This window comes from Haliotis asinina, chromosome 1 (genome assembly GCF_037392515.1).
Source record: "Haliotis asinina isolate JCU_RB_2024 chromosome 1, JCU_Hal_asi_v2, whole genome shotgun sequence".
In the NCBI taxonomy this organism is placed as follows: domain Eukaryota; kingdom Metazoa; phylum Mollusca; class Gastropoda; order Lepetellida; family Haliotidae; genus Haliotis; species Haliotis asinina.
Genome location: NC_090280.1, coordinates 48,744,321 through 49,321,036, shown reverse-complemented (window position 1 = coordinate 49,321,036; position 576,716 = coordinate 48,744,321). Strand labels below are relative to the sequence as shown.

Here is a 576,716-nt window from a genome sequence, read left to right as displayed (position 1 = left end):
GCTAACTGGGCTTTATATGAAACACTGTGTGCTGAAAAACTAAAACCAGAACGTTTTATTGACGTTCCCGATGCTATTAAATCTTTTTCTGATGAACTGAATTCCATAGCTGATGAGTGTATACCAAATTCCTCTGTAGTTCCACACATAAGAAAACCATGGTTCAACGATGACTGCAAACAAGCTAGGAAGGCAAGGAAGAAAGCAGAACATTATTTCCGTCGCCATCCTATGGTGCATAATTTAAATAAATTTAAAATTTTAAATGCTAAAGCACGGCGTACTTTTAAACAAAACAAACGCCAATCTTGGCAAAATTATGTGTCCAAAATAAATTCTCGGACACCCATGTCCAAGGTATGGAACATGGTCCAGAAAATCAAAGGTAAAGGTACTAAATCTACTGTCCATCATCTTAAACATGGAGATCAATTTCTTACTGATAAATCAGATATTGCTAATAAACTAGGTGAAACCCTTGCTAAACACTCTTCCTCTTCTAATTATGTACCAAAATTCCAGCAATATCAAAAACAAGAAGAAAAGAAAACTATTAATTTCAATTCTGATAATGGGGAAGATTATAATGAAACGTTTTCTATTCATGAACTCCATACTGCTCTTGATCAAGCTCATGACACTGCTACTGGAGCTGATAACATACATTATCAACTCCTGAAACACTTACCGGAATCCTGCCTAGAAACTCTTCACAATATTTTTGATGATATTTGGACATCGGGTAACTTTCCTCCGTCATGGCGTGACGCCATAGTAGTACCAAAACCTAAACCTGGACGTGATCATACGGATCCGTCCAATTATCGACCTATTTCACTAACTAGCTGTGTTTGCAAGACCATGGAACGCATGATAAATAATCGACTTGTTTGGTACTTGGAAACAAATAATCTTATCATAGATATACAGTGTGGTTTCCGTAAAAACAGAAGTACTGTCGATCACTTAGTGCGTTTAGAATCATTTGTTAAAAACGCACTAATTAATAAACAACATACTGTGTCTATCTTTTTTGATCTTGAAAAAGCATATGACACAACCTGGAAACATGGTATTTTGAGGGATTTACATGACTTTGGGTTGCGAGGTCGTTTGCCTCAATTTATTGCCAACTTTTTAAATGACAGACAATTCCAGGTCCGTGTGGGTTCTACCCTGTCTGATCATTACAATCAGGATCAGGGTGTTCCACAAGGCAGTATTTTATCTGTCACTCTTTTTAGTATCAAGATCAACAGTTTATCAAAAGTTTTAAACGATTCAATTGATGGATCGCTTTTCGTGGATGATTTTAATATTTCTTGTCGAGGTAAAAACATGCATACTATTGAACGGCAACTGCAGTTGTGTTTAAACAAAATAAATAAATGGTGTCTTGAAAACGGCTTCAAATTTTCGAAGTCCAAAACTAATTGTATACATTTTTGCAGAACATATAAGCCACATAAGGACCCAGAACTATCTCTAGATGGCACTCCCATCAAAGTTGTAAAGGAGGCCAAGTTCTTGGGATTAATTTTTGACTCACATTTAACGTTTCTACCACATATCAAATCCCTCAAAACTAAATGCCTGAAGGCACTTGACTTGTTGAAAGTCGTTTCAAATTCTAAATGGGGAGGGGACCAAGCTACCCTCCTGCAACTTTATCGATCACTGATCCGGTCAAAACTTGATTATGGCTCCATTGTCTATGGTGGAGCCTGTAAAAGCAACCTGAAACTTTTAGATTCTGTTCACCATCAAGGTCTAAGACTTTGTCTTGGCTCCTTTCGAACTTCACCTGTTGACAGCCTGTACGTTGAGGCTGATGAGCCATCTCTTGAGCAGCGACGTATCAAATTAGCTTTACAGTATGTAACAAAATTATATTCCAGTGAGTCAAACCCTGCATATAACTGTGTTTTCAGTCCTCTGTGTGAGGACTTATACAATATTTGGTACTTGGAAACAAATAACCTTATAACTGATATACAGTGTGGTTTCCGTAAAAACAGAAGTACTGTCGATCATTTAGTGCGTTTAGAATCATTTGTTAAAAATGCGCTAATTAATAAACAACATGCTGTGTCTATCTTTTTTGATCTCGAAAAAGCATATGACACAACCTGGAAATATGGCATTTTAAGAGACCTACATGACTTCGGCTTGCGAGGTCGTTTACCTCAATTTATAGCCAACTTTTTAAATGACAGACAGTTTCAAGTTCGAGTGGGTTCTACCCTGTCTGATCATTACAATCAGGATCAGGGTGTTCCACAAGGCAGTATTTTGTCTGTCACACTTTTTAGCATAAAGATTAATAGTTTATCAAAAGTTTTAAACGATTCAATAGATGGATCGCTTTTCGTGGATGATTTTAATATTTATTGCCGAGGTTAAAATATGCATAATATTGAACGGCAACTGCAGTTGTGTTTAAACAAAATAAATAAATGGTGTCTTGAAAACGGCTTCAAATTTTCGAAGTCCAAAACTAATTGTGTACATTTTTGCAGAACATATAAGCCACATAAGGACCCAGAACTATCTCTAGATGGCACTCCCATCAAAGTTGTAAAGGAGGCCATGTTCCTGGGAGTAATTTTTGACTCACATTTAACCTTTCTACCACATATCAAATCCCTCAAAACTAAATGCCTGAAGGCACTTGACTTGTTGAAAGTCGTTTCAAATTCTAAATGGGGAGGGGACCAAGCTACCCTCCTGCAACTTTATCGATCACTGATCCGGTCAAAACTTGATTATGGCTCCATTGTCTATGGTGGAGCCTGTAAAAGCAACCTGAAACTTTTAGATTCTGTTCACCATCAAGGTCTAAGACTTTGTCTTGGCTCCTTTCGAACTTCATCTGTTGACAGCCTGTACGTTGAGGCCGACGAGCCATCTCTTGAGCAGCGACGTATCAAATTAGCTTTACAGTATGTAACAAAATTATATTCCAGTGAGTCAAACCCTGCATATAACTGTGTTTTCAGTCCTCTGTATGAGGATTTATACAATATGAAATCTTCACTTGTACCGCCTCTTGGTTTAAGAATTAAACCATTCCTTGCTGCTGCGGGCATTGAGCTGGAAAATATAGCTCCTTCCCGTCTTCTTTCTTCTCCTCCTTGGCAGTTGGTTAGGCCCCAAGTGGACCTAACATTGACCACATTTAAAAAATCAGAAACTAATGAATTACAGTATAAACAAGAATATAATGAATTGAAACATAGATATGGCAGTTATAAATCCTTGTTTACAGATGGGTCCAAGGACGGTGGTGCAGTAGCTTGTGCCACTGTCATTGGATCCAGAACAATGTCTTCTAGATTACCAGATAACAGTTCTATTTCTACAGCAGAAGCTAACGCCATATTAACAGCTCTTAAATATATTCAAAGACGCTATAAACATAAACAATATATTATCTATTCCGACTCTCTTTCTTGCCTTCAGGCTATTAAAAATCTTTCTTGTAAACATCCACTTTTAATTGAAATATTTGAATTATATAATGATCTTGCTACTGGCCAGTACGACATCGTCTTCTGTTGGTTACCCAGCCACGTAGGCATTTCCGGTAACGCAATGGCCGATCTTGCTGCTAAGGCAGCACTCAACAAATCTGTGACACCACTTCTTATTCCTTATTCTGACTACAAAGCTAGCATTAGAGCTTACACTCGTAATCTGATGCAGAAGAAGTGGGACACTCAAGCAGGTATAAATAAACTACATGAAGTAAAACCCTACATTGGTTATACATACTTGGGTTGTCAGTCCAGATTTGAGGAAGTCATTTTGCGACGATGTCGTATTGGCCATACACGATACACTCATGCATACCTTTTAAAAGGTGAGGATCCTCCATTTTGCATCCCTTGTGATGAGAGAGTCACGGTCAAACATATTCTGCTTGACTGTGTTGAATTCTCCATCACAAGGGATAAGTATTTTACAGTAAAAACAATGAAGGATCTTTTTACAAACACTAATTCTCATTTAATTATAGGTTTTTTAAAAGAACTTGATTTTTTGGTTGAATTTTGAATGGCGTGTTCTGTAAATAGATGTATTTTAATTATTGGTTGTTTAGATTTGTAACTAGAATTGTTAGTGGCTGTACCCTCAAAGGGGGTTGAAGTATTGTAAAATTATTGTCCTCCTGAGAGGGTACGTAAGTCCACAAACAGTGAAAGTAAATTCTAAATTTCCAGGTTTTTAATCGTAGAATAAATGTATTTTTATTGTATGGCTAGATTTCACAAATTGCTGATGGCTGAGGGAATGATGTAAATCCAGCTAGGGTCCATGCAGGTAGCAAAAGTACTGTAAGTCCCCATGGTCCCTAGTATGGTGATCTACCTTCAGCTGTTAGCAATATATAGCCCATTTTTACATTGTATTGTCCTGTATAGATAAATTGTTTTAGGTATAGTTACTAGTTTTATATTCTAATCTGTGATATCCTAGTTGTTTTACTGTCCTTCGCTGACAGATTTTATAATAGATATATATTTCATTTTAGTATTAAATGTTCTCGTCACGATATGGCTGAGATATTGCCGATGTGACGTTAAATATTAACTCACTCACTCACTCACGATACGAATGTGGAACGATATTCCCATAGAAATAAGACATATAGATTCTTTAACATTACTTTAAATTACAACGTCAAAGTAAAATAACTGTAGCCCCATCTTTCTTTTGATCTGGTGCAAGGAAACTTAACATTCTCCACACAAAACCAAGGTACAATACAAGTCAGCTAAATTACGATATATTCAGAATTAATTAAGATCAGATGCTTCTTGTACTTGTGGTTGTTCTTGTGAAAACTCATGGCATTACATTTTAGAATGTTCTTTATGCACACCGCAGCGTAAAGAATTGACTGTAAATGTAAATACTATCGTTAAACATCGCATACCCATTAATTTAGATCTATTGTTGTTTGGTCATGCCACTCTGTCACTTGCTGAAAACAAAGTATTATTTGAACATGTACATAGATATATTAAGCTAACTGAAAGATTTTTGTAGTTTATTCTTGCATATATTATTGCCACAAATCCCTGTTGTCAAATGTTTGTATATTGTACATATGACACATGCAACTACTTGGAGGGGGCGTTCCTAAGTTCGATAAAATATGTTTAAAACAAACAGTTTATCCAAGGTTTTAAATGATTCAATCGATGGATCATTATTTGTGGATGGTTTTAATATTTCTTGTCGTGGTAGAAATATGCATGCTATTGAACGACACTTGCAGTTGTGTTTAAACAAAATAAATAAATGGTGTCTTGAAAACGGCTTTACATTCTCTAAATCCAAAACTAATTGCATACATTTTTTGTAGAAATTATAAGCCTCATAAGGACCCAGAACTATCTTTAAATGGCACTCCCATCAAAGTTGTAAAGGAGGCCGAGTTCGTGGGCCTAATCTTTCACTCCCATTTAACTTTTGTGCCTCATATTAAATCTCTTAAAGTGAAATGCCTGAAGGCACTCTGCCCTCTTACACCTATATCAATCATTAGTCCGTTCTAAACTCGATTATGGCTCCATCATATATGCAAAAGCAACCTTAAACTTCTTGATTCTGTCCACCACCAAGGTCTAAGACTTTGTCTTGGGTCCTTTAAAACTTCACCTGTTGACAGTCTCTATGTCGAGGCTGATGAACCATCTCTTTACCAACGCAGTATACAATTAATTTTACAGTACATCACAAAACTGTATTCCAATCAGTAAAACCCCGCCTATCACCGTCTTTTCAATCCCCTCTTTGAGGATGTTTACAAAAAAGAAATCTTCACTTGTTCCACCTCTTGGACTCAGAATTAACCGTTCATTACTGCTGCTGGCATTGCGCTGGAAATTATTGCACCTTTCCGTGTTTTTTTCTTCACCTCCTTGGGAAATGGTTAGACCACAGGTCGATCTAACATTAACTACATTTAAAAGATCAGAAACTAATGACTCACAATATAAGCAAGAATAGCACCAATTAAAAAGTAAATATAGCAATTACAAATCCTTATTCATATTTACAGATGGTCCAAGGACCGTGGTGCAGTAGCTTGTGCCACGGTCCTTGGATCTCCTCTAGATTACCTGATTACCTGATAGCAGTTCTATTTTTACAGCGGAAGCAAATGCTACATTACCAGCTCTCAAATATATTCCAATACATTCCAAACATAAACAACATATCATCTTTTCTGACTCTCTTTCTTGTCTTCAAGCTCTTAAAAACGTATCATGTCAACATCCACTTTTAATAGAAATTATTGAATTATATAATGATCTGGCTACTGGCCAATTCGACATCTTCTATTGTTGGTTACCCAGCCGCGTAGGCATTTCTGGGAACACAATGGCCGATCTTGCTGCCAAGGCAGCACTCAACAAATCTGTGACACCACTTCTTATTCCCTACGCTATTTATAAAGCTAGCATAAGAGCTTACATCCGTTATCTGATGCAGAAGAAGTGGGACACCTAAGTAGGTATCAATATATTACATGAAATAAAACCCTATATCGGTTACACCTGCTTGAGTTGTCAGTCCAGATTTGAAGAGGTCATCAGGCGACGATGTCGTATTGGCCACATTGGATAGTCCATCACAATGGATACCTATCTTAAATCACTATGAAGGATATATTTAACAATATAAGTTCTCATTTAATTATTAGATTTTAAAAGAATTGGATTTGTTGAGTGATTTGTTAATAGATCAACATTTTATGTTTGGAACTTTGAATTAATAACTCAGATTGTTAGTGGCTGTACCCTCAAGGGAGGTTGTAGTACGGTAAAATTATTGTCTTCCTGAGAGGGTACGTAAGTTCCAATACATTTGAAGTAACATTTAATCTTCGAATCTTCCAATTTTTACGTGGTACTGTCTAACACGGTTTTCTGCTTTTCAAAATACAGGCACCCGTGGCGAGCCACCTCCTCGTGGTGGGTGCTGGGTAAGGCTAAGTGCTCGCCTACCCCCTGTGTGGATCCGGGGGCATATTTGGTCCGCCAACCCGTTTGCCGTGGGTTGCGGCCCTGTGTCGGTGGAGGACGGGAGTCTGGTGCTTGAGGGCACTGGGGGCCTGTGACCGCATTCCTTTGCTCAACACACCCCTTTGACCCTTACTTCACCTAGACGGGAGGTTGAATGGGCCCGGTTCTACCAATCGGCTGGTCATGCCAAGCCCTGTGCATAGATTATAAATTTATTTATCATTGCACAAGTATGATTTGGAATTGATTCTTATTGCTTTTGGTCTTGGCTTTAATGTCTAAAACATGTTTGATGTTGAATTATGTTGTTTTGAACTTTGCCTAGAGTCTTATGCCCAGAAAGCGGTGGCTCATGGGCCAATCTGGTGGAGTAATTATTTATAATTCTTCTACTGGAGTATATCATCCGGGTATGCTTGGTGCTGCAAGCTGGAGTCCCGCTTGCTTTAGCATCGTCCTTGTGATACTCGGTGGTGGGTGGGGAGCTCGGATGATGAAATCTACATAACTAACCATGGCTTACGAAACCCCCACTAAGAAGAGCAAACGTCCTCTCGAAAATGATCCCCTTGACGACCTCATACCGTCCAAACAAATTGATTACTGGCCACGTTTCCATGTCATCGAGACCAAAGATAACACACCTTTGAAGCTGAACCCGTTTGCTGTGTCTAAAGGTATCCAAGGCATTGCTGGCGAAGTAAAGAACATTCGAAGATTACGTTCTGGTGCGCTCTTGATTGAGTGTGCCAGAAAGCAACAGTCAACCAACCTTTTGAACATCGACACTTTTGTTGGTACTCCGGTTACTGTCACGGCCCACAAAACACTCAACACCAGTAAGGGAATAGTGCGAGATCGTGATCGATTGCTGGCAGACATGTCTGACCTAGATATCGTTTCCGAGATGAGAGATCAGGGTGTACTATATGTCAAACGCTTCTCAACCCGTAAAAACAACACAACCGTAAAAACCAACACATATCTGTTTTCCTTCTCATCGCCTATAGCTCCAAAGTCGCTTAAGGCAGGGTACTGTAATCTCAATGTTGATACATACATTCCGAATCCGCTGAGGTGCTTCAAGTGCCAAAAATTCGGTCATGGCGTAAATACGTGCACATTATCTGTTGTGTGTGCTCATTGTAGTGAAAAAACACACACAACGGAAGATTGTGACAGCCATGTCAAAAAGTGCACAAACTGCGCAGGGGATCACCCATCTTTCTCTAAAGAATGTCCTGTGTGGAAACAACAAATGGCCATTAATAGAATAAAGTTTACACAAAACATCAGTTTTGCAGATGCAAAGAAAATGGTCCAGAGCTCAGTACAAACGGAAAGCTATGCTTCTGTTGCCAGACCAAACCCAGAAGCAGCATCCACAATAATGAAAGTATCTGCAAGCTGTCAGACAAACTTGACTTGGGTGAACACGGATTCCCTTCAACCTTTGTCACCTGCCATATCTACTCAAACTGCAGAATCACTTCCTGGTACATCTCAGATTCAATCAGCAACATTCCCTGATCATAACATATCTTCTCAGTCATCAACAAGGTCTCAACCCAGTAAAACAAAAACTAAGAAGCTAGATTCTTTGAAAAAGCTAAGTGGCAGAGCCCCAAATGGTTCAGAGAATAAAATCGAAATGTTCAACAAATATGGATCACTCGAAGACATGGACGTTTCTGAAAACGTCCATTCTAGGGCACACAGCTTGTCGCCCACCAAAAAAGTGCGGGGTAGATCCCCAATAAATCCCCCCAAAAGATAGGTTATCAGAATAATATTCTTCAGTGGAATTGCAGAGGACTAAGGACTAATTTTAATGAATTGCAGCTTTTAATCCAGGATTTTACACCGTCAGCAATCTGTCTACAGGAAACATATTTAAAACACACTGATACTCTTGACCTCCGTCATTTCAATGCGTACCATTATTTTTCACCTTAAGGTGATAGGGCAAGTGGAGGATGATCAATCTTGGTACGGCAAAGTGTTATACATAGTTCAATAGCACTTAAAACAAATCTCCAAGCTGTAGCTGTGCGACTTACATTACAAGTTGCATTTACGCTTTGTTCATTGTATATTCCACCTTCATCCACTGTCCAGTTAACTGATCTACAAGCTCTTTACAATGAACTTCCTAAGCCCTGTATAATCATGGGCGATTTCAATGGCCATAACCCACTCTGATGTGGTACTACTACGAACACCAAAGGTAAATTACTTGAGGATTTTCTTTCAAATAATGATCTCTGTATTTACAATGACGGGTCACATACATATTTACATCCTGGCACAGGAACATATTCAGCTCTTGATTTATCAGTTACTGACTCTAATCTCTTAAATGAATTTGAATGGTTGGTTCCCGATGACCTGTGTGGTAGCGACCATTTCCCTACAATACTAAAACCTGTAAGCCCATCTGATGTACCTCCATCATCACGAGGGGATTTTAAAAAGACCAACTGGGCTCTATATGAATCTCTCTGTACTGGCAAACTTACTCCCGAACGTTTTATTACTACTCCTGATGCTATTAAATGTTTTTCAGATGTACTCATTGACATTGCTGATGAGTGTATCCCAAAGTCCTCTGCAGTTCCACACATAATCGAAAACCATGGTTCAACGATGAATGCAAACAGGCTAGGAAGGCAAGGAAAAAACAGAACATTATTTCCGTCGCCATCCTATGGTGCATAATTTAAATAGATTTAAAGTTTTAAATGCAAAAGCACGGCGTACCTTTAAACAGAATAAATGCCAATCTTGGAATCTGTGGAAGTGACCATTTTCCTACTGTACTAAAATCTGTAATTCCAACTGATGTTCCTCCATCATCAAGGCGGAATTTTAAAAAGGCTAACTGGGCTTTATATGAAACACTGTGTGCTGAAAAACTTAAACCCGAACGTTGTATTGACGTTCCTGATGCTATTAAATGCTTTTCTGATGAACTGAACTCTATAGCTGATGAGTGTATACCAAATCCTCCGCAGTTCCCCATATTCATAAACCATGGTTCAACGATGAGTGCAAACAAGCTAGGAAGGCAAGGAAAAAAGCAGAACATTATTTCCGTCGCCATCCTATGGTGCATAATTTAAATAGATTTAAAGTTTTAAATGCAAAAGCACGGCGTACCTTTAAGCAGAATAAATGCCAATCTTGGAACAATTATGTATCTAAATAAATTCTCGGACACCAGTGTCCAAGGTATGGAACATGGTCCAGACAATTAAAGGTAAAGGTACTAAATCTACTGTCCATCATCTTAAACATGGAGGTCAATTACTTACCGAGGAGTCAGATATTGCAAATAAACTGGGTGAAACTCTGGCTAAACATTCTTCCTCTTCGAATTACGTGCCTAAATTCCAACAATATAAAAAAAAAAAAAAACAAGAAAAGAAAACTATTAATTTAAATTCAGATAATGGGGAAGACTATAATGAACTATTTTCTATTCATGAACTCCATATTGCTCTTGATCAAGCTCATGACAATGCTACAGGAGCTGATCACATACATTACCAACTCCTGAAACACTTACCAGAATCCTGTCTGGAAACTCTCCTAAATATTTTTGATGATATTTGGACATCGGGCAACTTTCCTCCTTCATGGCGTGACGCCATAGTAGTACCAATACCTAAACCTGAACGTGATCATACGGATCCATCCAATTATCGTCCGATTTCATTAACTAGCTGTGTTTGTAAGACCATGGAACGCATGATAAATAATCGACTTGTTTGGTACTTGGAAACAAAGAATCTCATAACAGATATACAGTGTGGTTTCCGTAAAAACAGAAGTACTGTCGACCACTCAGTGTGACTACAATCATTTGTTAAAAACGCACTAATTAATAAACAACATGATGTGTCTATCTTTTTTGATCTTGAGAAAGCATATGACACAACCTGGAAATATGGCATTCTGAGAGATTTACATGACTTCGGTTTGCGAGGTCGTTTGCCTCAATTTATTGCCAACTTTTTAAATGACAGACAATTCCAGGTCCGTGTGGGTTCTACCCTGTCTGATCATTACAATCAGCATCAGGGTGTTCCACAAGGCAGTATTTTGTCAGTCACACTTTTTAGCATCAAGATCAACAGTGTATCTAAAGTTTTAAACGATTCAATAGATGGATCGTTATTTGTAGATGATTTGAATATTTCTTGTCGTGGCAAATATATGCATACCATTGAACGGCAATTGCAGTTGTCTCCAAACAAGATTAATAAATGGTGTCTAGAAAACGGCTTTAAATTTTCCAAATCGAAAACTAACTGCATACATTTTTGTCGTAAATACAAACCACATAAAGACCCTGAACTGTCTCTAGATGGGACGCCCATTAAAGTTGTGACGGAAGCCAAGTTCTTGGGTCTAATCTTTGATTCACATTTAACGTTTTTACCACATATTAAATCACTTAAAACTAAATGCCTGAAAGAACTTGAATTGTTGAAAGTGGTTTCAAATTCAAAATGGGGAGGGGATGAAGCTACCCTTCTCCTTTATCGATCACTCGTTCGTTCCAAACTTGATTATGGCTCCATCGTCTATGCTGGAGCCTGCAAAAGCAACCTTAAACTTCTTGATCCTCTCCATCACCAAGGTCTAAGACTTTGTCTTGGCTCCTTTAGAACTTCAGCTGTTGACAGCCTGTATGTCGAGGCTGATGAACTATCTCTTGAGCAGCGACGTATAAAATTAGCTTTACAGTATGTAACAAAACTATATTCAAATGAGTCCAACCCTGCATATAACTGTGTTTTCATGCTCTGTATGACGATTTATACAATAAGAAATCTTCTCTTGTTCCGCCTCTTGGTTTAAGAATACAACCACTTATTTCTGCTGCCAGCATTGAACTGGAAAACATAGCTCCTTCCCGTCTTCTTTCTTCTCCTCCTTGGCAGTTGGTTAGGCCACAAGTTGACCTAACATTGACCACATTTAAAAGATAAGAAACGAATGAATTACAGTATAAACAAGAATACAACCAATTGAATCATAAATATAGCAATAGTAAATCCTTATTTACAGATGGGTCCAAGGACGGTGGCGCTGTGGCTTGTGCCACTGTCATTGGATCCAAAACAATATCTTCTAGATTACCAGATAATAGTTCTATTTTTACAGGAGAAACTAACGCCATACTAACGGCTCTTAAACATATTCAAAGACACCCGAAACGTAAACAATATATAATCTATTCAGACTCTCTTTCTTGCCTTCAGGCTATTAAAAATATCTCTTGTAAACATCCACTTTTAATTGAAATTATTGAATTGTATAATAATCTTGCCACTGGTCAATACGACATCGTCTTTTGTTGGTTACCCAGCCACGTAGGCATTTCCGGTAACGTGAGGGCCGATCTTGCTGCCAAGGCAGCACTCAACAAATCTGTGACACCACTTCTTATTCCATACTCTGATTATAAAGTTAGCATTAGAACTTACATCCGTGATCTGATGCAGAAGAAGTGGGACATCCAAGTAGGTATAAATAAATTACATGAAATAAAATCGTATATTGGTTACACCTACTTGGAATGTCAGTCCAGATTTGAAGAGGTTATTTTACGACGATGTCGTATTGGCCATACTAGATATACTCATGTGCACCTTTTGAAAGGTGAGGGTCCTCCGTTTTGTATCCCTTGTGATGAGAGAGTTACAGTCAAGCATATTCTGCTTGACTGTGTTGAATTCTCCATCACAAGGGATAAGTATTTTACAGTTAAAACAATGAAAGATCTTTTTACTAGTGTTAATTCATATTTAATTATTGTTTTTCTAAAAGATATTGATTTTTTGGTGGAATTTTTAATGTTATGTTGTGTAAATAGATGTGTTTCAATGATTGGTAGTTTGAATAAGTAACTTGAATTGTTGGTGGCTGTGCCCTCAAAGGGGGTTGAAGTATTGTAAAATTATTGTCCTCCTCAGAGGGTACGTAAGTCCACAAACATTCACAGTAAATTTATGTCTACCAGGATTTTAATCGTAGTATTCATGTGCTTTTAATTTCGGCTACCTTTTCGTACAATCTCCAGCAGCTGAAGGGATGGTGTAAATCCAACTAGGGTCCATGTAGGTAGCAAAGGTACTGTAAGTCCCCATGGTTCCTAGTGTGGTGACCAACCTTCTGTTGTTGGCGATCTATAGTCTGTTTTTATATTGTATTGTCTAAATAGTGCTATTAGTTTTAACTTTCCATGCTAGTTTTAATTAAAATTGTGATATTCTAGATGTTTTACTGGCACCCGTGGCGAGCCACCTCCTCGTGGTGGGTGCTGGGTAAGGCTAAGTGCTCGCCTACCCCCTGTGTGGATCCGGGGGCATATTTGGTCCGCCAACCCGTTTGCCGTGGGTTGCGGCCCTGTGTCGGTGGAGGACGGGAGGACGGGAGTCTGGTGCTTGAGGGCACTGGGGGCCTGTGACCGCATTCCTTTGCTCAACACACCCCTTTGACCCTTACTTCACCTAGACGGGTGGTATAACTGGCCCGGTTCTATCAATCGGCTGGTCACGCCAAGCCCTGTGCATAGAATTTATTTTTGCACTTTTAACTTATTGGGCATTGGTCCTTTTGATCTGAAATGTACACATATATCTTGACTTATTGGGTATTGGTCCTTTTGATTTGAAATGTACAAACATATATTGATGTATTACATTGCCTAGAGTCCTATGCCAGAAGGCGGTGGCTCATGGGCCAATCTGGTAATATGGGCCTCTGCAATCTGTGGTTCTTGGGAATGATGTCATGGACCGAACCAGCCTGACATTTATTCTTTTTGTTTTCATAGCTTTTCATGTCCCGATTGCTGGAGTATAACATCCCTGTAACCCTGGTGTTGGAGTTTGGTTTCCACTGCTATGTCGTCCTTGTTGACACTCGATGGCGGGTGGGGAGCAGGGATGTCGTATTTACTTCTTTACAACATGGCACACCTACAATATGCTGGTTCTCTTTCTACAAATAAACGAAGACACGTAGAAACAGACGCAATTTCATCGTCAGATGATGAATGTCCTGCAGTTAACCCTAATTCCTGGCCACGATTTCTGGTTGTGGAGGGAACTAACGGTACACCACTGAAGATCAATCCGTTTGTTATTTCAAAATCTATAGAGGGTATTTGTGGTACTGTGAAAAATGTCACTCGTCTTCGTAGTGGTTGTCTGCTGGTCGAATGTGCCACGAAACAGCAGTCTGTGAACTTGCTTACTGCTCACTACTTTGCTGATTCTGAGGTCACTCTCTCTGCACACAAGTCACTAAACACGTGTAAAGACATTGTCCGGGATCGTCCGACTGCAATATCCTGGGTGTTGAACAAACAAATAAAATTGTATACCATTTCTGGTGAATCTACATCGGAGACTCAGACTGAGACATCTCCGAAGCCTGTGACGGAGACATCTGCTGTGTCCCAATCTGCTGAGTCCCAACCAGCAACAAACACAGAACGGTTAACGAAAAGAGAAAGGAAGTCGTTGAAAAAGAAAGAATCAGGAACTCTGAAACATGCTGAGGTCCCAGTGCCCTTGACGGTCCCTGTGGAGGTTCATAGTCCATTTGAACCTTTACACATGGATATCACTCCGCAGATTAGTGAGCGGAGTAGAAACTGTCCCAGATCTCCTGTAGAACCTCCATGAGTTCTCAAAATATAACACAGTGGAACTGTAGAGGCATACGGAATAATTTTAATGATTTACAGCTTTTAATTCAAGACTTTAAACCATCAGCAATATGTTTACAGGAAACATACCTCAAATCTACAGATAATTTTGATTTAAGGCACTATAATGCCTACAACTGTTTCTCCCCTCCAGGTGCTAAGGCTACTGGGGGTCCTCTATTTTGGTGAATCATGGAACTATCCACAGCACTGTTCCTCTCAATACCCCTCTTCAGGCAGTTGCAGTGCGTGTTACCCTGCGTATTGTTTTCACATTGTGTTCATTGTATATTCCGCCATCATCGTCTCTGCAGCAATCTGATCTTCAGATGCTTTATGATCAACTCCCAAAACCTTGCATTATTATGGGAGATTTAAATGGTCATAATCCGCTTTGGGGTAGCAATAACACCAACACAAAAGGAAAGATTCTTGAGGATTTCTTCACCAATTCTGATTTATGTATTTTCAATGATAATTCTAACACATATCTTCACCCTGCAACTGGCTCATACTCCTCTCTAGATTTAACAGTTGCGGATACCAGCTTATACAATGAATTTGAATGGTCAGTCCACGATAATCTTTGTGGAAGTGATCATTTTCCCACTATACTCACAGCCATAAACCCAAGTGATGCTGCACCGTCGTCAAGGTGGAACTTTAACAAGGCAGATTGGTCTTTATTTGAGACCTTATGCACAAACAGATTAAAACCCGAAATCTTTTTAAATGCGTCTGATCTTATTCAGCTGTTTTCTGGTGAATTAAATATGATTGCTGATGATCGTATTCCCAAATCCTCTATGGTTCCACAGATTCGTAAACCATGGTTTACCATTGGCTGCAAACAAGCTCGAAAGGTTAGGAAAAAGGCAGAAAAATATTTTCGCCGGCATCCAACAGTCCATAATTTAAACCAGTTTAAAATTTCAAACGCCAAGGCTCGTCGTACATTTAAACAGCATAAACGAGAGTCATGGCAAAACTATGTTTCCAAAATAACCTCACGAACACCTATTTCTAAGGTATGGAATATGGTGAAGAAGATTAAAGGTAAAGGTTCCAAATGTAGTGTACACCATCTTAAAGAGGGAGACAATTTTTTAACAGAAAAATCTGATATTGCTAACAAGTTAGGTGAAACATTAGCTAAACATTCCTCCTCATCCAATTATCCACCAACCTTTCAGAAGTTTAAAAATCAGCAAGAAAAAAAGTCAATTAGCTTTAGTTCAGATAATGGAGAGGATTTTAATGAAATCTTTTCAGTTCAAGAGCTCCATACTGCACTTGGGCATGCCCATGACACTGCTTCAGGAGCCGATAATATTCATTATCGGCTCCTTAAACATCTACCGGACTCGTGTTTAGAAACATTACTAAATATCTTTGACAGTACCTGGACTTCTGGTAATTTCCCACCATCATGGCGAAATGCCATAATCATTCCTATTCCTAAACCTGGCCGGAATTACACAGATCCATCTAATTACAGACCAATTTCTTTAACTAGCCATTTTTGCAAGACAATGGAACGAAGGGTTAATAATCGTCTAGTTTGGTACCTGGAAACCAACAACCTTATCACTGACATTCAATGTGGTTTCCGGAAAAATCGTAGTACCATCGATCATTTGGTACGCTTAGAGTCTTTCATCAAACATTCCATGCTAAATAAACAACATGCTGTATCGATTTTTTTCGATCTTGAAAAGGCATACGATACGACATGGAAGTATGGCATTTTGAAAGATCTCCATGATTTTGCTTTGAGGGGTCGTTTACCCCTTTTCATATCACAGTTTTTAGAAGACAGACAATTTCAAGTCCGAGTGGGGTCTACCCTGTCTGATCATTACAGTCAGGATCAGGGTGTCCCACAAGGCAGTATTTTGTCAGTAACATTATTTAGTGTTAAGATAAACAGTTTATCAAAAGTTTTAAACTATTAAATTGATGGATCGTTATTTGTGGATGATTTTAATATTTCTTGTCGTGGTAAACATATGCATACCATTGAGCGGCACCTGCAGTTGTGTTTAAACACGATTAATAAATGGTGTCTTGAAAACGGCTTCAAATTTTCTAAAACCAAGACTAATTGTATACATTTTTGTAGAAAGTATAAGCCGCATAAAGACCCTGAACTGTTTCTCAATGAAACTCCCATTACAGTTGTAAAGGAGGCCAAGTTCTTGGGTTTAATTTTTGACTCACATTTAACGTTTCTACCACATATCAAATACCTCAAAACTAAATGCCTGAAGGCACTTGACTTGTTGAAAGTTGTTTCACATTCTAAGTGGGGAGGGGATCATGCTACCCTCTTACAACTTTATCGATCATTGATTCGTTCGAAACTTGATTATGGTTCCATTATATATGGTGGAGCCTGCAAAAGCAACCTAAAACTTTTAGATTCTGTTCACCATCAAGGTCTCAGACCTTGTCTTGGCTCTTTTCGAACATCACCTGTTGACAGCCTCTATGTCGAGGCTGATGAACCATGTCTTAATCAACGCCGTATAAAATTAGCTTTACAGTATGTAACAAAATTGTGTTCCAACAAATCAAACCCTGCCTATAACTGTGTCTTTAATCCTTTGTATGAGGATTTGTATAACAAGCAGTCTTCTCTTGTTCCACCTCCTGGAATAAGTGTGAAACCTTTCCTTTCTGCTGCTGGCATTCAGCTAGAAAAAATAGCTCCTTCCCGTATACTTTATTCTCCTCCTTGGCAATTGGTGAGACCACAAGTTGACCTTACACTGACAACATTTAGAAAATCAGAGACTAATGAATTACAATATAAATAAGAATTTAATCAATTAAAAAGTAAATACAATACATATAAATCCTTATTCACAGATGGATCCAAGGGTGATGGTGCAGTGGCTTCTACCACAGTCATTGGGTCCAAAACAATCTCTTCAAGATTACCGGATCACAGCTCTATTTTCACAGCGGAAGCAAACGCTATATTAACAGCTCTTAAATATATTGAAAGACACCCCAAACATAAACAGTATGTAATCTATTCAGACTCTCTTTCTTGCCTTCAGGCTATTAAAAATCTTTCTTCCAAACATCCACTTTTAATAGAAATTATTGAACTGTTTAATAATCTTGCTACCGGCCAATACGACATCGTCTTTTGTTGGTTACCTAGCCATGTTGGCATTTCTGGCAACACAATGGCTGATCTTGCAGCCAAGGAAGCACTCAACAAATCTGTGACACCACTTCTTATTCCATATTCTGATTATAAAGCTACAATTAGATCTTTTATCCGTGATCTGATGCAAAAGAAGTGGGACACCCAAGTGGGTATAAATAAACTACATGAAATAAAACCCTACATTGGTTATACCTACTTGGGTTGTCAGTCCAGATTTGAGGAAGTCATCATGCGACGATGTCGTATTGGCCATACAAGATATACACAGGTTGACAGGTGAGGATCCTCAGTTTTGTATCCCTTGTGATGAGAGAGTCACAGTCAAGCACATCGTGCTTGACTGTGTTGAATTCTCCATCACAAGGGGTAAATACTTCAATGTCAAAACCGTTAAGGATCTTTTTACCACTGTTAGTGTTTAATTTAATTATTTAATTATTGGCTTTTTAAAAGAAATTGATTTCATGACTGAATTTTGATTACTGTGTTGTAGATAGGTGCATTTTAATTATCGGTGGTATAAATTAGCAACTGGTATTGTTAGTGGCTGTATCCTCAAAGGGGGTTAAAGTATCGTAAAATCATTGTCCTCCTGAGAGGGTACGTAAGTCCCAAAACTTTTCTCAGTTTAATTTTTGCTTACCCGATTTTAAACGTAGTATATTTGTTCTTTTAAATATTTGGCTAAACGTTCGCACAATCGCCAACGGCTGAAAGGATGGTGTAAATCCAGCTAGGGTCCATGCAGGTAGCAAAGGTACTGTAAGTCCCCATGGACCCTGGTATGGTGATCTTCCTTCAGTTGTTGGCGGTCTATAGCCTGTTTTTATATTGTGTCGTCCTCTAGAGTTATTTTTTTAGATTAATTACTAGTTTTACATGTCTGTCTGTGATAGTCTAGTTGTTTTACTGTCCTTCGTTGACAGGTTTTTACCATTCTCCATTAGGTATATTATTATTGGTTCTCGTCACGATATGGCTGCAATATTGCCGATGTGACGTTAAACATTAACTCACTCACTCACTCACTCACTAGTTGTTTTACTGTCCTTCGTTGACGGGTTTTTATGATGTATATATGCTCTTTTTCATTGTTAAATGTTCTCGTCACGATATGACTAAGATATTGCCGATGTGAGGTTAAATATTAACTCACTCACTCACTGAGGCTAGAGAATATCAACCATTCTTCAGTTTGTAATGGTAGGTATGTGGGTATTTGTGTATACAAACCCTCGGCCTAATACATCTGAGGAAATATGTGTACACTAGCTCTCGTCCTGATATCGCTGTGACAATGTGCATATAGTAGCTCTCGCCCTAATTTGGCTGGGACAATGTGTGTACACCAGCGGCTGAGACGATGTCGATGTAGTATTACATTCACTAACGTACATTGACATGAATTATGCAAAACATACTTTGTCATAAGAGCTCTTTTTGTGTTTGAAGGCTCTGAATGAACCATTAACATCCAATGCCTGTAATATGATTTCCCCGTGTTTGGAGGCTGGATGTAGAAAGATCTGCAATGCTGGTTCGCCGTGTTTGAAGGCTGGATGTGGAAAGGTTTGTGTGGGAGGTAAGTGATAACTGTACGAGAACAATTTTTTTTGGCAATGATCAAGAAACTGTTGAAAGATAACCCATATGTTTGCGTATTCGATTTTTCAGTATTTTTTGACGTTTAAGTTACGGTACGAAATTCTGAAAATGTGACTAGCATGATCGTTTAAACAAATGCAGCATCTTTTGTTATTGATGAATTCCATCTAAATCAATAACGATCTGGTCGGCAGGTGGAAGTTGTTGTTTGCCTTCTTATAGGTGGTTCTCAAGTTATAAATTTCACTAGGAGTGTGTGTATAGCCTGAAAACGGGGAATGGGTATAGGCTGAGTATAGGCTGAGTATGTGCTGCGTATAGGCTGAGTATATGCTGAGTATAGGCTGAGAAAAGGCTGAAAAGGGGCTGAGACTGGTGGTTGCGTATTGACAGAGACCAGGGTATGAGTATAGTTCGAGACAGGAAAGGAAAACCGGAAAAAGTAAAAGGAAACTTGACTGAAAACCAAATTCTACGGATAGTCAAATTCTTTAGTTTATACTTTGTAGGGATGTCAAAAATGGGTCAAAAAAGGATTTTAGGTCAGATCTCCAGAAATCGATGTTACAAATCCACCAACTGATGTAAATGAACTAGTTAACCTCGAAGGACCTTCTTGACAAACAATTGCCTGCTACACGAAAACAGAAGCATGTAAAAATAGGTACGCCGAGATACAATAAGAAGATCCAACAGGCCAACGCACACAGACGAGCTGTGGAGGAAATCAATACATCGTCAAATGTATAAATCGAATGTAAACACACTTATCAAGGATTGTGAGTTTAAAGGAGCAAGATGGTGTCGAGACTGAACAATGTAAGGATGCTGTTCTCTCAGATATTCAGTTTGGGTAAAGTAAATGACAAACCTTTTCCGGAGCCTAGCACTTAAGAAGAATTTGCGAGTATTTTTTTTAGTTTTATAGCAGCAAGATTGACAAGATTCGTCAGGAGTTTTCAAGAGTCTCTGAAGGGGTAGGGGAAACTGATGCTCGGAGACTTGAAGTCACGGGTTTTCAATAATAGAAGAAGCAGAGGTCATGAAACTATTCTCTTGCTCTAAACCAACACGTTGTGAAGAAGATTCCATTCCCACCAAGCTGAGTTTGGAGCATATAGAGAGAATCATACTACCTACAATAACAAGAATAATCAATGAAAGTCTAGAAGAAGGAGTATTTCCAGAATGTTTCAAATCCGCAGTTGTAAAACCTTTAATCAAGAAATCTAGCCTGGACAAAAACAAAATTTCAAACTGTCGGCCTGTCTCAAACCTTCCCAGCATGTCAAAACTTTTGGACAAAGCTGTTTAGTACCGCATTGTTGAACATATGAAATCCAATCACCTGGAGCCCACGTTTCAGACTGCTTATCGTGTCGGTCATAGCACGGAGACAGGCATACTAAGAGTTGTAGGTGAACGACAACGAACAGTTGATCAGTGTAAACTGGGTTTTCTTGTTCTTGTAGATTTAACATCACCTCTTAACTATCAGGAAGACAGCAAGCTGTTGCCATTGATGATATCAAATCACACACAGTGTGGCTGAAGTGCGGTGTACCACAAGGATCTGTGATTGGGCCGGTTATATTCAGCATGTACACAAAGCCACTTGGTCACTTCATAAATAGCCACGGCAAGGGTCATCACCTATATGCAGGAGACATACAGGTCATGGACATTTACTTCCTATTCAGAATCCTACCTCACCATTATCATTGTTAAAGCGGATTAAAGCTGAACAACAGCAAAACAGAAGCCATGTTTTTTTGGAACAAACTGCATGCTGAAGAAGAACAAAATAGACAAGCTCTCTGTTGGTACAGAAGTAATAAAGCTCTCCTTTTGCGTTATGGATCATAAATCAGAAATGGACTGTGAACAGCATGTAACTGACTTATGTAGAAAGTGTCAGTATCACTACTATTTACACACCATCGGGAACATTCGTGCACTTTTCCATCTAAGATGATGCGGCAGCCCTCGTCAGGACACTATTAGGTTCTATCTAGGCTTGAGTATTGCAACAGTCTTCTTCTGAGTGCAAACCAAGAAGATATTCACAGATTACAGAAGATACAGAACAAGGCAGCCAGGATAGTAACACTCAGATCCAAGTACGATCGGTCCACGCCAATGCTACCTGTACAGGCACAGGTCTTGTACAAAGTTCTCTTTTTTATATATCAATGTGTAAATGCACCTGAGTACGTGTGTGCACTACTTAATGTGTACAAACCATTTCTTTCTCTTACATCAGATACACAGCATTTGCTCCAGATACCAAGATGGAAGCTCAAAAGATTTGGACAGTGTTCGTTCAAAACCTCTGCCGCTACTGTATAGAATGTCATGACACAGAACATGCCCATCATTGGAGAATTTTACCTGACGCTTTTGCTCTGCATAAAAAAATACTGTACCGTTTTTTCCTTTCCATATAAATGAGGAGCATTTGTCTTATACGTTATTTATCAGTTCTACGTTCAGATTGGGAATCTTGTGTACTAGCTTATATCTTCTGACCGCCGTGTACATTTCCCCCATTTATCTACCTTTCATAAAGCCTTTTTGTTTTTGCTCGAAATTCTAGGTAAAAGTTTTCAATATATGCATCTAATGTTGAGGTTGTCCTGTACGATTTTCTCATATTCGGCGCTGTGTTTTATATATTCTTTTGAGTATCCTTTTTAAGGTTTAATGTGATGAACCCATGTTTATAACTTTCTTATAGTTCACCTTTTTCAATGCGTAATTCAGTGAATTTAACAAATACAAATGTAAATCTTTCCAAGAAAGCGTCTTGTAAAAATCATCGGTGAATTCGAAGGGTCCAGGACGTTTTTCATTTTTCATGTTCTCGAGAGCATTAAGAACCTCATTGGTGACTATTTGAATCTTCTTTCATTATTTCTGGAATATTTTTTTAAGCAAATAGTAAGTCAAGGTTTTCATCCTTCACATCTTTAGCTGTTTGGAAAGACTTCTCATGCTTAGTGATTTCATTAGTACCAGTTATGATCCTTCCTTCTTTATCTATTCTAGTTATAGCCTTATTCAGATGTTTTGTGTGTTTTTTCTAACGACAGAAAATATTAAGTTGGTTTTCAACTTTGGACATTTGCACTGAATCAACAAAACATGGACACATGTTTTTGCGTTCTATTTCCTAGTCTTTCAAACCCTCGCTAAACGTTCTTTTCAGTTAGTTGTTAATAAATGCTTGGACAATAGTAACATCATTGTATTGTTCTTACTGAACCCTACTCACTCTCCTGTTCAGTATAAATTCTGAAGTGTACTTTAGAAAATTTGAAGCAGCATTTGTGGTTTGCTTATGATTTTATGCCAACCAGTCAATATATTTGTAATCTAAATTAAAGTAAGGATTTCAAAATTGATAAATAAGAACCAATCCATGTACTCCCAATATGAGGTCCTTCAATTTCAGCCCTGTTAATCCCATAATGTTGCCTAAGCAATATATTGAGTTAACACTTGTCTCACAGCATCATCGTCCTGCGAACTACACAGCGCCTCGAAGACTGGGAACCTGTCAAACGTGAAATTCATCTTGTCCCAAGGACGAATGGACATTAACTGTAAAGATTGTATTGGTAGAACACCAATGATGTGGGCAGCTGCTGAAAGACATAGAGACGTGGTTCAGTTACTTGTTACTAAAGGGGCTAACATGTCACTTGTTGATAGATTCGGCATCAACATCCTTCACTCAGCCTGCCTTGGGGGAGATGTAGAGGTGGTGAAATATGTTCTTTCACAGAACACGTTGGACATTGATAGTAGAGAACAGTGTGGGAGGACAGCTGTGATGCTGGCAGCAGAGAACGGACACAAAGACGTGGTGGAATTGCTTGTTGACAAGGGAGCTGACCTGTCACTCGTGGATGAAACAGCTGACAACGTCCTTCACTGCGCCTGTCGTGGGGGAGATGCCGGGGTGGTGAAGTACATCCTCTCAAAGAATCGTGTTGATATCGACAGAAGAGGATTACATGAACTGACACCGATCACGATGGCAAGAAGATGCAAACATAAAGAAGTGGTGGAGTTACTCCTGAGTAAAAGAGCTGATGGGTCACTCAGATATTACAACCATATAAATATGCTTTTGTCTGCCTGTAGGAAAGGAGATATGGAGGTGGTTAAGTTTATCCTCTCACAGAATATTGTGGACGTCGACAGTAGAGGGCCGTGGAAGAAAACACCTGTGATGCTCGCAGCCCTATATGGATATAAAGAAGTGGTAGAGCTACTGGTGGAGAAAGGGGCTAACCTGTCACTTGTAAATGACAGGGGTAGAAACATCCTTCACGTGGCCTGTTTGAAAGGACGTCTGGAGGTCTTGAAGTATACCCTTTCACTGAGCACTGTTGACATCAACAGTAGAGATGTGAGACAAAAAACACCTGTAATGACCGCAGCAGAATCTGGACAAAAAGAAGTGGTAGAGCTGCTGGTGGAGAGAGGGGCTAACTTGTCACTTGTATGTGACAGGGGTAGAAACATCCTTCACTTGGCCTGTTCGAGAGGACATATGGAGGTGGTGAAATATATCCTTTCACAGAACATTGTTGACATCAACAGTAGAGTGGGGTGCAAGAAAACATGTGCGATGATCGCAGGAGAATCTGGCTATAAGGACGTGGTAGAGCTGCTGATGGAGAATGGAGCTGACTTGTCACTAGTATGTGACAGGGGTAGCAACATCCTTCACTTGGCCTGTTCGAAAGGACATCTGGAAGTGGTAAAGTATGTCATTTCACAGAATATTTTGGACATCAATGGAAAAGGAATACAGAACATGACACCGGTAATGATGGCAGCAAAATCCGGACATAAAGAAGTGGTACAGTTTCTCGTGAGTAGAGGAGCTGATGTGTCTTAGTTCTCAGGTTATTAGGGTTCTATACCTAAAAAGTCAGAGACGGATTGTAACTGTTTGATTCATTATTAATGTACGATTATAGATTAAAATATTGTGTGCAGCTGAGTGCCGTCAGAGAGACATTATTTTTATTATTTTTATTTTAATTCCGTGGTTTTTTTATTTTTAAATTTATACACAACCTCAACTAGTCCTTAGAAGTAGACCTCACCATTGTGCTCTTGGCCCTCAAGCAGTTTCCACAAATATGTTAAAGTTCTAGGCGCAAGGACGAACATCAGATAATTCAAAATGAATTAAAATAAATTAGTGAATGAGTGAGTGAGTTAATATTTAACGTCACATTGGCAATATCTCAGCCACATCGTGAGGAGAACATTTAACATTTAAATGAAATATATACATGTGGTAAAATAAAATCTGTCAACGATGGACAGTAAAACAACTAGAATATCACAATTTGAATTAAAATTAGCATGGATAAACCTAATATCACTATTTAGACGATACAATATACACCATCCCGTCAGCTGCTGGCGATTGTAGGAAACGTTAGCCAAAATCAAAACAACAAGAATGCAACATTTAAAAAGCCTGGAAAGTTCACAAAGACCTGAAACTTTTTGGACTTTAATACCCTCTCAGGAGAACAATTATTTTACAATACTTCAACCCTCTTTGAGGGTACAGCAACCAAAAATTCAAGTTACTAATCCAAACTACCAATCATTAAAGTACATCTGTTTACAATCTTCATTCAATCAAAAAAAAATTTCTTTTAAAAAACAATAATTGCATGAGAAGTAACGCTGATAAAAAAGATCCTTAATTCTTTTAACTGTAAAGTACTTATCCCTTGTGATGGAGAATTCAAAACAGTCAAGCAAAATATCCTTGACCGTGACTCTCATCACAAGGGATACAAAACAGAGGACCCTTACCTTTTAACCTTTTTTATGAGTATACCTTGTATGGCCAATACGACATCGTCTTAAAATAACCTCGTCAAATCTGGACTGCCAACCTAAGTAGGCGTAACCAATATACGGTTTTATTTCATGTAATTTATATATACCTACTTGGATGTCCCACTTCTTCTGCATCAGATCACCGATGTAAGTTCTAATGCTAGCTTTGTAATCAGAGTATGGAATAAGAAGTGGTGTCACAGATTTGTTGAGTGCTGCCTTGGCAGCGAGATCGGCCATCACGTTGCCAAAAATGTTTACGTGGCTGGGTAACCAACAGAAGACGATGTCGTATTGGCCAGACCAAGATTAGTATACAGTTAAATAATTTCAATTAAAAGTGGATGTTTACAAGAAAACATTTTTAATAGCTTGAAGGCAAGAAAGATAGTTGGAATGGATTATATATTGTTTATGTTTAGGGTGTCTTTCAATATATTTAAGTGGTGTTAGTATATCGTTAGCTTCAGCTGTTAAAAAAGAACTGCTGTCTGGTAATCTAGAAGATATTGTTCTGGATCCAATGACAGTGGCAAAAGCCACTGCGCCACCGCCCTTGGGCCCATCTGTAAATAAGGATTTATAATTGCTATATTTATATTTTAATTGATTATATTCTTGTTTGTACTGTAATGCAGTAGTTTCTGATTTTTAGTGAGTGAGTGAGTGAGTTAATATTTAACGTCACATCGGCAATATCCCAGCCATATCGTGACGAGAACGTTAAATACTGAAATGAAATATATGGATACTATAAAAAACCTGTCAACGACGGACAGTAAAACAACTAGAATATCACTCACAACTGGGATTAAAACTAGTGTGGAATGGTAAAACTAATATCACTATTCGGACAATACAACATAAAATCAGGCTATAGATTGCCAACAACTGAAGGTAGATCACCATACTAGGGGCCATGGGGACTTACAGTACCTTTGCTGCCTGCATGGACCCTAGTTGGATTTACACCATCCCCTCAACTGTCAGCAATTTAGTCACATCTAGCCAAAAATTAAAAATACAGATATACTACGATCAAGAACAGTGGAAAGTTTAAATTTACTGTGAATGTTTGTGGACTTACGTACCCTCTCAGGAGGACAATAATTTTACAATACTTCAACCCCCTTTGAGGGTACAGCCACCAACGATTCAAGTTACTAATTCAAACTACCAATCATTAAAATGCATCTATTTACACAACATAATTTCAAAATTCCACCAAAAAATCAATTTCTTTTAAAAAACCAATAATTAAATGACAACTAACAGTGCTAAAAAGGTCCTTGATAGTTTTGACATTGAAAAATTTATCCCTTGTGATGGAGAATTCAACACAGTCAAGCAGAATATGTTTGACCGTGACTCTCTCATCACAAGGGATACAAAACGGAGGATCCTCACCTTTTAAAAGGTATGCATGAGTGTATCTTGTATGGCCAATGCGACATCGTCGCAAAATGACTTCTTCAAATCTGGACTGACAACCCAAGTATGTATAACCAATGTAAGGTTTTATTTCATGTAGTTTATTTATACCTACTTGGATGTCCCACTTCTTCTGCATCAGATCACGAGTGTAAGCTCTAATGCTAGCTTTGTAGTCAGAATAAGGAATACGAAGTGGTGTCACAGATTTGTTAAGTGCTGCCTTAGCAGCAAGATCGGCCATTGCGTTACCGGAAATGCCAACGTGGCTGGGTAACCAACAGAAGACGATGTCGCATTGGCCAGTAGCAAGATCATTATATAATTCAATTATTTCTATTAAAAGTGGATGTTTACAAGAAATATTTTTAATAGCCTGAAGGCAAGAAAGAGAGTCGGAATAGATTATATATTGTTTATGTTTATGGCGTCTTTGAATATATTTAAGAGCTGTTAATATGGCGTTAGCCTCAGCGGTAAAAATAGAACTGTTGTCTGGTAATCTAGAAGATATTGTTCTGGATCCAATGACAGTGGCACAAGCCACCGCGCCACCGTCCTTGGACCCATCTGTAAATAAGGATTTATAACTGCTATATTTATGTTTCAATTCATGATATTCTTGTTTATACTGTAATTCATTAGTTTCTGATTTTTTAAATGTGGTCAGTGTTAGGTCCACTTGGGGCCTAACCAACTGCCAAGGAGGAGAAGAGAGAAGACGGGAAGGAGCTATATTTTCCAGCTCAATGCCGGCAGCAGCAAGAAATGGTTTAATTCTTAAACCAAGAGGCGGTGCAAGCGAAGATTTCATATTGTATAAGTCCTCACACAGAGGACTGAAAACACAGTTATATGCAGGGTTTGACTCACTGGAATATAATTTTGTTACATACTGTAAAGCTAATTTGATACGTCGCTGCTCAAGAGATGGCTCATCAGCCTCAACGTACAGGCTGTCAACAGGTGAAGTTCGAAAGGAGCCAAGACAAAGTCTTAGACCTTGATGGTGAACAGAATCTAAAAGTTTCAGGTTGCTTTTACAGGCTCCACCATATACAATGGAGCCATAATAAAGTTTTGACCGGATCAGTGATCGATAAAGTTGCAGGAGGGTAGCTTGGTCCCCTCCCCATTTAGAATTTGAAACGACTTTCAACAAGTCAAGTGCCTTCAGGCATTTAGTTTTGAGGGATTTGATATGTGGTAGAAACGTTAAATGTGAGTCAAAAATTAATCCCAAGAACTTGGCCTCCTTTACAACTTTGATGGGAGTGCCATCTAGAGATAGTTCTGGGTCCTTATGTGGCTTATATGTTCTGCAAAAATGTATACAATTAGTTTTGGACTTCGAAAATTTGAAGCCGTTTTCAAGACACCATTTATTTATTTTGTTTAAACACAACTGCAGTTGCCGTTCAATAGTATGCATGTTTTTACCTCGACAAGAAATATTAAAATCATCCACGAAAAGCGATCCATCAATTGAATCGTTTAAAACTTTTGATAAACTGTTGATCTTGATACTAAAAAGAGTGACAGATAAAATACTGCCTTGTGGAACACCCTGATCCTGATTGTAATGATCAGACAGGGTAGAACCCACACGGACCTGGAATTGTCTGTCATTTAAAAAGTTGGCAATAAATTGAGGCAAACGACCTCGCAACCCAAAGTCATGTAAATCCCTCAAAATACCATGTTTCCAGGTTGTGTCATATGCTTTTTCAAGATCAAAAAAGATAGACACAGTATGTTGTTTATTAATTAGTGCGTTTTTAACAAATGATTCTAAACGCACTAAGTGATCGACAGTACTTCTGTTTTTACGGAAACCACACTGTATATCTGTGATAAGATTATTTGTTTCCAAGTACCAAACAAGTCGATTATTTATCATGCGTTCCATGGTCTTGCAAACACAGCTAGTTAGTGAAATAGGTCGATAATTGGACGGATCCGTATGATCACGTCCAGGTTTAGGTATTGGTACTACTATGGCGTCACGCCATGACGGAGGAAAGTTACCCGATGTCCAAATATCATCAAAAATATTGAGAAGAGTTTCTAGGCAGGATTCCGGTAAGTGCTTCAGGAGTTGATAATGTATGTTATCAGCTCCAGTAGCAGTGTCATGAGCTTGATCAAGAGCAGTATGGAGTTCATGAATAGAAAACGTTTCATTATAATCTTCCCCATTATCAGAATTGAAATTAATAGTTTTCTTTTCTTCTTGTTTTTGATATTGCTGGAATTTTGGTACATAATTAGAAGAGGAAGAGTGTTTAGCAAGGGTTTCACCTAGTTTATTAGCAATATCTGATTTATCAGTAAGCAATTGATCTCCATGTTTAAGATGATGGACAGTAGATTTAGTACCTTTACCTTTGATTTTCTGGACCATGTTCCATACCTTGGACATGGGTGTCCGAGAATTTATTTTGGACACATAATTTTGCCAAGATTGGCGTTTGTTTTGTTTAAAAGTACGCCGTGCTTTAGCATTTAAAATTTTAAATTTATTTAAATTATGCACCATAGGATGGCGACGGAAATAATGTTCTGCTTTCTTCCTTGCCTTCCTAGCTTGTTTGCAGTCATCGTTGAACCATGGTTTTCTTATGTGTGGAACTACAGAGGAATTTGGTATACACTCATCAGCTATGGAATTCAGTTCATCAGAAAAAGATTTAATAGCATCGGGAACGTCAATAAAACGTTCTGGTTTTAGTTTTTCAGCACACAGTGTTTCATATAAAGCCCAGTTAGCCTTTTTAAAATTCCGCCTTGATGATGGAGGAACATCCGATGGAGTTACAGCTTTTAATATAGTAGGAAAATGGTCACTTCCACACAGGTCATTGTGGACTGACCATTCGAATTCATTTAATAGTTCGGAATTTGTCAATGACAAGTCGAGAGCAGAATAAGTCCCAGTACCAGGGTGTAAATATGTGTTGGAACCATCATTATAAATACATAAATCATTGTCGGAACAAAAGTCCTCCAACAATTTCCCTTTAGTGTTTGTAGTTACACTACCCCAGAGTGGGTTGTGCCCATTTAAATCTCCCATTATAATACAGGGCTTCGGGAGCTGGTCATATAGAGCTTGAAGATCAGTTTTGGCAAACGTTGAAGACGGCGAAATATAGAGAGAGCATAGCGTAAATGCTACATGTAAAGTAATTCTCACTGCAACAGCCTGCATGTTAGTAATAAGTGATACAGGGCTTTGAATAACGTTTTGTCTGACTAGAATTGATGATCCACCAGTGGCTCTATCACCCGGAGGTGAAAAACAATGATATGTATTAAAATGACGAAGGTCAAATGTATCTGTTTGTTTTAAATATGTCTCTTGGAGACATAACGCTGAAGGTGTAAAATCTTGGACTATTAGCTGTAATTCATGTAAATTAGTCCTCAGTCCTCTGCAGTTCCACTGTACAATATTATTGGAATAAACTATCTTTTGGGGGGATTTATTGGGGATCTACCCCGCACTCTTTTGGAGGGCGACAAGCTATGTGCCCTTGTTTGGATGTTTTCGGAAACATCCATATCTTCCAAGGATCCGAACTTATTAAAAAGTTGGATTTTGTTACTAGACCCCTTTGAGGCTCTTCCACTTTTACCCTTTTGTGAAGATTCACATCTAGATTTAAGCTTGTTTTTCTCAGTTTCTTTCACTTTGGATTGAGACGTCCGTTTTGCATTTGTCTGAGATAATTTCTCCTGTGTACAAGGTACATCCTGAACACCCATGGGCTCCGGAAGTACGTCAGCAGTTTGAGTGGATGATTCAGGTAGCAAAGTCTGAGGAGTGTCAGTATTAATCCATGTTAAGTTGGTTTGACAGCAAACAGAAGACTTGATTACATTCACGGTTGGCGAAGGCGATGGTCGGGTAACAGAAGCATAAGTTTCTGTTAAGTCTGATCTTTGGACAAGTTTTTTTGCATCTGCAAAGCTAATGTTTTGAGTATATTTGATTTTGTTGATTTCCATGTTCCGTTTCCAAACTGGACAGTCTTTTGAGAAAGACGAGTGACTTCCGGCGCAGTTAACGCATTTCTTAAAGTTGTTGGTACAATCTTCTGTTGTATGTGTCTGCTCACCACAGTGAGCACACGTGACAGACAATGTACAACTATTCACTCCATGTCCAAATTTTTGGCACTTAAAACACCTTAATGGGTTAGGAACATAGGTATCAACAGCGATGTTACAATATCCATCTTTCACAGATTTTGGAGCAGTTGGCGAGGAAAAAGAAAACAAGTATGTGTTTGTTGGAACAGTTTCTTTATTTTTCCGGGTTGTAAACCTTTTGACATGCATGACACCTTGATCTTTCATCTCTGTCCCAATATCTAATTCCGTCATGTCCGCAAACAACTGATCACGATCTCGAATTATGCCTTTGCTAGTGTTGAGCGTCCTGTGAGCTGAGACTGATACAGGAATTCCTACCAACATTTCAGTTGTCATCAGGTTTGTAGCTTGCTGTCGTTTACTACATTCAATGAGAAGAGCTCCTGAACGCAAGCGTCTAACATTTTTGACATCACCCGCAATGCCTTGAATAGCCTTCGATACTGCAAACGGGTTCAACTTTAGTGGTGTCTTATCATGAGTCTCGATCACTATAAAGCGTGGCCAGTAGTCAATTGATTGGGTCGGTCTGTGTTCATTATCATCTTCATCAGGGTCCAGTGGACGTTTTGCTTTTTTAATGGGGGTTTCGTAAGCCATAGTTGGTTTTAAATGGTTCATCATCCAAGCTCCCCACCCACCACGGAGTATCACAAGGACAATGCCAAAGCAAGCGGGCCTCCAGCTTGCAGCACCAAGGATACCCGGATGATATACTCCAGTAGAAAAATCAAAAGATTAATATTTCTACCAGATTGGCCCATGAGCCACCGCCTTCTGGGCATACGACTCTAGGCAAAAACATATATAAAATGATGAATTTCAAATTACAATCTCCAAAGAGCCAAGCATGAAAAATCAAATTACCAGTTTCACAAATTTTGAGCATGAAATAGTTGTAGCTCAGGGCTTGGCGTGACCAGCCGATTGATAGAACTGGGCCAGTTCTACCACCCGTCTAGGTGAAGTAAGGGCCAAAGTGGTGTGTTGAGCAATAGGAACATTGGTCCTGCTCCCATTGCCCTCAACCACCAGGATCCCCTCCTCCACCGACACAGGGCCGCAACCCACGGCAAACGGGTTGGTGGACCAAATATCCCCCCGGGTCCACTACGGGGGTGTCGGCGAGCTCTTGGCGTTACCCAGCACCCACCACGAGGAGGTGGCTCGCCACGGGTGCCGGCTCGCCACGGGTGCCAAACAAATGTGAAAGACATTGCAAAATACCCGGTGAAATCAAGCAATGTATCTTTATCACAAAAATGTCAAAGTGGCAGAGCCTCGAAAAGTTCAAGAAACAATATCCAGCTGTTTAACGAATTTGGATCGGTGGGGGACATGGATGTGTCCGAAAACATCTCCCACAAGGCACACAGCATCTCGCATAGCAAGGGGTAGATCCCCAAGATCCTCCGAAAACAAAAACGTTTCTTCAACCATTCTATAGTGGAACTGCTGGGGCCTCAAAAATAACATTCATGAACATTCACTGGAGCAGGATCTGTTGACAAGAACGCATCGGAAGCGAACATATTCTATACAATTACGTCAGTTCAACACATATCATTGTTATTCTCTCTTCCCTCCCCCATCCCCCCATCCCCCACGAGGTGATAACGACACTACAGGATCCTCCATTCTTGTAAGACATGGCGTTATCCACAGTCCTGTGACGCTCAAAACAAATCTCCAAGCAGTGCAGTGCGACTTACTTTTAACATTGCACTTACTCTGTGTTCATTGTACATTCCGCCATCATCGACTCTCCTTCTGGCTGATCTTCAATCTCTCTATGATGAACTACCAAAACCATGTGCACGCGTGGGTGATTTGAATGGCCACAACCCACTCTGGGGGAGTGCGCCCACAAACACAAAAGGTAAAATTCTAGAGGATTTCATTTTAAATAATGATTTATGTATATTCAAAGATGACACAGACACGTATTTACATCCTGGTACAGGAACATATTCAGCTCTTGATTTGTCAATAACTGATTCCAGCGTACTAAATTAACTTGAATGATCAGTCCACGATAATATGACACAACCTGGAAACGTAAGCCCCCAAACTTTCAGGTCTATGTGAACTTTCAAGGCTTTTTAAACACTGCATTCTTGCTGTTTTAATTTTGGCTAACTTTTCCTACAATGGCCAGCAGCTGAAGGGATGGTGTAAATCCAAATGGGGGTCCATGCAGGTAGCAAGGTACTGTAAGTCCCCATGGTCCCTAGTGTGGCGATCTACCTTCTGTTGTTGGTGATCTATAGCCTGGCTTTATATTGTATTGTCTAAATAGTGATATTAGTTTTAACTTTCCATACTAGTTTTAATTCAAATTGAGATATTCTAGTTGTTTTACTGTCCTTCGTTGGCAGATTTTCCCACATGCATATATTTCATTTAAATGTTGAATGTTCTTGTCACGATATTGCTGAGATATTGCCGATGTGACGTTAAATATTAACTCACTCACTCACTTTGCCAGAACCGTCGGCTGCCCTTTAGCCCTCTAGCCCTCGAGCACACACGTTGCGAGCTCTGCTTGACCACGTGTCACAACACGAAAGCCGAAAGTATTATGAAAATTCTTCAGGAAAATTGTTTTGGCAACGAAATTTGTGATTGCACATAGCAGCCTGAATGCTCGAAGATACAGGGACGACGTGTTGCGTCTAGTTGTATTGTGTTGTTTATCAACAACCACGCAACACCTAACAATGTCTACCAACACGACAACAAAAGGCTTTATGGAGCAACACTTACAGTACTACTTGGATCGACAACTACCTGTCACAACAACTGGAACAATGATTCTGACAGAAATGACGGTTTGACATTATTTGTCGTTTTATGCCATCTATGCGTCGTCGTGTTTTGGCATGCATTGAAGCCAATGGCGGTCACACTCACTATTGATTTGATACCTCATCACATTGTTTCAATTAATAGTTGATTTGTGTAAAAGTTCAGGGTATGATATCTCGTGTCTTTCGGTGTCAGTCTGACTGTATTTTCAACTTAAGATAGAATCAGATTGTGCCCATTTGCTGAGGAATTGAATACTCTATTGAAATTGAACAGTTTGTTTTGTTTTCAAGTTTGGTCAAACATACTGTATTCTTTTTCTGGGCAGTAGTTCAAGAAACTAGTTCAGTTCACAAAAAACAATGGCGTTTGGGATTTGAAAAGATTTTCATTATTTCGGATCTTCAAGACGTTTGCTTCAGTCTGAATCAATGTTTTAAAATGATGGAAAACTACGTTCTATGGATAGTGAACATCTTCATTGCAATGAATGCGACGCTTAGGTGTATATACTAACATTACCGTCTGTCAAAGCATCGCGAGTTAATACAGAGTTGATGTATCTTTACTGTATAGTGAGGATCCTCCAAATATGTGTTCCATGTGATGAAAGACGAAGTGAAGCATATCAAAACTTCAATGTAGAAACAATGTTAATTATAATCTTATTGTTCAGGTTTTAAAACACATTTTACAATTGGTTAAACAACGAATGATTAATATACTTTATATATATGATATTTTATCATTGGCAATTTAAGTTAGCAACTGAGTGATTGTATCCTCAAGGCTTGTTCAAGTGTTGTCAAAAAACATTGTCTGCCTGAAGTGAAGACACTTTCATAATAACTTTTGACGAGCTTCTTCATCTAATGCAAGTTAATATATGTTATTTTCATTCATGGCTATTTGACATGACATCTGAAGGGTTAATGTAAATCCAGCGGTTGTCCATGCAGTAATCAAAAACAGTGTTGGTCTCCATTGTTTGGAGTGATGATGTACCATACAGTTGCTGGCGGTCACCTGAACGGCAATTTGCCATGTCTGTATGCCTCAAATATTTAGAATTTGATTCTACATGTCAACTCACAGACTACATTCATCTACATGAAGTAAACATATCTTACAGTCTGGTAATGCCGGGCACGGGATCCTCCCATCGTCACAGTTTTGTCGGCTTCATCATGCAAACGATGACAGCATGAAAACATAGTTACTCTAAGTGTCTCAAGAAGTTAGTGTTTAGTTCCACTGGTCGGTGACGGATTCGTTGGTAGATGACCAGATAGTAGTCACTTGAATGCGTACTCATACCTAGTTGCTAGTAGAACAACGTGCAGCAAAATTTGAACAAAGTGTGACTACGTGTTCCAGTCCACCCAGTTGTGAATGGGACGTTTGTATGGGAAAACTATACTCGGTACGCCTAGTGACTGCAAGGTTGGATGATACCCATGGAGGTGAGATTTGATGATATTGTGCTTCCTTGAGACTGACTTCCAATGATCGAGGGAAAAAAACAAAGAAGCGCTTGGAGCATGCATGCGGAATGCACTATAGCGCTATGCATGTATATATACCCATGCGATATGAGGATGATAACATTAAACGTATGCTCATTAAATATGTATTTAATCTTTTCAATATCATGTTGCCAAGCTTCAACCAGACGTGTGATGCCACGTGTTGGCTAGAAAATCGATAAACAATATAATTTGTGATCACAAAACAAGTCAAGAACAACAGATGTGCGATGTCCTGAAAATAACTGCATACACTCAGTAGTGTGTCTCTAGTTGTTGAGCCTGTGGTCCACTGTAAACCCTTCATGATGTTGCTGCTGTGTTCAAGTAACGGCATGCAGCCTGTTTTAACATCAACTGTGTACCTCCTGACTGTACTGTCCACATACAGCACAAAGGAATGTGGACTTCAGTTGACAGGGAAGATGGGGAAGAGATCTGTCATACTTGGAAACGTTGACATGAAGTTTTGCCAAACTGAGTGTAAAGAAGATTCCTTCATATTTTCATGCTGTCATCGTTTGCATGATGAAGCCGACAAAACTGTGACGATGGGAGGATCCCGTGCCCGGCATTACCAGACTGTAAGATATGTTTACTTCATGTAGATGAATGTAGTCTGTGAGTTGACATGTAGAATCAAATTCTAAATATTTGAGGCATACAGACATGGCATATTGCCGTTCAGGTGACCGCCAGCAACTGTATGGTACATCATCACTCCAAACAATGGAGACCAACACTGTTTTTGATTACTGCATGGACAACCGCTGGATTTACATTAACCCTTCAGATGTCATGTCAAATAGCCATGAATGAAAATAACATATATTAACTTGCATTAGATGAAGAAGCTCGTCAAAAGTTATTATGAAAGTGTCTTCACTTCAGGCAGACAATGTTTTTTGACAACACTTGAACAAGCCTTGAGGATACAATCACTCAGTTGCTAACTTAAATTGCCAATGATAAAATATCATATATATAAAGTATATTAATCATTCGTTGTTTAACCAATTGTAAAATGTGTTTTAAAACCTGAACAATAAGATTATAATTAACATTGTTTCTACATTGAAGTTTTGATATGCTTCACTTCGTCTTTCATCACATGGAACACATATTTGGAGGATCCTCACTATACAGTAAAGATACATCAACTCTGTATTAACTCCCGATGCTTTGACAGACGGTAATGTTAGTATATACACCTAAGCGTCGCATTCATTGCAATGAAGATGTTCACTATCCATAGAACGTAGTTTTCCATCATTTTAAAACTTTGATTCAGACTGAAGCAAACGTCTTGAAGATCCGAAATAATGAAAATCTTTTCAAATCCCAAACGCCATTGTTTTTTGTGAACTGAACTAGTTTCTTGAACTACTGCCCAGAAAAAGAATACAGTATGTTTGACCAAACTTGAAAACAAAACAAACTGTTCAATTTCAATAGAGTATTCAATTCCTCAGCAAATGGGCACAATCTGATTCTATCTTAAGTTGAAAATACAGTCAGACTGACACCGAAAGACACGAGATATCATACCCTGAACTTTTACACAAATCAACTATTAATTGAAACAATGTGATGAGGTATCAAATCAATAGTGAGTGTGACCGCCATTGGCTTCAATACATGCCAAAACACGACGACGCATAGATGGCATAAAACGACAAATAATGTCAAACCGTCATTTCTGTCAGAATCATTGTTCCAGTTGTTGTGACAGGTAGTTGTCGATCCAAGTAGTACTGTAAGTGTTGCTCCATAAAGCCTTTTGTTGTCGTGTTGGTAGACATTGTTAGGTGTTGCGTGGTTGTTGATAAACAACACAATACAACTAGACGCAACACGTCGTCCCTGTATCTTCGAGCATTCAGGCTGCTATGTGCAATCACAAATTTCGTTGCCAAAACAATTTTCCTGAAGAATTTTCATAATACTTTCGGCTTTCGTGTTGTGACACGTGGTCAAGCAGAGCTCGCAACGTGTGTGCTCGAGGGCTAGAGGGCTAAAGGGCAGCCGACGGTTCTGGCAAAGTGAGTGAGTGAGTTAATATTTAACGTCACATCGGCAATATCTCAGCAATATCGTGACAAGAACATTCAACATTTAAATGAAATATATGCATGTGGGAAAATCTGCCAACGAAGGACAGTAAAACAACTAGAATATCTCAATTTGAATTAAAACTAGTATGGAAAGTTAAAACTAATATCACTATTTAGACAATACAATATAAAGCCAGGCTATAGATCACCAACAACAGAAGGTAGATCGCCACACTAGGGACCATGGGGACTTACAGTACCTTGCTACCTGCATGGACCCCCATTTGGATTTACACCATCCCTTCAGCTGCTGGCCATTGTAGGAAAAGTTAGCCAAAATTAAAACAGCAAGAATGCAGTGTTTAAAAAGCCTTGAAAGTTCACATAGACCTGAAAGTTTGGGGGCTTACGTTTCCAGGTTGTGTCATATTATCGTGGACTGATCATTCAAGTTAATTTAGTACGCTGGAATCAGTTATTGACAAATCAAGAGCTGAATATGTTCCTGTACCAGGATGTAAATACGTGTCTGTGTCATCTTTGAATATACATAAATCATTATTTAAAATAAAATCCTCTAGAATTTTACCTTTTGTGTTTGTGGGCGCACTCCCCCAGAGTGGGTTGTGGCCATTCAAATCACCCACGCGTGCACATGGTTTTGGTAGTTCATCATAGAGAGATTGAAGATCAGCCAGAAGGAGAGTCGATGATGGCGGAATGTACAATGAACACAGAGTAAGTGCAATGTTAAAAGTAAGTCGCACTGCACTGCTTGGAGATTTGTTTTGAGCGTCACAGGACTGTGGATAACGCCATGTCTTACAAGAATGGAGGATCCTGTAGTGTCGTTATCACCTCGTGGGGGATGGGGGGATGGGGGAGGGAAGAGAGAATAACAATGATATGTGTTGAACTGACGTAATTGTATAGAATATGTTCGCTTCCGATGCGTTCTTGTCAACAGATCCTGCTCCAGTGAATGTTCATGAATGTTATTTTTGAGGCCCCAGCAGTTCCACTATAGAATGGTTGAAGAAACGTTTTTGTTTTCGGAGGATCTTGGGGATCTACCCCTTGCTATGCGAGATGCTGTGTGCCTTGTGGGAGATGTTTTCGGACACATCCATGTCCCCCACCGATCCAAATTCGTTAAACAGCTGGATATTGTTTCTTGAACTTTTCGAGGCTCTGCCACTTTGACATTTTTGTGATAAAGATACATTGCTTGATTTCACCGGGTATTTTGCAATGTCTTTCACATTTGTTTGGCACCCGTGGCGAGCCGGCACCCGTGGCGAGCCACCTCCTCGTGGTGGGTGCTGGGTAACGCCAAGAGCTCGCCGACACCCCCGTAGTGGACCCGGGGGGATATTTGGTCCACCAACCCGTTTGCCGTGGGTTGCGGCCCTGTGTCGGTGGAGGAGGGGATCCTGGTGGTTGAGGGCAATGGGAGCAGGACCAATGTTCCTATTGCTCAACACACCACTTTGGCCCTTACTTCACCTAGACGGGTGGTAGAACTGGCCCAGTTCTATCAATCGGCTGGTCACGCCAAGCCCTGAGCTACAACTATTTCATGCTCAAAATTTGTGAAACTGGTAATTTGATTTTTCATGCTTGGCTCTTTGGAGATTGTAATTTGAAATTCATCATTTTATATATGTTTTTGCCTAGAGTCGTATGCCCAGAAGGCGGTGGCTCATGGGCCAATCTGGTAGAAATATTAATCTTTTGATTTTTCTACTGGAGTATATCATCCGGGTATCCTTGGTGCTGCAAGCTGGAGGCCCGCTTGCTTTGGCATTGTCCTTGTGATACTCCGTGGTGGGTGGGGAGCTCGGATGATGAACCATTTAAAACCAACTATGGCTTACGAAACCCCCATTAAAAAAGCAAAACGTCCACTGGACCCTGATGAAGATGATAATGAACACAGACCGACCCAATCAATTGACTACTGGCCACGCTTTATAGTGATCGAGACTCATGATAAGACACCACAAAAGTTGAACCCGTTTGCAGTATCGAAGGCTATTCAAGGCATTGCGGGTGATGTCAAAAATGTTAGACGCTTGCGTTCAGGAGCTCTTCTCATTGAATGTAGTAAACGACAGCAAGCTACAAACCTGATGACAACTGAAATGTTGGTAGGAATTCCTGTATCAGTCTCAGCTCACAGGACGCTCAACACTAGCAAAGGCATAATTCGAGATCGTGATCAGTTGTTTGCGGACATGACGGAATTAGATATTGGGACAGAGATGAAAGATCAAGGTGTCATGCATGTCAAAAGGTTTACAACCCGGAAAAATAAAGAAACTGTTCCAACAAACACATACTTGTTTTCTTTTTCCTCGCCAACTGCTCCAAAATCTGTGAAAGCTGGATACTGTAACATCGCTGTTGATACCTATGTTCCTAACCCATTAAGGTGTTTTAAGTGCCAAAAATTTGGACATGGAGTGAATAGTTGTACATTGTCTGTCACGTGTGCTCACTGTGGTGAGCAGACACATACAACAGAAGATTGTACCAACAACTTTAAGAAATGCGTTAACTGCGCCGGAAGTCACTCGTCTTTCTCAAAAGACTGTCCAGTTTGGAAACGGAACATGGAAATCAACAAAATCAAATATACTCAAAACATTAGCTTTGCAGATGCAAAAAAACTTGTCCAAAGATCAGACTTAACAGAAACTTATGCTTCTGTTACCCGACCATCGCCTTCGCCAACCGTGAATGTAATCAAGTCTTCTGTTTGCTGTCAAACCAACTTAACATGGATTAATACTGACACTCCTCAGACTTTGCTACCTGAATCATCCACTCAAACTGCTGACGTACTTCCGGAGCCCATGGGTGTTCAGGATGTACCTTGTACACAGGAGAAATTATCTCAGACAAATGCAAAACGGACGTCTCAATCCAAAGTGAAAGAAACTGAGAAAAACAAGCTTAAATCTAGATGTGAATCTTCACAAAAGGGTAAAAGTGGAAGAGCCTCAAAGGGGTCTAGCAACAAAATCCAACTTTTTAATAAGTTCGGATCCTTGGAAGATATGGATGTTTCCGAAAACATCCAAACAAGGGCACATAGCTTGTCGCCCTCCAAAAGAGTGCGGGGTAGATCCCCAATAAATCCCCCCAAAAGATAGTTTATTCCAATAATATTGTACAGTGGAACTGCAGAGGACTGAGGACTAATTTACATGAATTACAGCTAATAGTCCAAGATTTTACACCTTCAGCGTTATGTCTCCAAGAGACATATTTAAAACAAACAGATACATTTGACCTTCGTCATTTTAATACATATCATTGTTTTTCACCTCCGGGTGATAGAGCCACTGGTGGATCATCAATTCTAGTCAGACAAAACGTTATTCAAAGCCCTGTATCACTTATTACTAACATGCAGGCTGTTGCAGTGAGAATTACTTTACATGTAGCATTTACGCTATGCTCTCTCTATATTTCGCCGTCTTCAACGTTTGCCAAAACTGATCTTCAAGCTCTATATGACCAGCTCCCGAAGCCCTGTATTATAATGGGAGATTTAAATGGGCACAACCCACTCTGGGGTAGTGTAACTACAAACACTAAAGGGAAATTGTTGGAGGACTTTTGTTCCGACAATGATTTATGTATTTATAATGATGGTTCCAACACATATTTACACCCTGGTACTGGGACTTATTCTGCTCTCGACTTGTCATTGACAAATTCCGAACTATTAAATGAATTCGAATGGTCAGTCCACAATGACCTGTGTGGAAGTGACCATTTTCCTACTATATTAAAAGCTGTAACTCCATCGGATGTTCCTCCATCATCAAGGCGGAATTTTAAAAAGGCTAACTGGGCTTTATATGAAACACTGTGTGCTGAAAAACTAAAACCAGAACGTTTTATTGACGTTCCCGATGCTATTAAATCTTTTTCTGATGAACTGAATTCCATAGCTGATGAGTGTATACCAAATTCCTCTGTAGTTCCACACATAAGAAAACCATGGTTCAACGATGAGTGCAAACAAGCTAGGAAGGCAAGGAAGAAAGCAGAACATTATTTCCGTCGCCATCCTATGGTGCATAATTTAAATAAATTTAAAATTTTAAATGCTAAAGCACGGCGTACTTTTAAACAAAACAAACGCCAATCTTGGCAAAATTATGTGTCCAAAATAAATTCTCGGACACCCATGTCCAAGGTATGGAACATGGTCCAGAAAATCAAAGGTAAAGGTACTAAATCTACTGTCCATCATCTTAAACATGGAGATCAATTTCTTACTGATAAATCAGATATTGCTAATAAACTAGGTGAAACCCTTGCTAAACACTCTTCCTCTTCTAATTATGTACCAAAATTCCAGCAATATCAAAAACAAGAAGAAAAGAAAACTATTAATTTCAATTCTGATAATGGGGAAGATTATAATGAAACGTTTTCTATTCATGAACTCCATACTGCTCTTGATCAAGCTCATGACACTGCTACTGGAGCTGATAACATACATTATCAACTCCTGAAACACTTACCGGAATCCTGCCTAGAAACTCTTCACAATATTTTTGATGATATTTGGACATCGGGTAACTTTCCTCCGTCATGGCGTGACGCCATAGTAGTACCAATACCTAAACCTGGACGTGATCATACGGATCCGTCCAATTATCGACCTATTTCACTAACTAGCTGTGTTTGCAAGACCATGGAACGCATGATAAATAATCGACTTGTTTGGTACTTGGAAACAAATAATCTTATCACAGATATACAGTGTGGTTTCCGTAAAAACAGAAGTACTGTCGATCACTTAGTGCGTTTAGAATCATTTGTTAAAAACGCACTAATTAATAAACAACATACTGTGTCTATCTTTTTTGATCTTGAAAAAGCATATGACACAACCTGGAAACATGGTATTTTGAGGGATTTACATGACTTTGGGTTGCGAGGTCGTTTGCCTCAATTTATTGCCAACTTTTTAAATGACAGACAATTCCAGGTCCGTGTGGGTTCTACCCTGTCTGATCATTACAATCAGGATCAGGGTGTTCCACAAGGCAGTATTTTATCTGTCACTCTTTTTAGTATCAAGATCAACAGTTTATCAAAAGTTTTAAACGATTCAATTGATGGATCGCTTTTCGTGGATGATTTTAATATTTCTTGTCGAGGTAAAAACATGCATACTATTGAACGGCAACTGCAGTTGTGTTTAAACAAAATAAATAAATGGTGTCTTGAAAACGGCTTCAAATTTTCGAAGTCCAAAACTAATTGTATACATTTTTGCAGAACATATAAGCCACATAAGGACCCAGAACTATCTCTAGATGGCACTCCCATCAAAGTTGTAAAGGAGGCCAAGTTCTTGGGATTAATTTTTGACTCACATTTAACGTTTCTACCACATATCAAATCCCTCAAAACTAAATGCCTGAAGGCACTTGACTTGTTGAAAGTCGTTTCAAATTCTAAATGGGGAGGGGACCAAGCTACCCTCCTGCAACTTTATCGATCACTGATCCGGTCAAAACTTTATTATGGCTCCATTGTATATGGTGGAGCCTGTAAAAGCAACCTGAAACTTTTAGATTCTGTTCACCATCAAGGTCTAAGACTTTGTCTTGGCTCCTTTCGAACTTCACCTGTTGACAGCCTGTACGTTGAGGCTGATGAGCCATCTCTTGAGCAGCGACGTATCAAATTAGCTTTACAGTATGTAACAAAATTATATTCCAGTGAGTCAAACCCTGCATATAACTGTGTTTTCAGTCCTCTGTGTGAGGACTTATACAATATGAAATCTTCGCTTGCACCGCCTCTTGGTTTAAGAATTAAACCATTTCTTGCTGCTGCCGGCATTGAGCTGGAAAATATAGCTCCTTCCCGTCTTCTCTCTTCTCCTCCTTGGCAGTTGGTTAGGCCCCAAGTGGACCTAACACTGACCACATTTAAAAAATCAGAAACTAATGAATTACAGTATAAACAAGAATATCATGAATTGAAACATAAATATAGCAGTTATAAATCCTTATTTACAGATCGGTCCAAGGACGGTGGCGCGGTGGCTTGTGCCACTGTCAATGGATCCAGAACAATATCTTCTAGATTACCAGACAACAGTTCTAGTTTTACCGCTGAGGCTAACGCCATATAATCTATTCCGACTCTCTTTCTTGCCTTCAGGCTATTAAAAATATTTCTTGTAAACATCCACTTTTAATAGAAATAATTGAATTATATAATGATCTTGCTACTGGCCAATGCGACATCGTCTTCTGTTGGTTACCCAGCCACGTTGGCATTTCCGGTAACGCAATGGCCGATCTTGCTGCTAAGGCAGCACTTAACAAATCTGTGACACCACTTCGTATTCCTTATTCTGACTACAAAGCTAGCATTAGAGCTTACACTCGTGATCTGATGCAGAAGAAGTGGGACATCCAAGTAGGTATAAATAAACTACATGAAATAAAACCTTACATTGGTTATACATACTTGAGTTGTCAGTCCAGATTTGAAGAAGTCATTTTGCGACGATGTCGCATTGGCCATACAAGATACACTCATGCATACCTTTTAAAAGGTGAGGATCCTCCGTTTTGTATCCCTTGTGATGAGAGAGTCACGGTCAAGCATATTCTGCTTGACTGTGTTGAATTCTCCATCACAAGGGATAAATTTTTCAATGTCAAAACTATCAAGGACCTTTTTAGCACTGTTAGTTGTCATTTAATTATTGGTTTTTTAAAAGAAATTGATTTTTTGGTGGAATTTTTAAATTATGTTGTGTAAATAGATGCATTTTAATGATTGGTAGTTTGAATTAGTAACTTGAATCGTTGGTGGCTGTACCCTCAAAGGGGGTTGAAGTATTGTAAAATTATTGTCCTCCTGAGAGGGTACGTAAGTCCACAAACATTTACAGTAAATTTAAGTCTACCAGGATTTTAATCGTAGCATTCATGTTCTTTTAATTTCGGCTAACTTTTCATACAATCGCCAGGAGCTGAAGGGATGGTGTAAATCCAACTAGGGACCATGCAGGTAGCAAAGGTACTGTAAGTCCCCATGGTTCCTAGTGTGGTGATCTACCTTCTGTTGTTGGCGATCTATAGTCTGTTTTTATATTGTATTGTCTAAATAGTGGTATTAGTTTTAACTTTCCATGCTAGTTTTAATTGAAATTGTGATATTCTAGTTGTTTTACTGTCCTTCGTTGACGGGTTTTTATGGTTTATATATGCTCTTTTTCATTGTTGAATGTTCTCGTCACGATATGGCTGAGATATTGCCGATGTGACGTTAAGTTTTAACTCACTCACTCACTCATTGTGCTCTCTTTACATTCCCCCAACATCGTTGCTTCAATTAACTGAACTTCAAGCACTTTACGACCAACTTCCAAAGCCCTGCATTATTATGGGTGATCTCAATGGTCATAACCCACTATGGGGTAGTGTGCATACAAGCAATAAAGGAAGGTTACTTGAAGAGTTCATTTCAAATAATGATTTATGCATCTATAACGATGGCTCTCACACTTATCTACATCCTGGGAATGGTACTTATTCTAGTCTTGATTTATCTGTCACTGACTCAATCCTCCTGAATGAATTTGAATGGTCCGTCCATGACGACCTTTGTGGAAGTGATCACTTTCCTACAGTTCTAACATCTGTAACCCCTTCTGATGTTCCTCCGTCATCCAGATGGAATTTTAAGAATTCTAACTGACCTTTATATGACGCTCTCTGTGCTGACAAACTTAAACCTGAAGTTTTCACTGATGTTGCTGACGCTATAAAGTGTTTTACTGATGAGGTGAACAACATAGCCAATGAGTGTATCCCTAAGTCCTCCGCAACTCCACATATTAGAAAACCGTGGTTCAACGATGATTGCAAACAGGCTCGGAAGGCACGGAAAAAAGCTGAATATTATTTCCGCCGCCATCCTATGGTCCACAATTTGAACAAATATAAAGTTCTTAATGCTAAAGCTCGACGTACTTTTAAGCAAAGTAAAAGCCATTCTTGGCGAACGTATGTATCAAAGATCAATGCACGTACGCCGATATCAAAAGTATGGAACATGATTCAGAAAATCAAGGGTAAGGGCACTAAATCCAGCATTCAACACCTTCAAGATGGTGATCAGCTACTGACAAACAAATCCGATATCGCAAATAAACTAGGTGAAACCCTCGCCAAACACTCCTCTTCTTCAAATTATGTGCCTGAATTTCAGAAATATAAAAGTCAGCAAGAAAAGAAAGCTATAAATTTCAGTTCAAATAATGGTGAAGATTATAATGAAATATTCTCTATTCATGAGCTTCATACTGCTCTTGAACAAGCTCATGATACTGCTACAGGAGCTGATCATATACATGATCAACTCCTGAAACACTTACCGGAATCTTGCTTAGAAACCCTTTTAAATATATTTGATGACATTTGGACTTCGGGAAAATTTCCGTCTTCGTGGCGAGATGCTATTGTAGTCCCAATCCCTAAACCTGGACGTGATCATACTGATCCTTCAAATTATCGACCAATTTCTCTCACAAGCTGTGTTTGCAAAACCATGGAACGAATGATAAACAATAGACTAGTTTGGTACTTAGAGACCAATAACCTCATAACAGATATTCAGTGTGGTTTTCGTAAAAACAGAAGTACCATTGATCACTTAGTGCGTTTAGAATCATTTGTCAAAAACGCTATAATTAATAAACAACATGCAGTCTCTATATTTTTTGATTTAGAAAAAGCCTATGACACTACATGGAAATATGGCATTTTGAAAGATTTGCATGACTTTGGACTGCGAGGCCGATTGCCTCAATTTATTTCCAACTTTTTAAATGACAGACAATTTCAAGTCCGAGTGGGTTCTACCCTGTCTGATCATTATAATCAGGATCAGGGTGTCCCACAAGGCAGTATTTTATCTGTCACTTTATTTAGCATTAAAATCAACAGTTTATCTAAGGTTTTAAATGATTCGATTGATGGATCACTTTTTGTTGATGATTTTAATATTTCTTGTCGCGGTAAAAATATGCGTACTATTGAAAGACAACTGCAGTTGTGTTTAAACAAAATTAACAAGTGGTGTCTTGAAAACGGTTTTAAATTTTCTAAATCGAAAACTAATTGTATACATTTTTGTAGAAGATATAAACTGCATAAGGACCCTGAACTATTTCTCAATGGCACTCCCATCAAAGTGGTAAAGGAAGCTAAGTTCTTAGGTATAGTTTTTGACTCGCATTTAACCTTTTCACCGCATATTAAGTCCCTTAAAACTAAATGCCTGAAGGCCCTTGACTTGTTGAAAGTCATTTCTAATTCTAAGTGGGGAGGGGATCAAGCTACTCTCCTGCAACTTTATCGATCATTGATACGTTCAAAACTTGATTACGGCTGCATCGTCTATGGCGGAGCCTGCAAAAGCAACCTAAAACTTTTAGATTCTGTTCACAATCAAGGTCTAAGACTTTGTCTTGGCTCATTTCGAACTTCACCCGTCGACAGTCTGTACGTTGAGGCTGATGAACCATCTCTTAAACAACGCCGTATAAAATTATCTTTACAGTATATAACCAAATTATGTTCCAACGAGTCAAACCCTGCATTTAACTGTGTCTTTAAATCTCTGTATGAGGATTTGTATAACAAGAAGTCTTCCCTTGTTCCGCCTCTTGGACTAAGAGTGAAACCTTTCCTTTCTGCATAGCGCTAGACAACATAGATCCCTCCCGTCTGATTTCCTCTCCTCCTTGGCAGTTGGTTAGGCCACAAGTAGACCTTACACTGACTACATTTAAAAAATCAGAAACTAATGAATTACAATATAAACAAGAATATAATCAACTAAAAAATAAATATTGCAATTACAAATCCTTATTTACAGACGGATCCAAGGACGGTGGCGCAGTGGCTTGTGCTACTGTCATTGGATCTAAAACAATATCTTCTAGATTACCCGATAGCAGTTCAATTTTCACGGCTGAAGCAAACGCCATATTGACGACTCTTAAATATATTCAAAGATACCCTAAACATCAACAATGTATAATCTATTCAGACTCTCTTTCTTGCCTTGATGCGATTAAAAACGTATCATGTAAACATCCACTTTTAATAGAAATTATTGAATTGCATAATGAACTTGCTACTGGCCAATGCGACATCGTCTTTTGTTGGTTACCCAGCCACGTTGGTATTAATGGGAACACAATGGCCGATCGTGCTGCGAAGGTAGCACTCAACAAATCTGTGACACCACTTCTTATCCCCTACTCTGATTATAAAGCTGTTATCAGATCTTATATCCGGGATATCATGCAGAAGAGGTGGGACACTCAAGTAGGTATCAATAAATTACATGTGGTAAAACCCTATGTTGGTTACACCTACTTGGGTTGTCAGTCCAGATTTGAGGAGGTCATCATCCGACGATGCCGTATTGGCCACACCAGGTATACACATCAATACCTATTGAAAGGTGAAGATCCTCCGTTTTGTATCCCTTGTGATGAACGAATCACAGTCAAGCATCTCTTGCTTGACTGTGTTGAGTATTCCATCACAAGGGATAAATATTTTACATCACGAACTTTGCAGGATTTTTTTATTAATCATAGTTCTCATTTAATTATTGCTTTTTTAAAAGAGTTAGATTTGTTGTCTGAGCTGTAAACAGATAAATATTTTACGACTGGAAGTTTCAATTAGTAACTGACATTGTTAGTGGCAGTATCCTCAAGTGGGGTTAAAGTACAGTAAAATTATTGTCCTCCCGAGAGGGTACGTAAGCCCCATAACATTCGAAGTAAATTAAAGCTCTCCACTGTTTTACTCGTAGCATACGTGTAGTTTTAATATATGGCTAGATATGACGAAATTGCTAACAGCTGAGGGGATGATGTAAATCCAGCTAGGGTCCATGCAGGTAGCAAAAGTACTGTAAGTCCCCATGGTCCCTAGTATGGTGATCTACCTTCGGTTGTTGGCAATCTATAGCCCGTTTTTATATTGTAGTGTTCTCAGTAATTAAACTGTTTTAGATATCATTACTAGATTTAAATGAATGTCTGTGATATACTAGTGATTTTGCTGTTCTTTGTCAACAGATTTTAGATTGTTTCAAGTATTATTGATATATATCATGTTTTTTTGTATTGCTCTCGTCACGATATGGCTGAGATACTGCCGATGTGACGATAAATATTAACTCACTCACTCACTCACATTTGTTTGAGAATCATATTTAGATTGTGAGTGGGATTTCGATGCCTTAGGATTTAGGATGCGTCTGGGAGTACTTCCGAAGTCTGAGTGGATATTTCAGGTGACAGAATCTGAGGGGAATCGGTATTTATCCATGACCGGTTGGTTTGAGTGAGTGAGTGAGTGAGTTAATATTTAACGTCACATCGGCAATATCTCAGCCATATCGTGACGAGAACATTTAATACTAAGATGAAATATATGTCTATTATAAAACCGTTCAGCGAAGGACAGTAAAACAACTAGGATATCACAGAGTAGAATATAAAACTAGTACCTATACCTAAAACAATTTATTTATACAGGACAATACAATATAAAATGGGATACAGACTTCTAACAACTGACGGTAGATCACCTACCTGCATGGACCCTACCTGGATTTGCATCATCCCTTCAGCTGTCAGCAATTTCGGAAATCTAGCCATACAATAAAAAGACATTTTTTTCTACTATTAAAAACCTGGAAATTTAGAATTTAGTTTGAATATTTGTGGACTTACGTACCCGCTCATGAGGACAATAATTTTACAATACTTCAACCCCATTTGAGGGTACAGCCACTAACAATTCTAGTTACTAATTCAAACTAACAATCATTAAAATACATCTATTTATCCAACATAACATTCAAAATTCAATAACTCCAAAAAATCAATTTCTTTTAAAAAAACAATAATTAAACATGAATTAACGCTGGTAAAAAGATCCTTCATTGTTTTAACTGTAAATTACCAATTTAAATTACCGATCATTAACATACATCTATTTACAGAACATGTTATTCAAAATTCAACCATAAAATCAATTGTTTTTAAAATTATCAATAATTAAAAGCGACCTAACGCTGGTAAAAAGATCCTTAATCGCTTTAAGTGTAAAATACCCGCTCAGGAGGACAATACTCTTACAATACTTCAACCCCATTTGAGGGTACAGCCACTAACAATTCTAGTTACAAATCTAAATTACCAATCATTAAAATACATCTAAGAAAGAAAGAAAGGGTTTAGTTCTATGTCCTAGACGCGGGGGAAGAGAACACTTTTTATTTTATAAATCCTCATAATGGGGATTGAAAACACAGTTATATGCAGGGTTACAATGATTAGAGTATAATTTAGTAATGTACTGTAAAGCTAACTTTATACGGCGCTGCTCAAGAGATGGTTCATCAGTCTCAACATAGAGACTGTCAATAGGTGAAGTTCTTAAAGATCCGAGGCAAAGTCTTAGACCTTGATGATGGACAGAATCAAGAAGTTTAAGATTGCTTTTGCAGGCACCACCATAGACGATTGAGCCATAATCAAGTTTAGAACGAATGAGTGATCGATAGAGATGGAGAAGGGTAGCTTGATCCCCTCCCCATTTTTAATTTGAAACCACTTTCAACAAGTCAAGTGCTTTCAGGCATTTAGTTTTAAGTGATTTAATATGTGGTAAAAACGTTAAATGTGAATCGAAGATAAGACCCAAGAACTTGGCTTCCGTCACAACTTTAATGGGCGTCCCATCTAGAGACAGGACAGGGTCTTTATGTGGTTTGTATGTTCGACAAAAATGTATGCAGTTAGTTTTCGATTTAGAAAATTTAAAGCCGTTTTCAAGACACCATTTATTAATCTTGTTTAAACACAACTGCAGTTCTCTTTCACTAGTATGCATATTTTTACCTCGACAAGATATATCAAAATCATCCTCAAATAACGACCCATCAATTGAATCGTTTAAAACTTTTGATAAACTGTTGATCTTATTGCTAAAAAGAGTGACAGACAGAATACTGCCTTGTGGAACACCCTGATCCTGATTGTAATGATATGATCAGACAGGGTAGAACCCACACGGACCTGGAATTGTCTGTTTTTTTAAAAAGTTGGCAATAAATTCAGGCAACCGACATCGCAAGCCAAAGTCATGTAAATCTCTTAAAGTGCCATATTTCCAGGTTGTGTCATATTCTTTTTCAAGATCAAAAACGACAGACACAACGTGTTGTTTATTAATCAGTGCGTTTTTAACAAATGATTGCAGTCGCACTAGCACAAGAAAAAAATGATGATTTACAAAAATTTACAAAATTTAAATGTCATATTTACAAACATTTACAACGATTGTAAAGGTGATGTTTACAAGGCTTGTAAACTTTTGTAAATTTAGGAAGGATTTTACCACTACTTCTTTCAATTTTGCCATTTCTCAAGAATCCCCATGACTCTGTATGCTTACTAATTTATTATTATTTTTTTTTGGTTCTGTTAGAGTTCTTACTGTTGATATGCATAATAGATCTTGCATGTGACATATTTATTCATGAAAACTGAATGGAATAATGGAAAGGAATAAGCCATAATTTGTATAGTCCATTTGTGCTTTATATCAATGCAACTGCGGCTGGTGCATGAAAACATGAAAGTTGATGTGTACGGTCAGCATTGATCTATATACCAAGTACTTGTGACTGTTAAAACAGATGTCTTGCCTTTGTTCGAGATCATCATCCCAAGCTCATTCCGGTGATTTTACCACTCTACTCCGTGGGAACTATATGCATTCTCTAAATAACACCTGTCACTAGACCTTTTATGTTGGTGCTCATTAACGGTGTTATGCAATTGGCGTATTCAAGAAATCTCATAAACATGTCAATGGATAATTGATTGCGATGTCAGTACGTGTGGATTGGAGCAAATGCTCAAATGAATTAATACAAATCATTGTGTAACAAGATTTATATAATCATTTACAAGAAGTATGTTACAGAATATTTAAATGGTGCGTGCCGGTCTATCATTTGTTTGTTTATGTTCGGCGTACATAATTATTTAATTTATCATTCATACATAAAACATAACTTACATAACTGTACACTCTGTTTTGCATTTGGTAACTTTCGCAAATATAAGAAATTCTTAAAGTGCTACACAATCATACATCATCAGCGGCAACAGTGATAGTTCACTTTAGACACAACTGACTCAACAAGATGGGAAAAAACTTTTCCATAATCTGTCATGGTCTTCCTTTCTGCTTGAAGATGTTTTTTGTCTTTAGTCTATGGTTACTTCGGTTATCCATAATTTTACTATCAAGACACCAAAAATAATTATCTTACCAATAACATTCTCATAAATGCTCTATATTAATACAATTAGTTTGTATGTGTGGAATGCACTATACAAAGGTAAATAAACCAAAGTTCTAATACAAGATTATCATATGACGAACCACGAGGTTAATTCTTCAATCATATTTAGTATCAAATCTAAAAGAAGAAGTGACGAAGACGTAGGCAGATCTTAAGATGGACAGATTATTAAGATCAGATAATTCACTATTTCCATATAAGATTGTCTTCAAGCTGTACCCATGTTTGTAATTCAAATTTGTATACATATGTGACAACACATGCTGCATTTAAATTTTGTATTGTATTAAGGATTGACTGTGACTTTTGTAAGAATCCGCTACGCGGATTCATACAGTTTGCACATTGGTTTTTAGTTTTATACTTCAATGCAACGAAAGAAATACAAAGTCAATCCTTGTAATTAAATTCAGCAACAAATACTATACCCTGTCAACAATATTTTCTTTAAACATAATCAAATTCATCGAAACAGATATCTTTGTTACCACCGATTAACATTTTTCGGTGTAAGAATTCGGTAATGGCGTGACATGACTCAGGTGACTCATTTACATAAAATGACACGCCTGCCAAACCAATAGCCAATCAGCATAGAGTACCCCCAAACAGCTGTCAATCAACCAGGCTAACGGCAAATCAGAGTGGAACAACTCAACGTGACGCGTCCCGGTATCGGCAAAGTTTCAAGTTCAAACGTTTGAATTACTACCTGCGAACTGAAAGAGACAGTTTGAAAAGTGAGAAATGGAAATGAAACCCGATGATATAAAGTTATTGGAACTGAGATTGTAGTATTTGCGCAAGTAGAAAGAGGCTGTGATGTGACTGGGATTGCGATGCCATGAACTGATGTTCCAACGTGCGCATGCTCTTGTCGAGGCGTTGCAACGTTATTAACGTTCACGGATAATTTTCAGTTGTTTGTTTATGTTAACCACAATGTATCACTTCAGTGTTTACCCAAAGTTCATTAAGGTACCCGGGTGCAAGGAAATTTCGTCGCTGTGTAAAGGTATTCCCCGACATTCCTCAGGTCCGAAAGTAACCCGGTTCGGTGGGCGTGGCTTATTTTTTTCAGATTCATTGGGAAATGAAATCAAAAGAAATGTTCCCAGTTAACCAATCAGATTGCCAGAATTTTAATGAACACAATAAAAATTTAATTATTGTTGTATGGCACCGGTGTCGATATAAACTGTAAAACTGTTCACAATCCCATTTCATTTTTTTTCAATAAAAAACAAACACAATAATTAAGCACAAAAAATGAGATGTGTAAATCATTCCCTCTGCTGGTGATGGCTGTGTGGGATTAGTTAAACTACCAAACCCAGTTGAGCATGCCTTATAATCCTCTTACTCTTCAAATAAACAACTTCAGTCCAAAGAGGATATCACTAGTGGGATTATTTGGCTGATTTGAGTTAGTGTTTTGATAACGCTTAGTCTTCATGAACAATAGTCTATTTCAACAACATGGTCAATTGGTAAAATTCATATTAAAGTGACATACCTTTATTTACATGTTTCACAAACCGTTGTGTACACGTGCACTGTCCATGATATTTCTTGGTTGGAGAAGTTACAGAGAGGAAGAGTAACTCAAAGTAATTTGATGACCTTTTGAGATCTAATTAAATGTATGAACACCCGTTTGGAAAATGCAGTTGATCATTGAACACCAACATACGGATATTTTTGCTGTCGTGAATTTGAGACTTTACATCTACAAAGCCGTTCAGAATGTCTGTCAGCGATATTTCTTCAGAGGGCACATTCAGCTCAGGTGAGTATATTGCAGATGACGCAAGTATATTATTTGTAAAATCAGTAAGGCAATCCTGATGACGCCATGTGTTCCTTCAGCAGCATGGTTGTTGAGAAATCTTACACTCAAGACTACCATATCATTTAGCAGGGAGCTGCACAGAGTATCCCTGCCATTCAGTAAGTCTTTAGTATATTGAATCATGATATGAGAACAACAGCCCGACTAATTGGCTGATCAAAGGTTTACTACATGTCATAAATATCCTTCCTGGGACTTAATCAGGCTATGGGGGTGGAATATATTCCCCAGGTAACACCAGCTGTTTTTTTGTGGTTGTGCTGAAGGATTACCTGTTGCATGTAATTTCAATTATAATGTATAATTAGTATAAGACTGATTTTGGACGTATTCTTACAGACGTAAGACGTTCTGTTTTATGTTCTAAGACATAGGTTTCATCAAAAACAACAATGACGAAGCAATACAGACTAATCCCAGTATTCATGCATATACGTATTTTGGGTTCCAATATCACACGTCATTACATGGATGGAATAGTGACCTTAATAGATATATCCTTTTCAAAATCGCTTCATTGTGCTGGCAATAAATTTTGAATTGTATTTTTTTCAGGTTTGAAACAGGACAGATTAAGGACGCTAAGGCAGCTCTCCCTGTTATTCCGCAAGCTGAGTTTCAAGGTATTGCAGTTCTGCTTAATGCTCTGTCCTATATGCATCAGTGCACAACAAAAAATGAGCACAACCTACTGTCATATAGATGAGAATGCTCATTTCTTGAGCTCCAAACGTGACTTTTGTTGCACAATAAAATTATGCAACAAAATGTAATGTTCATGGGCGATTTTGTTCAACCGTTTGAATCGGTTGCATGTGTTTGGTGACGACTTCTAGTTATAATTCTGTAATCAGTCTAATCACTTCTGTCAGGGTATTGTATCTTGTTTGTTGCAGTGGCTATGACAAGATGTTTGCAGACAAAAAAGGAAACCGTCTCAAGAAAGAAAAACAACCAAAACAAACACAGTGATGTCATGAGAAAATGTGCCAGAAAAACTACAGTAAGTAAACATGAAAACCAATTTAACTAGCTTTCAGGAATCAAGAATTAGATGAAACTGTTTTAAGAGGATGCACTACGTAACTTAGCTTACCATCATTTAACAAGGAAGAAGGCATGTTAATTGATGAATCTCAACTGAGATGATATCAAGGCATTAGGCCTTGTTAATTAATGAACCCTTACTGGCATGACTTGCTCATCAACGAACAAGGGATTAGGCCTTGTTATGTGTTGAGTCTTTGTTCAAGGCTGGGAGATACATTAACAATCACCCCACAGTATTAATCCTAGTCTGTCGTACAGGCCCTGAAGTATATATATCCAAGAAAGCCCACGCAAGTCTAGAAAATGTGGCAAGTCTAGATTTCCTTAGCTTCAGAAAATGAAGAACGTCTCAGGGCTCCATTTCATTATTTTTTTCACTATGAACGTTTTTTCAGTAAAATATGTTCATTTCAGAGACTAGCTGTGAGTCAAGGAGAAAAAAGGTTGTACCATACAACACCTGTGTTCTAATGCACTAAATACACAAGTGTCAATAATACTTGCTATGAGATTATGAGAATAACCATTGATTCTATTTTCACATTGGTTTACCATTCACTTAATGCAAGTATAATCATATTGACTGTTTTCTTCAGAAATCGAGTCGAAGGGATGCGACAGGCAGACCTCCCCAGCCATAAGAAAGCAAAATATGAACCAGTATTAAAGAATGCACAACTACAATGCTACCCCATTGTTTTTTTATTGTATATTTGATAATAATGTGTACATATCTTCCGTAACTTTGTAAATGGAATGTTTTTGTATGAAATTTAATCTTCCTCTTTCTTGTTGTAATCTGTAAATAAACATCTAGTGTAAGCTTGACACTGTCTATTTGCTTTGGGGTAATTCAATTCGCATGAAAGACATGAGTATTATAAAAGTGAAACAAATTCCGCATTATAGAATACCATTTCCATCAACACTGCAGTATTGACCACGGAGCACTATCAAGCGAACACCAAATGTATTTCAATGTTATGATATGCTAAAAACCTTGTTCACGCGTCATGAAACAAATTCAGCACATTGCAACTTTCACCACCTAAACAACCCACTCCTCGGTGCATCATCGCGATGATGACACTACAAGATGTCAAACCAGCCTACAACTCAGCAGAAACAATTTCAAAATTTCTTTTTATCCAATTTTTTATCCAAGAAAGATGCAGTAGAGTTGCGGGGGAAATGGAAGCAGTGTGACTCGCCCCACCTCAAACATGGTTCCTATGCCATATGAATAAAATGACAATGCAGAAAGCCGAACGAAGGCCATTCTGTGTATTTTACACGCACAAAGTGGATAAGAACTTACTAGTACTGATCACGAGATAAAAAACCCAAAACATATGAAATATCAACATGTCAAATATTCCACCACTATAAGTACTAGTAACATATATTCCATTATGTCAGTTCTGCTGTTTGTAAGAAAATAAATAAAATTACAAGCGTACAATCGCGATTCAGAACTGCAATATGCTGTACCAGGGAGCCTATATAGAGTATTGTAGAGTATCCCTGGTTGTACTTGGACTTTCGTCCCTCGTAAGGAAGCCCACGGGAGACCAAACACAGTCATAGCTGGTAGATGTGCACTCAAGTGTAACGACGGCAACCGATTGTCTGCTTCATTTGCAGATACGCCGAGCGCTCATAAGGTGGGGTCCATAGTGTGTTCAGAAAGATGTATTTGATGGGCATTTTAGAAGTATGGCGAGTCACAAGAAAGTGAGATTCTTTGTAGATATCAACTTTTTATATTGTATATGATGCATCGTTTCAGTATGGACTGATATACCGTTGTCAAACAAAATCATATACACTATGTTGTTATCCATAGAGAATGTATGTAGAGATGTTGGGTTTTGTAAATCTCTGAATTTGCGTTCGATCAAATCAAAAATCATCTCAGTAGAGATGGTGAACTACTGGAAACTGTCGTTCGTCCAAGTACAAAGCAGGACTTGAAACTGACAAGCGTTTGCACCAGTTTCCGTGAGATCCAGTCATCCATGAAAAACGGATGTAGTTTGTTTGCAACCCAGAGACATAAAAAAACATGTAATATGTACAAGTATCACACCTGCTTTATTCCATAATGTGGCTGAGACAGGACTCGGGTGCATGAGTCATCAATCAATTTATTTTGTTTATGGCGTATAGCCTGATAGGTGTTAAGTTTAAATGGCATGTGGTCAATGATTGAAGCTGTGTATTGCATATTGTCTTTAGCAGACAGGCAGCCATACATATAGGTGTCAATAAACCAGACATTAAGCTTTCTCTGTGATAGAGGCTGCTTCTTATCAACATGTGTTTTTATGTAACGAGTAGATTATTTACTTGTTTGTGTACACAACCAAGATTAGACTACTGCTCACGACCTCATACTCCGGGCATGCATACTGTTTCAAGCTCCGCGAACCTATTCACTGCGCATGCGTTATGTTGAAACAAATTCTTCCCCCAGCGCTGGGTGAAATTTAGTGAATCGCTTGAACTCCGAATTCGCGGATTTTTTTTCCATCGCGGTTTTTTTCTTTACAGGTTGAATTGGCATTTTCTATAATTTCTTTCGGTAACTGCATACCGAAAGGTATCAGAATCTGCAAAATTGTGTTTTCCTTTTTTATGTGACCTTTTAGAAAGTTTCGTTCCATGAGATAATCTGTCAAAATAATACAACATATCAATAATGCCCTATGCTCCACGGTGGGCAGTTCTCTCTGGAGGTCTTGATGTTTCTTTTTCTTTGGGACAGTGTCTGGCCAGCACTATGTTGCACCACGTTCAATTTATTAATTTGCGTCCCCAGTCCAACATGAAATTTATCGCCTCGAAAACGTTGGGATGGGTTTTTCGAACAAGTTACTTTAACCTCCCATGCCAACCTCTTACCTGTTATTTGTCCAGGGCACATTTCTGTCATGGAGTTCCATTCCTGAAGGTTGTTGTTTAGTTATGTTAAATATAGCAGTATGTGTTAACTGCAACTAGCCCGTGTACAACAGGTGTAGTCCCACGAAGCCTAAAATTATTCAGTTAGGTACAGTTCACTCGGCTTATTGGACTTCATGCCTCAATGATTTTATGGGATTATGGTGGATTGTTGCTTGGCTGACCACAGAAAGGAAGAATCAACAGAAATCAAATATGATTGTAAAGTATTTCAAAAGGTGACCTATCCCATCTGTATCACTGGTACTATTGGTAAAGGTTGGATCGACCACATGATTCATAGCAACATATACTGTCATGTGTTATGTTATCACAACACAATCTCTATCATTTACGCATATTATCACAGGTGACAAGGTGATATTGATTATGGTATTGTTATTCACTGTTCCCAAACACAAAATAAGTGGGATACTGAATCAGAATTCCTTTCTAAACAGCTTGCGCATAGTGAAAGAAACACCCATGCATCTTCACTCCACCGAACACTGTGGTAAGAGCATCAGTATCCTACCCCTAACAGAGTGACCACTCTCCACTGAACAGTGGTCTGTCCCACTCTCATTTCACGCCCCAATTACCTCATTAATTATGTCCAGGGGTCAAACTGTAATTAGCCTTTGGCATTTATTAGGTGTGAATTTGAGGCCTTGCGGACCGTTTTACCATCACCCACCAGTTATCTCCCCTAGTGGATCTTTACAAGTTGTAAATGTCTTGTAAACATCATCTTTCCAAGCTTGTAAATGTCTTCTTAACATCATCTTTACAAGAAATTTACAAGCTTGTAAAGGTGCACTTTTTTCCAGTGATAGGTGGTCGACAGTACTTCTGTTTTTCCGGAAACCACACTGTATATCTGTTATGAGATTATTTGTTCCAAGTACCAAACAAGTCGATTATTTATCATGCGTTCCATGGTCTTGCAAACACAGCTAGTGGGCATCCGTGGCGAGCCACCTCCTCGTGGTGGGTGCTGGGTAACGCTAAGAGCTCGCCTACACCCCCGTAGTGGATATTTGGTCCACCAACCCGTTTGCCGTGGGTTGCGGCCCTGTGTCGGTGGAGGAGGGGATCCTGGTGGTTGAGGGCAATGGGAGCAGGACCAGTGTTCCTATTGCTCAACACACCACTTTGGCCCTTACTTCACCTAGACGGGTGGTAGAACTGGCCCAGTTCTATCAATCGGCTGGTCACGCCAAGCCCTGAGCTACAACTATTTCATGCTCAAAATTTATGAAACTGGTAATTTGATTTTTCATGCTTGGCTCTTTGGAGATTGTAATTTGAAATTCATCATTTTATATATGATTTTGCCTAGAGTCGTATGCCAAGAAGGCGGTGGCTCATGGGCCAATCTGGTGGAAATATTAATCTTTTGATTTTTCTACTGGAATATATCATCCGGGTATCCTTGGTGCTGCAAGCTGGAGGCCCGCTTGCTTTAGCATTGTCCTTGTGATACTCCGTGGTGGGTGGTGAGCTCGGATGATAAATCGTTTAAAACCAACTATGGCTTACGAAACCCCCATTAAAAAAGCAAAACGTCCACTAGACCCTGATGAAGATGATAATGAACACAGACCGACCCAATCAATTGACTACTGGCCACGCTTTATAGTGATCGAGACTCATGATAAGACACCACTAAAGTTGAACCCGTTTGCAGTATCGAAGGCTATTCAAGGCATTGCGGGTGATGTCAAAAATGTTACACGCTTGCGTTCAGGAGCTCTTCTCATTGAATGTAGTAAACGACAGCAAGCTACAAACCTGATGACAACTGAAATGTTGGTAGGAATTCCCGTATCAGTCTCAGCTCACAGGACGCTCACCACTAGCAAAGGCATAATTCGAGATCGTGATCAGTTGTTTGCGGACATGACGGAACTAGATATTGGGACAGAGATGAAAGATCAAGGTGTCATGCATGTCAAAAGGTTTACAACCCGGAAAAATAAAGAAACACATATTTGTTTTCTTTTTCCTCGCCAACTGCTCGAAAATCTGTGAAAGCTGGATACTGTAGTGAGTGAGTGAGTTAATATTTAACGTCACATCGGCAATATTGCAGCCATATCGTGACGATAACATACGTGACAAAAAGAATATATATGCATATTATGAAGAACCTGTCGACGAAGGACAGTAAAACCACTAAACTATCACAGCTATTATTAAAACTAGTGTGGAAACTTAAAAAATAGTCAGTATCAGTATGTGGACAGTACAATATAAAAACAGGCCATAGATCGCCAACAACAAAGGGTAGATCACCATACTAGAGGCCATGGGGACTTACAGTACCTCTGCTACCTGCATGGTCCCTAGCTGGATTTACACCATCCCTCAGCTGCTGGCGACTGTATGCAAGAGTAGCCACAAATTACAATGACACATATACTACAGCTAAAAAATGTGGAAGATTAAATCTGATTCCAAATGTTTTGGGACTTACGTACCGTCTCAGGAGGACAATAATTTTACAGTACTTCAACCCCCTTCGAGGATACAGCCACAAACAATGTTATCTGCTAATTCAACTTCCAATCATAAAATGTTTATCTATTTACAAGTCCTGAAACAGATCTAATTCTTTTCAAAACGCAATGATTAAATGACAACTAACATTACTAAAAAGATCCTTCATACTTCGTGATGTAAAATAGTTATCCCTTGTGATGGAATATTCAACACAGTCAAGCAAAACATGCTTGACTGTGATTCTTTCATCACAAGGGATACAAAACGGAGGATCCTCACCTTTTAACAAGTACTCATGTGTATACCAATGCGACATCGTTGCATAATGACCTCTTCAAATCTGGACTGACAACCCAAGTAGGTGTAACCAATATACGGTTTTATTTCATGTAATTTATTGATACCTACTTGAGTGTCCCACTTCTTCTGCATTAGATCACGGATATAAGATCTAATTGTAGCTTTGTAATCTGAATATGGAATAAGAAGTGGAGTCACAGATTTGTTGAGTGCCGCCTTGGCAGCAAGATCAGCCAGTGTATTCCCTGAAATGCCTACGTGGCTGGGTAACCAGCAAAAGACGATGTCGTATTGGCCAGCAGCAAGATGATTATACAATTCAATAATTTCTATTAAAAGTGGATCTTTGCAAGAAATATTTTTAATATCCTGAAGGCAAGAAAGAGAATCGGAATAGATTATATATTGTTTACGTTTCGGGTGTCTTTGAATATATTTTAAAGCTGTTAATATGGCGTTAGCATCAGCGGTGAAAATAGAACTATTATCGGGTAATCTAGAAGATATTGTTCTGGATCCAATGACAGTGGCACAAGCCACTGCGCCTCCGTGCTTGGATCCATCTGTAAATAAGGGTTTGTAATTGCTATATTGATGTTTTAATTGATGACATTCTTGTTTATATTGTAAGTCATTTGTTTCTGATTTTTTAAATGATGTTAATGTTAGGTCAACTTGTGGCCTAACCAATTCCCAAGGAGGAGAAGAAAGAAGACGGGAAGGCGATATACTTTCTAGCTCAATGCCGGCAGAAGAAATAAGTGGTTTAATTCTGTGCCCAAGAGGTGGAACAAGAGAAGATTTTTTGTTATACAAGTGAGTGAGTGAGTGAGTGAGTTAGTATTTAACGTCACATCGGCAATGTCTCAGCCATATCGTGACGAGAACATTTAATACTGAAATGAAATACATGTATTGTATAAAAACCTGTCAGCGAAGGACAGTAAAACAACTAGAATATCACAAATGAGATTAAAACTAGTGTGGAAAGTTTAAAACTAATATTACTATTCGGACAATACAGTATACAATCAGGCTATAGGTTGCCAGCAACTGAAGGTAGATCACCATACTAGGGACCATGGGGACTTACAGTGCCTTTGCTACCTGCATGGAGCCTAGTCGGATTTACATCACCCCCTCAGCTGTTAGCAATTTAGACATATCTAGCCAAAAATTAAAAATACAGATATACTACGACTAAGAACAGTGGAAAGTTTAAATTTACTGTGAATGTTTTTGGACTTACGTACCCTCTCAGGAGGACAATAATTTTACAATACTTCAACCCCCTTTGAGGGTACAGCCACCAACAATTCAAGTTACAAATCCAAACTTCCAATAATTAAAATACATCTATTTACACAACATAATTTCAAAATTCAACCAAAAAATCAATTTCTTTTAAAAAATCAATAATTAAATGAGACCTAACGCTGGTAAAAAGATCCCTTATTGTTTTAACTGTAAAATACTTATCCCTTGTGATGGAGAATTCAACACAGTCAAGCAGGATATGCTTGACTGTAACTCTCTCATCACAAGGGATACAGAAAGGAGGATCCTCACCTTTTAACAGGTACGCATGAGTATATCTAGTATGGCCAATACGACATCGTCTTAAAATAACCTCTTCAAATCTGGACTGACAACCCAAGTAGGTGTAACCAATATACGGTTTTATTTCATGTAATTTATTGATACCTACTTGGGTGTCCCACTTACTTCTGCATCAGACCACGGATATAAGATCTAATGGTGGCTTTGTAATCACTGTAAGGAATAAGAAGTGGTGTCACAGATTTGTTGAGTGCTGCCTTGGCAGCAAGATCAGCCATTGCGTTACCAGAAATGCCTACGTGACTTGGTAACCAACAGAAGACGATGTCGTACTGGCCAGTAGCAAGGTTATTATACAATTCAATTATTTCAATTAAAAGTGGATGTTTACATGATACATTTCTAATAGCTTGAAGGCAAGAAAGAGAATCAGAATAGATTATATATTGTTTACGTTTAGGGTGTCTTTGAATATATTTTAGAGCTGTTAATATGGCGTTAGCTTCAGCTGTAAAAATAGAACTATTATCTGGTAACCTAGAAGATATTGTTCTGGATCCAGTGACAGTGGCACAAGCGACTGCGCCACCGTCCTTGGACCCATCTGTAAATAAGGATTTATAATTGCTATATTTATGTTTCAGTTGATTATATTCTTGTTTATACTGTAATTCATTCGTTTCTGATTTTTAAGTGATGTTAATGTTAGGTCAACATGTGGCCTAACCAACTGCCAAGGAGGAGAAAAAAGAAGACGGGAAGGAGCTATATGGTTCAGCTCAATGCTGGAAGCAGCAAGAAATGGCTTAATCCTGAGCCCAAGAGGCGAAACAAGGGAAGACTTTTTGTTGTACAAATCCTCATAGAGAGGATTAAAAACACAATTAAATGCGGGGTTAGACTCATTAGAAGCTAATTTTGTAATGTATTGTAAAGGTAGTTTAATACGACGTAAGTTGAGAGAAGGCTCATCAGCTTCGACGTATAGACTGTCGATAGGAGAGGTTCTAAAAGAACCAATACAAAGTCTTAGGCCTTGGTGGTGAACAGGATCAAGTAGTTTTAGGTTGCTTTGACAAGCGCCACCATATACGATGGAGCCGTAATCAAGTTTAGATCGGATCAGTGATCTATATAAGTGAAGAAGGGTAGATTGATCCCCTCCCCATTTTGAATTTGAAACAACCTTTAATAAATCGAGTGCCTTCAGGCATTTGGCTTTAAGGGATTTAATATGTGGCAAAAAGGTCAAATGTGAGTCGAAAATAAGTCCCAAGAACTTGGCCTCCTTGACCACTTTGATGGGGGTGCCACTGAGAAATAACTCTGGTTCTTTATGGGGTTTGTATCTACGACAGAAGTGTATACAATTGGTTTTTGATTTAGAAAATTTAAAACCGTTTTCAAGACACCATTTATCAATTTTGTTTAAACACAGCTGCAGTTGCCGTTCAATAGTATGCATATTCTTACCGCGGCAAGAAATATTAAAATCATCCACAAATAAATATCCATCGATTAAATCGTTTAAAACTTTAGATAAACTGTTGATCTTGACGCTAAAAAGAGTGACAGACAAAATACTGCCTTGTGGAACACCCTGATCCTGATTATAATGATCAGACAGGGTAGAACCCACACGGACTTGAAATTGCCTGTTATTTAAAAATTTAGCAATGAATTCAGGCAAACGACCTCGCAAACCGAAATCATGTAAATCTCTCAGTATGCCATATTTCCAGGTTGTGTCATATGCCTTCTCAAGATCAAAAAAGATAGACACAGCATGTTGTTTGTTAATCAGTGCGTTTTTCACAAATGATTCCAGTCGCACTAAGTGATCGACAGTACTTCTGTTTTTACGGAAACCACATTGTATATCTGTGATAAGATTATTAGTTTCCAAGTACCAAACAAGTCGATTATTTATCATGCGTTCCATGGTCTTGCAAACACAGCTAGTTAGTGAAATAGGTCGATAATTGGACGGATCCGTATGATCACGTCCAGGTTTAGGTATTGGTACTACTATGGCATCACGCCATGAAGAAGGAAATTTCCCGGAAGTCCAAATATCATCAAATATTGATAAGAGCGTCTCTAAACAGGATTCTGGTAAGTGCTTCAGGAGTTGATAATGTATGTTATCAGCTCCAGTAGCAGTGTCATGAGCTTGATCAAGTGCAGTATGGAGTTCATGAATAGAAAACGTTTCATTATAATCTTCCCCATTATCAGAATTGAAATTAATAGTTTTCTTTTCTTGTTGTTTTTGATATTGCTGAAATTTAGGTATATAATTAGAAGAGGAAGAATGTTTAGCAAGAGTTTCGCCCAGTTTATTCGCAATATCTGATTTATCAGTAAGTAATTGATCTCCGTGTTTAAGATGATGGACCGTAGATTTAGTAACTTTACCTTTGATTTTCTGGACCATGTTCCACACCTTGGACATGGGTGTCCGAGAATTTATTTTGGATACATAATGTTGCCAAGATTGGCGTTTGTTCTGTTTAAAAGTACGCCGCGCTTTAGCATTTAAAATCTTAAATTTATTGAAATTATGGACCATAGGATGACGACGGAAATAATGTTCTGCTTTTTTCCTCGCCTTCCTAGCTTGTTTGCAGTCATCGTTGAACCATGGTTTTCTTATATGTGGAGCTACAGAGGACTTTGGTATACACTCATCAGCTATGGAGTTCAGTTCATCAGAAAAGCATTTAATAGCATCAGGAACGTCAATAAAACTTTCAGCTGTAAGTTTTTCAGCACACAGTGTTTCATATAAAGCCCAGTTAGCCTTTTTAAAATTTCGTCTTGATGATGGAGGAACATCGGATGGAGTTACAGCTTTTAATATAGTAGGAAAATGGTCACTTCCACACAGGTCATTGTGGACTGACCATTCAAATTCATTTAGTAGTTCTGAATTTGTCAATGACAAGTCGAGAACAGAATAAGTCCCTGTCCCAGGGTGTAAGTATGTGTTGGAACCATCATTATAAATACATAAGTCATTGTCAGAACAAAAGTCCTCCAACAATTTACCTCTAGTGTTTGTATTTACACTACCCCAGAGTGGGTTGTGCCCATTTAAATCTCCCATTATAATACAGGGCTTCGGGAGCTGATCATATAGAGCTTGCAGATCAGTTTTGGCAAAAGCTGAAGATGGTGAAATATAGAGAGAGCATAGCGTAAACGCTACATGTAAAGTAATTCTCACTGCAACAGCCTGCATATTAGTATTAAGTGAAACAGGGCTTTGAATAACGTTGTGCTTGACTAGAATGGATGATCCGCCAGTGGCCCTATCACCCGGAGGTGAAAAACAATGATATGCATTAAAATGACGAAGGTTAAATGTATCTGTTTGTTTTAAATATGTCTCTTGGAGACATATCGCTGAAGGTGTAAAATCCTGGACTAATAGCTGTAATTCATGTAAATTAGTCCTCAGTCCTCTGCAGTTCCACTGTACAACATTATTGGAATAAACTATCTTTTGGGGGGATTTATTGGGGATCTACCCCGCACTCTTTTGGAGGGCGACAAGCTATGTGCCCTAGAATGGACGTTTTCAGAAACGTCCATGTCTTCAAGAGACCCATATCTATTAAACAACTGAATTTTATTTTGTGACCCTTTAGGAGCTCTGCCACTTTGTTGTTTTGAAGCATCAGGCTTAGACTTCGGTTTACCTTTCACAGTTTGTTGATTATCAGCTGTCGATTGAGATTTCGAGTGTGACTGAGATGATGATGATTTGTGATCAGATGACGACTTTGATGTACTAGGAAGTGATTCCTCAGTCTGAGATGACATAGCAGGGTATAAAAGCTGTGGAGAATCGCAATTTATCCAAGTCAAGGTAGTTTGGCATCCTGTGGATGATTTTGTTATTTTTGAGGTAGACTCCGATGATGTTTTTGCTACTGTAGCGTAACTTTCTGAAAGATCAGACCTTTTAACCAGTTTTTTTGCCTCAGAAAAGGAGATATTTTGAGTAAACTTTATTCTGTTTATCTCCATTTGCTCTTTCCAAATAGGACACTGTTTCGAAGAAGATGAATGGTTGCCTGAACAGTTGGTGCATTTTTTGAAATCACTGTCACAATCTTCTGTTGTGTGTGTTTTCTCACCACAGTGAGCACACACAACAGACAATGTGCAAGTATTCACGCCATGTCCATACTTCTGGCATTTAAAACACCTGAGCGGGTTGGGGATGTAGGTATCAACTTCTATGTTACAATAGCCTGCCTTCACTGATTTTGGAGCATTTGGACATGAAAAAGTAAACAGATAGGTATTAGTTTGAAATGTTTCATTGTTTTTTCGGGTTGAAAAGCGCTTCACATATAGCACACCTTGATCTTTCATTTCACATGCTATATCAAGTTCGGACATGTCAGCAAACAATCGATCACGATCTCTGATGATACCTTTACTAGTGTTCAAGGTCTTGTGAGCAGAGACTGTGACCGGAATGCCCACAAAAGATTCAATACTCATCAGATTGGATGCTTGCTGTTTCTTGCTGCACTCAACTAGTAGCGCACCCGAACGTAAGCGCCGAATGTTCTTAACATCCCCAGCAATACCTTGAATGCCTTTAGATACTGCAAAAGGGTTCAGCTTTAATGGGGTCTTGTCCGGAGTCTCAATAACAAGGAAACGTGGCCAATACTCAATCGATAAAGACGGTCTATGGTCAGTATCAACAGGATCAATTTCAAGTGGACGCTTTGTTTTTTTGTGGGGTACTTCATAAGCCATGGTTGGTGTTATATTGTTCATCATCCGAGCTCCCCACCCACCACGGAGTATCACAAGGACAATGCTAAAGCAAGCGGGCCTCCAGCTTGCAGCACCAAGGATACCCGGATGATATACTCCAGTAGAAGAATTATAAATAATTAAACTACCAGATTGGCCCATGAGCCATCGCCTTCTGGCATAAGACTCTAGGCAAAGTTCATATTAGAATTCACAATCAAAACTTACAGATCACCAGTAGTGCCAAAGCCGAAATTCAAAACAATTTCAAATCAAATCTGTGCCAAAGACACATACACAGTTCATGCACAGGGCTTGGCATGACCAGCCGATTGGTTGAATCGGGCCAATTTAACCACCCGTCCAGGTGAAGTAAGGGCCAAAGTGGTGTGTTGGGCAAATGGAAAGCAGTTAAAAAGCCCAACTGCCCTCAACCACCAGGTTCCCGTCCTCCACCGACACGGGACGCAACCCACGGCAAACAGGTTGCCCAATTTAGTCGCCTCTTACGACAAGCAATGGGGTGCTGTGGACACATTCTGTCCCGGGTCCACACGGGAGAAGAGCACTTAGCGTTATCCAGCACCCACCACGAGGAGGTGGCTCTTCATGGGTGCCTTTTTGTTATACAAATCCTCATAAAGGGGATTGAAGACACAGTTAAAGGCAGGGTTAGATTCATTAGAATATAATTTAGTAATGTATTGTAAAGACAATTTTATACGACGTTGAGTAAGAGATGGTTCATCGGCCTCAACGTAGAGACTATCAATAGGTGACGTTCTGAAAGACCCAAGACAAAGTCTTAAGCCTTGATGGTGGACAGAATCAAGAAGTTGAAGGTTGCTTTTGCAAGTTCCACCATATACGATGGAGCCATAATCGAGTTTCGAACGTACGAGTGATCGATACAGGTGTAAGAGGGTTGCTTGATCCCCTCCCCACTTTGAGTTGGAAACAACTTTCAACAAGTCAAGAGCTTTCAGGCATTTAGTTTTAAGGGACTTGATATGAGGCAGAAATGTTAAATGGGAGTCAAATATTAGGCCCAAGAACTTGGCCTCCTTTACAACTTTGATGGGAGTGCCATCTAGAGATAGTTCAGGGTCTTTATGTGGTTTATATTTTCTGCAAAAATGTATACAGTTAGTTTTGGATTTAGAAAATTTAAAGCCGTTTTCAAGACACCATTTATTTATTTTGTTTAAACACAACTGCAGTTGCCGTTCAATAGTATGCATATTTTTACTACGACAAGAAATATTAAAATCATCCACAAATAACGATCCATCAATTGAATCGTTTAAAACCTTGGATAAACTGTTGATCTTAATACTAAATAATGTGACAGACAAAATGCTGCCTTGTGGAACGCCCTGATCCTGATTATAATGATCAGACAGGGTAGAACCTACTCGGACTTGAAATTGCCTGTCTTTTAAAAACTCTGATATAAAAAGAGGCAGACGGCCTCTCAAGCCAAAGTCATGTAAATCCTTCAAAATACCATGCTTCCAGGTCGTAGCATAAGCTTTTTCGAGATCAAAGAAAATACTGCATGTTGTTTATTGACCATAGCATTTTTCACGAAGGATTCCAAACGTACCAAATGATCAATGGTACTGCGATTTTTTCTGAAACCACATTGAATATTTGTGATCAGGTTATTGGTTTCAAGATACCAAGTTAGTCTATTATTCACCATACGTTCCATGGTTTTACAGACACAGCTAGTTAGAGATATCGGTCTATAATTCGATGGATCTGTATGATCCCTGCCAGGTTTTGGGATTGGGACTACAATGGCGTTACGCCAAGAAGGAGGAAATTTTTCCTGTCTTTTCCTGTTGTTTCTGATATCTCTGAAACTGAGGAACATAATTTGTCGATGATGAATTCTTGGCAAGCGTTTCGCCGATTTTATTTGCAATGTTAGACTTATCAGTAATTAAATTATCACCATCTTTGAGATGGTGCACGGCAGTTTTGGAACCTTTGCCTTTAATTCTTTGAACCATATTCCATACCTTGGATACTGGTGTGCGTGAAGTAAGTTTGGAGACATAATTTCTCCAAGATTGTCGTTTGGTTTGCTTGAAGGTCCGACGCGTCTTTGCATTAAGTATCTTAAATTTATTTAAATTGTGGACAGTTGGATGACCGCGAAAATAATGTTCTGCCTTTTTCCTTGCTTTTCTGACCTGTCTACAGTCTGCATTGAACCATGGTTTTCGTACATGTGAAGTCGTAGAGGACTTTGGTATACACTCATCAGCTATTCTATTTAAAATGTCAGCAAACGTCTGAATGGGATCAGTTATATCACTGAAATATTCGGGGCGCAGCTTTGATTCACACACAGTTTGATATAAAGACCAGTTAGCCTTCGAAAAGTTCCATCTTGTAAACGATGGAGAATCAGATGGAGTAATTTCTGAGAGGATAGTTGGGAAGTGGTCACTTCCACAAAGGTCATTATGAACAGTCCAATCAAATGCATTGAGGAGGTTAGAATCTGCAAGAGACAGATCTAGAGAAGAATAAGTGCCAGTTGCAGGATGCAGATATGTGTTTGAATCATCATTAAATATGCACAGATCATTATTTGAAATGAAGTCTTCCAGTATTTTGCCTTTAGTATTAGTGTTAATACTGCCCCAGAGTGGGTTGTGACCGTTTAGGTCACCCATAATAACACATGGCTTCGGGAGTGGGTCATACAGTGATTGGAGATCAGTCTGCTGAAGTGTTAAAGAAGGTGGAATATACAGAGAGCATAATGTAAATGCTACTCCCAGAGTCAGTCGCACTGCAACACCTTGGAGATTAGTTTTAAGTGTAATAGGGCTGTGAATAACATCCCGTCGTATAAGGATAGTAGAACCTCCAGTAGCCCTATCACCTGGAGGGGCAAAATAGTGATACGCTTCAAACTGACGTAAATTGAAATTATCTGTCTGTTTAAGATATGTTTCTTGCAGACAGAATGCCGATGGTGTTAAATCCTGGACCAATAGCTGTAATTCATTATAATTGGTTCTGAGACCTCTACAATTCCACTGCACGATATTACTAGAATGACCTATCTTTTAGGTGGTTTAATAGGGGATCTGCCCCTCACTTTCTTCGAGGGCGACAAGCTATGTGCCCTGAGATTGATGTTTTCAGACACATCCATATCCTCCAGTGAACCTTTTTTATTAAATATCTGTATTTGATTTTCTGAACCCTTAGAGGTTCTGCCACCTTTTTTCACGTTCTCCGTCCTTGGTTTGGCTGTATTTTTTGCTACTGACTTTGAAACTGTTCCTGAACGAGTCTTCTGAGTGGACTGTGACAACAATTGCACTTCATCCTGAACTTTGGCTAACATCTGACTGTTTACACATGACTCTGAAGTCTGAGTAGACTGTTCTTCTGGTATAAGAAGTTGAGGGGTATCGTTTGTAACCCATGTTAAATCTGTTTGACATTCAGTGGAACAACGGGATACTGTTAAATTTACTTTTGGCAAGCTTTCGGAGGGTGTCCTGACGACTGATGCATAGAAATCATTTCGTACTGTAGATTCAACAAGTTTTTTAGCATCAGCAAAGCTAATGTTTTAAGTAAATTTGATTTTGTTTATTTCCATTTGTTTTTTCCAAATTGTACAGTCTTTAGAAAAGGATGAGTGATTACCGGAACAGTTTGTGCATTTTTTAACGGTACTTTCACAATCCTCAGTTACGTGTGAAGTCTCGCTACAGTGAGCACACGTTATTGGCTATGTGCATGTGTTGACACGGTGACCATATTTTTGGCATCTGAAACACCGCAAGGGATTTGGGATGTAAACATTGACTGAAATATTACAATAACCAACCTTGAGAGATTTAGGAAGAACTGGCGAAGAGAATGAAAAGAGGTAAGTGTTTGTTGGAATGATGTCCTTATTTCTGCGGGTGGTAAATCTCTTTACATATGTGACACCCTGATCTTTCATTTCGGAAGCGATGTCCAATTGTGACATTTCCGCCAACAAACGATCTCTATCCCTTATAATACCTTTGCTGGTGTTCAGTGTTCTGTGCGCTTTAACTGAAACGTTGATACCAGCTAAACTTTCGGTATTCAACAGGTTGGTGACTTGTTGCTTCCTACTGCATTCGATCAACAAAGATCCTGAACGCAAGCGTTTTATGTTCTTCACTTCACCTGCGATGCCATATATACCCTTCGATATTACAAAAGGGTTGAGCTTCAGTGGTGTCTCATCTACGGAGTCGAGAACTAGGAAACGTGGCCAGTTGTCTGTTACTTTGGACTGTGTTTGTTCATTATCGTTGTCGAGCTGACGTTTGGATTTTTTGGTGGGAGTTTGGTAGTCCATATTGAGTTTGTTTTGATTCATCATCCAGGCTCCCCGCCCACCACGGAGTATCACAAGGACAATGCTAATTGCAAGTGGGTTTCCAACTTGCAGCACCAAGGATACCTGAATGATATACTCAAGCAGAATAATCGAAAAGTAATTATTCCACAAGATTGGCCCATGAGCCACCGCCTTCTGGGCGTACAATTCTAGGCAAATTATGAAAGTTTATCCGTTCATTCAAAATTCAAAGGTAACATTTAACCAAGACTTTTGACAAATTTTTTTTTTACCTGCCATCAAATATGTGCAAAACAATGTATACACACAGGGCTTGGCGTGACCAGCCGATTGGTCGAATCGGGCCCATTCGACTACCCGTCTAGGTGAAGTCAGGGCCGAAGTGGTGTGTTAGGCAATAGGAACACGGTTCCAGGCCCCTATTGCCCTCAACCACCAGGATCCCTTCCTCCACCGACACAGGGCCGCAACCCACGGCAAACGGGTTGGTGGACCAAATATACCCCCGGGTCCACAACGGGGGTGTTGGCGAGCTCTTGGCGTTACCCAGCACCCACCACGAGGAGGTGGCTCGCCACGGGTGCCGCTGGATACTGTAACATCGCTGTTGATACCTATGTTCCTAACCCATTAAGGTGTTTTAAGTGCCAAAAATTTGGATATGGAGTGAATAGTTGTACATTGTCTGTCACGTGTGCTCACTGTGGTGAGCAGACACATACAACAGAAGATTGTACCAACAACTTTAAGAAATGCGTTAACTGCGCCGGAAGTCACTCGTCTTTCTCAAAAGACTGTCCAGTTTGGAAACGGAACATGGAAATCAACAAAATCAAATATACTCAAAACATTAGCTTTCCAGATGCAAAAAAAAAAAATTGTCCAAAGATCAGACTTAACAGAAACTTATGCTTCTGTTACCCGACCATCGCCTTCGCCAACCGTGAATGTAATCAAGTCTTCTGTTTGCTGTCAAACCAACTTAACATGGATTAATACTGACACTCCTCAGACTTTGCTACCTGAATCATCCACTCAAACTGCTGACGTACTTCCGGAGCCCATGGGTGTTCAGGATGTACCTTGTACACAGGAGAAATTATCTCAGACAAATGCAAAACGGACGTCTCAATCCAATGTGAAAGAAACTGAAAAAAAAGCTTAAATCTAGATGTGAATCTTCACAAAAGGGTAAAAGTGGAAGAGTGAGTGAGTGAGTGAGTGAGTTAACATTTAACGTCACATCGGCAATATTGCAGCCATATCGTGACGAGAACAATATAAGTTATAGTAATGTTAGGATGAAAAAAGAGAAAAAGTAAAACCTGTCAGCGAAGGACAGTAAAAACACTAGAGTATCACAGAACATAAAACTAGCATTGAAAGTTAAAACAATGGAATTAAAGAAGACAATACAACATAAAACCGGGGCTATAGATCGCCAACAACTGAAGGTAGATCACCATACTAAGGTCCATGGGGACTTACATTACTTCTGCTACCTGCATGGACCCTAGCTGGATTTACACCATCCCCTCAGCTATTGGCGATAATCCTGAAATTTAGCCATTACTTAAAAGAACAAATATTCTACGATTAAAAACTTGTAGTAGATTTAAATTGACTATGAGTGTATTGGACTTACGTGCCCTCTCAGGAGGACAATAATTGTACAATACTTCAACCCCCTTTGAGGGTACAGCCACTAACAATCTAAGTTACTAATTTAAACTACCAATCATTAAAATACAACTATCTACAGAACATATCAATTACAATTCAATAAGAAAATCAATTTCTTTTAAAAATCCAAGAATTAAATGAGTACTAACTGTGCTAAAAAGATCATTCATTGTTTTGACATTGAAATAGTTATCCCTTATGATGGAGAATTCAACACAGTCAAGCAGGATATGCTTGACCGTGGTTCTCTCATCACAAGGGATGCAAAACGGAGGATCATCGCCTTTCAGTAAATAACTGTGGGTGTAGCGCGTATGGCCAATGCGACATCGTCGCATAATGACCTCTTCAAATCTGGACTGACAACCCAAGTGGGTGGAACCAATATAAGGTTTTATGGCATGTAATTTATTTATTCCCACTTGGGTGTCCCACTTCTTTTGCATCAGATCACGAATGTACGTTCTAATGCTAGCTTTATAGTCACTGTATGGAATAAGAAGTGGTGTCACAGATTTGTTGAGTGCAGCCTTAGCAGCAAGATCGGCCATTGCATTCCCAGAAATACCTACATGGCTGGGTAACCAACAAAAGACGATGTCATTATAATCATTATACAATTCAATTATGTCAAGTAAAAGTGGATGTTTACAAGACAATTTTTTAATAGCCTGAAGGCAAGAAAGAGAGTCAGAAAAAATTATATACTGTACATGATTAGGATGTGTTTGAATATATTGAAGAGCCGTTAATATTGCGTTTGCTTCTGCAGTGAAAATGGAGCTGTTATCAGGTAATCGAGAAGATATTGTCCTGGATCCAATGACAGTGGCACAAGCAACTGTGCCACCATCCTTGGACCCATCTGTAAATAAGGATTTGTGTGTACTATAATTATTTTTTAATTGCATAAACTCTTGTTTATATTGTAATTCGTTTGTGTCTGATTTTTTTAACTTTGTTAATGTGAGGTCAACTTGTGGCCTCACTAATTGCCAAGGAGGAGAAGAAAGAAGACGAGAAGGCGCTATACTTTTCAGCTCAATGCCGGCAGCAGAAATGAATGGTTTAATTCTGTGCCCAAGAGGCGGAACAAGAGAAGGCTTTTTGTTGTATAAATGCTCATAAAGAGGATCGAAAACACAGTTAAAAGCAGGGTTGGATTCGTTAGAGTATAGTTTTGTAATATATTGTAAAGCTAATTTGATACGGCGCTGTGTAAGAGATGGTTCATCGGCTTCGACATAGAGACTGTCAATAGGAGAAGTTCGGAACGACCCAAGACAAAGTCTCAGACCTTGGTGATGGATAGAATCAAGGAGTTTTAGATTGCTTTTACAGGCTCCACCATAAATGATGGAGCCATAATCAAGCTTCGAACGGACAAGTGAACGGTATAGGTGCAGGAGCGTAGCTTGATCCCCTCCCCATTTTGAGTTTGACACAACTTTCAATAGATCAAGTGCCTTCAGGCATTTAGTTTTCAAGGATTTGATATGCGGAAGAAAAGTTAAATGAGAGTCGAAAATCAAACCTAAGAACTTGGCCTCCTTAACGACTTTGATAGGAGTGCCATTTAAAAATAATTCTGGGTGCTTATGTGGTTTATATTTACGGCAGAAATGGATGCAATTAGTTTTTGTCTTAGAAAATTTAAAACCATTCTCAAGACACCATTTATTTATTTTGTTTAAACACAATTGCATTTGCCGTTCAATAGGATGCATATTCTTACCGCGACAGGAAATATTAAAATCATCCACGAAAAGTGATCCATCTATTGAATCGTTTAAAACCTTGGATAAACTGTTGATCTTGATACTAAATAAGGTCACAGACACAATGCTGCCTTGCGGAATACCCTGATCCTGATTATAATGATCAGACAGGGTAGAACCTACTCGGACTTGAAATTGCCTGCCTTGTAAAAACTGCGATATAAAAAGAGGTAAACGACCCCTTAAACCGAAACCATGTAAATCCTTTAAAATGCCATGCTTCCAGGTGGTATCGTATGCTTTCTCGAGATCAAAAAAGATCGATACAGCATGTTGCTTATTGACAAAATGCATTTTTTACAAAGGATTCTAAACGTACCATATGATCAATGGTACTGCGATTCTTCCTGAAACCACACTGAATATTTGTGATAAGGTTGTTATTTTCAAGAAACCATGTTAATCGATTGTTTACCATACGCTCCATGGTTTTACAGACACAACTCGTTAAAGAAATTGGTCTGTAATTCGACGGATCAGTATGATCCCGGCCAGGTTTTGGAATAGGAACTACAATAGCATTACGCCAAGAAGACGGGAAATTTCCTGAAGTCCATATTGAATCAAAAATATTTAGCATTGTTTCCAAACATGATTTGGGCAAATGTTTCAGGAGCTGATAGTGAATACCATCAGCACCTGACGCTGTATCATGAGCTTGCTCAAGGGCAGTGTGTAGCTCATGTAATGAAAATAATTCATTATAGTCTTCGCAATTGTCTGAAGTAAAATTTATTCTCTTCTTCTCCTGCTGTTTCTGGTAGTGTTGAAATTCAGGTACGTAATTGGACGAAGAAGAATGTTTGGCGAGAGTTTCACCAAGCTTGTTGGCAATATCAGATTTATCAGTTAATAACCGGTCGCCATCCTTCAGATGATGAACGGTAGATCTGGAACCTTTGCCCTTAATTCTTTGTATCATATTCCACACCTTAGACATAGGTGTACGGGAATTAATTTTGGAAACGTAGTTCCTCCAAGACAGACGCTTACTCTGTTTAAAAGTGCGTCGAGTCTTGGCATTTAAAATTTCTACTCTATCTAAATTATGTACTGTAGGGTGGCGGCGAAAATATTTTTCCGCTTTCCTCCTACTCTTTCTGGCCTGTTTACAGTCATTAGTAAACCATGGTTTGCGAACATGTGGAATTGCAGAGGACTTGGGGATAGTTTGGTCAGCAATGTTATTGATTATATCTGAAAACAGCTGTATAGGATCTTCGCTGTTTACAAAAAACATCAGGTTTTAAATGATCAATACAAAGTGTTTTATATAAGGATGTTTTATATAAGGACCAGTCAGCCTTCTTGAAGTTCCGTCTGGATAAGGGTGGATCATCTCCAGGGATAATGCCTTTAAGAATAGTTGGGAAATGATCACTCCCACACAGGTCATCATGCACCTCCCATTCGAATTCATTACACACATTTGAGTCGGCAAATGATATATCCAGGGAAGAATACGTTCCCGTAGCTGGATGTAGGTAAGTAGCTGAATCGTCATTGAAAATACATAAGTTATTATCGGATATGAAATCCTCGATGATTTTACCCTTAGTATTTGTGTTGACACTTCCCCAAAGTGAGTTGTGTCCGTTAAGATCGCCCATGATTAAACATGGCTTCGGGAGTTGATCATATAGATTTTGAAGATCCGATTTATGAATATTTGAAGAGGGCGGTATGTACAAACTGCACAATGTCAGCGCCATGTGCAAAGTAAGACGAACAGCTACAGCTTGCAATTGTGTATTTAGAGCGACAGGGCTATGGATGACGTTGTGATGTACTAAAATAGAAGCACCTCCAGTTGCACGATTCCCCTGAGGAGAAAAAGAATGGTAAGCATCATACTGTCTCAATTTAAAATTATCTGTATCTTTAAGATATGTCTCTTGGATACAGAATGCCGACGGTTGATGATCTTGTACGAGTAACTGTAACTCGTTAAAGTTATTTTTAATCCCTCTGCAGTTCCATTGAATTATACTGGCCAGCTGAGTCATGGTGGCTCAATTGGCGATCTTTCGCGAGAACGTGACGGGGGTAAGCACCTCCGCTCGTCCTGTGAGTACGGGGTCACCTCCATGTCTAGAGGCCCAAAAGTATTTTGTAGAGGAACAAAATGTGTTTCTTTCCTATTTAATTTTTTACCTTTCTGCTTTTTCACTGGAATAGTGGGTGGTTGTGATGTGGCTAGTGGCGAAGCAGTCAATTGTGATGACTCAGACTGAATTTCTGTCTGAGACTCAGACGTTGTTTGAGTGACTGGGGCAGTAGATTCTTTCGGTTCAGAAGCAGGTTTGTTAGATGAAAACACAGGTTTTTCTGATTTGACCCAGGTCAAGTCAGTTTGACATGCAGCTGAGGACATTGCTACAGAACGGGTAACTGCAGCAGAATATGTTATATTTGATGGGGTTGAGGACTGAGTGGTGAAAAGTTTTTTGGCTTCAAAATAAGAGAGATTTTTTTCACATTTTATTTTCATTATCTTCGATTCCCTTTGATATATAGGGCATGACCTTGAAGAAGCAGCATGAGTCTCTTTGCAGTTAACACACTTGAGATCATTTTCGCAACCTGTGCCATCATGAGGACCGCCACAGCGATAACATACTGCAGGATTACGACATGAGTAAGTCCCATGACCAAACTGTTGACATATATAACACCGGAGTGGATTGGGGACATTCACATCCACCCCGATGTTAAGATATCATGCCTTAATGGACTGTGGTAAAGAAGGTCTGGCAAATGTTAGGAGATATGTATTTGTTTTAGTTACAATTCCATCCTTTTTAATGGTGAAACGTTTCACTGCTGTAACCCCCTGATCTTCAAGCTCAGCTGCAATATCCTCTTCACTCATATCATACAGACAGCGTGCCCTGTCACGTATGATACCACGGCAAGAATTAAGAGTTTTGTGCACGGACACAGCAACCTCTATATTGGCAAATGTTTTAACAGACATAAGATTTAGAGATTGCTGTCTCCGTGCGCACTCAACTAGCAGTGAACCATTACGGAGACGGGTGACATTTTTCACCACCCCACAGATCCCATAGATAGCTTTTGACACGGCAAATGGGTTGAGTTTGATAGGCATAAAATCAGTTGCTTCGATCACTAGATATCTTGCCCAGGAATCAGTAGTTGAATTAGTGTCGGATGGACGATCTAGTTCGTCCAGACGTCGCTTTTTGTCATGTCGAGTTGAACCAGCTTGTTGGAAAGTCATGGCGAAAGGAAAATCATTCACCATCCCTGCTCCCCACCCACCGTGGAGTGTCAACAAGGACGGTGTCTATTAGCAACGGGTATCCAAGATGCTGACACCAGGGATACAGGGATGGTATACTCCAGCGAATATGACACGAATAGCTGTATTTGTCTACCAATTCAATGCCAGACTGGTTCGGCCCTAGACAAGAAATTAGAGACATACATCATTCGGAGGTCAACATCACTAGATTGGCCCATGAGCCACCGCCTTCTGGCATAGGACTCTAGGCAAATTATTATAGTATAGAGTATGATAATAACAAACGCTCATTGTCACCAATGTACAAACATGCACAATAATTGTTGAGGAAGTTTGTCCATGCACAGGGCATGGCGTGACCAGCCGATTGATAGAACCGGACCAGTTCTACCACCCGTCTAGGTGAAGTCAGGGCCAAAGTGGTGTGTTGAGTAACAGGAACGTGGTTCGAGGCCCCCATTACCCTCAACCACCAGGATCCCTTCCTCCACCGACACAGGGACGCAACCCACGGCCAACGGATTGGTGGACCAAATATGCCCCCGGATCCACACGGGGGGTTGGCGAGCACTTAGCGTTACCCAGCACCCACCACGAGGAGGTGGCTCGCCATGGGTGCCAAAAGTGGAAGAGCCTCAAAAGGGTCTAGTAACAAAATCCAACTTTTTAATAAGTTCGGATCCTTAGAAGATATGGATGTTTCCAAAAACATCCAAACAAGGGCACATGGCTTGTCGCCCTCCAAAAGAGTGCGGGGTAGATCCCCAATGAATCCCCTCAAAAGATACTTTATTCCAATAATATTGTACAGTGGACCTGCAGAGGACTGAGGACTAACTTACATGAATTACAGCTATAAGTCCAAGATTTTACACCTTCAGCGATATGTCTCCAGGAGACATATTTAAAACAAACAGATACATTTGACCTTCGTCATTATAATGCATCTCATTCTTTTTCGCCTCCGGGTGATCGGGCCACTGGAGGATCATCCATTGTAGTCAGACAAAACGTTACTCAAAGCCCTGTTTCACTTATTACTAACATGCAGGCTGTTGCAGTGAGAATTACTTTACATGTAGCGTTTACGCTATGCTCTCTTTATATTTCACCGTCTTCGACGTTTAACAAAACTGATCTTCAAGCTCTATATGATCAGCTCCCAAAGCCCTGTATTATAATGGGAGATTTAAATGGGCACAACCCACTCTGGGGTAGTGTAACTAGAAACACTAAAGGTCAATTGTTGGAGGACTTTTGTTCTGACAATGATTTATGTATTTATAATGATGGTTCCAACACATATTTACACCCCGGTACAGGGACTTATTCTGCTCTTGACTTGTCACTCACAAATTCCGAACTACTAAATGAATTTGAATGGTCAGTCCACGATGATCTCTGTGGAAGTGATCATTTTCCTACTGTACTAAAATCTGTAATTCCAACTGATGTTCCTCCATCATCAAGGCGGAATTTTAAAAAGGCTAACTGGGCTTTATATAAAACACCGTGTGCTGAAAAACTTAAACCCGAACGTTTTATTGACGTTCCTGATGCTATTAAATGCTTTTCTGATGAATTGAACTCTATAGCTGATGAGTGTATACCAAATTCCTCTGCAGAAAACCATGGTTCAAGGCACCCGTGGCGAGCCACCTCCTCGTGGTTGGTGCTGGGTAATGCCAAGAGCTCGCCGACAACCCCGTAGTGGACCCGGGGGGATATTTGGTCCACCAACCCGTTTGCCGTGGGTTGCGGCCCTGTGTCGGCGGAGGAAGGGATCCTGGTGGTTGAGAGCAATAGGAGCTTGCGACCGTGTTCCTGTTGCTCAATACACCACTTTGGCCCTGACTTCGCCTAGACGGGTGGTCGAATGGGCCCGGTTCGACCAATCGGCTGGTCATGCCAAGCCCTGTGCATGGCTTTTCTATATATGTCATTGCACAAATTTGATTTGAACTTGTTTTTCTATCGGTCTTGGCTTAATTGCTCATCTAAAATGTTTATTGATTTTGAAATCTGATGTTGTGAACTTTGCCTAGAGTCTTATGCCCAGAAGGCGGTGGCTCATGGGCCAATCTGGTGGGATATATCTTTTCAAGATATTTTCTGCTTGAGTATACCCTCCTAGTATCCTTGGTGCCGTCTGCAGGAGATCCACAGGCATGAGGCATCGTCCTTGTTGACACTCCATGGTGGGTGGGGAGCTAGGAGGGTGAATCATATATTTTTCTACCATGGCACCCCCACTTAAAAAACGATCACACGAATCTGATGATTCGTTATCTTCAGATGATGAGTCGCGTACAACGTCCAGTAACCCTGATAATTGGCCTCGTTTCATTGTGATGTGTGCCCCTGAAGGGGGCCCTCTCAAGTTAAATCCCTTTGCTGTGTCAAAAGGCATTGAAGGTTTGGTTGGGGAGGTGAAAGACATTAAAAAGTTGAGATCTGGTTCCCTGCTAATCGAATGCAGGAAAGAAATACAGTCAAAAATTCTGCTCAAAACAAAGTCTCTAGCAAATGTTCCTGTAGAGGTGTCCCCTCACAGGACATTAAATACCAGCAAAGGCATCGTTCGTGATACTGGACGTTGCCTTTCAGACATGAGTGAACTTGACATAGTTACTGAACTACAATCACATGGTGTTACTCATGTTAAACGCTTTACTGTCAAAAAGAATAATGATGTCTTCAAGACAAATACTTACTTGTTTACATTTTGTCTCTCGATGCCTCCAAAATCTCTGAAAGCAGGATACTGCAACTTAAGGGTTGATACTTTTATCCCCAACCCCTTGAGGTGCTATAATTGCCAAAAGTATGGGCACGGATCCAAGTCATGCCACAATCCAGCTGCATGCCAACGATGCGCTGGAGCGTGCAAAGATAGTACCCTTTGTGATAACACACCTGTATGTGTAAACTGCTCTGGTTGCCATCCCTCTTCATCCAAGGAATGTCCTTCATGGAAGTTACAATCTAAGATTTCACGGGTGAAGCATGAGAAAAACGTTTCGTTCTTTGAAGCAAAACAGATCGTTCTGGCACAAGAACAGTCGGGTCCGAGTTATGCTGCTGTTGTTTCTGCTTCTGTGCAGGCCTCTAAACCAAAACACGTTTCATGCAGTTCAGTCGGTTGTCAAACGGATTACACGTGGGCTAGTACATCAGCTCCAACATTGCTGTCTGCTGAAATACAGGCGAATTCTTCAAAAGAAACTTCCAGCGTACAAACTATTGTTCAGTCTAAGGTTTCCTCTGGGAAGGATTCGTCTGCTTCTCAGAAACAGGCATCTAAATCAGACTCTAATGTGAAGTCAAATGTGAACATTACATCGAGATCGAGCAATGAAATCACGAAGAAAAATCAACGTAACAGGCCTCCTAAGGGGTCTAATGATTAGGTCCAACTATATAATAAGTTTGGATCACTTGAGGCCATGGATGTGTCCGATCACATCCAAGGTCGGACTCATAGCTTGTCACCCACAAGGAAAGTGAGGGGTAGATCTCCTGTACATCCACCAAGGAAATAATGTCTTCTGCTATAATTCAGTGGAATTGTAGAGGACTCCGGAATAATTTAAATGATCTACACTTATTAAACCAAGATTTTAAACCGTCGGCGTTCTGCATCCAAGAAACCTATCTGAAACAGACAGATAATTTTGAGCTCCGTCCCTTCAATGCATACCACTCCTTTTCTCCTCCGGGTGATAGAGCTTCTGGTGGTTCATCAATCCTGGTGCGGAACAATATTATCCATAGCTCAGTACCACTAAAAACAAATCTTCAAGTTGTTGCAGTCCGACTTACATTACAAGTTGTTTTTACTTTATGCTCTTTATATATTCCGCCTTCATCGGCTGTCCTACTAACTGATCTGCAAGATCTTTATGAGCAACTACCTAAACCCTGTATAATCATGGGTGATTTAAATGGCCACAGTCCACTATGGGGTGGCATTAATACAAACACCAAAGGTAAATTACTAGAGGAATTTATTTCAAATAATGATTTATGCATATATAATGACGGCTCAAATACGTATTTACATCCTGGCACAGGTACTTATTCAGCTCTTGATTTGTCTATTACTGATTCCAACCTATTAAGTGAATTTGAATGGTCAGTCCACGACGATCTCTGTGGAAGTGACCATTTCCCAACAATATTAAACCCTGTGATTCCATCTGACGTCACACCATCATTAAGATGGAATTTTAAAAAAGCTAACTGGCCTTTATATGAAACACTCTGTGCAGACAAACTTAAACCTGAACTTTTTAATGATATTCCTGATGCCATACAATGTTTTTCAGATGAATTGAATAATATTGCTGACGAGTGTATACCAAAGTCCTCTGCAGTTCCTCACATAAGAAAACCATGGTTTAATGATGAATGCAAACAGGCTAGGAAAGCACGGAAGAGAGCGGAGCATTATTACCGTCGCCATCCTATGGTCCACAATTTAGACAAATTCAAAATTTTAAATGCTAAAGCAAGGCGTACTTTCAAGCAAAGTAAACGCCACTCTTGGCGAACCTATATATCTAAAATAAATTCACGCACACCGATATCAAAGGTGTGGAATATGATCCAGAAAATCAAGGGTAAGGGTTCTAAATCTAGCATTCACCATCTTCAAGATGGGAAACATTTATTGACTAATAAATCAGACATTGCGAATAAACTTGGTGAGACATTGGCAAAACATTCTTCCTCATCAAATTATGTACCCCAATTTCAAAAATACCAAAATCAGCAAGAAAAGAAGGTTATTAATTTCAGTTCAGATAATGGGGAAGATTACAACGAAACTTTTTCGATACATGAGCTTCATACTGCTCTTGACCAGGCTCACGATACTGCTACAGGAGCTGATAACATACATTATCAACTTCTGAAGCACTTACCGGAATCCTGTTTAGAGACCCTTTTAAATATTTTTGATAGTATTTGGACATCTGGTGAATTTCCTTCTTCATGGCGTGATGCTATAATTGTTCCAATTCCTAAACCTGGACGTGACCATACCGATCCTTCCAATTATCGACCAATTTCACTCACTAGCTGTGTTTGCAAAACCATGGAACGCATGATCAATAACCGATTAGTTTGGTACTTGGAAACAAATAATCTAATCAGTGATATACAATGTGGTTTCCGTAAAAACAGAAGTACCATTGATCATTTAGTACGTTTAGAATCTTTTGTTAAAAATGCCATCATTAGTAAACAACATGCAGTGTCGATCTTTTTCGATCTGGAAAAAGCATACGATACGACGTGGAAATATGGTATTTTAAGAGACTTACATGATTTTGGATTAAGGGGCCGTTTGCCTCAATTTATATCAAATTTCTTAAACGATAGACAATTTCAAGTCCGGGTGGGTTCAACCTTATCTGACCATTATAATCAGGATCAGGGTGTCCCACAAGGCAGTATTTTGTCTGTCACACTGTTTAGTATTAAGATTAACAGTTTGTCCAAGGTTTTAAATGATTCAATAGATGGATCACTTTTCGTGGATGATTTTAATATTTCTTGTCGTGGTAAAAATATACACACTATTGAACGACAACTACAGTTATGTTTAAACAAAATAAATAAATGGTGTCTCGAAAATGGATTCAAATTTTCTCAGTCGAAAACTAATTGTCTACACTTTGGTAGAAAATATAAGCCACATAAGGACCCGGAACTGTTTCTAGATGGCACTCCCATCAATGTGGTCAAGGAGGCCAAGTTCTTGGGTATAATTTTCGACTCCCGTTTAACTTTTCTTCCGCATATTAAATATATAAAAAATAAATGCTTGAAGGCGCTGGATTTAATAAAAGTTGTTTCCAACTCAAAATGGGGAGGGGACCAAGCTACCCTCCTTCACCTCTACAGATCATTTGTCCGTTCAAAGCTTGATTATGGCTCCATTGTATATGGCGGAGCCTGTAAAAGCAACCTTAAACTTCTTGATCCTGTCCACCACCAAGGTTTAAGACTTTGTCTTGGGTCTTTCAGAACCTCACCTATTGATAGTCTCTACGTTGAGAACGATGAACCATCTCTTACACAACGTCGTATAAAATTGTCTTTACAATACATTACTAAATTATACTCTAATAAATCTAACCCTGCCTATAATTGTGTGTTCAATCCCCTTCATGAGGACTTATACAACAAAACATCTTCTCTTGTTCCGCCTCTTGGACTGAGAATTAAGCCATTTATTGCTGTTTCCGGCATTGAGCTGGAAAACATAGCTCCTTCCTGTCTTCTTTCTTCTCCTCCTTGGCAATTGGTTAGGCCACAAGTTGACCTAACATTAACTGGATTTAAAAAATCAGAAACTAATGAATTACAATATAAACAAGAATATCATCAATTAAAAAGTAAATACAACAACTATAAATGTATATACACAGATGGGTCCAAGGACGGTGCCACAGTGGCTTGTGCCACTGTCATTGGATCCAGAACAATATCGTCTAGATTACCGGATAATAGTTCTATTTTCACTGCTGAAGCTAACGCCATATTAACGGCTCTTCAATATATTCAGAAACATCCTAAACACAAACAATACATAATCTATTCAGACTCCCTTTCTTGCCTTCAGGCTATTAAAAATATTTCTTGCAGGCATCCACTTTTAGTAGAAATTATTGAACTGTGTAATGATCTTGCCACTGGCCAATACGACATCGTCTTCTGTTGGTTACCCAGCCATGTAGGAATCTCAGGTAACACATTGGCTGACCTTGCTGCTAAGGCAGCACTCAAGAAATCTGTGACACCACTTCTTATTCCTTACAGTGACTATAAAGCCACCATTAGATCTTATATCCGTGATCTGATGCAGAAGAAGTGGGACACCCAAGTGGGTATAAACAAATTACATGCGATAAAACCCTCTATTGGTTATACCTACTTAGGTTGTCAGTCCAGATTTGAAGAGGTCATTATGCGACGATGTCGCATTGGCCACACAAGATACACCCACGAATATATACTAAAAGGTGAGGATCCTCCGTTTTGTATCCCTTGTGATGAAAGAATCACAGTCAAGCATATCTTGCTTGACTGTGTTGAGTATTCCATCACAAGGGACACTTATTTCAAATCAAGAACAATGAAGGATCTTTTTAACAATACTAGTTCTCATTTAATCATAGGATTTTTAAAAGCATTAGATCTGTTAGCTGATCTGTAAATAGATATATATTTTATAGTTGGAAGTTGAGATTAGTAACTCAAATTGTTAGTGGCTGTACCCTCAAAGGGGGTTAAAGTACTGTAAAATTATTGTCCTCCTAAGAGGGTACGTAAGTCCCGAAACATTTGATCTAAATTTAAAGTTTCCAGGATTTTAATCGCAGTATTTTTGTTATTTTATTGTATGGCTAATTCTCCGCATAAAAGCCAATGACTGAAGGGATGATGTGAATCCAGCTAGGGTCCATGTAGGTAGCAAAAGTAATGTAAGTCCCCGTGGTCCCTAGTATGGTGATCTACCTTCAGTTGTTGGCGATCCATAGCCCATTTTTATATTGTATTGTCCTCTTATAGTTGAACTGTTCTAGATCTAATTACTAGTTTTACATTCTCTGTGATATTCTAGTTGTTTTACTGTCCTTTGTTGACAGGTTTTTAGGATATAAATATATTCCATTTCATGTTAAATTGTTCTCGTCACGATATGGCTGAAATATTGCCGATGTGACGTTAAATATTAACTCACTCACTCACCATGGTTCAACGATGAGTGCAAACAAGCTAGGAAGGGAAGGAAAAAAGCAGAACATTATTTCTGTCGCCATCCTATGGTGCATAATTTAAATAAATTGAAAATTTTAAATGTTAAAGCACGGTGTAATCTTAAACAGAACAAACGCCAATCTTGGCAAAATTATGTATCCAAAATAAATTCTCGGACACCCATGTCCAAGGTGTGGAACATTGTCCAGAAAATTAAAGGTAAAGGTACTAAATCTACAGTCCATCATCTTAAACATATAATAATATGGGTGAAACCCTCGCTAAACATTCTTCCTCTTCAAATTATGTACCAAAATTCCAGCAATATCAAAAACAACAAGAAAAGAAAGCTATTAATTTCAATTCCGGTAATGGGGAAGATTATAATGAAACGTTTTCTATTCATGAACTCCATACTGCACTTGATCAAGCTCATGATACATTTTTGCAGAAAATGTAAACCATATAAAGACCCTGAACTATCTCTAGATGGCCAAGTTCTTCGGCCTAATCTTTGACTCCCACTTAACATTTCTGCCTCATATTAAGTTCCTTAAAACTAAATGCATGAAGGCTCTTGACTTGTTGAAAGTTGTTTCCAACTCAAAGTGGGGAGGGGATCAAGCAACCCTCTTGCACCTATATCGATCACTCGTACGTTCGAAACTCGATTATGGCTCCATCGTATATGGTGGGGCCTGCAAAAGCAGCCTTAAACTTCCTGACTCTGTTCACCATCAAGGCTTAAGACTTTGTCTTGGGTCTTTCAGAACGTCACCTATTGATAGTCTCTACGTTGAGGCCGATGAACCATCTCTTACTCAACGTCGTATAAAACTGTCTTTACAATATATTACTAAATTATATTCTAATGAATCTAACCCTGCTTTTAACTGTGTGTTCAATCCGCTTTATGAGGATTTGTATAGCAAAATGTCTTCTCTCGTACCACCTCTTGGGCACAGAATTAAACCATTTATTTCTTCAGACGGTATAGAGCTGGAAAGTATATCGCCTTCCCGTCTTCTTTTTTCTCCTCCTTGGGAACTGGTTAGGCCACAAGTTGACCTAACATTAACATCATTTAAAAAATCAGAAACAAATGACGTACAATATAAACAAGAATATCATCAATTAAAACATAAATATACCAATTACAAACCCTTGTTTACAGATGGATCCAAGGACGGTGGTGCAGTAGCTAGTGCCACTGTCATTGCAACCAGAACAGTATCTTCTAGAAATCCAGATAACAGCTCTATTTTTACTGCAGAAGCTAACGCGATACTAACGGCTCTTACATATATTGAAAGACACCCTAAACACAAACAGTATATAATCTATTCAGACTGTCTTTCTTGTCTTCAGGCCATTAAAAATATTTCTTGTAAACATCCACTTCTAATTGAAATTATTGAATTGTATAATAATCTTGCCACTGGCCCATACGACATCGTCCTTTCTTGGTTACCCAGCCATGTAGGCATTTCTGGCAACACAATGGCCGATCTTGCTGCCAAGGCAGCACTCAACAAATCTGTGACACCACTTCTTATTCCATACTCTGATTATAAAGCCACAATAAGATCTTTTATCCGTGATCTGATGCAGAAGAAGTCTGATACCCAGGTAGGTATAAATAAATTACATGCAATAAAACCTTATATCGGTTACAGTTACTTGGGTTGTCACTCCAGATTTGAGGAGGTCATTATGCGACGATGTCGTATTGGCCATACGAGGTATACTCACGAATATTTATTAAAAGGTGAAGATCCTCCGTTTTGTATCCCTTGTGATGAAAGAATCACAGTCAAGCATGTCCTGCTTGACTGTATTGAATATTCCATCACAAGGGATACATTTTTTAACTCGCGAACTTTGAAAGATCTTTTTAATAATGTTAGCTCTCATTTAATTATTGCATTTTTAAAAGACTTAGATTTGCTAAATGAATTGTAAATAGATAAATATTTTATTGTTGGAAGTTTGAATTAGTAACTTAGAGTGTTAGTGGCTGTATGCTCGAGGGGGGTTAAAGCACTGTAAAATTATTGTTCTCCTGAGAGGGTACGTAAGTCCAAAAACATTTAAAGTACATCAAAACATTCCACTGTTTCTAATCGTAGAATACGTGTCCTTTTAATTTATGGCTAGATTTTCTGAATTGCTAACGGCTGAAGGGATGATGTAAATCCAGCTAGGGTCCATGCATGAAGCAAATGTAATGTAAGTCCCTATGGTCCCTAGCATGGTGATATACCTTCTGTCGTTGGTGATATATACCCCGTGTTTTATATTGTGTTGTCCTAATAGTGATCTTAGTTTTAACTTTCCAGACTAGTTTTAAATTGTAACTGTGATATTCTAGTTGTTTTACTGTCCTTTGCTGACAGGTTTATTTATGAAATATATATCATCCATTTCGGTGTTCAATCTTCTCGTCACGATATGGCTGAAATATTGCCGATGTGACGTTAAATATTCACTCACTCACTCACTCACAGTTAGTTAATGAAATCGGACGATAATTGGATGGATCCGTATGATCACGTCCAGGTTTAGGTATTGGTACTACTATGGCGTCACGCCATGAAGGAGGAAACTTACCCAAATATCATCAAAAATATTGAGGAGAGTTTCCCGACAGGATTCTGGTAAATGTTTCAGGAGTTGATAATGTATGTGATCAGCTCCTGTAGCAATGTCATGGGCTTGATCAAAGCAGTATGGAGTTCATGGATAGAAAACGTTTCATTATAATCTTCACCATTATCAGAATTGAAATTAATAGTTTTCTTTTCTTCTTGTTTTTGATACTGCTGGAAGAATGTTTAGCGAGGGTTTCGCCCAGTTTATTTCCGATATCTGATTTATCCGTAAGTAACTGATCTTCATGTTTAAGATGATGGACAGTAGATTTAATACCTTTAGCTTTAATTTTCTGGACCATGTTCCATACATTGGACATGGGTGTCCGAGAATTTATTTTGGAGACACAATTTTGCCAAGATTGGCGTTTATTCTGTTTAAAAATACGCCGTGCTTTAGCATTTAAAATTTTCAATTTATTTAAATTATGCACCATAGGATGGCGACAGAAATTATGTTCTGCTTTTTTCCTTCCCTTCCTAGCTTGTTTGCATTCATCGCTGAACCATGGTTTTCCAATATGTGGAACTGCAGAGGTCTTTGGTATACACTCATCAGCTATGGAATTCTGTTCATCAGAAAAACATTTAATTGTATCAGGAATGTCAATAAAACCTTCAGGTTTAAGTTTCTCCGCACACAGTGTTTTATATAAAGCCCAGTTAGCCCTTTCAAAATTCCGGCTAGATGATGGAGGAACGTCAGTTGGAATTACAGATTTTAGTACATTAGGAAAATGGTCACTTCCACACAGGTCATCGTGGACTGACCATTCGAATTCATTAAGTAGTTTTCAATTTGTGAGTGACAAGTCAAGAGCAGAATGAGTCCCTGTACTAGGGTGTAAATATGTGTTGGAATCATCATAATAAATACCTAAATCATTGTCAGAACAAAAGTCCTCCAACAATTTACCTTTAGTATTTGTAGTTACACTACCCCAGAGTGGGTTGAGTCCATTTAAATCTCCCATTATAATGCAGAGCTTCGGGAGTTCCATATAGAGCTTGAAGATCAGTTTTGGCAAACGTCGAAGACGGCGAAATATAAAGAGAGCATAGCGTAAACGCTACATGTAAAGTAATTCTCACAGCAACAACCTGCATATTAGTATTAAGTGAAACAGGGCTTTGAGTAACGTTTTGGATGGATGATCCGCCAGTGGCCCGATCACCCGGAGGTGAAAAACAATGATGTGCATTAAAATGACGAAGGTCAAATGTATCTGTTTGTTTTAAATATGTCTCCTGGAGACATATCGCTGAAGGTGTAAAATCTTGGACTTATAGCTGTAATTCATGTAAACTAGTCCTCAATCCTCTGCAGTTCCACTGTACAATATTATTGGAATAAACAAAATCTTTATTGGGGAGCTATTGGGGATCTACCCCGCACTCTTTTGGAGGGCGACAAGCTATGTGCCCTAGAATGGACGTTTTCAGAAACGTCCATGTCTTCAAGAGACCCGTATTTATTGAACAATTGAATTTTGTCTGTGACCATTTAGGAGCTCTGCCACTTTGTTGTTTTGAAGCATCAGGCTTTGGCTTCGGTTTACTTTTCACCGTTTGTTGACTATCAGCTGTCGATTGAGACTTTGAGTGTGACTGAATTGATGATTTGTGATCAGAAGAAGACTTTGAGGTACTAGGAAGTGATTCCTCAGTCTGAGATGATATAGCAGGGTACAAAAGCTGTGGAGAATAGCAATTTACCCATGTCAAGGTAGTCTGGCATCCTGTGGATGATTTTGTTATTTTAGAGGTAGACTCTGATGATGTTTTTGCTATTGTAGCATAACTTTCTGGAAAATCAGACCTCTTTACCAGTTTTTTGGCCTCAGAAAATCAGATATTTTGAGTAAATTTTATTCTTTTTATCTCCATTTGTTGTTTCCAAATAGGACACTGTTTCGAAGAAGATGAATGGTCGCCTGAAGAGTTGGTGCACTTTTTGAAATCACTGTCACAATCTTCTGTTGTGTGTGTTTTCTCACCACAGTGAGCACACTCAACAGACAATGTGCAAGTATTCACGCCATGTCCATATTTCTGGCATTTAAAGATTGGGGATGTAGGTGTCAACTTGTATGTTACAATAGCCTGCCTTCACTGATTTAGGAGCATGTGGACATGAGAAAGTAAACAGATATGTATTTGTTTGGAATGTTTCACTGTTCTTTCGAGTCGAAAGGGGCTTGACGCACAGCACACCTTAATCTTTCATTTCTGATCCTATGTCAAGTTCAGACATATCAGCAAACTATCGATCACGATCTCTGATGATACATTTTCTAGTGTTTAAGGTTTTGTGAGCAGAGACCGTGACCGGAATGCCCACGAAAGATTTCATGTTCATCAGGTTCGTTGCTTGTTGCTTTTTCCCGCATTCGACCAGCAGGGCACCCGAACGCAAGCGTCTAATGTTTTTCACCTCCCCAACAATACCTTGAATACCCTTGGATACAGCAAAGGGGTTCAACTTTAACGGTGTCTTGTCAGGAGTCTCAATAAACGCGGCCAATCCTCAATCGATGCAGACGGTCTATGGTCAGTATCAACAGGGTCAATATCAAGTGGACGTTTTGTTTTTTTGGATTTCATACGCCATAGTTAGTGTAATATGGTTCATCATCCGAGCTCCCACCCACCATGGAGTATCGCAGGGACAATGCTAAAGCAAGCGGGACTCCAGCTTGCAGCATCAAAGATACTCGGATGATATACTCCAGTAGAAGATTGACAAAGAATTAATCCACCAGATTGGCCTATGAGCCATCGCCTTCTGGGCATAAGACTCTAGAGAAAATTCAGAACAACATATTTCAAAATAAGACATGTTTTAGATACTAAAGCCAAGTCCAAAGTTACAACAATTCTAAATGATATATGTGCATTAATAAATGTAATAATACTACATGCACAGGGCTTGGCGTGACCAGCCGATTGGTCGAACCAGGCCCATTCGACCACCCGTCTAGGCCAAGTCAGGGCCAATGTGGTGTATTGAGCAACAGGAACACGGTTACAGGTCCCTATTGCCCTCAACCACCAGGATCCCCTCCTCCGCCGACACAGGACCGCAACCCACGGCAAACGGGTTGGTGGACCAAATATCCTCCCGGGTCCACAACTGGGGTGTCGGCGACCTCTTGGCATTACCCAGCACCCACCTGGAGGTGGCTCGCCATGGGTGCCATTTTAACACAAAGCAGTGCATCCTAACAAAGATGGTCACCATCAGACCTAATGATAAACCTGGTATGATTCAAACTTAAGAAGGGAAAGCGGGAAAATAGATAGATAAGGGAAAAAAGCTTTAAGAACATGGAAGGATGTTCACTTTACAAAATATAGGAAGCAACGTAACAAAGATAATAACCTATGCCAAAGAAATGTTTTACTCAAACTTGGATGAACTTTTATTTAAAATGTATGCAGAAAGTAAATCTTAGATAGATCTTTATTATGCATGAAGGCCACCGGCCCATATACATTTAACACATATACAATCAGAATATATTGGAACATGACGTAGAACAATTAGGCGTTTAACAAAGTCTGCCTCTTTTTGTAAGCAGTATATATATATTTGCATACATTTAGCAATGATACCCTGGACGCTGAAGATAACAAGCTTTTGAATATAAATATATTTGGAATTCGGTTATAGACATGTGGAAAATAACGCAGTCTTTCTTCAGAATAATACTTGCATACTAAAAGGAAATGGAATTCATCCTCTATACCGAATTTACAAAGAGGACATGTGCGTAAAGATACATCAATATTTAGCCATCTTCCTTCATTTTGTTTCAATCGTAGTAAGCCTGCTCGGAATTTGATAAGAACATTAGGATATTTAAATTCATGTATAACGCTTAGATATTTCTCAGTAACCAGCAGACTTTTACACTCTCTGTACAAATCGTAGCGTGCACTGCTGTGAAGAGTACAATGCCAGGATTGGTAAAACATATTTATACATACATCTTTAAAACATCTAAGGAAATCGACTTTATTACCTACACCTTGTGCCAACCATACAAAGCCAAATCCATGTGAAAAAAGTATATTACGAATATGAGAAGCATAATTATTTTGCCCAATGTTATCTAAATACAATAACATATCATATGACTTTTTGGGTATTCTACCAGGGTGCATTTCTGTAAGTTTTAACCAATATTTAATAACTCGACATAAGGCATTTATGTATAAAGGATATCGTCCGCATTCGCCATATATTATAACGTTAGGCGTTTGTAATCCTACATATAAATATCTCTTACATGCGAGGACATGAATTTTTTCTATGTTTTCAATGCAGCTAACCCCCCATAACTCCGCTCCATAAAGTAATATTGGTTGAATTTGTGAGTCAAATATTTTAAAGAATACCTTCGGATCAACCACATCAATCTTTCTTAAGTTGTATAAAATTTGCAATAATGCCCTTTTTCCTCTCAGTGCTAGATCGTTTGTACATTTATTCATTTTAAATGTGGATGAAAATATAATACCAAGATATCTATATGAATTCACAACATCAATAACGGAGTCCTTATAATACCATTTTTCTTTAGCTGACAAGCGCCCACCTCTTCTAAAAACAACTATATTGGTTTTATCCAGGTTAACTTCAAGTCCCCATTTACCAGAATATGATTCTAAAATATTCAATTGTTTCTGTAAATCTTCTTATTGGAAAGCTTTACGCTACATTGTGAAATCATCCGGTTCCTGTTTAACTTTTCCATTCTTAAAAGAGAACAGTAACGATGAGCGCCCATCTATTTTTCCTGATTTGGGTAAAGCTAACAAGCTCAGTCATTATTTTCAACCAATTTCGAACCTTAGTGATGAATGCATAGAACTTCCTAATTTTTTTCAAAGAACTAATGCGTCAATTGATATGATAACTATAACAGTGAGAGAAATCTCTGATATCATTAATTCAATTCCTTCCAAGAAAGCAACCAGGCCAGATAAAATTAGCCATCAATTGTTGAAGAAGACCGTCAACTCAATGTGCAGAGTTATTTGTTTATTATTCAGTCTTTCTCTTCGATTGAGTACTTTCCCAAACGTTTGGGAAAAGGTCCATGTTATGTCGCTATTTAAGAAACGTGATAATTCCGTTGCATCTAATTATAGGCCAATATCACTCATTTGTTGTGTCGGTAAAATATGTGAAAGAGTTGTTTTTTAAACATCTGAATAACTACTTTCTTGACAGCAAAATTATTGTACAAACATCAGTCTGGATTTCAGCATGGCCACTCTACTGTACACCAACTTATAGAAATTTACCACAATGTATGTACATCACTTGATAACAAAAACAAAAACCTACTGTATGGTATTTTGTGATCTTTCTAAAGCTTTTGATCGAGTCTGGCACAGAGGGCTATTATTGAAACTGGATATGTATGGTGTTAAAGGTGACTTATTAGCCTGGCTTGCCAGTTACATAAGCAAACGTACCCAATCTGTTTTATGTAACTGGCACATTATCTCATTCGAGAAAACTACAAGCTGGAGTCCCACAGGGTTCAGTCTTGGGTCCCTTTCTTTCCATTGTGTATGTAAACGAAACAGCCGATGTATTAAATTGTTCAACAAGAATGTTTGCTGATGATGCATCACTCGGTGCACCTTCCAATAACATGCAGTCATTACAAACAACTATGAACGAAACCTTAAGCACGTTAAGTGATTGGACTAAAAAGTGGTTACTCAAATATAATCCTGATAAGACTGAAGCTGTATTGTTCTCGACAATAGCAAGTGACAAGCTAGACAATTTACATTTTGACGTCTGCAATATTAAAACTGTACCTTTCCATAAACATCTTGGTGTAACATTACCTTCAAATGGAGGCTGGTCTCATCACATTAATGATATTTTAAAGAAAACCTCCAAAATGATAAATTCCATGAGAAAGTTAAAGTTTTTGTTAAAAAGGACAACGCTTAATAAGATTTACGCTGTTTTCATTCGTCCTCATTTTGAATATGCTTGTGAATTGTGGGATGGTTGTACAACAGAACAAACTAACTCTCTGGAACAGTTACAGTTAGAAGCTGCTCGTATAGTGACAGGACCTCCCAAATATACATCTCGTGATCATAATTTGATTTTGAAACTGGTTGGGAAACAATTTGTGAACGTAAGCGATTTAGAAAAATTTGCTTGTTTCATAAAATTCTTCACAAAATTAGACCACCTTACCTCCAAGAACTATTAATAACATATGTAGGCCAAAAATCATCTTACAATCTTCGCAACTCTTTAAACTTCTCCCTTCCATTTACGAGATTGAAACTTTCCTCATCAACTTTTTTCCATCCACGATACGAATGTCGAACGATATTCCCATAGCAATAAGACATATAGAGTCTTTAACAGGCTTTAAATTACAACGTCAAAGTAAAATAACTGTAGCCCCATCTTTCTTTTGATCTGGTGCAAGGAAACTTAACATTCTCCACACAAAACCAAGGTACAATACAAGTCAGCTAAATTACGATATATTCAGAATTAATTAAGATCAGATGCTTCTTGTACTTGTGGTTGTTCTTGTCAAAACTCATGGCATTACATTTTAGAATGTTCTTTATGCACACCGCAGCGTAAAGAATTGACTGTAAATGTAAATACTATCGTTAAACATCGCATACCCATTAATTTAGATCTATTGTTGTTTGGTCATGCCACTCTGTCACTTGCTGAAAACAAAGTATTATTTGAACATGTACATAGATATATTAAGCTAACTGAAAGATTTTTGTAGTTTATTCTTGCATATATTATTGCCACAAATCCCTGTTGTCAAATGTTTGTAGGCACCCGTGGCGAGCCACCTCCTCGTGGTGGGTGCTGGGTAACGCCAAGAGCTCGCCAACACCCCTGTTGTGGACCCGGGGGCATATTTGGTCCACCAACCCGTTTGCCGTGGGTTGCGGTCCTGTGTCGGTGGAGGACGGGAGTCTGGGGGTTGAGGGCGCTGGGGGCCTGTAATCGTGCTCCCTTTGCCCAACACACCCCTTCGACCCTTACTTCACCTGGACGGGTGGTTGAATGGGCCCGGTTCAACCAATCGGCTGCTCATGCCGAGCCCTGAGCACTATATTTCGTTGCTCAATAACTATTTGGCTTGGACACAATGTTGACATAATTGGTTTTAAGTATATATTGTATGATATATGAATTTTCAAATTTGATAAAATTTGCCTAGATGCTGGTGCCAGAAGGCGATGGCTCATGGGCCAATCTGGTAGACCGATTACTTGTTTAATCCTTCTGCTGGAGTATATCATCCCAGTATCCTTGGTGCTGCAGGTCGGAGATCCACTTGTAGATAGCATTGTCTTTATGATACTCGGTGGTGGGTGGGGAGCTGGGATGATGAATCTTATATACATTAACATGGAACCTGAAACCCCCCTGAGAAAAAAACGTCAGCTTGATAATGACCAAAGCACAAATGACAGTTATCGACCATTGAAACAGGTAGACTATTGGCCGAGATTTCTAGTGATAGAATCTGTGGATAAAAAACCAATTAAACTCAATCCGTTTGCTGTTTCCAAAGCAGTGTATGGTATTGCAGGAGACGTGAAAAATATCAGGAGACAGAGATCTGGGTCGTTACTCATAGAATGTAGTAAACGACAACAAGCAACCAACCTGCTGTCAGTTGATACGTTGGCCGGATGCCCTGTTTTAGTGTCAATCCATCGTACACTGAATTCAAGTAAAGGCATTGTCAGGGATCGAGATCATCTTTTAGAGGACATGACGGAGCTTGACATCATGGTTGAACTGAAAGATCAAGGTGTCACGCACGTGAAACGTTTTACGAGGCGTCACAATTCTGAAGTAGTTCTCACAAACACATATTTATTGTCATTTGTCTCTCCAACGGCACCAAAGTCAATCAAAGCTGGGTATTGCAATCTTCCAGTTGAAGTGTATATACCAAATCCACTGAGGTGCTTTAAATGCCAGAAATTTGGTCATGGGATAAATTCTTGCTCCAACCGTATTACTTGTGCTCATTGTGGGAAGCAATCTCATGTTACAGAAGACTGTACAAATAACTTTACAAAATGTGTCAACTGTTCAGGAAAGCATTCCTCCTCATCAAAAGATTGTCCGATATGGAAGAGGGAAATGGAAGTCAATAAAATAAAACATTCTCAAAATATCAGCTATGCTGAAGCTAAGAAGCTTGTTCCCTCTGTTTACCCAAATGACTCTTACGCTTCTGTTAGTAAAAGACCACCCACGACTACACTCTCAGTTGAATGTCAGACAGAGCTGACATGGATAAAATCTAATTCTCCTGAACCCATCACAAATCAAGAATTATTACCACGAGGAGACTCTGCTACTCAGACTGCAGCCATGACGCCATCTCAGCCTCAGCCTATGCCTTTGTCACAGGACTCCGCAAGTCCAAAGACTCAGCTAGATGATAGAAAGTCCTCTGGTCGAAATGTTCATTCCAAATCCAAATCAGATTCGTGTCAGTCAAAAGCTGTACCTGGACATCAAGTCGCACAAACTGTGAAAGGAAACCAAAATCTTACCAGAATCAACCAAAGCGATAGAGTCGCTAAGGGTTCAAAAGATGAGATTCAGCTTTTTAATAAGTTTGGGTCCCTCGAAGATATGGATACGTCTGAACTTATCCATCACCGGACAGGGAGTTTATCGCCTTCTAGATCAAGGCGTGGTAGATCACCAATAAATGCACCAAAGTGATGAATCATTCACCAAATATAGCGTAGTGGAATTGTAGAGGGGTAAGAACCAATTTTAATGAATTGCAGCTATTGGTCCAAGATTTTGCACCACGAGCAATATGTCTGCAGGAAACGCATCTGAAACAAACAGATCTTTTTAAGTTACGTCAATGTGATGCGTATCATTATTTTTCACCTCCGGGTGACAGAGCCTCTGGGGAATCGTCAATACTTGTCAAACAAGACGTTAATCATAGCCCTGTAACTCTTACCACTAATCTCCAAGCCGTTGCAGTGCGACTTACTCTTCACGTTGCACTTACATTATGCTCTTTGTATATTCCGCCTTCTTCAGCACTCCAACTATCTGATCTACAATCTCTCTATGATCAACTTCCGAAACCGTGCCTTATAATGGGTGATTTGAATGGCCACAACCCACTCTGGGGTGGTACAAATACAAACAGTAAAGGTAACATACTGGAAGATTTTATATCCAATAATGAACTCTGTATATACAATGATGACTCAAATACATATCTGCATCCTGCAACAGGCACCTACTCTTCTCTAGATTTGTCTCTTGCAGACTCTAATCTACTTCATGAATTTGATTGGACAGTCCACAATGACCTCTGTGGAAGTGACCACTTTCCAACTATTTTATCAGAAATTTCCCCATCTGAAGCTCCATCTTACACAAGATGGAATTTTTCTAAGGCAGATTGGTCCTTATTTAAAACATTGTGCTCATCTAAACTCCAACCTTCATGTTTCAGTCAAATACGTGATAAAATTCAGCGTTTTTCTGACGTTTTAAATGAGATAGCTGCAGTATGCATACCACAATCCTCTACAAATCCACATGTACGGAAGCCGTGGTTTAACACAGACTGTAAACAGGCTAGAAAGGTGAGGAAAAGAGCAGAGAATTATTTTCGAAATCATCCAACTGTCCATAACTTAAATAAGTTTAAAGTACTAAATGCGAAGGCACGTCGTACGTTCAAACAAAACAAACGGCAGTCCTGGAGGAACTATGTCTCCAGGATTAATTCACGCACACCAGTGTCCAAGGTATGGAACATGGTTCAGAGAATAAAAGGCAAAGGTTCGAAATCTGCTGTTCACCATCTTAAAGATGGTTGATTACTGACACATCTCAAATTGCCAATAAACTTGGCGAAACGCTTGCCAAAAATTCTTCATCAGAAAATTATGTTCCTGAATTTCAGAGATACCAGAAGTTACAGGAAAAGAAAAACCTTAATTTTGAATCAAATAATGGTGAAGATTACAATGAAGTGTTTTCCTAAAATGAGCTACATACAGCTCTTGAGCAAGCTCATGACACAGCAGCGGTTGATGATAATATCCATTAGCAGCTACTGAAACACTTACCGGAACCATGCCTATTGACACTTTTAGATATATTTGACAAAATATGGACGTCTGGAGAATTTCCTCCTTCATGGCGTAATGCCATTGTAGTTCCAATACCAAAACCTGGTAAGGATCATACAGATCCATCAAATTACAGACCGATATCGCTTACGAGCTGTGTCTGCAAAACCATGGAGCGTATGGTGAATAACTGATTGGTTTGGTATCTTGAAACCAATAACCTAATAACAAATATTCAATGTGGTTTCAGGAAAAATCGTAGTACCATTGATCATTTGGTCCATTTGGAATCCTTCGTTAAAAATGCTATGGTCAATAAACAACATGCTGTATCAATTTTCTTTGATCTTGAGAAAGCTTATGATACAACCTGGAAGCATGGCATTTTGAAGGATTTACATGAGTTTGGTTTGAGAGGCCGTTTGCCTCTTTTTATATCAGAGTTTTTAAAAGACAGGCAATTTCAAGTCCGAGTGGGTTCAACCCTGTCTGATCATTACAATCAGGATCAGGGTGTCCCACAAGGCAGTATTTTGTCCGTCACTTTATTCAGTATTAAAATCAACAGTTTATCCAAGGTTTTAAATGATTCGATTGATGGATCACTTTTTGTGGATGATTTTAATATTTCCTGTCGTGGTAAAAATATGCATACCATTGAACGGCAATTGCAGTTGTCTTTAAACAAGATTAATAAATGGTGTCTCGAAAACGGCTTTAAATTTTCCAAATCGAAAACTAACTGCATACATTTTTGTCGTAAATACAAACCACATAAAGACCCTGAACTGTCTCTAGATGGGACGCCCATTAAAGTTGTGACGGAGGCCAAGTTCTTTGGTCTAATCTTTGATTCACATTTAACGTTTTTACCACATATTAACTCACTTAAAACTAAATGCCTGAAAGAACTTGAGTTGTTGAAAGTGGTTTCAAATTCAAAATGGGGAGGGGATCAAGCTACCCTTCTCCATCTTTATCGATCACTCGTTCGTTCCAAACTTGATTATGGCTCCATCGTCTATGCTGGAGCCTGCAAAAGCAACCTTAAACTTCTTGATCCTCTCCATCACCAAGGTCTAAGACTTTGTCTTGGCTCCTTTAGAACTTCACCTGTTGACAGCCTGTATGTCGAGGCTGATGAACTATCTCTTGAGCAGCGATGTATAAAATTAGCGTTACAGTATGTAACAAAACTATATTCAAATGAGTCAAACCCTGCCTATAACTGTGTTTTCATCCTTTGTATGACGATTTATACAATAGGAAATCTTCTCTTGTTCCGCCTCTTGGTTTAAGAATAAAACCACTTATTTCTGCTGCCAGCATTGAGCTGGAAAACATAGCTCCTTCCCGTCCTCTTTCTTCTCCTCCTTGGCAACTGGTTAGGCCACACGTTGACCTAACATTGACCACATTTAAATGATAAGAAACGAATGAATTACAGTATAAACAAGAATACAACCAATTTAAACATAAATATAGCAATTATAAAGCCTTATTTACAGATGGGTCCAAGGACGGTGGCGCTGTGGCTTCTGCCACTGTCATTGGATCCAAAACAATATCTTCTAGATTACCAGATAACAGTTCTATTTTTACAGCAGAAGCTAACGCCATACTAACGGCTCTTAAATATATTCAAAGACACCCGAAACGTAAACAATATATAATCTATTCAGACTCTCTTTCTTGCCTTCAGGCTGTTAAAAATATATCTTGTAAACATCCACTTTTAATTGAAATTATTGAATTGTATAATAATCTTGCCACTGGTCAATACGACATCGTCTTTTGTTGGTTACCCAGCGACGTAGGCATTTCCGGTAACGTGATGGCCGATCTTGCTGCCAAGGCAGCACTCAACAAATCTGTGACACCACTTCTTATTCCATACTCTGATAAAGTTAGCATTAGAACTTACATCCGTGATCTGATGCAGAAGACGTGGGGCATCCAAGTAGGTATAAATAAATTACATGAAATAAAACCGTATATTGGTTACACCTACTTGGGTTGTCAGTCGAGATTTGAAGAGTTTTTTTTACGACGATGTCGTATTGGCCATACTAGATATACTCATGTGCACCTTTTGAAAGGTGAGGGTACTCCGTTTTGTATCCCTTGTGATGAGAGAGTTACAGTCAAGCATATTCTGCTTGACTGTGATGAATTCTCCATCACAAGGGATAAGTATTTTACAGTTAAAACAATGAAAGATCTTTTTACTAGTGTTAATTCATATTTAATTATTGTTTTTTTAAAAAAGAGATTGATTTTTTGGTGGAATTTTTAATGTTATGTTGTGTAAATAGATGTGTTTCAATGATTGGTAGTTTGAATTAGTAACTTGAATTGTTGGTGGCTGTGCCCTCAAAGGGGGTTGAAGTATTGTAAAATTATTGTCCTCCTCAGAGGGTACGTAAGTCCACAAACATTCACAGTAAATTTAAGTCTACCAGGATTTTAATCGTAGTATTCACGTGCTTTCAATTTCGGCTACCTTTTCGTACAATCTCCGGCAGCTGAAGGGATGGTGTAAATCCAACTAGGGTCCATGTAGGTAGCAAAGGTACTGTAAGTCCCCATGGTTCCTAGTGTGGTGACCTACCTTCTGTTGTTGGCGATCTATAGTCTGTTTTTATATTGTATTGTCTAAATAGTGCTATTAGTTTTAACTTTCCATGCTAGTTTTAATTAAAATTGTGATATTCTAGTTGTTTTACTGGCAGCCGTGGCGAGCCACCTCCTCGTGGTGGGTGCTGGGTAGCGCTAAGAGCTCGACGACACCCCCGTTGTGGACCCGGGGGGATATTTGGTCCACCAACCCGTTAGCCGTGAGTTGCGGCCCTGTGTCGGTGGAGAAAGGGATCCTGGTGGTTGAGGGCAATAGGAGCCTGGAACTGTGTTCCTATTGTCTAACACACCACTTTGGCCCTGACTTCACCTAGACGGGTGGTAGAACTGGCCCGGTTCTATCAATCGGCTGGTCACGCCAAGCCCTGTGCATAGAATTTATTTTTGCGCTTTTAACTTATTGGGTATTGGTCCTTTTGATCTGAAATATACAAACATATATTGATGTATTACATTGCCTAGAGTCCTATGCCAGAAGGCGGTGGCTCATGGGCCAATCTGGTAATATGGGCCTCTGAAATCTGTGGTTCTTGGGAATGATGTCATGGACCGAACCAGCCTGACATTTATTCTTTTTGTTTTCATAGCTTTTCATGTCCCAATTGCTGGAGTATAACATCCTTGTAACTCTGGTGTTGCAGTTTGGTTTCCACTGCTATGTCGTCCTTGTTGACACTCGATGGCGGGTGGGGAGCAGGGATGTCGAATTTACTTCTTTACAACATGGCACACCTACAATATGCTGGTTCTCGTTCTACAAATAAACGAAGACACGTAGAAACAGACACAATTTCATCGTCAGATGATGAATGTCCTGCAGTTAACCCTAATTCCTGGCCACGATTTCTGGTTGTGGAGGAAACTAACGGTACACCACTGAAGATCAATCCGTTTGTTATTTCAAAATCTATAGAGGGTATTTATGGTACTGTGAAAAGTGTCACTCGTCTTCGTAGTGGTTGTCTGCTGGTCGAATGTGCCACGAAACAGCAGTCTGTGAACTTGCTTATTGCTCACTACTTTGCTGATTCTGAGGTCACTCTCTCTGCACACAAGTCACTAAACACGTGTAAAGGCATTGTCCGGGATCGCTCAAAATGCCTGTGTGACATGTCAGAGGATGACATTGTTGCAGAACTCAAATCTCAAGGTGTTATTTCTGTTAAACGTTTTACAAGGAAAGATCATGATAAAGTTGTTTCTACAAATACTTACCTTTTGACATTTGCTCTCTCTAAACTTCCAGATTCTATCAAAGCAGGATATTTCAACCTTGGAGTGAATATATTTATCCCTAATCCACTTCGTTGCTTCAAATGTCAGCAATTTGGACATGGTGCCAGGTTCTGTAAGAATGATTCAGTGTGCTTCCGTTGTAGTGAACAGCATGACGCCTTTGATTGTACAAATGATGTCAAGTGTGCAAATTGCCATGGCAAGCACATGTCATCTTCAAAGATGTGTCCAAACTTTGAGAGAGAAGTCAAAATCAGTAAAATCAAGTACTCAAATAACATCTCTTTTTCAGAAGCAAAAAAACTTGTAGCAGATCTTTCAACTGTAACTCCTTCCCCAAATTCTTACTCTGCAGCCGTGTCTTCCAGTGTTCAAAAAGTGGATAATGGCTGCCAGACTGCAATATCCTGGGTGTTGAACAAGCAAATAAAATTGTATACCATTTCTGGTGAATCTACATCGGAGACTCAGACTGAGACATCTCCGAAGCCTGTGACGGAGACATCTGCTGTGTCCCAATCTGCTGAGTCCCAACCAGAAACAAACACGGAACGGTTAACGAAAAGAGAAAGGAAATCGTTAAAAAAGAAAGAATCAAGAACTCTGAAACATGTTGAGGTCCCAGTGCCCTTGACGGTCCCTGTGGAGGTTCATAATCCATTTGAACCTTTACACATGGATATCACTCCGCAGATTAGGGAGCGGAGTAGAAACTGTCCCAGATCTCCTGTAGAACCTCCATGAGTTCTCAAAATATAATACAGTGGAACTGTAGAGGCATACGGAATAAGTTTAATGATTTACAGCTTTTAATTCAAGACTTTAAACCATCAGCAATATGTTTACAGGAAACATACCTCAAATCCACACATAATTTTGATTTAAGGCACTATAATGCCTACAACTGTTTCTCCCCTCCAGGTGCTAAGGCTACTGGGGGTCCTCTATTTTGGTGATTCATGGAACTATCCACAGCACTGTTCCTCTCAATACCCCTCTTCAGGCAGTTGCAGTGCGTGTTACTCTGCGTATTGTTTTCACATTGTGTTCATTGTATATTCCGCCATCATCGTCTCTGCAGCAATCTGATCTTCAGATGCTTTATGATCAACTCCCAAAACCTTGCATTATCATGGGAGATTTAAATGGTCATAATCCGCTTTGGGGTAGCAATAACACCAACACAAAAGGAAAGATTCTTGAGGATTTCTTCACCAATTCTGATTTATGTATTTTCAATGATAATTCTAACACATATCTTCACCCTGCACCTGGCTCATACTCCTCTCTAGATTTAACAGTTGCGGATACCAGCTTATACAATGAATTTGAATGGTCAGTCCACGATGATCTTTGTGGAAGTGATCATTTTCCCACTATACTCACAGCCATAAACCCAAGTGATGCTGCACCGTCGTCAAGGTGGAACTTTAACAAGGCAGATCGGTCTTTATTTGAGACCTTATGCACAAACAGATTAAAACCCGAAATCTTTTTAAATGCGTCTGATCCTATTCAGCTGTTTTCTGGTGAATTAAATATGATTGCTGATGATTGTATTCCCAATTCCTCTATGGTTCCACACATTCGTAAACCATGGTTTACCATTGACTGCAAACAAGCTCGAAAGGTTAGGAAAAAGGCAGAAAAATATTTTCGCCGGCATCCAACAGTCCATAATTTAAACCAGTTTAAAATTTCAAACGCCAAGGCTCGTCGTACATTTAAACAGCATAAACGAGAGTCATGGCAAAACTATGTTTCCAAAATAACCTCACGAACACCTATTTCTGAGGTATGGAATATAGTGAAGAAGATTAAAGGTAAAGGTTCCAAATGTAGTGTACACCATCTTAAAGAGGGAGACAATTTTTCAACAGAAAGATCTGATATTGCTAACAACTTAGGTGAAACATTAGCTAAACATTCCTCATCATCCAATTATCCACCAACCTTTCAGAAGTTTAAAAATCAGCAAGAAAAAAAGTCAACTAATTTTAGTTCAGATAATGGAGAGGATTATAATGAAATCTTTTCAGTTCAAGAGCTCCATACTGCATTTGGGCAAGCCCATGACACTGCTTCAGGAGCCGATAATATTCATTATCAGCTCCTTAAACATCTACCTGACTCGTGTTTAGAAACATTACTAAATATCTTTGACAGTACCTGGACTTCTGGTAATTTCCCATGGCGAAATGCCATAATCATTCCTATTCCTAAACCTGGCCGGGATTACACAGATCCATCTAATTACAGACCAATTTCTTTAACTAGCTGTGTTTGCAAGACAATGGAACGAAGGGTTAATAATCGTCTAGTTTGGCACCTGGAAACCAACAACCTTATCACTGACATTCAATGTGGTTTCCGGAAAAATCGTAGTACCATCGATCATTTGGTACGCTTAGAGTCTTTCATCAAACATTCCATGCTAAATAAACAACATGCTGTATCGATTTTTTTTCGATCTTGAAAAGGCATACGATACGACATGGAAGTATGGCATTTTGAAAGATCTCCATGACTTTGGTTTGCGAGGTCGTTTACCCCTTTTCATATCACAGTTTTTAGAAGACAGACAATTTCATGTCCGAGGGGGGTCGACCCTGTCTGATCATTACAGTCAGGATCAGGGTGTCCCACAAGGCAGTATTTTGTCAGTAACATTATTTAGTGTTAAGATAAACAGTTTATCAAAAGTTTTAAACGATTCAATTGATGGATTGTTATTTGTGGATGATTTTAATATTTCTTGTCGTGGTAAAAATATGCATACCATTGAGCGGCAACTGCAGTTGTGTTTAAACAAGATTAATAAATGGTGTCTTGAAAACGGTTTCAAATTTTCTAAAACCAAGACTAACTGTATACATTTTTGTAGAAAGTATAAGCCGCATAAAGACCCTGAACTGTTTCTCAATGAAACTCCCATTACAGTTGTAAAGGAGGCCAAGTTCTTGGGTTTAATTTTTCACTCACATTTAACGTTTCTACCACATATCAAATACCTCAAAACTAAATGTCTGAAGGCACTTGACTTGTTGGAAGTTGTTTCACATTCTAAGTGGGGAGGGGATCATGTTACCCTCTTACAACTTTATCGATCATTGATTCGTTCGAAACTTGATTATGGTTCCATTATATATGGTGGAGCCTGCAAAAGCAACCTAAAACTTTTAGATTCTGTTCACCATCAAGGTATCAGACTTTGTCTTGGCTCTTTTCGAACATCACCTGTTGACAGCCTCTATGTCGAGGCTGATGAACCATGTCTTAATCAACGCCGTATAAAATTAACTTTACAGTATGTAACAAAATTGTGTTCCAACAAATCAAACCCTGCCTATAACTGTGTCTTTAATCCTTTGTATGAGGATTTGTATAACAAGCAGTCTTCTCTTGTTCCACCTCTTGGAATAAGAGTGAAACCTTTCCTTTCTGCTGCTGGCATTCAGCTAGAAAAAATAGCTCCTTCCCGTTTACTTTCTTCTCCTCCATGGCAATTGGTGAGACCACAAGTTGACCTTACACTGACAACATTTAGAAAGTCAGAGACTAATGAATTACAATATAAACAAGAATTTAATCAATTAAAAAGTAAATACAATACATATAAATCCTTATTCACAGATGGATCCAAGGGTGATGGTGCAGTGGCTTGTGCCACAGTCCTTGGGTCCAAAACAATCTCTTCAAGATTACCGGATCACAGCTCTATTTTCACAGCGGAAGCAACCGCTATATTAACAGCTCTTAAATATATTGAAAGACACCCCAAACATAAACAGCATGTAATCTATTCAGACTCTCTTTCTTGCCTTCAGGCTATTAAAAATCTTTCTTCCAAACATCCACTTTTAATAGAAATTATTGAACTGTTTAATAATCCTGCTACCGGCCAATACGACATCGTCTTTTGTTGGTTACCTAGCCATGCTGGCATTTCTGGGAACACAGTGGCTGATTTTGGTGCCAAGGAAGCACTCAACAAATCTGTGACACCACTTCTTATTCCACATTCTGATTATAAAGCTACAATTAGATCTTTTATTCGTGACCTGATGCAAAAGAAGTGGGACACCCAAGTGGGTATAAATAAACTACATGAAATATAACCCTACATTGGTTATACCTACTTGGGTTGTCAGTCCAGATTTGAGGAAGTAATCATGCGACGATGTCGTACTGGCCATACAAGATATACACAGGTTGACAGGTGAGGATCCTCCGTTTTGTATCCCTTGTGATGAGAGAGTCACAGTCAAGCACATCTTGCTTGACTGTGTTGAATTCTCCATCACAAGGGGTAAATACTTCAATGTCAAAACCGTTAAGGATCTTTTTACCACTGTTAGTGTCCATTTAATTATTGGCTTTTTAAAAGAAATTGATTTCATGACTGAATTTTGATTACTGTGTTGTAGATAGGTGTATTTTAATTATCGGTAGTATAAATTAGCAACTGGTATTGTTAGTGGCTGTATCCTCAAAGGGGTTAAAGTATCGTAAAATTATTGTCCTCCTGAGAGGGTACGTAAGTCCCAAAACTTTTCTCAGTTTAATTTTTGCTCACCCGATTTTAAACGTAGTATATTTGTTCTTTTAAATATTTGGCTAAACGTTCGCACAATCGCCAACGGCTGAAAGGATGGTGTAAATCCAGCTAGGGTCCATGCAGGTAGCAAAGGTACTGTAAGTCCCCATGGACCCTGGTATGGTGATCTTCCTTCAGTTGTTGGCGGTCTATAGCCTGTTTTTATATTGTGTCGTCCTCTAGAGTTATTTTTTTAGATTAATTACTAGTTTTACATGTCTGTCTGTGATAGTCTAGTTGTTTTACTGTCCTTCGTTGACAGGTTTTTACCATTCATATTATTATTGGTTCTCGTCACGATATGGCTGCAATATTGCCGATGTGACGTTAAACATTAACTCACTCACTCACTCACTAGTTGTTTTACTGTCCTTCGTTGACGGGTTTTTATGATGTATATATGCTCTTTTCATTGTTAAATGTTCTCGTCACGATATGACTAAGATATTGCCGATGTGAGGTTAAATATTAACTCACTCACTCACTGAGGCTAGAGAATATCAACCATTCTTCAGTTTGTAACGGTAGGTATGTGGGTATTTGTGTATACAATCCCTCGGCCTAATACATCTGAGGAAATATGTGTACACTAGCTCTCGTCCTGATATCGCTGTGACAATGTGCATATAGTAGCTCTCGCCTCAATTTGGCTGGGACAATGTGTGTACACCAGCGGCTGAGACGATGTCGATGTAGTATTACATTCACTAACGTACATTGACATGAATTATGCAAAACATACTTTGTCATAAGAGCTCTTTTTGTGTTTGAAGGCTCTGAATGAACCATTAACATCAAGTGCCTGCAATATGATTTCCCCTTGTTTGGAGGCCGGATGTAGAAAGATCTGCAATGCTGGTTCGCCGTGTTTGAAGGCTGGATGTGGAAAGGTTTGTGTGGGAGGTAAGTAATAACTGTACGAGAACAACATTTAATAACTGTACGAGAACAACATTTTTTGGCAATGATCAAGAAACTGTTGAAAGATAACCCATATGTTTGCGTATTCGATTTTTCAGTATTTTTTTACGTTTAAGTTACGGTACGAAATTCTGAAAATGTGACTAGCATGATCGTTTAAACAAATGCAGCATGTTTTGTTATTGATAAATTCCATCTAAATCAATAACGATCTTGTCGGCAGGTGGAAGTTGTTGTTTGCCTTCTTATAGGTGGTTCTCAAGTTATAAATTTCACTAGGAGTGTGTGTATAGCCTGAAAACGGGGAATGAGTATAGGCTGAGTATAGGCTGAGTATGTGCTGAGTATAGGCTGAGAAAAGGCTGAAAAGGGGCTGAGACTGGTGGTTGCGTATTGACAGAGACCAGGGTATGAGTATAGTTCGAGACAGGAAGGGAAAACCGGATAAAGGAAAAGGAAACTTGATTGAAAACCAAATTCTACGGATAGTCAAATTCTTTAGTTTATACTTTGTAGAGATGTCAAAAATGGGTCAGAAAAGGATTTTAGGTCAGATCTCCAGAAATCGATGTTACAAGTCCCCCAACTGATGTAAATGAACTAGTTAAGCTCGAAGGACTTTCTTGACAAACAATTGCCTGCTACACGAAAACAGAAGCATGTAAAAATAGGTACGCCGAGATACAATAAGAAGATCCAACAGGCCAACGCACACAGACGAGCTGTGGAGGAAATCAATACATCGTCAAATTGAAACCGAAACTGTCTCAATATATGAACAGACACGGTGGTGTTCGCAATATGGCCTTTATTTATACTCATGTAGAAAAAACCCTGAAACAAATAAAACATCCTTTAAGTACAACGTAAGTATATGCTGATAGATAATATCAGTCATTAATACAATCTGTGTATATATATAACCATTTACAGAATATCATCATTGCTGAGCCATTTCATACACATTGCCTCAATACTTAATTGATAGCAGATTCCATATACTAGTATACTTTAATTCATACATAGAACACAAATATCTATGTACACATCACATCACATGGAGAAACAAACTAATATCGTACATTGAATATATCAAGTAATCATTACATAATGCGTTAAATACACTGAACCCACCAAGTATGTGGACCTGGGTCTGTTGACTGAAAGACACTACAGCTGCACGAGCAATACAGCTACATCTGCACAAATAAATGAAACATATATACACACTGTGCAGACTAATCGAATGGCAGCAACAACAATGCAAACAAGTACGTTTAGGAATTGTTGATCAATGGGAAACACTTAAAATATATTTATTGGTAAAACCCTGCTTCATTCTTACATGCATTCGTTCATTTACACATTATACATTCGTACATTTACACATAACGTACACATTCACTCATCACGCATTTACACATCGTACATGTATATCACTTACCGAATTATTTACCATTTGTAAATAATTAAACTCATGGTTTATTGCAATCTGCAAAACAACTAATTATCACAAACTACTCAATACCTACAATATGACAAAGCAGCCAAATTATCAAAGCATATATACACTGTACGCATGACATGAATATGTACAACCATAAAATGTATTGAAAGAGACTAACCTCTGGAAGTGATCCCGACAGCTTTGTGACCAGTAGAAATGTTAAAACTCAACTGCTAATAGACAACAAACTTTAAACAGGGGACAGCTAGTAAGCTGACAAAGTTTATGACAAAGGGACGCTAAGTGGCGCGCTTGGGCTGGCTATTGTGTGGCAGTGCTCAGTGTAATTGTAAGCTGAGAGAAAGGGGTTAGAGAAACTGGAGCGTGAAGTATATAGTGTTTAAAAATATGCTAAACTGAATATCTAATTCAGTTAAAACTAAAGAATAAAAACGCAGAATATTTACAAATATTTCATCCTGTCACATACTTCCCTCCCTTGAATAATGACGTCCTCGTCATTCCGGTTCTTCATCAACAAGGGAAAGCAATGCCTTGGAGATACTGGTGCTGATGTGCCCCAGAATGCCTGTCGCTGCCAGCTGTTCCAATCGTCGACTCTTCTGTTGCCAATCCGGGTCAGAAGTCTGGCACATTACGTAATCTCCCGAGGTCTGCCAAGCAGGCTTCCTGGTTAGTCTGCCAGTTCTTCTCGGTGCAGGTATCGGTTGAGGATGAGTATCGGGAGGTGCAGGATGGGGTAGATCATCTCTGACTGAGTCTTCTGGCTCCACTTCCGTGTTCTGTGATGGTTGCTCCTTTGCAGGATCTACTTCTGAGCTGTTTTCGTCATCAGATACGTGGTCGTCACCACCAGAAGCATCACCTGCTACTTCAAGAGACTGTAGATCGTCACCTGTTGTCTCTGAAGTAGCCACACTCTCTTCCACAGTGTCCTCACTGATGATAGTAACATCCTCAGCAACTGTGGGAAAAAAGAATGGAGCATCATACTCAGACTCTTTATCCTCATGATTGTCATCTTCTACAGTCTTGTTCAGTGTCTTTCTTGGTCTAGGAGTTGGCTTCGTGGCTCTTGGTATGCTGTTGTTCTCCGTGATCGCTGGTACTGATCCAATGGGCAGGAGGTGGTTTCTATGCAGCGTCCTCTTCCTCCCCTCACCAGATTCTCTTTGTACAACAAACACAGGGATATCCTGGTTTGGCTGCAAGAGAACAACATAAGGATCTTCCTCCCATCGATCAGCCAACTTGTGTTTACCATCAAAGGCTAATGTCTTTACCAGAACTCGATCACCTGTTTGGACTGTGGCTCCTCTCGTCTTCAAGTCATAGCTGGCCTTCTGCTTGTCTTGGGCTCTCCTTGATGCCTTGGATGCCAGAGTGTATGCTTCCTGAAGCTTCTTCTTAAGAGACTCTGAATAAGCTGTAAGAGACTGGTGACTCTTGTTGGTCTCTATCCCAAACGCAAGGTCTATAGGAAGACGAGGTTCACGACCAAACATAAGGAAGAATGGAGACTGATTTGTTGACTCATGCCGGATGCTGTTATAGGCGTGGACAAGCGGAGCTACATAGGTCTTCCAGTCTGCTTTCTTGTCTGGTTGGAGAGTTCCCAACATGTTAAGCAGAGTCCGGTTGAAGCGTTCAACCATACCGTTACCCATGGGATGATAAGATGTAGTTCGGCTTTTCTCCATTCCCAAGAGATTGCACAATTCCTTCATAAGTTGGCTCTCAAAGTTTGCTCCTTGATCACTATGGATACGCTTTGGGATCCCATAATGCATTATGTAGTTCTTAAACAAGGCTTCTGCTGTAGTTTTGGCAGTTTGATTCCTAGTTGGGATAGCTTGTGCATATCTCGTAAAGTGGTCTGTGATAACGAGAATATTCTGGTGGCCTCCCTTTGACGGTTCCAAAGTTAAAAAGTCAAGACAGACAAGCTCTAAAGGTTGGGTGGTGGTGATGTTGACTAGAGGAGCACGTGCATTGGTGGGAGACTTCCTTCTTAAACATCTGTCACATCTCCGGATCCAGTCTTCTACGTCTTTGGCCATGCCTGGCCAGAAGAAACGATCTCTGACAAGCGACAGGGTTCTCTCTCTTCCAGGGTGTCCTACATCATTATGAAGTCCTCTGAGCACATTTTCAACCATGGCTGATGGTAAAACACGCTGTTGTCGTTCTTGGCCGTTGACGTTAGTTTTCCTGCAAAGGATTCCATTTTGGAGAACTAGACTGTCAAAGTTCCTGTAGATAACAGTATTGGCTTGACAAGGGGGATAATCTTGTCGCTTTGGCTTTCTGTTAATCCTTATCAAGTTAATCCATGGCCTAAGAACGTCGTCTGCAGCCTGGGCCTTTCTCCAGTCTCTGTCTGTCATCACTTCAAGGTCCTTTCCGGGATGATCTTCTAGGCTTGATAGATCTGGCGTTGCTAAAAAGCAAAGACTGTGCACCAAAGGATGGTCCTGTGAAACGTTACACACAGCCTGTATTGATTCCGATGTTATCTGTTGTCTTTCAGCTTCTATTCCTGGTAGCCTGGAAAGACCATCAGCATCTGCATTATTGAGTCCTGGTCTGTAGACGATATCAAAGTTGTATGCTGATAAGGCTGCCAGCCAGCGATGACCTGTAGCATCCAACTTTGCAGAAGTAAGCACATAGGTCAGAGGGTTATTATCAGTATAAACACGGAAGGTGTTACCATACAGATAATCCTTGAACTTTTCCGTCACTGCCCATTTCAAAGCTAGAAACTCTAAACGGTGTGCTGAATAGTTGCTCTCTGCCTTGTTCAACCCACGGCTTGCATAACCGATGACTTTCTTCAATCCATTCTGTTCTTGGTACAAGACAGCCCCCAGTCCATGGCTACTGGCATCAGTGTGAACCTCAAAGGGCTTAGTATAATCTGCATATCCAAGGACTGGTGGTGTTAACAGGCATGTCTTGAGTGTCTTGAAAGCACTATCCTGTTGTGGTCCCCATTGCCATGGCTTGTCTGGTTTGTGGGCTTGACTGGTTTTCCTTCGTGCCTTGGTCTTTGTAGCTGGTATCAAAGCAGATAAAGGTTTGGAAATCTTAGCAAAATCTTTGACAAATTTCCTGTAGTAACCGGCAAACCCAAGAAACTTGCGCACTTCATCAGGGTTCACGGGTGTAGGCCAGTCCTTAATCCTCTGTATCTTGTCAGGATCTGCCTCAATTCCATCTTCAGACACAATGTGACCAAGAAACTTAATCTTCTTCTTAAAGAAAGAACACTTGTCAGCGCTTAGCTTCATTCCCGTCTCTCTGGATCGTTTGAGGACTTGTTCAAGCCGTTCTAGGTGTTCTTCGTATGAGCTGGAGAAGATGATAATATCGTCCATATAGATAAGACATATTCTAAGGTGTAGTCCTTCAAAGCATTCATTCATGACTCGTTGATATGTTGCAGGGCTGTTGCAGAGACCAAATGGCATGCGATTATACTCAAAGAATCCCAAAGGACCTACAGTAAAAGCTGTTCTCTCCTTATGGGTTTCCTCAATTTCTACCTGATGATATCCCGATTTCATGTCCAGTGTGCTGAAATATCTTGATCCTGCTAGTGCATCGAACATCTCCTCTATTCGTGGTAGAGAGTATGAGTCCTTGATGGTCCGACGGTTCAACTGTCTGAAGTCCACACATAGGCGTAGTTTTCCATTCTTTCTCCTGACTAGAACCACATTAGATGACCATGGAGAGTACGAATGTCGGATAACTCCACATGCCAGCAATTGTTGTAGGTGTTCTTTGACTTCTTGATACATTGATGGTGCAATTCTTCTGTGTCTCTCCTTGAAAGGTCGCTCGTCCTCAAGGTCAATCCGGTGCTTAACATTCGGGACATGTCCTAAGTCTGTCTCACCATTGGAAAATACATCCAAATATTGTGAGATAACCTGCTTGCCAATTTCCAACTCTTTGGGTGTCACTGCTGCTTCCCTGAAGTCCATGAGATTCATTACATCTTGGCCTTCACCTTGGCTTTCACTATGGGGAAGATCTTCAACCTTGACGACTTGGAGTTCACACAAAACTGCACGGGGTGGAATGGCCACAGTCCTTGTTGTTACATTAGCAACGTGTACTTGTACCATAATCTTGTCGTCATAATGGTAGTTGATGACAGTTGGTGCTATATCGAGATCAGATGGTATCGTGGATCCAATAGTCGGATGTATCATTGCGCACGTATCCTTATAAACAAGAGGCTTGGTTATATATCCTGAAATAACTCTTTCAGTGTTGGGTAGTATTATCAGTTGTTCAGTCTCAGCGCTTCTAACCTTTCCGAGTGAGTAATCGTTTCTTGCCAGTTCCTTCTCCTGAAGCATCATGTTCCGGAAAGCCATGTACCAGGCTGTATGAATATCTGCCTGTTGGAGAAAACGAGTTCCATACTGTTGTTTGCATGTGTCCATGCAAGAGGACAAGATGTTAGTACCAAGTAACACAGGGACTGTTGAGTTATAGGATGTGTCTGGAACAATTAGTAGGATACATGGAAGTGGGGGTATGGCTCCTGTATCTCTCAATTCAACTTCAATGTGGCCATAATATGGGAGACGTTGTCCATCTGCACAATCAATCTGCAAGAATACATCCAAAGGTTTAATGGGAATATCCAATAGATGTTTTGTATAAAAGCTGTGGGAGACAGTTGACACAGTGGAGCCTGTATCAAAAAGAGCTGTGGCTTTAACTCCATTAATGAAAACTGTCCCCTCATTTGGTTGACCCACCAGCTTGGCAGCTTGCTGATTAGTGATGGGGCGCGTCTTCCTATAACCTATGGCCTGCCCCGTCCCATAGGTTTCTTCCTGTTTAAAGTGCGTCTGTGGTCAAGTATTACACGGCAACCATACTGTAGATGTCCCGGCTGGTTGCATCGGAAACAAATTGGCTCTCCAGTTACGGAATCCTTAGATGGTCGTTGATTCCTGGAGTCCTGGTACCGTGGTGGCAATCCTGGAGATGGTGACCAATACTGTTGAGACTGAGGCTGCTGATGTGCTGATGGTCCTATGGGTCCTGGGTTTCGGTTCATCCAAGGATCAGGGGAAACATACGATGGGTGACTCTGTTGCTTCTTCAGTTCCGCAACTTCACCAGACAACTGTCTGAGCATCCCTTTGATCTCCTTCATTTCAGTGTCCTGTGGGTTTACAGCGGCCATACTAGGAACTGAAATCTTCTTCTTAGCTCCAGCTCCTCTCTGTTGCAAGTCCACTTCAGCTCTCCGCAGTGCTCTGAGGAGGTCATCAAAAGTGCTTCCTTGATCATAGATGTGAGCTGTCTGATCTCTGAGTTCTGGCTTGGACCCTGACCACAACTGTGTACGGAGCATCTCATTCCTGGTTGACTGGGGAAGAGGGCCTTGTGTCTCTGCTTGAATGAGTAAATGCTCTAACCTGCATGCCCATGCCGTAACTTCCTCTGTGGTCTCTTGACGTGAGCTATAAAAATTAGCCAGAAGTGACTGACCCGTATCTACGCTACCAAAAGTAGAATCTAGCTTGGAAATAAGTTGTTTGATGTCAGCCTCAGGACCAAGACACATGGCAACCGTGGCTGCCCTACCACGCAGGGATTGCTGGACTATGTTTGCAACAGTTTGTGATGAAAAAGACTTGTTTTGAATCAAACACTCGACTTGGTACTTCCAAACATCAAAAGATGTTTCGCCCTTCTTGTCACCAGAAAAAGATGGGACTTTTGCCGCCTGAGCTAATGTAACAGGTGCTTGAGCGCCTGAACTATTTGAATTAGACGGAGTACCAGAGTTAGAAGGCAGGGTGGATTCACCATCCTCAACCTTCACCTTGGTCTGAGTGTATGCTCGCATCCACTTCACCAAGTCCTCTGCACTATCAACAGTAGGCCAGGTACCAAGAGCCTGAAAGGATGATATTAGTTTCTCAAACTCTTCGGGTAGAGGTTTACTCATGATGGCGAAAGAAAAAAAATGAAGACAAGTGATGTGGGAAAACAACGTTAATGTTGTGTAAATAACCGGAATCGGGATATGCCGATAAAAGCAGGTGGAAATATGAAAATGTACGTGTACACTCAGGATGTACTGAACAACAAGCGCATGATACAAATGAGAGCGTACACCTGGGGTAATGACATCGAAAGATGGGCGAGACACCTGGAATATAATGGCCGAATAACTAAACCATTAACAAGCTGTTAATATTTCACACAAATCAATGAGACCAAATATAAAGAACAGAGTTGACGGTTGTGCTTGAGTCTATATGCAATGTATATTTACGCGCGCAGGGCATGGAAACAGAAAGGAGGGAACACTATGGCAATGCCTTAAGAATAGACCCAGCAAACAAGGCAAATCCCTACTGACACAAGAAGGTACACGTAATGCAAGTAAATGAACGATATGGTATAATTTCACTTGCAAAAGACAATAATAATGCCACTACTGACCTTGGAACACAACACCAACCCTACATGATGAAACTTATCTGGTTAAATATTTAGTTGTTTATTTTTGCAAGGTTTTCGATGTGAAGTTTTGTATCTCACATCAATCATACACGCAAACCAACATCATATTCTCAGTCATTGTTCATTCACTCACAGGGCACCACACAGAAAAGGAATATGTAAATTTCTTTCTAGCAAAATACCATAAATGTGAGCGCTCACTGAAAGACACTACAATGTATATGAACCAGTTTATGCTCTGAGGCACGGCAAAATTATCAGCATATTATACCCAAGAAAGTTCAACTAGGGCCCGAATCTACAGTATTTGTACGTACAACATGTAGTGATATCAATTGACAAGGTTTACAACAAGGTAAACAGTATAGTTAAACCCGGGTGGTGTACCTTAAGGCTACATTACTATCAATAGTATGCATAAAGCAAAGTTAGGAAATACGATTGTACAGTCAAAGAACTGAGCACCGGCACGTTCTTTGGTTATGTGACGACTGGCAGTTCACATGAAGCACAGTATAAAGTGTCTTTCTGAATAACACACAAAGATGTCTCTCACGCCTTTAACAGCATCTTAGGTCTCCGAGAGTGACGTCATAACACTTGTAGTGAACGAGGGATGAATACGCAGATGATGGTGTCTTAGTAGGCCATGTTCCTCACTGGGGGCTCCATTGAAACCGAAACTGTCTCAATATATGAACAGACACGGTGGTGTTCGCAATATGGCCTTTATTTATACTCATGTAGAAAAAACCCTGAAACAAATAAAACATCCTTTAAGTACAACGTAAGTATATGCTGATAGATAATATCAGTCATTAATACAATCTGTGTATATATATAACCATTTACAGAATATCATCATTGCTGAGCCATTTCATACACATTGCCTCAATACTTAATTGATAGCAGATTCCATATACTAGTATACTTTAATTCATACATAGAACACAAATATCTATGTACACATCACATCACATGGAGAAACAAACTAATATCGTACATTGAATATATCAAGTAATCATTACATAATGCGTTAAATACACTGAACCCACCAAGTATGTGGACCTGGGTCTGTTGACTGAAAGACACTACAGCTGCACGAGCAATACAGCTACATCTGCACAAATAAATGAAACATATATACACACTGTGCAGACTAATCGAATGGCAGCAACAACAATGCAAACAAGTACGTTTAGGAATTGTTGATCAATGGGAAACACTTAAAATATATTTATTGGTAAAACCCTGCTTCATTCTTACATGCATTCGTTCATTTACACATTATACATTCGTACATTTACACATAACGTACACATTCACTCATCACGCATTTACACATCGTACATGTATATCACTTACCGAATTATTTACCATTTGTAAATAATTAAACTCATGGTTTATTGCAATCTGCAAAACAACTAATTATCACAAACTACTCAATACCTACAATATGACAAAGCAGCCAAATTATCAAAGCATATATACACTGTACGCATGACATGAATATGTACAACCATAAAATGTATTGAAAGAGACTAACCTCTGGAAGTGATCCCGACAGCTTTGTGACCAGTAGAAATGTTAAAACTCAACTGCTAATAGACAACAAACTTTAAACAGGGGACAGCTAGTAAGCTGACAAAGTTTATGACAAAGGGACGCTAAGTGGCGCGCTTGGGCTGGCTATTGTGTGGCAGTGCTCAGTGTAATTGTAAGCTGAGAGAAAGGGGTTAGAGAAACTGGAGCGTGAAGTATATAGTGTTTAAAAATATGCTAAACTGAATATCTAATTCAGTTAAAACTAAAGAATAAAAACGCAGAATATTTACAAATATTTCATCCTGTCACAAAATGTATAAATCGAATGTAAACACACATATCAAGGATTGTGAGTTCGAAGTTTAGAGGAGGAAGATGGTGTCGAGTCTGAACAATGTAAGGATGCTGTTCTCTCAGATATTCAGTTTGGGTAAAGTAAATGACAAACCTTTTCCGGAGCCTAGCACTTAAGAAGAATTTGCGAGTATTGTTTTTAGTTTTATAGCAGCAAGATTGACAAGATTCGTCAGGAGTTTTCAAGAGTCTCTGAAGGGGTAGGGGAAACTGATGATCGGAGACTTGAAGTCACGGGTTTTCAATATTAGAAGAAGCAGAGGTCATGAAACTATTCTCTTGCTCTAAACCAACACGTTGTGAAGAAGATCCCATTCCCACCAAGCTGATTTTGGAGCATATAGATATACTACCTACAATAACAAGAATAATCAATGAAAGTCTAGAAGAAGGAGTATTTCCAGAATGTTTCAAATCCGCAGTTGTAAAACCTTTAATCAAGAAATCTAGCCTGGACAAAAACAAAATTTCAAACTGTCGGCCTGTCTCAAACCTTCCCAGCATGTCAAAACTTTTGGACAAAGCTGTTTAGTACCGCATTGTTGAACATATGAAATCCAATCACCTGGAGCCCACGTTTCAGACTGCTTATCGTGTCGGTCATAGCACGGAGACAGGCATACTAAGAGTTGTAGGTGAACGACAACGAACAGTTGATCAGTGTAAACTGGGTTTTTTTGTTCTTGTAGATTTAACATCACCTCTTAACTATCAGGAAGACAGCAAGCTGTTGCCATTGATGATATCAAATCACACACAGTGTGGCTGAAGTGCGGTGTACCACAAGGATCTGTGATTGGGCCGGTTATATTCAGCATGTACACAAAGCCACTTGGTCACTTCATAGATAGCCACGGCAAGGGTCATCACCTATATGCAGGAGACATACAGGTCATGGACATTTACTTCCTATTCAGAATCCTACCTCACCATTATCATTGTTAAAGCGGATTAAAGCTGAACAACAGCAAAACAGAAGCCGTGTTTTTTGGAACAAACTGCATACTGAAGAAGAACAAAATAGACAAGCTCTCTGTTGGTACAGAAGTAATAAAGCTCTCCTTTTGCGTTATGGATCATAAATCAGAACTGGACTGTGAAAAGCATGTAACTGACTTATGTAGAAAGTGTCAGTATCACTACTATTTACACAACATCGGGAACATTCGTGCACTTTTCCATCTAAGATGATGCGGCAGCCCTCGTCAGGACACTATTAGGTTCTATCTAGGCTTGAGTATTGCAACAGTCTTCTTCTGAGTGCAAACCAAGAAGATATTCACAGATTACAGAAGATACAGAACAAGGCAGCCAGGATAGTGACACTCAGATCCAAGTACGATCGGTCCACGCCAATGCTACCTGTACAGGCACAGGTCTTGTACAAAGTTCTCTTTTTTATATATCAATGTGTAAATGCACCTGAATACGTGTGTGCACTACTTAATGTGGACAAACCATTTCTTTCTCTTACATCAGATACACAGCATTTGCTCCAGATACCAAGATGGAAGCTCAAAAGATTTGGACAGTGTTCGTTCAAAACCTCTGCCACTACTGTATAGAATGTCATGACACAGAACATGCCCATCATTGGAGAATTTTACCTGACGCTTTTGCTCTGCATAAAAAAAATACTGTACCGTTTTTTCCTTTCCATATAAATGAGGATCATTTGTGTTATACGTTATTTATCAGTTCTACGTTCAGATTGGGAATCTTGTGTACTAGCTTATATCTTCTGACCGCCGTGTACATTTCCCCCATTTATCTACCTTTCATAAAGCCTTTTTTGTTTTTGCTCGAAATTCTAGGTAAAAGTTTTCAATATATGCATCTATTGTTGAGGTTGTCCTGTACGATTTTATCATATTCGCCGCTGCGTTTTATATATTCTTTTGAGTATCCTTTTTAAGGTTTAATATGATGAACCCATGTTTATAACTTTCTTATAGTTCACCTTTTTCAATGCGTAATTCAGTGAATTTAACAAATACAAATGTAAATCTTTCCAAGAAAGCGTCTTGTAAAAATCATCGGTGAATTCGAAGGGTCCAGGGCCCATGTTTATAACTTTCTTATAGTTCACCTTTTTCAATGCGTAATTCAGTGAATTTAACAAATACAAATGTAAATCTTTCCAAGAAAGCGTCTTGTAAAAATCATCGGTGAATTCGAAGGGTCCAGGGCCCATGTTTATAACTTTCTTATAGTTCACCTTTTTCAATGGGTAATTCAGTGGATTTAACAAATACAAATGTAAATCTTTCCAAGAAAGCGTCTAGTAAAAATCATCGGAGGGTCCAGGACGTTTTTCATTTTTCATGTTCTCGAGAGCATTAAGAACCTCATTGTGACTATTTGAATCTTCTTTCATTATTTCTGGAATATTTATTAAGCAAATAGTAAATCAAGGTTTTCATCCTTCACATCTTTAGCTGTTTGGAAAGACTTCACATGCTTAGTGATTTCATTAGTACCAGTTATGATCCTTCCTTCTTTACCTATTCTAGTTATAGCCTTATTCAGATGTTTTGTGTGTTTTTTCTAACGACAGAAAATATTAAGTTGGTTTTCAACTTTGGACATTTGCACTGAATCAACAAAACATGGACACATGTTTTTGAGTTCTATTTCCTAGTCTTTCAAACCCTCGCTAAACGTTCTTTTCAGTTAGTTGTTAATAAATGCTTGGACAATAGTAACATCATTGTATTGTTCTTACTGAACCCTACTCACTCTCCTGTTCAGTATAAATTCGGAAGTGTACTTTAGAAAATATGAAGCAGCATTTGTGGTTTGCTTATGCTCTCTATGCCAACCAGTCAATATATTTGTAATCTAAATTAAAGTAAGGATTTCAAAATTGATAAATAAGAACCAATCCATGTACTCCCAATATGAGGTCCTTCAATTTCAGCCCTGTTAATCCCATAATGTTGCCTAAGCAATATATTGAGTTAACACTTGTCTCACAGCATCATCGTCCTGCGAACTACACAGCGCCTCGAAGACTGGGAACCTATCAAACGTGAAATTCATCTTGTCCCAAGGACGAATGGACATTAACTGTAAAGATTGTATTGGTAGAACACCAATGATGTGGGCAGCTGCTGAAAGACATAGAGACGTAGTTCAGTTGCTTGTTACTAAAGGGGCTAACATGTCACTTGTTGATAGATTCGGCATCAACATCCTTCACTCAGCCTGCCTTGGGGGAGATGTAGAGGTGGTGAAATATGTTCTTTCACAGAACACGTTGGACATTGATAGTAGAGAACAGTGTGGGAGGACAGCTGTGATGCTGGCAGCAGAGAACGGACACAAAGACGTGGTGGAATTGCTTGTTGACAAAGGAGCTGACCTGTCACTCGTGGATGAAACAGCTGACAACGTCCTTCACTGCGCCTGTCGTGGGGGAGATGCCGGGGTGGTGAAGTACATCCTCTCAAAGAATCGTGTTGATATCGACAGAAGAGGATTACATGAACTGACACCGATCATGATGGCAAGAAGATGCAAACATAAAGAAGTAGTGGAGTTACTCCTGAGTAAAAGAGCTGATGGGTCACTCAGATATTACAATCATATAAATATGCTTTTGTCTGCCTGTAAGAAAAGAGATATGGAGGTGGTTAAGTTTATCCTCTCACAGAATATTGTGGACGTCGACAGTAGAGGGCCGAGGAAGAAAACACCTGTGATGCTCGCAGCCCTATATGGATATAAAGAAGTGGTAGAGCTACTGGTGGAGAAAGGGGCTAACCTGTCACTTGTAAATGACAGGGGTAGAAACATCCTTCATGTGGCCTGTTTGAAAGGACGTCTGGAGGTCCTGATGTATATCCTTTCACTGAGCACTGTTGACATCAACAGTAGGGATGTGAGACAAAAAACACCTGTAATGACCGCAGCAGAATCTGGACAAAAAGAAGTGGTAGAGCTGCTGGTGGAGAGAGGGGCTAACTTGTCACTTGTATGTGACAGGGGTAGAAACATCCTTCACTTGGCCTGTTCGAGAGGACATATGGAGGTGGTGAAATATATCCTTTCACAGAACATTGTTGACATCAACAGTAGAGTGGGGAGCAAGAAAACATCTGCGATGATCGCAGGAGAATATGGATATAAGGACGTGGTAGAGCTACTGGTGGACAATGGGGCTGACTTGTCACTTGTATGTGACAATGGTATCAACATCCTTCATTTGGCCTGTTCGAAAGGATGTCTGGAGGTGGTAAGGTATGTCATTTCACAGGATATTGTGGACATCAATGGAGGAGGAATAGAGAACATGACACCAGTAATGATGGCAGCAAAATCCGGACATAAAGAAGTGGTACAGTTTCTCGTGAGTAGAGGAGCTGATGTGTCTTAGTTCTCAGGTTATTAGGGTTCCATACCTAAAAAGTCAGAGACGGATTGTAACTGTTTGATTCATTATTATTGTACGATTATAGATTAAAATATTGTGTGCAGCTGAGAGCCGTCAGAGAGACATTATTTTTATTATTTTTATTTTAATTCCGTGTTTTTTCATTTTTAAATTTATACACAACCTCAACTAGTCCTTAGAAGTAGACCTCACCATTGTGCTCTTGGCCCTCAAGCAGTTTCCACAAATATGTTAAAGTTCTAGGCGCAAGGACGAACATCAGATAATTCAAAATGAATTAAAATAAATTAGTGAGTGAGTGAGTGAGTTAATATTTAACGTCACATTGGCAATATCTCAGCCACATCGTGAGGAGAACATTTAACATTTAAATGAAATATATATATGTGGTAAAATAAAATCTGTCAACGATGGACAGTAAAACAACTAGAATATCACAATTTGAATTAAAACTAGCATGGATAAACCTAATATCACTATTTAGACGATACAATATACACCATCCCGTCAGCTGCTGGCGATTGTAGGAAACGTTAGCCAAAATCAAAACAACAAGAATGCAACGTTTAAAAGGCCTGGAAAGTTCACAAAGACCTGAAACTTTTTGGACTTTAATACCCTCTCAGGAGAACAATTATTTTACAATACTTCAAACCTCTTTGAGGGTACAGCAACCAAAAATTCAAGTTACTAATCCAAACTACCAATCATTAAAGTACACCTGTTTACAATCTTAATTCAATAAAAAAAAAACAATTTCTTTTAAAAAACAATAATTACATGAGACCTAACGCTGATAAAAAAGATCCTGGATTCTTTTAACTGTAATGTACTTACCCCTTGTGATGGAGAATTCAAAACAGTCAACCAAAATATCCTTGACCGTGACTCTATCATCACAAGGGATACAAAACGGAGGACCATCACCTTTTAACCTTTTTCATGAGTATATCTTGTATGGCCAATACGACATCGTCTTAAAATAACCTCTTCAAATCTCGACTGCCAACCTAAGTAGGCGTAACCAATATACGGTTTTATTTCATGTAATTTATATATACCTACTTGGGTGTCCCACTTCTTCTGCATCAGATCACCGATTTAAGTTCTAATGCTAGCTTTGTAATCAGAGTATGGAATAAGAACTGGTGTCACAGATTTGTTGAGTGCTGCCTTGGCAGCAAGATCGGCCATCACGTTACAAAAAATGTTTAAGTGGCTGCGTAACCAACAGAAGACGATGTCGTATTGGCCAGTAGCAAGAGTATTATACAATTCAATAACTTCAATTAAAACTGGATGTTTACAAAAAATATTTTTAATAGCTTGAATACAAGAAAGATAGTTGGAATGTTGTTTATGTTCAGGGTGTCTTTCAATATATTTAAGTGGTGTTAGTATATCGTTAGCTTCAGCTGTTAAAAAAGAACTGTTGTCTGGTAATCTAGAAGATATTGTTCTGGATCCAATGACAGTGGCAAAAGCCACTGCGCCACCGCCCTTGGGCCCATCTGTAAATAAGGATTTATAATTGCTATATTTATATTTGAATTGATTATATTCTTGTTTGTACTGTAATGCAGTAGTTTCTGATTTTTAAATGTGGTCAATGTTAGGTCCACTTGAGGTCTGACCAACTGCCAAAGAGGAAAAGAAAGAAGACGAGAGGGAGCTATATGTTTTCCAGCTTAATGCCGACCGAAGAAAGAAAGGGTTTAATTTTGTGTCCGAAAGGTGGAACAAGAGAACAATTTTTGTTGTACAAGTCCTCGTAGAGAGGATTGAAAACACAGTTATATGCAGGGTTAGATTCATTAGAGTACAGCGTTGTTATATATTGTAAAGTTAATTTTATACGACGTTGTGTAAGAGATGGTTCATCGGCTTCAACATATAGACTGTCAACAGGAGAGGTTCTAAATGACTCAAGACAAAGTCTTAGACCTAAAAGTTTTAAGTTGCTCTTGCAGGCACCACCATAGATGATGGATCCATAATCAAGTTTATTATACCACGACAAGAAATATAAACATCATCCACTAATGACGACCCATTAATTGAATCGCTTAAAACTTTTTGATAAACTATTTATCTTTATACTAAAAAGTGTAACTGACAAAGTACTGCCTTGTGGAATACCCTGATCCTGATTGTAATGATCAGACAGGGTAGAACCCACGCGGACTTGAAATTGTCTGTTATTTAAAAATTTGCCTATGAATTCAGGCAAACGACCTTGCAACCCGCAGTCATGTAAATCTCTCAAAATGCCATATTTCCAAGTAGTGTCATATGCCTTCTCAAGATCAAAAAGACAGACACAGCATGTTGTTTATTTATCAGCGCATTTTTCACAAATGATTCTAAACGCACTAAGTGATCGACAGTACTTCTGTTTCTGCGGAAACCACATTGCGTATCTACACAGTGATGACTTCAAAACTACTTCTCAACAACTGTCACATGTTGGACACCTTTTGTTTTGACAGAAGACCCAGAGATAGCAGAGCAACAGGCTGTTTAAGGGCGAAGGAGCATTTCTTTTTGGGGACATAATACTAAGTAAAAGGTACATCACCCAGCAACCTCGCCTGCATTGCTTGCAGTTCATGCTTGTGAGAAACACTTGGAGAAACAAAGTTTGCCTCTGCATGTATGTTACCAGTGCCCATTATACAAATAAAAGACAAGGGAGGGTTTGGGTATAAAGGGTTAAGGGGTTAGGTTGTGGGGTTTAGGGTTTAAGGTTAGTGTTAAAGTTTAGATTCAAACAAAAGCATAAACATAATTAAAATACAGTTAACATTTATTCATTCAACATCTTTTATGTAACGAGTAGATTAGTTACTTGCTTGTGTACACAACCATGATTAGACTACCACTGATCACGGCTTTATACTCTGCATAAACCTATTCACTGCTACAAACTGCGTGAACCATTTAACTGTGCATGCGCTATCTGCAGTGGTGACGTTAGTGAATCATTTGTAATCCAATTTGGAGGGTTTCTTTTACATGTTAGTTTTCAAATATTACATGTTGAACTTGCACATAATTCATTATTGGAAGTCAGTACGAAACGGTATCAAAATCTGCTTTCAGGTTTAGGGGTTAGAATAAGTATAGGGTCAGGGTTAAAAGTTAGACTTAAGGCTAAATAAAGGATTTGGTAAAGGGTTAGGTTTAGGTACAAGACTAGGATTAAGAGAAGACTAGGATACGGTATGACCTAGTAAGTGAAGCTGAACAAATGGTCACGTCAAGCGTAGATAACTCTGTGGTTGCTTGTGGTTGCAATACATCCCCATGCCTTATCCAAATGTGCAGGTACAGGTAGGGGTATGAAAGGTATAAGAGTGAGTGAGTGAGTTAATATTAACGTCACATCGGCAATATTTCAGCCATATCGTGACGCGAACATTTTGATACTGAAAAGAAATATGTATACATTATAAAAACCCGTCGTCACAGGACAGTAAAACAATTAGAATATCACAGTTACAATTAAAACTGGAGAGTTAAAACAAATACCACTGTTTCTACAATGCAATATAAAATACGTTCTGTAGGCAGATCATCATACTAGGGACCATGGGAACTTACAGTACCTTTGCTACCTGCAGGGACCCCAGATATACTAGTTATACTGAAATTTAGCCATTATTAAAAACAACAAATATAGTACGATTAAAAGTTTGGTCGTACTAAACTTACACAGAATGTTTTGGACTTACGTTCCCTCCTTGCATAATGCAATAATTAAATGAGAGCTGGTATTAGTGAAAAGATCCTTCATAGTTTGTGATCCCTTGTAATGGAATACTTAACACAGTCAAGCAGGATATGATTGACTACGAAAGCCTAATGCTGCCACTTTTGTAGCATAAGATATATTTTTTCAAAGACAATTCTCGTTACTTCAATTATTTGCTCGTTGCTTCGAGTATTTTCTTTTAAAAACTTGAAATTTCGAGTATTTTCTCGTTGCTTCAAGTTTCAGTCAAAAACTTGAAATTTCGAGTATTTTCTCGTTGCTTCAAGTTTCTTTCAAAAACTTGAAATTTCGAATATTTTTTCGTTGCTTCAGGTTTCTTTCAAAAAGTTGAAATTTCGAGTATTTTCTCGTTGTTTCAAGTTTCTCTCAAAAACTTGAAATTTCGAGTATTTTCTCGTTGCTTCAAGTTTCAGTCAAAAACTTGAAATTTCGAGTATTTACTCGTTGCTTCAAGTTTCTTTCAAAAACTTGAAATTTCGAGTATTTTCTCGTTACTTCAAGTTTCTTTCAAAAACTTGAAATTTCGAGTATTTTCTCGTTGCTTCAAGTTTCAGTCAAAAACTTGAAATTTCGAGTATTTTTTCAAAAACTTGAAATTTCGAGTATTTTCTCGTTACTTCAAGTTTCTTTCAAAAACTTGAAATTTCGAGTATTTTCTCGTTGCTTCAAGTTTCTTTCAAAAACTTGAAATTTCGAGTATTTTCTCGTTGCTTCAAGTTTCAGTCAAAAACTTGAAATTTCGAGTATTTTTTCAAAAACTTGAAATTTCGTGTATTTACTCGTTGCTTCAAGTTTCTTTCAAAAACTTGAAATTTCGAGTATTTTCTCGTTGCTTCAAGTTTCTTTCAAAAACTTGAAATTTCGAATATTTTCTAGTTGCTTCGATTCCTTTTTCTTAATTTCTAAGTCTGATGGAGGTAGCAACGAGTAAATAGTCGAAATTTCAAGTTTTTGACTGAAACTTGAAGCAACGAGAAAATACTCGAAATTTCAAGTTTTTGACTGAAACTTGAACCGACGAGAAAATACTCGAAATTTTACGTTTTTAAAAGAAACTTGAAGTAACGAGAAAAATATTCGAAACTTCAAGTTTTTGACTGAAAATTCTCGAAGTAACGAGAAATTAATCGAAGCAATGAAAAAATATTTGAAATAACGAGAAAATACTCGAAGTTACGAGAAAATTATTGAAATAACGAAAAAATACTCGAAGCAACGAGTAAATATTTGAAGTAACGAGAACTGTCTTTGAAAAAGTATTTTGTGCTACAAAAGTGGCAGCACTAGGCTTTCGAACTTGACTGTTATTCTTTCATCACAAGGGATGCAGAAGGAGGATCCTCACCTTTCAAAAGGTATTCATGAGTTTATCTAGTATGGCCAATGCGACATCGCCGCATAATGACCTCTTCAAATCTGGACTGACAACCCAATTGGGTATACCCAATATAAGGTTTCATTGCATGTAATTTATTTACACTCACTTGGGTGTCCCACTTCTTCTGCATCACATCACGGATATACGATGTAATGGTAGTTCTATAATCAGAGTAGGGAATAAGAAGTGGTATCAAAGATTTGTTAGGAACATGAAGTTAGAAACGGATTCGGGATTTGGGATTCGGGATTCGGGAATCTGAATATTTTTTTCAGATTCGAGATTCGAATCCCGAATCTTAATGTTTTGTTCACATTCGGGATTTAAATCCTGAATTTGAATTTCTGTATGTCTGTCTGTCTGTATGTATGTATCTATATATTTATCTATCTCTGTATCTATGTATGTACCTATGTATCTATGTATCCATGTACCTATGTATGTATCTATGTATCACGTATCTATGTATGTATCTACGTATGTATGAATCTATGTATCTATTTATCTATGTATCATGTATGTATCTATGTATGTATCATGTATCTATCCATGTATCTATGTATTTATTTATTTATGTATCTATCTGTGTATCTATATATGTATCTATGCATGCATCTATGTATCTATCTATGTATCTATGTATGTATCTCTGTATCTATGTATCTAACTGTGTATCTATGTATTTATCTATGTATCATGTATCCATTTATCTATGTATCTATATGTATCTAGTTATCTATGTATGTATCTATGTATCTATGTAGGTATCTATGCTTGCATCTATGTGTGTACCTATGTGTGTATCTGTATCATATATCATGTATTTATCTATGTATCTGTCTATGCATCTATGTATCAATGTATCTAAATCTCTATGTATCTATCCATGTATCTATGTATCTATGTATCTATGAATATTTCATTTTCAGATTCGGGATTAAAATCTGGAACATGAACACCCAAACCTATATTTTCCATATGTCAGCCTCAACATAGACTTTTCTTCATATTCGGGTTTCGGCATTTGAATCCCGAATCTGAATATTTTTTTCAGATTCGGGTTTCGAATCCAGAATCGGAATATTTTGTTCAGATACGGAGTTATGAACAACAGAGTCAATATACATTATCTCACCCTTTCTAAGGTGCTAGGGGCCGCTACTAAACCTGGGTATCGTAAAAACATTAACACCCAAACCTATATTTTTCCATTTTTCAGCCAGATTCGGGATTCGAATAATCCTGTACGCTATCCGGAGAGTGATTTGATACTACGAAAATGGATACTGTGGCACCATTCATACCGAGGAACAATGCATCAATTGTGTCAACCCACGTTATATATATCTTGTAGGTATTGGTAACAACAAGAAATATTACAGATTTTAGATAGACGTTCACAATATTTACGCCCGTTAAACATGGTTGACCTTCCCCAAATCAGTGGCTTTCATTAATGTATTTGCGCATTTCAGTGATACATCGTTGTTCGCAACTTGGCATTCCCATAATTAGAATAAATTTCGTCATTAGCTCAGTGAAAGATAATTTTAAAACAGAAACGACGCGGTTAAAGGGAGACATTTTCAAGTCGTAGTAACATCAAACTCGTGAAATCGTGGTTGTAATTACTAACAACAGTAACTACAATCCATACGAACATATATACACATAATATTAGGAACAGTTACACAATGACAGCACGTGCGCCATGTTTAAAGTGAATAACTGTAAAGAGTCCATTCAGAACCTCAAATCTACAGTGACTGAATGTGAACGGGAAATCAAACTGATTTCTGAAACTGAACTACCAAGACGTGATGCGGCAGCAACCGAGGCAATGAAGTCGACTGGTAAACCTGAATCTCGCCACTTGGATCTTCAGAACATGGTCAAAGATCTCCCGTATCACCGATGACCGTCACCTGAAAATTGGCTCTATTAAATCAAAGGTTACGTTGATAAACCAGAGAGTCACCTCGATTGAAGATGACATGAAGTCCGTGGATGACCTGCGCAAATTATGCCCCACCTCTCTAGGAGACCTAAGGAAGAAGGTGACCATATTGGAAAAAAAGGACTCAAAGAAAAACAAACTCCTATGCCGAGGCAGTAAAACAGAGCAAACCGGACAAGGATTACAGTACCAGCCAACAACCAAAACAAACATCCAAAAGAGGCTCAAAGTGTATCTGGTAACTGAACAGATTGTGCAGGAGATTCACGCACAAAACCAAACAGCCTCTAATGACGTCACTCCAACTCCCCAAAGCGACAAGTCATCCACAGAAGGTATCACCCAGGGTCCAAGTACCACAACAGCTACCCCTATTGAGACAATTACATCATCGGACAATAACAATGACTCAAACAATAAGATTCAAGTACACATCAGCAACAGACAAAGATCTTCATTCAACCATGATGCCGATGAGTTTTGTGCAGCTCCTATTCGCCCACGAGTGAGTGAGAGAGTTAATATTTATCGTCACATCGGCAATATCGCAGCCATATCGTTACGAGAACAATACAAGAAAACATGATATACATAATAATACTTGAAACAAGATCAAAACTGTTGACAAAAAGCAGCAAAACCACTAGTGTATCACAGACATTCATTTCAAAATAGTAATGATATTTAAAGCAGTTTAATTACTGAGGACAATACAATATGAAAACGGACTATAGAATGCCAAGAGTTGAGGGTAGATCACCATACTAGGGGTGAGTGAGTGAGTTAATTTTTAACGTCACATCGGCAATATTGCAGCCATATCGTGACGAGTACCCATAATAATATACCTAATTGAGAATGGTAAAAAAAACTGTCAACGAAGGACAGTAAAACAACTAGACTATCACAGACAGACATGTAAAACTAGTAATTAAATCTAAAAAAGTTAACTCTAGAGGACGATACAATATAAAAACAGGCTATAGACCGCCAACAACTGAGGGAAGATCACCATACCAGGGTCCATGGGGACTTACAGTACCTTTGCTACCTGCATGGATCCTAGCTGGATTTACACCATCCTTTCAGCCGTTGGCGATTGTGCGAAAGTTTAGCCAAATTTTTAAAAGAACAAATATACTACGTTTAAAATCGGAGAAGCAAAAATTGAACTGAGAAACGTTTTGGGACTTACGTACCCTCTCAGGAGGACAATAATTTTACGATACTTTAACCCCCTTTGAGGATACAGCCACTAACAATACCAGTTGCTAATTTATACTACCGATAATTAAAATACATCTATTTACAACACAGTAATCAAAATTCAATCATGAAATCAGTTTCTTTTAAAAAGCCAATAATTAAATGGACACTAACAGTGGTAAAAAGATCCTTAACGGTTTTGACATTGAAGTATTTACCCCTTGTGATGGAGAATTCAACACAGTCAAGCAAGATGTGCTTGACTGTGACTCTCTCATCACAAGGGATACAAAACGGAGGATCCTCACCTGTCAACAGGTATGCATGTGTATATCGTGTATGTCCAATACGACATCGTCGCATGATTACCACCTCAAATCTGGACTGACAACCCAAGTAGGTATAACCAATGTAAGGTTTTATCTCATGTAATTTATTGATACGCACTTGGGTGTCCCACTTCTTTTACATCAGATCACGGATATAAGATCTAATGGTGGCTTTGTAATCACTATAAGGAATAAGAAGTGGTGTCACAGATTTGTTGAGCGCTGCCTTAGCAGCAAGGTCAGACAATGTGTTACCAGAAATGCCTACATGGCTGGGTAACCAACAAAAGACGATGTCGTATTGGCCAGTAGCAAGATCATTATGCAATTCAATAATTTCTATTAAAAGTGGATGTTTGCAAGAAATATTTTTCATAGCCTGAAGGCAAGAAAGAGAATCGCAATAGATTATATACTGTTTACGTTTAGGGTGTCTTTGAATATATTTGAGAGCTGTTAATGCGGCGTTAGCTTCTGCTGTAAAAATAAAACTATTATCTGGTAATCTAGAAGATATTGTTCTGGATCCAATGACAGTGGCACAAGCCACTGCGCCACAGTCCTTGGACCCATCTGTAAATAAGGGTTTGTAATTGCTATATTTATGTTTTAATTGATGATATTCTTGTTTATATTGTAAGGCATTTGTTTCTGATGTTTTAAATGATGTTAATGTTGGGTCAGCTTGTGGCCTAACCAACTGCCAAGGAGGAGAAAAAAGAAGACGGGAAGGCGATATACTTTCCAGCTCAATACCGGCAGAAGAAATAAATGGTTTAATTCTGTGCCCAAGAGGTGGAACAAGAGAAGACTTTTTGTTATACAAATCCTCATAAAGGGGATTGAACACGCAGTTATATGCAGGGTTAGATTCATTAGAATATAATTTAGTAATGTATTGTAAAGACAATTTTATACGACGTTGAGTAAGAGATGGTTTATCAGCCTCAACGTAGAGACTATCAATAGGTGACGTTCTGAAAGACCCAAGACAAAGTCTTAGGCCTTGATGGTGGACAGAATCAAGAAGTTTAAGGCTGCTTTTGCAGGCTCCACCGTATACAATGGAGTCATAATCGAGTTTCGAACGTACGAGTGATCGATACAGGTGTAAGAGGGTTGCTTGATCCCCTCCCCACTTTGAGTTGGAAACAACTTTCAACAAGTCAAGAGCCTTCAGGCATTTAGTTTTATGGGACTTAATATGAGGCAGAAATGTTAAGTGGGAGTCAAAGATTAGGCCCAAGAACTTGGCCTCCTTTACAACTTTGATGGGAGTGCCATCTAGAGATAGTTCAGGGTCTTTATGTGTTTTATATTTTCTGCAAAAATGTATACAGTTAGTTTTGGATTTAGAAAATTTAAAGCCGTTTTGAAGACACCATTAATTTATTTTGTTTAAACACAACTGCAGTTGCCGTTCAATAGTATGCATATTTTTACCACGACAAGAAATATTAAAATCATCCACAAATAACGATCCATCAGTTGAATCGTTTAAAACCTTGGATAAACTGTTGATCTTAATACTAAATAATGTGACGGACAAGATGCTGCCTTGTGGAACACCCTGATCCTGATTATAATGATCAGACAGGGTTGAACCTACTCGGACTTGAAATTGCCTGTGTTTTAAAAACTCTGAAATAAAAAGAGGCAGACGGCCTCTCAAGCCAATGTCATGTAAATCCTTCAAAATACCATGCTTCCAGGTCGTATCATAAGCTTTTTCGAGATCAAAGAAAATCGATACTGCATGTTGTTTATTGACCATAGCATTTTTCACAAAGGATTCTAAACGTACCAAATGATCAATGGTACTTCGATTTTTTTCTCAAACCACATTGAATATTTGTGATCAGGTTATTGGTTTCAAGATACCAAGTTAGTCTATTATTTACCATACGTTCCATGGTTTTAGAGACACAGCTAGTTAGAGATATCGGTCTATAATTCGATGGATTTGTATGATCCCTACCAGGTTTTGGGATTGGGACTACAATGGCATTACGCCAAGAAGGAGGAAATTCCCCCGACGTCCATATTTGATCAAATATATCTAAAAGAGTCATCAAGCGTGGTTCAGGTAAGTGTTTCAGAAGCTGGTAATGGATATTATCATCACCAGTTGCAGTGTCATGAGCTTGCTCAAGAGCAGTATGTAGCTCATGTAATGAAAACACTTCATTGTAAATTGTGTTTTGTCTTTTCCTGTTGTTTCTGATATCTCTGAAACTGAGGAACATAATTTGTCGATGATAAATTCTTGGCACGCGTTTCGCAATGTTTTATTTGCAATGTTAGACTTATCAGTAATTAAATTATCACCATCTTTGAGATGGTGCACGGCAGATTTGGAACCTTTGCCTTTACTTCTTTGAACCATATTCCATACCTTGGATATTGGTGTGCGTGAAGTAAGTTTGGAGACATAATTTCACCAAGATTAATTGTCGTTTGGTTTGTCTAAAGGTACGACGCGTCTTTGCATTAAGTATCTTAAATTTATTTAAATTGTGGACAGTTGGATGACGGCGAAAATAATGTTCTGTCTTTTTCCTCGCTTTTCTGGCCTGTCTACAGTCTGCATTGAACCATGGGTTTCGTATATGTGGAGTCGTAGAGGACTTTGGTATACACTCATCAGCTATTCTGTTTAAAATGTCAGCAAAAGTCTGAATGAGATCAGTTATATCACTGAAATATTCAGGTCGCAGTTTTGATTCACACACAGTTTGACATAAAGACCAGTTAGCCTTCGAAAAGTTCCATCTTGTAAACGATGAAGAATCAGATGGAGTAATTTCTGAGAGGATAGTTTATGAAGTGGTCACTTCCACAAAGGTCATTATGAACAGTCCAATCAAATGCATTGAGGAGGTTAGAATCTGCAAGAGACAGATCTAGAGAGGAATAAGTGCCAGTTGCAGGATGCAGATATGTGTTTGAATCATCATTAAATATGTACAGATCATTATTTGAAATGAAATCTTCCAGTATTTTGTCTTTAGTATTAGTGTTAGTACTGCCCCAGAGTGGGTTGTGACCGTTTAGGTCACCCATAATAACACATGGCTTCGGGAGTTGGTCATAGAGTGATTGGAGATCAGTCTGCTGAAGTGTTAAAGAAGGTGGAATATACAGAGAGCATAATGTAAATGCTACTCCCAGAGTCAGTCGCACTGCAACAGCTTGGAGATTAGTTTTAAGTGTAATAGGGCTGTGAATAACATCCCGTCGTATAAGGATAGTAGAACCTCCAGTAGCCCTATCACCTGGAGGGGCAAAATAGTGATACGCTTCAAACTGACGTAAATTGAAATTATCTGTCTGTTTAAGATATGTTTCTTGCAGACAGAATGCCGATGGTGTTAAATTCTGGACCAATAGCTGTAATTCATTATAATTGGTTCTGAGACTTCTACAATTCCACTGCACGATATTACTAAAATGACCTATCTTTTAGGTGGTTTAATAGGGGATCTGCCCCTCACTTTCTTCGAGGGCGACAAGCTATGTGCCCTGAGATTGATGTTTTCAGACACATCCATATCCTCCAGCGAACCATATTTATTAAATATCTGTATTTGATTTTCTGAACCCTTAGAGGTTCTGCCACCTTTTTTCACGTTCTCCGTCCTTGGTTTGGCTGTATTTTTTGCTACTGACTTTGAAACTGTTTCTGAACGAGTCTTCTGAGTGGACTGTGACAACAATTGCACTTCATCCTGAACTTTGGCTAAAATCTGACTGTTTACACATGACTCTGAAGTCTGAGTAGACTGTTCTTCTGGTATAAGAAGTTGAGGGGTGTCGTTTGTAACCCATGTCAAATCTGTTTGACATTCAGTGGAACAACGGGATACTGGTAAATTTACTTTTGGCAAGCTTTCGGAGGGTGTCCTGACGACTGATGCATAGGAATCATTTCGTACTGTAGATTCAACAAGTTTTTTAGCATCAGCGAAGCTAATGTTTTGAGAAAATTTGATTTTGTTTATTTCCATTTGTTTTTTCCAAATTGTACAGTCTTTAGAAAAGGATGAGTGATTACCTGAACAGTTTGTGCATTTTTTAACGGTACTTTCACAATCCTCAGTTACGTGTGAAGTCTCGCTACAGTGAGCACACGTTATTGGCTGTGTGCATGTGTTGACACCGTGACCATATTTTTGGCATGTGAAACACCGCAAGGGATTTGGGATGTAAACATTGACTGAAATATTACAATAACCAACCTTGAGAGATTTAGGAAGAACTGGCGAAGAGAATGAAAAGAGGTAAGTGTTTGTTGGAATGATGTCCTTATTTCTGCGGGTGGTAAATCTCTCTACATATGTGACACCCTGATCTGTCATTTCGAAAGCGATGTCCAGTTCTGACATTTCCGCCAACAAACGAACTCTATCCCTTATAATACCTTTGCTGGCGTTCAGTGTTCTGTGCTCTTTAGCTGAGTGAGTGAGTGAGTTAACATTTAACGTCACATCGGCAGTATCTCAGCCATATCGTGACGAGAACATTTAATTCTGAAATGAACTATATGCCTATTATAAAACCTGTCAACGAAGGACAGTAAAACAACTAGAATATCACAGAGTAGAGTATAAAACTAGTAACTATACCTAAAACAATTTATCTATAGAGGACAATACAAGATAAAAATGGGCTATAGATTGCTAACAACTGAAGGTAGATCACCATACTAGGGACCATGGGGACTTACAGTACCTTGGCTACCTGCATGGACCCTAGCTGGATTTACATCATCCCCTCAGGAGTCAGCAATTCGGGGAATCTAGCCATTCAGTAAAAAGACATTTATTCTACGATTAAAAACATGGAAAGTTTGAATTTACTTTAAATGTTTGTGGACTTACGTACCCTCTCAGGAGGACAATAGTTTTACAATACTTCAACCCCCTTTGAGGATACAGCCACCAACAAGCACAGTTACCAATTTAAACTTCCGATAATAAAAATTATCTATTTACAATTCATTTAATAAATCTAATTCTTTTAAAAATCCAATAATTAAATGAGAACTGATATTAGTAAAAAGGTCCTTCATACTACGTGATTTAAAATAGGTATCCCTTGTGATGGAATACTCCACGCAGTCAAGCAAGACATGCTTGACCGTGATTCTTTCATCACAAGGGATACAAAACGGAGGATCCTCACCTTTCAAAAGGTATTTATGCGTATATCTGGTGTGACCAATACGACATCGTCGCATAACGACCTCTTCAAATCTGGACTGACAGCTCAAGTAGGTGTAACCAATATACGGTTTTATTTCATATAATTTATTTATACCTACTTGGGTGTCCCACTTCTTTTGCATCAGATCACATATATAAGTTCTAATATTCGCTTTGTAATCTGAGTATGGAAGAAGAAGTGGTGTCACAGATTTGTTGAGTGCTGCCTTGGCAACAAAATCGGCCATTGTGTTCCCTGAAATGCCTACATGGCTGGGTAACCAACAGAAGACGATGTCGTATTGGCCAGTAGCAAGATCATTATATAATTCAATAATTTCAATTAAAAGTGGATGTTTACAAGAAAGATTTTTAATCGCCTGAAGGCAAGAAAGAGAGTCGGAATAGATTATATATTGTTTATGTTTATGGCGTCTTTGAATATATTTAAGAGCTGTTAATATGGCGTTAGCCTCAGCGGTAAAAATAGAACTGTTGTCTGGTAATCTAGAAGATATTGTTCTGGATCCAATGACAGTGGCACAAGCTACTGCGCCACCGTCCTTGGACCCATCTGTAAATAAGGATTTATAACTGCTATATTTATGTTTCAATTTATGTATTCTTGTTTATACTGTAATTCATTAGTTTCTGATTTTTTAAATGCGGTCAATGTTAGGTCCACTTGGGGCCTAACCAACTGCCAAGGAGGAGAAGAAAGAAGACGGGAAGGAGCTATATTTTCCAGCTCAATGCCGGCAGCAGCAAGAAATGGTTTAATTCTTAAACCAAGAGGCGGTACAAGCGAAGATTTTTTATTGTATAAGTCCTCACACAGAAGACTGAAAACACAGTTATATGCAGGGTTTGACTCACTGGAATATAATTTTGTTACATACTGTAAAGCTAATTTGATACGTCGCTGCTCAAGAGATGGCTCATCGGCCTCAACGTACATGCTGTCAACAGGTGAAGTTCGAAAGCAGCCAAGACAAAGTCTTAGACCTTGATGGTGAACAGAATCTAAAAGTTTCAGGTTGCTTTTACAGGCTCCACCATATACAATGGAGCCATAATAAAGTTTTGACCGGATCAGTGATCGATAAAGTTGCAGGAGGGTAGTTTGGTCCCCTCCCCATTTAGAATTTGAAACGACTTTCAACAAGTCAAGTGCCTTCCGGCATTTAGTTTTGAGGGATTTGATATGTGGTAGGAACGTTGAATGCGAGTCAAAAATTAATCCCAAGAACTTGGCCTCCTTTACAACTTTGATGGGAGTGCCATCTAGAGATAGTTCAGGGTCCTTATGTGGCTTATATGTTCTGCAAAAATGTATACAATTAGTTTTGGACTTCGAAAATTTGAAGCCGTTTTCAAGACACCATTTATTTATTTTGTTTAAACACAACTGCAGTTGCCGTTCAATAGTATGCATATTTTTACCTCGGCAAGAAATATTAAAATCATCCACGAAAAGCGATCCATCAATTGAATCGTTTAAAATTTTTGAGAAACTGTTGATCTTGATGCTAAAAAGAGTGACAGATAAAATACTGCCTTGTGGAACACCCTGATCCTGATTGTAATGATCAGACAGGGTAGAACCCACACGGACCTGGAATTGTCTGTCATTTAAAAAGTTGGCAATAAATTGAGGCAAACGACCTCGCAAACCAAAGTCATGTAAATCCCTCAAAATATCATGTTTCCAGGTTGTGTCATATGCTTTTTCAAGATCAAAAAAGATAGACACAGCATGTTGTTTATTAATTAGTGCGTTTTTAACAAATGACTCCAGTCGCACTAAGTGATCGACAGTACTTCTGTTTTTACGGAAACCACACTGTATATCTGTGATAAGATTATTTGTTTCCAAGTACCAAACAAGTCGATTATTTATCATGCGTTCCATGGTCTTGCAAACACAGCTAGTTAGTGAAATAGGTCGATAATTGGACGGATCCGTATGATCACGTCCAGGTTTAGGTATTGGTATTATTATGGCGTCACGCCATGACGGAGGAAAGTTACCCGATGTCCAAATATCATCAAAAATATTGAGAAGCGTTTCTAGGCAGGATTCTGGTAAGTGCTTCAGGAGTTGATAATGTATGTTATCAGCTCCTGTAGCAGTGTCATGAGCTTGATCAAGAGCAGTATGGAGTTCATGAATAGAAAACGTTTCATTATAATCTTCCCCATTATCAGAATTGAAATTATTAGTTTTCTTTTCTTGTTGTTTTTGATATTGCTGAAATTTAGGTACATAATTTGAAGAGGAAGAGTGTTTAGCAAGGGTTTCACCCAGTTTATTAGCAATATCTGATTTATCAGTAAGCAACTGATCTCCATGTTTAAGATGATGGACAGTAGATTTAGTACCTTTACCTTTGATTTTCTGGACCATGTTCCATACCTTGGACATGGGTGTCCGAGAATCTATTTTGGATACATAATTTTGCCAAGATTGGCGTTTGTTCTGTTTAAAAGTACGCCGTGCTTTAGCATTTAAAATCTTAAATTTATTTAAATTATGCACCATAGGATGGCGACGGAAATAATGTTCTGCTTTTTTCCTTGCCTTCCTAGCTTGTTTGCACTCATCGTTGAACCATGGTTTTCTTATGTGTGGAACTGCAGAGGACTTTTGTATACACTCATCAGCTATGGAATTCAGTTCATCAGAAAAAGATTTGATAGTATCAGAAACGTCAATAAAACGTTCAGGTTTAAATTTTTCAGCACACAGTGTTTCATATAAAGCCCAGTTAGCCTTTTTAAAATTCCGCCTTGATGATGGAGGAACATCAGATGGAGTTACAGCTTTTAATATAGTAGGGAAATGGTCACTTCCACACAGGTCATCGTGGACTGACCATTCGAATTCATTTAATAGTTCGGAATTTGTCAATGACAAGTCGAGAGCAGAATACGTCCCTGTGCCAGGGTGTAAATATGTGTTGGAACCATCATTATAAATACATAAGTCATTGTCAGAACAAAAGTCCTCCAACAATTTACCTCTAGTGTTTGTATTTACACTACCCCAGAGTGGGTTGTGCCCATTTAAATCTCCCATTATAATACAGGGCTTCGGGAGTTGGTCATATAGAGCTTGAAGATCAGTTTTAGTGAACGTCGAAGACGGCGAAATACAAAGAGAGCATAGCGTAAACGCTACGTGTAAGGTAATTCTCACTGCAACAGCCTGCATATTAGTATTAAGTGAAACAGGGCTTTGAATAACGTTTTGTCTGACTAAAACGGATGACCCGCCAGTAGCTCTATCACCCGGAGGTGAAAAAGAATGATATGCATTAAAATGACGAAGGTCAAATGTATCTGTTTGCTTTAAATATGTCTCTTGGAGACATATCGCTGAAGGTGTGAAATCTTGGACTAATAGCTGTAATTCATGTAAATTAGTCCTCAATCCTCTGCAGTTCCACTGTACAATATTAGTGGAATAAACTATCTTTAGGGGGGATTTATTGGGGATCTACCCCGCACTCTTTTGGAGGGCGACAAGCTATGTGCCCTAGAATGGACGTTTTCAGAAACGTCCATGTCTTCAAGAGACCCGTATTTATTAAACAATTGAACTTTATTTTGTGACCCCTTAGGAGCTCTGCCACTTTGTTGTTTTGAAGCATCAGGCTTAGGCTTAGATTTACCTTTAGCCGTTTGTTGTCTATCAGTTGTAGATTGAGACTCAGTGCGTGACTGCGAAGATGATTTATGATCAGAAGAAGACTTTGATGTTCCGGGAAGTGATTCTTCAGTCTGTGATGACATAGCTGGGTATAGAAGTTGTGGAGAGTGACTGTTGACCCAAGTCAAGGTAGTTTGGCAGCTTGTAGATGACTTTGTTATTTTAGAGCTGCGCACAGATGATGCGTTTGCTACTGTAGCATAACTTTCTGGAAGATCAGATCTCTTCACCAGTTTTTTTGCTTCAGAAAAAGAGATGTTTTGGGTATACTTTATTCTGTTTATTTCCATTTGCTCTCTCCAGATTGGACACTGTTTCGATGAAGATGAATGGTCACCTGAGCAGTTGGTACATTTTTTAAAATCACTGTCACAATCTTCTGTTGTGTGTGTTTTCTCACCACAGTGAGCGCACACAACAGACAATGTGCAGGTATTTACGCCATGCCCGTACTTTTGGCACTTGAAGCATCTCAATGGATTTGGAATGTACGTTTCCACTTTGAGTTGACAGTAACCAGCCTTTATTGATGTGGGAGCAGTCGGAGTAGAAAAAGAGAACAAATAGGTGTTTGTTTGTTGGATCTCATTGTGTTTACGGGTAGTGAAACGTTTCACATACAACACACCTTGTTCCTTCATCTCTGAGGCAATATCAATTTCCAGCATATCAGCAAAAAGGCGGTCTCGGTCTCTCACTATGCCTTTGCTGGTGTTAAGCGTTCGGTGGGCAGAGACTGATACGGGAATGCCAACAAAAGATTTAGTTGACAGGAGGTTATTTGCCTGTTGTCTCTTACTACATTCAATAAGACGTGAACCTGTACGCAAACGTCTAACATTTTTAACATCTCCTGCTATGCCTTGTACGCCTTTTGAAACAGCAAAAGGGTTCAGCTTCAAGGGAGTCTTGTCAACAGTCTCAAGTACTATAAAACGTGGCCAATAGTCAATAGATGTGGACGGTCTTTGATCATTAACATCAGGATCCATGTCAAGAGGACGTTTTTTCTTGGTCATAGGGGTTTCGGAAGCCATAGTTAGTGTTTTAAGGTTCATCATCCGAGCTCCCCACCCACCACGGAGTATCACAAGGACAATGCTAAAACAAGTGGGTCTCCAACTTGCAGCACCAAGGATACTCGGATGATATACTCCAGCAGAAAAGTTATAAATAGCTAATCCACCAGATTGGCCCATGAGCCACCGCCTTCTGGCATAAGACTCTAGGCAAAGAGCAAAACATCACATTGCAAATCATTGACATCTGATATGTATAAATGTACCGAGTCCAAATGTAAAACATTTTCAAATTAAACGTACATGTTTAACGTACATGAGTGACGTACAAGTCCATACACAGGGCTTGGCGTGACCAGCCGATTGATAGAATCGGGCCGATTCTACCACCCGTCTAGGTGAAGTAAGGGTCGAAGTGGTGTGTTGAGCAACAGGAACACGGTTCAGGCTCCTACTGCCCTCAACCACCAGACTACCGTCCTCCACCGACACGGGACGCAACCCACGGCAAACAGGTTGCCCAATTCGGTTGCTCCTTGCAACCAGCAATGGGGTGCTATGGACCTAGTTGACCCGGGTCCACACGGGGGTTTGAACGGCTCTTTGCGTTACCCAGCACCCACCACGAGGAGGTGGCCGTTCACGGGTGCCCTCTTTAGCTGAAGCGTTGATACCAGCTAAACTGTCGGTATTCAACAGGTTGGTGACTTGTTGCTTCCTACTGCATTCGATCAACAAAGATCCAGAACGCAAGCGTTTTATGTTCTTCACTTCACCTGCGATGCCATATATACCCTTCGATATTACAAGAGGGTTGAGCTTCAGTGGTGTCTCATCTACGGTGTCGAGAACTAGGAAACGTGGCCAGTTGTCTGTTACTTTGGACGGTGTTTGTTCATTATCGTTGTTGAGCTGACGTTTGGTTTTTTTGGTGGGTGTTTGGTAGTCCATATTGAGTTTGTTTTGATTCATCATCCAGGCTCCCCACCCACCACGGTGTATCATAAGGACAATGCTAATTGCAAGTGGGTTTCCAACTTGCAGCACCAAGGACACCTGAATGATATACTCAAGCAGAATAATCGAAAAGTAATTATTCCACAAGATTGGCCCATGAGCCACCGCCTTCTGGGCGTACAACTCTAGGCAAATTATGAAAGTTTATCCTTTCATTCAAAATTCAAAGGTAACATTTAACCAAGACTTTCGACAATTTTTTTTACGTGTCATCAAATATGTGCAAAACAATGTATACACACAAGGCTTGGCGTGACTAGCCGATTGTTTGAACCGGGTCCATTCGACCATCCGTCTAGGTGAAGTCAGGGCCAAATTGGTGTGTTAGGCAATAGGAACACGGTTCCAGGCCCCTATTGCCCTCAACCACCAGGATCCCTTCCTCCACCGACACAGGGCCGCAACCCACGGTTAACGGGTTGGTGGACCAAATATACCCCTGGGTCCACAACGGGGGTGTTGGCGAGCTCTTGGCGTTTCCCAGCACCCACCACGAGGAGGTGGCTCGCCACGGGTGCCTCATACTAGGGACCATGGGGACTTACAGTACTTTTGCTACCTGCATGGACCCCAGCTGGATTCATATTTCAGCCTCAACTTTGATTTTTCTACATAACATGAACACCCAAACCTACATTTTTCCATATGTCAGCCTCAACTTTGACTTTTCTTCATATTCGGGTTTCGGCATTTGAATCCCGAATCTGAATATTTTTTTTCAGATTCGGGTTTCGAATCCAGAATCGGAATATTTTGTTCAGATGCGGAGTTATGAACAACAGAGTCAATGTACATTATCTCACCCCTTCTAAGGTTCTAGGGGCCGCTACTAAACCTGGGTATCGTAAAAACACGAACACCGAAATCAACAATTTTCCATATTTCAGCCTCAACTTTGATTTTCCTTCCTAATCGGGTTTACAGTTCAGACAACAAATCGAACCCTTTTAAAAAATCAATAATTAAATGAGAACTATGATTAATAAAAAGATCCTTCAAAGTTCGTGATGTTAAATATTTATCCCTTGTGATGGAATATTCTACACAGTCAAGCAAGACATGCTTGACTGTGATTCTTTCATCACAAGGGATACAAAATGGAGGATCTTCACCTTTAAGCAAATATTCCTGTGTATATCTTGTGTGGCCAGGCACCCGTGAACGGCCACCTCCTCGTGGTGGGTGCTGGGTAGCGCCAAGAACCGTTCCAATCCCCGTGTGGACCCGGGTCAATTAGGTCCATAGCACCCCATTGCTGGTCGCAAGGAGCGACCGAATTGGGCAACCTGTTTGCCGTGGGTTGCGTCCCGTGTCGTTGGAGGACGGTAGTCTGGTGGTTGAGGGCAATAAGAGCCTGAACCGTGTTCCTGTTGCCCAACACACCACTTCGGCCCTGACTTCGCCTAGACGGGTGGTAGAATCGGCTCGATTCTATCAATCGGCTGGTCAAGCCAAGCCCTGTGTATGGACTTGTAAGTCATTACACGAATGTAATTTGAAAAAAAGTTCACTTTTGGACTTGGCACATTTGTATATAAGAAATGTCAACGAGCTTTCAATATGACGTTTTGAACTTTGCCTAGAGTCTTATGCCCAGAAGGCGGTGGCTCATGGGCCAATCTGGTAGATTTGTTAATCTTTTAATGTTTCTGCTGGAGGATATCATCCGGGTATCCTTGGTGCTGCAAGTTGGAGACCCACTTGTATTTAGCATTGTCCTTGTGATACTCCGTGGTGGGTGGGGAGCTCGGATGATGAACCATATAACCAACAAACATGGAATACCAAACCCCTTCCATAAAAACAGAACGTCCACTGGATGAGCAAAGACCATTAAAATCTGTAGAACATTGGCCACGATTTTTAGTGCTTGAGACAGTTGACAAAACACCTCTGAAACATTACCCGTTTGCCATATCTAAGGGTACTCAAGGCATAGCCGGTGAAGTTAAAAACGTCCGAAGATTACGATCAGGTTCTTTGCTGATAGAATGCAACAGGAAACAGCAATCTACCAACCTTATGTCAACAGTTTCATTTGTCGGCGTTCCTGTTTTAGTTACAGCACATACAACGCTCAATACTAGTAAAGGAATTGTACGAGACAGGGATCAGTTGTTTGCTGATATGACGGAAGCTGACATAGTGTTTAAGATGAGAAATCAAGACGTTATGTTTGTTAAACGGTTCTCAATACGAAAGAACTCACAAACACAACCAAACAACACGTACCTTTTTTTCATTTTCAACGCCGACTGCTCCGACATCAATCAAAGCAGGTTACAGCAATATCAAAGTTGACACCTTTATTCCAAACCCATTAAGGTGTTTCAAGTGTCAAAGATTTGGCCATGGCGTCAATACATGCACAAGATCTGTCACATGTGCTCATTGCGGTGGACAAACTCATACAACGGAAGACTGTGACAATGATGCTAAAAAATGTACCAACTGTTCAGGGAGTCACCCATCATACTCTAAAGACTGTCCTGTCTGGAAACACCACATGAAAATAAATAGAATTAAATTTTCCAGAAACATCAGTTTTTCTGCAGCAAAGAAACTTGTTCAGTCTGAGGAAGGCACGGAAACTTATGCGTCTGTCCTCCAGACAACCCCTGAAATAACAACCAAAGTCACAACATTATCTGTTGACTGCCAGACAGATTTGAAGTGGTTGAACTCTGAAGCGCCTCAAATATATTCAAATGAACAGTCATCTCAAACATCTGATTCACGCTCTGACATACAGACTCTTTCTCAAAGTCAATCATCATCTCTCAGTCAGAAGAAGTCTCAAGCACAGAAACCACAAATATCTCAAAGAAATGTGAAACAAAGCAAATCAAGAACTGAATCTTCGAAAGGACCAAGTGATAGGATTTCAAAGAGGTCAGATAATTCGATCCAAGTATTTAATAGGTTTGGATCTCTTGAAAGAATGGATGTGGCTGAAACCATCCAGCCACGGGCGCAAAGCGTATCGCCCACTAAAAAGGTACGGGGTAGATCCCCAGTCATACCTCCCAAAAGATAGATTCTCCAAACAATATTATACAGTGGAATTGCCGAGGACTGAAGGCCAACTTTAACGACTTACTCCTATTGGTCCAGGACATTAGTCCATTAGCATTCTGTCTTCAAGAAACATATTTAAAGCAGACAGATAATTTCAGTCTGCGTCACTTCAATGCATACCATTCTTTTTCTCCTCCGGGTGATAGGGCCACGGGAGGATCATCCATCCTTGTGAGACATAATGTAATCCAAAGCCCTGTTATCCTTAAAACTAATCTTCAAGCTGTTGCAGTACGACTTACTTTGCAGGTTACTTTTACTCTCTGCTCGCTATATATTCCACCATCTTCAGCTCTTCAGCAGGCTGATATTCAAACCCTTTACAATCAACTCCCGAAACCCTGTATTATTATGGGTGATTGTAATGGCCACAACCCACTCTGGGGTGGTACAACTGTTAATACTAAAGGGAAAGTACTGGAGGAGTTTATTACAAACAATGATTTATGCATATATAATGATTGTTCAAATACATATTTACACCCTGGCACAGGAACCTATTCAGTTCTTGATTTGTCACTTACTGATTCTGGTCTATTGAGTGAGTTTGAATGGTCAGTCCACGACGACCTTTGTGGAAGTGACCATTTCCCAATAATCTTAAAACCCCTGAACCCCTCTAATGTCCCTCCATCATCTAGATGGAATTTTAAAAAGGCCAACTGGAGTTTATATGAAACTCTCTGCATTGACTAACTTAAACCTAAACTTTTCATTGATGTTCCTGATGCTATTAACTGTTTTTTTCTGATAATCTGAACGACATAGCTGATCAGTGTATCCCAAAGTCCTCAGTAATTCCGCACATACGAAAACCATGGTTTAATGTTGAATGCAAACAGGCTCGAAAGGCACGGAAAAAAGATGAACATTATTTCCGTCGTCATCCTATGGTCCATAACTTGAGCAAATGTAAAATCTTAAACGATAAAGCACGGCGTACTTGTACACAAAATAAACGTCAGTCCTGGCAAAACTATGTATCTAAAATAAATTCAGGCACGCCGATTTCTAAAGTATGGAATATGATCCAGAAAATCAAAGGTAAGGGCTCTAGATGTAGCATTCACCATCTCAAAGATGGAGACCAGTTATTAACTAATACATCTGATATTGCTAATAAACTTGGTGAAACACTGGCACAACATTCTTCTTCCACAAATTATGTACCTGAGTTCCAAAGGTATCAACCACATCAAGAAAAGAAACCTATAAATTTCACTTCAGATAATAGGGAAGATTATAACGAGGTATGTTCAATTCATGAACTCCATACTGCTCTTGACCAGGCCCACCATACTGCTACAGGAGCTGATAACATACATTATCAACTTTTGAAGCACTTACCAGAATCGTTTAGAAACTCTTCTAAATATTTTTGATGATATTTGGACGTCGGGGAAATTTCCGTCATCATGGCGAGATCCTATAGTAGTCCCAATACCTAAACCTGGACGTGACCATACCGATCCTTCAAATTATTTCTCTCACAAGCTGCGTTTGCAAAAAAATGGAACGCATGATAAATAATCGACTTGTTTGGTACTTGGAAACAAATAACCTCATTACAGATATACAGTGTGGTTTCCGTAACAACAGAAGTACAGTCGATCACTTGGTGCGTTTAGAATCATTTGTTAAATACGCACTGATCAATAAACAACACGCTGTATCTGTCTTTTTTGATCTTGAGAAGGCATATGATACAACATGGAAATATGGCATTCTGAGAGATTTACATGACTTCGGCTTGCGAGGTCGTTTGCCTGAATTCATTGCCAACTTCTTAAATAACAGACAATTCCAGGTCCGTGTGGGTTCTACCCTGTCTGATCATTACAATCAGGATCAGGGTGTTCCACAAGGCAGTATTTTGTCCGTCACTCTTTTTAGCATCAAGATCAACAGTTTAACAAAAGTTTTAAACGATTCAATTGATGGATCGTTATTTGTGGATGATTTTAATATTTCTTGTCGTGGTAAAAATATGTATACCATTGAACGGCAATTGCAGTTGTGTTTAAACAAGATTAATAAATGGTGTCTTGAGTGAGTGAGTGAGTGAGTTAATATTTAACGTCACACCGGCAATATTTCAGCCATATCGTGACGGGAACAAACCACTGAAAAGGAATATATGTGTTATAAAACCTGTCGACAAAGGACAGTAAAACAACTGCAGTATCACAATTTGAATTAAAACTAGCTTGGAAAGTTAAAACTAATATCAATATTCAGACAATACAATATAAAAACAGGCTATAGATCGCCAGCAACAGAAGGTAGATCACCATACTAGGGACCATGGGGACTTACAGTACCTTTGCTACCTGCATGGACCCTAGTTGGATTTACACCATCCCTTCAGCCGCTGGCGAGTGTACAATATGCTAGCCAAAATTAAAACAACAGGAATATTACGATTAAAAGTAGACTTAAATTTACTATGAATGTTTGTGGACTTACGTACCCTCTCAGGAGGACAATATTTTTACAGTACTTCAACCCCCTTTGAGGGTACAGCCACTAACAATTGTAGTTACGAATCGAAACTACCAATTATTAAAATACATCTTTTTACAGAAACATATTGCTCACAATTCAATCAAAAAATCAATTTCTTTTAAAAAACCAATAATTAAATGAAAACTAACGCTGGTAAAAAGATCCTTCATCGTTTTAACTGTAAAATACATATCCCTTGTGATGGAGAATTCGACACAGTCAAGCAGAATATGCTTGACCGTGACTCTCTCATCACAAGGGATACAAAATGGAGGATCCTCACCTTTTAACAGGTATGCATGGGTATATCTAGTGTGGCCAATACGACATCGTCGTAGTATGACCTCTTCAAATCTGGACTGACAACCCAAGTGGGTATAACCAATGTAAGGTTTTATCTCATGTAATTTATTTATACCAACTTGGGTGTCCCACGTCTTCTGCATCAGATCACGGATATAAGATCTAATGGTAGCTTTATAATCAGTGTAGGGAATAAGAAGTGGTGTCACAGATTTGTTGAGTGCTGCCTTGGCAGCAAGATCGGCCATTGCGTTACCAGAAATGCCTACATGGCTGGGTAACCAACAGACGACGATGTTGTATTGGCCAGTGGCAAGATTATTATACAGTTCAATAATTTCTATTAAAAGTGGATGTTTACAAGAAAGATTTTTAATAGCCTGAAGGCAAGAAAGAGAGTCTGAATAGATTATATACTGTTTACGTTTCGGGTGTCTTTGAATATATTTAAGAGCTGTTAATATGGCGTTAGCCTCTGCTGTAAAAATAGAACTATTATCTGGTAATCTGAAAGATATTGTTTTGGATCCAATGACAGTGGCACAAGCCACTGCGCCACCGTCCTTGGATCCATTTGTAAATAAGGGTTTGTAATTGCTATATTGATGTTTTAATTGATGATATTCTTGTTTATATTGTAAGTCATTTGTTTCTGATTTTTTAAATGATGTTAAGGTTAGGTCAACTTGTGGCCTAACCAAATGCCAAGGAGGAGAAGAAAGAAGACGGGAAGGCGATATACTTTCCAGCTCAATGCCGGCAGAAGAAATAAATGGTTTAATTCCGTGCCCAAGAGGGGGGACAAAAGACGACTTTTTGTTATACAAATCCTCATAAAGGGGATTAAACACACAGTTATAGGCAGGGTTGGATTCGTTAGAATATAATTTAGTAATGTATTGTAAAGACAATTTTATACGACGTTGAGTAAGAGATGGTTCATCAGCCTCAACGTAAAGACTATCAATAGGTGAAGTTCTGAAAGACCCAAGACAAAGTCTTAGACCTTGATGGTGGACAGAATCAAGAAGTTTAAGGTTGCTTTTGCAGGCTCCACCATATACGATGGAGCCATAATCGAGTTTCGAACGGACCAGTGATCGATATAGGTGTAAGAGGGTAGCCTGATCCCCTCCCCACTTTTTGAGTTGGAAACAACTTTCAACAAGTCAAGAGCCTTCATGCATTTAGTTTTAAGAGACTTAATATGAGGCAGAAATGTTAAGTGGGAGTCAAAGATTAGGCCCAAGAACTTGGCCTCCTTTACAACTTTGATGGGAGTGCCATCTACAGATAGTTCAGGGTCCTTATGTGTTTTATATTTTCTGCAAAAATGTATACAATTAGTTTTGGATTTAGAAAATTTAAAGCTGTTTCCAAGACACCATTTATTTATTTTGTTTAACATATTTTTACCACGACAAGAAATATTAAAATCATCCACAAATAACGATCCATCAATTGAATCGTTTAAAACTTTTGGTAAACTATTTATCTTGATACAAAAAAGTGTGACAGACAGAATACTGCCTTGTGGAACACCCTGATCCTGATTATAATTGTAAATGCAAGATTGCATGTTTCAATATTCCAATAATTTTATGTGTTAACATTGTTTAAAGTTTAAACTTCAACTTAAACTCAAATTTACTAAAACTTCGAATTCAAACATCTTAACTCGTTGGTCTAATGGTTATGGCTGTGGATTTGTAATCCTAAACTTACAGGTTCAAATCCCACTTGCATCAGCCAAAACTTTTGTAACTAATTTAACTAATATTTATAATGTATTTAAATTAGCCTCGTTTCCAGCACTTGTTTATCACATGACATCCCTAAAGTAGCACATAATCTAAAAAAGCATGCTCTTCAGTCTGTGCCTGACCACCATGCGGGAAGGCTGCTCACCTCACTGTCTGCTAATTACAGCATGTTAAGGAACAAATGTAAGTTACTTTAAATTCATATCACTTCTACTTTTATTCCTATATTAGCTATAGTAGTAATGAGTTATATATAATTATTGGTAAACAATTTTTTATAAGTTTAGTGAAATGCTGTTCAACTGTATGTTCAACCGGGTGTTTTTGTGCAGTTTTAGTGCAGTGTAAAGTTTGTTCATGCCTAAAGTAAATAAGTTTGAAGTGCATTGAGCAAAGATTATGAAATTACTTTTCTTACATTGTAGTTTTTTAACCTCATCAGAGCTGTACAGATCTCTTCATGCTCCTGATTCGTTCATTCATCTGTCAGTCAACAACAGTCAGTCAACGTCACAGTTTTCATGAATAAATTACAGCTGGATTCTTGTAACTAAAGGTGAAAATAATAAACTCTGATGCGAGTGTCGAAGATTTTGTTCTTGCATCTACAATAATGATCAGACAGGGTAGAACCCACTCGAACTTGAAACTGTCTGTCATTTAAAAAGTTGGCTATAAATTGAGGTAAACGACCTCGCAAGCCGAAGTCATGTAAGTCTCGTAAAATACCATATTTCCAGGTTGTGTCATATGCTTTTTCGAGATCAAAAAAGATAGACACAGCATGTTGTTTATTAATTAGTGCGTTTTTAACAAATGATTCTAAACGCACTAAGTGATCGACAGTACTTCTTTTTTGGGGGGGAAACCACACTGTATATCAGTTATAAGGTTATTTGTTTCCAAGTACCAAACAAGTCGATTATTTATCATGCGTTCCATGGTCTTGCAAACACAGCTAGTTAGTGAAATAGGTCGATAATTGGATGGATCCGTATGATCACGTCCAGGTTTAGGTATTGGTACTAATATGGCGTCACGCCATGACGGAGGAAAGTTACCCGATGTCCAAATATCATCAAAAATATTTAGAAGAGTTTCTAGGCAGGATTCCGGTAAGTGCTTCAGGAGTTGATAATGTATGTTATCAGCTCCTGTAGCAGTATCATGAGCTTGATCAAGAGCAGTTTGGAGCTCATGAATAGAAAAAGTTTCATTATAATCTTCCCCATTATCTGAGTTGAAATTAATAGTTTTCTTTTCTCGTTGTTTTTGATATTGCTGGAATTTTGGTACATAATTAGAAGAGGAAGAATGTTTAGCGAGGGTTTCACCCAGTTTATTTGCAATATCTGATTTATCAGTATGTAATTGTTCTCCATGTTTAAGATGATGGACAGTAGATTTAGTACCTTTACCTTTAATTTTCTGGACCATGTTCTATACCTTGGACATGGGTGTCCGAGAATTTATTTTAGATACATAATTTTGCCAAGATTGGCGTTTGTTCTGTTTAAAAGTACGCCGTGCTTTAGCATTTAAAATTTTAAATTTATTTAAATTATGCACCATGGGATGGCGACGGAAATAATGTTCTGCTTTTTTCCTTGCCTTCCTAGCTTGTTTGCACTCATCGTTGAACCATGGTTTTCTTATGTGTGGAACTGCAGAGGACTTTGGTATACACTCATCAGCTATGGAATTCAGCTCATCAGATAAGCATCTAATAGAATCGGGAACGTCAATAAAACGTTCAGGTTTAAGTTTTCAGCACACAGTGTTTCATATAAAGCCCAGTTAGCCTTTTTAAAATTTCGTCTTGATGATGGAGGAACATCAGATGGAGTTACAGCTTTTAATACAGTAGGAAAATGGTCACTTCCACAGAGGTCATCGTGGACTGACCATTCAAATTCAATTAGTAGTTCTGAATTTGTAAGTGACAAATCGAGAGCAGAATAGGTCCCTGACCCAGGGTGTAAATATGTATTGGAACCATCATTATAAATACACTGGCCCAAAAAAGAAACGCATAGGTGAAAATCCAATGTTATGAGAGATGATTTATTAACTTACATTGCACAAAAAGTAATGGAACTTGAGCAATGATAATTCACACGGGTATTAACAAATGTGTGTCAAGACATATACAATCATTCACAGTGGTATTAAGCGTCTCTATTTTCCATGGCATAGTGAGAAAGTCAGTATCTGGTGTGACCACCACGGGCATCAATCACTGCTCTGCATCGCCTGGGCATTGACTGTATCTGACGTCGTATCCGCCTTTGTGGGATTCTTCTCCACTCATCTCGCAACGCATTCACCAACTGTAGACGTGTCTGTGGCTGCGGCTGTCGACGTCGTAACCGTTTACCCAATTGGTCCCATAAATGTTCAATTGGGTTCAAATCCGGCGATTTTGAAGGCCATGGAAGAACTGTAATGTTGTTGTTGGCAAGGAAATCCGTGGTAATGCGTGCTGTGTGCGGTCTTGCATTGTCGTGCTGGAAAATTTCCCTTCTAGCGTCAATTGTAGGAACAACATGACGGTTCAGAATTTCATCCCGGTAGCGTACAGCATTGAGATTCCCTTGCACATGCACCAACTGTGTCCTGCCGTTCATAGATATGCCTCCCCACATCATTACACCTCCACCACCGTGTCTGTTGACCTCACGAACGCACTGTCGAGCATATCTCTCATTTCGACGTCTGTAAACACGCATCCTTCCATCATGTCTGTACAGCAGAAAACGTGACTCATCGCTGAACCAGATCCTCCTCCAATTCAAGAGGTTCCATGCCCGAACGTTCCTGCACCACTGAAGACGTGCACGACGGTGATGGGAATGCAGCACAGGTCCTGCATGAGGTCGCATAGGTCGAATTCCATGCTCTCTTAGGCGATTCCTGATGGTTTGTGGAGAGACTCTACGCAGCCCAGGAACGTGATCAGCGGTATACGTAGCAGTGACGGCCCGATTACGCAGATGAAGCACCCGGATGTAGCGGTCTTGTGCTGGAGTTGTCACCCTTGGTCTCCCACTCCTTGGACGGTCTCTGGTCGAGTTGTGTTGCGTGTATCGTTGCCAGAGACGGGAAATCGTGATCTGCCTCACATCCAGACGTCTGGCAACTGATGACTGACTTTCCCCAGCTTCCAGACGTCCAATGGCTCTATTTCTGTTTTCTTCATTTAACCTTGGCATTTTTCGCGTCGCATAGAAAGAAATTCGAAGAATGAATCGCAACAGGACCTGTCCCCTTTTATAGCCATCATAATCAAGATTGAGATCCTGCATTTGCACGTGCATAATGCTTTCAGATTTTCCCACGTGCAGATTATACAAAGCGTTTACAAGGTGCTGTGGTGTGGCGAATAATCACCAGAGGTTGTGTTTGTTTGTCTGTTTTGGTTGTATTGACTATAAAAACACTTAATATTTACATTAATTGTCATTCCATTCCATATTTTCCGAAAAAATCTACTTTAAAAATGAGATTTAAGCTATGCGTTTCTTTTTTGGGTCAGTGTACATAAATCATTGTCAGAACAAAAGTCCTCCAACAATTTACCTTTAGTGTTTGTAGTTACACTACCCCAGAGTGGGTTGTGCCCATTTAAATCTCCCATTATAATACAGGGCTTCGGGAGCTGGTCATATAGAGCTTGAAGATCAGTTTTGGCAAACGTTGAAGACGGCGAAATATAGAGAGAGCATAGCGTAAACGCTACATGTAAAGTAATTCTCACTGCAACAGCCTGCATGTTGGTAATAACTGGAACAAGGCTTTGAATAACGTTTTGTCTGACTAGAATGGATGATCCAGCAGTGGCTCTATCACCCGGAGGTGAAAAACAATGATATGTATTAAAATGACGAAGGTCAAATGTATCTGTTTGTTTTAAATATGTCTCTTGGAGACATAACGCTGAAGGTGTGAAATCTTGGACTAATAGCTGTAATTCATGTACATTAGTCCTCAGTCCTCTGCAGTTCCACTGTACAATATTATTGGAATAAACTATCTTTTGGGGGGATTTATTGGGGATCTACCCCGCACTCTTTTGGAGGGCGACAAGCTATGTGCCCTAGAATGGACGTTTTCAGAAACGTCCATGTCTTCAAGAGACCCATATTTATTAAACAATTGAACTTTATTTTGTGACCCTTAAGGAGGTCTGCCACTTTGTTGTTTTGAAGCATCGGGTTTCGGCTTCGGTTTACTTTTCACAGTTTGTTGATTATCAGCGGTTGATTGAGACTTTGAATGTGACTGAGATGATGATTTGTGATCAGACTTTGAGGTACTAGAAAGTAATTCCTCAGTCTGTGATGATATAGCAGGGTACAAAGGCTGTGGAGAATCACAATTTACCCAAGTCAAGGTAGTTTGGCAGCCTGTGGTTGATGTTCTTTTAGAGCTAGAACCCGATGATGTTTTTGCTATTGTAGCATACCTTTCTGGAAGATCAGATCTTTTTACCAGTTTTTTGGCCTCAGAAAAAGAGATATTTTGTGTGAATTTTGTTTTATTGATCTCCATTTGTTCTTTCCAAATTGGATACTGTTTAGAAAATGAAGAATGATCGCCTGAGCAATTGGTGCATTTTTATAATCACTGTCACAATCTTCTGTTGTGTGTGTCTTCTCACCACAGTGAGCACACACAACAGACAATGTGCAAGTATTCACACCGTGTCCATATTTCTGACATTTAAAACATCTTAGCGGGTTGGGGATGTAGGTTTCAACTGGAATATTACAATAGCCTGCCTTCACTGATTTGGGAGCATTAGGACATGAAAAAGTAAACAGATACGTGTTCGTTTTGATGATTTCGTTGTTTCTGCGAGTTGAAAAGCGCTTGACGTAGAGTACACCTTGATCCTTCATTTCAGAACCTATATCAAGTTCCGACATATCATCAAACAATCGGTCGCGATCTCTAACGATACCTTTGCTGGAGTTCGAGGTTTTGTGTGCAGAGACCGTGACCGAAATGCCCACGAAAGATTTGATGTTCAGCAAATTAGTTGCTTGTTGCTTTTTTCCCGCACTCTACTAGTAGGCCACCTGAACGTAAGCGTCTAATGTTCTTCACGTCCCCTGCAATACCCTGAATACCCTTGGATACAGCAAAGGGGTTCAACTTCAACGGTGTCTTGTCAGGAGTTTCAATCACGATGAAACGCGGCCAATACTCAATCGATGCAGACGGTCTGTGGTCACTATCAACAGGGTCAATATCAAGTGGACGTTTTGTTTTTTTGGTTGGATTTCCATAAGCCATGGTTAGTGTAAATGGTTCACCATCCGAGCTCCCCACCCATCACGGAGTATCACAAGGACAATGCTAAAAACAAGCGGGCCTCCAGCTTGCAGCACCAAGGATACCCGGATGATATACTCCAGCAGAAGAATTAAAAGATTAATAAATCCACCAGATTGGCCCATGAAGCATCGCCTTCTGGCATAGGACTCTAGGCAAATTACAGAACAACATATTTCAAAATCAAAAATGTTTTAGATAATAAAACCAAGTCCAAATTTTCAAAATTCCACATGACACGTGTGCATTGATAAATGTCAAAAAATACTCCATGCACAGGGCTTGAAATGACATTCGACCGCCCGTCTAGGCGAAGTCAGGGCCAAAGTGGTGTATTGAGCAACAGGAACACGGTTACAGGTCCCTATTGCCCTCAACCACCAGGATCCCCTCCTCCGCCGACACAGGGACTCAACCCACCAAATATTCCCCCGGGTCCACTACGGGGGTGTCGGCGAGCTCTTAGCATTACCCAGCACCCACCACGAGGAGGTGGCTCGCCACGGGTGCCAATGGTGTCTTGAAAACGGCTTTAAATTTTCCAAATCAAAACCTAACGGGATACATTTTTGTCGTAAATATAAACCACATAAAGACCCTGAACTGTCTCTAAATGGCACGCCGATTAAAATTGTGAAGGAAGCCAAGTTCTTGCGTCTAATCTTTGATTCACACTTTTTACCGTATATTAAATCACTTAAAACTAAATGGCTGAAGGCACTTGACCTATTGAAAGTGGTGTCAAATTCTAAATGAGGAGGTGATCAAGCTACTCTTCTCCATCTATATCGATCACTCGTACGTTCTAAACTTGATTATGGCTCCATCGTATATGGTGGAGCCTGCAAAAGCAACCTTAAACTTCTTGAATCTGTCCATCACCAAGGTCTAAGACTTTGTCTTGGCTCCTTTAGAACTTCACCTGTTGACAGTCTTTACGTTGATGCCGATGAACCATCTCTTGCACAACGCCGTATCAAATTATCTTTACAATATGTCACAAAACTATACTCTGACGAATCTAAACCTGCATATAACTGTGTGTTCAATCCTCTTTATGATGATTTGTATAGCAACAAGTCTTCTCTTGTTCCACCTCTTGGGCTCAGAATAAAGCCGTTTATTGCTGCTAGTGGTATTAAGCTGGACAATATAGCTCCTTTCCGTCTTCTTTCCTCTCCCCCTTGGCAATTGGTTAGGTCACAGGTTGACCTAACATTAACTTTTAAAAAATCAGAAACGAATCAGTTACAGTATAAACAAGAAAATAATCAATTGAAGCATACATATAACAATTACAAATCCTTATTTACAGATGGTTCCAAGGACGGTGGCGCAGTAGCTTCTGCAACTGTCATTGGATCCAGAACAATATTTTCTAGATTACCAGACAATAGTTCTATTTTTACCGCAGAAGCTAACGCCATATTAACAGCTCTTAAATATATTCAAAGACACCCTAAACGTAAATAGTATATAATATATTCTTGCCTTCAGGCGATTAAAAATTTATCATGTAAACATCCACTTTTAATTCAAATTATTGAACTGTATAATACTCTTGCTACTGGTCAATACGACATCGTCTTTTGTTGGTTACCCAGTCACGTAGGTATTTCAGGTAGCACGATGGCCGATCCTCTGTTTTGTATCCCTTGTGATGGAAGAATCACAGTCAAGCATATCCTGCTTGACTGTGTTGAGTATTTCATTACAAGGGATCAGTATTTTAATTCACGAACTCTGAAGGATCTTTTTAATAACACATGCTCTGATTTAATCATTGCATTTTTAAAAGAATTAGACTTACTGACTGAATTGTAAATAGATAAATATTTTATTACTGGAAGTTTAAATTCATAACTGTGCTTCTTAGTGGCTGTATCCTCAAAGGGGATTGAAGTACTGTAAAACTATTGTCCTCCTGAGAGGGTACGTAAGTCCACAAATACTCAAAGTAAATTCTAAGTTTTCACCTTTTTAATCGCAGTATAAGTGTTTTTTATTGTATGGCTAGATTTCCGAAATTGCTGACGGCTGAGGGAAAGGTGTAAATCCAGCTAGGGTCCATGCAGGTAGCAGAGGTACTGTAAGTGCTCATGGTCCCTAGTATGGTGATCTACCTTCAGTTGTTAGCAATCTATAGCCCATTTTTATATTGTATTGTCCTCTATAGATAAATTGTTTTAGGTATTATAGTTACTAGTTTTATATTCTACTCTGTGATATTCTAGTTGTTTTACTGTTCTTCGTTGACACGTTTTTAAATTTTAAGTTTCAGAATTAAATGTCGTGACGATATGGCTGAGATACTGCCGATGTGACGGTAAATATTAACTCACTCACTCAATGTAAGTCCCCATGGTCCCTAGTATGGTGATCTGCCTTCAGTTGTTAGCAATCTATATAACATTTTCATCTTGTATTGCCCTCTGTAGATAAATTGTTTTAGGTATAGTTACTAGTTTTATATTCTCATCTGTGATATTCTAGTTGTTTTACTGTCCTTCCTTGACAGGTTATGTAATACACATATATTTCATTTCAGTATTAAATGTTCTCGTCACGATATGGCTGAGATATTGCCGATGTGACGTAAAATATTAACTCACTCACTCACTTTGTCCATAACAATAACTTAGAAACGTATAGAACACAGTGGTCAACATCACCAGATTGGCCCACCACCTTCTGACATAGGACTCTATGCAGTATAATATCAGGAATAATTGTAATTTCAAAAAGCCAAGACCAAATACTATATATTAAATTTGTGCAATACTACTCACTATGCACAGGGCCTGGCATGACCAACCGATTGATACAACCGGACCCATTCGACCACCCGTCTAGGTGAAGTTAGGGCCAAAGTGGTGTGTTGATCAACAGGAACACGGTTCCAGGAACCTATTGCCCTCAACCACCAGGATCCCTTCTTCCACCGACACAGGGCCGCAACCCAAGGCAAACGGGTTGGTGGACCAATATGCCCCCGGGTCCACAACGGGGGTGTTGGCGAGCTCTTGGCGTTACCCTGCACCCGTCACGAGGAGGTGGCTCGCCGAGGGTGCCCAACACCAAAGAAATGTGGCCAATACTCAATCGATAGAGACGGTCTATGGTAACTATCAATGGGATTTCAATTTCAAGTGGACGTTTTCTTTTGTTTTTTATTGTTTTTAGGGGGGGGGGGGGGGTATTTCATAAGTCATGATTGGTGTCATATGGTGCATCGTCTGAGCTCCGCACCTACCACGGAGTATCACAAGGACAATGCTGAAGCAAGCGGGCCTCCAACTTGAAGCAAGCGGGCACCAAGGATACCCAGATGATACACTCCAGTAGAAGAATTATAAAGAATTAGTCTACCATGTTGGAACATGCGCCATCTCCGTCTGGCATAAGGCTCTAGGCAAGGTTCATATTATCATATTTCACAATAAAAAAAGTTACAGATCACCAGTAGTGCCAAGGCCGAAATTGACAACAATTCCAAATCAAATTTGTGCAATGACACATATGTAGTCCATGCACAGAGCGTGGCATAACCAGCCGATTGGTTGAATCGGGCCAATTCAACCACCAACCTAGGTGGAGTAAGGGCAGAAGTGGTGTGCTGGGAAAATGGAACACAGTTAAAAGCCCAACTGCCCTCAACCACCAGGATCCCATCCTCCACCGACACGGGACGCAACCCATGGCAAACAGGTTGCCCAATTTAGTCGCCTCTTACGACAAGCAATGTGGTGCTGTGGACACATTCTGCCCCGGGTCCACACGGGATCCATTCACAACTTTAATAATCGAAGTCCATACTTGTAACTTTCTGGCCTCTGAAAAACCGCCAGTGATAAACAGTTCTCCGAAATCACTTAATTGGTTATCACTATGGTCTTCAATAATTAAGTCATCCTAGGATGCAGTTCGAGCATTGATGTCCCCGAAAAAGTACAATCAGTACGCAGATATTGTCAACGTTTCCACCCACGATGACGACTGTGGCCTCTGACTTTAGTTTCATGAACACACAGTTACTCTAAGTGTCTCAAACACTTAGTGTTTAGTTCTACTGGAGAGTGACGGATTCGTTGGTAGATGACTAGATAGTGGTCACGTGAATGCGTACACATACCTAGTTGCTAGTAGAACAACGTGCAGCAAAACTTGAACAAAGTGTGACTACGTGTTCCAGTCCACCCAGTTGTGAATGGGACGTTTGTACAGGAAAAGTATACTCGGTACGCCTAGTGACTGCAAGAGTTGGATGACCACCATAAAGGTGATATTCGCTAATATTGTGCGTCCTTGAGACTGACTTCCAATAATCGAGGGAAAAAAAACAAAGAAGTGCTCTGAGGATGCATGGGGAATCCACTATAGCGCTATACATGTATACATACCCATGTGATATGAGGATGATAACATGAAACATATGCTGATTAAATATGCATTTAATCTTTTCAGTATCATGTTGCCAAGCTCGAACCAGACGTATGATATGACATTTCGGCTAGAAAATCGATAGACAATATAATTTGTGATTACAAAACAAGTCAAGAACAACAGAGTTGAATTAAGACTAGATCTAAACTGATGAGCGATGTCCTGAAAATAACTGCCTACAATCAGTAGTGTGTCTCTAGTTGTTGAGCCTGTGGTCTACTGTACAACCTTCATGATGTTACTGCTGTGTTCAAGTAACGGCATGCAGGCTGTTTTAACATCAACTGTGTACCTCCTGACTGTACTGTCCACATACAGGACAAAAGGATGTGGACTTCAGTTGACAGGAAAGATGGGGAAGAGATCTGTCATACTTCGAAACGTTGACATGGCAGATATGTGTTTGAATCATCATTAAATATGTACAGATCATTATTTGAAATGAAATCTTCCAGTATTTTGTCTTTAGTATTAGTGTTAGTACTGCCCCAGAGTGGGTTGTGACCGTTTAGGTCACCCATAATAACACATGGCTTCGGGAGTTGGTCATAGAGTGATTGGAGATCAGTCTGCTGAAGTGTTAAAGAAGGTGGAATATACAGAGAGCATAATGTAAATGCTACTCCCAGAGTCAGTCGCACTGCAACAGCTTGGAGATTAGTTTTAAGTGTAATAGGGCTGTGAATAACATCCCGTCGTATAAGGATAGTAGAACCTCCAGTAGCCCTATCACCTGGAGGGGCAAAATAGTGATACGCTTCAAACTGACGTAAATTGAAATTATCTGTCTGTTTAAGATATGTTTCTTGCAGACAGAATGCCGATGGTGTTAAATTCTGGACCAATAGCTGTAATTCATTATAATTGGTTCTGAGACCTCTACAATTCCACTGCACGATATTACTAAAATGACCTATCTTTTAGGTGGTTTAATAGGGGATCTGCCCCTCACTTTCTTCGAGGGCGACAAGCTATGTGCCCTGAGATTGATGTTTTCAGACACATCCATATCCTCCAGCGAACCATATTTATTAAGTATCTGTATTTGATTTTCTGAACCCTTAGAGGTTCTGCCACCTTTTTTTCACGTTCTCCGTCCTTGGTTTGGCTGTATTTTTTGCTACTGACTTTAAAACTGTTTCTGAACGAGTCTTCTGAGTGGACTGTGACAACAATTGCACTTCATCCTGAACTTTGGCTAAAATCTGACTGTTTACACATGACTCTGAAGTCTGAGTAGACTGTTCTTCTGGTATAAGGAGTTGAGGGGTTTGTAACCCATGTCAAATCTGTTTGACATTCAGTGGAACAACGGGATACTGGTAAATTTACTTTTGGCAAGCTTTCGGAGGGTGTCCTGACGACTGATGCATAGGAATCATTTCGTACTGTAGATTCAACAAGTTTTTTAGCATCAGCGAAGCTAATGTTTTGAGTAAATTTGATTTTGTTTATTTCCATTTGTTTTTTTTCAAATTGTACAGTCTTTAGAAAAGGATGAGTGATTACCTGAACAGTTTGTGCATTTTTTAACGGTACTTTCACAATCCTCAGTTACGTGTGAAGTCTCGCTACAGTGAGCACACGTTATTGGCTGTGTGCATGTGTTGATACCGTGACCATATTTTTGGCATCTGAAACACCGCAAGGGATTTGGGATGTAAACATTGACTGACGGGTGGTAAATCTCTTTACATATGTGACACCCTGGTCTTTCATTTCGAAAGCGATGTCCAGTTCTGACATTTCCGCCAACAAACGAACTCTATCCCTTATAATACCTTTGCTGGTGTTCAGTGTTCTGTGCGCTTTAACTGAAACGTTGATACCAGCTAAACTTTCGGTATTCAACAGGTTGGTGACTTGTTGCTTCCTACTGCATTCGATCAACAAAGATCCTGAACGCAAGTGTTTTATGTTCTTCACTTCACCTGCGATGTCATATATACCCTTCGATATTACAAAAGGGTTGAGCTTCAGTGGTGTCTCATCTACGGTTTCGAGAACTAGGCCAGGTGTCTGTTCCTTTGGACGGTGTTTGTTCATTATCGTTGTTGAGCTGACGTTTGTTTTTTTTGGTGGGTGTTTGGTAGTTCATATTGAGTTTGTTTTGATTCATCATCCAGGCTCCCCACCCACCACGGAGTATCACAAGGACAATGCTAATTGCAAGTGGGTTTCCAACTTGCAGCACCAAGGACACCTGAATGATATACTCAAGCAGAATAATCGAAAAGTAATCATTCCACAAGATTGGCCCATGAGCCACCGCCTTCTGGGCGTACAACTCTAGGCAAATTATGAAAGTTTATCCTTTCATTCAAAATTCAAAGGTAACATTTAACCAAGACTTTTGACAATTTTTTTTACGTGTCATCAAATATGTGCAAAAACAATGTATACACACAGGGCTTGGCGTGACCAGCCGATTGGTCGAACCGGGCCCATTCGACCACCCGTCTAGGTGAAGTCAGGGCCAAAGTGGTGTGTTAGGCAATAGGAACACGGTTCCAGGCCCTCATTGCCCTCAACCTCCAGGATCCCTTCCTCCACCGACACAGGGCCGCAACCCACGGCTAACGGGCTGGTTGACCAAATATACCCCTGGGTCCACTACGGGGGCGTTGGCGAGCTCTTGGCGTTACCCAGCACCCACCACGAGGAGGTGGCTCGCCACGGGTGCCATCTACGTACTGATTGTACTAACTTTCCACCCATAATGACGACTGTGGCCTCTGACTTTAGTTTCATGAACACACAGTTACTCTAGGTGTCTCAAACACTTAGTGTTTAGTTCTACTGGTCGGTGACGGATTCGTTGGTAGATGACTAGATAGTGGTCACGTGAATGCGTACACATACCTAGTTGCTAGTAGGACAACGTGCAGCAAAACCTGAACAAAGTGTGACTACGTGTTCCAGTCCACCCAGCTGTGAATGAGACGTTTGTATGGGAAAACTATACTCGATACGCCTAGTGACTGCAAGAGTTGGATGATACGCATGGAAGTGAGATTTGCTAATATTGTGCGTCCTTGAGACGGACTTCCAATGATCGAGGGAAAAAAACAAAGAAGTGCTTTGAGCATGCATGCGGGATTCACTATAGCGCTATACATGCATATATACCCACGTGATATGAGGATGATAACATGACGTATGCTCGTTAAATATGTATTTAATCCTTTCAATATCATGTTGCCAAGCTTCAACCAGACGTGTGATACCACGTTTTGGCTAGACAATCGATAGACAATATAATTTGTGATTACAAAACAAGTCAAGAACAACAGATGAGCGGTGGCCTGAAAATAACTGCCTACAATCAGTAGTGTGTCTCTAGTTGTTGAACCTATTGTGGTCTACTGCAAACCCTTCATGATGTTACTGCTGTGTTCAAGTAACGGCATGCAGCCTGTTTTAACATCAACTGTGTACCTCCTGACTGTACTGTCCACATACAGCACAAAGGAATGTGGACTTCAGTTGACAGGAAAGATGGGGAAGAGATTTGTCATACTTCGAAACGTTGACATGAAGTTTTGCCAAACTGAGTGTATAGAAGATTCCTTCATATTTTCATGCTGTCATCGTTTGCATGATGAAGCCGACAAGACTGTGACGATGGGAGGATCCCGTGCCCGGCATCACCAGTCTGTAAGATATGTTAGCTTCATGTAGATGAATGTAGGGTCTGTGAGTTGACATGTAGAATCAAATTCTAAATATTTGAGGCATACCGACATGGCATTTTGCCGTTCAGGTGACCGCCAGGAACTGTATGGTACATCATCACTCCAAACAATGGAGACCAACACTGCTTTTGATTACTGCATGGACAACAACTGGATTTACATTAACCCTTCAGATGTCATGAATGAAAATAACATATATTAACTTGCATTAAATGAAGTAGCTCGTCCAAATTTATTATGAAAGAGTCTTGACTTCAGGCTGACAATGTGTTTTGACAACACTTGAACTCGCCTTGAGGATACAATCACTCAGTCGCTAATTTACTTTGCCAGTGATAAAATAGCATATATGAAGTATATTAATCATTCGTTGTTTAACCAATTGCAAAATGCGTTTGAAAACCTCAACAATAAGATTATAATTAACATTGTTTCTACATTGAAGTTTTGATATGCTTGACTGTGCGCCTTTCATCACAAGGGACACATATTTCGAGGATCCTCACTATCAGCAAAGTTAACTCTGTATTAACTCCCGATGCTTTAACAAAAGGTAATGTTAGTATATACACTTAAGCATCGCATTTATTGCAATGAAGATGTTCAATATCCATAGAACGTAGTTTTCCTTCATTTTAAAACTTTTATTCAGACTGAAGCAAACGTCTGGAGGATCCGAAATAATGAAAATCTTTTCAAATCCCAAACGCCATTGTTTTTCTTAACTGAACTACTTTCTTGAACTACTGCCCAGAAAAAGAATACAGTGTGTTTGACCAAACTTGAAAACAAAACAAACTGTTCAATTTCAATAGAGTATTCAATTCCTCCGCAACTGGGCACAATCTGATTCTATCTTAAGTTGAAAATACAGTCAGACTGACACCGAAAGACACGAGATATCATACCCTGAACTTTTACACAAATCAACTATTAATTGAAACAATGTGATGAGGTATCAAATCAGTAGTGAGTGTGACCGCCATTGGCTTCAATACATGCCAAAACACGACGACGCATAGATGGCATAAGACGACAAATAACGTCAAACCGTCATTTCTGTCAGAATCATTGTTCCAGTTGTTGTGACAGGTAGTTGTCGATCCAAGTAGTACCATAAGTGTTGCTCCATAAAGCCTTGTGTTATCGTCTTGGTAGACATTGTTAGGTGTTGCGTGGTTGTTGATGAACAACACAACACACCTAGACGCAACACGTCATCCCCGTATCTTCGAGCATTCAGGCTGCTATGAGCAATCACAAATTTCGTTGCAAAACAATTTTTTCTGAAGAATTTTCATGATACTTTCGGCTTTCGTGTTGTGACAGGCCGTCAAGCAGAGCTCGCAACGTGTCTGCTCGAGCTAGAGTGCTAGAGGGTAGCCGAAGGTTCTGGCAAAGTGAGTGAGTGAGTTAATATTTAACGTCACATCGGCAATATCTCAGCCATATCGTGACGAGAACATTCAACATTTAAATGAAATATATGCATGTGGGAATATCTGTCAACGAAAGACAATAAAACAACTAGAATATCACAATTTGAATTAAAACTAGCATGGAGAGTTAAAACTAATATCACTATCTAGACAATACAATATAAAACCAGGCAAAAGATCACCAACAACAGAAGGTAGATCGCCACACTAGTGACCATGGGGACTTACAGTACCTTGCTACCTGCATGGACTCCCATTTGGATTTACACCATCCCTTCAGCTGCTGGCCATTGTAGGAAAAGTTAGCCAAAATTAAAACAACAAGGATGCAACGTTTAAAAAGCCTGGAAAGTTAACATAGACCTGAAAGTTTTGGGGCTTACGTTTCCAGGTTGTGTCATATGCTTTTTCGAGATGAAAAAAGACAGACACAGCATGTTGTTTATTAATTAGCTCGTTTTTGACAAATGATTCCAAAACGTACTAAGTGAACAACAGTACTTTTGTTTTTTTTTACGGAAACGACATTGTATATCTGTCATAAGGTTATTTGTTTCCAAGTACCAAACAAGTCGATTATTTATCATGCGTTCCATGGTCTTGCAAACACAGCTAGTTAATGAAATCGGACTATAATTGGATGGATCCCTATGATCACGTCCAGGTTTGGGTCTTGGTACCACTATGGCGTCACGCCATGATGAAGGAAATTTTCCTGAAGTCCTGAAAATTGTCACTGCCACACAGATCATCGTGGACTGACCAGTAAAGTTCATTTAGTACCCTGGAGTCAGTTATTGACAAATCAAGAGCTAAATATGTTCCTGTACCAGGATGTAAATACGTGTCTGTGCCATCTGTGAGTATGCATAAGTCATTCATTGAAATAGTGAGTGAGTGAGTTAATATTTAACATCACATCGGCAATATCTCAGCCATATCGTGACGAGAACCTTTAATACTTCAATGAAATGTATGTATGGTAAAAACCTCTCAACGGCGGACAGTAAAACCCTAGAATATCACAAATGGGATTAAAACTAGCATGGAAAGTTAAAACTTATATCACTATTCGGACAATACAATATACAATCAGGCTATAGATTGCCAACTAGGGACCATGGGGACTTACACTGCCTTTGCGATCTACATGGAACCTAGTTGGATTTACATCGTCCCTTCAGTTGTTAGCAATTTAGACACATCTAGCCACAAATTAAAAATACACATATGTTACGACTAAAAACAGTGGAAAGTCTAAATTTACTGTAATGTTTATGGACTTATGTACCCTCTCAGGAGGACAATAATTTTACGGTACTTCAACCCCCTTCGAGGATACAGCCACTAACATACAGTTACGAAATTAAACTTCCAATAATTAAAATACATTTATCTACAGAACACATCATTCAAAACTCAGCAAAAAAATCAATTTCTTTGAATAAAACTATAATTAAATGAGAAATGACGTTTGTAAAAAGATCCTCAATGGTTTTGACATTGAAATATTGATCCCTTGCGATGGGGAATTCAACACAGTCTAGTAGAATATGCTTGGCCGTGACTGTCTCATCACAAGGATACAAAATGGAGGAGGCACCCGTGGCGAGCCACCTCCTCGTGGTGGGTGCTGGGTAACGCTAAGTGCTCGCCAACCCCCCGTGTGGATCCGGGGGCATATTTGGTCCACCAACCCGTTTGCCGTGGGTTGCGGCCCTGTGTCGGTGGAGGACGGGAGTCTGGTGGTTGAGGGCACTGGGGGCCTGTGACCGCGTTCCCTTTGCTCAACACACCCCTTCGACCCTTACTTCACCTAGACGGGAGGTTGAATGGGCCCGGTTCAACCAATCGGCTGGTCATGCCAAGCCCTGTGCATAGATTATAAATTTATTTATCATTGCACAAGTATGATTTGGAACTGATTTTGATTGATTTTGGTCTTGGCTCTAATATCTAAAACATGTTTGATGTTGAATTATGTTGCTTTGAACTTTGCCTAGAGTCTTATGCCAGAAGGCGATGGCTCATGGGCCAATCTGGTAGACTAATTATTTCTAATTCTTCTACTGGAGTATATCATCCGGGTATCCTTGGTGCTGCAAACTGGAGGCCCGCTTGCTTTAGCATCGTCCTTGTGATACTCCGTGGTGGGTGGGGAGCTCGGATGATGAAATCTACATAACTAACCATGGCTTACGAAACCCCCACTAAGAAGAGCAAACGTCCTCTCGAAAATGATCCCGTTGACGACCTCAGACCGTCCAAACAAATTGATTATTGGCCACGTTTCCTTGTCATTGAGACCAAAGATAACACACCTTTGAAGCTGAACCCGTTTGCTGTGTCTAAAGGTATCCAAGGCATTGCTGGCGAAGTAAAGAACATTCGACGATTACGTTCTGGTGCGCTGTTGATTGAGTGTGCCAGAAAACAACAATCAACCAACCTTTTGAATATTGACACGTTTGTTGGTACTCCGGTTACTGTCACGGCCCACAAAACACTCAACACCAGTAAGGGAATAGTGCGAGATCGTGATCGATTGCTTGCAGACATGTCTGACCTAGATATCGTTTCCGAGATGAGAGATCAGGGTGTACTATATGTCAAACGTTTCTCAACCCGTAAAAACAACACAACCATAAAAACCAACACATATCTGTTTTCCTTCTCATCGCCTACTGCTCCAAAGTCACTTAAGGCAGGGTACTGTAATCTCAATGTTGATACATACATTCCGAATCCGCTGAGGTGCTTCAAGTGCCAAAAATTCGGCCATGGTGTAAATACGTGCACATTGTCTGTTGTATGTGCTCATTGTAGTGAAAAAACACACACAACAGAAGATTGTGACAGCCATGTTAAAAAGTGCACAAACTGCGCAGGGGATCACCCATCTTTCTCTAAAGAATGTCCTGTGTGGAAACAACAAATGGCCATTAACAGAATAAAGTTTACACAGAACATCAGTTTTGCAGATGCAAAGAAATTGGTCCAGAGCTCAGTACAAACGGAAAGCTATGCTTCCGTTGCCAGACCAAACCCAGACGCAGCATCCACAATTATGAAATTATCTGCAAGCTGTCAGACAAACTTGACTTGGGTGAACACGGATTCCCCTCAACCTTTGTCACCTGCCATATCTACTCAAACTGCAGAATCACTTCCTGGTACATCTCAGATTCAATCAGCAACATCCCCTGATCATAACATATCTTCTCAGTCATCAACAAGGTCTCAACCCAGTAAAACAAAAACTAAGAAGCCTGATTCTTTGAAAAAGCTAAGTGGCAGAGCCCCAAAAGGTTCAGAGAATAAAATCCAAATTTACAACAAATATGGATCACTCGAAGACATGGACGTGTCTGAAAACGTCCGCTCTAGGGCACACAGCCTGTCGCCGACCAAAAAGGTGCGGGGTAGATCCCCAATAAATCCCCCCAAAAGATAGGTTATCAGAATAATATTATTCAGTGGAATTGCAGAGGACTAAGGACTAATTTTAATGAATTGCAGCTTTTAATCCAGGATTTTACACCGTCAGCAATGTGTCTACAGGAAACATATTTAAAACACACTGATACTCTCGACCTCCGTCATTTCAATGCATACCATTATTTTTCACCTCCCGGTGATAGGGCAAGTGGAGGATCATCAATCTTGGTACGGCAAAATGTTATACATAGTTCAATAGCGCTTAAAACAAATCTCCAAGCTGTAGCTGTGCGACTTACATTACAAGTTGCATTTACGCTTTGTTCATTGTATATTCCACCTTCATACACTGTCCAGTTAACTGATCTACAAGCTCTTTACAATGAACTTCCTAAACCCTGTATAATCATGGGCGATTTCAATGGCCATAACCCACTCTGGGGTGGTCCTACTACGAACACCAAAGGTAAATTACTTGAGGATTTTCTTTCAAATAATGATCTCTGCATTTACAATGACGGATCACATACATATTTACATCCTGGCACAGGGATATATTCAGCTCTTGATTTATCAGTTACTGACTCTAATCTCTTAAATGAATTTGAATGGTCGGTTCACGATGACTTGTGTGGGAGCGACCATTTCCCTACAATACTAAAACCTGTGAGCCCCTCTGATGTACCTCCATCATCACGATGGAATTTTAAAACGGCCAACTGGGCTCTATATGAATCTCTCTGTACTGGCAAACTTAATCCCGAACGTTTTATTACTGCTCCTGATGCTGTTAAATGTTTTTCAGATGTACTCATTGACATTGCTGATGAGTGTATCCCAAAGTCTTCTGCAGTTCCACATATTCGAAAACCATGGTTCAACGATGAATGCAAACAAGCTAGAAAGGCAAGAAAAAAAGCAGAACATTATTTCCGTCGGCACCCTATGGTGCATAATTTAAATAGATTTAAAATTTTAAATGCTAAAGCACGGCGTACCTTTAAACAGAATAAACGCCAATCTTGGCAAAATTATATATCTAAAATAAATTCTCGGACACCAATGTCCAAGGTATGGAACATGGTCCAGAAAATTAAAGGTAAAGGTACTAAATCTACTGTCCATCATCTTAGGCATGGAGATCAATTGCTTACTGATAAATCAGATATTGCTAATAAACTAGGTGAAACCCTTGCTAAACACTCTTCCTCTTCCAATTATGTACCAAAATTCCAGCAATATCAAAAACAAGAAGAAAAGAAAATTATTAATTTCAATTCTGATAATGGGGAAGATTATAATGAAACTTTTTCTATTCATGAACTCCATACTGCTCTTGATCAAGCTCATGACACTGCTACTGGAGCTGATAACATACATTATCAACTCCTGAAGCACTTACCAGAATCCTGCCTAGAAACTCTTCTCAATATTTTTGATGATATTTGGACATCGGGTAACTTTCCTCCGTCATGGCGTGACGCCATAGTAGTACCAATACCTAAACCTGGACGTGATCATACGGATCCATCCAATTATCGACCTATTTCACTAACTAGCTGTGTTTGCAAGACCATGGAACGCATGATAAATAATCGACTTGTTTGGTACTTGGAAACAAATAACCTTATAACTGATATACAGTGTGGTTTCCGCAAAAACAGAAGTACTGTCGATCACTTAGTGCGTTTAGAATCATTTGTTAAAAACGCACTAATTAATAAACAACATGCTGTGTCTATCTTTTTTGATCTTGAAAAAGCATATGACACAACCTGGAAGTATGGTATTTTACGAGACTTACATGACTTCGGGTTGCGAGGTCGTTTACCTCAATTTATAGCCAACTTTTTAAATGACAGACAGTTTCAAGTTCGAGTGGGTTATACCCTGTCTGATCATTACAATCAGGATCAGGGTGTTCCACAAGGCAGTATTCTGTCTGTCACACTTTTTAGCATCAAGATAAATAGTTTATCAAAAGTTTTAAACGATTCAATTGATGGATCGTTGTTTGTGGATGATTTTAATATTTCTTGTCGTGGTAAAAATATGCATACCATTGAACGGCAACTGCAGCTTTGTTTAAACAAAATAAATAAATGGTGTCTTGAAAACGGCTTTAAATTTTCTAAATCCAAAACTAATTGTATACATTTTTGCAGAAAATATAAGCCACATAAGGACCCTGAACTATCTCTAGATGGCACTCCCATCAAAGTTGTAAAGGAGGCCAAGTTCTTGGGCCTAATCTTTGACTCCCACTTAACATTTCTGCCTCATATTAAATCTCTTAAAACTAAATGCCTGAAGGCTCTTGACTTGTTGAAAGTTGTTTCCAACTCAAAGTGGGGAGGGGATCAGGCTACCCTCTTACACCTATATCGATCACTGGTCCGTTCGAAACTCGATTATGGCTCCATCGTATATGGTGGAGCCTGCAAAAGCAACCTTAAACTTCTTGATTCTGTCCACCATCAAGGTCTAAGACTTTGTCTTGGGTCTTTCAGAACGTCACCTATTGATAGTCTTTACGTTGAGGCCGATGAACCATCTCTTACTCAACGTCGTATAAAATTGTCTTTACAATACATTACTAAATTATATTCTAACGAATCTAACCCTGCCTATAACTGTGTGTACAATCCGCTTTATGAGGATTTGTATAACAAAAAGTCGTCTCTTGTCCCCCCTCTTGGGCACAGAATTAAACCATTTATTTCTTCTGCTGGCATTGAGCTGGAAAGTATATCGCCTTCCCGTCTTCTTTCTTCTCCTCCTTGGCAATTGGTTAGGCCACAAGTTGACCTAACCTTAACATCATTTAAAAAATCAGAAACAAATGACTTCCAATATAAACAAGAATATCATCAATTAAAACATCAATATAGCAATTACAAACCCTTATTTACAGATGGATCCAAGGACGGTGGCGCAGTGGCTTGTGCCACTGTCATTGGATCCAGAACAATATCTTTCAGATTACCAGATGATAGTTCTATTTTTACAGCTGAAGCTAACGCCATATTAACAGCTCTTAAATATATTCAAAGACACCCGAAACGTAAACAGTATATAATCTATTCAGACTCTCTCTCTTGCCTTCAGGCTATTAAAAATCTTTCTTGTAAACATCCACTTTTAATTGAAATTATTGAACTGTATAATAATCTTGCTACTGGCCAATACGACATCGTCTTCTGTTGGATACCCAGCCATGTAGGCATTTCTGGTAACGCAATGGCCGATCTTGCTGCCAAGGCAGCACTCAACAAATCTGTGACACCACTTCTTATTCCCTACACTGATTATAAAACTACCATTAGATCTTATATCCGTGATCTGATGCAGAAGAAGTGGGACACCCAAGTTGGTATGAATAAATTACATGAGATAAAACCTTACATTGGTTATACCCACTTGGGTTGTCAGTCCAGATTTGAAGAGGTCATACTACGACGATGTCGTATTGGCCACACTAGATATACCCATGCATACCTGTTAAAAGGTGAGGATCCTCCTTTTTGTATCCCTTGTGATGAGAGAGTCACGGTCAAGCATATTCTGCTTGACTGTGTCGAATTCTCCATCACAAGGGATATGTATTTTACAGTTAAAACTATGAAGGATCTTTTTACCAGCGTTAGTTTTCATTTAATTATTGGTTTTTTAAAAGAAATTGATTTTTTGATTGAATTGTGAGCAATATGTTTCTGTAAAAAGATGTATTTTAATAATTGGTAGTTTGGATTCGTAACTAGAATTGTTAGTGGCTGTACCCTCAAAGGGGGTTGAAGTATTGTAAAATTATTGTCCTCCTGAGAGGGTACGTAAGTCCAAAAACATTCATAGTAAATTTAAATCTACCAGGCTTTTAATCGTAGTATTCGTGTTGTTTTAATTTTGGCTAGCATATTGTACACTCGCCAGCGGCTGAAGGGATGGTGTAAATCCAACTAGGGTCCATGCAGGTAGCAAAGGTACTGTAAGTCCCCATGGTCCCTAGTATGGTGATCTACCTTCTGTTGCTGGCGATCTATAGCCTGTTTTTATATTGTATTGTCTGAATATTGATATTAGTTTTAACTTTCCAAGCTAGTTTTAATTCAAATTGTGATACTGTAGTTGTTTTACTGTCCTTTGTCGACAGGTTTTATAACACACATATATTCCTTTTCAGTGGTTTGTTCCCGTCACGATATGGCTGAAATATTGCCGATGTGACGTTAAATATTAACTCACTCACTCACACTCACTCAAAATGGAGGATCCTCACCTTTCAAATTTTATGTATGAGTATATCGTGTATGGCCAATACGACATCGTCTTAACATAACCTCTTCAAATCTGGACTGACAGCCCAAGTAGGTGTAACCAATATACGGTATTATCTCATGTAATCTATTTATACCTACTTGGGTGTCCCACTTCTTTTGCATCAGATCACGGATATAAGATCTAATGGTGGCTTTGTAATCACTGTAAGGTATAAGAAGTGGTGACACAGATTTGTTGAGTGCTGCTTTAGCAGCAAGGTCAGACACTGTGTTACCAGAGATCCCTACATGGCTGGGTAACCAACAAAAGACGATGTCGTATTCGCCAGTTGCAAGATCATTATACAATTCAATAATTTCTATTAAAAGTGGATGTTCGCAAGAAATATTTTTAATAGCCTGAAGGCAAGAAAGAGAGTCTGAATAGATTATTTACTGTTTATGTTTAGGATGTCTTTGAATATATTTAAGAGTGAGTGAGTGAGTTAATGTTTTACGTCACATCGGCAATATCTCAGCCATATCGTGACGAGAACCTTTAATACTTCAATGAAATGTATGTATGGTAAAAACCTCTCAACGGCGGACAGTAAAACCCTAGAATATCACAAATGGGATTAAAACTAGCATGGAAAGTTAAAACTTATATCACTATTCGGACAATACAATATACAATCAGGCTATAGATTGCCAACTAGGGACCATGGGGACTTACACTGCCTTTGCGATCTACATGGAACCTAGTTGGATTTACATCGTCCCTTCAGTTGTTAGCAATTTAGACACATCTAGCCACAAATTAAAAATACACATATGTTACGACTAAAAACAGTGGAAAGTCTAAATTTACTGTAATGTTTATGGACTTATGTACCCTCTCAGGAGGACAATAATTTTACGGTACTTCAACCCCCTTCGAGGATACAGCCACTAACATACAGTTACGAAATTAAACTTCCAATAATTAAAATACATTTATCTACAGAACACATCATTCAAAACTCAGCAAAAAAATCAATTTCTTTGAATAAAACTATAATTAAATGAGAAATGACGTTTGTAAAAAGATCCTCAATGGTTTTGACATTGAAATATTGATCCCTTGCGATGGGGAATTCAACACAGTCTAGTAGAATATGCTTGGCCGTGACTGTCTCATCACAAGGATACAAAATGGAGGATCCTCACCTTTCAAATTTTATGTATGAGTATATCGTGTATGGCCAATACGACATCGTCTTAACATAACCTCTTCAAATCTGGACTGACAGCCCAAGTAGGTGTAACCAATATACGGTATTATCTCATGTAATCTATTTATACCTACTTGGGTGTCCCACTTCTTTTGCATCAGATCACGGATATAAGATCTAATGGTGGCTTTGTAATCACTGTAAGGTATAAGAAGTGGTGACACAGATTTGTTGAGTGCTGCTTTAGCAGCAAGGTCAGACACTGTGTTACCAGAGATCCCTACATGGCTGGGTAACCAACAAAAGACGATGTCGTATTCGCCAGTTGCAAGATCATTATACAATTCAATAATTTCTATTAAAAGTGGATGTTCGCAAGAAATATTTTTAATAGCCTGAAGGCAAGAAAGAGAGTCTGAATAGATTATTTACTGTTTATGTTTAGGATGTCTTTGAATATATTTAAGAGTGAGTGAGTGAGTTAATGTTTTACGTCACATCGGCAATATCTCAGCCATATCGTGACGAGAACATTTAATACTAAAATGAAATATATGTCTTTATTATAAAATCTGTCAGCGAAGGACAGTAAAACAACTAGGATATCACAGATTAGAATATAAATCTAGTAACTATACCTAAAACAATTTATCTATGCAGGACAATAAAATGTTAAAATGAGCTATAGATTGCTAACAACTGAAGGCAGATCACCATACCATGGGGACCATGGGGACTTACAGTACTTTTGCTACCTGCATGGACTCTAGCTGGATTTAAATCATTCCCTCAGCCGTCAGCAATTTGTGAAATCTAGCCATACAATAAAAAGACATTTATTCTACGATTAAAAACCTGGAAATTTAGAATTTACTTTCACGGTTTGTGGACTTACGTACCCTCTCAGGAGGACAATAATTTTACAATACTTCAACCCCCTTTGAGGGTACAGCCACTAACAATTCTAGTTACAAATCTAAACAACCAAGAATTAAAATGCATCTATTTACAGAACATGTTATTCAAAATTCAATCAAAAAATCATTTTCTTTTAAAAAACCTATAATTAAATGAGAATTAACGTTGGTAAAAAGAGCCTTCATTGTTTTCACTGTAAAATACTTATCCCTTGTGATGGAGAATTCAACACAGTCAAGCAGAATATGCTTGACCGTGACTCTCTCATCACAAGGGATGCAAAATGGAGGATCCTCACCTTGCAACAGGTATGCATGAGTATATCTTGTGTGGCCAATACGACATCGTCGTAGTATGACCTCTTCAAATCTGGACTGACAACCCAAGTGGGTATAACCAATGTAAGGTTTTATCTCATGTAATTTATTTATACCAACTTGGGTGTCCCACTTCTTTTGCATCAGATCACGGATATAAGATCCAATGGTGGCTTTGTAATCACTCTAGAGAATAAGAAGCGGTGTCACAGAGTGCTGCCTTGACAGCAAGATCGGCCATTGTGTTACCAGAAATGCCTATCTGGCTGGGTAACCAACAGAAGACGATGTCGTATTGGCCAGTAACAAGATTATTATACATTTCAATAATATCAATTAAAAGTGGATGTTTACATGACAAATTTTTAATAGCCTGAAGACATGAAAGAGAATCTGAATAGATTATATATTGTTTACGTTTAGGGTGTCTTTGAATATATTTAAGAGCTGTTAATATGGCGTTAGCTTCAGCTGTAAAAATAGAACTATTATCTGGTAATCGAGAAGATATTGTTCTGGATCCAATGACAGTGACACAAGCCACTGCGCCACAAGCCTTGGACCCATATGTAAATAAGGATATATAATTGTTATATTTATGTTTTAATTGGTTATATTCTTGTATACCGTAATTCATTCGTTTCTGATTTTTTAAAAGTCGTTAATGTTAGGTCAACTTGTGGCCTAACCAACTGCCAAGGAGGAGAAGAAAGAAGACGGAAAGGAGCTATGTTTTCCAGCTCAATGCTGGCAGCAGAAATAAGTGGTTTTATTCTTAAACCAAGAGGCGGAACAAGAGAAGATTTCTTATTGTATAATTCCTCATACAGGGGATTGAAAACACAGTTATATGCAGAGTTGGACTCATTTGAATATGGTTTTGTTACATACTGTAAAGCTAATTTTATACCTCGCTGCTCAAGAGATGGTTCGTCAGCCTCGACATACAGGCTGTCAACAGGTGAAGTTCGAAAGGAGCCAAGACAAAGTCTTAGACCTTGATGGTGGACTAAATCTAATAGTTATAAGTTGCTTTTGCAGGCTCCACCATAGACAATGGAGCCATAATCGAGTTTCGAACGGACCAGTGATCGATATAGGTGTAAGAGGGTAGCCTGATCCCCTCCCCATTTAGAATTTGAAACCACTTTCAACAAGTCAAGTGCTTTCAGGCATTTAGTTTTAAGTGATTTAATATGAAGTAAAAACGTTAAGTGTGAGTCAGAAATGAGACCCAAGAACTTAGCTTCCTTCACAACTTTAATTGGTGTGCCATCTAGACACAGATCAGGGTCTTTATGTGGTTTGTATTTACGACAAAAATGTATTCAGTTAGTTTTGGATTTCGAAAATTTAAAGCCGTTTTCAAGACACCATTTATTAATCTTGTTTAAACACAACTGCAATTGTCGTTCAATGGTATGCATATTTTTATCACGACAAGAAATATTAAAATCATCCACAAATAACGATCCATCAATTGAATCGTTTAAAACTTTTGATAAACTGTTGATCTTGATGCTAAAAAGAGTGACAGATAAAATACTGCCTTGTGGAACACCCTGATCCTGATTGTAATGATCAGTCAGGGTAGAACCCACACGGTCCTGAAATTGTCTATTACTTAAAAAGTTGGCAATAAATTTAGGCAAACGACCTCGCAAACCGAAGTCATGTAAATCTCTTAAAATGCCATATTTCCAAGTAGTGTCATATGCCTTCTCAAGATCAAAAAAGATAGACACAGCATGTTGTTTATTAATTAGAGCGTTTTTAACAAATGATTCCAGTCGCACGAGGTGATCAACAGTACTTCTGTTTTTACGGAAACCCACATTGTATATCTGTTATGAGATTATTTGTTTCCAAGTACCAAACAAGTCGATTATTTATCATGCGTTCCATGGTCTTGCAAACACAGCTAGTTAATGAAATCGGACGATAATTGGATGGATCCGTATGATCACGTCCAGGTTTGAGTATTGGTACTACTATGGCATCACGCCATGAGGGAGGAAAGTCACCCGATGTCCAAATATCATCAAACATATTCAGGAGAGTTTCTAGGCAGGATTCTGGTAAGTACTTCAGGAGTTGACAATGTATGTTATCAGCTCCAGTAGCAGTGTCATGAGCTTGATCAAGAGCAGTATGGAGTTCATGAATAGAAAACGTTTCATTATAATCTTCCCCATTATCAGAATTGAAATTAATAGTTTTCTTTTCTTCTTGTTTTTGATATTGCTGAAGGATTGAGGAAGAATGTTTAGCGAGAGTTTCGCCCAGTTTATTAGCAATATCTGATTTATCAGTAAGCAATTGATCTCCCTGTTTAAGATGATGGACAGTAGATTTAGTACCTTTACCTTTGATTTTCTGGACCATGATCCATACCTTGGACATGGGTGTCCGAGAATCTATTTTGGATACATAATTTTGCCAAGATTGGCGTTGGTTGTGTTTAAAAGTACGCCGTGCTTTAGCATTTAAATTTTAAAATTTATTTAAATTATGCACCATAGGATGGCGACGGAAATAATGTTCTGCTTTTTTCCTTGCCTTCCTAGCTTGTTTGCACTCATCGTTGAACCATTGTTTTCTTATGTGTGGAACTGCAGAGGACTTTGGTATACACTCATCAGCTATGGAATTTAGTTCATCAGAAAAGCATTTAATAGCATCGGGAACATCAATAAGATGTTCAGGTTTAAGTTTTTCAGCACACAGTGTTTCATATAAAGCCCAGTTAGCCTTTTAAAAATTTCGTCTTGATGATGGAGGAACATCGGATGGAGTTACAGCTTTTAATACAGTAGGAAAATGGTCACTTCCACAGAGGTCATCGTGGACTGACCATTCAAATTCATTTAGTAGTTCTGAATTTGTCAATGACAAGTCAAGAGCAGAATAGGTCCCTGTCCCTGGGTGTAAATATGTGTTGGAACCATCATTATAAATACCTACATCATTGTCAGAACAAAAGTCCTCCAACAATTTACCTTTAGCGTTTGTAGTTACACTTCCCCAAAGTGGGTTGTGGCCATTTAAATCTCCCATTATAATACAGGGCTTCGGGAGTTGGTCGTACAGAGCTTGAAGATCGGTTTTGGCAAACACTGAAGACAGTGAAATATAAAGAGAGCATAGTGTAAACGCTACATGTAAGGTAATTCTCACAGCAACAGCCTGCACATTAGTATTAAGTGGAACAGGGCTTTGAATAACGTTTTGTTTGACTAGAATGGATGATCCGCCAGTGGCCCTATAACCTGGAGGTGAAAAGCAGTGATATGCATTAAAATGACGAAGGTCAAATGTATCTGTTTGTTTTAAATATGTCTCTTGGAGACATAACGCTGAAGGTGTGAAATCTTGGACTAATAGCTGTAATTCATGTAAATTAGTCCTCAGTCCTCTGCAGTTCCACTGTACAATATTATTGGAATAAACTATCTTTTGGGGGGATTTATTGGGGATCTACCCCGCACTCTTTTGGAGGGCGACAAGCTATGTGCCCTAGAATGGACGTTTTCAGAAACGTCCATGTCTTCAAGAGACCCATATTTATTAAACAATTGAACTTTATTTTGTGACCCTTTAGGAGGTCTGCCACTTTGGTGTTTCCAAGCATCAGACTTTGGCTTCGGTTTACTTTTCACCTTTTTATTGATTATCAGCTGTTGATTGAGACTTTGAATGTGACTGAGATGATGATGATTTGTGATCAGAAGGCGACTTTGAGGTACCAGGAAGTGATTCCTCAGTCTGTGATGATATAGCAGGGTACAAAGGCTGTGGAGAATCACAATTTACCCTAGTCAAGGTAGTTTGGCAGCCTGTGGTTGATGTTGTTTTAGAGCTAGAACCCGATGATGTTTTAGCTATTGTAGCATAACTTTCTGGAAGATCAGATCTCTTTACCAGTTTTTTGGCCTCAGAAAAAGGGATATTGTGTGTGAACTTTATTTTATTGATCTCCATTTGTTCTTTCCAAATTGGACACTGTTTAGAAAATGACGAATGATCGCCTGAGCAATTGGTGCATTTTTTATAATCACTGTCACAATCTTCTGTTGTGTGTGTCTTCTCACCACAGTGAGCACACACAACAGACAATGTGCAAGTATTCACACCGTGTCCATATTTCTGACATTTAAAACATCTTAGCGGGTTGGGGATGTAGGTATCAACTGGAATATTACAGTAGCCTGCCTTCACTGATTTGGGAGCATTAGGACATGAAAAAGTAAACAGATACGTGTTCGTTTTGATGGTTTCGTTGTTTCTGCGAGTTGAAAAGCGCTTGACGTAGAGTACACCTTGATCCTTCATTTCAGAACCTATATCAAGTTCCGACATATCATCAAACAATCGGTCGCGATCTCTAACGATACCTTTGCTGGAGTTCGAGGTTTTGTGTGCAGAGACCGTGTCCGGAATGCCCACGAAAGATTTGATGTTCAGCAAATTAGTTGCTTGTTGCTTTTTTCCCGCACTCTACTAGTAGGCCACCTGAACGTAAGCGTCTAATGTTCTTCACGTCCCCTGCAATACCCTGAATACCCTTGGATACAGCAAAGGGGTTCAACTTCAACGGTGTCTTGTCAGGAGTCTCAATCACGATGAAACGCGGCCAATAATCAATCGATGCAGACGGTCTGTGGTCACTATCAACAGGGTCAATATCAAGTGGACGTTTTCTTTTTTTTGGTTGGATTTCCATAAGCCATGGTTAGTGTAAATGGTTCATCATCCGAGCTCCCCACCCACCACGGAGTATCACAAGGACAATGCTAAAAACAAGCGGGCCTCCAGCTTGCAGCACCAAGGATACCCGGATGATATACTCCAGCAGAAGAATTAAAAGATTAATAATTCCACCAGATTGGCCCATGAAGCATCGCCTTCTGGCATAGGACTCTAGGCAAATTACAGGACAACATATTTCAAAATCAAAAATGTTTTAGATAATAAAACCAAGTCCAAATTTTCAAAAATTCCAAATGACATGTGTGCATTGATAAATATAAAAATACTCCATGCACAGGGCTTGGCATGACCAGCCGATTGGTCGAACCGGGCCCATTCGACCGCCCGTTTAGGTGAAGTCAGGGTGTATTGAGCAACAGGAACACGGTTACAGGTCCCTAATGCCCTCAACCTCCAGGATCCCCTCCTCCGCCGACACAGGGACGCAACCCACGGCAAACGGGTTGGTGGACCAAATATCCCCCCGGGTCCACTACGGGGGTGTCGGCGAGCTCTTAGCATTACCCAGCACCCACCACGAGGAGGTGGCTCGCCACGGATGCCGAATATATTTAAGAGCCGTTAGTATGGCGTTAGCTTCAGCTGTAAAAATAGAGCTGTTGTCTGGTAATCTAGAAGATATTGTTCTGGATCCAATGACAGTGGCACAAGTCACTGCACCACCGTCCTTGGACCCATCTGTAAATAAGGATTTATATTTGCTATATTTATGTTTTAATTGATTATATTCTTGTTTGTATTGTAATTCATTAGTTTCTGATTTTTTAAATGATGTTAATGTTAGGTCCACTTGGGGCCTAACCAACTGCCAAGGAGGAGAAGAAAGAAGACGGGAAGGAGCTATATATTCCAGTGCAATGCTGGCTGAAGAAAGAAATGGTTTAATTCTTAAACCAAGAGGCTGGATAAGAGAAGATTTCTTTTTGTATGAATCCTCAACTGAAAACACAGTTATATGCAGGGTTTTGTTACATACTGTAAAGCTGGTTTTATACGTCTCTGCGAGATGACTCATCAGCCTCAACGTACAGGCTGGCAACACTTGAAGTTCGAAAGGAGCCAAGACAAAGTCTTAGACCATGATGGTGAACAGAATCTAAAAGTTTTAAGTTGATTTTACAGGTTCCACCATAAACAATGGAGCCATAATCAAGTTTTGACCGGATCAGTGATCGATAAAGCTGCAGGAGGGTTGCTTGATCCCCTCCCCACTTAAAATTTGAAACCACTTTCAACAAGTCAAGTGCTTTCAGGCATTTAGTTGGGGATTGGATATGTGATACAAACGTTAAATACGAGTCAAAAATTATTCCCAAGAACTTTGCCTCCTTTACAACCTTTATGGGAGATCCATATATAACAGTTCAATTCTTTATGTGGTTTATATTTTCTGCAGAAATGTATACAAACAGTTTTGGATTTAGAAAATTTAAAGCCGTTTTCAAAACACCATTTATATATTTTATTTAAACACAACTGCAATTGCCGTTCAATAGTATGCATATTTTTCCCACGACATGAAATATTAAAATCATCCACAAAAAGTGATCCGTCTATTGAATCATTTAAAACCTTGGATAAACTGTTGATTTTAATACTAAACAATGTGACCGACAAAATACTTCCTTGAGGTACACCCTGATCCTGATGAATAATGGTCAGACAGGGTAGAACCCACTCGGACTTGAAATTGTCTGTCACTCAAAAAATGTGAAATAAAACGATGCAAACGACCCCTCAAACCAAAATCATGTAAATCCTTTAAAATACCATGCTTCCAGGTGGTATCGTATGCTTTGTCAAGATAAAAGAATATTGATACTGCATGTTATTTGTTAACTACTGCATTTTTAACGAAGGATTCTAGTCGTACCTAATTATCAGTGGTACTACGGTTTTTCCTAAAACCACATTGAATATTTGTTATAAGGTTATTGGTTTCAAGATACCATGTTAACCTATTGTTTACCATTCGTTCAATGGTTTTACAAACACAACTTGTTAAAGAGATTGGTCTGTAATTAGACGGATCAGTATGATCCCGACCATGCTTTGGAATAGGGACAACACTGGCAGTACGCCACGAAGGTGGAAACTCTCCTGAAGTCGATATGTGATCAAACATTTCTAAAAGAATTTCTAAACATGAGTCGGGCAAATGCTTTAGAAGCTGGTAGTGAATATTGTCAGCTCCTGCCTCAGTATTATGAGCTTGCTCAAGGGCAGTATGGAGCTCATACATTGAAAATAATTCGTTATAATCTTCACCATTGTCTCAATTAAAATTATTTTTTGTCTTCCCCTGTTGTTTCTGATATTGTTGAAACTCAGGGACATAATTTGATGAAGATGAATGCTTGGCTAAGGTTGCACCAAGTTTATTTGCAATGTCAGTTTTACTAGTTAATATAGTCTTACCGTCCTTCAGATGATGAACAGTAGATTTGGAGCCTTTGCCCTTTATTCTTTGGATCATGTTCCACACCTTTGACATAGGTGTACGTGAATTTATTTTGGAAACATAATCTCGCCAAGACTGACGTTTGTTTTGTTTAAATGCACGTCTAGCCTTGGCGTTAGTAATTCTGACTTTGTCTGGATTATGGACAGTAGGATGTTTGCGAACATATTTTTCAGCTTTCTACCTACACTTTCTAGCCTGTTTACATTCATTAGTAAACCATGGTTTACGAATGTGCGGAATTGGAGAGGACTGTGGATTTATTTTGTCAGCAATGTCGTTTAGGATGATCGAAAACGACTGTATAGCATCTTCACTGTTCTTAAAAAGATCACGCTTCAAGTGTTCAACACACAGAGTCTGATATAAAGACCAATCAGCCCTGGCAAAGTTCCTTCTTAATACGGGTGGATCATCACCAGGGTTTATTTTTTTTGAATGGTGGGGAAGTGATCACTGCCACATAGGTCATCATGGACCATCCATTCAAATTCATTATATAGGGTGGAATCAGCAAGTGAAAAATCCAGGGAAGAATAGGTTCCCGTAGCTGGATGTAAATAAGTGGCTGAGTCGTCATTTACAATACATAAATTATTATGGATTGTGTCCGTTAAGGTCCCCCATAATAATGCATGGTTTTGGAAGCTGATCATATAGATTTTGAAAATCTGATTGGCGAATATCTGAAGATGGAGAAATATACAAACTGCACAATGTCAAAGCAATGTGTAAAGTCAGGGATAACTGCAACTGTTTGAAGATTCCTATTTAGGGTAACAGGGCTATGTGTCACACTCTGATGAATCAAAATAGAAGCACCTCCAGTTGCTCGATCTCCCGGAGGAGAAAAAGAATGATAATTGTTGAACTGTCTTAAAGTAAAGGTATCAGTAGTTTTTAAATACGTCTCTTGGAGACATAGCGCTGATGGCTGAAAGTCCTGTACAGGCAATTGCACTTCGCTGACATTGTTTTTCAGTCCTCTACAATTCCACTGCAGTATATGTGACAACTGTGTCATGGTGCCTCAATGGGCGATCTTTCACGTGAATGTGAAGAAGAACTATTCTTCCGCCTGTCCTGTTGGGACAGAGTTACCTCCATGTCTAGAGGTCGAAATGAATTTTGGAGAGAATTTCTATTTAATTTTTTCCATTTCTTCCGTTTTGATTGATCTGTGATTGTGAACTGGCACTTTGCAAGGTAGGCGTTTGTGATTACTCAGAGTGAACATCAGTCTGAGACCCAGACGTCGACATGATTACTTGGGTAGTAGCTGTGGGTGAAAAGATGGGATTTTCAGACTTGACCCATGTCAAGTCAGTCTGACACAATACAGACGATGTTACCACAGATCGGGAGACTGCAGCGGAATAAGTTTTAGTCAATGGAGGTGTTGTCTGAGTTTGAAACAGTTTCTTTGCCTCCAGCTAAGAAATATTATTTTGACACTTGAGTTTTATGATATGTGATTCTGTTTGCCACACTGGGCAAGACTTGGACTGAGTGAGTGAGTGAGTTAATATTTAACGTCACATCGGCAATATTGCAGCCATATCGTGACGAGAACGAGTAATTATGATAATACAAATGAATTAATAGCACATACATTGTAAAACCCTGTTGACGAAGGACAGTAAAACTAACTAGAATATCACACAGTAGAATGTAAAACTAGTGAATAGACCTAAAACAATCCATCTATAGAGGACAGTACAATATAAAAATGAGCTATAGGTTGCCAACAACTGAAGGTCACCATACTAAGGACCATGGGGACTTACAGTACATTTGCTTCCTGCATGGACCCTAGTTGGATTTACATCATCCCCTCAGCTGTTAGCAATTTAGACAAATCTAGCCATAAAGTAAAAACACACTTATTCTACGATTAAAACGATGGAAAACTTAAATTTACTACAAATGTTTTTGCACTTATGTACCCTCTCAGGAGGACAATTATTGTACGGTACTTCAACCCCCTTAGAGCGTACAGCCACTAACGATTTGAGTTACTAATTTCATCTTCCAATTTTAAAATATTTATCTATTTACAGTTCAATTAACAAATCTTATTCCTTTAAAAATGCAATAATTAAATGAGGGCTAATATTGCTAAAAAGATCCTTCATAGTTTGTGAATTAAAATACTGATCCCTTGTGATGGAATACTCAACACAGTCAAGCAAGATATGCTTGACTGTGATTCTTTCATCACTAGGGATGCAGAATGGAGGATCCTCACCTTTCAAAAGGTATTCATGAGTATATCTCGTATGGCCAAAACGACATCGCCTCAAAATGACTTCCTCAAATCTGGACTGACAACCCAAGTGGGTATAACCAATATAAGGTTTTATTGCATGTAATTTATTTACACCCATTTGGGTGTCTCACCTCTTTTGCATCAGATCTCGGATATACGATCTAATTGTAGCTTTATAATCAGAGTATGGGATAAGAAGTGGTGTCACGGATTTGTTGAGTGCTGCCTTGGCAGCAAGATCGGCCATGGTATTGCCAGAAACGCCCACATGGCTGGGTAACCAACAAAAGACGATGTCGTATTGGCCAGTAGCAAGATTATTAAATAATTCAATTATTTCTATTAAAAGTGGATGTTTACATGACAGGTGTTTAATTGCCTGGAGGCAAGAAAGAGAATCGGAATAGATAATATACTGTTTATGTCTATGATGTCTTTCAATATATTTAAGAGCCGTTAATATAGCGTTTGCTTCTGCTGTGATAATAGAACTATTATCTGGTAATCTGAAAGATATTATTCTGGATCCAATGACAGTGGCACAAGTCACTGCGCCACCATCCTTGGACCCATCTGTAAATAAAGATTTGTATGTATTATAGTTACTTTTTAATTGATTATATTCTTGTTTATATTGTAATTCATTTGTTTCTGATTTTTTAAACCTCGTCAGTGTTAGGTCTAACTAACTGCCAAGGTGGAGACGAAAGTACACGGGAAGGAGATATATTGGCTAGCTCAATGCCGCAAGCAGACAGAAAAGGTTTCACTCTAAGTCCAAGAGGTGGAACAAGAGAAGACTTTTTATTGTATAAATCCACATAAAGAGAATTAAAAACACAGTTAAATACAGTTTTGTTATATACTGTAAGGAGAGTTTATACGTCGTTGAGTAAGAGATGGCTCATCGGCCTCGACGTAAAGACTGTCAATAGGAGAAGTTCTAAATGACCCAAGACATAGTCTTAGACCTTGATGGTGGATAGAATCAAGTAGTTTGAGGTTGCTTTTACAGGCTCCACCATACACGATGGAGCCGTAATCAAGTTTTGAACGGATGAGAGATCTGTATAAATGGAGTAGGGTAATTTGGTCTCCTCCCCACTTTGAATTGGAAACAACTTTTAACAGATCAAGTGCCTTCAGGCATTTAGTTTTAAGAGATTTAATGTGAGGTAGAAAAGTTAGATGTGAGTCGAAAATAAGACCCAAGAACCTGGCCTCCTTTACTACTTTGATAGAGGTGCCATTTAAAAATAGTTCTGGATCTTTATGCGGTTGATACTTTCTGCAGAAATGCAAGCAATTTGTTTTTGTTATCGAAAATCTAAACCAATTTTCAAGTGACCATTTTTCAATTTTATTGAGACAAATTTGTAATTGCCTCTCTATTGTATGCATATTTCTACCTCTGCAAGAAACATTAAAATGATCCACAAATAGTGATCCATCTACTGAATCACTTAAAACCTTAGAAAGACTATTGGTTTTAATACTAAATAAAGTCACAGACAAAATACTGCCTTGTGGAACACCTTGATATTGATGAAAGTAGTCTGAGAGGGCTGTTCCCTCTTTCCCTCGATGTAAATCGTTCAAAATACCATGCTTCCAAGTAGTATCATATGCTTTTTCAAGACCAAAAAAGACTCATACTGCACGTAGTTTTTTAATGAAAGAATTTTTAACAAATGATTCCAAACGAACCAAGTGGTCAATTGTGCTTCGGTTTTTACGAAAACCACATTGTATATCAGTAATCAGATTGTTGGTTTCCAAAAACCAGACTAAGCGATTATTTACCATTCGCTCCATGGTTTTGGAAACGCAGCTAGTTAAGGAAATAGGTCGGTAATTTGATGGATCGTATGATCCCTCCCAGGCTTTGGAATAGGAACAACTGTGGCTTTTCGCCATGAAGAGAGAAAATGTTGTGTTGTCCAAATATGGTCAAAAATGCCAAGTAACGTTTCGAGACATGATTCAGGCAAGTGTTTTAAGAGTTGGTAATGGATATCATCAGGTCCTGTTGCAGTGTCGTGAGTCTGTGATAGCGCAGTATGAAGTTCATGTAAAGAAAATACCTCATTATAATCTTCACGATTATCAGATTTAAAATTCACTGGTTTCTTCTCTTGGTGTGTTTGATAAGTGTGGAATTTTGGATGATAATTTGAGGAGGACGAATGTTTAGCCAAAGTTTCACCCAACTTGTTTGCAATATCAGATTTTTCAGTTAGTATGTTATTATCATTTTTGAGATGCTGAATACTACTGGATTTGGAACCCTTGCCTTTAATTTTTTGGATCATATTTCATACCCCTGACATAGGAGTACGGGAATTTATTTCGGAAACGTAATTTTTCCAAGTATGACGTTTAATGTGTTTAAACGTTCGTCGAGCTTTAGCGTAAGTGATTTTTACATTATTTAAGTTATGAACAGTGGGATGAAGACGAAAATATTTCTCTGCTTTCTTCCTCTTTTTCCTAGCCTATTTGCATTCATCATCAAACCATGGTTTACGGATGTGCGGATTTACAGAGGACTTAGGAATAGTTTCATCAGCTATATGTTTCAGTTTGTCCGAGAACATTTTAATTGGATCAGGTACATCCATGAAAAGGTCTGGTTTAAGTTCCTTAAGGCAGGTGACCTGAAATAACGGCCAGTTGGCCTTTGGCAAATTCCATCTTGTTACAGGCGGATCATCGGAAGGGTTATTTGCTGTAAGTACCGTAGGAAAATGGTCACTGCCACAAAGATCATTATGGACTGACCATTCAAACTCATTATAAACGTTTGAATCAGTGAGTGACAGGTCTAAGGAAGAATATGTTCCCGTTGCAGGATGTAAATATGTGTCAGAGCCATCATTGAGTATACATAAATTATTATCAGATATAAACTCTTCAAGAACTTTCCCTTTACTGTTGGTATCAGGACTTCCCCATAATGGGTTATGACCGTTGAGATCACCCATTATGATACAGGGTTTTGGTAATTGGTCATACAAATCTGGCACCCGTGAACGGCCACCTCCTCGTGGTGGGTGCTGGGTAACGTTCAGCCGTTCACCCCCGTAGTGGACCCGGGAGGATATTCGGTCCACCAACCCGTTTGCCGTGGGTTGCGGCCCTGTGTCGGCGGAGGAAGGGATCCTGGTGGTTGAGGGCAATAGGAGCTTGAAGCCGTGTTCCTGTTGCTCAACACACCACTTTGGCCCTGACTTCACCTAGACGGGTGGTAGAACTGGCCCGGTTCTATCAATCGGCTGGTCACGCCATGCCCTGTGCATAGTAAAAGTTTTTGCACACTCAACTACTTATTTGGTCTTGGCCATTTCGATTTTTCATTTCCAAACTATTAATATATTTAATGCCTAGAGTCCTATGCCAGAAGGCGGTGGCTCATGGGCCAATCTGGCAATGTTGACCTCCAAGTTCAATATGTGTCCAATCAGTTGTCACGGGCAGAACCACCGTGGCAATTTATTTGGTATACATTTGGTATACAAATGTTGCTATTTGTGTCATAGTTGCCGGAGTATACCATCCCTGTATCCCTGGTGTCGGCATCTTGGAGATCCGATGCTATTTGATATCGTCCTTTTGACACTCCATGGTGGGTGGGGAGTAGGGATGCTGAAGTTTTTCCTTCAATCATGGATCCCCAATCATCTGGTTCATGGAGAAATGAAAAAAAGAGACGAATTGAAAATATTGATGAATGAAGAAGAAGTGTTTCTTCCAGTGCTGATTCCCGGGCACGTTTCTTAGTGATTGAGGCAACAGACAATCTTCCTTTTAAATTAAACCCCTTTACCATTTCTAAGGCTGTTTCAGGTATTTGTGGAGAGGTCCGCAATGTTACCCGTCTTCGTAGTGGTTCACTTCTGGTGGAATGCGCACGGAGACAGCAATCTCTAAATCTTTTATCTATCAAAACATTTGCCAACATTGAGGTTGCTGTGTCCGTGCACAGAACATTAAATTCCTGCCGGGGCATTGTTCGGGACAGGGCTCGCTGCCTGTCTGACATGTCAGAACAAGACATCGTAACTGAACTTCATGATCAGGGAGTCACAGCTGTAAAACGGTTCACCGTCAAGAAAGAAGTAATCAGTGTCAATACCAATACATATCTCTTGACGTTTGCTCGTGCATCCTTACCACCTTCAATCAAAGCAGGGGATTTCAATCTTGGAGTGGACGTGTATATCCCCAGCCCGCTTCGCTGCTTTAAATGTCAGAAGTTCGGTCATGGGGCTAATTCTTGTCGTGGTTCGGCTGTATGCCATCGTTGTGGTGAACAACATGCAAATACAGACTGCAACAATGAGTTCAAATGCGCAAACTGTTCTGGACCTCATGCTGCTACATCAAAATCTTGTCCTGTTTGGGAAAAGGAGTCCAAAATAATGAAACTTAAATGTGAAAGGAATATTTCATACTTTGACGCAAAAAGACTGTTGACAGCTGAAACCACACCTCCATTAAATAAGACCTACTCTGCTACCGTCACTCACGCTGTTATGACATCTCCTGTAAGTTGTCAGACAGACTTGACATGGGTTAACTCTGCAAAACCCATTACCTTATCCTCAGTTGTAGAACCATCTTCCCCAATAACTCAATCTACATCTGGATCACAGACTGAGAGACAGCCTGAGCCCAAATCACAATCGTCTGACAAAGAGACCGACGGTCAAAAACAGAAAGGTAAAAAATTAAATAGAAAATCAATTCCCATCATCCCTTCATCTTCAGAAGTTCCTGTAGAAAACACTTTGGGGCCTCCGGATATGGATATCAGTCTGTCCTCACAGGACAGCAGGAGGAATTTACCCTCCACACATTCGCGTGGAAGATCACCAATTGAGCCACCATGAACCAGTCCAATCTATTGCAGTGGAATTGTAGAGGACTAAAAACTAATTTCAACGAGGTACAATTGCTGATACAGGACTTTCAGCCGTCTACGCTGTGTCTCCAAGAGACATATCTTAAAAATACAGATACCTTGAATTTGAGACAGTATAGCGCTTATCATTCTTTTTCTCCCCCGGGAGGACGAGCTACTGGAGGCGCTTCTATTCTCGTTCATCAGAGCGTAATACATAGCCCTGTTACTCTAAAAACAAATCTTCAAGCAGTAGCTGTTCGCCTGACTTTACACATTGCTTTGACATTGTGCAGTTTGTATATCCCTCCATCTTCCAGTATTTGTCAATCAGATCTTCAAAGTCTATATGACCAGCTCCCAATACCATGTATCATTATGGGGGACCTCAACGGACACAATCCACTATGGGGAAGTGACCATACTAATAATAAAGTGAGTGAGTGAGTGAGTAAGTTAAATTTTTACATCGCATAGGCAATATTACAGCCATATAGCGATGAAAACAAGGTAATCAATCTAAAATATCCGTCGACAAAGGACAGTAAAACTAACTAGATTATCACAGATATATTGATGTTAAAACTAATCATGAAATCTAAAACATTTAGACTAGAGAGGGCAATACAGAAAATAAAAACAGGCTATAGGTCGCTAACAAATGAAGGTAGATCACCATACTAGGGACCATGGGGACTTACAGTACTTTTGCTACCTACATGGACCCTAGCTGGATTTATATCATCCCTTCAACTGCAGGCGATGAAGTGAATTTTAGCCAAAATTAAAATGACAGGGATACTACAATTAAAATAGACAGTCAATTTAAATTACCTTTGAATGCCTTTGGACTTCTCCTTCTCAGGAGGACAATAATTTTACTCTACTTCAACCCCCCTTGAAGGTACAGCCACTAACAATCCCAGTCACTAATCCAAATGACCACTTATAAAATATTTATCTAGTCACAAATCGGATAACAAATGTAATTCTTTTAAATATGCGATAATTAAATGATGATTTACATTACTAAAAAGATCCTTCATGGTTCGTGTTTTAAAATACTTATCCCTTGTGATGGAATATTCAACACAATCAAGCAAGACATGTTTGACCGATTCTTTCATCACAAGGGATACAGAACGGAGGATCCTCACCTTTCAATAGATATTCATGGGTATATCTAGTGTGGCCAATACGACATCGCCTTAATATGACCTCTTCAAATCTAGACTGACAACCCAAGTAGGTATAACCAATGTGGGGTTTAATTTCATGTAATTTATTGATACCTACCTGGGTGTCCCGATTCTTCTGCATAAGATCCCGGATGTAAGATCGGATGACATCTTTATAATCGGAGTATGGAATAAGAAGTGGTGTCATAGATTTGGTGAGTGCTGCTTTGGCAGTAAGATCGGCAAGTGTGTTCCCAGAAATGCCAACGTTGCTGGGTAACCAAAAAAGACGACGTCGTATTGGCCAGTAGCAAGATCATTGTACAATTCAATAATCTCTACTAAAAGTGGATGTTTGGTAGAAAGACCCTTAATAGCTTGAAGGCACGAATGAGAGTCTGCAAAGATTATATACTGCTTATATTTGGAATGTTTATTGATATATTTTAAGGCTGTTAATATAGCGTTTGCTTCAGCTGTGAAAATTGAGGTATGATCCGGCAGTCGAGAAGATACTGTTTTGGATCCAACGACAGTGGCACAAGCTACTGTACCACCATCCTTGGACCCATCTGTAAATATGGATTTATATGTACTATATTTAGTTTTTAATTGATTATATTCTTGTTTATATTGTAGTTCATTCGTTTCTGATTTTTTAAATATAGTCAAGGGTAGGTCTACTTGTGGCCTAACCAATTGCCAAGGAGGAGAAGACAGCAGACGAGAAGGACAAATATTTTCTAGGTCAATGCCAGCAGCCGAAAGGAAAGGTTTAATCCTTATCCCTAGAGGTGGAACGAGAGAAAACTTTTTGTTGTACAGATCCTCATTGAGGGGATGGAATACACAGTTATATGCAGGGTTCGTCTGATTCGAATATAGTTTAGTAGTGTACTGCAAAGATAATTTAATACGTCTTTGGGTTAAAAAAGGCTCATCAGCTTCAACATAAATGCTGTCAATAGGAGAAGTGCGGAAAGATCCAAGACAAAGTCTTAAACCTTGGTGATGGATAGAATCAAGCAGTTTCAAGTTGCTTCGACAGACCCGCCATACACGATGGAACCATAATCAAGCTTTGATCGGATTAGTGATCTGTACAAATGAAGGAGGGTAGTTTGATCCCCTCCCCACTTTACATTGGACACCACTTTTAGGAGATCTAATGCTTTCACGCATTAGGTCTTCAAATACTTAATATGTGGTAAAAAGGTCAAATGTTTGTCGAAAATCAGTCCCAGAAACTTGGCTTCCTTTACAACGGTAATTGGAGAGCCATCTAAAAACAGTTCAGGATCTCTATGAGGCTTATATTTCCGACAGAAATGTATACATTTGGTTTTTATCTGTGAAAACTTAAATCCCTTTTCAAGTGACCATATATGAATTTTATTTAAACACATCTGTAATTGTCTCTCAATGATATGCATATTTTTACCACGACATGAAACATTAAAATCATCCACGAACAATGACCCATCTATGGAATCATGTAATACTTTCGAGAGACTATTGATTTTTATGCTAAACAAAGTAACAGACAAAATACTGCCTTGTGGAACCCCCTGATCCTGATTATAATGGTCAGACAGGGATAATCCGACACGAACTTGAAATTGTCTGCCTGCTAAAAATTGTGATATAAAATGAGGCAAACGGCCTCTCAAACAAAATCATGTAAATCCCTTAAGATACCATATTTCCATGTTGTATCATAAGGTTTATGTAGTGAAAAGAGTTCATTATAATCTTCACCATTATCAAAATGAAAGTTAATATTACGTTTTTCTTGTTGATCTTTATATTTCAGAAAATTTGTATTATAGTTTGAGGAAGAAGAGTTTCACCCAACTTGTTTGCAATGTCAATTTTATCAGTTAAAACCTCGGGTCCATCTTTTAGATGATGAACACTGGAATTTCTACCTTTACCCTTGATTCTCTGTATCATGTTCCACACCTTTGTCATTGGTGTACGTGAATTAATATTTGATACAAAGGTCTTCCAAGACTGGCGTTTACTTTGTTTAAAAGTACGTCGAGCCTTGGCATTGTTTATTTTAAAAGTATTTAAATTATGAACTGTAGGGTGGTGGCGAAAATATTTTTCTGCCTTCTTTCTACACTTCCTAGCTTGTTTGCAACTGTCAGTAAACCATGGTCTACGAACATGCGGTTTAGCAGAGGCCTTAGGAATAGTTTCATCGGCAATACTTTTCAGTTTGTCAGAGAACAACTGAATCGGATCTGGAACATTAACAAAAACGGCAGAGTTCAAGTTGTCAGCACACATTGTCTCAAATAATGGCCAATTAGCCTTATTAAAATTCCACCTTGTGGCAGATGAGTCATCACTCTGATTTATAGCGGAAAGTATTGTTGGAAAATGGTCACTTCCACACAGGTCATCGTGAACTGACCATTCAAATTCGTTATAAACAGTTGGGTCTGCGAGGGACAGATCGAGTGCAGAATAAGTTCCCGAACCAGGATGTAAATATGTGACAGATCCATCATTAAAGATGCATAAGTTATTGTTTGAAATGAAATCCTCTAGGAGTTTTCCTTTATTGTTGGTGTCGGTACTTCCCCACAAAGGATTATGTCCATTAAGGTCCCCCATGATTATACATGGTCGAGGAAGTTGGTCAAAGAGATCCTGAAGATCGGACTGTCGAAGAGCTGTAGAAGGAGAAATATACAAAGAGCAAAGCGTAAAGGTGATCTGTAAAGTGAGACGGACAGCAATAGCCTGCAGATTGCTTTTGAGAGGAACCGAGCTGTGGATAACATCCTGCCTCACGATAATAGAAGCGCCACCGGTGGCTCTATCACCTGGAGGTGAGAAGGAATGGAATGAATTGTACCGACGCAATTCAAAGTTATCAGTACTTTTCAAGTGTGTCTCTTGTAAACTAAAAACCGATGGATTCAAATCTTGAGCTAATAATTGTAGATCATTAAAATTATTCCGAAGGCCTCTACAATTCCATTGAATTAAATTAATAGTGCTGTTCATGGCGGTTCAACCGGGGATCTTGAACGCGAGGAACGTCTACTCCCTCGTTCTGGCTGTGAAGGAGTGACCTCCATATCAAGAGGTCCAAACGGATTATGAACCGTCACTGATGTTGGTGACGTTGATGGTACCTCTAAATGCTGAAGAGCCTGAAGTTGTTTCTTTTCTTTATTTGACAACTGACTAACCTTTCCTGGATTAATTTGTGTCTCTGGTTCTTGTTCAGTCTGTGAGGCAGATGTCGACGACCTTTGCTCATTTTGAGAGGACTGAGTGAATTCATTGACTGTAATTTGTGTGTCGTTTACCCAAGATATGTCTGCTGGCATGAAGTTGAAACTTTGGTTACAGGAGGATGAACGAGGGAGTGAGTGAGTGAGTTTAGTTTTACGCCGCACTCAGCAATATTACAGCTATATGGCGGCGGTCTGTAAATAATCGAGTCTGGACCAGAGAATCCAGTGGTCAACAACATGAGCATCAATTTGCGCAATTGGGAACCGATGACATGTGTCAACCAAGTCAGCGAGTCTGACCACCCGATCCCGTTAGTCGCCTCTTACGACAAGCTGAGTCACCTTTTATGGCAAGCACGGGTTGCTGAAGGCCTATTGTACCTCGGGACCTTCACGGGTCATGATCGAGGGAAGAAACAGTGGCTGAATATGTTCGGAGTGGAGTAATTTGAGACTCTGCGGGTATCAACTTTTTGGCGTCTTGGTAGGAGAGGTTATTAGTGATTTTGACTTTAAGAATCCTTGATTTGAGTTCAAAATTAGGACATGATTTTGACGATGCCATGTGCTCACCGTTACAGTTAGAACATCTGATGTCTCTTGTGCAGTCAGTGTTGTCATGAGACCCACTGCAACGGGAGCATACTGTTTTACGAGTGCATGACTTGGCACCGTGTCCAAATTTTTGGCACTTAAAACATCGCAGCGGATTTGGGATGTATACATCAACTGGGATGTTAAAGTAACCAGCTTTTAATGGCTTTTGGTAGAGAAGACAGTCCAAACGTAAACATGTAAGTATTAGTTTTAATGATATCTGCATCCTGCTTCCGGGTAAACCGTTTAACAGCAGTTACTCCTTGGAGTTTTAATGCATCAACAATTTCTTCTTCTGTCATGTACGCCAGACAAGGAGATCGGTCACGAACAATATCTCTGCAATTGTTCAATGTCCTGTGCACAGAGACAACAACCCGCGTATCAACGAAATTTTGTAATCCTAGCAAGTTTACAGATTGCTGCCTCCCGGCACATTCAACAAGAAGTGAGCCAGAACGAAGGCGTGTAACGTTGGCTACCTCTCCGCATATGCCTTTGATACCCATAGATATAGCAAAGGGATTTAATTTCAATGGACCTCTTGGCCATGAATCCACTACTGCTGAAGAGACTTCATCATCAGAAGATGTTGAAAGATGTCTCCGTTTATTCGCGTTTGAACCAGGGGGAATGTGTTTAGCCATGGTACTAAAAGGATGTTCAGCAACCCTGATCTCCACCCGCCATCGAGTGTCAACAAGGACGATCCTGCAGTGGAAAACAAACCACAAGATCAGAGCTACAGAGATGCTATACTCCAGAAATACAGACATAAATAGCTAAGAAATCAAAAAGAAGAAATATCAGGCTGGTCCGGCCCATGACAATCTTCCTAAGAAACTTAGAATTCAAAGGTCTATATCACCAGATTGGCCCATGAGCCACCGCCTTCTGGCACAAGACTCTAGACAAAATATAAGATCAATTAAATAAAGTTGTCACAATCTGTAATCAAAATTCCCATGCTGTGATGATTCCAAATAAACGTTGTCCATGCACAGGGCATGACGTGACCAGCCGATTGATAGAATCGGGCCAATTCTACTTCCCGTCTAGGAGAAGTCAGGGCCAAAGTGGTGTGTTGAGCAACAGGAACACGGTTGCAGGTTCCTATTGCCCTCAACCACCAGGATCCCCTCCTCCACCGATACAGGGCCGCAACCCACGGCCAACAGGTTGGTGGACCACATATGCCCCCGGGTCCACTACGGGGGTGTCGGCGAGCTCTTGGCGTTACCCAGCACCCACCACGAGGAGGTGGCTCGCCACGGGTGCCTACTAATATTAAAGGCAAAATCCTTGAGGAATTAATTTCCGATAATAATTTGTGTATTTTCAATGATGACTCAGCTACTTATTTACATCCAGCTACGGGAAAGTACTCTTCCCTGGATTTATCACTAGCTGATTCCAACTTATACAATGAATTTGAATGGCTGGTCCATGATGACTTATGTGGGAGTGATCACTTCCCCACCATGCTGAAAACAATCAACCCTGGTGATGATTCACCGGTATCAAGACGGAACTTTCCTAGGGCTGATTGGTCATTATATCAGACACTGTGTGCTGAACACTTGAAGCATGGTCTTTTTAAGAACAGTGAAGATCCCATACAGTCCTTTTCGGATATACTATATGCCATTGCTGACAAAACAATTCCTAAGTCCTCTGCAATTCCACATATTCGTAAACTGTGGTTTACTGACGAATGTAAACAGGCCAGAAAATGTAGGAAGAAAGCCGAAAAATATTTTCGCAAACATCCCACAGTTCATAATCCAGACAAAGTCAAAATTACTAACGCCAAGGCTAGACGTGCTTTTAAACAAGGTAAACGTCAGTCTTGGCGAAATTATGTTTCCAAAATAAATTCACGTACACCAATGTCAAAGGTGTGGAATATGGTCCAAAGAATAAAGGGCAGAGGTTCCAAATCTACTGTGCATCATCTGAAGGACGGGGATACCATATTAACTAATAAAACTGACATGGCAAATATACTTGGCGCAACTTTAACCAAACAATCCTCTTCATCAAATTATGTCCCTGAGTTCCAAAAGTATCAGAAACAAGAGGAAAAGAAACGAATCGATTTTAACTCAGACAATGGTGAAGATTGTAACGAATTATTTTCGTTGCATGAGCTCCATACTGCCCTTGGGCAAGCTCATGATACAGCTACAGGAACCGATAATATTCACTATCAGCTCCTAAAGCATTTGCCCGAATCATGTCTTGAAGTCCTTTTAGGAATTTTTGATCAAATATGGACGTCGGGGAATTTCCCAACTTCATGGCGTAATGTCATTGTTGTCCCTATTCCAAAGCCTGGCCGGGATCATACTGATCCGTCTAATTACAGACCAATATCTCTAACGAGTTGTGTCTGTAAAACCATGGAACGTATGGTGAATAATACATTAACTTGGTATCTTAAAACCAATAACATTATAACAAATATTCAGATTGGTTTCAGGAAAAATCGTAGTACCATTGATCACTTGGTACGTTTAGAATTCTTTGCTAAAATGCTATAGTTAATAAACAACATGCTGTATCAATTTTCTTTGATCTTGAGAAAGCTTATGATACGACCTGGAAGCATGGTATTTTACAGGATTTACATGATTTTGGTTTGAGAGGCCGTTTGCCTCTTTTTATATCACAGTTTTTACAAGACCGGCAATTTCAAGTCCGCGTGGGTTCTACCCTGTCTGATCATTATACTCAGGACCAGGGTGTTCCACAAGGGAGTATTTTGTCTGTTACTTTATTTAGCATTAAAATCAACAGTTTATCCAAAGTTTTAAATGATTCGATTGACGGATCACTTTTTGTGGATGATTTTAATATTTCCTGTCGTGGTAAAAATATGCGTACTATTGAGAGGCAACTGCAGTTATGCTTAAATAAAATTAATAAATGGTGTCTTGAGAAATCGAAACCTAATTGTATACACTTCTGTAGACGATATAAACCACATAAAGACCCTGAGCTGTTTCTAAATGGCACTGCTATTAACGTTGTTAAAGAGGCCAAGTTCTTGGGATTGATTTTTTACTCACATTTAACATTTCTTCCCCATATCAAATCCCTTAAGACTAAATGTCTGAAGGCACTTGACTTGTTGAAAGTCATTTCTAATTGTAAGTGGGGAGGAGACCAAGCTACCCTCTTAAACTTTATCGATCATTGATCCGTTCAAAACTTGATTACGGTTCCATCGTCTACGGTGGAGCCTGTAAAAGCAACCTTAATCTTCTTGATTCTGTCCATCACCTAAACATAAAGAATATATAATCTTTTCTGATTCTCTTTCTTGCCTTCAGGCCATTAAAACCTAGCGTGTAAACATCGACTTTTAATAGAAATTATTGAACTTTATAACTATCTTGCGACTGGCCAATACGCCATCGTCTTCTGTTGGTTACCCAGCCATGTTGGTATCTCTGGCTGACCTTGCTGCTAAAGCAGCGCTCAACAAATCTGTGTCACCACTTCTTATTCCTTACAGTGATTATAAAACCACCATTAGATCTTACATCCGTAATCTGATGCAGTGGAAGTGGCACACCCAAGTAGGTATCAATAAACTACATGCGATGATGTGATGGAAGAATCGCAGTCAAGCATATCCTGCTTGACTGTGTTGAGTATTCCATCACAAGGGATCGGTATTTTCATTCACGAACTCTGAGGGATCTTTTTAATAACACAAGCTGTCATTTAACCATTGCATTTTCAAAAGAATTAGATTTATTGACTGAATTGTAAATAGATAAATATTTTATTATTGGAAGTTTAAATTGGTAACTGTGCTTCTTAGTGGCTGTATCCTCAAAGGGGGTTGAAGTACTGTAAAACTATTGTCCCCCTGAGAGGGGACAACATTCAAAGTAAATTCAAACTTTCACGTTTTTAATCGTAGCATAAGTGTGTTTTTATTTGCATGGCTAGATTTCCAAAATTGCTGACGGCTGAGGGGATGATGTAAATCCAGCTAGGGTCCATGCAGGTAGCAAAGGTACAGTAAGTCCCCATGGACCCTAGTATGGTGATCTACACTCAGTTGTTAGCAATCTATAGTCCATTTTTCTCTTGTATTGCCCTCTATAGATAAATTGTTTTCGGTATAGTTACTAGTTTTATATTCTCATCTGTGATATTTTAGTTGTTTTACTGTCCCTCGTTGACAGGTTTTATATAATAGATAGTTATATATATTTCATTTTAGTATTAAATGTTCTCGTCACGATATGGCTGAGATATTGCCGATGTGACGTTAAACTTTAACTCACATACTCACTCATACAAATTTTGAAGATCATTCTGATGGAGAATGGAAGAATGAGAGATATACAAGGAACAAAGAGTAAGGGTTATATGTAAAGTAAGACGAACAGCAACAACCTGAAGATTGGTTTTGAGAGGAACATTGCTATGAATTTTACCATGTCTCACCAATATGGAAGAGGGGTGAAAAAAGAATGATAAGAATGGTATTTACGCAATTCGAACTTATCAGTTTGTTTCAGGTACGTTTCTTGAAAACTAAATGCTGATGGTTTATAATCCTGTTCTAGTAACTGTACTTCATTAAAATTGGTCCTAAGTCCTCTGCAATTCCATTGGATTAAGGAGTTATTGTTCATTTTATAGCAGGTGGTAGTACTGGGCACCGACTGTTCCCCTTCCGAGGCTGCTTCTATTTCTATAAACTTGTTATAGATTTTACAGGATCACATGATCCCTTTTGTACTCGATCAGTTTTTTGTCTGTAATCTACTTTTTGACAAGGATTTTCTCACAACAGGAGATATTGTTTGTGATTCAATCTGGCAAGCTAATGTTGCATGATGTTTATCAACAGTAGAATCTGATGCAATTAAAGTGTGTTTGTCAGGTGCAACCCAGGTGAGATCTGCCTGACATGCAACTGACAGAACAGACTTAGTATTGGGGCAAGCAACAACTGTAGAATACGGTACACCTGCCGGCAAGACTTGGAAAACGCAGCATGAGTGCCATTACAATTGCAGCATTTGAGGTCCTTCTGGCAGTCAGTGCCATCATGGTTGTCACCACAACGATGACAGACAGGAGAGTTCCGACATGAGTTTGAACCATGTCCAAACTTTTGACATTTATAACATCGGAGTGGAGTGGGGACATACACCTCCACTCCGATGTTAAAAGATACGAACGAGCAAAAGTCATTAAGTATGTATTGGTGTTAATGATAACACCATCGTTCGTTATTGTAAAACGTTTGACAGCAGTTACCGCCTGGTCTTTCAACTCGGTAGTGATTTCATCCTCAGACATGTCAGACAGGCAACGACCACTGTCACGAACAATGCCTCGACAAGAGGTCAGAGACCTGCGCACAGTCATAGCAACCTCAATATTTGCAAATGTTTTCACTGACAGCAAATTGAGAGACTGCTGTCTCAGTGCACACTCCACAAGAAGCGAACCACTACGGAGACGGGTGACCACAAATCCCAGATATAGCTTTGGAAATGGCAAATGGATTTAGTTTGATTGGTGAAAAATAAACAGCCTCGATCATCAGAAATCGTGCCCATGAATCATTGTTAAAACAAGTATTTCCAGATGAAACATCCAAATCCTCAAGACGTCTTTCCTTTTCGCTGCGAGATGAACCAAAGTTTATTAGTGCCATGATGAAAGGAAAACGTTTCAGCATACATTATCAACTCCTGAAGCACATACCAGAATCCTGCCTAGAAATTCTTCTAAATATTTTTGATGATATTTGGACATCGGGTAACTTTTCTCCCCCATGGCGTAATGCCAATACCTAAATACCAGACAATAGTTCTATTTTTACAGCAGAAGGAAACGCCATATTAATAGCTTTTAAATATATTCAAAGACACCCTAATCGTAAACAGTATATGATACATCCCGATTCTCTAAACATAAAGAAGACTCTCTTTCTTGTCTTCAGCCTATTAAAAATATTTCTTGCAAACATCCACTTTTAATTGAAATGATTGAATTGTATAATAATCTTGCTACTGGCCAATACGACATCGTCTTTTGTTGGTTACCCAGCCATGTTGGAATCTCTGGTAACGCACTGGCTGACCTTGCTGCTATAGCAGCGCTAAACAAATCTTTGACACCACTTCTTATTCCTTACAGTGATAATAAATCCACCATTAGATCTTACATCCGTGATCTGATGCAGAAGAAGTGGGACACCCAAGTAGGTATAAATAAATTACAAGCAATGAAACCATTTGTTGGTTACACCTACTTGCGATGTCGGTCCAGATTTGAAGAGGTCATTATACTACGATGTCGTATTGGCCACAGTACGTATACGCATGGATATCTTTTGAAAGGTGAGGATCCTCTGTTCTGCATCCCAAGTGATGAAATAATCACTGTCAAGCATGTCTTGCTTGACTATGATGAATATTCCATCACAAGGGACAATTATTTTAAATCAAGAACTATGAAGGACCTTTTTAGTAACGTAAGTTCTCATTTAATTATTGCATTTTTAAAAGAATTGAATTTATTGACTGACATGTAAATAAATAAGTATTTGATAATTGGAAGTTGAATTAGCAGCTAAAATTGTTAGTGGTTGTATCCTCGAAGGAGGTTGAAGTACCGTAAAAGTATTGTCCTCCTGAGATATTTTAATTGTAGAATATGTGTCATTTTAATTTATGGCTAATCTTGCATACAGTCGCCAACAGCTGAGGGGATGGTGTAATTCCAGCCAGGGACCATGCAGGTAGCAGAGGTACTGTAAGTCCCCAAGGTCCCTAGTATGGTGATCTACCCTCTGTTGTTGGCGATCTATGGCCAGTTTTTATATTGTACTGTCCAAATAGTGATACTAATATCCACGCTATTTTTAATACTAACTGTGATAGTGTGGTGGTTTTACTGTCCTTCGTAGACAGGGTCTTTATAATATGCATATAAATTCTTTTTTGTCATGTATGTTCTCGTCACGATATGGCTGCAATATTGCCGATGTGACGTTAAATATCAACTCACTCACTCACCCCAATACCTAGACCTGGACGTAATCATTCGGATCCATCCAATTATCGTCCGATTTCATTAACTAGCATGGAAAGCATGATAAATAATCGACTTGTTTGGTACTTGGAGACAAAAAACCTTATCACAGATACACAATATGGTTTCCAGAAAAACAGAAGTACTGTCGATCACTTAGTGCGTCTTGAATCATTTGTGAAAAACGCCCTGATTAATAAACAACATGTTGTGTCTATCTTTTTTATCTTGAAAAGGCATATGACACAACCTGGAAGTATGGCATTCTGAGAGATTTACATGATTTCGATTTGCGAGGTCGTTTGCCTCAATTTATAAGGAATTTTTTAAATAACAGACAATTTCAAGTCCGCGTCGGTTCTACCCTGTCTTATCATTACAATCAGGATCAGGGTGTTCCACAAGGCAGTATTTTGTCAGTCACACTTTTTAGCATCAAGATCAACGGTTTATGAAACGTTTTAAACGATTCAATTGATGGCTCGTTATTTGTGGATGATTTTAATACATTTGTATTTCTTGTCGTGGTAAAAATATGCATGCTATTGAACGGCAACTGCAGCTGTGTTTAAACAAAATAAATAAATGGTGTCTTGAAAACGACTCTAAATTTTCTAAATCCAAAACTAATTGTATACATTTCTGCAGAATATATAAGCCACATAATGACCCTGAACTATCTCTAGATGGCACTCCCACCGAAGTTGTAAAGGAGGCCTAGTTCTTGGGCCTAATCTTTGACTCCCATTTATCAATACTGCCTCATATCAAGTCCCTTAAAACTGAATGCCTGAATCTTGACTTGTTGAAAGTTGTTTCCAACTCAGAGTAGGGAGGGGATCAAGCTACCCTCTTACACCTATGTCGATCAATGTTCCGTTCGAAACTCGATTATGGCTCCATCGTATATGGTGGAGCCTGCAGAAGCAGCCTTAAACTTCTTGATTCCGTCCACAATCAAGGCTTAAGACTTTGTCTTGGGTCCTTCCGTACCTCACCTATTGACAGTCTCTACGTTGAGGCTGATGAACCATCTCTTACTCAACGGCGGATGAAATTGTCTTTACAATACATTACTAAATTATATTCTAATGAATCTAACCCTGTCTATAACTGTGTGTTCAATCCCCTTTATGAGGATTTGTATAACAAAAACTGTTCTCTTGTTCCGCCTCTTGGGCACAGACTTAAACAAAAAAAACATAGCTCCTTCCCGTCTTCTTTCTTCTCCCCCTTGGCAGTTGGTTAGACCACAGGTTGACCGAACATCAACTACATTTAAAAAATCAGAAACGAATGAGTTACAGTATAGACAAGAATATATTGAATTGAAACATACATATAACAATTACAAATCCTTATTTACAGATGGGTCCAAGGACGGTGGTGCAGTGGCTAGTGCCACTGTCATTTGATCCAGAACAATATCTTCTAGATTGCCAGACAATAGTTCTATTTTTACAGCAGAAGCGAACGCCATATTAACACCTCTTAAATATATTGAAAGACACCCAAAACGTAAACAGTATATAATCTATTCAGAATCTCTTTCTTGCCTTCAGGCTATTAAAATTATTTCTTGTAAACATCCACTTTTAATTGAAATGATTGAATTGTATAATAATCTTGCTACTAGCCAATACGACATCGTCTTTTGTTGGTTTCCTAGTCACGTAGGTATTTCTGGGAATGTGAAGGCCGATCTTGCTGCAAAAGCAGCATTCAACAAATCTGTGACACCACTTCTTATTCCATACTCTGATTACAAAGCCATCATTAGATCTTATATCCATGACCTGATGCATAAGAAGTGGGACACCCAAGAGAGTATCAATAAATTACATGAAATAAAACCTTATTTTGGTTATACCCACTTGTGTTGTCAGTCGAGATTTGAAGAGGTCATACTACGACGATGTGGTATTGGCCATACAAGATTTACCCATAACTACCTGTTAAAAGGTGAGGATCCTCCATTTTGTATCCCTTGTGATGAGAGAGTCACTGCCAAGCATATTCTGCATGACTGTGTTGAATTCTCCATCACAAGGAATAGATATTTCAATTTCAGAAGCATCAAGGATCTTTCTACCACTGTTGCTTCTCACTTAATTATTGTTTTTTTTCAAAGAAATTGATTTTGAGGTTGAATTTTGAGTAATATGTTCTGTACATAGATGTATTTGAAATCATGAGTAGCGTAGATTGGTAATTTGTATTGTTAGTGGCTGTACCCCGAAGGGGTTTGAAGTATTGTAAAATTATTGTCCTCCTGAGAGGGTACGTAAGTCCCAAAACATACGATGTAAATTTTAGTTTACCGGTTTTTTAATCATAGTACTCTTGTCATTTTAAATTTGGCTAGCATTTCGTACACTCGCCAGCAGCTGAAGGGATGGTGTAAATCCAGCTAGAGTCCATGCAGGTAGCAATGGTACTGTAAGTCCCCATGGTCCCTAGTATGGTGATCTACCATCTGTTGTTGGCGATCTATAGCCCGTGTTTCATAATGTATTGTCTTCTTTAATTACAATGTTTTAGTTTTTCATGCTGGTTTTATATTCATGTCTGTGATATTCTAGTGTTTTTACTGTCCTTTGTTGACAGGTTTTTACATTACACATATATTCCATTTCAGTGTTAAGTTCCCGTCACGATATGGCTGAAATATTGCCGATGTGACGTCAAATGTTAACTCACTCACCCACTCACTCACTCAATGAGGCTACAGAATATCAACCATTTTTCAATTTGTCATAGTAGGTATGTGGCTACTTGTGTGTACAAACCCTCGGCCTAATACATCTGAGGAAATATGTGGACACTAGCTCTCGTCCTAATATCGCTGTGACAATGTGCATATATTAGCTCTCGCCCTAATTTGGCTGGGACAATGTGTGTACACCAGCGACTGAGATGATGTCGATGTAGTATTACATTCAGAACGTACATTGACATGAATTATGCAAAACATACTTTGTCATAAGAGCTCTTTTTATGTTTGAAGGCTCTGAATAAACCATTAGCATCCAGTGCCTGCAATATGATTTCCCCTTGTTTGGAGGCCGGATGTAGAAAGATCTGCAATGTTGGTTCGCCGTGTTTGAAGGCTGGATGTGGAAAGGTTTGTCTGGAAGGTAAGTGATAACTATACCAAAACAACCTTTTTGGCAATGACCAAGAAACTGTTGATAAATAACGCATATGTTTGCGTATTCGATTTTTCAGTATTTTTTTACGTTTACGTTTCGGTACGAAATTCTGAAAATGTGACTAGCATGGTCGTTTAAACAAAATCAGCATTATCTTTAGTTATTGTTAAATTCCATCTAAATCATTAACGATCCGGTCGGCAGGTGAAATTGTTGTTTGCCTTCTTATAGGCGGTTCTCAAGTTATCATGTTCACTATTTGTGATTGTGTTTGACAACATATAAACTTTGGTTTAGGAAGAGAGTGTTATTTAGAAGTGTAATGATGCATACTGCGGTAGTTCTGTTATATGGCAGAGGTGTGTTGGTGTGTAGAATGGTAGCCAGGAGCAACGTCCAGGTTACTGAGAATGCAGAAAAGAGTCATATAAGTTGATGATCTCTGGAAGAGCAGGGCTGGAGTAGGGATGTGAGCAAATCCTTAGGCAATAAGATGCGTTTGGGTTGAAATGAGGGTATGAGTATAAGCTGAGACAGGAGTGTGCGTATAGGCTGAAAAAGGGGAATGAGTGTAGGCCGAGACAGGTGGATGTGTATATGATGAGTATAGCCTGAGAAAAGGCTGAAAAAGGGGCTGAGACTGGTGGTTGCATATAGACAGAGACCGGGGTATGAGTATAGTTCCAGACAGGAAAGGAAAACCGGATAAAGTAAAAGGAAACTTGATTGAGAACCAAATTCTACGGATAGTCAAATTCTTTAGTTTATACTTTGTAGGGATGTCAAAAATGGGTCAAATAAGGACTTTAGGTCAGATATCCAGAAATCGATGTTACTTACAAATCCCCCAACTGATGTGACTGAACTAGCTAATCTCGAAGGGCCTTCTTGACAAACAATTGCCTGCTACACGAAAGCAGAAGCATGTATAAAGCATGTTTTATTCACCATGTACACAAAGCCACTTGGTCACCTCACAGGGGAAGGGTCATCACCTATATGCAGACGACATACAGGTCATGGACATTTTACTTCCTATTCAGAATCCTACCTCACCATTATCATCATTAAAGTAGATTAAAGCTGAACAACAGCAAAACAGAAGGCATGCTTTTTCGAACAAACTGCGTGCTGAAGAAGAAGAAAATAGACAAGCCCTCGGTTGGTACAGAAGTAATAAAGCTCTCCTCTTGTGTTATGGACCATAAATCAGAAATGAACTGTGAAAAGCATGTAACTGACCTATGTAGAAAAAGTCACCATCACTACCATTTACACAACATCGGGTACATTCTTGCACTTTTTCATCTAAGATGCTGCGGCAGCCCTCGTCAGGACACTATTAGGTTCTATCTAGGCTTGATTATTGCAACAGTGTCCTTCTGAATGCAAACCAAGATTATATTCACAGATTACAGAAGATACATAACAAGGCAGCCAGGATAGTAACACTCAGATCCAGGTACGATCATACCACGCCAATGCTAAGATCTTTGCACTGGCTACCTGTACAGGCACGGGTCTTGTACAAAGTTCTCTTTTTTATACATCAATGTGTAAATGCACCTGAGTACGTGTGTGCACTAATTAATGTGTACAAACCATTTCGTTCTCTCACATCAGATACAGAGCATTTGCTCCAGATACCAAGATGGAAGCTCAAAAGATTTGGACAATGTTAATTCAAAACCTCTGCCACTACTCTATGGAATGCCATGACACAGAACATGCCCATCATTGGAGAGTTTTGCCTGACGCTTTTGCTCTGCATAAATAATACTTTACCGGTTTTTCCTTTCCACATAAATGAGGATCATTTGTTCTACTTTCAGATTTGGAATCTTGTGTAATATCTTATATCTTCTGACCGTCGTGTACATTTACCCCATTTATCTTTCAAAAACCCTTTTGGTTCTTGCTTGTAATTCTAGGTAAACGTTTTCAGTATGTGCAGCTATTGTTGAGGTTGTCCTGTGCGATTTTATGATATTGGGCGGTGCCTTTTATATATTGTGTCGAGCATCCTTTTTAAGGTTTAATGTGATGAACCCAAGTTTATAGCTTTCTTATAGTTCACCTTTTGTGATGAGAAATTTAGTGAATTTAACAAATACAAAAAAAGGTGTTTGTAAAAATCATTGGTGAAATCGGAGGGTCCGGGACGTTTTTCATTTTGCATGTTCTCGGGAGCATTAAGAACCTCATGGGAGACTATTTGAATCTTCTTTTATTATTTTTGGAATATTTTTATAAGCAAATAATAAATCAAGGTTTTCATCCTTCACGTCTTTAGCTGTTTAGAAAGGCTTCACATGCTTAGTGATTTCATTAGTACCAGTTATGATCTTTCCTTCTTTATCTAATCTAGTAATAGCTTTATTCAGATGTTGTTGTTTTTTTCTAACGACAGAACATATTTCGTTGGTTTTCAACTTTGGACGGTTGCACTGAATCAACAAAACATGGACACATTTTTTTGCGTTCTATTTCCTAGTCTTTCAAACCCACGCTAAACGTTCTTTTCATTTAGTTGTTAATAAATGCTTGGACAATAGTAATATCATTGAATGGTTCTTATTGAACCCTGTTCAGTATAAATTCGGAAGTGTACTTTAGAAAAATATGAAGCGGCATTTCTGGTTTGCTTATGCTTTCTATGCCAACCAGTCAATATATTTGTAATCTAAAGTAAAGTAAGGATTTCAAAATTAATAAATAAGAACCAATCTCTGGACTCCCAATATGAGATCCTTCAATTTCAACCCTGTTAATTTCATAATGTTGTCTAAGAAATATATTGCGTTAACACTTGTCTCACAGCATCATCGTCCTCGGAACTACACAGCGCCTCGAAAACTGGGAACCTGTCAAACGTGGCATTCATCTTGTCCCAAGAACGAATGGGCATTAACTGTAAAGATTGTATTGGTGGAACACCAATGATGTGGGCAGCTACTGAAAGACATAGAGAAGTGGTGCAGTTGTTTGTAAATAAAGGGGCTAACATGTCACTTGTTGATAGATTCGGCATCAACATCCTTCACTCAGCCTGCCTTGGGGGAGATGTAAAGGTGGTGAAATATGTTCTTTCACAGAACATGTTGGACATTAATAGTAGAGAACAGTGTGGGAGGACAGCTGTGATGCTGGCAGCAGAGAACGGACACAAAGACGTGGTGGAATTGCTTGTTGAGAAAGGAGCTGACTTGTCACTCGTGGATGAAACAGCTGACAACGTCCTTCACTGCGCCTGTCGTGGGGGAGATGCCGGGGTGGTGAAGTACATCCTCTCAAAGAATCGGGTTGATATCGACAGAAGAGGATTACATGAGCTGACACCGATCATGATGGCAAGAAGATGCAAACATAGAGAAGTGGTGGAGTTACTCCTGAGTAAAAGAGCTGATGGGTCACTCAGATATTACAATCATATAAATATGCTTTTGTCTGCCTGTAGGGAAGGAGATGTGGAGGTGGTTAAGTTTGTCCTCTCACAGAATATTGTGGACGTCGACAGTAGAGGGCACAGGAAGAAAACACCTGTGTTGCTCGCAGCCGAATATGGACATAAAGAAGTGGTAGAGTTACTGGTTGAGAATGGAGCTGACTTGTCACTTGCATATGCCAGTGGTAGCAATAGCCTTCACGTGGCCTGTTCAAGAGGACGTTTGAAGGTGGTAAAGTATATCATTTCACAGAACATAGTGGACATTAACTGTAGAGGGTTGGGAAAGAAAACAGCTGCAATGTTTGCAGCAGCATGTGGACATAAAGAAGTGGTAGAGCTACTCTTTGAGAATGGAGCTGACTTGTCACTTGCATGTGGCACTGGTAGCAACATCCTTCACTCGGCCTGTTCGAGAGGACGTCTGGAGGTGGTGAAGTATATCCTTTCACAGAACATTGTGGACATCAACAGTAGAGGGGGGAGCAAGAAAACACCTGCGATGACTGCAGCGCAATATGGACATAAAGAAGTGGTAGAGCTACTGGTGGAGAATGGAGCTGACTTGTCACTGGTATGTTGCAGGGGTATCAACATCCTTCACTTGGCCTGTTCGAAAGGACATCTGGAGGTGGTAAAGTATGTCATTTCACAGAATATTGTGAACATCAACAGCAGAGGAGGAATACAGAACATGACACCGGTAATGATGGCAGCAAAATCCGGACATGAAGATGTGATAGAGTTTCTCGTGAGTAGAGGAGCTGATGTGTCTTAGCTCTCAGGTTATTAGGGTTTCATGCCTAAAAAGTCAGAGACGAACTGTAACTGTTTGATCCATTATTATTGTACGATTACAGATTAAAATATTGTCTGCAGCTGCGAGTGGTCGGAGAGACATTACTTTTGTCATTTTTATTTTAATTCTGTGGTTTTTATTTTTAAATTTAAACACAACCCAAACTAGTCCTTTGAATTAAACCTCACCATTGTGCTCTTGTCCCTCAAGCAGTTTCCACAAATATGTTAAAGTTCCTAGGGCAAGGACGAACATTAGATAATTCAAAATAAATCAAAAGAAATTAGTGAATGAGTTAATATTTAACGTCACATTGCCAATACCTCAGCCACATGGTGAAGAGAATATTTAACATTTAAATGAAATATATACATGTGGTAAAATCTGTCAATGAAGAACAGTAAAACAACCTAATATCACTATTTAGTCAATACAATATAGAAACAGGCTATAGATCGCCAACAACAGAAGGTAGATTACGACACTAGAGACCATGGGGACTTACAGTACCTTTGTTACCAACATGGACTCCAGTTTGATTTACACCATCCCTTCAGCTGCTGGCGATTGTAGGAAAGGTTAGCCAAAATCAAAACCACAAGTGTTCTACGTTTAAAAAGCCTGGAAAGTTCACAAAGACCTGAAACATGTTGGACTTACGTACCCTCTCAGGAGGACAATAATTGTACTATACTTCAACCCCCTTTGAGGGTACAGCAACCAACAATTCAAGTTATTAATCCAAACTGGCACGCGTGGCGAGCCACCTCCTCGTGGTGGGTAACGCCAAGAGCTCGCCGACACTCCCGTAGTGGACCCGGGGGGATATTTGGTCCACCAACCCGTTTGCCGTGGGTTGCGGCCCTGTGTCGGTGGAGGAGGGGATCCTGGCGGTTGAGATAGATAGATAGATAGATAGATAGATAGATAGATAGATAGATAATTTAAGTTTTGATAGGTGTTCGGGCAACTAGGGCCATTTACACCTTGCCCATCACAAACGTTTGCTAATTTAACAAAGGTTTATAAAGTATTAAAACTGCCACAAGCTTTAATATAAGCAAGAAGTGCATTCTGAACATCAGTGCGGGCGATATTCTGTGAACACAACAGTCCAGTCAAAGATAATTCAATATTGAGTGATGTAAGTGATTCAATCATCGCCTTACGTTGAGTGACATATTTTTGGCAATGCAATAAATAATGGGCAACATTATCTAGCTGATAACACACAGTGCAATTTGGAGAAGTATCTTTATTAAGAATATTTAGATAGGCCCCAAGACCACAGTGCCCAAGACGAAGTCTGGTTAATAGCACCTCTTCTCTACGGTTGCCTCTGGATAATTTTGACTTCGTTATAAAAGGCTCAATGCCATAGAGATGGCGTCCTTTTAAGGATGAGGACCATCTCTGTTGCCATTTCGTCTGAACAGAGAACTTACTTAAGGTGCATAATTCAGCAGGAGAGGGCAGTATGGACTCATCCTGTTCCGATCCATCAAAATCTAATGCAGCTTTTGCCAATCTGTCAGCTTTTTCATTTCCAAAAATCCCAACATGAGCCGGTATCCATGAAAATTCAACGTCTAAAAGATCTTTACTTAAGTCATTAAAGAGGTCAAGTATAATATTGATCAAATCTTGCCTTGCTGAGGAGGAGCCTGTCCGAATTGCTTGTAAAGCACTGACGGAATCACTAAAAATGACCGCTGATACAGGCTTAAAAAATTTAATCCAGCACAAAGCTTCAATGATGGCCGCAAGTTCAGCAGAAAATACTGACAAGTGATCAGCTAATCGGAGAGAAATCTCTCTTTGATCAGTAGCTATGAAGATACCTGCACCAACATGACCGGACACTGGGCACTTAGATCCATCAGTGTAAATCTGCATAGCATTAGCCCACTGTAAACTACGGATATGTTCCTCAGCAAGAGCTTTGATACGAGGAACTGGATCAGATTTAGATGTTTGGTCCAGAACATCAAGATACACGGATGGATGTTCAAGCAGCCAAGGTGGCTTCTTAGACAGAACACTGACATCATCTACTGCAACATCACGTACTTGATGATGAAAAGCAGTTCTCTGACAACGCATCCCATAAGGCCCCATACCGTCCTTCCAAGGATCGAGAAAATACTCAACACAATCTCCCAATACAGCTGACGTCGGGTGTTTCAACCCAAAAAATTTCAACTTCAGCATGTATCTAACTTCTAACAGTTCACGTCTGAGATCTAAAGGCATTTCACCCGATTCAACATGTAGAGCTTCAACAGAAGTAGTTCTAAATGCTCCAAGACAGATTCTGAGGGCCTTTGACTGAACAACATCTAGTCTTGCCTTTTGTGTTACACATGCAGATCCATAAGCTTGACAGCCGAAATCAAGTCGTGATCTAATGAGGGCACGATATAACAGCAATAAACACTGCCTGTCTGCACCCCATTTGGTACTGGAAATACTTCTCAGAAGGTTCAAGACTTTAGTGCACTTCTGAATCAAATAATCTATATGAGGTTTCCAGGTAAGCCTCCTATCAAACCAGAGTCCTAAAAACCTCACCTTATCCACAAACTCCAAGGGAGAACCGCACAAAACCAATTTTGAATTTTGAGGAATCCTCTTCCTAGTAAAAATGATTGCAGACGATTTTGAAGCTGAAATCTTAAAACCCCATTGTATACACCAAGCTTGTACAAGATCGAGAGATTGTTGAAGACCATTGAAAACAACGTCAAAATTACGGGACCGTTTCTACAACGCTCCATCATCAGCAAACTGCGATGTTTCGACCAGGACATTGATATTCTCAAACAGGTCATTAATCACATTAAATAATGTCGGACTGATTACACTACCTTGGGGAGTTCCATTTTCTAACTTGAATATATGCGACAGAGAAGTTCCAATGCGAACTTGTATACTTCTGTCCCTCAAAAAATCCTTTATCCAATCAAGCATGCGTCCACAAACTCCAAGCTTATACAGTTTTATCACCAAACCATCCCTCCATAGCATGTCATAGGCTTTTTCAATGTCCATGAAAACAGCCATCAGATATTCAGTGCTTCCTAGTGCCTTCTTAATTTCGGTTTCAAGTCTCACTAAATGATCAACACAAGATCTGTTTTTCCGAAATCCTGATTGAACACCTGAATACAGATTGTTCTTTTCCATGAAGTAAACTAGTCGGTTATTTACCATTCTCTCCATTATCTTACACATGTTGGAGGTAAGAGCAATGGGCCTGTAGGATGTGGCTTGAGTAGGATCTTTACCAGGCTTAGGAATAGGAATTACAATTGCCTTTTTCCAAGAGATGGGAAGTTTGCTTTCAAACCAAATGTGATTAAAAAGTAAAAGCATCCTTTCAAGACTGATAAGCGGCAGATGTTTGAACATATCATTACACAAGGAATCATCACCTGGGGAGGTATTTTTCCGTCCAGAAATGGCGTTCCTTAATTCCTGGAAACAAAATAAGGAGTTGTAGTCAGCGATATGATGTGTTGGACAATGTAAGATATCTGAATACTCTGATTCAAGTGACTCCTTAATAATTCGAAAGTCTGAATTAAAGTTGTCTGTACTAGAGATTCTCTGAAAGGACTCAGCCAATGCATTACTTTTGTCAATATTTGTTGTTGCTGGTGCATCTTTACCGATAGATGGAATTGCACGGGTAGAACATGAACTACCAGAAATAACTTTCACTTTTCGCCATACCTGAGAAAGAGGTGTATTTCTGTTGATGGAACTTGTGTACTTAGACCAAGACAAACGTTTGGCTTCAGTGACCGTTCGTTTGAGGAAAGCGGAAGCGCGTCGAAATTCAATTAAATCAGACGGTAAGGCAGACTTTTCAACCCTTTTCTTGGCTCTCTTCCTAACATCATGAGCTGATTGACATGCATCTGTCCACCAACAAACTGGCGGTTTAAGAGGACGTTTACCTGAACTTCTCCCTATGGTTTTATCAGCTGCAGCAATAATGTGAGAAACAAAGCAGCTATGAAACTGTTCAATATCAATCGAATTTATAGCTGGGGTGATAGTGTCGGAGCACAAAGAGGTATATGCAGACCAGTCAGCTTTAGAGAAAATCCACCGCTGAGCTGTTTCTCTTGATTCAGTTATTGGGTCAAGTTGGAGGCTGGTAAACACAGGATAATGATCACTACCAAACGAATCCTGAAAATACACTTCCCAATCACTAGTGGAGCTGTGGAGCTAGTTGTGGACTGACAATGGTCAAATCCAGGGCTGAAAATGAAGCAGAGGCCAAGTCATCCCGGGTCATAGAACCATCATTCAGAAGGAAAAGATTCTGTTCATCAAGGAGTGTCTCAATGACTTTGCCGCCAGCATCCAGCTTAACGGCTCCCCACAGCGGATTATGGCTATAGAAATCACCACATAAGACGTTAAGAGTGTCAGACACATTCAAAAGAGAAGCATAATCATCACTTGAAGCAAAAGCATGATTGTAGATATTAAAAATCGAGACCGATCTCATATTTTTCAAATGGATAGTGACTGCATTTGCCTCAATTTCGGATTGTGGCAATCTAATTTCACTAAAGGACAACGAATCCTTTAGAAGTATAGCACAACCTCCTCTAGACCCAAACGGACGGTCTTTACGTAAACAGACATACCCTTCCCAACGGAATCGATGCGTGGGATTCAAAAACGTCTCTTGAAGACACACAACATCCGGCATGGGATCAAGACTGTTAACAAAAACTTTAAAGCCTGGACCATTCGCATTAATAGATCTAGCATTCCACTGAAGTATTAAGAGAGCCATAAAAAGAATTATGACTTCCATTGTTGACCCTTAAGCATGCTCATCAGATCATCAGATGACAACTTTAGACCCAATGTGCAGCTGATGCTATTATCTGTAGGCCATCAGATTTGAATGCACGATTGGATCCCAGGTTGGCAACTATGCATATAACAAAATTGAGAAAATCAACTGGAGAGACATTGTTGAATAGAGGCGTACAAGAGGTTTCATGGATAAGGTCAGTAAGAGAATCAGTCTGACATTCAACCTCCTGGGTGTCAGTCTGTGTACTTGCAGTCACCATGACAGGACGAGATACCACAACAGGAATGGGAACAATTGGAGACTGTGGTTGAGCAGCGGGTGGTGTGGCATGGACGTGTGGGTCCTTAACAACATGAGAATCCCCACGCACCTGTCGGACAGCCTGAGAATAGGAAAGTTTCCCCTCAACTCTAACTTTCTGGATTTGAACCGCTTCTTGATACTTAATACAACCTCTGTAGGCAGCAGAGTGAGCTTCACCACAGTTTTCACATTTAAGGGAACTTTCAGTGCACTCCTCATACTTGTGCTTCCCTCCACATTTAGCACAAATATGATGAGTGCTCCTACACTTAGCAGAGACATGTCCAAAGGACTGACATTTAAAACATCGCAATGCAGGGGGAACATATAACCTGATAGGAAATCTCTGGAAGAAAATATCCACATGATCTGGTAAGGACTGACCAGCAAATGTAAGCAAAACAGATTTAGTAGGGATTTTATCAGGTCCACGAGTCAGGCGCACAACGGAGCATAGTAAAGGTAAAGCAGGTTTTAGTTCTTCCTCAATTTCATTCATCTCAACATCCAGTTCAAGACCATAGATAACCCCGCGGGATCTCATGAGTGATTCAGGCTCGTAAGTGGTAACATAATGATCACCAAGTTCTGTAATTTGCATAAGTTTTTGGGCAGCCTCAACGGTTTTTGCTGTAACACTAACATCCCCCCTGGCCATCCTCTTAACACTGACTATTTCAGTAGTAACCTTAGCCATTGCTCTCGCCAAGGCCCGCTGGGTCATAAGTTGACAAAGAGTTGTTGAAACGTCATCATCAACGTCTGCCTTAACGATAACAGTGGTTGACTTCACCTGAACTGGCTCATCATAAATAAAAGAAAGATCAGACCAAGCAGGAGTAGCAGCAGGTGATTGCTTCACAACACAAGCTTTCTTAGAAGTACCATCCGGAATGCGACCGATTCGCTTCCTCCCAGAGGACACCACCTTGAAGTCGCCTTCACAGTCCATGCTGTTTTCAGCCATTGCCGAGGAAAACCCCAACAACTGACTGATTAATCCCCGAAAAGGAATACAAGTGAAGTTTCACTACACAACAAGCGTGGAGAAAATGTAAACAACAAAAAAAAGGAAAATACATAAACAACCAAGTATGCTAGGACACTGTTCAGTTTGCACACAAGCAAAGCACGTCCGCACTCGACGGCAGTCAAGACCCCTGGCGGTTGAGGGCAATGGGAGGAAGACCAGTGTTCCTATCGCCCAACACACCACTTTGGCCCTAACTTCACCTAGACGGGTGGTTGAATGGGCCCGGTTCAACCAATCGTTTGCTCTACGTCAAACGTTTTTCAACCCGTAAAAACAATGAAACTGTTCCAACCAACACGTATCTGGTCTCCTTTTCATCTCCGATAGCTCCAAAATCATTGAAGGCTGGTTACTGCAACATCAAGGTTGACGTCGACATTCCGAACCCGCTGAGATGTTTTAAATTCCAGAAGTACGGCCATGGTGTAACTACTTGTACATTGTCCGTTGTGTGTGCTCACTGTGCTGAGAAGACACATACAACAGAAGATTGTACAAGTACCTTTAAAAAATGCACCAACTGTTCAGGAAACCACTCATCTTTTTCGAAAGAGTGTCCGATTTGGAAAGAACAAATGGAAATTAACAAGATCAAATTTACCCAAAATATCAGTTTTTCTGATGCCAAAAAACTTGTAAAGATATGAACTTCCAGACAGTTATGCTTCTATAACCAAAACATCAACTGAACCAAGCCATAAAATATTTACTTCTTCCACAAGCTGTCAAACAAATTTCACTTGGGTCAAACGTGATTCTCCCCAGATTTTCTATCCTACTACATCATCTCAAACAACGGAATCACTTCCTAATAAGTCACAAAAGCAGTCAGAGTCATCTTCTGATCCTAAGCCACCCTCTCAGTCGCGTTCACAATCTCAATCGTCTTCTGATACGCAGTCAGTTAGTACAAGCAAAACTAAACTGAAGCATGAGGTCTCAAAAAACTTAGTGGAAGAGCCCCGAAAGGGTCGGAAAATAAATTTCAGCTACACAAAAAATATGGATCTTTGGAGGACATGGACGTGTCTGAAAACGTCCATTCTAGGGCACATAGCTTGTCGCCCTCCAAAAGAGTGCGGTGTAGATCCCCAATAAATACCCCCAAAAGATAGTTTATTCCAATAATATTGTACAGTGGAACTGCAGAGGATTGAGGACTAATTTACATGAATTACAGCTATTAGTCCAAGATTTTACACTTTCAGCGATATGTCTCCAGGAGACATATTCAAAACAAACAGATACATTTGACCGTCGTCATTTTAATGCATATCATTCTTTTTCACCTCCGGGTGATAGAGCCACTGGCGGATCATCCATTCTAGTCAGACAAAACGTTATTCAAAGCCCTGTTTCACTTAATACTAATATGCAGGCTGTTGCAGTGAGAATTACTTTACATGTAGCGTTTACGCTATGCTCTCTTTATATTTCACCGTCTTCGACGTTTGCTAAAACTGATCTTCAAGCTCTATATGATCAGCTGCCGAAGCCCTGTATTATAATGGGAGACTTAAATGGGCACAACCCACTCTGGGGTAGTGTAAATATAAACACTAAAGGTATATTGTTGGAGAACTTTTGTTCTGACAATGATTTATGTATTTATAATGATGGTTCCAACACATATTTACACCCTGGGACAGGGACTTATTCTGCTCTCGACTTGTCACTTACCAATTCAGCACTATTAAATGAATTCGAATGGTCAGTCCACGATGACCTCTGTGGAAGTGACCATTTTCCTACTATGTTAAAATCTGTAACTCCACCTGATGTTCCTCCATCATTAAGGCGAAATTTTAAAAAGGTTAACTGGGCATTATATGAAACACTGTGTGCTGAAAAACTTCAACCCGAACGTTTTATTGACGTTCCTGATGCTATTAAATGTTTTTCTGAGGAACTGAATTCCATAGCTGATGAGTGTATACCAAAGTCCTCTGCAGTTCTACATATTCGAAAACCATGGTTCAACGATGAATGCAAACAAGCTAGGAAGGCAAGGAAAAAAGTAGAACATTATTTCCGTCGTCATCCTATGGTGCATAATTTAAATAAATTTAAATTTTAAATGCTAAAGTACGGTGTACTTTTAAACAGAATAAACGCCAATCTTGGCAAAATTATGTATCTAAAATAAATTCTCGGACACCCATGTCCAAGGCATGGAACGTGGTCCAGAAAATTAAAGGTAAGGGTACTAAATCTACAGTCCATCATCTTAAACATGGCGAACAGTTACTTACAGATAAATCAGATATTGCGAATAAACTGGGTGAAGCCCTCGCTAAACACTCTTCCTCTTCTAATTATGTACCTAAATTCCAGCAGTATCAAAAACAACAAGGAAAGAAAAGTATTAATTTCAATTCTGATAATGGGGAAGATTATAATGAAACATTTTCTATTCATGAACTCCATATGCTCTTGATCAAAGCTCATGACACTGCTACGGGAGCTGATAACATACATTATCAACTCCTGAAGCACTTACCAGAGTCCTGTTTAGAGACGCTCTTATGTATTTTTGATGATATTTGGACGCATGATAAATAATCGACTAGTTTGGTACTTGGAGACAAATAATCTCATAACAGATATACAATGTGGTTTCCGCAAAAAACAGGAGTACTGTCGATCACTTAGTGCGTTTAGAATCATTTGTTAAAAATGCACTAATTAATCTTTTTTGATCTAGAAAAAGCATATGACACAACCTGGAAATATGGTATTTTACGAGACTTACATGACTTCGGCGTGCGAGGTCGTTTGCCTCCATTTAGAGCCAACTTTTTAAATGACAGACAGTTCCAAGTTCGAGTGGGTTCTACCGTGTCTGATCATTACAATCAGGATCGGGGTGTTCCACAAGGCAGTATTTTGTCTGTCACACTTTTTAGCATCAAGATAAATAGTTTATCCAAACTTTTAAACCATTCAATTGATGGATCGTTATTTGTGGATGATTTTAATATTTCTTGTCGTGGTAAAAATATGCATAGTATTGAACGGCAACTGCAGCTGTGTTTAAACAAAATAAATAAATGGTGTCTTGAAAACGGCTTTAAATTTTCTAAATCCAAAACTAATTGTATACATTTTTGCATAAAATATAAGCCACATAAGGACCCTGAACTATCTCTAGATGGCACTCCCATCGAAGTTGTAAAGGAGGCCAAGTTCTTGGGCCTAATCTTTGACTCCCATTTCACATTTCTGCCTCAGATCAAGTCCCTTAAAACTAAATGCCTGAAGGCTCTTGACTTGTTGAAAGTTGTTTCCAACTCAAAGTGGGGAGGGGATCAAGCTACCCTCTTACACCTATGTCGATCACTGTTCCGTTCGAAACGGCACCCGTGGCGAGCCACCTCCTCGTGGTGGGTGCTGGGTAATGCCAAGAGCTCGCCGACACCCCCGTAGTGGACCCGGGGGGATATTTGGTCCACCAACCCGTTTGCCGTGGGTTGCGGCCCGTGTCGGCGGAGGAGGGGATCCTGGTGGTTGAGGGCAATAGGGGCCTGCAATCGTGTTCCTGTTGCTCAATACACCACTTTGGCCCTGACTTCGCCTAGATGGGTGGTCGAATGGGCAAGGTTCAAACAATCGGCTGGTCATGCCAAGCCCTGTGCGTGGATTATGTAATTGTACAAATTTGATTTTATATTGTTTCAATTTAGGTCTTGGCTTTTCACTCATATAACACTTGTAAATTTGAAAAGTGATGTTATTAACTTTGCCTAGAGTCTTATGCCCAGAAGGCGGTGGCTCATGGGCCAATCTGGTAGATCGATTAATTTTCTATTAATCTTCTGCTGGAGTATACCATTTCAGTATCCTTGGTGCTACCAGTCGGAGACCCACTGGTGTATAGCATTGTCCATGTGATACTCGGTGGAGGGTGGGGAGCTGGGATGGTGAACTTTCTATTATTAACCATGGCTCAACCCAAAAAACATAAACGAGCACTAGATGAGTGTTTGTCCTCTGATGAGGAAAATATCACAAACAGATATCCAGATACATGGAGTAGATTCTTGGTTGTATCTACGACTGATGGTGAACCACTCAAGCTAAATCCGTTTGCCACATCAAAAGCAATTTATGGACTTGTTGGTGATGTCCAAGCTGTCAGAAAAATTGGATCAGGGTTTCTCCTCATAGAGTGTAAAACAGCAAAACAATCAGCTGTCCTCATAGCCACAAAACAGCTTGCAAATACTGAAGTTTCAGTTTCTCCTCACAAGTCTCTGAACAGTAGGAAAGGCATCTTGAGGGACAGAGACCGCTGGCTTGCCCACATGAGTGAAAAGGAAATAGTTACTGAACTGCAACACCAAGGAGTCACTCATGTTAAAAGATTCACGTTTAAGAAAAATGGAGAAACTTTGAATACCAACACTTACCTAATTTCTTTTTCTCAACCCCAACACCCAAAGTACATAAAAGCTGGATATTGTAACATCGAAGTGGAACAGTATATTCCAAACCCACTTCGTTGTTGCAAGTGTCAAAAGTTTGGTCACGGTGCCCAATCCTGCAGAAATCGTGCAACATGCTATAGATGTGGTAAAGATGATCATGAAGGTTCTGACTGTTTGTCTTCTCCAAAATGTGTCAATTGTCTTGGAGATCATATGTCTTCGTCAAAGTCATGCCATGTCTCGAAACGTGAATATGAAATTGTCAAAATCAAAATCCAAAAGAATGTCACATATCATGAGGCAAAACGTTTAGTTAATGTAGCCTCCCCTCAGTCATCAGGTGTACCATATTCTACAGTTGTTGCTCGCCCCAATACTAAGTCTGTTCTGTCAGTTGCATGTCAGACAGATCTCACCTGGGTTGAAGCTGACAAACACACTTTTATTGCATCAGATTCTACTGTTGATAAACACCATGCAACATCAGCTTCCCAGACTGAATCACAAACAATATCTCCTATTGTGAAAAATCCTTGTCAAAAAGTGGATTACAGACAAAAAACTGATCGAGTACCAAAGGGATCACGTGATCCTGTTCAAATCTATAACAAGTTTCAACTTTTAGAAGACATGGACGTCTCTCCTCATCCCCGTGCGCGAAATAGAAGCAGTTCGCCTCGGAAGGGGAAACGTCGGTCCCCAGTATTACCACCTGCTATAAAATGAACAATAACTCCTTAATCCAGTGGAATTGCAGAGGACTTAGGACCAATTTTAATGAAGTACAGTTACTAGAACAGGATTACAAACCATCAGCATTTAGTTTTCAAGAAACGTACCTGAAACAAAATGATAAGTTCGAATTGCGTAAATACCATTCTTATCATTCTTTTTCACCCCCTGGTGACAAAGCCACTGGTGGATCTTCCATATTGGTGAGACATGGTATAATTCATAGCCCTGTTCCTCTCAAAACCAATCTTCAGGTTGTTGCTGTTCGTCTTACTTTACATATAACCCTTACTCTTTGTTCCTTGTATATCTCCCCTTCTTCCATTCTCCATCAGAATGATCTTCAAGATTTGTATGACCAATTACCGAAACCCTGTATCATAATGGGTGATCTCAATGGTCATAACCCATTATGGGGAAGTCCTGATACCAACAGTAAAGGGAAAGTTCTTGAAGAGTTTATATCTGATAATAATTTATGTATACTCAATGATGGCTCTGCCACGTATTTACATCCTGGAACGGGAACATATTCTTCCTTAGACCTGTCACTCACTGATTCAAACGTTTATAATGAGTTTGAATGGTCAGTCCACAATGATCTTTGTGGTAGTGACCATTTTCCAACAGTACTTACAGCAAATAACCCTTCCGATGATCCGCCTGTAACAAGATGGAATTTTTCAAAGGCCAATTGGCCATTATTTCAGGTCACCTGCCTTAAGGAACTTAAACCAGACCTTTTCATGGACGTACCTGATCCAATTAAAATGTTCTCGGACAAACTGAAACATATAGCTGATGAAACTATTCCTAAGTCCTCTGTAAATCCGCACATCCGTAAACCATGGTTTAATGATGAATGCAAACAAGCTAGGAAAAAGAGGAAGAAAGCAGAGAAATATTTTCGTCTTCATCCCACTGTTCATAACTTAAATAATGTAAAAATCACTTACGCTAAAGCTCGACGAACGTTTAAACACATTAAACGTTATACTTGGAAAAATTACGTTTCCAAAATAAATTCCCGTACTCCTATGTCAAGGGTATGGAATATGATCCAAAAAATTAAAGGCAAGGGTTCCAAATCCAGTAGTATTCAGCATCTCAAAAATGATAATAACATACTAACTGAAAAAATCTGATATTGCAAACAAGTTGGGTGAAACTTTGGCTAAACATTCGTCCTCCTCAATTATCATCCAAATTTCCACACTTATCAAACACACCAAGAGAGGAAACCAGTGAATTTTAAATCTGATAATGGTGAAGATTATAATGAGGTATTTTCTTTACATGAACTTCATACTGCGCTATCACAGGCTCACGACACTGCAACAGGACCTGATGATATCCATTACCAACTCTTAAAACACTTGCCTGAATCATGTCTCGAAACGTTACTTGGCATTTTTGACCATATTTGGACAACACAACATTTTCCCTCTTCATGGCGAAAAGCCACAGTTGTTCCTATTCCAAAGCCTGGGAGGGATCATACAGATCCATCAAATTACCGACCTATTTCCTTAACTAGCTGCGTTTGCAAAACCATGGAGCGAATGGTAAATAATCGCTTAGTCTGGTTTTTGGAAACCAACAATCTGATTACTGATATACAATGTGGTTTTCGTAAAAACCGAAGCACAATTGACCACTTGGTTCGTTTGGAATCATTTGTTAAAAATTCTTTCATTAAAAAGCAACATGCAGAATCAATCTTTTTTGATCTTGACAAAAGCATATGATACTACTTGGAAGCATGGTATTTTGAAAGATTTACAGTCTTTTGGGTTGAGAGGTCGCTTGCCTCAGTTTATATCTAATTTTTTAAATGACAGACAGTTTCAAGTACGTGTGGGAACAACCATCTCAGACTACTTTCATCAAGATCAGGGTGTTCCACAAGGTAGTATTTTGTCTGTGACTTTATTTAGTATTAAAATCAAAAGTCTTTCTAAGGTTTTAAGTGATTCAGTAGATGGATCACTATTTGTGGATGATTTTAATGTTTCTTGCAGAGGTAGAAATATGCATACAATAGAGAGGCAATTACAAATTTGTCTCAATAAAATTGAAAAATGGTCACTTGAAAACGGGTTTAAATTTTCGATAACAAAACAAATTGCTTGCATTTCTGCAGAAAGTATAAACCGCATAAAGATCCAGAAGTATTTTTCAATGACACCCCCATCAAAGTAGTAAAGGAGGCCAGGTTCTTGGGTCTTATTTTCGACTCACATCTAACTTTTCTACCCCACATTAAATCCCTAAAAACTAAATGCCTGAAGGCACTTGATCTGTTAAAAGTTGTTTCCAATTCAAAGTGGGGAGGAGACCAAACTACCCTACTCCATTTATACAGATCTCTCATCCGTTCGAAACTTGATTACGGCTCCATCGTTTATGTTGGAGCCTGTAAAAGCAACCTCAAAATACTTGATTCTATCCACCATCTTGGGTCATTTAGAACTTCTCCTATTGACAGTCTTAACGTCGAGGCCGATGAGCCATCTCTCGCTCAACGGCGTATAAAACTCTCCTTACAGTATATAACAAAACTGTATTCTAATGAGGCCAACCCTGCATTTAACTGTGTTTTTAATCCTCTTTATGGGGATTTATACTATAAACAGTCTTCTCTTGTTCCGCCTCTTGGACTTAAAGTGAAACCTTTTCTGTCTGCTTGCAGCATTGAGCTAGCCAATATATCTCCTTCCCATCTACTTTCGTCTCCACCTTGGCAGTTAGTTAGACCTAACACTGACGCGGTTTAAAAAATCAGAAACAAATGAATTACAATATAAACAAGAATATAATCAATTAAAAAGTAACTATAATACATACAAATCTTTATTTACAGATGGGTCCAAGGATGGTGGCGCAGTGGCTTGTGCCACTGTCATTGGATCCAGAATAATATCTTTCAGATTACCAGATAATAGTTCTATTTTCACAGCAGAAGCAAACGCTATATTAACGGCTCTTAAATATATTGAAAAACATTCTAGACATAAACAGTATATTATCTATTCCGATTCTCTTTCTTGCCTCCAGGCAATTAAAAACCTGTCATGTAAACATCCAATTTTAATAGAAATAATTGAATTATTTAATAATCTTGCAACTAGCCAATACGACATCGTCTTCTGTTGGTTACCCAGCCATGTGGGCATTTCTAGCAATGCCATGGCCGATCTTGCTGCCAATGCAGCACTCAACAAATCTGTGACTCTACTTCTTATCCCATACTCTGATTATAAAACTACAATTAGATCGTATATCCGAGATCTGATGCAAAAGAGGTGGGACACACAATTGGGTGTAAATAAATTACATTCAATGGAACCTTATATTGGTTATACCTACTTGGGTTGTCAGTCCAGATTTGAGGAGGTCATTATGAGGCGATGTCGTATTGGCCATACGAGATATACTCATGAATACCTTTTGAAAGGTGAGGATCCTCCGTTCTGCATCCCTTGTGATGAAATAATCACGGTCAAGCATATCTTGCTTGACTGTGTTGAGTATTCCATCACAAGGGATCAGTATTTTAATTCACAAACTATGAAGGATCTTTTTTGCAATATTAGCCCTCATTTAATTATTGCATTTTTAAAGGAATTTTAAAGGGGTTGAAGTACCGTAAAATAATTGTCCTCCTGGGAGGGTACATAAGTCCAAAAACATTTGAAGTAAATTTAAGATTTCCATCTTTTTAATCGTAGAATAAGTGTGTTTTTACTTTATGGCTAGATTTGTATAAATTGCTAACAGCTGAAGGGATGATGTAAATCCAACTAGGGTCCATGCAGGAAGCAAATGTACTGTTAGTCCCCATGGTCCTTAGTATGGTGATCTACCTTCAGTTGTTGGCAACCTATAGCTCATTTTTATATTGTACTGTCCTCTGTAGATGCATTGTTTTAGGTCTATTCACTAGTTTTACATTCTACTCTGTGATATTCTAGTTAGTTTTACTGTCCTTCGTTGACAGGGTTTTTACAATGTATGTGCTATTAATTCATTTGTATTATCATAATTACTCGTTCTCGTCACGATATGGCTGCAATATTGCCGATGTGACGTTAAATATTAACTCACTCACTCACTCCGTTCGAAACTCGATTATGGCTCCATCGTATATGGTGGAGCCTGCAAAAGCAGCCTTAAACTTCTTGATTCTGTCCACAATCAAGGCTTAAGACTTTGTCTTGGGTCTTTCAGAATTTCACCTATTGATAGTCTCTACGTTGAGGCTGATGAACCATCTCTTACTGAACGTCGTATAAAATTGTCTTTACAATACATTACTAAATTATATTCTAATGAATCTAACCCTGTCTATAACTGTGTGTGCAATCCCCTTTATGAGGATTTGTATAACAAAAAGTCTTCTCTTGTTCCACCTCTTGGGCACAGAATCAAACCATTTATTTCTTCTGCCGGTATTGAGATGGAAAGTATATCGCCTTCCCGTCTTCTTTCTTCTCCTCCTTGGCAATTGGTTAGGCCACAAGTTGACCTAACATTAACTGCATTTAAAACATCAGAAACAAATGACTTACAATATAAACAAGAATATAATCAATTAAAACCTAAATATAGCAATTATAAATCCTTATTTACATATGGTTCCAAGGACGGTGGTACAGTAGCTTGTGCCACTGTCATTGGATCGACAACAATATCTTCTAGAATTCCAGATAACAGCTCTATTTTTACAACTGAAGCAAACGCCATTCTAAATGCTCTTAAATATATTGAAAGACATCCTAAACATAAACAGTACATAATCTATTCAGACTCTCTTTCGTGCCTTCAGCCTATTAAATACCTGGCATGTAAACATCCACTTTTACTAGAAATTATTGAACTTTATAACTGTCTTGCAACTGGCCAATACGCCATCGTCTTCTGTTGGTTACCCAGCCATGTTGGAATCTCTGGTAATACTTTGGCTGACCTTGCTTCCAAGGCAGCGCTATACAAATCTGTGACACCACTTCATATTCCCTATACTGATTATAAAGCTACCATTAGATCTTACATCCGTGATCTGAGGCAGAAGAAGTGGCACACCCAAGTAGGTATTAATAAATTACATGCAATAAAACCATTTGTTGGTTGCACCTACTTGGGTTGTCGGTCCAGATTTGAAGAGGTCATTATACGACGATGTCGTATTGGCCACACTAGGTATACGCATGAATATCTTTTGAAAGGTGAGGATCCTCTGTTTTGCATCCCTTGTGATGAAATAATCACGGTCAAGCATGTCTTGCTTGACTGTTTGAATATTCCATCACAGGGGACAATTATTTTAAATCAAGAACTATGAAGGACCTTTTTAGTAACGTAAGCTCTCATTTAATTATTGCATTATCTGCATCCCTTGTGATGAAATCATCACGGTCAAGCATGTCTTGCTTGACTGTGTTGAATATTCCATCACAAGGGACAATTATTTTAAATCAAGAACTATGAAGGACCTTTTTAGTAACGTACGTTCTCATTGAATTATTGCGTTTTAAAAGAATTGAATTTATTGACTGACATGTAAATAAATAAGTATTTTATGACTAGATGTTGAATTTGCAGCTAAGATTGTTAGTGGCTGTATCCTCGAGGGGGGTTGAAGTACCGTAAAATTATTGTCCTCCTGAGAGGGTACGTAAGTCCCAAAACATTTGGGACAAATTTAGTCTTCCATCTTTTTGGGCCGTAGTATTTCTGTCATTTTAATTTGTGGCTAATCTTGCATACAATCACCAGCAGCTGAAGGGATGGTGTAAATCCAGCTAGGGACCATGCAGGTAGCAGAAGCACTGTAAGTCCCCATGGCCTCTAGTATGGTGACCTAACTTCAGTTGTTGGTGATCTATAGCCTGTTTTTACATGTACTGTCGGAAAAGTGATATTGGTTTTAACTTTTCACGCCAGCTTTAATTCTTATTGTGATACTCTAGCTGTTTTACTGTCCCTCGTTGACAGGTTTTTACCATATGCATAACTTTCATTTTCCAAGAATGTTCTCGTCACGAGGCACCCATGAAGAGCCACCTCCTCGTGGTGGGTGCTGGGTAATGCTAAGTGCTCTTCTCCCGTGTGGACCCGGGATAGAATGTGTCCACAGCACCCCATTGCTTGTCGTAAGAGGCGACTAAATTGGGCAACCTGTTGGCCATGGGTTGCGTCCCGTGTCGGTGGAGGACGGGAACCTGGTGGTTGAGGGCATTTGGGCTTTTAACTACTTTCCATTTGCCTAACACACCACTTTGGCCCTTACTTCACCTAGACGGGTGGTTGAATGGGCCCGATTCAACCAATCGGCTGGTCATGCCAAGCCCTGTGCATGGACTATGTTTGTGTCAGTGCACAAATTTGATTTGGACTTTTAATTTCGGTCTTGGCTGAATTATTCATCGACTTTTCTGGTTTTGGAATGTATTTGAAGTTCTGAATTTTGCCTAGAGTCTTATGCCCAGAAGGCGGTGGCTCATGGGCCAATCTGGTGGATTAATTCTTTGTAATTCTTCTACTGGAGTATATCATCCGGGTATCCTTGGTGCTGCAAGCTGGAGGCCCGCTTGCTTTAGCATTGTCCTTGTGATACTCCGTGGTGGGTGGGGAGCTCGGATGATGAACCATATTACACTAACTATGGCGTATGAAACCCCAACCAAAAAAACAAAACGTCCACTTGATATTGACCCTGTTGATACTGACCATAGACCGTCTGCATCGATTGAATATTGGCCGCGTTTCGTTGTTATTGAGACTCCTCAGAAGACACCGTTAAAGTTGAACCCCTTTGCTGTATCCAAGGGTATTCAAGGTGTTGCAGGAGAGGTGAAAAACATTAGACGCTTGCGTTCGGGTGCCCTGCTAGTCGAATGCGGGAAAAAGCAACAAGCAACGAACCTGATGAACATGAAATCTTTCGTGGACATTCCCGTCACGGTCTCTGCTCACAAGACCTTGAATACTAGCAAAGGTATCATCAGAGATCGTGATCGATTGTTTGCTGATATGTCCGAAATTGACATAGGATCAGAAATGAAAGATCAAGGTGTGCTGTATGTGAAGCGCCTTTCAACCCGAAAAAACAATGAAACATTCCCAACTAATACCTATCTGTATACTTTTTCATGTCCAAATGCTCCTAAATCAGTGAAGGCAGGCTATTGTAACATACAAGTTGATGCCTACATCCCCAACCCGCTCAGGTGTTTTAAATGCCAGAAATATGGACATGGCGTGAATACTTGCACATTGTCTGTTGTGTGTGCTCACTGTGGTGAGAAGACACACACAACAGAAGATTGTGACAGTGATTATAAAAAATGCACCAATTGCTCAGGCGACCATTCGTCCTTTTCTAAGCAATGTCCTATTTGGAAAGAGCAAATGGAAATCAATAAAATCAAATATACTCAGAATATCTCTTTTTCCGAGGCCAAAAAACTGGTAAAGACATCTGATCTTCCACAAACTTATGCTGCAGTAGCAAAAACATCATCGGGATCTAAATCTAACACTACATCAACCACAGGCTGCCAAACTACCTTGACTTGGGTAAATTGCGATTCTCCACAGCTTTTGCACCCTGCTATATCATCACAGTCTGAGGAATCACTTCCTAGTACCTCAAAGTCTTCTTCTGATCACAAATCATCATCTCAGTCAAACTCAAAGTCTCAATCCACAGCTGATAGTCAACAAACTGCGAAAAATAAACCGAAGCCAAAGCCTGATGCTTCAAAACAACAAAGTGGCAGAGCTCCAAAAGGGTCACAGAACAAAATTCAATTGTTCAATAAATACGGGTCTCTTGAAGACATGGACGTTTCTGAAAACGTCCATTCTAGGGCACATAGCTTGTCGCCCTCCAAAAGAGTGCGGGGTAGATCCCCAGTAAATCCCCCTAAAAGATAGTTTATTCCAATAATATTGTACAGTGGAACTGCAGAGGATTAAGGACTAATTTACATGAATTACAGCTATTAGTCCAAGATTTTATACCTTCAGCGATATGTCTCCAAGAGACATATTTAAAACAAACAGATACATTTAATTTTCGTCAGTTTAATACATATCATTGTTTTGCACCTCCGGGTGATAGGGCCACTGGCGGATCATCCATTCTAGTGAAACAAAACGTTATTCAAAGCCCTGTTTCACTTAATACTAATATGCAGGCTGTTGCAGTGAGAATTACGTTACATGTAGCGTTTACACTATGCTCGCTCTATATTTCTCCGTCTTCGACGTTTGCTAAAACTGATCTTCAAGCTCTATATGATCAGCTCCCGAAGCCCTGTATTATAATGGGAGATTTAAATGGGCACAACCCACTCTGGGGTTGTGTAACTACAAACACTAAAGGGAAATTGTTGGAGGACTTTTGTTCTGATAATGATTTATGTATTTATAATGATGGTTCCAACACATATTTACACCCTGGTACAGGGACCTATTCTGCTCTTGACTTGTCACTGACAACTTCCGAACTACTAAATGAATTCGAATGGTCAGTCCACGATGACCTCTGTGGAAGTGACCATTTTCCTACTATGTTAAAAGCAATGGGGTGCTGTGGACACATTCTGTCCCGGGTCCACACGGGATCCATTCACAATAAGTAAACACAACTTGAATAATAGAATTCCATACTTATAACTTTCTGGCCTCTGAAAAACCGCCAGTGATAAACAGTTCTCCCAAATCACTTAATTGGTTATCACTATGGTCTTCAATAATTAAGTCATCCTGGGATGCACATTGTGTCCCCGAAAATGACAATATCTGCTTACTGATTGTACAAACTTTCCACCCACGATGACGACTGTGGCCTCTAGTTTCATGAACACACGGTTACTCAAGGTGTCTCAAACACTTAGTGTTTAGTTCCACTGGTCGGTGACGGATTCGTTGGTTGATGACCAGATAGTGGTCACGTGAATGCGTACACATACCTAGCTGCTAGCAGAACAACGTGCAGCAAGACTTGAACAAAGTGTGACTACGTGTTCCAGTCCACCCAGTTGTGAATGAGACGTTTGTATGGGAAAACTATACTTGGTACGCCTAGTGACGCCGAGTTCGATGATACCCATGGAAGTGAGATTTGCTAATATTGTGAGTCCTTGAGACGGACTTCCAATGATCGAGGGAAAAAAACAAAGAAGTGCTTTGAGCATGCATGCGTAATCCACTATAGCGCTATACATGCATAATTACCCATGTGATATGAGGATGATAACATGAAACGTATGCTCATTAAATGTGTATTTAATATTTTCCAAGCTCGAACCAGACGTTGTTGCCAAGCTCGAACCAGGCGTATGATATGACATTTTGGCTCGAAAATCGATAGTCAATATAATTTGTGATTACAAAACAAGTCAAGAGTGAGTGAGTGAGTGAGTTAATATTTAACGTCACATCGGCAATATCTCAGCCATATCGTGACGAGAACATTTAATACTAAAATGAAATATATATCTATTATAAAATCTGTCAGCGAAGGACAGTAAAACAACTAGGATATCACAGATTAGAATATAAAACTAGTAACTATACCTAAAACAATTTATCTATACAGGACAATACAATGTAAAAATGGGCTATATATTGCTAACAGCTGAAGGTAGATCACCATACTAGGGACCATTGGGACTTACAGTACTTTTGCTACCTGCATGGACCCTAGCTGGATTTACATCATTCCCTCAGCCATCAGCAATTTCTGAAATCTAGCCATACAATAAAAAGACATTTATTCTACGATTAAAAACCTGGAAATTTAGAATTTACTTTCTCTGTTTCTGGACTTACGTACCCTCTCAGGAGGACAATAATTTTACAATACTTCAACCCCCTTTGAGGGTACAGCCACTAACAATTCTAGTTACAAATCTAAACAACCAATAATTAAAATACATCTATTTACAGAACATGTTATTCAAAATTCAACCAAAAAATCAAGTTCTTTTAAAAAACCTATAATTAAATGAGAATTAATGTTTGTAAAAAGATCCTTCATTGTTTTTACTGTAAAATACTTATCCCTTGTGATGGAGAATTCAACACAGTCAAGCAGAATATGTTTGACCGTGACTCTCTCATCACAAGGGATACAAAATGGAGGATCCTCCCCTTTTAAAAAGTATGCATGAGTGTATCGTGTATGGCCAATACGACATCGTCGCAAAATGACTTCCTCAAATCTGGACTGACAACCCAAGTATGTATAACCAATGTAGGGTTTTACTTCATGTAGTTTATTTATACCTACTTGGGTGTCCCACTTCTTCTGCATCAGATTACGAGTGTAAGCTCTAATGCTAGCTTTGTAGTCAGAATAAGGAATAAGAAGTGGTGTCACAGATTTGTTGAGTGCTGCCTTAGCAGCAAGATCGGCCATTGCATTACCGGAAATGCCTACGTGGCTGGGTAACCAACAGAAGACGATGTCGTACTGGCCAGTAGCAAGATCATTATATAATTCAAATATTTCAATTAAAAGTGGATGTTTACAAGAAAGATTTTTAATCGCCTGAAGGCAAGAAAGAGAGTCGGAATAGATTATATATTGTTTATGTTTATGGCGTCTTTGAATATATTTAAGAGCTGTTAATATGGCGTTAGCTTCTGCTGTAAAAATAGAACTGTTATCTGGTAATCTAGAAGATATTGTTCTGGATCCAATGACAGTGGCACAAGCTACTGCACCACCGTCCTTGGACCCATCTGTAAATAAGGATTTATAACTGCCATATTTATGTTTCAATTCATTATATTCTTGTTTATACTGTAATTCATTAGTTTCTGATTTTTTAAATGTGGTCAATGTTAGGTCCACTTGGGGCCTAACCAACTGCCAAGGAGGAGACGAAAGAAGACGGGAAGGAGCTATATTTTCCAGCTCAATGCCCGCAGCAGCAAGGAATGGTTTAATTCTTAAACCAAGAGGCGGTACAAGTGAAGATTTCATATTGTATAAATCCTCACACAGACGACTGAAAACACAGTTATATGCAGGGTTTGACTCACTGGAATATAATTTTGTTACATACTGTAAAGCTAATTTTATACGTCGCTGCTCAAGAGATGGTTCGTCAGCCTCGACATACAGGCTGTCAACAGGTGAAGTTCGAAAGGAGCCAAGACAAAGTCTTAGACCTTGATGATGGACTGAATCTAATAGTTTTAAGTTGCTTTTGCAGGCTCCACCATAGACAATGGAGCCATAATCGAGTTTCGAACGCACGAGAGATCGATATAGATGTAGAAGGGTAGCTTGATCCCCTCCCCATTTTGAATTAAAAACCACTTTCAACAAGTCAAGTGCTTTCAGGCATTTAGTCTTAAGTGATTTAATATGCGGTAAAAACGTTAAGTGTGAGTCAAAAATGAGACCCAAGAACTTAGCTTCCTTCACAACTTTAATTGGTGTGCCATCTAGAGATAGTTCAGGGTCTTTATGTGGTTTATATTTACGACAAAAGTGTATACAGTTAGTTTTCGATTTAGAAAATTTGAAGCCGTTTTCAAGACACCATTTATTAATTTTGTTTAAACACAACTGTAGTTGTCGTTCAATGGTATGCATATTTTTACCACGACAAGAAATATTAAAATCATCCACAAATAACGATCCATCAATTGAATCGTTTAAAACTTTTGATAAACTGTTTATCTTTATACTAAAAAGTGTGACTGACAAAATACTGCCTTGTGGAACTCCCTGATCCTGATTGTAATGATCAGACAGGGTAGAACCCACTCGGACTTGAAATTGTCTATTATTTAAAAATTTGCCTATGAATTCAGGCAAACGACCTCGCAAACCGAAATCATGTAAATCTCTCAGAATGCCATACTTCCAGGTTGTGTCATATGCCTTCTCAAGATCAAAAAAGATAGACACAGCATGTTGTTTATTGACTAGTGCATTTTTCACAAATGATTCTAAACGCACTAAGTGATGGACAGTACTTCTGTTTTTACGGAAACCACATTGTATATCTGTTATAAGGTTATTTGTTTCCAAGTACCAAACAAGTCGATTATTTATCATGCGTTCCATGGTCTTGCAAACACAGCTAGTTAATGAAATCGGACGATAATTAGATGGATCGGTATGATCACGTCCAGGTTTAGGTATTGGTACTACTATGGCATCACGCCATGAAGAAGGAAATTTCCCGGAAGTCCAAATATCATCAAATATTGATAACAGCGTCTCTAAACAGGATTCTGGTAAGTGCTTCAGGAGTTGATAATGTATGTTATCAGCTCCTGTAGCAGTGTCATGAGCCTGATCAAGAGCGCTATGGAGTTCATGAATAGAAAAAGTTTCATTATAATCTTCCCCGTTATCAGAATTGAAATTAATAGTTTTCTTTTCTTGTTGTTTTTGATACTGCTGGAATTTAGGTAAATAATTAGAGGAGGAAGAGTGTTTAGCGAGGGTTTCGCCCAGTCTATTTGCAATATCTGATTTATCCGTAAGTAACTGATCTCCATGTTTAAGATGATGGACAGTAGATTTAGTACCTTTACCTTTAATGTTTTGGACCATGTTCCATACCTTGGACATGGGTGTCCGAGAATTTATTTTAGATACATAATTTTGCCAAGATTGGCGTTTGTTCTGTTTAAACGTACGCCGCGCTTTAGCATTTAAAATTTTAAATTTATTTAAATTATGCACCATTGGATGGCGACGGAAATAATGTTCTGCTTTTTTCCTTGCCTTCCTAGCTTGTTTGCATTCATCGTTGAACCATGGTTTTCGAATATGTGGAACTGCAGAGGACTTTGGTATACACTCATCAGCTATGGAGTTCAATTCATCAGAAAACATTTAATAGCATCGGGAACGTCAATAAAACGTTCGGGTTTAAGTTTTTCAGAACACAGTGTTTCATCTAAAGCCCAGTTAGCCTTTTTAAAATTTCGTCTTGATGATGGAGGAACATCGGATGGAGTTATAGCCTTTAATATAGTAGGAAAATGGTCACTTCCACAGAGGTCATCGTGGACTGACCATTCGAATTCATTTAGTAGTTCAGAATTTGTCAATGGCAAGTCGAGAGCAGAATAGGTCCCTGTACCAGGATGTAAATATGTGCTGGAACCATCATTATAAATACATAAATCATTGTCAGAACAAAAGTCCTCCAACAATTTCCCTTTAGTGTTTATATTTACACTACCCCAGAGTGGGTTGTGCCCATTTAAATCTCCCATTATAATACAGGGTTTGGGGAGTTGGTCATAGAGAGCTTGCAGATCAGTTTTGGCAAACGTCGAAGACGGCGAAATATAGAGCGAGCATAGTGTAAACGCTACATGTAAAGTAAGTCTCACAGCAGCAGGGCACCCGTGGCGAGCCACCTCCTCGTGGTGGGTGCTGGGTAACGCCAAGAGCTCGCCGACACCCCCGTAGTGGACCCGGGGGGATATTTGGTCCACCAACCCGTTTGCCGTGGGTTGCGGCCCTGTGTCGGCGGAGGAAGGGATCCTGGTGGTTGAGGGCAATAGGAGCTTGCAACCGTGTTCCTGTTGCTCAATACACCACTTTGGCCCTTACTTCGCCTAGACGGGTGGTCGAATGGGCCCGGTTCGACCAATCGGCTGGTCATGCCAAGCCCTGTGCATGGGGTATTATTATATTTATCAATGCACATACACCATTTGGAATTGTTGTAAATTTGGACTTGGCTTTATAATCTAAAACATTTTTGAATTTAAAATATTTTGCTCTGTATTTTGCCTAGAGTCCTATGCCAGAAGGCGATGGCTCATGGGCCAATCTGGTAGAATTATTAATCTTTTAATTCTTCTGCTGGAGTATATCATCCGGGTATCCTTGGTGCTGCAAGCTGGAGGCCCGCTTGCTTTAGCATTGTCCTTGTGATACTCCGTGGTGGGTGGGGAGCTCGGATGATGAACCATATTACCTTAACCATGGCCTACGAAATACCACTTAAAAAAACAAAACGTCCACTTGATATTGACCCTGTTGATACTGACCTGAGACCATCTGCATCGATTGAATATTGGCCACGATTCATTGTGATTGAGACACCTGACAAGACACCGTTAAAACTGAACCCCTTTGCTGTGTCCAAGGGTATTCAGGGTATTGCAGGGGAGGTGAAAAACATTAGACGCTTGCGTTCGGGTGCCCTGCTAGTTGAATGCGGGAAAAAACAACAAGCAACGAACCTCATGAACATAAAATCTTTCGTGGGCATTCCGGTCACGGTCTCTGCTCACAAGACCTTGAATACAAGTAAAGGTATTGTGAGAGATCGTGATCGATTGTTGGATGATATGTCGGAACTTGATATAGGATCTGAAATGAAGGATCAAGGTGTGCTCTATGTCAAGCGCTTTTCAACGCGGAGAAACAACGAAACCATCAAAACGAATACGTACCTGTTTACTTTTTCATCTCCAAATGCACCCAAATCAGTGAAGGCAGGCTACTGTAACATTCCAGTTGATACGTACATCCCCAACCCGCTCAGGTGTTTTAAATGCCAGAAATATGGACACGGTGTGAATACTTGCACATTGTCTGTTGTGTGTGCTCACTGTGGTGAGAAGACACACACAACAGAAGATTGTGACAGTGATTATAAAAAATGCACCAATTGCTCAGGCGACCATTCGTCCTTTTCTAAACAGTGTCCAATTTGGAAAGAGCAAATGGAGATCAATGAAATAAAATTTACACAAAATATCTCCTTTTCTGAGGCCAAAAAACTGGTAAAGAGATCTGAACTTTCAGAAAGTTATGCTACAGTAGCAAAAACATCATTGGGGTCTAGTTCTAAAACAACGTCAACCACAGGCTGTCAAACTACCTTGACTTGGGTCAATTGCGACTCTCCACAACATTTGTGCACTGCTATATCATCACAGACTGAGGAATCACTTCCTAATACCTCAAAGACTTCGTCTGATCATAAATCAGCATCTGAGTCACACTCAAAGTCTCAATCTACAGCTGAGAGTCAGCAAACGGTGAAAAGTAAACCGAAGCCAAAGCCTGATGCTTCAAAACAACAAAGTGGCAGAGCTCCTAAAGGATCACAAAATAAAATTCAATTGTACAATAAATATGGGTCTCTTGAAGAAATGGACGTTTCTGAAAATGTCCATTCTAGGGCACATAGCTTGTCGCCCTCCAAAAGAGTGCGGGGTAGATCCCCAATAAATCCCCCTAAAAGATGGTTTATTCCAATAATATTGTACAGTGGAACTGCAGAGGATTGAGGACTAATTTACATGAATTACAGCTATTAGTCCAAGATTTTACACCTTCAGCGATATGTCTCCAAGAGACATATTTAAAACAAACAGATACATTTAATTTTCGTCAGTTTAACACATATCATTGTTTTGCACCTCCGGGTGATCGGGCCACTGGCGGATCATCCATTCTAGTCAGACAAAACGTTATTCAAAGCCCTGTTTCACTTAATACTAATATGCAGGCTGTTGCAGTGAGAATTACGTTACATGTAGCGTATACGCTATGCTCTCTTTATATTTCTCCGTCTTCGACGTTTGCTAAAACTGATCTTCAAGCTCTATATGATCAGCTCCCGAAGCCCTGTATTATAATGGGAGATTTAAATGGGCACAACCCACTCTGGGGTAGTATAACTACTAACACTAAAGGGAAATTGTTGGAGGGCTTTTGTTCTGACAATGATTTGTGTATTTATAATGATGGTTCCAACACATATTTACATCCTGGTACAGGGACCTATTCTGCTCTTGACTTGTCTCTGACAACTTCCGAACTACTAAACGAATTCGAATGGTCAGTCCACGATGACCTCTGTGGAAGTGACCATTTTCCTACTATGTTAAAAGCTGTAACTCCATCCGATGTTCCTCCGTCATCAAGACGAAATTTTAAAAAGGCTAACTGGGCTTTATATGAAACACTGTGTGCTGAAAAACTTAAACCCGAACGTTTTATTGACGTTCCCGATGCTATTAAATGCTTTTCGGATGAACTGAATTCCATAGCTGATGAGTGTATACCAAAGTCCTCTGTAGTTCCACACATAAGAAAACCATGGTTCAACGATGACTGCAAACAAGCTAGGAAGGCAAGGAAAAAAGCAGAACATTATTTCCGTCGCCATCCTATGGTGCATAATTTAAATAAATTTAAAATTTTAAATGCTAAAGCACGGCGTACTTTTAAACAGAACAAACGCCAATCTTGGCAAAATTATGTATCTAAAATAAATTCTCGGACACCCATGTCCAAGGTATGGAACATGGTCCAGAAAATCAAAGGTAAAGGTACTAAATCTACTGTCCATCATCTTAAACATGGAGATCAATTACTTACTGATAAATCAGATATCGCAAATAAATTGGGCGAAACACTCGCTAAACACTCTTCCTCTTCTAATTATTTACCTGAATTCCAGCAGTATCAAAAGGAACAAGAAAAGAAAACTATTAATTTCAATTCTGATAATGGGGAAGATTATAATGAAACGTTTTCTATTCATGAACTCCATACTGCTCTTGATCAGGCTCATGACACTGCTACTGGAGCTGATAACATACATTATCAACTCCTGAAGCACTTACCAGAATCCTGCCTAGAAACTCTCCTAAATATTTTTGATGATATTTGGACATTGGGTAACTTTCCTCCGTCATGGCGTGATGCCATAGTAGTACCAATACCTAAACCTGGACGTGATCATACGGATCCATCCAATTATCGTCCGATTTCATTAACAAGCTGTGTTTGCAAGACCATGGAACGCATGATAAATAATCGACTTGTTTGGTACTTGGAAACTAATAACCTTATCACAGATATAAAATGTGGTTTCCGCAAAAACAGAAGTACTGTCGATCACTTAGTGCGTTTAGAATCATTTGTTAAAAATGCACTGATTAACAAACAACACGCTGTGTCTATCTTTTTTGATCTTGAAAAAGCATATGACACTACTTGGAAATATGGCATTTTACGAGATTTACATGACTTCGGGTTGCGAGGTCGTTTGCCTGAATTTATTGCCAAGTTTTTAAATAACAGACAATTCCAGGTCCGCGTGGGCTCTACCCTGTCTGATCATTACAATCAGGATCAGGGTGTTCCACAAGGCAGTATTTTGTCAGTCACTCTTTTTAGCATCAAGATCAACAGTTTATCTAAAGTTTTAAACGATTCAATTGATGGGTCGTTATTTGTGGATGATTTTAATATTTCTTGTCGTGGTAAAAATATGCATACCATTGAACGGCAATTGCAGTTGAGTTTAAACAGGATTAATAAATGGTGTCTAGAAAACGGCTTTAAATTTTCTAAATCAAAAACTAACTGCATACATTTTTGTCGAAAATACAAACCACATAAAGACCCTGAACTGTCTCTAGATGGGACGCCCATTAAGGTTGTGAAGGAAGCCAAGTTCTTGGGTCTAATCTTTGATTCACACTTAACGTTTTTACCACATATTAAATCACTTAAAAGTAAATGCCTGAAAGCTCTTGACTTGTTGAAAGTGGTTTCAAATTCAAAATGGGGAGGGGATCAAGCTACCCTTCTCCATTTTTATCGATCACTCGTTCGTTCTAAACTTGATTATGGCTCCATCGTCTATGGTGGAGCCTGCAAAAGCAATCTTAAACTTCTTGATCCTGTCCATCACCAAGGTCTAAGACTTTGTCTTGGGTTCTTCAGAACTTCACCTATTGACAGTCTTTACGTTGAGGCCGATGAGCCATCTCTTGCACAACGCCGTATCAAATTATCTTTACAATATATCATAAAACTATACTCTAACGAATCTAACCCTGCATATAACTGTGTCTTCAATCCCCTTTATGAGGATTTGTATAGCAAAAAGTCTTCTCTTGTTCCACCTCTTGGGCTCAGAATAAAGCCGTTTATTGCTGCTGCTGGTATTGAGCTGAACAATATAGCTCCTTCCCGTCTTCTTTCCTCTCCCCCATGGCAGTTGGTTAGGACACAGGTTGACCTAACATTAACTACATTTAAAAAATGAATTACAGTATAAACAAGAATATAATCAATTGAAACATACATATAACAATTACAAATCCTTATTTACAGATGGGTCCAAGGACGGTGGAGCAGTAGCTTGTGCTACTGTCATTGGATCCAGAACAATATCATCTAGATTACCAGATAATAGTTCTATTTTTACAGCAGAAGCTAACGCCATATTAACAGCTCTTAAATATATTCAAAGACACCCTAAACGTAAACAGTATATAATATATTCCGACTCTCTTTCTTGTCTTCAGGCTATTAAAAACATTTCTTGTAAACATCCGCTTTTAATTGAAATTATTGAATTGTATAATACTCTTGCTACTGGCCAATACGACATCGTCTTTTGTTGGTTACCCAGTCACGTAGGTATTTCTGGGAATGTGATGGCCGATCTTGCTGCCAAGGCAGCACTCAACAAATCTGTGACACCACTTCTTATTCCATACTCTGATTATAAAGCCAGCATTAGAACTTACATCCGTGATCTGATGCAGAAGAAGTGGGACACCCAAGTGGGCATAAATAAATTACATGCAATAAAACCCTATATTGGTTACACCTACTTGGGTTGTCAGTCCAGATTTGAAGAGGTCATCATGCGACGATGTCGTATTGGCCACACACGATACACACATGAATATTTGCTTAAAGGTGAAGATCCTCCGTTTTGTATCCCTTGTGATGAAAGAATCACAGTCAAGCATGTCTTGCTTGACTGTGTGGAATATTCCATCACAAGGGATAACTTTTTTAAATCAAGAACTATGAAGGATCTTTTTAGTAATGTTAGTGCTCATTGAATCATTGCATTTTTAAAAGAATTAGAACTGTTACATGACTTGTAAATAGATTACTATTTTATAATTGGAAGTTGAATTATCAACTTAAGATTGTTAGTGGCTGTATCCTCGAAGGGGGTTGAAGTACCGTAAAATTATTGTCCTCCTGAGAGGGTACGTAAGTCCAAAAACAGTATAAGTCAGATTTAATCTTCCACTTTTTAATCGTAGAATATATGTCATTTTAAATTGTGGCTAATCTTGGATACAGTCGCCAGCAGCTGAGGGGATGGTGTAAACCCAGCTAGGGACCATGCAGGTAGCAAACGTACTGTAAGTCCCCATGGCCCCTAGTATGGTGATCTACCTTCAGTTGTTGGCGATCTATAGCCTGTTTTTATGTTGTATTGTCCGAATAGTGATATTAGTTTTATCTTTCCACACTAGTTTTAATCCAAATTGTGATATTCTAGTTGTTTTACTGTCCCTCGTTGACAGGTTTTTTTAGTATCCATATATTTCATTTCAGTATTTAACGTTCTCGTCACGATATGGCTGAGATATTGCCGATGTGACGTTAAATATTAACTCACTCACTCACTCACAGCAGCAGCCTGCATATTAGTATTTAGTGAAACAGGGCTTTGAATAACGTTTTGTCTGACTAGAACGGATGACCCGCCAGTGGCTCTATCACCCGGAGGTGAAAAAGAATGATATGCATTAAAATGACGAAGGTCAAATGTATCTGTTTGTTTTAAATATGTCTCTTGGAGACATATGGCTGAAGGTGTGAAATCTTGGACTAATAGCTGTAATTCATGTAAATTAGTCCTCAGTCCTCTGCAGTTCCACTGTACAATATTATTAGAATAAACTATCTTTTGGGGGGATTTATTGGGGATCTACCCCGCACTCTTTTGGAGGGCGACAAGCTATGTGCCCTAGAATGGACGTTTTCAGAAACGTCCATGTCTTCAAGAGACCCATATTTGTTGAACAATTGAATTCTATTTTGTGACCCTTTAGGAGCTCTGCCACTTAGTTGTTTTAAGGCATCAGACTTAGGCTTAGATTTACTTTTAACAGTTTGCTGACTGTCAGCTGTCGATTTAGACTTCGAGAGTGACTGAGATGATGATGGTTTGTGATCAGAAGACGACTTTGAGGTACTAGGAAGTGATTCCTCAGTCTGAGATGATATAGCAGGGTACAAAAGCTGTGGAGAATCGCAATTCACCCATGTCAAGGTAGTTTGGCAGCCTGTGGATGATTTTGTTCTTTTTGAGCTTGACTCAGATGATGTTTTTGCTACTGTAGCATAGCTTTCTGGAAGATCAGATCTCTTTACCAGTTTTTTTGCCTCGGAAAAGGAGATATTTTGAGTAAACTTTATTCTATTTATCTCCATTTGCTCTTTCCAAATTGGACACTGTTTAGAAAATGACGAATGATCGCCTGAGCAGTTGGTGCATTTTTTATAGTCACTGTCACAATCTTCTGTTGTGTGTGTTTTCTCACCACAGTGAGCACACACAACAGACAATGTGCAAGTATTTACACCGTGTCCATATTTCTGACACTTAAAACACCTAAGCGGGTTGGGGATATAAGTGTCAACACTGATATTACAATATCCTGCTCTTACTGATTTTGGAATACTTGGAGAAGAGAAGTGGTCGAGATATGTGTTAGTAGGTTTTGTTTCTGAGTTTATCCGAGTTGTAAATCTTATAACAAAAGTCACCCCTTGATCTTTCATTTCTGATACGATGTCAAACTCAGTCATATCTGCAAACAATTGATCTCGGTCTCTAACAATGCCTTTGCTCGTGTTCAGAGTCTTGTGTGGAGTAACTGAAACCGGGACTCCAACAAAGAGCTCAGTTGACAACAGGTTGGTTGATTGCTGTTTCCTGCTACATTCTACAAGTAGGGAACCTGAACGCAGTCGTCTGATATTTCGTACCTCACCTGCAATGCCATGTATACCTTTAGATACCGCAAATGGGTTTAATTTGAAAGGTGATTTGTCAAGAGTCTCGATCACTAGAAATCGTGGCCAGTATTCAACGGACGGAATAGACGGTCGTAGTTCATCATCATCATTGTCAAGTTGACGCTTGTTTCTTTTAATGGGGGTTGTGTAAGCCATAGTTACTTTAATATGGTTCATCATCCGAGCTCCCCACCCACCACGGAGTATCACAAGGACAATCCCAAAAACAAGCGGGCCTCCGACTTGCAGCACCAAGGACACCCAGATGATACACTCCAGCAGAAGAATCACAAATAACCGATCCACCAGACTGGCCCACGAGCCACCGCCCTCGGGCACAAGACTCCAGGCAAAATTCACACCATCATATTTCACAATCCAAAACGTTAGAGATCAATAGCAGTGCCAAGAAAATTCGAACAATTCAAAATAATATCTGTGCAATGACACATACACAGCCCATGCACAGGGCCTGGCACGACCAGCCGATCGGTCGAACCGGGCCCATTCGACCACCCGTCCAGGCGAAGCCAGGGCCAAAGTGGTATATTGAGCAAGAGGAACACGGTTACAGGTCCCTATTGCCCTCAACCACCAGGATCCCCTCCTCCGCCGACACAGGGCCGCAACCCACGGCAAACGGGTTGGTGGACCAAATATCCCCCCGGGTCCACAACGGGGGTGTCGGCGAGCTCTTGGCGTTACCCAGCACCCACCACGAGGAGGTGGCTCGCCACGGGTGCCAAACAAGTCAAGAACAACAGAGTTGAATTAAGACTAGATCTAAACTGATGAGCGATGTCCTGAAAATAATCAGTAGTGTGTCTCTAGTTGTTGAGCCTGTGTTCTACTGTAAACCCTTCACGATGTTACTGCTGTGTTCAAGTAACGGCATGCAGGCTGTTTTAACATCAACTGTGTACCTCCTGACTGTACTGTCCACATACAGCACAAAGGAATGTGGACTTCAGTTGACAAAGAAGATGGGGAAGAGATCTGTCATACTTCGAAACACTGACATGAAGTTTTGCCAAACTGAGAGTATAGAAGAGAGCTTCATATTTTCATGCTGTCATCAATTGCATGATGAAGCCGACAAGACTGTGACGATGGGAGGATCCCGTGTCCGTCATCACCAGACTGTAAGATATGTTTACTTCATGTAGATGAATGTAGGGTCTCTGAGTTGATATGTAGAATCAAATTCTAAATATTTGAGGCATACCGACATGGCATATTGCCGTTCAGGTGACCGCCGGCTACTGTACGGTACATCATCACTCCAAACAATGCAAACCAACACAGTTTTTGATTACTGCATGGCCAACAGCAGGATTTACATTAACCCTTCAAATGCCATGTCAAATAGTCATGAATGAAAATAACATATATTAACTTGCATTAAATGAAGTAGCTCGTCAAAAAGTATTATGAAAGTGTCTTGACTTCATGCGGACAATGTTTTTGAGAACACTTGAAATCGCCTTGAGGATACAATCACTCAATCAGTTGCTAATTTAAATTGCCAATGATAAAATAGCATATATAAAGTATATTAATCATTCGTTGTTTAAGCAATTGTAAAATGTGTTTCAAAACCTCAAGAATAAGATTATAATCAACATTGGTAAAAAGATTACATTGAAATTTTGATATGCTTGACTGTGCGTTTTCCATCACAAAGGACACATATTTAGAGGATCCTCACTATACAGCAAAGTTACATCAACAACGTTGCATTCATTGCAATGAAGATGTTCACTATCCACAGATCGTAGTTTTCCTTCAGTTTGAAACTTTGATTCAGACTGAAGCAAACGTCTTGAAGGTCCAAAATAATGAAAATCTTTTCAAATCCGAAACGCCATTGTTTTTCTTAACTGAACTAGTTTCTTGAACTATTGCCCAGAAAAAGAATACAGTGTGTTTGACCAAACTAGAAAACAAAACAAACTGTTGAGTTTCAATAGAGTATTCATTTCCTCAGCAACTGGGCACAATCTGATTCTATCTTAAGTTGAAAATACAGTCAGACTGACACCGAAAGACACGAGATATCATACCCTGAACTTTTACACAAATCAACTATTAATTGAAACAATGTGATGAGGTATTAAATCAATAGTGAGTGTGACCGCCATTGGCTTCAATACATGCCAAAACACGACGACGCATAGATGGCATAAAACGACAAATAATGTCAAACCGTCATTTCTGTCAGAATCATTGTTCCAGTTGTTGTGACATGTAGTTGTCGATCCAAGTAGTACCGTAAGTGTTGCTCCATAAAGCCTTGTGTTATTGTCTTGGTAGACATTGTTAGGTGTTGCGTGGTTGTTGATGAACAACACAACACAACTAGACGCAACACGTCATCCCCGTATCTTCGAGCATTTAGGCTGCTATGACCAATCACAAATTTCGTTGCAAAACAATTTTTCTGAAGAATTTTCTTGATACTTTCAGGTTTCGTGTTGTGACACGCGGTCAAGCAAAGCTCGCAACCTGTCTGCACGAGGGCTAGAGTGAGTGAGTGAGTTAATATTTAACGTCACATCGGCAATATCTCAGCCATATCATGACGAGAACATTTAACTCATTAAGCCCTGGAACCGCTCCACTGCCCAACACCTGGCACCCCTCGCTGACTGCCTGATTGCTGCGACGAGGCTAATTAGTGCTAATCATGCCTGATTTCCCTGGCAGGTCTCGGATATGACAGGAAACTGTCTGGTCTCACAAACAAGTACTGATTATCTAATTCTGTCGTAATGATGTAAATGGAAAAAAGGCCGATGTGAATACATATATTACAGCATTTCATGTAATTTATTACCTGTGTCTCTCATACCCCTTTGCCAGTGTGTGCTGTATTTTTATCAACACCTACGCGGTCTTTGTACATACGAGATGAACAAATATACAAATTCCTCCAGTCTCTCTCATCGTGTGGACTGAATTATAATATATTATTTATAATAGAGTTTAAAAAGAGGAGGGCTTGCATTATAATCTTCTATATTTTCTGCCAATACATCGCTCGTGCTTACTGACTATTTCGAGGAAAGTATCAATAGGTGTGTAAGTAACATGGAACATATAGAGATTCATAGTTTGTCACTTTGTTCATCTTAACTTAACGCTGCAAACATACACCACCATTCATACACATACATACTGTATGATACATTTATCATTACTCGATGTTAAACAAAGCTTCCCGTCATGTGATGGGATAAAATATCCCGAATGTAACGCATTATATCTCAGTTACTCATTATATTGGCTGATACTGTCACCAATCGTATCGTGAGAACTTGTCACATAGGAAGGGCAAGGTGATGGGGCGTGGCCTAAATTTCTGAAGAGCACGTTTGGACACTCAAAGTGATAGGGTAGAGATTGATTATTGGCTTTATCGTTGACCAATGGCTATGTTGTGTTTCGGCTGTATCAACTATCATGCAACAATTCGTGTATTGTAAACATAACATCAGTTACTGTAATGATGTATGAAAGAAACACGTAAGACATAAGGGAGTAGACTGACACTATGATGAGTGTATTTGTTCTCAGATGGTGAACACACATGTCTTAGTATTTTGGAAATGTAAAAGAATAACGACTGAAATGCAACAATTGAAGAGATTGGGTGAATTTAGTTTTACGGCGATTTTAGCTATATTCCAGCAGTATCGCGCAGGCTTCACACATTGTGCCCAACAACTGACGAGGATGGTATTCGGTACCATTTCTACAACACAACTAGTGCATAAAGCGTTATCGTCCTTGGAACAAGTCTTTATGGTAGGCCTCAAAACAGTCAACGCACAAAAACACATCACAGCTTGAACACCTGCATTTGATGTCTCGACGTTTGCCAGTCCGTTTCATTGTATGTAAGACATACTTAAACCAAATGATGTCCCTCTCATATCATTGTGAGAGATTAAATTGTTCAAAACATCTATGTCAATGGCAGTAAAGACGAATTTACGCACATGCAAAATAATCTATGAAAGAAGCGTTTTCGCTGATACATTGCTAGTGTATACTGAATATTTTAAGGAAAGTACGAATAAGCTAGTCTGTGACTTACATATAACAGATTCAGTTTGTCGCTTTGGTTCATCTGGATTTATCGCAGAAAATATACGTTATCGCACGAACATACATGCATACATATTGTATAATGCTATTCCTTATACATACATAAGACAAAGGATCATGAGATGGGCGTCATCAAAGATAACCCAATCCAATCATTGAGTACAGATAGTATTTATTTGCATATATTTTTTGTGCACACTACTTGTACATCAAACATAATGGCTTGCTGAACATTTCAATATAATCTGTACATTGTTACGAATAAATAATATAATTCAAGTACATGTATTATAAAATTTAAAAAAAGTAACACGATACTGATTTATTGTGATGTATACACTTCTAGTTGAATCTTCCCAAATATTTATGAACATGGGATACTTATATTTGTTTTGAAAGCAAACGAGGTTCAGAAGATTTGCAATGGGCGTGACTCCACAAAACAGGTTGTCCAATGATGTAACAGCGCATAAGTTTGTTTTACACTTGTCACGAGACAAAAGTTTACCTGGACATGCATTCGACCAGAGGCTGTTATTTTGAGGTTGAAAGAGGTGTTCATATATTTAGTGTTGTCTGATTGCATCTTTACACGCATAAAATACGTACACAATTCTTACACAATGCTTATGTAAATTGCATTGAACAATCACATTTCATATAAGCATGAAACAGCTTGAACAAAATACCCAGTTACCCTTGTATGACTTATGTGTACTATATATGTATATTATGAGTAGATGTAAGAGTTATCACTTCATATTCGATTATGTATTATTGTCAACTTTAAAAATCAATAGTCGCAAATGAATTAGGTCTAAATTAGTAATTTGGTTTATTTCAAATCTACACGAACATGAGTGAAATACAGTATTGCTATTTATGTCTATGAACTATCACAGCGAAAGAATGAATGATTTAATTTAGAAGAAGGTTTTGTAACCTTGTAACCGTTAATTCAATTAATGTGCAAACATAGTATCTTAGTATTCACTCCCAATGACGAGTAACAAACACGTACCTCCTGCAACAACATCTCATGATTCTCTTTCTCGCAAACATGTGTTCTGTATACGCCCCCGACATTGCAAGCAATTGTTATCAAAACACATTAATAGTTCTTCTGATTAACACAGAAAGTAACCTCTCTCGTCCGAAATGCTAATATTTGATCATTACTGCTAACTTGATTGAAATTATAGGTACAGTACGAATTTAAAATGTAAAACCCCCAATACGCGGCTCTCGCTGAATGAGAGGTGCTTTTCATAACCCCCAATACGCCGCTCTCGCTGAACAAGAGGTGCTTTTTATTACACCCAATACGCGGCTCTCGCTGTGAGAAGCTAATTAATTTCCCGCATATACGCGGCTCTCGGCCTTAATGAGTTAATACTGAAATGAAATATATGTCTCTTATAAAACCTGTCAACGAAGGACGGTAAAACAACTAGAATATCACAGATGAGAATATAAAACTAGTAACTATACCTAAAACAATTTATCTATAGAGGACAATAGAAATGGGCTATGGATTGCTAACAACTGAAGGTAGATCACCATATCAGGGAGCATGGGGACTTACAGTACCGTTGCTACCTGCATGGACCCAAGTTGGACTTACATCATACTCCCAGCCGTCAGCAGTTTGGCAAATCTATCCATACAAGTAAAACGACACTTATGCTACGATTGAAAACGTGGAAAATTTGAATGGACTTCGAATGCTTGGGGACAATAGTTTTACAGTTCTTCAATCCCATTTGAGGATACAGCCTCTAACAAGCACAGTTATGAATTTAAACTTCCAATAAGAAAATATTTATCTATTTATAATTCAGTCAATAAATCTAATTCTTTTAAAAATGCAGTGATTAAATGAGAACTTCTGTTATTAAAAGATCCATTAGAGGTCGTGAATTAAAACACTGATCCCTTGTGATGGAATACTCAACACAGTCAAGCAGGACATGCTTGACTGTGATTCCTCCATCACAAGGGATACAAAACGGAGGATCCTTACCCTTAAGCAAATATTTATGTGTATATCTGGTGTGGCCAATACAACATCGTCGCATGATGACCTCTTCAAATCTGGACTGATAACCCAAGTAGGTGTAAACAATATACGGTTTTATTATTATTATAAACTGTTGTCTGGTAATCTAGAAGATATTGTTCTGGATCCAATGACAGTGGCACAAGCCACTCTGTAAATAAAGGTCTGTAATTGCTATATTTATGTTTTAATTAATGATATTCTTGTAGTTCATTAGGTTCTGATTTTTTAAATGTAGTTAATGTTAGGTCCACGTGGGGTCTGACCAACTGCCCATCAGGAGAAGGAAGGAGACGGGAGGGAGCTATGTTTTCCAGCTCAATGCCGGCAGAAGAAATAAATGGTTTAATTCTGTGCCCAAGAGGTGGAACAAGAGAAGACTTCTTGTCGTACAAATCCTCATAAAGGGAACTGAAAATAGAGTCATATTCAGGGTTAGATTCATTAGAGTATAATTTAGTGATATATTGTAAGGACAATTTTATACAGCGTTGTGTAAGAGAAAGTTCATCAGCCTCAACGTAGAGACTATCAATAGGTTAAGTTCTGAAAGACCCAAGACAAAGTCTTAGACCTTGGTGATGGACAGAATCTAATAGTTTAAGGTTGCTTTCGCAGGCTCCGCCATATACGATGGAGCCATAATCAAGTTTAGATCGTACTAATGATCTGTATAAGTGAAGGAGGGTTGCTTGGTCCCCTCCCCACTTGGAATTTGAAACAACTTTTAACAAGTCTAGTGCCTTCAGGCATTTAACTGTAATGGATTTAATATGAGAATGTAAGAATGTTAAATGGGAGTCGCAACTTAAACCCAAGAATTTGGCCTCCTTTACCACTTTCAAAGGATGCCATTTAAAGATAATTCTGGGTCCTTATGCGGCTTATGTTGTCGACAAACATGGATACAATTCGTTTTGGATTTAGAAAATTTAAAGCCATTTTCAAGACACCATTTATTGATCTTGTTTAAACATAGCTGCAGTTGACGTTCAATTGTATGCATATTTTTACCACGACAGGAAATATTAAAATCATCCACAAATAATGATCCATGAAGGGAATCATTTAAAACCTTTGATAAGCTATTTATCTTTATGCTAAAAGGCACCCATGAAGAGCCACCTCCTCGTCGTGGGTGCTGGGTAACGCTAAGTGCTCTTCTCCCGTGTGGACCCGGGACAGAATGTGTCCACAGCACCCCATTGCTTGTCGTAAGAGGCGACTAAATTGGGCAACCTGTTGGCCGTGGGTTGCGTCCCGTGTCGGTGGAGGACGGGAACCTGGTGGTTGAGGGCAGATGGGCTTTTAACTGCGTTCCATTTGCCCAACACACCACTTCGGCCCTTACTTCACCTAGACGGGTGGTTGAATGGGCCCGATTCAACCAATCGGCTGGTCATGCCAAGCCCTGTGCATGGACTGTTTCTGTGTCATTGCACAATTTTGATATTTGGAATTGTTTTGAAATTTGGTCTTGGCACTACTGTTGATTTGTAACTTTTTTATTCTGAATTACGATCGTATGAACTTTGCCTAGAGTCTTATGCCAGAAGGCGATGGCTCATGGGCCAATCTGGTGGATTAGTTATTTTTAATTCTTCCGCTAGAGTATATCATCTGAGTATCCTTGGTGCTGCAAGTCGGAGACCCACTTGCATTCAGCATTGTCCTTGTGATACTCCGTGGTGGGTGGGGAGCTCAGATGATGAAATCTAACTAACTAAACATGGCTTACGAAACCCCTCAAAAAAAGAGCAAACGTCAACTTGATACTGATCCCACTGAAACTGACCACAGACAGCCCAACTCAATTGATTACTGGCCACGTTTTCTTGTTGTTGAGACTATTGACAAGACCCCTTTAAAGTTGAATCCTTTTGCCGTAGCTAAAGGTATACAAGGCATCGCTGGTGATGTTAAAAACATTAGGCGATTACGTTCCGGTGCCCTTCTGGTTGAGTGTGCAAAAAGACAGCAAGCCACCAATCTTATGAGTACTAAATCTTTTGTCGGTATTCCAGTTACGATCTCGGCTCACAAAACACTTAACACGAGCAAAGGAATTGTCAGGGACCGTGAACGTTTGTTTGCTGACATGTCAGAACTTGACATCGCCTCAGAGATGAAGGAGCAAGGTGTCCTTTTTGTCAAACGTTTTACAACCCGTAGACATGATGCTACTGTCAACACAAATACATATTTGTTTTCTTTCTCTTTTCCAAATGTTCCAAAATCATTGAAAGCAGGATACTGTAACATCAACGTTGAAATGTACATTCCAAACCCTCTTCGATGTTTCAAATGCCAAAAGTTCGGCCATGGGGTTAATAACTGCACATTGTCTGTTGTTTGTGCTCACTGTGGTGAAAAGACACATACAACGGAAGATTGTGACAGTAACGTTAAGAAATGTACGAACTGCACTGGTGCCCATTCATCGTTTTCCAAAGAATGTCCTGTCTGGAAGTATCACATGGAGATCAACAAACTAAAATTTTGCAGATGCCAAAAAACTGGTCCAAAGTTCTAAACCTAAAGAAAGCTATGCTTCCATTACTAAAACATCGTCGGAAGCAAGTACAAAATCAACCGCAAGCTGTCAAACTGACTTGACTTGGATAACATCAGAAGCTCCTCTGATTTTTTCACCTGCAATATCTACTCAAACGCCAGAGTCACTTTCGTCTCAAATCCAATCAGTAGCATTCTCTGATCATGAGTCTTCTCAATCAACTCTAAAATGTTCAGAAACTGTTAAAACTAAACCTAAAAGGCCAGATCCTATGAAAAAAATAAGTGGCAGAGCTCCTAAAGGGTCACAGAACAAAATACAATTGTTTAACAAATATGGGTCTCTCGAGGACATGGACGTTTCTGCAAACGTCCATTCTAGGGCACATAGCTTGTCGCCCTCCAAAAAAGTGCGGGGTAGATCCCCAATAAATCCCCCAAAAGATAGGTTACTCCAATAATATTGTACAGTGGACCTGTAGAGGATTGAGGACTAATTTACATGAATTACAGCTATTAGTCCAGGATTTTACACCTTCAGCGCTGTGTATCCAAGAGACATATTTAAAACAAACAGATACATTTGACCTTCGTCATTATAATGCATATCATTCTTTTTCACCTCCGGGTGATAGAGCCACTGGCGGGTCATCCGTTCTAGTCAGACAAAACGTTATTCAAAGCCCTGTTTCACTATATACTAATATGCAGGCTGTTGCAGTGAGACTTACTTTACATGTAGCGTTTACGCTATGCTCTCTCTATATTTCGCCGTCTTCAACGTTTACCAAAACTGATCTTCAGGCTCTATATGACCAACTCCCGAAGCCCTGTATTATAATGGGAGGTTTAAATGGGCACAACCCACTCTGGGGTAGTGTAACAACAAACACTAAAGGGAAATTGTTGGAGGACTTTTGTTCTGACAATGATTTATGTATTTATAATGATGGTTCCAACACATATTTACACCCTGGGACAGGGACCTATTCTGCTCTTGACTTGTCATTGACAAATTCAGTACTACTAAATGAATTCGAATGGTCAGTCCACGATGACCTCTGTGGAAGTGACCATTTTCCTACTATATTAAAAGCTGTAACTCCATCTGATGTTCCTCCATCATCAAGGCGAAATTTTAAAAAGGCTAACTGGGCTTTATATGAAACACTGTGTGCTGGGAAACTTAAACCCGAACGTTTTATTGACGTTCCTGATGCTATTAAATGCTTTTCTGACCAACTGAACTCCATAGCTGATGAGTGTATACCAAATTCCTCTGCAGTTCCACACATAAGAAAACCATGGTTCAACGATGACTGCAAACAAGCTAGGAAGGCAAGGAAAAAAGCTGAGCATTATTTCCGTCGCCATCCTATGGTGCATAATTTAAATAAATTTAAGATTTTAAATGCTAAAGCACGGCGTACTTTTAAGCAGAACAAACGCCAATCTTGGCAAAATTATGTATCCAAAATAAATTCTCGGACACCCATGTCCAAGGTATGGAACATGATCCAGAAAATCAAAGGTAAAGGTACTAAATCTACTGTTCATCATCTTAAACATGGAGATCAATTGCTTACTGGTAAATTAGATATTGTGAATAAACTGGGTGAAACTCTCGCTAAACACTCTTCCTCTTCGAATTATGTACCTAAATTTCAGCAATATCAAAAACAACAAGAAAAGAAAACTATTAATTTCAATTCTGATAATGGGGAAGATTATAATGAAACGTTTTCTATTCATGAACTCCATACTGCTCTTGATCAAGCTCATGACACTGCTACAGGAGCTGATAACATACATTATCAACTCCTGAAGCACTTACCAGAATCCTGCCTAGAAACGCTTCTCAATATTTTTGATGATATTTGGACATCGGGTAACTTTCCTCCGTCATGGCGTGACGCCATAGTAGTACCAATACCTAAACCTGGACGTGATCATACGGATCCGTCCAATTATCGACCTATTTCACTAACTAGCTGTGTTTGCAAGACCATGGAACGCATGATAAATAATCGACTTGTTTGGTACTTGGAAACAAATAATCTTATCACAGATATACAGTGTGGTTTCCGTAAAAACAGAAGTACTGTCGATCACTTAGTGCGACTGGAGTCATTTGTTAAAAACGCACTAATTAATAAACAACATGCTGTGTCTATCTTTTTTGATCTTGAGAAAGCTTATGATACGACCTGGAAGCATGGTATTTTGAGGGATTTACATGACTTTGGTTTGCGAGGTCGTTTGCCTCTTTTTATATCAGAGTTTTTAAAAGACAGGCAATTTCAAGTCCGAGTAGGTTCTACCCTGTCTGATCATTATAATCAGGATCAGGGTGTCCCTCAAGGTAGTATTTTGTCTGTCACTTTGTTTAGTATTAAGATCAACAGTTTATCCAAGGTTTTAAATGATTCAATTGATGGATCATTATTTGTGGATGATTTTAATATTTCTTGTCGTGGTAAAAATATGCACACTATTGAAAGACAACTGCAGTTATGTTTGAACAAAATAAATAAATGGTGTCTTGAAAATGGCTTCAAATTTTCTAAATCCAAAACTAATTGCATACATTTTTGTAGAAAATATAAGCCGCATAAGGACCCTGAACTATCTTTAAATGGCACTCCCATCAAGGTTGTAAAGGAGGCCAAGTTCCTGGGTTTAATTTTCGATTCTCATTTAACCTTCTTGCCACACATTAAATCCCTTAAAGCTAAATGTCTGAAGGCACTAGATTTGTTAAAGGTTGTTTCAAATTCAAAGTGGGGAGGGGATCAAGTTACCCTCCTTCACTTATACAGATCATTGGTACGATCTAAACTTGATTATGGCTCCATTGTATATGGTGGAGCCTGTAAAAGCAGCCTCAAACTATTAGATTCTGTCCATCACCAAGGTCTAAGACTTTGTCTTGGATCTTTTAGAACCTCACCTGTTGCCAGTCTCTATGTTGAGGCTGATGAATCATCTCTTTCACAACGCCGTATAAAATTGTCTTTACAATACATTACTAAACTATATTCTAATAAATCTAACCCAGCCTATGACTGTGTGTTCAATCCGCTTTATGAAAATTTGTATGACAAGAGGTCTTCTCTTGTTCCACCTCTAGGACACAGAATTAAACCCTTTCTTTCTTCCGCCAGAATTGAGTTGGAAAACATAGCTCCCTCCCGTCTCCTTTCTTCTCCTCCTTGGCAGTTGGTTAGGCCACAAGTTGACCTAACATTAACTTCATTTAAAAAATCAGAAACTAATGAATTACAATATAAACAAGAATATAATCAACTGAAACATAAATATAGCAATTACAAACCCTTATTTACAGATGGATCCAAGGACGGTGGTGCAGTAGCTTGTGCCACTGTCATTGGATCGAGAACAATATCTTCTAGACTTCCCGATAACAGCTCTATTTTTACTGCAGAAGCAAACGCCATATTAACTGCTCTTCAATATATTCAAAGACACCCTAAACATAAACAGTATATAATCTATTCAGACTCTCTCTCTTGCCTTCAGGCTATTAAAAATATTTCTTGTAAACATCCACTTTTAATAGAAATTATTGAATTGTACAATAATCTTGCTACTGGCCAGTGCGACATTGTTCTTTGTTGGTTACCTAGTCACGTTGGCATTTCTGGTAACACAATGGCCGATCTTGCTGCTAAAGCAGCACTCAGCAAATCTGTGACACCACTTCTTATTCCATACTCAGATTATAAAGCTGCAATAAGATCTTATATCCGTGATCTGATGCAGAAGAAGTGGGACACCCAAGTGGGTATAAATAAATTACATGAAATAAAACCTTATATCGGTTATACTTACTTGGGTTGTCAGTCCAGATTTGAGGAGGTCATTATACGACGATGTCGCATTGGCCATACGAGGTATACTCACGAGTATTTATTAAAAGGTGAAGATCCTCCGTTTTGTATCCCTTGTGATGAAAGAATCACAGTCAAGCATGTCCTGCTTGACTGTGTTGAATACTCTATCACAAGGGATAAATATTTTAATTCACGAACTTTGAAGGATCTTTTTAATTCTGTTAGCTCTCATTTAATTATTGCATTTTTAAAAGAATTAGATTTGCTAAATGAATTGTAAATAGATGAATATTTTATACTTGGAAGTTTGAATTAGTAACTTAGAGTGTTAGTGGCTGTATCCTCGAGGGGGGTTAAAGCACTGTAAAATTATTGTCCTCCTGAGAGGATACGTAAGTCCCAAAACATTTGAAGTCAAATTTGATCTTCCATTTTGTCTTAGCCGTAGAATATGTGTCATTTTAATTTGTGGCTATTCTTGCTTACAATCACCATCAACTGAGGGGATGATGTAAATCCAGCTAGGGACCATGCAGGTAGCAAAAGTACTGTAAGTCCCCATGGCCCCTAGTATGGTGATCTACCTTCAGTTGTTGGTGATCTATATAGCCTGTTTTTATATTGTATTGTCTGAATAGGAATATTAGTTTTAACTTTTCACGCTAGTTTTACTTCTTATTGTGATATTCTAGTTGTTTTACTGTCCTTCGGCGACAGGTTTTTATCATATACATAGATTCCTTTTTTAAGAATGCTCTCGTCACGATATGGCTGCAATACTGCCGATGTGACGTTAAATGTTGACTCACTCACTTCAAGTCCGAGTCTGATCATTACAATCAGGATCAGGGTGTTCCACAAGGCAGTATTTTGTCAATCACACTTTTTAGCATAAAGATAAACAGTTTATCAAAAGTTTTAAACGATTCAATTGATGGATCGTTATTTGTGGATGATTTTAATATTTCTTGTCGTGGTAAAAATATGCATACCATTGAACGGCAATTGCAGTTGTGTTTAAACAAGATTAATAAATGGTGTCTTGAAAACGGCTTTAAGTTTTCCAAATCGAAAACTAACTGTATACATTTTTGTCGTAAATATAAACCACATAAAGACCCTGAACTTTCTCTAGATGGCACACCAATTAAGGTTGTGAAGGAAGCTAAGTTCTTGGGTCTCATTTTTGACTCACACTTAACGTTTTTACTTCATATTAACTCACTTAAAACTAAATGCCTGAAAGCACTTGACTTGTTGAAAGTGGTTTCAAATTCAAAATGGGGAGGGGATCAAGCTACCCTTCTCCATCTATATCGATCTCTCGTGCGTTCGAAACTCGATTATGGCTCCATTGTCTATGGTGGAGCCTGCAAAAGCAACTTAAAACTATTAGATTCAGTCCATCATCAAGGTCTAAGACTTTGTCTTGGCTCCTTTAGAACTTCACCTGTTGACAGCCTGTATGTCGAGGCTGAATTAGCTTTACAGTATGTAACAAAACTATATTCAAATGAGTCCAACCCTGCATATAACTGTGTTTTCAATCCCCTGTATGAGGATTTATACAAAAAGAAATCTTCTCTTGTTCCACCTCTTGGTTTAAGAATAAAACCACTTATTTCTGCTGCCAGCATTGAGCTGGAAAACATAGCTCCTTCCCGTCTTCTTTCTTCTCCTCCTTGGCAGTTGGTTAGGCCCCAAGTGGACCTAACATTAACGACTTTTAAAAAATCAGAAACGAATGAATTACAGTATAAACAAGAATATAATCAACTGAAACATAAATATAGCAGTTATAAATCCTTATTTACAGATGGGTCCAAGGACGGTGGTGCAGTAGCTTGTGCCACTGTCATTGGATCCAGAACAATATCTTCTAGATTACCAGACAACAGTTCTATTTTTACCGCTGAGGCTAACGCCATATTAACAGCTCTTAAATATATTCAAAGACGCCATAAACATAAACAATATATAATCTATTCCGACTCTCTTTCTTGCCTTCAGGCGATTAAAAATCTTTCTTGTAAACATCCACTTTTAATAGAAATTATTGAATTATATAATGATCCTGCTACTGGCCAATACGACATCGTCTTCTGTTGGTTACCCAGCCACGTTGGCATTTTCGGTAACGCAATGGCCGATCTTGCTGCTAAGGCAGCACTCAACAAATCTGTGACACCACTTCGTATTCCTTATTCTGACTACAAAGCTAGCATTAGAGCTTACACTCGTGATCTGATGCAGAAGAAGTGGGACACCCAAGTAGGTATTTTGCGTCATTTTGCGACGATGTCGTACTGGCCATACAAGATACACTCATGCATACCTTTTAAAAGGTGAAGATCCTCCGTTTTGTATCCCTTGTGATGAGAGAGTCACGGTCAAGCATATTCTGCTTGACTGTGTTGAATTCTCCATCACAAGGGATAAATTTTTCAATGTCAAAACTATCAAGGACCTTTTTAGCACTGATAGTTGTCATTTAATCATTGGTTTTTTAAAAGAAACTGATTTTTTGGTGGAATTTTGAAAATTATGCTGTGTAAATAGATGCATTTTCATGATTGGTAGTTTGAATTAGTAACTTGAATTGTTGGTGGCTGTACCCTCAAAGGGGGTTGAAGTATTGTAAAATTATTGTCCTCCTGACAGGGTACGTAAGTCCACAAACATTCACAGTAAATTTAAGTCTACCAGGATTTTAATCGTAGCATTCATGTTCTTTTAATTTCGGCTAACTTGGCGATCTATAGTCTGTTTTTATATTGTATTGTCTAAATAGTGCTATTAGTTTAACTTTCCATGCTAGTTTTAATTGAAATTGTGATATTCTAGTTGTTTTACTGTCCTTCGTTGACGGGGTTTTATGATTTATATATGCCCTTTTTCATTGTTGAATGTTCTCGTCACGATATGGCTGAGATATTGCCGATGTGACGTTAAGTATTAACTCACTCACTCACTCTTTAAGCTAAAAAGTGTGACAGACAAAACACTGCCTTCAGGGACACCTTGATCCTGATTGTAATGATCAGACAGGGTAGAACGCACTCGAACTTGAAATTGTCTGTCTTTTAAAAACTCTAATATAAACAGAGACAAATGGCCTCTCAAACCAAAATCATGCAAATCTTTCAAAATGCCATGCTTCCATTTTGTATCATAACCTTTCTCAAGATCAAAGAAAATTGATACAGCATGTTGTTTATTTACTATAGCATTTTTAACGAAGGATTCTAAACGTACCAAATGGTCAGTGGTACTACGATGTTTCCTGAAACTACACTGAATATTGGTTATTAGGTTATTGGTTTCATGATACCAAACTAATCTATTATTCACCATACGTTCCATGGTTTTACAGACACCGCTAGTGAGAGATATTGGTCTGTAGTCTGGCGGGTCTGTATCATCCCGGCCAGGCGTTGGTACTGGGATTACAATGGCATTACGCCATGATGTAGGAAATTCCCCAGACGTCCATATTTGATCAAATATATCTAAAAGTGTCATCAAGCATGGTTCAGGTAAGTATTTCAGAAGCTGGTAATGGATATTATCATCACCGATAGCAGTGTCATGAGCTTGCTCAAGAGCAGTTTGTAGCTCATGTAATGAAAACACTTCATTGTAATCTTCACCGTTATTTGATTCAAAATTAATTTTTGTCTTTTCCTGTTGTTTCTGATATCTCTGAAACTCAGGAACATAATTTGTCGATGATGAATTTTCGACAAGAGTTTCGCCGATCTTATTTGCAATTTTAGACTTATCAGTAATTAAATTATCACCGTCTTTGAGATGGTGTACGGCAGATTTTGAACCTTTGCCTTTAATTCTTTGAAGCATGTTCGAGACCTTGGACATTGGCGTGCGTGAATTAGGTTTGGAGACATAAGTTCTCCAAGGTTGTCGTTTGCTTTGTCTAAAGGTACGACGCGCCTTTGCATTCAGTATTTTGAATTTGTCTAGGTTATGGACAGTTGGATGGCGGCGAAAATAATGTTCTGCCTTTTTCCTCGCTTTTCTAGCCTGTCTACAATCTGCATTGAACCATGGTTTTCGTACATGTGGAGTCGTAGAGGACTTTGGTATACACTCATCAGCTATTCTATTTAGAATGTCAGCAAAAGTTTGAATGGGATCAGTTACATCACTGAAACATTCAGGTCGCAGTTTTGATTGACACATAGTTTGATATAAAGACCAGTTAGCCTTCAAAAAGTTCCATCTCGTAAACGATGGAGAATCGGATGGAGTAATTTCTGAGAGGATAGTTGGGAAGTGGTCACTTCCACAAAGGTCATTATGAACTGACCAATCAAATTCATTCAGAAGGTTAGAATCGGCAAGAGATAAATCCAGAGAAGAATAAGTGCCAGTTGCAGGATGGAGATCATCATTAAATATGCACAGGTCATTATCTGAAATGAAATCTTCAATTACTTTGCCTTTGGTGTTAGTGTTAGTGTTAGTACTGCCCCAGAGTGGGTTGTTACCGTTTAGGTCACCCATAATAACACATGGTTTTGGAAGTTGGTCATAGAGTTATTGAAGGTCAGTATGTTGAAGTGTTGAAGAAGGCGGAATATACAGAGAACATAGTGTAAATGCTACACCCAGAGTCAGTTGCACTGCAACAGCTTGGAGATTAGTGTTTAGTATAACAGGGCTATGAATAACATCTTGCCGTATAAGAATAGTAGAACCTCCAGTGGCCCTATCACCCGGAGGGGAAAGAGAATGATAGGCGTTAAACTGGCGTAAGTTAAAATTATCTGTCTGTTTCATATGTGTTTCATTCAGAGAGAATGCGGATGGTGTGAGATCATGGACTAAAAGCTGTAGTTCATTGTAGACCTCTACAATTCCACTGTACGATATTAGTTAAATGACCTATCTTTTAGGTGGATGGATAGGGGATCTACCCCTTGCATTTTTGAGGGCGTCAAGCTATGTGCCCTGGGATGGATGTTTTCCGACACATCCATGTCCTCCAATGAACCATATTTGTTAAATAATTGAAGATGGTTCTCCGAACCCTTTGAAGCTCTGACACCTTTTTTCACTGTTTCTGCCCTAGTCTTGACTGTATTTTTAACTGTTTTCTTTGAACTTGTTTCTGGACGAGTCTTCTGTGTGGACTGAGGCAATGACTGTGATTCATCCTGAACTTGGATCAGACTGTTTATACATGGTTCCCAAGTCTGAGTAGACTGTTCTTCAGGTGTAAGAAGGTGCGGGGTGTCAGCTGTTACCCAAGTCAAATCTGTTTGACACTCTGTGGAAAAACTAGTGACTGCCGAATTTACACTTGACAAACTTTCAGACGGTGTCTTAATGACTGATGCATATGAAACATTGGATACTGTTGATTCAACAATCTTTTTAGCATCAGCGAAACTAATATTTTGAGTAAATTTAACTTTGTTGATTTCCATTTGTTTTTTTTTTCCAAACTCTACAGTCTTTGGAAAAGGATGAATGATTACCGGAACAGTTTGTGCATTTTTTTAACGTACTTTCACAATCTTCATTTACGTGTGAAGTCTCGCTACAGTGAGCACATGTTATTGGCTTTGTGCACGTGTTGACACCATGACCATATTTTTGGCATCTAAAACATCGCAAAGGATTTCAAATGTAGACAACCAACCTTGACACACTTAGGAGGATTTGGGGAAGAGAAGGAAAAGTGGTGCGTATTTGGTGGAATGACATCATTATTTTTGCGGGTGGTGAATCGCATGACATATATAACTACCTAATCCTTCATTTCAGAAACGATGTCCAGTTCTGACATTTCGGCCAACAAACGATCCCTGTCTCTAATGATACCTTTGCTGCTGTTCAGTGTTCTGTGTTCAGTAACTGAAACCTGGATTCCAGCAAACGTTTCTGTATTCATCAAGTTAGTGGCTTGTTGTTTCCTGCTGATCAATCAGAAAAGATCCTGAACGCAAACGTTTTATATTCTTCACCTCACCTGCAATGCCATATATGCCCTTAGAGATTACAAAAGGGTTTAGTTTCAGTGGTGTCTTGTCTACAGTATTGAGAACCAGGAAACGGGGCCAATTGTCTGTTGAGTTGGATGACCTCTGTTCATTATCATTGTCGAGCTGACGTTTGGTTTTTCTTGTGGGGGTTTGGTAGTTCATGGTAAGATTATTTTGATTCATCATCCCGGCTCCCCACCCACCACGGAGTATCACAAGGGCAATGCTAATTGCAAGTGGGTTTCATACTTGCAGCACCAAGGATACCCGGATGATATACTCCAGCAGAAAAAGTAATAATTAATAATTCTACCAAATTGGCCCATGAGCCACCGCCGTCTGACACTGGCATCAAGGCAAATTTTCTCAATTTAAAAAAAAACACATGTATCATAGCATATGCATATATGTATATTTAAATATTGTGTTTAAATTAATACCAAGCCAAACAATGATCGAGCAATGAAAGTTAGTGCTCAAGGCTCGGCATGACCAGCCGATTGGTTGAACCGGGCCCATTCAACCACCCGTCTAGGCGAAGTCAGGGCCAAAGTGGTGTATTGACCAACAGGAACACGGTTACACAAGCCGGCACACCTATCAGTTGAAGCGTGTACATAAGTTGAAGCCTGTCCATCAATTAATAGAAACCTGTATATCTTGTTACCCATTGTTATCAGTCTACTGTCATGTGTATATATACTACAAGCCTTTAGTTTTACCCTCACTTCACCTGAAGAAGAGACTAGAATCTGTCTCGAAACGTTGTGACCTTGTATAATAAAGAAGTTGAACCATAAAGCACTTTTAGTATAAACATTTTCTATTCATGAACTCCATACTGCTCTTGATCAAGCTCATGATACTGCTACAGGAGCTGACAACATACATTATCAACTCCTGAAGCACTTACCAAAATTCTGCTTAGAAACTCTCCTACATATTTTTGATGATATTTGGACATCGGGTAACTTTCCTCCTTCATGGCGTGACGCCATAGCAGTACCCATACCTAAACCTGGACGTGGTCATGCAGATCCATCCAATTATCGTCAGATTTCTCTAACTAACTGTGTTTGCAACACCATGGGACGCATGATAAATAATCGACTTGTTTGGTACTTGGAAACAAATAACCTCATAACAGATACACAATGTGGTTTCCAAAAAACAGAAGTACTGTTGATCACCTCGTGCGACTGGAATCATTTGTTAGAAATGCACTAATTAACAAACAACACGCTGTGTCTATCTTAGTAGTATAGGGAATGACAGTTCTGGACCACTTTCAAGAAAAGTCTCTACAAAGCCTTATTTACTAAATAAGGCTTTGGTTGGGACCTTAGATCTTGCTACTATTACCCCTACTACAAAAAGGTTGGGTGCCTATGTCACGTTTATATCGATGAAACAGTTTAACGTGAACCGCCTACGATCTCTTTGGTGTTCATAATAAAGGCTTGCTGGGCTTTTTGTATCCCCTGTGCTATGTACTTTTTTTTCTCGTCCTCGCTGATAGCAGACTTACGAGACTTGGATCGAATATCTTGTTTCATTCCGTTATATTTTTTGAGTTCAGAGAGGATTGAACGAAACTCCTCTTCTGAGATCTTACTATCAGAGAGTGCCGTGGAAATATGCTCACTCACTGTGTTCAGCTTTGCTTCGGCCAGAACCCTGATCTCGTCGTGTTTCAATGCCTTACGATGCAGTCTGCGTGATACCAACTTAAGCGCCAACCCTAACACCCCCGCTATCCCAGCTGTTATTTCAAAACCTAGCACTATAGGTGCAGCCACGATGGTGGTTAACAACCCAACGCCTGCCGCCCCTAGTCCCATGCTGGTTGCCATAAGGGTAGTGTCAGCCCCGTCTACGATATTGAAAGCTCTATTGTACTTCTTACATAGTGCTTTCCGCGTGTCACGGTCTTGTTCTAGTTGGCGTTTCACATCACATAACTGCCTCAAGCGGAACCCATCTACGGTTTCCAGCGTCTTCGCTACTTCCTCTACGACTGGGTACAGACCCATCCTATAATATATATTTTGGAAGATATTTTATTTGGGGTTCAGTTAATATTCTATCAATGAATTTGAAGTCTACAAGTTCTATACAACTAGTCAGGGTAATAGGTGAGAATCTAATAGACTTTCCTGTTGTAATCAAAACCCCACTGAGGCTTATTAAGCTGGTTATAGGACCCGTGGGGGTATCCTGTTGTATAACAATACGACAATATTGGTTTATGTGTTCGTCATACCAGTGGATTGACACCCCGGGTAAAATTTGGCATACTCTTGGGGGGTTTTCATTGTCTAAAACCCAAAAGAAGACTTCTATGATGAGTGTGAAAGGGGAGAATCTTCTATTAACAAGATCTTTGATATAAGGATTATTGCTAAATATTAATTTATTTTTTACTATAGTCCTTAACCCATTTTTTTCGATATCAGTAGATATCATGGGTACTAATCCCCTCTCCGGAATGAAATCCCCGGGCCAGATACCGTTGTTCCTAATCTTAGAGATCTGCCACTTATCTGTGTCTATTGTGATATAAGGTGAGGTGAGTGTTAAGTTGATCAACCATTTGGGCTCTTTAAAATCTGATAACGACACCCGTCTGTACACGTTGTCTTTGAAGTGCAGGATGTATAATTCATCTTCCTCACCAGGCTGATCGAATCCCTCCGTATCTCCTAGGTCGTTAAGCGTAGTGTTGGGACGATGACTGGTCATTATTATACTATTACGATATAATTTCCAACTGGTTTTTTGATAATAGTTCAGGGGTGAACTTCATACCCATGAAGTGTATGTTGGCAGGCAGGAAGATATTGGTTAGTGATATCTTGTTTTCCACGATCACGTTGACCCCCTGCAGACTGGTGTTGGAGTCGGCACCCACCCGCACGTAAACGTTGCAAACTTGATACTGGTGTCGTTTCACCCACCCGAGTTTGATCCCCTTCACGATCTCGACATCATTCCCCGATGGTTCCCCTAGGTAAACTTTGATGATCAGTGTTGAGTTTGCCGGTAGATCCTCTAGTATAGTGACCACGCCTTCGAATTCAGACACCAACTGCAATTTCACGTTTTGTATGGCCGGTTTACTCGATAGCATGTGGGCTGCCATAGTGTTGAGTGGGCTGACGACTATGCTACGTCTCTGAGTTGGGACGTAAGCCACGAGCAGGGTTCCATTGTTCACGACTTTGTTTAGGTGGTTGTCTTTGTTATCCGTGAACACGTAGGGAGAGACGAGTCTAATATTGAGAAACCAGTCGTCGTTATCGGGTAACAACACCCACTTGTCATCTTCGGTGAAGACGAGCATATATGGCTTGTTTCGGGCGACGGTAGTGCTCTCAACATCGTCTAAGTCGAACAGTTTACCCCCGAACGATGGGTATATTATCCAGTTATTATCACCGGTGTTGACAAGGGCGTACTTAGTGTTGACTTTTGCTCTTGTGGTATCTATTATATCACTTAGGGCTCCACCGGAGGGGATTTCAACGCGTTTGTAAATGTTGTTTTTCAGTTGCAAGGCGTACGATGTACCATCTACTCCGGGAGCGTCGAAACCGCGCGTGTCTCCAAGGTCGGAGATCCCGATATTGACGCATTTTTTAACTCCGGGCCCTTGTGCGCTGGTCATTTTACATGAAGCGTTAAGCTGAGGTATCCTATATTTACAGGATTATGATTTATATCTAACACCGATATTGTCAGCTCAGGTATGTTGCCCTGGGTTAATCTCTTATACTGCCGTGGTGAAAACGACTCGGTTCTACCGTCGTTGAATTTCTCAGTTTTCACCGGCACTGCTCTCAGTATAGTGGAAGGGTGACCTCCTTGAATGTTGTACGTTGTGCTCACCTGACCGAGATGAATGTACAGCTCTCGGTACGGTACTAGATCGGGTAACTTCGTGCCTGTGACGGTTGTTGTTGGTTTTATCTCGTCAGGAGACATACCGAGTATCCTCGCTAATGGTCGGCCGAGCCTCAAGGGGTTTCTTCCGTTGTTGATTAACACAACTGTACCGTTTGAGTCATTCATCTTGAGTTCGGCTCCAAGGGGTTTGAAGACCTCGTCGTTTAGAGAGCACACGCTGTAGTAGCCGTCAGTTATCTGGCTGCGAGTTCCACTGACGAACAGTTTATTGTTGCTGGCGTTGATGTTAGTCCATTGCGGTAGGTAGGTGATATCGCAGAGTGCGACTTCGAGTTGGCCTGACGTGTTATCGATCGCGTGCGTCAGCTGAACGGCCTCACCGCTCGTTATTCCTGGAAGTGTTATGTACATATTATAATATATGAATTATATATTATAATATGGATTTAGCACACTTGAAAATCGTGGTGAATGCAGATGGCACGGGGTTTAAACCAACCTTTATTAATATCTTTGAAAACTATATCGTGTCCGTTAATAACGCGCAGGCGGTGGTAAACTGGAATCAAAACCCAATGCAGTTTTGGCAGAACCAACTCAACTTTGCTGTGTGGTGTGCGACGACAGGGTCGGGTGTGACACCAGACTACGGTATAGACGAACTGAGTAAGGCGGTTATTTTGTTTCATATTTATTATCAAATGAGACGAATATTGAAGGAAATAAAGGCTCCTCTTCCCCAAGATATAGGGTGGAATATGACGAATAACGGCTATGATAGACGCGCTTATGAACGTATTTGTGGGGAGTTTGAGATTCCAACGAATAAAGACTTTCGCCTTCCTGGTGTGAACCATGGTCTCGTATAGTTCTCGTGTACTTCTACAGGTCCGGAACATATCAGGCCGGTTCTAAAGATGGTTCATACAACCCACACCGTCATACATTTACAGGCCCCACAACGAATGAACAGATCCATGTCAGCTGTATAAAGCAAACCAATCCTGATGCAGCCACAGCCTGGACTAAAATGATCTCAAAAACATCGAAAGAATTCACTCGTGCTGGTACAATACGCTTGAACGACTCGATTCGAACGTACGTGTGGGCGCTGTTGGGTGCGCAGTCTATGACGCGTTCCAACATCCTCGGTAAGGGAACTGCTTACGATGCTCAGAAACAGTTCGTTTCTAACGTTGAGGATGCTATCAATTCTCCAGTTGATCTCCCGCGGGCCATCGAACGCTACCAAAACGTGTTAGAATACGCCAGATCGAAAGTCAATTACGTGTTCGGCGTGGGGTTGTACATGGCTCCGAGTGATATGCAACTGAGAATAAAAAAAGTGGTGGGTTATAACAACAAAATAGTCATAGCCACGAAGGATCAAAAGTTGGGTATCAACCCCGATATTAACACCACCTATATCCCACACATCCCACCACGTGAAAAGGGTATAGTGGCGCCACCCCCGGAGCCTAAAGTTCATGTGCCCCCCACACACCCCCATATTCAGGCCCCTCATGTGCAGGCCTCCTATCAGCAGCATATTGATAGTAAAACGGCCCTGGTGGTTGGTGGGGTAGCTTTGGGACTTATTTGGTTAAAGATTTTTTAGCCGCTACGTACACCAGACCCGCCACGGCGACGATGGCTGCCCACAGGTTTTGACTGAGCCACATGGCAGTTTTAGACAGAGCGCTCAACAACCACGAGACGATGCTACCCAGGATGCCGGGAAGGGCTTCGGCGGCTTTACCAGCCAGTTTAGCTAGGCCTTCCCCGAGTTTTTTTATCCAGTCTTTAACACCACCGCCTGTGGGAGTGGGAGTTCCCCCGCCGGCAGGTGTGGGGGTTCCCCCTGTCAGTGACACCACCAAGGTTGATATGATGAAACCCAATGCAGTCAGAATGCTGGCGATGGTGATCCCTTGCTCCCGGAACAATATCCGAATCCTGTCTGCTAACGTGGTGTCTCGGTAGAGGACTTGATTGATGGTTTCCCGCACACGGTTGACCTGGGATCGAAGCTTTTCTTTGTAGCCGGACGCTGTCTCCAACCAGACCTGCCTTTCATCTTCCAAATTACGTATTCGTTCCTCGATGGTGGCTTTCATAGACTCGTCCTCAGTTTCACCGAGTTTTCCTTTTCACGGGCGATGTGGTCGTCTATCTCACTCACTTTGGCCGTGCTTTTCCAGAGCTGGCCACGAATGGTTTGCATCAACAGGTCCAACCCCTTCAGTTCCCGAAAGGTAATTTCGAGGCCCGGGAAGGGCTTGTTCTCGTAGTCGGCCAACACCTTTTCAATATTATAAGTCATGTTTTGAACCGATGTGGCGTCCCTGATGCCTTCCAGATCTTGATTGACCTTCGGGGGAATCTTAGGTCGCGTGCCACCGTACTCTGTGAAACCTAGTTCATTTTGGACAAAGCCAGGTCCATGTCGACCGCTCAGTGTTGATAAAGCAAGCGGTTTACTCGTTTTTTGATGCATGAGATCGATCTCCTGGTTATTATATAAAAAACGCAGCTTGCCCTGGTCATCAACGGTAAACCTGGTATAGTCTCGCCACAACGGTTTGATTTTGTCTCTTTTTTCAACTGCTTTGTGATAAGAGTCGACGGTGTCCTTCACGAGTGTGGTCCTTGGTGAGAATGAGATCTCCTGCTCGACAGCCGGATTACTGAATGAGGTCTCCTGATCGGCCCCTGTATCATCCATAGTATCATCCCACATCTCCCTCATAGGTATGTCTTCATCCATTATTTAGTATTAAAAATATATTTCGTTTATATATAATAATGTACGGCAGAAAATTAGATCCTTTCAGAAGATTGAGAGAGCCATTAGGAGCCAGAGCCGTGCGCCAGTCGGTGACCATCACCAACAATCCCAGCAAGATAGACCAGAATCAAACTCTGCTGGTTAGATTTCCAAACCTTGGTGAGAATGACCTCATTGTACCAGGCACTGTTCGACTGGCGTTCAATATCACGTTGACCTCCGACAACGACAAACGCGCGCTAGTGCGGAACGTGGGTCGAGCCATCATCAAGAAAACGACCGTCAAGATCAGCGGTAACGAGGTGCTGAGCATCGACGACAGCGACGTGTTTCACTGCTACAGGGATCTCTGGAAAAGCGAGGGAGAACGAGTCAATGATGTGTACCAGGGTATCAGCAAATCAACCCGGGCGCGCATAGGGTATGTCTTCACGCCAGACCAGCTAGACAAGCTATCGGACGGTGAAAAGGCCATCGCTCGAGCATACGGGAATCGATTCTGCGTGCCGCTCGACTTCGAGTTGCTCACGGGACACGCGCCGTTTTACCAGGCCGCGCTGGGTGATAAGCTCGAATATGAGCTCACGTTTAACGACTATAGCAAAGTAGTGGTTACGTCGAACGGTGATGAGGCCAGTTATGCCATAGACAACATCTCTCTGGAGTTCGACACGGTCACTAGCCCGGAGCTGGCCAGGCAGGTTCGAAGCCAGTACTCTGGGAAGATGGCTATCCTGTACGATCGCGTACTGAGGCATAGATCAATCGTGCGAGATAAGAGCGACACTGTGTGGAATATCAACCTGAACGTGCCGGCGCGATCGATGAAAGGTATCCTGGTCGTCCCCGTGGAGGATTACGAGCCATTCCAGAGGAACAGCGAGAAGTTTTTCAACCCCGAGATTGAAAAGGTGGAAGTGACCATCGAGGGCGTGCCAAACCAGCTGTTCAGTCATGGTATGAGACCCAGCAGTGGGATGAGATAAAAAAGCTACAAGTGGGGAATTACATAACAAAGGACCTGGACCTCTACAAATAAGCTCAAGCTGAACGACACGAAAACCGAAGCTCTCCTTGTAGGCACAAGACAACAACTAAGCAAGGTGGAAGCTGTCATCCTCAAAGTTGCCGATGCGGATATCTGCCCATCAGATGTTGTGAGGAATCTTGGCGTTCACATTGATTCTTCTTTGACGTTCAATGCCCATGTCAACCAAGTGAGCAAAGTATGCTTCTTCCATCTCCGGTCGATCAGCAACATTCGCCAGTACTTGACTTCTGCAGCAACTCAAGCCCTGGTTCGAGCTCTGGTAACATCCAGGCTCGACTATTGCAACAGTGTTCTTTCTGGCATTAACTCCAATCTGGCTGTTAAACTGCAGAGGATACAAAACACCTCTGCCCGCATTATCAGTAGAACTTCCAAATGTGCCCACATCACTCCTATCCTGAAAGAACTCCACTGGCTACCAGTCAAAGCAAGAATTGACTTCAAAATACTCTGCCTGACATATAAATGTCTTCGTGGCTTGGCCCCTTCCTACCTGTCTAACCTGCTTCACCCATATGTACCAGCCCGCACCCTCCGTTCCAACTCTCAGAATATTCTTGTGATACCCACCTACAGACTGAAATCTTTCGGACACCGCAGCTTCTCCTACACAGCACCAGTCCTCTGGAATGCTCTTCCATGTGATATCAAAGACTCTAAAAGTTTTGACAGTTTCAAAGCAAAACTGAAAACCCACCTTTTCTCAGTATACTTCACATAATTTAACCCATCTTCATCTTTGTACATATTTCTGTTTATTTCTGTAGCGCTTTGAGCATACCTAAGGGCGTGGAAAAGGCGCATTATAAATGTGCATTATTATTATTATTACCTCGGCTCCGTGCAGATCGGTGAATACCTGACCACCAAGTACGCCCTATGGTTGGACATGCGATCCACGGATGATGATAAACTGCCGTATAGATAACGGCAGCGAAGAGATAACCATCCAGATTACTAAGAAGGCTCAACCCGCTGAAATTATATCTGTACGTTATTATGGACGCGCAACTTAATATAGACAATGGGAGATTCGTGCAAGCCATCTACTAGTGGGGGAGACCCCCACACCCCCCTGGGGTACCCACAACTACCCACTGACCCACACTGCGCCATAGTGTGCGGGCAGACTGGCTGTGGGAAGACCGTTTTCGTGTTGGATATGTTAGAGGGTTACTACAAGGATGTGTTCGATAACATCGTTATCATGTGCCCTACTCTGAGCATGAATAAAACGTACGCACGACCTTGGGTGATGACGGACCCGGACGTACACAAAATCGACCCTAGGACACGCCTGCAGGACTGGTTGAAAGCTCTTCACGAGAAATTTAAAGGGGAACCGACGCTGTTCATACTGGACGACTGCAGCGCTAATCGCGAGATAACAAAAAAGAGAGACATGCTATCGTACCTGGCCTTCTCCGGCCGGCATGCAAATCACAGCGTCTGGGTGCTAACGCAGAAGTTCAACTCGGTGTTGAAAGACCTCAGGGAGCAGACGCGATGGGTGGCCTTATTTCACTGCAAGGACAGGGATTTGTTCGAGGCGTGTTTGAGAGAGAACGATGTGATGAGCAAATTAGAACGGGAACGGGTGAAGAAACAGCTCGCTGAAACTAAACACGCTAAGCTCGTACTAAAGACCGACCAACCAGTAGCATATATAGTATGCTAAAGCTAAGCAAAGCTAAGCAAAGCTAAGCAAAGCTAAGCAAAGCTAAGCAAAGCTAAGCATATAGCTATGATATTCGAAGTGTTTGTCGTGTGCAACTTAACCTTCATTTCTCTGTGTTTTGTCTGCATCGGGTATTATATAGTTAAAACTAAATCTTACTTGTTATATTATAAGATGGAGTGTGAGGAATTGCTCAAACAGTTGGTACCTGGGGGTACGGCAGGCCCCACTGTGGGGTGTACCCCCACTGATGACAAGCGAGAGAAACTGGTGGCGTTGGCTGTTGGTGGCAAAGCCAAACATTACTTTGGAGACTACACTCCGGATAAAATTCACAAAATGTCAGCCGAAGAAATCGATAAGCTGTACGCTAGATACGAGTCCCGGCTCGGAGCAGAAATGACAAAGACAATAGGATCGGCTATGACCCAGATATACACCGGTATTGTGTCATACTTCCTTCCCATTCCACCAGAGCGCCGACTTTACCTGTGGGAGGACCTAGATAAAGACCCTTTTATCGAACACGCCGTGAGCTCTATCAGCTGCGAGCTGTACCACAAATATGGTATGTTGTTGGCTCCAGTGACGGCGGCGATTATCACAGCAAAGCATTGTCAATTTGAGAGAAAGAATAATAATAATAGTATAGATGGATGCTGCACAGGAGACCCCTCCCGAGGTGAGGGAAACCCCAGTGGTGGTACCCCCCACACCCCCAACAGTGGAGGAGACCCCTTCACAGGAACCCCCAGTGGGGGTACCCCCAACAGTAACCAGGCAGAAAAATCCTAAGAGAGTAGCTGCCGGTAAAAAACGGTGGTGTAACCAACATAAAGTGGCCAACCCAACCCGACTGTTGTTGGCTGTAGGCGTAACTGCTGCCTTGGCTATCTCGTGGTTATACGTGGGGGTACCCTCCCACAGTGAGCCACCATCCAACAGTGAGCCCCCCACCCCCACGGTAGACCCGCATATCATGTTATAATTTAAATATTTTTATATCATATACATAATGTCTGAGGGGAAAACGTTCGTCAACGACGCATACCACGCCACAGTGGTCGCCAGTCTAGCCGTAGGGTACGCTCGGTTGACTAAAATGGTGCTTAAACAACCAACTATCAAGCTAGATTTCAACCTGCAGGATATGGGTATGCTCATAATGAACCTTGGTATGGCGATGGCCACAAAAGACATCCTAGTAAAACAAGGAATAATACCTGATAATATAATGAAATAAATATAGGATGGCCACGATAGCTATGATGGTCGGTGGGGCGTTAGTGAATGCCCTGGCATTTTCCGGGAGTAATTTCCTCTTCTCGAAACTACGAGATGATCACGCGGCTGAAATACAGGAAGAAAGGAAGCGGCACGATCTCGCTACTGAGAAATTACAAAGGGCACAGGCCGAGTACGATAAAAAACGCCTCCAGAGGATCGATTTTATTAACGAACAACTCACGCGTGAAAACCATGCCGTTCAAACATTCAACGATGTCGATGAAGCAATGAAAGAATACTACCTACTAACTGGTAAACGATTGGAACCGCTCAATAAACCCACACTCGCTCAGTACTACACACCATCCAAGGGACAAATGAATCGTGAACTGGGCTTCATAGTGTTGGGTATAGCAGCTACTGCGTTGGTTGCGAAGCAATTAAATTAAAATACCTATATAAGTAAACATGAGACCCGCTCCATACCGATGCGAATACATACTTATGGGGAAGACCGAGGCCTGTGGTAGGAAATGCAGGAATCAGGGGTTCTGTTGTTTCCATATGGGAAGTCCTAACTACACGTGTTCTGTGTGTGGTATCGGGGTTAAAGGGCACTACTGTCTATGTAAAGCTCACGGAGCGAACGTAGTCAGACATCAACTCATCTACGAGAATAAAAAAGGCTACATAAAAGAACGTAGGCGACTGCTCAAGATAGACTCCAATTACAGTGAGTGAAAGGGTTACCTCCCTTTACTGTGAACCAATTAGACATTGGTTCTCTTAGGTGTAAACACTATGGCTACTGTACGCGAGCTGAAGCGGGTCGCAAAACAGAGAGGTGTGATCGGGTATTCTCGAATGCGGAAGTCAGCATTGTTGAGATTACTAGGTTTAGAAGCCCCTCCTACGGTAACACAATTAAAAGCTCAAGCAAAACAGCTTGGATACACGGGTTATTCAAACCTGGGGAGAGCCAGGTTAACCGCATTGTTATCACATGCCCCCGTAGCAAAACCTCCCACTGTAAAACAACTGAAAGCCGAGGCACACGATTTGGGTTTAGGCGGGTATTCCCGTATGAGAAAACCACAGCTTGTAGAATTATTACGACAGAATAGAGCTATTGACCTACAGTTCATGCGCACTGAGCGCGCTGTAGGCAATTATTTGAGAGGTTGGCGCATGCACGTTGATAGAAACATAGACATTACAGATATCAAGCCTCTGATAGCTGATAAGGTCAACCAGGAACTAAATAACCTAGGAAGTATCAAGTTTCAGATCACAGTGAAAATGTCGCTCGATAAGCAGGTTGGGAGTACCACTGAGTATGTTCAGCCTTACTTCCGAGGTCAACAAGAGGTCGTCACACATACAGAGACCATTGACGCATCAATCGATACCAGTTTTCAGCAGATACGAGAATACCTAGAACGCTACACACACTTGGGGTCCGGGTGGGCTGTAGATAAAATCGATAATGTCTATCTAGACATAGCTAACTACGTGCCGTTCAGAGGCGGGTCATACCTAGCCTTGCCTCCCTACTATAGGAACAAACATGCCATAGTAAACGTTAAGAATAGAGGAAACGATTGCCTGAGGTTAGCTATCAGGTCAGCCTTATTTCCAGCTGGCACTCATTCAGATAGGCTTTCTAGCTATCCCCAAGACGATGGGCTCAACTGGGATGGTATAGATGAACCCACCCCCATATCCCAGATCACTAAAGTAGAAAAACAGAATAATCTGGCTATAAATGTCTTTGGGCACGAAGGTAACTCAACAATAGTACACAGGGTCAACCCGGTGAAGGATCGCCAAGTTATCAATATATTCATGATCCAACGAGGTGAAAAGTATCACTACACGTGGATAAAACATCTCAGCCGGTTGTTGCACGACCAGTCGAAACACGATGGGGAAAAACACTTTTGTGTACGATGCCTACACGGTTTCAGTCGAGCTGATTTATTAGAATCCCACCGGGAGGATTGCCAAGGTGTGGGGCAGACGGCTATACGAGTTGACATGCCTAAGGAAGATAACAAAATCCTAAAATTCAGTAACCACAAGAACCAAATGTCTGTGCCTTATATCATATACGCCGACTTCGAAGCCTTGGTTGTGGGTGGGGATTCCCCCACACCCCCCAGTGGTAGCTTCACCCACAAAACACAAGAGCATAAAGCCTGTTCGTTTGGATACATTGTCGTCCGTTGTGACGGGGAAACGAAAGCTCCGGTAGTGTATAGGGGCCCTGACGCGGCTGAAAGGTTTCTAAAGTGTTTGCAGGAGGAAGAAAAAATTATTAGGAATGCATTGTATAGAATCGCTCCCATGCGTATGACCCGAGTCGACAGGCTAGCTCACGCTAGTAGCACTAACTGTCACGTGTGTGACTCACCACTTAACGGTGATTCGGTGAGAGATCACTGCCACATAACTGGTAAGTATAGAGGCGCCGCTCACAGCGCGTGCAACCTCAAGCTTAAAATCAACCCTAAGACAATAAACATCCCCGTTGTCTTTCACAACTTGAGAGGGTACGACCCACACTTGATCATGCAGGCCATCGCGAAAATCGATGGTAATATAACGTGCATCCCCAACAACATGGAGAGATACATCTCCTTCAGCTTAAACGGACTTAGGTTCATTGACTCGTTTCAGTTCCTCCTGTCGTCACTCGACAGTCTGGTCAAGGCCAACAATACCTTCCCTATCACCGATCGATACACAGACGCCGAGACTAGACCCCTGCTTATGAGGAAGGGTGTGTACCCCTATGAGTACATGGATAGTTGGGTCAAGTTCACCGAGACCAGACTACCCCCTATTGACTGTTTTTATAGCAAGCTGAATGAGGCGTCCGTCTCACGAGATGATTACTCGCACGCGACTAACGTATGGAATAAACTGGGTTGAAAGAACCTGGGTGATTATCACGACCTGTACTTGAGGACAGATGTACTGCTGTTAGCCGACGTGTTTGAAACATTTAGGCGGACGTGTTTCGAGCAGTATAAACTCGACCCCGCATGGTATTACACCAGCCCAGGTCTGACGTGGGACGCCTTGCTTAAAAAGACCGGAGTTAATTTGGAATTGCTCACAGATTACGACATGCACCTATTCATTGAGAAAGGCTTGCGAGGTGGGATTTCCATGGCATCCAAACGATACGCGAAAGCAAATAATCAATACGTGAAAGGTTACGATCCTAACAAACCAACCAATCACATTCTCTACCTCGACGCAAACAACTTGTACGGCTGGGCCATGAGCCAGTATCTACCTACAGGGGGATTCGAATGGGTACCCCACGTTGATGTTATGGGGGTTGCACCAGATTCGAACAAAGGGTATATCCTCGAGGTTGACTTAGAGTATACCAAGGAATTACACACATCACACAACAGCTACCCCCTGGCCCCCGAACGTATGAGGGTTAACCCAGACTGGATGTCTGAGTACCAACATAACTTGTCAGGTGGGCGTGTGACAGACGTTGAAAAACTCGTTCCTAACTTAATGAATAAGACCAAGTACATCGTTCACTATCGCAACCTACAGCTGTACCTGTCGTTGGGTATGAGGCTGACCAAAATACACAGGGTGCTCATGTTCGACCAGAGCCCATGGATGGAGCCCTACATCAGAATGAACACAGACCTACGAAAAAAAGCCACCAGTGATTTTGAGAAAAATCTCTACAAGCTCATGAACAACTCGGTGTTTGGTAAGACTATGGAGAACCTGAGGAAACGCGTGACCGTGAAGCTGGTTCGGTCGAGTGAGGAAGACAAGCTCAGGAGATTGATAGCCAGTCCGGCATTCAACCGTAGTAAGATATTCACAGACAACCTGGTTGCCCTACACATGAAGAAAAGCCACATAAAATTCAACCGGCCTGTTTACGTGGGGATGAGCATCCTCGATTTATCCAAACACCTAATGTACGACTTTTACTACAACGAGCTCAAGAAACAGTATGGCGACAGGTGTGAAGTGCTGTACACTGACACGGATTCCCTGCTGATGGAGATTCGAACCGAGGACGTGTACGAGGACATGAAAAAACACCTCGATTTATACGACACCAGCGACTACCCTAAGACCCATGCCATACACAGTACCGTAAATAAAAAGGTCCTATGTAAGATGAAGGACGAGTGTGCTGGCACGCCCATAGCCGAGTACATAGGTTTGAGACCTAAGATGTACTCCATACTGAAAGCCGACAGTAGTGAGATCCGGAAGGCTAAGGGGGTTAAGAAGTATGTGGTGAAACAACACATCAAACACGCCAGATTCAAGGAAGCCCTGTTCAAGACCCGTACCTTTAGACATAAAATGAACACACTTAGAAGTGATGGACATAAGATATACGGACTGACTATAAACAAGACGTCCCTGTCGCCTATGGACACGAAACGTTGGATAGCTATTGATGGGATAAACACATACGCGTATGGACATGAAAAAATTTGAGGCTATTTACTACAGCCCGCGTGGGTACTGGAAAGCAGCTAGCGCAGTAGATAAGCTAGCTAAAATAGCGCGAGTACCCCCGGAGGAAGCCAAAGCGTGGCTTGAAAAACAAGCCCTGTGGCAGATCTATTTGCCGGCACCACGCTACGTGCCTAGAAGGAGATTCGGTATTAACATACCTAATAGCGTTCACCAGGCAGACCTACTGTTCCTACCCCACGACAAGAGGTACAAGTATGCCTTAACCGTAGTGGACGTAGCCAGTCGTTACAAGGAAGCCGAACCCTTGACCACGAAAGATTCGGCCCAGGTAGCCAGAGGATTCGAACGCATATACAAACGCAGCCCGCTGACGTGGCCAACAGAGCTGCAAGTTGACCCCGGACGGGAGTTCATGGGTGCCGTGTCACAACTGCTAGCCAAACACGATACAAAGGTCAGGCGTGGCACGGCCGGAGCCCATCGCAGCCAAGCCATAGTTGAGAGATTTAATAGGACTTTGGCTGAGCGCTTGTTCGGCTATCAGTATGCTAGGGAGATGGCCACCCCTGGAAAACGATCGACTGAATGGGTCACGAGGTTACCCAAGGTGGTGTCGGCAATCAACCATGAAGTCAACCGTCTCACCGGTAAGAAACCGGCAGACGCTATCAAACTAAAATCAATAGTTGCAGAGTCGGCCGCTCCATTGCGTGGGAAGGAGAAACAGATACCAGATAGGGCCCTAGTGAGGTATCTATACCAGCCGGGGGAACACGAGGGTGATAGCCGTAAGCGGGCCACCGATCCTATATGGTCAGTCAAAACTTACAACATAGATAAAGTGGATATGAAAGCCGACGAACCTAACTTGTACTACTTGAGGGATGGGCCGGGTAGGGGGTTTGTAAGAGAAGAATTATTGATCGTACCGTACGGCACAGTGTTACCTCCAACACACGTTAAGTAGTAGGGGTAATAGTAGCAAGAACTAAGGTCCCAACCAAAGCCTTATTTAGTAAATAAGGCTTTGTAGAGACTTTTCTTGAAAGTGGTCCAGAACTGTCATTCCCTATACTACTATCTTTCTTGATCTTGAAAAAGCAAATGACACAACCTGGAAATATGTCATTTTAAGAGATTTACATGATTTCGGGTTGCGAGGTCGTTTGCCTGAATTTATAGCCAAGTTTTTAAATAACAGACAATTCTAGGTCCGTGTGGGTTCTACCCTGTCTTATCATTACAATCAGGATCAGGGAGTTCCACAAGGCTGTATTTTGTCTGTCACTCTTTTTAGCATCAAGATCAACAGTTTATCTAAAGTTTTAAACGATTCAATTGATGGATCGTTATTTGTGGATGATTTTAATATTTCTTGTCGTGGTAAAAATATGCATACCATTGAACGGCAACTGCAGTTGTGTTTAAACACAATAAATAGATGGTGTCTTGAAAACGGCTTTAAATTTTCTAAATCAAAAACCAACTGCATACATTTTTGTCGTAAATACAAACCACATAAAGACCCTGAACTCTCTCTAGATGGGACGCCCATTAGAGTTGTGAAGGCATCCAAGTTCCTGGGTTTTATCTTTCATTCACGCTTAACGTTTTTACCGCATATTAAGTCACCTAGAACTAAATGGCTGAAAGCACTTGACTTGTTGAAAGTGGTGTCAAATTCTAAATGGGGAGGTGATCAAGCTACTCTTCTCCATCTATATCGATGACTCGTACGTTCTAAATTTTATTATGGCTCCATCGTATATGGTGGAGCCTGCAAAAGCAACCTTAAACTTCTTGATTCTGTCCATCACCAAGGTCTAACATTTTGTCTTGGGTCCTTCAGAACTTCACCTATTGACAGTCTTTACCTTGAGGACGATGAACCATCTCTTGCACAACGCCTTATCAAATTTTCTTTACAATATGTCACAAAACTATACTCTATCGAATCTAACCCTGCTTATAATTGTGTCTTCTATCCTCTTTATGACGATTTGTATAGCAAAAGGTCTCCTCTTGTTCCACCTCTTGGGCTCAGAATAAAGCCGTTTATTGCTGCTGCTGGTATTGAGCTGGACAATATAGCTCCTTTCCGTCTTCTTTCCTCTCCCCCTTGGCAGTTGGTTAGGCCACAGGTTGACCTAACATTCACTACATTTAAAAAATCATAAAGGAATGAATTACAGTATAAACAATAATATAATCAATTGAAACAAACATATAACAATTACAAACCCTTATTTACAGATGGGTCCAAGGATGGTGGCGCAGTTGCTTGTGCTACGGTCATAGGACCCAGAACGATATCTTCCAGATTACCAGATAATACTTCTATTTTTACAGTAGAAGTTAACTCCATATTAACAGCTCTTAAATATACTCAAAGACATCCGAAACGTAAACAGTATATAATACATTCCGACTCTCTTTCTTGCCTTCAGGCGTTTGAAAATATTTCTTGTAAACATTCACTTTTAATTGAAATTATTGAATGGTATAATACACTTGCTACTGGCCAGTACGACATCGTGCTTTGTTGGTTACCCAGTCACGTGTTTATTTCTGGGAATGTGATGGCCGATCTTGCTGCAAAAGCGGCACTCAACAAATCTGTGACACCACTTCTTATTCCATACTCTGATTACAAAGCCACCGTTAGAACTTACATACGTGATCTGATGCAGAAGAAGTGGGACACTCAAGTAGTTATAAATATATTACATGAAATAAAACCATATGTTGGTTACACCTACTTGGGCTGTCAGTCCAGATTCGAAGAGAGGATATTTTAAGACGATGTCGTATTGACCATACAAGATATACTCATGCATACCCTTTAAAAGGTGAGGATGCTCCGTTTTGTATCCCTTGTGATGAGAAAGTCAGGGTCAAGCATATTCTGCTTGACTGTGTTGAATTCTCCATCACAAGGGATCAATATTTCAATGTCAGAACCGTTAAGGATCCTTTTTATAAACGTTAGTTCTCATTTATTTTTTTTAAGAAATGGAGTTTTGAATTATGTGTTCTGTAGATAGATGTATTTTAATTATTGGAAGTTTAAGTTCGTAACTGCTTGTTAGTGGCTGTATCCTCGAAGGGGGTTGAAGTACTGTAAATTTATTGTCCTCCTGAGAGGGTACATAAGTCCACAAACATTACAGTAAATGTAGACTTTCCACTGTTTTTAGTGGTAGCATATGGGTATTTTTGGCTAGATGTGTCTACATTCCTAGCAGCTGATGGGATTATGTGAATCCAGCTGGGGTCCATGTAGGTAGCAAAGGCACTGTAACTCCCAATGGTCCCTAGTATGGTGATCTACCTTTAGTTGTTGGCGATATGTAGCCTGAGTTTATATTGTATTGTCCGAATAGTGATATAAGTTTTAACTTTCCACGCTAGTTTTATTCCCATTTGTGATATTCTAGTTGTTTTACTATCCGTCGTTGACAGGTTTTTTACTATACATATATTTCATTTCAGTATTAATTGTCCTCGTCACGATATGGCTGAGACATTGCCGATGTGACGTTAAACATTAACTCACTCACTCACTGAAGTGGACGTTTTGTTTTTGGGGGGGTGTTTCATAAGTCATGATTGGTGTCATGTGGTTCATCATCCGAGCTCCCCACCCACCACGGAGTATCACAAGGACAATGCTAAAGCAAGCGGGCCTCCTGCTTGCAGCACCAAGGACACCCAGATGATATACTCAAGCAGAAGAATTATAAATAATTAATCTACCAGATTGGCCCATGAGCCATCGCCTTCTGGCATAAGACTCTAGGGAACGTTCATATTATCATAATTCACAATAAAAACAAATTACAGATCACCAGTAGTGTCAATGCCGAAATTCATAACAATTCCAAATCAAATTTGTGCAATGACACATACACAGTCCATGTACAGGGCTTGTCATGACCAGCTGATTGGTTGAATCGGGCCAGTTCAACCACCCGTCTAGGTGAAGTAAGGACAGAAGTGGTGTGTTGGGCAAATGGAACGCCAGTGATAAACAGTTCTCCCAAATCACTTAATTGGTTATCACTATGGTCTTCAATAATTAAGTCATCCTGTGATGCACATTGTGTCCCCGAAAATGACAATATCTGCTTACTGATTGTACTAACTTTCCACCCAGGATGACGACTGTGGCCTCTGACTTTAGTTTCATGAACACACGGTTACTCAAGGTGTCTCAAACACTTAGTGTTTAGTTCCACTGGTCGGTGACGGATTCGTTGGTTGATGACCAGACAGTGGTCACGTGAATGCGTACACATACCTAGCTGCTAGCAGAACAACGTGCAGCAAGACTTGAACAAAGTGTGACTACGTGTTCCAGTCCACCCAGTTGTGAATGAGACGTTTGTATGGGAAAACTATACTTGGTACGCCTAGTGACTGCAAGAGTTGGATGATGACAATAAAGGTGATATTTGCTAATATAGTGCGTCCTTGAGACTGACTTCCAATGATCGAGGTGTGCTTTGAGCATGCATGCGTGATTCACTATAGCGCTATACATGCACATATACCCATGCGATATGAGGATGATAACATGAAACACATGCTGATTAAATATGTGTTTAATCTTTTCAGTATCATGTTGCCAAGCTCGAACCAGACGTGTGATATGACATTTTGGCTAGAAAATCGATAGACAATATAATTTGTGATTACAAAACAAGTCAGGAACAACAGATGAGCGGTGTCCTGAAAATAACTGCCTACAATCAGTAGTGTATCTCTAGTTGTTGAGCCTGTGGTCTACTGTAAACCCTTCATGATGTTACTGCTGTGTTCAAGTAACGGCATGCAGGCTGTTTTAACATCAACTGTGTACCTCCTGACTGTACTGTCCACAGCCACACTGTACCAGCACAAAGGAATGTGGACTTCAGTTGACAAAGAAGATGGGGAAGAGATCCGTCATACTTCGAAACACTGACATGAAGTTGTGCCAAACCGAGTGTATTGAAGAGTCCTTCATATGTTCATGCTGTCATCGTTTGCATGATGAAGCCGACAAGACTGTGACGATGGGAGGATCCAGTGCCCGGCATCACCAGACTGAAAGATATGTTTACTTCATGTAGATGAATGTAGAGTCTGTGAGTTGACATGTAGAATCAAATTCTAAATATTTGAGGCATACCGACATGGCATATTGCCGTTCAGGTGACCGCCAGCAACTGTATAGTACATCATCACTCCAAACAATGGAGATCAACACTGTTTTTGATTACTGCATGGACAACAACTGGATTTACATTAACCCTTCAGATGTCATATCAAATAGTCATGATCCCGTGTGGGCCCGGGATAGAATGTGTCCACAGCACCCTGTTGCTGGTCGGAAGTGGCGACCAAATGGGGCAACCTGTTGACCGTGGGTTGCGTTGGAGGTTGGGATCCTGGTGGTTGAGGGCAATGGGAGCTTGAAACCGTGTTCCTGTTGCTCAACACACCACTCTGGCTCTGACTTCACCTAGACGGGTGGTTGAACTGGCCTGGTTCTATCATTCGGCCCTGTGCATAGATACCATTGTTTGCACACTCACTCACTATTTGGGTCTTGGCCATTTCAACTTCTCATTTCCAAAGTATCGATATATTTCATGCCTAGAGTCCTGTGCCAGAAGGCAGTGGCTCATGGGCCAAAGAGACGCTTGGATTTTGATCATACACATGAACATGTTTCCCAAAGCACAGACTCATGGGCTCGATTCCTAGTTATTCCAATTAAATTGAATCCATTTGCCATATCCAAAGCAATTCAAGGAATTTGTGGTGAAGCTAAGAATGTTTCTCGTCTGCGTGGCGGTTCCCTTCTGGTTGAATGTGCACGGAGACAGCAGTCTTTGAATCTAAATTCGCCAATGTTGATGTTGCTGTGCCTGTGCATAGGACATTGAACTCTTGCCGTGGCATTGTCCGGGACAGAGCTCACTGCCTCATTGACATGTCTGAACAGGAAATTGCAGCTGAACTTGAAAGTCAAGGTGTCACATCAGTCAAACGTTTCTCCACAAAAAAGATGGGATCATTCGGAAAACAAATACTTATCCGTTCACATTTTCCCGGTCAACACTGCCTCAGTTTATCAAAGCTGGTTATTTTAATATCGGAGTGCAGATGTACATCCCAAATCCACTTCGATGTTATAATTGTCAACAATGTGGTCACGGCTCGCGCTCCTGTTCGAACTCTATGGTATGTCACCGTTGCAGTGGCAGCCATGACGGATCAGACAGTGAAAATGATTTTCACTGTTCAAATTGTGGTGACAAACATATGTCCTCCTCAAAACCGTGCCCTCTGTGGCAAAGACAAGCTCAGATTATGAAGATCAAATGTCAGAACAATATTTCATTTGCTGAAGCAAAAAAGTTAGTAGCCCACCAGTCGACACCTTCTTCAAGCGTCACATATGCAGTTGCTGCAGCACACCCTGTCGCAGCTGCATCACTCATGTGCCAGACTGAAATGACATTGATTAGGTCAGATCTGCACCAGTCAACATCAGCACCCTTACTGACCTTCTACAAAATGCACTTCAGAAACACAGACTCAAACTCAAAATGAACTTGTTGAGGAGACAGACAGTCAGTCCGAGCTAACAACTAAGAAACCAGGCACTACTCACATGTCACAGAAAGACAAAAAAAAGATTTAAAAAACAGCAAAGGCCAGGTCAACTATTCCTTCGGAGGTACCTATGCGTAACACATTTGATCCTTTTTGATGATATGGAGGTTACTCCTTCTACAAAGGATAACAGGAGGGATCTCTCTTCCTCCCGTTTACGAGAGCGATGGCCAATTGAACCACCGTGATTCACTTGCCGAACTTGATCCAACGGAACTGCAGAGGACTTAAGAAAAATTATAGTGAGAGACATACCTAAAACATAATGATGTTTTTAACTTACGACAACACATTGGCTACCATTCATTTTCTCCTGAAGGTGACAAAACAACTGGAGGATGTAGTATCTTGGTCAGACAGGACATCATTCACAGTGCTATTCAGCTGAATACTCCTCTTCAAGCTGTTGCAGTCCGACTTACCTTGCGCATTGCTCTTACTTTGTGCTCTTTATATGTACCTCCTTCATCAGCTCTTCGAAAATCTGACCTTCAAAGATCGTATGATCAACTGCCAAAGCCCTGCATCATCATGGGAGATCTCAATGGGCACAACCCTCTACGGGGTAGTACAAACAGGAACAATAAGGGAAAAGTTATTGAAGATTTTATTTCTGATAATAATTTATGTGTTTTTAATGATACGTATTTCCATCCAGCCACTGGGTCATATTCTTCACTTGATCTAGCTCTGACAGAGTCAAACATTTATAAAGAATTTGAATGGTCTGTTCTTGATGACCTTTGTGGCAGCGATCACTTCCATGCTGTCCTTAAAGCTATAAAACCACGTGATAATCCTCCTATATTTCGTTGGAATTTTATGAAAGCAAACTGGCCTTTGTATAAACAATTATGTGTTAAAAAACTAACACCAGACCACTTCAAATGACAGACAGTTTCAAGTTCAGGTGGGTTCTACCCTGTCTGATCATTACAATCAGGATCAGGGTGTTCCACAAGGCAGTATTTTGTCTGTCACACTTTTTAGCATAAAGATAAATAGTTTATCAAAAGTTTTTCACGATTCAATTGATGGATCGTTATTTGTGGATGATTTTAATATTTCTTGTCGTGGGAAAATATGCATACTATTGAACGGCAACTGCAGCTTTGTTTAAACAAAATAAATAAATGGTGTCTTGAAAACGACTTTAAATTTTCTAAATCCAAAACCAATTGCATACATTTTTGCAGAAAATATAAGCCACATAAGTACCCTCAACTATCTCTAGATGGCACTCCCATCAAAGTTGTAAAGGAGGCCAAGTTCTTGGGCCTAATCTTTGACTCCCATTTAACATTTCTGCCTCATATTAAGTCCCTTAAAGCTAAATACCTGAAGGCTCTTTACTTGTGAAAGTTGTTTCCAACTCAAAGCGGGGAGGGGATCAAGCTACCCTCTTACACCTATATCGATCACTGGTCCGTTCGAAACTCGATTATGGCTCCATCGTATATGGTGGAGGCTGCAAAAGCAACCTTAAACTTCTTGATTCTGTCCACCATCAAGGTCTAAGACTTTGTCTTGGGTCTTTCGGAACTTCACCTATTGATAGTCTCTACGTTGAGGCCGATGAACCATCTCTTACTCAACGTCGTATAAAATTGTCTTTACAATACATTACTAAATTATATTCTAATGAATCTAACCCTGCCTATAACTGTGTGTTCAATCCCCTTTATGAGGATTTGTATAACAAAAAGTCTTCTCTTGTTCCACTTCTTGGGCACAGAATTAAACCCTTTCTTTCTTCGGCCGGCATTGAGCTACAAATTATATCGCCTTCCCCTTTTCTTTCTTCTCCTCCCTGGCAATTGGTTAGGCCACAAGTTGACCTAACATTATCATCATTTAAAAAATCAGAAACAAATGACTTACAATATAAACAAGAATGTCATCAATTAAAACATAAATATAGCAATTACAAACCCTTATTTACAGATGGATCCAAGGACGGTGGTGCAGTGGCTTGTGCCACAGTCATTGGATCCAGAACAATATCTTCTAGATTACCAGATAATAGTTCTATTTTTACAGCAGAACCGAACGCCATATTAACAGCTCTCAAATATATTCAAAGACACCCTACACGTAAACAGTATATAATCTATTCCGATTCTCTTTCTTGCCTTCAGGCTGTTGAAAATATTTCTTGGAAACATCCACTTTTAATAGAAATTATTGAATTTTATAATGATCTTGCAACTGGCTAATACGACATCGTCTTCTGTTGGTTACCCAGCCATGTAGGGATCTCTGGTAACACATTGGCTGACCTTGCTGCTAAAGCAGCACTCAACAAATCTGTGACACCACTTCGTATTCCTTACAGTGATTACAAAGCCACCATTGGATCTTATATCCGTGATCTGATGCAAAAGAAGTGGGACACTCAAGTAGGTATAAATAAATTACATGAGATAAAACCTTACATTGGTTATACCCACTTGGGTTGTCAGTCCAGATTTGAAGAGGTTATTTTATGACGATGTCGTATTGGTCACACTAGATATACTCATGCATACCTGTTAAAAGGTGAGGATCCTCCATTTTGTATCCCTTGTGATGAGAGAGTGATGATATTCTGCTTGACTGTGTTGAATTCTCCATCACAAGGGAGTAGTATTTTACAGTTAAAACAATGAAGGATCTTTTTACCAGCGTTAGTTTTCATTTAATTATTGTTTTATTTTTTAAAAAACTGATTTTTTGATTGAATTTTGAGCAATATGTTTCTGTAAAAAGATGTATTTTAATAATTGGTAGTTTCGATTCGTAACTACAATTGTTAGTGGCCGCACCCTCAAAGGGGGTTGAAGTATTGTAAAATTATTGTTCTCCTGAGTGGGTACGTAAGTCCACAAACATTCATAGTAAATTTAAGTCTACCAGGCTTTTAATCGTACTGTTCCTGTTGTTTTAATTTTGGCTAGCATATTGTACACTCGCCAGCAGCTGAAGGGATGGTGGAAATCCAGCTGGGATCCATGCAGGTAGCAAAGGTACTGTAAGTCTCTATGGTCCCTAGTATGGTGATCTACCTTCTGTTCTATAGGCGATCTATAGCCTGTTCTTATATTGTATTGTTTAAATATTGATATTAGTTTTAACTTTCCATGCTAGTTTTAATTCAAATTGTGATACTATAGTTGTTTTACTGTCCTTTGTCGACAGGTTTTATAACACACATATATATTCCTTTTCAGTGTTTTGCTCCTGTCACGATATGGCTGAGATATTGCCGATGTGACGTTGAATATTAACTCACTCACCCACTCTTGTAAACATCCACTTTTAAATGAAATTATAAAATTGTATAATAATCCAGTGCGACATGTTGGTTACCCAGTCACGTAGGCATTTCTGGTAACACAATGGCCGATCTTGCTGCTAAGGTAGCACTCAACAAATCTGTGACACCACTTCTTATTCCATACTCAGATTATAAAGCTGCAATAAGATCTTATATCCGTGATCTGATGCAGAAGAAGTGGGATACCCGGGTAGGTATAAATAAATTACATGCAATAAAACCTTATATCGGTTATACTTACTTGGGTTGTCAGTCCAGATTTGAGGAGGTCATTATGCGACGATGTCGCATTGGCCATACGAGGTATACTCACGAATATCTATTAAAAGGTGAAGATCCTCCGTTTTGTATCCCTTGTGATGAAAGAATCACATTCAAGCATGTCCTGCTTGACTGTATTGAATATTCAATCACAAGGGATGTATTGAACTTTGAAGGATTTTTTTAATAATGTTAGCTCTCATTTAATTATTGCATTTTTAAAAGACTTAGATTTTCTAAATGAATTGTAAATAGATAAATATTTTATTCTTGGAAGTTTGAATTAGTAACTTAGAGTGTTAGTGGCTGTATCCCCGAGGGGGGTTAAAGCACTGTAAAATTATTGTCCTCCTGAGAGGGTACGTAAGTCCCAAAACATTTAAAGTACATCAAAACATTCCACTGTTTCTAATCGTAGAATACCTGTCTTTTTAATTTATGGCTAGATTTCCTGAATTGCTAACGGCTGAAGGGATGATGTAAATTCACCTAGGGTCCATGCTGGAAGCAAATGTACTGTAAGTCCCCATTGTCCCTAGTATGGTGATCTAACTTCTGTCGTTGGTGATATATAGCCCGTGTTTTATATTGTGTTGTCCAAATAGTGATATTAGTTTTAACTTTTCACACTAGTTTTAAATTGTAACTGTGATATTCTAGTTGTTTTACTGTCCTTTGCTGACAGGTTTATTTATGAAATATATATCATCCATTTCAGTGTTAAATGTTCTCGTCACGAAGAGCCCAGAAGAAAAGTCTGAAGAACAACTCTGGTTACATCCTGTGAGTGCCTAGAAAACGCCTAGATGCTCTCACAGTCTAGCCACTCCCTCACGCAATCCCTGTAGGATTTTGACTCAATATTGTTCCATTTTCCCGCGAGATAGTGCGATTTAATCATATATAGCGAAATTTCCTCTGTAAAGTGTTACTTTTCCCCCTTCTAGTGCAATTTTCCCACGTTGTAGTCCGATATGGCAATGTTTTCGAATTAAAGTTCGATTTTCCTGCGAGATAGTGCGATATAGCCACTTAAATGAGAATGTGAGAGAATTGCAATAATTTGTTAGGGGAAAGATTAAGTCCTCAGAAACGTTTGGTCTGTTAGGCGCTTGAAGGTTATAGTTACACGACTGATTGTAACCATTTTTCTGCTGGTGAACAGAGGTAATTTTGAACACACGCACTTGATTAGACACTAAGGTGAGACAACATGTATTAGCTGCCAAACACGGTCGCCCATGGACAATCCGCGCCCAACGTTGCATAACGTCAACTGAATTTTTACCTGAGCTATATGAACAGGACCACATACCATCACAACTCTTTTGACTACATCGATACTGTTACAGACACTGACATGATGACTACATCCATGTTGTTACAGACACTGATGTTTTGATTACATGCAGGTTGTTACAGACACTGACGTGTTGACAACATGCACGATGTTACAGAAACTGACGTGTTCACTACATCCATTTTTTACAGATATTGACGGGTTGACAACATCCATTTTGTTACAGATATTGACGTGTTGACTAGATCTAGGTTGTTAATGACACTGACGTGTTGACAACATCTATTTTGTTACAGATATTGACGTGTTGACGGCATCCATATTGGTAAAGACACTGACGTGTTGACTGCACCCACTATGTTACAGACATTGAAATGTTTACTACATCGCTGTTGTCACAGACATTGACGTTTGGACTATATGCATGCTGTTACAGAGACTGACGTGTTGTCACCATCAGTGTTGTTGCAGACACTGACGTGTTGACTACATCCATATTGGTACAGACACTGACGTGTTGACTACATCCATATTGGTACAGACACTGACGTGTTGACTACATCCATATTGGTACAGACACTGACGTGTTGACTACATCCATATTGGTACAGACACTGGCGTGTCGACTACATTCATGTTGTTACAGACACTGAGGTGTTGACTATATCCATGTTGTTACAGACACTGACGTGTTGACAACATCCATTATCGTATCAGGTATTATTGCAAGACGACATCTTAAAACTTGTGGCATGTCTCTTGTAAAACTATGAATGTTGTACATCTTGTATGTCTCAACGGCACCACTTTAGGGATAACACACCCTTTGCTTTACCATCGATTTTCACGTAATCGTTATTCAGATGTTACTGATTGTTGAAGCCATTTTGAAGTCGTTACTCTACCCAGCCTGCAGAAACTACCGTAGCAGACGACAAAAGGAAAATACAAGAAGAGATATACATGTTACAAGTTACTCTAAGTTCAGTTTGTTTAATAAGTATATAGTTACTTACAAGGCAATCACACACATAAAGTTGGTGACAGGCATACAACGATGAAGGTTTTTGATACGAATTACATAGCTACTTTTGATTAAAAAAGGAGTAATGAATTTACATCAGGAAAGTTGTCCGTCATAACCTGACTCTAGGTCATCACAATGGTTAAGTGGTGAAGTCAATACAAGAAATTCGTATATTGATCGACTATACACAATAAGTTTATGTTCTGAGCTTTTCTGAAGTTGCCACAGACTCTACTGAAATTGTACATGTACTGAAGTTGTAGTGGGCCCTGTTCTGCAGAGTTTCAATCATCGGTGACCAACATGGAAACATGACGATCATAGCTGACCGTGGAACCATCGTAGTCATTGACGACCAAACATGGGACTATCACAATCAGTGGTGACCGACATGAAACCATCACATTTATCGGTGACGGACAGGGATCCATCACAATCATCGGTGACCAGCGTGGAACCACCACAACCATAGCTGACCAACATGGGACCATCACAACCATAGCTGACCAACATGGGACCATCACAACCATAGCTGACCAACATGGAACCATCACAACCATAGCTGACCAACATGGAGCCATCACAACCATAGCTGACCAACATGGGACCATCACAACCATAGCTCACAAACATGAGACCATCACAACCATAGCTGACCAACATGGGATCATCACAACCATAGCTGACCAACATGGGACCATCACAACCATAGCTCACAAACATGAGACCATCACAACCATAGCTGACCAACATGGGACCATTACATCCATAGCTGACCAACATGGAACCATCACAACCATAGCTGACCAACATGGAACCATCACAACCATAGCTGACCAACATAGAACCATCACAACAACAGCTGACAAACATGGGACCATCACAACCATAGCTGACCAACATGGGACCATCACAACCATAGATGACCAACATGGGACGATCACAACCATAGCTGACCAACATGGGACCATCACAACCATAGCTGACCAACATGGAGCCATCACAACCACAGCTGACCAACATGGAACGATCACAACCATAGCTGACCAACATGGGACCATCACAACCATAGCTGACCAACATGGGACAATCACAGCCATAGTTGACCAACATGGGACCATCACAACCATAGCTGACCAACATGGGACCATCACAACCATAGATGACCAACATAGGACCATCACAACCATAGATGACCAACATGGGATGATCACAGCCATAGATTACCTACATGGGACCATCACAACCATAGCTGACCAACATGGGACGATCACAGCCATAGCTGACCAACATGGGACCATCACATCCATAGCTGACCAACATGGAACCATCACAACCATAGCTGACCAACATGGGACCATCACAACCATAGCTGACCAACATGGGACCATCACAACCATAGCTGACCAACATGGGACCATCACAACCATAGCTGACCAACATGGGACCATCACAACCATAGCTGACCAACATGGGACCATCACAACCACAGCTGACCAACATGGAGCCATCACAACCACAGCTGACCAACATGGAACGATTACAACCATAGCTGACCAACATGGGACCATCACAACCATAGCTGACCAACATGGGACAATCACAGCCATAGTTGACCAACATGGGACCATCACAACCATAGCTGACCAACATGGGACCATCACAACCATAGCTGACCAACATGGGACCATCACAACCATAGATGACCAACATGGGATGATCACAGCCATAGATTACCTACATGGGACCATCACAACCATAGCTGACCAACATGGGACGATCACAGCCATAGCTGACCAACATGGGACCATCACAACCATAGCTGACCAACATGGGACCATCACAACCATAGCTGACCAACATGGGACGATCACAACCATAGCTGACCAACATGGGACCATCACAACCATAGCTGACCAACATGGGACCATCACAACCATAGCTGACCAACATGGGACCATCACAACCATAGCTGACCAACATGGGACCATCACAACCACAGCTGACCAACATGGAGCCATCACAACCACAGCTGACCAACATGGGACGATCACAACCATAGCTGACCAACATGGGACCATCACAACCATAGCTGACCAACATGGGACGATCACAGCCATAGCTGACCAACAGGGGACCATCACAACCATAGCTGACCAACATGGGACCATCACAACCATAGCTGACCAACATGGAGCCATCACAAGCATTGGTGACTGACAGGAAAGCATTACAACCGTTGGTGGCCAACAGGGATCCATCACACTTATCTCTGACCAACATCTAATCATCGGCGATCAACATAGAACCATCACATCAATCGGTGACCGACATGGAAAAAACACAATCATTGGTGAGCAACACGCAACCATCTCAACCATAGCTGACCAGCATGGAGCCATCATTGGTGATCGACACTGAAAAAACACAATCATCGGTGACGAACATCGGTCACAATCACCTTTCACAACTCAAAGTGATCCACATGTCCCAGGACATGGGGACAGTGGTGACTTGTGGATCGTGGTAGGAGTTGTGTACCCTTGCCCTACCGACGATGCCGTACACAAGGCGGTCGTAGCACAACCACTGTTGGCAATATGTTTGGACTAAAGAACGATGTCCTCTGGATTAGTGAACCTAAGTTGTAACCAAGACAGAAAATTCCTAACATGACAGCATGTAGGTCCTGGGACTGTCACGGAATAGCGACGTTTTCTTAATTTCTGACAAAGATAAGATTAAGTTCGTCTTGGTGAGACTTCATATTGCAGACATTTACATATGACTTTCATATGACTATATGTTTCACTAATACTGACATCGGTAAGGATGGATCTGCATGGAACTAGTCCCCATCTACTTGTTGTTTGTTTGTTTGTCTGAAAGTGGCGCTAAGGAAGAAACAAACACAGTTTTATAGCTCGTGTGCTGTTGTTACGTGCCTTGGGTGAACTGATTAGCGAAAGCTGGTTGGGAAAAAAGAGTTTTGTGAATGTTCATCTGTCTGTCTGTTAACCACCGTTGAAATGATGGCGGACACTGCACTGTCAAGCCGCAGGTGTTTCCCCGACACCAAACGAAGTTGCACGTGATGCCGGTGTCGGCTGAATACGCCGAACACAGGCCACAGTTCACGTGACGTGTCAACGTTCTCAAACACGTACAAAACATCCATCCGGGCAAGGTCTATCACAACAAGCTCCCGTCGGTCAAAATTCAACAGAAAACCATATTTGAGCATGAAGGTCTCGTCTTTTCTACACTCTTTCACAGGGAAATGACACAAAGGGCGACAACCGTTGACAGCCCTGACACAGACGTGATCTGGGTGATTATAGCATGTAGTCAGTCTTAGTATCCATGTTTTACCAGCTCCTTCTACAAGACCGCTCGTGTCAGCCGCTTCGGCTAATGAGATACCGGCTTCGAATACTGGCAAGCCGTACAGATGGACCTTGAGGTTACAGGTTGCTTCCACCTGCCAGTACCGCTGACCAAATCCTCGGAGACTGGACGACGCAAGGGCGCCTGGGTAGATCTTCAATCGTGGAGGACGATGGCGGGAGGTCTTCAATGGCGAGACATACCCGGATGTGGAGTCAAGTGACGTTATTCCACCATCGTACCGAAAGACATCTGGAAGTGGAAACTGTCCACTTCCATATGCTGTTGGAAAACAGAAAATAGAAACAATATAATGCGGAAAATTTCTTTAGTTCGTTATACTGTATTAACTGAAAGACGTTTACAGCTTATTTCACCATTGTTCGTCAAGCCATTTAGCACTGCCGCCAGGACGTGATGAAGTATATCGCGGCCCTGAATTTGAATTGATGTTACATGACATCAGTAGAGGAACGTTATCCACGACATCAGTTCGAAAGCGGGTTCTTACATGATGTCATCTCTCGCTTATAATCGCTTCCGGTAGAGAAGGGAGATAACCCAGGACTGCTTGGGAAACGGTATGTATTTGGTGTTTTCAAAATGCAAGGAGAAGACGGGCGTTGATCACTGACACGTGCCCAGGGAACGTTGTCTCCCCTCTGCGTGTGTTTTAATAGCACGACTTTCCCATCATCCACTGGTTTAGGTGAGTTCTGGTTGACAAGTCTTCCATCTTCCGCTAGGTGGCAGCACCAGGTGTTGACACAGGCCTGCTCAATAACCAGATTTGGGCCTGCATTAAAGACAGACAGATGAGAAAGTATTCGGCGTGGATGTTTCAGTATTTCTGATCGATAGTGCCGTTCAAATACGTAATGTTCGTATGTCTGGTCAGGCAATAAATGACAGTTTTTCATCACATACTACCCTGAAACCTATACAGGACTGAACCCTGAATGTTGCCTCCAGTGTTCTGCTGAACTATATACGAACTCCTCAAACCTTCAGAAGTTGCTCCGATATAATCTTTCACAACATAAATGTTACTCACTTGTACATGATGGTAGTATCTGAAGCGAGTCGTCTAGCTTCCGGTCCATCCGTAGTGACTATCTCTATTCACAATATGGAAGCCTGACCTCAAGATTATTATAACGTGGGTGAAAATGTTGAACTTCGCGCCTTTTTATGCTAGGATACAGCAACATCTGAAAGGGAAATTGTATCCATAAGGGGAACCGAATGTCAAAGACATAGCATTATCAGTATTTACAATACACTACGGGTATATCGAACTCAGGGGATACTGTAGCTACAGTACACTACGCGCATATCGAACTATGAGGATTTTGTACTTTCAATACACTACGGTATATCGAACTGAGTGGAAACTTTATCTACTGTATACTACGCGTGTATCAAACTATGAGATTTTGTATTTACAATACACTACGGTATATTGAACTGAGTGGAAACTGTATCTACAGTTCACTATCGAACTCAGGGCACTCTATTTACAATACACTACGGCTATATCGAACTCAGGGTATTCTACTTACAATACACTTCAGGTATATCGAACTTACAGGATGCTGTAGTTACACTACAGGTATATCGAACTAAGGGCATACTGTATTTACAATACAGTATGGGTATATCGAACTGAGATTGAACTGTATTTAGAACGCACTGCTGGTACATCGAACTCATAGGATACTGTATTTATAGTACACTATGGGTATAGCGGAAGCAAGTGAACAACAATTTTCGTGATAAATTAACATATTTCGTCACGTGAAACATACAAGTGGTCGGGACTGAAGAAAGTCTGTTATAAGCGTGTTTGCTATAAGCATAGTTTGTTGTGTATAGTGAACGGGGACATGTATTGCTATCTACCCTAAGCTCCGTGTGCATGCTAAAATATTGATGACTACCGCCCTACATCCATCAACCATCAGCTATGCATAATATCATAAGTTGTTCACTGGTCACGAGGGGTCATGGGTTGATGTACCCTCGATGTTTGTTTTTGTTCCCTGGGCAGGGTTGATTTCCCCTCGATGTTTGTTGATGTTCCCTGAGCACATCAACCCATGGTCCCCGAGGGACCAGTGGACAACATTTTTATCTTACTGAACACCTTAACCGCTTGGGTGCCACAGGGACACATACTGTCCTTCAAGAGTACAGGGAACATAAACCTCAGGGAACATAACCAAACATCGAGGGTACCTCAACCCATGGTCTCCCGTGACTTGTGAACAATGTATTAATCCTACCGAACACCTCAATGTCAATTTTATACTGTTTGAAACATGGGTATCGGATCTTACACATTAGCCAACCTATGTGAATCAAGCGATTCGAATCTTGCATTTTTCCCCCGTTGGTATTGTCTTAGTAAAGTCACGGCGATGTAACTCCCTTGGGCTACATTTGAACGTTTAGTCAAACTTTATACCTAGGAAAGCGAATCAAATGTCTTCGTAGCCATCGTCAGATTTTGCGGACAACACAAGAAAAACAGACTTAGAGTTATCTCCCATCCATCAATTTCCATTCTCAAAACATTGGTAATTTCCGTGCATAATGCGTTATTCAATGTTATTTGAGACAAAAATACCGAATGAGTTCTTACAGACAGCGGGGTGTATTGCAATGCAATACACGGGGTGTATTGAAAATAATAAATATAAGAGCGCTCAGCCAATCAGACAGCGACATTTATGTGTGAGATAAGATAAAATAATTTGTTCACTGGCTCAATACGTTTACAATACCCAGGTTAAGGGTATCGGGACAACAAATAGCAAACTAAAAAGAAATACCTTGCAATGATTTCATAATTCATAAGAAGTTCTTCTTCTCTCATTTACAATGAAAATGAAAAAAACATGCAACAATACACAGATAATCAGAATTATTCTTATTACTTACATTGTATATTTATGTACAAACGATCCCTTAATCAAGGGAAGAGTCCTTGCAATATCCTGTGTACTAGTGTTAGCGGAGCAGCCATTTTGAGAAAAATTAGTCATCGGTAGTGATGTCATACGTCAGCATTGTTGTACATATTAGGCAATGTTGAGGTGAAGGTCGGTTGAACGAAAGTAACACGATCGTCCTATATTTCTGATTACACTTTCACTCTGATGATGCATAATTTTGCATTGAGATATTTTTCATGAAACTAATTTCAGTATCTACACTGAAATGTACATGCGCACACATTTGGAGGATTTTTTTAATGTTTGAAGCACAAAGATTTAAGGTACAAATCTTTTTGTAGCCATTGCTTGATTTTGCCTACAAGAAAAACGGATTTAGAGTTCTCCCTTCTGTCAATTTGCATTGCAAAACATCGGTAATTTCCGCACATCATACGGAATTTTATTCGAAATAGAGAATTACCACGAAGTACCGAATGAGTTGCCTCTGGCAACGGGGTACATCGCAATGTACCTCTCCTGTAATATATTGAAATATTCGTAACTACTCATCTCTTTCCGTAACTTACAACTTACGTTGTTCACTGATCGCGAACTGCCATTTTGCAGACGACACAGGTTAAACAGATTTAGAGTTATCTCCCTTCCATCGATTTTCAATCGCAAAACATCGGTAATTTCCGTGATTGATGCGTGATTCAATGTTATTCGAGATAAAAAAAAGTACTACCATGAAGCACCAGAAAAGTTCGGAATTCCCAGAGGTGTACGTTGAATTAATACATCGCCTGTAAGCGGGGTACATTGAAAATAGTGGAACAGCGCTTAGCCAAACAGAAAGCGACATTCATGTGTGAGGTAAGGTAAGAAGACTCTTACCCCTCGCGTACGCCATCAATTCCAAGAATCGTGGCAAACCAATCAAATCGCGCGTAGTAAAACGCATTTCAAAACATGTAAATGGCGGAATCGTGGAACTTTATAACTTCGCTAAACTATACAAAGAGCATTTTATACATAAACTTTGATCTAAAGGATGAACAACTTTCAACACTGAAAAATAATTGCAAAGGGAATGGCCGTATTGCTGATTTGGTCATGGTATGTAGGACATTCTAAGAGTCGTGTTTGAACATGAGTTATCTTTCCTTGATAATTTGTACTAGACTATTTTCATCTCCATGCCCGTTTGCGCTTACACAGTACCCAGTCGTAAACATGGCCACGAGAGGGGTACCAGACGCCATTCGGATTGCCGGAATCACACGAGTAGTTACGAATGATTCCGAAAAGCGTTATCCACTTTTGACACGTGCTCAGCAAGCACTTTGTTTTAATGCCAATAAGGACGAAGAGCCGTCTTGAACAAAGCGACCAATACAATACGACTCTTTTGGTTTCAAGAATCGCCCGAGCGCCTGCCTACTGTAAACATGGGGCATATCTCGAAACTAAAACCACTGTCTATGTTGTAGAGGCGACTACATGGAGAACTGGGAGTTGTTGTTATGGTTGCAGTAGTAGTAGTAGTAGTAGTAGTAGTAGTAGTAGTAGTAGTAGTAGTAGTAGAGGTGGCCGCCGTTTTGTATATGCCAGTAATCACCGACGGCCACTAAATTCGCGCAGTAATACAAATAGTTACTTTGTGTGCAAGGAGATAGACATCAACGTCATGGACACTGTGTGTAGTGATTATCAACGAATCGTCCTGAAGTGGAGTGTTAAACAAACACCCTCCACTATATCTGTGTACAGACGATTGTCACTCAGGAGTGGAGATCTGCAGCGTCTAGTACTATCAAACCGGAATGTTCTTATACCTGCACTCCACTTTCAACAAGGCAAGGCTTTACTGGAGAAACTCGGTTCGCTTTTAAATCAAATTTGGAGCTTTTATAATTTCGTCATATACCACTGATTTTCCAACAAAATGTGTTTATATTCATTTACCATAACCGTGTTATTAAGATTGCTTTAAAAAATACATACTGTGTTGAAAAAGGTCTGTAACATGATTATAATTGCGCCTTTGAATAACTTTGAGTAACCAATCCAGTATGTACTGAAGTCAAGGTAAATGGTTTACGTCCCATCAGAAATGTTAACAGTGGAAGTCGTGGGCCTAGATTTTCGAAGCTCTCTTAACGCTAAGATGGCACTTACGACTATCTTAGCGCATAGAGAGGTTTGAAAATCTAGGCTCTGGCGGTAAGTCTAGTCGCGGTACACCAGTGTTGGATAGCATGAGCTACTATAACATCACATTGTTTCGTTGTTTAAGCACCTTTGGGTTGTTTTTTGTTGTTGTTGTTGTTGTTTGGTTTTTGGTCTTTTTGGTTTTTGTTTTGTACTGTTGTTTTGTTTTGTTTTTTGTTTTGTTTTTTGTTTTTGTTTTTGTTTTTGTTTTTTTGGGGGGGTTGTTATTTTTGGTTAAGTAATTAGCATCGCCTTCTTTCATCGTTCAAATAATATCACCGTGTTTCATAGGTTGAGTAACCTCGCCTTGTTTCAGGATTTAAGTAACATCATATTGTTTCATCGTTTAAGTAACATTAGCTTGTTTCCTTGTTTAAGTGACATCAACTTGCTTCACTGTTCAAGTAACATCACTTTGTTTTATCACCAACAAAGTACAGGTTCATTTTATTACTTATAAAAGAATTAGTATAAAGGGGATTTGAGAACCGACCCAACAAAGGTCCTTTGCATGACATACAAAACAAATATATTATGACGCAAATTTGAGAGCGGACCCCACAAATATGGGTTCCTGTCATAGCGAAGAACCACTACTTCTCTAAGTGAATTGTTAGTTCATACAAAGACGACTGGCGACCATTATCTTTCAACCCAAAGCCAGAGACTATAGCTATTCATCATAGACTATATCGAACAACAGTAGAATATTGATTGTGTGAAAGCAGTAGTCGAAAGACTCGGATCTTGAACAATATCAGGGGAACGAAAGGAAATAACAAATGATAATATGCCTCAGCATGAGGGCGACATTTCGGTGTAGATTCTTACAAAATAAATTCTGATCGACACTTACAAAATAAAAACAAATGTTTGCTATAAATCTGTTTTTATTGTCCATATTTTCTCCGAAATTCCAACACAGCTCCCGACACTCCAATCCTGTGAATGGCCACCTGCACCCCCAATGACCACTCAAGCACACGACCGACGCGACCTCAAATGTTGCATTACAATGTCGGACTCGGTGTAGGCCGCAAATACCACTGTTGCCAGTGACCACCGTCGGCTTCTCTTCACGCACGACATGGGGGTATTGACTGGTCTGTGTTCCCGATGTCCTCCCGCTTGATAATAAACTATGAGCACTGTGGGCTGAGTACATTCACTATATTTCACACGATCTGTAGCCAAAAAAGATAAGAGAAAACCGCCATATGTCTCGAGCTTGGTCTGACGGATGGTCTCTGGTCTGACGGATATATTGACGCTACAAGTGCGTGAGCTGTTTGTACTGTAACCGAGGAGGGGAAGAGGAGGCGGGGTAGAGGTACGTAAACTCCGGCATGGTCAGCGATCCAGTCATGTTGCTGTGGTGGAAAAAGTCGACCCACGTTGGTGTTACACCTTCACATCCGCAGTTTTATTTAGAAAGGAGCATCATTGAATCTGGTCCAAGTCCCACAAACTGATCTTGTTGGGATGGTACGATCTCCTTAATGCTACTATTATCGCAAGTCTATCTTAAAGTAAGGAAGTTGCGATCACCTTAACGCTACGATTGTCGCACGTCTATCTTAAAGCAGGGATGTTACGAGCACCTTAACGCTACGATTGTCGCAATTCTATCTTCAAGTAGGGATGTTACGATCACCTTAACGCTACGATTGTTGCAAGTCTGTCTTAAAGTAGGGAAGTTGCGATCACTTTAACGCTACGATTGTCGCACGTCTATCTTAAAGTAGGGAAGTTACGAGCACCTTAACGCTACGATTGTCGCAATTCTATCTTAAAGTAGGGAAGTTGCGATCACCTTAACGCTACGATTGTCGCAATTCTATCTTAAAGTAGGGAAGTTGCGATCACCTTAACGCTACGATTGTCGCAATTCTATCTTAAAGTAGGGAAGTTGCGATCACCTTAACGCTACGATTGTCGCACGTCTATCTTAAAGTAGGGAAGTTACGATCACCTTAACGCTACGATTGTCACACGTCTATCTTAAAGTAGGGAAGTTGCGATCACCTTAACGCTACGATTGTCGCAATTCTATCTTAAAGTAGGGAAGTTGCGATCACCTTAACGCTACGATTGTCGCACGTCTATCTTAAAGTAGGGAAGTTACGATCACCTTAACGCTACGATTGTCGCACGTCCATCTTAAAGTAGGGAAGTTACGATCACCTTAACGCTACGATTGTCGCAAGTCTGTCTTACAGTAGGGAACTTACGATCACTTTAAAGCTACGATTGTCGTAAGTCAGTGCTACAGTAGGGGAGTTACGATCGGCTGAGCTTAAGATGGCTAAGCTCAGCATCGCTTTGTGGAACCATTGTGGAATCATCAGTTTGGATACTTGCACTTGAGACAATGTATCATCTCATTCACAAATGAGTCGATCCAGTTTGTCGCCTCTTTCATTACCAATAGGCTCGTTAGACTAACCTTTCGGCTCTGAATACAGAAACCAATAATTTCTCTTAAATTGAGCAGGAGTCCCAAAAAGACGAGAAATTCAGAACTTGAGGAAATCTGGACGTCCTTCATTTTGAACTTCAGCACTGGACAGAAGGAAAAGATTTTGTTTCAGTATAAGGCCACTGGCCAAAAATACATTAATACACATGAAATTGATATGCATCATGCTGGATTTTTGTTTGTTTGTTTGTTTTTGGTTTTTTTGGGTTGGTTTTTTTTGTTTGTTTGGTTGGTTGGTTGGGGTTTTTTTGGTAACAATGCTTGAAACTGTTGAAGACAAACACACAAATTCTGCAGAGCAGTTTTTTCCAGTTCATTGTAACAGAGCTTTTAGTATGGTCAGTACATATGGCTTTTGTAAATAGAATGGCTTTATATGTCCAGCTCTCTGCTTCTCCAATCATGGCATTATGTTGCTCCGGTTGTCAATTGTGTTTTCTTTGTATGCTATGTTATCTCATTGTTTTTATTAGTATATATATATACAAGTTCTGGATTTTATGCATCATTCCTGCTTGACAACGGTACAAGAATATGTACCAAAACGTCGCAATCACGCAATAAAGAAGTTGTTATCCATACAATTTGTCCTATTTGTACACCTCAACTTCTAAAATGCCACTCAAACAAGGCTTCATATGTGTCATCTTTAATTCACTGTCTGCTGGGCACTTTAACAGCACATGGGGCCCGTCTTTGATGACATGGGCGCCATTGTACAAAAACCTTAGCGCTGATACTACCTTAAGCCCGTGTGACGGTCACCTTAGCGCTAAGATCTCTTTGTGCAACGGACACCACAAATGTCATTTTTCTTGCATGTACAGACTGGTGTGAACTTTTGTTCTTACATGTGCAGTGCTATTAAAACGCTAAGGGAATCGTAACTTCCATACTTAGAATAGACTAATCCTAGAATAATCCTGTAGATTGACCCACAAGCTGAAGAACACACGGTGGATTGTGGGATTCTAATGCACTGCAGTCACCTGCGTTTTTAACGAGTATCTTAACGAGTATCTTAATACTGAACGGACGGAGACAAAAATCATTTTTTGCTGACGACCACATGTTGACCACGAGCTTCAATCATAACGAAATATAGTTCGTAGTCAAGGGGGTTGACAAGCTACATATGAGTATCCTACTGACATACTGTCGTGAATTTGGGAAATAAAGGAGAAATGTTTCATGGTTTCACAACTAAACCAATTATCTCATATGGAATTAAACAGTTTAAACAGGTTATTGGTTTGGGTCTCACAAAGTAAGCCACGATAGCTCTTATCGAGAAGGACAAACAAATTGTTGATCTTTAGCGGGAGTCTAGATACAGGTTTGAACGTCCCATGGCAGAGTTTTAGTAAGGCAGGAAAGTGACTTTACCAAGGAACCGGATCACGCTTGCAGTAGCGGATATCTGCTTGTCTAACACCTGACAGGCTGATCTACTCATAGCGTCTTCGGTGACGGCAGCCTGTCACTTACCTGTGTGTCGTCGCTGTGATGTCGTGGCAATCAGATAGCCCGTGTGCTATGCCGTCCATGTCTCAGCGACGCCTGGCTAGCCGCTCGCTGGGAAAGACAGTGTTCTGTGTTATTCGATCCCCTCGCTGTCAGTCTCGTGATCGGATCTTTATAGATCGATAGCAACCAATCACCTGTATCGATCGAGCGGGCGGGCAGTGGCAGTGGATTACACTTCTGACAGGGACGAAGGGACTAGTGTGTGTGATAGAGGGAGGGTATGGGGAAGGTAGTGCAGTGGTATACGTAGTCTGTCTTGGGTACTTGTTTGGAAGGCAGGGGTGGTAGAGGGATGGTAGGGGAGGTACTGAAGGGGTAGTCAGTCTTGGGTACTTGTTTTTAAGGCAGAGGGTCGTGCAGTGGTAGTCTGTCCTGTGGGTACTTGTTAGGAAGGGAGGGGTCGTAAAGGAATGGTAGGAAGAAGTAGTGCAGTGGCAGTCTGCCTTGGGCACTTGTTTGGAAGGCAGGGGTGGTACGGGGAAGGTAGTGCAGTGGTAGTCTGTCTTATGGGTACTTGTTTGGAAGGCAGGGATAGTCGAGGGATGATAGGGGGAGGTAGTGCAGTGGTAATCTGTCCTGTGGGCACTTGTTAGGAAGGGAGGGGTCGTAAAGGAATGGTAGGAAGAAGTAGTGCAGTGGCAGTCTGCCTTGGACACTTGTTTGGAAGGCAGGGGTGGTATGGGGAAGGTAGTGCAGTGGTAGTCTGTCTTATGGGTACTTGTTTGGAAGGCAGGGATAGTCGAGGGATGATGGGGGAGGTAGTGCAGTGGTAGTCTGTCCTATGGTTACTTGTTTGGGAGGCAGGGATAGTAGAGGGATGATAGGGGGAAGGTAGTGCGATATGCTAAACCCGCTCACTAACTTCCATAAAGACACAAAAGTACAACCCCATATCTTTTTATAGCGATAAATATGTGCTTTTTAAATTGTTTGTTGTTGTTGCTGCTGCTGATGATGATGCTGCTGATGTTCAGTACGTGCATATACCACCACTGACAAGATTCGCATGAAGAAACATTGAGCTTTGCCATGCCGCCTGATCCCTTACTTGTCCGCCTGGCGGTAACAGCCAATGTGTAAAACCAATAACTCACAAACTGGCAGCTAGTTTGACACATGAGACAAAGGCCAAGACCTGACGTCAGCCCTACTGCCCTGTATTCTGTTCAGGGCAAAACCCGTCTGGAATAACGTAGAATATAGGCAACACATGTATTACAGTAATAAACGAACGCACCTTATATATGTCAACTGTCATCGATCCAATATACTGTGAACATTCTACTGTGAAGAGCAGCACTGTATACAAACGCCTCACATAGCGCTACATTAAGCACTAAACGCTAAATAAGGAGTCTCTATGTCCCATTGAACGCCGGTCCTTGTACTCTATTGTGTATACGTTCGCACAGGGTATACATCACGACACAAGATCAAGATTATTAATCATATTCATTTATCATTCATAAATTTTGAACTAGAGTCAAACCAGATCGTGGATCGTATGTACTAGTATATATATGTAGGGGTTTGTTGAGGGTATGTAACCAGGGCCAGCAGAAGTATATACGAGTATATCTGTAGAGGTTTCCTGAGGGTGTGTAGTCAGGAGTGGTATACACGAGTATACATGTACAGGCTGTTGAGGGTATGCAGTCAGTAGTGGTACACACGAGCGTATATGTAGAGGCTGTTAAGGGTATGTAGTCAGGAGTGGTATACACGACTATATATGTAGAGGCTTTTGACGGTATGTAGTCTGGAGCGGTACACACGAGTATATATGTAGAGGCTTTTGGCGGTATGTAGTCTGGAGTGGTACACACGAGTGTATAAGTAGAGGCTGTTGAGGGTATGTATTCAGGAGTGGTACACGCGAGTGTATAAGTAGAGGCTGTCGAGGGTATGTAGTCAGGAGTGGTACACACGAGTGTATATGTAGAGGCTGTTGAGGGTATGTAGTCAGGAGTGGAACACGTGAGTATATATGTAGAGGCTGTTGAGGGTATGTAGTCAGGAGTGGCACACACGAGTGTATATGTAGAGGCTGTTGAGGGTATGTAGTCAGGAGTGGCACACACGAGTATATATGTAGAGGCTGTTGAGGGTATGTAGTCAGGAGTGGCACACACGACTATGTATGTAGAGGCTGTTGGGGGTATGTAGTCAGGAGTGGTACACACGAGTAGGCTGTTGGGGGTATCTAGTCAGGAGTGGTACACACGAATATATATGTAGAAGCTGTTGGGGATATGTAGTCAGGAGTGGTACACACGAGTGTATATGTAGAGGCTGTTGAGGGTATGTAGTCAGGAGTGGTACACACGAGTAGGCTGTCGAGGGTATGTAGTCAGGAGTGGTACACACGACTATATATGTAGAGGCTTTTGACGGTATGTAGTCTGGAGTGGTACACACAAGTGTATAAGTAGAGGCTGTTGAGGGTATGTAGTCAGGAGTGATACACACGAGTGTATATGTAGAGGCTGTTGAGGGTATGTAGTCAGGAGTGGAACACACGAGTGTATATGTAGAGGCTGTTGAGGGTATGTAGTCAGGAGTGGCACGCGCGAGTGTATATGTAGAGGCTGTTGAGGGTATGTAGTCAGGAGTGGTACACACGAGTAGGCTGTCCAGGGTATGTAGTCAGGAGTGGTACACACGAGTATATATGTAGAGGCTGTTGAGGGTATGTAGTCAGGAGTGGTACACACGACTACATATGTAGAGGCTGTTGAGGGTATGTAGTCAGGAGTGGTACACGCGAGTGTATATTAGAGGCTTTTGACGGTATATAGTCAGGAGAGGCACGCGCGAGTATATATGTAGAGGCTTTTGACGGTATGTAGTCAGGAGAGGCACACGCGAGTGTATATGTAGAGGCTGTTGAGGGTATGTAGTCAGGAGAGGCACACGCGAGTGTATATGTAGAGGCTGTTGAGGGTATGTAGTCAGGAGAGGCACACACGAGTATATATGTAGAGGTTTGGGATTGTTGAAGGGAGTAACCAGGGTCAGGGGAGATATGCAGGGTTTGGGGTGAGGTTAGGGTTTAGCGTTGCGGTCAGGGTATGGCACCCTTTCTGGTGGTTAGGGAGCTGAGATATCATTAGAGGCAAGCTGCCCTTAACGGTCCTTGAAGGGGTCGGATTCGCATAAAAAAGCGCGGGCCGGGGGGTGATACGTCATTTTCTGAAGACCCGTTGCCATACGCCACAAAGTAGAAGCAATATATAGGATCGTGTTACCTCCGTCCGTCACTGTTACTTCATTTCCAGACATGGTTAGATATCCTTGGATATGAAATGTCTGTATTTGCCATGCGATGCGTTGGGGCATCGATCTCTCACAGATAGAGGCCAGATCATCGTGATGTGGAATCAGTTTAATTCTTCCCTTACACGCACGCACGCGCACACACACACACAGCCTTCTCACGTCCTTGACACTAAATTTATTAATTTCCTCACGTGACGCCACTGTTGTCTCTATAATTGTGTTTCTTTTTGCAATACATCTCTTAACCCCGAGTCCAGTAACACACCTGGGCAGAGATGAAAAAAAAATTTGATATATTGAAAATTTAACGATGAAGTGTTTGCGGCGAGTTTGATTGTTGAATGCAAGTCGTTCTGTTTTTCACAAGGCAGAGTCGAACAGTACAAAATAACATTAACATACTCGTGTTCAGCCATGTCTGATTGTGTAGCCCCTGGAAACGTCAGTTCAGAAATCATTCGGCTATTAAAAGGGCATACTTAACGTATCGTGTCATTAAAGAAACGAGTAGTTACGAATGTTAAAATGGATCTTCCATGCACGGATGTCAGTTTTAGCGGTCTTCGTTTTCGGCGTACATTGGAGTTGTCTAACCTTTCTTCCGGTTAAATGTTGATGAAGTTTAAGGCGCATTATCATCATCAAAGCTGTCACATTTTCCCGATTGTCTGGCCTGTTATACAATGAATCCCGCGGCGGAAGCTCAAGTTGTGGAGGATGTACACGGAGACGGACGCTGGATGAGCTTGGTACGTGATGCACGTGAGAATCGCGAGCTAGATGCGACAGGAAATGACTGTCGCAGTGCCGGCTGCGACACGGGCAGGATGACAGGTGCCCGTCCCACCGGCTTTACTGGAGGATGAATTAATTATTGCTGATGCTTTTATTGCCAAAACATGTTACACAGAAGTAAAATTGTGTATAGCAAATATTTAAGAGGAAACAACTATTTCTTAACAATAGTTTCAGACACTAAATTAAAACATTTTCAACTCGTCTCATGTGAAGTGTACAGCCTAAAGTGATAAATGTGTCATCCTTCACTTGTGCATGTAGGAAGCAGCAAACCTGTCAGAGCAAACAAAGAAAAAATGTTTTTGTCATGAAACTGTGCCTCTCACAACCATCTTTGACATCATAAAACAAGATGTTACATTTTCAGATCCATTTCTGCCGTGGATATCAGTTTTGAAGACTACATTAAAGATCACCTACAACCATAAATAAAACACAGTTATCAGTTATTCATGATATGTAAAATGCATTGCTGATTAAGGAAAAACAAGTAAACAAAATTATCAGTGAATAAAGCACAAATCAAAAGTGCAGTATTTTGTACTTGAGTTTACCTCCCTGGAAACGAAGCAGCTGCTATACGGAGCCCAGTCAGAGATGGTTGTGACTTTTCATTGGCTACTGGTTCATTTGCCGATATGCTTAGCCAGCTCTTTGTTATGGCTTATAAGCCCCTATATGTGTTGATTTCAAGTTGTATGTGGTCAGTGATTGAAGTTGTGCATTGCATATTGTCGTCAGCAGACAGTTTGGCAGACATATAGGCGTCAGTAAAGCAGATATTAAGTCTTCTCTGTGACAAAGTCTGCTTATCACAATCAACATGTTTTTGGGTTTTTTTAATGTAATGAGAAGATAATGTACTTGTGTGTGTGTACACAACCAAGATTACACTCCTGCTTGTGACGTCATACTTCGGACTGGCATACTGTTTCAAGCTCCACGAACATATGCTCTATGCATGCATAGCACAGCATAGCTGTTGAAACTACTTTTTCCCCCAGTGTTTGGGGGAAATTAGTGAATCGTTTGAACTCGGATTTCACAGGTTTTTTTTTTTTATTGCGGAATTTTGGGGGTTTTTTCATCGCGTTTTGGTGGGGTTTTTTTCAACTTTATAGGTTGAATTGACATTTTTCATAATTTGTTTCAGTAAGTACTTACCGAAAGGTATCAGAAACTGGAAAGTTGTGTTTTATGTTGCATGTGACAGGGACACTGTCAAGCTACTTTCAATGTTGTCCAGTGCTTGCCATGTTAACAGCACAATTTGACACAATTTCAACAACAGCATAGCCCATGTTATATATACTGGAACAAATGCACTTGCTTAGCTTCCTATGGATGCAGTGAAAGATTTATTATCGTTTACATATGATATAGTTATAACTTGCCTGAAATCAATAATTGAAACTTCAAGGCAAACAGCTTGCCATGTATGGAATGTTAACAATTGCATTGTACTTTGAAAACTGTTGTATGCAATGTGGCCGAACTGGTTTTAATCACAAGTGGCATGTATGTTTTTGCATAGGTCTGAGTTCAGTCTGGAAATAAGCTGTAGAGTATTCGTAAACAGCACTTCAATGGCCATAACTTACTGGGTTTCACTTGAAGTAATATTAATTTAAGAGTTAATTTAATTCCTCAACATTTTTTATTTTAATATTGAAGACTAAAAATGTAATTTTTTTTTTACATGGCAGCTACCCTGAAGGTTGATCAGTAGTATTCTTGAAAGAAATGCATGGCATTGACAGAGATTGGGAAAGAGAACCTTGACAAGGGGCCATTTTCAGGATTATTAACCATTTTCTGAATTTAGAATGTGCCACTGCCCTTGTATTAATAGTATACTTCAAATTTTTAATGGGCCATTTTTAATGGGCCATTTTTCATTCTAATGTGCAAAATGGACCATGGCCCATGCCTTTCCCAATCCCTGCATTGATGATCGCTCCTGGATACAGTATGGCATGGTTTTACTGTAGGACATTAGTGATCACTCCTGGACACAGTGGGCCTTGGTTTTACTGTGGAATATCAGTGATCACTCCTGGATACAGCGGGGCCAGGTTTTATTGTGGAATATCAGTGATCACTCCTGGATATAGCAGGGCTAGGTTTTACTGTTGGACATTAGTGATCACTCCTGGATACTGCAGGACTTGGTTTTACAGTAGGCCATCAGTGATCACTCCTGGACAAAGTGGGGCTTGGTTTTACTGTGGAATATCAGTGATCACTCCTGGACACAGCAGGGCTTGGTTTTACAGTCGGTCATCAGTGATCACTCCTGGATACAGCATTGTTAGTTTTACTGTATGACATCAGTGATCGCTCCTGGACACAGTGGGGCTTGGTTTTACTGTAAGACATTAGTGATCTCTCCTGGACACAGTGGGGCTTGGTTTTACTGTAGGACATAAGTGATCGCTCCTGGACACAGTGGGGCTTGGTTTTACTGTAGGGCATTAGTGATCACTCCTGGACACAGTGGGGCTTGGTTTTACAGTAGGACATCAGTGATCGCTCCTGGACACAGTGGGGCTTGGTTTTACAGTGATCGCTCCTGGACACAGCAGGGCTTGGTTTTACTGTAGAACATTAGTGATCACTCCTGGACACAGTGGGGCTTGGCTTTACTGTGGAATATCAGTGATCACTCCTGGACACAGCAGGGCTTGGTTTTACTGTATGAGATTGGTGATCACTCCTGGGTACAGTTTAAAGACATGCTGTGTTTCTTTGTGCAGCACAAGCGGTTCCTGCTTGAGGCCAAAGAGAGAGAGCCAGAGGTTGTGTTCATCGGAGACTCTCTGATCGCCCAACTGCAACATATGCCGGTAAGTAGGCACCATTGGTCAGTTTGCATCAATGTCAATGTTATCATTGGTATCAAAGTATCTAACAATGTCTCTGCAATCTCAGCAATGTTCCATGCAATAGCCAAAGCCTGTAAATATACCACTCACAATTTGCCAAGGATCAGATCACGGGTTCAACAGAAAACTATTATGTAGGGTCAGATTTGGTTTAAATATCTGATCCTATTGCTAAGAGTGATCCAAGTTTAAAGTATATCACTGCATCGTGTGGATCTCATACCTGCTGTTGACAGGTGATATTTATTTGCTCGCGACTTGTTCCATGATTTGCGAAAAGATTGACTGATGCCATGAAAGTGATTTTTATGGTTAATGGTATATCAAGTGCATGAGGTTAAAAGAAACGGTCTGTTTGCCTGAAGTAGGGTTTCAGGTTGTTATTTATGCAGTTTTAAATGGATACAATTGCAAATCATAAATCTATGTTTAAGTGAAGTTGTGAATTTTTCTGATTCTTATGAAAGTGTGAGTAGTATAATTGATACCAGAACAGTAGAGTGACTGATATTGCGTCAGAATTTATGTCCTTTTAATAAAAAAATTCTCATCTCAGCCAAACTGGCCTACCCCTTTGCATACGCACCAGCATCCACCTGACACAGTATATGTTGTTACTTATCATTCTCCCAATTTTCGCCCAACAGATGATAGGTTAATCTGATTCTATGACAGGCTGACAGTCTAGGTTTGTGACGTCACATGCATGCCTGTAGTGTCTGTTTTGTCTGATGTGTGTCTGTTGCATCTAATATATCTGTTGCTTTTGATGTGGGACTGATTTTTGTCTGATGCATGACATGTATCTGTTTTGTCAGATGCGTGTCTGTTTTGTCTAATATGTGTCTGTTGCTTTGATTGTGTGTGTTGCGTCTCGTGTGTGTCTGTTTTATCTGATGTGTGTTTCATCTAATTTTATCTGAGGTGTGTTTGATGCATCTGATGTGTGTCTGTTTTGTCTGAGGTGTGTCTGTTCTATCGGATGTGTGTTTTATCGGATGTGTGTCTGTTTTGTCTGAGGTGTGTCCATTGCATCTGATAAACACCTGATGTTGACTTTCAGATTTGGCAGCAGATGTTTGAGCCTCTCCACTGTCTCAACTTTGGTATTGGTGCCGACCAAACTCAGCACGTGTTGTGGCGTGTCCAAAATGGAGAACTGGACAACATGGAGCCCAAGGTGCGTGGTCTTCCTACCAGTTCTGTCCTACAGTAAAACCTAGCCCTGCTCCAGGAGTGATCACTAATGTCCTACAGTAAAAACCATGCTTATGTGATAGATAGTAAATGGTCTTTCATTCCTGTGCTTTCGTCCAGTAATTTTCCTCTCATCCCTGTGACTTTTGTCTGGTAAATGTACCCACATTCCTGTCCTCTCATCCAGTATATGTCCTCATGGTTCTGTCCTTTCATCCAGTAAATGTCCTCTCACTCCTGTCGTCTCCTCCAGTTAATGTCCTCTTGTTCCTGTCCTCTCATCATGTAAATGTTCTCTCAGTCCTGTCTTCTCATCCAACCTCCTTAATAACCTGTTGTGTACAGCCTTTTTGTCAAGATGTTGTACCTTGTTTCAGGTCTGTTGGACCATGTTTCAGCTGTATTCATGTTTCAGGTGAACCATAGTTCATTTCTGTTAAACCATGTTTCAGTTTGCTGAACCATGTTACAGGTCCATTGAACCATGTCTCAAGTGTGTGTTGAACTGTGTCTCAAGCATGTGTTGAACCATGTCTCAAGTGTGTGTTGAACCACGTTTCGGGTGTTTGTTGAACCATGTTTCAGTTTGTTGAACCATGTTTCAGGTGGTAGTGTTGCTGGTTGGTACCAACAACCACAGCCACAGTAGAGAGCAGATAGTTGGTGGAATCCTAGAGATTGTGTCTGCCATACAGGCCAAGCAGCCACAGGCCCAAGTCGTTGTTATGGTGAGTTGGTTAACTTTTTTACTTACCTTACCATAGGTCTTTTGCATATTACCTCAAGCCTCGCGTAGTAGGAGATCTGACGGAGTTGAATTGCTATTCAATCTTGAATGGCTACCTCGCAATCGACTACTGTCATGATACGGAAGTATCTGAATCTCCCCACTGCCCATGCGCGCAGACTGCACGAGAACTACACTTTTACTTCAAGCGTCATCTGATCGAGACGTGTTTGGGTTGCTAGATTTATTTTTCCAGCAAATAAAGTTTGACTATACTACGCTTTTGCACTGATTCCTTTCAGGTTCTTAGTGTGTGGTATGTATATTTTTCAATCTTTGTGTTGACTATAACGCATATTTTCGTTATTGTACACTTGTCGGCTACCTCGTAACAGACAGCATGTCTCCTATTTTTGTTGTTGCCTCCATAATTTTTACCGGTTTCTTTTGTCAGTGGATTGTTTTTATTGATAGTTATGTCCGCGGTATTTAAGCTTTGTATTACTTAGCGTGGTATTTAATGTAAATTTTGCTGTCATTTTTGAAGTGGCAGCTATTTCACTTGTCTGTTGCAAGCATGCTGCTGCACTTGTGAGTGGAGCAGTCCATTACTTGGTAAGGGGTATTTTTTCTTTATCCTTATTATCACATTTATATTTCGGTCTATTACAGTAGTTGTGCATAACACGTCACTTCTATGAGGTTTGCAATGGCGTGAAGTCCAGCAAGTACCCGCATCCTTACTGTCCAGACTGTGCTAAGGTATCCTGCACCCTTCTGCAGCGGTGTGCAGCATGTTTGGGATTGTCAATTTCTGAGTTCAAGGCGTTCTCGGCAGTGGTTAGGAAGAGGAAGACTCAGAACATGCAGAAGATGTCACATTCTCCTGCATCCTCTTCTGGATCAAGATTATCTCTACCCTATACTCCGGAGATGCAAACAGCGCTGCAGATACCTGGAGCGGTGTCGGATACTTCTGCTCGGGCGGAGCCGACGCTGAGACAGACTCTAACGACACTTCTGATGCCGACACCGACACCGACACCTATGCCGTTACCGACGCCAACGCCTGTGCAGATTCCTACATCAACGCCGACGTCTTCCACCCAGACGGCAGGTTGGGTGGATTTGTCGAGGCCAGACGCCCTGGTTGCACCCAGAGGTCAATGGATACTGCGAGCGCTACTTGTACCTGCCTCATCGGTGACGGCAGGTGTATCTCAGGAACAGACGGCGCCTTCGACTAGGGCTCCTCCGCTGATCCCGGACGTTATAGAGGCGATGCCGAGAGAGGAGCGCATCCGATGACCAGTGCCGGCCTCTGTGAGCACATCTCAAGCTACAGCTACGCCGGGCTTAGAGAAGTCGCTCCCACCATCCCCGGCAGAGGGAAGGGGAAGCGCGCCTATTCAAGACATTGAGGGTGTCACCTGTCACGACTGGGGCCTCCCACTCCCAGTCGTGCCAGTTTTCCCGGACACGAGTAGGTGGGAGACTGTGCATCTTTTGGGGGAATTGGTCCATCCTTAAGATCCTTATGCTACCGGAATCCTAAAGAAGGACTACATACTACCAATCATACAGCCTCTACCATTGACATCTCAGCCATCGACATGGGTGTATCCAGAGGCGCAGCGTCAGTTGCTGGAGGACAACATCGAGGTGTTATTAAGGAAGTGTGCCATCGAGGAAGTGTGGGACCCACGCCTCTCGCCAGTGTTCTACTCTCCGGTCTTCCTCATTCCCAAGAAAGACTCCGACAAGCTATGCATGATCTACAACATTCGACGTTCAACAACCGTTATTTGATGGAGCCTCCTCACTTCAAGATGGTGTCTCGGGAACAGCTGCGCCTCAAGTTGGTCCCAAGAACGTGGCTGTGCAGTCTTGACATACAGAATGCATAGCTGCACGTCCCAATCTACCCTGTGCACACAAGGTTTGTATTCGAGGGTCGACATTACCAGTGGCGGGTCCAACCGTTTGGCATTTCCATGGCCCCTTGGCCATTTACCAGAATCACGATGCCTATCAGTCGATTTCTACATCTCAGGCAGATAGAGTTCAACCCATACATAGACGATTGCTTACTCAACCAGTTCGAACCTCAGTTGTTATGCAGACAGCTAGACTTTGTCATCCGTCTCCTAGAGCAGTTAGGGTGGTTAATCAACCGGGAAAAGTTGCAGTTGCATCCCATGCAGTTGGTGTTTATCAAGGGAAGGTTCCGGACACAGTACGACCATGATCGAATCCCTTTTGACCGAAGGGAGCAGATTTCCCGGTTCGTAGCGAGGGGACTGTCAGAGCTGTTACTTTTCAGGGAGTGGCTGTCTCTGTTGGGCCTACTGACGTCGGTGCAGAACTTAACATGCAGGGCGTGTCTGATGCTACGTCCATTACAAAGGTACCTCCTCCCGTACATACAGGCAGACGATGTTACAATGCACCTGTTGCTTCCGGTACATCTGCACCAATACCTGCGCTGGTGGATGATCGAGTCGAATGTCTGCAACAGAGTTTGTTTGACCAAGTTTGTGCAGGACCATGAACTACTGGTCACTCCAGGGTTGGGGTGCACACCTAAACAATCAGACAGCCTCAGGGCACTGGTCTGACTCAGAAGCAAACTGGCACATCAACAATCTCGAGCTGTAAGCCACTGGACATCAATGCTACATCACTCCAACCTACTGATTATTTCAGACAATGCGACGATGGTATGGCTGATTTTGAGACAGGGGACAACCAGGTCCAAGTCCCTACTGGATCAGATGTTCTGCCTTGCCAGTGTCCTAGACGCAAACGATATCGAGGCCAGAGCTCGTCATATTCCAGGTTGCAGAAACGTCCTTGCCGATGCGCTCTCTCGACCAATGAAGCCATCCCCGACTGAAGGGATGCTTCATCCGGAGTTATTTCAGCTCATATGTCAAAATCACAGACGCACGCTGATAGACCTATTTGCCACGAAGTTCAGCGCTCAGCTTCAAGTGTATGTGTCTCCGTTACCAGACCCGCCAGCTTGGCCGGTCGATACTCTGTCGATGTCTTGGTAAGGACTGGATGCGTACACCTTCCCACCGCCAGTACTAGTTCCAGTGGTAGTGGCGAAACTCAAGCTCACGGTGGCGATCTGACTACTTTTGGTCCTGGTGGCCAGCGAGGACGTGGTTCCCAGACTTGTGCCGCCTCGCTGAAAGAAATCCATTCTGGCTTCCACAGTGGGATCAGTTGCTGCGCCATCCCCACAGTTGGACACTGCAGCCAGACCCAGCACGGTTTCACCTATGCGTCTGGACCATTTGCAAATGACATTTCCGAAGTTTTGTGCCCGAAAGTCGCAAGACCCGCTGTTAGCATCACCCCAATTCATGGCGGAGTTTTTACGTTATTTGTGGTGCTCGAGGAAGCTCAGGGGCAGTATTATTGGGACTTACCTGTCAGCACTGAATTCAGTATTAGCTGTCAGAGGAGATACGAAGGTCTTGAAGATCCCCGAATTAATTGCTGTGTTGAAGGCGTTCAAACTGGAGGACCAAAAGGTTAAATTCCAGCCGCCAACATGTGACCTGAACGTTGTGCTGCAGCACTTGAGAGGTCGCCCCTACAAGCCGCTGAACAGGGCATCGTTTGACTTGACAAGGAAAATGGTGTTTCTGCTGGCGTTAGCTGCAGCAGCGAGAGTAAAAGAAATTCATGTGATGTGATGTGACTAGGGTCCGTTTTGAACAGACCAGACATGGTGCTGCACACTTGGGTCTTCTCTGGGATTTCCTGGCGAAGAACCAGCTGCCAGGTCAACCAGACAGGTTATTCACCATCCCCCTTCCTACTGCCATCATCGGACCAGAGGATCGGGAAGAGCAGTTACTTTGTCCAATTCGGACTCTCAGATTATGTATCAAGAAGTCCTCTCCTCGTCGGGGAACTAGGAAGAGGTTGTTCCTGCCTTTTTCTGCGACGGCTAGAGGGGAAGTCACCAGGAACACAGTAGAATTATGGTTGAGGCAGACCATCCAGGCGGCTTACGACGCACAGCATCTTCCACACCCGTCGTCTAACAACCCACATGAGAATCGGGCGTTAGCCTTGACTATGACCCTGCACAGGAACTGTACAGTTCCTGACATTATGGCTGGATACTTCTGGTGGTCCTCTACAGTATTTGCTAGCCATTACTTGCGGGACTTAGCGGTGGAAGATATGGAGAGGCTGCAGTCTTTCGAACCATTAGTAGTTGCACAGCAACTCACGCGTCCTTCCGCCCTGTAAGGTACGACTTTACTTACCTTGGTCTATGGGGGCCTTGTACTTACATGAGAAAAGGGACCGCACCCCTTCGGTGGTTAGTACGTGACCTACTACTCTGATTCTGGTTCCTGTGACCTTCACAAGATTGTTGCGGCAGACCAGCATACAGTGAATCAGTAGTGGTCCGGCTGCCCAGAGGCATATGTGGGATCTTACCACCTACACCACCTACACCACCTACACCACCTACACCACCTACACCACCGTCCTGTCTGTTGTATCCATATCCTGTAGACCTATGGTAAGGTAAGTAAAAAAATTGTTAAAATCTAAATATTTTAGATAATTAAATACTTACCTTACCATAGGGTGTTCAGTCCCTCCCAACGCTGGATGCTCCTTCCCACTACGGACTCTTTGGACTTAGATGTAAAAGTGTAGTTCTCGTGGAGTCTGCGTGCATGGACAGTGGGGAGATCCAGATTCTTCCGTATCATGACAGTAGTCGATTGCGAAGTAGCCATTCAGGATTGAATAGCAATTGAACTCCGTCAGATATCCTACTAAGTGAAGCTTGAGGTAATATGCTATAGACCTATGGTGAGGTAAGTATTTCAATATCTAAAATATTTAGATTTCAACAAGATTATACATAAAATATATAGTGTCACACCTGTCATATACAGTGGCTTGTTGCATTTCTTGACGTGCATTCTTCATTTTTTTATTTGTTACGTTCCTCATCACATTTCCTCATGTTTCTTTTCTCTACTGACTACTGAATATTTTGACCAATACAAATGTTTTGGGTTGAACTTTGTTTGATATACATTTATTTTTCCTTATCTTGACTCATGCTTAATCTCCTCTTCGTTGGCGAAGGTAGTGGAACACCTGAAATCCCTTGAAGTTCCCTTCTAAAAGATGCAGACACTTACCCACCGAAAGCCTCGTTTTTCCCGCCAAATCGGTCACCTGACTAACCATGCTTGTCACTCTCTCTACTCATTGCCTGACAAGGTCGGCTGAAGGCACTTGGTATTCCGAATACGGCAATACGTTTTTTTTTTGTGGTACTTTGTTTATGTATATACATCACAATTTGTTAAATTTGTGATTATTGTGTGTTTATTTAGCTGAGTCTTAGTGTCAGTTGATAAAACCGTGCTTGCAGTGTAGATTACGGCTGTCAGCAGTTGACCCGTGCTTAGTTTGTCCAGCGTATAAGCGCTTATGTTCTTCCACTATTTGCTGTAAATTTTGCTGAAATTTATCAGATTCAGAATTTACTTAAATATTCGTTCTGATCACAGACGTGTGAGTGACAGGCAACGTCTGCTTTCATTAGCCTTGGGTAACTGTTTATCATTAACTGCTGAAATTCATTCCAGTGACCAGTCCGGCCTGTCTCCGGGGCTAGCTCTCAGGTCCAGCGAGTCATCCCCTAGACCACAGAAGAGAATTTCATCGCAGTCTAAGGCATCTAGATTGTCATCATCGAAGACGAAGTTGTCTTCAACGAAGTCATTGCTGAATCAACATACTTCGACGAAGAAGTCCTTCAGCAACAAGAGCGTCCCTCTACAGGAACGACATATCTACGATGAAGCGTCGTTGATTCTACACAACGAGCCGAATGTCAATCAGCACCTTTATCTAGATCGGCCCCGACTGCATCGTCACCGCTCCGGAACCCTTTTGAGGGTCATGAGACCACGCAGAATTCGTCAGCAGCCTTGGTCATCACAGCAGACATTTCTTCAAGTCAGCCATCTTTACACACAACTCAATCGACGAAGGCGCCTTCATGCAACAGTTCACCACTCACATGATGAGTTTGATGGAGTGTTGTTTTGAAGAAGAAAAGAGACTACTATCTTTAAGTACATCGAATGCTGCTCCGTGGGAGCACTCCACTAGATCTGCACACACTCCACAGGATGAAGAATCGTCGTATGCAGGCACCTACTCGTCACCGTCGTCTTTGTCATCCCGTCGCAGTCAGAGAGAGATCACCCCCCCACATCGAGTGAGTGCACCAACCCTCGTCAGTGCAGAAGATCTTCATCAGTCTCCGCAGGTCGTCAAAGGCACCATCAACACTCTCGTCCCCTTCAGACCTGGACTCACATAAGAAAGATTGTCCATCCATCGAATGCGTCACACTCGCGGAAGGATGAAGACAGGTACTACCGGTCATCATCTACCGGAGGAAGCCTTCTTCTCTTGTATGACGAATGGTCTGGACTTAGTCTCGCCATTCAAGGACTCCAACAAAGCCAACACCAACACAGGATGAAGAACAAGGACATTGACCTGTTAACATTTCCGCTGATAGCTCCGATATCTACGATTCTTGAGACATTATTTACGGCATTCAAGTCAACCAAGTTTCAACAACATATGCTACCTTTCAACACTCATTGTTTCTCTCTTCACCATATGGAGCCCTTCATCAGAGCACCAGTTGTAGACGAAGCATACAAGATCATCAGTAGTGCCCTCAACAGATCCTACAAGATCAACGACAAGCGGCTTGCTCAGCTACAAGATGCACCTTCTTAAGACTAGCTTGATCTAGAGCTATCAACAAGACTCTTATCTCAAAGTTCAGCAATCCTGCCAGTGAGGAAGAGAGAATGATCCTGTAAGCACTCGTCACACAGAAGAATGATCAGCAGTTTATGTCCGAACACCTCGCCTCAACTACTGCTTGTGTACTTCGTCGACAAGGTCTCTTGTCCACCTCATCATGGAGTGAGAATTTTACAAGGCCCTTATATCAAGCCCCAGGTAAGCGCCTACCTTATTCGATGGGAAGATTGAAGAGGTAGCAAGGATGGTCGCCCAAGACTCCTGAGAAGTCTTGAAGTCTTGAAGGTGTCTTGATCAAGTCCATCGACACCTTGACAATGGTGCTCAAGCAGACAAGTGAAATGCTACACTAACAAGTCCAAGTTCTCCAGAGACCGGAGAGGGAGAGGTAAGAAGTACTCGAGAAGACAAGTCATCATCGCCCCTACAGAGGAAATAGGTGCCCTCAGACGTCTGGCCGTTTGTAAAAGGACGGAGGAGGAGGTAAACATTGATGATCAGGTTCAGATCGACTGGAGTCATCCACCCCCAGCCGTTCCCGTTCAACTGTCTCATGTGGGTGGACATCTGCAACTCTACTTGAAGAATTGGGGAATTCTCCACGACAATTACATCATTAAGATTCTTCGAGATGGCTGCAAGATTCCGCTGGAAACTACACCGCCGGTCACAAGATTACCAGCTCCCATCGTTTATGAAAAGGATCAACTAGACAAGCTGACCGACACCATAACAACACTGTTACAGAAGGAAGCAGTAGAAGTAATACGTCCACAGAGTCTATTGCCCGGCATTTAGTCTCCAATTTTTCTCATACCCAAGAAAAATTCCAGTGAAAAATTTCGACTCATATACAACATGAAGGAATTCAACAAGAAGTTTCTATGGAAACCAGAGCACTTCAAGATGATACATCTTCCACAACTAAGACTCCTCATCTGACCAGCAGATTATCTCACCAACATCAATCTTCAGGATGCATATCTACACATCCTGATATGTCGAGAATCCAGGAAATATCTGCACTTCCTTTTCAACGGTCAGCACTACCAATGAACAGTCTTATCGTTTGAAATATCTTTGGTCCGCGTAGCTATTTGCTCAGGTAACCAAACCCATCATTAACTATCTACAGCTTAGAGGGCTACGCAGCACTTTTTACCTGGACGACGCATACCAACTCATCAAGAGAAAAGTCAACTGAAACTGCAGTTAGAATTCACCATCAGGCTACTAACATAACTGGGATGGTTAGTAAATCATCTGAAGTTGGGATTGGAACCTCAACATGATTTCAAGTTCCTCAGGATTCATTTCATCACCACATTGAATTGGATTGTCGTCCCAGAGGACCGGTTGGTCAGGATTCAAGACAGGATAAATCAAGCACTACTCTCTCCGTCGACACTACAATAACAGCAGTGTCTCCTAGGTCTTCTCACGTCAGCTCAGGATATGACCAGAAGAGGAAGACTGCTCCTGCACCCACTACAACGCTTCTTGAATCTTCACCTCAACAACAGTGGTCAGATTCCACTCCCAGACAATTTGATGCCATTTCTACTCTGGCGGACTCGTTGATCAAGCGTCTGCGCAGGAACTTATATGTTAGAGTCGGCATTCAACAACCATCTCTACGTAGACACGTTTCTGCAAGGATGGGGTGCGCATTTAGACGAAGAGGATGCAGCAGGGCTCTGGAAGAAGGAAGATCGAGCTCTTCACATGAACTAGTTGCCATCCATCACTGGTCGACAACACTGAGAGACAGGCTACTGATGATCCACTCAGACAACTCAACAGTGGCAAGCAACGGTCAACAAGATTGCCATCTCTACTACACCTGATGTTCCAACTCTTCAAAATTAGTCGACTGTCTGAATCTCCAAATAATAGCATGTCACATACCAGGAGCTTGCATCATCATGGCAGACGCCTTATCTCGTCCTCTTCATCCATCACCAACAAAGTGGATGCTGCATCATGAGTCATTTCAACTAATCAGCCAGACATTCAGATAGCCACAAATAGATTTATTTGCAACAAAGTTCAACAAACAGACAACAACCTTTGTATCACCGGTACCAAATCCGTTAGCCTGTGCAACAGACACTCTCAGCATCCCATGGGAAGGATTAAACACCTTTGCGTTTCCCCCTCCAGTGCTGCTGGAGGTCATCAAGAAAATCAAACAGACGAAGCTGGCGCTTGACTGGACCTCATTTGAACTGCTGCCTCAGAGGATGCTGTTGCTACAGCTGCAAGAATGTCAGAAATTCATGCTCTGGACTTCAATCGCGTGAGATTAGATGCAAGTCTTTCAAGAGACAGCTCATCTAGGTCTACGGTAGGATTTTGTTGCAAAGAATCAAGTTAACAGGATAGACAATTCCACATACCAGCTTTATCTTCAATCCTAGGACCTCATAATAGTCAAGACCTATCATTATGTCCAGTCAGTGCACTGAAGATATATCTCACACGTATCAAGTCTAGAAGACAACGGTTCAAGCGCCTATTTATCCCTATATCTACTGAGACACCTACAGAAGTATCCCACAACACTATTTCAGTATGGATCAGAGCTGTTATATTTACAAAAGCAGCAAGAATCCAACCCACACGAAATCAGAGTCTTGGCCTCTACACTAGTTCTACACAGGAATTCACTATCTCACTATGATAACTATAATAGAGGGCTGCTTTTGGAAGTCAAACACAGTGTTTGCCAATCATTATCTACGAGACGTAGCCACGGAGAACGTCACTGGCATTCATCAGTTTGGGCCTGTCATCATGTTCTTAGAAGGCACTGAGTTTAATCACCCATTTATCACATGACTTGTGGAGACCAGATGCTCTGCGGAGTATAATGGTTGAGAGTCCATGCGCACATCTCGAACAGACAAGCATGAGTGATTGAGACCCTGTACTCGTAATGAAGATACTTGTACATGAAGAAGGATTGCAACTAGTCTTGATTAGAATTTCTAGACATTCAGTTGCATCAGATACTAGTTAATTTAGATATCATCACGTTCCAGTCAACGAAGCCTTCTTCAGCATACAAGTTTGACTGGATGTGATCCCCCCAGAATTTACAGATGATTATTGGAAAAAGAGGACCAAATTATCGCTGTTACAAGTTCCCGTTAGCGGGGTGGGGGGGAATATCAGACATAATTTTGACCGCCTGCAGAATCCAGACTTCAGATTCTGTAAGAAATTAAGCATGAGTCAGGATAAAGAAAAATATGTAATTTTCTGAATAAACTTGATATTTTATTCTTATCTTGACTCATGACGAAAGCCCTCCCAGCCACCCCTCACAGGCACGCTGAATTCCAAAATTCTTTGTGTCAAGCGATTTTATAGGAGAGAGTGACAAGCATGGTTAGTCATGTGACCGATTTGGCGGGAAAAGGGAGGCTTCCGGTGGGTGAGTGTATTTTAGGTCTGCATCTTTTAGAAGGGAACTTCAAGGGATTTCAGGTATCCCACTACCTTCGCCAGGGAGGAGATTAAGCAATTAAGCATGAGTCAGGATATGTATAAAATATCAATTTTATTCAGAAAATTACATGTTCAAACAATTGACTTGAAGTTTTGGTCTTAAATGATAATGACATCTTGCATCTTGATCTCTAATTAGGGCATTCCCCCTCGTGGAGAGAACCCCAACAGCCTCCGGGAAAAGATCCGGGAGATCAACACGAGCCTCGCAGAGGACCTGAAGGATAAAGGGAACGTGACCTTCCTCAACATTGATGCCAGCTGGTTTGTAAATACTGAGGGCAAGATAACACACCACGACATGCACGACTATCTTCACATGACCAGACGTGGATATCAGAAGATCTGTGAACCGCTTCTGGAAGAGATTCAGAACCTTTTGCAAACATTTGTGAAGGTGGAAAGCACATCAGTGGAGACGGTGTCTATGGCTGGAGAGTTGGCTGGCGACAAGGCCTAACTGTTGTTTCATGGCTCACAGTTCAGAGTGGCTGTTCCTTCGGAACCAGCTCTTGAAGATAATGGTCCTGGGAGCCTTGGTTCAAGAGGATAGTGTTTCTAAGGGTCTTCTTTCCTAAAGATATGGGTCTTCTGGAGACTTGGTTCCTGGAGATACTGCTCTTAACGTCTTGCTTCTAGTCATGATTATGGGAGGATATGGTTACAATTCCAAAAGCTGCAGTTTTTGCAGTCATGGTTCCCAGATCCAACCTACGTTCCCAGAGTCAAATTTCCAGGAATCAAGGTTCCAGAGTTACAGTCTCATGTGACTTGGTCCTAGGCATTTCTTGGGATGAGGGTTTCAGAATCATAGTTCTCAAGAATCATGGCTCCCTGAATCAACATGGCTGCAGGACATGTTCTCTGGTGCACTATTAATGCTCTTCGTTCAAATGCATATGTGTTCCATGCAAGCGTGTTCAGATGTACGTCTTAGAGAAGCTTTGAATGTGTCCAGCTCTATGTCAGTTCAAATTTTTCACTCATGGGAGACCATATGTGGAAGAAATTATACACTGATAAAACCAAGGGACCCTTAACTATTGCTACTGTAGTGATATCATTTGAGATTTCAATGTGGTCGCCCTAGTAACTATACATCATAAGGATTCCAAGACTGACCTTGAACACTGATGTTGACAATATATAGTGCTACATGGTTCAATATGTTTTCACATTTTTTTCCCACATACTTTATTATCACAGTACTCTTGTTCCCTATACTCTGAGTATGTCGTTCGTAGTACAATATGTCCTACACTTTGAGTATGTCACTCCTGGTACGATATGCCCTACACTTTGAGTATGTCATTTCTGGTACAAAATGTCCTACACTTTGAGTATGTTGTTCCTAGTATCTTATGTCTTACTCTTTGAGCATATAGTTGCTAGTACAATATGTGCAATACTTTCTCCCTGATACTAGTTCCATTGTTCATCACATGTTTGTGATTCAGTAATTTGGGTTAGTTTAGGACAGTCTGGATAGTTCTTTCAGAATGAATTAATCAAGTAATTAACTGAGTTTGTGTACAGTTTCATGAATGAAAACTGTTGTTAACGTGATGTTGTTAACATGTTGCCCTGCTCACAGACAAATTTGGCCTAATGAAGACAAAGTAAGAAGAGATGTTATTGTCACCAGTACTTTTGTCCTGCGGAATATTGCATAAAGGATTGGGTAAATGTAAGCAAGCTACAAATATAATTGTGATGTAATTGTAATATCAACATGGCATATACTGCACTATACATGTATCGTTGATGTCAATATCTGAACTAGACCATGCAATAGTTAAGAAGCTTCCTGTAACAAAAAAAATCTAATTAATCTCAATTCAGAGAATTTGTTGTTCATTATGAAAACAAGCTGGAGGATATATTTTTTCAAATTGTCTTGGTAGAAATTGTTCAATTTAGAAATGCATAGTATCAAATTCATCATATATCAATTTATTGAGTCTGTCATTATCTGATAGGTATAATTTTCTGTCTTACCTTTTCTACAGCTAGGCATGAATGGAACGATGTTCAGAGCTAGAAGCATTGGCCAGCTGGCTACAGGCTTGGGGTGGATGGTATAATGTTCAAAGCTAGAGGCATTGGTCAGCTGGGTACAGGCTAGGGGTGGATGGTATAATGTTCAGAGCTAGAAGCATTGGTCAGCTGGTTACAGGCTTGGGGTGGATGGTATAATGTTCAGAGCTAGAAGCATTGGCCAGCTGGCCACAGGCTTGGGGTGGATGGTATAATGTTCAGAGCTAGAAGCATTGGTCAGCTGGCTGCAGGCTAGGGGTGGATGGTATAATGTTCAGAGCTAGAAGCATTGGTCAGCTGGCTGCAGGCTAGGGGTGGATGGTATAATGTTCAGAGCTAGAAGCATTGGCCAGCTGGCTACAGGCTAGGGGTGGATGGTATAATGTTCAGAGCTAGAAGCATTGGTCAGCTGGCTACAGGCTAGGGGTGGATGGTATAATGTTCAGAGCTAGAAGCATTGGCCAGCTGGCTACAGGCTAGGGGTGGATGGTATAATGTTCAGAGCTAGAAGCATTGGCCAGCTGGCCACAGGCTAGGGGTGGATGGTATAATGTTCAGAGCTAGAAGCATTGGTCAGCTGGCTACTCATGTTATCATTAGTTATCCTTAGTTATTGTTAAAGGTGGAAGACTTCTGTACATTCTGGAGTTGCTGGATTTGATAATTGTTTATAATGTATCTGAACCCTTTCTGTATTCCTGTAAATATGTAGTATTGTTGATGTATTTGTGATGGATGTATTGGCAAAAATGTTGAGCATTGTGCAATAAGTGTGCAGCAGTTATACCTGATTTTCTTCTTGATGTTGGACGGGCACATGTTGCTCAGGGTTGCTCTAATTTACTGTGCAGGGTTACCTCCATTGAGCACGCATGAAACCAGTTTTTGTGGGTCCAAGTTTCAATTCACCTTGACAGCGTCAGCACGATAATGTTGCAAATTTCAACAGATGTTTCACTAAAGCAATAACACTGATGAATCTTAGAGCATAGTAGTAGCTGTTCATCTCAAAAACATCTATTCAAAACTCTGAAAAGGCAAATGACCATTTTGTGATCTTTAATCTATTTGCAATTTTTGAGTTAGAGCTATACAGCATATATCAGTCACAGTTCTGTCAGGTAGAAGCAACCCCTACTTGCCATAAAAGGCGACTGTGCTTGTCATAAGAGGTGACTAACAGAATCAGATGGTCAGGCTCACTGACTTGGTTGACATGTCATCAGTTCCCAGTTGCACAGATCGATGCTCATGCTGTTGATCACAAAATTGTCTGGTCCCAACATGATTATTACAGACCGCTGCCATATAGCTGGAATATTGCTGAGTGGGGTGTAAAACTAAACTCACTCACTCACTGGAAGTACATTTGCACTTGCTTTGTTTCTATGTAAAGGTTGGCTTCCACTGCTATTCACAACTTTTCGTGGAGCACAGTGGTGTAGTGGTTACCATGCTGGCCTCACACCCCAAAGGCCCAGGTTGGAATCCCAATGGAGACACCATACATTTGTGACCTGGGACTCCTACTGTGTTGTGTCCCTGGGCAAGGCACTTCGTCCACATTGCAATCAGTCCACCCAGCTGTTTAAAATGGATACCTGAAAAGCGGATGTATGGACCCATACTGTCGTGCTTAACACTTTGTAGCAGCTTTGAAAATACAATTCTGTCAGACTGATAATGTAACGCCAGAAAGCAGCATCGCATTGGATTCCAGGCACAAAAAGTATTATTATTATTATTATTATTACTATTATTCACCAGTCACAGCTGATTCAATATAGTCATTTAAGTAGTGGCTGCCCAGATAGTCCAGAGGTTAAAGCATTCACTTATCACACCAAAGACTGTACGATTCCCCAAATGGGTATAAGGTGTGAAGCCTGTTTCTGGTGTCTCCTGTCGTGATATTGCTAAAATATTGCTAAAAGTGGCATAAGCTAAACTCATTCATTTTAGGATTCCTACAGCTGTGACCAGAGTAGCATAGCTGAATGTTCTTCTTTTTAAAACGCATGACTATTTGAGCCTTCAGCAACACATTCTAGTTATAAGACAGTGAGTGCTCTCTAGTTGTAAGACGGTCCAGACTCAGTTACTTGCATGTATACTGTCTAGTCCAGACTCAATTATTTACATATATAGCTGAGTTTGTCTTTTAACAACAAACATAATCCTCCTTCAGTATGTCAGTCTCTTGTTCATCCTTTTGAGGAGACTTTTCTGTTCGCTATGTATTGTGATATGACACATTGCCCTGTTGGGCTTATGCTGGTTCAGGAATGTGTGGGTCATCCCCCTTCCTTCCTGTAACAAGCTCAGAGGATGCAGTTGGTAGCACGATTGAGTGGCTGTGTAAGTGGCATATAATAATAGTGTGGGTATTTGTATGGCGCCAAGTCCAGGTACTAATAACTGGTCGTGGCGCTACAATAGTATATGAGAAGATAGTTAAAACTATATATATAGCAGACATAGAAAGACGACTGAACATAGGAAGTCTGATTATAGACATGATGAAACACATGGATTTTTAAAAAAGATTGAAATGAGTCCAAAGATTCAGTATTCTTGATGTGAATGGGCAGGGTGTTCCAGGGACAGGGGGCTGTCAGTGTGGTGGTTGAGTAGCCTAGTTGTGAAAGTGTTTGCTAGTCATGGGTTCAGTTCTCCACTGGCTCAGTGTGATAAGCTTACTTCTGGTTTCCCTTGTTGCGATTTTGCTGGAATATTGCTGAAAGTGGCATCCATCCCTACTCACTCATAAATCATAGTATTTCATTCAGTATTTTCATTAAGTTGAGTCAGCTATTGCTGATTGGTACCTCTAACTGCCAGATCTAATGACAGTGAAAAATCTCTGGTTCCATTTCCCTGGCTTTGTGGAAAATACTTCTCAGCCTCTCATCTCATGCCAGTATCTACTGAAAATAACAATTTCTTTCTGTTTGTTTAGTTTTAAATGAATCTGGACATGCTTCACAACCATGACAGTTTTGAATTCTACTTGCATGACAGCATCTCAAAGCAACATCCTCGTCAGAATTTGATTAGTTTATATTGACCACTAGTGGAGTTGATGTAAAGTTTGAATCTCAGCTTTTGAAATGCCATAACACCAACAATGAAAAACAAACTGATCAAATCATCCCTAGTGCTGGTGGCAACTCCTGCCCCCGGATGTTATGTTAACATAATATTACAGAGACCAAACACAATTACCTTGGTTGTATGGAAATAATCATATGTATACAACCAATCAAAAGTTAAGACTCGCTTGAAACACTCACTATATGTTATGTATGTTTCTATGGCTATAAAGAAGATGAATTACTCCACTAACTTATGCGAACATTCAGCAGATTAATTGCACAAGTATCTTGCATCAATATGCTGTTAAATGTGCAAATATCATGCATGTGTACAGCTACATTTTAGCATAAATATTTGATAAGAATTTGCCATTTTTCAACAAGTTTCGTCACTTACTGTACACATAACAAGAATCTCTTCATTATTATCAGTATATTTTACAATACATCAGTTCATATAAAAACAGTACCTTTAAACAGTATGTATTATTTTGCAAAATCTTGTTGAGGACAGTTGACTGAAGTAAGTGGCGACATTTATGCTAGTGAGTATGCCTTCTGATGGGAAGTATGCATTGAAAGTGATTCATTAACTGAAGTATGTTCTCTCTCCCAACCCCCCACTTTTGCTTTAACCTTGGTGACTCATGTGGATTTGATATAGTTCAAATCTGCCTGTTGTTGGTAGTAGCACTGACTGTAAAAATCCCACATTGTAGTGAAGGAAACTTAAAGAGACCATAGACTGTTATATCCTGTATTTTTATTTGGAGGAAAACTGGTTTAGCATCTGAATCATATTTTAGCTTGCAGCAGTAGATGCACAATCCAGTCAGTAATAGGGAGTCCAATCATTCAATACAATATGAAGTTCAGGGTGGCCAATTTGGGTTGTGTTATAATTGTTGATTTTATTTTATATATTTTAGAACTTTTTTTCAACATCAATACAAACTAAGTTCCAAGGCCTGCATGTTAACATTCCATTGCTATTGTCAGTACTCAACTACTTTACTCTGTTTGAATACATAGGTATACAAGGTGAAGGTGGATCTAAGGGCAAGGTTTGTATGTATGTGTCTGGTTTATTTAGCTAGCTAGTTTGTTGCTACTGTCCATCTTTGTGTGACTTCTCACATGGGAATATTTGTTATAACTTGTAATGAAATCCAAGGAAAGCTATGACAGATGTTTGCTATTTATGATAAATTATTAATAGATTGACTGAAATATGTACCATGAGGTATGTGGGTAGAGGTTTGGTGTTTTAATATAACATTTCTTTTCAGTTAGTGGCACATGACAGCCTGTCATCTCCTTTGTGGAATTGTGTCCCAAACGAAAATCAATCCAAACTCACTCACTTATTCACTCACTCACTCACTCACTCACTCACTCACTCACCACTTTTGTCAGTGAAGTAAAGAGAACAAAATCTTTCAGAACATGTACCATGTCAAGGGAACAATTTACTTTTCAGGTAAAATCTGACAAATTTAATATTTTTTTATCATTTCCTTAACAGATTGAATCATCTTCTTTTTTTTTAAATCAGGCTGCCCCTAAATTTCAGTATGGTTTTCACATTCATTTTGATTGTATGAATTGATTCATCAAAGAATTCCATATATGTTAACTTTTCTGTTTTTTGTCTTAAATGTGTTTGCTCTGGTTCAGTTTCTAATGGCTATATATAATAATTTCTCACATGTCATCTTAGCTGAAGTGTACATTTATATTTGCTGTGTTATCTAACAGTTTTTATTTAACGTCATGTTCAAAGCATCTGGAACCTCTTGCATGGGGCAGGCTTTAAGTGAAAGCAGAGTTGTGTCCCTTTAAGAAACAATATGGTGGCTACAGAAGGTAAAAGTAACCTCTATTCATAGTGGTCTTCAGTCCACTGTTTCCTGCCAGTCTGACGAGCACCGTTTCCTTCTTTCCTTTCTTCGCAGACACAAAGTTGAGGTTTATGTTTTGTGGGGCATATGTCAGCATGACAAGATGGAAGTAACTGATTTACTTGTTTATAATTTTGTCGAGAGAAATTACAAGTCATCTGTCACATTTACAAAAACTGAAATTTTCAAAGACATCATTGGTGAGGTAAATATTACCTTCCTGTTTATCAACTAGCATGAAGTCAGGGTTAAGGTTAGATTAATGTTATGGTTGGACTTGATATGGCGATATTACAGTGCCTGCATCATGGAAGGGTTCCATATCATCAAATATCTGTTGTAATCTTCATGTTAGATATTTTGTTTCTATGTGTTTGTTTGTATTTCTTCAAGTGGTGTTTATTTCTTGTTTAAGCTTAAAGCTTACCGAGGTTGCAATTTTGTTGATATTTTTGCCAGTATTATTTTCATATTTTCTTTTACAAATTTGTGTCACATCTAATGTGAAGTATATCCTGTTGAATTGCTACAGGTGAACATATTTATGATGAGGACTGTATTCACTGCATTTCCCACCTTGTGAATGTCCGGGGCCTACACAGTGCAACTCTTTACTCTACTTTGAGCAGAGGCAGCAGCATATAACTGGAATAGCATTCACTTTAGTGTAAAGCCAACACCTTCACTCACTCATGTTGTTTCAAAAACAGAAGTATTCAAGCTGAGTTGATGACTGTTACGTGAACTCAACAGACAGATCTACTTAACATTTCCTAGCTTGATTGCGCTTTAGTCTGACCATTGACCTTGATGATGATGATGATGATGATGATGATGATGGTGGTGGTGGTGACAATGTTGTTTCGTTTAGCTATCAAGGATATTAAAGCAGTCACTTTCGTGGTTTTTGTCAGGTGTTAATCATAACTTTGACTTTGAGTGGACATAATTCATGAAGGATTAAATCTATTTCTTTCTTTGGCATATGTTTTGAATACAGTCCGCAAAACAGGAAATAGTCAGCTTCTATTTCCCCACAAAAGGCTCTCTTATTTTTTGATTGTATGAATTAGCTTTTCACAAGCAAGTACACGTACATATGTATGGTTTTCTCCTTCTACAGATAAGGCCATTATATTTGTTGGATCATTGATTTCTTAAACCTGTTTTCTTCAAAGATGCGAAATTCTTTTTCTAAAATTTGCACAGATGAAAAAAATCAACTATAAAATATATGATACTCAAACTGACGCTAGACTCTTATATCTTCTCTTGCACCATCTTTTGACTTTGACCTAAAAGAGTATGTGAACAAACAAATATGAATATTTTAGGACATAATATCGCATAAAATATTTAGTCAACCTTATTCTGGGCAAAGTGTAGAGACAGATAGGCTGTTAGAGGCTAAGGCTGATCTTGTGCTGCCTTAGTTTAAGTAATGCCCCAGTCAATGTTGTGTACAATAAACGTGTATATATCCCGACACATGTTTGTCGTTGAACCTACCACCTCAGTGGATGGAGCATCAGTCTGGAAAATAGGAGGTTGGAGAACAAGTCTGACCTGAGGGTCTGCAACTACACAAACTGAAGGTGCTTGTACTGTAGCCACTACTGAAGAGCTTATGTCACAAATAGTCACAGTACCCAAATGTATATCCCGAGTCACAGACTGTAACTGCTGCCATATAGCTGGAATGTTGCCATGTGCTGGGGTAAATAACACACCGAGCCGCTAACCAAACAGTATAACCATATAAGGGATTGTTCATATTTTTTGGCAAGAGGGGTGTTGAAGATTTTTACTGAGGAAATGTGCAGTGTGAAAGATCCACACCCCCACCCCAACCCGTAAAAGTTGTGTACAGTGGAAGTGACCCAGGCCAGCATGTCATGTACAGTGACCCCACCCCCTTTCCAAATATTTTTACGTACAATATTGATATCCCCCAGCTTTAAAATATCTCTCTCTCTCTCTCACGCACGCACGCACACACACACACACACTGAATGGTCCCTAAACCAAATCACCTTGCACTTTTTAACCATCTGATCTCATTGTTAACAATGACACCATCAGTTAAAAACAAGGAATAATAACAGTGTTTTAATACATTCAAACAATGGAGTTTCAACAGGGATCCAAGCTAAGCAATGGTCCAGAATATATCCCTACAGACACATCAAATATTTAGTTTACAAAAATAGTAGACTATTTCCATGATGTGATGGAGCAGTTGTTTACTTGGTGGAACATCTACCCCACAATAACACACATATCACCACTACACCACCCTGGGAGGAGCATCTCTCAAAAACACAATAACACTGAAGCAACATTAGTATGATCCCCTCAAGTCTTCACCCTTACTGAAGCAACATAAGTATGATCCCCTCAAGTCTTCACCCTTACTGAAGCAACATTAGTATGATCCGCTCATGCCTTCACACATACTGGAGCTACATAAGTATGGCCCCTTCAACTCTTCACCCTTACTGAAGCAACATAAGTATGATCCCCTCAAGTCTTCATCCTTACTGAAGCAACATTAGTATGATCCGCTCATGCCTTCACACATACTGGAGCTACATAAGTATGGCCCCTTCAACTCTTCACCCTTACTGAAGCAACATAAGTATGATCCCCTCAAGTCTTCATCCTTACTGGAGCAACATTAGTATGATCCGCTCATGCCTTCACACATACTGGAGCTACATAAGTATGGCCCCTTCAACTCTTCACCCTTACTGAAGCAACATAAGTATGATCCCCTCAAGTCTTCATCCTTACTGGAGCTACATAAATAGGATCCCCTCAAGCCTCCACACATACTGGAGCTGCATGAGTATGTCCCCCAAAAGTCGTCACATTTACTGAAGTAACACATGTATGATCCCCTCAAGTCTTCGAACCCACTGAAGCTACATAAGTATGTCTCTCCTCAAGCCTTCACACATACTGGAGCCACATAAATATGGCCCCCCTCAAGTCTTCACCCTTACTGAAGCAACCCAAGTATGATCCACTCAAGCCTTCACACATACTGGAGCTACATAAGTATGATCCCCTCAAGTCTTCACCCTTACTGAAGCAACATTAGTATGATCCCCTCAAGTCTTCACCCTTACTGAAGCAACATTAGTATGATCCGCTCACGCCTTCACACATACTGGAGCTACATAAGTATGGCCCCTTCAACTCTTCACCCTTACTGAAGCAACATAAGTATGATCCCCTCAAGTCTTCATCCTTACTGGAGCTACTTAAATAGGATCCCCTCAAGCCTCCACACATACTGGAGCTGCATGAGTATGTCCCCCAAAAGTCGTCACATTTACTGAAGTAACACATGTATGATCCCCTCAAGTCTTCGAACCCACTGAAGCTACATAAGTATGTCTCTCCTCAAGCCTTCACACATACTGGAGCCACATAAATATGGCCCCCCTCAAGTCTTCACCCTTACTGAAGCAACCCAAGTATGATCCACTCAAGCCTACACACATACTGGAGCTACATAAGTATGATCCCCTCAAGTCTTCACACTTACTGAAGCAACATAAGTATGGCCCTCTCAAGCCTTCACTCTCAACAATATTCACATGGTGCAACAGGCACTTTATTTTATTGAAAATTGCTCCAGAACTAAAACGTAACATCATCCTCTGAGCAGATTTTCTGTATTTGTTTAAGGGGGAGGCAGGAGACACAAGAATTTGGCTTTACACACTCCACCCATGTCAGGAATCAAACGCATGTTTTCGACATGACAAAACTTCAACCATTAGGCTACCCCACCACCCAAGAAGTTATCACAAAAAAAAAGAAAATAGAAAATTCCACCTTGCACAGATGTGGCCAACAACTTTAGCAAGAAACTTTGCACTTCATACAATTGGTCACTGCCTGGACACTGCAATACCTGCCACAGGAAAACAAGCACTCTGAGAGAAGTCAAAACATAATGTTACTAATAACACAATAAGCAGCTGCTCTTGAAAAAATATATAATGTTTCTTAACTCGACAACTGTAACACATTAAACAAACACTTGACATATGTTACAAAACTGTATCCATTACCACACTCAGTCTAATAATCTTGTAGTAACCTTCCAATACTTGCCACTCAGCACTTTTGGGGGTTGGTCAGGTGAGCCCATGGTGGCAATGTGCTTCAGTTCAGAGCACAATATATAGAGCAGGACATCACCAAAGCAACTGTAACTTAGTTTAAGGTTTTCTAGCTCACAAGTGTTTCACCTTTTAGAGCATTGTTTATTTTCTAACATTTGTGGTTATTTTTGTTTTCTGATAAACCCTCAGACTTCCCCTCCTCATTACCCAGGACTATCTGAATATCAAACAGTCAGTGCCAAAGTGTCACCTGAAGTTTCAAACAGAAGATTACTTTTCCTCTTACATAAGGCATGTAAACCAAGTTAAATCAAACTGCCATTTATTTAACTTTTCAGACTAAGCCAACCATCCCACGTCAATGTTAAAGAGAAAAAATATTCAATTGAACAAATATCTTTTGCATTATATTTGAACCAACTCTAACTAGAAATTCATAAATGATGAAATCAAAGAAACTTTGCCATTTGTGTGCAATCAGTCAGAAGTAAATTTTATCAAATTAATTCAATAAATGTCACATGATAATATCTACTACTTGATCTCAATAACCTTTTACTTAGAGTCGACAGTTTTGCCTTCTTGATCGAACTGGGCAGTAGAGTCAAATAACTCAGGCATTTTAGAAACAAGTTCTGGGTGATTTTCTTGGATGTGGTTTGCCAGTAAATCCTTCTTGTCAGTTCCGTAACCACATCGAACACATGGGAACGGTTCACTGGAGTGGAGCTGCATATGTGACCGAAGCTCAGATTTGTTCCCAATCTCCTTGTTGCAGATTCGGCACTTGAGGACACGGTCCCCAGAATGCCAGAGCGCAACATGGCGCTTGAGCCGAGTTGGAGTGTCAAAACTCTTCTCACAGTCGCTGCACTTGTGATACCGGCTCCGGAAGTGGGTCTTCTTATGGCTTGTTAGACCTGAGTTAGATGTGAATCTCTTGCCACACAGCTCACACTCAAAAGGACGCTCGCCAGTATGGATACGCATGTGGATTTTTAAATCAGCTTTCCTTGCAAATTGTACACTGCACTCCCCACAATAAAAAGGCTTTTCCTTGTTATGGAATGAACTTACATGAGCTTCAAGCGGTGCCTTTTGGGAAAATGCCATGGGACATTTATCACAAACAAATGGTTTTTCACCAGTGTGTACTCTCATATGGACTCGGAGATTGGCAACATGGGGGAACTTCTGACCACAGGATCCGCATCGGAAGTGCTGCACACTGAGATGTTCACTGACATGGGCTTTGAAAGCCTCTGCTGACCTGAATACAGTCTTTGTGGTACAAACACTACACTTGAAAGTCTTACAGCGAGTATGAGAAATCACATGGTCTGCTAGAATCTTCACACTGGAACATTTCCTCTTGCATGCTGGACAGAACACATTCTTTAACTTGTGCTCCTTGTTGTGAGCCTTGAGTTCATCAGCCGTTGAGAACTTTGACTCACATGTACCACAGATATAAAATGCATTTTCCAGATCAAGCAACTTTTTCCTTTTCAAAAATGGAGATACCAGAGTTTGCACACCTTGTGCTGAGTCTGTGGAAGGTCTGGGGTCATCGAGATATATGCGTTTTCTGCCAGTATGCACCCTTGGCTTCCTTCTGTTGATACTGAGTTCTTCGGGTGTCACATTGATATAGCATTCAGAAGTGATGTCAGTCTGAACCGTGACAGTCCTGGTCTCAGGGCAAGGTTCACTGGAAGACCGCCTGTTCACAGTGGCCACTTCATGTCCACAGTTATCAATACTGTCGATCATAATGCCTTCTTGGTCTTCCGCAACAGCAACATCTGCACGCTCATCTCGCTTCTCGATCTTCACCTTCACGGTGTTATTAAACAAGTCGCCATCAGAAATGTTCTTCTGCTTCACAATCTCAACCACAGAATCGGTTGCTGTTCCTGATGTTTCCTTGCTAGGTTTATCTCCGCCAGACACTCGATGTTCCACACTCTCTCCTTGACGGGAGCGCCTTGCTGCTTCTGTGACAACCACATTTGATGATTTGATGGCAGCTGGCCAAAGTTTTGAATATTTACGGTTGGATGTCTGGGATCCTGCAGAATACATCATCGGTTTCTCTGACGGTTCCACCTTGATAGCCATCTCGGTAGATTCTGAACGATCTCCTATGGCAGACTTTGTGTGACTGGCTGAGTAGCTGGTGAGGAGATCACGCAGCTGAGTTGGATTGAGGGTGTCGGAGTCAGGAAGCACCACCATGTAACATTCTCCATTCTCAGCCTTGATTTTGCTGTAGATGTTCCTCTCTGGAGGAAGTTTCTGTGGAGGGTTGCGACTATCCGGGAGGATGGTTGTAGTGTAGTTGCTGGCACCAGCTGGAGATGAACCTGGTAATGGCTTCTTCAGTGGAACCGCAATATATTCCGTGGTGTTTTTTCTAGTTGGCACTCGCATCTGTGTGATTTTTCTAGGGGAGGATGTGACTGTCTGCACGCTACTGATGTTGGAATCAAGGCCTGATAAGACATAAGGCTGGTTGTTGGCATCTGAGCCAATCTGCAACTGATGGATGTTGGGATTAAGACCATCATTCGTCTCCAGACATCCCTGGTTTATTACCAACTCCGCGATCTGTGCTAGTGACACGAGGTTCTGTGATCCATGAGTCTGATCAAGCAATACAGGATTCTGAGATTCATGGGTCTGATCATCCGTCACATGGTTTCTCTCACCAGCTTCTGTTGGAACACAAACTGGCTTGCTATCTCCATTGTTCTTCATAGCAATGTACTGCTCATTGATGAGACGGACATTCTGGATGGTTGCATTGTCTTCCGGGATGCTGATAAGATTAGCACTGCCGTCGCTACTGTTAACAACAATTTCTGCAATCTGTGCCAGAGACTCAAGATTATATCCATCAGTGAGTCCTGACACTGTCACAGTTTCCGTTTCTCTTCCCGGTGTGTCAATCTGGACCGTCATTTGGACATTTCCAGAGTCCGCCAGTACCTCCTCAGCTCCAGCAAGGGTGATTGTATGATACTGACCATCTGTGGACATCACCTGGAACTGCTGCTTGTCACTCGGGGTGATGCTGGACACTGCACTCTCCCTCAGGCCGTAGCTCTCTGTACTGGCCTCAGTTTTGATGTCAGTTGGAGTGATGGTGTGCAGGCTTGCATTGTCAGATGGGGTGATGGTATGCAGGCTGGTGTTGTCAGAAGGGGCAATGGTGTGCAAGCTGGTGTTGTCAGATGGAGTGATGGGGTGCAGGCTTGTATTGTCTGACAATGTTATGGTATGCAGGCTGGTGTTGTCAGATGGGGTGATGGTGTTCAGGTTGGAGTTGTCATCTGAAGAGATGAAAGTATGCTGGGGGTCCTGACTTCCATCCACTGCCATCAGCACTACAGCTGCATCAGATGGAACATCTACACTGTGCTGGTCGATGTCTAGCAGCATTGATGCCCCGCCACGATGAGTGCTGGTCATGTCGCTGTGATGATTTATACTCATAAAAATGCCTGCTGCTCCTGCCTGTGATTGGTTGTGGAAGACAGAGGTCTCACACTGCTGGGATACATCCATTAAGGTGGACGCTGCTTCAGAGTGCTCAGGCTTCAGGGGACTTGTGTCCATTCTGATTTCTGGAAAGGAAACACATGCAATAAAAACTGTAACCAAAGATGTGTTATGTGGCAGTGTTATTCATTGTCGAACAATTCAATGTGTTATTACAGTGTTTTTCATTGAGGAACAGTATTATGCTTTATTATACTGTTTGTATTAAGACTGAGTTAAGGACAGATTTCTTGTTTACTTTGAAGTTTCAGCATGTGAATCAACATGTAGCACATTACATACTCATCTTTATGTATTGTTGGATATTTTGTGAATGATTTTGCTAGGTTGTGAAGAGCATTTTTGTTAATTAAATCATTCACATTTCTATCTCTGAAAGCGTTGTAAGTGTTACCTATAGCAGCTGTTGCCCAGGGTGGCATGAGCCACACTGCATAAAAACAAATGCAGACATTGAGTTTATTCACACATATCAAAATTTGCCTGATGATGGTTAACATGAAGTTTACTGTAAACATTTTACTGGTCAACAGGACCATGCATGATGCATCATACATTTGGGATAGAATTTATTGTTTTGACTTTCAGAAACATATCAAGTTTTCTGAATCCTGTACCTGTTCCTCAAAATTCTCTTATAATGTAAAATAAATGAGTGCAAGCCAAGAGTTAATAGGCATGAAATTTTGAAAGTAATATAATGAGATCAAGCACACTGTCTGAGATAAAATTCTCTTTATACTTATAGCCCAAAATAACAAGCTCTGAGATAAAAGCTAATCTAAAAAAGATTATATTTTTCAGTTAACATTTCTGATAAGGAAACTGTGAAATATCATTTCAAAAGATCTGGTAAAATTCATTCGCGAAAGAATTGAAATGACTGTGTTGTCTTGCCGAATGTTCATTCCATTTAGGTCTAAGTAAACTACTTAGTCTCAGTTTTATTTGTTACACTGCTAAACTGAGTGAGTTTAGTTTTACGCCACTCATCAATATTCCAGCTATATGGCAGCGGTCTGCAAATAATCGAGTCTGGACCAGACAATCTAGTGATCAACAACATGAGCATCAATTTGCGCAAGTGGGAACCGATGACGTGTCAACAAAGTCAGCGAGCCTGAACCCCCCCATCCCGTTAATCACTGCTTACGACAAGCATAGTCACCTTTCATGGCAAGCATGGGTTGATGAAGACCTGTTCTACTCGAGACCTTCACGGGTCCTGCTATACTGAGTCTAACAAACCCTTGTAGAAGGTTGTGTCACCTAAACGTTTGTAGTGACCTATCAACCAGTCATATGCGAGACAGATGAATGGATTTAACCAATCTGACAACGGCTAATATTTAGGGCTCAGTTTTTCTTTGTCCATTGATGACCCTGATCTCTCAACAAACAAAAATCCACATAAAACACAGATATTTGACATGAAGCTTAGCAGTTTCTAATGACATGCTTACTATTAGCTTATATTCTCGCAGGATAACATCCTGGAATGTTGACAAAAACACTATTTTCAGCAACTGTTTACTAACTATTGTGAATAATGGCATCCTCCATGTGTATCACTCGGAAGCAGTTGTGTGGTAAATAGCATCCAGAATCGTTCCAGTGCAAACTTTATGCAGGTAAATGTTCAAATGGTATGTGCGAATGTTAACTTACCCAATTTGGTAAGCTGTGTTCTTATTGGTCTGCTGAAACAGTGTTTGAAATTTACTTTGGTCCTGTGGTCACCAAGACCATGAAATTATACGTGTGCAGTGGTCACCAGTGTATTTTGTATTGATAGTTTAATAAAATCTATGATTGTTCTTTTGGACTAGTGCACTACAAACCGATTATTGTCCACTCACTGGTCCTGTGGTCCAGGTGGAAATTTTGAATGGTTTCTGTCCATCTCAATGGGTTAGCTGACACAACCTTCTACTAGGGTTGGTTTGTTTGACAATGCATTGCAGTGTAACGAATAATACTGAGCCTAAGTTCACTGAGACAGTTTTCATGAAACAGCCAGGTTGGTTATAACCAAGCTGATACATTGTGGTGGCTCACCGGCAGATCACAGATCTCAAAACATCATACACTTCCCATGGCTATAAATATTTGTCTCCTTCCTTCAGAATTAAAAGAGGGCAAGTCAGTCTAAATTTTATATTGAAGTTGAGGTGTGGTCAGTTTGGTCTATCACTTTGTGGAACAATGGAAATGACTGAGAGCTGGAGCAATGACCGTGTTTTAAGAACTCTACAGAGCTATAAAATAGGAATATCATCAGGATTCTATCATTATGTAACATTCAAACAGATGTTCTCATTGTTAAATGCATTAAACTAAATGGAAACAATATGATACATCTTACTGGTTCACATACATAATATTGCAGCTAACCTTAACTGAAAACGTACATTTTATATATATATTTGTGACAAAAAATATTGATATAATCCAAAATGTAGAACACATTTCTGTATAACTTTGGTTTGCAAACACATTTGGTGTCTTTTAATCTAATGTAATCATATAATAAAGTATATTTCACGAAAGAATATCCTTTAGGAGGAATTTGCATTGAAATATGAAGTTTCTCCTAATATCGTCCTACTAATTTACTGGTATGCAGGTTGTCGTGAGCATTCAAATATTGAGTTGTGTCCCTTATTGTTTTTCAGTGTCGTCTGACAGAAGACACAGATTTCTTTCGAGGCAAGATAACTAACACGTTAAATATAAAACACTCACAGGGTTCAGTCTCATCAATTTGCCTGAACTACGCCTGGGGTCAACTAAACGCTAATTGAGTATCTGACCATGGGAAGGAAATATTTATCAAAACCAGCACGCCGAGCAATGGAGGCCAAGCCCCGAGCAGAAGGGTCCGATCTCAAACTACCATGATTTACAAAGCCATTCTGAGTTGTTTTGCAAATGTAAATCATCATCTACTTACTAGATAAGCAGATTTCTCTGAGTAATCTCGACAAAGCGTCGTTGTATCGAGTTATTTATATCTGAAAATGTGTGAACATTTCAGACGCCATTTTGAAAGCGGGTAGCAGTTTCTCCTACGTCGTTACCTCCCCTTAGAATCTGGTCTGTGTTTGGGCGAATACTCAGAAGGTTACAAACATAGTTTTACCTACTCAAGCAGCGCAGATCGTTTGATGAATCTGTACATGTATTACAAATATTTCTCTGTTTCTGTTATCTGTGTAATGATGATGACCTCGCACAGTTGAGCAAATGCAAATGTGAAAAAATCAATATACAGTGATGTTAGTTTGAGCAGGGATAATCTGTATATAGCCTCCCTGATTTGACAAATGTAAAGCTGGTGATGTGTTTCCTTTAATGTTGTTTATCGCCGCAATCGGCAATTAGGTCGATTTCATGTGGCAGGTGAGCCAGCCCAGTTGTAGCACACTCACTACTGTACGACGTTATGCAGTTAGTGATGGAGTCTGGAGCCAACCGCCCAGTGATTGATCCAATGAGCCACCACACTTTCTGGGTATGATGTCAATAAAACATGCCTCCGATCCTGATTACTCGATTGAGCTTAATCCACACACCCCTTTTCTTAATCCATGTAACGATATCAACTTTTATATCAAAACATGAAGATATTGTTGCAGTGTACGATAGCTTTATTTTATTTCTGAATATTTATCTAGAATGAAATTACTTATATAAAAATTCATTTTATAAAGAATTCTTGTTATTAACAGTCAAGGTAAACTTAGCCCCAGTGTTATTCGTTCTACACAGGGGCTAAGTTTACTTACACTGTGTTATTGTCAAAATCTTTTTTTACGTGTGAATCAATATTTTTTCTTTGATTCCTTTTTAAAAGAATTTAATTAATGTGTTTGATTCTACACACTGCAGTTAATATTGATTTTCATACTGTATCTAATATCCATACTAAAATATCTTTATGAAAAAAACACATATGGAATGATAAAAAATAACAGTTTACTTTTAAGAGAACTCTTGTGTCCAAGGCACAACATTTGGACCCCAGCTGGCCCCCGTTCATTAAGTTAATGTACTTTCCAAACTCTCGGTTAGAGGAGTTTGGATAGTAATATACGCACTGGTCAGTGACATACCATTGCCCATTGGTAATACCCGGCATTACTACAGGCGGTCAATAGGTGACCAGTCGGCCCTCCAACCGAGCATGCACGCGCTGGCCGTAATACAAATAAAGGAACCAAATCATTACAGGCATTTACTACCTCGGTAATGAAAGCACATTCTGGCCAGTTGCTTCGCATGTTCAACAAAGATAACGAGGGGCCTTCATTACTGATGACCCATCGCTGACCGTGACCCATCACTGAGAGGGAGGTAAGGGGGAAGAGCTAAAACAAAGACTTGAACGGACCAACCCTGGGTATATATAACGGCTCAAACAATAGAGCCGAGAGAGAAGGGAGCGAGACGCTGTAGCCTACACGTGTGTGTAACTGAGAATAAAGAGTTGTGGACCCGAGACAGACTTGTGTCGTTCATGCACTGGACGTCCACGGAGAGACACAGCACCACCACACCACACAAGTACAACCATCCAATCCACAGTGCGATGCTGGAGGAATAAGTACAACCTTACATCTCTCCGTGCGATAGTACATCTCTCCGTGCGATACTTGTTAACATATTACTTCTCAAAGACGGTGCCACAAGGGGACGCCACCTGGTGACTTGCTTTGATTATTGCATAATTAGATTTGGGACACAGTTTTCTACAGAATGGTACCAAATTTCCTAACATTTTGATGTTTGGTATCCAAACGTCTTACGAACTAAATAGATAATAATATATTCATTTCTCGTTTTGATAAGATTCTGCTTGCTTACAGCATCACACCGAAAGCATTAATAACATGAAAGTGAAATAGTTTTTATAAATAACCGTAGAACAAGACGCTTTTGTAACAGTTGTTCTTGGAAGTATGTTTTTGTTAAAGGTCACATGCAACGTAAAACACAACTTTGCAGATTCTGGTACCTTTCGGTATGCACTTACCGAAACATATCATCAAAAATGCCAATTCAGCCTATAAAGTTGAAAAAAACGCGATGAAAAAAAAGCCCGCGAAATCGGGGTTCAAACGTTTTACTAAATTCCCCCCCAGCGCTGGGAGGAAAACTGGTTTCAGCAGCTGTGCTGCGCTGCGGCCATGACGCATGCGCAGTGAATAGGTTCGCGGAGCTTGAAACAGTATGCATGCCCAGCGTCTCAGGTCGTGAGCAGGAGTCTAATCTTGGTTGTGTACACAAACAAGTAAATAATCTACTCGTTACGTAAAACAACTTGTTAATTGTGGTATGCAGTCTCTGTCACAGAGAAAGCTCAGTGTCTGGTTTATTTACACCTATATGTCTGTCTGCCTGTCTGCTAAAGACAACATGCAGTACACAGCTTCAATCACTGACCACATGCAATTTGAACTTAACACCTATCAGACAATACGACATAAAGAAAATAAGTTGATTTATGACTCGTGCACCCGAGTCCCGTGTCTGCCACATTATGTAATTAGGCACGTGTGATACACATGACATGTTTTTATGTCTGTGGGTTGCAAACAAACTACATTCATTTTTTGGATGACTGGATCTGACGGAAACTGGTGCAAACTCTTGTCAGTTTCAAGTCCTTCTTTGTACTTGGACGAATGACAGATTCCAGCCACGCAGGATTTTTATTGGATCGAGCGCAAATTCAGATAACATGTATTTTCCAAACCCAACATCTCTATATACATTCTTCATGGATAACGACTTCTTTTCGTGTATATGATTTTGTTTGACAACAGTATGTGAATCCATACTGAAACGACGCATCAAGTACACAAAAAGAAGTTGTTATCCATAAAGAATCTTACTTTCTTGTGACTGGCTATACTTCTAAAAGGCCCATCAAAAAGATCATCTTTCTGTACACACAATGAATCCTCAGCATATCAGCAAATGAAACAGCCAATCGGAAGCCGCCGTTACACTTGAGTGCATATCCACCCGCTATGACTGGGTTCGGCCTACCGAGGGCTTCGTTTCGGGGGAAGTAAGCCCAAGTACAAAATATTGCACTTTTGAATCGCGATTATACGCTTATAATTGTGTTTATTTGCTTTTTTAGAAGCAGCAATGTATATTATATGTCATGAATAAGTGATAAATGTGTTTTAATTATGTTTGATTTTTTGATTGCATGTGACCTTTAAAAAAAAATATTTAAATAAATTGAAAATGGGGTATTTTTATTACTATTGCTGAAGATGAAAAGTAAAAAAAGAATTAATGAAGTCGAAACAAAAGTAATTAACTAGAGAACAAGCTACTTTACTTCTATGGTGGGAAATGTTTGAAGTACAGAATATTTTATAAAATAATTATTCATCACCAATGAACGAGTCTGAGGTCTCGCATGGCGGCCAACATAGACATTGTCCTACTTTGTTGAAATGGTTTCACCGATGTCATTCAGATTCAAAGTTACACAAACTAAACCATAAATAACACCGGGGCTTGTTTCTTTATTGAAAGGTTGATGAGGAGGTGAAATAGAATCATATGTAGTACCAAGGGGCGGAGTTGAATCGGTTTGTCCACAGCAATAGCCAGATAATGAGCAAAACCCATTCATGCATCAATGGCACAGATAGTGTCGCAACTACTGCTTTGCCAAAAAAACTGAAACCACTGCGACCTCCTCGTAACTTAAAGTGCAGATGCACCCATGGAAATATTTCACGTTGTTGTGAACGCTTTGAAATCCTAATACTCTTTATGTATTGTGACACCCTGCTTATTGTGACTCTAGGGTTATTGTTTCTCCACGATGATTGTGACTTCATGTTTATTGTGACGCCACGGTAATTGTGACAACACGGTTATTGTTGGCTGCATGGGTGTTGGGGGGGTGGGGGGTGGGTTTGTTTGTTTTTGGGTTTTTGTTTGTTTGTTTTTTGTTTGGTTGGTTGTTTTTTTGTGTGTTTTTTGTTTGTGTTTTTTGTTGTTGGTTTTTTGTTGGTTTTTTTTGTTTGTTTTGTTTGTTTTGTTTTTTTTGGGGGGAGGGATGTTTTGGAGGTGTTTATGTGACGCCATGGTTTTTGTGACTTCGTAGTTATTGTTGACTACATGGTTATTGAGACTCGTTGGTAATGTGAATCTATGGTTATTGTGACGCCATGGTTATTTTGACTCATTGGTAATTGTGACGTTATGGTTTTTGTGACCGCATGGTTATTGTGACTCCATGGTTCTTGTGTCTCCAAGCACCCGTGGCGAGCCACCTCCTCGTGGTGGGTGCTGGGTAACGCTAAGTGCTCGCCAAGCCCCCGTTGTGGACCCGGGGGCATATTTGGTTCACCAATCCGTTAGCCGTGGGTTGCAGCCCTGTGTCGGTGGAGGAGGGGATCCTGGTGGTTGAGGGTAACAGGGGCCTGCAACCGTGTCCCTGTTGCTCAACACGCCACTTTGGCCCTAACTTCACCTAGACGGGAGGTTGAATAGGCCCAATTCAATCAATCGGCTGGTCACGCCAAGCCCTGTGCATGCTGAATACTTTTGCACGTAGTACTTTGATTATATTATCTTGGCTTTTTTGGCTTTCAATGTACAATTTTTTGTGTACTAATTTGTCTAGAGTCCCATGCCAGAAGGCGGTGGCTCATGGGCCAATCTGGCAATATTAACCTCTGAATTCTGTGTTTCTTCAGAAATGTGTCGAGGGCGAACCAGCCTGGCATTTGTTCTGTTTGATTCAACAACTTTTCAAGTTTTTATTGGCTGGAGTATAACATCCCTGTAGCCCTGGTGGAACAGACTGGTTTCCGCTGTAACACCGTCCTTGTTGACACTCCATGATGGGTGGGGAGCAGGGTTGTCGAACACGTTTCCTACATGATGGCTACCTCCATTCCTTCTGGTTCATCGAAGAATAAACGCCGGTATGTTGAATCTTCGTCATCTGATGAAGGCTCATCTGACTTAGTTGACTCGTGGCCGAGATTTATTGTCATCTCATCTGCTGATGAAAACCCTCTCAAGCTGAACCCCTTTGCTATTTCCAAGGGCATCCACGGTGTCTGTGGAGAAGTTAAGGATGTAACGCGACTTCGAAATGGCTCTCTGTTGGTGGAATGTGCGCGTAAGCAACAATTGGACAATCTGTTGAAATTAAAACAGTTTGTGAATACACCCGTTGTTGCCTCTGTACACAGAACTCTGAATTCATGTAGAGGCATTGTCAGAGAAAGGGCTCATTGTCTTTCTGGCATGACTGAGGAGGAAATTGTTACTGAGCTTCACAATCAAGGGGTCATCGCTGTAAAGCGATTTTCCAAAAAGAAAGACGATGGCACAACAATCAAGCTCAATACGTATTTGTTCACGTTCTCACATTCCGTCCTTCCAAAATCCGTAAAAGCTGGATATTTCAACATTGGGGTGGAGGTGTATGTACCGTCTCCTCTCCGATGTTTCAAATGTCAAACATTTGGTCATGGGGCCAAGTTCTGCCGCAACAGCTCGGTATGTTCCCACCCAGATTGTATCACCTATTGCAGCACGGCTTCCTTGGGAGCTGCATTCGCCGCCTTACACTCGCATCCTGCACGTCATTGGATAGCAGGACCCTTGCGCGTCACGTAGAATTTTTCCGTTTCTTTTTTGGCAAATTTATAGCCCAGCAATTAAGGTTTCCGTGATTTTAGGCCTTCTGAATTTCTTCCACGGGAGTCTCGGTGGAAGACTTTTCTTCCACCCAGCCTCCGGTGGAAGTCGCTCGCGCCATTGTATTTTGGAAGCCTTTTACTTTGTGATATCTATGCATGTTATACATGGTTGGAAACCCGATCCAACGCTCTCTCCAAAAATGCAAACGTGATTCTAATGGTGCCCCTGGTAACCAGTCCAGATTGAATCTCCGACATGATGGTTTGTGTAATTTTGTTGAACTTCAATTCTTCTATATCACAGTAGTCATCATGCCACCATAGTCCGGTCATGATGTAATGGCAACCACTCTTACGATTCACCTTAGAAAATGCATTTCTATACTGCGTTTGAAAGCCAGTTAAAGCGTGTGTCAGACAGTGTATAAAACGCACACGTTGCGCATTTAGTGGTGAAGCTACATGGGTATTAATGTGCGAAATGCAACAAATACCGCAGGTGATATAGATTGGCGGAATTTACATGAATCTGTTCACCGGCTATACCGGCGTCGTTAATATTTACAACTACAAAGCATTTGCAAGGGGATTCATGTGGGATTCTGGAAATGTGCAACATGCTGGTGTGCAACATTAGACATTCGCTCTACACAGGAATCAATATACGTGACAGAGCTAAAGTTGCAACGAACTGGAATAAAGCCATAAAAGCAACGCCTGTGGTCTTAATATATAAACCTTTACGGTGGTGGAAAGCCCTTGAAAGTGCGGTTCTGCCAAGGTGTAATGTGCATTCAAGTCGTGTCTGAGAGTCAAGCAATGCGCGCCATTATGTAAATGCATTTACATGGCGGGTAAAGTAGTCGGGGATCCGGCGCTCGTCTCCCGTCAGTGTTACGGCAGCTATAATTTCACGATCCACCATCCAAAATTTAATGTTTAACATGCATCTGAAAGCCCTTGAAAGTGCGGCTCTGCCAAATTATAACGGGCGTTCGAGGAACATGAGATAATCAGGCAATGCGCGTCATTACGTAACTGTTCCTGTGCGACTGGTAGGTAAAAACGGAGATCTGGCGCGTATCTTCCGCCAGCTATTATTTCATTATCCTTCATCCAAAATGAAAGATTTAAAATGCATCGGAAAGCCCTTGAAAGTGCGGTTGTGCCAAGGTGTGACGTATATTCGTGTCACCTCAGACAGTCAAGCCATGCGCGTCATTATGCAACTGCTGATGGCGGGTAAAGTCGGGGGTCTGGCGCACGTCTCCCGTCAGTGTTATAGCACCTATAATTTCACGATCAATCATCCAACATTTAATGTTTCAAACGCACCTGAAAGCCCTTAAAAGTGCGTCTATGCCAGGTTATAATATGCATTCAAGGAACGTCTTTTAATCAAGGAATGCGCGGCATTATGTAACTGTACTTGTGCGTGTGGCTGGTAGAATTGGGGATATGGCGCGCATCTTTCCTCAGCTGTTACTTCAGCATCAGAAACCAATGGTGTAAAAGGGGTCGGTAATACCTTGACAATGTGGATGTGCCAAGGTATACTGTGCATTCGAATAAACGTTCCATTATGTAACGACGCGCATCAAACAGACAAGATGGCGCCATGCTCTGACAACTGTAACTTATCACAAAGGCCGCCTCTGTCTGGCCACTTAGTTACTGAGTTGCGTTCGCAACTCCTTATCATCATTATTTTCATAACTTCTTTCAGATCTGTCCGCATGGACTGATTGTATATACTACGAGTACACGTTCTTCTCTACCTTCCTGTAAACTTAATTACTACCTGATTAGCTGTATATCACTCGTCTGTGTTCACATCTTCGTACCCTGGAGATGCTATTTATCAGCAATTGTAATTTCGTCACCTACCTTGCTCTCTTATGGTTATAATCACTCAGCTTGGGTCACTTCCCTTTGACATGCCGCTACTTTGTGATTTTAAACCTCGTCGCCCCACTGACTTCAACTTTGCGTATAAAATTCCTTTGGCATGGGCAATTCACACCTTTTGGCATGCTCTTGCCCCTCCAAATGGACATCACGCATGGAATGGAGATGGACAATTTCCAGTTTCCTCCTCCCCCGTAGAAACATCCGGCTTGGCCACGTGAACTTCATCTAAACCATCCCATTGGTTGTCTGACCGCGACATGGTAATATAAGGGAATGCATTTCACTGTAATTTCATCATCACAGACCAAGTGTCTTAGTGGATCACTACCAGTCAGCGCTGGCAATCACCATTGGCAAGTGAACTTTACTTTTATTTCTTCTCGTTTGTTCTTAATTTCTGCATTTTTCAGTCATTTACGTTGCTCACTTTATCAAACTGATACTCAACATTACCAGGTTTATTCCCTAAATAGAGATATCGTATAAGCAGTTTATTTCTTAATTTGTCCAAGACTGTGACATCCAGACCAATCACTCCCAGAAAGTAAGTGTCCCAGCAATATCATCAAGTATGCCTTCCACAAACATTTCGGTCGTTTGTCAAAAGTGTAAAACATATTACAAAGGCATCGCGCATTTAAAGCAATGTTATCCTGGTAGTTCTACTCCTGGTCTACACGCCATACACGCCCAAAATCGCCGCCGTAGCGAGTCCTATACTGCTACACAGCTGGTGTCAATGTCGGCTCTATTGGCATTTTGTGGCACATACAGTGTCAACAAAAGTCAAATCCCTGATTACATCAGGGTACTTAAACACTTTGGCCACACAATTCAAGGAGAGGACGCATCTGCAGCCTCTCCTTCAACTAGTAATCCAATGCCGAGTACCAGTGCTGGTTTAACTGGGTCTACCAGAAGTGGTACTCGGTATAATTACAAACAAAACACAGTCAGGGCTAATCTTACAAACACTGGCTTATACGATAGGTTCCCTGAAAGTGAGCCGGCACTTTCAGGGTTTTATCAATATTTAACCAATATTCTTAAAAAAAGCAGGGCGTAATGCTGGTGACACGTGTCGCCGCGTTTCTAAGTTTTTCTATTATATTTGTTTTCCCAAATAGTAATATGGCTTGTATCAACTTTGATATATTTGAGCACGTAGATGAAATTCATTATTTTAACACGGTCCTTTCACAAAATGGGGTATCTGCAGGTGGCATTAAAAATTACATGTCAGCTGTCAAATCCTTTCTCAGCTACTGCCAAACGTACGTTCAAATGTCCCCAAGGGTTTTCGATAATTTGCGTATGTTTACAAGTGCTACGCATTGTTCATATACAGGTTTGTCTAGCCAGTATAAACGCGAAGAGGTCCGTAAATCTGTTACAGAATTCAGAGATGAAACCAAACAACCGCCGCCCATTTCCGTTGTTCAAAAGGGGTACACCGATCCTGCAACCAGACAAGAGGTGAGGGACATCCTGGACCGGGCCAAGGCAGATCAACTTCCATCTGAGGACGATCAGCGCCTGGTGATGCGGTACTCGTCTTGTGGGATAATTCAACTTGGACATGCCCAAAGACCTTCAGTGGCGTCGTGTATGAAGTTGGCAGATTTCAATAAGGCACGGTGTGTTGCCGGGAGGTACCAACTTTCTTTCATGGACCACAAGACGTCCATGAGCTTCCTGGTCACCCTAAGCTTGTCCAAAGAGGATTACGACATGTTCAGGGATTACCGTCAATATGTACGTGGTGACATGCCTGAAGATGCTCTACCGGACAAATCGCCTTTCTTCAGGAGAGTGGACGGCACTGAAGTGGGGAATATGTGTCTCGAGTTGGCCCGCTATCAGAGGACAAGAGGTTTCCTTAAACCAGGGAGCCTATATAGAGAGGGGAGGTGAAACTCCTCGAAAAACCGCTGAACGTATGTCTCGCTTTGTCACGTGACCAGTGGAGACAATATGGCGGCAGCTTAGTATTTAAGATTGAACTCGGTTCATTTTCAACAGCTGATTACATTCGCTGAGTGTTGTGACAACTCGGAACCTACACGTAGAAGGTAAGTCACCTGTTCTGTTACTTCAGTTCTAGTCACATATTTGTAATTAGTGTCAGTATAAGAAAATATGTTTGTAGTAAAGTTTCAAGTCGGCATCTTGTAACTCTCTGGCTTCAATTATCGGTACACAGCGAGGATAGACTGAGTTTCGTCAATAAAAGCTTCTTTCACACATTCCTTTATGTTTTAGCAGGGAAATATACCTTTAGTTGAGAGGTGTCTGCAAGCAATAGTGATAGTTTTGTGACTTAAAAACATGTTGGGGTTTAATTGGGGTGTGTGAAAAATGTGGCAGATCGCCGATCTGATCTGATGCGCCATTGAAATACTACACGTCGTTGTTTGAAGTGTGTCTAGATATTGCTCAACACCGTCTTTCACATACACCTTTAATTTTTATGAGGGGAATTTACCATCAGGCGAAAGGTGTTTGCAGGTAATAGTTTCATAATCTAAAATAAATTGTTAGGACGTACTTGAGGTGTGTGAAACATGTGCCATCTCACCGATCTGATCCGATCCGCCATTGAAATATTCCACGGCGTTGTTTGAGTGCTTTTGTTTCAGCTTCAAAAACTTCATTCACATACACCTTTAATTTCCATTAGGGGAACATCCCATCTAGTGAAAGGTGTTTGGAAGTAATAGTGCTAATTTTATAATTTAAAAAAATCGGTAGGGTGTTTTTGAGGTGTTGAAAAATGTGCCATCTCGCTGTTCTGTTCTGATCCGCCATTGAAATAGTATAACTTTGAGTGTTTCTAGTTATTGCTCCAAAACCTCTTTCACATGCACCTTAAATATCTATGAGGGGAATATACTATGACCTGAAAGGTGTTTGCAGGTAATATATATAATTTGACAATCTAAACATATTGTTAAGGTGTTTTTTTGGGTGTGTGAAAAACGTGTCATCTAGCTGATCTGTTCTGATCCGCCATTGAAATACTACACAGCATTTTTTGAGTGTTTCTAGTTATTGCTCAAAAAACTTCTTTCACACACACCTTTAATTTCTGTTAGGGAAACGTTCCATCTGGTGAGAGGTGTTTGGAAGTAATAGTGATGATTTTATGAATTAAAAAAATAATTGGAAGGGTGTATACATTCACAAGTATTTCATGTGTGTGAAAAATATGACATATCGTTGATCTGATCACTCATTACTACAAGCCAATGTTTGAATGTGTTTAGTCGTCCTAAAATTCATTTCTTTCAAATACACCTCTAAGTATTGAGGGGAATATTCTATCTGATGAAGACATATCTGATCTGCTCTAATCTGCCATGGATGCCTTTGATGCTTGAATGTTTTAGTTCTGAAACTATTGTTGATATTTGACAAAACTGCAAAGGACGTTTTAACGCTTTGTGATGGTTTTAAACTTTCTGTTTTTTTTAGGTGGGAGTGACATTCTGTCAGTATCCATGCAATTGCGCACATGCAGGAAGACATCTGGTCATCTTCATTAACTGCCCTCTTAAAAAAATTTCGACTTTGCCACGACCGTCCATTTGTCCATTATAGACTGAGTGTGTGTAAGAATGAGACTGACTGAATCTACAAATCATTAACATGTGCTTAACTTTCCAAACTGTATTCCTGAAGGAAAAAGAAATAAAAATGTGTTCCTCCCTTGTCACATTTTTTCTATCAAAAATTAAAAATCAAAGTCTTACTCGTCACTTTTGAAAAGAATGTGCCTGAGAAACATATTTTTATGCAGCCTAAGCATTCCACACAAACAGCAAACCACTGAAACATAATGAGACATTTTAATTGTGTAACAGATCATTTCAAATACATATAATAACAGTGTTTGCAGTTCTTTAGTTCGCCATTTGGCCATCAGGGCTTGCTGCCACTTGCAGTCTTTAAAGTCTGCATAGCCATTTTGTTGAAATCAAACCGATAAAAACAAAATAGTCTTCATTGTGGAGAGTTTCACAGTCCCTACAAAATCCATTAGTGAAGTGTATGGAGCACAGAGAAGTTTACATTAGTTATAGACTGCTGACATTCCTATGCGGCACTGAATATATAATACTATGAAGTGAAACTGGAAATTATCCTAACATGAAGGATCAGGGATAATTCCTGAACATTAATACAAATTATGGGCAAGATGCTAGTTGAAAAGAAATGAGATCTAATTGACAGAAGACCACAAGGGCCTGCAGATAACTGAAACTGTTGGCCTGATACATTAACAACCGACGCTGGGCCTCTGGGCTGGCGATCGTTTCGAACGCTGTATCAAAATTAAGTCTTTGAATGTCATTTAGAAGTGTAAATACATAAGAATGAAGATTTTATGGATATCAACTTCTTTATGAGAGAACACAACGTTTCGGAGTTAATGCTTACTCCTTCATCAGGTGATTGAGAAAGGGATACAGAGGTGTATTTATATGTACAGGTAAAACAATAACAAAGTAACAAGTGGAATGAGTTAACGAAAGCTAGTATAAACAAGCACTGATAGGAAGCCGATAGTTAAGATAACAATGATGGAAGCCAACGGTAATGCATTACAGTTGATTGGATATGTTTACATAACATGATTGGGGATAAGGATGGAAGCCAATGGTGATACATTACGCATGATAGGATGATATACATAACACACGATAGGGGGTGAGCATGTATACATGAGGGTTGGTGATGTACAAACACAAGTATGTACTCGGGTAGATAGGCTATACATGAATTACATAGATAGAATGTACACAGGTAGATGAGATTAATTTATCAATAAGTCCCAGGCACTTGGTAGGTACACTCCTTGGTCGCGGTTGATGGCTGGTTTCTGTCTCCGGATCTCGATGGCCTCTTGCAGTTTCCTTTGGCGCCAGTTGTTGTTGTTGGTAGATAGTATCCTAGTGTCCTCCCATCGAATTGAGTGTTCAGGGTTCTTGAGAATATGTTCAGAGATGGCCGATTTCTGGTCGAGTTTCCTGACTGAGGTCTGATGTTCCTTCATTCTGGTGTTGATTGGTCTCAGCGTTTCTCCAATGTATAGGTCGCCACAGTTGCAAGGGATCTGGTAGATGCATCCTCTCGGGTTAGGGTGTTCACAGCTGGGTCCTTTACCGTTGGCTTTTAGGTAGGTCTTGATGGTCTTGCCACTGGAGAAGGTGACATCGATGCTGGCTTTGGTCTTGATGAGGCGTGATATTTGATGACTGATGGGGCCAAAGTAGGGTATGGTTACTCTGATGGGTGATGGAGAAGGTTTGGGGCGGGGTTCTCGGTCCTTAAGGGTCTTGTTGATGGTGGCTGTGACGAGCTGGGGAGGGTACCCGTTGAGTGTGGTGAATGTCTTTCTGAGGTGGTCCAGTTCATTGTTTAGGGCATCGGGGTGGCAGAGGGCTTTGGCACGTCTGGTAAGGGTGGCGATGATAGCTTGCTTGATCTGAGGGTGGTGGCAGGAGTTGTAGTGGATGTACTGGTCGGTGTGCGTCGGCTTGCGGTATACTGAGGTTCTAAGTCCATCGTCTGTGGTGTGGAGGGATACATCAAGGAAGGGCAGGTGTTGGTTGGTCTCAGTCTCCATGGTGAACTTGATTCTTGGATGTTGGTCGTTGAGGTGGTTGAGGAGCTCATTGGGGTCGTTGTCATAGGCGATGGTGGTGAAGGTGTCGTCGACTTTGCGGTACCAACAGAGGGGCTGGAACGGAGCTGTGGAGAGGGCTGCTTCCTCGAAGGAGGTCATGAAGATTTCTGTAATGAGAGGAGAAAGAGGTGAGCCCATGGGGAGACCGTGGATCTGCTTGTATATCTTACCATTGAATGTGAAGTAGGAGGTGTCAAAGCAGCTGCGGGCGAGGTTGATGATGCTGTCTATGGTGAGCTGGGTGTCCAAGTCATCTATCCGGTTGGCTAACTTGCTGCGAAGGATGTCCAGGGCTTCTTCTAGTGGGATGTTGGTGAAGAGGTCCACGACGTCGTAGCTGACCATGGTGCCTGTGGGGTTGGATTCTTTCAGCTGGTTGACAAAGGATGAAGAGTCGCTGATGTAGGACTTGCCATCTTTGCCAAGTGGAGCGAGGAGACGTGTGAGGAACTGGGCGGTGTTGTAGAAAACTGAACCTCTTGAGCAGACTAGGATCCGGGCTTTGGGCGGGTTCTTGTGGATCTTGATGGTGGCTCTTCCGTATGGGGCTTGGGAGTTGATAGGGTTCAGCTGGTTGAAGATGATGTCGTTGATTTCTCTCTTCTCATGGAGGTCCTTCAGGGTTTTCTTGTGTTGTCTTTCCAGTCTGGCCGTCGGATCTTTCTTTTGGGTAGCAGCAGTCATCATGGACACCCCAGAATTCCTCCAGCTCGTCAACAACAGCCTCTCAGACACCACCACCTACCTCAGTATCAAGAAAGATCCGACAGCCAGACTGGAAAGACAACACAAGAAAACCCTGAAGGACCTCCATGAGAAGAGAGAAATCAACGACATCATCTTCAACCAGCTGAACCCTATCAACTCCCAAGCCCCATACGGAAGAGCCACCATCAAGATCCACAAGAACCCGCCCAAAGCCCGGATCCTAGTCTGCTCAAGAGGTTCAGTTTTCTACAACACCGCCCAGTTCCTCACACGTCTCCTCGCTCCACTTGGCAAAGATGGCAAGTCCTACATCAGCGACTCTTCATCCTTTGTCAACCAGCTGAAAGAATCCAACCCCACAGGCACCATGGTCAGCTACGACGTCGTGGACCTCTTCACCAACATCCCACTAGAAGAAGCCCTGGACATCCTTCGCAGCAAGTTAGCCAACCGGATAGATGACTTGGACACCCAGCTCACCATAGACAGCATCATCAACCTCGCCCGCAGCTGCTTTGACACCTCCTACTTCACATTCAATGGTAAGATATACAAGCAGATCCACGGTCTCCCCATGGGCTCACCTCTTTCTCCTCTCATTACAGAAATCTTCATGACCTCCTTCGAGGAAGCAGCCCTCTCCACAGCTCCGTTCCAGCCCCTCTGTTGGTACCGCAAAGTCGACGACACCTTCACCACCATCGCCTATGACAACGACCCCAATGAGCTCCTCAACCTCAACTTCACCTCAACGACCAACATCCAAGAATCAAGTTCACCATGGAGACTGAGACCAACCAACACCTGCCCTTCCTTGATGTATCCCTCCACACCACAGACGATGGACTTAGAACCTCAGTATACCGCAAGCCGACGCACACCGACCAGTACATCCACTACAACTCCTGCCACCACCCTCAGATCAAGCAAGCTATCATCGCCACCCTTACCAGACGTGCCAAAGCCCTCTGCCACCCCGATGCCCTAAACAATGAACTGGACCACCTCAGAAAGACATTCACCACACTCAACGGGTACCCTCCCCAGCTCGTCACAGCCACCATCAACAAGACCCTTAAGGACCGAGAACCCCGCCCCAAACCTTCTCCATCACCCATCAGAGTAACCATACCCTACTTTGGCCCCATCAGTCATCAAATATCACGCCTCATCAAGACCAAAGCCAGCATCGATGTCACCTTCTCCAGTGGCAAGACCATCAAGACCTACCTAAAAGCCAACGGTAAAGGACCCAGCTGTGAACACCCTAACCCGAGAGGATGCATCTACCAGATCCCTTGCAACTGTGGCGACCTATACATTGGAGAAACGCTGAGACCAATCAACACCAGAATGAAGGAACATGAGACCTCAGTCAGGAAACTCGACCAGAAATCGGCCATCTCTGAACATATTCTCAAGAACCCTGAACACTCAATTCGATGGGAGGACACTAGGATACTATCTACCAACAACAACAACTGGCGCCAAAGGAAACTGCAAGAGGCCATCGAGATCCGGAGACAGAAACCAGCCATCAACCGCGACCAAGGAGTGTACCTACCAAGTGCCTGGGACTTATTGATAAATTAATCTCATCTACCTGTGTACATTCTATCTATGTAATTCATGTATAGCCTATCTACCCGAGTACATACTTGTGTTTGTACATCACCAACCCTCATGTATACATGCTCACCCCCTATCGTGTGTTATGTATATCATCCTATCATGCGTAATGTATCACCATTGGCTTCCATCCTTATCCCCAATCATGTTATGTAAACATATCCAATCAACTGTAATGCATTACCGTTGGCTTCCATCATTGTTATCTTAACTATCGGCTTCCTATCAGTGCTTGTTTATACTAGCTTTCGTTAACTCATTCCACTTGTTACTTTGTTATTGTGTTACCTGTACATATAAATACACCTCTGTATCCCTTTCTCAATCACCTGATGAAGGAGTAAGCATTAACTCCGAAACGTTGTGTTCTCTCATAAAGAAGTTGATATCCATAAAATCTTCATTCTTATGTATCAAAATTGTCACATAAACAGAGAACAAGGCAATGTGTAAACACATTCTCAAGTCCTCTCATTAATCCACACATGCATCATTCGGCGACAGGAAGTGTAACCAGCTTGTTGTGACAACATTCAGGGGAGCCTACCCCAATTTACCGAGTATTACTCCGGGAGATGCCGATAGTTTCCGACAATAAACTGGTTGAAATACTGTTAAGCGCAGCCGATTTGCGCTGAGAACAAACCAAGTCGACGTGTGCAGTGGAGCATGACGAGGCACACGTTCATTAGTACAAATGGTAAGGAAAGCAAGCGAGTGACCAATCCCTGTTATAGAGTATCCCTGCTTAAACCCAACTTCGAAAACGAACGGAGGACATTTACGGCCACGGATGTTCGGAAAGCTTTGGAGACTGAAGTGGCAAGGCAGCATCCCGATGATGCTGCAAAACGTAAGATGGCCAGTGACTATCTTGCACATGGCCAAAAGACTGTCAGTAGGTACTACGCTAAGAAGACTCCCTTACAGGCTGCTAGTGAGTGTGCTTTTGTGCAAGATGTTATCCAACAAGCAGCGGGTACATCAAACGCTGAGGAATCTGCATCGGCGTCAGTTCCAACAGATTCAGGCCCCCCTAAGTAATTGAAGGAATTACAGCAAATTTGAAGGAATTGCATCTCAAATGTAAACAAACGCAGCCCACTCGCGAAACAATTGCAGCGATATCGGTAATTTAGCGGTAATAACAGAAATACATCGGCCCTATCGGAAGCAATGTCGGTAATACTGGAAACACGATCGGCCATCTTCGGAGATTTTTCGGTCGCGAGCGGAAACTCACGCAGCAAAACATGGCGTCGTTGGAAGAAGCGCCCGTCTCGGTGAGATTTGTTTTTAGTTTCTACTATTACATTTTTATACTTATCCATCTTTGACCACCCGTGTTGAATGCATTTAGGTATGAGGTGTTGTCGTGGCAAAAGCTTATGTTTTTAGGAAAAGATAGTCACTCTAGGAGAGTGTCACAAGTCATGCCCCTGTAGTTTGTTTATATCTGAACATCGAAGTCGTGCCGATGATTACGAACGTGCGCCAGATATAACATCATTTTTTTGTAAAATGTGTTTAAATTTGTAAATTGCACTTCGTAGCAAGAAAAATTATGGCTCATAAACTTCTTCATGGCGCACGTTCATGATGTTCGTAATCATCGGCACGACTTCGATGTTCAGATGTAAACAACCTCCAGGGGCATGACTTGTGACACTCTTCTGCAGTGACAATCTTTTCCTAAAAACATAAGCTATTGCCCCGACAACACCTCATACCTAAACGCATTCAACGCGGGTGGTCAAAGATTGATAAGTATGAAAATGTAATAGTAGGAACTAAAAACAAATCTCACCGAGACGGGTGTTTCTTCCAACGACGCCATGTTTTGCTGCGTGAGTTTCCGCTCGCGACCGAAAAATCTCCGAAGATGGCCGATCGTGTTTCCAGTATTACCGACATTGCTTCCGATAGGGCCGATGTGTTTCTGTTATTACCGCTAAACTACCGATATCGCTGCAATTGTTTCGCGAGTGGGCTGTGTTTGTTTACATTTGAGATGCAATTCCTTCAAATTTGCTGTAATTCCTTCAATTACTTAGGGGGGCTGAGATTCCTCCAGCCAGCTCCAGCCCCAGCCCCAACACCTTGAAGGTAGGGGGAAGGGAAAAGGGAAAAGCAAAGGAAAAGGCAAGCTCATAAAGCCCAAAAGGTGAGAAACAAGTAGATGAAAGTGAAAGTAGACCGGAAAGTTGATAAAGCCAAAACCGTAGGATAGAAGTAGTAGGTTATAACCTGTAATTCCATAACCTTATGTCAGTTTCGACCCATTAGGTTTATACAGCAGTAGTAAAGGGGTTCGCTGTTCGAACTTGCTGTTGTGGGAATGGTGCAGGAAAAGCCACATGACACTAGACCAGAGAGTAGATCAAACCAAAACCGTAGTTTAGAAGTAGTAGGTTATAGCCTGTAATTCCATAACCTAATGTCAGTTTCGACCCATTAGGTTTATACAGCAGTAGTAAAGGGGTTCGCTGTTCGAACTTGCTGTTGTGGGAATGGTGCAGGAAAAGCCACATGACACTAGACCAGAGAGTAGATCAAACCAAAACCGTAGTTTAGAAGTAGTAGGTTATAGCCTGTAATTCCATAACCTAATGTCAGTTTCGACCCATTAGGTTTATACAGCAGTAGTAAAGGGGTTCGCTGTTCGAACTTGCTGTTGTGGGAATGGTGCAGGAGAAGAAAAATGGCACTCTTAAATGAGCAACCTCCACGTGGTGAGTGCTGGTTAACACAAATAGCTCATAATGTATTTGGTTCAGTTATACAATTCTTTATGTATCTAATGTGTTATGTCTTTTTCAGCTATATTTTTCTATATCCGTTCTGCGCTATATAAGTCATTTCAAATGCAATGCATTTAAAACGATGTTTCGTTCATGTGGTTCCGCAAAAGTCTATTTCATGATATATTTGGTTCAAACATACAATTCCTTATATATCTAACATAGTATATCTTTTTCAGCTATATTTTCTTTCTAGCAAAGATGCTAGGTCCGTAGGTCATGCTGCTTGTCCGTTCCGTCGCAACGGCGCCGGTAGCGGAAGTAGACTTTCGTTCTAATTTTGTTATCCCTCATTGGATTTCTAATATCTATGATTCATTTGAAAGGTCTTTTCATGGGGTTTCTGGCGATGCATAACATGCACGTCTGCAATGCTGATGCGACTTTCCGTATCTTATATTCATTAGAAAGAGCATTTCAATTCGCTTCTGGTGGTGTATAGCATGTGCATGTGCGACGTTGAGCAAAGATGCTAGGCATGTCCGTAGGTAATGCCGCTTGTCCGTTCCGTCGCAGCGGCGCCGGTAGCGGAAGTAGACTTTCGTTCTAATTTCGTTATCCCTCATTGGATTTCTAATATCTATGATTCATTTGAAAGGTCTTTCCATGGGGTTTCTGGTGATGTATAACATGCACATCTGCAATGTTGTGCATAGCTGTCCGCATGTAATGCCGCATGTTAGTTCCGTCGCAACGGCGCCGTTAGCGGAAGTAGATTTTCGTCCTAATAACGTTATCCCTCATTGGATTTCTAATATCTGTGATTCATTTGAAAGGTCTTTTCATGGGGTTTCTGGCGATGCATAACATGCACGTCTGCAATGCTGTACACAGCTGCAACCGTCTGCATGTAGTGCCGCTTTTCTATCCGGCTTGACTTCCGCCGCCGACTCATGTCGACCCCGCCAATAACCCCTTATAATATCTCTCTCCTTTCGAAGATCCCTAACATCTATAGTGCATGTGAAAGCCCATGCAAAAGGGCTTCAAGACGATGTACGACATGCCCATGTGCACTGGCATGTCAAGCTACATACGTCTGCGTGTCATGCCGCGTGTCCCGTGCGTCGCCAACACCATCAGTGCGTTATTTCTTGGTTAATCATGTGTACATGTCTGATGCGACTTTCAGTATCTTATATTCATTAGAAAGAGCATTTCAATTCGCTTCTGGTGGTGTATGGCATGTGCATGTGCGACGTTGAGCAAAGATGCTAGGCATGTTCGTAGGTAATGCCGCTTGTCCGCTCCGTCGCAACGGCGCCGGTAGCGGAAGTAGACTTTCGTCCTAATTTCGTTATCCCTCATTGGATTTCTAATATCTATGATTCATTTGAAAGGTCTTTCCATGGGGTTTCTGGTGATGTATAACATGCACGTCTGCAATGTTGTGTATAGCTGTCCGTATGTAATGCCGCATGCTATTTCCGTTTCAACGGATCGGTAATCGGAAGTTGATAATTTTTATATCGTTTTCTCGTTCCTAAATGTCCATAATGCATATGAATGCCCTTTCAAATCTGCTTCTAACGACGTATCACATGTACATATACAATGCTTTTTGGAGAGGCTACACACGTCCGTATATACCGCCGCTTTTCGCGTCTGCGGCCTTTCAATGGCGCATTTGCTCTCATGTTGCCTTTTTGCGTCTTTTTTTGCTTCTAACTGCAGCACTCTAGTCTGTAGCATACATTTTTTGGTATCATTAGAAAGCTCTTCTGGTGACGGCAACAATGGTGTAAACAGATTTCATCTATTCTGAAAATTGTAAAGTATATTGCACAATTTGTTAGAAAAAATAGTCGTTTTTTACTGTACATTTTTAAAAAATACTATGTAACTTCTTTTCTAAAAGTCAGATGTCAAATTGGATGGTATTGCCAGAAAGCCCATTTAATGGCGGAGGTACATGCAAAATTTCGTTGCTCTATCTTTACAAATAAAGTAAATCTAAACTTTTTAAAATGTGTACTATTGTCAGGTGAAAGTTTAACTAGCCAACGTATTTACGTACTTTTCTACACAAGGGGAACCCGAGCCAGCTTGGCCACTGCTCGGAAAATGCCTACGTTCCCCGGGCACGAACGTAGACGGGACGGGAACGGAACGGCGATGCGGAAATTGCGACGCTGCCCTCTACGTCTGCCCACGGAGGTTGGAAAGTATCAAGGTTGTGCATAGGGGATAATTCCGACCTCCACCATGATCAAGCACTTGGTTGACGTGGTTAGCGTGAGTAACGGCGCGCGACGTTGTTCATACTATTCATCATTCGTTCTGCCGAAGACGCTCGATCTATAAGCGGCCATGGTGTAGCAAAACCGAAACCTTTCGAGTCTTGACAGGGGGCTCAATGGCGAGTTTGCGAGAAGCAGAACGATATGCTGGTGTTGCATAGGAGGCGAGGGGACGATCCCGAGAGGAGAGGCGATGATGGTGACAGGGTAGCTGGCGCAGCGAACCGGTTCGAGTCTCGATTCGCCCGCGAGCAAGTGCATACGCCGGTGATTTTACCTAGAAGCAGGCGATGTCTCAGCCACGAAGCAGGCAAAACACTGGTGTTGCACAGAGGTTGAGGGGGCGACCTCGAGAGGAGAGGCGATGATGGTAAAACGGTAGCTGGCGCAGGCAAACCCGTTCGAGTCTTGATTTGCCCGTGAGCAAGTGTAGACTCTGCTGACTTTTGCCTAGAGATGGGTGATAGTGTCGGAAGCAGAGCGACATGCTGGTGTTGCATAGCAGGCGAGGGGACGATCCCGAGAGGAGAGGCGATGATGGTGACAGGGTAGCTGGCGCAGGCACACCCGTTCGAGTCTTGACAGGAGACTCTAGGTCGATTTGGTGGTAATTGTTCATGATTTGCCGTGTCAAATCTTTGCGATTCCCTAAGGTGTGGCATATGGGAAATGAGCGGTCTATTGCTGTAGTGTCTACAGCTACGTGAGACATCTACTTGATGGGTAGATGCGACGGCATGACATGCCAGACGGACATTGACGTTTTGTTATGCACGTTGATGTAAAGCGTAGTGTGTGTTGTTCACATGTAGCAGCTCAACTGCCAACAGTACTTGAAGAACCACGACCTCCTTCCTACGTCGACTCAAGTGTGCCTTCACAGCAATCAGACTTTGGAATAAAAGTTGTATCCTTCCAGGTTTCATGATTTGTATGATACATTTGTGTTAACATATTTGAGGTATCTGTCCATTATGTACGGCAATTGTATGGCTATTCAATAATTCGTGAGCTATGGTTATCATGGTGCATGCTAAATTAAAAGAACAACCTAACGCTGTTCCCTTCTAATCCAAACCATTAACCTCCAATCAAAGTAACATAAAATTAAAACGGAAAGTCCACGTCCTTCTCTCTACACTAAATCACTAACCCATTCCGAATTAACCTAAATGACATAACCTTAAAGCTAAAATCATCAATACCGACAATGTTAAAACTAAACCGCTAACCCAAACCTAAATGACATAAATTTAAAGCTAAAACCATGAATACCGCGGTGCGTATAACTGAATAATAAACACTGACAATGACAGAACGTAAAACTGGAGATAAATGCCAAACTAAAAGGACAAAAGTAACACCGCCTAAAACACTTAACCCCAAACCAAAAACATTAAATTAACGTGAAAAAATTACCAAGAGAGAGAGAAGGTGACTACGAAACTCAAACATTACCAACTCAAAACAAAAACACCTAACACCACTAATAAAAACTAAAAGCGCGAAATAAACAAAGTAGGTGGAAAAGGGTAGATGATGTAACCCTTGACCCAAGTGAAATGGTATATTTGCATCAAGGTCTACAAAGTCAGTCGGTCGGCCGAGGCATTGATAATATGTTACCGGGTGAAGGTGCCATATTTTCAATGCCTACAAACTGGCCCGGAAAAATTGTCTTTAATTCCAGCTGGTGTGATGCTTAATACCGGGTTTCCATGTTTGCCGATAGTTTGATGTTGCATGGAAATGTAGCCTTGGCATGGTCTTTAATTCCAGCTGGTGTGATGCTTAATACCGGGTTTCCATGTTTGCCGATAGTTTGATGTTGTATGGAAGTTGTTTGATGTTGTATGGAAATGTAGCCTTGGCATTGTCTTTAATTCCAGCTGGTGTGATGCTTAGTACCGGGTTTCCATGTTTGCCGATAGTTTGATGTTGCAAGGAAATGTAGCCTTGGTGTTGTCTTTAGTTCCAGCTGGTGTGATCCGCACTCCCGATAGTTTGATGTTGTATGGAAGTTGTTTGATGTTGTATGGAAATGTAGCCTTGGTATTGTCTTTAATTCCAGCTGGAGAGAAAGCGAAGACACTGCCTTTGTGATTCTTAGTGTTACTACAGGTCACCCTCACACAAGACAAACACAATCACATCACATCACTACATTGTCTGGAATTGTGCCGTGACTGGTGTCATGTTTGCAGAAGAGCTTGTCGGGGTGGGACACACAAGCTTGGCTCTGATGCTTTGATGGTAATGCCTAATCCGTGAGTTTCTGAGTGAGACATGGAAGCCAACCAAAGTGGCGGCAATTACGACTGAAAACACCAATCATTGACTCGTTGTTTTATCCCATAACTGAACGAGATGAGTGAGTCGTGTCAGGCTTAAGCTAACAACAGGTCTTAATCCATGAACGATTGATCCCGTGAGTTCAATGCAGAGCTCGGTACAAACACTTATCAATGACCCAGGCTATATATACTTAGCAGTCAGATACGAGCATCACGGCACTTGTGCTGATATTATTTGACACAACTCATTGTCAGAAATCGTTCTTGAAGACTAACTTCATTCAAGTCATGGCCTGCGCACTTTTTGAAGCTCCTGTTTCAAAGCCACTGCACTTTGCCATCCTGGGGCATAGTTTCGTGCGGCGACTTGTTCAAGTCTTGTACAAGCGGAAGGTGGAGGAGGCGAACCGGCGCTTGAAGAAGATGTTGCGACGACGCCTGGATGCCACCCTTTGGGAACACAGCCAGCACATGAGGATGGGACCTGCGCTGCTAGCCAAGGATGGCGTACACCTGACACCAAAAGCTAATGGGCAGTTCTGGCTTTCAATTCGTAAGTGTATGTGTAGGTATGTTTACTCACTCACTCACTCACTCACTCGCGTGATATCAAATAAGCTGTTTTGCATCCCGCCGCACGCACAGGCTTTGGCTTTGGGTGGCTTTAAGGGTGGGAAAACATAACGGCAGCCACACGTGTCGCACATGACGCGAAAGTCAAGACACAGGGCTTCCGACCCATGTCGAAGACAAAACCCTGGGGTCGATGTACGAAACATGACAAGTGCCTACAGCGTGAAAAAACTGCCATAAATCGGGATAAATCGGGCTTAAAAGCGCCCCGGCGTCGAACCCGGTAAAGATTTGTCACTTCTGATGTTACCACCAGATAGCCCTGGGGACCAGCTTTACGTCGATGTGAAACCTGTCAATAGGATGTGAATATTCAACGTTCGAGTGACGTTTAAAAGATGCTCTCCGAGTAAGGCTTTTGTCTTGGTAAAATTACAGGTCTATAACAGATGGGAAAATGGGCGTGGACGCCCAACCAGGCACCCCATGTCGACCCCGTGATAACCCCAGGTGCTTCATGCACGTGGCCGAAGTTTCATGTATGATATGTGTGCTTTCTCCCGGGATGGGACAATTAGTGAACGCAGGATGCATAGATCAAACCCTGGTGATATCAAATCTGAGCTGTTTTGGCCCCCGTTACGCGCACGGGGCTTAGCTTTGGGTGGCTTTAAGGGTGGGAAAACATGACTGCACCCGCATGTGTCGCACATGACGTGAAAGCCAAGACACAGGGCTTCCGATCCAGAGTCAAATCAACACCCTGGGGTCGATGTACGAAACATGACAAGTACCCGCAGCGTGAAAAGCTGCCCAAATTCGAGTTACATCGGACTTAAAAGCGTCCCGACGTCAAACCTGTCGACAACAGGTCATTTCTGATGACACCGCCAGATAGCCCTGGAAACCAGCTTTACGTCGATGTGCAACATAGGAATGGGCCGTGCATGGTCAGCGCCGAGGCAGCCGTTAAGTGACGGCACCCTACGTCTCTTGCTCCCTGATATAGGCCGTTGTGGTAGTGCACAAGAAACTTTCTGAGTGTACGAATGGCATTAAGTGTGCTAACTGTGATGGAGACCACTTAGCCTCATCTATATCCTGTCCTTTTTATGAACGCGAGACAAAAATTCAACATATCAAACACACTAACAATATCTCGTATTCTTCTGCAAGAAAGTTGGTACCCCTTTCTACCACTTCGTCAAATTTATACTCAAATGCAGTCTCTTCTCGAGCTCTTGTTTCCAGACCTCCTATGACATCAAAATCATGTCAAACATCCTTATCTTGGGTCAATCAACAAGTCATAATCAGTGACACTTTTCAGACTTCTCAGGTTCTGATTGATGTATCTACATCAACTTCTCAGACAGAGGGTTAGCATTACTGCCGTCGGTAGATTTGTCTTCCGCAGCACAATGTACCGCAGAGGAGAGATCACAGAGTCAGAGTAAATCTTCAAAAAATGGCAAAAGGGAAAAGAAACAATCCAAAAGGACAAGAACCATCCAGCATTTGGAGGTGCCTTCCCCAGAGTCTTCCCCTATCACGGTTCACAACCAATTTGAACCTTTAGAGATAGAGGTCAATCCGTCACTCCCAGTTAGTGGAGCTAGACCCCACTCCAAATCACGAACTCCAATTGAACCTCCATGAGCCGCTCAACTAACATCATCCAGTGGAATTGTAGAGGACTAAGGCACAATTTAAATGATTTACAGTTACTGATACATGACTTCAAACCATCGGCATTTTGCTTGCAAGAAACCTATTTTAGAGACACTGACCTTATGGATATAAGGCAATATGATTCTTATAATTATTTTTCTCCTCCAGGACCTAGAGCTACAGGGGGTTCTTCAATTTTGGTGAGGCAGGGTGTTATACATAGCCCTGTCCCCCTGAATACACCACTTCAAGCTGTTGCTGTCAGGCTGACTTTGAATATTGTTTTCACTTTGTGCTCAATTTATGTATCACCGTCTTTTACTCTACAACAAACAGATATTCAGGCTCTTTATGACCAGCTCCCTAAGCCATGTATCATTATGGGTGACTTTAACGGCCATAATCCACTTTGGGGTAGTTCTGATACAAACAGAAATGGGAGGATATTAGAAGACTTTCTTTCAAACAATGAACTATGTCTATTCAACAATAATTCGAAAACGTACTTACATCCTGGTACAGGTACATATTCTTCTCTTGATTTGTCACTCACTGAAGCAGATCTCTTAAATGAATTCAAATGGTCAGTTCACAATGATTTGTGTGGCAGTGATCATTTTCCGACCATTCTTCAGGCAATAGCTCCAGGTGATATCCCTCCATCCTCAAGATGGAACTTCAGTAAAGCTAACTGGCCTTTGTTCAAACTACTTTGCAAGGACAAATTAATTCCTGATCGTTTTATTGATGTTCCTGATTCAGTCCAATTATTCTCTGATGAGCTCAACAAAATAGCCGATGAATGTATTCCTAAGTCCTCTATAAATCCACACATACGTAAACCATGGTTTACTAATGAATGTAAACAAGCTAGGAAACCACGGAAAAAAGCTGAACATTATTTCCGCCGCCACCCAGTGGTGCATAATTTAAATAAATATAAAGTGTTAAATGCTAAAGCAAGACGCACATTTAAGCAAAACAAACACCAGTCTTGGCAAAAATATGTTTCAAAAATAAATTCGCGAACGCCGATGCCCAAGGTATGGAACGTGATCCAGAGAATAAAAGGTAAAGGTACCAAATCAACCATACATCATCTCAAAACTGGGGATCAGTTGTTAACAGATAAATCTGATATTGCAAACAAACTGGGAGAAACTCCTCCTCGTCTAATTATGTTCCCAAATTTCAAAAATATCAAAAACAGCAGGAAAAGAACAAAATCAATTTTCATTCAGATAATGGGGAAGATTATAATGAAATATTTTCTATTCATGAGCTTCATACTGCTCTTGAACAATCTCACGATACTGCTACAGGAGCTGATAACATTCATTATCAACTCCTGAAACACTTACCTGAATCCTGTTTAGAGACACTATTGAATATTTTTGATGATATTTGGACATCTCGTAAATTTCCTCCATCCTGGCGTAATGCCATTATTGCACCCATACCTAAACCTGGTCGTGACCATACAGATCCCTCTAATTATAGGCCTATTTCCTTGACTAGCTGCGTTTGCAAAACCATGGAACATGTGGTCAATAACCGACTAACTTGGTACTTAGAGTCTAATAATTTAAGCACAAATATACAATGTGGTTTTCGTGAAAATCGCAGTACCATAGATCATTTAATTCGATTGGAATCATTCGTTAAGAACGCCATCATTAACAAGCAGCATGCAGTGTCAATCGTTTTTGATTTAGAAAAAGCTTATGATACGACATGGAAGCATGGCATTTTAAAAGATTTACATGATTTTGGTTTACGGGGTCGTTTGCTTCAATTTATATCCGAGTTTTTAACTGACAGACAATTTCAGGTACGCGTGGATTCTACCCTGTCTGATCATTATACTCAGGACCAGGGCGTCCCACAAGGCAGCATTTTGTCTGTCACACTCTTTAGTATTAAACCAGTCTATCAAAGCTTTTAAATGATTCAATTGATGGATCACTCTTTGTGGATGATTTTAATATTTCTTGTCGTGGAAAAAATATGCATACTATTGAACGACAACTGCAGTTATGTTTAAATAAAATAGATAAATGGTGTCTCGAAAACGGCTTTAGATTTTCTAAATCCAAAACTAATTGTATACATTTTTGCCGCAAATACAAACCACATAGAGACCCTGAAATATTTTTAAATGACACTCCCATCAAAGTTGTAAAGGAGGCAAAGTTCTTGGGTATACTTTTGACTCCCATTTAACTTTTCTTCCACACATTAAATACCTCAAAAATAAATGCTTGAAGGCACTAGATCTATTAAAAGTTGTTTCCAGTTCCACCCCGTGAAGGTCCCGGGGTAGAATAGGCCTTCAACAACCCATGCTTGCCATAAATGGCGACTATGCTTGTCGTAAGAGGCGACTAACGGGATCGGGTGGTCAGGCTCGCTGACTTGGTTGGCACATGTCATCGGTTCCCAATTGCGCAGATCGATGCTCATGTTGCTGATCACTTGATTGTCAGGTCCAGACTCGATTATTTACAGACCGCCGCCATATAGCTGTAATATTGCTGAGTGCGGCGTAAAACTAAACTCACTCACTCACTGTTTCCAGTTCCAAGTGGGGAGGGGATCAATCTACCCTCCTACACCTGTATCGATCACTGGTTCGCTCGAAACTTGATTACGGCTCCATTGTGTATGGTGGAGCCTGCAAAAGCAACCTAAACATATTAGATTCAGTCCATCATCAAGTTCTAACACTCTGTCTTGGCTCCTTTCGAACTTCACCTGTTGACAGCCTGTATGTCGAGGCTGATAACGAATAAGTCAAATCCTGCATATAACTGTGTCTTCAATCCTCTGTATGAGGATTTATACAATAAGAAATCTTCTCTTGTTCCGCCTCTTGGTTTAAGAATGAAACCACTTATTTTTGCTGCCGGCATTGAGCTGGATAATATAGCTCCTTCCTGTCTTCTTTCTTCTCCTCCTTGGCAATTGGTTAGGCCACAACATCCACTTTTAATTGAAATTATTGAATTGCATAATGAACTTGCTACTGGCCAATACGACATCGTCTTTTGTTGGTTACCCAGCCACGTTGGCATTTCTGGTAACACAATGGCTGATCTTGCTGCCAAGGCAGCACTCAACAAATCTGTGACACCACTTCTTATTCCTTACACTGATTATAAAGCTACCATTCGATCGTATATCCGTGATCTGATGCAGGAGAAGTGGGACACCCAAGTGGGCATAAATAAATTACATGCAATAAAACCTTCTGTTGGTTATACCTACTTGGGTTGTCAGTCCAGATTTGAAGAGGTCATCATGCGGCGATGTCGTATTGGCCACACGAGATATACTCATGAATACCTATTGAAAGGTGAGGATCCTCCGTTCTGCATCCCTTGTGATGAAATAATCACGGTCAAGCATGTCTTGCTTGACTGTGTCGAATATTCCATCACAAGGGATACCTATTTCAAATCACGAACAATGAAGGATCTTTTTAATAATATAAGTTCTCATTTAATCATTCAATTTTTAAAAGAATTAGATTTGTTAAATGACTTGTAAATATGTTAGTACTGGAAGTTTAAATTCGTAACTGTGCTTGTTAGTGGCTGTCTCCTCGAGGGGGGATAAAGTACTGTAAAATTATTGTCCTCCTGAGAGGGTACGTAAGTCCACAAACATTCAAAGTCATTTCAAACTGTCCATATTTTTAATCGTAGAATATGTGTCTATATATATGGCTAGATTTCCTAAATTGCTAACAACTGAAGGGATGATGTAAATCCAGCTAGGGTCCATGCAGGAAGCAAATGTACAGTAAGTCCCAATGGTCCCTAGTATGGTGCTCTACCTTCAGATGTTGGTGATATATAGCCCGTATTTTATGTTGTATTGTCCAAATAGTGATATTAGTTTTAACCTTCTACATTAGTTTTAAATGATAACTGTGATATTCTAGTTATTTTACTGTCCTTTGACGACAGGTTTTTATAGTATATGCACATTTCATTTCAATATCGAACATGTTCTCGTCACGATATGGCTGGAATATTGCCGATGTGACGTTAACTACGAACTCACTCACTCACTCTTGTGTCTCCATGGCGACTGTGACTCCATGGTTCTTGTTACTACGTGATTATTGTAATTGGTTACTTTTGTCCAATAACATTCACACTTAATGTCTTGTCACGCACAAAATGAAACAGGTCATTTGTGAGGGCACTTTCTCACATCAACCAGAGATCAGGGTTTGTTTACGTAAGCACAATGTGTGAGTTCAATGCAGCATCAGATAATACTTGAGAATAAGACATAAATAGGTAACGCTAAAATAATCAACTAGATTGTGTATGAAAACATATTCCATTGGGCATTTACATAGTGAAACGGCGGTTTGGCAAAGTCTCATCCAAACCAAATTCCATAGGACATAATGCCTGCATACTAAGGGTAAAAATCCCAACTTAAGGCAATGCCTTAACCAAGCAACTGTTGTCAGTCCAGGCTTCATCTGTCAAGGTCAAATGCGTACAACGAAGTTGAAATACAACAATTTTCAGTTAGTGACCCCCACAAGTTCGCCACAACCGTTGTAGCCCGCACGTTCCATCGTATACCACTAATTATATGTCTACTTATCACAGTGACGCATTCCATAGTAATGGTCATCGTCAACGCGTCTGTTACTCTCGACTACATCCAAGTATCGAGTGTTGGCCAGGTAACACTTCTTGGTTGATATCATGAAATCAAACGCCACACAGTCTGTGTGCTGGAGACAGGCCCCCTTGCACTCGTCCAGTGTAAAGTCACTGTGGATGTTAAGGGTTTCACCTAAATCATAAGGTCCAAAGTAGATTTCTAGTCCAGATCCAAGCGACGCGCATTCTGAAACCAACAGTGGCGCACATCATATATGTCATCGACATTTAGCAGCTGGTTGAGTATACGTTAATGGTACAAGATCTACAATAAATAAAAAAACTTTTAACGTAAACTGCGAGCGAAAGTACTACACACTTCAGATTGGTTTCAAACTACACAACTGACGCTTGAATCAAACACACTATCGAATTTATGTTTCTGGTTTCAGTTTGAGGCTCTTTGAATCATTAGAATGAAGATTTTATGGATATCAACTTCTTTATGAGAGAACACAACGTTTCGGAGTTAATGCTTACTCCTTCATCAGGTGATTGAGAAAGGGATACAGAGGTGTATTTATATGTACAGGTAAAACAATAACAAAGTAACAAGTGGAATGAGTTAACGAAAGCTAGTATAAACAAGCACTGATAGGAAGCCGATAGTTAAGATAACAATGATGGAAGCCAACGGTAATGCATTACAGTTGATTGGATATGTTTACATAACATGATTGGGGATAAGGATGGAAGCCAATGGTGATACATTACGCATGATAGGATGATGTACATAACACACGATAGGGGGTGAGCATGTATACATGAGGGTTGGTGATGTACAAACACAAGTATGTACTCGGGTAGATAGGCTATACATGAATTACATAGATAGAATGTACACAGGTAGATGAGATTAATTTATCAATAAGTCCCAGGCACTTGGTAGGTACACTCCTTGGTCGCGGTTGATGGCTGGTTTCTGTCTCCGGATCTCGATGGCCTCTTGCAGTTTCCTTTGGCGCCAGTTGTTGTTGTTGGTAGATAGTATCCTAGTGTCCTCCCATCGAATTGAGTGTTCAGGGTTCTTGAGAATATGTTCAGAGATGGCCGATTTCTGGTCGAGTTTCCTGACTGAGGTCTGATGTTCCTTCATTCTGGTGTTGATTGGTCTCAGCGTTTCTCCAATGTATAGGTCGCCACAGTTGCAAGGGATCTGGTAGATGCATCCTCTCGGGTTAGGGTGTTCACAGCTGGGTCCTTTACCGTTGGCTTTTAGGTAGGTCTTGATGGTCTTGCCACTGGAGAAGGTGACATCGATGCTGGCTTTGGTCTTGATGAGGCGTGATATTTGATGACTGATGGGGCCAAAGTAGGGTATGGTTACTCTGATGGGTGATGGAGAAGGTTTGGGGCGGGGTTCTCGGTCCTTAAGGGTCTTGTTGATGGTGGCTGTGACGAGCTGGGGAGGGTACCCGTTGAGTGTGGTGAATGTCTTTCTGAGGTGGTCCAGTTCATTGTTTAGGGCATCGGGGTGGCAGAGGGCTTTGGCACGTCTGGTAAGGGTGGCGATGATAGCTTGCTTGATCTGAGGGTGGTGGCAGGAGTTGTAGTGGATGTACTGGTCGGTGTGCGTCGGCTTGCGGTATACTGAGGTTCTAAGTCCATCGTCTGTGGTGTGGAGGGATACATCAAGGAAGGGCAGGTGTTGGTTGGTCTCAGTCTCCATGGTGAACTTGATTCTTGGATGTTGGTCGTTGAGGTGAAGTTGAGGTTGAGGAGCTCATTGGGGTCGTTGTCATAGGCGATGGTGGTGAAGGTGTCGTCGACTTTGCGGTACCAACAGAGGGGCTGGAACGGAGCTGTGGAGAGGGCTGCACTACCCTACTTTGGCCCCATCAGTCATCAAATATCACGCCTCATCAAGACCAAAGCCAGCATCGATGTCACCTTCTCCAGTGGCAAGACCATCAAGACCTACCTAAAAGCCAACGGTAAAGGACCCAGCTGTGAACACCCTAACCCGAGAGGATGCATCTACCAGATCCCTTGCAACTGTGGCGACCTATACATTGGAGAAACGCTGAGACCAATCAACACCAGAATGAAGGAACATCAGACCTCAGTCAGGAAACTCGACCAGAAATCGGCCATCTCTGAACATATTCTCAAGAACCCTGAACACTCAATTCGATGGGAGGACACTAGGATACTATCTACCAACAACAACAACTGGCGCCAAAGGAAACTGCAAGAGGCCATCGAGATCCGGAGACAGAAACCAGCCATCAACCGCGACCAAGGAGTGTACCTACCAAGTGCCTGGGACTTATTGATAAATTAATCTCATCTACCTGTGTACATTCTATCTATGTAATTCATGTATAGCCTATCTACCCGAGTACATACTTGTGTTTGTACATCACCAACCCTCATGTATACATGCTCACCCCCTATCGTGTGTTATGTACATCATCCTATCATGCGTAATGTATCACCATTGGCTTCCATCCTTATCCCCAATCATGTTATGTAAACATATCCAATCAACTGTAATGCATTACCGTTGGCTTCCATCATTGTTATCTTAACTATCGGCTTCCTATCAGTGCTTGTTTATACTAGCTTTCGTTAACTCATTCCACTTGTTACTTTGTTATTGTTTTACCTGTACATATAAATACACCTCTGTATCCCTTTCTCAATCACCTGATGAAGGAGTAAGCATTAACTCCGAAACGTTGTGTTCTCTCATAAAGAAGTTGATATCCATAAAATCTTCATTCTTATGTATTTACACTTCTAAATGACATTCAAAGACTTCTTTGAATCATTGTTGTCTCCGTGTTCGTGCTTGACAGGTATTTTTAGAAATGACACCCTCAGGGAACCTAAAAAAAATACTGATTTGTCTACATGGTAGCAATGCTCGCGCAGCGTGCAGTATGCATATCAGCACTATATTAGACCACCTGTAATCAAATTCCCCGATGGTTGTTTATCTAAAGACCCGTGAAGACACGGCTTAGAATTGATCTTCATTTTCCCATGTGGCTGACAAGATCGGGTGGTCAGGGTCGCTGACTTGGTAAACACATGTCATCGTATCACATGGTTGACGCAAGATCAACACTAGCAGGGATCGGCTGTCAAGTTCGATCCATATGTGCATTTGAGCTGCGTTGTTCAGTGTATAGCGACATCTGCACTTCATCTAAACAACGTCTTCATCATTGTATGATGTCTGTCACAACGTTGGTGCGGGGTCTGCACAATGACGATACGATGTCTGCCACATCGTGATCACCGGTGTATTTTGGAGTGATTGGTATACCATCTATTAAGCATGATACTAATAAAGTTGAAATATTAATTTTAAGAGGAATATTGCCTGAACTTCAATAAAACCAATTTTAACCACTTCATGTGACATTATAGTGGGTATTGTTTAAACACCCATCAGTCCTGGATTAGATAAGGGTAATCTTTTAAACAATCATAAACTATAAACTATAAATCACAAACGCAAACTATAAATCACAATAGAAGTCGTAGATACTCCGGCTAGGATCGCAAATTTAGCGGGATAAAACTCGGTAGCATCACTTTATAAAGAGGTAAAAAATTGCCACTATCCTGGAGGTCATACGTTCTGAGGTTAAAGGTCACTACCATAACGGAGGTTTCAAGGTATTACCATGTAAAAGGTCATCGGTCATAGGTTACTACCATCCGGGCGGTTACCAGTTTCTACCATAACGGGGATTACAGCTACTACCATCCCATATGTAACAATGTATTATAATTTCAGAGGTCACTATCTGCCTCTACGGTCATGAGATGAGAAATCATGGAATGAAGGACATATCTACATTCTACACAGTAGTATATACAATGAGATCACAACAAGATAAAGTGCCGTGTGTGGTTACATGTTGCCCTGTACGGTTACAATTTGCTGTTGTATGTTGTTCTGTTGTTACATGTTGTTTGTTGCATGTTATCAAATATTGTTGGATATTGTTGCATTGTGTCATATAATACATGTTGTCTTCTGTTTTGGACTATTTTTCTGTGTGCTGGACTATATTTTATGTAATAGGTGTAGTGGTTGAATTTTCTAAAATATCCATTTTTTCACCGTTTTCGTTTAAATTTGAAATATATGTTAATGATAACATATAAAAATAGTATGCAATTGTAAAAGTCTAGATATTTATTTTTTGAAAAATATTGTCCAAACAGAGATTCGAACCTCAGTGTGATGAACTTCATTTTGTCTTATGTATGTTGGACTCGTTTTGTGTTTTGAATGTTTTGCATGTAGTTGCGTATTGTCGTATGTTGCAGTATGTTGCCGAATACAAAGAATGGAGGACAAAAAATAGTCGAAATTATGGCGTCCCTAAAATGGCGGTAAGTACAGGGGCAGTATTGGGCTAAAAGGGCTTTGCAGGTAGGTGATCCAGAACTCTCATTGTATTTACTACTTACACTTACCTCGTTCACATGTGTTTTGTCCGGGGGTAAAGGCAAACCCTAGCTCACACCGACAGTATCCACCAGGAGCACAATCGGCATTGGCGAAATTACATTGCACTGTTTGACTACATCCGCTTCCGTAGTTACCGTTGGCTGTAAACGAGAAATGACAAGATTTCCATGAGTGAATTTAAACTCTGTATCGAGAACGGTATTCATTCACCAGCTACACACAGGCATTCCCTTCATACTATAACCTGGGACATGAATCAGCTCCATGAATGCACGCCTCTCATATTATAACCTGAGGCAATGACCAGTTTGAAGCACTGCACGTCCTTCATATTATGACCTGGGACATTCACTTGCTTCATGTATTTACGTCCTTCATATTATGACCTGATGCATTCGCTAGCTTCATTCATTCACGTCCTTCATATTATAACCTGGATTAGTCAACCTTATCTTCATGACATAGCCTGGTGTATGATATTTATTAGCTCCAACCCACTGTACCTACACACTTGTCAACCGCCCCTTCATGATATAGCCTGATCATGACATTCACTAGCTCCAACCTAGCTGTGAGCAATAGTCTAACAGGTCCAACCTTTCACAAATGTTGATGTTAATTCTTGCTCATGGAACAGTCTTTTTTCCCGCGATTTCCAAGCGAATTATGCGATTCCTGTCCAGAAGTTGTTGAATCCAATCCACCAACCGAATTACCGATGCTGCGAACCTAATCAAACGGCAGAGGTTCTAACATGAAACCCCAGGAGGTTGCATAGACAAGCGTGTATTAAACTTACCTCTGTCTGTGATATACGTCTTGACGCCAGAAGCTGGTGTTTGTTGAAATGTTCCTTCCACCTCGAGGCTGACCGTGTACCCAAGACAACTGTCACCCACTTCGTCCACCTGGACACTCACACAGTGAGGGTCACCCCAGCACTCAGCCAGACACACCCCAGTGGAGAACAGAGGGTGACTCCATGTCTTCAACTCCTCCACGGTGACGTCGTTCATAGACACCACATGCACATTGTTCAGCCAGACACAAGCTGGTGCCTCTACGTTACTCAAAATGAGAGAGGCTACCCAAAGTACCAGAAGTAAAACAGAAGCCGACATGACTCTACGGACTGGCAACCGTGAACAGAGGCTTTGAACAAGTTCTGCTACTTTACAGAAACTAAACCTTCGTTTTGTCTCTTGCAAAGCTACAAAGAAATGAGACACATTGAAGTGTGTTAAATACATCTAGCTGGTTTCATGCTTGCAACAAGGCAAACTGCGTTACATAAATTGTGCTTCCAGTTTGCGTCTTAAAAAATGTAAAAGATCGAAATACACTGAAATACTATGTGTAGTGGTATGTCGTAATTCATTTTGGATATTGTTTGAGCGACACTATAAAACCAAAGACTAAATCGGTAAGTACCCTTTGAGGTCATTGTCTTCAACAAAAAGGGATAGCTGTGTATAAAGTTCACAAATTTGGCGTTACAATTCTCTGTTGACCATCGAGTCTAAACTAGAAACCTTTGTAGGTATGTTTTTCATACTGTTATGTTAGGCTGCACAACAAAATGTTTCTGGGGCACATTTTTTTCATAAATGACTAGGGCGGTAGGACTTTCTTTTTAATTTTTTTATAGATTTTTGAGGGGGACAACTTGGTGGTATATATTTTTTAACTTTATTGCATCGTGCTTCCTTTGGAATTTTATGTAGCTCAACCTAGAAAAAAGTATTAGAATTTCTGTCAAATGTAAATCCAGATACGTCATGTTAAGATCCATATTTATTTTCCAGTCACCGGTTGCCAGAAGGTAGCCAGATCCGTAATGACGTGGGTTCCATGTAGAGAGCATACTTTTAATACATTAAACATCCCACGCGTGATTAAAATTGGTTAGGTCTGGTTAGAATTTGTCATCAACATTGTATTTGTAAAAGGCCACTTGCGGGATCGGGTAGTCAGACTCGCTGAACCTGTATGTCATTGTATAGATCGATGCCCAGAATATCAATCACTGCATTGTCTGGTCCCCGACAAGGTTTCTAATCTAGCTCAGTGCGATGTTAGACAGCAAACAACATCACAGTAAGTGTTTCACATTCCACAGTCAACACGTTCATATAACGAACATGCGTAAAAAATACTGACGGATATGAAAACATGCTTAATGCACACTGACGAATATAATAAACATGCTTAAAACATACTGACGGATATAATAAACATGCTTAAAACTTACTGACGTATGTAACAAGCATGTTTACAACTTACAAAAATGCGAAAAACATACTGACGAATATAATAAACATGCTTAAAACGTACTGACAGATATAATAAACATGCTTAAAACGTACTGACGGATATAACGAACTGTTGTGTGGTGTCCGTCACTTGCTATGTAATTAGTCGAAATGCGTGTAGCGAACTACGGTTATGATAAGGTATAATAGTTGTTTATTACGCTCCTTCACAACTGTAGTGTACTCTGTCAAAAACGTTGTAAGATTTAGTAAATCTCACAATTACCATGCCATATAAACTGGAGATGAAGTAAGGCATAACACCAAGCCGGTACACCGTCATACTTACGACATGTAACCTTCAACATTAACATTTAGAAAGCTCCTGTTCGTCTGGATGTGAGATTTGCTTCCTGGGCTCTGTAAGAACAGCAGTATCGTGGATACTCATTCTGAGCTGATGTCTCACTGTCTATAGACGTGTGCTTACTGAGCCTGAAAACCTCTTCAAAGGAACATAACCACGTCATAAAATTGATGAAAAGGGCTGGTGAAGTGTCAGAATTCCGCGGAACCTTTGTAACAAAGAGTTCACTTGAGAATATCACGTGACCCAAATTCACATCTCAGTCATGTTCGTGAGTTTGTACAAATCGATAGAGACCTAATTAATGCTTGAAGGTATAAAGTAGAGCAAAGCAAAATAAGGCTGGCAAACGTTTTCTGTTTGAAGATCCACATTTTACACTTTGCAAAACACTTAATACTCTAGATGTAAGCATCGGTATTGCCCGCAACATTATTCATTATCCGAAATCTTAACACTGTTCAAGCTATATGTAGGCTTTGGACACAATACCTGTTACAAAGATAGTGAGCATTTTATTAATGATCGATAAAATCAAAGGAAAACATACTTTTCTAAATTATAGTACATTTATTGAAGCCATCATTTGGGACAATGCACCAATAGTGTCTATGAGAAACTCATCACAGATGGGGAGCATGTGTCATGTAATGGACAGAGGGGTTGGAACAGCACTGTTCACAGATACAACAAGAGTCAATCATGGAATGCCTCAGTCATTTAAATTCTCTACTCACGCATACACATCCTTAGAACATAACCAGTGTGACCACCTCTTGCAGCAAGTTCTTGTGGGTTCCCTAAGGGTTGTGGTCGTCTTCTCATCTGGCGATTCAGGTGATCCCACAAGTGCTCTATGGGTTTTCAGTCCGGTGAAGAACTTGGATATTCTGTACGTTCAAGAAGTTCTGTTGTGTGGGGCCTGGCGTTGTCGTGCTGCAGAAGTGTTCCCTGTTGTTGCTGGCGAAGAAATGGTATTGCCACGGGTTGAAGAAGGTAGTCTCTGCATCTCTAAGCGTTCAAGTTTCCAGGTATACGACCAATCGTGTATACAACAATTTACAAAGGTCACGCGGCCATCATTATGGAACATGGTGACTAGACTTTTGTCTGTAAAAAACACTCTGATACCTGCTGCACGTAGACAACGTAGCACGGTACGTCGACTGATGACATGTCCTAGAGCTGTTGCCGCCGTTTCCGTTGCCGTGATGACCCTGTCGCGCAGATGAAGAGTTAGCAGATGGCGGATTTCCTTTGGGGTCGTCACACCTGGTCTGCCTAATCCTGGCCTGTCTTGGGTGCTGGATCAGCGTCATGATGGTACCATGTGTACAGTTCAGGGCCCGTGCAATATGGTTGTTGTTGGCGCCCACCTGCCTGATACCTATGTCCACATCTCTCTCTTACGTTGTTAGCCGTGGCATAATTTCGGTGGTTTTCCGTCAGCTGAGATGTATGGCTACCGAATCGCTGCCTTTGTATACCAGTTCTCGACAAGCATCTTGCAAAATCTCCGAGATGCACGTTTTGCCATTTTTCGCAAATTCACGTGCTTCTGCGCAGCCAATATGCTGCGTCTGAGCCCATGATTAGTCGGTGTGTTGGCGAACCGTTTCGGCCTAAAAGGATTTTACTGACTTTAAAGAACAACTTTGCCAACAATTCAAAATATAAAGTGTTCACATAATTCAGTTTGGAATACATAAGGAATCATTGGGTAACATAAAGAATCATTAGAGAACATTAGGAAAAATAAGGAATCATAAGGAAACATAAGGAGATATATGGAACACATAAGGGAACACAAGGATTCATAGGGAACATAAGGAATCAAAAGGAAAGTAAGAAATCATAAGCCTTGGAAATATAGAGAAATATAAGTGAATGAAAAGGAATCGTACGGAAACAGGGGAACATTAGGAACACATGGACATAAGGTAACATATGGGAACATATGGGAACATGAGGGAGCAACAGTACAGTGGCTTACCACTGCGAACAGTAAAGATGAAAAGTGAAAAATGTGCAAATGCTCGTGAAATCGCTTTTATTCTTTGACGATTTACATTTATGCACTCAAAACGTCTCAGAAAATATTTCGCAAGACAATTCTCCTGAACAAATGCTTCAGTTTCTATTTCTTGACATAGCGTGCTCGGTACAGTTGTTTGTTGTTTTGTTATCTTATCGCTGTCGGCAACCACAGCCTTAACAACACAAGATGTTCCCTTCATTTTCAGACCTACGTGAGTTGCAAGACTGAAGTGGTCTTTTACCTCATGAGTGGAAAACTAACATTCAACAAAAAGTCCACCTTGTAGGTCTGAACAAGTTTGCCTTTATTTCATATAATGTGTTTTGTTTGATCTGTTCTCTGGCGGAGTATTAATCTATATCAAATCTAAAATATAACACCTAATGTGTTTAACCAACAAACAAGAAAGCAAAGCAATGCGTTGACATTAAGCTTGTACAGGTATTCTAGAACAATTCTGGAGATGTGAAACCTTGCTGTGTCGCGCTGCAAACCAACACGTCTTGGCTGCTGTCGAACATAGGCCGCCACAAAAGGCCTCAACACTTCATACCTGTAACGCTGGGTATACAATTTATTTTTCCTCAGATGATAAACAGTCTGTTCTGTTCTGTTGTTCTGTGTAGTATACACCAGGTATCCACATCAATATCTATTGAAATGTGAAGATCCTCCGTTTTGTATCCCTTGTGATGAACGTGTGTAGAATATTCCATCACAAGGGATAAATATTTTAATTCACGAATTTTGAAGGATCTTTTTTTAAATAATAGTTCTCATTTAATTATTGCTTTTTAAAAAGATTTAGATTTGTTGTCTGAGCTGTAAATAGATAAATATTTTACGAATGGAAGTTTCAATTAGTAACTGAGATTGTTAGTGGCAGTATCCTCAAGGGGGGTTAATGTACAGTAAAATTATTGTCCTCCTGAGAGGGTACGTAAGTCCCATAACATCCTAAGTAAATTAAAGCTTTCCACTGTTTTACTCGTAGCATACGTGTAGTTTTAATGTATGGTTAGATATGACGAAATTGCTAGCGGCTGAAGGGATGATGTAAATCCAGCTAGGGTCCATGCAGGTAGCGAAAGTATTGTAAGTCCCCATGGTCCCTAGTATGGTGATCTACCTTCAGTTGCTGGCAATCTATAGCCCGTTTTTATATTGTATTATCCTCAGTAATGAAACTGTTTTAGATATCATTACTAGTTTTAAATGAATGTCTGTGATATACTAGGGATTTTGCTGTTCTTTGTCTACAGTTTTTAGATTGTTTCAAGTATTATTGATTTATATCACGGATTTTTTGTATTGTTCTCGTCACGATATGGCTGCGATATTGCCGATGTGACGATAAATATTAACTCACTCACTCACTCACTCACTCACTGTGTAGTATATGGCGCGTCAGTTGTGCTCAAACACAAAGTATGACAACACATTAAACTTTGATACTCATATATAAACCTTAACGTGGTGGGGTCCTTTATGCTGTAAGGTAACTGCAACTTAATGTGTGCTAATTTGCCACTTTAAACAAGATGCTGGAACCTTCACCAAACATCAGTACAACTCGAGACAGAGACACATTAGACCTTCACCAAACATCAGTACAACTCGAGACAGACACACATTAGACCTTCACCATCAGTACAACTCGAGACAGATACACTTTAGACCTTAACCAACACCAACACCAACACCAACACAACTTGAGAAACTAACCTTCATCAGGCATCAGTACAACTCGAGACAGACACACAGAAGACCTTCACTCGGCATCAGTACAACTCGAGACAGACACACATTAGACCTTAACCGGCACCAACACCAACACCAACACCAACACCAACACCAACACCAACACCAACACCAACACCAACACAACTTGAGGAACTCTCCTTCACCAGGCATTAGTACAACTAGATACAGAGCCTTGTTAGCATCTGACTGTTATACAACTTTGCGAAGTAGTTGTTCCTAGCCCTCAACTCACAACTTCCATTTACAAACATGTTTCATTATTCCAAACGTTATTGGTTCTCTCTGTCTTGTTTTACATAGAAACGAACTGAAAAAAAAGTTTCAACAGAATAAATGATTTTCTGGAGCCTGTAATTGTTTATCGTAAAATTACCCAATCTAATGAATATTTTATGAACGCTTTATGCAGTTTGTGTATTAATTTGTAGTATATACAGTTTTCCCAGAAACTATTGTGAAAATCCCTGTGTATCAATAGGATTTTAGAATAGGTGTCACACTGTGTAGTAAGGCACTCAATATTAGAGGCAACCCTTGTATGTTTATGAATGAACCGTACCACACCAAGAGATAATTCCGATGAGTAAGCGACATGGGAGATTTAACAGCAGGAGAGAAAAGAAAGCCGGTTCTAAATCGTTGTAGAAGGGCGTGACTAAAGCGAAAGAGTTAGCTGGTAGGCATGACATTCCTCTGTCTACAGTATACAGGATTTTGAAGGATATTCAGTCAGGTGTTGGGACTGATCACAAGACAGGGCAGGGAGACTAAGGAAGTTCAGAACTATAGATCGCCGGCAACTTGGTCAGATTGTGAGTAGAGGAAATTGAGAAACGCTGATAATACCAGAAATGACATGATTTAGTCAGGTATATAATGAACCCCTTACACATGAAATACATGAGTCAAAAAGCACGGCATTTCCTCTTCTGTGGTGCAAGATGCACAAATAGAAACACGCTTAAGCGGGGTAGGGCTCACAAAAAATACAGATTGGGATAATGTTTTCTTTTCTTATGAAAGTTCTGTCTGGCTTATTCCGAACTGTGAGAAACAGGACAAAAGATATCGCGAAACCTATTTACCAACGCCCAAAAACAAAGCCCTTGTCTGTAGAAGTGATTTTTGCTGTGGTACAATCTCAGATCTATCATTTCTGAGAACGGTCTCTTTACTAATGCTTTAGTGCTTTACATCATTTGACTCTACTATTTTAAGATGTCCAGGACAAATGTACTATACTGCAACTGGTCAGAGGTGACAAGGTTGAGCAGGTTCACTTTGCTGGTTCCAGGTCACCGTGACCTGGCACCCGTGACGAGCCACATCCTCGTGGTGGGTGCTGGGTAACGCGAAGAGCTCGCCGACACCCCCGTTGTGGACCCGGGGGGGATATATGGTCCACCAACCTGTTTGCCGTGGGTTGCGGCCCTGTGTCGGTGGAGGACGGGAGTCTGGGGGTTGAGGGCACTGGGGGCCTGTGACCGCGTTCCTTTTGCTCAACACACCCCTTCGACCCTTACTTACCTAGATGGGAGGTTGAATGGGCCCGGTTCAACCAATCGGTTGGTCATGCTAAACCCTGTACATGTAAATTTTACTGCATAAATTTTTAGGAACCATTTTGTCTTTTGTCAGCTGTCATGGCTTTGTGATGATATGTCTATTTTGTGATTGAATAACTCAAATTTCGTATCATGCCTTGAGTCCTCTGTCCAGAAGGCAGTGGCTCATGGGCCAATCTGGTAGAATAATTACTTGTTGATTATTCTGCTTGAGTATATCATCCGGGTATCCTTGGTGCTGCAGGCTGGAAACCCGCTTGCTCCTAGCATTGTCCTTGTGATACTCCGTGGGGGCTGGGGAGCTCGGATGACGAATTCATACTAACTTACCATGGAATACCAAACCCCAAACAAAAAAACGAAACGCGATAATGATGACGATGAACAGCGACCCTCCAAATCTATTGATTACTGGCCTCGTTTTCTGATCCTTAAGACTCTTGATAATACGCCTTTAAAGCTGAATCCATTTGCGATATCTAAGGGTATCCATGGAATAGCAGGAGACATTAAAGATGTGAAACGCTTGCATCCAGGATGTTTATTAGTTGAATGTAATAGAAAACAGCAAGCAACTAACCTGTTGTCCATTGAAACGTTGGAGTTCCGGTTAAGGTCTCTGCACATAGAACACTGAACACCAGTAAAGGTATTGTACGAGACCGAGATCGTCTATTTGCAGATATCACCGAGATTCACATTGCATCGGAAATGAAGGATCAAGGTGTGATGTATGTCAAAAGATTTTCCACTCGAAAAAAACAATGAAAGTGTTCCAACTAACACATACCTTTTTCTGCACCAAATCCACCCAAGTCAATCAGGGCAGGTTACTCCAGCGTTAATGTTGATGCATACATCCCCAATCCTCTGAGGTGTTTCAAATGCCAGACGTTTGGACATGGTGTGAACACTTGCACATTGTCTGTTACATGTGATGACCGTGCCTAGAATACTCATATCACAGAAGATCATTGTGAAAGTAGCTCAAAAAAATGTGCTAACTGCAATGGAAATCATTCAGCATTTTCTAAGGATTGCCCCACTTGGAAAAAGCAGATGGAGATCAACAGGATTAAATACACTAATAATGTCAGTTTTGCTGAAGCCAAAACGTTGATACAGTCAAGGGATACTAGTGAAACGTATGCCTCCATTGCCAGAAAACCATCAGAAATGACCAACAAAGAAAATACTTCTCAAGTCATTACCTTGTCACATGCCTGTCAAACAGACTTGACGTGGATAAACACAGACATTCCTAAAAACCTTTCTCCTGAGCAATCAACACAGACAACAGATTCACTTCCTGATCAGCAGGACCTTTCTCAGCAACAATCTCCCGTTTCTCAACTTGGATCACAACAAGGGAAAAATGAGAACCAGACAGGTAAAACAAAGATCAAATCAAGATCAGACACTTCAAGACCAAATCGAGCTCCTAAAGTGTCAGACAAGATCAAATTAAGTTTGGGTTTCTAGAAGATATTGATGTGTCTGATAACATCCATCCTCGATAACATAGCTTGTCGCCCTCTAAAACGGTGCGGGGTAGATCCCCAATCAACCCACCACAGTTTCTTCCAAAAATATAATACAATGGAATTGTAGAGGATTATGGACTAATTTTAATGAACTACAGCTATTGGTCCAAGACTTTGCACCATCAGCTTTCTGTTTACAGGAAACATACCTGAAACAGACAGATACTTTTAATTTACGTCAGTTTGATGCATACAATTATTTTTCTACTCCGGGTGACAGGGCCACTGGAGGATCTTCAATCCTCGTTAAAAAAGATGTTATCCATAGTTCTGAAGCTCTTAAAACTAACCTCCAAGCCGATGCAGTGAGACTTACTCTTCACGTTACTTTTACAATATGCTCTTTGTATATACTGCCTTCCTCAGTACTTCAACAGTCAAATCTGCAAGGTCTCTATGATCAACTCCCCAAACCGTGTATCATAATGGGTGATCTCAAAGGCCATAAGCCGCTATGAGGTGGTACAAACACTAACTCAAAAGGTCAAATACTGGAAGATTTTATCTCCAATAATGACTTATGTTTATACAATGATGATTCAAGTACTTATCTCCACCCTACAACCGGCACCTACCCTTCTCTAGATCTGTCGCTTGCAGATTCTTCTCTACTTAATGAGTTTGATTGGTCAGTCCACAATGATCTCTGTGGAAGTGACCATTTCCCTACTATATTAAAATCTATAACTCCATCTGATGTGCCTCCATCATCAAGGCGGAATTTTAAAAAGGCGTTTTATTGACGTTCCTGATGCTATTAAATGTTTTTCTGAGGAACTGAATTCCATAGCTGATGAATGTATACCAAAGTCCTCTGTAGTTCAACACATAAGAAAACCATGGTTCAACGATGGTCCGTCGCCATCCTATGGTGCATAATTTCAATAAATTTAAAATTTTAAATGCTAAACAGAACAAACGCCAATCTTGGCAAAATTATGTATCGAAAATAAATTCTCGGATACCCATATCCAAGGTGTGGAACATGGTCCAGAAAATTAAAGGTACAGGTACTAAATCTACCGTCCATCATCTTAAACATGGAGATCAATTACTTACTGATAAATCAGATATTGCAAATAAACTGGGTGAAATTCTTGCTAAACATTCTTCCCCTTCTAATTATATACCTAAACGTCAGCAATATCAAAAACAACAAGAGAAGAAAACTATTAATTTCAATTCTGATAATGGGAAAGATTATAATGCAACGTTTTCTATTCATGAACTCCATACTGCTCTTGATCAAGCTCATGACACTGCTACAGGAGCTGATAACATACACTATCAACTCCTGAAACATTTACCAGAATCCTGTCTAGCAACTCTCCTAAATATTTTTGATGATATTTGGACATCAGGTAACTTTCCTCCTTCATGGCGTCACGCCATAGTAGTACCAATACCTAAACCTAAACCTGGACGTGATCATACCGATCCATCCAATTATCCTCCGATTTCATTAACTAGCTGTGTTTGCAAGACCATGGAACGCATGATAAATAATCGACTTGTTTGGTACTTGGAAACAAATAACCTTATCACAGATATACAATGTGGTTTCCGGAAAAACAGAAGTACTGTCGATCACTTAGTGCGTTTAGAATCATTTGTGAAAAACGCCCTGGTTAATAAACAACACGCTGTCTCTATCTTTTTTGACCTTGACATGATTTCAGTTTGCGAGGTCGTTTGCCTGAATTCATAGGCAATGTTTTAAATAACAGACAATTTCAAGTCCGTTTGGGTTCTACCCTGTCTGATCACTACAATCAGGATCGGGGTGTTCCACAAGGTAGTATTTTGTCAGTCACACTTTTTAGTATAAAGATCAACAGTTTATCAAAAGTTTTAAACGATTCAATTGATGGATAGTTATTTGTGAATGATTTTAATATTTCTTAAAATATGCATACCATTGAACGGCAACTACAGCTGTGTTTAAGCAAGATTAATAAATGGTGTCTTGAAAACAGCTTTAAATTTTCTAAATCGAAAACTAACTGTATACATTTTTGTCGTAGATATAAACCACATAAAGACCCTGAACTATCTCTAGATGGCACACCAATTAAAGTTGTGAAGGAAGCTAAGTTCTTGGGTCTCATTTTTGACTCACACTTAACGTTTTTACCGCATATTAAGTCACTTAAAACTAAATGCCTGAAAGCACTTGACTTGTTGAAAGTGGTTTCAAATTCTAAATGGGGAGGGGATCAAGCTACCCTTCTCCATCCATATCGATCTCTCGTGCTTATTAAACTTGATTATGGCTCCATTGTCTATGGTGGAGCCTGCAAAAGCAACTTAAAATTATTAGATTCAGTCCATCATCAAGGTCTAAGACCTAAGGTCTAAGGAGAAGCATATATCATTCATATCTGGACACAAGGTATTAGGCTGGGAAATTATGCACACTGGTATTCGAACCCGAAGTTGTGGTGAAAGTCAAGAGGTTTTATTGTATTTAAGGCCTCCGGTCTACATACACATATACATTTGTATATAGTATACAATATACAAATAACATAATTTCACATAATGCAGAGAACAAAGTGATGGGCACTTGTAAAGTTTCGTGTTAGCGTTTTACATTGTTCAACAGTCCATTTCTTAGTCTTATATTATGCTTGATCGAAATCCGATCTTTAGGATCCAAAACTATAATTTAGAGCTACCAACAGAGTCGAATGCTCTCTTAGCACTAAATAAGGGTGGATACAATTTGTGTTGTCGGCGTGAAAGACGTTTCGAATTATTACGAATGAGTTTCTCGGTTTCGGGGACGCATATTTGCCCAAATTGTTATTTTGTTATTTAATGTAGTTGGGAATAATAGTTGCTGGGATAGTCGAATGTAGAGTTGTTTGGTTGAGGATCTGAGAGTTCGTGTGGGCATTTTACCTTTTTATCAGAAAAGCCATGGTTACCAGATCCGAACATTTTATCATTTCTATCAATTCTATTTCCCATTTTCTTTTATATGGGATATAGAATTGATATGTATTTTTTTCTGATATTGGTGATTCTAGTATCAATTTATGTACCATTCTGATGGTGAACTAAGCATGCCATTCATCGTTAAGTTGATCCATATCAAATACAGATTCGGTCGAAAACAAGCGTCATCAGAAGATGACATATTCCCCCGGCCCCCACATATTTGAAAGGACAAATCATCTGACAGCTACTTGATGTTTTCTTAGATGAAGTTTAAATCGTTTCCATGAAAGTCATGAATATGGCTGAAATATTGCCGATGTAACGTTAAATTATAACTCACTCACTCACTCACTACAGTGTTGTCAAATATTTTTAAACTTGAAGTTAGGTCTTTACAACACACAACTTCGCTTTATCACAGCAAATGATATACTAAGTGTGTGTTTCCATGGCGTGTGGGTCACAACCCTCCGGAAAGATGCGTTGCATGAACAGGAAACACTCATGTATCAAGCTCCGCCAGTTGTGACAGGGATGAAATACATTGTCATTGTCTGTGTGACCGACACAAGAGAACATGAGCAGATATCCGGTGCAGTAATCATGATCTTCATGTCACGATATCGCTGGTGATTCTCATCCAGCAGCTATCTGACAATGTGCGTAAAACTGAATAAATTACACCTACAATATATGTTTAACTTGAAATAGCACCAGATCATGTATTATATACACAATATATGTATAACATAGTGTAACATTTGGCCATGTACTATATACACAATATATGTATGACATGGTGTAGCATCTGGCCATGTAATATATACACAATAATTGTATATCATTGTGTAGCATCTGGCCATGTACTATATACACAATATGTATATAACATAGTGTAGCATATTATATTGTGTCTATACACAGGACAAAGGTCGGGAAAGTCGATATGAATTTCAATGTCCATATGATTCGTTCACAGTCTTTCCATATCCTTTCGGTTTTGACTGTTTGTTATGTAATGCATATTTACAAATATGTAAAAACAAACACCCACATTGCAATACATTATACTTGAAGTATATTATTCCTCATTAAGGGAAGTAATTCTAACCTTGGGAGTGTTTAGTTCTGCAGACGAGGAATGTTATGATCCTGGGGTAATGACGTGATGTAAGGAGGAAATACAGCACCAATGTGTGCATATGTGTCACTCGCCACACATACAACAGCAGGTATTTGTGCAGAGGTGTCAATTGCCACACATACAACAGCAGGTATTTGTGTATATGTGCCACTCGCCACACATACAACAGCAGGTATTTGTGTAGAGGTGTCACTCGCCACACATACAACAGCAGGTATTTGTGTAGGGGTGTCACTCACCACACATACAACAGCAGGTATTTGTGTAGAGGTGTCTCTCGCACGCATACAACAGCAGGTATTTGTGCAGAGGTGTCAATCGCCACACTTACAACAGCAGGTATTTGTGTGTATGTGTCACTCGCCATACATACAACAGCAGGTATTTGTGTGGATGTGTCACTCGCCACACATACAAAAGCAGGTATTTGTGTAGAGGTGTCACTCACCACACATACAACAGCAGGTATTTGTGTAGAGGTGTCACTCGCCACGCATACAACAGCAGGTATTTGTGCAGAGGTGTCAATCGCCACACTTACAACAGCAGGTATTTGTGTGTATGTGTCACTCGCCATACATACAACAGCAGGTATTTGTGTGGATGTGTCACTCGCCACACATACAACAGCAGGTATTTGTGTAGACGTGTCACTCGCCACACATACAGTTGTATGTATCTGTGTAGGTATTTATGAATCCACCTCGATGGCATATTAATGGATCCTAATGTATATGTAGTTAACAACACAGAAGTGCATTTTTTCGACTTGAAATGTGGGGTTTTTTTAAATTATAATCCCACAACACGATAGGACTTTCTGACTGAGCATTTGGTTGGTGTCTTTTTGTAAGTACAGGTAAGACACAAGGTGAACAGGCAAGTACACTTTATTCATATATACAATACATACACACATGTTACAAGTTCATACACATCTCTGATTGTTCATCCTATTCTTAGAAAGATATGTATTGTTAGATACATCAAGTGGTCCTCGCCACATAGGTATTTGGAGAAATTTATCGCCTTAAGTCCTGACATACAAGTGTATATGTATATGATATCACATTGGTGTCGCAAGGGCTAAATGGCGCTTTCACAGTAACAATGTTCAACTGAGGGGAACCGCCCTGCAAGGCTGTCACTCGAACAAACCATGCATCTTAATCGAATTCGACGTCATGTCCAGCATTACCTTGAACGACTTGGGAGAGCATCACTGTGTGGAAATGTCTGGTTGATGGGCTCGTCGCCACACTGTACGGCATCATTAGTTATGTATATGAGACAACCGCTCTTTGGTGCTAGTGTATGTTCTGAGCTGATGCCTGGTGCTAGCATATGTCTTGTGCTACTGCCTCGTGCTTGTGTATTTCCTGAGGTGATGCCTGGTGCTATTATATGTCCTGCGTTCCTGTCTAGTGTTTGTGTATGTCCTGAGCTCCTGTCTGGTGTTAGTGTCTGTCGTGAGTTCCTGTGTTGATGGTCAGGTCGGCATACTGTGTAGCATCGTTAGTCCTGTCTGGTGCTAGTGTGTGTCCCGGGTCCCTGTTTGGTTGATGGTCAGGTCGGCATACTGTGTAGCATCGTTAGTCCTGTCTGGTGCTAGTGTGTGTCCCGGGTCCCTGTTTGGTTGATGGTCAGGTCGGCATACTGTGTAGCATCGTTAGTCCTGTCTGGTGCTAGTGTGTGTCCCGGGTCCCTGTTTGGTTGATGGTCAGGTCGGCATACTGTGTAGCATCATCGGTCCTGTGTATGACACCGTCACTGTCTGGTCGGTTTTCAACATCCACACAAACGTAGAGCAGGCCGTCTTCATCCACCCCTGTCTTGCGCCCCTTCCAAATAAATCAAAATGGCTTATCAGTTAGGTTCAATAATTGTTTGAAAAACGGTATGCGTTTTTTCATACTTCTGCGCCAATACAAATATTTACTTGGCCTCATTAATGAAGGGTCAAGCTACTGGTAACACTATTTCTTAAAAGTTGTAAGATCTCCACTTTTGTTTCAAATATATGCAACGGAATGTTTTACATGCTTTTCTACAGTATGGTCATTGGAATGCTATTGTTATGTTCTTTAACGTCCGATAATTCTGTTATAAATGACACATTTTGTTTTCAACGTATTAATGTGGAAATCCACCTGTCACTCAGTGTCAATGATCAGCACATGTAATCACTGATGCTTTTTCATTGTCGTTCACTGTTCAAGTACCTGTTTGAAATCGCAACGTAAAATAAGAAATGTTTCGCCAGGCTATAAACCTTTAGGAATCTGGTGAAAGGGGCTGGTTGCTGTCCGCTTTAATGTGAGCCAGAACGATATTGGTAGACTGAAGCAGGGACTTCAAGTCAGTGGGTCTGTACACGTCAACCAGGTCGCCCCAGAGTCACAACAGTTCGAGGTGATTAGCACGTGATTAGACGAGGTGATTAGTACATGATTAAAACTGCGTTACGAAACAGATTTCCTAATGCAATAGAATTTCAGATAGAACACTTTAATGTTAACAAGGTAGGGATATCCAAGAGCGCCGTTCGCCTAGAGGGATCTGGAATCTGCTTAAGGTGACTTGCAGTTCACCCACCACTAACACCACGTCACAGACAGGTGTTTGAGATGGAGTAGACATCACGGCCATGGGAATCAACGTGTCGTGTGCTCTTCAGTAGATTCAGTTTCTCCTTCCATGATGGCCAGCAGAGGATTTATCGTCGCAATCGACAGCGAATCACAGATGCTACTGTGACCACGCACAAAACAGTTTGTCGGGTGGAGGCAATCATGATTGGGCATGATAAACCCCGACTGGACATACTCCACTGCACTTGGACGACGGTAATCTTAGCGGACAGTCTTCTGGAGACGAGATTCTAGCTCCTATAGCAGTGCTATTTCTGCATGCTAAGCGTGGCTTTTATGGTCGACCCTCTTTACTACAAGACAGCGCTAGGCCTCAATGTGTATATTGTGACAACCCTACCAATGAAAACGAGTCACAAACTCGCCTGAAACCAGTTTTGTATTGACAAAATCGCCACGACACAACTTACGGGAAGTCAGAGAAACCAAGCCTTAGGACATTAGCAAGTTGAACAGTCTCTAAGGAGTTTAGCAAAAATCACATGTTCATGTTAGCGCAAACTACCAACTGTAGGACCGGTATCAGGCCACTGAAAACAATACAAACCGTCCACGCATTGGGTGACCTTCAGTGACATCACAATGTCAGACCGACAGATAGTGCGCAACCACCTGCAAGATTGTTTCTCCAGAGCAGGCAAGACCACTAGGACTCACTACCGACTCTCTAGTGCCGATAATGTGTGTCAGAGACCCTATCCTGGTCATCGCCACTCGTCACGGACAAAACCAGCGGCAAATTGCAACTTGTCATCGAAATTGGCAAAGGAGAACGGTGTGTTTCTTCCGATGAAAGCCAATATGTGTTTCGGCAGGAAATAGCAGAGTGAGAGTATGGCAAAGGCGAGGGGAACTGTTTTGTTGAAAGTCTCATGGGGTGATCCAAGCATCATAGTACGGGGTGCAATCAGTCTGGATCAAGAAGTTGTCACTGTGGAAACTCGGTCCAGGGTGAGGAAATAACATGACAGGTGCGCTTCATTCACAAAGTCATAAAACCCTACGTTGTACCACATTTTGAACGTAACAGAAATCATGTCTTCCAGACAGAGAGTGCTCGTGACCTCAGTGCCAGAGCAACGTTGAATTAAGGAGTGTACTTGAAGAAACCTCTATCGATATGACGTCTCTTTTGGGGTTCAGTATAAGATAACAATGTACCACAATCTCAAAACAATCTATTTCATCATCATTCATCACACTGGACTCTAACTGTGAGTGTCATACGGTTAAAAAATTCAACTCGTTTACTTTCGTTACGTGATTCTCCATCCACAGCTCATGTTGTCAGGGATGGTAAGTAAATTCAATATTTAATGTTAGCAGTTCCACTAACATTTTCACCAGAAATGCTTTAGTAAACATCATAAATGTCAAACTAGAGCAAAAACAATCTAACTACAAACTGCTTAACTTTCCAACTCAGTCATTCACTTTCACCCTCCTGGAACGTAGGGGTGGTTTGAAGGACTGACTAATGGGCAGACACAAACATCCTACCCTAGCTCAACAGCTCAGTGTATGGGTACCTACATTTTCATGACTTGGATCTTCCCTGGGACTGGAATCACCACTAACTTCTTTACCTGTAAGAAAAATGTAAAACGAATAAGGAAAGAACACCTTCTAAAGAAAACCTTCAGAAATACAACAGTGGTAACGAATACTTCTACACATGTTAAATAAGACAACCAGAGGACAAGCCCGCAATAAGCAACGTGCTGACAATCACTGACATTCTTCAGTACATGTTAAATAAGACAGTCTGAAACAGAGGACAAGCCCGCAATATAAACAGTGTGTTGGCAATCACTGTCATCTTTCACAATTTTAGGGCAGTAAGGTATAGCCTAGAACTGGGTTTGTTCCCTGTGTATGTACAACGTCTGTAGTCCAATTAACGTTGATAGCCCTGATTTACTCTCGAGACGTATTCACTTTAGCATACACATTCATACTCATGGATAGTGACAGACAGGAAACTGGGCGACTTAGTCACGAGACGTATTTAGTTTGGCATACAGATCCATGACAAAGGATAGTGACAGGCAGGAAACTGTGATTTACTCACAAGACGTATTTAGTTTGGCATACAGATTGACAGAGAATAGTGACAGGCGGGAAACTGGGTGATTTCCTCACAAGACGTATTTAGTTTGGCATACAGATACATGACAGAGGATAGTGACAGGCGGGAAACTGGGTGAATTACTCACGTTTTTTATTAACTTCTGCATACAAATTCTTGTTTGCGTCATCCTCGTCTAAGCTGTCCACCATGTCCATTTCTAAGTCTGAAAGCAGAAAAGAAAGGGGACGTGTTTAGTTTTCACTGGGCTTGGGATGCTTTCATTAAAATGAAATGATGACTTTACTCCACCGTAGTATCTATATCAGGCAATGGATGAGCATATATGTGTGACAATGGATATACACTTGCATGTATGTCAGTCAATGGATGTGCAACTATGTCAGGCAATGTTTGTGAAACTATGTTAGGTAACGCCTGTGTAGCTATGTCAGGCAAAGGGGTTCAACTATGTCAGGTGATGACTGTGTAGCTAATGTCAGGCAATTTGTGTGCAACTGCGCCACGTAATGTTTGTGCAACAATGTCAGGCAATGGTTGAGTAACGTTCAATACATTCGACTTCGATACTTCGTCGTCTCCGGTTTGCTTGATATCCAAGGCAGCAATGTAAGTGCTTTAATACGAGTACAGCCAAGTGCACCTTGATAACAATGGTCAACAAAGGTAACATCCTATGCGGTGCAATCACAGTCAGCCAAAGGCACAGACATGTTGACAATCAATGATGAGGCGATATCTGACTGGTTGGGCACCATGCACCAGCTCCATGTTAGCGTAGGCTGTCACGTCACTGTCAAGGAAGGGAAATATTCGTTGTCTGAGGCGATGCGTGCAGTTCTAATATGTGAAAGAAAAGCACTTACCATTGTCGTTGTCCCTGGAATGTCTGTTAATCAAGACGACGGACACAACAATAATCGCCAGAAGGAGAATTCCGCCGATAACAAGCCCGGTGACCAGTCCTCCACTCACAGGCTCTGGAAACCAAACAACACATGTTTTGTCCAAGGAATAGCGGATCTCATCCAACCTCCAAGTGTGTCATGGTGGGTGTAACCTGCATATGTATATATATAGTAAATGCTAATAAGTGATTATGATAATGAGTGAGTGAGTGTGGTTTTATGCCGCTTTTAGCAATAATGTGTGTGTGTGTGTGGGGGGGGGGGGGGGGGGGACCAGAAATGGGTCCCACACATTCTACCATTTGGCTACACCACCGCCCAAACGGGAAAAAGGCATTGACCGCGACTTTTATAGTTCAGCGTTAGAGTCATTCCCCACATATAGATAGATAGATAGATAGATAGATAGATAGATAGATAGATAGATAGATAGATAGATAGATAGATAGATAGATTTACATCGATCTAACCTTTTCTGGTGAGTAAAACGGTGAAATTGTTTGATCCAAGGTCGTTTTTCACAGTAACCTTGTACACCCCAAGGTCATCTGCGGTTACAGATTTTATTGTAATTCTGCTGATGATGCTCAGGTCTGCGTTGAGGGAACCGTTGTTAACATCTACTATGTTTCCAAGAGGGTGAAACCAGGTGAAGGTCGGTGCTGGATACGCCATTACTGTCAAGGTCAGAGTGACGTCCCCTTCAAGGGAGGTTGTGGTTCTTCCTTGGGTGGCACCTTGTGAAGGAGGGCCTGTGGAGTGAGTGAGTGAGTGAGTGAGTGTCTGGGTGAGTGAGTGAAAGAGTGGTTACAGCTTTACATACATAAACTTAACCGAAAACAGGAAGATATGTCTTTACTGAGTCAAACTAGAAACTTCACAATCAAATATCAAATATATTGTGAAATGAAGAACACAAGAATGTGGCACAGAGGTTATCAATACAAGAGTCATCAGAGGATGACATATTCCCCCGGCCCCCACATATTTCAAAGGACAAACTCATCTAACAGTTACTTTTTGACTAAGTTTGAATTGTTTCCATAGAATTCATGACAAATATAAATGTCATATAACAGCAAAATGCACCGCTTCAAGATCTGTCGCATATATCTGCCAAGATCTGTTGATGTGAAATGCTTTTCGAGTTACGCTCCAGAAACGAAGCCCGTACCTCCATTTTGAGACTAAGTCCGAATCGTTGCCATGGAAAATGGGAAAATGATAAATCACAAAAAATCTGCAAATAGCAAAAGGCACTACTTTAAGGTCTGCGTCACATATCTGGCAAGTTTTGCTGAAAGATATTAAGAAGTTTTCGAGTTGTGCTCTGTAAACGAAGCTCATTCATCCCTTTTGAGACTAAGGCCGAAATGTTTCTATGGAAACAAGGAAAAATAAAAAATACCAAAACTTTGTAAATAGAAAAAGGCATGACTTTGTGATCTGCCTCAAACATCTGCCAAGTTTTTGCTGAAAGATATTAAATAGTTTTAGAGTTGTGCTCCGGAAACGAGGCCCATTCCTCAATTTTGAGACTAAGTCCTCATTGTTTTAATGGAAACTCAGAAAATAATAAATCACAAAAACCTGCAAATAGCAAAAGGCACAACTTTAAGTTCTGATTGATACATCTACCATGTTTTGCAGAAAACTATTGAACGGTTTATGAGCTCTGAGCCGGAAACGAAGCCCACCCCACCATCAGACTAACACCAAAATGTTCCATGGAGAAACTTAAAAAATACAAATGCCAAAAGTCTGTAAATAGCAAAAGGCACAGCCATAGGTTGAGATTATTATATCTGTCTAAGCTTGGTCTAAAAGTATTGAAGGGTTTCTGAGTTATGCTCCGGAAACAAGATGATTACGGACGGACGGACGGACGGACGGAGAGACAGACGAGGCAAAATATAAAGCCTGATGTTTCAAACGTTCTGTAGCTTGTGTGGCTACCCTGTACGTCCACAACTGCTAAGGCTCCTGATGGGCTATCTGATGCGTGTAAACACGTTATTCCGGAGTTTGCGCCATTGTTATTGAAGATCAGCACCAAGATTCACTTACATCTGACGAACAGTTCAATATGTGATTTGGCGAAGCCAAGTCTGTTTGAGGCCTGGCACACGTACGTCGCCATATCGTGACAGCTCACTGTTTTCAGAGTGGACCTCACAGCAACATCGTCAACTACGGTTTGTAGACTCCGACTCTGCTTCCTGATAAAGACGTCGGCGGGAGGTTGTCCTTCGTATCGGCAATGCAGTGTGACAGTGTCATTGATGTTGACCACGGAGACATTAGATATATCGTTTGCCGTAAACTGCGTTACCGCCGGGGGATCTGGAACAGTGGAATTATACAGTCTTCACTATGACATACAACAAATACATACACACACACACAGAGAGAGAGAGAGAGAGAGAGAGAGAGAGGGGGGGGGGGGGGAGAAAGAGACACACAGAGGGAGACTGACAGAGGTGAAGATAGAGCGGGTAGACGGGCAATGAGAGTGAGCGATAGAGAGTGAGTGAGAGTGAGATAGCAAGAGGGAGACAGTGATAAAGATGAAGTGATGTCAGACAGACAGAGACACACAGTGAGCCAGAGAGAGAGGCTGTAGAGCGAGGCAGGCAGACGGTCAACTCACACCAGACATCTAACCTCGCCCTGTTGCTGATCTGTCCCCCAGCCTGACATGTCCAGTCCGTACTTGAATGGTTCCGATACGTGCGAGGTAATGTGAAATAGAACTTGGAAGACTGCCCTGCCACAGCACCACACTCACGCCCCATTACACCCGCCATTCTTCCAGGACCGGGTTCCAGTTGGCAGAAGGTGGCTGCGCCTTCTTTGAAAATGACTAATCTGGCTGACGAGATGGGTGGTTGGCGCGTGCAGGTAAAGGTGTAGCTCTTGCCTTCTGTTACTTGTCCCTCAGTCGGCGTCATTTTGAGTGTCCCTAAAACACAGGTAAAACTACCTAAACAGGTCTTTAAGGGCAGATAGTACCTGATTCACAGGTAAAACTAACTCAACAGATATACAAGGGCAGATTGGACCTAAAACACAAGTAAAACTACCTCAACAAATCTACAAGGGCAGATTGTACCTAAAACACAAGTAAAACTAACTCAACAGATAAACACAGGTAAACACAAGTTAACACAGGTAAACCTAACTGAACAAATATACAAAGGTAGATTGTACCTAAAACACAGGTAAACCTAACTGAACAGATGTACAAGGTCGGATTATACCTGAAAAATAGGTAAACGCAATTGAACATATCTACAAGAGCACACTGTGCCTAACACACGGATAAACACAACTGAACAGATATACAAGGCCAGACTAGGTACGAAATACACTTAAACCCAACAGAACAGATCTACAGAGGTCGTTTGTACCTTAAACACGGATGAACCTAACTGAACAGATATACATGGTTTGACAGATATACAAGGTCAGAATGTACATAAAATACAGGTAGGTAATTAGTCTTATATGTGAGATACATATCAGGTAATATACAAATAGTGTGCTCGAGACAGATTCAACTAGTATATATGGAATATACTCACATAGTACATGATCAGGCATATACTCACATAATGTATAATAGAACTATACTATCCTTGTACATGATCAGTCATATACTCACCTAGTATATAAGGAATATGCTCACCTAGTACATGATCAGGCATATACTCACATAATGTATATTAGGACTATACTATTCTTGTACATGATCAGTCATATACTCACCTAGTATATAATGAATACACTCACCTAGTACATGATATGCCATATACCTACCTAGTATATAATGAATACACTCACCTAGTACATGATCAGATATATACTCACCTAGTATATAATGAATATACTCACCTAGTACATGATCAGGCATATACTCACCTAGTATATAATGAATATACTCACCTAGTACATGATCAGGCATATACTCACCTAGTATATAATGAATATACTCACCTAGTACATGATCAGGCATATACTCACCTAGTATATAATGAATATACTCACCCAGTACATGATATGCCATATACCTACCTAGTATATAAAGAATATACTCACCCAGTACATGATATGCCATATACCTACCTAGTATATAAAGAATATACTCACCCAGTACATGATATGCCATATACCTACCTAGTATATAAAGAATATACTCACCTAGTACATGATATGCCATTAACCTACCTAGTATATAATGAATATACTCACCCAGTACATGATATGCCATATACCTTCCTAGCATATAATGAATATACTCACCCAGTACATGATATGCCATATACCTACCTAGTATATAAAGAATATACTCACCCAGTACATGATATGCCATATACCTTCCTAGTATATAATGAATATACTCACCCAGTACATGATATGCCATATACCTACCTAGTATATAATGAATATACTCACCCAGTACATGATATGCCATATACCTACCTAGTATATAAAGAATATACTCACCTAGTACAGGATATACCATATACTCACATAGTATATAAGGAATATGCTTTCTTTGTACATGTTCAGTCATGTACTCACCATGTATATAAGGAACATTCTCACTAAGTACATGATACGTCATATACCTGCCTAGTATATACAGAACATACCTAGTACATGATCAGCCATATACTCACCTTATATAAAACGAATGTACTCACCTAGTACATGATCAGCCATATACTCACCTTATATAAAACGAATGTACTCACCTAGTACATGATGAGCCATATACTCACCTTATATATAACGAATGTACTCACCTAGTACATGATCAGACATATACTCACCTTTTATGAAAGGTCCATACTCGCTAAGTACAAAAGTGATATACCTACCTAGTATATAAAGAAAATACTGAATACATGATCAAGCATATACTCACTTGGTATATAAGGAATATACTCACCTAGTGCATTATCAAGCATATACTCACCTACAGCTACATGCGAAGACAAAGATTGTACAACGACGTAGAGAGTGACTGTCCACACAGAAGCCTCCATGACGACAGATGGAACTCGCCTGTGTCACGGGATCTACACCAGAGTTTAACTTCCGCGTTGGGGCGGTGAATACTTATATACATTCAGGGGATCTCAGACACATGTTTTCAAAAGCCCGATGTACGTGTTCCGATTGTGTGGTGCCCCCAAATGGAGGTTGTAAATGATATACGAAACCAGGACCACAGATTGTGCGGTGTCACATTTCATGTATTATGATGTCATGGGTAGAGAGATACTAGGACCCCTGTCCTCGACTTTACCACGTGGTGCAAGCTGAACGAATTTAACTCCTTGAGTGTCATACTTCCTGTTTCCGCCCATATGGTCCCCGAACACACTAGCCAGAGGATGTACTGTTGGGAACACAAGTATCACCAGTTGTTAGGTATTGAATTTGAGATACAACATTCACAGGTGGTACACTGCCCTAGTCCGTAATTTTAAAATCGATGGAGATACAATACATGGATGTGATGTCGGTATGAAGTGCTTGAAGGCATTTATAGTGTCATAATGGATATATATTATATGCAAACTTCTGTCAGGCAGCACGGCATTGTTCTCATATGTTATACATACGCTCTCAGCGTAGACTATGATGCTCGCTTCTCTGATCAGTTGTGGAACCAGCATGATAACCTAGGACCAAGATCCAACAATCACATGGAGGGATTTCATAGTGGATTGACGAAACAGATGAAGAAGGCAAGAAATAGAGAAGAACGAAACAACAGATGACTTTGTCTACAGTTGGACCATGGTGCAGGTACCCGACCAAGATGATTCCCTCACCGTATGTAGTGAGTGAGGGAGAGAGGAAATTTAGTTTTACGCCGCATTCAGCAATATTCGGCCTATATGGCGGCGGTCTGTAAATAATCGAGTCTGGGCCAGACAATCCAGTGATCAACAGCATGAGAATCGATCTGCGCAAGTGGAAACCGATGACATGTGTCAACCAACTCAGCGAGCCTAACCACCCGATCCCGCTAGTCGCTTCTTATGACAAACATGGGTTATTGAAAGCCGGACCATCACGAGTACGTGAATGTACAGACATTAACCAACATCCACAGCGTCTGTCTGAAGCATCAGCTTGTGACCGAGGGGAGGACAACCAGTCACTTCCTTGTCACTTACTTACAGGACACTTACTTAAACTTCATAATGCTTCGGAATTCAATTGCCTGAGACAGTATCATCATGAACTGCGTGTGCATCATGAGATATTTTAATTGATAAATGCATTGAAACGGACTTGGACTAGTCCATTGTATATAGTAGGCATGTCCATGTTTAACCATGCATGAAGCATGGCCAATGGAGTATAAATCGGTTGTGGCGAGAGTGTAGGGAAAATGGGAGCACACCATAGAGCGGTAGAAGGTTTACAATCATAAGCCCATCTTATAGGATCGGGTACCCATACACTGCTAGGAGATATCTGGTCCAGTTCTAGAACCTGAACTCACTCATCCACTCACTTCTTTAAAACAGAGGCTATTTTAAATAAGCCCACTTGCCCGAGGTGAATGAGTGGTTCTGCAAACAGTTCACAATATCACCTTCCTTTGTAAGGGATCCATACCTGGACTACACCGTACGACAGAATACACTGAACGAAGACATCGGGAGGAAAAACCCTACAGTGAGTTGTTGGAGAAACAGGTTAGTTTTTTTAAACCTGTGTCTAGCTTCTGCAATTACAAAGCCATCTGCTGTTGTTCATCTCTTGTTAGAAAGCAGACATTTGTTGGCGCTTCTATATTCTTCCCTCGGGATAATGCTGCTGGCGATAGTAAAAACACATGGTGTTCCGCCGAGGCGATCTCTGTCGTGTTTATTAAAACCACATGACGCTAGAGTGTACTCGGTGCAGCGTAGAAAGTTACACAAACAGGCAGGGCGGAAATTTTCACAGGGAATCATTTCCAGCCTAACACCGGGGGTAGAAGTCTACGGTAGATGAATAAGTGCGCACGTGCGTAAGTACGTATGCGTGGGGTGGGAACAGGTGGTCGGGGCTGGAGCTTGGTTGAGAGGAGAGAGAGACAAGAAAGAGTGAGCGAGACTGATAAAGGTGAAGGGAGGACGGACAGACGGACAGAGAGATTAAGAGGCAGAGAGAGTGAGAGACTGACTGATAATTGCAGTCTAAGTACACTCATCAGACAGACGGATAGAGAGAGAGACAGGCAGAGAGATAGAGACTGATAAAGATGAACAGTGAGTTTAGTTTTACGCCGCACTCGGCAAAATTCCAGCTATATGGCGGCGGTCAGTTAATAATCGAGTCTGGACAAGACAATCCAGTGATCAACAGCATGAGCATCGATCTGCGAAATTGGGAACCGATGACGTTTCAGCCAAATCATCGAGCCTGACCACCCGTTCCTGTTAGTCGCCTCTTGCAAGAAGAGTTGCCTTTTATAGCAAGCATGGGTTGTTGAAGTCCTATTCTTCGTCGCACCTTCACGGGTCAGGGGTACAGAGGACAGAGACAGACTGAGTGAGAGAGAATGAGTGAGGCACTGATAATGGTGAAAAGATGACAGGCAGAGAGACAGACAGGCAGACTGACAGAGACACGGATATGTTTGGTGTGTAATTGCGCATGCTCTGGCGTCCCTTGTGCCTTCCTTGTGCGACCTAAGCTGCAAATTATTTACATTTCAGAGGCGTTCCTTTGAGCGTCCTAAGCGTTCTCTCTGCCTTCTCTGTTGCATCATAAACAAATAAGGGCGTCCGTTCTGCGTTGCTTCTGCCTTCTCGCCGACCGTAGTGCCTTCCTTGTGCATTCATTGGCGCTCTTTCTGCCTTCTGTGGCGACCATTCTGCAACCTGCATAGTCTAGTTTCATATGAACAGGCTAAGTAAAGCCATATTATAACGACTTCACTAAGAATGAACTATAAACTGCGTTTGCAAATAGCCATTTTGCAAGATCAGCAAGAACTGGTTTTCAACCGCACAGTCATTGCCATCTTAAATAGAAGGGTAAACAGACGTAGAAGATTGAGAACCCTGTGGGTCTGCCCATGGGTGATGCAATAGACATTTGCAGTTCGGGCACTACAACCAGCTAATGCAAGAATTGCATCTAAGGGGTGAAGGGTCATTCTACAATTATCTGAGAATGGAGCCAACCCCAAATCGCCAAACAGAACGAGACCTATTTCTATTGTAATCTGGAAAAGGCGCTACAAATTTTGAAAATGTTTGAATATGTTTTGTACATAGATAATATATCTTTTAAGCATGGTATTGTAAATTAGCAACTGCGATTGTAAGTGGCTGTACCCTAAAAGGGGGTTGAAGTAGCGTAAAGTTATTGTCTTCCAAAGACGGTACGTACGTCCCAACAACTTTCAAAGTCACTTTTGCTCAACCAATATTAATTAGTCGTAGTATTTTTGTTCTTTTTTCTTACCTGCATCGCCAGTGCCTGATGGGATGGTGTAAATCCAGCCAGGGTCGATGCAGGTAGCAAAGGTACTGTGAGTCCCCATGGACCCTCGCATGGTGATCTACCTTCAGCTGTTTGTGATGTATATAGCCCGCGTGTTATATCTTGTCTTGTCCAAATAGTTCTATCCGTTCTACCGTTCCGCACTAGTTTTATCCGTAACTGTGATATTCTAGTTGTTTTACTGTCCTTTGACAACAGGTTTTCATAATATGCACAAATCCCATTTCAATTTCAAATCTGTTCTCGTCACGATATGGCTGAAATATTGCCGATGTGACATTAAACATTTACTCACTCACTCACTGGAAAAGGCAGAGGGGAAGCAGAGAAAAGTCAGCGCGAACGCCGTGGTTGTTCAAGGGATCAAGGTTAACCCCCGTCAGATTAGCCCAGTCCGGAAGCACTGAAAAGGCGACAAGAACAACGGGATTCTGAGACGCGTTGAGGGGGAGGTAATTCTACAGGGTGTTAATAACTATTACACCGGTTACATTGCACGGAGTATTCCTCAGATGTGACCCAGATATTAGAACCTGAAGTTCTCGAGGAGATCTCACTGTAACCGTTCATTGTGAACGTTGTGGCGACATCGGACGAATATGTAATGAACAGGTGAGTATACGTATTTTGCAAATAACAATGTTATCTCCCCTCTGCTCGTGTATCTGTGGTTTTAGTGATCTCTGCTTGCCTCCGTTATACCAACGCTCCGTGCATCACATTACGTCCTACACCGTCACACAGTGCTGGTTGTATGAGGAATTTTCTGGAGATATTTGACGCCAACGTCAACACTCGGGATTCTACTGTCTGTTGCCCTTCTTTATATATGTTGCATCACCAAGCATTCATTGTTGAAAGTGTCTGAACTACTGACAACCAGCGAAGCATTCGTAAAATCTGCTGCCCGTGTTGACATGTCGACATGTCACTGTATGGTGATCAGTCCCAAATACTGCATTACAGCAGCTTACACTATTCCGAGTGTAGAATGGTACTAGAAATGTTTGACAGACAAGCCAAGCCATATGATCGCCGTGGTTCATGTCTCAGGTCTACAAGTCAGAATTGGCTGTCTCCGTGATGCCGGTGTCCCGCTAAACCTGGACCCCCTCGATTTTAGTAGCTTTTAATGGGTGTGGCAGTCGAGTAGCCATGGTAACAAGCTGAGTGAGTATCGGTCCTATCTTAGATGTTTGATTAGTACGTGAGAGGACACAAGTAAGTTAATTGTGTGTTACACACACACACACACACACACACACACACACACTGTATATGTATACATAAGAAGTAGTTTCCGAAATAACAACACAAAACGGATCTTCTCCTACATGTTTCAATCGTGTATCTTCAGGGAGTGATCTCTTCTCCCTGAAGATACACGATTGAAACATGTAGAAGATCTGTGTTGTGTTATTATTTTTCGGAAGCTACTTCTTATATATCTACAACTGTACGCTTGGTATTCTCATCACTTTCTTTACATATATCATCACGATAATACCCAAAATATTGTAACAGTTAAAGATGTAATTTATTGAAAACAGTCAGATTTCCTCATCAGCTGTGGGACAGATACACGATATATCTGCACATGGTCCTTGCATGCACATGCTGAACTTTGTTTTTGAAATGGTCCGTGCCTTGAAGTCCTGTAGGTATTATTGATGCAGCCAAAAGCAATATCAGATAGGGTCTGTGAAGTGGTATCGGGTGATCAGGCCCGTTGACATAGATAACATGTCGTTGCATCACAATGGCAGAAATCAATGCTTATACTGTTGATCACTTGATTCCTTGGGCGACACTTACTTATTTACTGACCACTACCATATAGCTGGAATATTGTTGAGAGCGGCTTTATGCAACAAGTAGAGTATAGTGTGTATGTCTTATGTAAGGCAGCTCAGAGTAAGCAGAGACATGTTTGTCTTAATCCTACAGGTAGGAAACCCTGGTGTCATGCTGATTGTGAGTCTAAAAAGAAGGAAGATGTGGTGCTTTAAATAATGATAACAATAGTAATAATAATAATTGACTTATATAGTGCCTAGTATCCATCTGACTAGTTGCTCACTGGACGCTGAAATCAGAATCTGATTATCATTACCCCAGATAACCCAAGCTGCCACTTAGGTGCTAGATGATTACAGCCACATGACTTTATATCACCGGGTACCCATTTTCTGCTGGGTGAACAGAGGCAATTTTGAACAAACTCACTTGCCTCAGGTGAGACCACATGTTCTGCATGTGCTTCGTTGTTGGGCAGGACTTAAGTCTTAGAACCTCTCAGGGGTCAAGATGCCAAACACGATCACCCATCTAAGGACTGCCCAAGCTTGACGGTGCTTAACTTCAACCAATTTGTGAGCTCTACATTCAGGACCACTCGCCCCTAAATCGGGTCAGATCTGTTGAAGATCAACAATCCTTACAAGATTACAGCTATGCTAGACATATAGTTACTGGTTCATGTATAACGAGGTATGTCATCAGAAGCAAGTGTGGAACAAAGGCTAAATTTCTTGTAAATACAATAAAAAACCCAAGAAATTACAATTTACAGGATGATTTCAAACTATGTAAAAATTGTGATAGAATAGTATAAATAGTGGCTATTGGCGCAGCCTCTTATTATTAGTTACATATTTTATTTGTTGCACATGTTAAATGTGTAAATATCACAGTGTGTAAGAAAGCAAACAGATTTTTCATGAAATTCCACTTTTGTACTACTAAATATAACATATATTCATTACAAGTAACACCCAAGAGCAATTACTATGGAATCGTGTGTCAATCCTGTACTATGTTGAAGTAAAACATTGAAAGTTACTTTAACATCTAATTTATCTTTACCATAACTCCAGTGTTATTTAGGAAAACAGAGCTATTACTCTGGGTGACGTTAAATTACTTATAATTAATATAATTATTATTCCTGCTATTGTTTTGCAGATGGTCCCCGATAAGGATGATGGAAATGTATGCAGTGGCTCTCCTCCTGGCAGTGGTCGCTTTCACAGGTTTGTTGACATGGCAACTGTATAAATGTAATCTATAATTGTTTTCTGTGTGTTTCTTTTTCAGTCAACAAGGGACTAGACATAACATTTGTTCTTATCAGTCAACTGTGAGTTTTTTCAAAAGTGAAGTCAGCAATATCCTTTCAACACATGATCCATGTTCATCCTCCATGATATCACATGATCCATTGTCCATAACATCACATGATCCATTGTCCATAACATCACATGATCCATTGTCCATAATATCACATGATCCATTGTCCATAATATCACATGATCCATTGTCCATAACATCACATGATCCATTGTCCATAATATCACATGATCCATTGTCCATAATATCACATGATCCATTGTCATTCATACATAATATCACATGATCCATTGTCATTCTTACATAATATCACATGATCCATTGTCATTCTTACATAATATCACATGATCCTTGGTCATCCTCCATAATATCACATGATCCATGGTCATCCTTACATAATATCACATGATCCTTGGTCAGCCTTCCATAATATCACATGATCCTTCATCATCCTTTCCTAATATAGCATTATCCATGGTTGTCCTTCTATAATATTACATGATCCATTGTCCTTCCATAATATCATGTGATCTATTGTCCCTCCATAATATCACAGCCATGTTCCATTGTCCTTCTATAATATCACATGATCCTTTGTCATCTTTCCTAGGGCTACACAATATAACCGGTTTATCAGTATTTACAGGTTCAGACATGAAAACAATGCATATTCTGATACCCTGACTGAAAACTGGTATTTTGACGTGCATTCGGAAAACTTTCATGACACTTGGAAATGTTCAGATATTTCTTTTTTTTCATGCTGGAAGTCATGCACATTTGTTGTGAAATGGCTACCCCCATCAATGCCACACCATTGTCAGCTAGCTTGAACTCATGCCTTTGTGTTATAAATTCTGTTGTTCACTGTTCTTAATATTTGAACCATGTTCTTTTTCAGGAAACATCTTGCAGTATATTGAGATACACATCACAGTAAATGTTTTCACATGGCAATACATCGCAGTATGAAATTTTCTGTAGTGCCCACCTTAGTCCTTCCACAAAATCACATGATCAATGTTCATCTTTGCATAATATCACACAATCCTTGTTCATCTTTGCATAATATCACACAATCCTTGTTCATCTTTGCACAATATCACACAATCCTTGTTCATCTTTGCATATAACACAATCCTTGTTCATCTTTGCATATAACACAATCCTTGTTCATCTTTGCATAATATCACACAATCCTTGTTCATCTTTGCATAATATCACACAATCCTTGTTCATCTTTGCATAATATCACACAATCCTTGTTCATCTTTGCATAATATCACACAATCCATGTTCATCTTTGCATATAACACAATCCTTGTTCATCTTTGCATAATATCACACAATCCTTGTTCATCTTTGCATAATATCACACAATCCATGTTCATCTTTGCATAATATCACACAATCCTTGTTCATCTTTGCATAATATCACACAATCCATGTTCATCTTTGCATAATATCACACAATCCATGTTCATCTTTGCATATAACACAATCCATGTTCATCTTTGCATAATATCACACAATCCTTGTTCATCTTTGCATATGACACAATCCATGTTCATCTTTGCATATAACACAATCCATGTTCATCTTTGCATAATATCACACAATCCTTGTTCATCTTTGCATATGACACAATCCATGTTCATCTTTGCATAATATCACACAATCCATGTTCATCTTTGCATAATATCACACAATCCATGTTCATCTTTGCATAATATCACACAATCCTTGTTCATCTTTGCATAATATCACACAGTCCATGTTCATCTTTGCATAATATCACACAATCCTTGTTCATCTTTGCATATAACACAATCCTTGTTCATCTTTGCATATGACACAATCCATGTTCATCTTTGCATAATATCACACAATCCTTGTTCATCTTTGCATAATATCACACAATCCTTGTTCATCTTTGCACAATATCACACAATCCTTGTTCATCTTTGCATATAACACAATCCTTGTTCATCTTTGCATATAACACAATCCTTGTTCATCTTTGCATAATATCACACAATCCTTGTTCATCTTTGCATAATATCACACAATCCTTGTTCATCTTTGCATAATATCACACAATCCTTGTTCATCTTTGCATAATATCACACAATCCATGTTCATCTTTGCATATAACACAATCCATGTTCATCTTTGCATAATATCACACAATCCTTGTTCATCTTTGCATATGACACAATCCATGTTCATCTTTGCATAATATCACACAATCCATGTTCATCTTTGCATAATATCACACAATCCATGTTCATCTTTGCATAATATCACACAATCCTTGTTCATCTTTGCATAATATCACACAGTCCATGTTCACCTTTGCATAATATCACACAATCCTTGTTCATCTTTGCATATAACACAATCCTTGTTCATCTTTGCATATGACACAATCCATGTTCATCTTTGCATAATATCACACAATCCTTGTTCATCTTTGCATAATATCACACAATCCTTGTTCATCTTTGCATAATATCACACAATCCTTGTTCATCTTTGCATAATATCACACAATCCATGTTCATCTTTGCATATAACACAATCCATGTTCATCTTTGCATAATAACACACAATCCTTGTTCATCTTTGCATAATATCACACAATTCTTGTTCATCTTTCCATAATACCAAATGATCCATGGTCTTCCTCCATAATATCATATGATTAGTCCCTTGGACACCAAACAAACAATTACAAGCAAAGAACTATAAGGTGATATTTTGTTTTGTAGATGGAGCCACGACACAAACATCATGTGACAAACATGGTTGTGTCGGCCAGCGCTACAACATCACTTGCGACATTACTGGAGTCGTCTCACATGGGATTACCTGGAGGAGCCCAGGGGGTGAGGAGGTGATGGCCTGCCCCCCTGCCGGTGGAAAGTGTCATGGAATGGCAGGATACCAACTGGTGGTGGACACAGAGGAGAGACAAGTGTTGGAGGTGGAAAAGTTCTCCTCCAGGGATGTGGGGAGGTGGTCATGTCAGGATGGCAGTTCCCCACCCACCTCCTACTGTCAGTGTGGAGAACTAGGTACATGTGATTGTTGATAGTAGTAGTAGTAGTAGTAGTAGTAGTAGTAGTAGTAGTAGTAGTAGTGGCCTAAGTGTCAGCTATATCCAACTATATTAGGTTGGTCATGTCAGGGTGATCAGTCTTTACGTTCTCTATCTCAGTGTCCCCAGATGTGACTGGCCTAAGTGTCAGCTATATCCAACTATATTAGGTTGGTCATGTCAGGGTGATCAGTCTTTACGTTCTCTATCTCAGTGTCCCCAGATGTGACTGGCCTAAGTGTCAGCTATATCCAACTATATTAGGTTGGTCATGTCAGGGTGATCAGTCTTTACGTTCTCTATCTCAGTGTCCCCAGATGTGACTGGCCTAAGTGTCAGCTATATCCAACTATATTAGGTTGGTCATGTCAGGGTGATCAGTCTTTACGTTCTCTATCTCAGTGTCCCCGGATGTGACTGGCCTAAGTGTCAGCTATATCCAACTATATTAGGTTGGTCATGTCAGGGTGATCAGTCTTTACGTTCTCTATCTCAGTGTCCCCAGATGTGACTGGCCTAAGTGTCAGCTATATCCAACTATATTAGGTTGGTCATGTCAGGGTGATCAGTCTTTACGTTCTCTATCTCAGTGTCCCCAGATGTGACTGGCCTAAGTGTCAGCTATATCCAACTATATTAGGTTGGTCATGTCAGGGTGATCAGTCTTTACGTTCTCTATCTCAGTGTCCCCAGATGTGACTGGCCTAAGTGTCAGCTATATCCAACTATATTAGGTTGGTCATGTCAGGGTGATCAGTCTTTACGTTCTCTATCTCAGTGTCCCCAGATGTGACTGGCCTAAGTGTCAGCTATATCCAACTATATTAGGTTGGTCATGTCAGGGTGATTAGTCTTTACGTTCTCTATCTCAGTGTCCCCAGATGTGACTGGCCTACGTGTCAGTTGTCTCCAGCAGCAGGAGAACTTTGTGGTGGCATGTACAGGTCTTCAGAACCATGGGGCTCCGGCTGTTGTCCTCACACTAAATGTAAGTAGTGGGAACATTGACTTTATTATGTACATGTTGGCTGCAGCTGATGTATTTACTTTCAGCACTTACCTTCTGATCTTCAATAAAATTAGGCAAATTAATTGCTAATTATTTATGGTTAAGAGTGAAGTAATGTGTATGCTTGTATAGATGTTGAAATCAGATGAATAGTTAACAGGAGGCAGATAGCTTGCAGGTTGCCACAGACAATGAACACAAGTGTGATACTGATGTATGTCAGCCAACACAATGGTGATGATATGTCAGCTAGTAATGACTGACAGTCAACACAGTGGTGATGATATGTCAGCTAGTAATGACTGACAGTCAACACAATGGTGATAATATGTCAGCTAGTAATGACTGACAGTCAACACAATGGTGATGATATGTCAGCTAGTAATGACTGACAGCCAACACAGTGGTGATGATATGTCAGCTAGTAATGACTGACAGCCAACACAGTGGTGATGATATGTCAGCTAGTAATGACTGACAGCCAACACAGTGGTGATGATATGTCAGCTAGTAATGACTGACAGTCAACACAATGGTGATGATATGTCAGCTAGTACTGACTGACAGTCAACACAATGGTGATGATATGTCAGCTAGTACTGACTGACAGCCAACACAATGGTGATGATATGTCAGCTAGTAATGACTGACAGCCAACACAATGGTGATGATATGTCAGCTAGTAATGACTGACAGCCAACACAATGGTGATGATATGTCAGCTAGTAATGACTGACAGCCAACACAATGGTGATGATATGTCAGCTAGTAATGACTGACAGCCAACACAATGGTGATGATATGTCAGCTAGTAATGACTGACAGTCAACACAATGGTGATGATATGTCAGCTAGTAATGACTGACAGCCAACACAATGGTGATGATATGTCAGCTAGTAATGACTGACAGCCAACACATTGGTGATGATATATCAGCTAGTAATGACTGACAGCCAACACAATGGTGATGATATGTCAGCTAGTAATGACTGACAGTCAGCACAATGGTGATGATGATGTTATGACTTCTTTGATGACCTATGAGTCAGAAGATATTTGAGAAAGAAGGTTGTACTCCACCTGTACGGGAGGTTTGACAGGTCCTTTGATAATTTGCAAACCAATACCAGTATGTATGCAGTAAGGGTGTTTCGTCGAAGGCAGTGCAGTTTATGGCAGGTGTAATATGTTTCAGGGCAGCAATTTTGCTGAATCCACATCAACATCCTCCAGTATCTCCATAGAATACACCAAACTGAATGGAGAAGTCTTCATGTGCTCCATATCTGGAGAAGCTGCGGAGTGTCTAGATCCCAGCACTGTCCGACAGATGTACGCTACCTGTCCAGGTGGGTACAAACAATCATACAGTGTTATTGTTACAGGTATATCATATTATTACAGGTATGTATAGGTTATCATGCGAGTGTGTTTTTGAATGTTAATATCATACATTAGGAATAAACACATTTGTATTTAGCTTCCCAAGGGAAAATACAGTGTTTGTCACCATGGCTTGCTAAATGCAATGTTTGCTAACTGCCACAAATCATGAAACTAAATTTCATGGCAGATAACATCGCATAACTGGACCATTGCTGGCCCAGAAAAAAAGGAAACTGCCCCAGTAAAGTCAGAAAGTCAGGCCTAGTTAAGGAATTCAGGAACTTGGAATGTAATATTTTGCACATTGGCGTTGAACTGGCCTAGTACAGGCAATGCAGCATGGCCCAGTACACACACACACCTTCTTGTCACTGCGAGGATTACAGATTTTTTTTAAAAAAATAAAAATTTTGAGATTAACCCCGACTTGAACCACTTCACAGTACAATGTGTCTAGACAAGGCCAGACACTTTGGTGTACCCCACCTGAGTGCTTTGCCAATCGCTACGCTACTGTCACATGCAATTGATTAAAACTTCATCTAGACATAATCATGGGTGATTGGCCTACCGATAACCACTGATGACACCTACCGGTTCTGTAGTGTTATTTCTATAAGTCGACTGAAAGCCGATTTTGATCCTCAACTAAACGATCTTGACACAAATGGCGGATGACAGCAAGGACGATTGGGTGCATAAAGGGGTATGGTCAAAGCAAGCTCCCTCCTTGGTCGACACTTGCTATTGTCTGCCATTTGTGTCAAGATCTTTTAGGTGAGAATCACAATCTATAAATTTCTGTCTTTGGTTTGTAAACCACTCTGTCAAACAACCCAGCATGAATTTTCGTGGATCAAAGCAATGACCTTTCTAATTTGCATCATTAGCCATAATTGATGCCAACAAATACCAAAATGCCTCTTGATATCATCCTGCCAAGAACACTATCCACTGCATTATGTTATTGTTACAGGTGCATCATGTTATTCTTACGTGTATATCATGTTATTCTTACAGGTATATCATACAGTGTTATTGTTACAGGTGTATCATGTCATTCTTACAGGTATATCATGCACGTCGATCAACACATACCTGATTGTGTGTGAAGTTATTTTATGGATCTCCGGATTCACTAACCTCATTGTGCTGTACCTGGGCTCTACAGGCGAGCGTGTATGTAAGTACAAAACCTCATTGTATTGTACCTGGGCTCTACAGGTGAGCATGTATGTAAGTACAAAACCTCATTGTGTTGTACCAGGACTCTACAGACGAGCATATATGTAAGTACAAAACCTCATTGTGTTGTACCTGGGCTCTACAGGTGATCATGTATGTAAGTATAAAAAAACAGTTCTGCTCTCAGGTGTGACTTCTGTGTTTGTATGTTCTACATCAAGGTTCCCTCATCAAAATATAAACTTAGTATATAAATATCAGTATTTTGGTTTTGGTTTTCAAATATAGATGTGAAAAACCAGTTGTTGAAGTATATGCTTGTATTGCAGATACAGGTCAGGAGGAGATGGTGGAGAAGGGAACGCTGTGGCTGTTGGGCATCATCCTGGGGGCATTCATGTTGCTGCTTGGGACTATCCATGCAATCCTGCTGTCACAGTTCTGTGCAGGTGAGAGACCCCACCCCATCCTGCTGTAACAGTTCTGGTCAGGTAAGACACTCCACCTCATCCGGCTGTCACAGTTCTGTTTGGGTGAGAGACTCCACCCCATTCTGCTGTCACAGTTCTGTTCAGGTGTGACTCTCCACCCCATCCTGTTGTCACAGTTCTGTTCAGGTGAGAGACTAACCTGCTCCTGCTGTCTCATTTCAGTATATGATTTCTCGGACAAATTCACATTTACAGAAATTTTGATGAACCTGTGAATGATGTCATGGAATCTCCACTGGACATTTACTTGATGCTATTACCACCGTATTTAGTATTACAGCTGTATTGACTTTCACATATATTTCAGTGTCGACCAGTGTACCTATTGCAGGGGCAGCCATGTGTGCATTCACTCTTCTCATCGGCCTTGGGCTGCTGGTAATCTCTGTGCTAAAGAAAGGTGGGTCTCAGATATCCCCTCAAACATGCCATTGATCATTGACCTGCAAAGCACTAACTTAATGTATGTTTACCAAGCATAGCAGATCAGTTCTTGCAATTGTATCATCATCGGTGAAGGTGTAAGCTCTGTTGAAGGTCCAGCTTGCAATTATTTGTGTGAAGAAACGCTGTCAGATTCCTTTTCAATGTGTGCATGTTGAATTTTAATCAGCATGTTATTACTTGATATATTTTATGTATAGTCTCGTGCCTTTGCCTTGAAGCATAAATATGTCTGGCTGAGCATGGAATGTCTTGGTATTTGTAACCTGTACATATATGCTAATTGCATCAGTATTTGAATTGTGGATGCTTTTAGCACTCATGATTACAAATCAAGAGATCTTTTGTCATGGTATATCATCTGTCGTCGTGCTATAAGTCCATAGTTACCCTTGTACTGTTGACATCTCTGAAATTACAAACCTCAAGCTGAAAATGTGTATAAATGACCTGACTTGGATGTCAGAAGATGAAGGATGTTGACAGATTGTTGGTGCTGTTAATATTGTTGATACACAATTGAGCTGCAGTGCCTTGTTTGTTTTTGTCAATCTGCATACCTGAAGTGACCATTAATCTACTTATCTGAGTTGACTGTCAGTTTACGTACCAGAGTTGAATGTTAGTCTACATGCCTGAATTGACTGTTGATCCATGACCTACATACCTGAGTTGACTCTCAATCTACATACTCTATAGCTAGTTGACTGTTAGTAGAAGTACCTTTGTTGCCTGTCAGTGTACATATCTGAGTTGACTGTCATTGTATGTACCTGAGCTGACTGTCAGTCTGTGCATTTGAGTTGACTGTGTAACTGAGTTGACTGATAGTCTAAGTATGATAGTTGACTGTTAGTCTAGGTACCGAAGTTGACTGTTATCACTTCCTGAAGAGAGATTACAGGTGATTGTTCTAGGTCATCTTGATCTTGCATGTCTGACTGCTGCATGTCGCATGTGTGTGTTGCAGTGACCCCAGAGAGCACAGAGTATCAGCTGCCGGAAGACCTCAAGATGAAGAGAGGTACATGCTTGTTTTTTGCATGAATTTCTTGCTAACATTAGAGAACTTGCACTTTGATACTCTTTGGAAAGAAATAGGAACATTTAGCTGAGGAAGACGGCCAAATGTTTTATGAAGAAAACTATTTGTTTGCTAGACATTCTTGATGTCCAGACAACCTTTTGTAAAAAGAACTTCGATTGCATTGAGCAAACAGGAGAAATTCAGCGCTCTTACAAGGAAACATCTAGTTTAAAACCTGTGTTGACATCAAGGTCCTTGTGACTCCAGGTTCCTGTCATGAGCAGAGGGTCAAACGTTGAGCATTGGGGACCAGTTATTGTAGGTTTGGTATTTTTTGTCTTTTTGTTTTGTTTTTTGATATTAGAGCATTAGTAATTTAGTTTGGGGTATAAATTAGGAATTCTGGCAATATTAAATGGATTTTCTTACCAGTGTCTTATGGGTTACAGTTGCCACTGGTTTGTTTGGTTTCACTCGCCATTTTGGCAAAGCAACTGGTTGCACGTGCTGAAAGGTTCCATTCCATGAGTGAGGGTGTGCACCATTCTTAGTGGACATACCCACTATTGCATATATAAGGGGCACACAACAGTTTTTTTATTGTCTGAGTGGACACTTCAAAGGGTAAGTGAACCCTTTGCATTGTGAAAAGTAGAGTTTGTTCTGAGATGGACAAGTGCTTATTTCGTGATGAAACAGATGGCCCCCTGTCACAGCAAAGCATATAAATTATAGTAGGGTGGACATAAATATAGTTTTGAGGACATATTAAGGGATAGTATTAATTTCAGGTGTCTGATAATTTGGGGACAGGTTTGGGTTGTTGTTATGATTAACTTGGACTTTTGTATTTCATTTTCCAGCAGTGTATTTTGTATTGTTTGTTTAGTTCTGGATTTGGTTTTCCTTATGAATAAAATGATGAAATGTAATACATTGTGTATCCTGAATTCCAAGGCTGCATCTAGAAACTGGGGAAACAGCATGGAAAAGAATTCTGTTGATGGATTGATAGGTTTAAATCCATAGTGACCCCTCTTGTGGTGAACATGCCAGTTGGAAGGGAAAAAAACCATGCAAAGTAGACACTCACACATATAACTGAAGTTATCACAAGAGACACAGAACCAGGCCTGTTACATTTTGGTGCCATGACCTGGATGCAATTTATTTGTGATTAATTGTTGACATTTCTATTTCTGTATTATTCATATACCTGTTGAAATAATGCAGATTTGAAGTTTGGCATATATAAATTGCAGTCGTATAGCTGTTGTATTGTTGGATGTTTTGCTTGAAGTAGGTTTTGTTTTTGAGTTTCTCAAGTTGATGGTAAACTTTCTTCAAGGTAACTGCATATTTCAAAATCGACTTACACTATGAGTTGTTTGGTTTGTTTCAAAATGAAGCTCTTTGTGAGTCCCTTAAGGATGATGTGAATTATGATATGCCCAAACCATATGTTCCATCTCACAGTGTCGCCTCCCAGTTATTCTGGATAGATGTAGGTCAGGAGAATATAGGTCATTCTCATGTCCATTTCCCCAGTACCAGAAGTGAGAATGTTCCATTGGCTGGTGCAGGTCATCATGACCTTAGGTTAGGTCAGGACAATGTGGGTTGTTCACACATACATTCCCTCAATGTTAGAACTGAAAGTGTTTCACTATCTGGTGTGGGTCGACATGCCCTTGGGTCAGGTCTTGGTCAGAGTCAGGATCACTCTGTTAGGTTTGAACCTTCGTTACCAAATATGTCCATGTATATGAGACAATGTATTGAGAAGGATGGCCGTATGTATGTCCATATAGATGAGCCAATGTATTGAGTAGGATAGCCGTATGTATGTCCATGTATATGAGCCAATGTATTGAGATGGATGGCCGTATGTATGTCCATATAGATGAGCCAATGTATTGAGATGGATGGCCGTATGTATGTCCATGTAGATGAGCCAATGTATTGAGATGGATGGCCGTATGTATGTCCATGTATATGAGCCAATGTATTGAGATGGATGGCCATATGTATGTCCATGTATATGAGCCAATGTATTGAGATGGATGGCCGTATGTATGTCCATGTATATGAGCCAATGTATTGAGTAGGATGACTATATGTATGTCCATGTAGATCCTACAGTGTATTGAGTAGGATGGATGTACATGTCCCAATCTAGATCAGAAAGTGTATTTTGAAGGATGGCCCAAAGTGTTTCCTTGTAGATCTGACAGTTTATTAAGAAAGATGGCTCTATATATCTCTATGTAGATCAGAGAGTGTATTGAGAAGGATAGCCCTACTTGTATCCATGAGGATCACAAAGTTTATTGAGAAGGATGGACCTAAATTTGTACATGTAGGTCAGATGGTGTATTGAAAAGAATGGACCTACATTTGTCCATGTTTATCACACTGTGTATTGAGAAGGATGGTTGTAGGTATCCCTAGACTACAGGGACTACAACTCATTGATCTGTTTCAGGAGACACTGCAGTACTGGAGGAGGACACGGATGAGCTGGAGGAGGACAAGTGACATTTCCTTTCACTTCTCTCCTGCCTATCACGAGCCAGACATCACCACGCTCATCTCCGTCCACATGCGTGTTGTTCTGACTTAGATGCACTTCAACACGCACAAGTTTTCTGAAGGCTGTTGTGGATATACAGTGTTGTAATCAGAAACACCCCATGTACAACCAGTTTGTAGTGAGATCTCCAAGTGCACACACTGACAATCTGTTTACCACTATTCATCACTTATGACCATTACCAGTGGAAGTTTTTTATCAATGTTCCATAGTTAGGTCAGATGGTATTGTTGTTTTTTACTATTTCCTTGTTGTGTCACAAGATTCTAATTTATGAACCTCCAGTGATTTCACTCTGTTATTTATGAAAGGCAGTATTTCAAGTCGTATCCTGATACCCCATTGATTAGGGGCAAAACTTAAATGTTGCACTTCTGCCCCAGGATATTGATTCATTTTTGTCTCTCTGCCCATGAATTTTCTGAGGAATAGCCCTTGACTTTGAATTATCACATGTTTTGCATGCTGAATCACAGAATGCGATCGAAAAATTTTACATTGTTGAAAACTTCCAACATCCCAGCTAACATCACGTAACTGGGCCAGTACTGGCCCAGTGAAGTCAGAGCATCAGGCCCATTTAAGGCATTCTGGAGCTGGGCCTGTACTATTTTGCACACTGGCGTTGAACTGGCCCAGTACAGGCAGAGAACTCTGGCTCAGTACGCAACCGTAACACTTGCTTAATTGGCCCTTTACAGTTTGACCAGCACTGGCTCGGTTATAAGATCAGTACCATTTCTACAGTTTAAAACAAGCTGATTCCAAACAAAAATAATCTGAAGGAGAAAATTCAAAACAAAACAAAACACAGGTTTATCCATATGCGTTTGATTCCTTCTGAATTTAACTTACATTTTTGAATTATGCAAACAGGTCATGCGTGATCTAAAAATATGTCATATATGATGAATGACCGAATGTTTAAAATTTTCAAAATGCTCTGGTCTCAGCAAAATGTATACTGCATGTTATTATTCAAAATTTAGCTCAACACTTAACTTGAGTAGCAAAAGTAATCTCTACAAGTGATTCAAAGCAAAGATTGTTACTATTTAGAGTCACATCACATCAGTTTACACTCAGAAATATGGAAAGTGTCACCTCTCTAGAGCAAAAGACATGGTCCTGAGATAATCTCCCACAATTACCCAGATGGGAAGTGCACTACCTGTACTGGGCCAGTATGGGGCCAAGGTGGTGTCGTGTTTACGGTAACTATCCATATGTGGCCTGGTACAGTTTTGCCACTAAAGGAAAATAGCACTGGTCCAACACTGGCGTATGTTATACCAGTACCAACAGTACAGGCCAGACCAATGCCAGCACTTGCCCAGTAATGTGATGTTAGCTGGGATATAGTGCCAATACCTGGATTTTGCTTAAAAGCTTATCCACAAGGCTACAAAGGATCACTGTGAAGAATATGATTGTCAGCACAAACCATGTGTTCCTCACAAGACAGGTAGTGCGTACAGGGCACAGCATGTGTATTGCACACTCAGTTAGCAGTCTCATCCCAGTTGATTTGAACAGTAAGTACCAAATATTTAAATTATATCTAAGGTATATCTTTAGTTGGTTTATAAAAAGAATAAAACATGACCCTTGGGCATTATCAAGAAGCAACAATGGTTTCCCACGAGGAATACACGGGCGCATACGGCTATTGGGCATTCCCTCAGGAAAACATCTTTACTTCTTAATAATGCCTGCAGAATTTGTTTTATCCTGTACTTACTTTCCAGGTGTGAATGTTGTGTTTATCAAACTTGTCTTGTGGGGTTTTCAAATGTCTACTATATTTTGTAAGGCTTAAAGGAATTGTGATATATGTGTAGGATATAACATCATCTGCAGGCATTTTTGAAAAGTAAGCTATCTTACATATCAGTAATGCCCACAGGTCATGTTATATCTAAACTTATAAACTGACCGAAGATATTTACTTTAGATATAATTTCAATATATGGTATTCACAGATGAAATCAACTGGGCAGAGTCTGGTAGCCGACGCCTCGCCTTGCATGTGCAACGCACCTGTTTTGCACACACTACCTGTGCCCCCCCACGCACTACCCATGCCCAGCACATACGCTGTATGTACGCATAAGGTACTGGGTGTCAAAACTGGTTGTCAGCACGATATGTTGGAAATTGTAAAAAATGTGACATTTTATGATTATAATCAGTGATGGCAAGATAAAGTTGTGTCAAACTTCAAAATAAATAATAATTCAAAGTTCTGGGTCAGAGGGACATTACTAACATAATGCCTGATTCAGGAGGACACATTTATATATAATTGCCTGAGGAAGCGAGATTGTATCCGATTTGAGGGATATTACAAAAAAAAGTGTCTCCAGAGAACAACAGAGTGACATCATTTTAGGTTTTTAATTGACAAGTCACCTCAAGTTTTATAATACTTCTGCATTTCCCTCCATATATATGAGGAGAATTTTTATCAAAGTTTATAAGCTTGGGTTTTTTTTAAGTAATTCAATACAACAAGAACCTTTTTTGGAAAATGTCTCATGTTTTCCTCCTATCTCTGAGATAGTCTGTTACATTACTGCTGGCATGTTGGTTTCATATTGTATTCAGAATGTGAATTACTTTTGGTCAGCGGACTAGCAACCAAAGAATATTCAACAAACATTGCATCTATATTAAGATTCATGAAACAACCATCCATTTCAAATGCCAGTGCCTGAAGTAACTCATTGGGAAAGATGAAAATTTAACCTTTGGCACTAGTCATCAGTCAACGACAAACTTGATGTCTCTGCACTAATTTTAATTTTACAGGAACAATAACTTTAATTTTGAAAACAGAACAAGTAAAGAAATCTGATTCCTGAAAAATGTCCAAAGCAAACAAAATGACAAGATGTTTTATTCCGGAAGTAGGGTCGTCATGCCCACAGTTTCTTTTCAAAATTTGGATGGAAAAATCGTGGACTCCAAACAATCCAAAACTCACTGGGACTTGGAAAAGATATCTCCATTGTAGATTGGCATTTCTTATTTTTTTTCTCCAGTGCAAAGTTCTTGGTTTCAGCTTCAAGGATGTTGTCATGTCCTCACATGGGCTTGCAAAAACAACTTTTAAAAACAAAGGTCCATGCATTCTCACTCTGTTAATTAAGTCCCAGTTAGCAAGTGCTGGGGTCAAAGAGATCACCAGTAATATGATGTTAGTCGTCAACTGTGCAGTGACAGTATGGAATCATGAAGTAAGATTGTCCAGAATGAGAGTGTCATTTCGACCAGAAAATGGTGTCGGAATTTGGAATGTGCAGATGTCGGATAATTCAGTGTTTAAATGATGATAGTATAGAAGAAAGCTGCTGGGACCGAAAAATTAAGTTGGAATTCACAGATTGTCAGATAATTCAGATGTCGGAATATACAGAGTTCATTGCACTTTTCATTCAGGGTGAAAAGATTCTTGGGTCAAATTGATAATTTTTCACATTGTTTTACATGTATTTTTTTCCAAAAATCCACTGTACATAGCTTTATTGTGGTCGTATTTCCATGGTTACCAATAGTCCCCCTTTGACATTCCAGAAAGACTGTTTGTGTTTGTACAGCGACTACATTAATTAGATTCATGACATACTGTAGATCAAGCTTTAATCCTTTCAATTCAGAATTCTTTGTTTTTACAATATTTTGAGAATAGCCACTTGTATTGTAATATTGTATCCTGTATGTATGTGCATTGTACTTCTCGGGTGCCTTAATCAAGCATTGCAAACGAATGTGCAACGTTATGTCCCTCAAGTGATAAGGCACGCTTGTATCACCTCACACCTTCAAACTAAGGGGATCTGGTGGTTAAAGCTTTCCCCATGTCAAGGTGAAGCAGGATATGGGGACCTGGTGGGTTGTGTTCCTCGGTGGGGTGGGGGGTTGGGGGGTGGATGCAGTTACATTGTTCCATGTGTCTAGGTGAAGAAGGGCATGGGGGCTGGTGGTTGCAGAGTTTCCATGTCAAGAAAGATCATGGTTCAGTTCAAACACTCACAAGACTTCAATGTAACTGCCCTATGTTCCATTCTTGTACTGTATGAAGACACAGGACTCAGTCTAGCAGTCCATTGTGCCCTTCACATACTTAATAAAGACAAATGTGCAATATTTAAGTCAGAACCAAAGGTGCATTCATATTGTAGAAGATTTCTTTATTTACATTTTTAGCTCACACACAGGCAGGAAGTTGTGGGACTATGGCTGCTTCTGGCTATATGTTGCTATGGTGGTGAAAATGCCTGTGTTTTGAACAAACATATGAGTTGAGGTTGACCCATGACAAACTGTATATGTTGATGCATATTACTTTCCATAGGAAGCTGAGAGTTCATCTCTGAAATTCCATGCAGTTCTTATTGTTATTTGGCACAATCCTTGGTCAGTGCTGGATGGGACATTTTAAATAGTGTGTTCTCAGCCACATTTTACATATATTTTCAGTAATTATGACATTTCATCGAACACAGGTGAGACACAGAGCCTTTTGAATTCCACCTTCACATTTATCATAGCATATGTTGCCAATATATATTATACGCCATGCACAACTGGATTGTTTGCTACTGTTTACACTTTGTCTAGTCTGTATGTATTATTCTGAAACAGTCACATATATACACAAACCGTCCTCTCCAGTCTTGCCTTGTTATTATTCATCTTATTTAGTTTGGTCTGCCTTGTTGCCCTGTTTTTACAAATAAAACATAAAATATATATTTTTTTTGTATTGTGTTCATTTTTCATGGGGAATCACTTTTACGTTGTACGCATTAAGATAAGAAGGTTTTGTGGGGCCAGACAACCCATGGTAAACAAAACCTGTCATCAGGCCAGTCAGACAGCCCATGGTAAACAACGCTTGTCAGGCCAGTCAGACAGCCCATGGTAAACAACGCTTGTCAGGCCAGTCAGACAGCCCATGGTAAACAACCCTTGTCAGGCCAGTCAGACAGCCCATGGTAAACAACCCTTGTCAGGCCAGTCAGACAACTCAAAAATGCATAAATGTGAAATGCAAAAAAAATCAGTTGTTAGTAATGCATGAGTCAGCATATCCATCTTCACCAAAACCAATAAAGTAATAACGATTGATTCAAACAGATCCTGACTACTACTCAGAAAGTAAGGGCCTATGATGAAGCCAGCACCTCCGACACACCAGGTGTCATGGGGAGAGATCACAGGTCATGCTGCTTTATCACTGGCACTTGTTTCAAAGTGTTCTGTTTGAACACACGAAACGGAAAACTGTATCTATATCTGAGTACATTATCCTTTAATATTGTCGTTCGCTTCTCAAAGCAGACCTCATGAAGACACCGGAAAACTTATTGATTTGCGGGGCATATATAGAAATTGGTGAGTCAGACAAGCACAGACAAACTTTATGGAGGAATAACTTCTCTTTTGGGCAAAGCGAAACATTACAATATAGATCGATGATCGATGCAGCACCATAGGAGACCACATGATATGTGTATGTACACATTCACCTATATATGTATGCATTCACCCATCTATATCTGTACACATTCACCCATCTCTATTTGTGCACATTCACCCGTCTGTGTCTGTTTTCATTCACCCATCTGTATTTGTGCACATTCACTCATCTCCGTATGCATTCACCTGTCTGTGCATGTAGACATTCACCCATCTGTCTGTATGCATTCACCCATCTGTGTCTATACACATTCACCCATCTATCTGTATATATTCACCCATCTGTGTATGTACACATTCACTCATCTCTGTATGCATTCACCCATCTGTGCCTATACTCATTCACCATATGTGTCTGTAGGCATTCACCCATCTATATCTGTATATATTCACCCATCTGTGCATGTACATATTTACTCATCTCTGTATGCATTCACCTATCTGTATGCATTCACCCATCTGTGTCTATACGCATTCACCCATCTATATCTGTACATATTCACCCATCTGTGTATGTACACATTCACTCATCTCTGTATCCATTCACCCATCTGTGTATGTACACATTCATCCAGCTGTGTCTGTATGCATTCACCATCTATATCTCCATATATTCACCCATCTGTGTATGTACACATTCACTCATCTCTGTATGAATTCACCTATATGTGTATGTAGACATTCATCCATCTGTGTCTGTACGCATTCACCCATCTGTGTCTGCACACATTCACCCATCTGTATGCATTCACCTGTCTGTGCATGTAGACATTCACCTATCTGTGCCTGTATGCATTCACCCATCTGTGTCTATACGTATTCACCCATCTCTGTATGCATTCATCCATCTGTGTATGTAGACATTCATCCAGCTGTGTCTGTATGCATTCACCATCTATATCTCTACATGTTCACCCATCTGTGTATGTACACATTCACTCATCTCTGTATGAATTCACCCATCTGTGTATGTAGATATTCATCCATCTGTGTCTGTACGCATTCACCCATCTGTGTCTGCACACATTCACCCGTCTGTATGCATTCACCTGTCTGTGCATGTAGACATTCACCTATCTGTGCCTGTATGCATTCACCCATCTGTGTCTATATATTCACCCATCTGTGTATGTACACATTCACTCATCTCTGTATGCATTCACCCATCTGTGTATGTAGACCTTCACCCATCAGTGTCTGTATGCATTCACCCATCTGTGTCTGTGCGCATTCGCCCATCTGTGTCTATACGCATTCACCCATCTGCGTCTGTACACATTCACTCATCTCTGTACGCATTCACCCATCTGTGTCTGTATGCATTCACCCATCTGTGTCTATACGCATTCACCCATCTGTATCTGTACGCATTCGCCCATATGTGTATGTACACATTCACTCATCTCTGTATGCATTCACCCATCTGTGTATGTAGACATTCACCCACCTGTGTCTGTATGCATTCACCCATCTGTATCTGTACATATTCACCCATCTGCGTATGTACACATTCACTCATCTCTATGCATTCACCCATCTGCGTATGTACACATTCACTCATTTCTGTATGCATTCACCCATCTGTGTATGTAGACATTCACCCATCAGTGTCTGTATGCATTCACCATCTGTGTCTGCGCATTCACCCATCTGTGTCTATACGCATTCACCCATCTGTGTCTGTACGCATTCACCCATCTGTCTATGTACTCATCTCTGTATGCATTTACCTATCTGTGTATGTAGACATTCACCCATCTGTATCTGCATACATTCACCGACTGCATTCAGTGCACACTCGGCCACCCATTGAGTCAGAGAAGCAAAATAGATTTGTCCAAACCTTCAACTTCTTTAGACCCGTGAAGGTCCCGGGGTAGAATAGGCCTTCAGCAACCCATGCTTGCCATAAAAGGTGACTATGCTTGTCGTAAGAGGCGACTAACGGGATCGGGTGGTCAGACTAGCTGACTTGGTTGACACCTGTCATCGGTTCCCCATTGCGCAGATCGATGCTCATGTTTATCACTGGATTGTCTGGTCCAGACTCGATTATTTACAGACCGTCGCCATATAGCTGGAATATTGCTAAGTGCGACGTAAAACTAAACTCACTCACTCACTCACTCAACTTCTTTATTCTCATAAAACCACCATCAGCAGTACAAGAGCAAAGAATATCAACATCAACATAAACATGCGTCATGATGTTGAGTTATTTACGTATCGGAAGGTTTAGATTTGAGATTCTAAATTTCAAAACATGGAAATATAGAGATTTTAGAAATAGAGGATATTTTTCATAGGCCAGTGCTTTTCATCCTCGATATCTTCTGGGTATACGTTCCGATAAGTCTCCACTATGCCATAGATGCATCCACGACTCCGATAAATTTATTACCTCCCTTGGCTGGCTTTTTATTCAATCAGGTGTCTACGCTGGGAAGTTGAGCGAACCAATCAAATTATCTAACCGATTCAACTTGGCAAAGCAAACCATGCAGAGGTTAGAAGGAGTTTTTGCGCATACACATGTATTTTTTTTTAAAGTTTTGAACCTAAAAGTATGTCTGTATGATTTCCCCAAAATCTGAATCGCACTGCGAGCAAACTTTCGCGACCGCTACCTTTCTTGACACTGGCAAGCTCGGTTATAACGACGGCCGAGCTGATTGGCTATTGTGAGAATGCGAAGCCAGCGAAGGGAGGCAATAAATAATTATTATCGGGCCGACCCGTAGATGCGTCCAGGGTAGAGTAGAAACTTGACGGAACGTATACCCTGGAGATATCGGGGATGATGCTTTTTGTCCAACGTTGATAATAAAGTCCCTGAGAACTGGGACGTTTCTCTTATTCCCATTTTTAAATAAACTGATCTGTTAGAAACTGCTTTGCTTTTGAAACTACAGACTTTTCAGAATATGCCGAGGAATTTACAAATATTTCAGCTAACCCCGTTCTGTCTAATAATAGTTTTATGGAATGTAACCAAGGGTATGCCATTGTGTGTTGTTCATAATTATGACTTTTATATTGGCATGAAGGTATATTGAGATAGCTTGATTTAACCAGAGACGACATTGCCTGAACTGAACTCGATTTTTGACATTTATTGAGGGCCCTTTTTGAATTTGTGCGTATGACGTTATATCTTAGCACATAAATCCATTTCATATACAGTTATGTCGTTCAGATATCAAACTGTATTTTCTTCGCTCACAATTTCCGTAAAGATGACAAATTAAAAAAAACGTAGCAGAGTGCTTTTATTGGTGCACGATAAAAAACGGAGAAATTTACTGCTTTTTAACGTACACAAGTTTTGGACAACATTTAGCAGTGTCTATTTCTCAAACACCCGAGGTAGTCGCAGTTATATTTATACCAACGAATAGGATGTTAAATATTCTACATTTCTATGTACTTTTATATCCGTATGCAGAACCAGGACCACGCGAGCGCAATTATCGCACAACGTTCACTTTTCAAACTGTACGAAAATGAGCGCCTGAATAAAACATCTCGGCATCCAGGGGTTTAAGGACTGGCTAATATGAGCCTAATATGAGACTCCGAGGGTGCGAATTCGAATCCCGAATAGGATTCAGCTGAATAAAGTACTAGAATTTGTACATTACTAAGAAAATGTAATAAAAAAATATGAGATAAAAATGAAACAGACATTTTTATGGATTACAACTTCTTCTTTATTATGTTTCGATGTAGATTCTCACATCGTTTTCAAGCTAAATTAGCTTTAGCTTTAGCTTGAAAACGATGTAAGAATCTACATCGAAACGTCGCTCAACATAAGAAACAAGAAGTTGTTATCCATAAAGCAGTATGTTTCATTTTTTGACATACCAACTTCTAGAATGCCCATTAAACATAAATATGAGATATGACATTTGGCTACTTTCTAAATGGCACCCCTGTTTGTTAGGAGCTTACTGCTGCGCTTCACAAAGGGTGTCGTTAACAAGAGCGCACAATTCCCGCTGACAACAAAAATATATGGATTTCCTTTAAATTGAATAATGTACAAATAAAACATTGGCCCATAAGCAATGAATCAAATACTGACCTATAACCAATTACCGGTGTAATCAAATATTTATCTGTAACCAGTGAATAACAAATGACCAGTTACCAATGAAACAAACAATGACCTACAACCAATGAATCAAATATTGACCTGTAACCAATGATTCAAATACGGACATGTTAGTTGTGGTGTACGTGATGGTTTACATGTTAGTGGAGGTATAGGTGATGGTATACGTGCTAGTTGTGGTGTGCGTGATGGTTTACATGTTCGTGGTGGTATAGGTGATGGTTTACATGTTAGTTGTGGTGTACGCGATGGTCTACGAGTTAGTGGAGGTATAGGTGATGGTCTGCGTGTTAGTGGTGGTATAGGTGATGGTTTACATGTTAGTGGTGGTATAGGTGATGATTTACATGTTAGAGGTGGTATAGGTGATGGTTTACATGTTAGTTGTGGTGTACGCGATGGTCTACGAGTTAGTGGAGGTATAGGTGATGGTCTGCGTGTTAGTGGTGGTATAGGTGATGGTTTACATGTTAGTGGTGGTATAGGTGATGATTTACATGTTAGAGGTGGTATAGGTGATGGTTTACATGTTAGTGGTGGTATATGTGATGATTTACATGTTAGTGGTGGTATAGGTGATGGTTTACATGTTAGTGGTGGTATAGGTGACGGTTTACATGTTAGTGGTGGTATAGGTGATTGTTTACGTGTTAGTGGAGGTATAGTTGATGGTCTACGTGTCAGTGGAGGTATAGGTGATGGTCTGCATGTTAGTGGAGGTATAGGTGACGGTTTACATGTTAGTGGTGGTATATGTGATGATTTACATGTTAGTGGTGGTATAGGTGATGGTTTACATGTTAGTGGTGGTATAGGTGACGGTTTACATGTTAGTGGTGGTATAGGTGATTGTTTACGTGTTAGTGGAGGTATAGTTGATGGTCTACGTGTTAGTGGAGGTATAGGTGATGGTCTGCGTGTTAGTGGAGGTATAGGTGACGGTTTACATGTTAGTGGTGGTATATGTGATGATTTACATGTTAGTGGTGGTATAGGTGATGGTCTACGTGTTAGTGGTGGTATAGGTGATGGTTTACATGTTAGTGGTGGTATAGGTGACGGTCTACGTGTTGGTGGAGGTATACGCGACGGTCTATAATTGAGCAGCCATATGTCTCTACGGACTGATTTTCCAAACTTGATAGTGAGTGAGTGAAGTGAGTTGTACGCCGCACTCAACAATATTCCAGCTAAGTGGCGGCGGTCTGTAAATAATGGCGTCTGGACCAGACAACCCAGTAAGCAACAGAATGAGCATCGATCTGCGCAATTGGGAACCGATGACATGTGTCAACCAAGTCAGCGAGCCTGACCACCCGATCCCGTTAGTCGCCTCTCACGACAAGCATAGTCGCCTTTTATGGCAAGCATGGGTTGCTGGATCCTATTCTTCCCGGAATCGCCACGGATCTCTAAATTTGATAACAGTTGATATATGACGATGTTGTCGTTGTTGTAAACCATCACGTTCACATGCACAGCTGATGGAGGAGGGATCCGCCACACACCTACAGTTACGGCAGATGGACAGGAAGCACATCACGAAGGCATTTCAACAAGGTTCATTGACAGACTCTATTGAGCAGGTTTCAATCTTCCAGCGCCTGTCTCTGAAACACAGAACATTACACTTAAGGAAATGCCCGTCATATGGTCAGGGTTAATGAGACAAACTGAAGCAATGTTTCCTCTGCTAGTAACGCGCTCAATAAATAATGGTGGAAGGTCAGTAGTCTCTCATGGACCAAGAAGTGTGATTGAATGTCTCTCTACATAGAAGTGGGTAGACAGGCCCTACGACCTGATGTGATGTCAGTTTACATAGAAATGGGAAGGCAGGTCGGTATTGAATGTGTTCTTTATCCAATAGTACAAAATACAAGCAATACTTTAAAGTGTTGTTGAAGCTGTTCTGGACTCCCCTGATGGCGGTCCCGTTCTGTATCGTGTAGCTGTATGTTTCCTGCCAGTCGTTGATGTAGTCGGAGGTAGTGCACAGCCCAAGAGTGTATCCTAGAACATCACCAGTCATGTAAGTCGATAACCCCTCCCTCCCCTCCACTCCCCCACCATCAACACACATACACACATGCACGCACGCACGCACACTATACTGATTCGTGAAACTTACCATCCAGATTACAGCATACAAAAGTGAACTGCCTGTCCTTTTCAGAGTCGCTATAATAGCTAGAAACTCCCTGGACTGAACCTTCTGCACAAGCGAAGTCAAAGTCAGCATTGTATGCGTTCACGTTGGCTGAAAATATAAAGTGCTTCTCACTCTAAATTAGGTCATTTGTTGTTTTCCCTGAATAACTGCATTTGAGGTTTTGGTTTTGCAGGGGCAGGTTTTACTTTTCGCTAGAAAGACCTCATCCCAGGTTTTACTCTCTGCAATCGTCTTTTCCTAATATAACTCTATATGAACGTCAACATTCAAATGATATATGAGTGTTTGAAATCAATTGAAAAATATCGTTCATGATTAAGTTGAAAGTGCAGTTGTTTTCCCTAGCAAGGTTAAAACTGCCACTCACAGACTTGTAGGCAGACGCTTTACCACACGGCCACACGGCCACCCGGCCGACGGAAAAACCTGATTTGAATTATCTATTTATAGTTACTGTCATAAAATTGGTTTTGCGTACTCTTCAGTTATCGTAGCTTCGTTAAATGGACATCTACATTGTAATTATCCATCATTGACGGTATATACGTTAGAGAAAACACTTCTCATCGGTTTTGGTAGACAATGCAAAGCCGTTTTCACATTGTCTGTTTTCTTGTATACACAACAGTTCGTCTGTTTAGTGTCGCCCTATTTTGGCATAGGCAAGTGAGTAAGGTCGCACCAATGATATTACCTGTCATTCATGTAACAGCATATACATGTAGTCCTGTCTTTGAACATACAAACTCCCAGGCATTCATGTAACATTGTATACATGTCTTATATATCTTTGCACATACAAACTCCCTGTTATTCATATAACACTATACAAGTCGTATCGTTGCACAGACACACTCCCAGGCATTCATGTAACATTGTATACATGTCTTATTTTTGCGCATAGAAACTCCTTGCAATTCATATAACATTATACAAGTCGTATCTCTGCACATACAAACTCCCGGTCATTAATGAAACATTGTATACATGTCTTATATTTGCGCATGGAAACTCCCTGTAATTCATATAACACAATACAGGTCGTATCTTTGCACATACAAAATCCCTGTAATTCATGTAGCATTGTACACATGTCTTGTATTTTCAATGACAATATTTCCGTCATTCATGTAAAACTATATTCATTGCTCTCGAAAAACCTTAGCAACGTTGTACGCAAGACTTGTGACTGTACTGACAGTCTCATAAGACCTTGGTACCGTTGTGTGCAAGACTTACGAAAGTTAGTACAGTTCCCTGTTCCAAATGTCGTCGTTGTACAGTCGAACTGGTATACTCGGTCACTCATACCGTTAGCGTTAAAGGTGCCCCCGCTCCAAGATACAACAGGTCCATTTGCACAAAACGCACTTTGGCTGTGATATGACGTCACAACAGCAAGACTCGATACAAGCAGGACACCTTTCTGGAATCAGTAATATGAGTGAAGTAGCCAGTAATATGAGTGAAGTAGCCAGTAATATGAGTGAAGTAGCCGGTAATGTGAGTGAAGTAATCGGTCATGTGCGTAACATATGTCTGATCTAAGCGCTTCGCACCGCTTACTGTCTTTGCATGGTGACGGTAGTTTGATAACTGAATATTACTTGCACTGAAGTACTGTCTATTATAGAAAAAAATTTCGCATTTATATGTACAATTAATGTAGTTAATATGTGAAGGTATGAAATATCTGTTTAACAAAGTAGGGACTAACTACACTCTGAGAAGTAGGGAGAAAGGAAACGTAGGATAAGGACGGTACTGAGGAGAAATTAGTGTAGAAATAAATAACGCAGCTTTTTTTCTCAGTCCAAAGCGGTTTATTTGGAACAGACTGTGACTTCGTGCAAATTAGTGTGCAATGATATTGTATTACAAAAACACTTTTTAAATGCCCATTCTAAAATTAAAACTAGCTTCATTACAAACGATAGCTGGTACAAAACATAATAACTTTAATACTGAAACTATAAAGGAAGAACCAAGGAGTCTCACTATCACGATAAAGGGAAACAGGTAGGAGGGGTCGTCTCAAACAATGTGTCAAGACGGGGTGCCACAGACGGTGGTTGGGGTCCGAATGGGTGGTAGAGATATCAGCTAAGATTACAGGGAATTAAACCGGGGAAGCAAACGGCATGTCATAACATTTGACAAAAAATATCCAGACCTGTCGATCATCGTATTGAGATATTTAACAAATACATACGGGCACACAATGCACAAGCCCATAGGTCGACTTGTAAAAGAAGCTCAGGGCACTGTACATATGTTGATTAAATTGTTGTCATTCGATCAGTAAGCAACGGAAAATCAAACAGAAATTATGTGATTGTAGGTAATATGAATTCTCACCAATGTGCAAAATTGACATAGAGCTCAATTAAATTATTTATGCAACACTAAATTAACATGTAAGTCTATGGAATGACGTCAAGTGTCCGAACACTTTTTGCACGACTCTGTAATTGTCGTCCGTTCATAACTGATGATTACTTCATCCCTGCGACTGTGTAATTTATCAGTACCGTAGTAACTCAAGTAAACACTGTTCTTTTATATGTTTCCTTTAGCAGTTACCATCCTCACTGTGTTATATCCCACATTGCCAAAATATCTCAGTTTGATTGAAAATCTCTAGGATATTATCACTCCTTTCGCGTTTCAAGGCTCGCTCCAAATTTTTGATCTCCCAAATGGAGGCCAGACGTCCCAAAAGTTAGACGTCCCAGGTTATGGTTGGTTGCGCGGAGGTTCATAACACTGTTACCTTCGTTAATTAATGGACTAGTCCCAATTTACTAATCCAAACAGGAAAGGAAGAGGTGAGAATTACAATCATTTTATTTGACATAAAACAAAATGTGTTATTTGAACAATTAAATAAGTTAATTTAACAAGATTATTTTATAGGGTTAATTACACCATTCAAGATATCTTTCACATCATTCACTATACAGACAAGAATGTCAACCAGCTTTGAGTAAATGCCCAGCTGCATCAAGGAACTCCATGTTTGTCACACCCACCCACCCCACCCACCTCCCCCCGCACGCAGTCTCTCCTACAGATGCATCAGCCTGTTCTCAATTTCCCTGTAGTCACGCCTGATTGATTTGTCTGACAATTGGGACGTATGACTTTTGGGACGTCTAACTTTTGGGGGTAAACCGGCCAGACAGTACCGTTAGCAGACCCAGCGCCAAAGGTCGTCTTAATTGAAGAAACAAAGCTGTCTTAAGAGCTAAATGTTTACTGATGCCACCGAATCGAAAGTTCAATACCATCACGTTGAACTAAAATCGTCTGTTACAAGTGTACAGATTCCAATACAAGGACAATAAAGATTTAGAATATACGTTCAGAAATATTACGCATCATTCCAAATACTTACAAATAAATCCATAGTAAGCCGCTCAGGGACAGGTCTGATCTGACCTCAGTTCACCGCATTATATACTGCAAAGAGCTTGTAGGGTGCGCCTCTTGCCATATGCACAGACTTTGATTGGACAGTTACAGTTGCACTGGCTCGCATATTGACCATCCTCCACCTTAATGGATAAGATAATGGCTTCATCTGTTGACATGTGTCCTGACGGCGATATTCAATCTCGACACAGGTGGGGGTACACAGGTAGATATTAGCTGGTTATTTACTTCTGCTCGTTCACCACCTGTCTGTGTCTCTGTCTAGTGTTAACCTGTGTGCAAGCGCCAGTTGGGAGCTAATAAGTAAATAGTGAACGACTTACACTTTCATGTTGTTGTTGTAGCTGTTGTTACTGCTGCTGGTGTTGTTGTTGCTGATGTTGTTGTGGTTGTTCCAAACGACATCGTGAACACCACCCTAGAGAGAATCTCAGGTGCAAGTAACGCTAAAAACTTGGCATACCATCTTGGTATGTACTGTGAATATGGGGTCTTGGCACTAAGCAAAAGGATATTGCTAAGACCCCGTTTGTAGGAGTACTGTGGAATCTTTCTATTACAGTCTGGACTGGGACCGACTCATTTGCCCGCATTAGAATCTTTTGTCCATTACCGTGTTCACTTCCACAATTAGTTAACTCCCTTTGTTAAGGACACCCAACAACTTGAATTATTCTCTCTCTCTCTTTTATTTATACTTAATATATCATTTATACTTTCACTGGAAAAAGTCTGTTAAGGTGAACTGCTTCTGCCTCTGTAAATTTCCAGTGTTTTCAGTCAACCATTGTGAACAGAAGTAACAGAGATGTTCATTCAACGGACTGCTATTTTAGTCAGCTGCGTCCGGATTACCGTGTTTACTCGTGGCAGGTTTCAGCGTTATAAGCCCCTGTGGACAAAATGAACAATTCCAGTGTCATGCTTAAGTATGCGTTTGTAGTGAACCAAGCCTTGTGCATGGGGAGAAATATCGGGATGGCAACATCGTCGTCAATATCCGGGTCGTCGTAGATGTAGTCGCTGGCTTTAGGTGTAACACCTACCTTACACAGACATCGCTTTGGGCTTTAGTGGTAGACCATGATTTGTTTCCTTATTTGTTGTTTGACTCCAGCACTCAAGTACATTCTAGCTATATGATGACGGTCTGTAAATAGCCGCGTCTGGACCAGATCACCCTGTGATCGACAGCATGAACATAGATCAATGTTAGGATATGATCTGTTCTCTGTGTCCCTGTCAAATAATACAGTTCTAAAACACTAGTTGACAGTGTTTTCATGAAAGGCATCAACACTGAAAGCTGAAAAACGCCATGATATGTATCCTACCCACTTCGATGTATGGGTTTACGTCATACTCACATGTATAGCCCTTGAGGGCGGCAACTGAACAATCGAATCTGGGCCAGACAATCCAATAACTGACATACGACAAGCATGTGTTGCTGTAGATCAATTCTAACCCGGATCTTCACGGGTACGACAAGCATGTGTTGCTGTAGATCAATTCTAACCCGGATCTTCACGGGTACGACAAGCATGTGTTGCTGTAGATCAGTTCTAACCCGGGTCTTCAGGGTACGACAAGCATGCGTACCTCTTGATCATTTCTGGTATCCAGTTTTATCGGTTAGTTAATTTAAAACGCCAAAGTGAGTTGTGAATGGTACGCTCAACCCCCAAGCGTAGACACCTGATTCGATGAAAAAGCCAGTAAAGGGCCGAACCTTAGATGCATCCAGGGTTAGGTGGACATGTATCGGAACCAATACCCTGGAGATATGGAGGATGCCGCACCTCTAACTGCATAGTGACAAACGTATATGAAACATTACATACAACTAACCTGGTTTCTTTTCCTTGTATTGTCAATTAAGTGATGAATGTGAACAGCTCCGTACTGCTAAAAACATATAAAAATTAAGGCGTTCCTTTACTTTGCTTAAGAAGCTCGGCCGAGCGAGTTAACATCACCGGTGTGACTGTACAGTGGGAGTTAATGGTTTTTATATAAGTGGGATCCACAGGCTAGTAATTTCTCGAAACGTTCGTTGCCCATTCAGTAAGCCCATTCTTAACAACCCGTGAAGGTCCCGGGGTAGAATAGGCCTTCAGCAATCCATGCTTGCCGTAGAAGTCGACTGTGCTTTTGTCGTTAGAGGCGACTAACGGGATCGGGTGGTCAGGCTCACTGACTTGGTTGACACATGTCATCGGTTCCCAACTGCGACAGATGGATGCTCATGTTGCTGATCACTGGATTGTCTGGTCCAGACTCGATTATTTACAGACCGCCGCCATATAGCTGTAATACTGTTGAGTGCGGCGTAAAAATAAACTCACTCACTCATTCCCCATTCTTAATACATTGTCTATGATCAAAGTTAAGAATTTTTAGGGCAACGACCGTTGCGAAAATTTAGGCCCTGCATGGCTAACAATTTCCCGAAGCGTTCACAGCCCTACGAACTTCTTAAAGGGCAAGTTCACACGGATATTAACCATTTCGTCCTCTACTTTTTCATCATAGGAAATGTTTGTCAAGTAGCTTTTAACCCAGAACAATACAAATTTCAGGAAGACCTGATTTATTTGTTGCGTTATATCGATTCATAGTTATACATCAAAGGTCACGTGCAACGTAAAACACACCTTTGCAGATTCTGATACCTTTCGGTATGCCTTTACCGAAACAAACTATCAAAAACGCCACTTCAACCTATAAAGTTGGAAAAAAAACGTGAAATCGGAGTTCAAACGATTCTCCAATGTTTTCAGGGGTGGGGGTGGTGGGTTGCGGGGAAAGTGGTTTCAACAGCTATGCTTCAGTGAATAGGTTCACGGAGCTTGGAACAGTATGAGGTTGTGAGCAGTAGTCTAACCTTGGTTGTGCACAAAAACAAGTAAATAATCTACTCGTCACATAAACAAACATAGCAGACTCTGTCACAGAAAAAAAACTCCATGTCTGGTTTATTGACACCCATACGTCTGCCTGCCTGTCTGCTAATGACAATATGCAATGCACAGCTTCAATTACTGACCACATGCAATTTGAAATTAACGCCTATGGGGCTTATAAGCCATTAACAAAGTACAGACTAGGCGTATCGGCAAATGAACCAGTGGCCATGCAATGAAAAGGCTTCGTTACACACAAGTCCACGCCCACCCTCTCTGACTGGGATCGGTATCGCGGCTGCTTCGTTTCGAGGGAGGTAGACCCAAGTACAAACTATTGCACTTTTGATTTGCAATTATACGCTTATAATTTTGTTTATTTGTTTTTTTAACAATCACCAATGCATTATATACATATCCTGTACAAGTGATAACTGTGTTTTAATTTTGTTTGATTTTTTGGTTGCATGTGACCTTTAACCGAGAGTTCACACCTTGGCTTATGTCCTTTGGAAATGACGTCATTGATGCCGAAATGATAGACAAATAGCGCCCCTTATTAGACCCATATCACAGGGTACAGGTATAGATGTGGTTCCTGTGTCTCGATGCGCAGGCTACTGTTTTAATCCACCTATTGTCTTACTCTCTACTCTGTGTGGCCGATTCCACACTAACAAATGTTGAACAAAAAGTGTTATCACGTAACCAAATTGTATAACATTCAATCTGAGTCAGTCTTTTTTCCGTCTTTCGGTAACAAAGAACGCCAGGGACCGTTTGTTTCCTGTGCCAACCTGTGACACTTGTCTTAAAATACACTGTTGCAACTATGAGATAACTCATAGTAGCAAATTCGACCAAACTTGATACAACGAGTAACTCATGGTAGGCAGCCAACGTGTTAATACATATCTTTTCAGTAAGTTTCGTATGGCCTGTAGGCTAGGTTAATTTGTTTTAACGATATTTATTATTCAGTGGAGCAAGTGCTTATAATATTGTTCCGTAATGTATTGGATTGGTAAAGAAGCCGAAGGCTTATATAAATACCTTTACACATGGTGTAGGATATGCACTGAGTGTACACTACATATTACAATGTAATAAGACAAATATACACCACCAACATACACATTGATTCTAGATCATGGAAGATCGGTTTTATCAATAGTAGATATTAAATGTGCGGAATCAACTGAAGTGTTACAGGTTTTAATGAGCATATATTTTGGTAAAAGGACGGCTTAGGTATCTTCTTATTCTGTTTTAAAATTTAATCATCGCAACAGGAAAGAGTAAAACTTGGAACTTGGTAAGAATCGTGCCGACGAGAAATGAAAACGGAATCTTGTAATTCAGGACGTATTCATGTATTGAGCCACAGAGTCAATAATTTGTTTAGAGTCCTGTTTAGATCCACCTCTTCCGTGGAGGATATCTATGATCTACGATGCTTTCCTCGAGTGAAGAAATATTTATTTTTGCGCATGTGTTGGTATATTGGAAAGACGGATAAGTAGTGATATATATCTTCGATTGAATGGTCACATTGGCATGAAGGTTTTTCAATTGAGAATCTTCTGTGCATATCTGCCTTTAGGTTACTACATTCTAATCTTAGTCTACACATAGTGATTTGTAAGTGGCGTGGGCCACAGTTTGCATACCATTTTAAGAGGTCTGTCCTTCATTCTTGAAAAATCAGCAGTTGTGCGGTTTACGAGCGACCCATGACGAAGACCCTCCAGATGACATGGACCAACACTTGTCAAACCTTAGTCGGTGTAATAATACATAGGGTTACGCTACTGACCATCTTCCATCAGCTTCATGTGAATTCCCCATTTCCACTTCCTGACTTTAACAATTATAGTAGTAGCATCTTTTGAGGTTAGACATAAACCTTTTATCATGTTAGTGGTGGTATAGGTGATGGTCTACGTGTTAGTGGAGGTATAGGTGATGGTCTGTGTGTTAGTGGTGGTATAGGTGATGGTCTAAGTGTTAGTGGAGGTATAGGTGATGGTCTGTGTGTTAGTGGAGGTATAGGTGATGGTCTGTGTGTTAGTGGAGGTATAGGTGATGGTCTGTGTGTTAGTGGAGGTATAGGTGATGGTCTAAGTGTTAGTGGAGGTATAGGTGATGGTCTAAGTGTTAGTGGAGGTATAGGTTATGGTCTGTGTGTTAGTGGAGGTATAGGTGATGGTCTACGTGCAAGTGGTGCTGTAAGTGATGGTCAGAGTGTTAGTGGAGGTATAGGTGATGGTCTGTGTGTTAGTGGAGGTATAGGTGATGGTCTGCGTGTTACTGGAGGTATATGTGGTGGACTACGTGCAAGTGGTGCTGTAAGTGATGGTCAGAGTGTTAGTGGAGGTATAGGTGATGGTCTGTGTGTTAGTGGAGGTATAGGTGATGGTCTAAGTGTTAGTGGAGGTATAGGTTATGGTCTGTGTGTTAGTGGAGGTATAGGTGATGGTCTACGTGCAAGTGGTGCTGTAAGTGATGGTCAGAGTGTTAGTGGGGGTATAGGTAATGGTCTGTGTGTTAGTGGAGGTATAGGTGATGGTCTAAGTGTTAGTGGAGGTATAGGTGATGGTCTACGTGCAAGTGGTGCTGTAAGTGATGGTCAGAGTGTTAGTGGGGGTATAGGTAATGGTCTGTGTGTTAGTGGAGGTATAGGTGATGGTCTAAGTGTTAGTGGAGGTATAGGTGATGGTCTACGTGCAAGTGGTGCTGTAAGTGATGGTCAGAGTGTTAGTGGAGGTATAGGTGATGGTCTACGTGTTACTGGAGGTATATGTGGTGGACTACGTGCAAGTGGTGGTATAAGTGATGTTCTATGTGGTAGCGGTGGTATTGGCGATGGTCTACGTGCAAGTGGTGGTATAAGTGATGTTCTATGTGGTAGCGGTGGTATTGGCGATGGTCTACGTGCAAGTGGTGGTATAAGTGATGTTCTATGTGGTAGCGGTGGTATTGGCGATGGTCTACGTGCAAGTGGTGGTATAAGTGATGTTCTATGTGGTAGCGGTGGTATTGGCGATGGTCTACGTGCAAGTGGTGGTATAAGTGATGTTCTATGTGGTAGCGGTGGTATTGGCGATGGTCTACGTGCAAGTGGTGGTATAAGTGATGTTCTATGTGGTAGCGGTGGTATTGGCGATGGTCTACGTGCAAGTGGTGGTATAAGTGATGTTCTATGTGGTAGCGGTGGTATTGGCGATGGTCTACGTGCAAGTGGTGGTATAAGTGATGTTCTATGTGGTAGCGGTGGTATTGGCGATGGTCTACGTGCAAGTGGTGGTATAAGTGATGTTCTATGTGGTAGCGGTGGTATTGGCGATGGTCTACGTGCAAGTGGTGGTATAAGTGATGTTCTATGTGGTAGCGGTGGTATTGGCGATGGTCTACGTGCAAGTGGTGGTATAAGTGATGTTCTATGTGGTAGCGGTGGTATTGGCGATGGTCTACGTGCAAGTGGTGGTATAAGTGATGTTCTATGTGGTAGCGGTGGTATTGGCGATGGTCTACGTGCAAGTGGTGGTATAAGTGATGTTCTATGTGGTAGCGGTGGTATTGGCGATGGTCTACGTGCAAGTGGTGGTATAAGTGATGTTCTATGTGGTAGCGGTGGTATTGGCGATGGTCTACGTGCAAGTGGTGGTATAAGTGATGTTCTATGTGGTAGCGGTGGTATTGGCGATGGTCTACGTGCAAGTGGTGGTATAAGTGATGTTCTATGTGGTAGCGGTGGTATTGGCGATGGTCTACGTGCAAGTGGTGGTATAAGTGATGTTCTATGTGGTAGCGGTGGTATTGGCGATGGTGTGCATGCAAGCTGTGGTATTGGTGATTGTCTACGTGTTACTGGAGGTATAGGTGATGGTGTACGTGTTAGTGGGGGTATAGGTGATGGTCGGCGTGTTAGTGGAGGTATAGGTGATGGTCTACGTGTTAGTGTAGGTATAGGTAATGGTCTGCGTGTTAGTGGTGTTACAGGTGATGATCTACGAGTGGCGGTATAGATGGCGGTCTGAATTTAGTTACACACCACACTAAGCAATATCTCAGGTAAATGGCAGAGATCTGTAAATAACTGATTCTGGACCAAGCAATCCAGTGATCAACAGCATGATCATCGATATCCGTAGCTGGGAACCGATGACATGTGTCAACCAGGTCAGCCAGGCGAACCATCCGATCCCGTCAGTCGTCTCTAAGACAAGCTTGGGTTATTGAGGATCAATTCTAGACCCGCATCTTCACTGGTCTCTCAAACAAGGAAGCTTGACGTCGTTTTGACTCATAACTCAGTTTTATGATGGTCTGTCACCGTCTCGCTGCACAGGTCTTTTTCCGCTATGCTGTACGTACGGAGCAAAGACACCAATATATACAGGTATTTATAACAGTGATAGTATAATAGTTATAATAGTAATAAAACGTATTTGATGGGCATTTTAGAAGCTGAGTTGCTTAACATCACTTGCTTGACAACATTTGAATTTACAATTTATGTCGAAACGTCGCCTTTCACATAATAAAAGAAGTTCTATATCCACAAAAATGTAATTATTCTTCAATAGTAATATAGCAATAGTGATAATCCGCTCATATGGCGCTCATATCCAGGCACAATGCCTGTTCACGGCGCTACGTACACTATTATGCCCGGTCAAAGATCCTTCTATACGTTTTCAACTCCCTGGGGACTATCCAACCATGAAGCGTGTTAGGCGCAAATGTGCCCACCTCGGGACCCGTACCGAGGTGCCTCCACAGGGAGTCGAACGAACAACAAGGGCGTCCGTGCAATTGCTGTTCATTGCGTTCCAGAGAAAATCGTAATGTAGTTTTTGTAGTGTGATAATTAGCGTTAAAAGATGAAGATACACATAGGATATATACCCGCACTCACACACCACCCGCCAACAGAAGCCAGCATATTTCCCCAGGATGTCCTCATTGCACTGTTCATTGCTGACTTGGTTGGCGCTAGACACCGCGTTCCGTGGAGCTATGCTCATCATATCCATCACTGGATCTTGTTTATTATTGCAATCGTGGTATCTGTTTGTCCAACGTGGATTACGGTCTGCTTTCCGGGACTGCGCGTTTCAACATCATAGTTATCTCCCATCTACCATATCCACGTGACAAGGTAATGGCGAACTAAATGTGTAGAAATAAACAACGTGATTTTAACTCAATCGTTCTTTACATTCTACTATAACACTGTAACGATGTTATTGTAACCACCCAGTTGACAACGACCTTCATAGCCCACCACTACAAAGTCCACTTCTGAATCTAATCAATTAATCACTTAGTCAATGCTTGATCAATTCATAGAGTAACATATTGTCCAATAAGCTCTCCGCCAGGTGGGAATGTTTTCTCTGCAGTTCTGCTAAGCTGTGCAAAATACAATGGCTAGCAACGTGGCGAGATATTAATTAACATCGCCGGAGCAGCATCAAGGTGAACCGGTAGCGCTCTCTCGCCGGTGTAGATCCACAACACCTGTCAAACTCGTCACGAGGGCATCCCCTAACGGAATCCCCTAGCTCATATTATCGGAGCCCGCAGATTGGCTGAAATTAATAATACGTCACGAAAAACGGGAAAACACTCATAACATTCCTCGCGTGCTCGCTTAGCGAAATCCACCCTCCTGCAGCTCGTGGAAGCTGCGTGCCGGTTTATGGGAAGACGGTGCAGCTGCCAGCGATCAGGTTTCATCAAGGGGGCCCCGATTGGCCCAACCTGCTTCCAAAAATACACCATGGCAGATATAACCCTTCGTCTCATTTGGTACAAACTCGGGGAGAGCTCTAGCAAGATGGCGGAAGCAGCAGCTACATGGTATTCCAAGCTTCGATGGGAAGATCATTTCTTGGATATTTTGTTGATAGGCTGGTTTTGTTGGTGTTCAGTGATTGTCATTGTCATCAACTCGTTCGTATCTTTCGTGGGTCCTCTGCAACGTCGTCTGCCGTCGGAGACATTGCGTGCGAAGGAGGTCGGTGCCAAACCTGCACTACCGAAGGGGCCCGGCATTGAAACATGTCAATGGTTTAACACAGCGCTAAACTGGTTTTACCTTCACTATTACCATTCTGCGGACTTCCTGGACGAGTGGATTAAGTCTCTCAATGAACAGATGACCAAACTAGGGGTAGGTACAGCAAACCATTAACATACATCCAAGGTACTAGATTAAATCTCATTAAAAATATCCTATAGCTAAAAAGTGCAACCCTAAGCAAGTGATGATGCTTGCACACAAAAATAATACCACATACACATGTATGCAGTCATGATAAGTAACAACATAGAAGAAGCATATTGTCACATTGCATAATTATATCAACACCTCTCAACAATGACATTTTGTTCAGTATTATCCATACATATACACTGTCATTATGTAGTGAAATAACTTATGTATACACATCCTCGATACCTCCAGGGTATACGTTCCGAAAAGTCTCCACTATACCCTGGATGCATCTACGGCTCAGCCTGATAAATTTATTACCTCCCTTGACTGGCTTTTTATCCAATCAGGTGTCTACGCTGGGAATTTGAGCGAACCAATCACAACTCACTTTCGCATTTTAAATTCTCTAACCGATTAAACTTGGCAAACAAACCATGCGTAGGTTCTCTGAAAGTATTAGGTGGATTTCTTGCATATGTTTTAAAAAAGGTTTCGGACCTATAAAGTTGCATGTATGATTTCCCCAAATTGTGAGTCGCACGGCGAGCAAACCTTCGCAGTTGCAACTGCTACCTTTGTTGACACTGGCAATTTCGGTTATAACGGCGACCACTCTGATTGGCTACTGTGAGAAAGCAGAGTCAGCAAAGGGAGGTAATAAACTTATCGGGCCAACCCTTAGATGCGTCCAGGGTATAGTGGAGACTTTTCGGAACGTAGACCCTGGAGATATCGAGGATGATGTATACACTGACATGCAGTGGAATAACCTCACCAATATTCATTGTACTTTAAAAACATGCATACACTGATACTTGTGTAGTGTTAAAACATTTATGTTCACTGATGGTTATGAAGTGTAGTAACTTACTCACACATACATGTATATATACACACACACTGATGTTATGTAGTGTAGTAACACACTCACACATACATGTATATATACACACACACTGATGTTATGTAGTGTAGTAACACACTCACACATACATGTATATATACACACACACTGATGTTATGTAGTGTCATAACCATGATAACATATAAACATCTTACCTCACACATGAATGTTGCTCTCTGATTGACTAAGCGCTATTCTATTATTTTCAATCTACCCCGCTTACAGGCGATGTATTATTTTCAATGTACACCGCTGGGAATTCCGAACTCTTCTGGTGCTTCACGGTTGTACTTCTTTGCCTCGAATACCATTGAATCACGCATGAAGCATGGAAATTACCGATGTTTTCCGATTGAAAATCGATGGAAGGTAGATAACTCTAAATCTGTTTACCTTGTGTCGTCTGCAAAATCGCGATTCACCTCGCATTCAATAGAAGTGCTTCAAACACCTTGAAATTGTTTGGTAAGGTAAATACGTTGTTCACTGGTCCTGCGGTGTCTATGGGCTCATGTACATTCCTCAAGGGTACATGAGCCCATGGACCCCTCGTGACTGGTGAAATCTTAATTCATAGAAAATGACAAAATACCCAACTGAGTTTGAGTGAGGTGTGTACAATGTATTTAGTTAGTCAAAGAAAAATTAAAATACCGGATTGAGATGAGCTGAAGCAAGTCCATAACTCAATGATCCAAAATGCTATCTGTAGCTCTGAATATATATCACTGATGTTATGTAGTGTTATAGCATACACTGGCCACTGGCGTGCAGTAGTGTGTGCGTGCATGTGTGTGTGCGTGTCTGTATACACTGACACACAATAACTGTTGTTTAATGGCATATACACTGGCATTCTGTGGTGTAATAATACATATGTGTACACTGCCATGATGTAGTGTAATAACAATTTCTATTCACCCTTATTGCCAATATGTATGTCCCCATGTCAATACCGCCTAGACTATATTGTGTTATCAATATCAGTGTATTGTTACCGTGGTAACGTCTTCAACAGCAATAGGGCTGCTGTGTATTGCATTAGTAACATGTGTCAGGGAAATTATAAACATGTAGGTTATGCTTCAGTATTATGTTAGGATAATTAATAATCAATTGATATAGATACTGGTACCAGTAAGTCAATCCAGGTTGTAACAGAGAGTAGCCACTTGTAGCATGGGTACCAGTAAGTCAATCCAGGTTGTAACAGAGAGTAGCCACTTGTAACATGGGTACCTGTAAGTCAATCCAGGTTGTATGGAGAGAGTAGGCAGTTGTAAGATGGGTGCCAGAGAGTCAATCCAGGTTGTAACAGAGAGTAGGCAGTTGTAAGATGGGTACCTGTAAGTCAGTCCATGTTGCAACAGAGAGTAACCACTTGTTACATGGGTACCAGTAAGTCAATCCAGGTTGTATGGAGAGAGTAGGCAGTTGTAAGATGGGTGCCAGAGAGTCAATCCAGGTTGTAACAGAGAGTAGGCAGTTGTAAGATGGGTACCAGTAAGTCAATCCAGGTTGCAACAGAGAGTAGCCACTTGTAACATGGGTACCTGTAAGTCAATCCAGGTTGTATGGAGAGAGTAGGCAGTTGTAAGATGGGTGCCAGAGAGTCAATCCAGGTTGTAACAGAGAGTAGGCAGTTGTAAGATGGGTACCAGTAAGTCAATCCAGGTTGTAACAGAGAGTAGCCACTTGTTACATGGGTACCTGTAAGTCAATCCAGGTTGTATGGAGAGAGTAGGCAGTTGTAAGATGGGTACCAGTAAGTCAGTCCATGTTGCAACAGAGTAACCACTTGTTACATGGGTACCAGTAAGTCAATCCAGGTTGTATGGAGAGAGTAGGCAGTTGTAAGATGGGTGCCAGAGAGTCAATCCAGGTTGTAACAGAGAGTAGGCAGTTGTAAGATGGGTACCTGTAAGTCAATCCATGTTGCAACAGAGAGTAACCACTTGTTACATGGGTACCAGTAAGTCAATCCAGGTTGTATGGAGAGAGTAGGCAGTTGTAAGATGGGTGCCAGAGAGTCAATCCAGGTTGCAACAGAGAGTAGGCAGTTGTAACATGGGTACCAGTAAGTCAATCCAGGTTGTATGGAGAGAGTAGACAGTTGTAAGATGGGTGCCAGAGAGTCAATCCAGGTTGTAACAGAGAGTAGGCAGTTGTAAGATGGGTACCTGTAAGTCAATCCAGGTTGCAACAGAGAGTAACCACTTGTAACATGGGTACCAGTAAGTCAATCCAGGTTGTAACAGAGAGTAGCTACTTGTAAGATGGGTACCAGTAAGTCAATCCAGGTTGTATGGAGAGAGTAGGCAGTTGTAAGATGGGTACCAGTAAGTCAATCCAGGTTGTATGGAGAGAGTAGGCAGTTGTAAGATGGGTACCAGTAAGTCAATCCAGGTTGTAACAGAGAGTAGCCACTTGTAAGATGGGTACCAGTAAGTCAATCCAGGTTGTAACAGAGAGTAATCACTTGTAAGATGGGTACCAGTAAGTCAGTCCAGGTTGCAACAGAGAGTAACCACTTGTAAGATGGGTACCAGTAAGTGAATCCAGGTTGTAGCAGAGAGTAACCACTTGTAACATGTAAGTCAATCCAGGTTGTAACAGAGAGTAGCCACTTGTAACATGGGTACCATTAAGTCAGTCAAGTTGTATGGAGAGAGTAGCGAGTTGTATCGGGTACGAGTATCCCAATCCAGATTGCATGGAGAAGTTAGTCGCAATTATTGTTTACCTGTGGCAATGATTTACCTGTCTATGCTCACTGCTGACCAGAGTGGTGACTTTTTACCTGACTTTGGTGACTATTTACGTGACTGTGGTGACTGTTTACCTGGCTGTGATGACTGTTTACATGACTGTGGTGACTGTTTTGACTATTTACCTTACTGTGGTGACTGATTACTTGACTGTTTACCTGACAGTGGAGGCTGATTACCTGACAGTGGTGACTGTTTACCTGGCTGTTGTGACTGTGTACCTGACTGTGGTGACTGTTTACCTGATTGTTTACCGGTGGTGACTAATTAGCTGACAGTGGTGACTGTTTAACTGACTGGTTACTGTTTACTTGACTGTAGTGACTGATTACCTGACTGTGGTGACTGATTACCTGACTTTGGTGACTTTTTACCTGACAATGGTTACTGTTTACCTGACTGTGGTGACTGATTACCTGACAGTGATGACTGTTTACCTGACTGTGGTGACTGTTTACCTGACAGTGGTTACTATTTACCTGGCTGTTGTGACTCATTACAGGACTTTGGTGACTGATTACCTGACTGTGGTGACTGATTAGCTGACAGTGGTGACTTTTTTCCTGGCAGTGGTGACTGTTTACCTGACTGTGGTGATTCATTACCTGACTGTAGTGACTGTTCACCTGGCTGCGATGACTAGTAGGGTTATTATATAATTATACAAACCTTTATCATTATAAAATGTTTATAAAATCATACCTTTCAGCCTTTGACACATCCCTATCTTAGTGTGATGAAGCCATCATCCACACGACAAAATCATGGTCAGTTGTGCACAGTGACATCAATAGTCGTGATAACTAAAATCTGGAGAAACAGTATGGTAAATAGTTTATGGCAACAGCATATAATAATGAAGTTCATGTCTCGCAATGCTGATAAGAAGGTTTTTGTCAGGAAATATTCAGAATTTGTCTACTTTTGTCTTTTTTCATCAAAAAGACACATTTAAATAAGTAGAAGTTCCAGTAGTCTTATTGGTGACTTTTACTGAATAAACACAAGCATATGTTCGCAATTCATTAGTTAAAACCATTTGATTTGATCATAAAAAGTCATATCAATTGCTTGTACTTAGTAACTTTTCATGAAAATTTCTTGTAAACTTATAACGATTGTGTCTGAAATATTCTTCCACATTCATTTTTCTTGTACAGCACTCCATCTCCTAGGGTCATGACCTTTTAGCATTACCATTTATCAATACAGACAACCAGCAGATCGGTGATGTCATTTATTTAGGATTTATTTTAGTCTTGATGTTTTTGCATTAGTGCAGGAGAGTTAAAATACGCTTGCTGGAAAACTTTGGATAAAAAAATCTACTTTGAAGTTTGTGATTTCCAAATGATGACAGCAGGAAAAAGAAGACAACTTCTTGTTCACAAACACGAAATCTTATTTCACTCATTTATTTGTAGAGGCCGTGTAAATCCGGAAGTGATAGGGGCGTGAAAATAGATGTGTGTGAATTTACATTACGCCAGGATATAATGTGAAGTTGTAACATATGGTTTAAGATAATGAAATTACTGTTTCCTTTCTTTTGAAACAATGCCACTGGCCACTGGCCACTGTCAGGACTTATATGTGATTGTACCAGAGATCAACTGAAAATGTTTCCAAACTGAAGAGATCACTTTAAAGTGCACACAAAAGCTTGGCTATTTGTCTCCTGTCTGCCGTGTGTATTGCAATATATTGTGAAAGTGTAACATATGGTATAAGATAATGAAATGACTGAATCCTATCTTTTGAAACAATGCCACTGGCCACTGTCAGGACTTATATGTGATTGTACAAGAGATCAACTGAAAATGTTTCCAAACTGATGATTTCGTATAAAGTTTGGCACTTGAGATGTCCACCATTTTGATTTGTTTATTCCTTCAACATGTACTGTTTTTATTTATATGGTTTTAAAGACAAGCAAATATATTTAAATTTTCTCAAAACCTTGAATGTATTATACACTAAAGGAGATACAAATGTTACTGCAGTCTAAGTAAACTTATCCTCAGTACTTTTCGTTGCACTCCACCACCGAGTCTAACAAAACTTTATGGGAGGTCACGTCAGGTAACCTTTGAGATTGACCAATCAGAACACAACTTACCAAATCGCGAAAGTGCACATTCGCACATCCCTTATGAACTTTTTATCTCGAAAAGGTTCGTACTGAACGATTCCGAAGGCTATTTAGAGTACGATCGCTTCCAGGTGATGCACACAGCGTACATACTGCCATGACAAGGGTGAGTAAACAGTGGCTGAAAATAGTGTTTTTGACAATATTCAAGGATCTTATTTTGCGGAAATATTAGCTAATGGTAACCATGTCAACAGAAACCCCAAAGTGTATATACTGCAAGTCAAATAACTGTGTCATATGCTGATTTTGTGTTTGTGGGGAGATCTGTGTCGGTGACCTGAATATTTTGAAAGTCCCTCAGATCCCTTAATAGTAGCAGTTTATTGGTTAAATCTATTTAACCGTCTCCCATTTGATTGGACTGTCAGTGATTGCTCAAAGGTTACCTGACGTGACCTTCTACTAGGTTTTGTTAGACTCAGTGGTGGAGTGTAACGAAATACACTGAGACGAAGTTTACTTTGACTAATGTGACTGGTGTTTTTGACAACATCATGAAACTTACCAATCATGGTCATAGAAATAACAGATCATGTAACCGGAACAGGTTTGCGAAAAGTGGGCTGCAGTGTGTTATGTTGCGAAGTTAACTGCACTATACTTGTTAACCAGTATTATCGCCCAACCCTAGTAACTAGATGATTGTTTTGCTGGCTGTGCAAGTTCATTATTCACTTGTCTGTACCAGTTGGTTGTTTTCCTATAATCCTGTTTAATTCAGTCATGGCTCACACCTATAACAGCAACTAGAAACATATGCTTCTCACCTATAAATTGATGTGAAATAATACCTGAGTTATCAAGAGCAATGTTTTATTTGACCTTCTTGGAAGTAATGAGTGCAACTCCTCCAGTCATGGCAAAGGAATTTGCCATTTTGCCAAATAATTCTCTCTCCACCAAGTTAATTGTCGGTCTGTGTAGTAAATGAACGTATAGCATCCTGACAATGGAAAGGTCACCTGAAGAAATTGACACCAGCTTCAGCAGTGAGATGTAAATGTGGAAGAAATGGGCACCAGACACAACCAAGCTTCAGAGTTTTCTTCTGCTCAACTGGAAGTCAATATGCCTTTTTTATGTTATTTCACACTGATAAAAGAAGGCAGGGGAGTGCCAGCAATTTATTTCCAAATGCATTCTAGTATGCATGGAAACAATTTAAAGACTAAGAATATGCCACAAATGATTTTGGATAAACAGGATTATTGTAGATGCTGAAGAGCTTCCATGTAGTTAAACAAAAGCTGGATTAAGCCTCATCTGCATTAGTGGAGCAGCCGCATTTGAAAGGCTTCAACTGAAGGGCATAGGTGGGTAGCTCATGGTTAGACAGTGGTGCAGTATGTATGCACCATATTTCCTGTCCATTTTCTTCCCATCTGATATTTGCCTTGTTGAATACATCTCTAAATAATGTACCAGGAACGTAGGCTGAATACATTTTCAGTTCATTTCCTGCAATATTTACCACAACAGGAAGCTTGTTGCTGTCATTTTACAAGTAGCACACCTAGCAGGTTCCTCGTCTGCATCAGGGATAGGGATACTGGTGATACACATATACTGTGTGCAACAGCAGCGGCAGCAGCCCCTGCCAGAGAGTTTGTTGAAGCAGAAACATCACTACCAGTACCAAGGCGCCATACCTACCACAGCTCAGTTACTTCAGGTTTCAGACATTCTACACTTTCTGTAGTTGTGGCCAGTGTTACCTTCAGTGCTGGAGATTCCTTGCAGTGTGGAGAACCGACGCCGGTAGACCAAATCAGCTGTTCCCTGCCACATTTGGTGAGATGGGAAATCTAGTCTAGGTTACATGGTGGTGTAATCATGTTAACAACTGTAAAACCTGCTCCCCTGCCTCCATATCTCCCTCCTCAACTCCACATCCTCAGCTGATGCAGGCAGGTTGATCCCCAGCTTATTGCATCCTACAGACAGTTTGGCTTCAGTTAAAAAATCATTTGTCACTTCTTGTCTTTGAGACAGCTGGAAATTGCATTGAGGTTCTTGGGATACAAGGTATAAAACACCAATGTTATGTTGAGGTTCTATGTGATACAAGGGATATATGCCAATGTTATGTTGAGGTTCTGTGTGATACAAGGGATATATGCCAATGTTATGTTGAGGTTTTATGTGATACAAGGGATATATTGCCAATATTATGTTGAGGTTTTATGTGATACAAGGGATATATTGCCAATATTATGTTGAGGTTCTGTGTAATACAAGTGACATAGCACCAATGTTATATTCCTCCGCTGAGAAGGTTATGGACAAAAGTGATGTTTAGGAGACTTACACTGGATTAGTAAAGATTGTATCCTCTATTTAGTGTGTATTTATATTTTTTGTGGAATCTCTAAGGTCTACATTCATGCAGTGATTGTGTGATTCTCCTGGTAACTGATGAAGGTTCAGATGATCATGGTGTTGTCTTTGATGTTCTGGTGGCCATGTGCACATTTTCAATTTCTTTGTGACTTTTTGCAAATACCTCGTGGCTTGTTTCTGATCAGTTCCTTCAACAGCATCACAGCATGCTAAGAGAGCACATCCATCACACTGGAGAACTGTCGATTCTGACATGACTGAACCCACTGCAAACAGAGCAAATGAGATAAACAGCATAAGATAGCCTAAATCTCGATAATCATTCTTGAAAAATCTCCTGATGCAGCAATGTCCTCAATTTCACACTTCATCTCACGTTGCGATCAATACAAGCGAATGTGGTGTCTGAGGTGCCTGTCTTGCATCAAATCTCCCATGGAAATGGATCACGTGGCTTATGCGTTCAAAAAGCACTTGGTATTTTTGCTTTTTAAAGTAGTTGCAACACTTAGGGGAATTTATGTAATGGAGATTAATGAGACGGAAGAGTCTGTAGTGATTCTTTGGTCTCGGTGTGTCCATAGTAGCTGGTACTCTGGTTTGTGTGAGTCTGTAGTATCAGTTTCTGTGGTCTGGGTGAGTCTGTAGTACTTGGTTCGCAGGTGTGGGTGAATCTATAGCAGTTGGTTCTCTGGTGTGGGTGAATCTATAGCAGTTGGTTCTCATGTCTGGGTGAGTCTACAGTTGCTGGTTCTGTGGTCTGGGTGGGTCTATAGTAACTGGTTCTCTGGTCTGGTAAAGTCTGTAAAATCTGTGACGTGTTTCTTCTTGGTGAACTCTGTGGAGTGTTTTACAGGCCAGGTGAAGATTATGAAGTGTTTTTTCTGCCTGGTAAAGATTGTAAAGTGTTTTTCCTGCCTGGGTAAGTGTGTAGGATCTGATCAATACACCCCTCCACCACAGGGCACTGCTGCCGACACAAGTAGCAGCACAATACAAATTGGTCAATAAATGTCCTGGCTTGCCCTTGACAGCTGATATCATGGAGTGTTAGTGAGACACTATATCCCTGACCTGAACACAATGACTAAGTCAAGGATATTACAGCAATGATATTTGTGGTTTGGTGAGTGAGTGAGTGGGTGAAGATGGATTTGTAAGTGACTGAGAGTCTTGCAGAAAGTGGTTGTAGCAAGGCTGAATGTTATTTTTAGTGGGTGAATGTGTTGGTGAGTGATTTAGTGTATAAATCAAATAAATGCATTCATGTACACTTAATGTTTTTGTTCAAGGCCATGTTGATCTCCAGTCTAAGTAAACTTATCCTCAGTACTTTTCGTTACACACCACCACTGAGTCTAACAAAACTTTATGGGAGGTCGTGTCAGGTAACCTTTGAGATTGACCAATGAGAACACAGCTTACCAAATCATGAATGTGGACAGTCGCACACACCTTTTGGACTTTTTATCTCGAAAAGGTTTGTACCCGAACGATTCCGAATGCTATTTAGTGTATGGTCCCTTCCGGGTGATGCACACAGAGCACGTTACAACCATGACAACAGTCCCTGAAAATAGAGTTTTTGGCAATATTCATAATGTTGTCTGGTGGAAATATTAGCTTATGGTAGCCATGTCAACAGAAACCCCAAATCGTATATACTCCTGGTCAGATAACTGTGTTTTATACAAATTGAGAGTTCTGTGTCGGTAACCTGATTATTTTGAAAGTCCCTCCGATCCCTATATAGTAGCCGTTGTTTGATTGGTTAAATCTATTTAACCGTCTCGCCTTTGATTGGACAGTTATAAGTAGCTCAAAGGTTACCGGACGCGACCTTCCACTAGGTTTTGTTAGACACAGTGGTGGAGTTTACAGACACAAATATGTCAGTAGCAACTTTTCTTGTATATTTGTATGCCAAGGGTTGATGTTGGAATCCATCTGTATTGAGTACACTATGTGTCAGGTAGAAACATGCAGCCTGTGATCACGTGGATCCATGTGAGAGGTATTTGTGATGCATCACTGGACACTTGTCACAGGATTGCTCACATGATTGTCGTAACTGTTCAGAATCTAATGATATATTTCATAGATTCCAATTTCAGTTTCAAAGCATTTAGCAGTTGACTGAGCAGTTGAAACTGTAATTGGTTGTTTTCCAATAATAAGTGGAAAAGGTGAATGATTGACACAGTAGAGGTGCATGATACTTGACCTTCAGTAAAACAGTTTGGTTTTTATGAATTTTTATTGGTTTTCAACAGATTTTAGGAATTTTTCAGCAAAAGACACTAGAAATAGGCTTTACACATTGTATTCTTGTGGGGCCTGAAAAGCAAACACTTAAACATCTAGGCAATTCCACCCCCTATATGTTCCAAGATACAGAGCAAGAATGTTTTATGTAAATAATTTCAATTTTAATTCAAGACAAATACTGATAGTTTTGCTTTATGTAATCAGTATTTAAATATTACCAATTCACAGGTGTAGATGTGAAGCTCCATTGAATCATCAACTCGTTTCCAGTGCACTTTCAAACCTACCAAAGAAAACTTTCCCTCTGTGCAGAAAAACCCACATCAGTCGTAGACATTATACCGCACTGCTGAAACAGTAAAAACAGCAACTTTAAATTGCCAAAACTGGAACAAAACTGCAAATAGCCTGCAACTTAGACTGAAGCAAAAAAACTGATAAGCCTGCAACTTTGATTTTGCGCTTGCTCACGTGGAAGAGGAAGTTTTGACCGCATGTTGCCATTTTCCAGTCTGACCAAAAGTTACTTTCCTTTTTTAAAGTATTTCTGTTCTGTTATATGGTGGTTATCATCATTATCATACTTGTGTGCACACTTGTTAATTTTATTGTCCATTGTGTGAAATGATTGACAGTAATTATTTTAACATATTCAATACATTTTCTACCCAAGGTGACACATGGTTGCTCAGAAATTTGACAGGAGCACAGATTGTGATGCACATGCACAGTAGAGGTGAAAGTGGTAAAAGAGGTAAAAATGTGACAGTTTCATAGTCTTACGTTGCCATTTTTACTGTTTCACGAGCGCGGTAATATGTTTGTGTTGCTATTGTCATGATTATTGTGGGCTTTTCTACGTTTCCCGCTAAATGGGAAAGCTTACTTTGGAAGGTCTGGCTGTTGTGTTGTAACCTTGGTTTGCTGCTTGAAGTGGAGATTGTTGTATGATGAAGTAACACGACTTTCTTATCACAACAAATATATTGGGATTCAGATATCAGGGTACTATTCTCAGTGGCTCAAGAGAGGGTTTTGGAGTGTTTTGACCTATCAAATTCAGTGAGGACCCCCTCTATTTTACGTCTGCCCATCTATTTAACATTGGAAGGGGTCCAGAAACATTATTTTCATCTATTTGGACCCACTCAAAATTTCACCCAAATCTAGCACAGTGTTCTGTTAAATGGAGATGTGAAAGTTAGTCTTTTGTATGGAGTCCCTGTCTGTTGTACTTTGACAAGGTACACAGATCAGTGACTGTTTTCCTTCCAGAACCTGTCATACTGGATACTGATCTTGTATTTCTGTTGTTGCCTATAAGGTTGATGCAGGCATGGTGTTCTGGTGCAGATCTGGAATCTTCTGCATTGTGTAGAAACATAACTTGACAGTTGGAGTTGAAATGTTACTAGATACTGATCTTGTATATCTGTTGTTGCCTGTAAGGTTGATGCAGACATGGTGTTCTGGTGTAGATCTGGAATCTTCTGCATTGTGTAGAAACATAACTTGACAGTTGGAGTTGAAATGTTACTAGATACTGATCTTGTATTTCTGTTGTTGCCTATAAGGTTGATGCAGACATGGTGTTCTGATGCAGATCTGGAATCTTCTGCATTGTGTAGAAACATAACTTGACAGTTGGAGTTGAAATGTTACTAGATACTGATCTTGTATTTCTGTTGTTGCCTATAAGGTTGATGCAGACATGGTGTTCTGGTGCAGATCTGGAATCTTCTGCATTGTGTAGAAACATAACTTGACAGTTGGAGTTGAAATGTTACTAGATACTGATCTTGTATTTCTGTTGTTGCCTGTAAGGTTGATGCAGACATGGTGTTCAGGTGCAGATCTGGAATCTTCTGCATTGTGTAGAAACATAACTTGACAGTTGGAGTTGAAATGTTACTAGATACTGATCTTGTATTTCTGTTGTTGCCTATAAGGTTGATGCAGACATGGTGTTCTGGTGCAGATCTGGAATCTTCTGCATTGTGTAGAAACATAACTTGACAGTTGGAGTTGAAATGTTACTAGATACTGATCTTGTATATCTGTTGTTGCCTGTAAGGTTGATGCAGACATGGTGTTCAGGTGCTGATCTGGAATCTTCTGCATTGTGTAGAAACATAACTTGACAGTTGGAGTTGAAATGTTACCCTAGAGAGCTGGGACAGCGCGCCCTCCACCTGTACGACACCAGAGTATTGATGTTGAAAGGTTACCCTAGAGAGCTAGGACAGCACGCCTCCCACCTGTATGACCCCAGTCTGTTGGAGTTGAGATGTCACCCTAGAGAGCTAGGACAGCAAGCCTCCTACCCGTACGACCCTCGAGTGTGAACCTACTGCCTATAAGCAGCCCTGAAAGTTGGTTGGTTGAATGTTTGGTTGGTTGACATGACACTGTACTGCTTCAAATTGAGTTTGGACCAGACAATCCAGTGATCAGCTGGGATGTCATGACATGTCAACAAAGTCAGCGAGTCTGACCACCCAGTCCTCATTGATAGTTGCCTCTAATGCCTGTTAATCACCTCTTAGGACAAGCATGGGTTGGTAAAGACCAGTTCTAACTCTGATCTTCACAGGTCTCTAACAAAAGTAAGCATCCTGACTGAGCATTGTAAATGTAAGCTTCATTACTCTTAGCCTCCTGACCATCAGCCTTTTTTAATGTAAGTCTCCTGACTGCGCCTCCTGAACATAAGCCTTGTTCCCTTTCTATGTGCAAGGTACCTTGACAATGTATCTAGCAAGCTGTGCAAGTTCTTTTTTTTTGTGCTGATGGTAGAATTATTAAGACCAGGTTCCTCTCATTAGCAGAGCTCTTCAAGATGGTATAACGTCCTGGCACAACGAGCAAGTTATAGACTCTACTGCAGTCATTTCAGATTTGTCGGTGGGGGGAAATCTGTCTGATTAGAAAGATGTGGTGTTTTAACTTGCCAAGTGAGCAGCATCTCTATCCTGTGTCACGGGATAACTTAAGTACTGAGTTGTCAGATGAAGAAATTACATTTACATGCGTTGTCATGGTTACTGTAAAAAATGAGATATATGTTTCCAAATGCTGGAAAGGTAGGATCGTGCAGGTCAGTGAAAGAGTACTGAACTGTGTACTGTTGTAGTACTGTGTGATGCAGTACTGTGATGATGCAGTATCGTGTGCTAAAGCATTATTGTCTGGTCACGTGGTGATGCAGTACTGTATGATGATGCAGTACCATGTGATGCACTATTCTGTGATGATGCTGTACCTTGATGCAGTATGATGTGATGATGCAGTATCATGTGGTGATGCACTATTCTGTGATGATGCAGTATCATGTGGTGATGCAGTATTCTGTGATGATGCTTACCTTGATGCAGTATCATGTGGTTATTCTTTAGTGTATGATAATGCAGTACTGTGTGATGATGCAGTGCCATTTGGTCACGCAGTACCATTTAATGATGCTGTATTGTGTGATGATGCATGATGATGTTCAGCCTGAATCTTTTCGATACATCATTATACATTTCCTGAATACAAGATTGATGTCACTGAAGTAAATGGAAATGCTCCACTGGTTTCAGCCAGTGTTGCTTGAGTGACCTGATCTCATCCCAACCTGAAGCGGGACAGATGTTGTGTATCCACTGCAAGTGGCAGACAGAAGCTTTCCAAATCCCCACAGTGTCTACAAGGTGATGATCGAAGCTCTGAAAACATCCGAACAAATGTTAAGGATTCCCCTGTCTGACAGGGGTGTAATTTGTACTTCCCTTCATGCTATAATCAAGCTCGGCTGATAATGGAAGCCATGATGAGCCATGATGAGTTAGGTTGGTGACGTCCAAGCTGGTCAATATTGGTGTGTCACTGGGACTCCGGCTGCTATTACATGAGGAATGTTCTTCTTTGACATGTTAAGAGCCTGGTGGGTCAGTCTCAGCCTTAGTGATGCTGTTAACGGTTCATTGTTCTGGATGAGTTTTTCAGAGTTGTTGCATTCATGACAGTCATGATTACAACAGAATATTGACTGGGCCGTATGTGTTGCATTCATGACAGTCATGATTACAACAGAATATTGACTGGGCCGTATGTGTTGCATTCATGACAGTCATGATTACAACAGAATATTGACTGGGCCGTATGTGTTGCATTCATGACAGTCATGATTACAACAGAATATTGACTTGGTCGTATGTTTCCATATTCCCACAGTTGACTTTTTCTTCTGTTCCCATCTGTTTGTAAGCGAACATTTTGCTTGCTGGCATGTTTCTATTCGTTTGAAGGTGAACTGTTGAGTTTTCTTTTGTTCCCATCTGCTCGTGTATGAACATTTTACTTGTTGGTATGTTTCTATTCGTTTGTAGGTGAACTGTTGAGTTTTCTTTTGTTCCCATCTGCTTGTGTATGAACATTTTACTTGTTGTTATGTTCCTTTCTGTAAAATGACTAGTGTTTGGATGTGTTTGTTACAAGTAACACCAGTGAGGCAAATGTTTGGACTGGATATGCTTGTGTATGAACATTTTACTTGTTGTTATGTTCCTGTCTGTAAAATGACTAGTGTTTGGATGTGTTTGTTACAAGTAACACCAGTGAGGCAAATGTTTGGGCTGGATATGCTCAACCTATCATGCACACACCATGACTACTTGATGGCAGTTTATAGGTCCATGCTCGTGATATAATCAGAATTGTAATTGTGCTTTTTGCAGACATTTCATGTTTTGTCTCTTTTATCCTCTGTTTTCTCCTACAAGAGTTGAACTAGCGATGTGTTGATGTGACACACCCAACTGTTCTCTTTGATTATGAGATCATTACATGTGGTTGTCATTGACACAATGGGATCTGTGTGATTAGTGTCTCATTAACCTGGAGGTGTGATTGGCCACTTAGGGAATCAAAATGTTGGCTTGAATGTGAATTTGCAGCAGACCACTGAATTCACCCAGCAACACCTGGAAACACCTGGAAATACCTGGTAACAACGAATAACACCCAGAAACACCTGGAAATACCTGGTAACAACGAATAACACCCAGAAACACCTGGAAATACCTTGCAACACCCAGCAACTCTTGGAATTTCATGCGGCAACACCCAGCAATGTCCGGCAACACTCGGTAACATCTGACAACAGCGCCTAACAGCAACCAGCAATACCCAGCAGCACTGGGTAACACCTAACAACACTCAGTAACACACAACACTCTGTAACACTTAACACACTTGGTAGCATCCAGCAACACTTGGTAGCAGCCAACAGCACTCAGTAACAGCTAACAACACCAAGCAAAGCCCATCAACAATCGGTAACACCTAACAACACTAAGTAACACCTACCAACATTCTGTGACACCCAACAACACTCAGCAAAACTTAACAGCACTCGGCAACACCGAGCCACACAAAGTAGCACCCAGCAAGAAGCCACAACAACTATTAACACTGTTAAACTAAAACTACTTTGAGGAAAGGACCCAGGATCTATTTTCTGCATTGAATATCTAGATGTGTTACTTTGATGTACATCATCCTTGCTGTCTACTGCTGTAGTCCTGTGCTCTTTCATAGGCCTTACACTGGAAGCAGGGCCTGGGGTTACAGAACTAGTCCAATAAATGGTAAAGAACCATCAGTATATTTTGCCAGAATCTCACTGCTGTAGACAATGGTAGAGGGTTGTGTCTTCAGTCCTGTGTTCCTTCAGAAGCTATATAGCTTACACTGGAAGCAGGGCCTGGGGTCGACATGTGATCTGCGGAATGGAATATCCTCGGTGTGGCGAGAGCTGCAGCTATTTTGAGGATACCACTTTGCTTTAAATGTGTGAGTTAACATTGTTGGCGGCTCAGGTGATTTGTTGGGAAGTATCTCTTTAGGTTCATACAGGAAAGTAGATCTTGGATTCTTTTGTAGATGTCTGTGTTAGCCTTCGGCAGGTATTGCAGTCTGTCTGTTATATCCTTGGACAGGTATATACTATAGGTGTGTTGTTAGCCTTGTGCAGGTAGAGCAGTATATCTGTTATATCCTTGGACAAGTAAATACTATAGGTGTGTTAGCCATGTGTAGGTAGAGCAGTATATCTGTTATATCCTTGGACAGGTAAATACTATAGGTGTGTTAGCCATGTGTAGGTAGAGCAGTATATCTGTTATATCCTTGGACAGGTAAATACTATAGGTGTGTTAGCCATGTGTAGGTAGAGCAGTATATCTGTTATATCCTTGGACAGGTAAATACTATAGGTGTGTTAGCCATGTGTAGGTAGAGCAGTATATCTGTTATATCCTTGGACAGGTAAATACTATAGGTGTGTTAGCCATGTGTAGGTAGAGCAGTATATCTGTTATATCCTTGGGCAGGTAAATACTATAGGTGTGTTAGCCATGTGTAGGTAGAGCAGTATATCTGTTATATCCTTGGACAGATAAATACTATAGGTGTGTTAGCCATGTGTAGGTAGAGCAGTATATCTGTTATATCCTTGGACAGGTAAATACTATAGGTGTGTTAGCCATGTTTAGGTAGAGCAGTATATCTGTTATATCATTGGACAGGTAAATACTATAGGTGTGTTGTTAGCCATGTGTAGGTAGAGCAGTATATCTGTTATATCCTTGGACAGGTAAATACTATAGGTGTGTTAGCCATGTGTAGGTAGAGCAGTATATCTGTTATATCCTTGGACAAGTAAATACTATAGGTGTGTTAGCCATGTGTAGGTAGAGCAGTATATCTGTTATATCCTTGGACAGGTAAATACTATAGGTGTGTTAGCCATGTGTAGGTAGAGCAGTATATCTGTTATATCCTTGGACAGGTAAATACTATAGGTGTGTTAGCCATGTGTAGGTAGAGCAGTATATCTGTTATATCCTTGGACAGGTAAATACTATAGGTGTGTTAGCCATGTGTAGGTAGAGCAGTATATCTGTTATATCCTTGGACAGGTAAATACTATAGGTGTGTTAGCCATGTGTAGGTAGAGCAGTATATCTGTTATATCCTTGGGCAGGTAAATACTATAGGTGTGTTAGCCATGTGTAGGTAGAGCAGTATATCTGTTATATCCTTGGACAGATAAATACTATAGGTGTGTTAGCCATGTGTAGGTAGAGCAGTATATCTGTTATATCCTTGGACAGGTAAATACTATAGGTGTGTTAGCCATGTTTAGGTAGAGCAGTATATCTGTTATATCCTTGGACAGGTAAATACTATAGGTGTGTTGTTAGCCATGTGTAGGTAGAGCAGTATATCTGTTATATCCTTGGACAGGTAAATACTATAGGTGTGTTAGCCATGTGTAGGTAGAGCAGTATATCTGTTATATCCTTGGACAGGTAAATACTATAGGTGTGTTAGCCATGTGTAGGTAGAGCAGTATATCTGTTATATCCTTGGACAAGTAAATACTATAGGTGTGTTAGCCATGTGTAGGTAGAGCAGTATATCTGTTATATCCTTGGACAGGTATATACTATAGGTGTGTTGTTAGCCTTGTGCAGGTAGAGCAGTATATCTGTTATATCCTTGGACAGGTAAATACTATAGGTGTGTTAGCCATGTGTAGGTAGAGCAGTATATCTGTTATATCCTTGGACAGGTAAATACTATAGGTGTGTTAGCCATGTGTAGGTAGAGCAGTATATCTGTTATATCCTTGGACAGGTAAATACTATAGGTGTGTTAGCCATGTGTAGGTAGACCAGTATATCTGTTATATCCTTGGACAGGTAAATACTATAGGTGTGTTGTTAGCCATGTGTAGGTAGAGCAGTATATCTGTTATATCCTTGGACAGGTATATACTATAGGTGTGTTAGCCATGTGTAGGTAGACCAGTATATCTGTTATATCCTTGGGCAGGTAAATACTATAGGTGTGTAAGGCCAATTCCCGTTGTTTGTCCATCAACCGGAGTATCAGACTTCAGTCTCCATGGTGTTCATCACCTTCCACTTCCTGCTGCGTCAATTCCCAGGAGAACTATAACAGAATTACTTTGTTTAGCACATTAAACAAGTTGATGTTTATTACACATGACTGCTGAGGATGTAGGTTTGTTGGATCCCTCTGTGGTTGATGATGTTGATGCATCAGTTTATAATACACACACAGACAGCCTACATGAGGTGCACAAACAGAGCTGGCTCAGGTCCGGGGTTGCCCATATACATCATAGTTCATAAAGATATCCCTATCGGGAGGGAACAGTTTCATCTTACAAACTGAAGCCGCAGTGATGCTGCCACATGGAGTGCTTCTGTGAAGGCTGTATCATAAGCAGCCAAGCATTTGAGTGAAGGATTTAACATACATAGTCAAGGGTACACATGTGAGGGTCTAACATACTCAGTCAAGGGTACACATGTGAGGGTTTAACATACACAGTCAAAGGTATGCATGTGAGGGTTTAACATGCACAGTCAAGGATATGCATGTGAGGGTTTAACATACACAGTCAAGGGTACACATGTGAGGATCTATTTTCTTTTTACACACACAGTCATTAGGGTACACATGTGACAGTTTAACATACACTGTCAAGTTACACATGTGAGGATTTATCACACACAATACAGTCAAGGGTGCACATGGGAGGCTTTAGCATACACAGTCAACTGTTCACAAGTGAGGGTTTAACATATACTACACAGTCAAGGGTACACATGTAAGGTTTTAACATACACAACACAGTCAAGGGTACACATATGATGGTTTAACATACACAACACAGTTAAGGGTGCATGTGTCAGGGTTTAACATACACAATCAAGGGTACGTGTGAGGGTTTAACCATAAGTAGTCACAGACATACATGTGACAGTCTAAAACTGACAGCTAGAGCCAATTTAATTCTTCATGTGTGATTAACGTGTATCAGCCGTGTGTTTTAGGCACGAGTTAATGACTTTTGGGGAAAGTCTTTTTTTTTGCCTTATTTGTATTGTTAAATCATTTCCTGCTGGTGATCTATTAATCCATCTTTTGACTCTCGTGATCATTAAACCGTGTTTTGATCTTTGTTCGTGTTGCCTGTAATATCCTCCAGATTATGCCAGTTAACATGCTGTGTGTTGACAGAGATGTCGTGTATTGATTGTGATATCGCGGTTGTGTCTGCTACCGCTGCTGTTTCCACATAGCGTGTTAACTCAATTGATTGCATCTAATGGCTGACCATCAGGACACTGTACCTGACTTGTCAACCCGGTGTGTGTTATGACAGCAACTGATAAACTGAGCATTTCCCGTCTCACCTCACCATCCACCCATGCTCCCTCCCTCTCACCTCACCATCCACCCATGTTCCTTCCCTCTCACCTCACCATCCACCTATGCTCCCTCCCTCTCACCTCACCATCCACCTATGCTCCCTCCCTCTCACCTCACCATCCACCCATGCTCCCTCCCTCTCCTCGCCATCCACCCATGCACCTTACCTCTCACCACACCATCCACCTATGCACCCTCCTTCTCACCTCCCATCCACCCATGCACCTTACATCTCACCTCACCATCCACCCATGCACCCTCCCTCTCACCTCACCATCCACTGATCTTCTCACCTGACCACTGACTGCCCTCTCTCCTCACCTTTCACTCCCTTCTCTCCTCCCCATACACCCATAGACCCAGTGTCTATTCTAGAACTGAAAATCTAGGGGTATTTCTCACCCCCTTACTAAAAAAAGAGGGGGGATTTGGAAAATGTAGGGGGAATACCTGTATTACCATCTTTCAAAATAGTGTGGATGTACGAAAGTTATTGCAGCCACCACCGGTGAAACCATTGCTCATTTGAAACTATTGGCTACAAAAGTCACATATCATATACGCCTTGGCCATTCTTGCAACCATTTTTTTTTCTGAAAAACACTTGGTTTGGGTATTTTCTGGAGTCGGAGGGACCAGGGTCAGTCTCTGGGTTTTGCTCATGTTTCGATTCACACATCTCCTTAACAGACATATCGGTCTGGGGTGACGTGGCGGACACTGTTGCTTTCTCAGTGGTATTTTGTTAAAAAAAGTCAGTTATTTTCATTCATTTGCGTGGCATTATTAACGCCAAATTACCACAAACCGTTGTAAATAAGAATTTTGTACTCATTTGTCGTCTGCAACTTCAAGTGATAATTTTGTCTGATTTCGAAAATGAAGCTGAAAGGAACTGATGTTCTAAAAAAGATCGACGAAACTGTGTTTTGCAAGTACTGTACACAAGTACTATGCTTAGAGTTCATAGTCTAACCTTGTCACTTAATTAATTAATCAATCATAACTTCATCGAAAAATTTTATCCATTTTCATACTGATATGAATGGAATTTCGTTTCCCCAGTGCCGATAGTGGTTTTAACCAGGGAAGGTTACTCTGTTATGTTTACATGTTGTCACTCGAACTTGACTATGTGGCTGACTCCGATTTAAAAAGTCATTCCTTGTCAATCTAAAGCTTTTTCCGTATGTTTTTTTGAAAGGTAGTTAGGAAGGAAATTACTATGCGCGACAGTTCGCGCTGTTTTGTTTTTATGAGGCGCGATTTGATCATTATTAGCACGAATCGCGCGTCCTGTAGACCCCTGTGTCTCCTCACCATTCACCATTCACCACTCTTCTCTCCTCACCATCCATTCCCCTTTCTCCTCAGCATCCGCACATGCACCCTCCCTTTCTCCTCACCATCCACACATACACCCTCAATTCTCCTCACCATCCGCCATACAACGGATGTTGTTCTGTACATCTGGAGACATGGAGATTCTCTGGTACATCGTTCTGTACATTTTGGAGACATGGATATGCTTCAGGTCATAGTTCTGTACATCTTGAGGCATGGAGACACGCTGGTACATTGTTCTGTACAACTTCAGACTTAGAGATGCTCTGGTACATTGTTCTCTACAACTTCAGACATGGAGATCCTGTAGTACATTATTCTGTACATTTTGGAGACATAGAGATGCTCTAGTTCATAGTTCTGTGCATATCGATGGCTCTTCTACAAAACAGATAAACAGATACTTCCTGCCTCACAGTGGCAAGCAGCAATCAAGTGATATGAGCATTACAGTATATCCTCGTGGGAGGGAGATTAATGTACTGGACTGCACAGGGCTTCACATAATCAATAAATCTCAGCTTGTCTTTGCTGGTGTCAGTGTGTTTTTTAGAGTTGTCTCCCTTGCCAGCCATGTGCTGTCCTTTCCGTTCAGAAGTTCTTTGTGTTTGTCAGCATCAGTTTGTCTAGCATTAGTTAAAAGATATGGTTCTTGGTTTCTTAGCACATGTGTGTGTTTTGATAGTCACTGCATAATTCTTTCCTACCACATGACTGAACCACACTCTGTCATGCTCTCTACCAAAGTCTCTCACACTCTCCCACACTTTCTCCCACGGTCTCATTTGGTCTCACACTCTCACCCTCTCCCATGCTCTCTCATATCCTCCCTTGCTCACTCCCACTCTCCCACAATCTCTTACTCTCTCAAGCCCTCCCACCCTCTACAACATGCTCTCATGCACTCGCTCTCTCTTTCACAACTAACTAAGAGGCAACTAACCAGATCGGATGGTCAGGCTTGCTGGCATGGTTGACACATGTCATCGGTTCCCAATTGCACAGATCGATCCTGATGCTGTTGATCATTGGATTGCCTAAATTCACTGACTCACTAACTCACTCTCCCTTGTTCTGTCAAACTACAACGCTCTCTTCCCCTCTCCTACGTGCTGTCACATTCTCCCACACTTTCTCACCCCCTTCTGTGCTCTTCCACTCTCCTTTACACTTTTCCACCCTCACATACTCTCTCACATGCTCTCACACATTCTTTCTCACTTGACCTCAGTTCGGTAATAGAACATTCTCACTTTCTCACCTGAATGTAGATCAAGTGTAACAGGAATGTAGGTTAAAACTGCATCTGGACCCTAGGTAGGGATGCTGTCAGTACCTCTAGGGAGGGGTGACATTTTGGTCACTTAGACTCACCACATATGACCTACACGTGACCTACACACAAGGCTCTGCTGTCAGCAGTACAGTGTCTGTAAGCAGGCTTCATCTGTGGCTTTGTAGAAGATATTGTAAGACATGCCTCTGTGCAGCATCTGGCAGCCTTCTGTGCTGCCCGAGGAAGTAGGTGCTTCACGGGTGTGGCATACAAGGTGAAAGGAGAAGAGGATCTACTACATGGCTCTTCGGAATAGGCTTGGGTGTCTAACATTAGCTCAGTCAGTCATGGGCTAGTCAATGAGATACAAATGGCTTGATGTTGCTCACATCACAGGTGAAGTAAGTGCAGATTACAAGCAGGTTGTGATGTGAATTAAATGCAGATCACAAACAGGTTGAGATGTGAAGTAAGTGCAGATTAAAAACAGGTTGAGATGAGAATTATATGCAGATCACAAGCAGGTTGAGTTGAGAATGATATGCAGACCAAGCAAGCAGGTTGAGATGTGAATTACATGCAGACCACAAGCTGGCTGAGAGGTGAAGTAAGTGCAGATGGGTTGAGGTTGAGATGGGAAGTAAGAGCAGATCACAAGCAGTTTGAGATGGGAAGTAAGTACAGATCACAAACAGGTTGAGATGTGAATTAAATGCAGATCACAAGCAGGTTGAGATTTTAACTAAGTGCAGATAGTAAGTAGCTGGTATTTTTTCCATGATCACTGGATGTCAGTCTTAAAATCACATCATATTGTCAGTCTCAACTCCCTTGGGAGTGGTCCCTGCCTCTACCTCTGTAAGTTTCATGCTCCACTATGATTGTGTTGGTGATAGAAACACTGGTTAGCAATGATTACACAACGCCTTTTAGAAAGTGGTCAAATGCAACATGTATCATATTTTGGATTTCACTTTCTTAGTAAAGTACAAATTCTAGCAGTCGGCAGTCGGACAGCATGGTGCCACAGTTAAGAGTATTCTGGCATCATTACCTGGAGAACTTTCTTATGGTCACCCACAGCAACACAAAATACTATATATTCAGCAGCATCCGCCCATTCACCTGTACATACGTTAATATGAATGTATATCACAATTCTTGTTAACACGATATCTCATAAACTTCTGTATGCCATTTATCCCCAAGCATGATGGTAGCTTATATTGGGGAATTGCACAGAAACCAGTTGAATTCAATGACTGTGACCGTATTTGCAAGGTCACCAAATTTTTGTTTACAGAATATTCCTTAATTGTTTGTAACCAGTGTCTTCAAATTGGGTGGCAGCCTTCAATGGATAATTACACAGACACCAGTCAATTTAGGTGACCTTAACTTAATTTTCAAGATCACCATGATACTTTACCACTTTTCAAAGGCATGTTAATATGATATTTCATGCACAGTTGAACCCAATGTCTTCAAATTAGCCGACATTGGGAGATTTTACAGCCATCAGTCTAATTGAGTGACCTTAAGCTTTTCTTCAAGGTCACCATTACACTTTGATCACTTTTCAAAATTATGTAAACAAGATATCTCATGAAACGTTTGCAGCCCACATTGGGTGATTATGCACATGCCAGTCATTTCCTGAGGGTTACCTTGACCTCATCTTTGGACATCATGTAGTGGATGATGATGATGATGATGATGATGATGATGATGATGATGATGATGCAGGTAAACCTAAGCTCGCAAACTTGTTCCACTTTATTAGTCCAGTTGTGATGGCTTGACAAGTTACCTCTACAAAGCCAAACCAATATTTCAACTAGAGCAGCATGAACTTAAGATATTTAACTGTGCTTTGGGAAATCATACATCATGCATTCTGTTGATTGCTGCCAGTTTGCTGTCTGATGTCGGCCTCTGAGCAGATAACTCCTTGGATGCTGATCCTTGTATGTGTAGCATACTGTTTAGTTTCTTTACCCGAAGCAAGACTCATGAAGTAACTGGATTATATGGCTGCATGCTGGCTAGGTAAGCATAGCTCGTTATCCTCCCAGTATGTGTTGCCCAGTGTGGTGCAGGGAGATAGTCAGCTGTACCTGCGCCGATTCCATGGAGTGCAAAAATAACCCTTGGCAGGCAGAATTTCAACGGGGAGATTCTTGTCCGGGAACAGTTATGTGTTATTTTTAAACGGTTTTGTATCTTCCTCGTACAGACATTGGACTAAAATCATCTGAGATGACTGAGCCAGGGAAGATGCAACTGTTATTGCTCGGTAATAAATCTCAGACTTGCTCCATCAACAAACAGTGTGTGATGTGTTTGTATAACCTGCAACATTAAAGACCAACATGTATGTTGAATATGGACAGTTTATCAACCGTGTAAATGTCTTCCATAAAGTGTGACTCCAAAGCTGCCTGCTTTGTCTGTTCTCACATTACACATTACAGTTATTGTGATGATGATGATGATGATGATGATGATGATGATGATGATGATGATTTCTGGAATATTGCTGAAACAAATAATGTTTTTGCTTATTGAAGTGATGACAAATCCTAGAATCCTGATGGCTCCCAAGATTTACTGAAGATGAAGGTCTTTCTCCTCCAGGTCTGGCCCTCTTACCAGCTTGTTTAGATGCTGATCTAAAGGAATTCTTCGCCATGGGCATGTTACCTTGGAAACCTGGCTGAATGGCAAAATAAGATTGTCCTGGTTGTCATGCTTCCCTGCAGATACTCTGGTTGATGATCATGTAGTTTGTATGATGCCTGCAAGGGGTCCTTGCCCGAAGAGTCATGTCTCCCCCTCCAAAGAGTCATGTCTCCCCTCCCAAAGAGTCAGGTCTCCCCTCCCAAAGAGTAAGGTCTCCTAGCCCAAAGAGTTAGGTCTCCCCTCCCAAAGAGTCAGGTCTCCTCGCCCAAAGAGTCAGGTCTCCCCTCCCAAAGAGTCAGGTCTAACCTCCCAAAGAGTCAGGTCTAACCTCCCAAAGAGACAGGTCTCCTTACCCAAAGAGTTGTGCCCCCACCCCGAAAAGGCAGTTTTCCGATTGAGGGAAGACACAATGGCTGGCTGTATGTCATGGGACTGATGCTTATGATGTTAATCACAAGATTGTCTCACCTTGATTTCATGTTCATTAGTCTGAATCCCAGTTGACCCTGATGATGTATCCAGCCTACTGGTGCAGGCTTGAGCTATAGTTAATGTGAAACTGGGTTTAGATGTCACCAACGCAATACTGTGCAGGCTTGAGATGAACTTGAATAAATATGAAAAAGGGCTCAGATCACACCAATAAAGTACTGGTGCAGGCTTCAGATGAACTTGTGTTACTGTGAAACTAGGCTCCAATCACACCAACGCAGTACTGGTGCAGACTTCAGATGAACTTGAATAAATGTGAAAAAGTCTCAGATCACACCAACACTGTGCTGGTGCAGGCTTCAGATGAACTTGTGGTAATGTGTCATCTTACAATTGTTGAATGTGAAACTATAGCAGATCACACCTTCACAATCTGCTGTACTGGTGTAGGCTTGAGTTCAACTTGTGTTAATGTGTTATGTAAAAGCCTGAAAACTTCAACCGTAACATGTAGACACTTACTGAGTAGAAGTTACAATTAACTTTACAACTATTTTTTCATGCTGATGGCTTTAGAATATGGGAAAACCTCCAACTTGTTTCACCTAGATGCTGAGACAATAGCCTCCTCAAGAACTTTTCCCAAATCCTGAAAGGCTGGAGATGAGATTTCTTCATCGCTATGGCAACTAATGCTCCTATTTCTCGGTTTACCGTGAGTGGTAAACTATTTAACAATACAGACCTAGGCATTAAGCCGTTTCCCCATCATAACTCTGCGTGTGTCTTGCTTGCTGTGGGAGGTAGCTATCAGTTATTGTATTGTGGACCACAAGTAGAGGTCAATGAGGTCATGGCTTGTCTGGGGAATCTGACCATGGAAGGTGTCCACTGTGATGATGATTGTATAGCTTCATCATCAAACTGTGTTATGTTCTCAGTAGATATTGGAGTTTTTAAATGACATTGGTCAGAAGGAACTGTACTGGTTCTAGTATAAACGTAACCATCTAATACAGTAACCTCCCTGCATCTTAAACCCCATCTTAAACCATCAAGACAGGTTCGAGATGTTGTGAGATTTAAAATTGAACTACAAGATATGCACATTGTGTACATAGTACTGCATATACATTGAACTTACTCATTGAATGACAACATAGAAAACAAAAAGAATCTCTAGTGTCATTCTTTTATTTGCTTCGCAGTATACATAATTAAAAGCATAAATTATGTGTAAGTAAGGACTGTATCCTACAAATTTGTTATATGTACATGTACCTATAATAAAGAGCATATCATTATCAACATACATAATTTCAGCAGCCATGTTGATCACGTGACAGTGAGTGTCATACAAAAATTCACATATGGAAAAAGTCACTGATGGAATTGCCTGATAACTCAGTTTTGTGGATAAAGTCTGTCACTTTTATAGCCCAAAGGTGGTCTATCTTTTTGATGTAACTACATGTGGCAGATGAAGCTGGTTAACTGCTCACGTGTCATAGCCTCAAAGATGATTCCCCGCTAAAAGTGGCAGTGACACGGTAAACTCAATAATTTGACTAATCCTCACGTTATTTAACCATGTTATTGCAATTGTTTATAAAACTAATTGTTTGTTGACATCGCATTCAATATCTGTGTGCAAAATGAGTACAGTTCGAAACTGAGATACTAAATTTATATAGTTAGGTGATATTGGGACTAATTTTCAGGTTCGAGATATTGTGTGTATATGTGTCTCGAGCTACAAGAATAATGATAAAAATATAAGAAGAGGTTAAGTTCGAGATATGTAGAAGATTTGAGATTCAAGAGTTCGAGATCCAGGAAGTTTACTGTATTTGTTTTTAATTACCATTTATTACATTTACTATATCTTACCTTCCTAACTTCTATGGCCCTAAACCTCTGTCAGACAATCTTACAGCCAGCTGACTCTAACACTAATTGACAATCTCAAGACATGATGCCCAATCAGTGTATAAATATGAACTAACTACAATTCACTTGGATCCCCACATGTGACGAAAATTCATGCTTTTTTCATGCTCGAGCATTCCGCAAAGTAAGGTGTGTTTTCATGAACCATTCGTAAGTACAGAAGCTGAAACCTAATAACCTAACTACTGCTAGACACATATTAGATGATCCTGCGCACTAAACGCATTTGTGACAAGAGAGGCAGTACAACGAATTGGGCGAGTACACTTGGCTGCTACAGGTAACTTGATGATTATACAGGTGCAATACATGCCAACCTTGACATGAAATCAACACCGCTACTGATTAACACCTGTCTCACTACTGTGTAACACCAGTCTCGTCAGCGGAATTATGGACAAAAATCAGCCCGTAAAGAGAAATAGGAACAAAATTATGGGATAAAAATGTTTCCCCTTTGCTACTCTGATTTAGGCAGGTGCAGGCTTCAGATGAACTTGTGTTACTGTGAAACTAGGCTCCAATCACACCAACGCAGTACTGGTGCAGACTTCAGATGAACTTGAATAAATGTGAAAAAGTCTCAGATCACACCAACACTGTGCTGGTGCAGGCTTCAGATGAACTTGTGGTAATGTGTCATCTTACAACTGTTGAATGTGAAACTATAGCAGATCACACCTTCACAATCTGCTGTACTGGTGTAGGCTTGAGTTCAACTTGTGTTAATGTGTTATGTAAAAGCCTGAAAACTTCAACCGTAACATGTAGACACTTACTGAGTAGAAGTTACAATTAACTTTACAACTATTTTTTCATGCTGATGGCTTTAGAATATGGGAAAACCTCCAACTTGTTTCACCTAGATGCTGAGACAATAGCCTCCTCAAGAACTTTTCCCAAATCCTGAAAGGCTGGAGATGAGATTTCTTCATCGCTATGGCAACTAATGCTCCTATTTCTCGGTTTACCGTGAGTGGTAAACTATTTAACAATACAGACCTAGGCATTAAGCCGTTTCCCCATCATAACTCTGCGTGTGTCTTGCTTGCTGTGGGAGGTAGCTATCAGTTATTGTATTGTGGACCACAAGTAGAGGTCAATGAGGTCATGGCTTGTCTGGGGAATCTGACCATGGAAGGTGTCCACTGTGATGATGATTGTATAGCTTCATCATCAAACTGTGTTATGTTCTCAGTAGATATTGGAGTTTTTAAATGACATTGGTCAGAAGGAACTGTACTGGTTCTAGTATAAACGTAACCATCTAATACAGTAACCTCCCTGCATCTTAAACCCCATGGGACCATCAAGACAGGTTCGAGATGTTGTGAGATTTGAAATTGAACTACAAGATATGCACATTGTGTACATAGTATTGCATATACATTGAACTTACTCATTGAATGACAACATAGAAAACAAAAAGAATCTCTAGTGTCATTCTTTTATTTGCTTCGCAGTATACATAATTAAAAGCATAAATTATGTGTAAGTAAGGACTGTATCCTACAAATTTGTTATATGTACATGTACCTATAATAAAGAGCATATCATTATCAACATACATAATTTCAGCAGCCATGTTGATCACGTGACAGTGAGTGTCATACAAAAATTCACATATGGAAAAAGTCACTGATGGAATTGCCTGATAACTCAGTTTTGTGGATAAAGTCTGTCACTTTTATAGCCCAAAGGTGGTCTATCTTTTTGATGTAACTACATGTGGCAGATGAAGCTGGTTAACTGCTCACGTGTCATAGCCTCAAAGATGATTCCCCGCTAAAAGTGGCAGTGACACGGTAAACTCAATAATTTGACTAATCCTCACGTTATTTAACCATGTTATTGCAATTGTTTATAAAACTAATTGTTTGTTGACATCGCATTCAATATCTGTGTGCAAAATGAGTACAGTTCGAAACTGAGATACTAAATTTATATAGTTAGGTGATATTGGGACTAATTTTCAGGTTCGAGATATTGTGTGTATATGTGTCTCGAGCTACAAGAATAATGATAAAAATATAAGAAGAGGTTAAGTTCGAGATATGTAGAAGATTTGAGATTCAAGAGTTCGAGATCCAGGAAGTTTACTGTATTTGTTTTTAATTACCATTTATTACATTTACTATATCTTACCTTCCTAACTTCTATGGCCCTAAACCTCTGTCAGACAATCTTACAGCCAGCTGACTCTAACACTAATTGACAATCTCAAGACATGATGCCCAATCAGTGTATAAATATGAACTAACTACAATTCACTTGGATCCCCACATGTGACGAAAATTCATGCTTTTTTCATGCTCGAGCGTTCCGCAAAGTAAGGTGTGTTTTCATGAACCATTCGTAAGTACAGAAGCTGAAACCTAATAACCTAACTACTGCTAGACACATATTAGATGATCCTGCGCACTAAACGCATTTGTGACAAGAGAGGCAGTACTACGAATTGGGCGAGTACACTTGGCTGCTACAGGTAGCTTGATGATTATACAGGTGCAATACATGCCAACCTTGACATGAAATCAACACCGCTACTGATTAACACCTGTCTCACTACTGTGTAACACCAGTCTCGTCAGCGGAATTATGGACAAAAATCAGCCCGTAAAGAGAAATAGGAACAAAATTATGGGATAAAAATGTTTCCCATTTGCTACTCTGATTTAGCCACCACCATTCAGTAACAGATAACTTTTAACATATTAAAAAGTTAAATGAAACACAATTAACTATATGTAGTTATTATTTGTTTAATATTTAGCAGACGAAAAGTCAACTTTACCGATTAAAACAACACTGCATATTGCTTCAAATGATAAGACTGCAATTTCAGGCATAAGATACTGATATTCCACGCTAACCTTTAGTTACGACGAAGACAAATAGATGATTGGGGCATTGACAAGCATTTTAGATATTCAACAATTTTGTTAAAAAAAACCCAGGAAAATGTCACTTGCTTCGTGAAATGGATCGGTGGTCCTAAACATAATTCCTCAGTATATTGTGTTGATTCAATTCGTTGGGATTGTACCTCTTCCCAAATCGAGTGTGCTATAACAATTCATGCATGAAACGCACGAGGGGAGGGGAGAGGGAAAATGAACTTCTCGATATATATCAGACAACCTGTCTCCCTCTTGTTTCAAGTGGATCGTTCTGTGGGGCATTCCCAAGTATGCAAATTGGGGTCATTTGTCAGGTCGTGGATCATCTTATATGTGTTTACCAGTAGTTAACAGTACAATTAATACAAGGAGTAAATCATGGTGAACCATACATTTGTGTAGACATTCCTTTCGTCCTGACATTATCTTCCCAAATCCCAAGAAATGCATGCAGCCTTTCATTAATTGTAGTGTAGTTTGTTGTTGCTTGGGAGAATTACAGAACAATGTGCCTGTTTTTGTAACATGAAGAGAGAGAGGTTTACTTAATCTGGTGAGAACTAGTTATAACTGGTAATAACTGTGCAGATGACTAGAGCCAGTGAATTTTTCTTGCGTGTCATAAGAGGCAATAAACAAACATAACTGCATACATGTGAAGGTCTGGGTTAGAGTTGATCTTTAGCAATGGATGCTTGTTGTAAGAAGCGACTAACAGGATGTGGTGGTCAGGTTTGCTGTCATCGAATCCCGGTTGTGTAGATCTATGCTCATGTTGTTGATCACTGGTTATGGCTTGTCCAGACTCAATTATTTACAGACCACCATCATATAGCTGGAATATTGCAGAATGCAGCACTAAACAATGAACAAAACAAACCAACAATCCTACAACTGCTGATCACTCGAAACGACCGGTCTAGAAACTAGCCTACACAAGTCACTTGTAGTTGTATATAAACTGTTGGTATTGTTGCCCCAAAAGAAAATTGGCCCTTTGAAAATATAAACATAAGAACTGTTCCCAACTAAGGCCAAGAAAGTCCTACTCCCAATCTGTAAAGTGTGAGAGGAAAGCAAGTTTGTTTCATGTTCTGCAGTCAGGACTAGGGCTCGGTGAAATTTGTTACTGGTATCAGCTGCTAGAACATTGCTTGCTTGCTCGCTCGCTCGCTCACTCGCTCACTCACTCACTCACTCACTTTTCCATTTCATAGAATAGATTTTTTGTCTTTTTTAATTTTTTTGGTCACCATGGAAGCAATTTGAAGAGGGAGGGGTGACCGTTTTCAGAGTACAACTTGGAAACTGTTTGATATCGTTCAACAAGACTTGGTAGATATATCAAACATAAGGTAAATTGGTGTCGTTTGATATGTGCCAATTTGTGTAACTTTTATTTTTCGTGGTTTTCATAGGAACGGTTTGGGCTGAGTCTAAAAATATAGAGGTTGTTTTTGCTTCCACATCACAGCTCAATAACCGTTCAATACCTTTCAACAAAACTTGGCAGATACCAGAGACAGATCCAAAAGTGGTGTCATCTTCTAATGACTCATGTTTGAAATTACATTTGTGGTACTTTCCGAGTTCCATCTTATTATATCTAGATAAATCCTACTTGACAGTATTCAGTTCATTGTTAAATGAATAGGTATTCCTATGTTATGAGATATGTTCCAAACAACTGATTCCTCTGGACAAATCTTTATTGTACATCTGCATTACTTGAGTTAATACATCTGGAGATGAATTCCTGACAAGTTGTAGTGACTGTATATATCCATTTCAGTTTTTAGTGCTCCAATTGCTTGGAGTCTCAGATAAAAATATACTTAACATCTCAGGGGCCATGACTTGACAAGATATTTGTTTATCGAACTTGATAGTGTTTATCAAGCAGGAAGCATTTTCCCAAAGTGTTGATAACTGTAAGACTTTAAGAGGTCAGATGCCAGGAAAATGGTATGTACATCAGCTTAAAGAGGCCTCTTGCCTCACGACTGTGACTACTGCTTCTCCCTGTGGTGAATCCCATGATGTTGTAAGGGTAGATGTTCCATAGTCACCCAGTGATGATGATGTCAGCTTTGTTTGAAATCTTTGGTATGATGTTTGATATGCATTTAGAAGTGGGTAGGGTAATACAAGATATTTGATATGGGTGTGCAGTTTCTTTATTATGTACACGTGATGTTTCTGGGCTAATACTTGACACTTCGTCATTTCACTTAAAGAAGGTGTAAGTATTAGCCTGGAAAAATTGTGTGTAAATAATACAGAGGTTGCACATCTATATCAAGTGTCTTGTGTTCGTTTGTATGATCATCAGATATATTTTTGTCCATCTTGTTGTGTGACCTAAGGGAAGTGGCCTTAATATTCGATGAAGGTCATGATCATCGATCTGCATGATTGAGATACATGTGACAACCATGTCAAGCAGACTGACCACCCACTCCCGTTTGTCGTCTCTAACAACTAGCATGGGTTACTGAAGACCTGTTCTTACTGATGTTCATGGGTCACAACTTGATGTGATAATGATTCTAGGTTTATGAGCTCAATACACAGATTAATGGTTACGCTATTGTCTAATGCAGCTTATCGGGTCTGTGTACAGCACTTGTGTGATGTGTTCTTGCAACACCTTGTACTAGCTTCAGTAGTATAATTACACACACAAGTTCCTATTGTCATATGTCATGTGTTCTAGCTTCAGATTGCCATGTGCCATATGTTCTAACAGCAGATTGTCAGTTATCATATGTTTTTTCCAGGGTCCTGTACAGACCAAGTTTGAGAGGATCCAGGCTGGGAGCCTGCCACCCAAGTTTGGAGATATCTCCTGTGAGGCTGCCCCAGAAGACAAGTTTGTGAGTTGACTTTATGTGCTTTAGTATTTGTGGTCGTTCCTCCAACACCTTAGCATAAACATAATTGGGGTGACTTTAGTTACACCTATATCTCATCAGCTAAGTCTGTCCCACAGTCCCTAAACGTTATCATTCTCCTTACAGCCTTTCCCTCCCTGCGGTTCTAAAGCCCTAAATGAAGCAAGTCTAGATTCCCCAGCTTCTGATCCTCTGACCTATATGAGGCTCCTTTTCAACTTAAATGGGAGTATTTGTTACAATCAGTATTGTATATGGTCAGACACAAACCATTAGTCCAGTCATCAGCCCGTGTCACAACTTCTCATCATGACAGAGTGCTAGATTGATGATTGCATGAAGTCTGAGTGATTGGTGTCCATCTGGTTTGATAGAATACTTGAAGTCTGAGTGATCCGTGTCCATCTGGATTGATGAATAGCATGACGTCTTTGTGAGCTGTGTAAATCTGGGTTGATGGATAGCACAAAGTCTGAGTGAACTGTGTCCATCTGGGTTTATGGATAGCATGAAGTCTGAGTGATCGGTGTCATCTTGATTGATGAATAGTACAAAATCAGAGTGATCTGTGTCCATCTGGATTGATGGATAGTACGAAGTCAGAGTGATCGGTCTCAATCTGGATTGATGGATAGTAGTGGTTTTATTTATCGACCTGGGAAACCACCAAGCCCTAGGTAAGTCTGCTCCTACAGTGAGCTTTCAATCATCAAACATCTCTGCCTTAGACGACCTTGAATCACTTGCTGGTACCAGCATGATACATATTCCTGATGCCATTATTGCCTGCAGCACCATTACATTCGCCCATCTACACTGCAGCACCAACGCTCACACATCGCTATTTGCATGTCTTGTCTCCATCTCCTGTCTGTCGACACATGCTCAATGTTTTCACAACACCAAGGTCCAGATGAAGTGCCCATCTTCATCTGTGTTCAGCAGTTTACAAGAAATTAGTTTAGTTAACTTGGACATACCACACCTGGCATGTTGCCGTGGCAACCACCGTTCTGGCCAATAACTCCTCAAGGTCGAAACTATGAAGCGGCTCATGCAATGTGCATTACTGAGAACTTGTACAAGATAAAACTTGTTACATAAAACATTCTCAGCTTTCTAGATTTGTTCCATGCTTAGAAGTACATTGAAGTTGAAGCATTTTTAAAAGAAATAGTACTTACTGAACCCAAAGTCTTGAATGGGTTTCCCTAGTGTATCTGTGCTGCAATCTTTTAGCACTCTGTGATAAATGGGTTGTTAACTTAAAAGTTTTTTGATGTACAGTGTATATAGGGACTTCTTAAAATGGAATTTACCTCTTGAAAGTGCTGTATTTCAAATGTGACATATTATGATGGAAGGTTTCTGTCCTCACATGTAACTTTCATATCAGGAAAACGTGATAATGTCTGACATCCTGCCAGTCATATTCCTATGTTTATATGTGATCCAGCAGAGTGTACATAAAGATCTTACATACAAACTGTATATACAGATATCACTTACAAAATGTACAGATAGATCTTATATACAAAAATGTTCATACCAATCTTACATACAAAGTATATATACAGATCCTTCTTGCAAAGTGTACACACAGATCTAACACACAGAATTTACATACAGATCTTACATACAAAATGTACAGATAGGTCTTTCAAAATGTACATACAGATATTACATGCAAAACGTACATGCAAATCTTGCATACAAAATGTGCATACAGATCTTACATACAAAATGTACATACAGATCTTGCATACAAAATGTACAAATGGGTTTTTCAAAATGTACAGATATTACATGCAAAACGTACATGCAGATCTTGCATACAAAATGTGCGTACAGATCTTACATACAAAATGTACATACAGATCTTACATACAAAATGTACAGATGGGTTTTTCAAAATGTACAAATATTACATGCAAAACGTACATACAGATCTTGCATACAAAATGTGCATACATATCTTACATACAAAATGTACATACAGATCTTACATACAAAATGTACAGATGGGTTTTTCAAAATTTACATACAGATATTACATGCAAAACGTACATGCAGATCTTGCATACAAAATGTGCATACAGATCTTACATACAAAATGTACATACAGATCTTACATACAAAATGTACAGATGGGTTTTTCAAAATGTACATACAGATATTACATGCAAAACGTACATGCAGATCTTACATACAAAATGTACATACATATTTAGCATAACAAATGTCGGTATAAAATGAACCACACATTTAGAAAGCATGGGTGATAAGTATTATCCCTGGTCGCGGTGACATGCAAGTGGAGGACAGTGCTTCCCCTCAAGAATGACAGCTCATGCAGTGACTGATCATGAGATACGTTCTGAGAGTGTTTCTGACAGAATTCCATGCTGTGTCACATCATAAACCCTGCACACAACAGAACTGATGTTCCTCACAATGTGTGGTTTCCATCAGGTTCCCTAAATCTGATGACGTGAGCAGGTACTTCTGCTTCTCATCAGCTTTACGTTTATTGAATAACTTCCCACATGGAAGGAGACTTACTGTTGACTCAGGTTCATCATACAGGACTCAACTTGATGCCTGTTTACCCACAACCTTGACCTTGACCTCTCATTAAGGAAGCAAAATGTTTAACTGTAACACATGGGAACATTGTGACAGATGGGAACACATTGCATCATTGTGACAGATGGGAAAACATTACAACATTGTGAAACATGGGAACACATTACAACATTGTGACAGATAGGAACACTTTAAAACATTGTGACAGATGGGAACACATTGCATCATTGTAACAGATGGGAAAACATTACAACACTGTGAAACATGGGAACACATTACAACATTGTGACAGATAGGAACACTTTACAACATTGTGACAGATAGGAACACTTTACAACATTGTGACCAATGAGAAGACTTTACAACATAGGGAAACATGGGAACACATTACAACATTGTGATAGATGAGAACATGTGCTAACTTTGTGACAGATGGGAACAGGTAACATTGTGACAGAGATGAACATGAACACATTACAAAATTGTGACAGATGGGAACACATTTCATCATTGTGATAGATGAGAAGACATGACATTGTGACACATGAGAACATGCGCCAACTGTTTGACAGATAGGAACACCTTGCAACATTGTGACAGATGGGAACACATTACAACTTTGTGACAGATGGGAACACATAGTGACATTGTGACAGATGGGACACGTCAACTTTGTGACAGCTGGGAACAAGTTACAACTTTGTGACAGATGGGAAGACAGAACATGGTGACAGATGGGAACATAAGCCAACTTTGTAACAGATGGGAACACATGACATTTTGACTGAAGACACATGCCAACATTGTGACAGATATGAACACACTATAAGGCTATTGTTTGTTTATATTTGGCAGATGCTGTGTGTTTTATTGTGGGGAGTTGAGAGAGTTGTATAAGTGTTGTTACTTTCTGCCATCTGTTTATGCAATTAGAAACAATATGCTCTTGTGTTTCCATAGCAACCTTTATGGTATATTTGTGTAAGGTTTGTCAGCAAATCAGAAGGTGATATCTATTTCTTCTGGCTTCTTCACTTCTGATTTTTGGGAAATATTGACTTAGCAACAAAGGACTTCACATTCCACTAACAGCAGAGCCACCCCCGTTATAGTATACCCCCTAAAAAAGCTATTCACCATGTTGGTAGATTCAGTCATGACTGTTGATATTGTAAGGATCAAATTATTAGTGATGCTGTCATGGAACAGCTAGCAGTACTGATGCAGCATAATTATGTACTAAAAAGAATGAGATTGTTTATGAAGGCATTACAGGTGGTAGATTGTTCTTTGTAAAGCAAAGTATTCTAAGACAAGTAAACCAGTGAACAGATCAGTTGTACAATTCTATGCATTTAATATTGACAACATTGTGATGGTTGTGTAGACAATATTATGTCACCTGTGTTGACAATATTGTGTTGACTGTGTTGACAATATTGTGTAAGCTGTTTTGACAATATTTTTCAGTTATGTTGACAATATTGTGTTGGTTGTGTACAGTATTATACAGTTATAGACTAGTGATGAGGTCAATACCTGCTTTTATTGACTGCCGAAAAGCAATATTGACTGAGGACGAAGTCATAACTTGACGTCATAGATTATACTTAGAAACACAAAATATGACTTTTGTTCGGACCTGGGTTAGAGTCAATACATTTTTTCATCAACAGTCACATCAACAGACTGCCTTTAGACAAGTCAGGCAGATGGAAAAATATGACTTCGTAATAATGTGTTGTGTTAGCTGTTTAGTCAATATCATGTTGGCATTGACACTACTCTGTTGTGTTGACAATAAAGTGTTTGCTGTTTAGACAATATCGTCTTGGTTGTGTTGACAATATTGTGATCTTACAGGTCATCCATGTTCGTGTCGATTCCAAGGACCTGGCATTTGTCATCTTCTGCTCTCAACAAACCCATGAAGGGGTCAAACTCACCAACTGCACTGCCACAGTCTTCCGGCTCAGAGGAACGGTAAGTATATGCACCCCTACAGTCTCTTAGCTCCGAGGAACAGTAAATATATGCACCCCTACAGTCTCTCAGCTCCGAGGTGTAGTAAGTGTATGCATGCTTTCAGTCTCTCTGCTCTGAGGAACAGTAAGTATATGCACTCACAGCCTCATGGCTGTGGAGAACAATATGATGTCTGGCTTGTCAGCTTGACTCATATTTTGTAGTCGTCACTTGTGTGTCTTCAGTCAGTAGTTTGCAGACTTCATTGCATCTGCTCATAAATCCCCTCACTTACTCACTGTCTCTGTGTTGCACAGCTGAAGGTTCAATCATACAGGGAAGCAGGAGATGTGAAGGTCAATGTTGCATTTGACGGGCGTCCGGACATCAAGGTCAATGTCAAACCTACCAACCCATATCAGGTAAGAGACACCCAGTGTTACAACATGTCAGCAGCACACTTACATCCTCTGGTCAATGTCTAAACCACCAACCCATATCAGGTAAACCTACCAAAAGAATATGAGTTAAGAGACACCCAAAGTACAACACATCAGCCCCACACTTACATCCTCTGGTCAATGTCACAATTAAAAGCCCATATCAGGTAAACCTACCAACCCATATGAGTAAAGAGACACCTTAAGTACAACATGTCAACCTCACACTTGCATCCTCCAGTCAGTGCCTGGGTGCTTCAACCTGATGGAGGAAACATGGCAGAAGCATCCATACTGACACAGCTTTCATACTAGTTTCCAAATAAAAGCTCTCTGGTATGAATGGATACATGTTTATCTGTGTAGGTATTATTTTCATATCTTTACCTGTGACTTACCTGTAACTTACCTATAGTGGATGTAGTGTTTTACTGTTGTGCTTTTACTAATATGACTACAAATTTCTACAGAATATTGGATTAGCTATGATTCTGTTCCATAAAGCCCTGATCATCTTTGCGTGCTAACTTAGTTTTGATGTATGTTGACCTGTAGAATGGACCTGTCATGGACCTGTGTAAAGATGAGCAGAGTAGGAGGGTTGGTGGTCCAGGGTAGAGTAGGAAGATAAGTGGTCCCAGCAGGATAGAATAGTGGGTGGTCCCGTGCAGAGTGGGAGGCTTGGTAGTACAGGGCAGATTAGGCCCACAATACCTGATGACGGGCTGATGATATGACAGAAACAATCCTTAACCATACATCATCATCTGAAAATTTGTGAATATTTTCATTTTAAAAATTGGTGAGGCTCTTGAGCAGAGGAACCCAATATTGCACTGTAGGTTAAACATAGACCATAGACCTACACGCATGTCATATATACTAATGGAGTAAAGGAGCAGCAGCTGCCATATTGGATTGTCGTGCCAACATCGACTCGTTCCGATTTCAGGCTGAAGTGTATTCTAAGAATACGGTGACATTCGAAACTATGCACATGTACCTCTCAATTGTACATTTACACATCCTGCCTGATTTCCATGACAATACACCCTTTTTATTAACCTTAATACGTCCTTGAACTGGAAAATCAAACGAAAGGACCTCTGTGGTGAACGTTAGCCCGCACTCGAAGCCACTTGAGTGATCTCATTGGTCTGCAGAACAGAAGTATTTATGGTATTGGTAAACAAGACGGCATGGTCAGGATTCAATAAAACAGACGATTTTTAAATTTCACGTGAATGTAATGAACTTGTTCTGGAAAATTACTTAAGTTCAGTGGACTAGTGAGATCGCTCGAGTGGCTTTGAGTGCAGGATAACATTCTGTTAATATATATGACTTGCGTGTAGATCTATGGTCTATGTTTAACCTACAGAGCGATATTGGGTTCCTGTGCTCTTGAGAGGCATTTAGAAGTTGATTATTCAAGTAAAAGGAAAATATTATGCATGACATCTTCTTCATTTATTGTATGTTCCAACGTTTCTGGGCTTTACCTTGCCCTATCATCAGGTGAACTGAAATGTGTCTTGTTTGTTTCAATTCACCTGATGAACGGGCAAGGAATACCTCAGAAACGTTGTGACTCACAATAAAGAAGTACCTGTCATCCATATTATTAGCCTTTTGTTAATTAATACAAATTGATAATGACAGGTCCTTGTAATATCATTTTTTGTTGAGTTTTTAACACTGTGCTGTTTTTCCATGTTGGCAGGAGGAAGACGTAAGTCAGTGTTTGCTGTGTGCCGTGTTACATGATTTTCTCATGTTTCTTGCTCTTATTTTGTTCCATACACACTGGTCATGCAACAGTAGCCATCTAATGACAATGGAAGACAAAGACTTGTTCCTAGTTCCGTATTTATGCACAAGTTGGATACACACCATCTATAGTTCCTGTATGTCTTCTACCTTCTATGCACAAGATGGACACACACCATCTATAGTTCCTGTACGTCTTCTCCCTTCTACACTCAAGGTGAACACCCACCATCTATAGTTCCTGTATGTCTTCTTCCTTCTACATTCAAACTGGACACACACCGTCTATAGTTCCTGTTTGTCTTCTTCCTTCTACACTCCAGCTGGACACACATTCTATATACAAGATGGACACACACATCTATAGTTCCTGTATGTCTTCTCCCTTCTACACACAAGGTGAACACCCACCATCTATAGTTCCTGTATGTCTTCTGCCTTCTACACTCAAGGTGAACACCCACCATCTATAGTTCCTGTTTGTCTTCTTCCTTCTACACTCAAGCTGGACACACACCGTCTATAGTTCCTGTTTGTCTTCTTCCTTCTACACTCCAGCTGGACACACATTCTATATACAAGATGGACACACACATCTATAGTTCCTGTATGTCTTCTCCCTTCTACACACAAGGTGAACACCCACCATCTATAGTTCCTGTATGTCTTCTGCCTTCTACACTCAAGGTGAACACCCACCATCTATAGTTCCCGTTTGTCTTCTTCCTTCTACACTCAAGCTGGACACACACCGTCTATAGTTCCTGTTTGTCTTCTTCCTTCTACACTCCAGCTGGACACACACTCTATATACAAGATGGACACACACATCTATAGTTCCTGCATGTCTTCTACCTTCTATACACACAATGGACACACTTAATCTATAGTTCCTGTTTGTCTTCTGCCTTCTACACTCAAGGTGAACACCCAACATCTATAGTTCCTACATGTCTTCTACCTTCTACACTCAAGGTGAACACCCACCATCTATAGTTCCTGTTTGTCTTCCTCCTTCTACCCACAAGGTGGACACACTTAATCTATAGTTCCTGTTTGTCTTCTTCCTTCTACCCACAAGGTGGACACACACCATCTATAGTTCCTGTTTGTCTTCTCCCTTCTACACTCAAGGTGAACACCCACCATCTATAGTTCCTGTATGTCTTCTACCTTCTACCCACAAGGTGGACACACTTAATCTATAGTTCCTGTTTGTCTTCTCCCTTCTACACTCAAGGTGAACACCCACCATCTATAGTTCCTGTATGTCTTCTTCCTTCTACACTCAAGGTGGACACACACCATCTATAGTTCCTGTTTGTCTTCTCCCTTCTACACTCAAGGTGGACATACGATCTATAGTTCCTGTTTGTCTTCTCAATTCTATACACAAGATGGACACAGAAGGTGTTGTGTTCCAGTGCATGTTGGCAGTAAATGGTCCACCTCACCCCACCCTCATCGCAGTATGTTCTGTCCAGACTGATGACCAAACTGGCTTCATCATTTAGCCTACAGTATTGACAGGACCTGTGTTTGAATCCCAATTTTTGGTCTGTCTGTACCAAAACATATTGCAAGTTTCTTCAAATATTTTAGTCTCTCCACCACCCCTTCTTATAACATTAAACATGTATGAATGAATTACATGTATGTGTGTTGACTCAGACAAACCTTGCCTTACCCTACCTAAATTCCATCACACTCGGTTCTGAATTGCTCATTAAGTTTACAGACTGGCTATTCATCTGCAGCATGGATGACACAAGTCACCATGGTTACCAGATAATAATACAACAGCTCATATCAGAACAACTTATTGATATGCTGTCCTCTTTTACACCTAATTTTCACCTAATTATATATGACATGGTGACAGAGAGTTTTGTGTGGATCTCTTTAATTGTTTCTTATCAGTTAACAGATCCATATTCTTGTGTATGAAACCACTATCTTGTTCAAGTGTGTGCCACATCCAGCATTGTGTATTGGATGTCATGAAGTTATAAATAGCATTAGCCTGTTGTGGATGCTTTCTGGCAACTACTTGGCAGTAGTTCAGCTGGATGCTAGCATAGTGACATTATGTACATGTCTGTTGTGTCACAGTGGTTTTCTTTGTCATGTGAAGAATGGATGTTGCTATGGATACAGTTGCTATGGATACAGAGTCTTTGTTTAAAGCTTGTAATGTTTTAGTAGAAACAGCATATTGAAGATGCGACTTTTGTTGCAAAATTTCAGATTCAAAACAAATGCTGAATATCGTTTGAAAATATGAGATAATGAAGACAGGCATGTTGTGTTTCGGAGATTCTGGGTTGGAAAGGCGTCTCTGGTTGTAGGATGACAACTCTGGTGTTTGCAGACATTGTGCTGGAATGTTTGATGATGTATTGGTTATGATATAAACTTAGACCATGTTAATCAAAATCTTTTTAACTTTGAAGCAAAAAGGTATTATTAAAAATGCCCATTAAGGAGATTCAAATGTCATTTGACAGACTGTGTTGTTGATGTATTTGGGAATAAAGTTATTGAATAAACAGGATTTCCTGTTGAAGGAAGACTATTTTCATATGTACACTGGATCATATGAGAGTCTCGGGATAGAATAGGTCCTCAGCTATATGATTTCTTTAGAGATGGTAACTGGATGGGGTGAACAGCCTCTGTGATGTTCACTCTGTGATGTTCTCTCAGTGGCGTTCTCATTCTGTATGTTGTTTAGATCACAGATCATAATATCAACCATTAGTTTGTGTCTCACTCAAGACTAGTTTGTCCGAGTTGAATATTGTGAGATGACATAACTGCCTCCATGCTTCAGATGTCTAAATGGTTTTTGACACTTAAAGAACAAAAGACTGCATTTTTGTGGATCAATTGCAAGTCATGCTGTGTTGCAGGATCCGTCAGACATGGTGGACATTGGTGTTGTGGAGGAGCTTGTCCGCCAGGCCATCTGCATGACCACCACCACCTACACCATCACCCATCTCCTCGCACCCGACACGCGCACACAGTCCAAGCGGCACTCTGACCATGACCGCAGCTCAGGTCAAGGTCAGGCCCCCAACATGAGTCAAGGTTACTCCCAGATGCCTCAGATGAACGAGGGAAACTATGAGCGCCGCATGCCTCAGACACACGGCGGTGCACCCATCCAGAGCATGCACGTGCAGAGCACACAGCTTCAGAGCTCCCCGAAGCGCCACGCTGCCCCTCAGCCTCCCGTCGCTGCTGTGCCCTCTCCCCCAAAGTCGGAGGCTCTTTTCGTGCCCATTGAGGCCAGCCAGTATCAGAGTGCTGTGAGTAAACTGTGTACACGAGTAAGTTGAGTGAGGTCATGTACCAAATGACTGTTTGTTGAATGAGGTCATGTACCAATGACTGTTTGTTGAGTGAGGTCATGTACCAGATGACTGTTTGTTGAGTGAGGTCATGTACCAGATGACTGTTTGTTGAGTGATGTCATATACCAGATGACTGTTTGTTCAGTGAGGTCATGTACCAAATGAGTTTTTGAGTGAGGTCATGGATCTAGTGATGGTTTGTTGTGTTGGACCATGGACAAGTAACTGCTGATTGAGGTCATGTACCAAGTGACTGTTTGTTGTGTTATACCATGGACCAAATGACTTTTGACTGAGGTCATGTACCAAGTGACTGTTTGTTGTGTTATACCATGGACAAAATGACTTTTGACTGAGGTCATGTACCAAGTGACTGTTTGTTGTGTTATACCATGGACCAAATGACTTTTGATTGAGGTCATGTACCAGATGACTGTTTGTTGAGTGGACCAAGTGACTGTTTGTTGAGATACAACTTATTGTAAGAAGGTGATTCATCAGATTTCTTATTAAAGTTTCAGACCCCAGTGTCGTCAGCTGCGGATGTGCCACCGAAGCCTCCCCGCTCCTCTGCTGACAAGCGCCTTCTGGTCAAGGTGATCAAGGCCAATGGAGTTGGGGCCAAGGAAATTGGTACTGATGAATGTGTGCTTGTCTTTGGAGTTGTAATGATTTTGTTGGCGAATTCATATTTTTAGAAAAAAATCATTAAGATTATTTTAGCAATGGTTTTGATAAGTATCAGTTTTTAGCTTGTGTGACATGTATCAGTTTTTAGCTTGTGTGACATGGAGTCTGTTGAATGAATAATATAGTAACACTGTGTGAGACACTGCCTGGATTACTACTGAATTAGACTCTACATAGAATAGCACAGAGTGAGACACTATGTATACTAGCCCTGAGTGAGATACTGCCTAGACAAGCCCTGAGTGAGACACTGCCTGGACTAGCATTGAGTGAGATGCTATGTAGATTAGTCTTGTGTGTCACACTGCCTTGACTAGCCCTGAGTGAGTCACTGTCTAGACTGGCCCTGATGGAGACACTGTCTAGATAGACTATCCCTGAGTGAGACACTGTGTAGACTAGCCGTAAGTGAAATACTATGTAGACTAGCCCTGAGTGAGTCACTGCTTAGAGCAGCTCAGAATGACACAAGTCCTAGACTTGCACTGAGTGTGACACTGCCTAGATTAGTCAAGAATGAGACACTGCCTAGACTAGCTCTGATCAGCTAACATCATCAAGCACCTCTCAGGGTCATCAGATGCTAGTCTAAGTCACCTTGCACTGTTTTCATTTTGTAGGTCCTTTAAATTTTCTAGGTTCTGTAAACCCAGTTGTGTTGCTGTTGATGGACGACCCAATCCAAAACCACTCCACCAGCGTCGTCAGGAACGCCAGCAACCCCTTCTGGGATGAGAGCTTTCTCTTGTAAGTCCTTCATTCAAAGATCATTAGTATTCTGGAATGAGGATTCAGTAACACTAGTGAGCTCTTCTGGGACGAGAATCTGCTCTTGTTCACAGATCTATTGTAGAAGCTCTGGAAAGGCATTTAGAAGTTCGAAAAACATGAATAAATGACATGTTTTGTATGGATGTTAACTTCTCATTATTCTGTTTACAACTTTCATACTCAGTGCTCTGACTCAGCATTGCATCTAGAAATAGATATGAACTGTTGGGATAAAGAATGAAGGAAGTTGTTATCCATATAAACATGTCGTATGCATCATCTGTATAAATTCAATGATGGATATTGTCATGTAGCCACTTCAGCAACAGACACCAGCACTCCTTTCTGTGTCTATACTCCGTGATAATTTTATTAGAAATCCAGGAAAGGAGTTTTCCTCGAAGAGGATATCTTCCCTGTCTTTTGTTGATTTCAGTCCTCAGTTTTGTATAGACGTTGTCTTCATGATGCATTGTAAATATTACTGCACTTCTATTCCAGTGATGTCACACAGCACAGCAATGAGCTTCGCTTTGAGGTGTTTGACAAGAACAAGCAGCCTGGAGGTGAGGGATACTTGTGTTTGGACAGTGTTGCCAACAGTCACATCATGTTGTGTCAGCTGTGTTATTGTGTATAACCTAATCATGCTGATCTTACTGTATATGTCAGTTTCAAGATGAGTAAGGAAGTCATTAAGAATGTCAGCAGTGTCTACTCTAGGACGCGATTGCTCGATTCACGCTAATGATCAAATTGTGCCTCATAAAAATTACAGAGCGCGAACTGTCGCGCATAGTAATTTGCTCCCTAGCTACCTTTCGAAAAACATGCGTAAAAAGCTTTATATTGACAAGGAATGACTTTTTAAATCAGTCGGTCACTGAGTCAAGTTCGAATGACGTAAACAGAGTAACCTCCCTTAGTTAAAACCACTGTCGGCACTGGGGAAACGAAATTCCTTTCATATCAGTATGAAAATAGATAACATTTTTCGATGAAGTTATGATTTGATTAATTAATCAATTGACAACGTTAGACTATGAACTCTAAACATAGTGCTTGTGTGCAGCACTTGCAAAACACAGTTTCGTCGATCTTTTTTAGAACAACAGTTCGTTTTAGCTTCGTTTTCTAATTCAGACAATATTATCACTTGAAGTTGACGACAAACGAAAAGGAAATTCTTATTTACAACGGTTGTGTTAATTTTGCGTGAATAATGCCACGCAAAAGAATGAAAATAACTGACTTTTTGCACAAAATACCACTGAGAAAGCAACAGTGTTCGCCATGTCTCCGCAGACCGATATGTCTGTTAAGGAGACGTGTGAATCGAAAGAAGAGCAAAACCCCGAGACAGACCCCGGTCCCTCAGACCCGAAAGAAACAAACAAACCAAGTGTTTTTCAGAAAAAAATGGTTGCAAGAGAATGGTCATGGCTCTCTCAAATGAGCTTGGTGCTATGATATGTGACTATTGTAGCCAAAATAAAATGAGCAGTAGTTTCACTGGTGGTGGTTGCAATAACTTTTGTACATCCACACTATTTTGAAAGATGGTAATACAGGTATTCCCCCCCTACATTTTCCAAATCCCCCCTCCTTTTTTTGTAAGGGGGCGACAATTCCAATGCTGGATTTTCAGTTCTAGAATAGACACTGGTCAGTCAGAATGAGTCAAGGGTTCTGCTTGTAGGTCCATCAGGAAGTCTGTCTGAGATCATGTGGAATGTTGATCGTGATGATCAGGAGGTCAGGCGGAATTTTGATCAAGAGATCTATTGGGAATATATCATGGTGTAATTGAGGAGATCGATTGGCAGGTCTGTTTGAAATGTGGGAGGCAATAGTTGTGTTTTCTGCTTCAGAGGACTTCCTAGGGGAGACAACTGTGTACATGAACGACCTACGCCTCTGCCCCAGCAGCCGCCAGATCCTCGCCTTGCAGAGTCGTCCTGGCAACATGGACTCCATCAGTGGCTCCCTCACTGTCGAGGTAAGTCAGTGCCATTTCATATTACACCAGTACTGTGTCTTCACATTGGTCAGTATCAGATCTTTTCACAAGCACCACATCTTCAAATCCATGCATCAGTTATGTGTCCTCACATCAGATTCCAGGCCAGAATATCCATCAACTGCCCCTGACCCCAAATATTGGCATCAAATTCACGCCATCTCTGTCTGATACATTCAATTATTTTTCTGTTCATGAGAATCGATTCACTTGCTGTTGTACCCAACAAAAAAATTCACCTGAGTATTTTCAAACATAGATTGCATCAAGTCTGTAGGATTTGTTCATCAGGGCATGTCATCAACACTCTATTTGTTGGATTTGAGACGGGAATAGATACCCAGTAACTGATACACGTCTCCACATTTGTATCTCACAATATGAGATGACTATCCGTCAAGGTCTGCATCCATCGTATCCCAACTTCGTAGATCAGTGCTCCTGATATTGATAATAGGATTGTGTATTCCAGACACGATTACTTACAGACCACCATTATACAGCTGGAATATTGCTGTGTGTTGCATAAAATTGAACTTGTCTATGCATCGGTCTGATGAATCTTATATGTGTCAATTTTAATTTATGAAAGGTGTTTAAAGTTTACTTTGTGGGTTTGAATTTTCTTCACTTATTGTTCGGTATCCCCCAATGGGGACAGATTTTCTCAGTAACTGTTATAGATGTGGAATCCAAATTTGATATGTGATTTTCGGACATGTCGGGTTGAAGTTTGGAACAGGAACCAAATAAGATCTGATCAGAACACTGGGATGGGTATATTGATGACCATGTTTTGATGGTGGTGCTGATGATACGTGTTTTCCATCTGTGTTTCCAGTTTCTCTTCATGGACTCGGCAGAGGCGGAGATGATGATGGGGATGCCCGGCGCGCCCAACAGCCAGCTGTCCCCCAAACGTCGCATCGAGACGGAGCGCACTATTACACCAGGTGGCACTGTTATAACCACGACAACCACTACCACACATCGACCTCAGTTTGGCCAGCTCCAGCCAGGGCCAGAGGGTAACACAACAGGAATGATTTAGACTATAGTAGACATTCCCAATTTCATTATCTATTGTTCCAAAACTATTCTTTATGTATGATTTTGGTGAATTTTTATTGGACATTTTCTTCTCTTTGCTTCTTTGCCTTGTGTGATACTCCCTTGAGACCCTGGTCTGTACTGCCTCACACTGGTAACCCAGGGATCTGTACTGCCTCACACTTGTAACTCATAAGGCCAATGCAGTGGCCAGGGTTATGGTCAATACAGTGGCCAGAGTGAGGTCAGTGCAATTGCCGGGGGGTCAAGATGGAAGTACAGAGTGCCTGTGTAAACATCTGTGTGGAATTATTATATAGAGACCCCTATTGGAATAATGTTTATGAGATGTAATGTATATTTGTATTTGAAAGTTTGATACTAATTGTTTACTGTTTTAAACTGTAGTATTAACACACCATCTGTAGAACCCATTAGTAACTACTACATGTCTCTCCGTGACCTACAGGGAAACTCGTACCCCTCTCGTGCACCATTATTGCCAAGAATCATGGCAAACCAATCAAAATAATCCGTAGTAAAACGGATTTCAAAATATGAAAATGGCGGACCCGTTTAACTTTGAAGCTGCGCGAAACTACACCAAGCACAATTTAAACATAAACTGTATTGCTGTTTTGCCCAGGGGATATAGGATATTCTAAGAGCCATGTTTTGAAATTCAGAGTTATCTCTCCTTGATTATAGCACAAGACTACTTTAATCTCCATGCCCGTTTGTGCTTAGACAGGACCCAGGCGTAGACTCTTTGTAGCACTGCAAGGGAGACATCTCTGTAAGGGTCATGCATCTTCTACTGAACTCTGGTTCAGTGTACCCATTTACAGGAAAACACTTTATGTCTCAATAAGGGACACAACTGTAATGTTCATCATCTACTGAATCGTATTGGTCAAAATACCCATCTGTAGGAAAACCCTCTCTACAAGGGAGATAACTCTGCAATGTTCATGATCTACTGAACTGTATAGATCTATATACCCGTCTGTAGGAAAACCCTTTGTAGCACTGCAAGGGAGACAGCTTTGTTAGGGTCATGAATCTTTTACTGAACTCTGTGGTTCAATATACCCATCTGTTATAAAACCCTCTATATCTCTGCAAGGGAGATAAGTCTGTAATATTCATCCCCTACTGAACTGTATGGATCTATATACACCCATTTGTAGGAAACCCCTTTATATCACTGCAAGTGATACAACTCTTTAAATGTTCATCTCCTGCTGAACTGTATGGGTCTAAATATACATCAGTAGGAAAACCTGTTACATCACTGCAAGGGGGACATACTCCATCCTGTCAGATTGAACTTCTGAAGTACGCAAACATTTTGCCAGCCTAGACTTTACATGTAATTGAGAAAAAAATGTGATGGATTGTGTCAATGGTATTTGAGAAAAAAATGTGATGGATTATGTCAGTGGTATAGCATGACCTGGACAGATCCAAGTAGATGCAGGGACTTGCCGAATATTTCTTTATTTTTCTCAGTAACTGAGAAATCACACATTCCCCATCACAGTCAATATTTAACCGCATGAGTGGATGTACATATCTTTTGAATGTACTCTGTGTACCTGCTTAAATGTACTTGTGTGGATCTGGTTATTTGTGCGCTTGTGTTTTCCTGTCTGTGTGTACATTCTTGGTACCTGTTTATGTGATTGTGTTTGTGTGTTCATGCTTGTATGTGTTCATGTTTATGTACGTACATGTTTTGTGTGCTCATATGTGTGTGCTTGTGTGTATATCATCATATCCTGAGTAAAACATCAGTATTCAAATGTGTGACTGTATGCCTATATGACATGCCAGTGTGAAGGTATGCCTATATGACATGCCAGTGTGACTGTATGCCTATATGACATGCCAGTCTGACTGTATGTCTATATGATGACATGCCAGCATGACTGTATATTTGTATGATGACATGCCAGTGTGACTGTATGCCTGTGTGGTGACTTGCCAGTGTGACTGTATATCTGTATCATGACATGCCTGTCTCATGACATGCCAGTGTCACCTTATGTCCACATGATGACACACCAGTGTGACTGTATGCTTGTATGATGCCACGCCAGTGTGACTGTATGCTTGTATGATGCCACACCAGTGTGACTGTATGCCTGTATGATGCCACACCAGTGTGACTGTATGCTTGTATGATGCCACACCAGTGTGACTGTATGCCTGTATGATGACACACCAGTGTGACTGTATCCCTCTGTGATGACATGCCAGTGGCTATGCCTGTATGATGACAGACTCTCTAGGACAAGATGCCAATGTGACTGTTTGCCTCTTGGCTGATACGCCTTTGCGACCATGCGTGTGCTGTGTATATGACTGTGTGCCTACCTATATTTACACGTGTTATCTGTGTTACCCGTGTGACTTTGGTGTGTCCCCCTAACTGCATGTCTCATCTCCCCAGGACATCCCCCCAGCCTGGTGGAGAAACATCACCACTCTAACCCGGACCTCGACTCATCGTCCACCCTGAGTGCCGACTCCCCATACTTCCCCGGGGACCAGTCATTGTCAGCATCTGCATCCTCAGGTAACGCACTGCTCCCTATCTGACTCCAGACTTAAGTTTATGGATGAGAGGTTTTGTGATAAAGTATCCTTGGACCACATGTCACTTGATCCTCTTTCACTGTTCCACCTCTTACCTAAAGGTCTTCATTTCACCATCTTTCACCTCTAGGTCTTCATTTTACCATCCCATCCATCAACTCTATTACTTCATTTCACCATCTTTCACCTCTAGGTCTTCATTTCACCGTCTTTCACCTCTGTTACTTCATTTCACCATCTTTCACCTCTAGGTCTTCATCTTACCATCCCATCCATGACCTCTATTACTTCATTTCACCATCTTTCACCTCTAGGTCTTCATTTCACTATCTTTCACCTATGGGTCTTCATTTCACCATCTTTCACCTGTATTACTTCATTTCACCATCTTTCACCTCTAGGTCTTCATTTCACCATCTTTCACCTCTAGGTCTTCATTTCACTATCTTTCACCTCTGGGTCTTCATTTCACCGTCTTTCACCTGTATTACTTCATTTCACCATCTTTCACCTCAAGGTCTTCATTTCACCATTTTTCACCTCTAGGTCTTCATTTCACCACCATTTTTTTCACCTCTTGATCTTCATTTCATCATTTTATCTATCACCTATAGGTCTCCATTTCACCATCTTTCTCTTCCAGGTCTTCATTTCACCATCTTTCACCACTTGTTCATCATTTCACCATCCTTCACTGTTGAAGTTTGGAATTATATTTTATCAATATTTTGATGGAAGCCCTGAAAGTGTTTGAACCCATGTTTTTGATGGTGATGTGAAATTCTCCTGCATGATGATATGTATTATCTTAAACACTACTAATGTCCTTTATTTTCAGCAGCCCGTTTCCTGCATGGGATTTTTTACTTCTGTAGTTGACCTTGACTACAACAAACCATCCGGCCAAGGTTCAATGTGGTACTGGAACTCACCCCAGAATAAGTGGGCGGCTGGGTAGCTTAGTGGTTAAAGCATTGGCTCATTATGACAAAAACATGTCGTAAAACAAAACTCAATCACTCACTCACTCACTCACTCCAGAATAAGTGGGTGGTTGGGTAGCCTAGTGGTTAAAGCGTTGGCTCATTACGACAAAAACATGTCGTAAAACAAAACTCATTCACTGGCTCAATCCAGAATAGGTTTCCAGTTCACCAAATGGGCTGACATCTGCATGCAGCACCTGTACTTACTCATCAGTAATTAGACACCTGTACTCCCAACACCTGTACTTAAATGTAAGATACACCTGTACTTTACATCTGTAAATGAACACATGTACTTACCAATAGTACGCACACACACACAAACCTGTTCATTTACACATTTAATCACAAAACTATTCTTAAACATCTGAACCCAAACACTTGTTCTCACACTTGTACACATACATCCATATGTTCAGTGGGCAATAATAATAATAATAATAGTAATTTCACAGCTATTTTAAGCATGTCAAGGTTGTTACACACAATCTGAAATTTGAGATTGACTTTGTTGATGGTGATGTACTGCTGGACAATACCAGGTGAAGTCCTTCACCAAGTCTGCTCAGAGTCGGTCCTTTGTGGAGAAGCTGTCTGAGAAGCCATTGCATCATGTGTACATGCAGTGTGTTTAACAGAACAGCAATCTATCCGACTCCTTTTTCTGGATAAGTCGGCTGGTCTCAAATGTGAAACTGAGGGCTTCCTTTTCGCTGCTCGGTATCAGTCATGTCCCACTCGCAATCGTCAAAATGTGATTCTTAATCAAATGTGAACATGAAATGTCGTCTTTGCAAGGAATTCACAGAGACTGTCCAACACCTTGTCAGTGGATGCCCTTCCATGGCACAAACAGCATATCTTAAAAGACATAATGGCATGGCTCTCTGCTTTTACTATCGTCTCCACCATGCCTGTGGCTTTGACCCCGAGGTCCATCCATGGATACAACCCTGAACATGTCCATGGCATCCTGGAAAATGACAGTTTTCAACTTCTATGGAACAGGCCCATATACAGCCTCAGAAAAAATCCTGCCAAAAAATCTGATCTGGTCCTTTTTGATAAAACCAATGAAATTATTCATATCATTGAATTTTCTGTCCCTTTAGACAGGAATGTGAATAGCAAGATTCAGGAAAAGTATGATAAATATGCGGACCTCACCTTTGAAATGTCTCGCTTGCATCCCAAGTACACTGTGGTCAGGCTCCCCATTGTTCCCGGTGCCCTTGGTTTGGTACCTCCTGAACCCTTGGCGCAGATTAGGAGAGTGCCGGGTTCTCCACCAAGAACACAGCCCTTCTGACAATCTAGTAATGAAGAAGGATGCATTGCTGGGAAGCCTTCACGTCCTTCGGAAAGTTCTTGGTGGGTTCAACTAGGCAGCATGTCCAGGGAGAAGTCCCATTCGCTGTCTGGGCTGTGTGTAGAGGGGGCGAGGTCCCTGAGCTGATAATGAGCTTTACCATCCTGACTGTGCCAGGATCACTCGAACCCTCTCTGCTGCATTTCTATCTCAATCTGTAAGCATAATAATAATAATGTCATCATCTGTAGCGCACAAACACAAGTGATTGCTCGCGCACTTAAGCAGAATGTGATTGCTATTATACAGGATACCCAAGCTGCCTGCTAGGTGCTAGAAGGTGATAGTCACATGACTTTCTCCAACCACTTACCCATTTTCTACTGGATGAACAGAAGAAATTTGGAACAAGCTCACTTGCCTATGGTGAGACCACGTGTATCACATGTATCATTGTGGGGCAGGACTGAAGTCCTAGAAACTCTCAAGGGTCAATTTGCCAGTACGGTCACCCGTCCAAGGACTGTCCGAACTCTACATTGCTTAACTTCAACTGATTCATGATCTTAGTGCTGTGCACAGGACCACACACCACCACAATATACTGACACATATAAATCACATGCAACTATTTGCTCCTCAGTCTATGACATGCACTCTAACACAGACAGGTTGTATTTGGGATTACACTTTCTCAGTTAATGTCAGTGTGTATTCATGGGTACGACATGTCTTTGTGTCATGAGAACCTTTATATTTTGTATAATTCATAAATTTTGTAATATTTGTAAGAGCCCTTAGTTTGTTCTGTCAAGGTCAACCTCTATTGTGTGCATGACATGCCCCAGATTGTTAGATGCATCAACAGAAGACGATGTCCACTACATGAAACTATATCTTAACTACTTGGTTCCACTCTGTTTGTTTTGTAGGACAACAACTTGAATCATTCCTCAAGTGTTACCTCATAAGCATGCCCTATTTCAACATTTAAGTGCTGGGCCCTGGTTGTACAAATTACATATATTACACACAGATATTCAGCTTGTAAAATGGTTCCTTGTGGGAAAGGTAATGAGGTCATGAAAGTAAACTCAGACATATAGGGATATTGTCTGTTAAAGTAATCTCAGCTTGAACAAGAATATTTGAATAGTTCTGTACCATAACTTATCATAGTAAAAATATGGTATCTATAGTTTGCTGGGTAACTTTGTTGAGCTGGGCACTTACAGGAGACATTATAGATCTAGTTTACTTGGTAACTATTGGTAATGGGGCATTTATTGTGGTACATATGGTATCTGTAGTTTGCTGGATAACCTTGTGGAGCTGGGCACTTGTCACAGTAAATACTTTGTATCTAGTTTACTGAGTAACTATTGGAAGTGGGGCATTTAATATAATAAATATGGTATCTCTTGGTGCCTGGGTAACCTTGTAGAGCTGAACATTTATTGTAGTAAATATGGCATCTTGAGTTTACTGGGTAGTTACTGGAAGTAGGGCATTTCATACAGTAAATACAGTATCTCAAGTTTACAGGTAGCTACTGAAAGTGGGGATACTAAGTATGTTATCTGTGTTGGCAGCAAATCAAGTGGTTTTGGGTAGCCCACAGACGGGGAACATATCTTGGTTCTTGCTCCACCTGAACTTTCAGCCCGTAAAGGCTTGAAACTAATTTCCGAGTTTATCTCCCCAGGTGATGATCATGGTGGCGTACCCGTAAGTAGCAGACGGGCCCCCATAGCGGCCATTTTGACTTGTGTTCCAGGGTACTGTTCTGTAGATGTTGGAATGTTGCAGCATGTAGTTGGAATGTAGTTGTTGTTGTTGGTGTTTTACAGAGTTGATTGTAATTAATGGAGTGGAGTCCGTCACAGACGCAGCAATCAGGGAGTTGAAAGACCAGTCACGGCGGCCTCGCACTCCAACCAAAACTAGCACGCTTATAATAACCGGCGTCAAGCGGGTAAGACCTACACCGCAATTCCTGTCTCCTTACGATTATCAGTGACAACATATGTGAATACGAGGAATGATTACTAGCGTAGTGCTAAGAATCTGTGGATAGGATGGGTAAATTTTTTGTGTATCCTGTACTGGTTAAATTTCTTAAATTTTCTTTCTTTTCTTCTTAAATTTTTCTTTATATCATAAATATGATCATGATTTGTTGAAATTATTCTGTTGGGCAAAGCATCAGATATATGACAAATTGTTATGGATGTCAACTTCGTCAGGTGGTGACGAAGGGACAAGGAATAGCCCAGAAACGTCGTGAAAACCATAAAGAAGAAGTTGACATCCATACCATCTTGTCATATATTAGAATACTGACTTCTAAATGCCTCTCAAGAGAAAGCATCAGATGTGATGTAAGTAATACTAGCACACACTCTCACGATTAGATGACGTGATTTACAGGGTAAATTCCCATATAGATATATTTCACTTGTTACGTCAGCAACAAATCAGTTGTATTGTTTATGAATTCTGCCTAATCAGATATTTCTTTCACATTTTTCAATAGTTTTTTCCATGAAAAAAAAAAGTTTTTAACTAAAAATGAATGTTTCTAGACAGCTTCAAGATGGTATATTGCTAAACCCCTTCATGCCATGTCACATGTAACTATGGCAACACACCATCTGGAGATAGGCCCCTGTTACATGTAACTGTGAAAACACACCAGCAGTGCTCAGTGCCTGTCACATGTAGCTACGACTACACGCCAACGGGTGTTAGGGCTCTCTGACATATATCCTATGTCAACACACCAGATGGTGTGTTGACAACACAACCCTTCTCATGGTTTGAAGGAAAAGCAGAAATTTTCTGATATCTGGTAAGAGAGTTTTAGATTATTAGACCTATTTCATCAGGAATGATGATTTTATCAAGTTGGCAGTTTAGACCTGTCAAAATGGCACCACATCACAACAATGTATACAATATTTAGTGCAAAGGTTGAATATCTCAAAATGTCTTGAATATTTGTTCAAATATTGTTTCAACATGATCTCAAAGTTGTCGTAATAATTGTGTGAAAGTGACAGTTTTGATGAGACAGTCTCAAACTGGGGCAAATGGAAGTCAAGGTCATTGAAGTCAATGCATCACCTGTCTAAAACTGCATGGAGTTTCTGATGGTTTTATGGAGTTGCAGCCACAACTCTGACTATGTTGTTACCTAATATTACCATAGATGATAAGCATTTTGAAACAGGTTCATTTATCAATGCGTGACACAAAAATACATTTTTTCTGGTGACCAGTCAGAAAACAACATCACATCACATGAACAAACTAAAGAAAGTGCTTTAGTGAGTGAAGACATCAGAATGTGAGTAAACATCACCAGACATGATGGATCGTTTACCCTTTCATAAGCAGGGACTAAGATTACCGTGTGTATTTGCCTCATATATAGAGCTGGAAATAGTAAATGGTAAGCAGGAGTTTCACCTACATGGAATGAGGTGATGTAAGCATGTCATTTCACTCGCATCACAGATGTTCCCGTAATCCAGGGGTCCATGGATGACAGGGCGGTAATCAAAAATGGTGTTGTGATTAATTGAAAGAATCGACGATTGGTCGCAGTGACCAAATGACCAGACAGTCAATCACATTTTCTCGTAATTGAACACAAATGATTTTGGAAGTGCTGCTTTAGTCTTTGAAACAATTGGCCGTGGAGCATATCTTCCAAGTTGCAATTGTCAGGGACTGAAAACTTGTTTAATTGTTCAAAACTCAACTTCACTAACTGAAAAGTCATGACTGAATATTTGTCATCACTTTAACTCATTAAGGCCGAGAGACGCATACATGGGGCAAGTTAGTTAGCTTCTCACAGCGAGTGCCGCGTATCGGGGGTTGAAAAAAGCACCTCTTATTCAGCGAGTGCTGCGTATTTGGGGTGATAAAAAGCACCTCCCATTCAGCGAGAACCGCGTATTGGGGATTTTACATTTTAAATTCGTATTGCACCTATTATTTCAATCAATTTAGCAGTAATGGTCAAAGATTAGCTTTTCTTACGAGAGAGGTTACTTTCTGTGTTAATCAGAAGAACTATTAATGTGTTTTGATAACAATTGTTTGCAATGTCGGGGCTTATACTGGCAGATGAACACATGTCTGAGAGAAAGGGGATTATGAGATGTTGTTACAGGAGATAAGTGTTTGTTACTCGTCATTGGGAGTGATTACTAAGATACTGTGTTTGAACATTGATTGAATTAACGGTGACAAGGTTACAAAACCTTCTTCTAAATTAAATCATTCATTCATTCATTTTGTGGAGTCCATTGTCAGTCTTCTGAAATTCGTTTGCTTTCAAAACAAATATAAGCATGCCCATCTTCAAAAATATTTGGGGAGATTCAACTGCAAGTGTATAAATCACAGTAAATCAGCATCGTGTAACTTATTTTAATTCTATAATACATGTTCTTGAATTGTGATATTTATTCGTAACAATGTGCAGATTATATTGAAATGTTCAGCAAGCCATTATATTCTCCACTCAATGGTTGGATTGGGTTATCCGGGGTAAAAGTAATCGGAATGTAGCGCTTTGAGCGCTTTAAAGAAAAATAAACTCGTCAAAGTGCTTGTTAGTCCCACGTGTAGATTTCAGGCATCCTTACGATTATGTATGTTCACGATACACAAACTTTTTCATGCTAGAGTTTATAAAACCGAAATCCAACATATCGATTGGTCAACGATCAAACCAATAGTCAATCTGTATCCAAGCTGTCTAGTGACCGAATGTGCTCTTCAGAAATTTAGCCCACGCCCCATCACCTGTCATTTCCTATGTGACAGGTATCTCATAATACGATTGGTCATAGATGACAAATCAGCCACTATATTGAACAGTTGAGATACAAATGTCCTATTCGGGAAGATTGTTGATGCCCATCCCATGACCCCTTGTCTTATGTATGTGCAAGGAATAGCATTATGCAATATGCACACATGTATGTTCGAGTGATGATGTATGTTTTCTGCGTTAAATCTAGATGAACCAAAGTGACAAACTGAATCTGTTCCATTAAGTCACTCATTAGCTTATTAGTACTTACCTTAAAATATTCAGTATATACTAGCAACGTATCAGCGAAAACGCCACTTTCATAGAAGATTATTAGGCATGTGCATAAATTCTTCTTTAATGCCATTGATATAGATGTTTTGAACAATTTAACCTCATACAATGATATGAGAGGGACACTTTTTTTAAAATTATGTCTTACATACAAAGAATACAAACATGTGTTAAGAAAATGCACATGCACTAAGATTATTAGGCATGTGCGTAAATTCTTCTTTACTGCCATTGACACAGGTGTTTTGAACAATTTAACCTCACCAAAGACACATGCCACCTAAAGTCTACAAGAGAAAGTGTAATAAAATTACGTAAAACGTTACAAATATGACATGTATTCACTCCTGCTTTCTTTCAACATATACCTTTACAACGCAATTAAACAATTAAACAATCAGGACTTGGTCGTATGATGAGACAGTTTCCTGTAATCTCCGAAACCTGCCAGGGATATCAGGCGTGAATAGCCCTAATTAGTCTCGCCACAGCCAGACAGGCAATCAGCACTTGGTTCCAGGTGTTGAGCAGGGAAGTGGCTCTCGGGCTTAATGAGTTAAAGTAGTAAGTTGTGTCATGATAAACATGTCTGCTATAACAACCTGGATAGGAAAATCTGAAAAATGATGCTAACCAAATTTTTTCGATGATTGTTTGTTAGTAATGAAGCAGTCCCCAATTAAGAGAATTTCAACGAATTCCCACCAATAGTAATTAGTTCATGATTGTTGAGAATAATGTGAAATTGGTGGTCTCATAGTTTTAAACGAAATGTGTACCGTCATGGACACGGTAAGCAGAATGGGGTGTCAACTTATGTGAGAAACATATCATTTTTATACTGATTTCAAGGGTCAAGTTAGGTTAGTCTTACCTATAAGAATGGCTTATCTATGGTAATATATGGTAATTTAGTTTATTAAATCATGCAGACTTGACTTTGTTGTTTACTGAGACTCTTCATCAGTGTCCACCAGCGTTGACTCATGTTTGACAGAAGATGTTATTTTCACTGTGTTTAAGTTAGGCCTTTTACTTTACACCAGTTTACAGCGGTTTACAAAGCATTCAGACACTTTATGTTGAGTACCGTCAGTTTCACTGTCAGGTGTGGTCCAAGCGATGTGTATGTAATTTATTGTTGTGTGGAAAACTCCACAAACTCCGAACACTTCTGTTGTTCTCGGAAACTTTGTCTGAATTTATGTACTTTGTAGTAAAATGTCTTGTAAGGAACTGAAAAACCAAAAGCATGCTGGCTGAATGAGCATGGCAATATGAACTGATCTGTCAGGAAGTGGACTGATAGCTGCTGCATCCATTGTTATCAGTTTATTGTTGTTAGCAAATCGTAGTCTTTCTCTGTTATACAGTAACTTGGAACGTTTGTCGATGTAAATCGTTTTGTTATTTATAAATTTGTTGCATTGCATATCTTATATTTATATCTGTGATGAAATTTTCAATGTTATGTAAAAGGACTTTTTTCCTTCATTGAAACGTCCATGGATAAACTCTACTTATGCTTCACATTCCAATGATCTTCGTCAGTGACCTTGTCCTTGACTTTCCCTTCTGACCTTCCCCTTAACCTTGGACCTTACAAACACCCAATTCATTTTTACTTGACCACAACTTGACCACAAAATGACAATGTGACTTCTTTACAACACCACACACTTTGTAGGCTTACATGCTGTCAAATCTGTTATACCCGGGATGTGTCATAAAAACTGTTATGTCCTGCTCATGTTGTAACTAGCAAATTCGCCTGTCATGTTTGACCCATTGTTGTACCCGGTGATGTTAGAACCCATATTATCCCTGTTCTTGCTATATGTCATGCTAGTCCATGTTAGTGTTACAAATACACGTATATGTCATAGTCGGTTCCATAGATTGCCTGATAAAAGCCCCACAAACCAGAAGCCCCTTGGACAAAAGCCCCTTGGACAAAGCCCCTTTGAGAAGACCCTGTTAGCACTTACTACATTTATTAATCATTCCTCAAGACCATCTTTGAAAAACAAACAACACTTAAAGGTCACATACAACGTAAAACACTTTATAAAATTGAAAAAAAAACAGCAGTGCTGGGGGAAAAGGGAAAAAGTGGTTCCAACGATGGGGGAACAAGAGGTTTCAACAGCTCCGCTGTGCTGCGCCCATAATGCGTGCGCAGTGAATAGGTTCGCGGAACTTGAAACAGTATGCATGCCTAGAGTATGAGGTCATGAGCAGTAGTCTAATCTAATCTAATCGCACACAAGCAAATAATCTACTCGTTACATAAAAAAACTTGTTGATTTTGGTAAGCAGCCTGTCACAGGGAAAGCTCAATATATGGTTTATTGACACCTATATGTCTGCCTGCCAGTCTGCTAAAGACAATATGCAATACGCTGCTTCAATCATTGACCACATGCAGTTAATACCTATCAGGCTATACTCCATAAACAAAATAAACTGATTTATGAGTTGTGCACCCGAGTCCTGTCTCTGACACATTATGTAATTAGGCAGGTGTGATACTTGTACACGTGACATGTTTTTATGATTGTGGGAAGCAAACAATCTACATCCATTTTTCTCGGAAGACTGGATCTGACGGAAACTGGTGCAAACTCTTGTCACTTTCAAGTCCTTCTTTGTACTTGGATGAATGACAGTTTCCAGCCTTGCAGTAGTTCACCATCTCTACTGAGATGATTTTTGACTGGATCGAACGGAAATTCAGAGAACATGTATTTACAAAACCCAACATCTCAATATATACATTCTTTATGGATAACAACTTCTTCTATTGTATATGATTTTGTGTGACAACAGTACTTGAATCCATACTGAAACGACGCATCAAGTACAATAAAAGAAGTTGTTATCCATGTATCCATTATCCAATAGGAAGCTATCGCTACTCATGAGTGCACACCCACCCACTATGACTGGGTTCAGTCTCTGGGTTTGTTTCAAGGGAAGTTAGCCCAAGTATAAAATATTGCACTTTTGAATTGTGATTGTAAGCTTATAATTTTATTTATTTGTTTTTTTTGAAACACCAGTATATATTATATGTCATGAATAAGTGATAACTTTGTTTTAATTATGTTTGATTTTTTGGTTGCATGTGACCTTTAAGTGTCTTAATTGATCTCCAACCTCCTCCTCAAGCCCCACTTCCTATTGAGAAAACACAATGTAGGGCTTCTGTCTCATTTTGGCTTTTGTCTAAATGGGCTTTTGTCCATCCACCGTTCCATGTCTCAACCCTTGTTAAGCTTTGTTGTGTTCTAACCCATATGTTGAAACCACTGTTATAACCTTTTCATGTTGTCACCCATGTTATATCCAGTTCATATCACAACCCATGTTATAACCTGTTTGTTAGATCATATTATAACCTATTTGTTTCACATCCCATGTTATAGCCCTTTTGTCTTATAGTCCATTTTATATATTTTGTAATAATCCATGTTTTATCCTATTTGTTTTGTAACAGTTTTGTCCTTGTAGTGTCACAATGCATGTCATACCCCTTTCATGTTATATGTTATATGTGTTGTGTATTTGTTGCTGCTGTCATCCTCATGTCATAAGTTTTGTCACTACTTATGTCTTGTTCCCCACAGTAGATGTAATTGCCAATATTTCTGTATTGAACCCCTCCACTGCCCAGCGGGTAGAGTGTCAGCTAGGAGAGAGGAAGGTCAGGGGTTTGATTCCCACATGGGTTATGCCAAGATCATGTTATGAGATTCTAGTTAAAAGCCCCAAATCATGTAAGTGGTTTTATTAACACATCGCCCTCCAACACATGATTACTGTCCTCCAACCGTCCTCCAACACATCACACCATAACGTCATCAAACCTCCTTACTTCTCATCCCACTATGCAAAATTTTGATATGACCAGGATGTACAGCACTGATAGTTTTAGGTGTTAATCTTGTTCGTGAGGCCTGCTAGAATGATGTTATAGTTCACCAGCCACCATTTGTCTTCCTTCTGTTTGTCAAAAGTTATAAGACAGTACAGTGTTGATACCTCTATGGTACGTTGTCAGTACCCAGATAACACCCTCTAAATATTCAGACATTACCCTGCTAATACCTCTATAATACCTGGACAATACCCTGATAATACCCCTTAAATACATGGACAGTATGCTGATAATACCTCTGTAATACCAATACCCTGAGAGTACCTGCGTAAAACCCCTTTTATACCTGGACAGTACCCTAGTAATACCCCTATATCTTGACAGTACTCTGGTAATACCTGTATAATACCCTGACAGTACCCAGGTAATACCCCTTAAATACCCTGGTGATTCCTCTATACTACCCTGACAATACCCTTGTAATACCTCCATAATACCCTGACAGTAACCTGCTAATACCTCAGTAATACCCTGACAGTACCCTTTGATACCCTTAACTACCCAGACAGAACCCTGATAATAAGCCTTTAATACTCAGCCAGTACCCAGGTAATACCTATATAGTGCTCTGACAGTACCCTGGTAAAACCCCTTTACCAGCCAGACAGTACCCTAATAATACCCTTTTAATACCCGTACAGTAGAACCTGACTGCAGCAACACCCAAATGTCAGCATCAAACTTTGACAATTCCATGACAATGTCCTCCACATGTCCTGACTTGGTGGCTGTCATCTCATTCTGTCCCCAGTTTATATGTGACATCCTCACATATATGTTAGTTACACATTGCTCTATGATGTGATACTCTGACAATACCATGACAATGTCAGTCCTGGTGACTGTCATCTCATTCTGTCCCCAGTTTACTGAATGATGTCCTCACATGTTAGTTACACAATGCGCTGTGATGTGATACACTGTATGAAATGCTATGTGATATATTTGTGACTAACAGAAGCATGCTTGTGCAATAAATGGTATTTTTATGAAATACTGTCATGTTTTGTGACTACTAACATGTGTTAACACAATGTTTGTGTCTTGACTTGATTAGTTTTTTTACTCCATCTTTGGCAACCAAGGGCATAATATGTTCCTTCTCATTCCTCCTTTCTTCTGAGTTGTCACATTGTGATAATAACCCTCATGAGAACGTCGGTAAAAACACAGGTGGAGGAAATTCTCACCAAATGTTTGGAGTTGCCTCCCTTCCTTCTCAGAGGCCAGATAGTCAAGAATGCTGGAGCATTGTGGGACGGAAGAAGTTTAAGTAGTTGAAGATTACTTCTCATAAGGGTCTTTGGAGATGACCTGTAATTAATATGGTTGAAAGTCTCCCATAATTAATATGGCCGATGGTCACCTGTAATTAATAAGATTGGAGGTCACCTGAAATCAAGATATCTGTAAATTACCTATAAATTATACTGTAATTAATTACCTGTAATTAATTTGGTTGAAAGTTACCTGTAAATAGTATGGTTGATGGTCACCTGTAAATAAGATTTATTTAATTGAACATTACCTGTAAAACATATGCTGTAATTATTATAGTTAGAGGTTATCTACAGTTAAAATTGTTTGAGGTTTTTTAAAGTAATTGTTTAGGAGGAGAGAGATACATATTTCCCTGGATGCCCTTGAATGTTAGATAAAAATACATTCCTTGTTGTGTTCATACATGCATTCCTACACTTATTCCATCATACATTCCTACATGCATTCCTACACACATTCCTACCTGACATATTCACTAAGACATGCAGTAAGAGCTGGTACTGTACTGAAAGGTTGGCGAAAATAGCATGGGACAGCCAGGACTAGTGGAGTTGTCTCCCTTTGCTGCCACTATCTGCTACACACCAAGCAATCATGTGGAGGTGTACACCCGCTCGACCACTAGTTTGCGACACCTCAAGTGTGTAACATCTGAGTCTATTTTTATCCTCAAACCAATACATGACATTTGTTTTCAAGAATCCCTTCCACGACACTGAATGTAACACTGTATTTCCTTTGATATTTCATCCCTCAAAACTGAGTCATTAGAATCGTAGAAAGTTTAAATCTTGAATTGATTTGTATAGATAGAAATAGACAATATTTTTTGCAAAAACGGTACCACAGGTAGCATCTGAGGATGTAGCCAAGGTAAATATTGTTTTCATTTCTCACCTCCAAATAAACCAATCAGCTTTCACAACACGAGCAGCACTTTATGTTACACAATTTCATTGGTCTGTCCATATGCACAAACCATGAACAGCTTGCTGCTTTATTCAGATAACATTTGCATGATAGCTGTCATTACTTGCCATCTTGCATCTTGATGTCTAGTATCTTCATAGTGTCCTTTTATTTATTCTAATAATTCTCAGTTATTGTTATTTTTTACGTGTGTTTATTAATCTTTTTGTTATTTTCATTTGTTGCTTGGTGGCAAGTTAATTTTCTGGGGTTTTTTCATGTATTGTGTGTCTTGTTGACTGGGTAGTATTTGATTTTAGTCAGCATCTTCTCAAACAGTAAGCATGCCATGTCAGTGATTTAATGAAGCTTGTTTATAAACTGTTGGTGTATCTGCTCTAAGGTTAATTATCTGATGCCTTGCTTAAAGTGCTTTACTGAGTTTGTATGTAGATTGTTAATATCATGTACATATCGTGTCAATATCAAGTCAGTATCACATCATTATCAGCTAATGCCATGTATGTTTTATTCCATGCCTACCAGGAGCCAGTAGTGCCTATTATTAAGGTAGATAGTCCAGGTAGATTAATACTCGTTACATGTCACTTTCAAACAGCAAGACTCAAGAGGGGATATACCTCTCTCACAATTGTCTGGTCACATCATTGTCCATCCTCGATATCTCCAGGGTATACGTTCCGATAAGTCTCCACTTTACCCTGGATGCATCTACGGCTCTGCCCGATAAATTTATTACCTCCCTTTGCTGACTCCGCCTTCTCACAGTAGCCAATCAGCTAGGCCACCGTTATAACTGAGCTTGCCAGTGTCAACAAAGGTAGCGGTCACAACTGCAAAGGTTTGCTCGCAGTGTGTCCCAGATTTTAGGGAAATCATACAAACAAATTGACAGGTCCGAAACTTTAAAACAACATATGCAAGAACGCCTTCTACCTCTTCCAAAGAACCTCTGCATGGTTTCTGTTGACAAGTATAATCGGTTAGGTAATTCAAAAAACGAAAGTGAGTTGTGATTGGTTCGCTCAACTTCCCAGCGTAGACACCTGACTGGATCAAAAGACAGTCAAGGGAGGTAATAAATTTATCGGGCAGAGCTGTAGATGCGTCCAGGGTATAGTGGAGACTTATTGGAACGTATACACTGGAGATATCGAGGATGATCATTCTCTGGACAAAGGGGATAACTCAGTGTGTAGTATTTCCAAAACAGGCAAGGTCAATAAATCATTTCTCAGTGTTTAAATAATTTTTGAGTGGCAAAGATTATTTGCACTATTGTTGTCAAAGGAAAGTATTTGCAGTATTGTTGAGGGGGTGGTGCACTATTATTGACATGGCAGAAAATTTGCAGTGTTGTTGACAGCAGAAGTTATGTGCACCATTGTAGACAGGGGAGATTATTTGCACTGTAGTAGACAGGAGTATGGAGTCGTGCCCCATTTATCCGAACACTTGTGTTTTTATTGAAATTGGCTGGATAAGCGAATGTTCGGATATCTGAATCAGGGAAAGGAACATACAAAGAAATGAACTTAGTAGGCATCAGACACAATCTTTATTGATTACGGTACACATAAACAAATATCAGTGCATGAAATGTCTCATACCTGTTCATGCAGTTATGCTTGAAGAAATCAATCATAGCCTTTTGCACTGGCTGTATAGAAAAGCGAGAGGACTTTGGCTGGTCAGTTCATCACTGTCAACATTCACAAGATCATCAGTAGTTACTGTCACAGTTGCAACTTATGCACAGGATCGTAGTACATCACGAAGTTCTGACAAGGCCATGTCTTCTTGTTGGTCCTCATTTGATTGGATAATATCCACATGATGAAAACAGTTAGCAATTGTCATTTCGCTCAGTGAGCTGTCCAGGCTTGCTTGATCATTGAGATTAATTAATTATAGTGACCCACAAATTGACACGCCTCAAAATTAACTCAGCGTCAAATTGCTACTCAGGGGTAATTAATCTTTTCACACTTCAAAGACTGCCGACTTCTTTGTCCTCGGTAATTGTGTGTGTAAACATACAGGTGCTCAACCATCCGGATATACGAGACAGAAAATGCACATAATTTAGTGTTCTGTATGTGAGAATGACGGTACGGTTACGGAAACCAGATTTCCGGATAGGTGAGTAATTTTACAACGTTGTGAATTCATTTTTAGGAATTTTCATTCAGAAGGCAAGTTTTCCGAATATCTGAGGTTCAGTTAAACGGAGCATGACTGTATTTGCACTATTGTAGACATGGAGATTATTTGCACAATTGTTGACATGGGAGAGTATTTGCACTATTGTTGACATGGGAGAGTATTTGCACTATTGTTGACAGATGAGATTTTGCATTATTTTAGACAGGGAGGTTATTTGCACTATTTTTGTCAGGGGAGATCATCAAATGTACAATAGTGGCACAACATTACAGACAAGGGAATTCGTCAGTTGCACAACCTTCTTTGTATCCTGTATAGAAAGGGGATAATATCACAGCTAGCGTCCAGAGTAGACTGCTGTTTGGAAATGTCATGGATCGACTTACTCCTGTGTTATTGCACATGTTCACAGGATTTCTGAATGTGACACTTTTCCTGACAAAATTGTATCATCAATGTTTACAAAATCTTTCAATATTTACACGTTTTATTTTCGTTTATTCATCATAATTATTCATTTTTAGTTGCTAGTAGTTGTTTTCAACAAGTTTACATACACAGTTAAGTGTTTTGGTATTCTGCAGTTATTTGTATTCTGTTGTGTGGACTGCATGCAGCTCAATAAGGCACTCCTGCTGGTCAGCTTGAACACCCAAACCTAGTAGAGTTATGTCTTTCGACTGGGATAGGTAGCTGATCTGTAGTTAAAGAGTTCTATTTGTCAGAAACGCCATGACGATCTCTGTTAGAATTGATCTTCAGTAAACCATGCTTGTTGGAAGAGGTGACTAACAGGATTGGATGGTCAGGCTCACTGACTTGGTTGACACGCTATTGCATCCCAGTTGTGTAGGATGATGCTCGTGATGTTGATCACTGGATTGTCTGGTAAAGACTTGATTGTATACAGACCTCTTCAGTGTAGCTGGAATATTGCTGAGGGTGGTATTTGCAACAAAATGAACTAACACACTATTTGTGAGACAGTGGCATGCATTATGTTTAGCGAATACAATATTTTGAATAATTTCTTACACAATTTGTAAAATATGATTTTTAGTTATACTATTAGATCAAAAAGTGTTTTAGTTATTTTCTTCCTTAATCTATTCCATGAGATGTCACCCTCAACTCTTTCCTCTCAAAGAACTAGATATTACATCAGAAGGATCACAACCCTTCAATATGAGTGTACATTTTGCAACATGACGCTTACATATGAGGGCTGTGATATCATGAAACCATGGTCACAAATGTTGAAAGGGACTATTCAGGACTAACATAACGTCAAAATCCATATGAACTGAATTTTTTTTCCAAATCGTCTTAGTTCACTTTCATTAATATATTTCTGACCAAAAGAGAAAAAATAGGTTGTCTTTAGCCCAGAAACACTGGAAATGCATTTTGTTTTCCTAGAAGGAAAAACATAATTGACCTTACACAGCAGTGTGATAATTATGACAATTTCTTTAAATCCAGTGACTGCACTATGGTGGAAGAACGTCCACAATTTAGTAGATTTATGTCATCACTTAGGATTATGGGATCATGACATCCAAAGAACAAATGAAACAAGTGTCAGGTTTAAGAACAGTCAAAGTGAGTGAGTGGGTGAAAATTTAATGTCACATGAGCAATATCGCAGCCGTATAGTGACGAGAAATTCTGTAGATGCGCAAAAAATGCAAGTAATTATAGAACCTGTCATCGACAGACTGTAAAATAACTAGGACAAAAGCCAAAGAACAATACTAACAATCAAACATCAAATGTCATATCATCTACTCTCACAAATGGCAGATAGAACTTGGCTTGCAGTCTTATACGATTTTAAATGACCAGCCATTTAATGCTGTGTGGCCACCGAATGTCAAAATCATATAACACATGACTTTGAGCAGGGGAGATAATCAAGTAAATCCTGCATAATGCGCTGTCACAAAGTACATATATTTCATTTGAAGAAAGAGAATACATTGCTCGAAAACTGTGGAATATGTTTAGGATGAGTAAATGAGTTATCATGTCCCTCGTATGGAAACAGTGTCAAGTATTTGACGTCATATCTCATTCTTCAAGTTCAGAGGCTACAGCAGGAAAAATCTGGTTGTATTCAAGGGTTGTAGATGACTGGATGTAAAATCACCTGCTTAGGATATACATGTAACTTTGAAAATGTTTTTGGCATGTGGAAAGAGTTATTAAGAAGTGATATCTTTGAAGCGAATAACTTAGCCTTGATTGCATTGGATGGTTTCAGTGTAGAAACTAGAGTCCCTGTAAAGGTTTTATTGTCCTCTGTCCTGATGTTTTCGTATTTGTGGTTTCAGACTATAGAGAGTTCTCCTACGGATGAGGGAGGTGATATCACCATCACCAGCGCCACCCCAGAGAAGGCTGTGGAGAAAGGTTGGGCAGTTATGTTACATAGTTGAGAATGATTGCATTACCTCAGAATTATCACATGTATTTAAGGCTTCTTATCTCAGATGTATTATCTCTGAAAAACTCTTATCTCAGATGTATTATCTCTGAAATCTTATCTCAGACCTCTTATCACAGATCTTTTACCTCAGACCTGTTGTTTCCTATCAATTTTGCCAACATATATTGACTGATTTTCAAATGTACTGCATTGACTGTACAAAATTACTGGATTGTGAGATGCCCATTAACTGTGGAACTTAGCTGTCCATGGGAAGCTGACAGACTGTGAGATGTTTTATGTTTCTTGATCAGAAGTATTACTACAGAACTGCAGCCTCAAACCATCTTTAGACATGCTGACTTCAGGTAGAGGTGCTCTAGTCTGTGTGTATTGCCTCTTTATACATGTTGACCTGAGGCAGAGGTGCTTCAGTCTGTGTGGTGCCTCTTTATACATGCTGACTTAAGGTGGAGGTGCTCTAGTCTGTGTGTAATGCCTATTTATACATGCTGAGTTGAAGTGGAAGTGCTCCAGTCTGTGTAGTGCCTCTTTATACATGCTGGCTTGAAGAGGATGTGCTCCAATCTGTGTATAGTGCCTCTTTATGCATACTGACTTGAGGTAGAGGTGCTCCAGTCCTCATCGATCACATTTTGAGAGAGAGAAGTCAAATCCCATAAAAATATAAAAATCTAAATGTGGACCTAACAGACATTTCAGTTGCAGTCCCTGAAGCAGATGTCCTTTGCATGACCATAATACTATTGTTTCCAAGAATTCACAACATATGAGTTGTTGTCACACTTTAATATCTGTTGATGCCATATTTGGTATAACTGTATTCCAAATTATGGTATGTAACACAGGTTTAGGCAGAGTTGAATGTCTTTATCTTGAGTATTAAATGCATCAAAGTTTGAAAGTGTTACATTATTACCTGAAAGTTTGTCGTGTTTATAAAGTTCTTTCACTGTTAACAAGTTTCAGATGTGAAATATTCTGATATACTCCATCCCTCTGTCTGCTTTTGTTGCCATCTGGAATTTTCTCCCATCACTGTTCAGTCATTGAAGAATGAGCACCTCCACACCTTTATACAGGAAACTTGTCTCAGGCTAATAATACCTCATTTCAAATTTGCTGAATCTGCACTTTTATTCATTTTTAAAAAACATGCATTTGTTCAGTTTAGAATGAGATTTTGTGTGTTAAAATTTGACCCTGAGTTTTGCGGTTGAGATTAACGGCGGTGTTGTTGGCGGAGATTAACCGTGGTGTTCCTGGTGGAGATTAACGGTGGTGTTCTTGGTCCACAGTGGCCCCCGTTCTGCAGGTGTCGGGCACTCTGCTCCCGGTCACACCGCTCTGCCACACATTCAGGCAGCTGTGAGTTTCTTCTGTCGCGTAGTAGCTGTACACGTTGTAGTTGTTATTCTGATGTCTGGGAGGTGCTGCTAGTTTTCTGAACATACAATCCGCGAGCTATCATCCAGTATGATAGCACTGCTTGTAACATGAAAAGAAGTTGAAACTTAGGTACTTCATAAAGGTTAAAATAAAGCAGACACTGGTTGACTATATCCGTGAAAGCAGTTTACTGTCATGGTTGTCTCCCTTTCTTTGACAGGATCTTACTATTCTGATCTTGAATCATGATTAGCCCTGATTACAATGATTGGTTTGTCAGCACTGTGAGTTTCACAGACATAGTTTCCCATCGCTAAAGTCTTTTTCAAAATACTGTCCTTAAGTCACTCACTCACTCAAATGAGACTGCAAATTTTAAGTCCTTTGATTCTGTGACAGGTTATTATGTATCAGGTTATTGTTATTATAGTATTAGACTTAGTATCTTACCACACGAAAGCCATGTCAGATAGATGCCTGTTAACATTCAGAAAACCAGCACACTGTCTGTCATCAGCCATCCAAAATAACATTCTAAAACATTGTTGAAGGCAGCAGCTTACGTCCCTCTCATTCCACAATCCACCTCTTGCAGAAAAGAAGAAAAGCTCGTTTGGGGAAGCGATAAGGAAGCGTTTTGGTCGCAAGAAGCGATCGCAAAGTGCTGATCGTGCTGCGTCCAGTTTGAAAGAAGGCGCGAACTATCTCCGCCCCCCTGAGCAAACCTACGGCCCTCAATCTAAAGGTTCCTATCTGAGCTCTACACTCCGTGAACCCCAGCACACTTTGTCACAGGCATCGTCATGGCTACTCCAACATGCCATTAATATATGCTAATGTATAGAAGTTTGGCAGCCATCCTGAATTTTCACGTCAGTTCTCTTGCAAGTTTTACAAACATTATCATCTTCAAAATGAAATATTTCCTGATTTAAATCATGAACATAATGTTTGTACGACAAACTATTATTTATGCATGTAAATGTGCTGTAAAATATCAAAATTGAGTAAGTTTTCTATGGATTGCTGTTTGCTATGGCGGCGACCGCGTGGAGTAGTGTGATGTGGGTGGTAACAGGGTGTGGTGCTCCGCAATCTGATGTCCGTCCATGCGTTGTCCAATTGTTGCTGTGGCTTTCTCTCCCGGCACTGACCATTCATCATCTTATCATTGCTGACTGACCGCTGCAGGGGACACACAATGCCAGACGATCAACTTAAAAATGTTTCACTCCATTACTTAAAAATTTATAGTGTCAATTTATTCAAATTTATTTGTTACTAGCAAACAGATTTGATTCTTTTCGACGAAATATGTATGTGTCATCGACTTCAGATGATTATCTCATATGCATCTTCACTGCATTACTTAGGGACAAAAAAAAATTCTTTTTCTACTTCTAAACACATGGCATGAAATGTTGTCTATGTGTACTACATAATTATGTATTTTTTATTACTTTTATAACTTTTCAGAATTACTTGAACTTCAAGGTTTATTCAGCATCTAGTAATGTTCTGCAGTGGTTTTGAAGGCTAGGCAAATGAATGTGTAAACATAATTATTCAAATTAACGTAAGTTGAGTATATACCATTTCCTGACTGGTCGCAAGCATGGTCGTGTTGAAGCTGTGTGTGTTCACCTGTGACGGGTCCAGCCAAGGAGTGTAAACCATTAGCAGACATATAATCATTGGTTGGTTTCCTTCTTTTCTGCAGTAGTTATCTCCCCTTGACGCAGACGTTAGTAGGCTTGTGTTTAGCAGTAGCATCTCCCGATTGGTTCCTTAAGCAGCAAAGTTTGCGCATTTGTAGCTGTTTTGCGATCTAGATCTTTGAGTGGTTATTCATCGTCGTTCGTAGAAGATGTTGTTTTAAGTGGCCCAAGTTAGCATGACGTTTCTGTTGTTGTCGTCATCATCCATCATTACTGTCCAAACAGATTTCATTTCAAATATGTCATCCTCACAAGTATTCTGCGACAAACCTTTTGGCAGAAGGTTTAAGTATCAGATGGGACACCACCCTTGTGAGAATACTTCATATAGAACACAAGTCTTGCAAGAATCCCTCATATAGAATACAGCCCTTGTAAGAATACCTTGTATAGAACATAACCCTTGTACAAATACCTCGTACAGAAGACACCTCTTGTACGAATTTCTCGTATAGAACACAAACCTTGCACGAATTCCTCAAATAAAGCAGAACCCTTGTTGGAATACCTCATATGGAACAAAACCCTAGTATGAATTCCTCGAATAGTGCTGAATCCTTGTTGGAATACCATGTATAGAACACTGCCCTTGTATGAATACCTCATTTAGAACAACCCTTGTTGGAATAGCTTGTATAGAACGCAACCCTTGTAAGACTTCCTCACATAAAACATAATCCCTGTACAAATTCACCAAATAAATCAGAGCCCTTGTTGGAATACCACGCATAGAACACAACCCTTGTTGGAATGTTTAGTATAGAACACAATCCTTGTGCAAATACTGCATGTTGAACACAACCCTTGTATGAATACCTCAGAACACAACCCTTGTGGAAATACCTTATGTAGAACACGACTCTTGTAAGAAATCCTCCTATAGAACCCAACTCCTGTAAGAATACCTTGTATCGAACAGAACCCTTGTACAAATACTCTATATAGATCACCCCTTGTTGGAATACCTAATTAACAACACAACCCTTGTTGGAATACCTAGTTTAGAACACAACCCTTAAAAGGAATTCCTCATACAGAAGACAGCCCTCGTAAGAATACCGCAAATAGAACACAACTCTTGTCTATACCTCGTATAGAACACAATCCTTATATGAATACCTCATATAGAACACAATCCTTGAAGGAATACCTTGTATAGAACACAACCTTGTATGAGGTCCTCATATGGAACACAACCTTTGTTGGAATACCTAATATAGAATGCAACTCTTGTAAGAAATCCTCATATAGAACACAACTCTTTTAAGAACATCTCATTTAGAACACAGCCCTTGTTATAATACCTGGTATGAACACAACCTGTGTAAGAATACCTTGTATTGAACACAACTCTTGTAACAATAACCCCAAACAGAGCAGACCCCTTGATGGAATACATAGTAAAGAAAACAACCCCTGTAAGAATACCTTATGTAGGACACAATGCTTGTACGAATACCCAACACAGAACACAATCCATGTAATAATACGACCATATAGAACACAACCATTGTTGGAATAAGATAAGATAATATAAGATACACCCTCTGTTGAAATACCGCTGATAAAACACATCATGTTGGAATACCTCAGATCAGACACACCTTTGTTGAAATACCTCAGATAAGACACACCTGTGTTGAAATGCCTCAGATGAGACCAAACCCTTGCTGAAAAGCCTCAGATAAGACCCACTCTTGTTGAAATATCTCAGAAAGGATACACCCACGTTGAAATACCTCTCATAAGACACATCATGTTGGAATACCTCAGATAAGACACACCCTTGTTGGAATAGCTTAGATAAGACACACTCATGTTGAAATACTTCAGATTAGACACACATCATGTTGGAATATCTTTGTTGATATGCCTCATATAAGACACACCTTTCTTTGAATACATCAGACAAGACACACCCTTGTTGAAATACCTCAGATAAGACACCCATCTTTGAATACATCAGATTAGACACACCATTGTTGAAATACCTCAGATAAGACACAACCCTTGCTGAAGAAACTCAGATAGGATACACTCTTGCAACACTATATCAGATAAGACCCACCCTTGTTGGTGTAGGACATCACCTTATATGCACCACCCATCTTTCACTCACCATGATCTATAATATCTACTTCTGTATTTCTCTATTCCTCTCTCTCTGCATTGTCTTCTCTTTATCTTCCACAACCATGTTGTCGTTTTCATCTATTCTGTTTATTAATTCATATTTATTGCAACTTTTATTTGCAGATTTTTGTGTGTGAGTTTTGACTTCAGGTTTTTATTGCTAGTTATCTTAAAACATTTCATACTCAAAAAAAACAACCTGACTTGTCTTAGTAACAAGCAGATTTCAGAAAAAATGTTTTTTTGGGAAAATGTTTGAAATCAGAGAAAAGAAAGTTGCCACAAGAAAAAACAGGATGTTAGTGACATATTAACTGAGTGTAGTTTGTGTCATGTTTTACCTGGAAGTCTATATTGTGTCACACATTACATTGTGTTTATATGCAACAAATATACCTGTGAAGAGTTGAGTCTTCACCCAATCATGATATCAAGCCTGGACAAGTCCTGACTTATTTCTTATAAACATCGCCATGTAGCTGGAAAATTAATGAGTGCAGCATTCCAAGACAAACAAACAAATATGCCAAATAAGGAAATTTTCTTTTTGAGGTTGTGATTGCTGAGTTGAGTTTACACATTTATCTTATAATGATGACACTTAGTGAAGCTTTGAGCTGCCCACCCTGGGTGTCACAATCAAGAATTACTTGCCCTTGATGTCATAATCAAGAGTTGCCCACCCTTGATGTCACAACCAGTATGTTAAGTATGCATCGTCAGTATATGATCCAGTTGAACATCTACAAGATCCCACCAGTGAGGTTAGAATGGCACTTATGTTTTTTGAGAACACACAAAAAACTTGTCATACACAGGTTTACTCATTTTTTCTGATTCTGCTAAAATTCCCCTGGATGTTGCCAGCATGTTGTGTTTGTTTCCACTTTGTCTTGGTGACCATTAACCTGTGCTCAGGTAAGCTGAAGAGCAAAGATAAGTTTGTTTTGACTTAAGTAGATCTGTACATCATAATGCAGATGATGCTTTGTTTCTAAGTAAAGTGAAAATTCCATTTCAGATTTTATGAAATGATATCACAGGTTTAAACCTTTTTCACTTGATCCTTCTTTTCATGGTAAAGTATTTTCTTTCAGAAAGTGCTTAAATGGTGTTTTGCTTTCATGTCATAAATGTTACAGAAATCATGATGAAATACTGACGCCAGTCTTATTGTGTTCGCAGATGATATGGAACTTGTGCGGTCCCAGGATCCATCCAAATCACCCAACTTGAAGAAGTCCCGCTCACTAGGTGGTAGCTTAAAGAAACTGTTCCGGCGCAGTAGAAAACGGTCAAAGTCTCGAGGAGAGTCATCGCGAGATAGCTCTTTTTCAAGGTCATCTGATCGCCGCGGAGGTTCTCAAAATCCTTCCAGGGATAGTTCGTTAAACAGACATTCAGCACATCAACGGGCTGCGTCTACTTCTTGAAACCACACCCCCTCCAAATCTAATTTTAATATTAATATATTTTGTACAAAAAAAGGGAATTAATGCTAAGCACAAAGTGGTTGCATGACCTTTCAAGAATGCTGTTATAGGTTGTCAACAGTCTTGACCTTAGAGGTTCAAGGTCATAACTTCAAGGTGATCCTTACTTCTCTTCTCAGCCTTGAATAACATTTGATGTGATGTTCCCAATGACCTCATTCTATGTGCTCAAATGTAGCACAGATAGTCATGTGTTCATGGAAACTAATAGATCACTTAATCATGTTTTTGATCAGACGTACTATGTAACAGTCTTTGTGATTGGTCATGCACCATGTAACAGTATTTCTGATTGGTCATGAACCGTGAAACAGCGTTTCTGATTGGTCATTTGACAGGAAGACTCTTGTAGGTGTGTGGAAATAATCTGTACAGACTGTCTTGTGTAGAAGTACAGTTTTGTGGCTACTTTTTTACTGCTCTCGCAGTCAGTTGCAGACATATATATGTAAAATCCTGGGCACACAAAGTTTTGCCTCTGAAACACTGGCTTTCCTTCATAATTGAGTATAATGATAAATATGCAAAGTATAAATTGACAGACTTTTCAAACTTAGTTTTACCATCAAATCTGAATATTATGAAGTATATGTGTCATTCATGGAGTCCGTACTGATATCCGGCCGAAGTGGCAATGGCAGTGTCCATTTTACTAGTATATAGAACTATATGACCTTTGTGTCTGCTAAGTCTATCAAGTTCCTGGGCATGTTCTCTGACATGTTAGTGAGTAGATGTCATGACTAGGTACAGAAGTGTGTAAGTAGATGTAGGTGCCCTGACAACTAGTTATGTATGTGAGTAGATGTAGGTGTCCTGACAACTAGGTACATATGTGTGAGTAGATGTAGCATCCAGACAACTAGTCATATGTATGTGTGAGTAGATGTAGGCATCCACACAACTAGTTATGTGAGTGTCACTAGATATTGGTGTCCTGATGACTGTTCACTGACATTTCAGAGTACAAGAAAAAAATTCTGTAAAAAATTCTTATTACCAAGGGAACCTGACAATTTTCAGGTCAGCACACATCAGATGTTGTAATCAGTGTTGGACAAGCACTGGCCCGTACTGACCACTGAAGACGAAGTACTGTTAGCCAGAATGTTAGCATTACTATCACAATATTCAAGATTTGAGGCACCTTGTATCTGAGAGTTGAAAGTTGTCACGTCGCTGTCACTCATGTCGCCCACACCATTGTGTTGTCAATGTTGCTGTGGTGTTGCGGTTGTTGTCTGGTCATCTCATGTTGCTGACGATCTGATTCACCACAATGTTGTAGATGCCAAGATCTTTATTATTCTTTTTCACAACTGTTATCAGTTAATGTACTCGATGGCAAAATGTTGAGAACATTGTTATTTATTAATGCCACATGCAGCTGATACAGCGGCAGTTGCATTCCTGATGTGGGCAGTTTTAACATTTCCTTAAGTTGCTGATATTTTAATATTGTTTTTCTGCGCTAGCTGTTATTGCCAGTAATAACATTATTTTCTGCTAGATCAGTAACATCACTTTCGGCAAGGGCGGTAATAACGTTTTCTACATTAGCTGTTATTGCCAGTAATATCATTGTTATTATATGAAGTAGCTTTTAACGTAATAACATTGTTATTTTCTGTAATGGCAGTTATTGGAAGTAATAACGGTGTTTTTTTCTTCTGGAGATGTTTATTCATGAGGAAGCGTTAAGCGCCATCTACTTAGACGTCAGTGAAGCATGGCAGTGCCAAGTCCCTAGTTGAAGCACTGTTAAGGAGCCCTGGAAGGTGTTTTGACAATATCTGCTTCAGTCTCATTGTTCTTAAACTATTATTCATGACACCAGTATTGAAACAACTCTAGTCAGTCAGTATTTTCAACTATACTAGAAAAGAGCTGAACAAATTTGCCGGTTGAGCGAGGTTCAAGGAAATGGGTGATTTTGTGGCCGAAGTTCAATACGTGTTGGTCCCATGCATCTCCCTTCTTTCCTACATTAGATCCCAAAAGTCACCATTCATAGCGTGTCATCGTCTTTCTCGTGACAGTTTGGGACAACATAACAGAAATGCATTCTTGTAGAAGATCGAAAATTACTCAAATTTTGGACTTTCACCTTTGGAATTTATTTGTATTCTACTAACTGTTAAATGTCAACCAGTGACTTCGACACAAAATGTTTTACCAAAATTTAAATGATAAAATTTTGACTCTCTGATTGTAGAATATTTTGGCATTTGATTCTGTGTGGAAATGATTTGAAGTCATAGACTTGCAATGCTGTACGAGTGTGAGATGAGAGGCTGTCGAAAGGTCCGTCTGCGGTGTGAGGGGTCTACCCACGATTTGACCACTGTGTTCAAATGCTCAATTTTGATTTTTACGCTTTTGGAATTGTGCAGTTCTTTGTGTTGTTTTTTTTATCCTTTTTTAAAATCTAGAATAGCATGAATGGCAAGTTTGTTTTCTCACAGTCTGATTTCCGACAGAAAACATGTAAACTAGGATCTCCCACAGCTTGCAGAAACATGGCACAATTCCATTTCAAAAGTAACCATTTCGTTTGATGTTTTCAGGACTCTGTTGTCAGTTCTACAGGAAACTGGACTGTGTGAGAATTGCTTGTTAAGCTCTTTTTATAAATTTTACTTTACTTTTGAATGTTGTGTGAAATGGAAGGAATGTCCTTGTCACAGGAAGAGAGTAGTTTATGATTTAATCAGTGAGAAATATGTACATGAGACAGTATGAACAGCTACAGGTATTTGCTTCATAATTTACAAGTAAGACCCCATAGGTCGCATGTAATATACACATATTCACCTATTCTGGAAAGTTAAAATTTAAATGTATCAGTATGTAAAGTTTTAAGAAAATGATAAAAATAATGAGTAAGCAGTTTGAAAATGACAATATTCAAAGAGGAACTTGATTCTTTCATTCCATCAGGAGAGACAACTGGATCAGTGGAGATAACTGCAGTCTGTATGAGACACTCTGGGGCAACAGCCACGGGTGATCATCTTGCTCTCTGATCTAAATATTACTGGTTACTGAAATCAGTTCACAGTGTGAGAATTTAAGAACAAATATTGAAACAAATTAATTTCATTTTGAACATCTATGTTCGAAGGGAGCAGCAAGATTTTCATTTTGAAATGACAGTATTACTGAAAGAAGGCACAAGTGCAATATAGATAACCTGATGACTGTGTGATAATTATATTTATACCAGCGTAGTGGTCTAGATGGAATGCTTAATGTCAAGCTTGTACGGTCGTACTAGTGACAGTGTGATATTAATTATTGTAGATAGCTATTTTGTACAATATTGTTAAATGACTTTGTGACTTTTTTGTATTGCTAAAGGGCCGTGGATGTCTAGTGTGTACTGATCAGCCAACTCCTGCTTGACTCTGCCACCTGTAACACTAATTGCTGGGAGTGTCGTCCAGGACAATAATACATTAATGCTTATGTGTTGAAGAATATTTTCAAAGGTGCAATTTCAGTTTTGATCAAAAAGATATAAATTTGAACATTAAAAATCTGAAAATCTACATCCTCCAAAGATGATTATCTGTGAAAATGCAGTTTGATGATCTTGAAATATTTGGTCACATTTCTTTCCTGAAAAGGGAAATCAAAGTTTTAAAGTTAAAGAAATGCTCCAGCACAAGGTTATTGATAAAATCAATCCATGAAGCTGAACTTGTCCATATTTATTGTTTAATGCTTATAATTTCATGAAAATTAATCTATGCAAGAGGACATAATCATTACCATAGCAACAGTGAATATATTCTGCAACGATCAAACAGCAAGTCTTTGAAGGGCATTACTAAGTGAAATGCATAAGAATGAAGATCAGGTGATGAAGGAGTAGGCATTAACTCCGAAACGTTGTGTTCTCATATACAGAAGTTGATATCCATAAAATCTTCATTCTTAATCAAACAGCAGCTGCTAGTTGGGTTTAACATTCATAGATCAAAACTTTCTTTCGTCGAAGTGTCACTTCTATATTGAAAACACTTCACATTTTCGAAAGAAACATTTCTCCCTGTTACAAAAAAAATAGCAAAATCCTCATTATTTGGCTTTCCATGTTTTTCTGATCATGCCAGGGGTTGCCATGTGTGGCACCAACTGGCTGGTACTAGGAAACTAGATACACCATGTGCTGTAGTCTAGAGTCCGGAAATCCTGGGGATCTCACGGGGAGTTTGTGGAGATCTAAGGGAGATAGTGTTGATCTAGGGAGAGAAGGTGGAGATCTGGGCAGAGATTTCAGAGATCTTAGATGAGGTTACAGAGATCTCAGGAGGGATTCTGGAGGTCTAAAATATGAAAGATCTAAGGGAGACTAGAGATAAAAGTCGAGATCTAAGATCACATTGCAGAGAACTAAATGGAGATTGTTGAGATCTATATAGAAGCATGTGAAAATGTGAGGAATATTCTGAAGCTGTAAGAGATGTTTGTGGACATACTAGGGAAGTGCTGGAATCTAAGCTGACTTCTCAGCAGAGTTTCTGAAGTGATCTTGTGTCTTGGATTCTGTGAAGTTCTGATGGGGCATTCCAGTGTGTTGGGAGAATTATGTGATACAAGAAGTCCACGGTGTTGTGGAGATCTGTAGGCAGTGTAACATCCGTCTGACAACAGTGCACATTAGAATAAAACTGTCAAAAAACAGACTACTTCTTGTTGTTTATTGCTCTTTATGTCAACAGTAGAATCACATCAGCAAGATGACTCCTCAGCTTTTCTTCACTATACAAAAGAATCTGCTAGCTCAATATAAGATCTCTGATTAGAGTTACCTGACTAAATCTACACAAAACAGATTTGCCAAACAAACCATCTTGTACGCAAATTGCAAGTTACTCAATCTGCCACACAAGCAACCAATCTCACTGACAACCAATTTCACCAACAAAAAGTCACACTAAAAACCAACCATACTAACACACTAATCGCACTAAAAACCAATCTCACTAGCAACCAATAACAGTAACAACCAATCCCACTAGCAACCAACAACAAGAACTTAATAACAACCAATCACACTATCAACTTATCTCACTGACAATCAGTTACACTTTCAACCAATCACAGTAACAACCAATCACACTATCAACCAATCTTATTCAACCAGTCACACTAACAATCAACTGTACAAATAACCAATCACACTAACAACCAACCACACCAACAGCCAATTTAATTCTGGCAATTTAACAGGTTTAATTTGTTAAACCTGTTGTCACCCACCCAGTGAAGTGTCAATCACTGTTTCGTAAGAGAAATAACATTTCAGTCGCCAGATAGGTCAATCAGGGCGCCTGACAATTGTATACTTGGTCAAGCAAGTTGTCAACCACACAACAGGTTAATTAAATCAACTGTCGATCGCTCAGTACCGCACAATGAGTCAGACCAGATGTTGACCACAGATTATGAATAATTCCGAATGAATTCCGTTTTGGTGAACATTTTATTACATCTAACATTCTTTTCTATGAGAATGTCCTGCCGTGCCTTAAAGAATGAAGCGCACCAGATGTCGGCAAACAGCCATGCTGTCCCAATCAGAACATTCCTGACCACTGCTGCTGCAGAGTGGGTATGAATCCCAGGTCGGACTCAACCCAGTACAGCACATTCTCTACTTTACCGAGAAAGTGAGAGAGTTTAGTTTTACGCCGCACTCCGCAATATTCGAGCTATATGGCGTCGGTCTGTAAATAATCGAGTCTGGACCAGACAATCCAGTGAGCAAGCGCATGAGCACCGACATTTGGGAACATGTCTAAACCAAGTCAGCGAGTCTGACTACCCGATGCTGCTAGTCGCCTCTTACGACAAGTATAGTCGCCCTTTGTGACTGAAGACCCATTCTATCCCTGATCGTCCGGGTCTACTGAGATACTGTAATCCCCAAATTAACAATTGTTACATTTGTTAGCTATCTATATAACGTCTTGGGTACATCCGCACCCCACCCCCATCCCCTTTGTTTACAAGACAAGAACATATTATTGGAGGCAACATTGAACATCCACATGTGTGTCGTCCAAGACGTCATATACTTCGTACTTCATTGTTGCGCTCAAATGACGGACGGAGGTACAGCGGAGAAGCAATATATGGAGAGCTTAAATACTTTATTCGTTCAAAAGAGGAAATGTATTCTTATGAACATTCGTGAACTCAGTGAAAAAGACGAGCTCACATATAGTGTGTCTTCACTTTAAGTAAGTTAGTGAGTATAGTTTTACGCCGCTTTTAGTAATATTCCAGAAATATCACGGTGGGGGACAGAACAGACAGGCTTAATAGATTCTACCCATGTAGGTAACCTAACACCGTGTTCAGCGTGAGGTGCGAACGCTCTGACCACAAGGCCAGCCCCTCTCCTCAACTTCACGTTACGAAAGATAACTGGTCTTGGTTAGAACTGGTCTTCAGTATTCCATGCTTGACGAAAGAGGTGTCAAACAGAATCGGATGGTCGGGTTTGGTGGCTTGGCTGACACATCTCGTGAGTGAGTGAGTGAGTTTAGTTTTACGCCGAAGTCAGCAATATTCCAGCAATATGGCGGCGGTCAGTAAATAATCGAGTCTGGACCAGGAAATCCAGTGATCAGCAACATGAGCATCGTTCTGCGCAATTGGGAACCGATGACATGTGTCAACCAAGTCAGCGAGCCTGACCACCCGATCCCGTTAGTCGCCTCTTACGACACATCTCGTATCCCAACTGCACAGGTCAGTGCTCATGATGCTGATCACAGGATTGTTTAGTCCAGACTCTGTTAAATACAAACTGCCGTCTTATAGCTGGAATATTGCTGAGTGCGGCGGTATTAATAAAACAACAATTTAAACCAACCGACTTTATGGAAGTTATGAGACGACGTCTTTGAAAATCACACTAATTATACTCGGGTCACAACTTGTCTTCTTTTGGTTGCAGAAATAGAGCACTCTCTTGAAATTTGGCATAGCACTTTATATGTCTTGGACACCGTGAAGATCTAGGTTAAAGCTCGTCTTGAACAGCCCAGCATGTCGTCCAAGTACGTGCAAAACAAACGTGTAGAACAGAGACCATATACCGGTGTATGGTCTCTGTGTAGAATAATGCCAAACACATGTGCACGTACAGAAATACAGAATGTGTAGTTCGCAGTGTCTGTAATATCTGCTCACGGCTAGGTTCATAACAACTTCTGGCCTAAATGTGGATAGCTATTGCAGGAAAATGATCGAATGTCTTTGTAACAAGTACAAACAAAGTCAGAATTTATTATCCTGTACTTCCTTCACTTCATTTCTATAGTGTGGGATTTTATCAAAACAAATTTTATTTCCCCTGAAAAAGCTGAAACAATTATCTTTGTTCCTGATTCTTGACTGAAAACACATTGTTTGACACACAAATACACCATAGCTGCAAAATGTTTCTGGCAATAAACGCATCGTTTCGTAGATGTAGTAGTCTGTCAAACAGACCATGAAGGAAATATATCAAAAGGAGCCCATGGAAGCCTGGAACATGTGACAAGTCGAGATTTCCACACCAAGTAAATTTCAGTATATGAAGGTCCCAAGGCTACTTTTCATTATATTATATTTTCTTACTAAGATTTTTTTCCCGTGAAGTATGTTCATTTCAGAGACTAGTTGTTAGTCTATGGATGTCGCTGAAACATAATTAGTCTCAGGTACACATTCCTTGGACAAACCTTCCCAACATGACACCAACGGGTTATACCTAAAACGGCACCTCAGCAGAACGGCACCCAAATCGTTTGTCGAAAACGGCACCATATTGGCGAAAACGACTACTGATTTATGGGCTAAAACGGCACCATATTTAAAAACAAATTATTACATTGAATTTATTATCTTTATTATATTATTTATATGTTTTATTTCATTTCATTATTTAAAAAAATCAAGCTATCAAGACTGACTTACCAGGTGCGAGGAGTGAATACAAGATGGGAGATTCACTGACTCTCAAAGTAATCAGTCAGTTGTCAATCATTTAGCGCTGTTCGACGAGTGAGGAAACGACTTACTTCTCAAGGGACGTAACTCTAAATTAATTTGAAGATTTCAGATGGCGCTGTGTGCACAGTAACCAAAAAGCGTGATTCGCAACGAGAGAATCGACGTGAGTGAATTTTAAAATGTGGATAATAACTCACTAAGTTCAGTTAGACGTCATGACAGCAACTCACAGGTATAGTGTTCCGAGGGACTACAATAAGGACCGCATCGAACCGGCAAACGACGGAGTTTACTTTGCCGTGCCAACAAAGAAAACAGATATTGGGATATGGAGTTTTCAAAGCCTACAATCGGAGCCACTGATATTGACAGGACATCGTCAACCGATCACCTCCATATGTTTTGGATTTAACACAAATCCTAAACTTCTTTGCTCAGCGGCTGGTGATTATGTAATTGTTTGGAATATCCACACTGCTCGTGAGAAATATACGAGGGGCGATCGAGTGACTGGTCAGATCGTGGGAACAACTTTAGGTCAAGTGCAGTTCTGTTGTTTTAACGTTGATGATTCTTTGGTTGCTGCGTGTGTTGGTGAGAAGGTTTTTATTCTTACGTCCAACTTTCAGTCTGTAATTGCCGAGCTTGAAGGACATAATGGACCGGTCACTCGAGCAGAATTTTGCCCACATTATACATCCACACTTGTTACGATATCAGACGACCGGACGTTCAAGGTGTGGGACACAAGGATTTTGTCGCTTGTGTACGAATCTGCCATCATCACATCCTCCTCCCTTATCAGCCTTGCAATGAACTGGTCATCTCCCCATGTTACGATCGGCTCTACAGATGGCATACTCAGAACGTATGATCTCACGGATGGCAACAACTTTCGCAGCTTATATCAAGTCGATGTCTCTAAAGCTGTTTCAAAGCAGCGGGAAAGAATTGCAAATTTGAAAAGTAAAACAGATGAAAAAGGTACAATGACTGTCACAAAACGAGGGACTTGGAAAAAGTCGAATTCTAAGGATGTTGATTTTGAGACAACTACAGAGCAAGGTCAGGCTGTGCTGTGTGTGTGCTTCTCCTATCACTCCACTCACGTGGAGACGACAGAGATGGCACCACAGTTTGGGAAATCCACTGCCAATGACCTCCTGGCGTCGCGGCCTCCTGTACTGGTTGTTGTCACCACAGGTGCTATACTGCAGCTCAATGCTAAGAACCTGGAGATTTTAGACTTCACAGATATGCACGATCCCCTACAAGGCATTGATCTGGATGGAGGGTTGAAGTGTATCAATACTGCCGAAATAGCCACCATTGCACAGAGTCCCAGTGTTCCAGATCTGTGGGCACTCCTCGGCACTATGTTTGATAATGAACTAAACGTGGTTCAATTAGAATTGGCTGATTCAGGTTTGTGTAAGAGAAATACAGATTTTAATTCGTCCTTGACACATGTCATATCAGGTCTGGTTGACCTTGAAGCAGGTGGAGATGAGGATGGTGAATCAGGTTTGTGTGTTGTAGCTGTAAAACCTTTATGTGAGAAATCTCCATTAAAATCTGAGCTGATTCAGTCGAAACCTGAGACCTCCAAAACAAAAACAGTGAAAACACCAAGCTATGACAAAAGGAAAAAATCTGACCCAATGAACCAAGCTTTGACCTTTAAAACTAAAGTAAAATCATCTGGTTACACGCAAGCACCAAGGACAACCATGTTTAAACCCCAAATCAACAAACCAATGAAGTCAACATCACCGTTAAAAAAATCTTCATCAGAAGCTAAACTGTTTAATTTAGAATACCCCCTGGACAGTGCTCCCCCAACGGAACTTCAAGACAGGATCAGTGTCGCTGAGCGACCTATTCCAGTCAATCGCCTCTCCTTCTCAGACGATGGTCATAGTGTGGCTTGTGCACTTGCTAATAAAACAGCCTCAATATTCAAGTTTCCCATCGGTCAGAATGTAAGCCGTGTGTATGTGGGACACAATGGAAATGTTAATTCTTTAGCCTGGAATCACAGCAGTTCCATGATCATCACGTCGTCAGATGACAAAACAGCGTCCATCTGGACCAAGGGTTCAAGTGAACCGTTGCTGAAATTTGAGACGTTTTCTGACAATATGTCCGTTAATAAGGAGCAGGTAATGCAGTCAGTCATTGATTGTTATGTATAATTGACTGTAAGGAATGATTTATGATGAGGACTGACTGACTGCAAGGAATAAATGGTTGTAAGGAATGATTGACTATAAGGGCTGATTGACTGTGACAAATGAGTGATTGAAAGGAAGGGTTGACTGAGGAATGATTGGCAGTAGGGAAGGACTGACTGTAAGGAAGAATTTGCTTTAAGGAATGATTGACTGTGAGGGATGGTTGTGAAGAATGCATTTCGGTAAGGAAGGATTGACTGTGAGGCATGATTGACTGCAAGGAAGAATTGGCTGTAAGGAATGATTGTAGAAAGGACTGACTGAGGAGTGATTGTAAGGAAGGATTGACTGTGAGGAATGACTGAGTGTGGGAAAGGATTGGCTCTTAGAAAAGACTGGCTGTGAGGAATGACTGACTAGGAAATGATTGACTGTAACTGAATGATTATAAGGAATGACTCTCTGCCCTCATGCTTGAGACAGTTGTGAAGAGTTTTGCCCCTTTGACATGCCAGTATACACTGATTTTGATTGTTTCCTTAGACTTTCCACAATGTTACTGGAATAATGTCACCTCACTGTAGATGCTTGTCTTGATGAAGACCTAGTTTCAATAATTCCCCATAATGTGTGTGCTCCATCAAGATAATTTATGATTGATGAACTATTGTAAAATCACAAGTGGTAGTCAAGATCACAAAACAGTTTGAGTGGCTGAGTGGGTTAGACCTTTGACTTATGTGCTGGCGATTAGTTGCCTGACTCTGAGGGTTGGGTTTCAAATCCCCGATTTGACTCAACACAACCAAAACACCAGGATCTGTACTTCACAGAGAAAGTGTAATCCCCAAAATATAGCATGTTACAAGAATCAAATCTGTCCATATCTCACACAAACACACAATCATCATGCCATGTTCAGTGCATCAAGAATGTTTCTTTTCAAATTGGCAATGATACCTGTAGTTTTCTCTTCACTTATTTCAGAAAATAAGAAAAATATGACAAAATCACAGTCACCAAACATGCTCATATATGATGTTGTATAGTGGGGTACTGTATTTATCGTATATGTCTCAATTCTTCATGAATCAGTACACCAGTAGTTGTCAGTTACATGTGTGGTTCAGCCACAGGTTTGCCACTCACAACATTCTCGTTACTACCAGGTGAAGACGGACAAAAACAATGCATCATTTCCAAGGGAAGTTAGGCACGGCCAATTCTTCTACATGGACAAGTTTGTACTGCTTACTTGTGGCAGCTCTCTACACCTGTACAAGTATTACCTGGACTCAGCCAGGGATGAAATCAAGAGATACCTGACCAAAAGCAGGTGAGTTAATTAGCTCTTACACTCATAGACGTATTACTGCAACAGGTGTGATATTTATAACCATCAGTCACTGCAAGATGTGAGATAATTGTCACTCTCAGTCACTACAACAGGTGAGATGATTATCACTATATGTCAGTACGACAGGTGAGATGATTATCACTGTCAGTCACTAAAACAAGGGAGACGATCATCACTGGCAGTCATTACAACAGGCAAGATGTTATCACTGTCAGTCATTACAACGGGGGTGATGATTATCACTGTAAATACAACAGGTGAGATGATTATCACTATCTGTCAGTACAACAGATGAGATGGTTATCAATATCACTGTCAGTAACTACAACAGGTGAGATGATTATCACTGTCAGTCACTACGACAAGGGAGACGATCATCACTGGCAGTCATTACAACAGGCGAGATGTTATCACTGTCAGTCATTACAAAAGGTGAGATGATTATCACTATCTGTCAGTACAGCAGGTGAGATGATTATCACTATCTGTCAGTACAACAGGTGAGATGATTATCACTATCTGTCAGTACAACAGGTGAGATGATTATCACTATCTGTCAGTACAACAGGTGAGATGATTATCACTGTGAGTACAACAGGTGAGATGATTATCACTGTCAGTCATTACAACAGGTGAGATGAATATCATTGTCAGACACTAGCAACACATGACTGTCCCTGTTGCAGATACAAGCTGGTCCAGAGCTGGGTGACACAGAGCCAGACAATTACTTCCATGGCTGCCATCAACGCCTTCCACTCCCACTTCGTCATCTGCGCAGGTTCCAATCGTGACATCGAGGTGTTCGATCTCAACCAAGGTGTCCTTGCCACCACGATACATGACACCCACACTCGGCCTGTACACTCTGTATGTCTCAACAAGGGCTCCAGCTTCGCCTCACAGCCATCGTCTGCTTACAACATTTTTGCATCAGCTGCAGCTGCAGACTGTATCAAGCTGTGGGATCTGCGGTCACAGCGCTGTGTGCAGCGCCTTGAGGGCCACATGAACCAGGCCCACGCTTGTGGACTTGCCTTCAGTCCTTGTGGGAAGTATCTAGCCACGGGGTCAGAGGACAGACTGGCGTATATATTTGACCTGCGGGCAGGGACATACTGCAGCAGACTGCGAGGGAGCACGGATGTCGTCACTGACGTCACCTTCCACCCAGCTCGACCAACCCTTGTCTGTGGGAGTCTGGATGGGAGGGTTATGTCATTTGTTCCAGAGTGATGTCATGACAAACTTGAGAAGTGATGCCCACGTGTCATACTTAAGATAAATTCCTTTGTTATGCAATGTCTTTCTTACCATTTGATACATTTTGCCTTGAATTAACAGGTCTGTTATGACCTTATGAACTGGACTAATTAATAAACTTTCCAAATGACATAAGTTGATAGGCCATTGTTATATATATATATTTCAGTTTCAAGTTTCAACCAACATCCTGCATTGAGTGAATCACACTCACTAGTCCACGATCCTCAATATATATACACATTTAGCTAAGACCAGTATGTGAAAGAACCACTGGTCCGCTAGTCCATAGCGAGTAAAAATCCAGTCAGGCCAGTTAATTTGGCTAGTGAATTTTTGTGGTGTCGTTTTTTAAATATACTACTCTCTAGGACTTGTTAAGTTATAGCACACTTTCTTATCATGGAACATTATGGCCAGATAAAAAATGTTAATCATAATAGCAGTTTAATTGTGAAACCCCTGTCCACTTTCAGATTTTGGGTAAGTGGATTACTTTGTGGGCTAGAAACTTTCAGGTATAGCTAGTCTGACTAGCAAAATTTGGAAACCATTTGGCTAAAGCTCATACACCACATACTTTATGCCTGGATGATTTCCAGTTGTTGTCTGAGATTACCTGCCCTTGATTTTTCATCTGCTATAAGCAAACTTCTGAATCTAATGGACCAGTCAGAATGCAAGTTACAAACCAGCCACCATGTTGGATTTATGGTGGCCATTATGATACAGTCGGCAAGTAATTCAACATGAAATGTCCAGCAGTCAGAGGAAACCATTCCAAAATCTTTTTCATGGAATGTATGTCTTCATTTCTACCTCCCTGTCCAATTTAATGTTGTTTTAACCTTAATGACTGACTTAAGAATGTAAATAAAAATCCGGATTCCAGAGGTTAGTGTAGTTTAAGGAAAGGACATGTGTAGGGTGGTTGCCATTTGTGTACTTGGTGTTTATAGTGTTGGATGCAGTGTATGGTGTCCTGCCACAGGGCGGGCAGAGGCAATTCTATACAATGATGACTTGCTTGAGTGATGGGGGAGAAGACTGTCATATTATTTAAGCCCAAAATTAATATCTTTTATTGAAACTATACAACTAAGATAAATGGTATATATTTAGAGATAGCAGATTAGATAACATTGTAAAGAAATCTACTTTGTTATTTTGAAATGCTTGGATACCCTATTTATAAGAATATTTGTTTCTAGAATATTATGGACAAGGGTAAGACTATTGGAATGTTTCTCAGATGAAAAAGAGAGAACATCCCTCCTTCAGAGTTCATGCAAAATTCATGAGGAGGGCAAGTGAGACTGGAAGGTTAAAGAAGAGAACCAAAAGCTCAATCAAAAGACAGGTAGCATCTGACAGGCATCAAAGGGAGTCAGGTGCCGGAGAGGTGTATATAAGGTGGAGGAAGTGTCTAAAAATAGAGAGGGGGAAATCTAGGTAATGACGTCAAGGAACGTTCTTAATTTTATAGGGGATGTCATTTTGTACATGGCAAGCAGGGATGGCTGTGGAGTCACTTTGTACAAAAGCTTTTATAGGGGTCATTCACACTGTACATGCTTCTTTATTAAAATCATCATCACACCCCCTTCACGCAAACCCGCAGCCGTAAATTATGAACGGTCCCCAAGTAAGTGGCCATTTAACAGCAGTCAAGGACAACAGGATAATGAGTGAGTCAGTGAGTTTAGTTTTACTGCCCTCAGCAACACTAGCTGTATGCCGGTGGTCTGTAAATAATCGAGTCTGGACCAGACAATCCAGTGCTCAACAGCATGACCACATATAATGACCACAACAAAAATAGTAATGATGGGTGCAAATGTATAGATACATTTTTGGGATATTTTCTCGCGAATGCAAGAAGACAAGTGAATAATGTCGAGGTTTCCCGTCTTTTCTTGACATATAGGCAAATAATGTTCGGTTGACTCGGCTGAGTAATGAGTAATGGGTGTTCACAATGTGGAGATTAAAGAGCTAGGCAGTAATTTGTAGGGCCATGACAATACTGGGACAAGTATGTTTAAGAAACACTCTGATCACAGACCATATAGATGGTCTCTGCATCTGCACTAATGTACAAGCGTCCTCTTGCTTTAACTGATATAGTTCAGGGCCAAAGTGTGGCCTCATAACGCTAGAACATGACGGGAGAGCGAACTGAATTTCTAAATTGTTATTAGATGACCATTGAAACTCGGGTGAAAATGAAGTGTGCACACGCCCCACCCCCTACCCCCCGTTTTGTCAATAGTATACATGCTCGCCCATCCTCTACCCACTCCTTTCTGAAAAAGGTGTATCAGTCCCTGGAAGCTGACCTCAATCGTTGTTCTGGGCTAACTGGCTGTTTTATTGTTTTTACATCCGTGATCAACGCAAACAACATGAGGCAATATGAACGTTTCTGCTACCAACGTAAGTTTAGATCAGTACATCCAGGCGAGGCTGCAGAGTAGTCACGTGACATTCCACGATTGCACTGAAAGAATGTAGACACTGTCGTGTTGCTATTTGCAAAATGTGAGTTGAACTGAGCAGAGGTCATGTCAAATATATAAACTGTTAAGTGGCGTTATTGCTGCGTATGTGTTCGAAGAAGGTATATTATATTATAGGATTTAGAGAGTAATAATTATTCACCCGTCTTTCATTATAAGGCGAGTGATAGTTATATGTCATTACAGCAACACATTTAAATATACTGAAGTAAATATGAATCAAACCATTTTTTTTTAAATTTTTAATGTGATGTCTGTAAGAAAAACGTTCACAAATATGAAGCGACAAGTATATGTATATGGAAGTGACAAAACTCATTAAAGCAACAGTCATTACTGCAGCCAAACCTGATTACGGGCCAGTGCCACGCACGTGATAAGACGCACTGGTGATGCCAGGTAGATTATAGTCATATGATACATTCTCTATGTACACAATGATACAAAGTATCTTACAATGTTGTGCTAAGAATCGGGGAACATGGCTACACGATAACGAATGCATCACAATGTCATTACCGAAACGCCCCAAACATCAAAATCTGTACATTGTGTCACAGTGGTATTAAAGCTGACGAAAGTAATAACTGCCACGGTTTTGTGAATGCACTCAGAGCACTTACAAACTACTTGGTTTGATAAGAATAATTATTATACAATGAAGAAGAAAATAACATTTACCATAGTTGCATTGTGTTTAAAACACTTAACCATGATAAATAATCTCTTATGTGTCTTGTTGAATTGGGAAAATAACCAGGTAAGAAAGTGGCATTAATGATATCTGATTCATCCTTAAGCAAAGTTATTTCAAGTAACTTAATTATTTTGAGAGCCAAACAAGTAAAATAATTATTTGCTGTGGGTTTACCGATAGTTAATTGGTGTGTATAACGGTGGAGGGTATGAGAGTGGGGTGTATAAGGGTGGTGAGTGTGTGAGTGGTGTGTATAAGGGTGGAGAGTGTGTGAGTGAGGAGAATATAAGGATGGAGGGTATGTGAGTGGTGTGTATAAGGATGGAGAGTGTGCGAGTGAGGAGAATATAAGGCTGGGATATGGTGTGAGTGAGGTGTGTATAAGGGTGGAGGATATGAGACTGGGGTGTATAATAACGGAGAGTGTGTGTCAGGTGTATATAAGGGTGAATGATATGGGAGTGGGGTGTATAGGGGTGGAGGGTATGGGAGTGGGGTGTATAATAACAGAGTGTGTGAGTGAGGTGTGCATAAGGGTGGAGGGTATGTGAGTGGTGTGTATAAGGATGGAGAGTGTGCGAGTGAGGAGAATATAAGGATGGGATATGAGGGTGAGGTGTATGATAGCGGAGTGTGTGAGTGAGGTGTGTATAAGGGTGGAGGATATGAGACTGGGGTGTATAAAAACGGAGAGTGTGTGTCAGGTGTATATAAGGGTGAATGATATGGGAGTGGGGTGTATAGGGGTGGAGGGTATGGGAGTGGGGTGTATAATAACAGAGTGTGTGAGTGAGGTGTGTATAAGGGTGGAGGGTATGCGAGTGGTGTGTATAAGGATGGAGAGTGTGTGAGTGAGGAGAATATAAGGATGGGATATGAGGGTGGGGTACATAATAGCGGAGTGTGTGAGTGAGGTGTGTATAAGGGTGGAGGATATGAGACTGGGGTGTATAATAACGGAGAGTGTGTGTCAGGTGTATATAAGGGTGAATGATATGGGAGTGGGGTGTATACGGGTGGAGGATATGGGAGTGGGGTGTATAATAACAGAGTGTGTGCGTGAGGTGTGTATAAAGGTGGAGGATATGGGAGTGGGGTGTATAATAGCGGAGTGTGTGAGTGAGGTGTGTATAAGGGTGGAGGATATGGGAGTGGGGTGTATAAGGGTGGAGGGTATTAGATTGGTGCGTATAGGGGCGGAGGGTATGAAGATGGGGTATGGGAGGGTTGAGTGTGCGAGGGGCGTATAAAGGTGAAGGATTTGAGAGTTCGACGTGGGATGGTTGAGCGTGTGAGGGGTATATAAGAGCGGAGAGTGCGTGAGTGTGGGGCGTATAAGGGTGGAGCGTTGAGTGCAAGGTGTATAGGGGTGGAGGGTATGGGAATGTGCAGGGGAGTGTAGAAGGGTTGAGTGCGCGTATAAAGGTTAAGGGTATGAGAGTGGGGTGTATAAGGGTGGAGGGTGTGAGAGCGGGGCAAGGGAGAATTGATTTTGGAAAGTATAAGGGCGGAGCGTATAAGAGTATGGCTTGGGAACATTTAGTGTGTAAGTGTAGGGTGTATAAGAGTGGGGGGTGAGTGTGTGAGCGTGGACTGTTTAAGGGTGGAGGGTATGAGAGTAGGGTGTGGGAGGGTTACTAATGTGAGTGAGGTGTGTACAAGCGCGGATGTGTCTTGAGATCTGTTTTAGTCTCTCTCCGAGGAAGCATACAACATTATCGCTCTATGTCTCACTGCTGTGTCTGTGGACCCAGTGCATTCCAGCACCACAGAGGTGGCGATCAACTGGAACATTAAAAAGAACTATTCCGTACAAGTCCCAACATTTAAATACACATTTAGTTTAGCAGTGTTTACTGTATTCAATAGAACCGCAGAGGTGGCCATTCACAGAAATATCACCCCTCAGTCCTACTTTGTACAATTCATACACTGTGCGCAGACCCTTCATACAGTCGCCACAAAACACTCCATGCATTGCTTGTCCGTTGCACAGGTTGTCAGGAGCCACATTCAGATTCATATACAGAGCAAGGGCCCTTTGTTATGCCAATGCAGCCCTGGTCGAGAACCAGTGGTATAATAGCCAGGAAAGTATTGTACATGTATAGCGAAAATGACGTTAAATTGTCACAGAGGCCTATTGCCAACGTCACACCTGGTCATCAAAGTCGGTATAATTATAATGATGTTCACATACTTGGGACGTTTCGCGTGTCAGTATATAACACAGTCTGAGAGTGTTAACACATTGGTACCTGATTATAGACCTTCAGATCTGGTAGTGTTAACATGGTCTAACTACAGGCCTATAGACCAGACAGGTCTGACAGTGTTAACATTGTCTAAATACATACCTATAGACCAACAGGTCTGGTAGTGTTAACATGGTCCACCTACATAACTACAGACCAGACAGGTCTGACAGTGTTAACATGGTCTAACTACACAACTATAGACCAGGCAGGTCTGACAGTGTTAACATGGTCTAACTACACAACTACAGACCAGGCAGGTCTGTTAGTGCTAACATGCTCTAACTACATAACCATACACCTCGTAGGTCTGGTGGTGTTAATGTGCTGGTGTAGAAAGCCTCACTTTATGCCTACATAACAGGCGCCCCGTGGCAGTGTGATAGTGAGCTCTGACCTTCCCTACAAACACCATTGAATGGGACAATGCCATCTCTCTTTCAATGCCGGTAACTGACTGACGCTCCCAATAAACACACTCTATTCTACCGATTGAAAACCGTAGTCAGGACAGATACAGATGGGATACCCGAACTAGAGACAGAGATGTGTCCTCATCATGTGTCATGTGTGCTTCAGAGGATGTTTGATTGACAGATGACATCGCCATGGTAATGGGGAAGATGAGCGGACATCACGTGATGCGATACGTGTGGGTGTACTTTAGCTGGATTGTCGCACAGTTGTGCACAGGTAGGTAACTACCGACACGGTTCAACTGTACCTGTCTGTCAGAAAGGGCTGCTCTCCATGCTGCTCTGTACTGGAATACATATACATACACAACAAACAAACAAGCATACACAATACAGTTACTGTTACGTGGTGTAAATACATATATGTCTGTAGTGACCTCCCCACGAAATAACAAAACACGAAAACAACGTTGGAGTGGCAGGATTATTTACATTTTTAAAACTGTAACCCATATACAAGAAGGTTTGTCACGCTGTCCCTCAACGATTGTTTTAGTTACCATAAATTCTAGCGGATGTGCGACAATGTTGTATTTTGATTCCGTGTTTGTTTTCATTATTTGTAAATCGTGTTAATGTGTTTCAGTTATTTGGGATTGTAGTTCTCGTATAACCTGTTCGCATCCAAATCTCGCAAATAAAGCCAGTCAAACATTTTCTCCTGTTGTCATAAAACCTATATCTCATGCTGTTCTGTTAAAGCTTCGATGTTGAGAAACCTCTAATATTCTTCGGAAATATGAGTTTTCGAAGAGGAGTCTGTCATCGAAGAAATTCATATAAAGTTTTCCCAGTATGTATCAACGGTTAGTGACACACGTTTGATATGTTCCTGTCTTAACTGCATTTGTCAGACATGATGTGCCATGTTGATACTTTGTTGAGAATGGCAACGTTCTAGAAATGCCAGATATACGTACAGTGTCCAAAACACTCTCATCTTATGATGTACAGTGTGGATGTACACACCCACACAAACATTGTTCGCCAAACATGGATGTATTACGTTAAATTAGTATTGGTGGGGAAGGGAGTTGAGTGTAAAGATGTCTGAACTTGAAACATCGATTAAACAATTGTCATACACCCTATATATTGATATTTTTTCTGCCTATTCTTCATGGAATATGTACTACAGGATGAAAGAGACATATTGTGTGGAACAATACCTGTCAAATATACCTCTCCAAAAGGGAAACGAAAAGGCGAGTTGTATTTTTTAAAAGTACCTATTGTTGTTTAAACAATCCTGAAAATATGTTACAAAATTGCTGATAACATGATTTCACACAACTGCACAAGTAAAAATCGATTTTACTTGTTGATTTTCATGAGATTTCCTACAAAGATTAGAAAGGCATCGCCACAACGCAACAGGAATCATTTTCCAGTTGTATTTGTGGAGCAAACAGCATGCACTGCCTGGCAATAAAAATCCAGATTACTTTCAGAAATTGGCATTCGTTTTGAAAGAGTTTCAAGGTCAAATCACCACGGCACGTCTTGACTCTGCAACACGGAACATTGCCATTGGAAGAATGCATGCTGGAGATTACCAATATTCTGTTCAGGCGTCCGAATGTTAGTCTGCGCAAGATACACCCGTGAAGGTCTCGGGGTAGAACATGCCTTCAGCAACCCATGCTTGCCATAAAAGGCGACTCAGCTTGTCGTAAGAGGCGACTAACGGGATCGGGTGGTCAGGCTCGTTGACTTGGTTGACACGTCATCGGTTCCCAATTGCGCAGATCGATGCTCATGTTGTTGATCACTGGATTGTCTGGTCCAGACTCGACTATTTACAGACTGCCGCCACATAGCTGGAACATTGCTAAGTGCGGCGTAAAACTAAACTCACTCACTCACTCACTGAGCAAGATACCATGGCTTGTAGCCCGTTGCAACCAAACGGGTATAGCATATGACCTTCCCCGTATAGGCAAACCCCAAGTTACCACTGCAGTCCAAGATCGGTACATCCGGGGGCAACAGTTGCGTGATCGTACTGCCATGGGCGAGAGCGCAACAGCCAGAATGCATGGACTTAAGAGGATATCCTGTCAAACTGAACGGAACAGGTGGAAAGAGATTGGTCTGAGAGTCAGGAACCACGACGTCAGAGTCGTGCTACGCCGTCACCATCGCGCTCAGCGTCTCCGTTATATAAAAGTTTCCACTCGGTTGTATATACACTACCTTCTTCTAAACTGGTGTAAAAACTCATGCACTAAAGTCTATTTGTGGACGATTTATACAGGGTTGACATTTGCCCCATCTAGAAACTTATCTCTAACTTTGAAAAGAAACGCACAGAGAATACAGAAGATCAGAGATAAAGAAATGGCAGATGCTTTATGAAAGACTGACCCACATTTTACTCACATTTTGCTTAAAGAGGGTCAGTTAGGGTACCAGTAATGTTTTACGGGATGACCGTTCAGAATACTACAAGAGCCACAGGAAGATGGGTATCATAAGAACACCCACAGAAGACGACAGAATATATCACACCTGAAAACGAGAAAACACACAACTGGAAAGAAAGTAAAACACATTTTCAGAACGTCGTAGGCGAATTAACGAAAGTAGTGAGGCCATCCAAACATGGACCAGCTATACAAATCAGGATCTCGGGCCATCCGAGCGATTGAGCTGATCCAATGGATCTTAGAGCTGCAAATCCGCAGAGGAAAGAATGTCATGGAACAGTTTTTGTGTCACAAATAGCTCAAGAAGTATCAGCTGCACTGCTAAAACGTTGAGTTTGTCTCAGAAGACGCGTCATATGTACCATTGATGCCATTCTGCCAGACTGCATGCCTTCATCTGAATCTGAAGGTGGTTGTTTACTGGACTGATGGACCAACAAGTAAACAGCTAAATAAACAGTTTCAGTCGGAGAGGAGGAGGAGTTTGTTGGGATGAGAAGGACAATCACAGTTGTATTGAATGCATCTCCTTCGTGATCAGTATAAGTCTACATAGTCGTGGCAGTTGCAGTGTTCCCAGAACGAGTTTTGTTGAATTGTTCTGTCATATTTCAAACTACTGGGGTTATTCTTGAATTAAGAGGATGAAAACTACGGTTGGGAAGGTCTCAGCGCACTCCTTGACAGATATGTGAAATGTGGCCTTGAGTGTTTCAACTGAAAGTTTTGTGGTTTTGAAATGATGTCTAGGGATTCCCAATCTTTCTGTTTCCCGTTACTTGTTTTCAGTATGCTTAGATAATCCTCTAAAATATTGTCGTAAAATATTGAACAGTGACTGCCAGATTCCAGCATGCCTACACGACGTTCAGTGACGTTTAAATGGGTATCTCAGAATAATGATTAATGTAGAGGAAATGTGCTAGAAAACTGTTTTCAAACAAACACACGTTACCTCACTCGACTGTGTTCAGTAAATGCTGAAGCATGTTTCATGATCATTCGGTATCTTCGTGAGGTGAGGTGAGGTGAGGTGAGGTGAGGTGAGGTGAGGTGAGGTGAGGTGAGGTGAGGTGAGGTGAGGTGAGGTGAGGTGAGGGTTCACCCACATAGCCACACGCCTGTGTCCGAGCTAGCAGTTGTACTTGTTTCATTGTTATATCTTTATCAGTCTCGATAGCAATTTTTACCGACACGCCACTGAAAGGTACGTAATCAAAGAATACATAAACTTTAGTGACTGTCAAACTGATTCATCAGATACTATTGACAACGTCACCCAAACACAACCACCCTCAGATACAACATACAAAATTCATGACATGAATGTGCTCCACTCTTTACACAGGCACCCTGATCGGTGTTAACCTAGCTGTAATAATTCCTTTGGTACAGCAAGCGGATCCTAACATCATTTTATGGACGATAATACCCATCCAGGGGTGATAATGCCTCAGAAAGAGTTGCTAACGATGTTGTTTAGATCAACAACATCACACATGGACTGGCCTGCAAGGTCACTTGATCGTAATCCCATAGAACATGCTTGGGACATTATTGGAAGTCTTGTTTACTGTCTCCTTGTTCAGCTCCAGCCTCTGGAAGACCTTGAGCAGGCGTTATAGAACGAATGTCAGAACATTTCACAACAGCAACTTTAAAGGGTCATTTGGTCAATGCAAAGACGTTTAGACGCTTGCATTGGAGCTCATAATGGTCATACGGTTACTGAACAATGCCTCACTGTCCAAATTTGACTTAGATGTTAACGTTAACATATTGCTCCATCAATGTTTCACGGGTGCATGAATTTGATGATTTGTAAATCTGTTATTGCTATATACCATTTCATTTGATTTTGTTAACGTGTGTACATATGTTTCGTTTCTCTATTGCGTCATTTCAGGATTTGACATTTTTCTAAAAATGGAAATGTGATGAGACTGAAAGTTCAAGTTGCTTAACCTTTTGTGAGGAGTATAGAGTTTAGCATGTTTTGATATTGATAACATTTTCGTCTCCCCTATTTAAGTAAGTTAACTCGACCTGCCGTTTATGCCATTTGACCTCCCTGTTATGTAGAGTAGCTCATGTCATCGAATGCCGAATGCATATATATGTATCTGCCGAACACAGACAAGGTAGCAACAATCATTCGGTCGACACAGTTTGTTCAGCTTGACATGTGCTACTCTACACAGTCACTCATCAGTTACTCTCACAATCCAGTTCACTCTTGCTATCGGTCTCTATGCCCACTTCGGTTATCACTGGAAACACCACTTGCTGCTGCTGATCGCTGTCTCAAAGCCCGCATCGGAAACATTAAACCACCTTTAGCTTCTTGTTTAAAGAAAGTAGGGTAATTGCTGACTATTTCCCGTAACTGAGAGGTCAAATGGCGACGTACCTTGTCTGTGTTGTTCAAACATGTTTGACAATCAACTGACAAAGGTGCACCTCCTCATAATAACAGACTCAACCCGTTGTGAAAAGGTCATGCAATGCATTAGAATTCTTTTGATCAGGTCAAGCTGAACACACTGTAAGTCAGTATGTATACCTATAAGTCGATGAGCTTGTTGGATACCTGTGGTGGTCGGTTCGACGTTAAATCAAACAGTGAGGTTACATTTCGAGGGAGAATTGTGTGAGAGGTGTAACATGTCTAACATATTAATATGGCGATTTGATTTTGCCTTACAGAGTTACCTTCCGTGAGTGGCGGGGCTGTGGCGTTTCAGAGCTCAGGCATTACGGGAACCAACGTGACCTTGACCTGTTCAGCGAACTTGGAACCTGGAGAAACATTCCAGAATCTGATCATAGAGCGGAGGCGTCCAACCGCTAACTATTTCTTAGGGGTTGGACAAGTGTCAAGGTCATTCACTTCCACTATCACCGACCTTACGCTGAAGAACAACGTAACCTTGACCTTTGTCGAGGAGACACAGGTGGCACTGATGACACTGATTAATGTGGGCAGATGGGCGGATGGTGTCTACACGTGTCATGTGTACTACAGGTCATTTCAGGGCAGTCTGTTCAATAAGAGTGATTCAACAATCATTGGGACAGGTAGGGGTAAACAAATAGTAAAGAATATTAATACAGGTGCATAGAAATGGTATCTTGTATTTTGGTTCCATGTGATACCTTTCACGTCTTAAAACTTAAACAAGATCGTAGAAAACTCAAGTGAAAAGAAAGTAAACATATGTATATCAAATACAACAATGAAACATTGACACACGTGCTGACACTTTTACAGGAGGTGGTGGTGGAACAACGACTGACTCTGGTACAGGAGCTAGTGGTGGAGCAACAACTGACTCAGGTACAATAGGTGGTGGTGGAACAACAACTGATTCTGGTACTGGTACAGGAGGTGGTAGGGGAACAACGACTGACTCTGGTACAGGAGGTGGTGGTGGAACAACGACGGACTCTGGTACAGGAGGTGGTGGTGGAACAACGACTGACTCTGGTATAGGAGGTGGTGGAAGAACAACAAATGACTTTAGTGCAGGAGGTAGTGGAAGAACAACGATTGAATCGGGGACTGCAGGTGGTAGTGGAACTACGATCAACTCCGGTACAGGAGGTGGTGATGGAACAACAACTGACTCAAGTACAGGAGGTGGTGGTGGAACAACAACTGACTCAGGTACAGGAGGAGGTGGTGGAACAACAACTGATTCTGGTTCTGGTACAGGAGGTGATGGTGGAACAACAACTGACTCAGGTACAGGAGGTGGTGGTGGAACAACAACTGACTCAGGTACAGGAGGTGGTAGTGGAAGAACGACTGGTACTGGCACAGGAGGTGGTGGTGGAACAGCAACTGATTCAAGTACAGGAAGTGGTGGAAGAACAACGACTGATTCTGGTACAGGAGGTGGTGGTGGAATATCGACTGACTCTGGTACAGGAGGTGGTGGTGGAACAACAACTGACTTTGGTACAGGAGGTAGTGGAAGAACAACGACTGATTCGGGGACTGGAGGTGGTAGTGGAACATCGACTGACTCTGATACAGGAGGTGGTGGTGGAACATCGACTGACTCTGATACAGGAGGTGGTGGTGGAACAACAAGTGTCTCTGGTACAGGAGGTGGTGGTGGAACAACAACTGACTCAGGTGCGGCAGGTGGTGGTGGAACAACAACTGACTCAGGTGCAGGAGGTGGTGGTGGAACAACAAGTGTCTCTGGTACAGGAGGTGGTGGTGGAACAACAACTGACTCAAGTACAGGAGGCGGTGGTGGAACAACAACTGACTCTGGTATAGGAGGTGGTGGTGGAACAACAACTGACTTTGGTACAGGAGGTGGTAGTGGAACAACAACTGACTCTGGTATAGGAGGTGGTGGTGGAACAACGAGTGTCTCTGGTGCAGGAGGTGGTGGTGGAACAACGTCTGGTACGGGTACAGGAGGTGGTGGTGGAACAACGACTGATTCTGGTACAGGAGGTGGTGGTGGAACAACGACGGACTCTGGTACAGGAGGTGGTGGTGGAATAACGACTGACTCTGGTATAGGAGGTGGTGGTGGAACAACAACTGACTTTGGTACAGGAGGTAGTGGAAGAACAACGACTGATTCGGGGACTGCAGGTGGTAGTGGAACATCGACTGACTCTGATACAGGAGGCGGTGGTGGAACAACAACTGACTCAGGTGCAGGAGGTGGTGGTGGAACATCGACTGACTCTGATACAGGAGGTGGTGGTGGAACAACAACTGACTCAGGTGTAGGAGGTGGTGGTGGAACAACAAGTGTCTCTGGTACAGGAGGTGGTGGTGGAACAACAACTGACTCAAGTACAGGAGGCGGTGGTGGAACAACAACTGACTCTGGTATAGGAGGTGGTGGTGGAACAACAACTGACTTTGGTACAGGAGGTGGTAGTGGAACAACAACTGACTCTGGTACAGGAGGTGGTGGTGGAGCAACGACTGATTCAGGTACAGGAGGTGGTGTTGGAACAACAACTGATTCTGGTGCTGATACAGTAGGTGGTGGTGGAACAACGACTGACTCAGGTACAGGAGGTGGTGGTGGAACAACAACTGATTCAGGTACAGGAGGTGGTGTTGGAACAACAACTGATTCAGGTACTGATACAGGAGGTGGTAGTGGAACAACAACTGACTCAGGTACAGGAGGTGGTGGTGGAGCAACGACTGGCTCTGGTACAGGAGGTGGTGGTGGAACAACAACTGACTCAGGTACAGGAGGTGGTAGTGGAACAACGACTGACTCTGGTACAGCAGGTGGTGGTGGAACAACGACTGACTCTGATACAGGAGGTGGTGGTGGAACAACGACTGGTACTGGCACAGGAGGTGGTAGGGAAACAACGACTGACACTGGTACAGGAGGGGGTGCGGGAACAGCAACTGATTCAAGTACAGGAGGTGGTGGTGCAACAGCGACTGACTCAGGTACAGGAGGTGATGGTAGAACAATAACTGACTCTGGTATAGGAGGTGGTGGTGGAACAACAACTGATTCAAGTACCGGAAGTGGTGGAAGAACAACGACTGATTCTGGCTCAGGAGGTGGTGGTGGAACATCGACTGACTCAGGTACAGGAGGTGGTAGTGGAACAACAACTGATTCAAGTACAGGAAGTGGTGGAAGAACAACGACTGTTTCTGGCTCAGGAGGTGGTGGTGGAACATCGACTGACTCAGGTACAGGAGGTGTTAGGGGAACAACGACTGGTACTGGCACAGGAGGTGGTGGTGGAACAACAACTGACTCAGGTCCGGGAGGTGGTGGTCGAACAACGACTAGTACTGGCACAGGAGGTGGTGGAACAACGACTGACTCTGGTACAGGAGGTGGTGGTGGAACAACAACTGATTCAAGTACAGGAAGTGGTGGAAGAACAACGACTGATTCTGGCTCAGGAAGTGGTGGAAGAACAACGACGGACTCTGGTACAGGAGGTGGTAGTCGAACGACGACCAACTCTGGTACAGGAGGTGGTGGTGGAACAACAACTGACTCAGGTACAGGAGGTGGTGGTGGAACAACAACTGACTCTGGTATAGGAGGTGGTGGTGGAACAACGACTGGTACTGGCACAGGAGGTGGTAGGGAAACAACGAGTGTCTCTGTTACAGGAGGTGGTGATCGAACAACAACTGACTCAAATACGGGAGGCGGTGGTGGAATAACGACTGATTCAAGTACAGGAAGTGGTGGAAGAACAACGACTGATTCTGGCTCAGGAAGTGGTGGAAGAACAACGACGGACTCTGGTACAGGAGGTGGTAGTCGAACGACGACCAACTCTGGTACAGGAGGTGGTGGTGGAACAACAACTGACTCAGGTACAGGAGGAGGTGGTGGAACAACAACTGACTCTGGTATAGGAGGTGGTGGTGGAACAACGACTGGTACTGGCACAGGAGGTGGTAGGGAAACAACGAGTGTCTCTGTTACAGGAGGTGGTGATCGAACAACAACTGACTCAAATACGGGAGGCGGTGGTGGAATAACGACTGATTCTGGTATAGGAGGTGGTGGTGGAAGAACGACTGACTTTGGTACAGGAGGTGGGGGTGGAACAACGACTGCCACTGGCACAGGAGGTGGTGGGGAAACAACGACGGACTCTGGTACAGGAGGTGGTAGTGGAACAACAACTGCCTCAAGTACAGGAGGTGGTGGTGGAACAACAACTGACTCTGGTATAGGAGGTGGTGGTGGAACAACAACTGACTCAGGTACAGGAGGTGGTGGTGGAACAACGACTGGTACAGGCACAGGAGGTCTTGGGGAAACAACGACTGACACTGGTACAGGAGGGGGTAGGGGAACAACAACTGACTCTGGTACAGGAGGTGGTGGTGGAACAACGAGTGTCTCTGGTGCAGGAGGTGGTGGTGGAACAACGACTGGTACCGGCACAGGAGGGGATGGGGAAACAACGACTGGCTCTGGTACAGGAGGTGTTAGTGGAACAACGACTGACTCTGATACAGGAGGTGGTGGTGAAACAACGACCAGCTCTGGTACAGGAGGTGGTGGTGGAACAACGACTGATTCGGGGACTGGAAGTGGTAGTGGAACGACGAGTGTCTCTGGTACAGGAGGTGGTGGTGAAACAACAACTGACTCAGGTACAGGAGGTGGTGGTGGAACAACGACTGACTCTGATACAAGAGGGGGTGGTGGAACAACGACTGTCTCTGGTACAGGAGGTGGTGGTGAAAGAACGACCAGCTCTGGTACAGGAGGTGGTGGTGGAACAACTACTGACTCTGATACAGGAGGGGGTGGTGGAACAACGAGTGTCTCTGGTACAGGAGGTGGTGGTGAAAGAACGACCAGCTCTGGTACAGGAGGTGGTGGTGGAACAACAACTGACTCCGGTACAGGAGGTGGTGGTGGATCAACAACTGCCGCTGGTACAGGAGGTGGTGGTGGAATAACGACGGACTCCGGTATAGGAGGGGGTGGAAGAACAGCGACTGATTCGTTGACTGGAAGTGGTAGTGGAACGACGACCAGCTCTGGTGCAGGAGATGGTGATGGAAGAACAACTGTCTCTAGTACAGGAGGTGGTGGTGGAACAACGACTGACTCTGGTATAGGAGGGGGTGGAAGAACAGCGACTGATTCGGGGACTGGAGGTGGTAGTGGAACAACGACTGACTCTGGTACAGGAGGTGGTGGTGGAACAACAACTGACTCAGGTACAGGAGGTGGTGGTGAAACAACTACTGGGTCTGGTACAGGAGGTGGTGGTGAAACAACAACTGACTCAGCTACAGGAGGTGGTGGTGGAACAACGACTGGTACTGGCACAGGAGGTGGTAGGGGAACAACTGATTCAAGTACACGAGGTGGTGTTGGAACAACAACTGACTCTGGTACTGGTACAGGAGGTGGTGGTGGAACAACAACTGACTCAGGTACAGGAGGTGGTAGTGGAACAACGACTGGTACTGGCACAGGAGGTGGCAGGGGAACAACTTACTCTGGTACAGGAGGTGGTGGTGGAACAACAACTGATTCAAGTACAGGAGGTGGTGGTGGAACAACAACTGACTCTGGTACAGGAGGTGGTGGTGGAACAACAACTGACTCCGGTACAGGAGGTGGTGGTGAAACAACGACTGACTCAGATACAGGAGGTGGTGGTGGAACAACTACTGGCTCTGGTACAGGAGGTGGTGGTGAAGCAACAACTGACTCAGATACAGGAGGTGGTGGTGGAACAACCACTGGCTCTGGTACAGGAGGTGGTGGTGGAGGAACGACTAACTCTGGTATAGGAGGGGGTGGAAGAACAGCAACTGATTCGGGGACTGGAGGTGGTAGTGGAACAACGACCAGCTCTGGTACAGGAGGTGGTGGTGGAACAACAACTGACTCTGGTACTGGAGGTGGTGGTGAAACAACAACTAACTCTGGCACAGGAGGTGGTGGTGGAACAACAACTGACTCTGTTACAGGAAGTGGTGTTGGAACAACAACTGACTCTGGTACTGGTACAGGAGGTGGTGGTGGAACAACAACTGCCTCAGGTACAGGAGGTGGTGGTGGAACAACGACTAGTACTGGCACAGGAGGTGGCAGGGGAACAACTAACTCTGGTACAGGAGGTGGTGGTGAAACAACAACTGATTCAAGTACAGGAGGGGGTGGTGGAACAACAACTGACTCTGGTACAGGAGGTGGTGGTGGAACAACAACTGACTCAGATACAGGAGGTGGTGGTGGAACAACAACTGACTCAGATACAGGAGGTGGTGGTGGAAGAACAACTGACTCTGGTACAGGAGGAGGTGGTGGAACAACTACTGGGTCTGGTTCAGACGGTGGTGGTGAAACAACGACTGGTTTTGGTACAGGTGGTGGAACAACAACTGGTAATTAAAATGTCTAAACACACATCATGGCGACAACACAGATACACACAGATACACACACACTGATATCTTGAGCTGATGGATCCAAACATTGTTGGCCGTTTAAGTACTTTTTTTCATTACGTTTTCCTCTCCTTTCGTTCCTTGCAGTTTATGTCTTATTTGTACTTATCTTACGGTTCAGTGTTTCCTACTATCGCATTATCTTTACTCTTTCTTTCCACAGGTCGGACCGGTGGAAGCACAGGTCTTAAAGGCTGTACGTATAACAGTTGCTTTAATGATATCGACGGGCTCTGATGATGTTCACAATGACCAGTTACTGACAACTGACAATGACAACATGCACTGCAGTTACGTTAAGGGACCGTCTACATCATTATATTCTGCCCAGATATTAAGCCGACTATAGTGATATATAGCGTGTGGATATATTTATGACTAAAGTCATTGTGAGTGAGTGAGTGAGTTTAGTTTTACGCCACACTCAGCAATATTCCAGCTATATGGCGGCAGTCTGTAAATAATCGAGTCTGGACCAGATAATCCAGTGATGAACAACATGAGCATCGATCTGCGCAATAGGGAACCGATGACATGTGTCAGCCAAGTCAGTGAGCCTGAGCACCCGATCCCGTTAGGCGCCTCTTACGACAAGCATAGTCGCCTTTTATGGCAAGCATGGGTTGCTGAAGGCCTATTCTACCCCGAGACCTTCACAGGTCAACATCCATATAACTAAAACGATCCACGTAACTATTGTGATGCATATAGTCCACACATTCGTATAACTAAAGTGACAGCTAATATTCGGACAGTATGGTGAACGATTTAGCCAAAAGCTGATAACGATGTAATATGAAATTTCATGTCTCACAATGTTGATAAGAATGTTTTTGTCAAGAAATGATTAGAAATTGGCAGTCTTTATAAAAACACCGCATTTAAATAAGTAAAATCCCAATAATCTTGAATGAAAAGTTACAAATTGTGTCCATCACTTTGGTGACTTTTAATGAATAAACACAAACATACTTTTGCAGTTCATTAATAATAACTATTTGATGGGGTCTTACAAAGTCATCATAATTGCTTTTAGTTACGGTAAAACGGTGCTGCCATGAACGAAAACTACCTTTCCGTCTCGATGTGTTTGAATTATTGTAGAAGCATAAAAATATGTTTGCAAAAAACTTTTGATAAAACAAGTACAGTTTGAAGCTTGTGATTTCCAGTTCGTGACATCAGGAATACGGAGACGACAAATACGAAATCTGGCAAAACGGCTTTATGTGTGGCAACAGTGTGATTGAATGAAAAATAAGTCACATCGGCAATATTTCATCCATATCGTGACAACAAACAAGTTATAATTTTACCATGAATATGGGTAAATTATGAAATAAATTGCCAAGAAAGGACGGTAAAATCAACTAGTGTGTCACAGATACCAATTGAAAATTAGTAAGTATCATTAACTATAGACGACAATATAAACATCGAAAATGTATTGCCAGGAGCTGAAGCTAGATCACCATGCTAAAGACCACGGGGACTTACTCTACTCTTGCTCCTGCAAAGGACCCTATTTGGATTCACACCATCCCTTCACACTTTAGCAATTTAAATACATCTGGCCATACATTAAAATAGCATATATACTACGATGAAAAATTGCAGTAGGTTTGAATGCACGGGGACTCAGAAGGACAAACAATTTACAATACTTCAACCTACTTTGAGGGTACAGTGCATGTTAATAAACATTCATCAATGAAATCAATTTCTGTTAAAAATATAATTAAATGAGATTTAACAGCCACCGCGTGTACCCGGAAATAGGTGCGCGAAAGTAGATGTCCACGAATTTGTATTACTGTAAATAAAAGGAATATATCTCGTGTGCCGATATCCATTGACTGTAAGTAAAGTCATCTGCCATGTGCAGATATCCATTAAGTGTTGATAAGATGATATATCTCGTATGCAGGTATCCATTGACTGTAAGTAAAGTCATCTGCCATGTGCAGATATCCATTAAGTGTAGATAAGATGATATATCTCGTATGCAGGTATCCATTGACTGTAAGTAAAGTCATCTGCCATGTGCAGATATCCATTAAGTGTTGATAAGATGATATATCTCGTATGCAGGTATCCACTGACTGTAAGTAAAGTCATCTGCCATGTGCAGATATCCATTAAGTGTTGATAAGATGATATATCTCGTATGCAGGTATCCATTGACTGTAAGTAAAGTCATCTGCCATGTGCAGATATCCATTAAGTGTTGATAAGATGATGTATCTCGTATGCAGGTATCCATTGACTGTAAGTAAAGTCATCTGCCATGTGCAGATATCCATTAAGTGTTGATAATATGATGTATCTCGTATGCAGGTATCCATTGACTGTAAGTAAAGTCATCTGCAATGTGCAGATATCCATTAAGTGTTGATAAGATGATATATCTCGTATGCAGGTATCCACTGACTGTAAGTAAAGTCATCTGCCATGTGCAGATATCCATTAAGTGTTGATAATATGATGTATCTCGTATGCAGGTATCCATTGACTGTAAGTAAAGTGAACTATCATGTGCAGATACGGCCAGTATGTGTTGGTTTCCTTAATACCTACTTCTCACTTACAAGATGCATGATCAGCGTGAGTGTTTCCGGAGTGATTATATTTACCAATGTTTTGTTACAGTGACTTGGATACAGCGACTTTTGTTGATCCTGTGTATAATTCTCGTCTTACAAACTGTGGGTGTGTCCCTGACCATCTACTACATCTGTGAGTACGCCTGTCCTTTACCATAGTCTACATCAGTGAGTACACCTGTCCTTCACCATAAACTACATCTGTGAGTACACCCTGTCCTTTACCATCTACTACACCTGTGAGTACACCTTACCTTCTCCATCTGCTACACCTGTGAGTTCACCAGTCCTTTACCATAGTCTACATCAGTGAGTACACCTGTCCTTCACCATAAACTACATCTGTGAGTACACCCTGTCCTTTACCATCTACTACACCTGTGAGTACACCTTACCTTCTCCATCTACTACACCTGTGAGTTCACCAGTCCTTCACCATCTACTTCATCTCTGAGCACACATGTCCTGCACAATCTCTACCTCTGAGCTCATCACTTCTCCACATGATAATCCGAACTGGTTGTGCATAAAACCCATTTTTGATTCAGATCGTCAAAAAAGGGGGAAAGTGTCACCATCGTAGTGCCAGCGCCACTTTATCTTCAGGAAAACAATGACGATGGAAGAAAGCTATAGTGATTTTGCAGCAGGATGAAAATCACAAGGATGCAAGGCTGCAAGTACACCCGCCCAACGTATGGCGAACGGGGTATATACCTAGGGAAACTAGACGACATTAGACCGCCCTTATGATCCCGCATCCGTCCGGTCACGGAGGATCATTGTCAACATGTGCTGGTTCTAGAGAAACATTCTGTGATATTTTCTTACTCTTCCGATTAGACGTCCTGAAAATGAGAGTATCTGACAAAGTGAAAGGTTTTGCTGCCATGTTGATGTAGACTGCGATCGTGAGCATCCTATATTCGAGTGGATGACGTTGATTTGTCCTCTGGATTCCGGCATAGGTCAAAGGTCATGCGAATATTTAGTCAGCTATAAGGACTATTCCTTTTATAGTGCTGTTACCGAGGGTACGTCAGTTAGGATATGTGATCGTTCATTACATGTACATTCTCATTTAAGTAAGGGATATACTAACGTACTAGTTGGAGTTAGGAGTGTATATGTACGTTGTGTTACATTCTAATTGTGTTCACAGAACATTGAGCCGTAGACAAGTTTTTTAAAGTTCTTAGCAATGTCTGATGTCGTCATGAGTGAACCGATCGGAACACCCACAGGGACAAGGGTGAAAGTGTCGGATGCTGTTCACCATTTAATGTGTTCAGAGTGATTGAGTCCAAATGTTTAGTGTTGTAAATATTTCAGTCTAAATATATCACCAAATGTATTAGAAAAGAGTGTGTATGCCCAGTTAGTATGTCCTGCACAACGTGAAACTGACTCATTTTTTATGTTTTTGTTTCGTCAATATTTTGTATATTCCATAGTAAATAAACATGTTGAACTATACTGAAGATCAAAAGAAACTCAATTTTCGAAAAATTGAAACATACAAGTAAGCGTTCATGTTTATGTTTAGAACAAAAACCAGAACTGCGTTTCTTTTGCTGTTCAGTGTTCTTGCGCAATATGAACTGAAAGTCCTCGTTCTTCCTGTTTGGTAATACGCAGGTTGTGTGGCACAGTCCGAACGTCGGGTCTGGTTCAGACAATCCTGTGACTAGCATCGTGAAAATCAGTCAGCGAAATTGATACTCCATAAAATAACATCCACCACATCACTATACCTGCACATCTGCTCTATTAATTCCCGGATTTTAAACAGATAGAAAATTAGCATGTGATTGTACAGGTTATATCGACAACAGCTCAAAACACGTGAACTCGTCACACCACACACCTGTTTACAGTTGTCTTACATAAACAGATACAAAATCTGAGAAAAATAGAAAAAATCTGAGACGTAAGCATTGATATTTTTTTGCTTGCTTAAAAGGGTGGTTTTAGTTTTCTGTAAATCAAAGTATCCTTCCGAGAATAAATGATTAATTCATTAAGCTGACGAGTATGCGGGGCTCTCGCTGAATAAGAGGTGCTTTTTATTTCCCCCAATACGCGGCTCTCGCTGTGAGAAGCTAATTAGCCGCACATACGCGTCTCTCGGCCTTAATGGGTTAAAGAACGGTAAATAATATTACAATCTGAACACATCACCAACTTCCACAGCACACTACGTCCTTTAGACATTCCTGTTTCCATCATGTTGTGTGTTTATTTAAATACTGTTGTTTGTTTTTTAATGCCAGCTGTTGTATCCTGATCAGTTGCTGTTGTTTACGTCAGACTACAGATTTATCGCTCAACTTGACTCACGAGAGGATTCGGTTAGACTAGATCTTCACCAACCCACGGGTGTAGGTGACCTAGAACCACGTGGTCACGTTCGCTGACTCATTTGATTCATACCACTGCATCCTAACTGCGTTATATCAACTTCAGCGTCTTTATTCTCATAAAACCACCATCGGTGGTACAAGAGCAAAGAATATACAAATGTACATGAATACAAACATGCGTCATGATGATGAGTTATTTAAGTAACAATTTATACAAGTGAGAGATAAAAAGTGATATACATTTGCTAACTTTAAAATTGACATGACATGCAAAGGGTTGATAAATTGGCCCTACTGTGATATTTTTCGGGATGAATAATTTTCTGCAAGAATTAAGTGACATACATTTGAAAAAACGTTAATGGAATTCGTCAACATCTAAGTTGAAGTGACATAGTCTACACATTTTTTCTTCCCTTTCTTCTCTCTGTATGTCATATCTGACAGTTTCGATCGCAAGGTTTAGATTTGAGGTTCTAAATTTCAAAATAGGGATGTGTATAGGTTTTGGAAATAAAAGATATTTTTCAAAAGATATCATTAGATCTAGAGTGCAATATTTAAAGCAGTCAGCGTATCAGTAGTTCAGTGCATAGGGATCCTATGGGAAATGGGACAGTGGAGTAATGGAGTTAATATATTCGCTCGTCACGCCAAACACCCTGACTTGATTCTCCACATGGCTGGAGTGTGTATACCCTATATTTGGTGAAACCGCCCTTATTTACACTTTACAAACATAAAATACCCATCCGTGATAAATCACTACACGACTTATTTTTATGATAATATTTTATATTTGCAAAAGTGGCGTATTATAGCAATATGTGTAGGCGCACTATAAACAGACCACAACATAGAAACGTACAAATACGTACATGCTTGCAAACACAGGACGTGAAACATCAAGTCGTTTTTCACAAATAAATACAATTCCGTTGGATGTATACCCAGTTTTGGCAAGTCGAAGATCAAATTTTGGAATTCAACGAATAAGATGATCACAGCGCTTCTTTGAAAATGTTGTTTCACCTTCTGGCTGAGCCGGAGGTTGACTTTGCGATTCCTAGAAGTCAACCATCACACTGCGTGTCTGATACACCAACAATCCCATGATATATAACGATGCCATGAAGTCAGCCATCGCAAGTTATTCAGTATCTGATGCATCATCAATCCTATAATGCATAGCGATAACCGGAAGACATCATCACATCATCACACTCTACTCTGCATCTGAAGCAGCAACACTTCCATGTTCCATAAAGATAACCGGAAGTCAGCCATCACACTATATTCAGTTTCTGTTACACCAACACTCCCATACGCATAGCGGAAACCGGAAGTCATCCATCACTCTTTATTCAGTTTCCAATCCACCATCAATTCCATGATGCACTGCGACAACCGAAAAAGGGCCATCATACTTTATTTAGTTACTGATGCATCAACAATCCCATGATACATAGCGATAACCGGAAGTCATCCATCAGATTGTACTGAGCATTTGTAGCACAATCAGTCCCAAGATGCAGGACAATATTGACACCGAAGAACCTGCACGGCAACCTTGAAACAACGGATATATACTAGTATTAGTACATTCTGAAAAATGTTCTGATTGTGATTTTATAAGTGGTCAGTGCAGGTTAACAATCACTGTTTTGTTAGTTGCTTAAGCTGCACTCATCGGTTTTTTCAGCCACTTGGCTACTAGAACACAATAATACATATATCTCGCATGTACTGCGTTATTTTGGATCATCCTACACCAGGCTAACCAGAATTGATATAGAAGGAAACAGTTCAAACTGGTTTAAAAGCCCACTCATTCACAATAAATGATTAATTATGTTTTTACGAGTACAGTTTTTCCTAAACGCATTAACGAACGATAGTATTTCTGTCAGTTACCTTTACCAGGATTTGGCGGGATATCGTTACAAGGGTTCTGTTTGTCATCAGATAGAGCTCCATCTGAAACAAACAGCATGCTATATATGTCAAACTGTACTCCGGTCATTTGACTAATTATGGTCACATCAATACAACTGTCATAGCAATTATCTGTACATAAGAACACATAAGAAGGTACAGACCAGTATAAGCACTTTGTTTCTTTGTTTGTATTTTGAGGAGTTGGAGGGATAATGCGAAAGCAACGAGAATATTTACTTTCTGTTATACGTTATGTCATATCAACATCTCATCTCATAACACTGGTACCTGGAAATATCCTATGAACGTTACAATAACTCACAACTAGGTTTTGAGACCTTCCGGTGTGGGCAAGCTCGCATCATCAGATGCTGCATCGTGTGTTAAGATGAGGGCGTGTATTATAATATAGGTCACCTGGTAAGCTGTGTAATTCATGCCTCCAGTAAGAGCGTGTATTATTACATAGCTCACCTTGTAAGGTGTAGTTCATACCTCCAGGAAGGGCGTGTATTATTATATAGCTCACCTGGAAAGGTGTAGTTCACGCCTCCAAAAAGGGCGTTTATAATACAGCTCACCTGGAAAGGTGCAGTTCATGCCCCCCGTAAGGGAGTGTATTATGATGTAACTCACCTGGTAAAGTGTAATTCATGCTTCCAGTAAGGGCGTGTATTATTATGTAGCTCTTGACGTTCATTGTACAGTAATATGGTTTCACGTCGTCACAGCTGGCATTGCCCATGTTCAACACAAGGTAGGATTTACTAATATCCGTGTGGTTCAACCGTCCTGACGCATTTGCTCTCTGTTTCACGCTGTTGGCGACGTGGGCCGCCTCAGAATCGGATACCGCAGCCAGTGGTACCTTGGTGCCCTCCAGTTTTCCGATCATGATGGCAAGTATGTCCTTGATAGACCCCGGGTTGCCTCCCAGACTACACCGTAGTTCAATGCTGCTACTTCCGGTATAGGTCGGGGGTTCAGCTGTCATAGCTATGCTTGATGTCACTGACAACATATGTATTGTCTATCAGGGAAAACCTACCAGCGATATCATTATATGCATCACGTGTGTGTGTATGTGTGTATGTGTGTGTGGTGTATGTGTGTGTGGGTGTGGGTGTGGGTGGGTGTGTAGGTGTGTGGATGTGAGTGGGTGGGTGTGGGTGTGGGTGTGGGTGTGTGTGTGTTTGTGTGGGTGTGGGTGTGGGTGTTGTAGATATTTACCCTTAAAACAGGTAGGGGAACCTGAACTTTCAATATGGAAATGTAAACCTTGACAAACGTTTCAAGTACAGACATCTTATGAATGCACTACAAATTTCCTCTATTACCACGCCTATACACAACGCATGATATGCACGTGCACAACGCAGTAGCCCCATGCACTTGCTTGGGGTCCCATTCTTAATTCTGACGATTTTCAAGAAGGTCGAGAAATCACTTTAGAACATTAATTTTGACACTAATCTTGCATCAGACATTTGTTAGTGTTTGTTTCTAGTCGTTTGTTTCAAAATGAAAATTGTACACATGCAAATTACATGCCATACACCAATCATCTTTCAAAAGCGACTACATGCCAAATAGCTTTGGTTGTAAGGAAGTGCAAATGGTGATGCACTCTCAATACATTCAATAATATCACATCAACATTGATTGACTCCGATAAATCTCCTAAATATTTTTAATCGTAAATGAAAAAAAAACTTTTTGAAGAGTATGTTTGAGATTACACTTTCTTAGTAAACCAAAATTCTAACCTTTTTGTATTTGAGCCCAAACCGGGAACTACACCCTCAGAGTCAGGCACCCAATCGCCTACCTTAACTAAACTGAACATACGTACATATTTTTGCTTCTGTACATAAAAGTAGATACCTGCAGAGGCCCGCATAAACCTGGATATTTCCCCACAAGCAAAATTACATATATTTTAAGATGATTACTATCTTTCACTCCACAATGACTGATTGTTTGACAGGGGTGGCAGAGAGACAACCCACCTGAACCGGCTGCAGCTATCTGTAGCAGGAGCGACGACACAACAAGGGACATGTTGAACTTCATGCTGACCAGGCAGACGGCCTCTGAAAATAGTATTTTCTCATTTCCTAACCGTTGAAACACGCAGACAAAACGCCTCTCTCACACACAGTCACACTCATAACAACACCTAGATAAAACCGCAAACACTCGGTCACACACGCAACCACACCCACACACAACCTCTCACACAAGTCACACACATAGCCACACCCGTACAAAACCTCGCACACACAGTCGCACACAAAATTACACCCAGAGAAATCCTCGCACAGTCACGCCCACAGAGAGAGAGGGAGAGAGAGAGAGAGAGCGAGAGAGAGAGAGAGAGAGAGAGAGAGAGAGAGAGAGAGCCACTCGCGCACACGCAGTCACATACAGAATTGAAACCAGAGAAAACCTCTCTCACACAATCACACGCGGAGAAAGAGACACACACTCGCCCGAGCGCACGCACACGCACACGGCACAGGTTAGATTGAACCTTCCTCTGTTCAAATAAAACGCTGACATACCTCATCTGTCCACGACTTAAAGATGACACCTCTGATATCAAATTGTGTGGGAAGTGGCCTTTTTAACAGTCACACCAAATGATATAAGTTAATAACTATCCGTATCCAGCGCATCGGAACAAGTGCACAGGGCAAGATGTCTCTACCTGTCACATGTCTGTCGGACGTGAAGTTGTCATCTAACAGACCAGCTGAAGGACACCGTCGCCGTGGTGTTATCACAGTATCCCACTGACCAGGGTCACGGTCTGTGCCCAGTCACGTTGTGTGTCCAGCGTCACGGTCTCTCACCAGCCACGACCCGTCTCCCAAACCAGAACTCTAGCTTCGACTTGCTTCAGCAACTATTTTTTCGCTTGTCTTCTTTACCCAAGTGTTGTGCACCACCTTCCTCCCCAACCACCTCATGTCCTTGCCCCTGTCCCGCTCCCTACCCCCACTCCCACCCTCGCCCCCTCATCACACTCACACGCCTTATATCGAACTTCCCCCTCCTATCCGCAGCCCCATCCCCACCGCAAATCACCTTCCCCTCACCTGCTTATCTGTGACCACTGTCCTGGAGATATTCAATTTCACGGTCATTAGTCGCTGGGCGTCTTACCTCCCTGTATGCAGTATCCCCGCTATAAGACGTGACCTTGACCAGAGCACTGGCGGACTGGTCCGAATGACTGCATCATGTATTACGTCAACGCAGAATAACGCATCGGTAATATTGATGCAATTTATAGACACATCATGGGTCGTTTTTTTGAGGTGTTGGGATAGAGGGCTTATTTCACGGTTGGCGTCACAATCACTATTCAAACACTGACTAGATTCATGAACGTATAAACCTTTGTACATCTAAGTGTTGAGAAAAAACATATTTGCATAAACACACATTTGGAAACTTTCTGAAGCAGAATTCATGGCCGTATATTCGTCGGGTTTATAGTTGTGAGTTTGTGTAGACAAACATGGATAGCGAACCGGAGAGGGGGTAGAAATATGCCAAGGGTTTATCGAGGGCCTTATTATAGGGGCAGTTTGGTGGTCTGGCTGGAGGATGGGGGTGGAGTTTATTCCTGGGCAGTAGTAAGTGAGAGTTTATATAAAAACAACAACGTATGTGGTTAGATGTCATGATCTGTTGAAGGTTACGTGTTTGTATTACATTTAGAATTGTTGACATGTGAGGGAAAGAAATCGGGGGTTTTAGGAGAGAGTGAGTTTAGTTTTACACCGAACTCAGGAATATTCCAGCTAAATGACGACGATCTGGACCTGGCAATCCAGTGATCAACAACATGATCATGGATCTATGCTATGGGAACCGATGATACGTGTCAGTCAAGTCAGCGAGTCTGACCACGAAGCATGGATTATTGAAGATCAGTTTTAACCCTGATCTTCACGAATCTCTAGTGGTATGATTATAATGTGAGATAATGGTGGCACTAAAGCACTTATATACTTTACCTTCCAGAATGTTCCATACCGTGTATTTGCTATAGAATTTATAGACCAATCCACATTATACTTGAATCCAAAAGCATCCAAATATAGTAACGGTTAGACGGTATAATTAGACGGTAATCAGTCTTGACTATTTATTGTTTAACATGGTGTTGTGAACTTCTACGTAACACAGGCTCGGACATACAGTGTTACTCTATAATGCACCCATTTATCTACGAATTCATTTCATCGGCTTTATTTCATATTTTCCGCTTAATATCCATAACATACGGCATTCATATATCACATAATAACGTGTATGACAAGAGAGTATTTTGCAATTATTAACACTGAGACTTTTGCTTGGCAATGTACTGGATATCTCCCAAACATCTTGGATGGGTGTATCTGGTGTTGCGTGTACATACTCTTGCCATATTTGTAGGTAACACCAAGATACACGTCTTGGCCAAACACGAGGTGGATATCAAGGGTAAATATACGATCTGCACACACACGCTGGTAGTAGGGTGGCAGAAGCTTGGGCATGCTTACTTATATGGTCTACATACCGTCTAAATTCTTCTACCACAGACTTGCGTATCCTACAACTGTCCGAGGAAATTACATTTGACTCCAACATCATCTACATATAGAAGCTTTCACACCATTGGGACATTTATTAGGCAACTTATTAATGTTAAAATAAAATGTCTCGAACTTCCACTGAAACACAATATTAACGATGTCTTCGGTCATTGATGCTTCTGTGATTTCTTTGGGACTGCATACCAGAGTTTTGAAATTGATCGCACCACCGTTGCCGGGTTCCTCAACAAAACTAAATTAAGTCGAATTCTTTTTTGCAACTCTGCTTCACTGAATAAACTATATTAAACTGTTATGGTTTTTTTTTTTGTGTTTTTGTTTTTGTTTTGTTTTTTTTTGTGTGTGAGTGTGTGTGTGTGTGGGGGGTGGGGGGGTGGGGGGGGGGTGGGGGTGGGGGGGGGGGGATTTTTTGCGTTGCATTGCCATTTATGTTTCACCTGGACGGTCCACTGACCCAGATAGCAGATCAAACTGAGGTTTGGATACGATTCTCTGCCCTCTGCTGTGGCGAATGATCACATATTGATGCTAGGAGGTTAGGGTGGTACACTCTTTCAGTGGCACACATCTAGGGGCGTGGTCGACACCCGCCCACCAGGACAGCATTCCACAACACAGTATAAACTCGAGATTAATAGTCTACCTGGAGGATATTGACCTTTATCACTTCGTTTATGGGAATGAACATTAGATTGATTGAATTCACAGGGAAGACGAGGCACTCGGCCGTGAATTTAGTAATGAATATTGATGAGGTTTTTATGGTGAAATGTTAATGACCTCCTAGATAGCTTTACAACCATCCAGCATCAGGCACCCCGCTGAGGTCTTGACCTCTGAAAAATACAAAGTTCCAAAACACCGATGTCTTAAAACTGTTGGACTGGTTAGACTAGACTTGTCACCAGCAGTTTAAGTGAGTGAGTGAGTTAATATTTAAAGTCAAATCGGCAATATTTCAGCCTTATCGTGACGGGAACACATTTGACATTTAAATGGAAAATGTGGATACTATATAAACCTGTCGTCCAAGGACTGTAAAACAACAGTATATAGTCTCCCTGCTCAGGTGAATGAAAATATTACCCGCTGCCACGGAAAACACCAAACTCACCATTCACCTGACCAAGGAGCAAGAATTAGCTCAAAAACGTCGTGTCAAGAATAAAGATGGAAGTCGATATCTATGTAACGTATCGTGTATTCATGTTCGTCCAACTTATAAATGCTTGTCAAAAACTACATTTAACATGATACATACGTTGTAGGCATCTCCCTCGGGTACTGCGGTATAATATACGCCTATTTGTTGCAGTGTTACACTTCGCCTACCGGCTCGGGTAACACTGCTACAAGGAGGCGTGCATCAGCCGTCTACAATTTATAATACAACCTAGTCTTTCACAACGTGTTTTATTTTCAAAATCAACTAGCTCTCAAAAGAAAGTACGCACCGCAATATGTTACGTACAATACACAAAAATACAAATGAAGTCATACAACCATGTTGACCCATATCACATGCGTATACACATCCTTTCCGGGAACAAACAGGGAAACACGTTAACGAATCGCCTAAACACCAGAATCCACTAGGGATAAGCCGAACTAAGGCATATGTTTAGCTGCAAGTGACGCTGACAATTGTGATGATTGTTTTCACTGAATGTCATCAATGTGGCACGTTGTACCAAGAGGCAGCATAAGATGATTGCCGATCATCACCTGTGGTACGATTATGAGTGAGAGCGTTAATAGTTATCGTCATATCGGCAATATTGCAGCTACATGTATATCGTGACGAAAACAATTAACAATTAAATCGTATATGAAGAATATTATAAAGTGAAAACCTGCTGACGATGAACAGTAAAACAACTCTTATATCACAGACACCCATTTAAAAGTAGTAACAAAATGTATATGAGCTTAACTATAGAGGACACTACAATATACAAACGGGCTATAGATTGCCAACAACTGAAGGTATGCACGATGATGCATGTGTCCACCATAGACAGGAACGTAATGGCCTGTATAAAGTTTTCTATGAGAGTAAAAGTGATGTAAATTTAGAAAACTGTATTCTAGCGAGAAATAAGTCTGCAAATGTGGTTAGAAAAAGGACCGTTTCAGTCTGAAAATGTGTGATAAATTATTTGAAAATTTTGATGACTATGGAGGAATGTGTAAAGATACAAGCCATAAAATGTTTGTGTGTTAGACCCTGCAGACATGACATAGCTACAGAATCCCCGTTGTCATATCTGAACTTAGGTGATGAGTTCGTAACAGCCAAGTCTCAGAAAAATATACCGAACATTCGCATCAGGAAGTGAAAAGTGTATTCTAGTGGGAGAAGTTATCCTACTCGACGTGGCAAACGTGTTCACCTCGAAACACTGGCTGGAACTCCCAGTGTGATCCAACAAATAGCAGATGTCATGAAGTCCGTTCCCTCGGGTTCTTCTGTTGGGGGCTAACACGTATGCTACATTGGATCAGCACGATGTGGATCTCGTACCATGGGAAATGAATCTACAGACAGGAAAAGTCGCGCCTGCTGCCAAGGGTATCTTCTTGCCCCTGGATTAGTGGAAGAAACTGAGAGACCCTTGTGAAGTGATGACATATTTTCAACTGATTTTGTAGCAGAACTGAAGGATAGGGTTCCCTGTACCTCACAAGAAGATACTTAGAACTAGATGTGATATCTGTAGCGCTCCTTTTGCATGAATGTTGGAGTGACTGACTATTCTTCTATGGAATGATGTCACCGTTCAGCAAACTTTCACCCAGCTACGTTTACCTTTGGACATTGCTGAAATGTTCATTGTGTTGGCAGTGTTGCATGTATTTTAACGCGATGTACTTCAGAGAATTTGGCAGTGCAAAGTGCATTTTCCAAGAGACTGCACCAGCCAAGCAAAAACGTCTTTGGAGAACGCCTTTGTCTAGGCTTGACCCGGGTAATAACTGAAAGTACTCGTGTACTCATGTTGTCCTCGTGACTACGCGAGTAGTCGCTTGAGTAGGTGACGTAGTGATCGAGTCTGCTAGTGAGGTCCAGCCACCATGAGATTTATTATATCACACATACCGTTACTGATGGTGGACCCAAATAGCTATGCCAAGTCAGCTGAAGTCCAGTAAAGACTGTAGATATCTATATAAAGGGTCATGAGGGAAAGCTAGCTCCATGTAGTCGGGAACCAACGACTGTGACACTTGACATCAAAGCGCTCCCATTTCAATCATAAATAATCCGCAGTGTAAACTCTTTGTACCTGATGCTGATAATTGGACACGTGTTTACATTGTCAGGGCTGAAGGGAAAGGAGATCCATATCATTCATCTGTACGTGGCGAAAATCCGCCATAATGTCTGTCAGTCTGTATTTGGAATTGTATGTCCTTCGAGTGGAAGAAACTAAAGGAACCAGAAACCACAAATCAAACTAAAATTAATTTCGTTACCCCTACTCAACAGGTGGGCGAAACGGCCAAAGTTCTGTTTCAGATGCCAAAGAAAGAGAAATCTAAAGCCACCACCATATATTTGATATCAACAGACACTTGGGTGAGATTCTATTTATCACCCCAAATCATTCTCACCATTAAACAAGTCAGTTTTAACTAATTCCAACTTTGGTCTGGTAGTATATATATATACTATTGTATATACTATTGTATTTACTGTTCCCCCTGCTGAAATTGATCCTTATACTTTACTACTCATCCTACTACTAAAACGATTTCTGTTGCTGCTCATCGAGTTCCCACCAAAAGGGATAAATATTTCTATATCAAAACGGTAAATATCATGTAAGCATTGCATTTTAGCCCCCTTGATAGATATGAGGCATATCCCACAATAGTGTGTTTTACAATCTACAGATTTTGAAATTTTCATTTCTCCGGTTTCCATGGAAACGATTTTGACTTTTGAGTGTCAAAAGGAAGGCTTTGGCTTCGTTTCCGGATCACAATTCGAACCTTTCTTTCAACAAAACCTAGCAGATATATGAGACTAAAGTGGTGCCTTTCGCTATGTAAAGATTTTCATGATTTCCACGGGAAAGATTCGAATTTTAAGTAACTGTCAGACGATTTGTTCTTTCAAATTTGTGCAATCTTCTGAAGACCCTTGTTACAAGAAACAGAATTTTCTTGAAGGTGTACATGGTGTCATTGCTCCGTCCTTGTAGAGTCGTTTTCCTGACTACTAACTCTCCCATCGGTGCTGAGCGTTGATGGTTCCCAATTCACAGTGACCTTAAATATTGTACCACCTTGGGACGATTCTTCTGTCTGGCCTCGTCTAGGGCGCTTTTACCGTCGTTGTTTCTCAGTGAGGGATTAGCTCCATTGCTTATCAGTAGTCTCACCACATCCTCATGTCCAAATCTTGCTGCGATCATCAATAGTGTCCTCCCCTTCCACCCCCTGCTATTTATGTCCCCCAAAGTCAGTGAGAGGACATATTTCACGACATGTAAAAATCCTGTGACACAACTATGGTGAAGGGTGTTCTCCCCTGCTCCGTCACGTAGTGACAGATCCGCTCCGCGTTGGACGAGTAATTCCACCAATTTTGTATTTCTCTGACGTGATGCTACCATCAGCGGTGTGCCCATTTTCCATCCTCTGCTGTCTATGTCCACTGGGTTCAGCGAAAGGATATATTTCACAAGATCTATATATCCACGGCAGGCAATGTGAAGGATGTTACCCTCTATTCCACTGAGTAACAGATCAGCTCCATGTTTTACGAGCAGTTCCACCACTTCCTTTTTTCCATATATAGTTGCTGCCATCGGCGGAGTCCTCTTCTTCAGTCCCTTACTGTTTATGTCCACCGTGTTCAGTGAGAGGACATATTTCACGACATCAACGCGTCCTGGGTAACAGGCACAGTGAAGGATGTCGTCCCCATTTTCATCTCTTAGTAACAGGTTAGCTGCATGTTTTACGAGCAGTTTCACCACTTCTGTGTGCCCCTGTTCTGCTGCTACAATCACTGGTGTCCTCTTCCTCCATCCCCTGCTGTTTATGTCCATCGATTTCAGTGAGAGGATATATTTCACGACATCCAATTGTCCTGCGTAACAGGCACGGTGAAGGATGTTGTCCCCATTTTCATCTCTTAGTAACAGGTTAGCTGCATGTTTTACGAGCAGTTTCACCACTTCTGTGTGCCCCTGTTCTGCTGCTACAATCACTGGTGTCCTCTTCTTCCTTCCCTTACAGTTTATGTCCACCGAGTTAAGAGAGAGGATATATTTCACGACATCCAACTGCCCTGCGTAACAGGCACGGTGAAGGCTGTGGTCCTCATTTTAATCACATAGCTTAGCTTCATGTTTTACGAGTAGTTCCACCACTTCTTTATTGTCACTCTCAATTGCTACCATCGTTGGCGTCTTCTTGCCATGTACCAGACTGTTGATGTCAACCATTTTCTTTGAGAGGATGTATTTCACCACCTCAGCATGTCCTCCCCTACAGGCGCAGTGAAGGACGTTGTCACCTGTTTCATCCACAAGTGACACATCAGCTTCTTTGTCAATAAGCATCTCCACCACGTCTTTATGTCCGTTCTCTGCTGCCAGCATCACAGCTGTTCTCCCACACCGTACTCTACCATTGATGTCCAATATGTTTTGTGAAAGAACATACTTCACCACCTTTACATCTCCCCCGAGGCAAGCTGAGTGAAGGATGTTCATGCCGAATCTATCGTCCAGTGTTAGGTTCGCCCGTTTACTTACAAGTAATTCCACCACCTCTATATATCCTCCACTGGCTGCCCACATCACTGGTGTTCTACCAATCCACTCTTGACAATTCACATCCGCCTGTCCCTGTGACAATAGGAGTTTCACCCTTGAAAGGTCCCCGGTCTTTGAGGCGTAATGGAGATCACAAATTGGTGGAGCTGTAACACAAAGTTAAGCTCTATACACATCTTGGTCGATAGTTTTGAAGGGACAAGATAAATGTTGTATGACATATCATATCTGGAAATCGGGGGTAGATGTGTCTAATGAGGTTGGCAGTTACGATTGTCAGTCACACTGGGAATGTTCAGTCATATTCTGACGAAAACATGTCATACTTGAATTATTTATAATGCTATAATATGACATTTGAGATATAAACCTAACACGATAATTGAAGTAGAAAAACAGATTAGCCATGAGCCATTGTATTAGTATTGGGTACATCGGGTTATTCAATGCTTCTGCCATTTGTTTGTAAACCCCCATTGCATGAACTGTAGTGTTCTGTAATAATTGGCACCCATGAAGAGCACTTTCTGGAACTTACGACTGGGTGACATTAACAGTTCTCGGGACAGAGTGTGTCCTCAGCTCCCCACGGCTGGTCGTATGAGGTGACTGGAGGGGCCACCTGTTTGGTTGCGCCCCTGTGTTGGTGGAGGAAGGGGTCCTGGTGATTGAGAGCACTGCTTCTAGGAATAGCGTTGATTTTAATAATTTGGCCAAGAGTCTTAATGCCCAGAAGTCTGTGGCTCATGGGCCTATCTTGTAGGATATATATTATCGAGATATGTTTCTTTTTGAGTACATCCTAATATTCATAGTGCCATCAGATGTGAGTCATCTTGCTTCTTGACGCTATGGTTGGTGGAGGGTCAGACATTGCGCCCCCTTACAAAAAGCGTTCACATGAACCTGCACATTCACTCTCATTGGAGGATAATTGGGTTTCAACACTCAAATGATTCCTGAGACTTGGTCCAGACTTCTGGTCATGCTTTCTGTGTTGAATAATTACGACAATGTTTATCTTCATTTATATATCAAGGCTGACATTACCGAAGCATGGAAGGATCACGGTGACAATATTTTAGTCTCGTTATGTCCTGAGTAGTCCGATCTGAAGACAAGCAACATCCAGCAACAACTTGCGGAAGGCGTGTTACAACCAGAGTGAGAACGTGCCATATCCGGAGTTTCAGATCAGTACCTACCCCTACCCCTTTCTCACTCTGTGTGTATGTGTATGTGTGTGTGTGTGAGAGAGAGAGATAGAGAGAGAGAGAGAGAGAGAGAGAGAGAGAGAGAGAGAGAGAGAGAGAATATCCACAGAATATCCAGAACTGCAACTGCAATTAGATCAAGGTCCACGTCACCCTAACGCAACACACACAATGACATCATATGTTACTTTCTCATTATAACAACCATACTTCATATCCGTAAGTTAAAAGGATTCATTATGTCCTACGTTGGAAATAGTAAGTTCTATGTGAGAGGTACTAAGTCCTACGTAGTAGATAGTACGTAGGAGATACTAAATCCTACACAGGGATTTTATCTACTACATAGGAGAAAGTAAGTCCTACGTAGGCGATAGGAAATCCTAAGTAGGAGATACAATGTCCTATGTAAATTTTATGAGTGTACAAATGACAGAGGGGGGGGAGAGCGAGAGATAGAGAAAGAAAGAGAGAGAGTGAGAGAGAGTGAGTGAGTAAGCTAAAGTTTTAAGTCACAGCGGCAATATTTCAGTCATGTCTTGACTAAAGGAAGGTACAGATTTATAATGATTAAAGTAGAGAGCTTCAGTAGAGAGGCATTCGCCCATAATACAATCAGACCGACATATGAGTGTGCAAAACAGCTCTGCAGCTCTATGTCCTGGAGTCTATCAATTTCTGCACATAGTATAAATAAAGATCGACATTGTATATATGTATATATTGTATATAACAAAATATTCACAACAGCGTAATGAGTAAGGGGCTCTTTAGTGAACCTTGTTATATACTTCGTAAACAAATAAATAGCACATGATATTCATTTTCTACATAATTTTATATGTCTGTCTGTATAATGATAAAAAATGTAAAATATAAACACCTATCAACGAAGGACAGTAAAACACTTAGACTATCACAGGAAGATATTTTGAAACTAGTAATTAAATTTAAAACATTTTTACCATACATGACAGGACAATATAATAACAGGCTGTAGATCGGCAACAACTGAAGCTAGATCCCCATGCTGAGGCCACGAGGCGTACAGTACTTTTGCTACCTGTGTGGTCCCTTGCTGGAATATACATCAACTCGTCAGCCGCTGGCGATTGTGGTGAAAATTAGCCCCAATGAAAATGGCAAAAGTACTACGTTTAAAAATGTGGCAAGTTTACATATAACTTTGAAAGTTTAGGGAATCACTTATCAAATGTCAACAAAAATATAGTGTATCAATATAAAACAGTCAAACAGGTAGGTTTCTCTTCAGATAGAATGCTATGCCTTTAATAACATTCATAATTTTTTAGCATAATAACTGCTTAAACTTAAAGATAGATGGATTTATATGATAATACCCATGGATAAACTACATGCTACTTGTATGGTAGTAAAGAATACGCCTCAGGTCTCTATTTGTGTACAACACAGTTACATACACTTCGGTTTCCAAAACTTACTTAAACTGATGAATAAACTTTAAGAAGGGGACTGCTATCTATGACACTGCTCCGAGTTTGGAAACAGATATTCTTGCAGCGTTCCTTAAACGTGACCATAAATGCACCTACGAGGCCAAAGTCTTGTGTGATCAACACGTCAGCCGCTGGCGATTCTGTGATCATTTCCGTTTACGTCAAAGACGTTAAAGCATTTCATAGCAAGCTCGAGGATGCACGTACTGTTTCTCATGTCAAATATATTCCTAGCTATTACAAGCGGTGCGGCAGAGTTTATGAACATCTGTTCGACAGGAAAACTCGATTTCAAAAGTTTTAAAGGAAAAAAAAAACGGCCCCAAATAGTTATAATAGCTAACAACCTTCATTTCCTGACCATAGAACCATTTTTCTTCACTTTTAAGAAAAGCACCATTTCTAAAGACAGTGATTTGAATCTTATCTAAAATCACTTCCAATCCCCATTTCAAGTAAAAGTTATGACACAAATCTAATATCGCGAAACGTGAAACCATGTTCTCAATTTGATGAGTGAGTGAGTTTACTTTTACGTCACACTCAGCAATATTCCAGCTATATGGCGGCGGTCTGTAAACAATCTGGACCAGACATTCCGGTGATCAACAGCATGAGCATCGATCTGCCCAATGGGGAACAGATTGCATGTGTCAACCAAGTCAGCGAGCCTGACCACCCGATCCCGTTAGTCGCCTCTTACGACAAGCATAGTCGCTGTTTATGGCAAGCATGGGTTACTGAAGGCCTATACTATCCAGGACCTTCACGGGTCTCTCACTTTGATGAAGAAACAAAGACATAAAATGCCAAAGTTGAAGTACATTTTAGGCGACATAAAGACAACACACTATGCTGAACGATTTAATGCCTACTCAAATTGCAAAAACATGTTTCACAAAAAAGTGGTCATCATGTCACAACCTGTTCTGTTAATCTCGTTTCATAACGTACACTACTGCTATCATATTCTCGTGTATCCATTCATTTCAGTCTGGAAATGTACAAGTGCCTGTAAAACGATTTTGTGTATATTTTTGAATGGTGTTTATACAATCCTGAACTACCTGCATGGCTTGGATGTATGGAGATTTAAAACTAAAAATGAAGAACAAAGAAAACCGAGCCCAGTTTACCTCCAGAATCGGTGAAGTAACTACCGAAGTAGTGTGTTGGGCAAAGGAACGCTGTTCCTGACACCAGTGCACTCAACCACCAGATTCCCGTCCCACGGGAGAGCAGCCCACGGCAAACAGGTTGCCCAAGTCAGTCTTGCGACCAGCAATGGGATGCTGTGGACCTGCGAGACCCTGGGTCCACACGAGTCTTAAACAGCTATTAGCTTTGCCTACAATGGGGAGGTTGCTTATAATTAGTCTGTGTAGGTTAATTTAGTATACAATGCTGAATCCTCACGAAAACAGAATTACTTGTTTCAAACCTTATGAAAAAGGAAAATTGCTGTACCGGGATTCTGTATTGGGAAGGAAACTCAGTTTTTGAAAGAAACGTGACTGGTTCTTACAGTCACATAAAGTTACTTTCGTTTGCGGATCCACCTGCAGAAAGTCAACGTCCTTTGTCATTGCACAGCCACCTCCAGGAAATGAATGGACATAATGCCCACTGTAAGACTTGTGAAACAGGAAAAGTGTCATCTTCAGGAAACTTATGACTTCAGAAAGAACATGTGATGGTAAGCGCTTCAATAGTTGACACCTTCAGAAAGTCTAGAACGTTTTTTGTTTGTCACAATAAACCAAAGTATTTCAACCTTCTGTACAAGCTACATCACAATATATAATCATAATTCAAGAATATTTGATGCTAAGACGTCATGCGATATGGCGGTATGTCAGAATCACAAACAGTCATATCTCAGGTAGTATGACTGGTCTATGAGTTTGAGTGGATTGAGTGAGACTATATTAAGAAGAGAACTCCTTTACCTGATACACTTACCTTCCATACAGACCTGTTTACAACCTTCATCCACACATCGGGAAACCTCATTGCAGACCTTAGATCCACAGGATTCAGTAAGGACCTTAACAGATAAATATATATGTGTCTCTGCTGTCAATATAATGTCAAGAGGTCAGCACATGTCATTGGTCAGTATATGTCAATCTGGAACATTTTCCGTCAGGCATACCTCAGGGTATACCTTAACAGAATGTCAGGTAAGGTGTACCGAGCATCATATTTCAATGGAGGTCAACGTAGGACATATTACGTTTGGTAACACCACGGAATGCATCTCAGTACATGTGGGTATGGTGCTATTCTACGTCTAGCAGACCATTAGCCTTGTCTAAACATGTACCAATGTATAACCTTTGATGTCATTTATAATCGTGGGATTTATGCAATTATGGGTCATTTCGGAATTGTTTACCTCAGGCATATCATGGACCTTATCTCAATATATGTTGATACAGGACTTTTACATTAAATATTTAAAAGAGGCCTTAATTATGATGTATTTCGGTACATTTTGTTAACAGAATGTGAAGATAGGGCCTTGTCTCAATATATGTCTGTACACACAGAAAAATGAAATAACTATAAACCATCTCTGCATGCATACAGGTGTACACCTACTAAAACCCACCGTGATGCACCGTGACTCAACAACATATACCCCCAACCCCAACCCCACCTCCACCCCTACAAAAAATTCATACACACCTGTACTCACACCAACACACAGTGATACAGGTACATCGTGACAAAACACAAATTCTACACACGGATCAGTTATCTACACTGTGGGAGAGAGAGAGAGAGAGAGAGAGAGAGAGAGAGAGAGAGAGAGACATAACATAACATACCCTGTGATGAGTGGTTCTGTTTGTCTCAATCTCAGTCTTCATGGATTCTCCACTTGACCAACGACAGGATGCAAATATGAAGAAATCTTCATTGCATTTACTTTGGCACAACATCATGAACACATTTCGAAAAACAACACATCTGCTCTTCATCTTCTCTGTCAACTGAAGTCCACATTCCTTTGTGCTACATGTGGAAAGGACAACAATGAGGTAAATAGTTGATGTTAAAGCAGCCTGCAGGCCGTCGCTTGAACACACAAGCAACATCGTAGAGTGTTCACCGTAGATCGCAGGCTTCACCCACTAATTGGAGGTCTACTGGAGGCACTTACGCAACTGGTATGAGATTACCGCATTGGAGAATGAATATCGATATGAAACATTTTAACCCACGTGAGATTTTCCATTAAACTATGGTGACAGGGGTTCGGTCTTGCTCAACCACAGTCTCCAGTTGTTCCATGCCTGCTGTGGTATCTCGTCCTTTCATGGTGACTGCAAGTACCAGGCCCCCCTAAGTAACTGAAGGAATTAAGGCAAATTTGAAGGACAAATTTGATTTGACAAATGTAAACAAACGCAGAAGCACGCAGAGGTTGAATGTCAGACAGATTCTGTCATTGACCTCATGCATGAAACCTCTTGTAATCTCTTTTCAACAGTGTCTCTCCAGCTGATTTTCTCAATTTTGGTATTTGCATAGTTGCCATCCTGGGAACCAATCGTGCATTTAAATCTGATGGTCTACAGGAAATAGCATAGCTGCACATTTTCTACTGGGTTTAAAGTTGTCATCTCATGATCTGACGAGCATGCTTAAGGGTAAAAAATGGAAGTCATAATCCCTTTATGGCTCTATTAATCCTTCAGTGGAATGCTAGATCTATTAATGCGAAAAGTTTTTGTTAACAGTCTTGATCCTATACTAGATGTTATATGTCTTCAGAAAACGGTTTTGAAGCGATTCCGTTGGGAAGGGTATGTCTGTTTACGTAAAGACCGTCCGTTTGGGTGTAGAGGTGGTCGTGCAATACTCATAAAGGATTCGTTGTCATTTAGTGAAATTAGATTGTCACAGTCCGAAATTGAACAGCAGTCACTATCCATTTGAAGACTACGAGTTCGGTCTCGATTTTAATATCTGCAGTCATGCTTTTGCTTCCAGTGATGATTATGTTTCTCTTTTGAATGTGTCTGATAATCTTAAAGTATTATGTGGCGAGTTTAATATACTGAGTCAAAAAAGAAACATCACATTCTTTCTTCAGGGCACTATGAAATAACAAGAGATGCTAAGATGGTTAAACTGTTATTATTTCATTTCTGAGATCTATGTGATGTACTCGATACACCGAAAGTGCCACAATCAGTTCCATTAGGCTACACCGCCGTTCCAAAACATGGGTATACAGAATTTCAGGTCACAAGAATGAAAATTCGAAATTTCTCAGTTTAATGTTGTGTATGGCCGCCCCACGCATTCACCACTGCCAAACACCGTCTCCCTATCGACTGTAGACCTGGTCCATGAGCCGCCATGAGAGGAACGAGTTCAGGGATGAGCACCTGGTCACGGTAAGCTTGTGAGGTTTCCACGGATGACCAGAAGTCGGGAACGGTTGTTCCCACAGAAAGTACTCCAAACCATGCAACCTCCGCCCCCGAATCTGTCGACTTCCTGTACACAACATTGGGCATACCCTTCACGACGTCGTCTCCAGACTCTGTGCCTACCGTCCGCGAATCTGACGGTAAACCTGGATTCATCGCTAAAGACGACTCGATTCCAGTCTCTCTTGGTCCATCGGAGGTGACGTTGGGCCCACAGCAGACGTTGACGTTGATGACATGGCGTCAATATTGGCCCATGATATGGAGGTCGAGAAAGGAGATTGGCAGCCCGCAACCGATTTCGAATGGTCTGTGAGGACAGTCGACCTTTAAACATCCCCGCCCTGGTTCATGTCGGCAGAAATCTGTCACGCAGGTGACGTAGGACGATTTGACGGCCTTCTGCTCGTGACGTCACAAGTGGACGACCCGACCTTTTGCGATCAGAAGTGGTGCCAGTTTGTTGTAGACAACCTCGCAAGTCATGCACAGTGCGACAGCTGCATACCATTGCACTTGCGACGTCAATAACTGAACTTCCCGCTTGCAATATGCCAACGGCACGTTCACGTTGCACATTTGACAATTGTGGCCTTTAAAGTACCGTTAGAACTGTGTTTTAAAAGTTTTTTTTCAATTCTTTAGGCCAATGCAAACACGTGCAAATGAAGAAAACTTCGATGTGAAGATCATGTGATCGACTGCGCGTGTAAAACCTGATTTGGTACTAACGTCATTTGCACAACGAATGGATGGGTTTGAGTGGGTTTTGCTAACGTTTTTCTAGAGTCAAAAGATAGGGATCCCATTTCAGATACATAGATGTATCATCAGAGAAAAAAATATTCATTATTTTAAAAAATTACATTTTGTGAAGTTTCTTTTATGACTCAGTATAGTCATAATCCGTTGTGGGGAGCTGTTAAGCTGGATGCTGGAGGCTAAGCCATTGAAACACTCATTGATGAACAGAATCTTTTCCTTCTGAATGATGGTTCTATGACCCGGTATGACTTGGTTCTGCTTCATTTTCAGCCCTGGATTTGACCTTATCAGTCCAGACACAGGCAAAGTGTAGCGCAAAATGGGTTGCGCAGCAGAACGAAACTGACCAGTCTTTGTATATGCGAGCGAAGCGAGCAAAGGTTGGCAACAAACTTCCCTCGCTTCGGTCCGAAAAATATTTTTCATGACAAAATAAAATATCGCCACCATCAAATATAGACACACATTTACTCACAGGGTTGTGCTCTCAGATTTCCAACCTCATACTTAACAATTACTCACGTGAAATATATTTTAATCAACGTTTTAAGCGCCGCTGGTGCTCTCACAGAGCGTTCTTCGCCTCCATTACCCCTGCCAGCTTCCGGTTCAGCGGAATGAAGGAACAAGAATAAGCAGAAATTAAGAGGACACATCATATTGCCCAAATTTCTCATTAAAATGTTCCAGATTATTTATCTGGTATGTTGTGTTTATTGTTAGAATTTTAGTAACAGTTATTCTAAAAAGGCTCACTCCTGGCGTAGCGAGTGGATGAATGCAAGGGAGGTAATTGCGCAAGTAGTTATTTTTGAGGGAAATACAAACACAGTAAAATGTGGCCATACGCTGGGACAGATGCCGTCAGCTGGTACGTAATATGAAGTAAAATTAAACTTATTTCTTTTCTTGTTAAGAAAAAGTGTTCCATGAGATCTAAGTACCGAAGAACGGTGGAGGCGAAGAACGCTCTGTGAGAGCACCAGCGGCGCTTAAACCGTTGATTAAAATATATTTCACGTGAGTAATTGTTAAGTATGAGGTTGGAAATCTGAGAGCACAACCCTGTGAGTAAATGTGTGTCTATATTTGATGGTGGCGATATTTTATTTTGACATGAAAAATATTTTTCGGACCGAAGCGAGGGAAGTTTGTTGCCAACCTTTGCTCGCTTCGCTCGCATATACGAAGACTGGTCAGTTTCGTTCTGCTGCGCAACCCATTTTGCGCTACACTTTGCCTGTGGTCCAGAACTGGCTGCAATATAATTGGGAGGTGTGTTTTCAGGATGCGCTTGGCAGTGATCATTATCCTGTGTTTACCCGCCTCCAACTTGACCCGGTAACTGAATTAAGAGAAACAGCTCAGCGGTGGACTTTCTCTAACACTGACTGGTCTGCATTTACTGATTTGTGCTCCGACACTATCACCCCACCTATAAATTCGATTGATATTGAACAGTTTCATAACTGCTTTGCTTCGCACGTTATTGCTGCAGCGAATAAACGTCCTCTTGAACCGCCAGTGTGTTGGTCGACAGGTGCATGTGGATACGCTCATGATGCTAGGAAGAGGGGCAAGAAAATGGTTGAAAAATCAGCTTTACCATCTGATTTAATGAAATTTAGACGTGCTTCCCCTTTACTCAAACCAACTGTTACTAAAGCCAAACGTTTGTCTTGGTTCACAAGTACACAAGTTCCATCAACAGAAAGACACCTCTTTCTCAGGTATGGAGAAAAGTAAAAAAATATTTTTCTGGTTGTTCATTCCTACCCGTGCAATTCCATCTATTGGTAAAGATAAACCAGCAACAACAAATACTGACAAGAGTAATGCATTGGCAGAGTCCTTTCAGAGAGTATCTTCACACTTCCGAATTGTTAAGGAGTCACTTGAATAAGAGTATTCAGATATTTTACATTGCCTTACCTCACACATAAATGTCGCTGAATCTTCTATTATTTTCAATGCACCCCATGTCCAGGCCAGGTGTATTGCAATAGCAACTCATTCTATACTTCGCGGTAGTTATCTCGAATAACATTGCATTACGCATGATGCATGGTAATTACCGATGTTTTACGAATGCAAATCGATGGAAGGGAGATAACTTTCAATCTGTTTTTCTTGTGTCGTCTGCCATATCTAGCGATGGCTGCGAAAATATTGCGTGGCATTCCAATAAATAAATATTGACAAAACGTTCAAATATGGTCCCTGTGAATATTAAGCAGGGGAATTACATCGCGGCGACTTTACTAAGAAAATACCTGCGGAAAAAATAGAAAGATGCAAATCGTTTGATTCACACAGGTTGGCTGAATTGTACTATCCACTACTCATGCTTCAAACATTTCAGTTAAGATTGAGGTGTTCGGTAAGATAAATACGTTGTTCACTGGTCCTTCCGGAACCATGGACTGAAGTACCCTTCAGGCTCAGTGAACATTAGCAAACATCGAGTGTACCTCAACCCATGTTCCCCGAAGGACCAGCGAGCAACTCACATTGTCCAACACATCATATCCCTGACTACAATCCTTTATTTTGTTTCCAGGAATTAAGGAAAGCCATTTTTGGACGGAAAAATACCTCCCCAGATGATGATTCATTGCCCGGTCAGTTTGGGATTGTCCTGGAGCGTGGTGAAGTTGGTCCTTTTGAGTAGGTTAGATGGATACTGGTTGAAGTTGTAAAAGGCTGAGTTCCTCTTCTAGGTCATCGCTGTTGGAACAAATATTCTTGGAGCGTCTTTTCAGGGTTGAGATGATACATAGTAAAGTTGAAATCTTTTGGGCTGAAACTCCCGACGTCAGCTGTATTGCGAGATTGTGTTGAGTACTTTCTCGATCGTTGGAAAGACGGTATGCGGCCTGATAGGACGCGTTCTCAGAGAACTACTTTTCATCATCAAGTAGGGAATGTTACCATAGATGACTTCAGTGTTATGCCTGATTGCTTGAACTTCCATCCGTTTATTTTCATGTCCCGGATCAACCCTCTAAATCTGAGCCAGCACTTCGCGTAAAAGCTCTTGCCGAGGAACATATCCGAAGTCTACAGTGGACAAATGGTATGCAGATTTACGCTGATGGATCTAAGTGCCCAGTGTCCTGTCATGTTGGTGCAGGTATCTTCATCGAAGAGAAAGTTCTCTCCGATTAACTGGTCACTTATCAGTATTTTCTGCTGAACTTGCAGCCATCATTGAAGCTTTGCTTTGGTTTTTTGAGACCTGTATCAGACAATGTCTGTGATTCTGTCAATGCGTTACAAGCAATTCGGACAGGTTCCTCCTCAGCAAGTCAAGATTTGATCAATGTTATACTTGATTTCTTTATCTTTAATGACTTTAGTAAAGATCTTTTAGACGTTGAATTTTCATGAATATCTGCTCATGTTGGGCTATTTGGAAAATGAAAAACTTGATAGGTTGATAAAAGCTGCATTAGACTTTGATGGATCGGAACCACATGACACAATGTAAACATATCAGACAGACATCCACTTGACAGAGTTTGGCTTGCGTTGAACGAAATAGACACAATTATGTCCGTATAAGAACAATATGGTGAATATCTTTCACATCTCCTTTCGACCTTCCTAATGTTGCCAAAGATTTGGGGATATTTTGTTCTTCAAAATCATAAACGGAAGGCTTATCTGTTCATACTGCAAAATAGTCAGGAACTGAGGATAATGTGAATGTACTCAATGTCAACAGTTACGCAAAAGCCTTTTACATTATTTCATTTACGATGTGAACATTATTTGTTTAAATTTTGTATCACAGCAGGAAAAGAGAGTAAGAAATACAGACTGCAATCTAATCAGGATATATATAGTCTTTCCTATCAATTATTCAATTGCCCAATATATAAGATTACTATGATTTGAGGGTATAGCTAGGTAAACAAACGAACATTTCTCATGGTAAAACAAACACTAAGCATTAACTCAATTTGTTGGCTACAGCTTTATGACATGTTTCTGTTAAATAATACATTGAAAGATGTTGCCAAAAGCCATTAACGGTATCTTAACTCATAAAAGCTGAATTCTAGAAAAGTTTGAAACAATCGCTGTCTTTGCCAAACCCAAGTCAGTTATTACAGTCCTCGGACAGAATAACTGACATAATTCTCAGTTGACTTTTCACTTGACTGGATGAATGTTGGAAACATGTGGAAATATGAATATGTCAAAAAAATAATAAATTTAAATGTGTTTCACCCATATTAAATGCAACTTTTCACCATGAATTGTTTAAACAACATTTATTCATCAAGTGAAAAGGATCAAGGACTAGTTCTTACCACTTATTAATCCCCCTCCGAAGATATGAACGATAACACATTGCTGCATGAGCAGTTGTAAGATACAGACACAGGAGAGGATTGACAGTTTAGGGAAATGATCTTCTAATTCCCATCGATCAAAGGAACATAAATTATTTATGTACAAGAGACTTCGCAAGCCCTCCTCATTATTTATGTACAAGAGACTTCACATGCATTCCTCATTATTTATGTACAAGAGACTTCGCATGCCTTCCTCATTTTTTATGTACAAGAGACTTCGGATGCCTTCCTCATTATTTATGTACAAAACACTTCGCATGCCTTCCTCATTTTTTATGTACAAGAGACTTCGCATGCCTTCCTCACTATTTATGTACAAGAGACTTCGCATGCCTTCCTCATTATTTATGTACAAGAGACTTCGCATGCCTTCCTCATTATTTATGTACAAGAGACTTCGCATGCCTTCCTCATTATTTATGGACAAAACACTTCGCATTCCTTCCTCATCTCGAAATTAAAAGACCGGGCAATTAAACGAGAGTCATTTATTATCTATTTATAACAAAGATGTGAGTGAGTGAGTTGGGATTATCTAGAGTGTACAGGACATCAACTGTTGCACAGCAGCGGTGTCCTATGTTTGCGGGACTTTCTTTCGTATCAGTGTCAATGTTCTGATGACATTTGAACTAGTCGCATCAATGACGCCAGTTGTATCCAAATGTGAGGAATTCCGAGAATACTTCAAGGACAGGTGGATGCAAGGAAACTAGCCAATCATCGTCTTATGGAATCACTTCAGAAGTGAAACACCAAGGACAAACAACATTTGAGAAGGCTACAACGGTCGTCTATCCAAGCTTGGGCAGAAGTCACGCTTCACGTTCCACACGTATGAGATCATCCTTTCTGTTCAAGGAGGAACAGTTTAACCAGCTACAGCTTGCTCAACAATATGGCTCTCACCATACCTGTATATATATACTGAACAGCATTAGAAACTCGCCACAATAAAATGCACTGAAAAGCAAGCTCTCACCATACCTGTATATATATATACTGAACAGCATTAGAAACTCGCCTCAATAAAATGCACTGAAAAGAATGTGGAAAAATAGGTTGAAATGAATGATCCATTATGATAGGGATCTCAAGATGTAAAACACACATTATGGTTTGGACTTTTGTATCAGCGAGTTTAGTTTTACGCCGCACTCAGCAATATTCCAGCTCTATGGCGGCAGTATGTACATAATCGAGTCTGGACCAGACAGTCCAGTAATCAACTACGTGAGCACCGATCTGCGCAATCGGGAACCGATGACGTACCAACCAAGTCATCGAGCCTGACCACTCGATCCCGTTAGTCGCCTCTTACGACATGCATGGTCGCCTTTTATGGCAACCCTTTTATGGGTTGCTGAAGGCCTATTCTACCCCGGACCTTCCTGGGTCGATTAAAAACTAAAATAAAAAAAGAATTTGATTTTCCTCTAACTTTCATAAAAAAATGTTTCCAGAAAAAGACTGTCAAAGAGATATCGTAATAGTAATGTGTCCACCAAACACAGTCAATATTACAGTAAATAACAGTCTTCAAACATTCAAACTGTTCATTTCAATCCAGATGAAGAGCATCTTCATTATTGTTTCATGGCTTTGTGAAACTGATACGCATGGGAATTAACCAGTTCAAAATCGTAATGTCAACCCCTCCTGGGACACTGACAGTTCATTTGAGAGTAGTATTATCTCTAGGTTGTAGTTTGGAGGGCAGCGAATGTACAATGCATCACAATACATGTACGAACTTATCTTGAACTATACCAAAATGTCAGAAGGACATTTAGGAATGTTGATAAATGCCATATTGTTAAACACAGCTAATATCCATCGTGCTGACTAACTCGCAGTCACAAGTGGGAATCACCACTCACTAATTGTAAACATCCGGTTTCTGAAATTTTGGACTGAATATGCCTAAAGATAGACAAGCCCGTTTGTGTGTGTTGCTAAAGCCTAAACAAATAAAGCGGTTCTTGTCATATAAACGTATGAATCATGTATTGCGATATGTAGTGCATTACATTTCAATCTGCTATAAAAGCCTTATGAGGTTATTCATTTCATCATAGATAAGAGGTTTCGTCATTGCTCTTCAGTGTGAGTATGAATTTACGCTGCCCTCAGCAACACAGCAGCAACATCACATCTGGGGACAGCAGAAGGCGTGTTTTCGGAATATCTGAGGTTCGTATAAACGGGGCACGTTTTTGACTATATATTGACTATTATTGATCACTTGGATTATAGGAACGTTTATTATACGAACTGACAGACACTTGTGTGAATGCAAAGTGGAAGGTAGGATTGAAGTGAGAAATCCGCCCCTATTCCTTTTCACGAATATAAGGGTTTACAACTTCTCAAGGTCTAATAATTATGTATAGCATTTAACACAAGTCACGCCTGTGCAGAATTCTGTATTGCGCCATCCAAAGACCAACTCCAAGGATAACCGGTCGAAAAAGAAAACGATCAAGGCGAGAGTTACACTCTCCGGTTTATTTTGATAATGATAAGAATATGTTTTATTATTGATTTATACTGTGTTATTTAAATACTTTTGCATGTTGTGATTTATATGACCATTGATAAAGCGTGCATTAACTGCGTATTAAACTGTAAATGGAATTTGTACATGAGGAGCGGGGACGCAGATAGCAAGTTATATTAATTAGTAGTCAGAAACTGGGTGACAACGGACAGTATACACGTTGTAATTGAGTATAAGGGTTATGTAGACATCAGGAAAGACAGAGAGCACCAACATGACTTACAAGAGACACTAAATGGTCAGGGAGAGAAACAACTGGACTTCTGTTACAATGGACAGGGGGTGATGTAGTGGGGGATAAATAGAAATAATTAACATTGGCAATAAGGTACATACGAGGGGATGTCAATAAGTTTTGAGCCTTGAGCATTTTTCATACCTAGGTGTCACAGCCTATGGTACGACATTGAACCTTGGGGTGTAGCTGATGTGATATTCAATTTGGTATCCTACTCTCAGAAGTCATTGAACAGCTCACATTGACAGAGAGAGACCTCCCTCACGGCAGTGAAAATGAATAAAATTGAGTATAGAGCAGCAATTAAGTTTTTAGTTCTTGAAGGAAACTCGGCGAAGAACATTGAAGAAAGGCTTTCAGCATTTTATGGGAAGTCTTCCCTTTCATCTGCTACCATCAAACGATGGGTCAATGAATTTAAGCATGGCAGAGACAGTCTTGAAGATGACCCCGGTCCAGGTCGCCCAACAACAAACACTAGTCAGGAAAACATTGACAGAGTGCATAGACTTGTGCTGGAAAATCGTCGAATCACACTCCACGCGTTAGAGCAGACCTCAGGCTTTTCACATGGATCCATCGAGACAATTCTTCATGAACATCTCGTCATGTCTAAGGTGTGCGCAAGATGGGTGCCAAGAATGCTTACAGATGAAATGAAGCAAACAAGGGTCACCATACGCAACTCCAAGCTAACCAGATACAACAAGAATCCAGAAGCACTTTAGGCTAGTAAACTGTGATGAAACCTGGATCCACCACTATGGTGCTGAGAACAAACAAGGATCCATGGAATGGAAACCTGTCACTTCTCCCAGGACCAAAAAGTTCAAAGCCTCCAGATCAGTGCAGAAGGTAATGGCGACTGTCTTCTGGGATAGCAAAGGCGTCATCCACATTGATTACTTATCAAAAGGAAGAACAATGAATGGGGAATATTGCGCTAACTTGTTGAGGCAAGTGCGACAGTCAATCAAGGAGAAGCGCCAGACGTGGTATTCCTCCACATCCAGACAATGCTCAAGTACACACCTCTCGCGTTGCAGCCGCTGCTGTCAAGGAATGCGGGTACGAAATCTTGCCGCATTCCCCCTACTCTCCAGACCTGACACCAAGTGATTACCATCTGTTCCCAAATCTCAAGAAACACTTGCGTGGTCGTAGATTTCAGGATGATAATGAGCTTATGGTGCCTTCTACAGAGATGGCATCAGTGACTGGCAGAAAAGATGGAACAAGTGTCTTGACACACAAGGGGACTATGTTGAAAAATAAGTGTGGTTCATACCAATATTTTGTGTTTTTCTATGCAAGGCTCAAAACTCATTGACATCCCCTCGTACCTTGCTCCTTTTCACTAATTAAAAGGTTTACAGTTTATCTAGGTCTAATAATTATGCATAGTATTCAACATCTAAAGGATAGTCCAGAGAACCAGTCACATTTTGCGTGTCTGATGTAATGGATTATGGACGTAGGAAAGGTTGGGGATAAATCTAGAGGGAAAGGTAGGTTCGGGAAGACGGTTTGCGGGACTAACTATGGTCAGATGTCGCTGCGCTCCCGGACATTCAGGATGGCTCAGAGCACGTTT

At 40.5% G+C, this 576,716-nt stretch overlaps 17 protein-coding genes across 33 annotated transcripts; 11 read left to right on the top strand and 6 right to left on the bottom strand.

The window, feature by feature from the left end:
* The first annotated feature begins 23,183 nt into the window (after positions 1-23,183).
* On the top strand, positions 23,184-24,461 carry LOC137273301 (ankyrin repeat domain-containing protein 50-like). Its single transcript, XM_067805861.1, has one exon. The coding sequence runs from the start codon at positions 23,184-23,186 to the stop codon at positions 24,459-24,461; it is 1,278 nt and encodes a 425-aa protein (XP_067661962.1).
* Positions 24,462-91,932: 67,471 nt separating this feature from the next.
* Positions 91,933-92,886, bottom strand: LOC137273294 (uncharacterized). Its single transcript, XM_067805849.1, has one exon. It carries the CDS (start codon positions 92,884-92,886, stop codon positions 91,933-91,935), a length of 954 nt encoding a protein of 317 aa, XP_067661950.1.
* Positions 92,887-101,907: 9,021 nt separating this feature from the next.
* On the top strand, positions 101,908-103,164 carry LOC137273285 (uncharacterized). Its single transcript, XM_067805837.1, has one exon. The coding sequence runs from the start codon at positions 101,908-101,910 to the stop codon at positions 103,162-103,164; it is 1,257 nt and encodes a 418-aa protein (XP_067661938.1).
* Positions 103,165-120,975: 17,811 nt separating this feature from the next.
* Positions 120,976-122,190, top strand: LOC137273278 (ankyrin repeat domain-containing protein 50-like). The gene has a single exon (XM_067805825.1). The coding sequence runs from the start codon at positions 120,976-120,978 to the stop codon at positions 122,188-122,190; it is 1,215 nt and encodes a 404-aa protein (XP_067661926.1).
* Positions 122,191-207,177: 84,987 nt separating this feature from the next.
* Positions 207,178-208,395, top strand: LOC137273269 (putative ankyrin repeat protein RF_0381). Its single transcript, XM_067805815.1, has one exon. It carries the CDS (start codon positions 207,178-207,180, stop codon positions 208,393-208,395), a length of 1,218 nt encoding a protein of 405 aa, XP_067661916.1.
* A 33,094-nt stretch (positions 208,396-241,489) lies between these two features.
* On the top strand, positions 241,490-289,090 carry LOC137273261 (mucin-22-like). Its single transcript, XM_067805803.1, has 3 exons — positions 241,490-241,765; positions 243,090-243,148; positions 287,251-289,090. Exons 1-3 carry the CDS (start codon positions 241,490-241,492, stop codon positions 289,088-289,090), a joined length of 2,175 nt encoding a protein of 724 aa, XP_067661904.1.
* A 739-nt stretch (positions 289,091-289,829) lies between these two features.
* LOC137279852 (uncharacterized) lies at positions 289,830-299,407 on the bottom strand. Its single transcript, XM_067811843.1, has 4 exons — positions 299,378-299,407; positions 291,312-291,399; positions 290,769-291,053; positions 289,830-290,539 (listed from the first exon to the last, which is right to left on the bottom strand). The coding sequence occupies exons 2-4, from the start codon at positions 291,358-291,360 to the stop codon at positions 289,830-289,832; spliced, it is 1,044 nt and encodes a 347-aa protein (XP_067667944.1). The 5' UTR covers positions 291,361-291,399; positions 299,378-299,407.
* A 3,871-nt stretch (positions 299,408-303,278) lies between these two features.
* Positions 303,279-336,100, top strand: LOC137292843 (platelet-activating factor acetylhydrolase IB subunit alpha1-like). 2 transcript variants are annotated; one of them, XM_067823864.1, is made up of 6 exons: positions 303,293-303,444; positions 306,250-306,339; positions 307,442-307,558; positions 308,181-308,303; positions 324,829-324,860; positions 336,076-336,100. In XM_067823864.1, the coding sequence occupies exons 1-6, from the start codon at positions 303,379-303,381 to the stop codon at positions 336,083-336,085; spliced, it is 438 nt and encodes a 145-aa protein (XP_067679965.1). In that variant the 5' UTR covers positions 303,293-303,378; the 3' UTR covers positions 336,086-336,100. The 2 variants fall into 2 exon arrangements, with proteins under 2 accessions (XP_067679964.1, XP_067679965.1); XM_067823863.1 differs by lacking the exon at positions 336,076-336,100 and having other exon boundaries at positions 303,279-303,444; positions 318,804-326,943.
* LOC137292586 (uncharacterized) lies at positions 329,301-485,876 on the bottom strand. 3 transcript variants are annotated; one of them, XM_067823842.1, is made up of 2 exons: positions 485,872-485,876; positions 329,301-332,924 (listed from the first exon to the last, which is right to left on the bottom strand). In XM_067823842.1, exon 2 carries the CDS (start codon positions 332,876-332,878, stop codon positions 330,392-330,394), a length of 2,487 nt encoding a protein of 828 aa, XP_067679943.1. In that variant the 5' UTR covers positions 332,879-332,924; positions 485,872-485,876; the 3' UTR covers positions 329,301-330,391. The 3 variants fall into 3 exon arrangements, with proteins under 3 accessions (XP_067679943.1, XP_067679941.1, XP_067679942.1); XM_067823840.1 differs by lacking the exon at positions 485,872-485,876 and adding an exon at positions 336,354-336,496 and having other exon boundaries at positions 329,301-333,465; XM_067823841.1 differs by lacking the exon at positions 485,872-485,876 and adding an exon at positions 336,146-336,291 and having other exon boundaries at positions 329,301-333,465.
* On the bottom strand, positions 385,222-396,132 carry LOC137279836 (tyrosine-protein kinase-like otk). The gene is made up of 8 exons (XM_067811842.1): positions 394,979-396,132; positions 392,648-392,959; positions 392,065-392,340; positions 390,468-390,749; positions 389,956-390,069; positions 389,217-389,294; positions 388,534-388,586; positions 385,222-386,190 (listed from the first exon to the last, which is right to left on the bottom strand). The coding sequence occupies exons 1-8, from the start codon at positions 395,046-395,048 to the stop codon at positions 386,035-386,037; spliced, it is 1,341 nt and encodes a 446-aa protein (XP_067667943.1). The 5' UTR covers positions 395,049-396,132; the 3' UTR covers positions 385,222-386,034.
* LOC137292801 (uncharacterized) lies at positions 399,024-417,640 on the top strand. Of its 2 annotated transcripts, XM_067823860.1 has the most exons (10): positions 399,036-399,132; positions 401,485-401,552; positions 404,421-404,726; positions 405,622-405,737; positions 406,955-407,108; positions 408,215-408,328; positions 408,660-408,779; positions 409,129-409,221; positions 410,236-410,289; positions 412,778-416,827. In XM_067823860.1, exons 1-10 carry the CDS (start codon positions 399,125-399,127, stop codon positions 412,828-412,830), a joined length of 1,086 nt encoding a protein of 361 aa, XP_067679961.1. In that variant the 5' UTR covers positions 399,036-399,124; the 3' UTR covers positions 412,831-416,827. The 2 variants fall into 2 exon arrangements, with proteins under 2 accessions (XP_067679962.1, XP_067679961.1); XM_067823861.1 differs by lacking the exon at positions 410,236-410,289 and having other exon boundaries at positions 399,024-399,132; positions 412,778-417,640.
* LOC137273251 (dermatopontin-like) lies at positions 424,039-425,968 on the bottom strand. The gene is made up of 4 exons (XM_067805792.1): positions 425,899-425,968; positions 424,618-424,746; positions 424,376-424,499; positions 424,039-424,096 (listed from the first exon to the last, which is right to left on the bottom strand). The coding sequence occupies exons 1-4, from the start codon at positions 425,966-425,968 to the stop codon at positions 424,039-424,041; spliced, it is 381 nt and encodes a 126-aa protein (XP_067661893.1).
* LOC137273247 (loricrin-like) lies at positions 428,233-435,028 on the top strand. The gene is made up of 2 exons (XM_067805779.1): positions 428,233-428,285; positions 433,192-435,028. The coding sequence occupies exons 1-2, from the start codon at positions 428,233-428,235 to the stop codon at positions 435,026-435,028; spliced, it is 1,890 nt and encodes a 629-aa protein (XP_067661880.1).
* LOC137292638 (phospholipid transfer protein C2CD2L-like) lies at positions 436,612-517,290 on the top strand. 13 transcript variants are annotated; one of them, XM_067823845.1, is made up of 16 exons: positions 436,612-437,181; positions 470,317-470,412; positions 474,880-474,999; positions 475,299-475,403; positions 480,104-480,505; positions 481,066-481,183; positions 481,879-481,987; positions 482,513-482,577; positions 483,883-484,010; positions 484,873-485,059; positions 487,537-487,662; positions 491,828-491,952; positions 501,779-501,802; positions 505,753-505,831; positions 507,853-508,002; positions 512,294-517,290. In XM_067823845.1, the coding sequence occupies exons 1-16, from the start codon at positions 436,708-436,710 to the stop codon at positions 512,539-512,541; spliced, it is 2,556 nt and encodes an 851-aa protein (XP_067679946.1). In that variant the 5' UTR covers positions 436,612-436,707; the 3' UTR covers positions 512,542-517,290. The 13 variants fall into 13 exon arrangements, with proteins under 13 accessions (XP_067679946.1, XP_067679948.1, XP_067679951.1 ...); XM_067823844.1 differs by having other exon boundaries at positions 436,631-437,181; positions 481,861-481,987; XM_067823852.1 differs by lacking the exon at positions 507,853-508,002 and adding an exon at positions 507,167-507,236 and having other exon boundaries at positions 436,631-437,181; positions 481,861-481,987.
* A 3,402-nt stretch (positions 517,291-520,692) lies between these two features.
* LOC137279820 (WD repeat-containing protein 27-like) lies at positions 520,693-525,546 on the top strand. The gene is made up of 3 exons (XM_067811841.1): positions 520,693-522,779; positions 523,961-524,127; positions 524,835-525,546. Exons 1-3 carry the CDS (start codon positions 520,833-520,835, stop codon positions 525,382-525,384), a joined length of 2,664 nt encoding a protein of 887 aa, XP_067667942.1. The 5' UTR covers positions 520,693-520,832; the 3' UTR covers positions 525,385-525,546.
* An 11,755-nt stretch (positions 525,547-537,301) lies between these two features.
* On the top strand, positions 537,302-546,523 carry LOC137273243 (trichohyalin-like). Its single transcript, XM_067805765.1, has 9 exons — positions 537,302-538,072; positions 538,367-538,540; positions 538,808-539,236; positions 539,279-539,845; positions 540,032-540,169; positions 540,500-541,213; positions 541,400-542,041; positions 542,084-542,680; positions 546,509-546,523. The coding sequence occupies exons 1-9, from the start codon at positions 537,302-537,304 to the stop codon at positions 546,521-546,523; spliced, it is 4,047 nt and encodes a 1,348-aa protein (XP_067661866.1).
* Positions 546,524-547,802: 1,279 nt separating this feature from the next.
* On the bottom strand, positions 547,803-560,803 carry LOC137273235 (ankyrin repeat and protein kinase domain-containing protein 1-like). Its single transcript, XM_067805751.1, has 7 exons — positions 560,611-560,803; positions 559,662-560,201; positions 558,996-559,565; positions 551,657-551,740; positions 550,284-550,658; positions 549,624-549,686; positions 547,803-549,278 (listed from the first exon to the last, which is right to left on the bottom strand). Exons 1-7 carry the CDS (start codon positions 560,801-560,803, stop codon positions 549,199-549,201), a joined length of 1,905 nt encoding a protein of 634 aa, XP_067661852.1. The 3' UTR covers positions 547,803-549,198.
* Positions 560,804-576,716: the final 15,913 nt, after the last annotated feature.

What these genes read in the sequence shown, in the direction of transcription:
- LOC137292638 (XM_067823844.1), top strand. Translation starts at nt 436,708, where the DNA reads ATGGGAAGACGGTGCAGCTGCCAGCGATCAGGTTTCATCAAGGGGGCC. An exon ending in CAAGAACAAGCAGCCTGGAG is followed by an intron (nt 482,578 to 483,882) that starts GTGAGGGATACT and finishes TTTCTGCTTCAG; the next exon opens with AGGACTTCCTAGGGGAGACA. An exon ending in TAATAACCGGCGTCAAGCGG is followed by an intron (nt 491,953 to 501,778) that starts GTAAGACCTACA and finishes CATGCCTACCAG; the next exon opens with GAGCCAGTAGTGCCTATTAT.
- LOC137273261 (XM_067805803.1), top strand. Translation starts at nt 241,490, where the DNA reads ATGTTACTGCTGTGTTCAAGTAACGGCATGCAGGCTGTTTTAACATCA. An exon ending in GTGTCCGTCATCACCAGACT is followed by an intron (nt 241,766 to 243,089) that starts GTAAGATATGTT and finishes TGATACTTTCAG; the next exon opens with GTTTCGTGTTGTGACACGCG. An exon ending in CTGTCTGCACGAGGGCTAGA is followed by an intron (nt 243,149 to 287,250) that starts GTGAGTGAGTGA and finishes TATCACAATCAG; the next exon opens with TGGTGACCGACATGAAACCA.
- LOC137273278 (XM_067805825.1), top strand. Translation starts at nt 120,976, where the DNA reads ATGTCACTTGTTGATAGATTCGGCATCAACATCCTTCACTCAGCCTGC.
- LOC137292801 (XM_067823860.1), top strand. An exon ending in CTGTCAGTGTGGAGAACTAG is followed by an intron (nt 404,727 to 405,621) that starts GTACATGTGATT and finishes TCTCTATCTCAG; the next exon opens with TGTCCCCAGATGTGACTGGC. An exon ending in AGACCTCAAGATGAAGAGAG is followed by an intron (nt 410,290 to 412,777) that starts GTACATGCTTGT and finishes GATCTGTTTCAG; the next exon opens with GAGACACTGCAGTACTGGAG.
- LOC137292586 (XM_067823840.1), bottom strand. Translation starts at nt 333,457, where the DNA reads ATGGACACAAGTCCCCTGAAGCCTGAGCACTCTGAAGCAGCGTCCACC.
- LOC137273243 (XM_067805765.1), top strand. Translation starts at nt 537,302, where the DNA reads ATGACTTTAGTGCAGGAGGTAGTGGAAGAACAACGATTGAATCGGGGA. An exon ending in TGCAACAGCGACTGACTCAG is followed by an intron (nt 539,237 to 539,278) that starts GTACAGGAGGTG and finishes ACTCTGGTATAG; the next exon opens with GAGGTGGTGGTGGAACAACA. An exon ending in TGGAACAACAACTGACTCTG is followed by an intron (nt 539,846 to 540,031) that starts GTATAGGAGGTG and finishes ATTCTGGCTCAG; the next exon opens with GAAGTGGTGGAAGAACAACG.
- LOC137292843 (XM_067823863.1), top strand. Translation starts at nt 303,379, where the DNA reads ATGAATCCCGCGGCGGAAGCTCAAGTTGTGGAGGATGTACACGGAGAC. An exon ending in CCCAACTGCAACATATGCCG is followed by an intron (nt 306,340 to 307,441) that starts GTAAGTAGGCAC and finishes GTTGACTTTCAG; the next exon opens with ATTTGGCAGCAGATGTTTGA. An exon ending in AGGCCCAAGTCGTTGTTATG is followed by an intron (nt 308,304 to 318,803) that starts GTGAGTTGGTTA and finishes ATCTCTAATTAG; the next exon opens with GGCATTCCCCCTCGTGGAGA.
- LOC137273251 (XM_067805792.1), bottom strand. Translation starts at nt 425,968, where the DNA reads ATGAGTGACCGAGTATACCAGTTCGACTGTACAACGACGACATTTGGA. An exon ending in TGTATGCTGTAATCTGGATG is followed by an intron (nt 424,500 to 424,617) that starts GTAAGTTTCACG and finishes GTGATGTTCTAG; the next exon opens with GATACACTCTTGGGCTGTGC. An exon ending in AGCTTCAACAACACTTTAAA is followed by an intron (nt 424,097 to 424,375) that starts GTATTGCTTGTA and finishes TCTGTGTTTCAG; the next exon opens with AGACAGGCGCTGGAAGATTG.
- LOC137273235 (XM_067805751.1), bottom strand. Translation starts at nt 560,803, where the DNA reads ATGAGCCACAGACTTCTGGGCATTAAGACTCTTGGCCAAATTATTAAA. An exon ending in GATAGCTGCAGCCGGTTCAG is followed by an intron (nt 550,659 to 551,656) that starts GTGGGTTGTCTC and finishes ATATGTTGTCAG; the next exon opens with TGACATCAAGCATAGCTATG. An exon ending in CCCGCCAAATCCTGGTAAAG is followed by an intron (nt 549,279 to 549,623) that starts GTAACTGACAGA and finishes CGTTGTTTCAAG; the next exon opens with GTTGCCGTGCAGGTTCTTCG.
- LOC137279820 (XM_067811841.1), top strand. Translation starts at nt 520,833, where the DNA reads ATGACAGCAACTCACAGGTATAGTGTTCCGAGGGACTACAATAAGGAC. An exon ending in TGTCCGTTAATAAGGAGCAG is followed by an intron (nt 522,780 to 523,960) that starts GTAATGCAGTCA and finishes CGTTACTACCAG; the next exon opens with GTGAAGACGGACAAAAACAA. An exon ending in AGATACCTGACCAAAAGCAG is followed by an intron (nt 524,128 to 524,834) that starts GTGAGTTAATTA and finishes TCCCTGTTGCAG; the next exon opens with ATACAAGCTGGTCCAGAGCT.
- LOC137273285 (XM_067805837.1), top strand. Translation starts at nt 101,908, where the DNA reads ATGGCACACCTACAATATGCTGGTTCTCGTTCTACAAATAAACGAAGA.
- LOC137279836 (XM_067811842.1), bottom strand. Translation starts at nt 395,048, where the DNA reads ATGGAGGCTTCTGTGTGGACAGTCACTCTCTACGTCGTTGTACAATCT. An exon ending in TTCCAGGGACAACGACAATG is followed by an intron (nt 389,295 to 389,955) that starts GTAAGTGCTTTT and finishes TTCTGCTTTCAG; the next exon opens with ACTTAGAAATGGACATGGTG. An exon ending in TGCAGAAGTTAATAAAAAAC is followed by an intron (nt 388,587 to 389,216) that starts GTGAGTAATTCA and finishes TTTTTCTTACAG; the next exon opens with GTAAAGAAGTTAGTGGTGAT.
- LOC137273247 (XM_067805779.1), top strand. Translation starts at nt 428,233, where the DNA reads ATGGCTTCATCTGTTGACATGTGTCCTGACGGCGATATTCAATCTCGA. An exon ending in GATATTCAATCTCGACACAG is followed by an intron (nt 428,286 to 433,191) that starts GTGGGGGTACAC and finishes TCTGTGTGTTAG; the next exon opens with TGGAGGTATAGGTGATGGTC.
- LOC137273269 (XM_067805815.1), top strand. Translation starts at nt 207,178, where the DNA reads ATGTCACTTGTTGATAGATTCGGCATCAACATCCTTCACTCAGCCTGC.
- LOC137273294 (XM_067805849.1), bottom strand. Translation starts at nt 92,886, where the DNA reads ATGAATAAATGTACAAACGATCTAGCACTGAGAGGAAAAAGGGCATTA.
- LOC137279852 (XM_067811843.1), bottom strand. Translation starts at nt 291,360, where the DNA reads ATGGACCGGAAGCTAGACGACTCGCTTCAGATACTACCATCATGTACA. An exon ending in GATACTACCATCATGTACAA is followed by an intron (nt 291,054 to 291,311) that starts GTGAGTAACATT and finishes TCTTTAATGCAG; the next exon opens with GCCCAAATCTGGTTATTGAG. An exon ending in TAAGCGAGAGATGACATCAT is followed by an intron (nt 290,540 to 290,768) that starts GTAAGAACCCGC and finishes GTTTTCCAACAG; the next exon opens with CATATGGAAGTGGACAGTTT.
- LOC137273301 (XM_067805861.1), top strand. Translation starts at nt 23,184, where the DNA reads ATGTGGGCAGCTGCTGAAAGACATAGAGACGTGGTTCAGTTACTTGTT.